Consider the following 576,716-nt stretch of genomic DNA (forward strand, 5'->3'; position numbering starts at 1 on the left):
TACATTCACCATGGAACACAGAAATTGCATCGGAATTGAATACAAAAGGCACAATGCCGACTTAAGTACAAAAAGAGTGAATCTTCTAAGAGTTAAAGATTTAAGCGGCTCCTGGCAGACCATTATTAGATTCCGATGCACCAGTGCAGGTTTACTGTATCACTTGCACCTTCACATTGCCCATTTAACACAGAAATTGCATCGGGACTGAATACAAGAAGCACAATACCGTCTTAAGTACAAGAAGAGTTAATCTTCTAACAGTTTGTGCTTTGAGCGGCGCCTGGGAGACAAGTATTAGATTCCGATGCACCAGTGCAGGTTTACTGTATCCCTTGGACCTTCACATTAACCATCAAACACAGAAATTGCATCGGGATTGAATTCAAAAGACACAATGCCGACTTAAGTACAAGAAGAGTGAATCTTCTAAGAGTTTGTGCTTTGAGCGGCTCCTGGGAGACCAGTATTGGATTCCGATGCACAAGTGCTGGTTTACTGTATCCCTTGGACCTTCACATTGAGCATGAATCACAGAATTTCCATCGGGAATGTATACAAAAGGGACAATGCTGAATTAAGTACAAGAAAAGTGAATCTTCAAAGAGTTTGTGCTTTGAGCGGCCCCTGGGAGACCAGTATAAGATTCCGATGCACCAGTGCAGGTTTACTGTATTCTTTGGACCTTCACGTTGACCATGAAACACAGATATTGCATCGGGATTGAATACGAAAGGCACAATGCCGTCTTGAGTACAAGAAGAGTGAATCTTCCAAGAGTTTGTGCTTTGAGCGGCTCCTGGGAGACCAGTATTAGTTTCCGATGCACAAGTGCTGGTTTACTGTATCCCTTGGAGCTTCACATTGACCATGAAACGCAGATATTGCATTGGGATTCAACACAAAAGGCACAATGCCGACTTAAGTACAAGAAGAGTGAGTCTTCTAAGAGTTTGTGCATTGAGCGGCTCCTGGGAGACCAGTATTAGATTACGATGCACCAGTGCAGGTTTACTGTATCCCTTGGACCTTCACATTGACCATCAAACACAGAAATTGCATCGGGATTGAATTCAAAAGACACAATGCCGACTTATGTACAAGAAGAGTGAATCTTCTAAGAGTTTGTGCTTTGAGCGGCTCCTGGGAGACCAGTACTAGATTCCGATGCACCAGTGCAGGTTTACTGTATCCCTTGGACCTTCACATTCTCCATGAAACACAAAAATTGCTTCGGGATTGAATACAAAAGGGACAATGCCGACTTAAGTACAACAAGAATGAATGTTCTAAGAGTTTGTGCTTTGAGCGGCTCATGGGAGACCAGTATTAGTTTGCGATGCCCCAGTGCAGGTTTACTGTATCCCTTTGACCTTCACATTGAGCATGAATCACAGAAATTGCATCGGAAATGTATACAAAATTCACAATGCTGAATTAAGTACAAGAAAAATGAATCTTCAAAGAGTTTGTGCTTTGAGCGGCTCCTGGGAGACCAGTATTAAATTCCTATGCACCAGTGCAGGTTTACTGTATCCCTCGGACCTTCACGTGGACCATGAAACACAGAAATTGCATCGGAATTGAATACAAAATGCACAATGCCAACTTAAGTACAAGAAGAGTGAATCACCTAAGAGTTTGTGGTTGAGCGGCTCCTGGGAGACCTGTAATAGATTCCGATGCACCAGTTCACGTTCACTGTATTCCTTGGACCTTCACATTGACCATGAAGCACAGTAATTGCATCGGGATGGAATGCAAAAGGCACAATGTCGACTTAAGTACACGAAGAGTGAATCTTCTAAGAGTTTGTGATTTGTGCGTCTCCTGGGTGACCAGTATTAGAATCCGATGCACCAGTGCACGTTTACTGTATCCCTCTTACCTTCACATTGACTATCAAACACAGAAATTGCATCGGGGTTGGATACAAAAAGGACAATGCCAACTTAAGTACAAGTAGAGTAAATTTTCTAAGAGTTTGTGGTTTGAGCGGCTCTTGGGAGACCAGCATTCGATTCCGATGCACCAGTGAAGGTTTACTGCATAACTTGTACCTTCAAATTGACCATGAAACATAGAAATCGCATCGTGATTGAATACAAAAGGCACAATGCCGGATAAAGTACAATAAGAGCGAATCTTCTAAGAGCTTGTGGTTTCAGCGGCTCATGGGAGACCAGTATTAGATTCCGATGCACCGCTGCAGGTTTACCGTATCCTTTGGACCTTCACATTGTCCATGTAACACAGAAATTGCATCGAGATTAATACAAAAGGTACAATGCCGACTTAAGTAAAAGAAGAGTGAATCTTCTAAAAATTTGTGCTTTGAGTGGCTCCTGGGAGACCAGTATTAGATTCCGATGCACCAGTGCAGGTTTACCATATCCATTGGACCATTACATTGACCATGAAACACAGAAATTGCATCGGGATTGAATACACAAGGCACAATGCCGACTAAAGTACAAGAAGAGAGAATCTTCTAAGAGTTTTTGCTTTGAGCATCTCCTGGGAGACCAGTATTATATTCCGTTGCACCAGGGCAGGTTTACTTTATCACTTGGACCTGCACATTGACCATGAAACACAGAAATTGCATCGGGACTGAATACAAAATGCACAATGCCGACTAAAGTACAAGAAGAGAGAATCTTCTAAGAGTTTTTGCTTTGAGCATCTTCTGGGAGGCCAGTATTAGATTCCGATGCACCAGTGCAGGTTTACTGTATCCCTTGGACCTTCACATTGACCATGAAACACAGAAATTGCATCGGGATTGAATACAAGAGTGACAATGCGGACTTATGTACAAGAAGAGTGAATCTTCTAAGAGTTTGTGGTTTGAGCGGCTCCTGGGAGACCAGTATTAGATTCCGATGCATCAGTGCAGGTTTACTGTCTACATCTACATATACATCTATATTGATACTCCGCAAGCCACCCAACGGTGTGTGGCGGAGGGCACTTTACGTGCTACTGTCATTACCTCCCTTTCCTGTTCCAGTCGCGTATGGTTCGCGGGAAGAACGACTGTCTGAAAGCCTCCGTGCGCGCTCTAATCTCTCTAATTTTACATTCGTGATCTCCTCGGGAGGTATAAGTAGGGGGAAGCAATATACTCGATACCTCATCCAGAAACGCACCCTCTCGAAACCTGGCGAGCAAGCTACACCGCGATGCAGAGCGCCTCTTTTGCAGAGTCTGCCACTTGAGTTTATTAAACATCTCCGTAACGCTATCACGGTTACCAAATAACCCTGTGACGAAACGCGCCGCTCTTCTTTGGATCTTCTCTATCTCCTCCGTCAGACCGATCTGGTACGGATCCCACACTGATGAGCAATACTCAAGTATAGGTCGAACGAGTGTTTCGTAAGCCACCTCCTTTGTTGATGGACTACATTTTCTAAGCACTCTCCCAATGAATCTCAACCTGGTACCCGCCTTACCAACAATTAATTTTATGTGATCATTCCACTTCAAAACGTTCTGCACGCATACTCCCAGATATTTTACAGAAGTAACTGCTACCAGTGTTTGTTCCGCTATCATATAATCATACAATAAAGGATCCTTCTTTCTATGTTTTCGCAATACACTACATTTGTCTATGTTAAGGGTCAGTTCCCACTCCCTGCACCAAGTGCCTATCCGCAGCAGATCTTCTTGCATTTCGCTACAATTTTCTAATGCTGCTACTTCTCTGTATACTACAGCATCATCCACGAAAAGCCGCATGGAACTTCCGACAATATCTACTAGGTCATTTATATATATTGTGAAAAGCAATGGTCCCATAACACTCCCCTGTGGCACGCCAGAGGTTACTTTAACGTCTGTAGACGTCTCTCCATTGATAACAACATGCTGTGTTCTGTTTGCTAAAAACTCTTCAATCCAGCCACACAGCTGGTCTGATATTCCGTAGGCTCTTACTTTGTTTATCAGGTGACAGTGCGGAACTGTATCGTACGCCTTCCGGAAGTCAAGAAAAATAGCATCTACCTGGGAGCCTGTATCTAATATTTTCTGGGTCTCATGAACAAATAAAGCGAGTTGGGTCTCACACGATCGCTGTTTCCGGAATCCATGTTGAGTCCTACATAGTAGATTCTGGGTTTCCAGAAATGACATGATACGCGAGCAAAAAACATGTTCTAAAATTCTACAAGAGATCGAAGTCAGAGATATTGGTCTATAGTTTTGCGCATCTGCTCGACGACCCTTCTTGAAGACTGGGACTACCTGTGCTCTTTTCCAATCATTTGGAACGCTCCGTTCCTCTAGAGACTTGCGGTACACGGCTGTTAGAAGGGGGGCAAGTTCTTTCGCGTATTCTGTGTAGAATCGAATTGGTATCCCATCAGGTCCAGTGGACTTTCCTCTTTTGAGTGATTCCAGTTGCTTTTCTATTCCTTGGACACTTATTTCAATGTCAGCCATTTTTTCGTTTGTGCGAGGATTTAGAGTAGGAACTGCAGTGCGGTCTTCCTCTGTGAAACAGCTTTGGAAAAAGGTGTATAGTATTTCAGCTTTACGCGTGTCATCCTCTGTTTCAATGCCATCATGACCCCGTAGTGTCTGGATATGCTGTTTCGAGCCACTTACTGATTTAACGTAAGACCAGAACTTCCTAGGATTTTCTGTCAAGTCGGTACATAGAATTTTACTTTCGAATTCAATGAACGCTTCACGCATAGCCCTCCTTACGCTAACTTTGACATCGTTTAGCTTCTGTTTGTCTGAGAGGTTTTGGCTGCGTTTAAACTTGGAGTGGAGCTCTCTTTGCTTTCACAGTAGTTTCCTAACTTTGATGTTGTACCACGATGGGTTTTTCCCGTCCCTCACAGTTTTACTCGGCACGTACCTGTCTAAAACGCATTTTACGATTGCCTTGAACTTTTTCCATAAACACTCAACATTGTCAGTTTCGGAACAGAAATTTTCGTTTTGATCTGTTAGGTAGTCTGAAATCTGCCTTCTATTACTCTTGCTAAACAGATAAACCGTCCTCCCTTTTTTTATATTCCTATTAACTTCCATATTCAGGGATCCTGCAACGGCCTTATGATCACTGATTCCCTATTCTGTACATACAGAGTCGAAAAGTTCGGGTGTGTTTGTCATCAGTAGGTCCGAGATGTTATCTCCACGAGTCAGTTCTCTGTTTAATTGCTCGAGGTAATTTTCGGATAGTGCACTCAGTATAATGTCACTCGATGCTCTGTCCCTACCACCCGTCCTAAACATCTGAGTGTCCCAGTCTATATCTGGTAAATTGAAATCTCCACCTAAGACTATAACATGCGGAGAAAATTTATGTGAAATGTATTCCAAATTTTCTCTCAGGTGTTCTGCCACTAATGCTGCTGAGTCGGGAGGTCGGTAAAAGGAGCCAATTATTAACCTAGTTCGGTTGTTTAGTGTAACCTCCACCCATACTAATTCACAGGAACTATCCACTTCTACTTCACTACAGGATAAAGAACTACTAACAGCGACGAACACTCCATCACCGGTTGCATGCAATCTATCCTTTCTAAACACCGTCTGTACCTTTGTAAAAATTTCGGCAGAATTTATCTCTGGCTTAAGCCAGCTTTCTGTACCTATATCGATTTCAGCTTGGACCTTCACATTGACCATGAGACACAGAAATATCATCGGGATTGAATACAAAAGGCACAATGCTGATTTAAGTACAAGAAGAGTGAATCTTCTAAGAGTTTGTGCTTTGAGCGGCTCCTGGGAGACCAGTATTAGATTCTGATGCACCAGTGCAGGTTTACCGTATCCCTTGGAGCTTCACATTGACCATGAAACACAGAAATTGTATCGGGATTGAATCCAAAAGGCACAATGAAAACTTAAATACAAGATGAGAGAATCTTCTAAGAGTTTGTGGTTTGAGCGGCTCCTGGGAGACCAGTATTAGATTCCGATGCACCAGTGCAGGTTTACTGTATCCCTTGGAGCTTCACATTGACCATGAAACACAGTAATTGTATCGGGATTGAATCCAAAAGGCACAATGCCGACTTAAATACAAGATGAGAGAATCTTCTAAGAGTTTGTGATTTGAGCGGCTCCTGAGAGACCAGTACTAGTTTCCGACGCACCAGTGCAGGTTTACCGTATCCCATGGACCTTCCCTTTGACCATGAAACACAGAAATTGCAACGGGATTGAATACAAAAGGCACAATGCCAACTTAAGTACAAGAAGTGTGGATCTTCTAAGAGTTTGTGATTTGAGAGGCTCCTGGCAGACCAGTATTAGATTCCGATGCATCAGTGCTGGTTTACTGTATCCCTTGGACCTTTACATTCACCATGGAACACAGAAATTGCATTGGGATTGAATACAAAAGGCACAATGCCGACTTAAGTACAAAAAGAGTGAATCTTCTAAGAGTTTAAGATTTAAGCGGCTCCTGGCAGACCATTATTAGATTCCGATGCACCAGTGCAGGTTTACTGTATCACTTGCACCTTCACATTGTCCATTTAACACAGAAATTGCATCGGGATTGAATACAAGATGCACAATACCGTCTTAAGTACAGGAAGAGTGAATCTTCTAAAAGTATGTGCTTTGAGCGGCTCATGGGAGCCCAGTATTAGATTCCGATGCACAAGTGCAGGACTACTGTATCCCTTGGAGCTTCACATTGACCATGAAACACAGATTTTGCATCGGGAATGTATACAAAAGGGACAATGCTGAATTAAGTACAAGAAAAGTGAATCTTCAAAGAGTTTGTGCTTTGAGCGGCTCCTGGGAGACCAGTATTAGATTCCGATGCCCCAGTGCAGGTTTACTGTATCCCCTGGACCTTCACATTGACCATGAAACACAGATATTGCATCGGGATTGAATACGAAAGGCACAATGCCGTCTTGAGTACAAGAAGAGTAAATCTTCTAAAAGTTTGTGCTTTGAGCGGCTCCTGGGAGACCAGTATTAGTTTCCGATGCACAAGTGCTGGTTTACTGTATCCCTTGGAGCTTCACATTGACCATGAAACACAGACATTGAATTGGGACTCAACACAAAAGGCACAATGCCGACTTAAGTACAAGAAGAGTGAGTCTTCTAAGAGTTTGTGCATTGAGCGGCTCCTGGGAGACCAGTATTAGATTACGATGCACCAGTGCAGGTTTACTGTATCCCTTGGACCTTCACATTGACCATCAAACACAGAAATTGCATCGGGATTGAATTCAAAAGACACAATGCCGACTTAAGTACAAGAAGATTGAATCTTCTAAGAGTTTGTGCTTTGAGCGGCTCCTGGGAGACCAGTACTAGATTCCGATGCACCAGGGCAGGTTTACTGTATCCTCTGGAGCTTCACATTCTCCATGAAACTCAAAAATTGCTTCAGGATTGAATACAAAAGGGACAATGCCGACTTAAGTACAACAAGAATGAATGTTCTAAGAGTTTGTGCTTTGAGCGGCTCATGGGAGACCAGTATTAGTTTGCGATGCCCCAGTGCTGGTTTACTGTATCCCTTGGACCTTCACATTGAGCATGAATCACAGAAATTGCATCGGGAATGTATACAAAATTCACAATGCTGAATTAAGTACAAGAAAAGTGAATCTTCAAAGAGTTTGTGCTTTGAGCGGCCCCTGGGAGACCAGTATTAGATTCCGATGCACCAGGGCAGGTTTACTGTATTCTTTGGACCTTCACGTGGACCATAAAACACAGAAATTGCATCGGGATTGAATACAAAATGCACAATGCCAACTTAAGTACAAGAAGAGTGAATCACCTAAGAGTTTGTGGTTTGAGCGGCTCCTGGGAGACCTGTAGTAGATTCCGATGCACCAGTTCACGTTCACTGTATTCCATGGACCTTCACATTGACCATGAAGCACAGTAATTGCATCGGGATGGAATGCAAAAGGCACAATGTCGACTTAAGTACAAGAAGAGTGAATCTTCTAAGATTTTGTGATTTGTGCGTCTCCTGGGTGACCAGTATTAGAATCCGATGCACCAGTGCACGTTTACTGTATCCCTCTTACCTTCACATTGACCATCAAACACAGAAACTGCATCGGGGTTGGATACAAAAAGGACAATGCCGACTTAAGTACAAGTGGAGTAAATTTTCTAAGAGTTTGTGGTTTGAGCGGCTCTTGGGAGACCAGCATTCGATTCCGATGCACCAGTGAAGGTTTACTGCATAACTTGTACCTTCAAATTAACCATGAAACATAGAAATCGCATCGTGATTGAATACAAAAGGCACAATGCCGGATAAAGTACAATAAGAGCGAATCTTCTAGGAGCTTGTGGTTTCAGCGGCTCATTGGAGACCAGTATTAGATTCCGATGCACCGCTACAGGTTTACCGTATCCTTTGGACCTTCACATTGTCCATGTAACACAGAAATTGCATCGAGATTAATACAAAAGGTACAATGCCGACTTCAGATAAAGAAGAGTGAATCTTCAAAAAATTTGTGCTTTGAGCGGCTCCTGGGAGACCAGTATTAGATTCCGATGCACCAGTGCAGGTTTACCATATCCATTGGACCATTACATTGACCATGAAACACAGAAATTGCATCGGGATTGAATACAAAATGCACAATGCCGACTAAAGTACAAGAAGAGAATATCTTCTAAGAGTTTTTGCTTTGAGCATCTCCTGGGAGACCAGTATTAGATTCCGATGCACCAGTGCAGGTTTACCATATCCATTGGACCATTACATTGACCATGAAACACAGAAATTGCATCGGGATTGAATACAAAAGGCACAATGCCGACTAAAGTGCAAGAAGAGAGAATCTTCTAAGAGTTTTTGCTTTGAACATCTCCTGGGAGATTATACTCCGATGCACCAGTGCAGGATTACGTTATCACTTGGACCTGCACATTGGCCATGAAACACAGAAATAGCATCGGGAATGAATACAAAAGGACAATGCCGACTAAAGTACAAGGAGAGTGAGTTTTCTAAGAGTTTGTGGTTTTAGCGGCTCCTGGGAGACCAGTATTAAATTCCGATGCACCAATGTAGGTTTACTGTATCCCTTGGACCTTCAAATTGACCATGAAACACAGAAATCGCATCGTGACTGAATACAAAATTCACAATGCCGAATTAAGTACAAGAAAAGTGAATCTTATAAGGGTTTGTGGTTTGAGCGGCTCACGGGAGACCAGTATTAGATTAAGATGCACCAGTGCAGGTTTACTCTATCCCTTGGACATTCACATTGATTATGAAACACAGATATTGCAACGGGATTGAACACAAAAGCCACAATGCCGACTTAAGTACAAGATGAGTGAATCTTCTAAGAGTTTGTGCTTCCAGCGGCTACTGGGAGACCAGTATTAAATTCCGATGCACCGCTGCAGGTTTACCGTATCCCTTGGATCTTCGCATTGACAACGAAACACAGATATTCCATCGGGATTGAATACAAAAGTACAATGCCGACTTAAGTACAAGAAGAGTGAATCTTCTAAGAGTTTGTGCTTTGGGCGGCACCTGGGAGACCAGTATTAGATTGCGATGCACCAGTGCAGGTTTACCGTATCCATTGGACATTCACATTGACCATGATACACAGAAAATGCATTAGGATTGAATACAAAAGGGACAATGCCGAATTATGTACAAGAAGAGTGAATCTTCTAAGAGTTTGTGTTTTGAGCAGCTCCTGGGAGACCAGTATTAGATTCCGATGCACCAGTGCCGGTTTGCCATACCCCTTGGACCTTCACATTGACCATGAAACACAGAAATTGCATCGGGATTGAATACAGAAGGGACCATGCCGACATAAGTAGAAGAAGAGTGAATCTTCTAAGAGTTCGTGCTGTGAGCAACTGCTGGGAGACCAGTACTAGATTCCGATGCACCAGTGGAGGATTACATTATCCCTTCGACTTTCAAATTGACCATGAAACACAGAAATTGCATCGGGATTGAATACAAAAGGCACAATGCCGACTAAAGTACAAGAAGAGTGTATCTTCTAAGAGTTTATGCTTTGAGCGTCTCCTGGGATACCAGTATTATATTCCGATGGACCAGTGCAGGTTCAGTTTATCACTTGGACCTGCACATTATCAAGAAACACAGAAATTGCATCGGGATTGAAATTAAAAGGGACAATGCCATCTTAAGAACAGGAAGAGTGAAACTTCTAAGAGTTTGTGCTTTGAGCGGCTCTTCGGAGACCAGTAGTAGATTCCGATGCACCAGAGCAGGTTACTGTATCCCTTGCGTCTTAACACTGACCAAGAAACACAGAAATCGCATCGTGATTGAATACAAAAGGCACAATGCCGAATTTAGTACAAGAAGAGTGAATCTTCTAAGGGTTTGTGGTTTGAGCGGCTCATGGGAGACCAGTATTTGATTCCGATGCACCAGTGCAGATTTACTGTATCCCTTAGACCTTCTCATCGACCAAGAGACACAGATATTGCATCGGGATTCAATACAAAAGGCACAATGCCGACTTAAGTACAAGAAGAGTGAATGTTCTAAGAGTTTGTGGTTTTAGCGGCTCTTGGGAGACCAGCATTCGATTCCGATACACCAGTGAAGGTTTACCGTATAACTTGGACCTTCAAATTTACCATGAAACACAGAAATCGCATCGTGATTGAAAACAAAAGGCACAAGGCCGGATTAAGTACAATAAGAGCGAATCTTCTAAGAGTTTGTGGTTTGAGCGGCTCGTGGGAGACCAGTATTTGATTCCAATGCACCAGTGCAGATTTACTGTATCCCTTAGACCTTCACCTTGACCATGAAACACAGATATTGCATCGGGATTGAATACAAAATAGAAAATGCCGACTTAAGTACAAGAAGAGTGAGTTTTCTAAGAGTTTGTGGTTTGAGCGGCTCCTGGGAGACTAGTAATAGATTACGATGCACCAGTGAAGGTTTACTGTATCCCTTGGACCTTCACATTGACCATGAAACAAAGTAATCGCATCGTGATTAAGTAAAAAACACAATGACGAATTAAGTACAAGAAGAGTGAATCTTCTAAGAGTTTGTGGTCTGAGCGGCTCATGGGAGACCAGTATTAGATTCCGATGCACCAGTGCAGGTTTACCGTATCCTTTGGTCCTTCACATTGACCATGACACACAGAAATTTCACCGGGATTAATACAAATGGCACAATGACGACTTAAGTACAAGAAGAGTGAATCCTCAAAGAGTATGTGCTTTGAGCGGCTCCTGGGAGACCACTATTAGATTCCGATGCACCAGTTCAGGTTGACTGTATCATTTGGACCTTCATATTGACCGTGAAACACAGAAATCCCATCGTGATTGAATACAAAAGGCACAATGCCGAATTAAGTACAAGAAGAGTGAATCTTCTATGGGTTTGTGGTTTGAGCGGCTCATGGAAGACCAGTATTTGATTCCAAAGCACCAGTGCAGATTTACTGTATCCCTTAGACCTTCTCATTGACCATGAAACACAGAAATTGCATCGGGATTGAATACAAAAGGCACAATGCTGACTTAAGTACAAGAAGAGTGAATCTTCTAAGAGTTCATGTTTTGAGCGGCTGCTGGGAGACCTGTAATACATTCCGATGCACCAGTAGAGATTTACTATATCCCTTGGACCTTCGCATTGACCAAGAAACACTGAAATTGCATCGGGATTGAATACAAAAGGCACAATGCCGACTTAAGTACAAGAAGAGTGAATCTTCTAGGGGTTTGTGGTTTGAGCGACTCATGGGAGACCAGTATTAGATTCCGATGCACCAGTGCTGGTTTACTGTATCGGTTGGTCCTTCACATTAACCATGAAACACAGAAATTGCATCGGGATTGAATAGAAAAGGGACAGCCTACTTATGTACAAGAAGAGTTAATCATCTAAGAGTTTGTGTTTTGAACAGCTCCTGGGAGACCAGTATTAGTTTCCGATGCACCAGTGCAGGTTTACTGTATCCCTTGGACCTTCACATTGACCATGAAACACAGAAATTGCATCGGGATTGAATACAAAAGGGACCATGCCGACATAAGTAGAAGAAGAGTGAATCTTCTAAGAGTTCGTGCTGTGAGCAACTGCTGGGAGACCAGTACTAGATTCCGATGCACCAGTGGAGGATTACATTATCCCTTCGACTTTCAAATTGACCATGAAACACAGAAATTGCATCGGGATTGAATACAAAAGGCACAATGCCGACTAAAGTACAAGAAGAGTGTATCTTCTAAGAGTTTATGCTTTGAGCGTCTCCTGGGATACCAGTATTATATTCCGATGGACCAGTGCAGGTTCAGTTTATCACTTGGACCTGCACATTATCAAGAAACACAGAAATTGCATCGGGATTGAAATTAAAAGGGACAATGCCATCTTAAGAACAGGAAGAGTGAAACTTCTAAGAGTTTGTGCTTTGAGCGGCTCTTCGGAGACCAGTAGTAGATTCCGATGCACCAGAGCAGGTTACTGTATCCCTTGCGTCTTAACACTGACCAAGAAACACAGAAATCGCATCGTGATTGAATACAAAAGGCACAATGCCGAATTTAGTACAAGAAGAGTGAATCTTCTAAGGGTTTGTGGTTTGAGCGGCTCATGGGAGACCAGTATTTGATTCCGATGCACCAGTGCAGATTTACTGTATCCCTTAGACCTTCTCATCGACCAAGAGACACAGATATTGCATCGGGATTCAATACAAAAGGCACAATGCCGACTTAAGTACAAGAAGAGTGAATGTTCTAAGAGTTTGTGGTTTTAGCGGCTCTTGGGAGACCAGCATTCGATTCCGATACACCAGTGAAGGTTTACCGTATAACTTGGACCTTCAAATTTACCATGAAACACAGAAATCGCATCGTGATTGAAAACAAAAGGCACAAGGCCGGATTAAGTACAATAAGAGCGAATCTTCTAAGAGTTTGTGGTTTGAGCGGCTCGTGGGAGACCAGTATTTGATTCCAATGCACCAGTGCAGATTTACTGTATCCCTTAGACCTTCACCTTGACCATGAAACACAGATATTGCATCGGGATTGAATACAAAATAGAAAATGCCGACTTAAGTACAAGAAGAGTGAGTTTTCTAAGAGTTTGTGGTTTGAGCGGCTCCTGGGAGACTAGTAATAGATTACGATGCACCAGTGAAGGTTTACTGTATCCCTTGGACCTTCACATTGACCATGAAACAAAGTAATCGCATCGTGATTAAGTAAAAAACACAATGACGAATTAAGTACAAGAAGAGTGAATCTTCTAAGAGTTTGTGGTCTGAGCGGCTCATGGGAGACCAGTATTAGATTCCGATGCACCAGTGCAGGTTTACCGTATCCTTTGGTCCTTCACATTGACCATGACACACAGAAATTTCACCGGGATTAATACAAATGGCACAATGACGACTTAAGTACAAGAAGAGTGAATCCTCAAAGAGTATGTGCTTTGAGCGGCTCCTGGGAGACCACTATTAGATTCCGATGCACCAGTTCAGGTTGACTGTATCATTTGGACCTTCATATTGACCGTGAAACACAGAAATCCCATCGTGATTGAATACAAAAGGCACAATGCCGAATTAAGTACAAGAAGAGTGAATCTTCTATGGGTTTGTGGTTTGAGCGGCTCATGGAAGACCAGTATTTGATTCCAAAGCACCAGTGCAGATTTACTGTATCCCTTAGACCTTCTCATTGACCATGAAACACAGAAATTGCATCGGGATTGAATACAAAAGGCACAATGCTGACTTAAGTACAAGAAGAGTGAATCTTCTAAGAGTTCATGTTTTGAGCGGCTGCTGGGAGACCTGTAATACATTCCGATGCACCAGTAGAGATTTACTATATCCCTTGGACCTTCGCATTGACCAAGAAACACTGAAATTGCATCGGGATTGAATACAAAAGGCACAATGCCGACTTAAGTACAAGAAGAGTGAATCTTCTAGGGGTTTGTGGTTTGAGCGACTCATGGGAGACCAGTATTAGATTCCGATGCACCAGTGCTGGTTTACTGTATCGGTTGGTCCTTCACATTAACCATGAAACACAGAAATTGCATCGGGATTGAATAGAAAAGGGACAGCCTACTTATGTACAAGAAGAGTTAATCATCTAAGAGTTTGTGCTTTGAGCGGCTCCTGGGAGACCAGTATTAGTTTCCGATGCACAAGTGCTGGTTTACTGTATCCCTTGGAGCTTCACATTGACCATGAAACACAGACATTGAATTGGGACTCAACACAAAAGGCACAATGCCGACTTAAGTACAAGAAGAGTGAGTCTTCTAAGAGTTTGTGCATTGAGCGGCTCCTGGGAGACCAGTATTAGATTACGATGCACCAGTGCAGGTTTACTGTATCCCTTGGACCTTCACATTGACCATCAAACACAGAAATTGCATCGGGATTGAATTCAAAAGACACAATGCCGACTTAAGTACAAGAAGATTGAATCTTCTAAGAGTTTGTGCTTTGAGCGGCTCCTGGGAGACCAGTACTAGATTCCGATGCACCAGGGCAGGTTTACTGTATCCTCTGGAGCTTCACATTCTCCATGAAACTCAAAAATTGCTTCAGGATTGAATACAAAAGGGACAATGCCGACTTAAGTACAACAAGAATGAATGTTCTAAGAGTTTGTGCTTTGAGCGGCTCATGGGAGACCAGTATTAGTTTGCGATGCCCCAGTGCTGGTTTACTGTATCCCTTGGACCTTCACATTGAGCATGAATCACAGAAATTGCATCGGGAATGTATACAAAATTCACAATGCTGAATTAAGTACAAGAAAAGTGAATCTTCAAAGAGTTTGTGCTTTGAGCGGCCCCTGGGAGACCAGTATTAGATTCCGATGCACCAGGGCAGGTTTACTGTATTCTTTGGACCTTCACGTGGACCATAAAACACAGAAATTGCATCGGGATTGAATACAAAATGCACAATGCCAACTTAAGTACAAGAAGAGTGAATCACCTAAGAGTTTGTGGTTTGAGCGGCTCCTGGGAGACCTGTAGTAGATTCCGATGCACCAGTTCACGTTCACTGTATTCCATGGACCTTCACATTGACCATGAAGCACAGTAATTGCATCGGGATGGAATGCAAAAGGCACAATGTCGACTTAAGTACAAGAAGAGTGAATCTTCTAAGATTTTGTGATTTGTGCGTCTCCTGGGTGACCAGTATTAGAATCCGATGCACCAGTGCACGTTTACTGTATCCCTCTTACCTTCACATTGACCATCAAACACAGAAACTGCATCGGGGTTGGATACAAAAAGGACAATGCCGACTTAAGTACAAGTGGAGTAAATTTTCTAAGAGTTTGTGGTTTGAGCGGCTCTTGGGAGACCAGCATTCGATTCCGATGCACCAGTGAAGGTTTACTGCATAACTTGTACCTTCAAATTAACCATGAAACATAGAAATCGCATCGTGATTGAATACAAAAGGCACAATGCCGGATAAAGTACAATAAGAGCGAATCTTCTAGGAGCTTGTGGTTTCAGCGGCTCATTGGAGACCAGTATTAGATTCCGATGCACCGCTACAGGTTTACCGTATCCTTTGGACCTTCACATTGTCCATGTAACACAGAAATTGCATCGAGATTAATACAAAAGGTACAATGCCGACTTCAGATAAAGAAGAGTGAATCTTCAAAAAATTTGTGCTTTGAGCGGCTCCTGGGAGACCAGTATTAGATTCCGATGCACCAGTGCAGGTTTACCATATCCATTGGACCATTACATTGACCATGAAACACAGAAATTGCATCGGGATTGAATACAAAATGCACAATGCCGACTAAAGTACAAGAAGAGAATATCTTCTAAGAGTTTTTGCTTTGAGCATCTCCTGGGAGACCAGTATTAGATTCCGATGCACCAGTGCAGGTTTACCATATCCATTGGACCATTACATTGACCATGAAACACAGAAATTGCATCGGGATTGAATACAAAAGGCACAATGCCGACTAAAGTGCAAGAAGAGAGAATCTTCTAAGAGTTTTTGCTTTGAACATCTCCTGGGAGATTATACTCCGATGCACCAGTGCAGGATTACGTTATCACTTGGACCTGCACATTGGCCATGAAACACAGAAATAGCATCGGGAATGAATACAAAAGGACAATGCCGACTAAAGTACAAGGAGAGTGAGTTTTCTAAGAGTTTGTGGTTTTAGCGGCTCCTGGGAGACCAGTATTAAATTCCGATGCACCAATGTAGGTTTACTGTATCCCTTGGACCTTCAAATTGACCATGAAACACAGAAATCGCATCGTGACTGAATACAAAATTCACAATGCCGAATTAAGTACAAGAAAAGTGAATCTTATAAGGGTTTGTGGTTTGAGCGGCTCACGGGAGACCAGTATTAGATTAAGATGCACCAGTGCAGGTTTACTCTATCCCTTGGACATTCACATTGATTATGAAACACAGATATTGCAACGGGATTGAACACAAAAGCCACAATGCCGACTTAAGTACAAGATGAGTGAATCTTCTAAGAGTTTGTGCTTCCAGCGGCTACTGGGAGACCAGTATTAAATTCCGATGCACCGCTGCAGGTTTACCGTATCCCTTGGATCTTCGCATTGACAACGAAACACAGATATTCCATCGGGATTGAATACAAAAGTACAATGCCGACTTAAGTACAAGAAGAGTGAATCTTCTAAGAGTTTGTGCTTTGGGCGGCACCTGGGAGACCAGTATTAGATTGCGATGCACCAGTGCAGGTTTACCGTATCCATTGGACATTCACATTGACCATGATACACAGAAAATGCATTAGGATTGAATACAAAAGGGACAATGCCGAATTATGTACAAGAAGAGTGAATCTTCTAAGAGTTTGTGTTTTGAGCAGCTCCTGGGAGACCAGTATTAGATTCCGATGCACCAGTGCCGGTTTGCCATACCCCTTGGACCTTCACATTGACCATGAAACACAGAAATTGCATCGGGATTGAATACAGAAGGGACCATGCCGACATAAGTAGAAGAAGAGTGAATCTTCTAAGAGTTCGTGCTGTGAGCAACTGCTGGGAGACCAGTACTAGATTCCGATGCACCAGTGGAGGATTACATTATCCCTTCGACTTTCAAATTGACCATGAAACACAGAAATTGCATCGGGATTGAATACAAAAGGCACAATGCCGACTAAAGTACAAGAAGAGTGTATCTTCTAAGAGTTTATGCTTTGAGCGTCTCCTGGGATACCAGTATTATATTCCGATGGACCAGTGCAGGTTCAGTTTATCACTTGGACCTGCACATTATCAAGAAACACAGAAATTGCATCGGGATTGAAATTAAAAGGGACAATGCCATCTTAAGAACAGGAAGAGTGAAACTTCTAAGAGTTTGTGCTTTGAGCGGCTCTTCGGAGACCAGTAGTAGATTCCGATGCACCAGAGCAGGTTACTGTATCCCTTGCGTCTTAACACTGACCAAGAAACACAGAAATCGCATCGTGATTGAATACAAAAGGCACAATGCCGAATTTAGTACAAGAAGAGTGAATCTTCTAAGGGTTTGTGGTTTGAGCGGCTCATGGGAGACCAGTATTTGATTCCGATGCACCAGTGCAGATTTACTGTATCCCTTAGACCTTCTCATCGACCAAGAGACACAGATATTGCATCGGGATTCAATACAAAAGGCACAATGCCGACTTAAGTACAAGAAGAGTGAATGTTCTAAGAGTTTGTGGTTTTAGCGGCTCTTGGGAGACCAGCATTCGATTCCGATACACCAGTGAAGGTTTACCGTATAACTTGGACCTTCAAATTTACCATGAAACACAGAAATCGCATCGTGATTGAAAACAAAAGGCACAAGGCCGGATTAAGTACAATAAGAGCGAATCTTCTAAGAGTTTGTGGTTTGAGCGGCTCGTGGGAGACCAGTATTTGATTCCAATGCACCAGTGCAGATTTACTGTATCCCTTAGACCTTCACCTTGACCATGAAACACAGATATTGCATCGGGATTGAATACAAAATAGAAAATGCCGACTTAAGTACAAGAAGAGTGAGTTTTCTAAGAGTTTGTGGTTTGAGCGGCTCCTGGGAGACTAGTAATAGATTACGATGCACCAGTGAAGGTTTACTGTATCCCTTGGACCTTCACATTGACCATGAAACAAAGTAATCGCATCGTGATTAAGTAAAAAACACAATGACGAATTAAGTACAAGAAGAGTGAATCTTCTAAGAGTTTGTGGTCTGAGCGGCTCATGGGAGACCAGTATTAGATTCCGATGCACCAGTGCAGGTTTACCGTATCCTTTGGTCCTTCACATTGACCATGACACACAGAAATTTCACCGGGATTAATACAAATGGCACAATGACGACTTAAGTACAAGAAGAGTGAATCCTCAAAGAGTATGTGCTTTGAGCGGCTCCTGGGAGACCACTATTAGATTCCGATGCACCAGTTCAGGTTGACTGTATCATTTGGACCTTCATATTGACCGTGAAACACAGAAATCCCATCGTGATTGAATACAAAAGGCACAATGCCGAATTAAGTACAAGAAGAGTGAATCTTCTATGGGTTTGTGGTTTGAGCGGCTCATGGAAGACCAGTATTTGATTCCAAAGCACCAGTGCAGATTTACTGTATCCCTTAGACCTTCTCATTGACCATGAAACACAGAAATTGCATCGGGATTGAATACAAAAGGCACAATGCTGACTTAAGTACAAGAAGAGTGAATCTTCTAAGAGTTCATGTTTTGAGCGGCTGCTGGGAGACCTGTAATACATTCCGATGCACCAGTAGAGATTTACTATATCCCTTGGACCTTCGCATTGACCAAGAAACACTGAAATTGCATCGGGATTGAATACAAAAGGCACAATGCCGACTTAAGTACAAGAAGAGTGAATCTTCTAGGGGTTTGTGGTTTGAGCGACTCATGGGAGACCAGTATTAGATTCCGATGCACCAGTGCTGGTTTACTGTATCGGTTGGTCCTTCACATTAACCATGAAACACAGAAATTGCATCGGGATTGAATAGAAAAGGGACAGCCTACTTATGTACAAGAAGAGTTAATCATCTAAGAGTTTGTGTTTTGAACAGCTCCTGGGAGACCAGTATTAGTTTCCGATGCACCAGTGCAGGTTTACTGTATCCCTTGGACCTTCACATTGACCATGAAACACAGAAATTGCATCGGGATTGAATACAAAAGGACAATGGCGACTTAAGAACAAGAAGAGTGAATAATCTAAGGGATTGTGCTTTGAGCGTCTCCTGGCAGACCAGTATTAGATTCCGATGCACCAGTGCAGGTTTACTGTATCAATTGGACGTTCACATTGACCATGAAACACAGAAACAGCATCAGGATTGAATACAAGATACACAATATTAAACTATAGTACAAGAAGAGTGAATTTTCTAAGAGTTAGTGATTTGAGCGCCTCCTCGGAGACCAGTGTTTTAATCCAATGCACCAGTGCAGGTTTACTGTATCCCTTGGACCTTCACATTGACCATGAAACACAGAAATAGCATCGGGATGGAATACATAAGGGACAATGCCGACTGAAGTACAAGAAAAGTGAATCTTCTAAGAATTTGAGCTTTGAGCGGCTCCTGGGTGTCCAGTATAAGATTCCGATGGACCTGTGCAGGTTTACTGTATCCCTTGGCCCTTCGCATTGACCATGAAACACAGAAATTGCTCGGGATTGAAAACAAGAATGACAATGCCGACTTAAGTACAAGAAGAGTGAATCCTCGTACGGTTTGTGCTTGGAACGGTTCCTGGGAGACCAGTATTAGATTCCGATGCACCAGTGCTGGTTTACTGTATACCTTGGACCTTCATATTGACCATGAAACACAGAAATTGAATCGGGATTGAATACAAAAGGGTTATAACGACATAAGTACAAGAAGAGTGAATCCTCTAAGAGTTAGGGATTTGAGCGGTTCCTGAGTGTCCAGTATTAGATTACGATGCACCTGTGCAGTTTAACTGTATCCCTTGGACCTTCACATTGACCATGAAACAAAGAAATCGCATCGGGGATGAATACAATATGCACAATGCCGATTTAAGTACAAGGAGAGTGAATCTTCTAAGGGTTTGTGGTTTGAGCGGATTATAGGAGACCAGTAATAGATTCCGATGCATCAGTGCGGGCTTACTGTATCCCATGGACCTTCACATTGAACATGAAACAGAGAAATTTCATCGGGATTGAATACAAAAGGGTCAAGCTGACGAAAGTAGAAGAACAGTGTATCATCTAATTGTTTGAGCTTTGAGCGGCACTTGGTTGTCCAGTATTACATTAACTATATCCCTTGGACCCTTGGACCTCCACATTGCCCATGAAACGCAGATATCGAATCGAGATTGAATTCTTGAGGGACACGCCGAATGAAGTACAAGAAGAGTGAATCTTCTAAGAGTTTGAGCTTTGAGCGGCTCCTGGGTGTCCAGTATTAGATTCCGATGCACCTGTGCAGGTTTACTGTATCCCTTGGAGCTTCACATTGACCATGAAACACAGAAATTGTATCGGGATTGATTACAAAATGGACTGCCGACTTAAGTGCAAGAAGAGTTAATCATCAAAGTGTTTGTGCTTTGAGCGGCTCCTGGGAGACCAGTATTAGATTCTGATGCACCTGCGCAGGTTTTTTGCATCCCTTCGACATCCACATTGCCCATGAAACGAAGAAATCGAATCGGGATTGAATTCTTAAGGGACACGACGACTGAAGTACAAGAAGAGTGAATCTTCTAAGAGTTTGAGCTTTGCGCGGCTCCTGGGTGTCCAGTATTTGATTCCGATGCACCTGTGCAGGTCTACTGTATCCCTACGACCTTCATATTGACCATGAAACACAGAAATTGCATCGGGATTGAATACAAAAGAGACAATAACCACATAAGTACAAGAAGAGTGAATCTTCTAAGGGTTTGTGCTTTGAGCGGCTCATGGGAGACCGGTTTTAGATTCCGATGCACCTGTGCAGGTTGCTGTATCCCTTGGACCTTCAATTTGACCATGAAACACAGAAATTGCATCGGGATTGAATATTGAACGCACAATGCCAACTTAAGTGCAAGATGACTGAATTTTCTAAGAGTTTGTGCTTTGAGCGGATCCTTGGAGACCAGTTTTAGATTCTGATGCACCAGTGCAGGTTTACCGTATCCCTTGGACCTTCACATTGGCCATGAAACACAGAAATTGCTCGGGATTGAATACAAGATGGACAATGCCGACTTAAGTACAAGAACAGTGATTCTTCGAAGGGCTTGTGCTTTGAAAGGCTCCTGCGAGACCAGTATTGGATTCCGATGCACCAGTGCAGGTTTACTGTATCCGTTGGACCTTCAATTTGACCATGAAACACAGAATTTTCATCGGAGTTGATTACAAAATTCACAATGCCAACTTAAGTACAAGAAGAGTGAATTTTCTAAGAATTTGTGCTTTGAGCGACTCATTGGAGACCACTGTTCGAATCCGATGCACCAGTGCAGGTTCACTGCATCTTTTGGACCTTCATATTGACCATGAAACACAGAAATTGCATCGGGATGGAATACATAAGGGACAATGCCGACTGAAGTACAAGAAGAGTGAATCTTTTAAGAGTTTGAGTTTTGAGCGGCTCCTGGGTGTCCAGTATTAGATTCCGATGCACCTGTGCAGGTTTACTGTATCCCTTCGACCTTCACATTGACCATGAAACACAGAAATTGCTCGGGATTGAATACAAGATGGACAATGCCGACTTAAGTACAAGAACAGTGATTCTTCGAAGGGCTTGTGCTTTGAAAGGCTCCTGCGAGACCAGTATTGGATTCCGATGCACCAGTGCAGGTTTACTGTATCTGTTGGACCTTCACTTTGACCATGAAACGTAGAAATTGCATCGGGATTGAATACAAAATGCACGATGCCGACTTAAGTGCATGAAGAGTGAATCTTCTAAGAGTTTGTGCTTTGAGCGGCTCCTGGGAGACCAGTATTAGATGCCGATGCACCAGTGCAGGTTTACTGTATCCCTTGGACCTCCACATTGACCATGAAACATAGAAATCGAATCGGGATTGAATACAAAGGGAACAATGCAGACTTAAGTACAAGAAGAGTGAATCTTCTTTGAGTTTGTGCTTTTAGCGGCTCCTGGGAGACCAGTATTAGATTCCGATGCACCAGTGCTGGTTTACTGTATCCCTTTAACATTCACTTTGACCAAGAAACACAGAAATCGCATCGGGACTGAACACAAAGCGGACAATGCCGACTTAAGAACAAGAAGAGTGAGTCTTCTAAGAGTGTGTGCTTTGAGCGGCTCATGGGAGACCAGTATTAGATTCCGATGCACCAGTGCAGGTTTACTGTATCCCTTGGCCCTTCGCATTGACCATGAAACACAGAAATTGCATCGGGACTGAATACATAAGGCACAATGCCGACTTAAGTACAAGAAGAGTGAATCTTCTAAGTGTTTGTGATTTGAGCGGCTCCTGGGAGACCAGTATTAGATTCCGACGCACCAGCGCACGTTCACTGTATCCCTTCGACCTTCACATTGACCATGACACACAGAAATTGCATCGAGATTGAATACAAACGGGACAATTCCGACTTAAGTACCAGAAGAGCGAATCTTCTAAGTGTTTGAGCTTTAAGCGGCTCCTGGGTGTCCAGTATTAGATTCAGATGCACCTGTGCAAGTTTGCTGTATCCCTTGGACCTTCACATTGACCATGAAACACAGAAATTGCTCGGGATTGAATATAAGATGGACAATGCCGACTTAAGTACAAGAACAGTGAATCTTCGAAGGGCTTGTGCTTTGAGCGGCTCCTGGGTGACCAGTATTCGATTCCGATGCACCAGTGCAGGTTTACTGTATCCGTTGGACCTTCACATTAACCATGAAACACAGAAATTGCATCGATATTGGAAACAAACGGGAATATGCCGACTTCAGTACAAGGAGAGTGATATTTCTAAGAGGTTGTGGGTTGAGCAGCTCCAGGGAGACCAGTATTAGATTCCGATGATCCAGTGCTGGTGTACTGTATCCCTTGGACTTTCAAATTGCCCATGAAACTCAGAAATTGCACCGGGAATGAACACAAAAGGGACAATGCCGACTTAAGTACCATAAGAGCGAGTCTTCTAAGATTTTTTGTCTTTTCAGCGGCTCCTGGGAGACCAGTATTAGATTCCGATTACCAGTGCAGGTTTACTGTATCCCTTCGGCCTTCACATTGACCATGAAACACAGAAATTCCATCGGGATTGAATACAAAAGGGACATTGCCGGCTTAAGTACAAAAAGAGGTGATCTTCTAAGGGTTTGTGCTTTGAGCGGCTCCTGGGAGGCCAGTATTACATTTCGATGCACCAGTGCAGGTTTACTGTAGCCATTGGACCTTCCCATTGACCATGAAACACAGAAATTGCATCGGGATTGAATACAAAATACACAATGCCAACTTAAGTACAAGAAGAGTGTATTTTCTAAGAGTTTGTGCTTTGAGCGGCTCCTCGGAGACCAGTGTTCGATTTCGTTGCACCAGTGAAGGTTTACTGTATCCCTTGGACCATCACATTGACCTTGAAACACAGAAATTGCATCGGGATGGAATACATAAGGGACAATGCCGACTGAAGTACCAGAAGAGTGAATCTTCTAAGTGTTTGAGCTTTGAGCGGCTCCTGGGTGTCCAGTATTGGATTCCGATGCACCTGTGCAGATTTACTGTATATCTTGGACCCTCTCATTGACCATGAAACACAGAAATAGCTCGGGATTGAATACAAGAGGGACAATGCCGACTTAAGTACAAGAAGAGTGAATCTTCGGAGGGTTTGTGCTTTGAGCGGGTTCTGGGAGACCAGTATTAGATTCCGATGCACCAGCGCAGGTTTACTGTATCCCTTCGACCTTCACATTGACCATGAAACACAGAAATTGCATCGAGATTAAATACAAACGGGACAATGCCGACTTAAGTACCAGAAGAGCGATTCCTCTAAGAGTTTGCGTTTGAACTGCTCCTGGGAGATCAGTATTAGATTCCGATGCACCAGTGCAGGTTTACTGTATCCCTTGGACCTTCAATTTGACCATGAAACAAAGAATTTTCGTCGGGATTGATTACAAAACACACAATGCCAACTTAAGTACAAGAAGAGTGAATTTTCTACGAATTTGTGCTTTGAGCGACTCCTTGGAGACCACTGTTCGATTCGGATGCACCAGTGCAGGTTTACTGTATCCCTTGGACCTTCACAATGACCATGAAACATAGAAATTGCATCGGGATGGAATACATAAGGGACAATGCCGCCTGAAGTACATGAAGAGCGAATCTTCTAAGAGTTTGAGATTTGAGCAGCTCCTGGGAGTCCAGTATTAGATTCCGATGATCCTGTGCAGGTTTACTGTATCCCTTGGACCTTCACATTGACCATGAAACACAGAAATTGCATCGAGATTGAATACATACGGGACAATGCCGACTTAAGTACTAGAACAGCGAATCTTCTAGGAGTTTGTGTTTTAACGGCTCCTGGTGATCAGTATTACATTCCGATGCACCAGTGCAGGTTTACTGTATGCCTTGGACCTCCAATTTGACAATCAAACACAGAATTTTCATCGGGATTGATTACAAAATACACAATGCCAACTTAGGTACAAGAAGAGTGAATTTTCTAAGAATTTGTGCTTTGAGCGACTCCTTGGAGACCACTGTTCGATTCCGATGCATCAGTGCAGGTTTACTGTATCCCTTGCACCTTCACATTAATTATGAAACACAGAAATTGCATCGATATTGAAAACAAACGGGAATATGCCGACTTAAGTACAAGGAGTGTGATATTTGTAAGAGGTTGTTGGTTGAGCAGCTCCAGGAAGACCAGTATTAGATTCCGATGATCCAGTGCAGGTTTACTGTATCCCTTGGACTTTCACATTGCCCATGAAACTCAGAAATTGCACCGGGATTGAATACAAAAGGGACAATGCCGACTTAAGTACCAGAAGAGCGAGTCTACTAAGGGTTTGTGCTTTCAGCGGCTCCTGGGAGACCAGTATTATATTCCGATGCACCAGTGCAGGTTTACTGTATCCCTTGGACCTTTACATTGACCATGAACACAGAAATTGCATCGGGATTGAATATAAAATGCACAATGCCAACTTAAGTGCAAAAAGAGTGAATTTTCTTAGGGTTTGTGCTCTCAGCGGCTCCTCGGAGACGAGTATTAGATTCCGATGCACCAGTGCAGGTTTACCGTATCCCTTGGACCTTCACACACAGAAACACAGAAATTGCATCAGTTTGGAATACATAAGGGACAATGCCAACTCAAGTACAAGAAGAGTGAATTTTGTAAGAGTATGTGCTTTGAGCGGCTCCAGGGAGACCAGTATTAAAATCCGATTCACCAGTGCAGGATAACTGTATCCCTTTGACCTTCACATTGACCAAGACACACAGAAATCGCATTGGGATTGAATACAAAATGGAAAATGCCGACTTAATAACAAGAAGTGTGAGTCTCCTAAGAGTTTGTGCGTTGAGCGGCACATGGGAGACCAGTATAAGATTCCGATGCACCAGTGCAGGTTTACTGTATCCCTTGGACTTTCACATTGCCCATGAAACACAGAAATTGCATGGGGACCAATACAAAAGAACCAATGCCGACTTAAGTACAAGAAGAGTGAATCATCTACAAGTTTGTGTTTGAGCGGTTCCTGGGAAACAGGTATTAGATTCCGATGCACTAGTGCAAGTTTACTGTATCTTTTGGACCTTCACATTGACCATGAAACACAGAAATTGCTTCGGGAATGAATACAAAAGGGACAACGCCGACTTAAGTACCAGAAGAGCGAGTCTACTAAGGGTTTGTGCTTTCAGCGGCTCCTGGGAGACCAGTATTATATTCCGATGCACCAGTGCAGGTTTACTGTATCCCTTGGACCTTCACATTCACCATGAAACACAGAAATTGCATCATGATTTAATACATAAGGGACAATACCGTCTGAAGTAGAAGAAGAGTGAATCTTTCAGGATGTTTGAGCTTTGCGCGGCTCCTGGGTGTCCAGTATTAGATTCTGATGCACCTGTGCAGGTTTACTGTATCCCCTGGACTTTCACGATGACCATGAAACACAGTAATTGCTCGGGATTGAATTCAAGAGGGACAATGCCGACGTAAGTACAAGAAGAGCGAATCTTCGACGGGGTTGTGCTTTGAACGGCTCCTGGGAGACCAGTATTAGATTCCGATGCCCCAGTGCAGGTTTGCTGTATCCCTTGGACCTTCACATTGACCATGAAACACTGAAATTGCATCGGGATAGAATATAAAAGGCACAATGCCAAACTAAGTACAAGAAGAGTGAATCTTATAGAGTTTCTGGTTTGAGCGGCTCCTGGGAGACCAGTATTACATTCCGATGCACCAGTGCAGGTTTACTGTATCCCTTGGACCTTCCCATTGACCATGAAACTCAGAAATTGCATCGGGATTGAATACAAGACGGACAATGCTGACTTAAGTACAAGAAGAGTGAATCTTTCAAGAGTTTGAGCATTGAGCGGCTCCTGGGAGTCCAGTATTAGATTCCGATGCGCCTGTGCAGGTTTACTGTATCCCTTGGACCTTCACATTGACCATGAAACACAGAAATTGCTCGGGATTGAATACAAGACGGACAATGCAGTTTTAAGTACAAGAAGAGTAAATCTTCGACGGGTTTGTGCTTTGAGCGGTTCCTGGTAGACCACTTTAAGATTCCGATGCACCAGTGTAGGTTTACTGTATCCCTTGGACCTTCCCATTGACCATGAAAATCAGAAATTGCATCGGGATTGAATACAAGACGGACTGCCGACTTTAGTACAAGAGGAGTGAATCTTCTAAGAGTTTGTGCTTTGAGCGGCTCCTGGGAGACCAGTATTAGATTCCGATGCACCAGTACAGGTTTAGTGTATCCCTTGGACCTTCTCATTGACAATGAAACACAGAAATTGCATGGGGACCAATACGAAAGATACAATGTCGACTTAAGTACAAGAAGAGTGAATCTTCCCTGAGTTAGTGTTTTGAGCGGCTCCTGGGAGACCAGTATTAAATTCTGATGCACCAGTGCAGGTTTACTGTAGCCATTGTATCTTCACATTGACCATGAAACACAGAAATTTCATCGGGATTGAATACAAAATGGAGAATGCCGACATAAGTACAAGATGAGAGAATTTTTTAAGTGTCTGTGCTTTGAGCTGCTCCTGGGAGACCAGTATTAGATTCCGATGAACCAGTGCAGGTTTATTGTATCTCTTGGACATTCACAATGACCATGAAACACAGAAATCGCATCGGGATTGAATACTAAAGGCACAATGCCGACTTGAGTGCAAGAAGAGTGAATCTTCTAAGGTTTTGTGCTTTGAGCGGCTCCAGGGAGACCAGTATTAGATTTCGATGCACCAGTGCAGGTTTACTGTATCCCTTGGACCATCACATTGACGATGAAACACGGAAAATTCATCGGGATTAAATACAAAATGGAGAATGCCGACATAAGTACAAGATGAGAGAATTTTCTAAGAGTATGTGCTTTGAGCGGCTCCAGGGTGACCAGTATTAAATTCCGCTTCACCAGTGCAGGATAACTGTATCCCTTTGACCTCCACATCGACCAAGACACACAGAAATCGCGTCGGGATTGAATACAAAACGGAAAATGCCGACTTAATAACAGGAAGTGTGAGTCTCCTAAGAGTTTGTGCGCTGAGCGGCACATGGGAGACCAGTATAAGATTCCGATGCACCAGTGCAGGTTTACTGTATCCCTTGGACCTTCACATTGACCATGAAACACAGAAATTGCATGGGGACCAATACAAAAGATACAATGCCTACCTAAGTACAAGAAGAGTGAATCATCTACAAGTTTGTGTTTGACCACTTCCTGGGAAACCGGTATTAGATTCCGATGCACTAGTGCAGGTTTACTGTATCTTTTGGACCTTCACATTGACCATGTAACACAGAAATTGCTTCGGGATAGAATACAAGAGGGACAATGCCGATTTAAGTACCAGAAGAGCGAATCTACTAAGAGTTTGTGCTTTGAGCGGCTCCAGGAAGTCCAGTATTAGATTCCGATGCACCAGTGCAGGTTTACAGTATCCCTTCGACCTTCACATTGACCATGAATCACAGATATTTGCATCGAGATTGAATACAAACGGGACAATGCCGACTTAAGTTCAAGACGAGTGAATTCTCTTAGAGTTTATGGGTTGAGCAGCTCCTGGGAGACCAGTATTAGAATCCGATGCACTAGTGCAGGTTTACTGAATCCCTTGGACCTTCAATTTGACCATGAAACACAGAAATTGCATCGGAATTGAATACAAAATACACTATGCCAACTTAAGTACAAGAAGAGTGAATTTTCTAAGAGTTTGTGCTTTGAGCAGCTCCTCAGAGACCTGTGTTCGATTCCGATGCACCAGTGCAGGTTTACTGTATGCCTTGGACCTTCACATTCACCATGAAACACAGAAATTGCATCATGATATAATACATAAGGGACAATACCGTCTGAAGTACAAGAAAAGTGAATCTTTCAGGATGTTTGAGACTTGAGCGGCTCCTGGGTGTCCAGTATTAGATTCCGATGCACCTGTGCAGGTTTACTGTATCCCTTGGACTTTAACGTTGACCATGAAACACAGTAATTGCTCGGGATTGAATTCAAGAGTGTCAATGCCGAAGTAAGTACAAGAAGAGTGAATCTTCGACGGGGTTGTGCTTTGAGCGGCTCCTGGGAGACCAGTATTAGATTCCGATGCCCCAGTGGAGGTTTACTGTATCCCTTGGACCTTCACATTGACCATGAAACACAGAAATTGTATCGGGATTGAATATAAAAGGCACAATGCCAAACTAAGTACAAGAAGAGTGAATCTTCTAATAGTTTGTGATTTGAGCGCCTCCTCGGAGACCAGTATTAAATTCCAATGCACCAGTGCAGGTTTACTGTATCCCTTGGACCGCCACATTCACCATGAAATTCAGAAATCGAATCGGGATAGAACACAAAGGGAACAATGCCGTCTTAAGTACAAGAATAGTGAATCTTCTAAGAGTTTGTGCTTTGAGCGGCTCCTGGGAGACCAGTATTAGATTCCAATGCACCAGTGCAGGTTTACTGTATCCCTCGGACCTTCACATTAACCATGAAACACAGAAATTGCATCGGGATTGAATACAAAAGGGACTGCCGACTTAAGTACAAGAAGAGTTAATCATCTAAGAGATTGTGTTTTGAGTGGCCCCTGGGAGACCAGTATTAGATTCCGATGCACCAGTGCAGGTTTACTGCATTCCTTGGCCCTTCACATTGACCATGAAATAGAGAAATTGCATTGGGATTAAATACAAAATGCACAGTGCCGATTTATGTACCAGAAGAGCGAATCTTCTAAGAGTTTGTGCTTTGAGCGGCTCCAGGAAGACCTGTATTAGATTCCGATGCAGCAGTGCAGGTTTACTGTATCCCTTAGACCTTCACATTGACCATGAATCACAGATATTGCATCGAGATTGAATACAAACGGGCAATGCCGACTTAAGTACAAGACGAGTGAATTTTCTAAGAGTTTATGGGTTGAGCAGCTCCTGGGAGACCAGTATTAGATTCCGATGCACTAGTGCAGGTTTTCTGAATCCCTTGGACCTTCAATTTGACCATGAAACACAGAAAATGCATTGGAATTGAATACAAAATACACTATGCCAACTAAAGTACAAGAAGAGTGAATTTTCTAACAGTTCGTGCTTTGAGCGGCTCCTCAGAGACCTGTGTTCGATTCCGATGCACCAGTGCAGGTTTACTTTATCCCTTGGACCTTCACATTGACCAGGAAACACAGTAATTGCATCGGTATGGAATACATAAGGGACAATGCCGACTGAAGTACAAGAAGAGTGAATCTTTCAAGAGTTTGAGCATTAAGCGGCTCCTGGGTGTCAGTATTAGATTCCGATGCACCTGTGCAGGTTTACTGTATCCCTTGGACCTTCACATTGACCATGAAACACAGAAATTGCTCGGGATTGAATACAAGACGGACAATGCTGACTTAAGTACAAGAAGAGTGAATCTTCGACGGGTTTGTGCTTTGAGCGGTTCCTGGGAGACCAGTTTAAGATTCCGATGCACCAGTGCAGGTTTACTGTATCCCTTGGACCTTCCCATTGACCATGAAGCTCAGAAATTGCATCGGGATTGAATACAAAAGGGACTGCCGACTTTAGTACAAGAAGAGTTAATCTTCTATGAGTTTGTGTTTTGAGCGGCTCCTGGGAGACCTGAATTACGTTCCGATGCACCAGTGCAGGTTTACTGTATCCCTTCGACCTTCAGATTGACCAGGAAACACAGAAATTGCATCGGGATGAAATACATAAGGGACAATGCCGACTGAAGCACAAGAAGAGTGAATCTTTCAAGAGTTTGAGCATTGAGCGGCTCCTGGGAGTCCAGTATTAGATTCCGATGCACCTGTGCAGGTTCACTGTATCCCTTGGACCTTCACATTGACCATGAAACACAGAAATTGCTCGGGATTGAATACAAGACGGACAATGCTGACTTAAGTACAAGAAGAGTGAATCTTCGACGGGTTTGTGCTTTGAGCGGCTCCTGGGAGACCAGTATTAGATTCCGATGCACCAGTACAGGTTTACTGTATCCCTTGGACCTTCACATTGACAATGAAACACAGAAATTGCATGGGGACCAATACGAAAGATACAATGTCGACTTAAGTACAAGAATAGTGAATCTTCCCTGAGTTAGTGTTTTGAGCTTCTCCTGGGAGACCAGTAATAGACTCCGATGCACCAGTGCGGGTTTACAGTATCCCTTGGACCTTCACATTGACCATGAAACACAGAAATTGCATCGGGATTGAATACAAAATGGACAATGCCGACATAAGTACAAGATGAGAGAATTTTTTAAAAGTTTGTGGATTGAGCTGCTCCTGCGAGACCAGTATCAGATTCCGATGAACCACTGCAGGTTTATTGTATCCCTTGGACTTTCTCATTGACCATGAAACACAGAAATCGCATCGTGATTGAATACTAAAGGCACAATGCCGACTTGAGTACAAGAGTAATGAATCTTCTAAGGGATTGTGTTTTGTGCGGCTCCTGGGGGACAAGTATTAGATTCCGATGCACCAGTGCAGGTTTACTGTATCCCTTGGACCTGCACATTGACCATGAAACACAGAAATTTCATCGGGATTGAATACAAAATGGAGAATGCTGACATTAGTACAAGATGAGGGAATTTTCGAAGGGTTTGTGGTTTGAGCTGCTCCTAAGAGACCAGTATTACATTCCGATGAACCAGTGCAGGTTTATTGAATCACTTGGACCTTCACATTGGCCATGAAACACTGAGATCGCATCGGGATTGAATAAAAACGCACAATGTATAAGAGGAGAGAATGTTCTAAAAGTTTGTGCTTTGAGCGGCACCTGGGAGACCAGTATTAGATTCCGATGCACCAGTACAAGTTCACTGTACCCCTTAGATCTTCTTATTGACCATGAAACACAGAAATTGCATGGGGACCAATACAAAAGATACAATGTCGACTTAAGTACAAGAAGAGTGAATCTTATAAGAGATTGTGCTTTGAGCGGCTCCTGGGAGACCAGTATTAGATTCCGCTGCACCAGCATAGATTTACTGTATCCGTTCGACGTTCACATTGACCGTGAAACACAGAAATTGCATCGAGATTGAATATAAACGGAACAATGCCGACTTTGGTACAAGAAGAGTGAATATTCTGAGAAGCTGTTTGTTGAGGAGCTCCAGGGAGACCAGTATTAGATTCCGATGCACCAGTGCTAGTTTACTATATCCCTTGGAGCTTCACATTGCCCATGAAACACAGAAATTGCATCGGGATTAAATACAAGAGGGACATTGCCGACTTAAGTACCAGAAGAGCGAATCTTCTAAGAGTTTGTGCTTTAAGCGGCTCTTCGGAGACCAGTGTTCGATTCCGATGCACCAGTGGGGGTTTACTGTATCCCTTGGACCTTCACATTGACCATGAAACACAGAGATTGCTCGGGATTGAATACAAAGGGACAACGCCGACTTAAGAACAAGAAGAGTGAATCTTCGAATGGTTTGTGCTTTCAGCGGCTCCTGGGAGACCAGTATTGGATTCCGATGCACCAGTGCAGGTTTACTGTATCCCTTGGACCTTCACATTGACCATGAAACACGGAAATTGCATCGGTATTCAATACAAAAGGGACTGCGGTCTTAAGTACAAGAAGAGGTAATCATCTAAGAGATTGTGCTTTGAGCGCCTCCTCGCAGACCAGTATTAGATTCCGATGCACCACTGCAGGTTTACTGTATCCCTTCGAGCTTCACATTGACCATGAAACACATAATTTGCATCCGGACTGAATACAAAAGGGATAATGCCGACTTATGTACAAGAAGAGTGAATCTTCTAAGCGTTTGAGCTTTGAGCGGCTCCTGGGTGTCCAGTGTTAGTTCCCGATGCACCTGTGCTGGTTTACTGTATCCCTTGGACCTTCACATTGACCATGAAAAACAGAAATTGCATCGGGAGTGAATACAAAAGAGTCAATAACGACATACGTACAAGAAGAGTGAAATTTCTAAGCGTTTGTGCTTTGAGCGGCTCCTGGGAGACCAGTATTAGATTCCGATGTACCAGTGCAGGTTTACTGTATCCCCTGGACCTTCAATTTGACCATGAAACACAGAAATTGCATCGGGATTGAATACAAAATATACAATGCCAACTTAAGTACAGGAAGAGTGAATTTTCTAAGAGTTTGTGCTTTGAGCGGCTCCTCCGAGACCAGTGTTCGATTCCGATGCACCCGTGCAGGTTTACTGTATCCCTTGGACCTTCACATTCACCATGAAACACAGAAATTGCATCATGATTTAATACATAAGGGGCAATACCGTCTGAAGTACAAGAAGAGTGAATCTTTCAGGATGTTTGAGCTTTGAGCGGCTCCTGGGTGTCCAGTATTAGATTCTGATGCACCTGTGCAGGAGTTACTGTATCCCTTGGACTTTCACGTTGACCATGAAACACAGTAATTGCTCGCGATTGAATTCAAGAGGGACAATGCCGACGTAAGTACAAGAAGAGTGAATCTTCGACGGGGTTGTGCTTTGAGCAGCTCCTGGGAGACCAGTATTAGATTCCGGTGCACCAGTGCAGGTTTACTGAATCCCTTGGACCTTTAGTTTGACCATGAGACACAGAAATTCCATCGGGATATAATACAAATTACACAATGCCCACTTAAGTACAAAAAAAGTGAATTTTTTAAGAGTTTGTACTTTGAGCGGCTCCTCGTAGACCTGTGTTCGATTCCGATGCACCAGTGCAGGTTTACTGTATCCCTTGGACCTTCACATGACCAGGAAACACAGTAATTGCAACGGGATGGAATACATGAGAGACAATGCCGACTGAAGTAGAAGAAGAGTGAATCTTTCAAGAGTTTGAGCATTAAGCGCCTCCTGGGTGTCAGTATTAGATTCCGATGCACCTGTGCAGGTTGACTGTATCCCTTGGACCTTCAATTTGACCATGAAACACAGAAATTGCATCGGGATGAATACAATAGGGACTGCCGACTTAAGTACAAGAAGAGTGAATTTTCTAAGGGTTTGTGGGTTGAGCAGCTCCTGGGAGACCAGTATTAGATTCCGGTGCACCAGTGCAGGTTTACTGAATCCCTTGGACCTTTAATTTGACCATGAGACACAGAATTTCCATCGGGATATAATACAAATTACACAATGCCCACTTAAGTACAAAAAAGTGAATTTTCTAAGAGTTTGTACTTTGAGCGGCTCCTCGTAGACCTGTGTTCGATTCCGATGCACCAGTGCAGGTTTACTGTATCCCTTCGACCTTCACATTGACAAGGAAACACAGAAATTGCATCGGGATGGAATACGTAAGGGACAATGCCGACTGAAGTACAAGAAGAGTGAATCTTTCAAGAGTTTGAGCATTGAGCGGCTCCTGGGAGTCCAGTATTAGATTCCGATGCACCTGTGCAGGTTTACTGTATCCCTTGGACCTTCACATTGACCATGAAACACAGAAATTGCTCGGGATTGAATACAAGACGGACAATGCTGACTTAAGTACAAAAAGAGTGAATCTTCGACGTGTTTGTGCTTTGAGCGGTTCCTGGTAGACCACTTTCAGATTCCGATGCACCAGTGCAGGTTTACTGTATCCCTTGGACCTTCCCATTGACCATGAAAATCAGAATTTGCATCGGGATTGAATACAAGAGGGACTGCCGACTTTAGTACAAGTGGAGTGAATTTTCTAAGAGTTTGTGCTTTGAGCGGCTCCTGGGAGACCAGTATTAGATTCCGATGCACCAGTACAGGTTTACTGTATCCCTTGGACCTTCACATTGACAATGAAACACAGAAATTGCCTGGGGACCAATACGAAAGATACAATGTCCACTTGAATACAAGAAGAGTGAATCTTCTCTGAGTTAGTGTTTTGAGCGGCTCCTGGGAGACCAGTATTAAATTCTGATGCACCAGTGCAGGTTTACTGTAGCCATTGTGTCTTCACATTGATCATGAAACACAGAAATTGCATTGGGATTGAATACGAAAAGGACAATGGCGACGTAAGCACAAGAAAAGTGAATCTTCTAAGAGTTTGTGCTTTGAGCGGCACCTGGGAGACCAGTATTAGATTCCGATGCACCAGTACAGGTTCACTGTACCCCTTAGATCTTCTTATTGACCATGAAACACAGAAATTGCATGGGGACCAATACAAAAGATACAATGTCGACTTAAGTACAAGAAGACTGCATCTTAAAAGAGTTTGTGCTTTGAGCGGCACCTGGGAGACCAGTATTAGATTCCGATGCACCAGCGTAGGTTTACTGTATCCGTTCGACGTTCACATTGACCGTGAAACACAGAAATTGCATCGAGATTGAATACAAACGGGACAACGCCGACTTTAGTACAAGAAGAGTGAATTTTCTGAGAAGTTGTTTGTTGAGGATCTCCAGGGAGACCAGTATTAGATTCCGATGCACCAGTGCTAGTTTACTATATCCCTTGGAGCTTCACATTTCCCATGAAACACAGAAATTGCATCGGGATTGAATACAAGAGAGACAATGCCGTCTTAAGTACCAGAAGAGCGAATCTTCTAAGAGTTTGTGCTTTGAGCGGCTCTTCGGAGACCAGTGTTCGATTCCGATGCACCAGTGCGGGTTTACTGTATCCCTTGGACCTTCACATTGACCATGAAACACGGAAATTGCATCGGTATTCAATACAAAAGGGACTGCCGTCTTAAGTACAAGAAGAGGTAATCATCTAAGAGATTGTGCTTTGAGCGCCTCCTCGCAGACCAGTATTAGATTCTGATGCACCAGTGCAGGTTTACTGTATCCCTTCGACCTTCACATTGACCATGAAACACATAATTTGCATCCGGATTAAATACAAAAGGGATAATGCCGACTTATGTACAAGAAGAGTGAATCTTCTAAGAGTTTAAGCTTTGAGCGGCTCCTGGGTGTCCAGTATTAGCTTCCGATGCACCTGTGCTGGTTTACTGTATCCCTTGGACCTTCACATTGACCATGAAACACAGAAATTGCATCGGGAGTGAATACAAAAGTGTCAATATCGACATACGTACAAGAAGAGTGAATTTTCAAAGGGTTTGTGCTTTGAGCGGCTCCTGGGAGACCAGTATTAGATTCCGATGTACCAGTGCAGGTTTACTGTATCCCCTGGACCTTCAATTTGACCATGAAACACAGAAATTGCATGGGGTTTGAATACAAAATATACAATGCCAACTTAAGTACAGGAAGAGTGAATTTTCTAAGAGTTTGTGCTTTGAGCGGCTCCTCAGAGACCAGTGTTCGATCCCGATGCACCAGTGCAGGTTTACTGTATCCCTTGGACCTTCACATTGACCATGAAACACAGAAATTGCATCGGGATGGAATACATAAGGGACAATGCTGACTGAAGTACAGGAAGAGTGTATCATTCAAGAGTTTGGGCTTTGAGCGGCTCCTGGGTGTCCAGTAACAGATTCCGATGCACCTGCGCAGGTTTACTGTATCCCTTGGACCTTAACATTGACCATGAAACACAGAAATTGCTCGGGATTGAATACAAGAGGGACAATGACGACTTAAGTAGAAGAAGGGTGAATCTTCGACGGGTTTGTGTTTGAGCGGCTCCTGGGAGACCAGTGTTAGATTTCGATGCACCAGTGCAGTTTTACCGTATCCCTTGGATCTTCACATTGACCATGAAACTCAGAAATTGCATTGGGATTGAAGACAAATGGGACTGCCGACTAAAGTACAAGAAGAGTTAATCTTTCAAGAGTTTGTGCTTTGAGCGGCTCCTGGGAGATTAGTATTAGATTCCGATGAACCACTACAGGTTTAATGTATCCCTTCGACCTTCGCATTGACCATGAAACACAGATATTGCATCGGGATTGAATACAAAAGGGAAAATGCCGACTAAAGTACAAGAAGAGTTAATCTTCTAGGGGTTTGTGCTTTGAGCGGCTCCTTGGAGACCAGTATTAGATTCTGATGCACCAGTGCAGGTTTACTGTAGCCATTGGACCTTCACATTGATAATGAAACACAGAAATTGCATCGGGATTCAATACAAAAAGCACAATGCCGACGTAACTACATGAAGAGTGAATCTTCTAAGAGTTTGTGCTTTTAGCGTCTCCTGGGAGACCAGTATTAGATTCCGATGCACCAGTGCATGTTTACTGTATCCCTTGGACCATCACATTGACGATGAAACACAGAAAATTCATCGGGATTAAATACAAAATGGAGAATGCCGACATAAGTACAAGATGAGAGAATTTTCTAAGAGTCTGTGGTTTGAGCTGCTCCTGCGAGACCAGTATTAGATTCCGATGAACCAGTGCAGGTTTATTGTATCTCTTGGACATTCACAATGACCATGAAACACAGAAATCGCATCGGGATTGAATACAAAAGGCACAATGCCGACTTGAGTACAAGAAGACCGAATCTTCTAAGGGTTTGTGCTTTGAGCGGCTCCTGGGAGACCAGTATTAGATTCCGCTGCACCAGTACAGGTTTACTGTATCCCTTGGCCCTTCAATTTGACCATGATAAAAAGAAATTGCATCGGGATTGGATACAAAACTCACAATGCCAACATAAGTACAAGGTGAGTGAATCCTCGAAGAGTTTGTGGTTTGAGCGTTTCGTGGAAGACCTGTATTAGATTCCGATGTACCAGTGCACGTTTACTGTATCTCTTTGACCTTCACATTGACAATGAAACACAGAAATTGCATCAGGATTGAATACAAAAGGGACAATGCCGACTTAAGTACAAGAAGTTGAATTTTCTAAGAGTTTGTGGTGGGCGGCTGCTGGGAGACCAGTATTAGATTCCGATGCACCAGTGCAGGTTTACTGTATCCCTTGGACCATCACATTGACCTTGAAACACAGATATCGCATCGGGATTGAATACAAGAGGCACAATACTATCTTAAGTACAAGAAGAGTGAATCTTCTAAGAGTTTGTGGTTTAAGAGGCTCATGGGAGGCCAGTATTCGATTCCGATGAACCAGTGCAGGTTTTCTGTATCCCTTGGACATTCCCATTGACCATGCAACATAGAATTTGCTTCGGGGTTGATTACAAAATGCACAATACCGAGTTAAGTACAAGAAGTGTGAATCTTCTAAGAATTTGTGCTTTGAGCGGCTTCTGGGAGACCAGTATTAGATTCCGATGCACCAGTGCTGGTTGACTGTATCATTTGGAAGTTCACATTGACCATGAAACACAGAAATTGCATCGGGATTGAATACAAAATGGACAATGCTGACATAAGTACAAGAAGAATGATTCTTCTAGGAGTTTGTGCTTTCAGCGGATCCTTGGAGACCAGTATTAGATTCCGATGCACCAAAGGAGGTTTACTGTATCCCTTGACCTTCACATTGTCCATGAAGCACAGAAATTGCATAGGGATTGAATACCAAAGGCACAATGCCGACTTAAGTACAAGAAGAGTGATTCATCTAAGAGTTTGTGCTTTGAACGGCACCTGGGGGCAAATGTGCGATTCCGATGCACCAGTGCAGGCTTACTGTATCCCTTGCCCTTCACATTGACCATGAAACACAGAAATTGCATCGGGATTGAATACAAAAGGCACAATGCCAAATTAAGTACAAGATGAGTGAATCATATAGAGTTTCTGGTTTGAGCGGCTCCTGGGCGACCAGTATTACATTCCGATGCACCAGTGTAGGTTTACTGTATCCCTTGGACATTCACATTGACCATGAAACACAGAAATTGCATCGGGATTGAATACAAAAGGGACTGCCGACTTAAGTACAAGAAGAGTTAATCATCTAAGAGTTTGTGTTTTGAGTGGCCCCTGGGAGACCAGTATTAGATTCCGATGCACCAGTGCTGGTTTACTGTATCCCTTGGCACTTCACATTGACCATGAAACGCAGAAATTGCATTGGGACTGAATACAAAATGCACAATGCCGACTTAAGTACAAGAAGAGAGAATCTTTCAAGAGTTTGTGCTTTGAACTGCTCCTGGGAGACCAGTATTAGGTTCTGATGCACCAGTATAGGTTTACTGTATCCCGTGGTCCTTCACATTGGCCATGAAACACAGATATTGCGTCGAGATTGAATACAAAAGGGACAATGCCAACTGAAGTACAAGAAGAGTGAATCTCTTCAGAGTTTGTGTTTTGAGCGGCTATTGGGATATCAGTATCAGATTCCGATGCACCTGTGCAGGTTTACTGTATCCCTTGGACCTTGACAATGACCTTGAAACACATAAATTGCATCGGAATAAAATGCAAAAGGCACAATGCCGTCTTTAGTACAAGAAGAGTGAATCTTCTTAGATATTGTGCTTTGAGCGGCTCCTGGGAGACCTCTATTAGATTCCGATGCACCTGTGCTGGTTTAATGTATCCCTTGGACCTTCACATGGACCATCAAACACAGATATTGCATCGGGATTGAAAACAAAATGAACAATGCCCACTTAAGTATAAGAAGAGTGATTCTTGTAAGAGTTTGTGCTTTGAGCGGGTCCTGGGAGACCAGTATTAGATTCCGATGCGCCAGTGCAGGTTTACTGTATCCCTTGGTCCTTCACATTGACCATGAAACACAGAAATTGCATCGGGATTGAATACAAATGGGGGTGCCGACTTAAGTACAAGAAGAGTTAATCTTCTAAGTGTTTGTGCTTTGAGCGGCTCCTGGGAAACCAGTATTAGATTCCGATGCTCCTGTGCAGGTGTACCGTATCCCTTGGACCCTCCCATTGACCATGAAACGCAGAATTTGCATCTGGATTGAATACAAAATGCACAATGCCGACGTACGTACAAGAAGAGTAAATCTGCTAAGAGTTTGTGCTTTGAGCGGCTCATGGGAGACCAGTATTACATTCCGATGCACCAGTGATGGTTTACTGTATCCCTTCGACCTTCACACTGATCATGAAACACAGAAATTGCATCGGGATTAAATACAAATGGGACAAAGCCAACTTAAGTACAAGAAGTGTGAATCTTACAAGTGTTTGAGCTTTAAGTGGCTCCTAGGTGTCCAGCATTAAATTTCGATGCACCTGTGCAGATTTACTGTATCCCTTGGACCTTCACATTGACCATGAAACACAGAAATTTCATTGGGATTGAATACAAAATGCACAATGCCGACTTACGTACAAGAAGAGTAAAACTTCTAAGAGTTTGAGCTTTGAGCGGCTCATGGGAGACCAGTATTAGATTCCGATGCACCTGTGCAGGTTTACTGTATCCCTTGGACCTTCACAATTACCATGAATCACAGAAATTGCATCGGGATTGAATACAAAAGGCGCAATGCCGTCTTAAGTACAAGAAGAGTGAATCTTCTTCGTGATTGTGCTTTGAGCGGTTCCTGGGAGACCAGCATTAGATACCGATGCACCAGTGTAGGTTTACTCTATACCTTGGAGCCTCAAATTGACCATGAGACACAGAAACCTCATCGGGATTGAATACAAAAGGACAATGCCGACTTAAGTAACAGAAGAGTGAATCTTCTAAGAGTTTGTGCTTTAAGCGTCTCCTGGGAGACCAGTATTAGATTCTGATGCACCAGTGCAAGTTTACTGTATCCGTTGGACCTTCTCATTGACCATGAAACACAGAAATTACATCGGGATTGACTACAGGGACTACCGACTTAAGTAGAAGAAGAGTTAATCATCTAAGAGTTTGTGCTTTGAGCGGCTCCTGAGAGACCAGTATTAGATTCCGATGCTCCAGTGCAGGTGTACTGTATATGTTGGACCTTCACATTGAAGATGAAACGCAGAAATTGCACCGGGATTGATTGCAAAAGGGACTTCCGACTTAAGTACAAGAAGAGTTAATCATCTAAGAGTTTGTGATTTGAGCGGCTCCTATGGGACCAGTATTAGATTCCAATGCAGCGGCGTGGGTTTACTGTATCCCTTGGACTTTATCATTGCCCATGAAACACAGAAATTGCATCGGGATTGAATACAAAAGGGACTGCCGACTTAAGTGTAAGAGGAGTTAATCATCTAAGAGTTTGTGCTTTGAGCGGCTCCTGGGAGACCAGTATTAGATTCCGATGCTCCAGTGCAGGTTTACTGTATCCCTTGGACCTTCACATTGACCATGAAACACAGAAATTGCAACGGGATTGAATTCAAAAGGGACTGCCGACTTAAGTACAAGAAGAGTTAATCATCTAAGAGGTTGTGTTTTGAGTGGCCCCTGGGAGACCAGTATTAGATTCCGATGCTCCAGTGCAGATTTACTGTATCCCTTGGGCCTTCACATTGACCATGAATCACAGAAATTTCATCGGGATTGAATACAAAATTGACAATGCCGACATAAGTACAAGTAGAGAGAGTTTTCTAAGAGTTTGTGGTTTGAGCTGCTGCTGGGACACCAGTATTAGATTCCGATGAACCAGTGGAGGTTTATTGTATCCCTTGGACCTTCGCATTGACCATGAAACACAGAAATCGCATCGGGATTGAATACAAAAGGCACAATGCCGACGTAAGTACAAGAAGAGTGAATCTTCTAAGAGTTCGTGCTTTGAGCGGCTCCTGGGAGACCAGTATTAGATTCCGATGCACCACTGCATGTCTACTGTATCCCTTGAACATTCACATTGACCATGAAACACAGATATTGCATGGGGACCAATACAAAAGAAACAATGTCGACTTAAGTCTAGAAGACTGAATCTTCTAATAGTTTGTGATTTGAGCGGCTCCTGGGAGACCAGTATTAAATTCCGATGCACCAGTGCAGGTTTACTGTATCCCTTGGATCTTCAATTTGACTATGACAAACAGAAATTGCATCGGGATTGGATACAAAACACACAATGCCAACTTAAGTACAAGATGAGTGAATCTTCGAAGAGTTTGTGCTTTGAGCATCTCGTGGGAGACCTGTATTAAATTCCGAAGCACCAGTGCACGAATACTGTATCCCTTTGACCTTCACATTGACAATGAAACACAGAAATTGCATCAGGATTGAATACAAAAGGGACAATGCCGACTTAAGTACAAGAAGTTGATTTTTCTAAGAGTTTGTGGTTTGCGCGGGTGCTGGGAGACCAGTATTAGATACCGATGCACCAATGCAGGTTTACTATATCCCTTGGACCATCACATTGACCATGAAACACAGAAATCGCATCGGGATTAAATACAAGAGGCACAATGCCGACTTAAGTACAAAAAGAGTGAATCTTCTAAGAGCTTGTGGTTTGAGCTGCTCAAGACAGGCCAGTATTCGATTCCGATGAACCAGTGCAGGTTTTCTGTATCCCTTGGACATTCTCATTGACCATGCAACATAGAGTTTGCTTCGGGATTGATTACAAAACGCACAATACCGACTTAAGTTCAAGAAGAGTGAATCTTCTAAGAATTTGTGCTTTGAGCGGCTCCTGGGACACCAGTATTAGATTCCGATGCACCAGGGCAGGTTTACTGTATCCCTTGGACCTTAACATTGACCATGAAACACAGATATTGCATGGGGACCAATACAAAAGATACAATGTCGACTTAAGTACAAGAAGAGTGAATCTTCTAATAGTTTGTGATTTGAGAGCTCCTGGGAGACCACTATTAAATTCCAATCCACCATTGCAGGTTTACTGTATCCCATGGACCGCCACATTCACCATGAAATTCAGAAATAGAATTGGGATTGAATACAAAGGGAACAATGCCGTCTTAAGTACAAGAATAGTGATCCTTCTAAGACTTTGTGCTTTGAGCGGCTCCTGGGAGACCAGTATTAGATTCTGATGCACCAGTGCAGGTGTACTGTAACCCTCAGACCTTCACATTGACCATGAAACACAGATATTGCAACGGGATTGAATACAAAAGGCACAATGCCGTCATAAGTACAAGAAGAGTTAATCTTCTAACAGTTTGTGCTTTGAGCGGCGCCTGGGAGACAAGTATTAGATTCCGATGCTCCAGTGCACGTTTACTGTATCCCTTGGACCTTCACATTGACCATGAAACACAGAAATCGCATCGGGATTGAATACAAAAGACACAATGCCGACTTGAGTACAAGAAGACCGAATCTTCTAAGGGTTTGTGCTTTGAGCGGCTCCTGGGAGACCAGTTTTAGATTCCGATGCACCAGTACAGGTTTACTGTATCCCTTGGACATTCACATTGACCATGAAACACAGATATTGCATGGGGACCAATACAAAAGAAACAATGTCGACTTAAGTCTAGAAGAGTGAATCTTCCAATAGTTTGTGATTTGAGCGGCTCCTGGGAGACCAGTATTAAATTCCGATGCACCAGTGCAGGTTTACTGTATCCCTTGGACCTTCAATTTGACTATGATATACAGAAATTGCATCGGGATTGGATACAAAACACACAATGCCAACTTAAGTACAAGATGAGTGAATCTTCGAAGAGTTTGTGCTTTGAACGCCTCGTGGGAGACCTGTATTAGATTCCGAAGCACCAGTGCACGATTACTGTATCCCTTTGACCTTCACATTGACAATGAAACACAGAAATTGCATCAGGATTGAATACAAAAGGGACAATGCCGACTTAAGTACAAGTAGTTGAATTTTCTAAGAGTTTGTGGTTTGCGCGGCTGCTGGGAGACCAGTATTGGATTCCGATGCACCAATGCAGGTTTTCTGTATCTCTTGGACCATCACATTGGCCATGAAACACAGATATCGCATCGAGATTGAATACAAGAGGCACAATGCCGACTTAAGTACAAGAAGAGTGAATCTTCTAAGAGTTTGTGGTTTGAGCGGGACAAGGGAGGCCAGTATTCGATTCCGATGAACCAGTGCAGGTTTTCTGTATCCCTTGGACATTCTCATTGACCATATAAAATAGAGTTTGCTTCGGGATTGATTACAAAACGCACAATACCGACTTAAGTTCAAGAAGAGTGAATCTTCTAAGAATTTGTGCTTTGAGCGGCTCCTGGGAGCCCAGTATTAGATTCCGATGCACCAGTGCTGGTTGACTGTATCATTTGGACCTTCACATTGACCACAAAACACAGAAATTGCATCGGGATTGAATACAAAAGGGACAATGCTGACTTAAGTACAAGAAGAATGATTCTTCTAGGAGTTTGTGCTTTCAGCGGCTCCTGGGAGACCAGTATTAGATTCCGATGCACCAGTGCAGGTTTACTGTATCCCTTGGACCTTAAATTGAGCATGAAACACAGATATTGCACTGGGACCAATACAAAAGATACAATGTCGACTTAAGTACAAGAAGAGTGAATCTTCTAATAAATTGTGATTCGAGCGGCTCCTGGGAGACCAGTATTGAATTCCAATGCACCATTGCAAGTTTACTGTATCCCTTGGACCGCCACATTCACCATGAAATTCAGAAATCGAATCGGGATTGAATACAAAGGGAACAAAGCCGTCTTAAGTACAAGAATAGTGAATCTTCTAAGACTTTGTGCTTTGAGCGGCTCCTGGAAGACCAGTATTAGATTCTGATGCACCAGTGCAGGTTTACTGTAACCCTCGGACCTTCACATTGACCATGAAACACAGATATTGCATCGGGATTAAATACAAAAGGCACAATGCCGTCATAAGTACAAGAAGAGTTAATCTTCTAACAGTTTGTGATTAGAGCGGCGCCTGGGAGACCAGTATTAGATTCCGATGCTCCAGCGCACGTTTACTGTATCCCTTGGAACTTCACATTGACCATGAAACACAGATATTGCATCGGGATTGAATACAAAAGGGACTGCCGACGTAAGTACAAGAACAGTTAATCATCTAAGAGTTTGTATTTTGAGTGGCCCCTGGGAGACCAGTATTGGATTCCGATGCACCAGTGCAGGTTTACTGCATACCTTGGCCCTTCACATTGACCATGAATCGCAGAAATTGCATCGGCATTAAATACAAAATGCACAAAGCCGACTTAAGTACAAGAAAAGTCAATCTTCTAAGAGTTTGTGCTTTGAGCTGCTCCTGGGAGACCAGTATTAGGGTCCGATGTACCAGTACAGGTTTACTGTATCCCGTGGTCCTTCACATTGGCCATGAAACACAGACATTGTGTCGAGATTGAATACAAAAGAGACAATGACAACTTAAGTACAAGAAGAGTGAATCTCTTCAGAGTTTGTGCTTTGAGCGGCTCCTGGGAGGCCAGTATTGGAATCCGATGCTCCAGTGCAGGTGTACTGTATCTTTTCGACCTTCACATTGACAATGAAACGCAGAAATTGCATCGGGATTGAATACAAAATGCACAATGCCGACATACGTACAAGAAGAGTAAATCTTGTAAGAGTTTGTCCTTTGAGCGGCTCATGGGAGACCAGTATTTGATTCCGATACACCAGAGCAGGTTTACTGCATCCCCTCAACCTTCACATTGACCATAAAACACAGAAATTGCATCGGGATTGAATTCAAAAGGGACAATGCCAACTTAAGTACAACAAGAGTAAATCTTACAAGAGTTTGAGCTTTTAGCGGCTCCTGGGTGTCCAGTATTAGATTTCGATGCACCTGCGCAGGTTTACTGTATCCCTTGGACCTTCACATTGACCATGAAACACAGAAATTGCATCGGGATTGAATACAAAAGGGACAATAGCTACATACGTACAAGAAGAGTGAATCTTCTAAGGGTTTGTGCATTGAGCGGCTCCTGGGAGACCAGTATTACATTCCGATGTACCAGTGTATCGGTACTGTATCCCTTGGACCTTCACATTGACCATGAAACACAGAAATTGCATCGGGATTGAATACAAAATGCACAATGCCAACTTAAGTGCAAAATGAGTGAATTTTCTAAAAGTTTGTGATTTGAGAGGCTCTTCGGAGACCAGTAATAGATTCCGATGCACCAGTGCAGGTTTACCGTATCCCTTGGATCTTCACATTGACCATGAAACACCGAAATTGCTTCAGGAGGGAATACATAAGGGACAATGACGACTCAAGTAGAAGAAGGGTGAATTTTTAAGAGTTTGTGATTTGGGCGGCTCCTGGGAGACCAGTATTAAATTCCGATGCACCAGTGCAGGTGTACTGTATCCCTTGGACCTTCCCAATGACCATGAAACACAGGAATAGTATTGGCATTGAATGCAAAAGGGACTACCGACTTAAGTACAAGAAGAGTTAATCATCTAAGAGTTTGTGCTCTGAGCGGCTCCTGAGAGACCAGTACTTGATTCCGATGCAACAGTGCAGGTTTACTCTATCCCTTGGACCTTCACATTGACCATGAAACACAGAAACTTCGTCGGGATTGCATACAAATTGGACAATGCCGACATAAGTACAAGATGAGAGAATTTTCTAAGAGTTTGTGGTTTGAGCTGCTCCTGGGAGACCAGTATTAGATTCCGATGAACCAGTGCAGGTTTATTGTATCCCTTGGACCTTCACATTGACCAAGAATACACGGAAATCGCATCGGGATTGAATACAAAATGCACAATGCCGACTTGGGTACAAGAAGAGCGAATCTTCTAGGAGTTTGTGCTTTCAGCGACTCCTGGGAGACCAGTATTAGATTCCGATGCACCAGTACAGGTTTACTCTATCCCTTGGACCTTCACATTGACCATGAAACACACAAATTGCATTCGGACCAATACAAAAGATACAATGTCGACTTAAGTACAAGAAGACTGAATCTTCTAATAGTTTGTGCTTTGAGTGGCTCATGGGAGACCAGTATAAGATTCCGATGCACCAGTACTGGTAAACTGTATCCCTTGGCCCTTCACATTGACCATGAAACACACAAATTGCATTCGGACCAATACAAAAGATACAATGTCGACTTAAGTACAAGAAGACTGAATCTTCTAATAGTTTGTGCTTTGAGTGGCTCATGGGAGACCAGTATAAGATTCCGATGCACCAGTACTGGTAAACTGTATCCCTTGGCCCTTCACATTGACCATGAAACACAGAAATTGCATCGGGATTAGAACATAAGGCACAGTGCTGTTTTAAGTACAAGAAGAGTGAATCTTCTAAGAGTTTCTGCTCTGAGCGGCCCCTGGAAGACCAGTATTAGATTCCGTTGCACCAGTGCAGGTTTCCTCTATCCCTTGGACCTTCACATTGACCATGAAACACAGAAACTGCATTGGGGGATGAATCCAAAAGGGACAATGCCGACCTAAGTACAATAAGAGTTTTTTTCTAAGAGTTTGTGGTTTGAGCGGCTCGTGGTGGGCCAGTGATAGATACCATGGCACCAGTGCAGGTTTACTATATCCCTTGGACCTTCACATTGACCATGAAACACAGAAATTGCATCGGGATTGAATACAAAAGGGACAATGCCGACTTAAGTACAAGATGGGTGATTCTTATAAGAGATTGTGCTTTGAGCGGCTCCTGGGAGACGAGTATAAAATTCCGATGCACAAGTACTAGTTAACTGTAGTCCTTGGACCTCCACATTGACCATGAAACACAGAAATTGCATCAGGATTGAATACAAAAGAGACAATGCCGACTTAAGCACAAGAAGCCTGAATCTTCTAACAGTTTGTGCTTTGAGCGGCTCCTGTGGGACCAGTATTAGGTTCCAAAGCACCGGTGAGGTTTTACCGTATCCCTTGGTCCTTCACATTGACGATGAAACACAGATATTGCATCGGGATTGAATACAAAAGGGACAATGCCGACGTAAGTTCAAGAAGAGTGAATCACTTCAGAGTTTGTGCTTTGAGCGGCCCCTGGGATACCAGTATTAGATTCCGATGCACAAGTGCAGGTTTACTGTATCCCTTGGAACTTCACATTGACCATGAAACACAGAAATTGCATCGGGATTTAATACAAAAGGGACTGCCGACTTAAGTACAAGAAGAGTTATTCATCTAAGAGTTTGTACTTTGAGCGGCTCTTGGGAGACCAGTATTAGATTCCGATGCACCAGTGCAGGTTTAGTGCATCCCTTGGCCCTCAACATTGACCATGTAACACAGAAATTGCATCGGGATTGAATACAAAATGCACAATGCCGATAAGTACAAGAAGAGTGAATCTTCTAATAGTTTGTGATTTGGGCGGCTCCTGGGAGACTAGTATTAAATTCCAATGCACCAGTGAAGGTTTACTGTATCCCTTGGACCGCCACATTCACCATGAAATTCAGAATTCGAATCAGGAATGAATACAAGGGGAACAATGCCGTCTTAAGTACTAGAAGAGTGAATCTTCTAAGAGTTTGTGATTTGCGCGGCTCCTGGGAGACCAGTATTAGATTCCGATGCACCAGTGCAGGTTTACTGTATCCCTCGGACCTTCACAATGACCATCAAACTCAGATATTGCATCGGGATAGAATACAAAAGGCACAATTCCGCCTTAAGTGCAAGAGGAGTTAATCTTCTAACAGTTTGTGCTTTCAGCGGCGCCTGGGAGACCAGTATCAGATTCCGATGCTCCAGTGTAGGTTTACTGTATCCCTTGGACCTTCACATAGACCACGAAACACAGAAATTGCAACGGGATTAAATACAATAGGCACAATGCCGTCTTTAGTACAAGAAGAGTGAATCTTCTACGATATTGTGCTTTGAGCGGCTCCTAGGAGACCTGTATTAGATTCCGATGCACCTGTGTTGATTTGTTGTATCCCTTGGACCCTCACATGGACCATCAAACACAAATATTGCATCGGGATTGAAAACAAAATGCACAATGCCCACTTAAGTATAAGAAGAGTGAATCTTGTAAGAGTTTGTGCTTTGAGCGGGTCCTGGGAGACCAGTAGTAGATTCCGAAACACCAGTGCAGGGCTACTGTATCCCTTGAACCTTCACATTGACCATGAAACACAGAAATTGCATCGGGATTGAATACAAAAGGGACAATGCCGACTTAAGTACAAGAAAAATTAATCATCTAAGAGTTTGTGCTTTGAGCGGCTCCTGGGAGACCAGTATTAGATTCCGATGCTCCAGTGCAGGTGTACCGTATCCCTTGGACCTTCACATTGACCATGAAACGCAGAAATTGCATCGGGATTGAATACAAAATGCACAATGCCGACTTACGTACAAGAAGAGTAAATCATCTAAGAGTTTGTGCTTTGAGCGGCTCATGGGAGACCAGTATTAGATTCCGATGCACCAGGGCAGGTTTACTGTATCCCTTCGACATTCACATTGACCATGAAACACAGAAATTGCATCGGGATTGAATTCAAATGGGACAATGCCGACTTAAGTACAAGAAGAGTGAATCTTACAAGAGTTTAAGATTTGAGTGGCTCCTGGGTGTCCAGTATTAGATTTTGATGCACCTGTGCAGATTTACTGTATCCCTTACACCTTCACATTGACCATGAAACACAGCAATTGCATTGGGATTGAATACAAAGGGAACAATAACTACATAAGTACAAGAAGAGTGAATCTTGTAAGGGTTTGTGCTTTGAGCGGCTCCTGGGAGACCAGTATTACATTCCGATGTACCAGTGCAGGTTTACTGTATCCCTTGGACCTTCACATTGACCATGAAACACAGAAATTGCATCGGGATTGAATACAAAAGAGACAATGCCGACTTAAGTACAAGAGGAGAGAATCTTATAAGAGTTTGTGGATTGAGCGGCCGCCGGGAGACCAGTACTAGATTCCGATGCACCAATGCAAGTTTACCGTGTCACGTGGACCTTCACATTGACCATGAAACACAGAAATTGCATCGGGATTGAATACAAAAGGCACAATGCCTACATAAGTACAAGGAGAGTGATTCTTCTAAGAGTTTGTGCTTTGAGCGGCTCATGGGAGACCAGTATTAGTTTCTGATGCACCAGTGCAGGTTTACTGTACCCCTTCGACATTCACATTGACAATGAAACACAGAAATTGCATCGGGATTGAATTCAAATGGGACAATGCCGACTTAAGTACAAGAAGAGTGAATTTTACAAGTATATAAGATTTGTGTGGCTCCTGGGCGTCCAGTATTAGATTTCGATGCACCTGTGCAGATTTACTGTATCCCTTAGACCTTCACATTGACCATGAAACACAGAAATTGCATTGGGATTGAATACAAAGGGAACAATAACTACATAAGTACAAGAAGAGTGAATCTTGTAAGAGTTTGTGCTCTAGCGACTCATGGGAGACCTGTATTAGATTCCGATGCACTAGTGCAGGTTTACCGTATCCTTTGGACCTTCACATTGACCATGAAACACCGAAATTGCTTCGGGAGGGAATACATTAGGGACAATGCCAACTCAAGTAGAAGAAAAGTGAATTTTTAAGAGTTTGTGCTTTGAGCGGCTCCTAGGAGACCAGTATTAAATTTCGATGTACCAGTGCAGGTTTACTGTATCCCTTGGACCTTCACATTGACCAAGAAACACAGAAATTGCACCGGGATTGAATTCAAAACGGACAATGCCGACTTAAGTACAATAAGAGTGAATTTTCTAAGAGTTTGTGGTTTGAGCGGCACCTGCTAGACCAGTATTAGGTTCCGATGCACCAGTGCAGGTTTCCTGTACCCCTTGGTCCTTCACATTGACCATGAAACACAGATATTGCATCGGGATTGAATACAAAAAGGACAATGCCGACTTAAGTACAAGAATAGTGAATCACTTCAGAGTTTGTGCTTTGAGCGGCTCCTGGGATACCAGTATTAGATTCCGATGCACCAGTGCAGGTTTACTGTATCCCTTGGAATTTCACATTGATCATGAAACACAGAAATTGCATCGGGATTGAATACAAAACGCACAATGCCTACGTAAATACAAGAAGAGTGAATCTTTTAAGAGTTTGTGATTTGAGCGGCTCCTGAAAGACCAGTATTAGATTCCGATGCACCAGCGCAGGTTTACTGTTTCCCTTGGACCTTCACATTGTCCATGAAACACAGAAATTTCATCGGGATTGAGTACAAAATGGTCAATGCCGACATAAGTACAGGATGAGAGAATTTTCCAAGCGTTTGTGGTTTGAGCTGCTCCTGGGAGACCAGTAGTAGATTCCGTTGAACCAGTGCAGGTTTATTGTATCCCTTGACCTTCACATTGACCATGAAACACAGAAATCACATCGGGATTGAATAAAAAACGCACAATGCCGACTTGAGTACAAGAAGAGTGAATCTTCTAAGAGTTGTGCTTTCAGCGGCTCCTGGGAGGCCAGTATTAGATTGGGATGCACCAGTACAGGTTTACTGTATCCCTTGGACCTTCACATTGACCATGAAACACACAAATTGCCTTCGGACCAATACGAAAGATACAATGTCGACTTAAGTACAAGAAGAGTTAATCTTCTAGTAATTTGTGAATTGAGCGGCTCCTGGGAGACCAGTATTGAAGTCCGATGCACCAGTGCAGGTTTACTGTATCCCTTGGACATCCACATTGACCATGAAACACAGAAATCGAATCGGGATTGAATACAAAGGGAACAATGCTGACTTAAGTACAAGAAGAGTGAATCTTCTAAGAATTTGTGCCTTGAGCGTTTCCTGGGAGACCTGTATGAGATTCCGATGCACCAGTGCACGTTTACTGTATCCCTTTGACCTTGACATTGACCATGAAACACAGAAATTGCAACAGGATTGGATACAAAAGGGACAATGCCGACTTAAGTACAAGAAGGTGAATTTTCTAAGAGTTTGTGGTTTGGGCGGCTGCTGAGAGACCAGTATCAGATTCCGATGCACCAGTGCAGGTTTACTGTATCCCTTGGACCATCACATTGACCATGAAACACAGAAATCGCATCGGCATTGAATACAAGGGGCACAATGCCGACTTAAGAACAAGAGGAGTGAATCTTCTAAGAGTTTGTACTTTGAACGGCTTCAGAAAGTCCTGAATTAGTTTCCGATTCACCAGCGATGGTTTACTGTAACCCTTAGACCTTCACATTGAGCATGAAACAGAGATATTGCTTCGGGATTGAATACAAAAGGGACAATGTCGACCTAAGTACAAGAAGAGTGATTCATCTAAGAGTTTGTGCTTTGAACGGCACCTGGGGGCCAGTGTGAGATTCCGATGCCCCAGTGTAGGTTTGCTGTATCCCTTGGACCGTCACATTGACCATGAAACATAGAAATTACATCGGGATTGAATACAAAGGGACAAACCGAACTTAAGTACAAGAAGAGATAATCTTCTAACAGTTTTTGCTTTGAGCGGCTCCTGGGAGTCTAGTGTTAGATTCTGATGCACTAGTGCAGGATTACTGTATACCCTTGGACTTCCACATTGACCATGAATGACAGATATCGCATCGGGATTGAATACAAAAGGCACAATGCCGACTTAAGTACCAGAAGAGCGAATCTTCTAAGATTTTGTGCTTTGAGCAACTCCTGGGGGAACAGTACTAGATTCCAATGCACCAGTGCAGGTTTACTATATCCCTTGGACCTTCACATTGACCCGGAAACACAGAAATTGCATCGACATTGTATACAAAAAGGACAATTCCGACTAATGTACAAGTACAGTGAGTTTTCTAAGAGATTGTGGTTTGAGCGGTACCTGCGAGACCAGTATTAGAATCCGATGCACCAGTGCAGGTTTACTGTATCCAATGGACATTCACATTGACCATGAAACGCAGAAATCGCATCGGGATTGGATACAAACGGTACAATTCCGACTTAAGTACCAGAAGTGCGAATCTTCTAAGAATTTAAGCGGCTCCTGGGAGATCAGTATTAGATTCCGATGCACCTGTGCAGGTTTACTGTATCCCTTTTGTCCTTCACATTGACCATGAAACACAGAAATTGCATGGGGATTGAATACAAAAGGGACAATGCCGACTTAAGTATAAGAAGAGTGAATTTTCTAAGATATTGTGGTTTGAGCGGCTCCTGCGAGACCAGTATTAGAGTCCGATGCACCAGTGCAGGTTTACTGTATCCCTTGGACCTTCACATTGAACATGAAACACAGAAATCGCATCGGGATTGAATACTAAATGCACAATGCCGACTTAAGTACAAGAAGAGTGAATCTTCTAAGAGTTTGTGGTTTGAGCGGCTCATGGGAGACCAGTATTAGATTCCGATGAACCAGTGCCAGTTTACTGTATCCCTTGGACGATCATATTGACCATGAAACACAGAAATTTCATCGTGATTGAATACAAAATGGACAATGCCGACTGAAGTACAAGATGAGAGAATTTTCTAAGATTTTGCGGTTTGAGCTGCTCCTGGGAGACCAGTATTAGATTCCGATGCACCAGTGCAGGTTTACTGTATTCCTTGAACCTTCACATTGACCATGAACCACAGAAATGGCATCGGGGTGAATACAAAACTCACAATGCCATCTTTAGTACAAGAAGAGTGGATCTTCGAAGAGTTTGTGATTTGAGCGCCTCCTGGGAGACCAGTATTAGATTCCGATGCACCAGTGCACGTTTACTGTATCCCTTTTGACCTTCACATTGACCATGAAACACAGATATTGCATGGGGATTGAATACAAAAGGGACAATGCCGACTTAAGTATAAGAAGAGTGAGTTTTCTAAGAGATTGTGGTTTGAGCGGCTCCTGCGAGACCAGTATTAGATTCCGATGCACCAGTGCAGGTTTACTGTATCCCTTGGACCTTCGCATTGACCATGAAACACAGAAATAGCATCGGGATTGAATACTAAATGCACAATGCCGACTTAAGTACAAGAAGAGTGAATCTTCTAAGAGTTTGTGGTTTGAGCGGCTCATGGGAGACCAGTATTAGATTCCGATGAACCAGTGCAGGTTTACAGTATCCCTTGGAACTTCTCAATGACCATGAAACACAGAAATTGCATCGGCATTGAATACAAATGCACAATGCCTACTTAAGTACAAGAAGAGTGAGTCTTCTAAGAGTATGTGCTTTGAGCGGCTCCTGGGAGACCAGTATTAGATTCCAATTCACCAGTGCAGGTTTACTGTATCCCTTGGAGCTTCACATTGATCATGAAACACAGAATTGGCATCGGGATTGAATTCAAAAGGCACAATGACGACTTAAGTACAAGAAGAGTGAATCTTCTAAGAGTTTGTGGTTTGAGCGGCTCATGGGAGACCAGTATTGGATTCCGATGAACCAGTGCAGGTTTACTGTATCCCTTGGAACTTCTCAATGACCATGAAACACAGAAATTGCATCGCGATTGAAATCAAATGCACAATGCCAACTTAAGTACAAGAAGAGTGAATCTTCTAAGAGTTTGTGCTTTGAGCGGCTCCTGGGAAACCAGTATTACATTCCCATTCACCAGTGCAGGTTGACTCTATCATTTGGACCTTCACATTGACCATGAAACACAGTAATTGCATCGGGATTAAATACAAAATGGACAATGCCAATTTAAGTACAAGAAGAATGAATCTTCTAGGAATTTGTGCTCTCAGCGGCTCCTGGGAGAATAGTATTAGATTCCGATGCACCAGTGTAAGTTTACTGTATCCCTTGGATCTCCACATTGACCATGAAACACAGAAATTGCATCGGGATTGTGTACAAAAGGCACAATGCTGACTTAAGTACAAGGAGAGTGAATCTTCTAAGAGTTTGTGTTTTGAACGGCACCTGGGGGCCAGTATGCGATTCCGATGCACCAGTGCAGGTACACTGTATCCCTTGGACCTTCACATTGACCATGAAACACAGAAATTTCATCGGGATTGAATACAAAAGGCACAAAGCCAAAGTAAGTACAAGAAGAGTGAATCTTAAAGAGTTTGTGGTATGAGCGGCTCCTGGGCGACCAGTATTATATCCCGATGACCCAATGCGGGTTTACTGTATCCATCGGACCTTCACATGGACCATCAAACACAGAAATTGCATCGGGATTGAAAACAAAAACCACAATGCCGACTTAAGTACAAGAAGAGTGAATCTTCTAAGAGTTTGTGGTTTGAGCGGCTCATGGGAGACCAGTATTGGATTCCGATGAACCAGTGCAGGTTTACTGTATCCCTTGGAACTTCTCAATGACCATGAAACACAGAAATTGCATCGCGATTGAAATCAAATGCACAATGCCAACTTAAGTACAAGAAGAGTGAATCTTCTAAGAGTTTGTGCTTTGAGCGGCTCCTGGGAAACCAGTATTACATTCCCATTCACCAGTGCAGGTTGACTCTATCATTTGGACCTTCACATTGACCATGAAACACAGTAATTGCATCGGGATTAAATACAAAATGGACAATGCCAATTTAAGTACAAGAAGAATGAATCTTCTAGGAATTTGTGCTCTCAGCGGCTCCTGGGAGAATAGTATTAGATTCCGATGCACCAGTGTAAGTTTACTGTATCCCTTGGATCTCCACATTGACCATGAAACACAGAAATTGCATCGGGATTGTGAACAAAAGGCACAATGCTGACTTAAGTACAAGGAGAGTGAATCTTCTAAGAGTTTGTGGTTTGAGCGGCTCCTGGGAGACCAGTATTAGATTCTGATGCACCAGTGCACGTTAAATGTATCCCTTTGACCTTCACATTGACCATGAAACACAGAAATCGCATCGAGATTGAATACTTAATGCACAATGCTGACTTACGTACAAGAAGATTGAATCTTCTAAGAGTTTGTGCTTTGAGCGGCTCCTGGGAGACCAGTATTAGATTCCGATGTACCAGCGCAGGTTCACTGTATCCCTTCGACCTTCACATTGAAGATGAAACACAGAAATTGCATCGAGATTGAATAGAAACGGGACAAAGCCGACTTAAGTACAAGAAGAGTGAATTTTCTAAGCGGTTGTGGGTTGAGCAGCTCCATGGAGACCAGTATTATGTTCTGATGCACCAGTACTGGTTTACTGTATCCCTTGGACCTTTACATTGCCCATGAAACACAGAAATTTCATCGGGATTGAATACAAAAGGGACAATGCCGACTTAAGTACAAGAAGAGTGAATCTTCTAACTGTTTGTGTTTTGAGCGGCTCCTGGGAGACCAGTATTAGATTCCGATTCACCAGTGCAGGTTTACTGTATCCCTTGGACCTTCACATTGACCATGAAACACAGAAATTGCATCAGGATTGAATACAAGAGGGACAATGCCGACTTAAGTACAAGAAGAGTGAATCTTCTAAGAGTTAGTGCTTTGAGCCGCGCTTGGGAGACCAGTATCAAATTCCAATGCAGCAGTGCTGGTTTACTGTATCCCTTGGATCTTCACATTACCATGAAACACAAAAATTGCACCGGGATTGAATACAAAAGGGACTGCCGACTTAAGTACAAGAAGAGTTAATCTTCTAAGAGTTTGTGCTTTGAGCGGCTCCTGGGAAACCAGTATTACATTCCCATTCACCAGTGCAGGTTGACTCTATCATTTGGACCTTCACATTGACCATGAAATACAGATATTGCATCGGGATTGAATGCAAATAGGACAATGATGACTTAAGTACAAGAAGAGTGAATCCTCTAGGAGTTTGTGCTTTCAGCGGCTCCTGGGAGACCAGTATTGGATTCGGATGCACCAGCGCAGGTTTACTGTATCCCTTGGACCTTCTCATTGACCATGAATCACAGAAATCGCAACGGGATTGAATACAAAAGGCACAATGACGACTTAAGTACAAGAAGAGTGATCGTCTAAGAGTTTGTGCTTTGAGCGGCTCCTGGGAGGCCGGTACTACATTCCGATGCACCAGTGCAAGTTTACTGTATCCCTTGGATCTTCACATTGACCATGAAACACAGATATTGCATCGGGATTGTGTACAAAAGGCACAATGCCAACTTAAGTGCAAGGAGAGTGAATCTTCTAAGAGTTTGTGGTTTGAGCGGCTCCTGGGAGACCAGTATTAGATTCTGATGCACCAGTGCACGTTAAATGTATCCCTTTGACCTTCACATTGACCATGAAACACAGAAATTGCATCGGGATTGAATACAAAAGGAACAATGCCGACTTAAGTACAAGAAGAGTGAATTTTCTAAGAGTTTGTGGTTTGAGCGGCTCCTGGGAGACCAGTATTAGTTTCCGATGCACCAGTGCAGGTTTACTGTATCCCTTGGTCCTTCACATTGACCATGAATCATAGAAATTGCATCGGGATTGAATACAAAAGGCACAATGCCAATTAAGTAAAAGAAGAGTGAATCTTCTACGCGTTTGTGGTTTGAGCGGCTCCTGGGAGACCTGTATTAGATTCCGATGCACCAGTGAACGTTAAATGTATCCCTTTGACCTTCACATTGACCATGAAACACAGAAATCGCATCGGGATTGAATACTTAATGCACAATGCTGACTTACGTACAAGAAGATTGAATCTTCTAAGAGTTTGTGCTTTCAGCGGCTCCTATGAGACCAGTATTAGATTCCGATGCACCAGTGCTGGTTTACTGTATTACTTGGACCTTCACATTGACCATGAAACACAGTAATTGCATCGGGATTGAATACAAATGAGACAATGTAGCCTTAAGTACAAGAAGAGTGAATCTTCTTATAGTTTGTGCTTTCAGTGGCTCCTGGGAGACCAGTATTGGATTCTGATGCACCAGTGCAGGTTTTCTGTATCCCTTGGACCTTCACATTGACTATGAAACACAGAAATTGCATTGGGATTGAATACAAAAGTGACAATGCTGACTTAAGTACAAGAAGAGTGAATCTTCTAAGAGTTTGTGGTTTGAGAGGTTCCTGGGAGCTAACTCGTTACAATACACCCAGGAAGTGGAGAGGAACCCGCACTGGACACCTCAAAAGGCTGAACATTGGGAATAATTGTAGATGTAGCTAAATGGAATATCTGAAGGGAAGTAACAAAATAATGTGTACTAGGATATGACAAACCTGCCCAAGTCCTCTACAAAGGATACCAAGGGTCTAAATAATTTTTTTATAACATTTTGTATTTAAAAATATTTGTGTGTATAAATTGTTCATGTTGATGTAAATTTGACAATTTAAGAAATGGTCATGCTTAGGAACAATATAAGAAATAGGCGTTATGTAAAAGCCAGTGTGCTTTTGTTTGAAACGAAAATGGCTATGGAGAGTGGAAAAGGTTCGGAAGGCGAATTGGCGTGCTACCTTGAGCAAGTGCGGGAAGTAAGTCACACAGTCTGTAGGCAGCAGTGATTGAGGTAACTCCTTTGTGGAGCAGAAGCTTTGCCTGCAAATTTTCATAAAAATGCCTCGGTTGAAGACTGCAAACAGCTTGCAGCATAGCTGCGAGTTGTTGAGCTACTGTATGTAGAACTGAATGAAGCCAAGTAGAGAAATTGAGCCCATACAGCAAGAAACTTGCAGGCTGTTATGTGGGTAGTTTAGCCGTCATAACTGTTCGCCACACCCAAGCCTACAGCCCACAGATAAGATTTTTTTCTATTTTTACCTTTGTAGGGCATGAACCATTAATTTAAACTGTGTTTTAATAATCATTCTTGAACTTTACGGAAACTGGTTCACCCTGTTATTTCATCCTAATCATACATCTGTATAGGGTTCCTTCCTGGTGTTTGATTAATCCGAGTGTCCTGTTTTACAGACTTATGAAGTTCCAAGTTAATATAAAGAGGCACCATTTAAATAGCTTTAGTGTAAATAATAAAAATGTTTTCTTAACTATTGCAAAGTGTTGTAGTTTGGTTACATAAAATTCAATCACAGTGAAGCCAAGTTACTAAAACCTGTTAGATGGCTATACAGAATTAGTTCAAAGAATAATAGCTTTTGAAAGTTAATTCCACCATGAAAGAGGTTTTCTTTAAGTGAAATGTTCAGTTAAAAAGTGTGTGCTTTAGTGTCTAAGTATTTAAGTTTCTTGATTATGGAAAGTGCTTTTCTAAAGGTTGTCCCCCCCACCCCGGCTAATTTTTTTTACCTTCCTCGAAGTTATCTACTGGGCTTTTTCTTTTTTAAAAACATAATGCATAAAGATGTAGCCCAAAATTGTTTAAGTGGGGTAATTTATTTGAAGAGCCAAACTAAACAGTAGCAAGAAAGTAGGCAAAATTCACATTTCTGCTTCTCCAATACTTCACTATTTCATTGCCAGGATAGGTTGGTGACCATTAAGTACATGTTTCATACCACTAAATGAACTTGGAAATGAGTTGTCCTAGCTTCAGTATATTATTATTCATACTGTGTTTCTATCTAGCCACTGGGTAAGATCTTAGGAAAAGAAGTGAATAGTCAAATTTTCTTATCCATTAGATGCAACACATGGTAAATCCTGTAAGAAGGATAACTCTATTGATTATCTTTTCCTATAAACAGGACTATCCTTCCATAGTGTATTTTATTTGGAAACTAAATTAAATTTTAGTAAGAGGGTTATACGTGGCAACATAGAGACAGGGTTTCTGTTATTTACGTAAAAGCATGCTAATATCATAATGGTAGTGTTATAAGGTCCTATTAATGTGTGGTCATGACATTTGTTAAATGTCTCACCACATTCCTATTGAAACTATTTACTCTTCTTGTAAATAACACCTATGACAATTTTATACAAAAGACCACTAAGACTTTGCTCGTCAACTTTCATTTAGGTAACAGCGATCTTTAGATGTATTTAAATCAGTACTGTTAAGAAATACTGACTAGCTTTATTTTCAAGAATCTCAAGTTTAAGTTATACATACTGTTATCCTCCAATAAGAATCATTGGCCGATTCTTCATCTTTGACAGGTTTAGCATGCCTGCAATGCAAAACATTATCTTTTGTATTAACAGATGAAATCCAACTTTTTAAATTTAATAAATGCTTATACAAACATAAAGTTTCTTCAAAAAATGTATTTCCGACAACTTCCTGTCACAGATAATTTTCACTGAATGTTGCAACCCAGTTATATTGCTGATGAGAAGCAAATGTTGATCTTTTCCCTCTCTTCCTTCACCATCTCCTGTTTTCAGAATGAGATTTTCACTCTGCAGCGGAAACGAGGTACTGGCAGAAGTAAAGCTGTGAGTACCGGACGTGAGTCGTGCTTTGGTAGAGCACTTGCCTGCGAAAGGCAAAGGTCCCGAGTTCGAGTCTCGGTCGGGCAAACAGTTTTAATCTGCCAGGAAGTTTCATCTCCTGTTTTGTTCACCTTGACATATTTCTACCAAAAAGACTACCCCAATGGATCCACTGCTTATATTTAACACACAGTAAATTCAGTTCAAATATTTCCTTAACACAGGATGTGCATTGATGAGCTTGAATTAATCAGAAAAATATAAACAGATACTAACCATTCCACAGCTCTTACAAAATACTTGCATTAAGTAATCATCAAAGCTACTTTTTGTACAGCAAGAGGACTAACAGTCAAAATGGTGCTACATGCTACAGGCAGTGCAATACAATTTATTTTACTCATTGCTACAGCAATAAATGTACTTATAAAAATATTCAGACTTAGACTATAATCAAATACAGAGAGAGAAAATATTCTAACTAAAGAGATATAGCAGCCATAGGCAGAAACAAATAAAAAAACTGATACTAATCTTAGCTTTGAGGACCAAAAGTTTCTTCATCTGGAAAATGTAAAAAGAGAAATGAGACTGTTCAAGAATTAAGGATGAAAATTCAGGATCTTGAGTCAAGGAAGATGGATGGTTAAATGAATGAAAAAACTAGACTGGACATGATGAAATTGAGTTGCGAAAGAGCAGCAGATGATGTAATTTTAAATGCTGAGAAATAAGATCTCTTCAAGAGGAGCCACCAAAAGGTCAAATAAGTGAAAAACAAGCTGAAAATACCGGTAAATGGGCTAAAATGGCGGCAAATAGATAAACGAAACAGAAAGATAGTGCTGAAGAACAGGCAACCAAACAACCACAACAACAACAACAATAATAATAACAGCACATTGTAGCAATATATAATAGCAGTCCCACAACATCTGGAGGAAGATTTTCCACTAACAGAACAATAAATTCATGAAGCCATCAAATCATTCCAACACTTCAAAGCAAAAAATGAAGACTCCACTACAGAAAAATTATTGAAATAGTCAGAAGACACAAATGATCTACGACTGCTGTTTGAGAACATTTGGAAAGCTGAAGAGATTATGGAAAGCATTAATCCACAGCTATGAAAAAAAGGGGACACACAAAATGTCAACAATTGCAGAGATGCCTCACTTCTGCCAGTGGTATACAAAATATTATCAAAAATTCTCTGGACAGAGTTGTAGAAACTTTAGACAAATAACTGGGAGAATCTCAAGGAGCTCTAGAAAGGGAAGACCCTGCACAGAGCAGATGTTTATTAGAAAATTGATAATTCTCCACATACTGTTAATCACCAAACCTATAATAGTATCATGTATTGGTTTCAAGAAAACATTTGATTTGGTAGGCAGAGAAATTATAGGTAAAATCATCAAAGAATTTTGTGTTAAAGCAAACATAATCCTCAAAACACTAGCAAATAGGATGGCAGAAGCTAAATTTATGGGAGAAGTATCTCAACCATTTGAAATAAAAACTGATGTTAGACAAGGGGACAGTTTATCACCTTTACTGTACACTGCATTCTAGAAAAAATAGAAAGTATCTGGAATTTGGAGAAAAAAAAATCACAAAATTGAACCAATAATTTTAGGATGAAAAACAAATGGAATTAAGGTAAACTGCCTGGCTTCTGCAGATGATTCTGATATACTTTCAAAAAATCTGGCAGACAGTTATTGAAAGAAATCTTTTGGAAGAAATAGCAAAGGGAGCTGGTCCCAAAATTTCAGCCGAAAAAACAACATTGATGACAATTTCAAACAATGCATCAACACTCTTAGAAAAACAAAAATGTAAAATAGCATTAGGAAGTAAATTTAAATATATTGGACAAACTGTACAACAAAATGGACTAGAAGAATTAACAGTAGATGCAAGAGTCAGAAAACTGGAGAGAGCAAATTGTTTGACAAAGGATATTTACAACAAGAAATGTACAACTAAAAAAACAAAACTAAGACACTATCCCACAGTGGTATGACCAGGATGTTTATATGGTTGAGGATGCCTAATGATGAACTATAAGCTGGACAGAACAGAGGTTCCTCAAAGGAGCATTATTAGAAAATAATGGTTGCAATACAAGCTACAGATGGCTGGAAAATGAGAAGTAATGAGGAGATCTACAAAAATTTTGAGAAAATATCAGAAGTAATGGCTAAAAGAAGATTAATCTTTTTTAGAGACCTCTACTGAATGAGTAGTTCTGGAAGAAGGAATCAATGATAGCATGGATTACAGAAATAAGAAAGAAACAACATCAAACAATCAGAAATAATAGAAAGAAACCTTTTTACAGATAAAATACTGAATTTAAAAGGATCATCACCTCTCCAAGATCAAAATTAATTTCATCCCTCTCAATAAGACCATGAAAACCGGAAATAAAATTCATAAATATGATATTGCGAAGCTCAAAATCAATCAAAACATATTGGAACAATGCCACCAGTAACTGACAGTTGAATCCCATAAATGGGCAGACATTGACTCCATGATCCAACAAGCAGCTAATACTAAAATCCTGACAGCTAAAAAGAGGAATCATACATGGTGGAATGAGGTTTGTGGTGAGGTGGTGGGCCAAACAGCAAGTGCATGGAAAAAGTGGAACTCTACCAGGAGACCTGATGATTTTGATGTATTCCATGAAGTTCGAAAATATGCAGCCAGAACTCTACGAAGGGCTAAGCAGTTGCATGAGAAACAGCAGTTATAACAGATCGATCAGCGTTTCCAGATAAACAATGTCAGAGACTTCTATCAGACGTTCAAATCGAATTTGAAAGGATAGCAAGCCCCTAGTTTTTGTTTTAGAGACGAAAATGGAAAGCTCAGTGTTGTGTACATAGTTCCACATATTCAGCGCGTACACAAATTTCCCACTAGAGTGAGCCCCGCTAAGCACAACAGCGCAGGCGCAGCACTCGTCCATCTCCGCACTACGAGATGGCGCTGCCACAGAGACGGACCAAATTCTGCTTCCGCCGATCCGCGTATTAATATGTAACACAGCCAATGAGATTGCTGCTAAGATAGAACACTTTCTCCTCGCGCATCACACTCGCGCAGTGATACATGAACGTGCGAGGTATTATAACGAGTGTAAAGACCTTCGACCAGTCAGTCTGCATTTGTCTGCACCAGTCTGCATTAGTCTGTACCAGTCTGCATAGTCTGTACCAGTCTGTACGAGTTCTACAATTGTCTGTACCAGTCCATAGTCAAGATTCAGTCTGCGCCTAATAAGATTACCATATTCCTGTACATTGCCATGAAGATAAATGTATAGACACTTTCGTCAAGTACCCGAGATATATGTGAGAATAAGATTAATGTATCAATACCAAAGGAACTTCAGATTGTCAATTGTAAATAGCATCCAGAACCAAGTTAAGTAATTTTTATATTTGTTATTATTTTAATAAATGTATGTGAAAATTAATCAAGTTCTGTTTAAAGTTGGTCACCGTCAATCTGCTACTCTCAGCGTGCAAGTGGCATTTCTATCGTCTGACCTAATGGCAGAAGATAAATACGCCATGATAAGACCACGAGACATATTGCTGACACTCGCTTACTTTGTTAGAGCAACAAGTCAAATAATCTGATGGTGTGTGCACTGAAGGTCTTACAGTACACACACCACACTCGGCCTGACCAACAAAAAAACTGCAAGATAATGTCTCGTTACTTTGAAAACCTACTTAATTGTGATGAACCGAAAGAAAGATTCCCTGTATGTGCCCCAATCCACAAACTACCCCTCATCTCCATCTAGTAAAGAGGAGACCAAAGAGATCATCAACAACTTTAAGAATAATAAGGCAGCTGGAGAGGATTCAATAGTCGTGGAACTACTAAAGCTGGCAAATAATGAAACTCTAGATATACTAGTCCAACTTTTTGAGGAGATCTGGAGAGCTAGGATGATACCAACTGAATGGCAGTCAGCTTTAATCCATCGTCTACACAAAAAAGGTGATAAATAGAATGTCAATAACTATAGGGGTACCTCTTTAGTATCTGTTCCATATAAGATTCTCTCGAAAGTGATACAGAATAGAATAGAAGATCATTGTAACCAACTGATTGGGGACTATCAAGCTGGTTTCCAAAAGGGTGATTCTTGCGCAGAACAGATCTTTAACCTGAAGAACATCATGAGGTACAAAAAAAAATTGGAAGAAATAACTATGTGGTCATGTTTGTTGATTTTCAGAAAGTATATGACTCCATCGACTGACATGCATTAATGAATATTTTGGAAAAGTTTGGGGTGGATAATACATCAAGAAAGCTGATCAAACAAACTCTTGCTAACACAGTGTCGAAAATTAAACTTATGGGTGAGGTATCTGAACCCTTTACAATCAGAACGGACATAAGACGAGGAGATGGACTATCCCTCTCCTTTTCAATTGTGTCTTGGAAAAGGTCATTCGAGAGTGGAGAAAGTTATTAGCCCAAGAAGAAACAAATGAAGAGTGGTTCAGACTTGGTCCTAAGAACAAAGGGGTGTGCATTGACTGCTTAGATTTTGCGGCTGACCTGGCCATTTTTGCTAACAACATAGAGTCAGCAATCAACAAGATAAATAGGCTGTCAGAAATTGATGAAAAAAGTTAGACTCCAGATCTCTATTCAAAAGACAAAATATATGACGAACATCTGTGACGGACCTGAATGGAAGATAACCAACATGGGAAAAAATCGGATGAGTTAAGAATTTCAGGTATCTCGGTGAAGTCATCCACCAGGAGAATGGATTAAAAGAAGAAGCAATTGTCGGGATGAGGAAGTTAGACCAAGCATACCAACTGACAAAGAATACTTATAACAAAAAGTCTATGAGTATATGGGCCAAGTTCCAACATTATAATACAGTTGTACAACCTGAGGGCTTATAAGCATCCAAAACTTTGACCACGAATAGACAAGGTCAAGCTGAGTGGCTGGAAAAGCGTGAGTGTAGGATATTAAGGAAAATCCTAAGGTAATAGATGGGTCGATGGACAATGACGAATGAGAGCAAATGAGGACACGTGCAGTGAGACAGAACCTATCACAGCATCCATTACAAAGAAATGATTGTTATTTTATGGTCATCTCATGAAAATGGACGGTGATTGACTAACAAAAAGAATACGGAGTTTCATCCTATCTAAGAAAACGAGGCCGAGATGGTTCAAAGAATGTGAAAAAGATCTTAAGCAGATTGGTATCTCAGAGAGAAATTCCTGAAAGGAACAAATTTAGAAGATTGGTGACCAACTACCAAGGTTTTAACATGGCATCAACATCCGAAAGACAGTGAGGACCATTATCTGAAGAGCATAAAAAGGCACTTCTTGCAGGGGCTCAGAAGATACTGGCAGGAAGTCAAAGCTGGAGCAAGAACAAGACCTGGACACTAGAGTGAAGTCGGTTGTTACCACGCAGTCCGTAGAGACTCACCTCAATAAAAAAAATAAGTAAATAAAAATAAAAGGCTTTCAATGCAGAAGAAATAGGGGATTGAGAACAACACGAATAGAATAAAGGGGGAAAAACATGAGGAGGAGATGGACGAGTACTGGAAAAACAGGAGACGACAAGGGAAGAAGAAGAAGTGAAGTTATTACATGACGAGAGATGGTGATTGGATTTGATTTGATTCAGTTTTCATTACATACACTGAAAAAATGAGATGATTCTCGAGGGTGTGGAACATGTCAGAATGTATAACACAAAACATTTTAATATAATGAATACTTCCCTGATCATTTGTCACGAGATTGTCAAAATAGGTGAATACAATACAGTAAACTGGAAAAGCTAATATTTACAGAATTAATACACTGTCAGAATGAAACATTGTTATGCACTATTAATAAATTTATCATACACAAAATACTTAATATTGACTGTTGCAACCAAGTGCTGTCAAATCTTAAATCTAACATATTTTTACTTAAGCTGGCCTTTCAGTCTCTGTTAGGATATTCATCTATAGAGTAGAAGGCATTGCCTATCAAAAAGTCATTCAAACTCTGTTTAAACTGTGCTTTATCTGAAACCAAGTTTTTAATGGGTGCTGATAATTTATTGAAAATGTGTGTTCCTGAATATTGGACCCCCTTTTGGACCAACATAAGTGATTTTAGGTCTTTATGTAGATTGTTCTTATTCCTAGTATTGATAATATGTATTGAGCTATTTGTTGGAAATATAGATATGTAACTTGCAACAAATTTCATTAAGGAGTAAGTATACTGAGAAGCAATGGTCGGAATTCAAAGTTCCTTGAATAGGTTCTACACAATGTTCTTCAAAGACTGGTCCCAGATACTCCATTGCACCATTCACCGAACCTGATAACCCCGAGCCGTCAGTAATAAAAATTAAGTCTTGCTTAAGAGATTTACAACACTACATGCACTTGTTACCAAAGCCTCATCTACTTTTAGAGCTATCTGTTCCACTTCCTTTTTGGCCCCACTTCTATCTGTCTTCACTATATCCCATACAGTTCTTATTTTGTTGATACAATTATCTTTTTCTCTTAATAAAGCTACTTCAATTTCAGGATTACTTGATTCAATATTTTGCAGTATTCTTTGTAATGCATTACAATGCTAATATCAGAAATGTTCCTAGATAGTAGATACAGTCTCCTTTTTCCCCACATGATATCTTTATTCCTTGTGTAATCCATGGTTTATCTTTTGACTTCTGTGTGATTTGAGTTACGTTTAGGGGAAAACAATTTTCAAAAGAGGAGGTAACTTTATTAATAAATGCTTTGTATTTTCCATTTGAGTCAGGTAAACATCTCTCCAGTTCATGTCTTTGAGCAATTTCCTGAATTCCTCAATTTCTGGCTTATTTATTATCCTCCTGTACTCAGATTTAATATTTTTTTTATCCTGACAAGTTTCAACATTTAACACAGGATGCTGCACGTTGTGATCAGATAGTCCATTTACTATTGGTTTTGTGATATGACTTTTTTCCCCTAGATTTGTTCATAAAGATATTATCAATAGCAGTCTCAGAGCATTTACATATCCTAGCTGCAAAGTTCACAATAGGAACTAAATTGAATGATAGTGTTAAAAACACCAGCAACCACTATTTCCTCTTTTTTTTTTTTTTTTTTTTTTTTTTTTTTACACACACAAGCCATTCCTTTCGCTTTGTGAAATGAAGCACTGCCTAGTTCCAAAACACAGGACTACTATGACAAGGTGAAATGTTCTCAGAGTGCTACATGTATGATAGTAAATGTAATCAGCACTATAGTTGTTTTCTGAGTAGTTATGCTGTGTGTGTTTCATTCAATCAGATGAAATGGAATAAAATCATCTATTTATTTATTTGGGCTCTTTATCACCAAGATACATTCAATGTTGGTTGAGGTTTATCTTTTGAATTCACTCCAGTGTAGATTGTCAAAATTTTATCAGTTGTCAAAGTACTTGTAACACAGTTTTCGAATTTACTGCCATCCAGGAAAGTCTCGCACTCAAATTATTCTCAGAGACTGAGAGCTGGCTGAAACCCAGAGTTGAAAGCTCTGACATATTTAGTGATTAATGGAATATATATCGGAAAGGCAGGTTAGACACTGTAGGAGAGGGAGTGTCCATTGTCTCTATTGAGGTCAAAGCTGATTGTGACAGTGAAGTTATCTGGTTGCATATAACAAGTCTACGTGAAATCAAGTTAATTAATGAATGTTTTAATCAGCCACCCGGTTCTGCTATGACAGTTTTGGAGCCATTCACAGAAAGTCTACAGACAGTAGCACGTCAATACCTAGATCATGCAATACTAGTTGGAGGTTAATTTAGCCTACTGAGTATAGATGGTAGCCTATGGCTTCATTGCAGGGGGTGCAGTCAATCTTGTGAAGCACTTTTGAATGTGGTTTTCAAAAATTGTCTTGAGCACCTAGTTTGGCATGCCACATGCAATGGAAATATCTTAGACCTTGTAGTTACAAACAGGCCAGATATCATCAATGACTTCAGCATAGAAATGGGGATTAATAATCATGATAACATCATAATAACTAAGGTTACAAAAATTAATAAATCAGTCAAAAAGGCTAGGAAAACGTTCATGCCAGAAAGAGCAGATAAGCAGATGTTAGCATCTCACTTAGACAGAACTGACATCACTTAGTTCCATTAAGATGGACGTAGAGAGATTATGGTCAAAGCTTAAACAGATCGTGAATTGCACTCTCAACAAGTCTGTACCTAGTAAACGAATTAAGGATGCAAAAGAGCCACTGTGGTTTAACAATGAAATTCGGAAAATACTGAGGAAGGAAAAGCTACTGCACTCTTGGTTCAAAAGAGAATGCCAAATGGCAACAAGGAAAGGTTACTACCACTGTCATACCTCAGCAAAAGATCTGGCTGAGAAGCAGGGGAAATTATTGTCCTATGTAAAATCACTAAGTGAGTCAAAGGTTTCCATCATGTCACTTGACCAGTCTGGTGTGGCAGTAGGAGATAAATGTTTTAAATTTTACATTTAAGAAATAATTCATGCAAGAGAATCATATAAACATACCGTCATTTGACAATAGCACAAAGACACCTAACAACAATCACCTGTAAACATGTGCCATGTCAGTGCTCTTGGAAGAGAGCTGTGGCAGTGACACGGCTCTGTTGTTGTTCCTGTGTAGTGATCTGCAAAGACGGGGGGGGGGGGGGGGGGGGGGGACGGGTAGAGATTCAAGCAGTGATGAAGTACTTCATAAAGATAGGTATAAAAGCGAAGGACATTCATGCCGATTTCCAGAATACACCAGGGGCTCTGCTCCTTTGTCTTCAACTGTTGCCAAGTGGATAAATGAATTTAAATTTGGTCAGGAGAGCTTAGATGATGATCATCCATGAATAGGTCAGCCAAGATGTGTCACTACTCTAGAAATCATCGCAAAAGTGCGCATAATGATCAAGGAGGATAACCAATTTAGAGTGCATGAAATTGCTCACGCTTGCCAGATGTCATCTGAAAGGTATTCACAAGATGGGTGCCGCGACTCTTGATGCTGGGTCAAAAACACATGAGAATGGACATATCACAACAATGTTTGGCCTGTTTTAGGAGAAACAAACAAGAACTTTTGTGCTGGTTTGTGACCACGAGGAAACTTTGGTTTACTACTATACCCCAGAGACAAAGCAACACTCAAAGCATTGGAAACATGCTGAATCTCCGCCGCCAAACTCCTTCAGCGGGGAAGGACATGGCGTCAGTGTTCTGGGATGCGCCACCAAATTCCTTCAGCGGGGAAGATCATGGCATCAGTGTTCTGGGATGAGAAGGGGATTCTGTTTGTACTTTATCTCCCCACTGGGCAAACAATTACTGGAGAATACTATGCTAACCTTCTGGACAAATTGCAACAAAAGATATGAGAAAAAGGCCAGGTTTAATAAGGAAGAAAGTCATCTAGCATCAAGCCAATGCACGCTCGCACGCATGTGCCATCGCCATGGTAAAATTACACAAACTAAGGTATGAATTGTTGCCACACGTGCCTCTTCCCTAAACTGAAAATTTTTCTTTGTGGATGAAGATTCACTTAAATTAAGAATTGATAGCCTGAGTTGACAACTATTTTGTAGGCCTGGAGGAAAATCATTGTCGAGATGGGATCAAGGTATTGGAACACTGTTGGACCAAGTGAATTAATCTACAAGCAGGGTACATTGAAAAACAAAAAAGTTTCAGTGACATAAGTACTTTTTTTCTATTCTGTTTCAAGAACTTTTCAAACCACCCTCGTAAGCATCCCTGACACCTGAAATAATTAAAAACAAATAAGTCACCAGTTGCAGATGGAATCTCAATTTGGTTTTACAAACAGTGCTATATGGCACTAGACCCTTACTTAGCTTGTATTTATTGTGAATCTCTCACCCAGCAGAAAGACCTAAGCAACTGGGGAAAAAATACAGAGGCGTCTCCTGTATGTACGAAGGGCGAAAGAACAGACCCGCGAAATTACAGACCAATACCCGTAACATCAGTTTGCTGCAGAATTCTTGAACATATTCTGGGTTTGAATCTAATCAGTTTCACAGAGACCAATAAGTTTATGTCCACAAATCAGTACAAAGCATCACTCATGGGCAACTCAGCATGCCCTTTTGTCATACAATGTCTGTTCAAAAAATTCCAGAACTTTGTCCACAAAATTTTCTATGCTTATCTTTTAGTTACTATGGATTGTCTCCTTCAAAATACTCTACTCCAAAATTGATACACTGCTCCCAATATCATTTCCACTTCCAGGAGCAGTCTTGACACACATCTTGCTGGGTCGCATAAAGTGCCGTCTGCGAATTTTCTTTTATCTCATCTACCATTGCAAAACTTCATCCTTTTCACCTTTGGAAATAAAAAGAAGTCTGCAGGGGTCATACTATTCTCACAAGGAACATCTCAGTCTCATTTGTAAGATCCAAAAAGTTTTTTTGGTCTTGACTCATGAGTGTGGAATGAACTTGACGGCAACACAATGCATTCCAAGATGCTGTGTCATTTCATAACATGATCCAATTGAAATGTTACATTCTTCTACAATCTCTCGGACAGTGAATCTTCGACTGGCACACACAATTTCGTTGACGTTCCTGACACAAGCATCATCAGTGGACATCTAAGAGCGTCCTGAACAAGGATCATGTTTGACTTTTGTAAAGCCATTTTTAAAACGTGTGAATAATATGTAACACCGAGTATGGCTTAAGTACTCATCGCTATAGGCTCCCAGCATCATTTGGTGTGTCTCTGTAAAGGTTTTCTTGAGTTTCACACAAAATTTAATGCAGATGCATTGCTCCTCTAACTTTGCCATCACAAAATTCACAAACCCAGATTCCATATTTCTTGATTTCCGAGAAGCATTTGACATAATGACTCAATGCAGACTTTTAACAAAGGTACAAGCACATGGAATACATTCCCAGACATGTGAGTGGCTCAAAGACTTCTGAAGTAATAGAACCCACTACATTATCCCGACGGTGAGTGTCCATCAGTGACTGGGGTATCATTAGGATCGTTCCAGGGATGTGTGATAGGAGCACTATTACTCATATTTTCTATGTGCATAACTGATTTGATGGACAAAGTGGACAGTAATCTATGGTTGTTTGCTGATGATGTTGTGGTGTATGGAAGGTGTCATCGTTGAGTGATTTAGGAGGATAAAAGATGACCTGGACAAAGTTCCCAGTTGGTGTGATAAATGACAGCTAACCCTAAATGTAGAAAAATATAAGTTACTGCAGAGGAGTTGGAAAAACAAATCCATAATGCCAGAATCCAGCATTAGTAGTGTCATGAATGAAGAAGTAACATTGTTTCAATATCTGGACGTAACATTGCAATGCGATATGAAATGGAACAAACGTGTGAGGGTCATGGTAGGGAAGGCGAATAATCATCTTTTGTTTGTTGGGTGGATTTTACTACAGTGTGGCTCAGCTGTGATGGACATCACATATAGGATGCTAGTGTGATCTCTTCTTGAGTACAGTTTGAGTGTCTGGTATCCGCAAGGGGTCGAATTAAAGCAGACATTGAGGTAATTCAGAGGCAGGATACTAGATTTGTTAACAGTAGGTTGAAACAACAACATACAAGTATTATGGAGATGTTTCTGGAACTCAAATGGGAATCCCTGGAGGGATTTTGAGGAACACTGTGCTGACTGCAGAACAATTCTGCTTGCACCAACATACATTATGCGTAAGGACCACAAAGATAAGAGACAACAAATTAGGACTCCTAGAGAGGCATATAGACATTCACTTTTTCCTCACTCAATTGGCAGATGGAACGGGAAAGGAACTGACTACAGTTGAAATAAAATTACTTGATAGTTGGCACTTCAAACGCCAATAAGAGTAGTCAGCGTCACGCTTGAACTGTCTGCTGTTGCCAAACTCCACCAAAATTGGCCAGTCACTTCCAATTCCTGGTTCAGCATTCTTTCTTGATGTATTTGTATCCCGAATTACGAGCCCGACACTTTTATTATGTATTTCATGACACGCGATAGCTACACCAAAAACAACACACATTAACAATGCTAATGAAAGACACACATTTCATTCATAGCACTAACCAAACACTACTGAATAACTCAGCACAAGGTGTGATTCAGTATCATACATATAGTTATCATATTCACAGAGATCATCTTACATTAGATAAGCTTTTCACTACACTGCGTGAAACTGAAATTTTTAAGGTTGCAATTCATAGTTGCAACTGGGTCACTACATTCACATATATAAATACTTCATGCAGTGCTGTGGCATAGCACAATGGTTGGCAGATTAATCTAATATGTAGCATGTTGTAGGTTTGAATCTCATCAATGTAGCAAAATTTTTATTTTTAAATCTAACCAAAAGAGTGTGATTATTATTTTCATTCAATTAATTGGTTTAAATATATTTTTTTCTATTTTTAATAATTTGCTGCATCATTTTTCATCATTGTTTTGACTGTTCTATTTGGTCTTATTTTTCTTCCTGTCATTATTTCTTCATTTGGAATCTGCCTCAGTCATCTATAATCCACGACCAAGTGCCCACATGGACTGTTCACTGGTTTCTAACATGGCAGCATGTGCAGCTAGTGTAAGGATAGTTACAGGTAACAAATGACATGGAGAAATTTCAATTTGCTTTCAGCCCTGAAATTGAGTTTTTGTTGTCGTGAGTTTACCCTTAAGGGTTAGCTTTAATTGCCATGAACAAAGCGATCATGATATTAGTACTGCTGCAGACTGTTGACCACAATTTTCTCGGCTGGGTTAGGACACAAGTTTACAGTCAGGGATACAAAACGGGTCGTCTGCCCCAGTTCAGTCACTGGTCACTTTAAATCAATAATCGACAGAGTATCCAACATTTCTGACATACCTTGCACCAGCCACTAGAAAAATTGCTCTGTGTTAAACATTTAACATAATTTGTGAAGTGAGCTGCTTGTTTGTTGTCACCTGTAACCAAACGGTAGCTGGTAGCCAATGTGGCAACATTGTTGCAGCAAGTGATTGATGTCAACTATCAAGTAATTTTATTTAGACTATTGTAGTGAGACAGGGTACCTTCTGCCATGCACCATATGGTGGCTAGTGGAGTATGTATGTAGATGTGGAATCACATCCCATCTGGAAAGTCAGCCCTTGATCTGCAGTTCTGGGTAACTTTCTCAAAATCTACCCTTTTTCCTAGACCTATCCTTCACCCCTCTTCCTTCCACTTCAACCCTTCTGCCTGAAGAATGAGCTACTGGCTCTGAAGCTCGCCTAATTATAATCTTCTTTTATGTGTGTGTTCTGCCGCCACTTAGCAAGTAGGTTGTTTATCTATCCAATTCAATTATCATGTAAACAAAAGCTGCATTTAACACACCAAGTCTCTTTTACCAATCACTTTTAATATGTCCTACAGAATGTACTGTCTATCCTGTCCTTTTTTGAGATTACTGTTTTGTTGTACTTTTCTACAGGCATCATCTTACTTATTAGGAGTCAGTTCCTTCATGTTGTTGTTGTTGTTGTGGTCTTCAGTCCTGAGACTGGTTTGATGCAGCTCTCCATGCTACTCTATCCTGTGCAAGCTTCTTCATCTCCCAGTACCTACTGCAACCTACATCCTTCTGAATCTGCTTAGTGTATTCATCTCTTGGTCTCCCTCTACGATTTTTACCCTCCACGCTGCCCTCCAATGCTAAATTTGTGATCCCTTGATGCCTCAAAACATGTCCTACCAACCGATCTCTTCTTCTAGTCAAGTTGAAGAGCTGCATGTCCTCGGGAAAAATTATGGCTGTAGTTTCCCCTTGCTTTCAGCCGTTCGCAGTACCAGCACAGCAAGGTGTTTTGGTTAATGTTACATGGCCAGATCAGTCAATCATCCAGACTGTTGCCCCTGCAACTACTGAAAAGGCTGCTGCCCCTCTTCAGGAACCACATGTTTATCTGGCCTCTCAACAGAAACCCCTCCGTTGTGGTTGCACCTACGGTACGGCCATCTGTATCGCTGAGGCACGCAAGCCTCCCCACCAACGGTAAGGTCCATGGTTCATGGGGGGAGTTCCTTCATAGTCAACAGTTAAGTAATGGGTGGCTGAATTCATATGTGGCATATGTCTCTGTAAGATGACTCATGAACTACTTCCTAGAATTACAATCAAATATGAAAATGCTGAGAAAGAACACAGTGTGATATTGCAAGATCAGTAATTAAAAAGATGTGCAAAACAGTTGATGCCGTGGCCATACCAGAAAGTGAGTGGCATGTCTGTTGAAGCCTGACTACAACCTAATGTGAAAAACAATTTGGGACAATCTGACACACAACTGATTCTATGCACCAATCTGTTCCCGTGGATGAAATGAAACAGCAGTTGCACAAAAATAGCCAAGGTGACTTAATCGGAGAGAAAGAGTGGTCATTGTTTTCTAGGATGCAAAAGGGATTGTATTTTAGATTAGCTTGCAAGACTGAAACAATACCTCACAAATACTATGCAAGTATTCTGACTCAACCGGATGAAAAAATATGGAGCCAAGACCCAGGGGGAAAAAAAAGTTTATCATCAGTGAAATGCATATGGTCACAAAGGCACTTTCACAATAGGAAAACTGGGAGTTTCAAGTGTGAAGTCTTCAAATATCTATTCCATTCTCCAATTTTTTCACATTCTGACTTTAGCTTCCTCTTCTTTTCTTTTTGTATGAATGATTCACTTAAGACTACATGCGTCACAGCTCAAAACCGCTTTGTGAGTCAACAACTGGATATGTTTTCACTGCTCTGTCTCTTGTAACTCCGTTGGACATGGAGGTAGCAAATGAGGATGCTGTGCTGTCAGAGTGACCTGAAGTCATATCCGATGCTGCCCCAAACGCCCTCTCCCTATGTCGTTGTCATACTCACTGACAACTGTCATCGCGGGTCTTGTAGAATGTGACTCACTGCTGATCACATGACAGGTGCAGGTGTGAAAGGGTTACAATGTGCTCGGCGTACTTGCAGCAATTCTCCCATGGGCTCGTCAGACACGGTCAACCGGAAGCTTGCTGACAAGCAAACCGCCCTTACGTACCCAAGCAGTCCAACATGGGGACACTACCACATCTGAATGTCTCACAAATCTGCATACTGCATAATTCAATCAGCCTGGCAAATGGAGACACACAATTAGGCCCCTTCAAATTTTGTTACGTGCTGATAATGCTGACTCACAGAAGTACAGGGCATCTGTGTCCTTAACAGGGATCACTCGACATCTTACGCTCTTCACATCTCTTATAGCTCCTACCAGTCACGGTAACAATCCGAGACACAAACAAAGCTAATGCAATCTGGTGACCTTTTTATCCATTTCAGAGAGTTGCGACTCTCATAATTTACCACTGGTATGCACACTCGTGAAACTACGTTGCTTCAGGGAGCTTCCCTTTTTTTTCTTCAAGCAGTTTAGTTCTTTGAATCCATTTTTCTTGTAGCTCAGAATAATTATTTTATTGTGTAGCAAACTTACAGGCTAGCATTCTGGCCTGAGCTGTCTGAGTTGGTGGTCATGTGTGTGTGTGGTGTGCTTGCTTGTGTGAATGAATGGTGTGTATTTCTATTTCTTTTTCTGATGAAGGTTGTGGCCAAAAGCTTATGTGTAAGTGTCTTAACTGTGCCTGTCTGCATTTTAACGTGCCATCTTTATGGTAATTAGCACTCTATCTTTTCCTACACTGCTGATATTCCAACCTGTAGTTTCCATTGTTTGAACTTACGGTCTACTGTTTTATGTTGCAGTGCACTTCTACAAGTGTAATACACAAATGTTGCCTTAGGAAAGTGTCACAATAACATCCATGTCTACCGTTTGCTATTTTTTACGAAATAGCATGTCACACTCGAAATTTAACTTAGCCAATGAAATAAGTTTGAAGATTTATTGTGTGTAAGAGACACGAGGGCCCACTGTGTGGGAAATGTGGGAAGTTCTGTGCAGAGACGGAGTTATCCACAGACGCAGTAAGTCTTGGGAGCTATACAGGTGTTTAAACATCGCCACCTGCTGGGATGAGGGGCCACTTACTCTGAGGTGGCGCTGTGCCAGCAACGAGCTCGACCCATTGATTAGCACCACAGATGACAATGAGCAACCAGCTGCTTCTCTGTGCAGAGATATAAAATTTATCGATTTTGGACATCGGGTGACAATCTGTCACATGGAGAACAATGTTTACTCTGGCAATTTTAACACTAATCTAGTGTTCTGCAACATATTAATGTGAAATGTTGTCTATGATGTTGAAGAGTTTAAGTTAAACTGATATCTGAGAATTTGTTGTTTTTGTGGCACTATCCGGAAAATGGCCTCTCTTGCAGCTCCAAGCATAAATGTATAGTGAAGAAGAATAATTAGCACAGCACACTGGAACCGAGTAGGGATCCGGTTTACTGCTCGGCCATAAATTAGCATATTGTGAGTACACCAGAAGAGACGCTGTACACACTTGCATATACTACATGCACAAGTACAAGCATCGATCAAGCTACTGTGAAACTGCACTCTGTGTGACTCATCACTACATCAGAATACTGTAAATGTGGTGATTCCAATTTCGTAAGGTCTCTTCCTGTTTGTTTTCATCAGTTGGATCTTATTTTTCAAGTATGTGGGAATCCAATGAGCTGCCTGTTTGGATACATTCTTTCTGTATGTCCCACAAGTTGGATTCTTTGGAGACACATTGTAACAAGAGTTTTTAGGAATTTGCCTGGAGATTTCACACTGGGTTCTGTGTGATGTATTCCATCATTTATTCTTGGACCTAAGATTTTTACTACAATTTTACATTCTTCTAATTCAGTTTGCTGTTTTCATGTCTTGTGTTGGACAAAGAGTCTCTCTCATGCATAAAGAAATTCTAATTTGATCACTGTTGTGCAATGTTAGATTTTAGAGTTCCAGGAAAAATACTTTTAGTTAACTGAGAGACAGTTTGTATTTTCTGAAGTCTGGATTCTATGCCTTCTTTTCATTATGATGTTCAGTGGTCTTTTTCACCTAATTATTTAAACTCTTTATCACCGAATACTATGTTGTTGCCTATATAAGTTCACCCAGTGCCATTTTGGTATCGTCCATTAATTTTTTATCCAGGTGAAATTATTAGTCCAATTTTCCTAGATTGCTCCCTTAATATTTCAATTTGCTTTAGCACATCAGTGATGTTTTTGTCAATTAGTATTACATCATCGGTATAGGTTACACAATATAATTCTATCTTTAAGTTTACGTTCTAGTCAGTGTAATAGTGCACCTGCTCTTCTCCATTATCTTACAATTTTCTTAGGGGCATAGTTGAATAGCAATGTGTTATGCCATCCCATTTTCATATACTTATGTCTGTCTTAAATTACACTGCTTGAAAAAAAGTGAGACACTCAGAAGGTGGGGAGAAAACAAATTGAAACATAGCTAATTTAGAGGGTATGTGATGTTATTTCAGTGATAAGAAAACAGAGTCAAATTTACACAGAACTTATCAGTTTGAGCCCACTTATCAACACAGCAATGCACCCTGTCTGGCCTGGACAGTGCGGGAGGATGTCGTAAAGCTGCTGCATACCCTCCTGAGAAAGGTGATCCACAACTGTTGTAACTGGACATTGCAATCATGGATACAGGCAGTGGGATGGAGTTGACGTCCATGTTGGTCCCATAATGTTCTATCGGGGACAGATATGGGGATTTTTCTGGCCACAGGAGTATATCAACATCACGCAGACAACTTAAAGAGACACACACTACATGTGGACAAGCACTGGCCTGTTGAAAAATAGCACCACAATACTATTACACACTGCTGTACCATCAGAGTTCCCTCGGCCATTACAAGCCGTGACCTGAAGTCATACCCAATGGCTCCCCACACCATGGGACTGCTTTGTGACCCCCCCCCCCAAAATGTGGAAGAATGGGACCTCTCCCCATCTCCCCGGGTCACTGTCGAAATTCTCCACGATAGTCATTTGGAGCAGTGCAGGACTGGGACTCATTAGTGAACATAATGTGACACCATTCATTAGCAGTCCGTACTTCTCGATCATGGCACCACTTCACATGCAGTCATTTGCTTGGGTGTTAATGGCAGCCTATGTGCAGGACGGCAATTCCATAGTCTGGCTGCTCCTAGCTGTATGACACAGCATGTTGCAAGGAGTCTATTACAGTGAACTCCTGTTTATCCTAAATGATCGGGACGGTGGCCGGTTCCGATAACAAAAATTTCAGATAAATCAAAGTCCCCCTGTTTTCACATGTGAACACTCCAAATTGCATCAATATTGCGAAATACGATCGTAAAACGTGCGTAGGGTATGTAAAACGTTACTGATATGGTTGCAAATAACCCTGCACTTTTTTACTGAAAAAATTGTGTTGACATGTTAAAAAGGCACCAAACTATGATTGAAAACTCAAAGTTTTTAAGTGCTGTATAACAAAGCTCGTTTATTTTGCATTCTTACAGAAAAAATCTCCCTTATTTGGCAGCAGGAAATAACAGGAGTTTTAATTTTATTACCTACTCTTTTGAGTAAAAAATAAACTACTGAACAAAATTATGAAACAAATCTAAAGATTACTCAAAGGAACAAAAAGTCTGTCTAGAGGAACTTTCAAGAAAATTAAAAAAAAAAAAAAAACTTTTTAAGTTATGGACATAGAAGTTCTAGGATGCTTCATTAGAGTTTATTTTTTGGTAACGAAGTCACAAACGTCTTTTTTTTTGTTTTTTTGCTTGAGAAACTATTGCTGCAACAATACATCTCCAACGTTGAAATCAAACTATTTCAAGATAAATCGTCTCCGCCTGTTGGCTGATGTACTCCAGGGCAGTTTGGATCACTTCGTAACAGAATGTGTGAGGAATATTTTTCTCTGATTCATCATCAGAAACATAGTCTTCTGACACTTTATGATCGGTCACAATTTGGACGATTTCATCCTCAGTCACATGAAAAAATGCCATTTTCTATCCACTCTTCAATATCTTCGAAGTGTGTGTCTTTACAACCAGCTTCTCCAGTAAATTCACCAAAATTATGTCAGCTTGAGTTTCGGTGTTGCCTCCTCCTTCCCACCACTTAGGTTGCCTTACGATCTAAGAGTTTTTTCCAAGACCTAACAAGAGGAACTGGAGGAATTAGATTCCAAGCTTCAGCAATCAATGAATGACACTTAAAACATCGATTTTTTTAAGAGCTTCCACAAAATCATCTGCAGCATCAATCACACCTATTAATTATTCCAGCATCTTGCGTCTGTAATGTTTTTCCATCGCCTCAAGAATACCTTGGTCCATTGGTTGACATAGAGATGTGACATTTTGTGGGAGAAATACAACTTTGATATCCCCATCTTGCAGATCACCTGGGTGAGAAGGAGCATTGTCCACAAGAAGTAGCACTTTTCAAGGAAGTCCTTTTCCTTCCATGTAATTTACTACAGTTGGAACAAACTCTGCCTGGAACCACTCTCTGAAGATGGCACTGTTCATACATGCCTTAAGACTGACTCGTGTACCTCAGTGGCAAACTGGTTGGTTGGTGTCTAAATGCTCTTGGTGTTTTGGATTTGCCAATTAAAGTAAGACACAGTTTATGATTGCCAGTGGCATTACTGCAAGCGAGGACAGTAAATCTTTCTTTGATTTTTTTGTATCTGGAAGCCATTTCTTCTTCTTTAGAGGCAAGGGTTTTCGTTGGCAGCACTTTGTAATTCAACCCAGTTTCATCACATTTGTAAAGTTGATTGTCAGTATAACCTCCTTTGTCAATGATTGTGTGCAGTTTCTTCTTAAAATCAGCATAGCAGCTTCATCCCCAGATAATGATTTGGCACTGATGGCAATTTCATGGATGCCATGCTGCTTCTTGAAATGATCCTGCCAGCCATTACTTCCGAGGAATTCTTGCTTCTTTCCTTCTATCAGCTCATTAGCTCATTTTGACAAATTAGAGGACCTGAAACTGACACACCTTTGGCTCTTATTTATTCGTGCCACAAAAATAATGCCTCTTCTAACTGAGGATGTGCACCTTTTCTCATTGCTTTTCAAGATTTCACTGCGCTGCCCAATGCTTGGATGGAACAAAATTTTTAAATTCCTGATCAATTTGTCTTCCAATCAGTAATTGTACTCCTACTCTGCAGCAACTTTTGTGGGTGGCTCACCAGCATCAATTCTCTGCAAAGTGTGAAGCTCTTTTTCCAACAAGATCGCATTCATTTTATGTTTCGTGCCTGTAGTCACGTTCAGTGTTCTTTCTACAGACACTCGACTGAGTCCTTTATGGTTTTTGGCCCCTTTTATCTCTGGACACTTTAAGGCACATAGTGGGAGCACGAAACCTCAAATCAGAAACACACAGATGCACAACTTGACAACACTCGAGATGCACTAGACAAACTTTTGACTTTTGAAACCAGGCTGTGGCAGCCATCAAATGAAAGCATTCGATACATCTATGCCATTTCCTCTGTTCTACCCAAGCCCACGTGGCAACACAACAGGGTGTTGTACATTCACTGTTAAACACTCAGCTTTGATGTACCGACAACAAGTGGAAAGTGTTAGGGGGCGCACTCTAATTGTCGGTTTTGACAGGGCTACGTTGCGCTGCATAGAACAATACTGTATGTACTGTACTACCAAGGAGTTCCAATAGATGGCAGTGGCATGAAACCATGCAATATGAATAAGAAACACACTAGAGCTTCAACCAACACACGCACGAATTGACGATACTTGGACTTTTGACACGCACCAGTGCACTGATTAGCAGTAGATTGCCAAAAAACACCAGCAAATGCTTGGCTCCAGGTGCACGCAAACTGAAACTTGTCAAGTGTCAATCTAGCTAGCCAAAAGTGTAGCTGCACGAGAGTTTACTGTACTTGTTCTCAGATGGCAGTCACAGATGTGAACAGGTTACAATGTACTCAGTACACTACACAGTGATGCTCCCTTGTAGTGGTCTCATGTAGTCAACTGGAACATTGATGATGAGTATGCCCTTACTTTCCAACATCAGGCCACTGTCAGATCCAAATACTCCAAAAATACAGATGTTGCAAGGTTTAACCAGGCGACCAAATGGACATCCACAATGAGGTTTCTTTCAAACTCTCATCAGATAATGCTGTCTCACACCAATATGCAGCACCTTCATATCCTCCAGAGTGATGATTCATCTGACGCTATTTGCATCCCTTATATACCACATGATGCTTGCTAAACAGCAATAAAAACAAAGAACACTAATGAATAATGAAGGAAAAGACAGACTGTTACTTACCATAAAGAAGATACCTTAGGCTGCAGATGGGCAGAATTAAAAGACACTTACATAAAGCTTTCAGCCACAGCCTTCACCAGTAAGTAGTAATCTGCCTTTTCCAATATTGTTGATATTCCTACTGGAGTTTCCATTGTTTCAAGGACACTGATGCTTTTCTGTGAGTGTTTGCTTTATGATGTTTTCTGCATTTTAGCTTTTTTTTAAAAAAAGAAAAAAAAAGAAAGAAAGAAAGAAAGAAAAAGGATTTGTTGCTGGAAAACTTCTGAAGTCCAATAAAGGAGTTACAACAGCCATATATGGTTATCTGGTGGACCTTGCAGAACCAAATTCTAGGGCTGAAATATCTTGTTGACCAATGGGCATTAATCAGAATGAATACTAAATAAAAATTAAATCCAAGTTTACACAAAAAACACAGGTTCTATCACTGTTGTTTTTCGTTCTATTTTGCTCTTATGTTTGCTATGACTTGTTAAACAGAAATTTTCTTTCTATCTATAGAGTTACATTTGCTGTAATGTATCTTACCTCGATGTTGTTTCTTCCTTCTTCTCACTGCTGCCCCAATCATGGCAAGCAAGTCATCCTCACTGCATTTGCTTCGTATTGCATCTCTGAAACAACTGTTAAAACACCCGTTAAACAGTACCAGGCAATTACCACACAGTGAAATGTTGGTACACTAAAAAGGAAGAAAAACTTTGCAGAAATCTTCAACAGTAATCTTGTAGTCTGCAGTAGGCAACAGCAGGATAACAAACCCACTGGACAAGAATGGGAAAGTCATGATAGAAGTTACTTTTATTTTTATAAATAAACAGGTATCTTACACAAATGCTCAAGAGTGTACATAGGATCTTGGGCTGAAGAGGTGGAGCAGAAACTGACATTAGTTTTGTTGAAGAGGGAGTACTGGAACACAGCACAATTTCTTGCAAAATGAAGCCAAATTTATTGATAAACTCTTAATTAATTGCCAAGCTCACTAATGTGATCATTTTACGACAGGTACTTACTGCTTGGAGTATATGTGACTTTTCAGGCTTGCCTGATAGATCTGTTGCAAAAACACTTTGGGTTCCCCACCAGATAACATTATGCAAGTCCCTCCCTCAATATTTAAGTGACACAACGTTTTGGCATCTACAGGTGTTGGTGATTTCCACCATCACTGCTGCAAGATGCAACTGGCAATTTCCACATGACAGCTTTGAAATTTATCATGTGGATGACTATGACCATCATACACTCCGGGAAATGGAAAAAAGAACACATTGACACCGGTGTGTCAGACCCACCATACTTGCTCCGGACACTGCGAGAGGGCTGTACAAGCAATGATCACACGCACGGCACAGCGGACACACCAGGAACCGCGGTGTTGGCCGTCGAATGGCGCTAGCTGCGCAGCATTTGTGCACCGCCGCCGTCAGTGTCAGCCAGTTTGCCGTGGCATACGGAGCTCCATCGCAGCCTTTAACACTGGTAGCATGCCGCGACAGCGTGGACGTGAACCGTATGTGCAGTTGACGGACTTTGAGCGAGGGCGTATAGTGGGCATGTGGGAGGCCGGGTGGACGTACCGCCGAATTGCTCAACACGTGGGGCGTGAGGTCTCCACAGTACATCGATGTTGTCACCAGTGGTCGGCGGAATGTGCACGTGCCCGTCGACCTGGGACTGGACCGCAGCGACGCACGGATGCACGCCAAGACCGTAGGATCCTACGCAGTGCCGTAGGTAACCGCACCGCCACTTCCCAGCAAATTAGGGACACTGTTGCTCCTGGGGTATCGGCGAGGACCATTCGCAACCGTCTCCATGAAGCTGGGCTACGGTCCTGCACACCGTTAGGCCGTCTTCCGCTCACGCCCCAACATCGTGCAGCCCGCCTCCAGTGGTGTCGCGACAGGCGTGAATGGAGGGACGAATGGAGACGTGTCGTCTTCAGCGATGAGAGTCGCTTCTGCCTTGGTGCCAATGATGGTCGTATGCGTGTTTGGCGCCGTGCAGGTGAGCACCACAATCAGGACTGCATACGACCGAGGCACACAGGGCCAACACCCGGCATCATGGTGTGGGGAGCGATCTCCTACACTGGCCGTACACCACTGGTGACCGTCGAGGGGACACTGAATAGTGCACGGTACATCCAAACCGTCATCGAACCCATCGTTCTACCATTCCTAGACCGGCAAGGTAACTTGCTGTTCCAACAGGACAATGCACGTCCGCATGTATCTCGTGCCACCCAACGTGCTCTAGAAGGTGTAAGTCAACTACCCTGGCCAGCAAGATCTCCGGATCTGTCCCCCATTGAGCATGTTTGGGACTGGATGAAGTGCCGTCTCACGCGGTCTGCACGTCCAGCACGAACGCTGGTCCAACTGAGGCGCCAGGTGGAAATGGCATGGCAAGCTGTTCCACAGGACTACATCCAGCATCTCTACGATCGTCTCCATGGGAGAATAGCAGCCTGCATTGCTGCGAGAGGTGGATATACACTGTACTAGTGCCGACATTGTGCATGCTCTGTTGCTTGTGTCTATGTGCCTGTGGTTCTGTCAGTGTGATCATGTGATGTATCTGACCCCAGGAATGTGTCCATAAAGTTTCCCCTTCCTGGGACAATGAATTCACGGTGTTCTTATTTCAATTTCCAGGAGTGTATTTAGAATTCAGAGGATTTCATAGAATACCTGAAGATGCTTAAACTAGAACTTTCAGATCTTTTAGTTAGCTCAAATGTTATATCATTACTTACAAAAGTGCCCCTGCAGCCCTCATTAGAGGTTATTAACAGCAAGTTTGAGAAAGAAATTGTGGTGCTGTTTAAACATGTGCATACCTCATCCTATTTCTTATGTAACACCAACTACTTTAATCAAGTGGACAGTGTTCCCATGGGAGATCCTCTATTTCCCTTAGTAAATATCCAACATTCCTCCTTCTGGCAGAATGCTGAAGAGACATTTGTGGTGTGGCCCACATAATACAGACACTACCTATGTCCCTGCAGCATTTGCACTCGCTCCATCTGAATATTCAGTTCACTGTGGAAGTACAAAAAGATAGCAGCTTACCATTCCTGGATGTCACAGTTAGAAGAAAAGCTGACAGAACACTGGGGCATAGTCTCTACTGCAAACTGATACACGCAGAGTTATATTTGCGGTCCAAAAGTTGCCATCACCCTGCACAATGTGGTAGTGTCTTACACTCCCTGGCACATAGAGCACACGTGATCTCAGACACCAACAGTCTGCCTGGTGAACTGTAAAACCTAATAACAGTGTTGCAGCAGAACGTTTATTCTTGTAAATAGATTTGCAATGTGTTCTGAGCAAAGCAAGTTCAGTGTAGGGATGTAAATGAAGATACTTAGACAAGCATTGCAAATGGCTTTCTTACCATATTTCAGTGGCATGTTTTCAAAAATAGAAAGAATCGCTAGGAGAAACAGAATCAAGTGTGTTTTTCGTCTACCAGCGAAACTAAGGAAGTGTTTGTGTTAAGTTAAAGACAATCTTGACCCTAGAAAACATAGATCATATATAAGATCTGATGCCATTATGGGAAATCTTATATAGGGCAGACACCTCACATTGTGCAAGAACACTGTGTTCAACAGCACTGACAAAAATGCCACCCAGTAAATTAGTGGTAGCAGAGCACTGCCTGAATACAGGGCACCACACGTTTCCCAAGAGGCCATACGGTGGGCAATCTTACCAACAGGAATATGGAATTTTGACTAAGCACTGCCCAGAATCCAGCACTGACTGCCATGAAATTAAAACAGTAGAAACCAGATCCTCCGATGTATGACCTGATGCAGCACCTTGCAGAGAGTTAATTCAGCTTTTAACCACACGAGTGTCCAGAAGTGCAGTCATTGCCCACAACACATAAGCAGAAGGCTACTATGAATGGCATTTCCATCCAACTGGGAGTGCCTGTCCACACATTCGTACTCCTGCTTCTAGCCTGACAAATTTCAATTCTGCTGTGCGAATATCACCAGTCACATCTTGCAGCAGTGATGACAGGACCCACCACTACCTGAAGATGACGAACAGTTGTGTTGGTGAAATATTGCGAGGCTTGCACAAAGTTATTCAGTGGCCAATCTGAGAAGATTTGTATACATTATTTTTCTGTGACACAGGTATTGTGCAGCAAAATGTGATAACTTTCTGCATTTGCCTTTTTGTAAATTTCAAAATACCCCAAAAATTGGTGAGAAACACTGAACATATGACGTAACCAGATGACATACCCCACAGCATGTGCAGCAGTCGGGGTTGAGTGTAAAGGAATGATTGAGCAGTGCAATACTTTCATTTGAGAAAACAGAGCAAATTTCAAAACATTTTGTAAATATGATCTGTTGTAAATGTAGATGTTACAAAATTACTGTCCTTGCTGTAATCAAGCAAAAGCAGTTCTGATTTTGTGTTTTTTGCTTCTGTCACTTCTCTTTTTGTTTACAGACATTAGTTAGTAAAGAAAACAAAGGTCATTTAATGGCGATGATGCTATTCTGAAGTTTACACTCATCTACTTATGGTAGGTTTTCATTGTACTGTACTTTGCAAGAAATCAAGGAAACTGCAAGACCGGTAAATAAAATAATAAACTTCAATATAAATACATAATTGTTTAACACAATGAAAAAATACTGCCTGCCAGATGCAAGACGCAAATCCTGAACGCCATCACTAAAGTCGCACACATGTATCCGTAGCCACAACGATATGAATACTTGACTTGGGTTGGGATGATCAAGTGTGACAGACCAAGAGGCTCAACCACTGCAAGCATGGCAAGGTACATCATCTGGTGACATTTGTCATTCGCTTTTGACACATTTCCCAACATTTGTATCGTATCCAACATTTGTGATCCACTGTGTCTTGTATTAAATTACTTGTCTCAGGGTCATCTACAGTGCTTTGGAGGTTTTTAAATGTTAATACGCATCACCCTGTGTGTGTGTGTGTGTGTGTGTGTGTGTGTGTGTGTGTGTGTGTGTGTGTGAGTATGTGTGTGTATGTGTGTGTTTATATATATGAAACAAATACTAACAAAGAGATAGAGGGCCTGGTGAGTACTTACCTCAGCTCAGTACAGCCGATAGATACACAAAACAGAACAGAAAATTGACGTATCCTAGCTTTCGGAACTTCGTTCCTTCATCAGGGAGGACAGAGGGGAAAAAAGGGGAAGAAGGGAAAGTGGATTCAGTTATTCACAACCCAGGTTATGAAGCAACAGGGGAAAGGTAAACAGGGAGGGTAGCAAAGATGGAGGCATGGATGTCAGAGGGAAGCCAAAGATATTCTACTGTAATTACTGTGCCAGCTTCAAACCAAGGAGGATGAATACAGAAGTAAAGAGTTACATAGTATAAAGATAAACACAACTATGTAGGATAAAAAGATGCGTGAATGGCTAAAGTGGAAAGGGAAAGAGGAGAAGACTAAAGAGTAAATGGGAGTGAGGTTGGTTAACATAGGTTCAGTCCAGGGGGATGGCGGGATGAAAGGATGTGTTGGAGTGCAAGTTCCCATCTCCGCAGTTCCGAGGTACTGGTGTTGGGTGGGAGAAGCCAAATGGCACATATGGTGTAGCAGGTTCCTAGGTCCCTAGAATTATGCTGGAGGGCATGCTCCGCTACTGGGTATTGGACATCTCCTAGGTGGACAGTTCGTCTGTGCCCATTCATGCGCTCAGCCAGTTTAGTTGTCGTCATACCAATGTAAAAGGCTGTGCAGTGCAGGCATGTCAGCTGATAAATGACGTGCTGTCTCACATGTGGCCCTGCCTTGAGTTGTGTATGTTATACCAGTAGCGGGGCTGGAGTAGTTGGTTGTGGGGGGATGCATGGGGCAGGTTTTGCATCGGGGTCGGTTACAGGGGCAGGAACCGCTGGGTAGAGAAGGTGGTCTGGGAATATTGTAGGGTTTGACAAGGATGTTACGGAGGTTAGGGGGTCGGCAAAAGGCAACTCTGGGTGGTGTGGGGAGAATATTGTCAAGGGATGATCTCACTTCAGGGCTTGACTTGAGAAATTCATATCCGTGGCGGAGTAATTAGTTGATGTATTCGAGGCCAGGATAATATTTTGTGACAAGGGGGATGCTTCTGTGTGGTCTGGGGGTAGTAACATTGTTGTTGGGTGGGGAGGAATGTATTGTTTGGGAGATCTGTTTGTGGACAAGGTCTGCAGGATAGTTGTGGGAGAGGAAAGCACTGATATATAATATAATACAGGGAAACATTCCAAATGGGAAAAATATATCTAAAAACAAAGATGATGTAACTTACCAAACGAAAGCGTTGGTATGTTGATAGACATACAAACAAACACACACACAAAATTCAAGCTTTCGCAACCCACAGTTGCTTCATCAGGAAAGAGGGAAGGAGAGGGAAAGACGAAAGGATGTGGGTTTTAAGGGAGAGGGTAAGGAGTCATTCCAACCCTGGGAGTGGAAAGACTTACCTTAGGGGGGAAAAAGGACAGGTATACACTCGCACACACACACACACACACACACACACACACACACACATATATCCATCCGCACATATACAGACACAAGCAGGGTATATGTGCGGATGGATATGTGTGTGTGTGTGTGTGTGTGTGTGTGTGTGTGTGTGTGTGTGTGTGTGTGTGTGTGTGTGCGAGTGAGTGTGTGTGTGTGTGTGTGTGTGTGTGTGGCATACTGGTCTGAACTATGCAGCCTTCAAATGGAAGTTTTTTGATCACTCCTTATTTTGCACCCTGCCACCTTGGCAATATGTACCGCAAATCATCAGACAGACGACCTTCCTGCATGCTTCGAGCATCCCCCGGTGCTGTTCCGAACCAATGCTAATCTTTGTAACTGTGACGAGCAGTGTGCAGATTGCATCTTTGTATCCCACAAAGAGGTGACAGTTCCCAGTGGCATGAATGGTTACTGTTTATTGACTGTCACTGAGTTGGTGAGTCATTTGCTACATTGTGGCCCACCTGTTCGCTGCTAAAGCCATGCTAGTCAGTGGTAACCCCTGTCAATGATATCCTGTTGCCCATAGCAGTTCACTCTGCTGATTGTGGTAGTATTTTCCTTGAATAAATCTGCTCACAGTACACCTTTGACACTGTGGTACAAGAAAGCCCAATGACTACACACCCATATAGAATAAGTGTCTCGAGCCATGGTTACCCACGATATGGCAGTGATAAAATCACCCTGTGATCAACCGTCACACTGCAGCTGTAAGCTGCACCTCCTTTTTCAGAATACTCAGGTTTATTAATTTGAAGTAAATCAGATCTTTTGCAGGAAGGTTTAACAAAAAGAGCACATCCACGAAAGGATGAAACCATGTCTAATTAACTGGAACACAAAATTAATAATTAGTGGTGACAAAGATCCTCTGCAATAAAAAATAATGTCCACTTACTTCATGTATTAGTCTTCAAGTGACAGAATATATGTAACTGTGTCCTTCTTATTTACACTGATTAAACAATGGAAATTCCAGGTAGGAATATCAACAGTGCAGAGAAAGATAGATCACTATTTACCATAAAGAAAACAAAGTTGCACACAGGCACAACACACAAGCAAGCACTCCACGCGCGCACGCACGCACACACACACAGAGAAAAAAAAACTGCCAAGTCCAGCAGCTAGGGGCAAGCTACTGGAGTTGTCAGTCATATGTGTGTGACACGTGCTTGCCTGTGTGTATGAATGTGTGTGTTTCTCTGTATCTCTTTTGCTGATGAAGGCTGTGACCGAAAGCTTTGTGTAAGTGCCTTTTTAATTGTGCCTGTCTACAATGTAACATGTCTCCTTTACAGTAAGCAGCAATCTATGTTTTCCTATATTTTTCATTTACACAGATGTAATTAACAAATCAGAGTCTATTTATTCCAGAGAAGTGACAGTTTGTTCATGACAGTTCAGCACAAATCTGATTTTTTATATACAGCAAGGCTACCTATAAATTATTCTGTGTGCCAGTGTTCATGCTGACTATAGGGATTCACACGGATCATGTGTAATTTGACATCTGGTCCTGTAAACTTACTTCTGCTCAACGTGAAAAATTCTCCAATCCACATTTTATAATTAACCTTAGCATATCAAATAATGCACCCTTCGATATAACTGCTTATTGTCCACTTCCCATCACTCTATTCCCAATGTCAACCCAGTTGACCTCTTCTTCTAATCCAAAAACCATGGTTGACTCAATGTTTGCTATTGCAAGCTATTGCTATTGCAGCACAAAAGTGCCAGAGGCACCAGTAATGATATATAATTAAAAATACTAGAAAGTAAGGCTCACTGGTCCGTACATGCTAAGACAAACACTACAAGTGTGTAAGACACCGCGCTCTCACACAACAAGTACAAGGTCTGAATACATTCCATTTACGATACACTAAACTGTTTCATTCACGGTGCAATATACATACTCTCTCCCCAATAAACAGAATAGTTATAACTCAATTGTTCACAAGTGTATATTACGACTCTTGCCACAGCTATGCAGTCAGTATGCCACAGGGGTGCCATAGAAAGGGATCAGGTTCAATTCCTTGTAGAGCCGGGAAATTCTGCTCGGTGGACGGACTGGAATAGGGTACACTCTGCTTGTAGTTCCAGCTGAGGAGCTACTCAAGTGAGAAGCAGTGTCTTCAACTTCTGGAAGTTGATAACAGCCTGGAGAGTTGTATACTGTCCCCCTAACTCTCCATAGATACGAGGGTCGGTCAAAAAGTAATGCCTCCCATTTTTTTTCTACTTAAAGAAATTAAGTTAAGTGAAAAATTTGAATTTGGCGCCATTCCTCAAACCTTCTTCTGCAATCCACTGCAGTAGTAACTTTCTGTGTCAACAGGTGGCAGCACAGCAGAAGTTTGTAAGATGGGCGACATCGATGTTCGTTTGAGACAGCGTTGTGTGATTGAATTCTTGAATGCAGAAGGTGAAACGCCCATACGCATTCATGAAAGACTGAAGAAGGTGTATGGTGTTGTGACAGTGGATGTCAGCACTGTTAGACGATGGGTTCGTCGTAAGGAAGCTGAAGGGCAAACACCGTTGACTGACGAAAAGCGGAGCGGCAGGCCGGTGAGTGCAGTGACTCCAAACAACATTCAGCAAGTTGATGACATCATTCGTGGTGACCGTCGGGTGACTGCAGATGAAGTGTGTCGCATTATTTCTCTTAGTAAAGGCAGTGTGATCACGATTATTAAACAATTGGGGTACTCAAAAGTTTGTGCACTGTGGGTTCCAAGAATGTTAACCGATCAGAATAAAGAGGCAAGGAAAACAATAGCCTCCCAACACTTGCAGCGCTTCCATTTGGAGGGAGATGAGTTTCTGAAAAAAATTGTGACCGGGGACGAAACATGGGTGCATTTTTTTGAGCCCGAATCAAAGAGGCAGTCAATGGAGTGGCGTCACACAAGCTCGCCGAGGAAGAAAAAATTCACAACTGTGCGATCGGCAGGGAAAGTTATGGCAACAGTTTTCTGGGATACAGAGGGTGTGATTCTGGTTGATTTTTTGGAGCAGGGATGCACAATAAATTCTGTTCAATACGTCACAACCCTCAACAAACTTAAAGCACGTCTTCAGCGAGTTCGCCCAACAAAATCAATGGCAGATGTTCTTCTTTTGCATGACAATGCAAGACCACACACCAGTCGTCACACCTCTGACGAGACTGTCAAAATTGGATGGGAAGTTTTGCCTCATCCCCCATACAGCCCTGACCTGGCACCATCAGACTTCCATCTGTTCGGGCCACTAAAAGAAGCTCATCATGGGATTCATTTTGAAGATGAGGAGGCCATCAAAACATCCGTGCGTCAATGGCTTAGGAAGCAGAGCTGTGATTTTTACCGTGCTGGGATACATGCCCTTGTTCAAAGATGGACCAAAACTGTAGAGATGGGTGGAGATTACATTGAAAAATGACAAAATGATCCTCAATGTTGTGGTTTTCAACCCATGTAATTGCATTTAAATTTCCTGACAATTAAACGTAGAAAAAAAAATAGGAGGCATTACTTTTTGACTGACCCTCGTATATAGTAGAGGACATCTCTCGAAGGGCATTGCGTGGTCTTCTGGGCCCAATGCAGAGTTCCTTTATCAATGTATATTGTATATCACCACTTGTACACACTCATCAGCACAGTACTATATTGTCTCTTCGCGTGGCAAATTTTTATTCCCTTGTTTCCAGATCAAGATTTTTCCACTTCCTCTTCTTCTTCTTCTTCTTCTTCTTCTTCTTCTTTTTTTTTTTTTTTTTTTTTTTTTTTTTTTTTTTTTTTTTTTTTTTTTTTACTTGTACCACACATATTCCACACGGTTTATGCTCACTCCTTCAATGATACTTCCTATCCTCCTCTAGTGTCCGAGTTGTCCCTGCTTTCCTGCGTGTTTGTTGGTTTAAACACCCTTGTTTCAAAAGAGAGTGACAGCTTCGATACAGTCTTGTCAACATTTTGTATTTTTATTTAGCAATTATTGTTTGAGCCTTATAGGCGAATGTCACAAGATATTGTCAACCACTGCATTCACTAGATTGGAATGGGGTTCATGGTAACTTATCAATTCATTTTTTAAGTTGCTGTTATCTTTTTCATCTTATCTTGGACTAGCTTTTCCATACTCCCACTCTATTTTACGTAGTCAAACAGTTATCTGCCCTTGCAAACTTGCTCCTTTACTACCAAGTTAACTAATACTGGGCAGCCTAACAGAAGTTCCAATATCCAGTCTTTCACCACAATTCACCTACACACACTTTTCACTCACTGATTTTCTTTTTTCAATGTCATAAATATTTTGCTTTCACAGACTGCTGTGCTATGAACATAAAATTGTAGGAACATCTGCCTCACAGGTCATTTTTTTTTTTATTAAAGAATATGTTCCTTGCTTATTCCTATTTGCTTCTGATACATTTCCATTCTCACTTTTATTTTGTTTTGATCCATTTCTTTTTTCTTTGATAGACAAGTCAAACAACAATGGCAATATGTTGCAGCCCCTTGTGTTTCACCCTACTTACTACGAACTTACTTTTCTTAGCTTCCAATTTTATTAGTCATTTGGTTTTTAAGATACTTAAATTAATTGTTTGTCCCTGTATTTTTATATCTTATTTTACCTTCGGTTGATAAAGGATTTCTGGTATGCTCACAAAGAGAGAGCTGATTCTTCCCACCCCTCACCCCCCTTACCTTGTCCTGAAGCAAACTTATCGCCAAGTATCTTGCAGTTTTTTTCCTATTATTAATCTCTTAGTCTAGTCATCAATTTAAAAGTGTCAGTTGTTGGTCCCATTGTCTAATAATTTGTACATTTATACACATGAAGTTCCAATTTTTATTTGGAACATATAGACTCTGATAATCATGAATCACAGTTCAAATGGCTCTGGGCACTATAGGACTTAACATCTGAGCCAAGGCAGGATTCAAACCTGCGACCGTAGCAGTCACGCAGTTCTGGACTGAAGCGCCTAGAACCGCTCGGCAACAGTGGCTGACGAATCATAGTTACCATCACATGGACAGAAATATTGTGTTAACTTTATTACAACATAGGGACATAACTAAAAATGTCTTTACATAATTTCCAGTTCTGATTACTTTCCTTTAATTTAATCTCACAAATAGGTTAGTGTAACATGATGTTGACAGAGGCAAATTATATATACTCACAAATTATTTAGCTAGAGGTATCTGGTTTGTATGTCTGGGAGGGAGGAGGGTGCAAGCTGAAAACTTCAAGAAAAGATTACTCATTTCATACCTGCTGGATTTAACTGCAGTTTATCTCTTCCATATACCAACCACATACCTAATGTGCATGGCAAACAGTTTGAAAGTATTATTCTATACTCAGCATTTGGAACTATCAGTTCCTTAATGAGAGAGGAAAGAGGGATAAGTTTCTGAAGGTCTCAAAGGTCACTCGGACTCCATGACTAATGTGAGGACAAGAGGAACAAATGTGTCTATAAGAAGTTTTGGAATTTCACCTCCTGGAGGTAAAATACTGATCAGTCTGTCAGTCTTCTAGTAATTTTATGGTTTCCTCACATGAATTTTCACTTGGACACGATTATTCTATGTTTCATCACTCACCTGAGAGATATCTCTGAATTCCCAAAGAGACACACCTTCAAATTGCCATCAGCTGTTATCCGTAAACGGTTGCACGTGCCACAGAAGTGTTCACTCATTGAGGTAATAAATCCCACATGTCCCTTGAAGCCCGGCACATGGTATGCCTGCAAAAAGAAATTGTAAGAAAATAGCTACTGCTGTTGTGAAAATACTATAAATGTGTTGCTCACCAAGTGGAGGAAGGAGAAAATGTGCATTAAGGGGAGTTTGAACGCCATATCCTGACAATGTTAAATTTAGTGACTTAACTTCCCCGTATTTCAGGAACAACTGTAGCCATTGACAAGAAACTTTTACAGGACATTAAACTATATGCTCTGAGTCTTACAATAATTGCATTTCAGCCACTGCTTTTGGAAATACAATTTTTTAATTACACAGTTAAAATTTTGTGTACTTTTTTGTATGTTATTCTAAATAATTTTATTTATACATAACATTATGTTCTTCTTTTAGTTCAGAAGGCTCAGGATACATACTTAAAATTTGAATTCGCTATTCGAATTAGTTACTGAGATTTAGGGAAAAATGCAAGACAAAATGTAAATTTTCAGGAAGAGTTTTTAAAGTTTTAATAGACTGTAACTCAATATATGCTTAACATTTTATTTTTAGTCACTCAGAAGCACCCTGCACCATACTGTATATCATCCTCTTGATCTTTTTTAAGTTTTTTCTTGTTTTCTTCTTTCTGGACTCTGTAGTGGCCAACTGTGCTGCATACTCTGCTATACCAGTGCAAACCTTGTCCATCCATTCAAATTCTCTGATGCAGTTTGCTCCAGAATTAATTCCCATATGTTGTAGCACTTTCACGCTACCAATGTTGCCATCAGTAAAAGCAATAACAGCATGACTGACCCCCACTTTAGTGTCTTCATTACAAGAAAAACATTTTTTGGTCTACATCTACATCCATACTCCTCAAGCCACCTGATGGTGTAGGGTACCTTGAGTACCTCTATTGGTTCTCCCTTCTATTCCAGTCTCGTATTGTTCGTGGAAAGAAGCATTGTCGGTATGCCTATGTGCGGGCTCTAATCTCTCTCATTTTATCCTCATGGTCTCTTTGCGAGATATACGTAGGAGGGAGCAATATACTGCTTGACTCCTCGGTGAAAGTATGTTCTTGAAACTTCAACAAAAGCCCGTACCGAGCTACTGAGCGTCCCCCCTGCAGAGTCTTCCACTGGAGTTTATCTAACACCTCTGTAACTCTTTCCCGATTACTAAATGATCCTATAACGAAGCATGCTGCTCTCTGTTGGATCTTCTCTATCTCTTCTATCAACCCTATCTGGTACGGATCCCACACTGCTGAGCAGTATTCAAACAGTGGGCGAACAAGTGTACTGTAACCTAATTCCTTTGTTTTCGGATTGCATTTCCTTAGGATTCTTCCAATGAATCTCAGTCTGGCATCTGATTTACCCACGATCAACTTTATATGATCATTCCATTTTAAATCACTCCTAATGCATACTCCCAGATAATTTATGGAATTAACTGCTTCCAATTGCTGACCTGCTATATTGTAGCTAAATGATATGGGATCTTTCTTTCTATGTATTCGCAGCACATTACACTTGTCTACATTGAGATTCAATTGCCATTCCCTAAACCATGCATCAATTCGCTGCAGATCATCCTGCATTTCAGTACCATTTTCCATTGTTGCAACCTCTCGATATACCACAGCATCATCCGCAAAAAGCCTCAGTGAACTTCCGATGTCATTCACAAGGTCATTTATGTATATTGTGAATAGCAACGGTCCTACGACACTCCCCTGCAGCACACCTGAAATCACTCTTACTTCGGAAGACTTCTCTCCATTGAGAATGACATGCTACGTTCTGTTATCTAGCAACTCTTCAATCCAATCACATAATTGGTCTGATAGTCCATATGCTTTTATTTTGTTCATTAAACGATTGCGGAGAACTGTATCGAACGCCTTGTGGAAGTCAAGAAACACAGCATCTACCTGGGAACCCGTGTCCATGGCCCTCTGATTCTCGTGGACGAATAGCGCGAGCTGGGTTTCACACGATCGTCTTTTTCGAAACCCATGCTGATTCCTACAGAGTAGATTTCTAGTTTACAGAAAAGTCATAATATTCAAACATAATACATGTTCTAAAATTCTACAACTGATCGATGTTAGAGATATAGGTCTACAGTTCTGCACATCTGTTCGACGTCCCTTCTTGAAAACGGGGATGACCTGTGCCCTTTTCCAATTCTTTGGAACGCTACACTCTTGTAGAGACCTACGGCACATTACTGCAAGAAGGGGGGCAAGTTCCTTCACATACTCTGTGTAAAACTGAACTGGTATCCCATCAGGTCCAGCGGCCTTTCCTCTTTTGAGTGATTTTAATTGTTTCTCTATCCCTCAATTTCAATATCTACCATTTTGTCATCTGTGCGACAATCTAGAGAAGGAACTACAGTGCAGTCTTCCTCTGTGAAACAGCTTTGGAAAAAGACATTTAGTATTTCGGCTTTAGTCCACCATCCTCTGTTTCAGTACCTTTTTGGTCACAGAGTGTCTGGACATTTTGTTTTGATCCACCTACCGCTTTGACATAAGAGCAAAATTTCTTAGGATTTTCTGCCAAGTCAGTACATAGAACTTTACTTTCGAATTCATTTAACGCCTCTCGCATGGCCCTCCTCACATTACATTTCGCTTTGCGTAATTTTTGTTTGTCTGCAAGGTGTTGGCTATGTTTATGTTTGCTGTGAAGTTCCCTTTGCTTCCTCAGCAGTTTTCTAACTCGGTTGTTGTACCACGCTGGCTCTTTTCCATCTCTTATGAGCTTGATTGGCACATACTCATCTAACGCATATTGTACGATGGTTTTGAACTTTGTCCACTGATCCTCAACACTATCTGTACTTAAAACAAAACTTTTGTGTTGAGCCATCAGGTACTCTGAAATCAGATTTTTGTCACTTTTGCTAACCAGAAAGATTTTCGTACCTTTTTTAATATTTCTATTTATGGCTGAAATCATCGATGCAGTAACCGCTTTATGATCACTGATTCCCTGTTCTGCGTTAACCGTTTCAAATAGTTCGGGTCTGTTTGTCACTAATATGTTATCGCCATGCATCAGTTCTCTGTTTAACTGCTCAAGGTAGTTTTCAGATAAAGCTCTTAAAAAATTTCACTGGATTCTTTGTCCCTGCCACCCATTATGAAAGTTTGAGTCTCCCAGTCCATATCGGGCAAATTAAAATCTCCACCCAGAACTATAACATGTTGGGCAAATCTAATCGAAATATTTTCCAAATTATCCTTCAGGTGCTCAGCTACAACAGCTGCTGAGCCAGGGGGCCTATAGAGACATCCAATTACTATGTCTGAGCCTGGTTTAACCGTGACCTTCACCTAAATTATTTCACATTTCGGATCTCCGTCAACTTCCTTCGATACTATTGCACTTCTTATCACTTTAAACATGCCTCCCCCTTCACTTTCCAGCCTGTCTCTGCGGTATACATTCCAATCTGAGTTTAGAATTTATTATTGTTTACATAGGGTTTCAGCCAACTTTCTGTCCCTAGTACTATGTGGGCATTGTGACCGTTTATTAATGAGAGCAGTTCTGGGACCTTTCTATAGACGCTCCTGCAGTTTACTATTAGCACATTAATATTGTTATTCCCTGTTGCATTTTGTCTACTCCTACCTTGCCGCATCTCAGGAGGTGTCTTGTCGGGCCTAGGGAGGGAATTCTCTAACCTAAAAAACCCACATGTGCACTCCACACATACTCCGCTACACTTGTAGCCACTTCCTGCATGTAGTGCACGCGTGACCTATTCAGGGGGACCCTACATTTCTCCACCCGATAGCGGATGTCGAGAAATTTGCACCCCAGATCTCCGCAGAATCGTCTGAGCCCCTGGTTTAAGCCTTCCACTCGGCTCCAAACCAGAGGACCACTATCGGTTCTCGGAACGATACTACAAATAGCTATCTCAGATTCCACCCCGCGAGGCTTTCCGCCTTCACCAACTCCACTAACCGCCTGTATGAACTGAGGATGACCTCTGAACCCAGACGGCAGGAGTCATTGGTGCCGACATGAGCAACAATTTGCAGTCGGGTGCACCCAGTGCTCTCTATCACTGCCGGCACGGCCTCCTCCACATCTCGGATGAGACCCCCGGCAAGCAGACAGAGTGAACACTGTCCTTCTTCCCCGACCTTTCCGCTATTTCCCTAAGGTGCTCCATCACCCGCCTAACGTTGGAGCTCCCAATAACTAATAAACCCCTCCCCCCATGTGCCTGCTCAGACCTTGCTGAAGGAGTGGCCACATGTCCACTCACAGGCAGAACAGGCGATGCCACACAGCCAGCCTCCACACTGACCCTCCGCCTCGTGCGCCGCGAATGCTGCTGAACCCGCCACTCCCCTTGGGAAGAGGGTGGCCCAACCGCGCCCGGTACCCGCAAAGATGTGTCGACAGAAGGGTCAGTGGGTGAAGCATGTATCACCTGGGGTGTACCATGCAAAGCACCAGACTCCCCACTGCCGCTACACTCCAAGGCAGCAGCCTGAAGATGGGTAACCGCGGCCATCAACACGTTCAGCTGTTCGCGAACAGTGGCCAGCTCCACCTGTGTCCATACACAGCAGTCACACATCCTATCCATCCTAAGAAATCAATTTACTGTAGAGAGTTAATCAACTTATAACTAGACTGCTAATTCACTAAAGGTGGCTGATAGTTGACTAAACTGTGGTTACTAGACACTTCCTGTAGAAAACAATGAAAATAGCCCTACCTGTCTCTGGACTGTATTGAAAACAAACACTAGCACTACTGGCACTATGGCTTACTAAACGGACTCTCTCTGACTGTATTCAAAACAAACACAAAATCTATGGAACACTATTACTAGCACTCGACAATAAAAAGCTTCCTAAAAGCAAAAACACATGGAAGAAGAAGTGACAAGTAAGAAAAATAGAGTTAATACTTAAATTAGCGTAGCTCGCTGCACAGCAGACATGACGCAGACGGCAGTTACGACAACACTGACACTATAAGATTATTGAACGACTCATTGGGATTTTGAGTCTGACAATGCAGACACTTCTTCAATAATTCCAGATTGCCAGGTCTCTGTAAACAGGTTTTATGATATCCACAACTGCTGCTGGGATAGAATGTTTATGGCTGTATGACCTGTTTAAGTACTGGGCATTGGGGTAATTGCACCATGAACCAGATCCAGGAGGGCAAAGATGGTGTACTGGTTTATCATCAGCTGACAGTCTCTGGAAGAAGGTAGCCCGTACTGCCTGCTTCAATTTCAACAAATCCTCAGTATTATTTCTAATGGCAATCTCATAATACTGTTGTAATTGATCAATCATTTTGTCTGTCAGCCTGCTTCTTATGGTCTTACCACCTGAAAGTTTCTTGTCTCTCAAACTTTGTTTCAACTTCCTCAATCTGGTACCCATCCTCTTCTGGACATGACCAACACATTCCAGTTCTGTGATAGGCTTCTCACCATAAGGCTGAGTGGCTACTACACTGTTATATGCATTTGAGTCTGCATAACCTAAGAACTTAGTGTAACACACTCGCCTTTAGTTTACAGATCGATTATAAATTTCAACAGCTGCACAGGCCTCCGTACGACTAGTTGTCCTTCATAATTTCTGTCACAGATATGCCCTTCTTCATGCCCTGATTTATACTTATAACAATGTTTGGTTAAAATCTGGAAATCTATTAGCTTTCCAGTATCCACACTGGTCACTGTAGCAACAGAATTCTTAGAAATGCAGCTGCGCTTCTACCAAGTGCCCCAAAAGCTACGGATATGTCAATCATACCATCGTTTATTTCAGCAGCTTCATTTGCAGCACACTTAATTGACTCACATGCAGCAGATTTCACAGCAGCTCCAATAAATCCTGCATACTTGTCCATTTTACAAAGTGGGCGTGGCATATACATCATGACACACATTGTTTCTGCTGCAGTGTAACCTTTGCCAATAGCTCTCAATCCATAAAACCACCTAACATTTATTTCAAAATAATTATCTTTACACTTATCAGAATTCCAAAATGAATGAGTATATTTACAACTGGCAGAATTAATGATACGTTTCCTGGCTAGTCCATTTGATACCTCAATGTCTTCATGTAAACTAACTGGCCCTCCACATACATACAGCACGCACATTCACATAACACCCCTGTTAGGTTGTGTAAATGTATCAGAATATAACCTAACCTACCGTTTACATGAGTTTTGTTTTGAGATAACTGTGTTATCACTATGTTTCATTTTAATCTTCGAAGCACTAATGGGTGTTTCGCTAGATACTCATGAGTTTGCCAGTATTTCGTTGTCTGTAACTTCACACACCACATGCTGAACGCAAAGTTTCTCTTTATACAAAAATTTATTACCATGAAACCCACATTTCTTAAAAACACTTCATTTTGGAGTCATACTTTTTGAGAGATTTACCAGTCTATTCGTCACTTTTCCTCGGAAGAACGTTAGCACTTCGATATACAAAGCATGTTTATACTATGAAAAGATACGATACTATTTTTGACAGTGCTACCAATACAAACACATAATTTAACATTTGTAACACAGTAATCCACAGCATTCTACAGGGTGGTCCATTGATAGTGACCGGGCCAAATATCTCACGAAATAAGCATCAAATGAAAAAACTACAAAGAATGAAATTCGTCTAGCTTGAAGGGAGAAACCAGATGGCGCTATGGTTGGCCTGCTAGATGGCACTGCCATAGGTCAAACTCATATCAACTGCATTTTTTTAAAATAGGAACCCCCATTTTTTATTACATACTCATGTAGTACGTAAAGAAATATGAATGTTTTAGCTGGACCACTTTTTTCGCTTTGTGATAGATGGGGCTGTAATAGTCAAAAATGGTTCAAATGGCTCTGAGCACTATGGGACTTAACTTCTGAGGTCATCAGTCCCCTAGAACTTAGAACTACTTAAACCTAACTAACCTAAGGACATCACACACATCCATGCCCGAGGCAGGATTCGAACCTGCGAACGTAGCGGTCGCACGTTTCCAGACTGTAGCGCCTAGCACCGCTTGGCAACTCCGGCCAGCTGCTGTAATAGTCACAAACATATAAGTATGTGGTATCACATAACATTCCGCCAGTGCGGACGGTATTTGCTTCATGATACATTACCCGTTTTAAAATGGACCGTTTACCAATTGCGGAAAAGGTCGATATCATGTTGATGTATGGCTATTGTGATCAAAATGCCCAAGGGGCGTGTGCTATGTTTGCTGCTCGGTATCCTGGACGACATCATCGAAGTGTCCGAACCATTCGCCGGATAGTTACATTATTTAAGGAAACAGGAAGTGTCCAGCCACATGTGGAACACCAACCACAACCTGCAACAAATGATGATGCCCTAGTAGATGTCTTAGCTGCTGGGGCAGCTAATCCTCACATCAGTAGCAGACAAATTGCGCGAGAATTGGGAATCTCAAAAACGTCGGTGTTGAGAATGCTACATCAACATCGATTGCACCCGTACCATATTTCTATGCACTATGAATTGCATGATGATGACTTTGAACGTCATGTACAGTTCTGCCACAGGGCACAAGAGAAATTACGGGACGATGAAAGATTTTTTGCATGCGTTCTATTTAGCGATGAAGCATCATTCACCAACAGCGGTAACCTAAACCGCCATAATATGCACTATTGGGCAACGGAAAATCTACGATGGCAGCGACAAGTGGAACAGCAGCGACCTTGGCAGGTTAATGTATGGTGTGGCATTAAGAGAGGAAGAATAATTGGCCCCCATTTTATCGATGGCAATCTAAATGGTGCAATGTATGCTGATTTTCTGCGTAATGTTCTACCAATGTTACTACAAGATGTTTCACTGCATGACAGAATGGCGATGTACTTCCAACATGATGGATGTCCGGCACATAGTTTGCGTGCGGTTGAAGCAGTATTGAATAGCATATTTCATGAAAGGTGGATTGGTCGTCAAAGCACCATACCATGGCCCGCACGTTCACTGGATCTGACATCCCCGGATTTCTTTCTGTGGGGAAAGTTGAAGGATATTTGATATCGTGATCCACCGACAATGCCTGACAACATGCGTCAGTGCATTGTCAATGCATGTGCGAACATTACGGAAGGCGAGCTACTCACTGTTGAGAGGAATGTCATTACACGTATTGCCAAAGGCATTGAGGTTGACAGAAATCATTTTGAGCATTTATTGCATTAATGTGGTATTCACAGGTAATCACGCCATAACAGCATGCGTTCTCAGAAATGATAAGTTCACAAAGGTACATGTATCACATTGGAACAACCGAAATAAAATGTTCAAATGTACCTACATTCTGTATTTTAATTTAAAAAACCTACCTGTTACCAACTGTTCGTCTAAAATTATGAAACATATGTTTGTGACTATTACAGCGACATCTATCACAAAGCGAAGAAAGTGGTCCAACTAAAACATTCATATTTCTTTACGTATTACACGAATATGTAATAAAAAATGGGGTTCCTATTTAAAAAAAAACACAGATGATATCAGTTTGAGCTATGGCAGCGCCTTATAGCAGGCCAACCATTGCGCCAGCTGGTTTCCCCCTTCGAGCTAGACAAATTTCTTTCTTTGTAGTTTTTTCGTTTGACACTTATTTCGTGAGATATTTGGCCCGGTCACAATCAATGGACTACCCTGTATATAAAAAATTACCGATTTTATTAGGTCTTGACGTAATGCATGTAAAAATTTTAACATTTTCAACTGGTGTAGATTATATTTTAGAAAATAAAATAAAATACTTCCCACACAAGTTTATAAGTAATATACATATCATTTTAGTTGGAGAATTGCAAATTTTATAATCAGATAAAAACCCAAAAAAGTGAAAAAGAATGTTTTCCCCTTCTAACTCCCCTTAAAGTTATGGAAATGTGCAAGCTTTTGGAGTCAGTGGCTTCTTCTTCTGGCAGAAACAATGAAGGGGAAGGAAAAGGGAAGAAATAAAAGGATTGTCAAGGTTTAGGAAATGGGGAGAGTTGCAAAGAAGCTGCAGAGAAACCCAGGCCAGGACAGACTTACTGAATGGGATGAGAAATATGTAACTAAACCAGTCCATCTCTCATACCACCAGCAGATGTGAAGTATTCTTGTGATCGGTAGTAAGTCATAAACATTAAATTATTTTCAATGTATGTTCATATGTAATACTGCACGTACCTTTGAGGTATCATTGGGCCCATTGGGAAGAGGATCAAAATCAGGCCACTGCTTTCTAATTATTTGGAGCATTTCACTAAAGGAGACCATCTTCCCATCATTCCATTTGTTGCCGCTGAAAGGCATGTACTCGATAAATCTTACATCAACATTTTTCTCTTTTGTTAACTCCACAAAACTGCACACTTCATCTTCATTAAAACCTTGCATTACAACACAAATTATCTGTGGAAGAAAGACACCATTAAAAACTTGGTATCAGATAAAGCATGGTTTAAACAGAGTTTGAAAGACTTTTTGATAGGCAACTCATCCTACTCTATACATGAATATCTTAACAGTGGCTGTTAGGCCAGCTTAAATAAGAATGTCTGTTAGATTTCAGTTCTGAGAGCACTTTGTCATAACAGTCAAGATTATGTACTTTTTGTTTGATAAATTTATGAATAGTGCATAACAATGTTTCGGTCTGACAGCGTATCAATTCTGAAAATATTAGCTGTTACAGTTTGTATTGTATTCACCTAGTTTGACAATCTCCTGACAAATGATCAGGGTATTCAAATGTTTTATATTTTTTATGTTATACTTTCTGGCATGTTACTCACCCATGAGAATCATCTCATGTTTTGGGTCTTGGAACAAAAGCTGAATCTAATCTAATCTAACCTACAAAATAATGGTTCTACAAGTCTGTTGTTATATTTGTATACCTCACTGATTCTGTTAAATTAATCTTTTTCTCTCTTTTTAGAGAATGTGGGAATTTATCTTAGCATGCCAAACTGTTAACCTTCTTAACAATTTAAGAAAATTAAACTACATACGTCTCCAATCCTTTTTCCCACTCCAACGCACACATCTTTTGCTGAAGGTATTATTTTAACTATTACATTAAATTATGAAGCTTTCTTGAAACTGTGCTGTCATTTGTGAAACAAAGTTAAAAGTGTTCTCAAGATAAAAGGTCTTCACAAAAGGAGCATTTAGTATCTGTGCAGGTAGTAACACTGACAACCTTCATATAAACAAGCCCATATGGTAGAACATCCTGCTTTACACATACACGCAATGGCAGAAAAAAGGAAAAGAGCACACCTTTCATTCAAGCATTGAATATATAAACTGATGAGACAAAACACTATGACATCCTGTTTGATAATGTGTTTGTCCACTGTTGGAACACAATACAGCAGTGATTTTGTGTGGGACAAGTTCAATAAATTTCAAGTATGTTCCCAACATTATGTGAGGTATGTTCCCAGCATTATGCAGCACCGCATGTCTAAGCACAGGTCATGTAATTCCCATAAATTGGAGATCAGTGGTTTCTGGGTGCAGAACTGGTATCTGATATCATCGCAGATGTATTCCATCAGATTCAGAAGGGGTGAATTTGATTCTGGCCTCGTGACACTGAAAGTCATATTGTTGAAACATGTCACCTTCATTAGGGACAGAGTGCGGACAGTGCACAATAATGTTCACACAGAACAAAGCTGTTATGGAGCCTTCAGTTCCTACCACAGGACCCATAGAAGACCAGGTGAATGTCCTCCATAGCATAATATTGCTCCCACTGGCCTAAGTCTGTAGCAAAGTGCACCTTTCAAGCACCAATTCACTCTGTTGACAGTGTATGTGCACAAAACCGTCAAGCAGGTGTAATGCGAAACACGAATGATTCAACCAGATGACACATTTCTATTGATTCACTGCCCAATCTCAATGCTCCTGAGCCACAGAAATTGTAATTCAACAGTGTTGTCAACATGGGAACATACAGGGGTTGTCTACAGCAGAGCCCTATGTTTAACAATGTGCAATGATTGGTGTGCTCTGAAATACTCGTGCTTCCACCAGCACTGTGTCATCAGACCTGCCACAGAAATTAGCTTCCTCAACCGAATGTCATCTTTTTCAAAGGAACCATCCCAGCATTTGCCTTAAATCAATTAGGGAAATCAAGGGAAACCCAAATTTTGGTGGCCCGATGGGTCTCGGGTCCGTTGTTCTCTCGAAGGCAAGTCCACTGTCTGACCACTGTGGTGGCATGACCTAGTCTTAATTAAGCCAGAAAATCCTGGGAAATGCTGACATACTTATTGATTTAAGATATAACAATTTAAAACAATCCTTTCATGAATTTCACTACAATTTTCTGCTCTTTTGAAAAAAAATTTCTTTTGACTGTTTTGATGTTGTTTAGTATGTTTAAATAATGATGGCAGTCTCTATAAAAGGGCAGTTTGACTTTTAAGTTTAGTTATACTGTTTTAAACTACATCCTTCATCTATTTGTCCACCCAGAAGTGCTATAGGATATAACTTGAAGACTATGGTGAGATGGTGGGGGACAGTCATGTGTTGAGAAGGAGGTGCTGCCAGAAACGAAGTGTGTGAGGTGACGTTATTGACACTGCATACAGGGAGAATAAAAATACTCTATTCCATATTCATTTACAATCTACGTCTGGCCCCCATATGGTTTTACTTTTCTCCAATAAGAAAAAAAGAAATTGTCAGTAACTGTCTTTATAAGGTCTTAAAAGGAAACAAACAATAGAAAATCTAGGCTGGAATAATGACCATATTATAAAAAAGATACATTGCTATTCACTGTATACAGGAAATGTTAGGTCACAGACAAGCACAACAAAAAGACTACTAAACAAGTAAGCTTTCGATCAGAAAGTCTTCTTCCAAAGTGGACAACACACACACACACACACACACACACACACACACACACACACACACACACACACACACCCATGACCGTTGTTTCTCCCATTATGCGCAGTTGCTCCCAGTCTGGCCCTAGCAGCCAGAGACAGTGGTCATGTATGTGTGATCTGCATTTGCGCGTGTGTGTGTGTGTGTGTGTGTGTGTGTGTGTGTGTGTGTGTGTGTGTGGGAATGGGGGGGGGGGGGCGTTTGCACCAAAAGCTTACGTGTTTAATAGGTGGTGTTTCCCCCCCCCCCCCCCCCCCTGCCAGCAACACAACATCTACACTATACAGTGAGTGCCAATCTATCCTTTTCATAATACTGTCGTTACCACCTTGCCAAGAGGCATATTGTGGAGTAATCCGAAGGGCTCTACTAATTTGTACAAGAGGAAGGAGAGCACAATCTCAATGTAAGTTTTTAGAAAACTGGTATGTGCGTTACTTCTCCAAACCTTTCAGAAAAGACACGGTATGCTCTTCATTCAGCAAGATGCGTAATAAACAATATTAGCAATACTGCATCAAACTTGTTCACTTTCATCTTTGGATTAAACATTCGATTTCAGAGAGTACAGAATTTGGCAGAATCAAATTTTGGGGATATGTGGAACTGGGACAATGGCAAATTTTTTACCCATTCAACAAACTAAGCACTGCTGATTGCTACTTTTATTGTGTCTGCTGCTGCAATGCATATATGAAACTGTAAGTGCAGCATCTATGATGGAATAAAATGTTATACAAATGAAACAAACAGGCACAGTGAAATAGAGTAGTATGGCTCATCATTTTGGTCTCACAGATTAGCAGGTGTTGACTTGAAAGATAATACTTAAGAAGTATTTACTCAAATCCAAGCCGCACTTTTTTTCCGGTTTTTGTAATCCAAAAAACCGCCTGCGGCTTAGAATCGAGTGCAAAGCAAGTGGAAGTTCTGAAAAATGTCAGTAGGTGCTGAAACAACTAACTTCTGCCGTCGAATATATGTAGCGCTACACAGGCATGCTTCATAGGCACAAAGATAAATACTGGCGCCAAAACCTCTGCGTCAGTAAATAAATTAAAAAAAAAAGGTGGAAGACAATTTTCATACATTATCCAAAGAAGTAAATACAAATTCCGTATTGTTCATCTTCGAATGTAGCAGAACTTCAATGTATTACGAAAATCCGACTGGCAAGACTGTTTGGGATGTTTGTCAATATGGCCAACTCTACGTTCTGAATGTTTTCCTACCTGTGAGAAGAGATGGTTGCTAATAGGAACCTGATGAAATGTGAATCACATGCAGTATTCTCTTCATCATAAGAGTAATACGAATATAAACATTTTGCCACATATTCTTTCGTGTTTGCTGCTATCTTATTTAAATCCTGTCTGCCTAATAAACTACGAAACTAGAGTGAGACAACAGCAAATGCGGAAGAATATACGTATCGTGTCATGTTTATATTCGTATTATTCTTATGCCTAATAGTGATACAGTCAGAAATGAAGCATGGCAACTGACTAGATTTTTATATCTAAGATGACTCTAATTTCTGTTCAGAATTTGATGTACTAAAGAAGCGGCCGCAAAGATTTTCAAATGGAGAAAAATTTTCGCCTAACTCTCGTTCAGAACATGTTCTATCATACGCAGTCTATTATTTGGTTCTTGTTGATCATTATCAAAGAAAGCAGCAGTGTAAGTAACAAGAAATAGTAGTCTCTTGCCATTGTTCTGCTAATGAGACAATTTCTCTCTCTCATTGTTTTTTAAAAAAATTGTAAGCGGCGGTAGCGTGCACAAAAGCAAGCCATGCCGCGAGCGACGAAAGGCTGCAAACACGCACTATCAGAATGCGACAAACAATGCATGACACAGTACAGTAATGCATTTTCAGCTTAGAGTGACATAAACGCCTATAACAAGGAAAATGGCACTTATCAGATCAAAGCAAAATAAGCAATCGATTCAAACCAGATGAAGCACGTGAAAAAGGAAGGGTACCAGTATAAATACGGACGGAGCGCCTGACGCATAGCAATGGCTACCTGGTAAAGCTTAAGTGCTACGCTTACGACTCGAACCAAACTACTGTAGCTGTATCGTCATTCACTCGAACTAAATTGTGTCTCATATTACAATGGACTGACTTTGTTTCGATTTGGAGGTGCGGCCTAAAACTTTTCTCTCCCCTTCAACTTCGAGTCTCAAATTTCAGGTGCGGCTTAGATTCGGGAAATTTTTTTTTTCCTTCCTTTATTTCGAGTCTCATTTTTCAGGTTTGAGTGCGGCTTAGATTTGAGTAAATACGATAGGTGGTATTTCAACTAATTCTGACTATGAAATAAAACAAAGTACAGCAGGGAGCTCTGACGAATTAAAGAGCAGCGATGAAGATTCTGATGAATAGTAAAGTATGAGTTAAGAAATAAGATGCTACTGAGATCATAAATTTTTCTTGTGTTGATGAATCTGTTAACAAACATATTCAAAAATGCACTGAAACATTGGCACATGTAGTGTTGGGAGGTGATAAACTGTCATTACTGTTAGAGGAGCTACGTATTTCTTGCTGTTCTACTCCTACATGACACTGTATCTGAAGGTATAGAATGAATCTTCACTGGCTAGAGAAATGGGTAACACAATTTTACAAGTCTCTGCTGTCATGTAATCTCTTCAGGGAAATCATGACTGTACTACGATTCGGTTTGTGGTTGACAAGGTCAGAGTCATTAAGAAATGCAAGGCAGGTACCATATCAGTCCTAGAAGAAAGAGACGTAGCAAACTGTCAAAGCATGTACATCCCTGGTCCTTATGTTTGTGGTGATGTACTAACCAAGTAATACTGAAGTGTGATCCAAGTCGCACAAATATGGCTTTAATAATAACCTCCGAACAATATGCCTCTAAGGACTCAACAAGACACAGAACGCTGATGTGCACATTACAAACTAGAATCACACAGAGAGTCAGTCAGCACTGTTCCACACTTACATATGTGCAAGTCGCCAGCAGATGGCATGGCAGGGACCACACGGCACGCTTGGCTCCCAGAGACGGCCTCCAGCAGCCAGCCTGCAATGATCAGTCGGTGACCAATTTAAAGACGCAAGTACGGCAACACCACTCTCGGTGCACTCACATAAACACGTACTAGTAGCACGATACAGCAGTGATGAGCAGTAGTACCCCTCCTGTCTTGCGCGCCTTTTATCTGGCCCTACAATTTACTTTCCTAGACCCACACAAATGCCTGATCCTCCTAATTCAATTTGCTCTGCAGACTATTTAAAATTCATAAAGAAAAAGGAGCCACAATTGCACTTTGTGTGCCAGTTACTTTCCAATACATTGGCACCAGCTGATCTTATTTAAGAATACTCAACTTTCGTAGCCATACTTACAGCACATCCTTTGCTTCCTGGTCTAAATCCAAGTTAACTCCCAGCCCCCTCCCCCCCCCCCCCCACACACACACACGCCCCTCCCCCCCCCTCTCCCCCCCCCCCCCACGCAATCAGCTAGTTGTGTGCTGTTATCTCACGTCACACCCTAGTCTATGAGTACCCAGCTGTCTGTCACCTGACCCCTCTACCTGCACCCCTAGCTAGCCCACAGATGGCTCCCCACTCTCCCACGAGCCACTAAATGCTTCCCTCCAAACCCCTCCCATCTCTCTCCATCCCTCACATTGCCTCAACCCACCCCATCCTACCCCACTCTAAAGCCCCACCTCACTCCAGAACACTCACTGTGGGCCAGTAAAGAGCTGGCAGTTGAGCGACCACAAAATAAGGAGACGTGCATGCGCATGTGAGTGTGTGTGTGTGAGTGTGTGTGTGTGTGTGTGTGTGTGTGTGTGTGTGTGAAAGTGTGCTCGTGCTCATGTTTTCCCTACAGCTAGAAAAAGAAAGTGCATTCTGGAAGCTCGCCAAGCAACGTACCTTTTAGTTTGGAAGGTAGAAGACGAGGTACTGGTGGAAGTAAAGCTGTGAGTACGGGTTGTGAGTCGTGCATGGATAGCTCAGATGGTAGAGCACTTGCGCATGAAAGGCAAAGGTCCCAAGTTCGACTCTTGGTCCGGCACACAGTTTTAATCTGCCAGGAAATTTTCATATCAGTGCACACTCCACCGCACAGTGAAAATCTCATTCTACATACCTTTTGTTCATGTGCCTATCGATGAGACAGTGCTTCTGCCTTTTGGTGAGCCATCTCCTTTATTCCTAAATAATTCGTAATTTTCAACAGAAACTTTCCGTACGTTATTATTGTATCCTACATTACAATATGCAATTTCCACAATATGTGGTCCTCTGTGAATATAATGGGGGTAACAACTGTAGGAGACCAAAAACTGACTGCAGTAAGCAAGTTCAAGTTATTGTACGCTGCAGTAGTTATGCAGAGGTGAAGAGGGTCACACAGGATAGGCTAGCATGGTCAACTCCATGAAACCAATCTTCAGATGGAAGATCACAACAATAAAAACATTTGATTCAGCATACACCAGACTCCAAACAGCGTACACAACCTGTATGCTCAGAAACACAGAAAATCATATTGGTTCCATCAGCAGGAAACTTCAGCCCGTAATTGTTATGGAACACTGTGGCGATTTTGTTCATTAATAAAACCCAAAACTGGGGAGTAATAAGAGAGGATTGTTGTAACTTCTTATCAACCTGGTTACCAAAATACATATTAAGAACACTGGTAAAGTGTTATTTTAAAGGGGTCACTCCAAAGCGCCACGAAAGTATTTGAGCAATGTATAAAATTAGAGAATCAGTGCACAATATTGAAAGCCTATCTACATAATCTATATCTGCATGACTAGTCTGTAATTCACAATTAAATGCTGGCAGAGGGTTCAGAGAACCACCCTCAACCTATTTATCTACCATTCCACTCCCCTACAGCATTTGAGGAAAAACAAACACTTCAATATTTCCGTACAAGCTCTGATTTCTCTATTTTATTACAATGATCATTTCTCCCTATGTAAGAGGGCTCTAACAAAATATTTTCACATTCGGAGGAGAAAGTTGATGATTGAAATTTTAAGAACCTGCTCCAGCAAATTGCTTTTGCTTTAATGACTGCTACCCCAATTCACATGTGACATCTGTGGCATGCACTTTCCTGTTTGCCAATAATACAAAATGAGCTGCCCTTCTTTGAACTTTTAAATGATGTCCTCTGTCAGTCCTATCTGGTAAGGATCCCACACCATGCAGAATACTCCAAAAGAGGACAGACAAGTATAGTTGTAGATAGTCTCTTTAGTAATCCTAATCTTCTAAATGTTTTACTATTAAATCACAGTCTTTTGTTTGCTTTCCCACCGCATTATCTATGTGAGCATTCCAATTTAAGTTATTTGTAAATGTAATTCCTAAGTATTCAGTAGACTTCACAGCCTTTAGATCTGCGTGAATTATCACGTAACCAAAATTTAGTAGATGCCTTTTACTACTCATGCGGATGACATAACAATTTTTATTATTTAAGGTCAGTTACCACTTTTTGCATCATATGGATACGTAGCCTAAATCATTTTGCAGTTCATTTTGATCATCTGATCACTTTACAAGACAGTAAATGATTTGCAAGACTGTAAATGATAGCATCATCTAAGAGGACTGCTCAGATTCTCTCTTAAATTGTTAATGTAGATCGGCAACAGCAGGTGGTCTATAACACTTCCTTGAGGAATTTCAGATATCACTTCTGTTTTACTTGATGATTTTCCTTCAACTACTATGAACTGTGACCTTTCTGACAGGAAACCACACATCCAGTTGCACAACTGAGACAATACGCCATAGGCACACAATATGATTAGAAAATGCTTGTGAGGAACTGTTTCAAAAAGTCTTCTGGAAATCTACAAATATGGAATAAATTTGAGATCCCCAGACGACAGCACTTATTACTTTGTGTGACTAAAGAGCTAGCTGTGTTTTAAAAGGTCGATATTTCTGAATCTATCTTGGCTATTTATCAATGAATCATTATCTTTGAGATAATTCATAATATTCAAACACAATATATGTTCCAAAATCCTAATGCAAATCAACATTAGTGATATGAGTCTGTTATTTAATAGATTACTCCTCTTTTCTTTCTTGAGCATTGGTGTGAACTGTGCAACTTTTCAGTCTCTAGGTATGGATCTTTATCAAATGAGCAGCTATATATGATTTCTAAAGGAGCTATTGTATCAGCATTCTCTGAAAGAAACATAACCGCTTTATTACACTGAGGAGAGCTACTACTAAGTTACTCACAGTTGCAGTTGTTCTTGATTTGAATACTGCAATATTTACTTTGTTGTCTTTGGTGAAGAAATTTCAGAAATCCGTGTTTAGTAACCCTGCTTTAGTAGCACTGTCATCAGTAACATTACCACAGCTATTGAGCAGTGAAGGTATTGGTTGTGTCTTGCCATTGGTGTACTACACATGCAACCAGAACCTCTTTGGATTTTCTTCCAGATTTCAAAATGAAGTTTCACTATGGGAACTATTAAACACATCTTGCACTGAAACCCACCCTAAGTTTCGAGCTTCAGTAAAACATCGCTAATCTCGGAGATTTTGCATTCTTTTAAATTTTGACATGCTGTTTTTCATTGCTTCTGCAGCTGAGTTTTGACATATTTTGTGCACCACCCTTTTAATTTATTTGGTATCCTTTCAATTGCACAAACAGAATGTGCAAAGTAAGTGGAAATTACTCGTCTCTTCCCTGATTACAGTGCAATAGAAGATACTACAAGATGTTGACAGATTGCCATATCTCGGTAGCTTTATATGTAATAATGAGGTCACAGATGCAGAAATCACCAGCAGAACTGGAAAATCAGTCCATATGGTAATTAGGTCTGTAATATGTCAACAAAGCTTTGACTGTACTCCTTTATCATTTATATGTGTGAGACTTGGAAAATATCAGTAAAATCAGCACACAGTCTCCATATTTTTCACCAACAATGCTAGAGACGAATTCTGAAGATGTTAACCCAACCAAGTTACAAACGATGAAGTGCTGAGAATACGAGGTCTACACAGCCTGCACGTAATTATTGTTGAAAGAAGACTGAAGATTGCAGGTTATGTTCTACGCATGTAAGGTGGAAGAATCCCAAAATCAACACTGTTGTGGAAATCAATGGACAGATACAGATGTACAGGAAGACCTTTTAACACCTGGAACTTTTGCAATGAATCTTCAATGCATGGACACAAACTTGGAGGAAGGTGAGAACTTGGCAGCTGATCGAGTGAACTCTGTGAAACCAGTTCCTTGTATGGTACACAGCAAATCTGAGTAAGTTAGTAAGTAAGTAAGTAAGTAAGTAAAGTAAGTACAACTGGGGATTTTGCAAAACTGCTGGATGATCGATATTATTGTCTAGATTTGTCACTGTTGGACTTCTACCTTTTCCTTGATGTGTATTCTTCAAATTGTGAGTTTTATGAGAAAGCTGATAGGTACTTACCAATCAACCTTCCCTCACATGAACTGACATTGTCTCTTTATAAATTCTACTGTGCTAACAATTATCTACTGAGAATCCTCAACTAGGTCTCCGCAGCTCAAATGAGCCAGTTTCTTTTAAATTTCTGTCTTTGGCTATAATTGTCTTCCAAGTATGGTGACACAACATCCTGTCATGAAACTTTTGCCTTTACACTTGTTTTTTTTTCTGGACACTGCCTTTTTCTGCACTGTGCACTAAATACACTATGTGAGTAACGCCCAATCTCCAACAACCAATCGTGAACTGTAATCAGTTGTGAACTCTACCAGGGCACATAACAAACAATTAACATTTGCGTTTTAGTGTTCTAAGCTGTGAAGTCATCAGCGGACAAATAATTTAGTACCTATTCCTGGACAGCCGGAGTGGCCGTGTGGTTCTAGGCGCTACAGTCTGGAACTGAGTGACCGCTACGTTCGCAGGTTCGAATCCTGCCTCGGGCATGGATGTGTGTGATGTCCTTAGGTTAGTTAGGTTTAATTAGTTCTAAGTTCTAGGTGACTGATGACCTCAGAAGTTAAGTCGCATAGTGCTCAGAGCCATTTCAACCTATTTCTGACATGCTGTTGTTTGGAACAACAACTGACATGATCCAAAATATTACTTTTTTTTATTATAGCTTCACTTTTATTTTGTCTAATGATTACTAATTTCAGTATCAAATTCCATCATCAAGCCACTATATGATTGGAAAGCAAAGTGTATCGTTAAAATATTGTTTATTAAACAGATTACCATTATATCATCATTCCTTAAAGTAATGTCCAAAGTGGAAGGACAGATGATTGATTTTGAGTATATACAAAAGTCAGAGTACTGAACCGGATATGAAAGAAGGAAAACCAGAAGGGCAGTGAGAGACGGGTGCCTTCTATCACCTTACTTCCTTAATATTTTCATCAAGGAAGTAATAACAACAACAAAGAAAAGATGACAAGAATCAAAAGGTAATTTCTGGAATACTCCAAGGAAATGTGATAGGACCGTTACATTTACAATGAATATAAATGATCCAGTAGAAAGTGTCAGAGGCTCCTTAATATTGTTCACAGGTACTCTCACTTGTCCATCAGAAAGTAGCAACAACAGAAGGCAGTATCAATTTGCACAATGACCTGCAGAGGATTGGTGAATGATGCAGGCTCTGGCAGTTGACCCTGCACATAAATAAATGTAACATATCACTCACACACACACACACACACACACACACACACACACACACACAGGAAAAGAAATCCAATACTGTACAACTACACTATTAATGACAAATTGCTGGAAACAGAATCTACCATAAAATATCTAGAAGTAACTATCCAGATCAACCTTAAAGTGGAATGACCACATACAACTGCAATAGAAAAGCAGATGCCAGACTAACATCCACAGGAAGAATCTTAAGTGAATGTAAATTACCCCTGTGTCCTTACCCAGTAGGACTGACAGAAGAGAGAAAGAAGATCCAACGAAGTGCGGAGTGTTTTGTCGCAGGATCATTTAGTCACTGTGAGATCATTACAGAGATGCTCAGCAACTCCAGTGGTAGATGCCATAAGAGAGCAGTTGTGCATCACGGAAAGATTTACTACCCAAATTTCGAGAGAGTAGTTTCCGAGAAGAGTCTGACAACATAATAGTTTCTCTCATATACAATTCACGAAATGATCACGTGAAGAAAATTTGAGAAGTTAGAGATAATACAGAAGTGTACTGACAGTCACTCTTCTCAGGCACTGTTCACAAGTGGAACAAGGCAGAGGGGATCAGTTGGTGGCATGAGACGTACCCCCTGCCACACACAGTTAGGTGGATTTTGGAGCATGATGTCGATATGGAAACTTAATTGCATGCATATACACTGCAGATTGATGACATCACAATAGTAAATCAAAGTAGGAACTAAATAAAATGTTTCAGGCCTTAAATCTAGAAATGGTAAAACTAAAGCTAAAAATGAATACAAAGAAGACAAAAGTTATGGCTACAGACAAGAAAGGAGGTGGAGGTAGGACTGACACAAGAACAGGCAATGAGCAACTCAAGAAAGCAACTGAAATTCAATATCTCAGTAGCTTTTTGAAAGAAAACAATCAATATTTCAAGACATTCAAGAAAAGAATAGCACAGGTGAAGAATTCCTTCCAAAATAAGAAGAAGCTGCAACTGAATAACCATATCAGCTTCCACATTAACAAAATATTTGTAAAGACCTTTGTGTGGAGTGTTCTGACACACAGATGCAAAATCTGTACATTAGAAAAGCCAAAGGAAGCTCGCCTCAAACCTGCTGAAATGTGGTTCTGGAGGAGAAGTACAAGAACTAGCTGCATTGACAGAAAAATTAAAGGAAATAGGAGAGAAGAAAAAACCACTGAAAGTTATAGGCCAGGGCAAAGCAAAATACACTGGACACTTAACTGGAGACGATAATCTTTTAAAAAACATTTCTGAAGGCAAGATCGTAGGTAAGAAAACAAGGGGATGACTGAGAACATCCTACTTAAACAATGTGATCAATGAATGGGATTTTCTTCACACATGGAGATGAAGACAACTGCTGAAGAGAGGAAGCTGTGGCTGCAGAGACAAGGTTTAACCTTTTGGAAGAGTAAGGACAAACAAATACGAAAAAAGTGAGTCTACATGGTAGCTACATACGGAATAAATGACAACTTCTTGTGTGCAGTCATCAAGTCACTTACCCCAGTAGGTGTCTTATCTACTAAAAGTAAAGGTCACTGTTGTGCTTTCAATAGATGTGAACTGCACCCTGAAAATGGTATGTCTAGTTTGTAGTTGTACAGAAGCTTTTTATTTTGCAAAATGGTTCAAATGGCTCTAAGCACTATGGGACTTAACATCTGAGGTCATCAGTCCCCCAAATTTAGAACTACTTAAACCTAACTAACCTAAGGACATCCCTGCCTGAGGCAGGATTCGAACCTGCGACCGTAGCAGCAGCACGGTTCCGGACTGAAGTGCCTAGAACCGCTTGGCCACAGTGGTCAGCTTTTATTTTGCAAAGAAATTTTTGATAATAAGATGAACTGATGCTGGTACTTGCTACTGAAACCAGTAGTACTTAGATACAACAAAAGTGTGACTATAGAATTAAGAATAATTTTTCCAAACAATCGAGTATTTTTTTCAAAATGGCACCACAATAGAGGATACTTATTTTAAACTAAAGACACAAAAGAAAAAAAGAGAAACTGTACAGATCTTGAGTTTCATAATGCTCCCTTGGGAGGAAAATATAAGATACCAATTACAAATTATTTGTTTCAGTTGCTTTAGAATAATTTCCTGTTTCACAGGTGCCTTGAAGAAAATAAAGATCTCAAAAGTGTCTTAATGACAACCGATGGCCTCATGTTGACAATAATTGGTAAACTTGCAAGCCATACTTTTTTATGTTGTATAAACTACGAAACTGTTAGCATCGTCAGCTAAAATTTACTTCTTCTGTCTTAATATACCTTCCTTCACTTACAGCTGCAGTGTGGAGACAGCGGTGAGGGTGGGAGCGGGGATGGGGGTGAGGGTGAGGGCGTACTGCTTTAAAATGGTGATTCTTGTATTGATATTCTTAACAACAGATTTATATCTTTTGTTTATGAAAGTCTGCATGCGATGACAGCTGCACTAGTAATACCTTCACAGGTTCGTATTCAAGTTGCAAGGCTAGATCTATGCCAGCCATGACACGCTCCCAGCCTTTCCTCCTCATGATCTGGTTGTAGCGTTGGGACTGCAGGGTGTCTAAGCTGATGTTCAGACCGTCAAGCCCTGCCCTCTGCAAGGCAACCAGCTGTCTTGTCAACATGAGGCCATCGGGTGTCATTAAGACACTTTCGAGATCTTTTATTTTCTTCAAGGCACCTGTGAAACAGCAAATTATTCTAAAGAAACTGAAACAAATAATTTGTAACATTGTTGCTGCATATGAAACAAAACTCCAGCTGATAAATTGAAAATACAAATTCCTTAAAAGTTAACTGTACATTTGCCCTAATACAAAGAGATAAGAAGGGTTAATAAACTGAATTGGAGAATGCAAGTTAAGATAGCAATGAAAAAATAATTAGAGGCATAAGATCACCTACTGCAACAGGGAAATGGGAATCAATATGAACCATTACCCAGCTACTGTCAACTGATTCCATGTCTCCATGCACACTGTATAAACCACTGTGGGTTTGTCCGACAAAGTACATTGTTGTACCACACATTATGGCTTATCCTCATTCAATGCTCATGTGGAGTGTGGGAAGAATGATTCTTTAAATGGTTCTGTGCATGCTGTAATTAATCTTGCCTTCATGGTCCCTATAGGAGTGATACATATGTAGTTATTGTATAATCCCTAAATACCTCGCTTAATACAGGTTCCTGAAATTTCATAAGTTGGGTTTTGTCATATATTTGGCGTCTATCTTCACTTGTCTGGCATTTCCAATTTTTAGTAGCTTCTTGATGCTCTCCCATGCATCAAATAAATCTATGATCAATCATGCTACACTATTTTGTATACATTCAATGTCTGCCATTAGCCTTATTTGTTATGGGTCGTACTTAAGCAATATTCTAGAATGGGCCACACAAGTATTTTGTAAGCAATGTCCTCTATAGACTGATTGCATTTTCCAGTATCTTACCAATGAATTGAAGTCTGCATTCTGCTTTGCCTACAAGTGAGTCTATGTCACCATTTCATTTCATCCAGATATTTGTATGAGTTGACCAATTAAAACTGTGATTATTTGATAATGTAGTCATACAATACTGTCTTTTATTTGTTTTGTGATGTGCTCCAATGTACATTTCTGAAAACTTAAACTCAGTTGCCTATCTTTGGAGCAATTTGAAATGTTATGATCTGACTCAAATTTGTGCAGATTTTTTTCAGGCAATAATTCATTATAGACAACTCTATCATCCAGGAAAAGTATGACGTTCCTTATAATATCATCTTCCAGAACATTAAGGTACAACATTAATGTAATAGTATAAATTACTATAACTGTATAAATAAGTTTATAAGTGTGTAAAATACATTGAACTATTTGTTACAACAAAACATTGTACTGGTATACTCAGCAAGATGTTAAATCAGCAGATAGCTACATTTTATGTTCAACATTTTGTGTACAGCATATATGCTGGAAAGGATTTATACCCAAATTAAATAAATCTGAAGAAATGGTAGTGTGTCTCTGGAAAAATAATCCATAAAAACTCGTACAGTCCAATTTGCTATTATGTCACTGTTGCTGAAATATAATACAAAGTAACTGAATTCGATGAACATTCTCAGAGTGCAATATGCCTCAGAGTGAAATGCACAGTAATGTCAACATTATTTTTCAAGGCTATGTTTGTGAAAATGGATGAAAGCAAACCACACATTTTGTTCTCAATCTGCGGAAGCATTATGCACTGTGAAACACTGTACTGCTGTTATACATAAAAGCTGTCTCATTGTCAACATCTTTCCCCTGCTGGCTGTTCTACACTTCTCATCATTGATTCAACACATTGTAAGATATTTTATGCTGTATGACACCACAGTCCAGTCTGGTTAGGACAGCATAAAAATAATATATGAATTTCAGTATTGAAACTGGAACAGCAGAACAGCTCTCATCACACTGGATATTAAATCGAGGTTGGATTACAGCCGTGGGTACATCATTTCATGCTACTCAACTGTATGTCATATGTCAGAGTTCTTCAACTGTAGTAGCTGGTGACTGGTGGCTGGCGACTGGTGGCATACCCATCTCTTGGCATCCTGTGAACAGACGTTCTCCACAGGTGACAGATTTGAAGGAAATGCTGGATACGGCAACAGTGGAACACTCTCTGTATCGAGGTAGCTCAGTACAGCTCAGGTGATGTGTAGTCTTGCATTATCCTGTTAAAAGATAACATCACGGAGCCCTTGAAAATAGGGTACAGCGATAGGCCTTAACAAAACACAAATGCAATGGCTGCTGTCCAAATTACTGGCTATGTGAACCAGAGGTTGTGACATGTATCCAGTTGCACCCCAAACCATCACATCACATGCTGGACCTGCATGTGAATGACAGGTACAATCTGGCCAGGTCTGTTGGCATCAGAGCCTCCACACACAAGTACATCAATTGTGACGATGTTGCAGAACCGAGACTCATCTGATACAATGACACAGTGAAATTCCTGTGTCTGGCATTGTTGTCAGTTGCACCGCTGTCAGTTCAACTCTCTCTAGAGCTGCATTAATGGCTTGACAGTCTGTGCTGCTCCAGATGCCATCACATTGTATGTGTGGATACTTGTCTCACTGTATACAAGCCCACTTCCTGACTAAATGTACACAACTTCACTGCAGGATCATGTACGCATGAGCGAACACTTGTCTGCCCTCTCAGGTGCTAGTTGGATGGCACTACGGAGGCCCTGCAAGGCATTTAGCATGGCCCTCCTGAACCTACCAATTCTATGTTCACACAAAATGAGATTCTGAGCAATGCAAGCAGCAATATAGTGAAACAATAAACCAGAGTCTCACCAGACCATGAGCCTGCCACTGCCAAATCTGGAATGCTGATAAACATTTCTCCTTCTTCCATTATGCTTAACACGGTCTTTGTGTACACAACCAACACTGAAATAGAATTTCTGAATGAGAAACCTGCTTTCTTGCATACAGAATATGCATGGGAGTGCTGAAAAGTAATGCCTCTGAATTTTTTATTCTGTTCTCAATATCGGTCGAGGTATGACACGTCACGCATATTACTTGGTCAACTTTCCCACTTCACTGACTCGTGGCACACCCCCCTCCCGCTAACAGATGGAGTCGCAATAGGCAGCCCACTCTGACCAGAGATTGTGAATATGTTTACGGTGCACTTCAAGGAAGAGGCCCTGATGTCATCCAAATGGAAATCCATCTTCTTCTTCTTCTTCTGTTATGTGGATAACACACTTGTCATCTGGCCTCATGGAAGAGACAAACTTCTTGACTTCTTTGTACATCTGAACTCCACACGCCACAAAATCAAATTCACTATGGAGACCAAAGAAGAAGGAAGACTACCATTCCTGGACATCATAGTCAGGAGAATAACGGACAGCACCCTGTGCCACAGTGTGTATCTGACTCTATAAAACACATAAACTCAGTTCTCCCTATGGCACTGTGAATAATTTCAATAACAAAAACTGAGATGAATGTTGCAGCGTACATTTAATTTCCACTTTGGCTTTGCATTCAAGATCAGTCTTACCTGAGAGTGCAACATTACATCTTTGGTTAATTTAATTATATGTTCATTAGATTTTGGTTATAAGGCACGTTTTGCTTCCTAATGTTTCATCTCCAAATGCTGGAAACAATCCATGGAGGAAGAGGAGTATGTAAGACATTGGTGGACCAGGTTGGAAGTATCTGTGAATTTCAATACTCTGTAGAAGAGCTCAATCATTTGAAAATAACTTTCAGACCTTGTGGCTATTCTAACAGATATACATAGGGCACTACATTCTAAAATATTTGCATCTTTCAGTGACAAAACAAGCAACAAGATTAAAAGTTCTCTTGCCACTTGTAAAAACAGTCGCAGATCGCGACCTCTGAGTGCTATAAAGAGAAGGTATTGATGCAGTGCTTAAACCAAACAGAAGACCACAACTGCAGCCATACTCAAGCAAATTGCTATGCAGTAGTTTCAGTGAATTTGACAGTGATGTGGCTGCTTTCATAGTGGCCCAGTCATATTGTGGGGTACGGAATGCCAGTGACAGGGCTGGAATTGTAGGTGACAGATGGGTTTTTGGCAAAGCCTTGTATCAATACCTCCTTAATTATTGAGCTGAAAAACTGTAAAAAACATCATACAGTAAAATCACACAAAAAAAATTCCTATTTCTGCAGGTATTGTGCCTTCTGTTTCTTTTTCATTACAAAAACATATTGATTCAAGTTTATAAAGTCACAACTATGTCACTGTGATTTGTGTAACACACATTCTGGAACATGTTCCAGGAATGCCATGAAACAGACAGCTTTAAATACTTACTCTAGCTCATCTTTCAAGAGTTGCATGCCAACAACAACACCATCTATCCAATCTGTTTTTATTTCACTTTCATGTAAAGCTTTCTCCACAAAGGATATCATCTGCCATGTAGGCAGTGCAAGAGGAAATTCCACACTCACATTTGGGTAACCAAGTGGATTCTGTGTCTTGTCAGAACCAAGTACAATCAACCCAATTTCATCTTTACCACTGGTAAATATCTGGAAACATATTAAATGGTAAAAATAAGTTTTGTTTATAACAAGTTGTATACCAATAAAAACATCACACACAGGTACTCTTTATAAAATCATTTAATTCGATAGATAAAAAATCTACTCACCAAGCAATGGCAGAACACACACATAAAACACTGTTGTGATAGGCAAGCGTTTGGAGCCAGTGACTCCTTCTTCAGGCTGAAGGGTTGCAGGGGAAGCAAGAAGGGTGAAGGAAAAGGACTGGAGAGGTCTAAAAAAAGGGGTAGATTTTGGTAAAGTTACCCAGAAACATGGGTCATGGGTGACTTACCGTACAGGATGAGAAGGAGAGACTAATTGTTGGGGAGTGCATCGGGCAAGATTCGGAAACCTGAGAGCTTAAAGGTGGAAGACAGGGTAATATGCAAGACAGAGATTACTACTAAAACTGTACATGAGTTAATAAGAGTGAGAAGCTAAGTGTATTGTATGCAACAGCTGTGGGAGGGGGCAGTGAAAACAGACGGGAAAGACAATGAAAGATGTAGAAAGCTAAAACGGAGTGAAGCAAAGAGTAATTACAGTGAAGAATAGCTGAGACAGGAGAAATTAACGTAAATTAAGGCGAGGTGGGTGGTGAGAACCAAGGACATGTTTCAGTGCTAGTTCCCACCTGCGGAGTTCTGAGAAACTGGTGTCTGGCGGAAGAATACAGGTGGCATGTGTGGTGAAACAAGTGCTGAGGTCACGTATGCCATGTTGAAGAGCATGCTCTGCAACAGGATATTGCGAGTTCCCAGTATATACACTACGCCTATGCCCATTTATCCTAACTGATAATTTGGTGGTAGTCATGCAGATGTAGAAAGCTGAACAGTGTTTACATAATAGCTGGTATATGACATGTGTCGTTTCTATTTCTCGCCTGATCCGCAGTTCTGTGTGACTTTCCCAAAATCTACACCTTTTCATGGAACTCTCCAGGCCTTTTCCTTTACCCTTCTTCCTTCCCCTTCAACGCTTCTGTCTGGAAGAGCCACTGTCTTTTATGTGTATGTTCTGCTGCCGCTTGGTGAGTAGATTTTTTATCTATTCAATTAAATAAATGTATCAATAATTTATTGTTTTTGTTGTTATAGTTACTCTTTATAACCTACTTAAAATACATCACGTACCCTCCTCTCCACAATTCTTCGAACACATAGTTTTGCCTTTTGTAAAAAATCACTGCGTTTCTGTATAACATACTTGGAGTCAAAGTGTCCAACATCTATTACAATTATAAACAGACGAAAGAAAGTCATTGTATTTATTGGCAGTATTACGCAATCAAATATTTTGAAAGAGTTCCAGTGGTATAAATTTACAATATCCTACAAATAAATATATACGTTTATTCTTTAAATCAATTCTTAGCAATAACATAATAGTATAAATTGCAGAATCAATATAGCCAATTTTAATGTAATGACTGCAATACTAATACAAAATAACAGCGGTAAGTTATTACAAATGAGAGGGAGAGAGAGAGAGAGAGAGAGAGAGAGAGAGAGAGAGAGAGAGAGAGAGAGAGAGGCATTTAGACAATGTTTCATTACAGTGTGAAACTTATTAGAATTAAAATGAAGCCATAGTGAATTATTACATTCCAAAAATAATAATTATTGTGTTCTTTCACATCAAAATAATACATTCATTAGGCAATGTATACTTTTAATTTCAGAAATTTTTATAACAGCTCTGAACTTCACTGTTTCGATGAATTTATTACATGTGTCAATGAATGAGGGTTGATAACATTGCTTTAGTCATTCATTGCTTTGTTCATCATGTGATATGCACAATGTTCTTAATAACTTCTTATGTAAAGTTCTATCATCAAAAAGATAATCTACGTAAGTTTTAAAAGTCGCGAATCTTTAAACAACAACTTGAAAATGGGTATATCAGTATTTTGTATACATTCTAGCATTGCTAGATTTACTTTTAAATTTTAAAGTATATGAGCAGATTGAGCGACTTTCCATCCAGAAAATTTGCTGTTGGCAAGACCTCACTACAAAGAAAAATGGTCTTTCCGGAGTGAAATGCTAAAAAATTCATAAATACCAGCATTGTAAGTGATACAAACAGGTATTAAGCAATGGGCATAAATATCGTTCTGCTTGACTTGAAAGAAAGTAGGTAGATGAAAGAGTAAATTGGGTGCAAGGATTGAACATAAACTCACCCAAATTGCAAACGTTTAAAAAAAAAAAAAAAAAAAAAAAAAAAAAAAAAAAAAAAAAAAAAAAAAAGGACCAAGAGGGTCACTGCTCAAGAATTGAGAACAGCCCCCCCCCCCCTTTCCCTTTCTTTTACAGGCATGCTTTCACTTTTCAGATGAGACCATGTCCCCCATATGTGAAGAAAATAGCCAATACGTAAAGAGAATTACAGATAAAGCTTTTTCTAGAATGAGATTTTCACTCTGCAGCATAGTGTGCACTGATATGAAACTTCCTGGCAGATTAAAACTGTGTGCTGGACCAAGACTCTAACTTGGTGATCTTAACCCCAGATCTGTGTTGCCGATTTGGGAGGTAGATCTCGTATCTGGAAAGAGGAGATGACAGTTAGGGTACTATGGGTGAGCAGCTGCCATCAATTTTTGATGGTGCAGAACCCACAATAGTGGAACTGCTCCCTAGTCCAAAGGCACCTGTTACCAGTCTTACCCCACAATAGTGTATCGAATCCAGACGTAATGTCGAAGCTGATGAAAAGTCATATGAGAGATTCCTGTAATCTAGGTGTGACTTCACCAATGCTGCATACAGCCATATCAAAGTAGAGTGGACCACACCGTGGTCAGTGTCGCTGAGGAATAGAAGAGCATTCAGGTGCGACCTACATGTCTGCTTTAGTTGACAAAGACGGGGAACCCATGTCAACTAGGCATCTAAGACCGGTCCTAAAAAACACAATGACAGAAATGCATAACATAGGTCATGGCAGGCAAAAAATGGATGCTATGAGTGAAAGCCCAGGATTGTGCTTGGTGTATTGCTCCCTGCATTCTGCCTCCAGCAATAGCCGTCGTGGATGAACAGGAAAGATGGGGACACCATATGCCATGCAGCTGCCACCAGATCATTGATAGCCACAAAAAGGAGAGTGGCACTCAAAACAGAACCTTGTGCAAGCCCCTTCTCCTGCAGGGGGGGATGCTACAGGAGGCACCAACCTGTACCCAAAAAGTGTGACATGGAAGAAAGTTCTGGATAAAAATCAGGAGTGGGCCATGGAGGCCCCACTCCTTTAAGGTGGCAAGGACGTTATGGCACCATGTGGTATCATAAGATATACACGCAGATCAATGAAAACTGCAACAAGGAACTGATGCTGAGCAAAAGCTGTTCAGATAGCACACTTCAAGTGGACTAAATTATCTTCAGTAGAGCACCCTTGGCGAAAAGCACCCTGGATCGAAGCCAAAAGATCCGGGGATTCAAGGACACAATACAGCCTTCGACTAACCATATGTTCAAGTAACTTGCAGGACACTGAGTAAACAATCTGGACGACAGCTGTCCGTTTGAAGAGGCAATTTATCTGATTTAAAAACTGGAAAAACGGCATTTTCTCGCTACTGGGAAGAGAATTCTGCATTGCACCAGGGATGGTTAAAGAAAGGCCAGGTACACTGACGGAAAAATTTGCAACACCCAAAAATAATTAATGTAGAGTAATGAAATACCAGGAATATATTTGTTGAGACAATGTATGTAAAGTGATTAACGTTGCAGGATCAGAGATCAATGTGAGTGTGAGATAAGCCACTGCAAATGTAAATGTAAATGCTGATACGCTGTTGTACATGTGTCATGTGTGTGTGTTTGTGGGATGTAGTTCCATGCCTGTTGCACTTGGTTGGCCAATATAAGGACAGTTAATGATGTTTGTGGATGGGTTGAAGCTGTCATCAGATGATGTCCAATATGTGCTCGATTGGAGGTAGAGCTGGTTATCGAGCAAGCCAAGGCAATATGTTGACACACTATAGCATGTTGGCTTACAACAGCAGTATGTGAGCAAGTGTTATCCTGTACGAAAACACCTCCTGGAATGCTGTTTGTGAATGGCAGCACAACAGGTCAAATAACCAGACGGACATACAAATTTGCAGTCAGCGTTCGTGGGATTCATACAGACAGTTTTGTCAGTGGAAAAGCGAAAGCCATTGTTGATGCTCCAGGAGTAAAGACAATCAAGACATTGCTGAAGATGCCACTAAGTGAGACAGGTTCATAGAGAACTGCAATAGAAGGCAAAATCGTCAAAAAAAAGGGAGCCGGAGATGCCCAGTGGGAGACATGCCATTATAGGGTTAATGGTGATAGCAAAGAGAATGACACTCAGAATGGAACCCTGAGACACACCATTTTCCTGGATAAAGGTGTCCGACAAGGCAGACCTTTCATGAACCTCGAAAACTCGGTCTTTTAAAAATGTCTGAAGGAAACAGGGTAGGTGGCCACGGAAGCCCCACATGTGAAGAGTATGGAGGGTACTAGCTCTCTAGCAGGTGTCATAGGCCTTCTCACAAATCAAAAAACACAGCGACAATCTGGGATTTCTGCAGAAAACCATTCATGACATGGATGGGCAAAATAATGAGACGGTCCACTGCAGAATGCCGTGTTGAAAGCCACACTGTGCATTCATCAAAAATTGTGAGACTCGAGCCACCATATCATCCGGGCATGAATCATATGTCCCATCACCTTGCGAACACACTGGTAAGAGAGATGGAGTGGTAGCTAGTAGGAAGAGTGTGTGTGTGTGTGTGTGTGTGTGTTTTTGTGTGTGTGTGTGTGTGTGTGTGTGTGTGTCAGAGAGAGAGAGAGAGAGAGAGAGAGAGAGAGAGAGTGAGAGAGAGAGAGACAGAGACCTAATTTCGGCAAGAGCTGGATTTCAATCAATAAACTGAGTTGAAGTCTGCTGTTGTGGTCTTCATCCAGCTACTGGTTTGGTGCATCTCACCAGCCTATTCCAGCCTTTGTAAGCCTCTTCATCTGCATAGTATTTCAACCTAAATCCACTTAGAATGGAGAACCACCATTCAGAGAATAACTTTTTAACAACACAGTTCGACTTCTCTAAAGGCTTCTATACTGAGAATCCAACATAATATCTCACAAATTCAATTCCAGTAGAATTAAATAGTGGAAATTAACCCCTCTGTCATCTTTCCAAAGCCTTTGACTGTTTAGATTAAAAAATTCTGTGAGGGGAAGCTAAAATAGTATGGCATTAAAAGTCTTCCCCTTGCATGGATTGAGTTGTACTTTAACTACAGAAAATGGAAGGTCACATTAACAAATGATAAGACAGGAAGTGGGCGCCATGTGTAGAGAGTACAAACGATACTAGTCCCCAACAAATGTCGTAGGCTTTCTCCAAATTGAAAAACACAGCCAGTCTGGGATTTCCACAGAAAACCATTCATGACATGGGTAAACAAAGTGGGTGATAGCCAGAAGGAAGTTGTTTGTCCTTACCGGGCTTAGGTGTGGGTATAACAGTGGCTTCACAACAGTGGCTTAATAACATGCCCTCTGCCCAGGTCCGGTTGTACGTATTAAGCAAAAAGTGCTTGCCCACAAGAGAAAGGTGCTGCAACATTTGAAAATTAACAGTGTCTGGTCCAGGGCAGAGGATTGAGATAAAGTGAGAACGTGAGCTAGCTTCCTCATAGTAAAGGCAGCACAGTAACACACACGATTCTGAGAAGAGAAGGGTATTGCCTGAGTCTTCTCTGCCCATTTCCAATAGAGGTAGGCAGGATGATAGTGGGAGGAGCTCAAAATTTCTGCAAAATGGCGACCCAAGGTGTTGGAGATAGCAATATGGTACACGATGATACTGTCTGCTACTGTCAGGATGAAAATTGGGGAATGGATCTTGCTCCCAGTGAACCATCGGAAGTTGGTGCACACGATGGAAGAGGGGGGTGAAACTGTTAAAAGAACTAGTGAACGAAGTTCAGCTACCTTTTTGGTTATCCTGAAGAATGCGAATTCCATCGCAGCAGGCTTCAGTCCACCAAAGGATTGGGACACAGCATGGTAAAGAGGAAGTGTGAGGAAAGGAATGTTCTGCGACGGTAAGGATAATGTTTGTAAGAAATTCCACCTGTGACAACTGTCGAAATCATGTTCGTTGAAGGTCGCCAGGGCGGGGTAAAGTCTCCAGTCAGCCTTAGTGTGCTGCCATTTCGATGTGCACGGAGGTGGGGTAGGAGTCAGCAAATGGATAGCACACAGGAAATGGTCGCTCGAGTAGGTGTCAGAAAGAACGGACCGTTCAAGATGATGTGCAGGACGGGCAGTGAAGAAGGAAAGGTCCAAATGGGAATGGGAGTGCGACGAGTCTGAAAGCAACATGGGTGCTTCTGTGTTAAAGATGAAAAGGTTAAGTTGATTAAGAATGGCAGCGAAGAGGGCACCTCTCGGATAGGTTCTGGAAGAGCCCCAAATGGGATGGTGTGCATTAAAGTCCCCAAGCAGCAGAAATCGCCGAGGAAGCTGTCCAATAAGCTGGAGGAAGTCGAACCTGGTGACATCAAATGATTGAGGGATGTAAATGGTAGAAAGGGAAAAGTTCAAGTGAGGAAGGAAAAGACAGACTGCAACAGCTTGATGACAGGTAGTCAGGGAGATGGATGGGTTGACTATGAATGTCATCCCATATGAGCAGCATGACTCCTTCATGAGACAGAATGCCAACCTCGAGCGGAAGGTCAAAACAGACCAGGAAGAAATACAAAAGCTCAAAGCAGTCGTGAGGATGCAATTTTGGTTCCTGAAGGCAGAGTACAAGTAGAAGCTGCGATTCTAAAAGCAGTCATAAATCCTCTTTGTTGGATCAAAGTCTGCAAAAGTTCCATTGGAGGACAGTCACGATGAGGACAATAGGAAGGGGTGTCACCTCGGCAGCTGCCAAGTGTCAGTCTGCGAAAACTCACTGCTACAGGGCACAGAGGCAAGAGGATCCTGCTCCATGAGGTCCTACAGAAGTGTCGGCTTTCTTCTGCTGTCGACATGAGGAATTCAGGGCATGTTGTCTGTAGTTCAACAATGCCTAGATGATCCTTACTGCAGTTTGATTGCATCTGCATTATTACACTTTGCCAAGAAGGGCTCTCAGCAAGGGTAGTGTCCAGACATCGTGGAGTGAACCGTGGCAATGTTGTTCGGACATGGAAGAGATAGAGAGGGACAGGAACTATCAGTGACATACCTTGCTCAGGCCACCCGAGGGCTACTACTGCAGTGGGTGCCTGCTACCAACAGATTATGGCTCTGAGGAAGCCTGACAGCAATGCCAATGTGTCGAATAATGCTTTTCGTGCAGCCACCGGACGTCTTAGGCTTGTTGCTCTTCCATTCATTGAAACTACAAAATTCCTGAAGCTCCTGCTTTATACAAAACTATCTTGGTCCTCCGACTTCATGCTCCCTGCAGCTTTTTCGATGGGTGTGAACCCTTCACCATCTTGGCTTCATGCGGCAGCCCATCTTCACCTTGACCTTCAGGCTCGCCTTCAGTTTCACGACCTATGCATGGATTTTTGCAACAGTATCTTTGTGTACACTGATGGCTCTTGGACTGACCATGGTGTCAGGTGTGCCTTCAACGTCAACCAACATTTTTTGGTACTGACTTCCGGCACATTCTCAGTATTTACAGCAGAGCTCTTCACCCTGTATCAGATCATGGAGTACATCTGGTGACATACTCTTTTCAACTGTGTCACTGCTCAGACTCTCTCAGCACCCTTCAAAGCCTCTGTGCACTGTAGACTGTCCATCCCTTAGTGCACCGGTTCCAGGAAAGCTTCCACTTGCTCACTTTTTATGGAGCCACTGTGATGTTTACGTCGGTTCCAGGTCATATCGGTCCAAGAGGTTGCTGACACTGCTGCCAAAGCTGCATTCCTCGTACTTCAGCCCAATAATTCTTGCATTCCCTCTGATGACCTCTTGTTGCTTTCTGTCAGGAGGTGGTGTCACTTTGGCATCGCCACTGGTCCTCCATTCATAGGAATAAGCTCTGGGTTATTAAGCCTCTTCCAGTGGCTTGGACAACCTCCTCTCAGTCGTCCTGCGGCGAGGAGGTCATTTTAACTAGGTTGCATATTGGGCACTGCCTTTTTAGCCATCACCATTTGTTAAGTGGTGCTCCCCCACTACTTTGTGTACATTGCACCCAACTTTTAACTGTCTGCTGTTTCCTCAGAGGGTGCCCTTTTTTTTTACCGTTTACGTTCCCGTTTGGGTTTGCCATCTGAGTTATTGGCCGTTTTAGTGAACAATGCGTGGGCTGTCGACCGTGTTTTACTTCTTATCAGTTTTAGCAATATGGTGAAGGCCATTTAACTTTTAGTTCTGGGCCTCCATTTACCTATTGCGTACTTCATAGACCTTTCTCCACATCCCTGATTGTAGCTGTCCTCTCTCCTGTCATTAAACGTTGACATGTAATCATTTTTAACTCCTCTCCTCACCTTTGTGTTTCACAGTTTTGGCATGGACACATATGACCCTAGTTGTTTTTGCGCCCTAAAACAAAATGGGGGAGAAATACAAAGCCCTTACATTCTTTTGTCGACTTATGTCTTTACCTCCCCTTGAGACCTCAAAATTTGTCGGGGAAAAATTCTAAAATGTGTCTGTGGAATCAGAGATATCAGGGAATTTCACTTGGAGAAACTTGTGGCAGCCCTGATTTTAGGTTTTTATATATGGAAATTATTTTTGCTTCTAGTATTGCAGTTCTGAATTGCTGAGTTCATCCTAAACTCACACGTGAGTGGTATCTGCATACCCAGGAACTTAGAACACGGGAGCCTAATTGCCCATTTATCCCTACTTTTGATATTCGTATCTGTAAGTCACTTTCATTTCTTTAGAACTGCACAATACAAGTTTTTAGGCATTAAGCTGGTACCTGTGGATCAGTACACGCCTGTTCTGTTATTCTCCTGGATGTTTCTGGTATGGATGAGTTTAGATCTTGCATCAATAAGTTTGTGGCACTGCAAAACATTAGAGTTTTTCCTAAGCCCTCCAGTGCCGGAAGTAAATCATTTTTGTGAACTTGGCAGCAAACACTGTGTGCCACACCATATTTTATGTTCTCCCTTTTTGAGTTTAATCTTATTCCTGTCTTATCATTTGTTAATGTGACCTTCCATTTTCTGTAGTTAAAGTACAACTCAATCCATGCAAGGGGAAGACTTTTAATGCCATACTATTTTAGCTTCCCCTCACAGAATTTTTTAATCTAAACAGTCAAAGGCTTTGGCAAGATTACAGAGGGGATAATTTCCACTATTTAATTCTACTGGAATTGAATTTGTGAGATATTATGTTTGATTCTCAGTATAGAAACCTTTACAGAAGTCAAACTGTGTTGTTAAAAAGTTATCCTCTGAATGGTGGTTCACCATTCTAAGTGGATTTAGGTTGAAATACTATGCAGAGATGAAGAGGCTTACAAAGGCTGGAATAGGCTGGTGAGATGCACCAAACCAGTAGTTGGATGAAGACCACAACAGCAGACTTCAACTCAATTTATTGATGGAAATCCAGCTCTTGCCGAAATTAGCTTCTAGCTACCACTCCATCTCTCTTACCAGTGTGTTCGCAAGGTGATGGGACATATGATTCATGCCCGGATGATATGGTGGCTCGAGTCTCACAATTTTTGATGAATGCACAGTGTGGCTTTCAACACGGCATTCTGCAGTGGACCGTCTCATTATTTTGCCCACCCAAGTCATGAATGGATTTCTGCAGAAATCCCAGATTGTCGCCGTGTTTTTCGATTTGGAGAAGGCCTATGACACCTGCTAGAGAGCTAGTACCCTCCATACTCTTCACATGTGGGGCTTCCATGGCCACCTACCCTGTTTCCTTCAGACATTTTTAAAAGACTGAGTTTTCGAGGTGCATGAAGGGTCTGCCTTGTCGGACACCTTTATCCAGGAAAATGGTGTGTCTCAGGGTTCCATTCTGAGTGTCATTCTCTTTGCTATCGCCATTAACCCTATAATGGCCTGTCTCCCACTGGGCATCTCCGGCTCCCTTTTTTTTTGACGATTTTGCCTTCTATTGCAGTTCTCTATGAACCTGTCTCACTTAGTGGCACCTTCAGCAATGTCTTGATTGTCTTTACTCCTGGAGCATCAACAATGGCTTTCGCTTTTCCACTGACAAAACTGTCTGTATGAATCCCACGAATGCTGACAGCATTCCAGGAGGTGTTTTCCTATAGGATAACACTTGCTCACATACTGCTGTTGTAAGCCAACATGCTATAGTGTGTCAACATATTGCCTTTGCTTGCTTGATAACCAGCTCTACCTCCAATCGAGCACATATTGGACATCATCTGATGACAGCTTCAACCCATCCACAAACATCATTAACTGTCCTTATATTGGCCAACCAAGTGCAACAGGCATGGAACTCCATCCCACAAACTGACACATGACAAGTGTACAACGGCGTACCAGCATTTGCATTTACATTTGCAGTGGCTTATCTCACACTCACATTGATCTCTGATCCTGCAACGTTAATCACTTTACATACGTTGACTCAACAAATATATTCTGTTGTGTGTAGACAAGACAGCCTAGACACAATAAGAGGAAGCCGAAAGGCATGCGCTACGCTCACGCAGATGGGCGTGAGGTCTGAAACAGGATACGTAATGAATGCTATACAGAAAAGTACGTAGCTTCTGTAATACTTAACTTTAATCCATCCTTTTGGTACATCTGGGGAATGTGGTGATACAAGTGAGACTCTTTAGATACATGCAATGTTACTAATGGCGCCTTGCTAGGTCGTAGCCATTGACTTAGCTGAAGGCTATTCTAACTATCGGCTCGACAAAGGAGCGAGGCTTCGTCAGTATAGTCGCTAGCTATGTCGTCCGTACAACTGGGGCGAGTGCTAGTCCGTATCTCGATACCTGCCTTGTGGTGGTGCTCGGTCTGCAATCCCTGACAGTGGCGACACGCGGGTCCGACATGTACTAATGGACCGCGGCCGATTTAAAGCTACCACCTAGCAAGTGTGGTGTCTGGCGGTGACACCACATTCCTCCCCCGCAAATCGGCGAACGGTCGTGTTATAAGGCTTCCGCCCGCCGTGGGGAGGACCCCATGTTGACATATGCGATGAGGTGGGGAAACTAACAACAGGCGAGGCTGTGCCACCCGCACCCAGCCATTCGGTGCGAGGGGATCTAGGAAACGCCTGAAAACCTAGTCCAGGGTGCACGTCAACATGCGGTGTATGTGCCCGTAAAGAGACAGGAGGGGCCGAAGGGTCAACCGCGAAGACGCCATGTGGTCCGGAGCGGGCAAGAGCTCCATGGTGGAGGACAGCTGGTCACGGGAAGCGATCGGTGGCGCGTGACCCAGGGAGGCGCTTGGCGGCTGCAGCGAAGCGTCCACTGTGGGCGGCGCCGGCTGGAGGACAGGCGGCGGCGGCGGAGGCATCAGCGGCGCGTCGCCATGGGGCAAAATGGAATTCATCGTCGGTAACACCTGGGGATGAGGCGAGCCAGTAGATGGGTCCCCAGGGCGCTGACCGGACGGCACCGTCGCTGAAAGCAGACGGGGAGCGGCAGAACCCGTGCGACGACAGAGGCGCAGCTGATTGAGATGCCGACGCACCTCACCAGAGGCCCCCAAAACCAAATACATCACGCGGCCGAGGCAGCGAAGAATGCGCCCTGCGAGCCAACGCCGTGAACCTCGATAGTTGCGATAAAATACAACGTCGCCTGGAGCAAAAGCAGAAGTCTGCCGCTGCACAGGAACCTGATGCGGCGGGTGCAGCAAAGACATCAAGGTTCGATGAGGACGACCGTGGAGCAACTCAGCCGGCGAGCGACCATCTCGGGGCTGAGAGCAATACGAAGACAAAAAGAGCAACAACGCGTCCTCCCGAGAATGCGACTCTTTCAACTTCAACATCTGTGACTTGAAAGTCCGGACCAATCGTTCAGCGTCACCGTTTGACTGAGGCGAAAACGGCGCGGATGTCAGATGTTGAATACCATTGGCCTGGCAGAATGACTGAAATTCTGCGGACATGAATTGTGGGCCATTGTCAGAAACAATAGTCTGCGGAAGACCTTCAATGCAAAAGATAGCAGACAACGCTTGGATGGTGGCAGTTGACGTCGTGGAAGACATCCGGACAACAAAAGGAAAATTACTGAAGGCATCTACCAGAACAAACCACCGAGCATTCCAGAATGGACCAGCAAAATCGATGTGCAAGCGTTGCCAAGGGGAAGTGGCTTTTGGCCATGCAAATATTTTCCGCGGCGGTGCTGATTGTTGTTCGGCACACGCCATGCAAGAAGAACACATATTCGTAATCGCAGCATCGATGCCGAACCAAGTACAGTGCTGACGAGCAAGTTGTTTCGTTCGCACTATACCCCAATGTCCTTGGTGAAGAAGCCGTAAAACAGAGGACTGTAACGAACGTGGGACCACGACTCTGGACTGATCATTATCAGAACGCAACAACAAAACACCACGTCGAACAAAAAGTCTCTCCTTGTGAGCAAAAAATCGGCGAACCAACGGATCCTCGATCCGAGACTTTGACAAAGGCCATTGCGTAGCAACAAAACGCAAAACGGTAGCAAGGACTGGGTCAGCAGCTGTGGCTGTAGCTACACGACGAAAATCAATCGGAAACGATTTGACCACGTCATCGGTTTCCGAATCAATGAGCATACAAGCAAGTTCGGAAGAGTCGAATGCTCTATCCTCAGCAACAGGCAAACGGGACAACGCATCGGCGTTTCCGTGCTTAGCAGTGGACCGATAAAAGATATCGTAGCGGTAATGCGAGAGGAAAATAGACCAGCGAATGAATTTCTGCGCTGTACACGGAGGTACAGGCTGGTTCACTGATAGGTCCTGATTTACTATAGACATGTTAAACAACTGAAATAAATCTAAACCAAACAAGTTCACTGCAGTAGAAGAACGAAGAACGTAAAATGACACAAGTTTTGTTTGTCCCTTGTATGTTGCAAGAAGGGTGCACTGTCCTAACACAGGGATATTCTGACCTGAATAACTATTTAACTTAACATTTGCGGCACGCAACAGAGGTTTGCCCAGTTGTTTGTACGTGTCATGATTGAGCAATGAAACTGCAGCTCCGGTATCAAGCTGGAATGGTATGACCTTGCCATTTAAGTCCAAATCTACAAAAAGTTTATTGTCCTGGTGACGACAAGAGCGACTGTCTCATGCAATTTGAACTGACACTGGTACAGAAGCACTTGCGACTTGACGCGAGTTCCGGCAACGTCGACGCACAGCATTTGTGGAACGAACACAGTCACTGTTAGAGACAGTGGCACTGGACGAAGTGGAATTAACTACATGAATGTCCATGGGCGAAGGTGCACGAGCCTGAGTATTCTTGGTTCGATTCCGGCGCGAAGCAAAGGGCTTGGAATGATTAAGAGTGTCTGATCTGAGCTTTTTCTGGCAAACACTTTGAACATGTCCTTTCTTATTACAGTAAAAACAAATAGCTTGGCGTGACGGGCAATTTTCACGCAAATGTCTAGTAGCACACCGCGGGCATGATTTCACTGCAGTTGTATGCTGTCACGGCACACCTGGTTTAGAGCGAGGCGGCAGCTGCGCGGACGCGTGCGAGGGCAGTTTACTGGGCCGTGCAGTGCGCCCGGCGGACGGGGTAAATACTTTTCGAAGTTGGACCTAGCAGATGCGTACTTGCAAATCCCAGTGGACGCCGAATCCCAGCGCGTCTTGGTGGTTAACACGCATCTTGGCTTGTACCGATTCAAAAGACTGCCATTCGGGTGTGCATCCACCCCTGCATTGTTTCAGCAATATTTACAAACTGTTTGTGCGTCGGTGATGATGGTAAAGTGACGACCATACAAGAAATCATGGAACTTAGTAACACCAAACACGAGAGCCAAAGCTTCTTAATGTGGTATCACCGCCAGACACCACACTTGTTAGTCCCTAGCTACGTCGTCCGTACAACTGGGGCGAGTGCTAGTCCGCATCTCGAGACCTGCCTTGTGGTGGCACTCGGTCTGCGATCCCTGACAGTGGCAACACGCGGGTCCGACATGTACTAATGGACCACGGCCGATTTAAAGCTACCACCTAGCAAGTGTGGTGTCTGGCGGTGACACCACATATTCCTGGTATTTCATTACTCTACATAAATTATTATTTGGTGTTGCAAATTTTTCCATCAGTGTACCTGGCCTTTCTTTAACCATCCCTGGTGCAATGCAGAACTCTCTTCCCAGTAGCGAGAAAATGCCGATATTCCAATTTTGAAACCAGATAAATTGCCTCTTCAAACGGACAGCTATCGTCCAGATTGTTTACTCAGTGTCCTGCAAGTTACTTGAACATATGGTTAGTCGAAGGCTGTATTGTGTCCTTGAATCCCCGGATCTTTTGGCTTCGATCCAGGGTGCTTTTCGCCAAGGGCGAAGATAATTTAGTCCACTTGAAGTGTGCTATCTGAACAGCTTTTGCTCAGCATCAGTTCCTTGTTGCAGTTTTCATTGATCTGCATATATATCTTATGATACAACATGGTGCCATAACATCCTTGACACCTTAAAGGAGTGGGGCCTCCATGGCCCACTACTGATTTTTATCCAGAACTTTCTTCCATGTCACACTTTTTGGGTACAGGTTGGTGCCTCCTGTAGCATCCCCCCCCCCCCCCCCCCTGCAGGAGAAGGGGCTTTCACAAGGTTCTGTTTTGAGTGTCACTCTCCTTTTTGTGGCTATCAATGATCTGGCGGCAGCTGCATGACATATGGTGTCCCCATCTTTTCTGTTCGTCCGCGACGGCTATTGCTGGAGGCAGAATGCAGCTAGCAATACACCAAGCACAATCCTGGGCTTTCACTCATAGCATCCATTTCTTGGCTGCCATGACCTACGTTATGCATTTCTGTCATTGTGTTTTTTAGGACCGGTCTTTGATGCCTAGTTGACATGGCTTCCCCGTCTATGTCAACTAAAGCAGACATGTATGTCACACCTGAATGCTCTTCTATGCCTCAGCAACACCGACCACGGTGTGGTCCACTCTACTTTGATATGGCTGTATGCAGCACTGGTGCAGTCACACCTAGATTACAGGAATCTCTCATATGACTTTTTATCAGCTTCGACATTACATCTGGATTCGATACACTATTGTGGGGTAAGACTGGTAACAGGTGCCTTTGGACTAGGCAGCAGTTCCACTATTGTGGGTTCTGCACCATCAAAAATTGATGGCAGCTTGTCACCCATAGTACCCTAACTGTCATCTCCTCTTTCCAGATATGAGATCTACCTCCCAAAATGGCAACACAGGTCTGTGTTTACGATCACCATGTTTGACTCTTGGTCCAGCACACAGTTTCAATCTGCCAGGAAGTTTCAAATCAGTGCACACTATGCTGCAGAGTGAAAATCTCATTCTAGAAAACGCTTTATCTGTAATTCTCTTTACATATTGGCTATTTTCTTCACATATGGGGGACATGGTCTCATCTGAAAAGTGAAAGCAAGCCTGTAAAAGAAAGGGGGGGGGGGGGGGGCAGTTCTCAATTCTTGAGCAGTGACCCCCTTGTTTTTTTTTTTTTTTTTTTTTTAACCTTTGCAATTTGGGTGAGTTTATGTTCAATCCTTGCACCCAATTTACTCTTTCATCTACCTACTTTTTTTCTCGCCAAGCAGAACGATATTTATGCACAGTGCTTAATACCCGTTTGTATCACTTACAATGCTGGTATTTACGAATTTTTTAGCATTTGACTCCGGAAAGACCATTCTTCTTTGTAGTGAGGTCTTGCCAACAGCAAATTTTCTGGATGGAAAGTCGCTCAATCTGCTCATATACTTTAAAATTTAAAAGTAAATCAAGCAATGCTAGAATGTATACAAAATTCTGATATACCCATTTTCAAGTTGTTGTTTAAAGATTCGCGACTTTTAAAACTTACGTAGATTATCTTTTTGATGATAGAACTTTACATAAGACGTTATTAAGAACATTGCGAATATCACATGATGAACAATTGAATGACTAAAGCAATGTTATCAACCCTCATTCATTGACACATGTAATAAATTCATCGAAACAGTGAAGTTCAGAGCTGTTGTAAAAATTTCTGAAATTAAAAGTATACATTGCCTAATGAATGTATTATTTTGGGGTGAAAGAACATAATAATTATTATTTTTGGAATGTAATAATTCACTATGGCTTCATTTTAATTCTAATAAGTTTCACACTGTAATGAAACATTGTCTAAATGCCTCATTCTCTCTCTCTCTCTCTCTCTCTCTCATTTGTTATAACTTACCGCTGTTATTTTGTATTTGTATTGCAGTCATTACATTAAAATTGGCTATATTGATTCTGCAATTTATACTATTATATTATTGCTAAGAATTGATATAAAGAATAAACGTATATATTTAATTGTAAGATATTGTAAATTTATACCACTGGAACTCTTTCAAAATATTTGATTGCGTAATACTGCCAATAAATACAATGACTTTCTTTCATCTGTTTGTAATTGTAATCGATGTTGGACACTTTGACTCCAAGTATGTTATACAGAAACGCAGTGATTTTTTACAAAAGGCAAAACTATGTGTTCGAAGAATTGTGGAGAGGAGGGTATGTGATGTATTTTAAGTAGGTTATAAAGAGTAACTATAACAACAAAAACAATAAATTATTGATACATTTATTTAATTGAATAGATAAAAAATCTACTCACCAAGCGGCAGCAGAACATACACATAAAAGACAGTGGCTCTTCCAGACAGAAGCGTTGAAGGGGAAGGAAGAAGGGTAAAGGAAAAGGCCTGGAGAGTTCCATGAAAAGGTGTAGATTTTGGGAAAGTCACACAGAACTGCGGATCAGGCGAGAAATAGAAACGACACATGTCATATACCAGCTATTATGTAAACACTGTTCAGCTTTCTACATCTGCATGACTACCACCAAATTATCAGTTAGGATAAATTGGCGTAGTCATAGTGTATATACTGGGAACTCGCAATATCCTGTTGCAGAGCATGCTCTACAACATGGCATACATGACTTTGGCACTTGTTTCACCACACATGCCACCTGTATTCTTCCGCCAGACACCAGTTTCTCAGAACTCCGCAGGTGGGAACTAGCACTACAATGTGTCCTTGGTTCTCACCACCCACCTCGCCTCAATTTACGTTAATTTCTCCTGTCTCAGCTTTTCTTCACTGTAATTACTCTTTGCTTCACTCCGTTTTAGCTTTCTACATCTTTCATTGTCTTTCCCGTCTATTTTCACTGCCCCCTCCCACAACTGTTGCATACAATACACTTACCTTCTCACTCTTATTAACCATATACAGTTTTAGTAGTAATCTCTGTCTTGCATATTACCCTGTCTTCCACCTTTAAGCTCTCAGGTTTCTGAATCTTGCCTGATGCAGTCTCCAACAATTAGTCTTTCCTTCTCATCCTGTACGGTAAGTCACCCATGAGCCATGGTTCTGGGTAACTTTCCCAAAATCTAACCCTTTTCTTAGACCTCTCCAGTCCTTTTCCTTCACCCTTCTTGCTTCCCCTGCAACCATTCAGCCTGAAGAAGGAGTCACTGGTTCCAAACGCTTGCCTATCACAACAGTCTTTTATGTGTGTGTTCTGCCACTGCTTGGTGAGTAGATTTTTTATCTATCCAATTAAATAATTTTATAAAGAGTATCTGTGTGTGATGTTTCTATTGGTATACAACTTGTTATAAACAAAACTTATTTTTACCATTTAATATGTTTCCAGATATTTACCAGCGGTAAAGATGAAATTGGGTTGATTGTACTTGGTTCTGACAAGACACAGAATCCACTTGATTACCCAAATGTGAGTGTGGAATTTCCTCTTGCACTGCCTACATGGCAGATGACATCCTTTGTGGAGAAATCTTAACATGAAAGTGAAATAAAAACAGATTGGATAGATGGTGTTGTTGTTGGCATGCAAGTCTTGAAAGATGAGCTAGAGTAAGTATTTAAAGCTGTCTGTTTCATGACATTCCTGGAACATGTTCCAGAATGTGTGTTACACAAATCACAGTGACATAGTTGTGACTCTATAAACTTGAATCAATATGTTTTTGTAATGAAAAAGAAACAGAAGGCACAATACCTGCGGAAATAGGAAATTTTTTTGTGCGATTTTACTGTATGAATGTTTTTTACAGTTTTTCAGCTCAATAATTAAGGAGGTATTGATACAAGGCTTTGCCAAAAATCCATCTGTCACCTACAAATCCAGCCCAGTCACTGGCATTCCCTACCCCACAATATGACTGGGCCACAATGAAAGCAGCCACATCATTGTCAAATTCACTGAAACTACTGCATAGCAATTTGCTTGAGTATGGCTGCTGTTGTGGTCTTCAGTTTGGTTTAAGCACTGTGTCAATACCTTCTCTTCATAGCACACGGAGGTCGTTAACTGCGACAGTTTTTACAAATGGCAACAGAACTTTTCCTCTAGTTGCTTGTTTCTCACTGAAAGATGCAAATATTTTAGAATGTAGTGCCCTATGTATATCTGTTAGAATAGCCACAAGGTCTGAAAGTTATTTTCAAATGATTGAGCTCTTCTACAGAGTATTGAAATTCACAGATTCTTCCAACCTGGTCCACCAATGTCTTACATACTCCTCTTCCTCCATGGATTGTTTCCAGTATTTGGAGATGAAACATTAGGCAGCAAAACGTGCCTTATAACCAAAATCTAATGAACATATAATTAAATTAACCAAAGATGTAATGTTGCACTCTCAGGTAAGACTGATCTTGAATGCAAAGCCAAAGTGGAAATTAAATGTACACTGCAACATTCATCTCACTTTTTGTTATTGAAATTATTCACAGTGACATAGGGAGAACTGCGTTTATGTGTTTTATAGAGTCAGATACAAGCTGTGGCACAAGGTGCTATCCGTTATTCTCCTGACTATGATGTCCAGGAATGGTAGTCTTCCCTCTTCTTTGGTCTCCATTGTGAATTTGATTTTGTGGCGTGTGGAGTTCAGATGTACAAAGAAGTCAAGAAGTTTGTCTCTTCCATGAGGCCAGATGACAAGTGTGTTATCCACATAACAGAAGAAGAAGAAGAAGATGGATTTCCATTTGGATGACATCAGGGCCTCTTCTTCGAAGCGCACCATAAACATATTCACAATCTCTGGTCAGAGTGGGCTGCCTATTGCGACACCATCTGTTTGCGGAAGGGAGGTGTGCCACAAGTCAGTGAAGTGGGAAAGTTGACCAAGTAATATGCGTGATGTGTCATACCTCGACCGATATTGAGAACAGAATAAAAAATTCAGAGGCATTACTTTTCAGCACTCCCATGCATATTCTGTATGCAAGAAAAGCTTATAGAGCAGGTTTCTCATTCAGAAATTCTATTTCAGTGTTGGTTGTTTACACGATGACCATGTTAAGCATAATGGAAGAAGGAGAAATGTTTATCAGCATTCCAGATTTGGCAGTTGCAGGCTCATGGTCTGCTGAGACTCTGGTTTATTGTTTCACTATATTGCTGCTTGCATTGCTCAGAATCTCAATTTGTGTGAACATAGAATTGGTAGGTTCAGGAGGGCCATGCTAAATGCCTTGCAGGGCCTCCGTAGTGCCATCCAACTAGCACCTGAGAGGGCAGACAGGTGTTCGCTCATGCGTACATGATCCTGCAGTGAAGTTGTGTACATTTAGTCAGGAAGTGGGCTTGTATACAGTGAGACAAGTATCCACACATACAATGTGATGGCATCTGGAGCAGCACAGATTGTCAAGCCATTAATGCAGCTCTAGAGAGAGTTGAACTGACAGCAGTGCAACTGACAACAATGCCAGACACAGGAATGGCACTGTGTCATCGTATCAGATGAGTCTCGGTTCTGCAACATCGTCACAATTGATGTACTTGTGTGTGGAGGCTCTGATGCTAACAGACCTGGCCAGATTGTACCTGTCATTCTCATGCGGGTCCAGCATGTGATGTGATGGTATGGGGTGCAACTGGATACATGTCACAACCTCTGGTTCACATAGCCAGTAATTTGGACAGCAGCCATTGCATTTGTGTTTTGTTAAGGCCTATCGCTGTGCCCTATTTTCAAGGGCTCCGTGATGTTATCTTTTAACAAGATAATGCAAGACTACACATCACCTGAGCTGTACTGAGCTACCTCGATACAGAGAGTGTTCCACTGTTGCCGCATCCAGCATTTCCTTCAAATCTGTCACCTGTGGAGAACGTCTGTTCACAGGATGCCAAGAGATGGGTATGCCACCAGTCGCCAGCCACCAGCCGCCAGCCACTACAGTTGAAGAACTCTGACATATGACATACAGTTGAGTAGCATGAAATGATGTACCCATGGCTGTAATCCAACCTCGATTTGATATCCAGTGTGATGAGAACTGTTCTGCTGTTCCAGTTTCAATACTGAAATTCATATATTATTTTTATGCTGTCCTAACCAGACTGGACTGTGGTGTCATACAGCATAAAATATCTTACAACGTGTTGAATCAATGATGAGAAGTGTAGAACAGCCAGCAGGGGAAAGATGTTGGCAATGAGACAGCTTTTATGTAGAACAGCAGTACAGTGTTTCACAGTGCATAATGCTTCCGCAGATTGAGAACAAAATGTGTGGTTTGCTTTCATCCATTTTCACAAACATAGCCTTGAAAAATAATGTTGACATTACTGTGCATTTCACTCTGAGGCATATTGCACTCTGAGAATGTTCATCAAATTCAGTTACTTTGTATTATATTTCAGTAACAGTGACATAATAGCAAATTGGACTGTATGAGTTTTTACGGATTTTTTTTCCAGACACACACTACCATTTCTTCAGATTTATTTAATTTGGGTATAAATCCTTTCCAGCATATATGCTGTACACAAAATGTTGAACATAAAATGTAGCTATCTGCTGATTTAACATCTTGCTGAGTATACCGGTACAATATTTTGTTGTAACAAATAGTTCAATGTATTTTACACACTTATAAACTTATTTATACAATTATAGTAATTTATACCATTACATTTATGTTGTACCTTAATGTTCTGGAAGACGATATTATAAGGAACCTCATACTTTTCCTGGATGATAGAGTTGTCTATAATGAATTATTGCCTGAAAAAAATCTGCACAAATTTGAGTCAGATCATAACATTTCAATTTGGTCCAAAGATAGGCAACTGAGTTTAAGTTTTCAGAAATGTAATTTGGAGCACATCACAAAACAAAAAAAAGACAGTATTGTATGACTACATTATTAAAATAATCACAGTTTTAATTGGTCAACTAATACAAATATCTGGATGAAATGAAATGGTGACGTAGACTCACTTGTAGGCAAAGCAGAATGCAGACTTCAATTCATTGGTAAGATACTGGAAAATGCAATCAGTCTATAGAGGACATTGCTTACAAAATACTTGTGTGGCCCATTCTAGAATATTGCTTAAGTACGACCCATAACAAATAAGGCTAATGGCAGACATTGAATGTATACAAAATAGTGTAGCATGATTGATCATAGATTTATTTGATGCATGGGAGAGCATCAAGAAGCTACTAAAAATTGGAAATGCCAGACAAGTGAAGATAGATGCCAAATATATGACAAAACCTAACTTATGAAATTTCAGGAACCTGTATTAAGTGAGGTATTTAGGGATTATACAATAACCGCATATGTATCACTCCTATAGGGACCATGAAGGCAAGATTAATTACAGCATGCACAGAACCATTTAAAGAATCATTCTTCCCACACTCCACATGAGCATTGAATGGGGAAAAACCGTAATGTGTGGTACAACAATGTACTTTGTCGTACAACCCACAGTGGTTTATACAGTGTGCATGGAGACATGGAATGAGTTGACAGTAGATGGGTAATGGTTCATATTGATTCCCATTTCCCTGTTGCAGTAGGTGATCTTATGCCTCTAATTATTTTTTCGTTGCTATCTTAACTTGCATTCTTCACTTCAGTTTATTTACCCTTCATATCTCTTGGTATTAGGGCAAATGTACAGTTAACTTTTAAGGAATTTGTATTTTCAATTTATCAACTGGAGTTTTGTTTCATATGCAGCAGCAATGTTACAAATTATTTGTTTCAGTTTCTTTAGAATAATTTGCTGTTTCACAGGTGCCTTGAAGGAAATGAAAGATCTCAAAAGTGTCTTAATGACAAACGATGGCCTCATGTTGACAAGACAGCTGGTTGCCTTGCAGAGGGCAGGGCTTGACGGTCTGAACATCAGCTTAGACACCCTGCAGACCCGACGCTACAACCAGATCATGAGGAGGAAAGGCTGGGAGCGTGTCATGGCTGGCATAGATCTAGCCTTGCAACTTGAATACAACCCTGTGAAGGTATTACTAGTGCAGCTGTCATCGCATGCAGACTTTCATAAGCAAAAGATATAAATCTGTTGTTAAGAATATCAATACAATAATCACCATTTTAAAGCAGTACGCCCTCACCCTCACCCCCATCCCTGCTCCCACCCTCACCCCTGTCTCCACACTGCAGCTGTAAGTGAAGGAAGGTATATTAAGACAGAAGAAGTAAATTTTAGCTGACGATGCTAACAGTTTCATAGTTTATACAACTTAAAAAAGTATGCCTTGCAAGTTTACCAATTAAATATCTTATATTTTCCTCCCAGGAGAGTCTTATGAGACTCAAGATCTTTACAGTTTCTCTTTTTTTCTTTTGTGTCTTTAGTTTAAAATAAGTTTCCTCTATTGTGGTGTTGATTTGAAAAAAATACTCCATAGTTTGGAAAAATTATTCTTAATTCTGTAGTCACATTTTTGTTGTGTCTAAGTACTACTGGTTTCAGTAGCGAGTACCAGCATCAGTTCATCTTATTATCAAAAATTTCTTTGCAAAATAAAAGCTGACCACTGTGGCCAAGCGGTTCTAGGCACTTCAGTCCGGAACCGTGCTGCTGCTACGGTCGCGGGTTCGAATCCTAACTCAGGCAGGGATGTCCTTAGGTTAGTTAGGTTTAAGTAGTTCTACGTCTGGGGGACTGATGACCTCAGATGTTAAGTCCCATAGTGCTTAGAGCCATTTGAACCATTTTGCAAAATAAAAAGCTTCTGTACAACTGCAAACTAGACATACCATTTTCAGGGTGCAGTTCACATCTATTGAAAGCACAACAGTGACCTTTACTTTTAGTAGATAAGACACCTACTGGGGTAAGAGACTAGATGACTGCACACAAGAAGTTGTCATTTATTCCATATGTAGCTACCATGCAGACTCATATTTTGTATTAGTTTGTCCTTACTCTTCCAAAAGGTTAAACCTTGTCTCTGCAGCCACAGCTTCCTCTCTCCAGCAGTTGTCTTCATCTCCATGCGTGATGAAAATACCATTCATTGATCATATTGTTTAAGTAGGATGTTCTCAGTCATCCCCTTGTTTTCTTACCTACAATCTTGCCTTCAGAAATGTTTGTTAAAAGATTATCATCTCCAGTTAAGTGTCCAGTGTATTTTGCTTTGCCCTGGATTATAACTTTCTTCTCTCCTATTTCCTTTGATTTTTCTGTCAATGCAGCTAGTTCTTGTATTTCTCCTCCAGAACCACATTTCAGCAGGTTTGAGGCGAGCTTCCTTTGGCTTTTCTATTGTACAGATTTTGCATCTGTGTGTCAGAACACTCCACACAAAGGTCTTTACAAATATTTTCTTAATGTGGAAGCTGATATGTTTATTCAGTTGCAGCTTCTTCTTATTTTGGAAGGAACTCTTCACCTGTGCTATTCTTTTCTTGAATGCTTTGAAATATTGATTGTTTTCTTGCAAAATGCTACTGAGATACTGAATTTCAGTTCCTTTCTTGAGTTGCTCATTGCCTGTTCTTGTGTCAGTTCTACCTCCACCTCCTTTCTTGTCCGTAGCCATAACTTTTGTCTTCTTTGTATTCATTTTTAGCTTTAGTTTTACCACTTCTTGATTTAAGGCCTGAAACATTTTATTTAGTTCCTACTTTGATTTACTATTGTGATGTCATCAATCTGCAGTGTATATGCATGCAATTAAATTTCCATATCGACATCATGCTCCAAAAACCACCTAACTGTGTGTGGCAGGGGGTACGTCTCATGCCACCAACTGATCCCCTCTGCCTTGTTCCACTTGTGAACAGTGCTTGGGAAGAATGACTGTCAGTACGCTTCTGTATTATCTCTAACTTCTCAAATTTTCTTCTCGTGATCATTTCGTGAATTGTATATGAGAGAAACTATTATGTTGTCAGACTCTTCTCAGAAACTACTCTCTCAAAATTTGGGTAGTAAATCTTTCCGTGATGCACAACTGCTCTCTTATGGCATCTACCACTGGAGTTTGCTGAGCATCTCTGTAATGATCTCACAGTGACTAAATGATCCTGTGACAAAACACTCCGCACTTCATTGGATCTTCTTTCTCTCTTCTGTCAGTCCTACTGGGTAAGGACATGGGGGTAATTTACATTCACTTAAGATTCTTCCTGAGAATCTTAGTCTGGCATCTGCTTTTCTATTGCTGTTTTATGTCGTCATTCCACTTTAAGGTTGCTCTGGATAGTTACTTCTAGATATTTTATGGTAGATTCTGTTTCCAGCAATTTGTCATTAATAGTGTAGTTGTACAGTATTGGATTTCTTTTCCTGTGTGTGTGTGTGTGTGTGTGTGTGTGATATGTTACATTTATTTATGTGCAGGGTCAACTGCCAGAGCCTGCATCATTCACCAATCCTCTGCAGGTCATTGTGCTAATTGATACTGCCATCTGTTGTTGCTACTTTCTGATGGACAAGTGTAGTACCTGTGAACAATATTAAGGAGCCTCTGACACTTTCTACTGGATCATTTATATACATTGTAAATGTAATGATCCTATCACATTTCCTTGGCGTATTCCAGAAATTACCTTTTGATTCTGGTCATCTTTTCTTTGTTGTTGTTATTACTTCCTTGATGAACATATTAAGGAAGTAAGGTGATAGAAGGCACCCGTCTCTCACTGCCCTTCTGGTTTTCCTTCTTTCATATCCGGTTCAGTACTCTGACTTTTGTATATACTCAAAATTAATCATCTGTCCTTCCACTTTGGACATTATTTTAAGGAATGATGATATAATGGTAATCTGTTTATTAAACAATATTTTAACGATACACTATGCTTTCTGATCATATAGTGGCTTGATGATGGAATTTGATACTGAAATTAGTAATCATTAGACAAAATAAAAGTGAAGCTATAATAAAAGAAAGTAATATTTTGGATCATGTCAGTTGTTGTTCCAAACAACAGCACGTCAGGAATAGGTTCGAATGCCTCTGAGCACTATGCGACTTCTGAGGTAATCAGTCGCCTAGAACTTAGAACTAATTAAACCTAACTAACCTAAGGACATCACACACATCCATGCCCGAGGCAGGATTCAAACCTGCGAACGTAGTGGTCACTCGGTTTCAGACTGTAGCGCCTAGAACCGCACGGCCACTATGGCTGTCCAGGAATAAGTACTAAATTATTTGTCCACTGATGACCTCACAGCTTAGAACACTAAAACACAAATGTTAATTGTTTGTTATGTGCCTTGGTAGAGTTTACAACTGTTTACAGTTCACGATTGGTTGTTGGAGATTGGGCGTTACTCACATAGTGTATTTAGTGCACAGTGCAGAAAAAGGCAGTGTCCAGAAAAGTAAAAAAGTGTAAAGCCAAATGTTTCATGACGGGATGTTGTGTCACCATACTTGGAAGACAATTATAGCCAAAGACAGATATTTAAAAGAAACTGGCTCATTTGAGCTGCGGAGACCTAGTCGAGGATTCTCAGTGGATGATTGTTAGCACAGTAGAATTTATAAAGAGACAATGTCAGTTCATGTGAGGGAAGGTTGGTTGGTAAGTACCTATCAGCTTTCTGATAAAACTCACAATTTGAAGAATACACATCAAGGAAAAGGTAGAAGTCCAACAGTGTCAAATCTAGACAATAATGTCTATCATCCAACAGTTTTGCAAAATCCCCAGTTGTACTTACTTTACTTACTTACTTACTTACTTACTAACTTACTCAGATTTACTGTGTACCATACAAGGAACTGGTTTCACAGAGTTCACTCGATCAGCTGCCAAGTTCTCACCTTCCTCCAAGTTTGTGTCCATGCATTGAAGATTCATTGCAAAAGTTCCAGGTGTTAACAGGTCTTCCTGTACATCTGTATCTGTCCATTGATTTCCACAACAGTGTTGATTTTGGGATTCTTCCACCTTACATGCGTAGAACATAACCTGCAATCTTCAGTCTTCTTTCAACATTAAGTTTGTGCAGGCTGTGTAGACCTCGTATTCTCAGCACTTCATCGTTTGTAACTTGGTTGGGTTAACATCTTCAGAATTCATCTATAGCATTGTTGGTGAAAAATATGGAGACTGTGTGCTGATTTTACTGACATTTTCCAAGTCTCACACATATAAACGATAAAGGAGTACAGTCAAAGCTTTGTTGACATATTACAGACCTAATTGCCATATGGACCGATTTTCCAGTTCTGCTGGTGATTTCTGCATCTGTGACCTCATTATTACATATAAAGCTACCGAGATATGGCAATCTGTCAACATCTTGTAATATCTTCTATTGCACTGTAATCGGGGAAGAGACGAGTAATTTCCACTTACTTTGCACATTCTGTTTGCCTTATCTCTATTAATTTCCAGCCCTACACAATAAGGCATTTAATGAGAAAGCAGATAAAAATTAACTTGATGCCTTCCAAGAAGACGGTCTCTACTAAGTCTCTACTCCTTCAAGTCTGACTATGTAAGTGTAGACCAGAGATGGTTTAAATTCAGAGAAATAGTATCGACATCAATTAAGAGATATATACCAAATAAATTGAAAGGATACCAAATAAATTAAAAGGGTGGTGCACAAAATATGTCAAAACTCAGCTGCAGAAGCAATGAAAAACAGCATGTCAAAATTTAAAAGAATGCAAAATCTCCAAGATTAGCAATGTTTTACTGAAGCTCGAAACTTAGGGTGGGTTTCAGTGCAAGATGTGTTTAATAGTTCCCATAGTGAAACTTCATTTTGAAATCTGGAAGAAAATCCAAAGAGGTTCACGTTGAATGTGTAGTACACCAATGTCAAGACACAACCAATACCATCACTGTGCAATAGCTGTGGTAATGTTACTGATGGCAGTGCTACTAAAGCAGGGTTACTAAACACGGATTTCTGAAATTTCTTCACCAAAGACAACAAAGTAAATATTGCAGTATTCAAATCAAGAACAACTGCAACTGTGAGTAACTTAGTAGTAGCTCTCCTCAGTGTCATAAAGCAATTATGTTTCTTTCAGAGAATGCTGATACAATAGCTCCATTAGAAATCATATATAGCCGCTCATTTGATAAAGATCCATACCTAGAGACTGAAAAGTTGCTCAGGTCACACCAATGCTCAAGAAAGAAAAGAGGAGTAATCTACTAAATAACAGACTCATATCACTAATGTTGATTTGCATTAGGATTTTGGAACATATATTGTGTTTGAATATTTTGAATTATCTGAAAGATAATGATTCATTGATAAATAGCCAAGATAGATTCAGAAATATCGACCTTTTAAAGCACAGCTAGCTCTTTAGTCACACAAAGTAATAAGTGCTGTCGACTGGGGATCTCAAATTGATTCCATATTTGTAGATTTCCAGAAGACTTTTTGGAACAGTTCCTCACAAGCATTTTCTAATCATATTGTGTGCCTATGGTGTATTGTCTCAGTTGTGCAACTGGATGTGTGGTTTCCTGTCAGAAAGGTCACAGTTCATATTAATTGATGGAAAATCGTCAAGTAAAACAGAAGTGATATCTGACATTCCTCAAGGAAGTGTTATAGACCACCTGCTGTTGCTGATATTCATTAACAATTTAAGAGAGAATCTGAGCAGTCCTCTTAGATGATGCTATCATTTACAGTCTTGCAAATCATTTACTGTCTTGTAAAGCGATCAGATGATCAAAATGAACTGCAAAATGATTTAGGCTACCTATCCATATGATGCAAAAAGTGGTAACTGACCTTAAATAATAAAAATTGTTATGTCATCCGCATGAGTAGTAAAAGGCATCTACTAAATTTTGGTTACACAATAATTCACGCAGATCTAAAGGCTGTGAAGTCTACTGAATACTTAGGAATTACATTTACAAATAACTTAAATTGGAATGCTCACATAGATAATGCGGTGGGAAAGCAAACAAAAGACTGTGATTTAATAGTAAAACATTTAGAAGATTAGGATTACTAAAGAGACTATCTACAACTATACTTGTCAGTCCTCTTTTGGAGTATTCTGCATGGTGTGGGATCCTTACCAGATAGGACTGACAGAGGACATCATTTAAAAGTTCAAAGAAGGGCAGCTCATTTTGTATTATTAGCAAACAGGAAAGTGCATGCCACAGATATCGCATGTGAATTAGGGTGGCAGTCAATAAAGCAAAAGCATTTTGCTGGAGCAGGTTCTTAAAATTTCAATCATCAACTTTCTTTGTTTGGCACGGCACTTGGAGGGCGACGGTTCAGTCTTCACCCATCTGTCTCTTTTGTCCCATGTCCTGATTATTTTCTCCTCATGCCTCACTCCTGTCTTTACTTTGAACAGTTCATAGATCTCTCCCATGAACTTCACTTTCGATATTGCATTTTTCATGTTTCTTGTCATATTAACATCAAAGATAATGATAATGTGCAAGAATAATGTAAGGCTAGCATCTTTTTAGTCACATATTTCTGCTGATACAGCTTATATTGTACACCTGGAAATACAATGTCAATTTTGTTCCGATGACAACGTATGTCACCTGGGAGTAGTAGATGTACTGGCAATGGTTTCAGTGTCATCCGCCAACAGATAGTGTAATGGCATAGCTATCAGAGTGCTATATGTGTCTACCCTTTAATAGGAAATGCTCACAGCCAGTGTGATGCAGACATGTGAAGCAAGCAGGCAACCATGCCAGGAAGGCACACTCGTGATTCTTATAGCCAACGAGTCAGTTTAAAAAGGGGTAAAATTGTGGGCTTCCGAGTGGCAGGATGGTCCTTTCGGGGGAATTTCCACACAAGTTGGATGTGCTGCATCAGTTATGCAACGCTGCTAGTATCAGTAGTCACGTAAACATTCTCACACACGTAATCGAGGTTCTGGACATCCACACAGCACAGATGCTCACTAGGATTGTTGTACTGAAAGGGCAGCAGTTGCAGATCGTACGGCTACCACAGCACAGATAAAAGGTCTTGTGAGCCCCAGATGTGTCAACACAAACTGTTGCGAAGCAGTTATTGCCAGTTGCGTTACGGACGTGCACACATCTATCCTGTCTTCCAATCGTGCCTCAGCACTGACATGCATGGTTCGAGTGGTGCCATTAGAGGATCTCTTTGAGGATGGCATGGCACGCCATGGTTGTAAGTGATGAAAGCAGATTCCGCTCACACACAAGTGATGGTCGTATCAGCAAATGACATAAATCTGGTGAGCACTCTCTTGTAGAGTGCATTTGCCCAAGATACAGTGGCCCCACCCCAGGCCTTATGGTCTGTGGTGCGATAAACTACAACTCTCATTCATCTGTGGTGTTTCTGCACTTGGTACATGCAGAATGATGTTACACCTGTTATTTTTGCATTCTTGTAACTGGAAGGTAATGTACTGTTCCAACAGTATAGTGAGGACCCACACGCTGCCCATGAAACTCAGTGTTCTCAGAAAGATGAGCAGTGACTTCCCGGGCCAGCATGTTCTACGAGTTTGTCTCCAACTGAGCACATGTGGGAACATGGGATGAGAAGTGACTCATGCAACTTGTCAACCAACAACTCTTACATAACTATCTGAACAGAGTGAGCATGTGTGACATAATTTATCTCAGGACAGTTTTTGCCATCTGTACTATCGACTGAATGCCGTAGTCAGTGCCTGCATTGTCACCAGTGAGGGCTACACCACGTACTAATGTGTGTGTTTTGGCACGGGTCGATACATGCTAGCTGAGAAGCATTTGCAGTATTGATCTGTAAATGTGATCATTTCATGTACTCCATATGCACTGTTGCAACATTAAATCTAGAGTGAATTTTCTTCTGGCAGTGGGCACAGACTTTTACCTCACAACTTTGATACATTTTACTTTTTCTTTTTCTTAGTCTTTATCCCCTGCTATCACAGTCTCAGCATGTTAATGTGGATTTGGCAGTATTAGTGGTAAATTGTGGCCAGATGCCCTTTCCATGCCACCTCCCCCCCCCCACCTCCCCCCCCTTCCAACCCACACCAGAGTGAAAGTTATGTACCCTGTATCTGTATGTATCTAATATTATCGTGTGTGAAAGTGTGAGAATGTTTTCAAAATGTTTGAGGATCATGTAACTGATGTGGGGTGTGCATACCAGTCTGCTATTCATCTAGTCGGATGTGGACAACAGCCTAAAAACCATGTCCACACTGGCTCTAGCTGCATGCTAACGTTGGCATCTACCCAGGAGTATTACAATTTCGATAGAGTACAGTAGAGTTTTAATGATTTATACAATACTTTTATGTCATGAATTTTAGAGAATTGATTGAAGATGTCTTTCTGCTGTTGTTTAATTTATGATATAGCCGCAACAGAAAATCCAACAGAATATGTTAATTATTCTGGTCTTGTTCATTTCTGTATTTGTTCTGTGTTAAAGTAATTGTTCAGATGCATACAACATAAAAGTAAAAGTAAGGTCTATGATGACAGGCAGTGACTGGGCTGTTGTCCTGACAGCAGGTAGGGTGCAGCCTTTGTTCACTGTGGCACTAGGAGGGAGAGGGTTAATGGCCTATCACCCCAGCTTCCTTTTACCCCTGGGAAATATCCCCAGGAGTCACCTGATAGCTGGTTGGCGTCACCTGGGGGCCATCCTGCAGTCACTGGAACAAGGAAAATTCCCCACCTTTTATGTTTTATGGGGAATCGAGCCCAGGACCTCCTGATTGGAGTCTAGTGCGCTACCCACTAGACCTCCACAACCACCGTGCTTATGGGATATGAAATGTCTGCATCTATATGACTACTCTGCATTTCACAGCTCAGTGCCTGACAGAGGATTTATCAAACCACTTCCATACTGTTTCTCTACCGTTCCACTCTTGAACAATGTGTGGGGAAAAGTAACACTTAAATCGCTCTGTGTGATCTCTGATTTCTTGTGTTTTATTATAACGATCATTTTTCCCTATGAAGGTGAGTGCTATGAAAATTAAAATGTTTTTGCATTTGGAGGATGAAGTTGGAGACTGGAATTTTGTGAAAAGATCTTGCCACAGCAAAAAAGTATTTCTTTTTGTGATTACCATCTCAACTCGCATATCATGTCTGTGACTCTCTCTCTCCTAATATTTTACAATAATACAGACTGAGCTGCCCTCATTTTGACTTTGATTTCCTCCATCATTCGTATCCCATGGTGTACTTGTGCATTGTCATCTTGAAACACAACCAATGATCATCCAAATGTCGACTATATGACAGGACAGTAGGTTCGAGGATCCTATCATCATATTGCACAGCCCTCAAATAGCCTTATTAGAAATGAGATGTGTCAGACATCTGTATACCATACTGGCCCAAAACATGACCGATCCATCTGCCTGCTAAACTTAAAAGACTGGACTGCAGGTCTGAAACACATTTTTCACTGGAGCGGACACAAATGAACAAGAATTATCTATGGCTCTGAACAGTAGCTGAGCACAAGCAGACACCATTCTGTTGCATTTGGTTAGCATTCACAGGTGTTCACTCATGTTCTGCCCATTATCAGTCCTTTGATGAACTGTCAAACGAAGTCTCCATCATCTCTGCATTGGTGAGAGCAGGAGAGAAAGAGCTAAATTCTGGTGTTTCATCAGTGAACTTTTGTCTTCAACTCAAGATCTTTGAGCAGCAGAATGGTCTGAAGAGAATGTAATGTTTCTGATAACAGAATAGATGCTCGTGAATTCCAAGATGTCCACGCCATAAATGCCAAATAAAAAGAAATACAATTGACAGAGAGTTTCCGAGGTACTGGGAACATGAGAAAGATGATAATTACATTAGATACTTTCATCAGCCAGGAATGGAGTGAATAAGCACGAGCTTTGTATTTGTTTTTATTAAAAAAAGAACAGCACAACAAAGTTCCTTGAAAGTAAACATGTACAAAAATGTATCTATCATGCTGATTAAAATTATGTACATACCCCACACGAGCTTTGTATTTGTTTTTATTAAAAAAGAACAGCACAACAAAGTTCCTTGAAAGTAAACATGTACAAAAATGTATCTATCATGCTGATTAAAATTACGTACATACCCCACAAGCCACCTTAGTAATTTCTTGTCCTGTTCCACTGACAAATAGTGCTAGGAAAAGCAATAGTCTATATGCCTCTGTACAAGCCCTAATTTCTCTTGTCCTTGTGGCCTTTACATTAATTGTAAATTGGTGGCTGTAGGATCATCCTGCAGTCAACCTCAAGTACGAGGTACCTAAATAGTTAAATAGTGTTTTGTGAAATGAATATCATCTTCCCTCCAGGGGTTCCTATTTGAGTTCATGAAGCATCTCTATAATACTTATGTGCTGATCAAACTTACTGGTGATAAATCTCTGAATTGGTTCAATGTCTTCCTTTAATCCAATGTCATGCAGATCCCAAACACTCAAGCGATGCTAAAGAATGGGTCACACTAGTGTTGTGTCCTTTACAGATAAGCTACACTTTCCTAAAATTCTTGCAATAAACCTATTTGGCCATTTGCCTTCCCTACAACCAATTTTGCTTGTTTCATGTCTTACTGCTTTGCAACATTATGCCTAGGTATTTAATTGACGTGACTGTCAAGCAGCATACTACTGATGCTGTATTCAAACATCATGGGATATTTTTTCCTTCTCATCTGCATTAACCTACATTTTTTTTATATTTACAGTAAGCTTCCATTCATCTCACCAATCACAAATTTTGTCTAAGTCATCTTATATCCTCCTATAGTCACTCAATGGCGACATTTGCTCATACACAATAGCGTCATCAGCAAACAGCCTCATAGTGCTGGCCACATTGGCTGTCAGATCCTTAATGTACACTTATTAGCCAAAACATTATGACCACTGCCCACTGCAAGTTGGATGCTGCCTGGTGGCATTGCGGGCATGTGATGCGGTAACAAAAATATGTAAATAGAGCAGAGGGGGGTGGGGGCTCACTTAGGTAAGATATGGGCTGCAAATGGGGAAATCAGTTGAGATAAGTGATTTTGATATATGGCAGATTATTATTATGCTAAGCCTGTGACACACATCTCAAAAGCGGCAATGCTGGTCAAATGTTCATGTGCTATCTATCACTAGGTGCTAAATGGTTAGACATCCATGACTCTTCACAGTACTTGGGGTTTGGCGGCATGTCTGGCTGCAATGTAGGATAGACGGTGATTTGTAGCAACTCTGCTGAAAGAGCACAATGCTAGTGCACGCACAAGTGTTCCATAGCACACTGTTCATTGTAAATTCTGGAACACGGATCTCCGCAGCAGACCACTCCTACATGTTCACATGTCTACCCAACAACATCATCAGTTGTGATTGCAGTGGGCACAGGACCATTCGGATTAAACCATCAATCAATGGAAATGTTGGCTCTTTGGGTGAATCCCATTTTTGCTACACTAGGTTGATAGGTGTCTCCACAAAAACCATCATTGAGGTGAATGGCAGCTCCAAATGTGCAGCACACCACGGATGCTGGCTGGTGGGAGCAGCATTATGCTTGGGAGACATTCTCCTGCACTTGCATGTAGTAATCAAAGACATGCCGACAGCTGTGAATCACCTGTGTCCCTTCATGCTTGATGTCTTCCCCGACAGTGATGTCATCTTTCAGCAGTGTAATACTGCCTGCACCAGTCGAGCCAGGAAGACGAAAGTTTGAAGGTCAGGTTGACAAAACAGATTTTTAATACTCTTGGTAACAACCTTTAAGTTTCTGACGTAGTTCAGGGGAATGACAAAGGGATCTTTGACAGGCTGGATTAAATCTAGGCGGCGTCTCAGACCGACCAGAGTAACAACTTTAAAGGCTTCTACACTGAGCAAATACAACGGGCTGTTGGAGGAAGAATGCAAAGGCAGCTTCTAGTAATGTGCAATTGCTATTCTGCATGGTCTTTAATGGCCACTATCAAATTTTAAAAAATTAAGAATAACAATAACACAGTACACAACAGGAAGGGTACAGCAGACTTTCCCTGATGGTTCCTTACATTATCTTTCCTTGATTTTTTTTTTTTAATGATAATGTTTCTAAGTCTTTCCTGGTTTCCATTGAAAGGTTTGGATTGTTTCAAAGATTAATTTACACATTTTTTAATATTTTAATGTATTCTAGGACAGGAACTCAAAGAGCACAAGTATAAAAAAACTGCATGTAGGACATTCATGTAAAGCTTCCCATTTTTAACTGCAAGGTAATGGCAATCTATTTTGTTACAAGAAAATGAATTGGGACTTAGTTCTCCAGAGCTGATACTATTATAAGGAGTTGTGATGGAAGAACATGAGTTCCAAACAATGGATGCCTTGGATCTGTTTGCTGCTGCTTCTTTTTAATCTCTGCTGCTAATCCCATGAGTGAAAGATCTCTACCAATGAAAAAGTAGATTTGAATGACATTAAGTTTCTTCTCTTGTCAATAGTTGTTTCTACTGAAGAGAAATGAGTCTGGTCATCTTTGTCCATTTGCAGTAATTCAAAGGTGTCGTAGCACCTGACATGTATGCTTGAAAATAACAAACGATCAAAAATGTAATTAACAGAAGTATTGACAGCAGTAAGCTGTATTTATCACATTCAAAAAGTTTGTAATAGCTGTGGACCCTTGTTTTATCATGTCAATCCATTTGTGCCAATGGCTAACAGAGTACCATTCACCATCATGTCAAGTGGCAATAACAGTTTGCTTGCATCATAAATATTGAGTGTCAAAAGATAATTCTAACAATATGAAATAGGACAGATTGCTACTCACCAGTTAGAGCAGGCAATGGGCAGCAGACAAGCATACTGAAAAAAAAAGAAACTGTCAGGTACTATATACTCAAAAAAACACTTAGGTACTGAAGGAATTATCGAAATACCAAATAGGGCTGAAATCAGTAAATGTGACATACATGTGAAGACAGAAAAATAATTACAGTTTCAGAAAAAACTGGATGATTTATTCAAGAGAAAGAACATCACAAATTGGATGAGATGGTCCACCTCTGGCCCTTATACAAGCTTGGCTCTGGCTGATAGAGTTGTTGGCTGTCCAACAGAGGGACATCATGAAAAATTCTATTCAAATGTCACTGTAGATAGTCAAAATCCCGAGGTGGTCTAACGGCCCTGCCCATAATGCTCCTTACATTCTCAATTGGGGAGAGATCCAGCAACTTTGCTGGCCAAGGTAGGGTTTGGCAAGCATGAGGACAAGCTGTGTGCAGACAGGCATTATCTTGCTGAAATGTAAGCAATGTATGGCTTGCCAAGAAGGGAAACAAAATAGGATGTACAGTATTGTCAACAGACAACTATGCTGTAGGGGTGACATCCATGTCACCCTTACAGCATAGTTGTCTGTTGACCAAAAGTGATCTGTTACGAAAAGAAATCGCACCCCAGATCATCAGTCCTGGTAGTTGGACCATATGGGATGTGGCATTCACGGTGGTATCCCACCGTCTGGGGCGTCTTCAGACGCATCTGTGATGATCATTGAGGCTCAGTTCATAGTGGGACTCATCACTGAAGCCAATTATATTCCAGTCAATGCAATTCCAGACCAGGGACGTGCCTGGGGACACACCAGATAGCAGTGCGATACCAACCCGGCTGCTGGCTGCCATACAGCCAAACGAGGACTGATGGTCTACTGTGCCATTTCTTTTCATAACAGGACCTCTTTGGTTGTCATCTGTGTCACCATTACAACACAGACATCTGTTGACGATATTATAAACCCCATTTTGTTTCTCGTCATAACAAGCCATCATTTGCTTACATTTCAGCAAGATAATGCCTGCCCACACACAATTTGTCTTCATACTTGCCACACCTTATCTTCGCCAGCTAGGTCACGGGATCTCTCCCCAACTGAGTATGTCTGCGGCATTATGGGCAGGGCCACCCAACCAGCTCATGATTTAGACAATACAATGTGCCACTTGGATAGAATTTGGCTTGATGTCCCTCAGTAGGACATCCAACAAATCTATCAATGACAAACTTGCTCAAGAGTCAGAGGTGGACCAACTTGCTCAATTTGTGAAGCTCTTTCTCTTGAATAAATCATTCAATTTTTCTGACATTGTAATTTTTATTTTATTTATTTATTTATTTATTTTTTTTTTTTTTTGTCTGTGCACGTACATCACATCTACATATTTCCATCCCACACAGACAATTCTTTCATGCTGCATAATGTTTATTTTCATCTTACGAGTGTAATCTAATGGACAGAGCCCACCTCAGCATAGGGAGTCTCTGCTGGTTGGGAGTGTGGAGGTGGACAGACAGAGAGAAGTGTACTAGGGGGACGTAATAGTGTGTGAGGTTGGAATGGGAGCAGGGGAGGGCATTGAGGTGTGGGGCCACAGGAACGAAGCCTAGAAACTCTAGCTGCGACATATTCTTCACTCCTGTAAACCCCGTTACCTAAACCTTTGCTAGTCTCTCTGTCTCACATATCTAGGCCTTTACCTGCTCCCACCCCGGCCTCACACCACCACACCTGCTAGATGAGGACTGTCCCATACTTTCTAATATCTAAAAATCTTCCTTCAATGTGCCAGTCTGCCACTCAGTGTCTCCTCTAGGTGGGGAGCAGAAAGCTATCCTATTCCATATTATTGTTATTCCATCCCAGATATCCCAATGCTTAAAAATTAATTTTAGGCTTGCCGTAAAGTATTACACAAACACTAATTGGTTATTTTTTCTGATATTCAAATTATATTTTGCTCTCATTTTTGTCCCTTTATCTAATCAACTTTGCATTGTGACATTTCTGACGAAAGTATGAGTTATTCAGAAATTAGGTAAAAAGTAGTGAATTCTTCCTTTGAATCACTCTCACTTTGTCTCAGGCACGAGCAAATGTGTGTACCTGTATATGCATTTAGCTGTATCAAATTATCTTCCCCAACACACAAAATGGGGGTCATTATTCAATTTATCTTGAAAGTATGTGTGAAATGCACTTTCCACAAAAATGCTCAGATGCATAATTCTCAAAATATGTGTTTGAACAATAGGTCTGGAATTTTTAAAGACAAGGTGAAGAAACCATTGGATTGTATAATTTTTTTATTAATCACAAAGAAACAACATGATTCAAAGACATCAACAATAGCAATGGAAGTTCAAGTGAATTGTCTGCCTCCAATTCTGATCACAGAGAAACACTCCAATAGGAAAGAGGGCACAACATCCTGCTCCATTTTCAAAAGCTGCAATGTCAAATATTACAACCTGTAACAGAAAAAGGTCACGTGATAAATATTGTTTACATATCGATTACAGTAACAGAGGCATATATGGTCTAATAGGAAGGGTGAACACAAGGGCAGGACATGGGGAACAATGAACAGATGAGATGTGAAACCACGGTAAGTTAATAGTGGTGATAATGCCAGTTAATTACATGGGTGGGAAAAGCAACCACTCTTGCAACTCAGAGCTACTCTTGTTTCTGCAACTGATCTTCCGTTCCTTCATTGTTCCTATTTTTCTCATATTAATAATTCTAGTTATAGAAGGTTTTCTAACTAAAAGCTTATTAGCATTTTGTAATGAAACCGATAAACAATACAGTCTCATTCTCTAATGGAAGAACACAGTACATCGCGTTCGTAAATAACTTGATCCAACAAAACAGTGGACATTCATTACATGACATTTAATTTTAAGTATCAATACAAACACTTACATAAAACATTATTTACACTCAAAACCCATTATTCAAAACTGATGTCCATATGTGTAACTGTTTACAGTAGCAATTATTAATATAGTTACTATTGCTAGCTTTAATATGGATTGTTAAAAAGTTTAGAAATGTTAACTTAAAAATGAACTGTAAGCAAAATCTTTTCTGTTAAAAAGTTAATGTTGAAACCACTGGAGAAACATTATAATGTATTATTGTAGTCATCATGTACACTGAAAAAAAAAAAAAAAAAAATTTGCAACACCAAAAAGTAATTAACGTAGAGTAATGAAATTTCAGGAACATATATGTCTAAGTAACTTATTTAAGTGATTAACATTGCAAGATCACAGGATAATATAAGTGCGAGATACACCATTGCAAATGTGATACACTAATGCATTGAAATCCAGTGTAACTGCCCGAATGTAAGCATGCAAACGTGCATGCATTGTGCTGGTTATGAGTTTGTGGGATGAAGTTCCATGCCTGTTTCACATTGTCATCAAAACAGGGATGGTTAATGCTGTTTTTGGGAGACACTGGAGTTGTTCGATGATGTCCCGTGTGCACTAAATTGGAACCAGACCTGGTTATCAAACAGGTCAAGGCAACATGTTGACATACTGTAGAGTATACACCCATGCCTCCATCTTTGCTACCCTCCCTGTTTACCTCTACCCTGTTGCTTCATAACCTGGGTTGTGAGTAACTGAATCCACTTTCTCTTCTTCCCCTTCTTTCCCCTCTCTCCTCCCTGACGAAGGAACAAAGTTCCAAAAGCTAGGATACGTAAATTTTCTGTTATGTTTTGTGTATCTATTGGCTGTACTGGCCAGCCCCTCTATCTCTTTGTTAGTATTTGTTTCACGTCTTTATATGAGATTTTCCATCATCACAGTAATGTTAGTTTATAATTTACGGACAGCCTAATCCATTATTTCCTGTCAAGGTTTGAAACTTTAGAAAATCATAAATTTTGTCTTGGTAAAATAAAGGTGATTAGATGTTTCCCTTATGCACATGTAAAAGACTGTCAGTTCACATCTACGTTTATAATCTGCAATCCACCAGGAGGTGCATGGTACAGGGTAAGTCCCATTGTACCAGTTATCAGGGTTTCTTGCTGTTTCATTCATGTATGGAGCATGGAAGAATGATTGTCTGAATTTGTCTGAATGCCTCCGTGTGAGCAGTAATCATTCTAATCTTATCTTCACGACCCCTGTGAGAGCAATATGTGGTGGCGGGGGGGGGGGGGGGGGGGGGGGTTGTGGTATATCCCTAGAGTAATCATTTAAAGACAGTTCTTGAAACTTTGCTAATACACTTTCTTGGGATAGTTTACACCTGTCTTCAACAGTCTGCATTTCAGTTCCTTCAGTATCTCTGTGACACTCTCCCATGGATTAAGCAAACCTGTGACCATGCTGCCTTTCTTTGTATACATTCAATGTCTCCTGCTAGTCTCATCTGGTACAAGTCCCACACACTTTAGCAATAGTCTAGGGGGGGTGGGAGGGGGGGGGGGGGGTCACACGAATGACTTGTAAGCATCTCTTTAGTAGACTGATTGCACTTCCCCATTATTATACCAATACACCAAGGTCTACAACCTGCTTTACCCACAACTGAACCTATGTGATCATGCCATTTCATATTCCTACAAAGTGTTACACACAGGTATTTGTACGAGTTGGCAGATTCCGACAGTGACTCACCAATATTATAGTCACAGGATACTAAGTTTATACATTTCTAAACATTCAGAGCAAGTTGCCAATCACTGCACCATGTTGCAATCTCATCAAGATCTGACTGAATATTTATGCAGCTTCTCTGAAATAGCACTTCATTACAGATAGCTGCATCATCTGCAAAAATCCTGATTTACAGCAAGGTCATTAATGGACAAGAACTGCAAGGTCCCCAACACACTTCCCTGGGGCACACCTGAAGTTACTTCTACATCTGATGATGACTCTCCATCCAAGGTAACATGCTGTGTCCTTCTTATCAAAAAGTCCTCAATCCAGTCACGTATTTCACTTGATACCCCATATGATCGTACTTTTCACAGTAAGTGTAGGTGTGGAACAGAATCAAATACTGTTAGGAAATCAAGAAACACAATCTACCTGTTGCCTTGATCCAACGCTTTCAGCAAGTTATGTGAGAAAAGTGAGAGTTGGATTACATATCATCTATATTTTTGAAAACCATGCTGGTTGATTCGAGAAGGTAGTTCCGTTCGAGATACCTCATTATGTTTGAGCTCAAAATATTTTCTAAGAATCTACAACAAATTGATGTCATGGCTACTGGATGGTAGTTTTGTCACTCCTACAACCCTTCTGGTAGACGGGTGTGATCTGTAACTTTTTCCAAAAACTAGGTAAGGTTTTCTGGATAGATTACAGTGAGAAGAGAGGATAACTCAGCCACAAATTCAATATAGAATCTGACTGTGATTCCATCGGGGTCTGGAGCTTTGTTTAATGATTTCAACTGTTTCTCAACACAACTGACACTAATACCTATTTCGTTCATTTTTTCAGTGTACGAGGATTGAATTGGGGCAGTTCTCCTGGGTTTTTATTTGCAAAGGAACATTTGAAAATCGAGTTCAGAATTTCAGCTTTTACTTTGCTACCCTCAATTTCAGTTCCTGTCTCACTTGCTAGGGACTGGACACTAACTTTTTTGCCACTAACAGCCCTTACATACGACCAGAATTTATTTGGATTTTGTGAAATGTCATTTGACAATATTCTGCTACAGTAGTCATTGAAGGCTTCATGCATTGCTCTCTTGACAGCCAAACATGTTTCATCCAGCGTCTCTCAATCTATAATCCTACACTTTGTTTTACACCTATTATGCAGTAATCTCTGTTCCTTTAGAAGTTTTCTTTACAGTGACTGTATACCACGGAGGTTCCATCCCATTATGAACTGTTCTACTAGGAACCTATCTACTCAGTGCGTGGTCAACTGTTCTTTTCAAGAAGAGGAAGAGCACCTCTACATGCTCCTGACCTGTGCTGAAAGTTTCAAGTTCCTCACTGAGATAAGATATTACTGATTTCTACTTAGTTAACTGAACGCATAATAAGAGGGAAACATTCCATGCAGGAAAATATATCTAAAAACAAAAATGATGTGACTTACCATACGAAAGCACTGGCAGGTCGATAGACACACAAACAAACACAATCATACACACAAAATTCTAGCTTTCACAACCAACGGTTGCTTCATCAGGAAAGAGGGAAAGACGAAAGGATGTGGGTTTTAAGGGAGAGGGTAAGGAGTCATTCCAATCCCGGGAGCGGAAAGACTTACCTTAGGGGGAAAAAAGAACAGGTATACACTTGCACACACACCCATATCCAACCACACATACACAGACACAAGCAGACATTTGTAAAGGCAAAGAGATTCGGCAGAGACGTCAGTCGAGGCAGAAGTACAGAGGCAAAGATGTTGTTGAAAGACGGGTGAGCTATGAGCAGCGGCAACTTGAAATTAGCAGAGGTTGAGGCCTGGCGGATAACGAGAAGAGAGGATATACTGAAGGGCAAGTTCCCATCTCCGGAGTTCTGCCAACGCAGAAAATCTTTTTGGTTTCAATGCCTTTCGCGTTTTTGGGTTCTCCATAGTTGACTCTGTCAATATTGTCTCTGACGCTATTCCTTATGCTCAACTGGATTCCTTGTCGACTACATTTTCGTCCCTTTTTTCTCCCCGTTTAGGCTGTGCGAACGACTTTGAAGCTCATATCATGCTCAAACCCACGGCTCGGCCTAAGTTTTTTCAGGCTCTGCCCATTCCTGTGGCCCTTCGAGATCGGGTAAAACGGGAGTTGGATCGTCTCACTGCGTCAGGGGTCTTACTTCCTGTCACTTCCAGTGAGTGGTCCTCCCCTGTTGTTGTAGTTGCTAAGGCCAATGGTGATATTTGTCTCTGTGGCGATTTCAAAGCCACTGTAAATGCTCAATGCCTCATTGACACTTACCCTATGCCCCGTCCTGAAGAACTGTTCACTAAACTCGCTGGAGGACAGTATTTTTCTAAAATTGACCTGTCAGAAGCTTATCATCAACTTCCTCTCGATGCTGCTTCCTGGCAGTTTCTGGTCCTTAACATGCCTTTCGGCCTCTATCAATACCAATGCTTGCCATTCGGGGTTGCTAGTGCCCCTGCTCTCTTTCAGCGATTCTTGGAACAATTATTGCTCCCTGTCCCTGGGTGTATCAATTACATGGACGACATTGTTGTCACTGCCTCCACCACTGACGAACATCTTCAAAATCTCCGCACACTTTTTAATGTCTTACAGACTGCCAGTCTTAAATGTAATCTTCAGAAATCACAATTTTTTCAGGCATCTATAACGTACTTTGGGTTCCAACTCTCTCGCGATGGTATTCAACTGTTTCAACACACTGTCGCTGTGATCGATGCCCTTCCTCGCCCTACATCTGTTAAGGAACTGCAGGCCTTCTTGGGGAAAGTAGCATACTATCACAAGTTTTTACCATCTGCGGCGTCGGTGGCTCAGCCGTTGCATCCCCTGTTGCATAAAAACGTGCCTTTTCACTGGTCCGCGTCATGTGACGCGGCTTTCCAGAAATTAAAGACTATGCCTGGCTACTTATTGACCTGGCCAACATCTTGTTCTTGCCACAGATGCCTCTCAATACGGGGTTGGTGCAGTCCTTGCACACCATTTTTCTGACGGTTCAGAACAACCCATCGCTTATGCCTCCAAAACGCTCACGGATGCCCAACAAAGGTATTCCCAAATTGAGAAAGAAGCTTTGGCCATTATTTATGCTCTTCATAAGTTTGGTGTTTTTCTCTATGGCTCAAAATTTCATCTTGTTACGGATCACAAACCACTTGTTTCCTTGTTCCATCCATCAACGTCACTTCCCGACAAGGCTGCACACCGCCTCCAGCGTTGGGCTCTTTACTTGTCCCGTTTCAATTATGAGATTCATTTCTGGCCAATGGCTCAACATGCGAATGCTGATGCTTTGTCTCGCCTTCCCATGGGTCCTGATCAGGCATTCAATAGGGACGAACTTTTGTGTTTCCACCTGGATGTTGCCGAGCAGCGGGTTGTGGACGGGTTCCCCATCACTGGGGACAGGCTCGCAGCTGCTACGGGTTCTGACCCTACCCTCTCCCGGGTTTTACGCCGTATTCAGGAGGGTTGGCCAGATCGCCCGTCCGCTAAGACTTCTGATCCGTTGCGGAACTACTACACTTTGCGCTACCGCCTTACGGCTAGGGATGGTATTATCCTCCTCTCCACTGACAATGCTTCACCGCGTGTAGTGGTACCTGCATCTATGCGTGTTGCGGTCTTGCGCCTCCTTCACCAGGGGCACTGGGGTGTGTCTCGCACAAAATCTCTGGCGCACCGTCATGTGTACTGGCCTGGCGCTGACTCTGAAATTGCACACATGGTGGCTGCCTGCGGCCCTTGTGCGTCACAGGCCGCTGCCCCGAAGTCATCTTTGTCACTGTGGCCTTCACCTGAGAAGCCCTGGGAGTGCATTCATGCTGACTTTGTGGGACCTTTTTTAGGTACTTATTGGCTCCTTGTAATTGACGCCTACCCTAACTTTCCTTTCATTGTCCGTTGCACGTCACCTACCACCGCGGCAATCACTAGTGCTCTCACCCGCATTTTTTCTTTGGAAGGCCTCCCCTCTACTCTTGTTACTGATAATGGTCCGCAATTTGCCTCTTCCGACTTTGCAGATTTTTGTGCTCGTCACGGCGTTACTCATGTCACGGCCCCGCCGTTCCATCCACAATCCAACGGTGAGGCTGAACGGCTGGTCCGCACATTTAAGGCTCAGATGCGGAAACTTCTGACTTCTTCTGCTGATGATGATGCGCTTCTCCAGTTCCTGGCGTCTTACCGTTTCACCCCCATGGGCGATCACAGCCTGGCTGAGCTCTTACATGGTGACAGCCCCGCACGCTACTTCATCTTCTGCGGCCTCCCTCCTCATGGCCGCGGGTGCCTTCCCTTGGCCGGTTCACCGCCGCCGACCTCGTCTGGGTACGCGGATATGGCAGGCGGCCAAAAAGGAGCCCGGGCCGCATCTTACGACACCGTGGTAGACGCCTGTATGAAATCCAGATGGACACGGGTGTTGCAGTGCGTCATTCGGACCAGCTTCGGCCTCGGGTGCCAGCAACGCCTGTTCCGAATGCTGCCACACCACTTTTGGCTCTACCTGATGCCCGGGATCTTGGCATCTCTCAATACTCACAACGCAGCCCTCTCACCGTCATCGCGATGCCAGCACCAGAACGGACGTCACCAGGAGACGTGCCCATGCAGGAACCGGAGGATCATCCTCTGTCAGAGTACATCTACTCGCCTCCTCCTTCAATGGATGCCGACACATCACCCACGTCTCCTGTCATCTCGACCCGTTATCATCGGGGACACTTCCGTCCGTACGGGAAGCCTCCTCCTCGAGACTTTACATTAGCCATCTCCAGGACACCTCCATCAAGACCAGTGCAACAATTTCAAAGGGGGGAAAAATGTTGTGACTCGCCGATTATTCAAAGTGCTGCCGCGCAATTACACGCGTCCTCTACGTGCGGCGCTGTCTGCCAGCCATGCAGCAGCTGCGCCACCTAAGCGGCCAGCCGAGCAGCGGCCGCTAGACTGAGACTCAGTGTTGAATCGAATGCCGACTTGTACACAGGTCAACTTACTCAGTGACTTATATGTGTTGTTGTGTTGTTCCTAAATATATGTGTTAAACTTGAAGTTCTAACACTTCTCTTTGGCAGTAATCTTTTATACAATTCTATTCTACTAGAATGATCCTGCAGTTAATGAGGTCCCAAATGTTTCATTGTATCCTCAATTGACTGCTCTCTTTCTTGATTTTAGTTTCAATATTACATTTCTCCCCCCCCCCCCCCCCCCCCCCCCTCTACCCCTCGCCACCCTCACTCCATCATTTTCTATGCCGATCACTTGTGCTTTGCAGTCAATATTAGAGGCGAAACTGGTGACAGAAGACATGCAGAAAATGCAAGTCTTTATGTCTGTCAGTTTCAATATTTTACAATAAAATACGAGCCTAAAGTATGCTTTGTGAGAAAAAGCTATCAGAAACATAATAGTATGTAAAATAACTACCTCTATGTTATTTATATGAAATCAAATAACAACACCAAAACATTTGATGATGAGCACTGTAAACAGAAATTGTAAATGGAAACCACTGAAATTGTAAGGTACCAAAAATGTTGTCTTACACTTGGGACTAAGAGAACTATGTCTACTCTAAGTGACGTTAAAAGGGCAATATCACAGCCCTTGACAATTTGGTACCTCAAAGATTTCCAGTTCTTTGCCCACATTCTCTGCCAACTGAGAACATGAAGGGTGGATTTCACTTCATGGTCTTCTTTCCTGCATTTAGCTTCCAAACATCAACTCTCACATATAATTTCAAATCAACAGTACAGGATGTCAACAGCATAGAAACAAAACCAAATACACACAATTATAATGTTGTTTCCAGACTTAGGCCTGTAAGTTCAATATTATATTCTCTTACTTTTTTGTTCTTTTCGAGGGTTTTGAATGGATTTAAGAACACTAGAAACACACGATTCTATGCCTTTAGCAAACTCAAGTGGTCCACTTTTAACTAAATTTGAGTTTTCTTTTACACTGAATAAGATGCTGCACATTGTTCCCAATTTATTTCTTGGGTTGGTAATAAAATATTTAACCAATGGTGGTCCAAAATTTCTATACAGTTATTTTCTAGTTTCTGTTTTTAGGACTTTTCCAATTTAGGAACACAATAAGGATCTGTTGAACCACATGCTGAAAACTATAAATTTCTACATCAATTCTTTAAGTCTGAAGACAACATAACCATACCATTAAACAGAGACTCACATTACACAGGACTGAAAGAATATGCACATAAAAACACACATCACTAAAAATAAAAATAAAATTATATTTATACACAGGTACTACTCAGGACAGTAAAATGTTATCATAAATGAATCAACCAAAAAGAAGACATCAGGGGTAACATGAGAAACTAAAAAGGTTTTCAGCTAGTGAAGGAGGCAAGTTGAAAGTATATTTTACAACAACAAGCATTTTTGGTTACATTCAAAACATTAGTGGTACATTCAAAACATAAATAAATAATGAAGCTAGTTGTTTATCTCACCATTTTTTCAAGTTGTGTGAAAATTGCACAAAAGTAGGGAACACCATTTGTGCCGTAACAAAGAGCAGAACAGCATTAAATGAAATATAAAATAATCCATTCACTGTTCAATAAAAGATATTAGATATTTATGGCAACTGAGTTTAAATTCACACTAACCACAAAAGCAAATCAGAGTAGTTAGAAACAGGATAAGTTTAAGGAAGAAAAGTTGAAGTACAAGATGGAGGAAAGGAAACATGAACAAGCTTTAATATCTGGTAGAGTGAGATGTACCCTCTGTCATACTCTTCATAGTGGTTTGCAGAGTGTGGATGAACATGTAGATAGCATCATCAAGAACGCAATCAACGTGTATCTGAAACTTGAGCTTCTCCTAGTGTGCAGTGTCACAAACGTTTTGACATTATTATACATACTTCTGCCACTGGGGCAATCATAGGTAATGACTAATTTGGCAGTAATATGCAGTGCTAGATTTATTAAAAGAAAAAAAATAGACTTCTTAACATTTATTTATGGTAAGTAGCACTCTATCATTTCCTATATTTCTAAGTTCCTACCGAGAGTTTCCATAGTTTGATTTAGACTTCTGAAAAAGTTATAACACTTTTCTGAGCTTTTTAACAGTGTGAATACAACATTTGTATCTTACCGCTTCAACTAGAGCAAAAGTTCTATTGTATCACATCTCAAAATCTTTGGGTCTAATTTTTTTCGTCATCAGCGGTATACTGTCACAAATCAAGCCTTGGTTATGTGTATTGTTAGATTTTGTTTATTTTTATTTATGTGGGGTGTATGAGCAATGCAGCTGACTGGGATTCACCTGCTGCAAGTCATAGACTGACCGCTGCTGTGTTCACTGCCTGGGTCAAAGGTGCTGAAAGGATGTGCTCATTGATGCTATGGAGACACTGTTCTGTGTTTTATTTTAATGACAATTATTGTCAGTTTCTTCTTGTTTTGTTTATAAGAAAGGAATGAGGACATCATTAGATCTTTTGAAGAGTACACAACATAAATCACAAAATGTTATTTCTGTATTAGCAAAAAATTGGACTACATTGTATGATAGAGATGAAAAAGAAACCGTGATTAAATTCTTTCTGTGTTAGATTCCTGAACCTGCTGATCTTTGAGAGAGAGAGAGAGAGAGAGAGAGAGAGAGAGAGAGTGAGAGAGAGAGAGAGAGAGGGGGGGGGGGATGGGATTTAATTGTATCTCCCCATGCAGCTGTAGCATTTTGGCATGTCGTACATTGGTCAGATCATCAGTAGCTTGGAGGACTCGTATGTAGGGCATAAGCAACACACACACACACACACACACACACACACACACACACACACACACACACTTAATAATAGTCAAGAAAATTTGCAACCGCAAAATATTGCCTCGGTACAGGTCATAGAATCTAATATACAACACAGATATTTCAATATGCATATCCAGTTACTGGAATAGTGTTATTAAGAAAGCTGTTGAGAGACAGAAGTTTTTGCTTAAATTCTTATAATTTACACCAGATGATGTACAAAATAAACTCCAAATTACTGTAACAACATAGTGCACAAAGCACACATTCATTTTCTAATTACAACAATCATACCCCAAACTATAAAAATTAAAATATTGAAGACCAGAATCAAAGTTTAGCTGCTACAAAATTATGTCACAGGTAACAATTATTTAATTCACTTCTTAAACATAACAATTTAATTTAAAAAAGACAACAAATAACATTTTTAAGTACAATATTCAAGTTTAGGTGCTGCAAAGATGCATAACAATCATCTATGTTTCAACATTCTTATAAAAAATACAACATAAAAAGGAAGACCTGATTGTAGATCATGGGTGGGCTATGTAAAATAAATGACAAAAATCAGCAGCTGTAAAAGGCAGATTTTTTTCCAACTACAACCAATTCCTCCATTTTACAACAGCATAAATGAATGCAGCTCTTTTTCCCCAAATTTGCTGCTTCAGATTATTAGTGTCATAATGAAGTCTTTTAAGAATTAGAGGCACAAACAGATTAATAAATACAAACAAAAGCAGGAATATTCAATTTGCTCGAGGCTACCAAATGAAAGAAGAAAGGGGGCTAGGGAGGAAAAAACAAGATCACGTAAGAAAGAAATAAACTGCTGATTGTTTGCATCATTCCTAGACTCAAAACCCTAAGCAAAAGAAACAGTGATGATAGCATTGATTTAAAATCATGTCAGAAAAGACGACAGCTAATTCTAGGTGATCCTCCATAAAGCCATGGTCTCACGTTGTCAAACCCCTGCAGGATTGTTTGAGGGACAATGATTTGACATTGATTGTTAAGTCAAAAAAGCAATGCATCTTTGACTGAAGAAACAATCAAAAATATATTCTTTTAATGGAATATTTACATTGCAGTGTACTGATCTGAGAAACATACTGAAAAGAAACATGACTATGTTGAGAAATTTTCATTTTGTATTTTCTTATATTTGTAACCGCAGTACATGAAAAAAGTGACACTCGACATTTGAGTTAACTGAAAGATGAAAGATTAGGGTTTCATGCCCTGCCGATCATTGTCCCCAAACGGGGACAGCCCGCAAACAGAATTCTACCAACCAGCTTGGACTGAAAACATAACACACAAGAATCGTGCCCGTGAGTGTAGATGACACTCGGAATATCACGCAACACGGATACCCGAGGATGGTGTCTGTCAGAGCAGATTGCAGATGAAGCACGAAGGCAGAGGGAACAAATTACAGACCTGCTCCATCTGACGGTCAGTCTCAAGTAGCACTTTGTAAAAGCAACAACTAATGTCACCGAAATATGCGAGGAAGACAATGATGTCCGACTGTGCAAAGGACAACTCAGGAATTTCAGCAAACTTCTGGAAAAACCTGAAGAATTAAATTGACAGAAACCTGTTCTGGATTGGTAACTTACAAAATAAAACATTTTCAATCTCTGGACTAGTCACACACAAGAAAGATAATAGGCCTTTAAAAAAGAGGATACCATACAGTGTAAAGCTGAAACATGTAAATTAGTCTGGCCAATATGCTCTACACCTGAGCAAAAGTATCAATGAAGTGGTGCACCTTTTAGGAACTGTTAAAAAAGTGTCATTTTACATCAATGAACACAGCAATGACAACCTGATCCTAGGAGAAAAGAGCCGATACACACTATTTATTTAAGAATGAACACTTCACCTCAACTTTTCACAGCACGGGACCATCAAAAATTGAAACAATAGAGCAACACAGAGGACACTACCACACAGCTGGGGGAGGGCACAGAGAGAGAGAGAGAGAGAGTTTAATGACCTACTTACTCACTTTTTACTGGCAACAAGATAAGAGTGCAGGTGGTGTCATATCAAAATTGTAGAGAACATGCACGAGAAAAAGTTTTAACAATAGCAAATTAACGTACTTGCTAGTGCTTATTTTTTGTTTTAAATATCTCTCTCAAACTGATCAGGTATTGGAAAAAGAAAGATAAATATTTTGAATTAAGACTTAAAACAGGATGGAAACGGGTACCATATTGGCCTGAATATAAGATACACCATTTCTACAAAAAATCTCCCATAAAAACTGGGACTTTTATGAATCATAGAAACCTCAACTGTAGTGCTTTTTCTTAAGTTTGAAATGAAACAAAAATATCACTACAGTTTGTAAATCAATTGTTGTGTATGAGGTAGCAATGCAAACATTCTCTTTGTTGCTATCCCATTTAGGTAGTGACTACAGAGGGATCCAGAAAAATGTAGACATTCTCTGATAGTTATTACCTTTGGAACAAAGTGTTATATGGCTGCAATTTTGAGTAGTAGTATAAACCACTGTTTTCCCAACAGATCTTGTCGTGTGGGTTTCCAGCAGATGACAATGCAGCACTGGATGAAGTACAACTATTGTTTGAGCAATGCAAGGCTGTACTGAAACAACAATTTATTGTATTTGGTATAAATTTTAAGCCGACAATGCTGTTTAAAATGTGCACGAGGAAAGGTCCTCTGAACAACAACATCAACCTCCAGGTTCCAGCACTGCTGTATTGCAACATTTTTCTAGATCATCTCAAAAATCTACGAAGCATTGTGTATGGGGAAGTGGGATAAGCTGATCAAGTGCATGATAAATTCTGAAGACTGCAAAGTGGAAAGTGTACATTCCAAGATTGTTTCACACTATGAATGAGGACAACTCGAATCGAAGGATGGAGCACTTCGAGTGGTCTGAAGGCATGCTTCACGAAGATGAATGGTTTGCAGGGAAGGTTATCTGGCCTAATGAGGCACAATTCAACCTGAATGGTAATGTAAACTGTCATAGCTGCGTGTATTGGGCTGCTGAAAATCCTCATGTTCACATGGACAAACATGTTACTTCACTTGGTGATAATGTGTGGTGTGGTCCGTCATAGTATTGTTTCTCTGACCCATTCTTCTTTGAAGGTACATAACTGGTGAGGTGTATCATATACTGCAAACATTGATTTTATTAGCCATCCAAGTGGTGTTTGGAAACAAAAGATTTTTACCTACAAGACTGTACTCCGCCTCACCACCACAGAGATATCAGATTCTACTTAGATGAAAATATACCTGGACGACAGATAAGACGAAGAGGAACTGTCAAGTGCCCACCAAGTTCATGGGACCTTACAATTCTCGACTTCTACCAATGGGGGACCTCGACAAACAAAGTTTACCAACAGAACCCAGCTACACTGAATGAGATATGAGAAACCATCAAGACATCCTGTGCAGCTACCACACTGGCAACATTGACAGCTGTACTTCAGTCAACAATTCAGCAACATTGATGTTGCTTGGCTGCTAACAGGTGTCACTTTGAACACACAAAATGATCTTCCTCCCATGCAAGAATTTTGACACTATGCCATTTTGTTCCATCAATATTGACTATCAAAGAGAGTCTACATTTTTCTGGACCCCTCTGTATTCCCATTCTCACAGTTTCACTATTTTAGACAGTGGAACAGGCACAGTTTTTCTCTAACTAAAGAATATAATTTATTCTTCACCAATGAAGCACAACATTGAGAGAAAATTTTGGAATTCGGTACAGTTATGTTGCAAATTTCAAACTCACAGTTATTCATCTAACAGATGTGCTTTTTAAAGGTACGGTTCAAGAAATGCTGCACATGCAATGCCCGGGATTGTAGCGACGCCACTGTACTTTGGGAGGAGAGTGACAAAAATACTGACAGTGACAAAACAATGAATGTTAGTGAAGTTAAGAGTGTCTTACATGAAAACTGCAACTGAAAGCTTTGTTTTTGTGTGTAATTTATCTATAGTGTACTACAAAAAAACTGGTTAAGGGTAAATCACATTTTGAAAAGCTTTTGTAAATGGGCAACTTGACAAATTATTTTTAATTAAGTTTCTCTCTTTTTCGAAATTAAAGGTGCAACTTATATTCAGGCCAATTCGATGTGTATATAATTTATGATAACTATGAACAGACTTTGAAATTTGCCTACATCACACCAGGTATACTTAACTTATTTCACTGCCCCACACAGATGCTCATGTCCGGTGGAAGTCTCCTCTAGTTCCCCCACTTTTGGCCAGAAGCATTATTTCAGATATCAAAATGTCATGACTCACAGCTTTGCACATATCGTACACTGTTAAGGCAGACACCGATACAGCAGCGAGAACTTCCATCTCCATGCCCGTCTGCCCTCTACACTTTGCCGTGCCAGTTATAATCACACAGTTGAGAGCAGAGTAAAGTTCAATGTCCACAGCCACAGAGGATAAAGATATGTTATGACACAGAGGGATAAGGCTGGACGTCTGCTTGGACCCCACAATTCCCGCCAGGCCAGCAACGCTAAGTACCTTCAGGCCATTTTCTCGTATGAGTTTCATCAGTTCGGGTCCCACAAAAACCTTTGCTCGTGCTGTAGCAGTCCGTTCTGTCACCAGCTTCGAACCCACGTTGACCATTTTCGCCCTGCCAGACCGGTCAACATGAGTCCGACTTTCGGACTGTGCTCCCAAACTGCAGAAACGGCAAGAGAAGACAGAGGGCTGTGCTCTGTGTGTTTGTTTTGTTAGGAGTCCTGCATTGCACATAATGCTTGGGGCACAGGGAAGCAAATGAAACTGTTTTCTAGATTCAGTCACTACACTCAAATTACGTGACAACAACTGAGACATCTGTGTATCCGACACAAACAGGGGCGAAATATTGGTATCTGAGAAGAAGTACTTTTGAAAATCTTGTTTCTGAAGGTTTAACAACTTCCGACTTTGTGCCTTCACGACATCACTACAGCCATCAAGTTCAGGGCCACCTGGAACAAAAATACAAGCTGTAACAAACAACTCTTCATAATCTGAAAATAAGTTAACTACAAAAGAATTTTTAAGCATTCGTGTTGAAACACCCCCGATTAATTCCTTTACTGGATTTTGGGTAATTTACCGAAGACACCAAACAGTTAATTATTGTGATATATGACCATGTGCTTAATGGATGAAAGGCTATTGGTTGTTCTGCTGTGGTTTCAGGAGTATTTCAACCGAATGCGGCTGTTCTGGGACGGAATAGCTAATGATTGAACGTTTGTCTATTGTTAAGAATCACAAAGGTTGTGATGTACAACTGATGTATATTTCCTACTAACACACAAATTCTGAGGCAGTTGCTACCTTTGCCTTACACGTCTAATTGTGGTTATCTCTTTTTATTGATTGCTGATTTTCAGTACTTTGTCACACGCAATGCTGATGGTTAACATTCACAACAATCCTCACTGCAATCCATGGTTGTTGCTGGCCGACACGGTTGACGTGAAACACGTAATTCGGCACTTGTCACTTTCTGTTTCTTATCACTTGCGAATCGGCATTAGTGAGAGTCAACCCCACGACGATCAGGGGGACGTGCTCACTCGTCATACTCCAGTGAATTTTACCGTTTACAACTCACTCGACCACCATTCTTCCCCATCTTTCCTGCTCTACTGCTCACTTGACACTCTACCATACTACTGCGCACTCAGCACTAGTCTCACTGCCTACTGCAGCGCTCGACAATCTACTCCTGTCCACTATCGACCTGGGCGTCAGATACTAGCATCTTTGTTTGTGGGATCAGGGATCCCTTACAGTGTTCAAGACAAGTTCTTTGAACCTTAATGATCTGTGATGATTCTTTTCTTTCCTAAGCTAAGGTCGAAAATCTGTTTTGTCTGCAGAAGTGTGCAATATGAATATTACACAAAGTTGATAGGAACATCTCACATAAATCTCCTCAGTGGCTGTAGTTTTCACAATCTTGCAGGAGTGGATATAAGGGGAGGTCGTGGCAATGGTGAAAACTACCACCCACTTCCCAAACAACATATTATACTGGGGTGCACTTAAGAAGGCAGCAGTGTGGTGCATTCTGTGCAGAAAGAGATGGGGAATGCTTTATGGTGCTGTCTGTGTGTTCTCTCTCTCTCTCTCTTTCTCTTTGTCCCACGACTCACATTTCAGCCACTTCCAACCCTCGTATCTGGCACAGGCCACTGTGTCTGCTTCTGACTCTGCCTAGTAGAATTTATGCGGTCGGAAAGCTATCGCTGTTGCTTTCTAATGTAATACTTGTCATGTTTCCTTTATGCCAGCCATTGTGAACATTAATGGCTAAGTAACCTCATCATACCTAAATGCCTTGTATCGTACACGCACCCCAAAATGCACACTACAGACAGATGTGGCAGAATGACACGATGTCTTTATATTTTTTACTTCACCAATTTCCAAATGCACACATAACTTTTGGAGAAGGAGGTAGCATGGAAACAGAAGTGTGTCAAAAATGCCAAGTTCTTCCAGCAATGACAAGCTACATGTAATAAAGGACACTTTTCAGATGCTCGTGCTAGGGTCTGCCCACAAGGACATGCTTTTGGTCTGATTGACAACATTCCAGCCGGGTAAAGCTGCACACCACTGGGTTGAACATACCAGCTGTCAACAGATCCGATACAACAACAACAGAAAGAATGACTTCCCGAACACAGTTGGAAATCACTGATAGAAACAGTATTCCCCTCATTCACATGTGTTTGCAGACCTCTGTTCAGTCATAACGTTTATTGAAATAATGATGGTGAGCACACACTCTGACAGAGTTCAACTTCGTTGTTACATGGTTGTTCAGCTTTTTCCTTCTTTCCTCCTCCCTTTTCTCTTCCCAAAATCTTTTCATTCTTTGACTGTGTTCCTGTTTCCTTTGATATGTACATATTTTCTCTGTTTTCTTCCTTCCCTTTACTTCAAGTTTTATGTTCATAATTTTGATTCTGAATTTGTCTCTTTCATTCATCATTTCCATTCTGATTCCTGCTCGTTTTGGCATTCTTCTATCTCTTTAAACCAACTGGTTTTTTTGATTAAGGCATTTACTACATCCTAAATCCCTTTGTGAATCTGTCGCTGTTCATTGTGTGTATGTGTCCACAGAATGTTAGTCGGTGTTTTCTGATTGTGACTGAATCTGCCTCTGTGTTCTTATAATTCTCTGGTTGATCTCTTCATCCATATGCCATCTCTGTGCACTGCTCCAAAAAATTTTCTGAGGATTTTGCATTGTATTCTTTCTGCTTTGTGGTGCCTGGTCCACAGATTGTGGTCATTTCTGATGCGAAGAGTGCTTCTGATACTATAACTGTATTATAGCGCATGTGTTTGCCTTGTACTGAAATGTTTCTTTTATTACAGTGTGTCCATGTCAGTTTGTACACTTTATGAAGTTCTTTTGTTTGTTCTACGTTTTCTTCCTTCTTTGATCCACCTATTTGTATTGTTACTATTATATTGAATAATTTAATATATTTTTGTGTGTTTATTATTGTTATTAAAATTGTAGATGTCTGTCGTATGCTAACAGCGACGTTGCTAGCGAGTTGCATTTTTGAGGGAAGCTGGGTGAGGGGGGGCGGAAACAATAACAAACTGTCACTCCCCCCCCCAAATAACCCAACCCTGGATGCCAATACATTTGCTCTGTATAGGTGTTTGTGTCCAGAAGTATGAGTCAATTTAGCAAAAAAAGCAAAGGAAAGCTTCATGTTCTGGCCCACATAAAAACCAGATGACCAACCACAGTGTAATCCTCTGCAATGGCATCACTGAAAGCAGTATGGTGGGAGGGGGAGGGGGGGGAGTCAGCACACCCTGTTCTGGTCACTGCCAGCTTTCTTGACCTCAGAGTCACTACGTCTCACTCCAACAGTTCCTCAATGGGCATCACAAGGCTTGGTGCACCTCGTTCCAGTCCTCCCACCAAGGAAAACCTCGGGCAGTACTACGGGTGAGTCGCAGCTGAGCAGCTGCCTTCCCCCTGTACCTGCAGTAGCTGCAAGAGGATATTTGTGTTACACATACGCTAAAACTGGTGTAAATGCCACAGGACACTCTTTGGAGTGTCACCTACAAGCACACGCTGCTACACACTTGACAGTGCTAGGTGGCCATGAGTTCTGGCTCAAAGTTCCTGCAACTGTGGTTGGAACTTCCCCAGTGTGACTCTCCCATTCTTTAATAGGGTATTTGAGTGTCCGGGGCACGTTCACATTGGACAACACTGTCTAGTACAGGCTGCTGTCTTCCACCCGTGCTCTCTTGCACTGAGCATTGCATCTTGCACAAGTGAGTCATAAGGACTCCCCTCTTCTGTATGTACACTAAAAAAGCAAAATTGTCTTTTCAGACGAAAAAGTAAAATTGTCTCATATCCACATTCTATCCTTAAAAGTATCCTTATGTCTGGGAGACGCAGATCCACCGAGCAGATCCCACCCGACGACCCGTAGCAAGACTGCAGCACAAGAGGCAGGAGTGCCATCTGTTCCCTTTGACGTTTCTGTCTTGCTTTGCCACCTATCAGTAAGTGATGAACCAGCTAAATCTGGACTTTGCTGCCACAAATCAAGAAGCAATGGCTCGGAGACAGCATGAGCTCATTGTCCAACTGACGGGTGGAAGCAACGCAACAGCAACAGCAACACCAACACCAGTCACACCACCAGTGAATATACTAGAGAGGCCCTCAATACCACCGCAGTAGTCCTCGAGCTGGAAGTGACAGCTCCGTGGAACAAAGATGGACCTTCGAAGCTGGTGGGTCCAAAATGCAATCAGCAGCAACATACACGAACAACTGAGCCTACTGACTCACACGGCAAATGCAGCGTGCTTTTACCAACACCAGTTCTGAGCATCGGTAATATGAGGGACCATACAAACAATTCTGCAGCACCTCAACTACACAACACTACCCCAGCCGCTACGCAGAACACTACACCGACTGGCTTCCCACTGGTCATAATACACAATTACACTTGCCTCGGCAAGCTAAATAAGACATTTGTAGAATGTCACTCCCCACAATATACCAAACACAAAACTCACAAGGGACCATGTATCACTGTATGTATGCAACAAAACAGATTGCACAAATCTCCTGAAAATCGTCAAAGCTGGGGGAATTGAGTATCATAAATATAACACCCAAGGGGGGAAAACTCGAATGTACATCGTGAAAGGAGTTGACACCACAACCCTCAATGACATTCTTCATGGTATAATCACAGCTCTCAGCTGGGACTGTGAGAGCATGAGATGAATTCTTGGATTCGTGACACACAGATTGCAGCCAAACTATTTAGTGGAGTTCGATGACACAGCTTACTCCTGCAACTTTCTGACGCAGATGCTCCTGCTTCACATGGTCGTAGTAGAAATATACACACTTCCGTGTGTCCCCCAACAGTGCCACCACTGCCAGCAGTTTGGCCATGCGGCACCCGATGTGATCTGGCACACGGTGCCGCAAATGCACTGGTAACCGTGTAGCACGACACTTTAAACTTGGTACAACTATCAAATGTACCAAATGTGGAGGGGTCCATGTGCAAACTACAGATGGTGTGCAGCATACAAAGAAGCTCTAAGGTGCAAAAGTGCCAAAGACAGACAAGTGGTAACCAGAACAGCTCCAAGACACTCCCCACCCCCCAGCCAGTAAGGTGTGGAACCTCTTTTACTGGCATTGTCAGTGGAAGTGGATGAACTGAGGATGCACAGAGCTCCACAAACTCACGGCACACTCCCACAACAACAGAACCACAACCCACACCTGCAATGCTAGAAACTGCCCCTGTACTGATGACAATACTGCCGGTCCCAGACAACACCAAGTCAACTCTGTCTAGGCCAGATTGTGACACTTGTGATATCACAGAAGACACACCCAAACTAGGGCAACCACAAACACACGAAATAAAACAGAGGTACCCAAAAAACAAAAGAGGGGACACTATCACACCACAACAAATACACCAACAACAGACCAGACAAACATAGGAACACATTAAAAGGAACAATGTAACTGTAACTCACACTCTTGCCCCCCTCACCACAGCAATAACACAGGTGACCCCAGATGAAATACGAACCATGAATAACACACAAGCCAGCCCATCCAGTACACCAACATAAGGACCACCAGCCACCAACACCACCGCCAGCACCTTGGCTGACATAACAAACATTCTCACCACAATCAGAGGCATAGTGGAGACACTATACCCCACTCACATGGCTTAAGATCCTCTTGAGGCTCTTCATCGTAACACATGCACAAACTCATGACGGCTACACACAGCCAGTGCATGGCTGCTATACAAACTGCTATCACCACACTGCCCACACACTTCCATAGGTAATACACCACAAAACACAAACAACAGTACTTTGACCTAGATGCTGTTCTGGAATGCAGATGGGATTGGCAACAAAAGGGCAGAGCTAGCTGCATTTATGGAGGAGAAGGGAATCTGGAATGCTCTCATGAACGAAGCTGAGCTCCAGTCACACAAACAACTACTCTTCTCAAGATATTACATCTACTGTACTGACCACCTGAAGGCACAACTGTGGATGGAACAGCAATCTTCATATATTGAGACAAAGAATACACAAATATTAAGATCCCTGAACCTGAAAGACTAGAAGCCACAGCTGTTAGGGTCAAGTCAATTGAGTGAACACTACATTGATATCGATATACAATTGATCTGGTAATATCATAACAAGCGATATCAGCACAATACTCAACATAGCATAGTGACTAATAGCCACTGGTGATCTTAATGCTAAACACTCTGCTTGGAACTAACAAAGATCAAACACCAATAGCAAAAAAACTATGCGAACATGCACTGCGCCCAAACTACATTACACTAGTGCCAGCTGAGGTGACACTTAAAACAGGGAACAGAGACTAAATGTGATAGACATTAGATGTGATAGGCATTATAGTCACAATCAACATTGAAATTATACATGATTTGGCCTCATCAAACACCTGTAATACTTTACTCGCAAGAAACACAGCAGTATGATGAATCTCACAGGATACTGAGCTACAAGCGTGTGAATTGGGCATTGTTCAAGGAAATGCTTGAAAAGTCGTATCCCACAAATTCCCAAAATTACACAAAGCAGGAAACTTGTTGAAGCTGTCAAAGCCTTTACCACCGCAGTTCAGGATGCAATAGCAGGTACCATTACAGTACTTATACCACAAGAATGCTCAATGGCCCTGCTCCCAGAAATACAGGGGCCAATGTCAATTAGAGATCATCTCGGGAGATACTGGATGTACAAACAGCATATTAGCAGGCTCCAGGGGATCATACAGGCTAAATTAAAACTTTTAAAACCACAAACTGGGACAATAGACTCGCAGGGCTGCACACCACATGACCTGGAGTGTGGCAAATAGCTGTCCACTCCACCAAGAAGAAATACTACACACCAAGTTTACAAATACCTTACAGACCAGCATACTCCATGGAGGGGAAGCATGAGCTGATGACCAGAACACTAGCAACATCATTCACACTGAATCTGGCTCCTTCCAATCCAGCACTGCTACTTGAAATGGACCAGGAGGTTACATGGCCTGTAACCCAGCCCAAGTGCAATGTAACAATACATACTGCTACACATGAAATTACACAGGTTATTAAGCACAAAACAACTAGAAAAGCTCCTGGTCCCAATCACTTTCAAAACCATGTCACCCAGGAGTTCACGAATAAAGCTATAGAGCATCTCGCACATATGATGAATACCATTCTACAACATCAACACTTCCCTGTCCTGATGTTCAGGAAGCCAGGGAAATACCACTCCCTACCACAAAATTATGGAGCCATCAGCCTGCTGAGCTCCCTGAATAAGATTGTTGAGAAGATGATTCTCAAACATCTTACTATGCACTGCAACACCAATCACTCGCTGAGACTGGAGCAATTTGGATTCAGCAATCACCACTCCACAACACAACTCCTCCGTGTAGTAGAACATATTACACACACCCCCAACACCATAAAGCTACAGGAGCACTGTTCCTGGTCTTCAGTCATTTACGGAACAATCGTCTCATTCGCAAACTCTGCACTGCTAGTCTCTCCGACGAGCTCGTACACCTTACACACTCATATCTCACTCACAGAAGCTTCAACACCGACATTCAGGGCAAACAGTCAACACAACACAGTATACAAGTGAGAGTACTCCAAGGCAGCATCCAAGGGCCCCTCTTGTTTAATCTCTACGTCAATGACTTTCCAACTGAACAAAACACAATGGCAACCATCTACGCAGATGACACTACCATCCTAGTGCAAGACTGGAAACCATCAGGCATAATTCGCAACTGCAAACAAAACTGCCTAGCTGGAACGACAGTGTGTTAAAGCAAATGCTGACAAGTGTGAAGCAGTTCTGTTCACTGACAAACCATAACAACTGCACAATCATTAAGTGTTCTGGCATACCCACAAGCACTGGAATGAAAATTAAGATCGCAAGAGCAAAGAAGGCAGTGAACACACCGTCAGCGAATAGCCCACTGGCAAGGACCACACCACAATGGGACCAGGCCCCTAGACAAAGAGAATATAAGTGCCACTCCTGCCAGCCTCGGCCACTCAGTATTTGGACAGGATTAGGACAGTATACGGACAGGCCTAGCGCAGAATGCTACAATAACAGTTATTAGTGATCCACAAGCTGTGTGTGAAACTTGCACGAACATTGTATATAGCAAAGGACTCGGATTTATACTGCATGTCGCCTATTGCTTGCGACACCATTGTAAATTCCAGGTCAAGCATTGTCAAGCTTCTTATTTGTAATAAAAACTATTAATGTTGTTTGCTTGAATTGTTGTATAGCATTTTGAGAATGCAGCATCCTTTAGGCACCCTATATGAGATGAGTGGGTAGGACCCCACATTAAGACTGCAGACAAATAACACTACACACACGCCCAATACGTTTCAGTGTGAAAGTCAAATACTTCAGTGACAGGCCAACTGAGCAAATGCAAGGCTCAAACAGTGTTACTCTAAGCTCAACAGGTAAAGCACACTGAATAGGAGGATATCGAGGTCCGTGTACATGATACTGATTAGACCCATGATGATACATGCAGCTGCAGTCTGGGGTTACGTGGCTCTGACCGCCTGTGCCGCCTACAGGTGATACACAACGAAGTGCACCACAGTCCACACACACTGTCGACCTTCACAGAGAATACTGCCTTGAGACTCACACACAGATATTCAAAAAACTCACCACACTACTGTACAGGAACTTGAGACACTCTGACAATCACTTCATTCTTAACCTGGGAAACTACGACCACAACCACGGGTGAAAACACAACTGCTGAAAAACACTTCTATCTAGGGACAATTAATCACCTGTGGACAGCACAAACTCACAGACAAAATAAACACTGGTGAATCCCTGCATTACAGCAAAACTAAATGGCATTGCCAGCTGCAAATATCTAGCTGACCAACTGGCAATACGGGAAAGCAGTATTGCACACTAAACATAAACATATCCAACCAAACCTCTTTATGGCCAATTGACCACTCGTATAATGACCTTGGCATGTTACAAGTACAGATGCTGCAGGTGGCCCAGGAGAAACTCAGGTGCACAGCCCAGGAGTACCCCTCCTCAATAGGACTGACACCCGTAAAGAGCTTAGGGTTAAGAAAACTGTTTTATATTCAGGTGCAACACCCTTTTAACATCTCCCAGCCGAAATTAGGAGCAATCTGGAAATCCCCAAATATTCAAATTTAAAGTAAAAAATGTTTTATTAGCCAGTCCACCAATAATTTACCTGGATATGTGAATTTACCTACCTGTCCCACCTCAGATACACAACGCACAAACACTTTCTAACAGAAAACCATATTTAGCCATGCAACATATTCTCTAGGAGCAGACAGGAATGGTAGATGGTTTACTCCACAGAGGGAAGCTGGCAGCAGCTTTGGAATGCCTTTTGAAGTGGTGATTCCATCATAATAATATCCTATGTGCAGGTACGGTTGGTTCTCCACGGAACAGAAACTACTGTACTGTTCCCAACGTGGCATTGACAGCATAAAGGACATTGCACAGGAAGGAAGTATATGAATTTATCAGAATAAGTTTAGATGACAGTGTCCTGTGTAGAATTAAATGCCCATTTAGCATGAAGTATTAAATCAAAATAGTGGCAGAGCAGTTTAAGTAGCAGAGCATTGGCTTTTTTCAAGTAGTTGCTTCTCTGCATATTTATAAAAATAAAATGATGTAGAACTGATCCCCTTGAATAATGATTAATGTGAGCAGATTAGTAGTAGATGAAAATGGTTGTTAGTAGTTCAGTGGCACTTCTCACTTACTCGTTTTACACCCCTGAAGGCTCTCATCGGTGATGGAGCTGTTGGAATATTACATGTGAATGAATGGCTGAACTCGATAATTTTCAAAGTATTCAATATTCTTGTACAGTGCATTCAAAACAAAGTTATATAAAAATGAAGAGGGATGTGTACTTCATAAACTGGCTTGACAACAAGCACTCAACAAAGCAGTGTGATGTAGCTTACTCAAGCACCTCAGTTTCGCAGGAGACCCTGAGGCAACAAGTACACGCATCATGTTTGTTCACTGTTTTTTATTGCCTGTGCTCGAGCACAGTATGAAATATATTAATTTCCTTCTCCAATCTGTGGCTGCTTCCCATCTCTAATTAATTTGTCGTTAACAGGATGTTAATTGTAATATTCCCTTTAATGAACTCATTTTCAGCAAATTGCTAAGCTGGTAATCTTCCTTTTTGTATTGAATAATAATAGTAACTCTGACATTTACATGAAGAGGCATACCAGCAGCAGCAGTTAGCTGTCTTTTAAACTTCATTTGATGCATCCAGAACATTGGAGATATACTGCAACGTCAGTAGGACATATTTACTGAGAAAAATCATACACGACACACTTGCCTCCACTGAACGCATCCACACCCATTAATGTACAGGCAAAAATCCACAAAACCTAACATTCTAGAAGTGGAACAAAATGAATAATATTTTTCAAATACAGTGCTTAAAAAAGTTTCACACTGCCCCCACAGCTTGCATACTTTGTCTTTAACCCATTTGTAGGCACATTTTTTGTAGCAGCCCTGTAAAGTTAATTGTTTTGGTATCATTTTAGAAGTTTCAACTAAATTTAATTTTTGATTATTTTATTTTTGTGATTTAGGAGCAAAAAACTATAGTAGTAAGTATACTTCCCACTGTCTTTAGTAAGCTGTTATGAGTTACTACTACATGTGAAAAAAAGGAATTTTCTGTTTTTATTTGACTATCTATTTTACAATCCTAGAAACTTCATTTAACACTGCTTAAAGAAACGAGCTGAGACAAGTCACAATAGCATATATTGCAGAATGAAACAATGTGTTCTGTTGTAACAAGTGACAACAGCACTGATGTCATGACAAACAGACACCAGTTGTTTAGCATATTATCACAAAAGGTCAACCACATCCAGAGGAGGTACAACATTTTCCCAAGAGCATAGTAAAACAACTAAATTAGTGGTAAGTATGGTCAGTTGGTGGTAAGTATCTTTTCTGCAGTCCAAAAAAGAAATTAATTTTGTGGTAAGTATATTCCCCTTGTATCACGGAAAAATTACTTTGGTAGTAAGCATACTTCCCAGTGGCCTTCAAAACAACATTATTTGGTGGCACGTATATTTGCAACTGCTTCTGAAAGGAACAAGTGACATTTAATGACAATTAAAAGCTACATTTCATAACAGACAGAAAGTTCAGCTGGTGCAGCAAACTAACATCAGGTGCCAGGTGCATACAGAGCTCGTATGATGTGTTCTCAGGAATACAGTAAAGAAATACAGTTGATGGGAAGTACACTTCCCACATCCTATGAAATGGTTAAATCAGGAACTTCTCTCAAAATATATCGAGCGAGGTGGCACAGTGGTGAGCTCACTGTACTCACATTCAGGGCAACTAACAGTTAAAGTCCATGCATTACTCTCCTGTGGCAACCTGTTCATCTCAGAGTAGCCCTTTCAACCTGAGACAATGTAGGTCGAATGAATGACGATACAGCTACAGTAGTTTGGTGCGTGTGGTAAACTTAGCAGTTAAGCTTTACCATGTAGTCATTGCTATGCGTTAGGCTCTCCATCCATATTTATACTAGAGAGCCTTTTTCACGTGCGTCGTCTGGTTTGAATTGATTGCTTATTTTTCTTTGATCTGATAAGTGCCGTTCTCTTTGTTATAGGTGTTTCCGTCACTCTAAGCTCAAAACGCTATATCATACTGTGCCGTGCATTGTTTGTCGCATTCTGATTATGCGTGTTTACGGCCTGTCGCCGCTCGCGGGATGGCTTGCTTTTGCGCACGCTACTGCCGCTTACAATTAAAAAAAAAAAAAAAAAAAGAGAGAGGAATCATCTCATCAGTGAAACAATGGCAAGAGACTGCTATTTGTTGTTACTTACACTGCTGGTTTCTTTGATAATGATCAACAAGAACCATATAATAGACTGCATATGATAGATGTTCCAAACGAACGTTTAGCAAAAAATTTTCTCCATTTGAAAATTTTTGCAGACGCCTCTTTAGTGCATTACATTCTGCACAGAAATTAGAGCCATCTTAGGTTTAAAAATCTAGTCAGTTGCCGTGCTTCATTTCTGACTATATCACTATTCAGCATAGGAATAATACGAATATAAGCATGACATGATATATATATTCTTCCGCGTTTGCTGTTGTCTCACTCTAGTTTCATAGTTTATTAGGAAGACAGGATTTAAATGAGATAGCAGGAAACATGTAGGAATACATGGCAAAATGTTTACATCCGAATTATTCTTATGGTGAAGAGAATACTGGATGTGATTCACAATTCATAAAAGTTGCTATTAACAACCATCTCTTGTCACAGGTAGGACAAAAATTCAGAACGTAGACTTGGCCATATTGACAAACATCCCAAACAGTCTTCCAGTCGGATTTTCATAGTACATTGAAAGGCTGCAACATTCGGAGATGAAGAATACGGAATTTGTATTTACTTCGTTGGATAAAGTATGGAAATACAGTGGTTGAACCTTGGGGCAGAGAAAAAAGCTCATCTTCCACCCCCACCCCTGTTTTTTTTTAGTTTGTTTACTGACGCATAGGTTTTGGCGCCAGTATTTATCTTTGTGCCTGCAAAGCATGCCTGTGTAGTGCTACATATATTCGACGGCAGAAGTTAGTTGTGGCGGCACCTACCAACATCTTTCAGAACTTCCGCTTACTTTGCACTTGATTCTAAGCCGCAGGCAGTGTTTTGGATTACAAAAACCGGAAAAAAGTGCAGCTTAGATTCAAGTAAACACAATATGTCTTTTGTGAATCTCGGGAAGCATACTTGCCAACCACTTAGTGGTTTTACAAAGCTTTTGGGAATATATATTACCATCTGTAGATGTACCTGGTATCTTGTGATAGTACACTGTACCAGATGCATAAAAATTGCTACAACAAACAGTTTTTGTTTATTGTCAGATCACTACTATCGTCACTTGTGTAGTTGGAAAAAAAAATTGCCTCATTTTCACAGAGGAAAATACCAGCTCACAAAAGGGCTCTAGGAGAAATACACTACCACTACAGTTTTTGTACTAAACCACAAAAATAAAATTACAAAAATAAATAAATAAACAAACTGATCACATGTCCAATATAACATCAAAAAATTTGACGTTGCAAAGGGATTAAAGCGTTAATGCTTAAAGACTGCCCAGGCATTGTTACTTTACAGTAAGAATGCTTGTCAGCATGGAAAGTTACCACACAATTGGCAAACGCTACAGCGACATCAAATGAACATTCCACAGCCTTTGCAGTAACAAAATGTTAAAAATCAGCACTACAGAGATTGCTCAGAGCCAACAACAACTGATGACTGCTAACTTCAAATTATAGCTGACAGGTAATACCTCGGGAACTTACTGTAACTGCACTGTGACTTTTTTTGCAGATAATGGGGAGAGCTGTGTTGACTCACACGGTACACAACCATCTCGACACATTCAGTGGGGTCTCTAGGTGTCCATTATGTACTACAGTACAAACCCCCGAGGAATGTAGTGCACAAAGAATCGTGGTGTACATGGAAACCGGTGGATGGCAAGCGACAATCTTTTTAAGGAGCACTAGTGAGAAAATTTAGAGAAATGGCTGTTGACGCTGACTGCAGAACAATCTACTGCGACTAATAGGCATATAGACAAGTCATTTTGCCCTCACTCTGTTTGTGGTGCAATAGGAAAGGAAATTACTAGTGGTGATACAGGGTGTCCTCCAGCGGAACTTGGATCAGTGGTATTGTATTCCTTTCACAATAAGTGAAGCATTTCTTTGATACCTGATGATCCTTGTAGAAGGGTGCGGAAATGGCCAGGTACCAATGCATGTCTCAAGTGTGAAGACCCACAGATTCAGCACATAGTTGAGTCAGTCTGGTTTTGGTCTGGTGTCACCTATGGATATCAAATTCCTCTAACAACTAGTAAGTATAATTTGAGAGCTGTGCAGTATCAGAACTGAATCCTCCAACCTACTGTCTTGCCAACATAATGTCAAAATTTCAGCAATGGGTCTCTCGACTAATAGTGCACTATGGCATAGGTCCTGTTCTTAGCATGCATTTATTGTAATTTCCTGCTTAATGCAAAGTCCTAAGCAATTGGAAAAAAGCACGGTAATTCCTGTATATAAGAAGAGTAAAAAAATGGACCCACAACATTACAATCCAATATCCTTAACAATGGTTTGCTGCAGAATTCTTGAATGTATTTTCACTTTGATTTCCATGAGACAGAAAAGCTTCTGTTCACAAATCAGCACAGATTTAGAAATCATCGTTCGTGTGAAACTCGACTTGCTCCTTTCTCACAAGATATCCTGCAAATCAGCGATGAAGGGAACAGGCAGATTCCACATTGCTGTTTCCAGAAAGTGTTTGCCACAGTGCGCCACTGCAGACTGTTGATGAAGGTCTGAAATTACAGATTAGGTTTCAAGATATGTGAATGGCTCGAGATGACTTCTTGTGTAGTAGAAGCCAGAATGTCGTCCTTGATGGTGAGTGTTCATCAGAGGCAGGGGTATTGGGGTTATTCTCAGGAGTGCCCCGGGGAGGTATGATAGGATCACTCTCATTCTCTATACAGGATGTTACAAAAAGGTACGGCCAAACTTTCAGGAAACATTCCTCACACACAAATAAAGAAAATACGTTATGTGGACATGTGTCCGGAAATGCTTAATTTCCATGTTAGAGCTCATTTTAGTTTCGTCAGTATGTACTGTACTTCCTCGATTCACCGCCAGTTGGCCCAATTGAAGGAAGGTAATGTTGACTTCGGTGCTTGTGTTGACATGCGACTCATTGCTCTACAGTAACAGCATCAAGCACATCAATACGTAGCATCAACAGGTTAGTGTTTGTCAGGAACGTGGTTTTGCAGTCAGTGCAATGTTTACAAATGCAGAGTTGGCAGATGCCCATTTGATGTATGGATTAGCACTGGGCAATAGCCATGGCGCGGTACGTTTGTATCGAGACAAATTTCCAGAACGAAGGTGTCCCGACAGGAAGACGTTCGAAGAAATTGATCGGCATCTTATGGAGCACGGAACACTCCAGCCTATGACTAAGCAACTGGGAAAGACCTAGAATGACGAGGACACCTGCAATGGACGAGGCAATTCTTCGTGCAGTTGACGATAACCCTAATGTCAGTGTCAGAGAAGTTACTGCTGTACAAGATAACATTGACCACGTCACTGTATGGAGAGTGCTACGGGAGAACCAGTTGTTTCCATACCATGTACAGCGTGTGCAGGCACTATCAGCAGCTGATTGGCCTCCACGGGTACACTTGTGCAAATGGTTCTCCAACATTGTGTCAATCCTCATTTCAGTGCAAATGTTCTCTTTATGGATGAGGTTTCATTCCAACGTGATCAAATTGTAAATTTTCACTGTCAACTTGAGTGGGCTGACGAGAATCTGCACGCAATTGTGCAATCACGTCATCGACACATATTTTCTGTGAACGTTTGGGCAGGCATTGTTGGTGATGTCTTGATTGGGCCCCATGTTCTTCCACCTACACTCTATGGAGCATGTTATCATGATTTCATACCTGTGCTGCTAGAACATGTGCCTTTACAAGTACAACACAACATGTGGTTCATGCACGATGGAGCTCCTGCAGATTTCAGTCGAAGTGTTCGTACGCTTCTCAACAACAGATTCAGTGACCGATGGATTGGTAGAGGGCGACCAATAGCATGACCTCCACACACTCCCAACCTCAACCCTCTTGACTTTCATTTATGGGGGCATTTGAATACTCTTGTCTACGCATCCCCGGTACCAAATGTAGAGACTCTTCATGCTCATATTGTGGACGGCTGTGATACAATACGCCATTCTCCAGGGCTGCATCAGCGCATCAGGGATTCCATGCGACGGAGGGTGGATGCATGTATCCTCACTAATGGAAGACATTTTGAACATTTCCTGTAACAAAGTGTTTGAAGTCATGCTGGTACATTCTGTTGCTGTGTGTTTCCATTCCATGATTAATGTGATTTGAAGAAAAGTAATAAAATAAGCTCTAACATGGAAAGTAAGCGTTTTCGGACACATGACCACATAACATATTTTCTTTCTTTGTGTGTGAGGAATGTTTCCTGAAAGTTTGGCTGTACCTTTTTGTAATATTCTGTTTAGACTGGTGGTCCAAAACATTATGACCTGCTTAATAGCTTGTTTGTCCATCTTTGGGACAAAATACATCACTGATTCTGCATATCAGGAATCAGACAGCTTGTTGTTAGGTTTGAGGAGGTATGAAACATTAGATGTCTACACACAGGTCTTGTAATTCACGTAAATAACATATCACTGATTTGCATACGTGGTAATGATGCTTGATAGCGATCCAGATGGGTTCTTTAGGTTTACATCAGGCAAATTTGGCCACCAAGACATCAACATGACGTCACTATAATGCTTTTCAAACCTCTGTAGCATGATTCTGGCTCTGAGACACAGACATTTACACTGCTGAAAGATTACATCGCTGTCGGGGAAGACATCAAGCATGAAGGGACATAGGTGATTCACAGCTGTCAGCATGTCTTCGATTACTACATGCAAGTGCAGGAGAATGTCTCCCAAGCATAATGCTGCTCCCACCAGCCAGCATCCGTGGTGTGCTGCACATTTGGAGCTGCCATTCACCTCAATGATGGTTTTTGTGGAGACACCTACCAACCTAGTGCAGCAAAAATGGGATTCACCCAAAGAGCCAACATTTCCATTGATTGATGGTTTAATCCGAATGGTCCTGTGCCCACTGCAATCACAACTGATGATGTTGTTGGGTAGACATGTGAACATGTAGGAGTGGTCTGCTGCGGAGCTCCGTGTTCCAGAATTTACAATGAACAGTGTGCTATGGAACACTTGTGCGTGCACCAGCATTGTGCTACAAATCACCATCTATCCACATTGCAGCCAGACATGCCTCCAAACCCCAAGTACTGTGAAGAGTCATGTATGTCTAACCATTTAGCACCTAGTGATAGATAGCTCATGAACATTTGACCAGCACTGCCGCTTTTGAGATGTGTGTCACAGGCTCAGCATAATAATAATCTGCCATTTATCAAAATCACTTATCTCAACTGATTTCCCCATTTGCAGCCCATATCTTCCCTAAAGTGAGCCCCCATCTGCGTCTGCTCTATTTACATATTTTTGTTACTGCATCACATGCCCCCAATGCCACCAGGCAGCATCCAACTCGCAGTGGGCAGTGGTCATAATGTTTTGGCTAATAAGTGTACATTAAGGATCTGACAGCCAACGTGGCCAGCACTATGAGGCTGTTTGCTGATGACGCTATTGTGTATGAGCAAATGTCGCCATTGAGTGACTATAGGAGGATATAAGATGACTTGGACAAAATTTGTGATTGGTGAGATGAATGGAAGCTTACTGTAAATATAAAAAAATGTAGGTTAATGCAGATGAGAAGGAAAAAAAAATCCCATGATGTTTGAATACAGCATCAGTACTATGCTGCTTGACAGTCATGTCAATTAAATACCTAGGCATAATGTTCCAAAGAAGTAAAACATGAAACAAGCAAAATTGGTTGTAGGGAAGGCAAATGGACAAATTGGTTTATTGCAAGAATTTTAGGAAAGTGTAGCTTATCTCTAAAGGACACAACACTAGTGTGACCCATTCTTTAGCATTGCTTGAGTGTTTGGAATCTGCACGACATTGGATTAAAGGAAGACATTGAACCAATTCAGAGATTTGTCACCAGTAAGTTTGACCAGCACATAAGTATTATAGAGATGCTTCATGAACTCAAATAGCAACCCCTGGAGGGAAGATGATATTCTTTTCACAAAACACTATTAAACTATTTAGGTACCTCGCACTTGAAGCTGACTTTAGGTCGATCCTACAGCGACCAATTTACAATTCATGTAAAGGCCACAAAGACAAGAGAAATTAGGGCTTGTACAGAGGTATATAGACTATCATTTTTCCTAGCACTATTTGTCAGTGGAACAGGGCAAGAAATTACTAAGGTGGCTTGTGGGGTATGTACGTAATTTTAATCAGCATGATAGATACATTTTTGTACATGTTTACTTTCAAGGAACTTTGTTGTGCTGTTCTTTTTTAATAAAAACAAATACAAAGCTCGTGTGGGGTATGTACGTAATTTTAATCAGCATGATGGATACATTTTTGTACATGTTTACTTTCAAGGAACTTTGTTGTGCTGTTCTTTTTTAATAAAAACAAATACGAAGCTCGTGCTTATTCACTCCATTCCTGGCTGATGAAAGTATCTATTGTAATTATCATCTTTCTCATGTTCCCAGTACCTCGGAAACTCTCTGTCAATTGCATTTCTTTTTATTTGGCATTTATGGTGTGGACATCTTGGAATTCACGAGCATCTATTCTGTTATCAGAAACATTACATTCTCTTCAGACCATTCTGCTGCTCAAAGATCTTGAGTTGAAGACAAAAGTTCACTGATGAAACACCAGAATTTAGCTCTTTCTCTCCTGCTCTCACCAATGCAGAGATGATGGAGACTTCGTTTGACAGTTCATCGAAGGACTGATAATGGGCAGAACACGAGTGAACACCTGTGAATGCTAACCAAATGCAACAGAATGGTGTCTGCTTGTGCTCAGCTACTGTTCAGAGCCACAGAGAATTCTTGTTCATTTGTGTCCGCTCCAGTGAAAAATGAGTTTCAGACCTGCAGTCCAGTCTTTTAAGTTTAGTAGGCAGATGGATCAGTCATGTTTTGGGCCAGTATGGTATACAGATGTCTGACACATATCATTTCTAATGAGGCTATTTGAGGGCTGTGCAATTTGATGACAGGATCCTCGAAACTACTGACCTGTCATATAGTCGACATTTGGATGATCATTGGTTGTGTTTCAAGATGACAATGCACAAGTACACCATGGGATATGAATGATGGAGGAAATCAAAGTCAAAATGAGGGCAGCTCAGTCTGTATTATTGTAAAATATTAGGAGAGAGAGAGTCACGGACATGATATGCGAGTTGAGATGGTAATCACAAAAAGAAATACTTTTTTGCTGTGGCAAGATCTTTTCACAAAATTCCAGTCTCCAACTTCATCCTCCAAATGCAAAAACATTTTAATTTTCATAGCACTCACCTTCATAGGGAAAAATGATCGTTATAATAAAACACAACAAATCAGAGATCACACAAAGCAATTTAAGTGTTACTTTTCCCCACACATTGTTCAAGAGTAGAACGGTAGAGAAACAGTATGAAAGTGGTTTGATAAATCCTCTGTCAGGCACTGATTTGTGAAATGCAGAGTAGTCATATAGATGCAGACATTTCATATCCCATAAGCACGGTGGTTGTGGTGGTCTAGTGGGTAGCGCACTAGACTCCAATCAGGAGGTCCTGGGCTCGATTCCCCATAAAACATAAAAGTGGGGATTTTTCCTTGTTCCAGTGACTGCAGGATCGCCCCAGGTGACACCAACCTGCTATCAGATGACTCCTGGGGATGTTTCCCAGGGGTAAAAGGAAGCTGGGGTGATAGGCCATAACCCTCTCCCTCCTAGTGCCACGGTGAACAAAGGCTGCACCCTACCTGCTGTCAGGACAACAGCCCAGTCACTGCCTGCCATCATAGACCTTACTTTAACTTTTATGTTGTATGCGTCTGAACAATTACTTTAACACAGAACAAATACAGAAATGAACAAGACCAGAATAATTAACATATTCTGTTGGATTTTCTGTTGCGGCTATATCATAAATTAAACAACAACAGAAAGACATCTTCAATCAATTTTCTAAAATTCATGACATAAAAGTATTGTATAAATCATTAAAACTCTACTGTACTCTATCGAAATTGTAATACTCCTGGGTAGACGCCAACGTTAGCATGCAGCTAGAGCCAGTGTTGACATGATTTTTAGGCTGTTGTCCACATCCAACTAGATGAATAGCAGACTGGTATGCACACCCCACATCAGTTACATGATCCTCAAACATTTTGAAAACATTCTCACGCTTTCACACACGATAATATTAGATACATACAGATACAGGGTACATACCTTTCACCCTGGTGTGGGTTGGAAGGTTGGGGGGGAGGGGGGAGGTGGCATGGAAAGGGCATCTGGCCACAATTTACCACTAATACTGCCAAATCCACATTAACATGCTGAGACTGTGATAGCAGGGGATAAAGACTAAGAAAAAGAAAAAGTAAAATGTATCAAAGTTGTGAGGTAAAAGTTTGTGCCCACTGCCAGAAGAAAATTCACTCCAGATTTAATGTTGCAACAGTGCATATGGAGTACATGAAATGATCACATTTACAGATCAATACTGCAAATGCTTCTCAGGTAGCATGTATCGACCCATGCCAAAACACACACATTAGTATGTGGTGTAGCCCTCACTGGTGACAATGCAGGCACTGACTATAGCATTCAGTCGATAGTACAGATGGCAAAAACTGTCCTGAGATAAATTATGTCACACATGCTCAATCTGTTCAGATAGTTATGTAAGAGTTGTTGGTTGACAAGTTGCACGAGTCACTTCTCATCCCATGTTCCCACATGTGCTCGGTTGGAGACAAACTCGTAGAACATGGTGGCCCGGGAAGTCACTGTTCATCTTTCTGAGAACACTGAGTTTCGTGGGCAGTGTGTGGGTCAACACTGTACTGTTGGAACAGTACATTACCTTCCAGTTGCAAGAATGCAAAAATAACAGGTGTAACATCATTCTGTATGTACCAAGTGCAGAAACACCACAGACGAATGAGAGTTGTAGTTTATCGCACCCCAGACCATAAGGCCTGGGGTGGGGCCACTGTATCTTGGACTAATGCACTCTACAAGAGAGTGCTCACCAGATTTATGTCATTTGCTGATACGACCATCACTTGTCTGCGAGCGGAATCTGCTTTCATCACTTACAACCATGGCGTGCCATGCCATCCTCAAAGAGATCCTCTGATGGCACCACTCGAACCATGCATGTCAGTGCTGAGGCACGATTGGAAGACGGGATAGATGTGTGCACGTCCGTAACGCAACTGGCAATAACTGCTTCGCAACAGTTTGTGTTGACACATCTGGGCCTCACAAGACCTTTTATCTGTGCTGTGGTAGCCGTACGATCTGCAACTGCTGCCCTTTCAGTACAACAATCCTAGTGAGCATCTGTGCTGTGTGGATGTCCAGAACCTCGACTATGTGTGTGAGAATGTTCACGTGACTACTGATACTAGCAATGTTGCATAACTGACGCAGCAGATCCAACTTGTGTGGCAATTCCCCCGAAAGGACCATCCTGCCACTCGGAAGCCCACAATTTTACCCCTTTTTAAACTCACTCGTTGGCTATAAGAATCACGAGTGTGCCTTCCTGGCATGGTTGCCTGCTTGCTTCACATGTCTGCATCACACTGGCTGTGAGCATTTCCTATTAAAGGGTAGACACATATAGCACTCTGATAGCTATGCCATTACACTATCTGTTGGCGGATGACACTGAAACCATTGCCAGTACATCTACTATTCCCAGGTGACATGTGTTGTCATCAGAACAAAATTGACATTGTGTTTCCAGGTGTACAATATAAGCTGTATCAGCAGAAACATGTGACTAAAAAGATGCTAGCCTTACATTATTCTTGCACATTATCATTATCTTTGATGTTAATATGACAAGAAACATGAAAAATGCAATATTGAAAGTGAAGTTCATGGGAGAGATCTATGAACCGTTCAAAGTAAAGACAGGAGTGAGGCATGAGGATGGCCATCACCCACTCTATTTAACTCAGTTTTGGAGAAAATAATCAGGACATGGGACAAAAGAGACAGATGGGTGAAGACTGAACTGTCGCCCTCCAAGTGCCGTGCCAAACAAAGACTGCACTCTACGTGTAGTCAGATCATGTCACACACCACACCATGACTTTCGAAATATATATGCACATGTAGATAAAATGTCTGGCCTTTGCTGATGATATAGCCATCATAACAAATAACAGAAAAGAAGACAAAAAAGCTCTACAAACTCTTTATCAAATCTCAATCAAAACGGGACTACAAATCTCAAATGAAAAAAACTTGTACATTGACACAATGTAAAGAGACAGACACCCACTGGTAACAAAGTATGGGAAGATATCACATGAAGAAAGTTTCCAGTGCATGGAAGAGATTACACAGAAAATAAGACTGAACTCAACATCCAATGAAAAAAGAATCACAAAACTACATAAGGTATTCAGACTTATATGGAACAATTATAACAAAAGAAGTTTTTCCATCAATGCCAAATTAAGACACTGTAGTACAGTAGTTACCACAGGCCTTGTACACCTCAGAACAACAGCCATGAAGGGAAGAACAAAAATCAAAGAGATGGAAAAACAGAAGGAAAGATCTACAGGCCAGTTCAGAGAGAGGGGATCTGGATAAACATATTGACAAAAGAACTGTACAAATACAAACAGAGGATTAAAAACAGCACCAGGTAAAGAAGGACAAGGTTCTAGAGACACATACAAATTATGCACAAAAACAGACTTACCAAGAATATTTTTTATATAGTTATGACTAATAAAGTGAAAACCAACTGGGTATAGGAAACCATGGAGGACCTCAAGAAACAAAACATCTCCACAGAAGACATCACAGACAGGAAAAAATACAGAGTAAAAAACTGGAAAACAGAAATTTCAGCAGATATTGAAAGAGAAGAAAATGGGGAAGAACGGTACAGAAGAGAGGAAGAGGAATCACAATGAATATATGAGAAGTTTTTGAAAGACAAATGAAATAGACAGAAAAAAAGCCTTGAAAATTGATGGTGCTCTCCTTAAGGGGGTATTAATTAACAATAATTCAATATAATAATAATAATAATAATAATAATAACAATAACAATAATAAGAAGAACTAAAAGAAAAATATAGACAAAGACTAACAGAAATACTGAAAACAGAATTGACAGCAAGAAACAAGACAAAAGCTATAAATACTTATGCCATACCAATATTGACCTACTCATTTGGAGTAGTGAAATGGAGTAACACAGACCTAGAAGCACTCAATACACTTACACGATCACAATGCCACAAATATAGAATACATCACATACATTCAGCAACAGAAAGATTCACATTAAGCAGAAAGAAAGCAGGAAGGGGATTTATCGACAGAAAAAAACTACATTATGGACAGGTAGACAATTTAAGAAATTTCTTTCTAGAATGAGCAGAAACTAGCAAAATACACAAAGCAATCACTCATATAAATACATCGGCTACACCACTGCAACTTCATAACCACTTCTACAACCCTTTAGATCACATAACATCAACAGATACGAAGAAAGTAAATTGGAAAAAGAAAACACTTCATGGCAAGCACCCGTATCATCTAACACAGCCACACATCGATCAAGACGCATCCAACACATGGCTAAGAAAAGGCAATATATACAGTGAGACAGAAGGATTCATGATTGCAATACAGGATCAAACAATAAACACCAGGTATTACAGCAAGCATATTATTAAAGATCCCAATACCACAACGGATAAATGCAGACTTTGTAAACAACAAATAGAAACAGTAGATCACATCACAAGCAGATGTACAATACTAGCAAATACAGAATACCCCAGAAGACATGACAATGTCGCAAAAATAATACATCAACAGCTTGCCTTACAACATAAACTTTTAAAACAACATGTTCCTACATACAAGTATACACCACAAAATGTACTGGAGAATGATGAATACAAATTATACTGGAACAGAACCATTATAACAGATAAAACAACGCCACATAACAAACCTGACATCATACTCACCAATAAAAAGAAGAAATTAACACAACTAATCGAAATATCCATACCCAATACAACAAATATACAAAAGAAAATAGGAGAAAAAATTGAAAAATACATCCAACTGGCTGAGGAAGTCAAAGACATGTGGCATCAGGATAAAGTTGACATTATACCAATTATACTATCAACTACAGGAGTCATACCACACAATATCCACCAGTACATCAATGCAATACAGCTACATCCAAACATATATATACAACTACAGAAATCAGTAATTATTGATACATGTTCAATTACCCGAAAGTTCCTAAATGCAATATAACACATACCATACAGTTGAAAGGAAGTGACGCTTTATCAAGGTCCACGTCACTTTCCATTTTTAACCAGACTTAACGTCTGAGGAAGTAAAGAATAACAATAATAATAATGACACTGTCTCTGTCTCAAGAAATTGATCTTCGAAGATCAGCTGAAGTTATCTCCCATGTCTTACTCTGCCTCTGTCCATGTGAATAACAGTAAAATTTAGGCTTATTTGGGAAAACAGCATCAAAGAAATTGTTTATTACAAATGGAACAACAGTATTATAGATTGCACATGACAAAGATTTATTGTCACAAATTGATGTTATCACCACTCTTGATAAATCCTGTTAATACAGTACAATAAAAATAACAACACCCGATAAATCTCTGTACACACGCCACATTACCACAAGTGAAAACTACATGGAGTGGAAACAGGGAGATACTACGATGCAAAATTGTTTCCATCTTATGACCTTTTTGTTGTTGCTGTGGTAGTCTGAAGATTGGATTGCTGCAGCTCTCAATACTAATCTATCCTGTGCAAGCCTCATCACCTCCACCTCTACATATCTATTACAACACCCACCCGTTTAAACCTGCTAGTTGTCGTGAAGTCTTGATCTATTTCTACAGTTTTTATACCCCTTCCCTTCCAACACACACACACACACACACACACACACACACACACACACACACACACTAGCCACCAAGGAAGAGCCTACAGCTTTGATTCAACCCCCTCCCCCCCCCCCCCCCCCCCCCCCCCGGTCGTACCCTCATACCTCCCTAACTATGCTTTGTTCGATACTCCATCTTCCACAATCGCAACGAATTCCTCCATCCTCCATGAGATATATACATCCTAAGCACCAATCCTGTAAAACTGTTGTCAACCTTTCTGCCACAACTCTTAGCCCTGCAGACGTCTTGGTACTTTCTAAAGGCCTCACCGTTAGCCCAAAACCTAAATTCAAGTGTGCTGGACTTGTAAAGGACCTTCTTTCCTTACCTAATCTCTGCAGCTGAAATTTCTTCAATGTGCGTTACGGAGGTATGAGGGTATGACTGGAAGAGGCGGGGGGGGGGGGGGGGGGGGGTTGAATCAAAGCTGTAGGCTCTTCCTTGGTGGCTAGTGTGTGTGTGTTGGAAGGGAAGGGGTATAAAAACTGTTGAAATAGATCAAGACTATGCTCCAGACTGAATGCGGAAAGGCATAATCAGTCTTAAATGATGATGATGATGCATCCCACTAATAACAGCCAACAAAAACCTCACATAGAACCTTGCTTAAAACAGTTCCAGCCTCCCTCCCACCCTGAACCTCCCATTCCAGCCAGTCATCTCTTGGTTATCTTTCAGGAATTCATCACTTCTAACCCGGCCTTACTTTCCTTTCCTAAATCCTCCCTAGTGAGACCAACATCACTCCTATCTAACACACAGCTACCCATATCCTTAAAATCAATCCGTGCCTTATCATCTTTCCTACAGATAAAAGCTTCATCACAGTGTTCATGAATCATAGTGACTATGTGGCTGAGAGTCTTCACCAACTTTCTAACACCTCTGCATACAAACCTTACAACCATGATCACATCCGTGAATTCCAACAAGACTCCAGCAGCTCTCCAAGACCTTAAGTCCATCCCATAACCTGACTCCTGGATCTATCTCCCTCCTCACACCACTCCTTCCTTTTTACCTATTCGCCAACCCAACTACACAGGTCTCTCCACTTGCCCAACTGTGGCTGGGTACAATCCTCCCACTGAACATCACATGCAAACCATTGTCTGTAACCTCCCATCCTACAGTGAAGACAATGCTTACTTCCTTCACCGCCTTTCTGCAGTTCCTGTTTTGCTACCACATGACTCCTTACTGGTTACTATGGATGCAACATCATTTTACAACATCCCCCATGCCCATGGCCTCACTTTCCAAACATCCTCCTGATACCAAACCCACCACCTCTTTCCAAATCCCCTTCCCCAAACACATCCTGACTCACAATTATTTCACTTTCAAAGACCAAGTCACAGGGTGAAATGCCTAAAGCTCGCACCACAAGTATGAAGTGCTATTGATTTGCGGCTTTGACTGAATGGATTGGTAGACAGGGACTCATTACTGTTACCCAATCAACAGATTGTAAAAATCCTTTCTTGCGCAGATGTACACTTTTTAAATGAAACTGTGCTTACTGACATTAACAAACTAAAAATATGGTAAATCAGAATGTCAGTGGGGTTTGTTGCAGGATTCTAGTACAGGTTGTCAATGAGATACAGTATTTTTAAAAGTTTCCACACCAATACTAGTTTGTGCCACTCAATCTGGGTAGTTGCTAGGTATGATGTTGTTTGCTTACAGTGTGTTTGTGTGTGTGTGTGGGTAGTTGCTAGGTATGATGTTGTTTGCTTACAGTGTGTTTGTGTGTGTGGGTAGTTGCTAGGCAACCTCTTCAACCAGTTATGTGGAAGTCATAGCCTAACTCTTAGCAACATAACAGATGAAACAAGTAGTTGATCCACATGTTACCTCTTGCACAATCGCATGTGGAAATGGCATTAATCGGGCAAGTGTCCTATGCATTCTCCATTGATATAGGTGTATCCCTTTCTATAAAGAGCTGCATGGAATTGATCAAGAGAATTGTGTTAACTTCCATACATGGGAATTAAGACAGGATACTCCAGCTGTATCATGTATCTTGTTTAGCGGTGAAGGAAATTTTAACAATCGTGGCCTGGTAAAGTGCTGAAATAAGCACAATTGGTCTGTTAACAATTGTCTTTGGCTGTGGCAGGTGGAATCTCAGCATCCTTGGAGTGTAAACGTGTGGTGTGAGGCAGTGAACCATCAGCTCATAGGCCCGTTTTTCTTAGAAAGAACACTGAATGCGCACAAGTATCACAGCCTCCTAACAAATCATCTTCCACGGATGCTAGAAGAGATTCCTCTGCAGACTAGGAGCAACTTGTGGTACCAATACGATGGCTGTACAACTCACAGTGCACGAAGTACAACATGGCTTCACAAACTGTTTACAAATCATTAGATTGGATGCAGAGGACCTGTATCTCGGTTGATCCATTCGCCAAATTTCATGCCTGGAGACTTTTTTTCTATGGGGAAAGCTGAAAGACTGTCTACAAGGGCATACCAACTACATCTGATGATATGCAATGATGTATTACTGCAGCCTGTCAGATTGTCCCTGCTGAAATACTGGTATGTGTGCAGCAGTCTTTCCATACCAGAATGGGAGCATATACTGGTGCTGCCAGTGGTCATTTTGAACACAGCCTGTGATGATCAATTGTCTCATTACTGGTCACAATCCACATAACTAGTGTATGGACTTGGACTGTTCTTTGGTGTGTGCTACCGCAGCTAATGTACAAGTGTTGGTGTGGGAACTTTACAGCTAATGTACAAGTGTTGGCGTGGGACCTTTTCAAAATATGATATCTCATGAATGGCTCACACTAGACTCCTGCAACAAACACCGCTGATAGACTAATTTACCCTACTTTTAGTTAATACCGATAGGCATAGTTTCATTTCAAAAAGTTTATGTTTGCACAAAAAATGCACTTTCTAATATCACTACAACCTGTTGGTTGGTTACTAGCATAAGCCCCCAACTACCAATCCATTCTGTGAAAACCACACATCAATAGCACTTTCCATTTCTGCAATGTTTGTGGTGCAGGTTTTAAGTGATTATCCCTGTATAAACAAATCTGTAGTACTGCCATGGGTACTCGCATGGTGCCATCCTATACCAGCTTTTATATTGGCCATCAGGAGAAGTCCTTCCTATCCTGTCAACACCTAAAACCCATTGTCTGATTCAGAGTAATTGAGACATTTTCATGATCTGGACTCATGGTATAGACTGCTTCTTCCATAACCTAAAAACCTACTCCCAAATCATCTTAACCTGATTATTCTCAACTCAATGCGCCATATCACTAGACATCGATATCCATAAATACATGTCAAGTGGACCAACCACCAACAGTACCTCCCTCCACTTTGACAGCCGTCACCCATTCCATGTCAAAAAGGCTCTTCCATGCAGCCTTGTCACACGTGGACTCACTATCCCCAGTGGAAAGCAGGAGTTGTCTAAATATGGCAATAGCACTACCAGAGCCACAGTATCCTATCCGTCTCATTCATAAATAGATCTCCCGTGCCATCTCCTCATTTCACACCTGTAACCCTGCTAACCAGACAATGGTCAGCACTCATCTAATCACCCAGGCCTTGAAAAGCTCAACCACATCCTTCACTGGAGCTTTGGCTATCTCAGATGGGGTATACTGTACTCAAGATACTACCCTATTCCTGCAAAGTAATGTTCCACTGCCCACACAATCTAGAGAACATCCTTGTCCACCCCTAATCCTGTGAGTGACCCAGGTGCAAGACCTGTCCCACAGATCCACCCACCACCTCCTACAGCAGTCCAGTCGCAGGAATCTCCCACCATATAAAAGGCACGATCATGTGCAAAAGCAACCTGTTAAAAATCAGCTATGCTGCAATTACCATACAATTTTCCATGTAGGGATGACAAGTAACCAACTGTTCACTCGCAGTAATGTCCAGCACCAAACTGTGGCAAACCACAGACTTGACATTGCAGTTGCCAAGAGGCTGTACACCACTTCAACAACTGCTTCACTAGACATACCATTTGGATATTCCCTTCCAGTGCAAGTTTCTCTGACCTACGCAGGTGGAAATTGTCTCTCCAGCACATCTAGTGCCATCCACCTGACCTAAACCTCTGCTAATTTGTTTCCCACTGTATCACTTCACCTTTTCCCTTCTCTCTTCTGTACCCACCAATCTTTTCCCATTCAGACAATGTACTGTCTTCTCCAATCACTCTGCCCCCCCCTCCCCCCCCCCCCAACCCCCCCACCCCACCCCGTGCAGCTACTGCGGGTGTGTACATTTGGGTGTTTGTGTGGTTTCCAAACTAAACCATGTGCATTTTAGATATGTTAGATCCATATACTTTACCTGAAACTAATTCTCTGAGGTACTGAGACTACTGCTTCCTGGCTCTATTTTCAGCTAACACAGAAGTATTGTCTACAAACAAAAGTGTATGGGACAGGATATTTACCAGTGAATCATTCACACGGGACACCAAAAAGACTGTTGTGTGGCATGTAGACAACCCCCGAGATGGTCCACCAAGGCAGTGTGACTGCAGGAGCATACAGCAAAAACTCTACACAAAAGATGGTCCAGCACTTCTCAGAGCTTACAGTCAAAAATTATCAGGCAAGGTGTCCATATTATGCAAATTAACGTAGGATTAACAAGTGACAAATGCAGTTACCAAAGCAAATTAGATGATGAGCATGCCATCAGTATTATAGCTCTATAGGAAATGCATTTAGGTGATAATTCAGAAGCTACATGCAAGATTACGCAATATAAAGCAATATCAATACTCCTCTCAATTGTTAGGTGCTACCACAATAAATGAAAAAAGAAACAGCTCTTGGATTATGCTGGCTTAAGCTGTCAGAAAATTAGTGATGTAGAAGTAATTAGAATAAAACTCAAAGGCCTGGTTATTACATCAGTCCACAAATCACCTAACGGAAAGAGTCTGACACTAGTCTTACACACAGCAACTAGACAGCACGTATATGTTTAAGATTTTAATTCCAAAACACAACCCGGAGATACATAAATAGAGACAAACATAGAGAACCATTGTTCGAATGGATCAACACACAAGAAATTATCTAAGTTTGATGCCAAGGAATTTAAAACGTTTTGGGCAGGCAGATGGAAACTGATACAAAACCTTACCCATCCATCTTTTCCACTGATGAGAACAAATTACCACTGAATCACTCAATAGTGGGTACTGAAACATTTTTCAAGGAGTGTACATTGGCTCACAAAAGTTATCATTGGTGCTGAAATATCAGTTACAAAATACATTGATAAACCCACATGGAAATTTGAAAAAGCTAACTCGATACAATACACCCAGGAAGTGGCGTCGAGTATGCAAGCAGTAGTAAATCGTGCCGTAGAAAATCGTATTACATTTAGTTTAAAGTGCATAGTCTGCCAAAACAGTATTCATAGCGGTATTTGTTTGTGCTCTTTTTCACATATATGGATCCATCTATCGTGTATGAACAACAGAAAAGTGATAAATCCGAATTGTGTATGTGGCTTTGTTAAGTGCAGTGGTCGAAAAAGTGCAGTCAAGATGTATAATGCTGGTACTGAAGAACTCATCTCTGATGTGCTGAAAGAAGAACTTGCAATAGCTAAAAAATATATGAATGACATCGAATCGTTAATTAATTCTTTGAATGTCGATTTTAATCCTTTTGTGAAAAATGTACAAAGTGAAAACTACAACACTCTCAAAGAAACCGTTACTGAAATTCAAAGTGCTCCAATATCTGCTATAGTTACGAAAAACTCGTTTGCGCCCATTGCACAAGAGAAACACCGACAAATGAAATTATTGAGAGAAGACGAGACAAAACCAAAAGTTTATATCTTTGCAGACAGCCATGGATGAGATTTAGCCACTATTCTTACGAATATGCAATCTAAATTTTCCGTTACTGCCACAGTAAAACCCGGGGCTCCTTTCCAGCAAATAATTAAAGATTTAAGCCCTCAACCAAACGATGTTTGTGTAATTATTGCTGGAGCTAACGATGTTTATAAAAATGAGTCGAAAAATGCAATCACAGCATTGCGAAATGCACTGGAAAGAATCTCGCCAAGAAAAACAATCATCGTTAGCATCCCATATAGACATGACCTAATAAACAGTTCATGTGTAAATAATGAAATCAAATTCACAAACAGAATGTTTCAAAAGGTATGCAAAGCATTCAAGGACGTGAAGTTTTTGGACAGTAATTCCGAAGAGAGAAACCATTTTACTCGGCATGGAATGCACAGGAACTGGCTAGGAAAACGTGTACTCGCTAAAGCATTATTAGCAGAAACATTCAAACTATTTGAAAACACCACTCCTCCAATCATTCTAAAAGCACCTGTGTCCATTGAAACTGTACCATTGGAAGAAACACATACAGTGTCGTCAAAATACTCCTTCAAACCTAATGGAACAGCTGAAGGGAAGACTTCATATGCAGCAGCACCTGTATGTGAATCAACACCAACCCCCACAGGATCAAGTGTATAAGCCGACAGTGTAGAAACCTCACCAACAGGAGATCCACCCTCTATGGCAAAAAGGATCACAGTAGTGACTGCAGCTGCTCCACATAGGATGTGCCTGAGATCAAGAAAGTCCTCAGCTGCAAATGGGGATTTTTTATGGTACTGGGGCAGAAGGGGGAAGGTTCCAATCAGAATGTAAGTAATGTAGTTAATAACAACAAATGTGGGTGTTACCAGCACAACAGCTCCCTCTTCCCTGCAGAAAACTGTTCCTGTAATACTGGTATGTCAAAAGTAATAAAACTCAGTCCTAGCAATGGTAACACCACAACTAATCATGTAATTAAAAATGAGCTCAAAATTTTTCACCAAAATATTCAAAGCCTGCTCTGTAAGTTAGACCAATTTATTGTAAATATTGATGAACCAACAGGCGCAAATTGTGCTCATATTTTCTGTCTGACAGAACACCATATCACTTTTGGCATTGAAATGCTCAATATACCAAATTATGGTTTAGCTACCTCATTTTGTAGAAAGCATATGTGCAAAGGTGGGGCAGTTATTTATGTGAAAAACAGCCTGTCCTTTGATACAATAAATGTAGAGAAATATTGTGTAGAGAAAGACTTTGAGGCATGTGTCACAGAAATAGTAGAAGGTAACAAGAAACTGGTAATCGTAGCAGTATACAGGGCTCCATCTGGTAATTTTAAAGTATTCATGAAACAATTAGATTCTGTGCTATTGTATCTCACAAGAAAAAATAGGGACATTATAGTGACTGGAGATTTTAATATAGATTTCCTAGGAAGCTCATCTTCTAAGACAGAGTTTGCAAACTTAATGCATACCTACAACCTTGTCTCCACTGTCAGTTTTCCCACAAGAACTACTGCCACTTCCAGCACTCTAATAGACAATATCTTTGTAGATATGAGTAAAACTAATCACATCAAAGTTGAAAAAGTCATAAATGGACTCTCTGATCATGATGGGCAAATACTCACAATTGACAACTTTAATACAAATCAGAACAAAGCTAGTGCACAGTGGAAAACCATTAGAAACATGAATGAGGAAAATATCCAAAAATTCAAATTATGCATTCGGGAGACTGACTGGAGGTATGTTTATCTTGCAAATGATGTTAATACAAAATATAATTTATTTACTGATGAATTATCAGATATATTTGAAAATGTCTTTCCAAAAAAGGTCTGTAGACTACAGAACAGGCAATCAAGCAAAAAACCATGGCTGACCAAGGGCATAAAAATATCATGCCAGAGAAAAAGGGAACTGTATATAATATCTAGACAATCCAATAATCCCCTGCAGATGAAATATTATAGGACATACTGCAAAATCTTAACTAAAGTCATTAAAAAATCTAAAAGTATGTGCATGCAATCTAAAATTAACTGTTCAAACAATAAAATCAGAACGATTTGGAATGTAATAAAGAGGGAAACAGGTACTTCACCATCTGACAATGAAAAATCTGCTGTTCTAAAAATTAACGATTTGGAAATAACTGATAGTAAACAGATAGCAGACACATTTAACAACCACTTTCTAAGTGTCACCTCTCAAATAGGTTCAGTGGTGACCTAAGAGAAGCTTTAGATATTCTGAAACTTAACCTCCCACAATGTTTTAATGATATAAATGTAACACCCATAACTGTTAATGAAATAAAAAAAATAATTCACTCATTGAAAAGTAAAGGATCTTCAGGTATAGATAACATCTCTAATAAACTGTTGAAAGCCTGCAGTAATGATGTAAGTGTAGTACTTGCTCACATTTGCAACATGTCTCTTTATGAGGGAGTTGTTCCAGAGAGAATGAAATATGCCACTGTGAGACCTCTTTTCAAGTCTGGCGATGCTACAGATGTAAAAAATTATCGTCCTGTCTCTCTCTTAACAACATTCTCAAAGGTTCTTGAAAAGGCAGTGTATAACAGGATTGTGGCACATCTTGATAAACTTAATATTATTAACCACAGACAGTTTGGTTTTCAAAAAGGGGTTTCCACAGAGTGTGCCATATATTCACTCACAAATGATGTCTTGGAGCCTATTAATAGTAAGAAGTCACCAGTTAGTGTCTTCTGTGATATTTCCAAGGCCTTTGATTGTGTAAACCACAAGATACTCTTGGAGAAGGTCTATCATTACGGAATCAAAGGGCCTATAGGTAACTGGCTAAAATCATATCTTCAAGACAGGAAACAAAAGGTGGTTCTACATGGCTGCAACAAAGGATCTCCTAATCTAGTGGATTCTGAATGGGGCAAAATTCAGCATGGAGTTCCCCAGGGATCTGTCCTTGGACCCTTGCTGTTTTTAATATATGTTAATGATTTACCCCTGTCCATTAGTAAAAATTGTGAATTCACAATGTTTGCTGATGATACAAGCATTGTCGTTGATGGTCAGTCTACTGCTGATATGGAGACTGATGTTAATGATATACTCAGAGAAGTTACAGCTTGGTTTTCAATTAATTCTCTTTCAGTTAATATTAAAAAAACTAATTTTATACAGTTCCACACAAAAATAAAACTCTAGAAAGTATAGTAATTGCTCATGACAACCAGGAACTAGAACAGGTGCAATCCACTAAATTCCTGGGGGTTCACATTGACAGTAGGCTCAACTGGGAACAGCATGTGTCCCTTACTCTAAAAAGGCTTTCATCAGCAACTTTTGCTCTAAGAATAATTACTCATTTTGGGGACATCAACATTTTAAAATCGTCTTACTTTGGGTACTTTCACTCATTAATGAGTTACGGAATAATATTCTGGGGTAATTCACCAGCCTCAAAAAAAATCTTAAATGCTCAGAAGAGAGCAGTCAGAATCATGTGTGGGGTTCCTCCACGAACCTCATGTAGAAAACTTTTTATACAGTTAGGTATTCTGACCACAACATGTCAGTACATATACTCTCTGATGAATGTAGTTAATAAAGACTATGCTCAGTATGAAACAAATTGTTCATACTATAACTACAATACTAGAGGTAAAGATGATCTACATGTTGAACTAAAAAATTTAACACTTGTACAGAAGGGAGTAAAGTATGCGGCTATAAAGACTTTTAATGCATTGCCTAATTATATTAAATGTACAATAGAAAATGAAACGCTGTTCAAAGGTATGTTAAAAAAATACCTGCTCGACCATCCACTGTACTCGTTAGATGAATTCTTTTCCAGAAGTAATGCCCTCCCTTAATAATAGATGTATTTAGTCTCTTAGTTATTAGATGGATGATACAATATTATGTTAATGTTATAGTGTTAATGTTATAGTTATAATGTTATGTTGAGAATTGCTATACTAGTTTAATGACAGCTTGTAATATCTATATCATTGAATTATATTACTATTCTGTAGCATTAATTGTATTTGTACAATTGTATTGACACGTTCCACATCCAGGCGAATCACTCGCATGTACGGATCTATGGAATACGCATATCAAATAAAAAATAAAAACAACCCGCACTGGACACCTCAAAAGGCAGAACATTGGGAATTATTGTAGATGTAGCTAAATGGAATATCTGAAGGGAGGTAACAAAATAATGTGTACTAGGATGGGACAAACCTGCCCAAGTCCTCTACAAAGGATACCAAGGGTCTAAATAATGTTTTGATAACATTTTGTATTTAAAAATATTTGTGTGTATAAATTGTTCATGTTGATGTAAATTTGACAATTTAAGAAATGGTCATGCTTAGGAACAATGTAAGAAATAGGTGTTATGTAAAAGCCAGTGTGCTTTTGTTTGAAACGAAAATAGCTGTGGGGAGTGGAAAAGGTGCGAAAGGCGAATTGGCGTGCTACCTTGAGCAAGTGTGGGAAGTAAGTCACACAGTCTGTAGGCAGCAGTGATTGAGGTAACTCCTTTGTGGAGCAGAAGCTTTGCCTGCAAATTTTCATAAAAATGCCTTGGTTGAAGACTGCAAACAGCTTACAGCATAGCTGCGAGTTGTTGAGCTACTGTATGTAAAACTGAATGAAGCCAAGAAGAGAAATTGAGCCCATACAGCAAGAAACTTGCAGGCCATAGTGTGGGTAGTGTAGCCGTCATAACTGTTCGCCAAACCCAAGCCTATAGCCACCAGATAAGATTTTTTTCTATTTTTACCTTTGTACAGCATGAACCATTAATTTAAACTGTGATTTAATAATCATTCTTGAAATTTACGGAAACTGGCTCACCCTGTCATTTCATCCTAATCATACATCTGTATAGGGTTCCTTCCTGGTGTTTGATTGATCCGAGTGTCCTGTTTTACAGACTTATGAAGTGCCAAGTTAATATAAAGAGGAACCATTTAAATTGCTTTAGTGTAAATAATAAAAATGTTTTCTTAACTATTGCAAAGTGTTAAAGTTTGCTTACATAAAATTCAATCAGAGTGAAGTGCCAAGAGGGGACTGATGACCATAGATGTTAAGTCCCATAGTGCTCAGAGCCATTTTGAAGTGCCAAGTTAATATAAAGAGGCACCATTTAAATTGCTTTAGTGTAAATAATAAAAATGTTTTCTTAACTATTGCAAAGTGTTATAGTTTGCTTACATAAAATTCAATCAGAGTGAAGCCAAGTTACTAGAACCTGTTAGATGGCTATACAGAATTAGTTCAAAGAATAATAGCTTTTGAAAGTAAATTCCACCAAGAAAGAGGTTTTCTTTAAGTGAAATGTTCAGTTAAAAAGTGTGTGCTTTAGTGTCTAAGTATTTAAGTTTCTTGATTATGGAAAGTGCTTTTCTAAAGGTTGTTCCCCCCATCCCCGGCTAATTTTTTTTACCTTCCTTGAAGTTATCTACTGGGCTTTTTCTTTTTTTAAATCATAATGTATAAAGATGTAGCCCAAAATTGTTTAAGTGGGGTAATTTATTCGAAGAGCCAAACTAAACAGTAGCAAGAAAGTAGGCAAAATTCACATTTCTGCTTCTCCAATACTTCACTATTTCATTGCCAGGATAGGTTGGTGACCATTAAGTACATGTTTTAAACCACTAAATGAACTTGGAAATGAGTTGTCCTAGCTTCAGTATATTATTATTCATACTGTGTTTCTATCTAGCCACTGGGTAAGATCTTAGGAAAAGAAGTGAATAGTCCAATTTACTTATCCATTAGATGCAACACACGGTAAATCCTGTAAGAAGGATAACTCTATTGATTATCTTTTCCTATAAACAGGACTATCCGTCCACAGTGTATTTTATTTGGAAACTAAACTAAATTTTAGTAAGAGGGTTATACGTGGCAACATAGGGACAGGGTTTCTGTTATTTACATAAAAGCATACTAATATCATAATGGTAGTGTTACAAGGTCCTATTAATGTGTGGTCATCACATTTGTTAAATGTCTCACCACATTCCTATTGAAACTATTTACTCTTCTTGTAAATAACACCTATGACAAATTTATACAAATGTCCACTAAGACTTTGCTCGTCAACTTTCATTTAGGTAACAGCGATCTTTTAGATGTATTTAAATCAGTACTGTTAAGAAATACTGACTAGCTTTATTTTCAAGAATCTCAAGTTTAAGTTATACATACTGTTATCCTCCAATAAGAATCATTGGCCGATTCTTCATCTTTGACAGGTTCAGCATGCCTGCAATGCAAAACATTACCTTTTGTATTAACACATGAAATCCAATTTTTAAATTTAATAAATGCTTATACAAACATAAAGTTTCTTCAAAAAATGTATTTCTGACAACTTCCTGTCACAGATAATTTTCACTGAATGTTTCAACCCAGTTATATTGCTGATGAGAAGCAAATGTTGATCTTTTCCCTCTCTTCCTTCACCATCTCCTGTTTTGTTCACCTTGACATATTTCTACCAAAAAGACTACCCCAATGGATCCACTGCTTATATTTAACACACAGTAAATTCAGTGCAAATATTTCCTTAACACAGGATGTGCATTGACGAGCTTGAATTAATCAGAAAAATATAAACAGATACTAACCATTCCACAGCTCTTACAAAATACTTGCATTAAGTAATCATCAAAGCTACTTTTTGTACAGCAAGAGGACTAACAGTCAAAATGGTGCTACATGCTACAGGCAGTGCAATACAATTTATTTTACTCTTTGCTACAGCAATAAATGTACTTATAAAAATATTCAGACTTAGACTATAATCAAATACAGAGAGAGAAAATATTCTAACTAAAGAGATATAGCAGCCATAGGCAGAAACAAATAAAAAAAAGTGATACTAATCTTAGCTTTGAGGACCAAAAGTTTCTTCATCTGGAAAATGTAAAAAGAGAAATGAGACTGTTCAAGAAATAAGGATGAAAATTTAGGATCTTGAGTCATGGAAGATGGATGGTTAAATGAATGAAAAAACTAGACTGGACATGATGAAATTCAGATGTGAAAGAGCAGCAGATGATGTAATTTTAAATGCTGAGAAATAAGATCTCTTCAAGAGGAGCCACCAAAAGGTCAAATAAGTGAAGAACAAGCTGAAAATACTGGTAAATGGGCTAAAATGGTGGCAAATAGATAAACGAAACAGAAAGATAGTGCTGAAGAACAGGCAACCAAACAACAACAACAACAACAACAATAACAATAACAGCACATTGTAGCAATATATAATAGCAGTCCCACAACATCTGGAGGAAGATTTTCCACTAACAGAACAATAAATTCATGAAGCCATCAAATCATTCCAAAACTTCAAAGCAACAAATGAAGACTCCACTACAGCAAAATTATTGAAATAGTCAGAACACACAAATGATCTACAACTGCTGTTTGAGAACATTTGGAAAGCTGAAGAGATTATTGAAAGCATTAATCCACAGCTATGAAAAAAAGGGGACACACAAAATGTCAACAATTGCAGAGATGCCTGACTTCTGCCAGTGGTATACAAAATATTATCAAAAATTCTCTGGACAGAGTTGTAGAAACTTTAGACAAATAACTGGGAGAATCTCAAGGAGCTCTAGAAAGGGAAGACCCTGCACAGAACAGATGTTTATTAGAAAATTGATAATTCTCCACAGACTGTTAATCACCAAACCAATAATAGTATCACGTATTGGTTTCAAGAAAACATTTGATTTGGTAGGCAGAGAAATTATGGGTAAAATCATCAAAGAATTTTGTGTTAAAGCAAACATAATCCTCAAAACACTAGCAAATAGGGTGACTGAAGCTAAATTTATGGGAGAAGTATCTCAACCATCTGAAATAAAAACTGGTGTTAGACAAGGGGACAGTTTATCACCTTTACTGTAACACTACATTCTAGAAAAAATAGAAAGTTATTGGAATTTGGAGAAAAAAAATCACAAAATTGAACCAATAGTTTTAGGACGAAAAACAAATGGAATTAAGGTAAACTGCCTGGCTTCTGCAGATGATTCTGATATACTTTCAAAAAATCTGACAGACAGTTATTAAAAGAAATCTTTTGGAAGAAATAGCAAAGAGAGCTGGTCCCAAAATTTCAGACGAAAAAACAACATTGATGACAATTTCAAACAATGCATCAACATTCTTAGAAAAACAAAAATGTAAAATAGCATTACTAAGTAAATTTAAATATATTGGACAAACTGTACAACAAAATGGACTAGAAGAATTAACAGTAGATGCAAGAGTCAGCAAACTGGAGAGAGCAAATCGTTTGACAAAGGATATTTACAACAAGAAATGTACAACTAAAAAAAACAAATTTAAACACTATCCCACAGTGGTATGACCAGGATGTTTACATGGATGAGGATGCCTAATGATGAACTATAAGCTGGACAGAACAGAGGTTCCACAAAGGAGCATTATTAGAAAATAATGGTTGCAATACAAGCTACAGATGGCTGGAAAATGAGAAGTAATGAGGAGATATACAAAAATTTTGAGAAAATATCAGAAGTAATGGCTAAAAGAAGATTAATCTTATTTTAGAGACCTCTACTGAATGAGTAGTTCTGGAAGAAGGAATCAATGATAGCATGGATTACAGAAATAAGAAAGAAACAACATCAAACAATCAGAAATAATAGAAAGAAACCTTTTTACAGATAACATACTGAATGTAAAAGGATCATCACCTCTCCAAGATCAAAATTAATTTCATCCCTCTCAATAAGACTGTGAAAACCGGAAATAAATTTCATAAATATGATACTGCGAAGCTCAAAATCAATCAAAACGTAATGGAACAATGCCACCAGTAACTGACAGTTGAATCCCATAAATGGGCAGACATTGCCTCCATGATCCAACAAGCAGCTAATACTACAATCCTGACAGCTAAAAAGAGGAATCATACATGGTGGAATGAGGTTTGTGGTGAGGTGGTGGCCCAAACAGCAAGTGCATGGAAATAGTGGAACTCTACCAGGAGACCTGATGATTTTGATGTATTCCATGAAGTTCAAAAATATGCAGCCAGAACTCTACTGCATGAGAAACAGCAGTTAGAACAGATCGATCAGCGTTTCCAGATAAACAATGTCAGAGATTTCTATCAGACGTTCAAATCGAATTTGAAAGGATACCAAGCCCCTAGTTTTTGTTTTAGAGACGAAAATGGAAAGCTCAGTGTTGTGTACATAGTTCCGCATATTCAGCGCGTACACAAATTTCCCACTAGAGTGCGCCCCGCTAAGCACAACAGCGCAGGCGCAGCACTCGTCCATCTCCCCACTACGAGATGGTGCTGCCATAGAGACGGACCAAATTCTGCTTCCGCCGATCCGCGTATTAATATGTAACGCAGCCAATGAGATTGCTGCTAACATAGAACACTTTCTCCTCGCGCATCACACTCACGCAGTGATACATGAACGTGCGAGGTATTATAACGGGTGTAAAGACCTTCGATCAGTCAGTCTGCATTTGTCTGCACCAGTCTGCATTAGTCTGTACCAGTCTGCATTAGTCTGTACCAGTCTGTACGAGTTCTACAATTGTCTGTGCCAGTCCATAGTCAAGATCCAGTCTGCGCCTAATAAGATTACCATATTCCTGTACATAGCCATGAAGATAAATGTATAGACACTTTTGTCAAGTATCCGAGATATATGTAAGAATAAGATTAACGTACCAATACCAAAGGAACTTCAGATTGTCAATTGTAAATAGCATCCAGAACCAAGTTAAATAATTTTTATATTTGTTATTATTTTAATAAATGTGTGTGAAAATTAATCAAGTTCTATTTAAAGTTGGTCACCATCAATCTGCTACTCTAAGTGTGCAAGTGGCATTTCTATCGTCTGACCTAATGGCAGAAGATAAACATGCCATGATAAGACCACGAGACATATTGCTGACACTCGCTTACTTCGTTAGAGCAACAAGTCAAATAATCTGATGGTGTGTGTACTGAAGGTCTTACAGTACGCACACCACACTCGGCCTGACCAACAAAGAGAACTGCAAGATAATGTCTCGTTACTTTGAAAACCTACTTAATTGTGATGAACCGAAAGAAAGATTCCCTGTATGTGCCCCAATCCACAAACTACCCCTCATCTCCATCTGGTAAAGAGGAGACCAAAGAGATCATCAACAACTTTAAGAATAATAAGGCAGCTGGAGAGGATTCAATAGTGGTGGAACTACTGAAGCTGGCAAATAATGAAACTCTAGATATACTAGTCCAACTTTTTGAGGAGATCTGGAGAGCTGGGATGATACCAACTGAATGGCAGTCAGCTTTAATCCATCGTATACACAAAAAAGGTGATAAATAGAATGTCAATAACTATAAGGGTACCTCATTAGTATCTGTTCCATATAAGATTCTCTCCAAAGTGATACAGAATAGAATAGAAGATCATTGTAACCAACTGGTTGGGGACTATCAAGCTGGTTTCCGAAAGGGCGATTCTTGCGCAGAACAGATCTTTAACCTGAAGAGCATGATCAGGTACAAAAAAAATTGGAAAAATAACTATGTGGTCATATTTGTTGATTTTCAGAAAGTATATGACTCCATCGACTGACAGGCAGTAATGAATATTTTGGAAAAGAAAGCTGATCAAACAAACTCTTACTAACACAGTGTCAAAAATTAAATTTATGGGTGAGGTATCTGAACCTTTTCAATTGTGTCTTGGAAAAGGTCATTCAAGAGTGGAGAAAGTTATTAGCCCAAGGAGAAACAAATGAAGAGTGGTTCAGACTTGGTCCTAAGAACAAAGGGGTGTGCATTGGCTGCTTAGATTTTGCGGCTGACCTAGCCATTTTTGCTAACAACATAGAGTCAGCAGTCAACAAGATAAATAGGCTGTCAGAAATTGCTGAAAAAAGTTAGACTCCAGATCTCTATTCAAAAGACAAAACATATGACGAACATCTGTGATGGACCTGAATGGATGATAACCAACCTGGGAAAAAATTGGATGAGTTAAGAATTTCAGGTATCTTGGTGAAGTCATCCACCTGGAGAATGGATTAAAAGAAGAAGCAATTGTCGGGATGAGGAAGTTAGACCAAGCATACCAACTGACAAAGAATACTTATAACAAAAAGTCTATGAGTATATGGGCCAAGTTCCAACATTATAATACAGTTGTAAAACCTGAGGGCTTATAAGCATCCAAATCTTTGACCACGAATAGACAAGGTAAGCTGAGCGGCTGGAAAAGCGTGAGTGTAGGATATTAAGGAAAATCCTAAGGTAATAGATGGGTCGATGGACAATGGCGAATGAGAGCAAATGAGGACTCGTGCAGCAAGACAGAACCTATCACAGCATCCATTACGAAGAAATGATTGTTATTTTATGGTATCTCATGAAAATGGACGGTGATCGACTAACAAAAAGAATATGGAGTTTCATCCCATCTAAGAAAACGAGGCCGAGATGGTTCAAAAAATGTGAAAAAGATCTTAAGCAGATTGGTATCTCAGAGAGAAATTCCTGAAAGGAACAAATTTAGAAGATTGGTGACCAACTACCAAGGTTTTAACATGGCATCAACATCCGAAAGACAGTGAGGACCATTATCTGAAGAGCATAAAAAGGCACTTCTTGCAGGGGCTCAGAAGATACTGGCAGGAAGTCAAAGCTGGAGCAAGAACAAGACCTGGACACTAGAGTGAAGTCGGTTGTTACCACGCAGTCCGTAGAGACTCACCTCAATAAAAAAAATAAGTAAATAAAAATAAAAGGCTTTCAATGCAGAAGAAATAGGGGATTGAGAACAACACGAATAGAATAAAGGGGGAAAAACATGAGGAGGAGATGGACGAGTACTGGAAAAACAGGAGACGACAAGGGAAGAAGAAGAAGTGAAGTTATTACATGATGAGAGATGGTGATTGGATTTGATTTGATTCAGTTTTCATTACATACACCGAAAAAATGAGATGATTCTCGAGGGTGTGGAACATGTCAGAATGTATAACACAAAACATTTTAATATAATGAATACTACCCTGATCATTTGTCATGAGATTGTCAAAATAGGTGAATACAATACAATAAACTGGAAAAGCTAATATTTACAGAATTAATACGCTGTCAGAATGAAACATTGTTATGCACTATTAATAAATTTATCATACACAAAATACCTAATTTTGACTGTTGCAACCAAGTGCTGTCAAAACTTAAATCTAACATATTTTTACTTAAGCTGGCCTTTCAGTCTCTGTTAGGATATTCATCTATAGAGTAGAAGGCATTGCCTATCAAAAAGTCATTCAAACTCTGTTTAAACTGTGCTTTATCTGAAACCAAGTTTTTAATGGTTGCTGGTAATTTATTGAAAATGTGTGTTCCTGAATATTGGACCCCCTTTTGGACCAACATAAGTGATTTTAGGTCTTTATGTAGATTTTTCTTATTCCTAGTATTGATAATATGTATTGAGCTACTTGTTGGAAATATAGATATATAACTTGCAACAAATTTCATTAAGGAGTAAGTATACTGAGAAGCAATGGTTGGAATTCAAAGTTCCTCGAATAGGTTCTACACGATGTTCTTCAAAGACTGGTCCCAGATACTCCATTGCACCATTCACCGAACCTGATAACCCCGAGCCGTCAGTAACAAAAATTAAGTCTTGCTTAAGAGATTTACAACACTACATGCACTTGTTACCAAAGTCTCATTTACTTTTAGAGCTATCTGTTCCACTTCCTTTTTGGCCCCACTTCTCTCTGTCTTCACTATATCTGAAACAGTTCTTATTTTGTTGCCCGATACAATTATCATTTTCTCTTAATAAAGCTACTTCGATTTCTGGATTACTTGATTCAATATTTTGCAGTATTCTTTGTAATGCATTACAATTCTAATATCAGAAACGTTCCTAGATAGTAGATACAGTCTCCTTTTTGCCCCACATGATATCTTTATTCCTTGTATAATCCATGGTTTATCTTTTGACTTCTGTGTGATCTGAGTTACCTTTAGGGGAAAACAATTTTCAAAAGAGGAGGTAACTTTATTAATAAATGCTTTGCATTTTCCATTTGAGTCAGGTAAACATCTCTCCAGTTCATGTCTTTGAGCAATTTCCTGAATTCCTCAATTTCTGGCTTATTTATTATCCTCCTGTACTCAGATTTAATATTTTTTTATCCTGACAAGTTTCAACATTTAACACAAGATGCTGCACGTCGTGATCAGATAGTCCATTTACTATTGGTTTTGTGATATGATGTTTTTCCCCTAGATTTGTTCATAAAGATATTATCAATAGCAGTCTCAGAGCATTTACATATCCTAGCTGCAAAGTTCACAATAGGAACTAAATTGAATGATAGTGTTAAAAACACCAGCAACCACTATTTCCCCTTCTTTTGTTTTTTACACAAGCTATTCCTTTCGCTTTGTGAAATGAAGCACTGCCTAGTTCCAAAACACAGGACTACTATGACAAGGTGAAATGTTCTCAGAGTGCTACATGTATGATAGTAAATGTAATCAGCACTATAGTTGTTTTCTGAGTAGTTATGCTGTGTGTGTTTCATTCAATCAGATGAAATGGAATAAAATCATCAATTTATTTATTTGGGCTCTTTATCACCAAGATACATTCAATGTTGGTTGAGGTTTATCTTTTGAATTCACTCCAGTGTAGATTGTCAAAATTTTATCAGTTGTCAATGTACTTGTAACACAGTTTCCGAATTTACTGCCATCCAGGAAAGTATCGCACTCAAATTATTCTCAGAGACTGAGAGATGGCTGAAACCGAGAGCAGAAAGCTCTGACATATTTAGTGATTAATGGAATATATATCAGAAAGGCAGGTTAGACACTGTAGGAGAGGGAGTGTCCATTGTCTCTATTGAGGTCAAAGCTGATTGTGACAGTGAAGTTATCTGGTTGCGTATAACAAGTCTAGGTGAAATCACGCTAATTAATGGATAATCAGCCACCCAGTTCTGCTATGACAGTTTTGGAGCCATTCACAGAAAGTCTACAGACAGTAGCACATAAATACCTAGATCATGCAATACTAGTTGGAGGTGAATTTAGCCTACTGAGTATAGATGGTAGCCTATGGCTTCATTGCAGGGGGTGCAGTCAATCTTGTGAAGCACTTTTGAATGTGGTTTTCGAAAATTGTCTTGAGCACCTAGTTTGCCATGCCACATGCAATGGAAATATCTTAGACCTTGTAGTTACAAACAGGCCAGATATCATCAATGACTTCAGCATAGAGATGGGGATTAATAATCATGATAACATAATAACAACTAAGGTTACAAAAATTAATAAATCAGTCAAGAAGGCTAGGAAAATGTTCATGCCAGAAAGAGCAGATAAGCAGATGTTAGCATCTTACTTAGACAGAACTGACATCACTTAGTTCCATTAAGATGGACGTAGAGAGATTATGGTCAAAGCTTAAACAGATCGTGAATTGCACTCTCAACAAGTCTGTACCTAGTAAACGAATTAAGGATGCAAAAGAGCCACTGCGGTTTAACAATGAAATTTGGAAAATACTGAGGAAGGAAAAGCTACTGCACTCTTGGTTCAAAAGAGAATGCCAAATGGCAACAAGGAAAGGTTACTACCACTGTCATACCTCAGCAAAAGATCTGGCTGAGAAGCAGGGGAATTTATTGTCCTATGTAAAATCACTAAGTGAGTCAAAGAATTCCATCAAGTCACTTGACCAGTCTGGTGTGGCAGTAGGAGATAAATGTTTTAAATTTTGCATTTAAGAAATCATTCATGCAAGAGAATCATATAAGCATACCGTCATTTGACAATAGCACAAAGACACCTAACAACAATCACCACAAGAGGCCAGCACTAGCACAAGTTGTTCACATGATATTCGTTGGACTGTTGCCTGTAAACCCGTCCCATGTCAGTGCTCTTGGAAGAGAGCTGTGGCAGTGACACGGCTCTGTTGTTGTTCCTGTGCAGTGATCTGCAAAGACGCGACGGTACGGGACGGGGGGTTGGGTCGAGATTCAAGCAGTGATTAAATACTTCATAAAGAAAGGTATGAAAGTGAAGGACATTCATGCCGATTTCCAGAAAACACCAGGGGACTCTGCTCCTTTGTCTTCAACTGTTGCCAAGTGGATAAATGAATTTCAATTTGGTCAGGAGAGCTTAGATGATGATCATCCATGAATAGGTCAGCCAAAACGTGTCACTACTCTAGAAATCATTGCAAAAGTCCGCATAATGATCAAGGAGGATCACCAATTTAGAGTGCATGAAATTGCTCACGCTTGCCAGATGTCATCTGAAAGGTATTCACAAGATGGGTGCCGCGACTCTTGACGCTGTGTCAAAAACGCATGAGAATGGACATATCACAACAATGTTTGGCCTGTTTTAGGAGAAACAAACAAGATCTTTTGTGCTGGTTTGTGACCACGAGGAAACTTTGGTTTACTACTATACCCCAGAGACAAAGCAACAATCAAGGCAGTGGAAACATGCTGAATCTCCGCCGCCAAACTCCTTCAGCGGGGAAGGACATGGCGTCAGTGTTCTGGGATGCGCCACCAAATTCCTTCAGCGGGGAAGAGCATGGCATCAGTGTTCTGGGATGAGAAGGGGATTCTGTTTGTACATTATCTCCCCACTGGGCAAACAATTACTGGAGAATACTATGCTAACCTTCTGGACAAATTGCAACAAATGATATGCGAAAAAGGCCAGGTTTAATAAGGAAGAAAGTCGTCTAGCATCAAGCAAATGCACGCTCGCATGCATGTACCATCGCCATGGTAAAATTACACAAACTAAGGTATGAATTGTTGCCACACGTGCCTCTTCCCTAAACTTAAAATTTTTCTTTGTGGATGAAGATTCACTTAAATGAAGAATTGATAGCCTGAGTTGACAACTATTTTATAGGCCTGGAGGAAAATCATTGTCGAGATGGGATCGAGGTATTGGAACACTGTTGGACCAAGTGAATTAATCTACAAGCAGGGTACATTGAAAAACAAAAAAGTTTCAGTGACATAAGTACATTTTTTCTATTCTGTTTCAAGAACTTTTCAAACCACCCTCGTAAGCATCCCCGACGCCTGAAATAATTAAAAACAAATAAGTCGCCAGTTGCAGATGGAATCTCAATTTGGTTTTACAAAGAGTGCTATATGGCACTGGACCCTTACTTAGCTTGTATTTATTGTGAATCTCTCACCCAGCAGAAAGACCTAGCAACTGGGGAAAAAAATACAGAGGCGTCTCCTGTATATACGAAGGGCGAAAGAACAGACCCGCGAAATTACAGACCAATACCCGTAACATCAGTTTGCTGCAGAATTCTTGAACATATTCTGGGTTTGAATCTAATCAGTTTCATAGAAACCAATAAGTTTATGTCCACAAATCAGTACAAAGCATCGCTCATGGGCAACTCAGCATGCCCTTTTGTCATACGACGTCTGTTCAAAAAATTCCAAAACTTTGTCCATAAAATTTTCTATGCTTATCTTTTAATTACTATGGATTGTCTCCTTCGAAATACTCTCCTCCACAATTGATACACTGCTCCCAATATCATTTCCACTTCCAGGAGCAGTCTTGACACACATCTTGCTGGGTCGCATAAAGTGCCGTCTGCGAATTTTCTTTTATCTCATCTACCATAGCAAAACTTCATCCTTTTCAACTTTGGAAATAAAAAGAAGTCTGCAGGGGTCATACTATTCTCGCAAGGAACATCTCATTCTCATTTGTGAGATCCAAAAGTTTTTTTGGTCTTGACTCATGAGCCGTGGAATGAACTTGGCGGCAACACAATGCATTCCAAGATGCTGTGTCATTTCATAACATGATCCAATTGAAATGTTACATTCTTCTACAATCTCTCAGACAGTGTATCTTCGACTGCCACACACAATTTCTTTGACGTTCCTGACACAAGCGTCATCAGGGGACATCTAAGAGCGTCCTGAACAAGGATTATTTTTGACTTTTGTAAAGCCATTTTAAAACGTGTGAATAATACATAACACCAAGTATGGCTTAAGCACTCATCGCTATAGGCTCCCTGCATCATTTGGTGTGTCTGTGTAAAGGTTTTCTTGAGTTTCACGCAAAATTTAATGCAGATGCATTGCTCCTCTAACTTTGCCATCACAAAATTCACAAACCCAGATTCCATATTTCTTGATTTCCGAGAAGCATTTGACATAGTGCCTCACTGCAGACTTTTAACAAAGGTACAAGCACATGGAATAGGTTCCCAGACATGTGAGTGGCTCAAAGACTTCTGAAGTAATAGAACCCACTACATTATCCCGACGGTGAGTGTCCATCAGTGACTAGGGTATCATTAGGATCATTCCAGGGATGTGTGATAGGAGCGCTATTACTCATATTTTCTATGTGCATAACTGATCTGATGGACAAAGTGGACAGTAATCTGTGGTTGTTTGCTGATGATGTTGTGGTGTATGGAAGGTGTCATCGTTGAGTGATTTAGGAGGATAAAAGATGACTTGGGCAAAGTTCCCAGTTGGTGTGATAAATGACAGCTAACCCTAAATGTAGAAAAATATAAGTTACTGCAGATGAGTTGGAAAAACTAATCCATAATGCCAGAATCCAGCATTAGTAGTGTCATGAATGAAGTCACATTGTTTCAATATCTGGACATAACGTTGCAATGTGATATGAAATGGAACAAACTTGTGAGGGTCATGGTAGGGAGGGCGAATAATCATCTTTCGTTTGTTGGGTGGATTTTACTACAGTGTGGCTCAGCTGTGATGGACATCAGATATAGGATGCTAGTGTCTGGGATCCACAAGGGGTCGAATTAAAGCAGACATTGGGGTAATTCAGAGGCAGGATACTAGATTTGTTAACAGTAGGTCGAAACAACAACATACAAGTATTATGGAGATGTTTCTGGAACTCAAATGGGAATCCCTGGAGGGATTTTGAGGAACACTGTGCTGACTGCAGAACAATTCTGATTGCACCAACATACATTATGCGTAAGGACCACGAAGATAAGAGACGACAAATTAGGACTCATAGAGAGGCATATAGACATTCACTTTTTCCTCAATCGATTGGCAGATGGAACGGAAAAGGAACTGACTACAGTTGAAATAAAATTACTTGATAGTTGGCACTTCAAACGCCAATAAGAGTAGTCAGCGTCACACTTGAACTGTCTGCTGTTGCCAAACTCCACCAAAATTGGCCAGTCACTTCCAATTCCTGGTTCAGCATTCTTTCTTGATGTATTTGTATCCCGAATTACGAGCCCGACACTTTTATTATGTATTTCATGACACGCGATAGCTACACCAAAAACAACACACATTAACAATGCTAATGAAAGACACACATTTCATTCATAGCACTAACCAAACACTACCGAATAACTCAGCACAAGGTGTAATTCAGTATCATACATATAGTTATCATATTCACAGAGATCATCTTACATTAGATAAGCTTTTCACTACATTGTGTGAAACTGAAATTTTTAAGGTTGCAGTTCATAGTTGCAACTGGGTCACTACATTCACATATATAAATACTTCATGCAGTGCTGTGGCATAGCACAATGGTTGGCAGATTAATCTAATGTGTAGCATGTCGTAGGTTTGAATCTCATCAATGTAGCAAAATTTTTATTTCTAAATCTAACCAAAAGAGTGTGATTATTATTTTCATTCAATTAATTGGTTTAAATGTATTTTTTTATTTTTAATACTTTGCTGCATCATTTTTCATCATTGTTTTGACTGTTCTATTTGGTCTTATTTTTCTTCCTGTCACTATTTCTTCATTTGGAATCTGCCTCAGTCATCTATAATCCACGAACAAGTGCCCACATGGACTGTTCACTGGTTTCTAACATGGCAGCATGTGCAGCTAGAGTAAGGATAGTTACAGGTAACAAATGAAACGGAGAAATTTTAATTTGCTTTCAGCCCTGAAATTGAGTTTTTGTTGTCTTGAGTTTACCCTTAAGCGTTAGCTTTAATCGCCATGAACAAAGCGATCATGATATTAGTACTGCTGCAGACTGTTGACCACAATTTTCTCAGCTGGGTTAGGACACAAGTTTACAGTCAGGGATACAAAACGGGTCGTCTTCCCCAGTTCAGTCACTGGTCACTTTAAATCAATAGTCGACAGAGTATCCAACATTTCTGACATACCTTGCACCAGCCACTAGAAAAATTGCTCTGTGTTAAACGTTTAACATAATTTGTGAAGTGAGCCGCTTGTTTGTTGTCACCTGTAACCAAACGGTAGCTGGTAGCCAATGTGGCAACATTGTTGCGGCAAGTGATTGATGTCAACTATCAAGTAATTTTATTCAGACTATTGTAGTGAGACAGGGTACCTTCTGCCATGCACCATATGGTGGCTAGTGGAGTATGTATGTAGATGTGGAATCAGTCTTTCCTTCTCATCCCATCTGGAAAGTCTCCCCTGATCTGCAGTTCTGGGTAACTTTCTCAAAATCTACAATTTTTCCTAGACCTATCCTTCACCCCTCTTCCTTCCACTTCAACCCTTCTGCCTGAAGAATGAGCTACTGGCTCTGAAAGCTTGCCTAATTATAATCTTCTTTTATGTGTGTGTTCTGCCGCCACTTAGCAAGTAGATTGTTTATCTATCCAATTCAATTATCATGTAACCAAAAGCTGCATTTAACACACCAAGTCTCTTTTACCAATCACTTTTAATATGTCCTACAGAATGTACTGGCTATCCTGTCCTTTTTTGAGATTACTGTTTTGTTGTACTTTTCTACAGGCATCGTCTTACTTATTAGGAGTCAGTTCCTTCATGTTGTTGTTGTTGTGGTCTTCAGTCCTGAGACTGGTTTGATGCAGCTCTCCATGCTACTCTATCCTGTGCAAGCTTCTTCATCTCCCAGTACCTACTGCAACCTACATCCTTCTGAATCTGCTTAGTGTATTCATCTCTTGGTCTCCCTCTACGATTTTTACCCTCCACGCTGCCCTCCAATGCTAAATTTGTGATCCCTTGATGCCTCAAAACATGTCCTACCAACCGATCTCTTCTTCTAGTCAAGTTGTAGAGCTGCATGTACTCGGGAAAAATTACGGCTGTAGTTTCCCCTTGCTTTCAGCCGTTCGCAGTACCAGCACAGCAAGGCCGTTTTGGTTAATGTTACAAGGCCAGATCAGTCAATCATCCAGACTGTTGCCCCTGCAACTACTGAAAAGGCTGCTGCCCCTCTTCAGGAACCACATGTTTGTCTGGCCTCTCAACAGATACCCCTCCGTTGTGGTTGCACCTACGGTACGGCCATCTGTCTCGCTGAGGCACGCAAGCCTCCCCACCAATGGCAAGGTCCATGGTTCATGGGGGGAGTTCCTTCATAGTCAACAGTTAAGGAATGGGTGGCTGAATTCATATGTAGCATATGTCTCTGTAAGATGACTCATGAACAACTTCCTAGAATTACAATCAAATATGAAAATGCTGAGAAAGAACACAGTGTGATATTGCAAGATCAGTAATTAAAAAGATGTGCAAAACATTTGATGCCGTGGCCATACCAGAAAGTGAGTGGCATGTCTGTTGAAGCCTGACTACAACCTAATGTGAAAAACAATTTGGGACAATCTGACACACAACTGATTCTATGCACCAATCTGTTCCCGTGGATGAAATGAAACAGCAGTTGCACAAAAATAGCCAAGGTGACTTAATCGGAGAGAAAGAGTGGTCATTGTTTTCTAGGATGCAAAAGGGATTTCTATTTTAGATTAGCTTGCAAGACTGAAACAATACCTCACAAATACAATGCAAGTATTCTGACTCAACTGGATGAAAAAATATGGAGCCAAGACCCAGGGGGAAAAAAAAAGTTTATTGTCAGTGAAATGCATATGGTCACAAAGGCACTTTCACAATAGGAAAACTGGGAGTTTCAAGTGTGAAGTCTTCAAATATCTATTCCATTCTCCAATTTTTTCACATTCTGACTTTAGCTTCTTCTTCTTTTCTTTTTGTATGAATGATTCACTTAAGACTACATGCGTCACAGCTCAAAACCGTTTTGTGAGTCAACAACTGGATATGTTTTCACTGGTCTGTCTCTTGTAACTCCGTTGGACATGGAGGTAGCAAATGAGGATGTAGGATGTCCATGACATACTGCTGTGCTGTCAGAGTGACCTGAAGTCATATCCGATGCTGCCCCACACGCCCTCTCCCTATGTCGTTGTCATACTCACTGACAACTGTCATCGCGGGTCTTGCAGAATGTCTCACTGCTGGTCACATGACAGGTGCAGGTGTGAAAGGGTTACTATGTGCTCGGCGTACATTACAGCAATTCTCCCATGGGCTCGTCAGACACGGTAAACCGGAAGCTTGCTGACAAGCACACCACCCTTACGTTCCCAAGCAGTCCAACATGGGGCCACTACCACATCTGAATGACTCACAAATCTGCATATTGCATAATTCAATCAGCCTGGCAAATGGAGACACCCAATTAGGCCCCTTCAAATTTTGTTGCGTGCTGATAATGCTGACTCACAGAAGTACAGGGCATCTGTGTCCTTCACAGGGATCACTCAACATCTTACACTCTTCACATCTCTTATAGCTCCTACCATTCTTGGTAACAATCCGAGACACAAACAAAGCTAATGCAATCTGGTGGCCTTTGTATCCATTTCAGAGAGTTGCGACTCTCATAATTTACCACTGGTATGCACACTCGTGAAACTACGTTGCTTCAGGGAGCTTCCCTTTTTTTTCTTCAAGCTGTTTAGTTCTTTGAATCCATTTTTCTTGTAGCTCAGAATAATTATTTTATTGTGTAGCAAACTTACAGACTAGCATTCTGGTCTGAGCTGTCGGAGTTGGCGGTCATGTGTGTGTGAGGTGTGCTTGCTTGTGTGAATGAATGGTGTGTATTTCTATTTCTTTTTCTGATGAAGGTTGTGGCCAAAAGCTTATGTGTAAGTGTCTTAACTGTGCCTGTCTGCATTTTAACGTGCCATCTTTATGGTAATTAGCACTCTATCTTTTCCTACACTGCTGATATTCCAACCTGGAGTTTCCATTGTTTGAACTTACGGTCTACTGTTTTATGTTGCAGTGCACTTCTCCAAGTGTAATACACAAATGTTGCCTTAGGAAAGAGTCACAATAACATCCATGTCTACCGTTTGCTATTTTTTACGAAATAGCACATCACACTCGAAATTTAACTTAGCCAATGAAATAAGTTTGAAGATTTATTGTGTGTAAGAGACACGAGGGCCCACTGTGTGGGAAATGTGGGAAGTTCTGTGCAGAGATGGAGTTATCCACAGACGCAGTAAGTCTTGGGAGCTATACGGGTGTTTAAACATCGACACCTGCTGGGATGAGGGGCCACTTACTCTGAGGTGGCGCTGTGCCAGCAACGAGCTCGACCCATTGATTAGCACCACAGATGACAATGAGCAACCAGCTGCTTCTCTGTGCAGAGATATAAAATTTATCGATTTTGGACATCTTTTGACAATCTGTCACATGGAGAACAATGTTTACTCTGGCAATTTTAACACTAATCTACTGTTCTGCAACATATTAATGTGAAATGTTGTCTATGATGTTGAAGCGTGTAAGTTAAACTGATATCTGAGAATTTGTTGTTTTTGTGGCACTATCTGGAAAATGACCTCTCTTGCAGCTCCAAGCATAAATGTCAAGTGAAGAAGAATAATTAGCACAGCACACTGGAACCGAGTAGGGATCCGGTTTACTGCTCGGCCACTAAATTAGCATATTGTGAGTACACCAGAATAGACGCAGTACACACTTGCATATACTACATACACAAGTACAAGCATCGATCAAGCTACTGTGAAACTGCACTCTGTGTGACTCATCACTACATCAGAATACTGTAAATGTGGTGATTCCAATTTCTTAAGGTCTCTTCCTGTTTGTTTTCATCAGTAGGATCTTATTTTTCAAGTATGTGGGAATCCAATGAGCTGCCTGTTTGGATACATTCTTTCTGTATGTCCCACAAGTTGGATTCCTTGGAGACACATTGTAACAAGAGCTTTTAGGAATTTGCCTGGAGATTTCACACTGGGTTCTGTGTGATGTATCCCATCCTTTATTCTTGGACCTAAGATTTTTACTACAATTTTACATTCTTCTAATTCAGTTTGCTGTTTTCATGTCTTGTGTTGGACAAAGAGTCTCTCTCATGCATAAAGAAATTCTAATTTGATCACTGTTGTACAATGTTAGATTTTAGAGTTCCAGGAAAAATACTTTTAGTTAACTGAGAGACAGTTTGTACTTTCTGAAGTCTGGATTCTATGGCCTTCTTTTCATTATGATGTTCAGTGGTCTTTTTCACCAAATTATTTAAACTATTTAACACCGAATACTATGTCATTGCCTATATAAGTTCACCCAGTGCCATTTTGGTATCAGCCAAGAATTTTTTCTCCAGGTGAAATTAGTAGTCCAATTTTCCTAGCTTGCTCCCTTAATATTTCAAATTGCTTTAGCATATCAGTGATGTTTTTGTCAATTAGTATTATGTCATCGGTATAGGTTACACAATATAATTCTATCTTTAAGTTTACGTTCTAGTCAGTGTAATAGTGCACCTGCTCTTCTCCATTGTCTTACAATTTTCTTAGGGGCATAGTTGAATAGCAATGTGATATGCCATCCCATTTTCATATTCTTATGTCTGTCTTAAATTACACTGCTTGAAAAAAAGTGAGACACTCAGAAGGTGGGGAGAAAACAAATTGAAACATAGCTAATTTAGAGGGTATGTGATGTTATTTCAGTGATAACAAAACAGAGTCAAATTTACACAGAACTTATCAGTTTGAGCCCACTTATCAATACAGCAATGCACCCTGTCTGGCCTGGACAGTGCGGGAGGATGTCGTATAGCTGCTGTATACCCTCCTGAGAAAGGTGATCCACAACTGTTGTAACTGGACATTGCAATCATGGATACAGGCAGTGGGATGGAGTTGACGTCCATGTTGGTCCCATAATGTTATATCGGGGACAGATATGGGGATTTTGCTGGCCACAGGAGTATATCAACATCACACAGACAATTTAAAGAGACACACACTACATGTGGACAAGCACCGGCCTGTTGAAAAATAGCACCACAATACTATTACACACTGCTGTACCATCAGAGTTCCCACGGCCATTACAAGCCGTGACCTGAAGTCATACCCAATGGCTCCCCACACCATGGGACTCCTTTGTGACCCACCCCCCCCAAAATGTGGAAGAATGGGACCTCTCCCCATCTCCCCGGGTCACTGTCAAACTTCTCCACGATAGTCATTTGGAGCAGTGCAGGACTGGGACTCATCAGTGAACATAATGTGACGCCATTCATTAGCAGTCCATACTTCTTGATCATGGCACCACTTCACATGCAGTCATTTGCTTGGGTGTTAATGGCAGCCTATGCGCAGGACGGCAATTCCATAGTCTGGCTGCTCCTAGCTGTATGACACAGCATGTTGCAAGGAGACTATTACAGTGAACTCCTGTTTATCCGAAATGATCAGGACGGTGGTCAGTTCCGATAACGAAAATTCCAGATAAATCAAAGTCCCCCTGTTTTCACATGTGAACACTCCAAATTGCGTCAATATTGTGAAATACGATCGTAAAACGTGCGTAGGGTATGTAAAACATTACTGATATGGTTGCAAATACCCCTACACTTTTTTACTGAAAAAATTGTGTTGACATGTTAAAAAGGCACCAAACTATGATTGAAAACTCAAAGTTTTTAAATGCTGTATAACAAAGCTCGTTTATTTTGCATTCTTACAGAAAAAATCTCCCTTATTTGGCAGCAGGAAAAAACAGGAGTTTTAATTTTATTACCTACTCTTTTGAATAAAAAATAAACTACTGAACAAAATTATGAAACAAATCTAGAGATTACTCAAAGGAACGAAAAGTCTGTCCAGAGGAACTTTCAAGAAAAGTAAAAAAAAAAAAAAACTTTTTAAGTTATGGACATAGAAGTTCTAGGATGCTTCATTAGAGTTTATTTTTTGGTAACGAAGTCACGAATGTCTTTTTTTCTTTTTTTTTTTTTTGCTTGAGAAACTATTGCTGCAACAATACATCTCCAACGTTGAAATCAAACTATTTCAGGATAAATCGTCTCCTCCTGTTGGCTGATGTACTCCAGGGCAGTTTGGATCACTTCGTAACAGAATGTGTGAGGAATATTTTTCTTTGATTCATCATCAGAAACATAGTCTTCTAACGCTTTATGATCGGTTACAATTTGGACGATTTCATCCTCAGTCACATGAAAAAATGCCATTTTCCATCCACTCTTCAATGTCTTCGAAGTGTGTGTCTTTACAACCAGCTTCTCCAGTAAATTCACCAAAATTATGTCAGCTTGAGTTTCGGTGTTGTCTCCTCCTTCCCACCACTTAGGTTGCCTTACGATCTAAGAGTTTTTTCCAAGACCTAACAAGAGGAACTGGAGGAATTAGATTCCAAGCTTCAGCAATCAATGAATGACACTTAAAACATCAATTTTTTTAAGAGCTTCCACAAAATCATCTGCAGCATCAATCACACCTATTAAGTATTCCAGCATCTTGTGTCTGTAATGTTTTTCCATCACCTCAAGAATACCTTGGTCCATCGGTTGACATAGAGATGTGACATTTTGTGGAAGAAATACAACTTTGATATCCCCATCTTGCAGATCACCTGGGTGAGAAGGAGCATTGTCCACAAGAAGTAGCGCTTTTCAAGGAAGTCCTTTTCCTTCCATGTAATTTACTACAGCTGAAACAAACTCTGCCTGGAACCACTCTCTGAAGATGGCACGGCACTGTTCATACATGCCTTAAGACTGATTCGTGTACCTCAGTGGGAAAGCTGGTTGGTTGGTGTCTAAATGCTCTTGGTGTTTTGGATTTGCCAATTAAAGTAAGACACAGTTTATGATTGCCAGTGGCATTACTGCAAGCGAGGACAGTAAATCTTTCTTTGATTTTTTTGTATCTGGAAGCCATTTCTTCTTCTTTAGAGGCAAGGGTTTTCGTTGGCAGCATTTTGTAATTCAACCCAGTTTCATCACATTTGTAAAGTTGATTGTCAGTATAACCTCCTTTGTCAATGATTGTGTGCAGTTTCTTCTTAAAATCAGCATAGCAGCTTCATCCCCAGATAATGATTTGGCACTGATGGCAATTTCATGGATGCCATGCTGCTTCTTGAAATGATCCTGCCAGCCATTACTTCCGAGGAATTCTTGCTTCTTTCCTTCTATCAGCTCATTAGCTCATTTTGACAAATTAGAGGACCTGAAACTGACACACCTTTGGCTCTAATTTATTCGTGCCACAAAAATAATGCCTCTTCTAACTGAGGATGTGCACCTTTTCTCATTGTTTTTCAAGATTTCACTGCGCTGCCCAATGCTTGGATGGAACAAAAATTTTTCAATTCCTGATCGATTTGTCTTCCAATCAGTAATTGTACTCCTACTCTGCAGCAACTTTTGTGGGTGGCTCACCAGCATCAATTCTCTGCAAAGTGTGATGATCTTTTTCCAACAAGATCACATTCATTTTATGTTACGTGCCCGTAGTCACGTTCAGTGTTCTTTTTACAGACACTCGACTGAGTCCTTTATGGTTTTTGGCCCCTTTTATCTCTGGACACTTTAAGGCAAATAGTGGGAGCACAAAACCTCAAATCAGAAACACACAAATGCACAACTTGACAACACTCGAGATGCACTAGACAAACTTTTGATTTTTGAAACCAGGCTGTGGCAGCCATCAAATGAAAGCATTCGATACATCTATGCCATTTCCTCTGTTCTACCCAAGCCCACGTGGCAACACAACAGGGTGTTGTACGTTCACTGTTAAACACTCAGCTTTGATGTACCGACAACAAGTGGAAAGTGTTAGGTGGCGCACTCTAATTGTCAGTTTCGACAGGCCTACGTTGTGCTCCATAGAACAATACTGTATGTACTGTACTTCCAAGGAGTTCCAATAGATGGCAGTGGCATGAAACCATGCAATACGAATAAGAAACGCACTAGAGCTTCAACCAACACACGCACGAATTGACGATACTTGGACTTTTGACACGCACCAGTGCACTGATTAGCAGTAGATTGCCAAAAAACACCAGCAAATGCTTGGCTCCAGGTGCACGCAAATTGAAACTTGTCAAGTGTCAATCTAGCTAGCCAAAAGTGTAGCTGCACGAGAGTTTACTGTACTTGTTCTCAGATGGCAGTCACAGACGTGAACAGGTTACAATGTACTCAGTACACTACACAGTGATGCTCTCTTGTAGTGGTCTGATGTAGTCAACTGGAACATTGATGATGAGTAAGCCCTTACTTTCCAACATCAGGCCACTGTCAGATCCAAATACTCCAAAAATACAGATGTTGCAAGGTTTAACCAGGGGACCAAATGGACATCCACAATGAGGTTTCTTTCAAACTCTCATCAGATAATGCTGTCTCACACCAATATGCAGCACCTTCATATCCTCCAGAGTGATGATTCAACATCTGACGCTATTCACATCCCTTATATACCACATGATGCTTGCTAAACAGCAATAAAAAAAAAGAACACTAATGAATAATGAAGGAAAAGACAGACTGTTACTTACCATAAAGAAGATACCTTAGGCTGCAGATGGGAAGAATTAAAAGACACTTACATAAAGCTTTCAGCCACAGCCTTCATCAGTAAGTAGTAATCTGTCTTTTCCAACATTGTTGATATTCCTACTGGAGTTTCCATTGCTTCAAGGACACTGATGCTTTTCTGTGAGTGTTTGCTTTATGATGTTTTCTGCATTTTAGCTTTTTTTTAAAAAAAGAAAAAAAAAGAAAGAAAGAAAGAAAAAAAAAAAAAAAGATTTGTTGCTGGAAAACTTCTGAAGTCCAATAAAGGAGTTACAACAGCCATATATGGTTATCTGGTGGACCTTGCAGAACCAAATTCTAGGGCTGAAATATACTGTTGACCAATGGGCATTAATCAGAATGAATACTAAATAAAAAATTAAATCCAAGTTTACACAAAAAACACAGGTTCTATCACTGTTGCTTTTCATTCTATTTTGCTCTTATGTTTGCTATGACTTGTTAAGCAGAAATTTTCTTTCTATCTACAGAGTTACATTTGCTGTAATGTATCTTACCTCCATGTTGTTTCTTCTTTCTTCTCACTGCTGCCCCAATCATGGCAAGCAAGTCATCCTCACTGCATTTGCTTCGTATTGCATCTCTGAAACAACAGTTAAAACACCCGTTAAACAGTACCAGGCAATTACCACACAGTGAAATGTTGGTACACTAAAACGGAAGAAAAACTTTGCAGAAATCTTCAACAGTAATCTTGTAGTCTGCAGTAGGCAACAGCAGGATAACAAACCCACTGGACAAGAATGGGAAAGTCATGATAGAAGTTACTTTCATTTTTATAAATAAACAGGTATCTTACACAAATGCTCAAGAGTATACATAGGATCTCGGGCTGAAGAGGTGGAGCAGAAACTGACATTAGTTTTGTTGAAGAGGGAGTACTGGAACACAGCACAATTTCTTGCAAAATGAAGCCAAATTTATTGATAAACTCTTAATTAATTGCCAAGCTCACTAATGTGACCATTTTATAACAGGTACTTACTGCTTGGAGTATATGTGACTTTTCAGGCTTGCCTAATAGATCTGTTGCAAAAACACTTTGGGTTTCCCACCAGATAACATTATGCAAGTCCCTCCCTCAATATTTCAGTGACACAACATTTTGGCATCTTCAGGTGGTGGTGATTTCCACCATCACTGCTGCAAGATGCAACTGGCAATTTCCACGTGACAGCTTTGAAATTTATCATGTGGATGACTATGACCATCATATTTAGAATTCAGAGGATTTCATAGAATACCTGAAGATGCTTAAACTAGAACTTTCAGATCTTTTAGTTAGCTCAAATGTTATATCATTACTTACAAAAGTGCCCCTGCAGCCCTCATTAGAGGTTATTAGCAGCAAGTTTGAGAAAGAAATTGTGATGCTGTTTAAACATGTGCATACCTCATCCAATTTCTTATGTAACACCAACTACTTTAATCAAGTGGACAGTGTTCCCATGGGAGATCCTCTATTTCCCTTAGTAAATATCCAACATTCCTCCTTCTGGCAGAATGCTGAAGAGACATTTGTGGTGTGGCCCACATAATACAGACACTACCTATGTCCCTGCAGCATTTGCACTCGCTCCATCTGAATATTCAGTTCACTGTGGAAGTACAAAAAGATAGCAGCTTACCATTCCTGGATGTCACGGTTAGAAGAAAAGCTGACATAGCACTGGGGCTTAGTCTCTACTGCAAACTGATACACGCAGAGTTATATTTGAGGTCCAAAAGTTGCCGTCACCCTGCACAATGTGGTAGTGTCTTACACTCCCTGGCACATAGAGCACACGTGATTTCAGATACCGACAGTCTGCCTGGTGAACTGTAACACCTAAGAACAGTGTTCCAGCAGAATGTTTATTCTTGTAAACAGATTTGCAATGTGTTCTGAGCAAAGCAAGTTCAGTGTAGGGATGTAAATGAAGATACTTAGACAAGCACTGCAAATGGCTTTCTTGCCATATTTCAGTGGCATGTTTTCAAAATTAAAAGAATCGCTAAGAGAAACAGAATCAAGTGTATTTTTCGTCTACCAGCAAAACTAAGGAATTGTTTGTGTTCAGTTAAAGACAATCTTGACCTTAGAAAACACAGATCATATATAAGATCTGATGCCATTATGGGAAACCTTATATAGGGCAGACACCTCACATTGTGCAAGAACACTGTGTTCAACAGCGCTGACAAAAATGCCACCCAGTAAATTAATGGTAGTAGAGCACTGCCTGAATACAGGGCACCACACGTTTCCCAAGAGGACTGAAATTTTATCCTCAGCATCATCACTCTAGGACTGTGTTTTTAAGAATGAGGCATGTATCCATACGGTGGGCAATCTTACCAACAGGAATATGGAATTTTGACTAAGCACTGCCCAGAATCCAGCACTGACTGCCATGAAATTAAAACAGTAGAAACCAGATCCTCCGATGTATGACCTGATGCAGTACCTTGCAGAGAGTTAATTCAGCTCTTAACCACACGAGTGTCCAGAAGTGCAGTCATTGCCCACAACACATAAGCAGAAGGCTACTATGAATGGCATTTACATCCAACTGGGAGTGCCTGTCCACACATTCGTACTCCTGCTTCTAGCCTGACAAATTTCAATTCTGCTGTGCGAATATCACCAGCCACATCTTGCAGCAGTGATGACAGGACCCACCACTACCTGAAGATGACGAACAGTTGTGTTGGTGAAATATTGTGAGGCTTGGACAAAGTTATTCAGTGGCAAATCTGAGAAGATTTGTATACATTATTTTTCTGTGACGCAGGTAATGTGCAGCAAAATGTGATAACTTTCTGCATTTTCCTTTTTGTACATTTCAAAATACCCCAAAAATTGGTGAGAAACACTGAACATATGACATAACCAGATGACACACCCCACAGCATGTGCAGCAGTCGGGGTTGAGTGTAAATGAATTATTGAGCAGTGCAATACATTCATTTGAGCAAACAGAGCAAATTTCGAAAACATTTTGTAAATATGATCTGTTGTAAATGTAGATGTTAAAAATTATTGTCCCTGCTGTAATCAAGCAAAAGCAGTTCTGATTTTGTGTTTATTGCTTCTGTCCCTTCTCTTGTTAGTAAAGAAAACATAGGTCATTTAATGGCGAAGATGCTATTCTGAAGTTTATACTCATCTACTTGTTATGCAATATGGTAGGTTTTCATTGTACTGTACTTTGCAAGAAATCAAGGAAACTGCAAGACCGGTAAATAAAATAATAAACTTCTATATATAAAAATAAAGATGAGGTGACTTACCGAACGAAAGCGCTGGCAGGTCGATAGACACACAAACAAACACAAACATACACACAAAATTCAAGCTTTCGCAACAAACTGTTGCCTCATCAGGAAAGAGGGAAGGAGAGGGGAAGACGAAAGGAAGTGGGTTTTAAGGGAGAGGGTAAGGAGTCATTCCAATCCCGGGAGTGGAAAGACTTACCTTAAGGGGAAAAAAGGACAGGTATACACTCGCACACACGCACATATCCATCCACACATAAAGACACAAGCAGACATATATATATCTGCTTGTGTCTGCATGTGTGGATGGATATGTGCGTGTGTGCGAGTGTATACCTGTCCTTTTTCCCCCTAAGGTAAGTCTTTCCGCTCCCGGGATTGGAATTTTACTATCATTACTTTTTTTTTTTTTTTTTTTTTTTTTTTTTTTTTTTTTTTTTTTTTTTTTTTTTTTACTTGTACCACACATATTCCACACGGTTCATGCTCACTCCTTCAATGATACTGCCCATCCTTCTCTAGTGTGTGAGTTGTCCATGCTTTCCTGCGTGTTTGTTGGTTTAAACACCCTTGTTTCAAAAGAGAGTGACAGCTTAGATACAGTCTTGTCAACATTTTGTATTTTTATTTAGCAATTATTGTTTGAGCCTTATAGGTGAATGTCACAAGATATTGTCAACCACTGCATTCACTAGATGGGAATGGGGTTCATGGGGTTCATTTTTTAAGTTGCTGTTATCTTTTTCATCCTATCTTGGACTAGCTTTTCCATACTCCCACTCTATTTTACGTAGCCAAACAGTTATCTGCCCTTGCAAACTTGCTCCTTTACTACCAAGTCAACTAATACTGGGCAGCATAACAGAAGTTCCAATATCCAGTCTTTCACCACAGTTCACCTACACACACTTTTCACTCACTGATTTTCTTTTTTCAATGTCATAAATATTTTGCTTTCACAGGCTGCTGTGCTTTGAACATAAAATTGTAGGAACATCTGCCTCACATGTCTTTTTTTTTTTTTTTTTAATTAAAGAATATGTTCCTTGCTTATTCCTATTTGCTTCTGATACATTTCCATTCTCACTTTTATTTTGTTTTGATCCATTTCTTTTTTCTTTGATAGACAAGTCAAACAACAATGGCAATATGTTGCAGCCCCCTGTGTTTCACCCTACTTACTATGAACTTACTTTTCTTAGCTTCCAATTTTATTAGTCATTTGGTTTTTAAGATACTTAAATTAATTGTTTGACCCTGTATTTTTATATCTTATTTTACCTTCGGTTGATAAAGGATTTCTGGTATGCTCACAAAGAGAGAACTGATTCTTCCCACACCTCACCCCCCTTACCATGTCCTGAAACAAACTTATCGCCAAGTCTTAGTCTAGTCATCAATTTAAAAGTGTCAGTTGTTGGTCCCATTGTCTAATAATTTGTACATTTATACACATGAAGTTCCAATTTTTATTTGGAACATATAGACTCTGATAATCATGAATCACAGTTCAAATGGCTCTGGGCACTATGGGACTTAACATCTGAGCCAAGGCAGCATTCAAACCTGCGACCGTAGCAGTCGCGCAGTTCTGGACTGAAGCACCTAGAACCGCTCGGCAACGGTGGCTGGCGAATCATAGTTACCATCACATGGACAGAAATACTATGTTAACTTTAATACAACACAGGGACATAGCCAAAAATGTCTTTACATAATTTCCAGTTCTGATTACTTTCCTTTAATTTAATCTCACAAATAGGTTAGTGTAACATGATGTTGACAGAGGCAAATTATATATACTCACAAATTATTTAGCTAGAGGTATCTGGTTTGTATGTCTGGGAGGGAGGAGGGTGCAAGCTGAAAACTTCAAGAAAAGATTACTCATTTCATACCTGCTGGATTTAACTGCAGTTTATCTCTTCCATATACCAACCACATACCTAATGTGCATGGCAAACAGTTTGAAAGTATTATTCTATACTCAGCATTTGGAACTATCAGTTCCTTCATGAGAGAGGAAAGAGGGATAAGTTTCTGAAGGTCTGAAAGGTCACTCGGACTCCACAACTAATGTGAGGACAAGAGGAACGAATGTGTCTATAAGAAGTTTTGGAATTTCACCTCCTGAAGGTAAAATACTGATCAGTCTGTCAGTCTTCTAGTAATTTTATGGTTTCCTCGCATGAATTTTCACTTGGACATGATTATTCTATGTTTCATCACTCACCTGAGAGATATCTCTGAATACCCAAAGAGTCACACCTCCAAATTGCCATCAGCTGTTATCTGTAAACGGTTGCACGTGCCACAGAAGTGTTCACTCATTGAGGTAATAAATCCCACACGTCCCTTGAAGCCCGGGACATGGTATGCCTGCAAAAAGAAATTGTAAGAAAATAGCTACTGCTGTTGTGTAAATACTATAAATGTGTTGCTCACCAAGTGGAGGAAGGAGAAAATGTGCATTAAGGGGAGTTTGAACGGCCTATCCTGACAATGTTAAATTTGGTGACTTAACTTCCCCGTATTTCAGGAACAACTGTAGCCATTGACAAGAAACTTTTACAGGACATTAAACTATATGTTCTGAGTCTTACAATAATTGCATTTCAGCCACTGCTTTTGGAAATGCAATTTTTTAATTACACAGTTAAAATTTTGTGTACTTTTTTGTATGTTATTCTAAATAATTTTATTTATGCATAATATTATGTTCTTCTTTTAGTTCAGAAGACTCAGAATACGTATGTTATTACTCCCTGAAAATTTTAATTCGCTACTCGAAGTAGTTTCTGAGATTTAGGGAAAAATGCAAGAGAAAATCTAAATTTTCAAGAAGAGTTTTTAAAGTTTTAATAGACTGTAACCCAATATATGCTTAACATTTTATTTTTAGTCACTCAGAAGCACCCTGCACCATACTGAATATCATCCTCTTGACCTTTTTTAAGTTTTTTCTTGTTTTCTTCTTTCTGGACTCCATAGTGGCCAACTGTGCTGCATACAGTGCTTTACCATTGCAAACCTTGTCCATCCATTCAAATTCTCTGATGCAGTTTGCTCCAGAATTAATTCCCATATGTTGTAGCACTTTCACGCTACCAATGTTGCCATCATTAAAAGCAATAACAGCATGACTCACCCCCACTTTAGTGTCTTCATTACAAGAAAAACATTTTTTGGTCTACATCTACATCTACATCCATACTCCTCAAGCCACCTGACGGTGTAGGCTACCTTGAGTACCTCTATTAGTTCTCCCTTCTATTCCAGTCTCGTATTGTTCGTGGAAAGAAGGATTGTTGGTATGCCTATGTGTGGGCTCTAATCTCTCTCATTTTATCCTCATCGTCTCTTCGCGAGATATACGTAGGAGGGAGCAATATACTGCTTGACTCCTCGGTGAAGGTATGTTCTCGAAACTTCAACAAAAGCCCGTACAGAGCTACTGAGCGTCTCTCCCGCAGAGTCTTCCACTGGAGTTTATCTAACATCTCCGTAATGCTTTCATGATTACTAAATGATCCTATAACGAAGCATGCTGCTCTCTGTTGGATCTTCTCTATCTCTTCTATCAACCCTATCTGGTACGGATCCCACACTGCTGAGCAGTATTCAAACAGTGGGCGAACAAGTGTACTGTAACCTAATTCCTTTGTTTTCGGATTGCATTTCCTTAGGATTCTTCCAATGAATCTCAGTCTGGCATCTGATTTACCGACGATCAACTTTATATGATCATTCCATTTTAAATCACTCCTAATGCGTACTCCCAGATAATTTATGGAATTAACTGCTTCCAATTGCTGACCTGTTATATTGTAGCTAAATGATATGGGATCTTTCTTTCTATGTATTCGCAGCACATTACTCTTGTCTACATTGAGATTCAATTGCCATTCCCTGCACCATGCATCAATTCGCTGCAGATCATCCTGCATTTCAGTACAATTTACCATTGTTGCAACCTCTTGATATACCACAGTATCATCCGCAAAAAGCCTCAGTGAACTTCCAATTTCATTCACAATGTCATTTATGTATATTGTGAATAGCAACAGTCCTACGACACTCCCCTGCAGTACACCTGAAATTACTCTTACTTCGGAAGACTTCTCTCCATTGAGAATGACATGCTGCATTCTGTTATCTAGCAACTCTTCAATCCAATCACATAATTGGTCTGACAGTCCATATGCTCTTAAATTGTTCATTAAACGATTGTGGGGAACTGTATCGAATGCCTTGCGGAAGTCAAGAAACACAGCATCTACCTGGGAACCCGTGTCTAAGGCCCTCTGAGTCTCGTGGACGAATAGCGCGAGCTGGGTTTCACACGATCGTCTTTTTCGAAACCCATGCTGATTCCTACAGAGTAGATTTCTAGTTTACAGAAAAGTCATAATATTCAAACATAATACATGTTCTAAAATTCTACAACTGATCGATGTTAGAGATATAGGTCTACAGTTCTGCACATCTGTTCGACGTCCCTTCTTGAAAACGGGGATGACCTGTGCCCTTTTCCAATTCTTTGGAACACTACACTCTTGTAGAGACCTACGGCACATTACTGCAAGAAGGGGGGCAAGTTCCTTCACATACTCTGTGTAAAACTGAACTGGTATCCCATCAGGTCCAGCGGCCTTTCCTCTTTTGAGTGATTTTAATTGTTTCTCTATCCCTCAATTTCAATATCTACCATTTTGTCATCTGTGCGACAATCTAGAGAAGGAACTACAGTGCAATCTTCCTCTGTGAAACAGCTTTGGAAAAAGACATTTAGTATTTCGGCCTTCAGTCCATCAGCCTCTGTTTCAGTACCTTTTTGGTCACAGAGTGTCTGGACATTTTGTTTTGATCCACCTACCGCTTTGACATAAGAGCAAAATTTCTTAGGATTTTCTGCCAAGTCAGTACATAGAACTTTACTTTCGAATTCATTTAACGCCTCTCGCATGGCCCTCCTCACATTACATTTCGCTTCGCGTAATTTTTGTTTGTCTGCAAGGTGTTGGCTATGTTTATGTTTGCTGTGAAGTTCCCTTTGCTTCCACAGCAGTTTTCTAACTCGGTTGTTGTACCACGCTGGCTCTTTTCCATCTCTTACGATCTTGCTTGGCACATACTCATCTGACGCATATTGTACGATGGTTTTGAACTTTGTCCACTGATCCTCAACACTATCTGTACTTAAAACAAATCTTTTGTGTTGAGCCGTCAGGTACTCTGAAATCTGATTTTTGTCACTTTTGCTAACCAGAAAAATCTTTGTACCTTTTTTAATATTTCTATTTACGGCTGAAATCATCGATGCAGTAACCGCTTTATGATCACTGATTCCCTGTTCTGCGTTAACTGTTTCAAATAGTTCAGGTCTGTTTGTCACTAGAAGGTCTAATATGTTATCGCCACGAGTCGGTTCTCTGTTTAACTGCTCAAGGTAGTTTTCAGATAAAGCTCTTAAAAAATTTCACTGGATTCTTTGTCCCCGCCACCCGTTATGAAAGTTTGAGTCTCCCAGTCTATATCCGGCAAATTAAAATCTCCACCCAGAACTATAACATGGTGGGCAAATCTACTCGAAATATTTTCCAAATTATCCTTCAGGTGCTCAGCCACAACAGCTGCTGAGCCAGGGGGCCTATAGAGACATCCCATTACCATGTCTGAGCCTGCTTTAACCGTGACCTTCACCCAAATTATTTCACATTTCGGATCTCCGTCAATTTCCTTCGATACTATTGCACTTCTTATTGCTTTAAACATGCCTCCCCCTTCACTGTCCAGCCTGTCTCTGCGGTATACACTCCAATCTGAGTTTAGAATTTCATTACTGTTTACATCTGGTTTCAGCCAACTTTCTGTCCCTAGTACTATGTGGGCATTGTGACCGCTTATTAATGAGAGCAGTTCTGGGACCTTTCTATAGACGCTCCTGCAGTTTACTATTAGCACATTAATATTGTTATTCCCTGTTGCATTTTGTCTACTCCTACCTTGCCGCATCTCAGGAGGTGTCTTGTCGGGCCTAGGGAGGGAATTCTCTAACCTAAAAAACCCACATGTGCACTCCACATATACTCCGCTACCCTTGTAGCCACTTCCTGCATGTAGTGCCTGCGTGACCTATTCAGGGGGACCCTACATTTCTCCACCCGATAGCGGAGGTCGAGAAATTTGCACCCCAGATCTCCGCAGAATCGTCTGAGTCCCTGGTTTAAGCCTTCCACTCGGCTCCCAACCAGAGGATCACTATCGGTTCTGGGAACGATACTACAAATAGCTAGCTCAGATTCCACCCCGCGAGGCTTTCCGCCTTCACCAACTCCGCTAACCGCCTGAACGAACTGAGGATGACCTCTGAACCCAGACGGCAGGAGTCATTGGTGCCGACATGAGCAACAATTTGCAGTCGGGTGCACCCAGTGCTCTCTATCACTGCCGGCGCGGTCTCCTCCACATCTCGGATGAGACCCCCGGCAAGCAGACAGAGTGAACACTGACCTTCTTCCCCGACCTTTCCGCTATTTCCCTAAGCGGCTCCATCACCCACCTAACGTTGGAGCTCCCAATAACTAATAAACCCCTCCCCCCATGTGCCTGCTCGGACCTTGCTGAAGGAGTGGCCACATGTCCACTCACAGGCAGAACGGGCGATGCCACACGGCCAGCCTCCACACTGACCCTCCACCTCGTGCGCCGCGAACGCCGCTGAACCCGCCACTCCCCTTGGGAAGAGGGTGGCACAACCGCGCCCGGTATCCGCAAAGATGTGTCGACAGCAGGGTCAGTGGGTGAAGCATGTAACACCTGGGGTGTACCATGCAACGCACAAGACTCACCACTGCCTGAAGACGGCTAACCGCGGCCATCAACACGTTCAGCTGTTTGCGAACAGTGGCCAGCTCCTCCTGTGTCCGTACACAGCAGTCTCACATCCTATCCATCTTAAGAAATCAATTTACTGTAGAGAGTTAATCAACTTATAACTAGACTGCTAATTCACTAAAGGCGGCTGATAGTTGACTAAACTGTGGTTACTAGACACTTCCTGTAGAAAACAATGAAAATAGCACTACCTGTCTCTGGACTGTATTGAAAACAAACACTAGCACTACTGGCACTATGGCTGACTAAACGGACTTTCTCTGACTGTATTCAAAACAAACACAAAATCTATGGAACACTATTAGTAGCACTCGACAATTAAAGCTTCCTAAAAGCAAAAACACACGGAAGAAGAAGTTACAAGTAAGAAAAATAGAGTTAATACTTAAATCAGCATAGCTCGCTGCACAGCAGACGTGACGCAGACGGCAGTTACGACGACACTGATGCTATAAGATTATTGAACGACTCATTGGGATTTTGAGTCTGACAATGCAGACACTTCTTCAATAATTCAGGATTGCCAGGTCTCTGTAAACAGGTTTTATGATATCCACAACTGCTGCTGGGATATAATGTTTATGGCTGTATGACCTGTTTGAGTACTGGGCATTGCGGTAATTGCACCATGAACCAGATCCAGGAGGGCATGACCAACACATTCCAGTTCTGTGATAAGCTTCTCACCATAAGGCTGAGTGGCTACTACACTGTTATATGCATTTGAGTCTGCACAACCAAAGAACTTAGTGTAACACACTCCCCTTTAGTTTACAGATCGATTATAAATTTCAACAGCTGCACAGGCCTCCGTACGACTAGTTGTCCTTCATAATTTCTGTCACAGATATGCCCTTCTTCATTCCCTGATTTATACTTATAAGAATGTTTGGTTAAAATCTGGAAATCTATTAGCTTTCCAGTATCCACCACTGGTCACTGTAGCAACAGAATTCTTAGAACTTCAGCTGCGCTTCTACCAAGTGCCCCAAAAGCTACTGATATGTCAATCATACCATCGTTTATTTCAGCAGCTTCATTTGCAGCACCCTTAATTGACTCACATGCAGTGGATTTCACAGCAGCTCCAATAAATCCTGCATACTTGTCCATTTTACAAAGTGGGCGTGGCATATACATCACGACACACATTGTTTCTGCTGCAGTGTGTCCTTTGCCAATAGCTCTCAATCCATAAAACCACCTAACATTTATTTCAAAATAATTATCTTTACACTTATCAGAACTCCAAAATGAATGAGTATATTTACAACTGGCAGAACTAATGATAAGTTTCCTGGCTAGTCCATTTGATACCTCAATGTCTTCATGTAAACTAACTGGCCCACCACATACATACAGCACACACATTCACATAACACCCCTGTTACGATGTGTAGATGTATCAGAATATAACCTAACCTACCATTTACATGAGTTTTGTTTTGAGATAACTGTGTTATCACTATGTTTTATTTTAATCTTCGAAGCACTAATGGGTGTTTCTCTAGATACTCATGAGTTTGCGAGTATTTCATTGTCTGTAACTTCACACACCACATGCTGAACACAATGTTTCTCTTTATTCAAAAATTTATTACCATGAAACCCACATTTCTTAAAAACACTTCATTTTGGAGTCATACTTTTTGAGAGATTTACCAGTCTATTCGTCACTATTCCTCAGAAAAATGTTAGCACTTCGATATACAAAGCATGTTTATACTATGAAAAGATACGATACTATTTTTGACAGTGCTACCAATACAAACACATAATTTAACCTTTATAACACAGCAATCCACAGCTTTCTACAGGGTGGTCCATTGATAGTGACCGGGCCAAATATCTCACATAATAAGCATCAAATGAAAAAACTACAAAGAACGAAATTCGTCTAGCTTGAAGGGAGAAACCAGATGGCGCTATGGTTGGCCTGGTAGATGGCACTGCCATGGGTCAAACTCATATCAACTGCATTTTTTTAAAATAGGAACCCCCATTTTTTATTACATATTCATGTAGTACGTAAAGAAATATGAATGTTTTAGCTGGACCACTTTTTTCGCTTTGTGATAGATGGGGCTGTAATAGTCAAAAATGGTTCAAATGGCTCTGAGCACTATGGGACTTAACTTCTGAGGTCATCAGTCCCTTAGAACTTAGAACTACTTAAATCTAACTAACCTAAGGACATCACACACATCCATGCCCGAGGCAGGATCGAACCTGCGACCGTAGCGGTCGCGCGTTTCCAGACTGTAGCGCCTAGCACTGCTCTGCCACTCCAGCCAGCTGCTGTAATAGTCACAAACATATAAGTATGTGGTATCACATAACATTCCGCCAGTGCGGACGGTATTTGCTTCGTGATACATTACCCGTGTTAAAATGGACCGTTTACCAATTGCGGAAAAGGTCGATATCGTGTTGATGTATGGCTATTGTGATCAAAATGCCCAAGGGGCGTGTGCTATGTATGCTGCTTGGTATCCTGGACGATATCATTGAAGTGTCCAGACCATTCGCCGGATAGTTACATTATTTAAGGAAACAGGAAGTGTCCAGCCACATGTGAAACATCAACCACGACCTGCAACAAATGATGATGCCCTAGTAGGTGTTTTAGCTGCTGGGGCAGCTAATCCACACATCAGTAGCAGACAAAAAGCGTGAGAATTGGGAATCTCAAAAACGTCGGTGTTTAGAATGCTACATCAACATCGATTGCACCCGTACCATATTTCTATGCACCAGGAATTGCATGGCGATGACTTTAAACGTCATGTACAGTTCTGCCACTGGGCACAAGAGAAATTACAGGACGATGAAAGATTTTTTGCATGCATTCTATTTAGCGATGAGGCATCATTCACCAACAGCGGTAACCTAAACCGCCATAATATGCACTATTGGGCAACGGAAAATCTATGATGGCAGCAACAAGTGGAACAGCAGCGACCTAGGCAGGTTAATGTATGGTGTGGCATTAAGGGAGGAAGGATAATTGGCCCCCATTTTATCGATGGCAATCTAAATGGTGCAATGTATGCTGATTTCCTGCATAATGTTCAACCAATGTTACTACTACATGTTTCACTGCATGACAGAATGGCGATGTACTTCCAACATGATGGATGTCCGGCAAATAGTTTGCGTGCGGTTGAAGCAGTATTGAATAGCATATTTCATGACAGGTGGATTGGTTGTCAAAGCACCATACCATGGCCCGCACGTTCACCGGATCCGACGTCCCCGGATTTCTTTCTGTGGGGAAAGTTGAAGGATATTTGCTATCGTGATCCACCGACAATGCCTGACAACATGCGTCAGTGCATTGTCAATGCATGTGCGAACATTACGGAAGGCGAACTACTCACTGTTGAGAGGAATGTCGTTACACGTATTGCCAAAGGCATTGAGGTTGACAGACATCATTTTGAGCATTTATTGCATTAATGTCGTATTCACAGGTAATCACGCCGTAACAGCATGCGTTCTCAGAAATGATAAGTTCACAAAGGTACATGTATCACATATGGAACAACCAAAATAAAATGTTCAAATGTACCTATGTTCTGTATTTTAATTTAAAAAACCTTCCTGTTACCAACTGTTCGTCTAAAATTATGAGACATATGTTTGTGACTATTACAGCGCCATCTATCACAAAGCGAAAAAAGTGGTCCAACTAAAACATTCACATTTCTTTACGTATTACATGAATATGCAATAAAAAATGGGGTTCCTATTTAAAAAAACACAGTTGATATCAGTTTGAGCTATGGCAGCGCCTTATAGCAGGCCAACCATTGCGCCAGCTGGTTTCCCCCTTCGAGCTAGACAAATTTCGTTCTTTGTAGTTTTTTCGTTTGACACTTATTTCGTGAGATATATGGCCCGGTCACGATCAATGGACTACCCTGTATATAAAAAATTACCGATTTTATTAGGTCTTGAAGTAATGCGTGTAAAAATTTTAACATTTTCAACTAGTGTAGATTATATTTTAGAAAATAAAATATAATACTTCCCACGCAAGTTTATAAGTAATATACATATCATTTTATTTGGAAAATTGCAAATTTTATAATCAGGTAAAAACCCGAAAAAGTGAAAAAGAATGTTTTCCCCTTCTAACTCCCCTTAAAGTTATGGAAATGTGCAAGCTTTCGGAGCCAGTGGCTTCTTCTTCTGGCAGAAACAATAAGGGGACGGAAAAGGGAAGAAAGAAAAGGATTGTCAAGGTTTAGGAAATGGGGAGAGTTGTAGAAAAGCTGCAGAGAAACCCAGGCCAGGACAGACTTAATGAATGGGATGAGAAATATGTAACTAAACCAGTCCATCTCTCATACCACCAGCAGATGTGAAGTATTATTGTGATTGGTAGTAAGTCATAAACATTAAATTATTTTCAATGTATGTTCATATGTAATACTGGACGTACCTTTGAGGTATCATTGGGCCCATTGGGCAGAGGATCAAAATTAGGCCACTGCTTTCTAATTATTTGGACCATTTCACTAAATGAGACCATCTTCCCATCATTCCATTTGTTGCCGCTGAAAGGCATGTACTCGATAAATCTTACATCAACATTTTTCTCTTTTGTTAACTCCACAAAACTGCACACTTCATCTTCATTAAAACCTCGCATTACAACACAATTTATCTGTGGAAGAAAGACACCATTAAAAACTTGGTATCAGATAAAGCATGGTTTAAACAGAGTTTGAAAGACTTTTTGATAGGTAACTCATCCTACTCAATAGATGAATATCTTAACAGTGGCTGTTAGGCCAGCTTAAATAAGAATGTCTGTTAGATTTCAGTTCTGAGAGCACTTTGTCATAACAGTCAAGATTATGTACTTTTTGTTTGATAAATTTATTAATAGTGCATAACAATGTTTCAGTCTGACAGCGTATCAATTCTGAAAATATTAGCTGTTCCAGTTTGTATTGTATTCACCTAGTTTGACAATCTCCTGACAAATGATCAGGGTATTCAAATGTTTTATATTTTTTATGTTATACTTTCTGGCATGTTACTCACCCATGAGAATCATCTCATGTTTTGGGTCTTGGAACAAAAGCTGAATCTAATCTAATCTAACCTACAAAATAATGGTTCTACAAGTCTGTTGTTATATTTGTATACCTCACTGATTCTGTTAAATTAATCTTTTTCTCTCTTTTTAGAGAATGTCTGAATTTATCTTAGCATGCCAAGCTGTTAACCTTCTTAACAATTTATGAAAATTAAACTACATACATCTCCAATCTTTTTCCCCACTCCAACGCACAAATCTTTTGCTGAAAGTGTTATTTTAACAATTACATGAAACTGTGCTGCCATTTGTGAAACAAAGTTGAAAGTGTTCTCAAGATAAAAGGTCTTCAGAAAAGGAGCATTTAGTATCTGTGCAGGTGGTAATACTGACAGCCATCATATAAACAAGCCCAAATGGTAGAACATCCCGCTTTACACATACACGCAATGGCAGAAAAAAGGAAAAGAGCACACCTTTCATTCAAGCATTGAATATATAAACTGATGAGACAAAACACTATGACCTCCTGTTTGATAATGTGTTTGTCCACTGTTGGAACACAATACAGCAGTGATTTTGTGTGGGACAAGTTCAACAAATTTCAGGTATGTTCCCAGCATTATGTGAGGTATGTTCCCAGCATTATGCAGCACCGCATGTCTAAGCACAGGTCATGTAATTCCCATAAATTGGAGATCAGTGGTTTCTGGGTGCAGAACTGGTATCTGATAGCATTGCAGATGTATTCCATCAGATTCAGAAGGGGTGAATTTGATTCTGGCCTCGTGACACTGAAAGTCATATTGTTGAAACATGTCACCTTCATTAGGGACAGGGTGCGGACAGTGCACAATAATGTTCACACAGAACAAAGCTGTTATGGAGCCTTCAGTTACTACCACAGGACCCATAGAAGACCAGGTGAATGTCCTCCATAGCATAATATTGCTCCCACTGGCCTAAGTCTGTAGCAAAGTGCACCTTTCAAGCACCAATTCACTCTGTTGACAGTGTATGTGCACAAAACCGTCAAGTAGGTGTAATGCGAAACTCGAATGATTCAACCAGATGACACATTTCTATTGATTCACTGCCCAATCTCAATGCTCCTGAGCCACAGAAATTGTAATTCAACTGTGTTGTCAACATGGGAACATACAGGGGTTGTCTGCAGCAGAGCCCTATGTTTAACAATGTGCAATGAATGGTGTGCTCTGAAATACTCGTGCTTCCACCAGCACTGTGTCATCAGACATGCCACAGAAATTAACTTCCTCAGCCGAATGTCATCTTTTTCAAAGGAACCATCCCAGCATTTGTCTTAAATCATTTAGGGAAATCAAGGAAAACCCAAATTTTGATGGCCCGATGGGATTCGGGTCCGTTGTCCTCTGGAAGTCAAGTCCACTGTCTGACCACTGTGGTGGCATGACCTAGTCTTAATTAAGCCAGAAAATCCTGGGAAATGCTGACATACTTATTGATTTAAGATATAACAATTTAAAACAATCCTCTCATGAATTTCACTACAATTTTCCGCTCTTTTGAAAAAAAATTTCTTTCGACTGTTTTGATGTTGTTTAGTATGTTTAAATAATGATGGCAGTCTCTATAAAAGGGCAGTTTGACTTTTAAGTTTAGTTATACTGTTTTAAACTACATCCTTCATCTATTTGTCCACCCAGAAGTGCTATAGGATATAACTTGAAGACTATGGTGAGGTGGTGGGGGACAGTCATGTGTTGAGAAGGAGGTGCTGCCAGAAATGAAGTGTGTGAGGTGACGTTATTGACACTGCATACAGGGAGAATAAAAATACTCTATTCCATATTCATTTACAATCTACGTCTGGCCCCCATATGGTTTTACTTTTCTCCAATAAGAAAAAAGAAATTGTCAGTAACTGTCTTTATAAGGTCTTAAAAGGAAACAAACAATAGAAATCTAGGCTGGAGTAATGACCATATTATAAAAAAGATACATTGCTATTCACTGTATACAGGAGATGTTAGGTCACAGACAAGCACAACAAAAAGACTACTAAACACGTAAGTTTTCCATCAGAAAGACTTCTTCCAAAGTGGACAAAAAACACACACACACACACACACACACACACACACACACACACACACACCCAACCGTTGTTTCTCCCATGATGCACAGTTGCTCCCAGTCTGGCCCTAGCAGCCGGAGACAGTGGTCATGTATGTGTGATCTGCATTTGCGCGCATGTGTGTGCGTGTGCGTGTGTGTGTGTGTGTGTGTGTGTGTGTGTGTGTGTGTGAGGGAAGGGGGGGGGGGGGGGTTTGCACCAAAAGCTTACGTGTTTAATAATAGGTGGTGTTCCTTTCCCCCCCCCCACCCCCCCACCCCCCTGCCAGCAACACATTTACACTATACAGTGAGTGCCAATCTATCCTTTTCATAATACTGTCATTACCACCTTGCCAAGAGGCATATTGTGGAGTAATCCAAAGGGCTCTACTAATTTGTACAAGAGGAAGGAGAGCACAATCTCAATGTAAGTTTTTAGAAAACTGGTATGTGCATTACTTCTGCAAACCTTTCAGAAAGGATACGGTATGCACTTCATTCAGCAAGATGAGTAATAAACAATATTAGCAATACTGCATCAAACTTGTTCACTTTCATCTTTGGATTAAACATTCGATTTCAGAGAGTACAGAATTTGGCAGAATCAAATTTTGGGGATATGTGGAACTGGGACAATGGCATATTTTTTACCCATTCAACAAACTAAGCACTGCTGATTGCTACTTTTATTGTGTCTGCTGCTGCAATGCATATATGAAACTATAAGTGCAGCATCTATGATGGAATAAAATGTTATACAAATGAAACATACAGGTACAGTGAAATAGAGTAGTATGGCTCATCATTTCGGTCTCACAGATTAGCAGGTGTTGACTTGAAATATAATACTTAAGAAGTTGAATCCAAAGGAGAGGATGTACCGTATTTACTCAAATCTAAGCCGCACTTTTTTTCTGGTTTTTGTAATCCAAAAAACCGCATGCGGCTTGGAATCGAGTGCAAAGCAAGTGGAAGTTCTGAAAAATGTCAGTAGGTGCTGAAACAACTAATTTCTGCCATCGAATATATGTAGCGCTACACAGGCATGCTTCATAGGCACAAAGATAAATACTGGCGGAAAAACCTCTGCGTCAGTAAATAAATTAAAAAAAAAAGGTGGAAGACAATTTTCATACATTATCCAACGAAGTAAATACAAATTCCGTATTGTTCATCTTCGAATGTAGCAGAACTTCAATGTATTACGAAAATCCGACCGGCAAGACTGTTTGGAATGTTTGTCAATATGGCCAACTCAATGTTCCGAATTTTTTCCTACCTGTGAGAAGAGACGGTTGCTAATAGGAACCTGATGAAATGTGAATCACATGCAGTATTCTCTTCATCATAAGAGTAATACGAATATAAACATTTTGCCACGTATTCTTTCGTGTTTGCTGCTATCTTATTTAAATCCTGTCTGCCTAATAAACTACAAAACTAGAGTGAGACAACAGCAAACGCGGAAGAATATACGTATCATGTCATGTTTATATTCATATTATTCTTATGCCTAATAGTGATACAGTCAGAAATGAAGCACGGCAACTGACTAGATTTTTATATCCAAGATGACTCTAATTTCTGTGCAGAATTTGATGTACTAAAGAAGCGGCCGCAAAGATTTTCAAATGGAGAAAAATTTTCACCTAACTCTCGTTCAGAACATGTTCTATCATACGCAGTCTATTATTTGGTTCTTGTTGATCATTATCAAAGAAAGCAGCAGTGTAAGGAACAACAAATAGTAGTCTCTTGCCATTGTTTCGCTAATGAGATGATTTCTCTTTTTTTTTTTTTTTTTTTTTTTTTTTTTTTTTTTTTTTTTTTAATTGTAGGCAGCGGTAGCGTGTACAAAAGCAAGCCATGCCACGAGTGACGACAGGCCGCAAACACGCACTATCAGAATGCGACAAACAATGCATGACACAGTACAGTAATGCATTTTCAGCTTAGAGTGACATAAACGCCTATAACAAGGAAAACGGCACTTATCAGATCAAAGCAAAATAAGCAATTGATTCAAACCAGATGAAGCACATGAAAAAGGAAGGGTACCAGTATAAATACGGATGGAGCGCCTGACGCATAGCAAAGGCTACCTGGTAAAGCTTAACTGCTAAGCTTACGACTCGAACCAAACTACTGTAGCTGTATCGTCATTCATTCGACCTAAATTGTGTCTCATATTACAACGGACCAACTTTGTTTCGATTTGGAGGTGCGGCCTAAAACTTTTCTCTCCCCTTGAACTTCGAGTCTCAAATTTCAGGTGTGGCTTAGATTCGGGAATTTTTTTTTTTTTTCTTTCCTTTATTTCGAGTCTCATTTTTCAGGTTTGAGTGCGGCTTAGATTTGGGTAAATACGGTAGGTGGTATTTCAACTAATTCTGACTATGAAATAAAACAAAGTACAGCAGGGAGCTCTGACGAATCAAAGAGCAGCGATGAAGATTCTGATGAATAGTAAAGTATGAGTTAAGAAATAAGATGCTACTGAGATCATAAATTTTTGTTGTGTTGATGAATCTGTTAACAAACATATTCAAAAATGCACTGAAACATTGGCACATGTAGTGTTGGGAGGTGATAAACTGTCATTACTGTTAGAGGAGCTACGTATTTCTTGCTGTTCTACTCCTAAATGACACTGTATCTGAAGGTATAGAATGAATCTTCACTGGCTAGAGAAATGGGTAACACAATTTTACAAGTCTCTGCTGTCATGTAATCTCTTCAGGGAAATCATGACTGTACTAAGATTCAGTTTGTGGTTGACAAGGTCAGAGTCATTAAGAAATGCAAGGCAGCTACCATGTCAGTCCTAGAAGAGAGAGACGTAGCAAACTGTCAAAGCATGTACAGTCCCGGTCCATATGTTTGTGGTGATGTACTAACCAAGTAATACTGTGTGTCAGGCAGCGCATTACTCAAGAACCATCATGGAAAAAGGTGGAGTGGTAATTTATGTAAAAAACAACATATTTTACAATGCATTAGATTTAAAGAGCCATTGTATAGAGCAACAAATTGAAGTATGTGGTGTTGAGATTACTGTAAATGACTTCACGGCTGTAGTGTTAGCACTGTATAGATCTCCCTCAGGGAATTTGAATGTATTTCTTAAGCACTTAGATTCTTTATTATCCATACTGTACTCAAAGTCCAAGAACTTGATAATTACTGGTGACTTTAATGTTGATTTCCTAAATGAGAGCAATAGTAAAGCTGATTTAGTACATTTAATGGAGTCTTATAATCTGATGACAATAGTAGATTTCCCAACTAGGGTTGCTGTTAACAGTAAAAGTCTGATAGATAATATATTTATAGGTAAGTCTACATGGAATGAGATCATTGTACATCCAATCCTTGGCCTTTCTGATCATGGTGGTCAATTGCTTAGGCTCAATTACATCAGTGTGTGCAACAGTTCCGAGCATTCTTGGAAATCTTTTAGGATAATAAATGAACAGGGCCTTAAAAAATTCAGTGATAGCCTAAAAGAGATAGACTGGAGCCGAGTTGATAGGGAAACAGATGTAAACAAAAAGTACAATTCATTTTTAAATGAATTCATGTCTGTATTTGAGTCCATCTTTCCCAAAAAAAAGTAGTTAGAAATAGTCATATAGGCAATGCCAAGAAGTCTTGGATCACTACAGGGATAACAACATCTTGTAGAACAAAAAGGATGTTATACAGTTCTCTCAGGACTTGTAATGATCCAAAGAAATGACAACACTACAAACTTTACTGTAGCATTCTCAAGAAGGTTATAAATAAATCTAAAAGTATGTGCATAAAATCAGAAATTGAAAGCTCAGAAAATAAAATTAAAACTATAAGGAATGTAATAAAGAGGTAAACTGGCAGGACAACAGGGAACATGTCTCAGGTAGAGATTAAAACAGGGGACAGTATCATAAAGAAACCTGAGTTGGTTGCAGAAATATTTAATAACCACTTTTTGAGAGCAGCAGAGAAGACAAGCTGTAATGGTTCTATGGAAGAATCATTGTCCCTCCTACAGAAAGCTATTAGCAACAGAATCCCACAGTTATCCTTATCTCCATTTACTGTAAGCGAAGTCATAAGAGTAATTAGATCATTAAAAAACAAAAATTCTGCTGGTGTGGACAATATTTCTAGTAAAATACTGAAACACTGTTATAAATTTGTTAGTCCCACCTTATGCAACATATACAATGCATCCCTACAAGATGGGATTGTCCCTGACAGACTTAAGTTGGCTGTAGTGATTCCTCTCTTTAAAAAAGGGGATAAAAGCATTGTTACAAACTATCGCCCAATATCCCTATTAACTACCTTCTCGAAATTCTAGAAAAACTCATGCACAGGAGGATTGTAGACCATCTCAAATTCCATAGTATCTTAAGCAAAAATCAGTTTGGTTTTCGTGCCGGTCTTTGTACTGAACAGGCAATATTCTCTTTCAGCAACCAAGTTTTGGAAGCCATTAACAAAAAAATGTCTCCAGTGGGTATTTTTTGCGATCTTACGAAAGCCTTTGACTGTGTAAACCACCAAATTCTTTGGAAAAAGGCAGAATACTATGGTTTAGGTGGTACTGTTGGCTTGTGGCTACAATCATATCTACAGGATCAGAAGCAGACTGTAATGCTAAATGGCTCTTCTGGAGAACCTGCCTCGTCTGAATGGGGCATGATAACGTGTGGTGTGCCTCAAGGCTCCGTTTTGGGCCCACTGATTTTCCTCATCTTTATTAATGATCTTCCTCTTTGTTCTGAGACAAACAGCAAATTTACCCTGTTTGCCGATGATACCACAATTCTAATTGACGATTTGACTGATCATGATCTTGAAAAAACTACAACTACTGTTTTTAATGACATCTTAAATTGTTTCTCCTCAAATGGTCTCTCACTCAATGCAGATAAAACTCATTATATGAGGTTCCATACATCACAAAGTAATCCCAATGAAATTGACATAAAATGTAGAGATCAACCAATACAGAAAGTTGAAGAAACAAAATTCCTGGGTGCTTACATAGACAGTAAATGTAATTGGTCAGTTCACATTCTTCATCTATGTAAAAAACTTAGCTCGGCAACATTTTCACTACCGGTAATTTCTTCAGTGGCTGAAGTTGACACTATTAAGGTTGCCTACTTTGGCTACTTCCACTCATTGATGTCATATGCTATCATATTCTGGGGGAACCAACCACTTGCAAAACAAGTTTTCACCATCCAAAAAAAAAGCAATCAGAATAACGTGTGGGGTTAATCAAAGACACTCTTGCAGGCACTTGTTTCGGAAGATAGGTATCCTAACAACTGCCTCACAGTATATTTTTTCCTTGCTGACCTTTGTGTGCAAAAATTATTCCATCTACCAAGACAACAGTAAATTCCATGGTTATAACACCAGAAACAAAAACAATCTACATTTAGAAATGAAACATCTCACTCTGGTACAAAAAGGAGTTTACTACTCCAGCATTAAGCTGTTCAATGCTCTACCACTACATATCAAATGTGTTCATACAGAACTGCCAAAATTTAAACGAGTTCTCAAAGATTACCTGACAGAGAAATCTTATTATACTGTGGATGAATACCTGAAAGAAAATGTATACCATCACTAAACTTATTGCGTCTAGAAGTAGTTCAATTGATTTTATTGTGCATTTGGGAATTAGCTCACTTTTTGTAACAACAGATTGGCTATACATGTATTTACTCTTGTAGGCCTAATATCTGATTTAACTTTGTGCTCTTGCCTTTAACCTTTATTTGAAACTCCTTTTTCTGTCAAATGGTTGTTATGTTATCTAGCTGATATTGTATCTGTTACTTTATTTATAGTATGTCTTACTTAAACTATGTACAATTTGCCATTGAATTGCCCTTGTATAGTTTAAATTGAAACCTGTACAATTTGACACGTTCCATATCCTTGTGATTGACTCACTAACTGGATCTATGGAACAAGAAATAAATAAATAAATAAATAAATACTGAAGTGTGATCCAAGTCACACAAATATGGCTTTAATAATAACCTCCGAACAATGTGCCTCTAAGGACTCAACAAGACACAGAACACTGATGTGCACATTACAAACTAGAATCACACAGAGAGTCAGTCAGCACTGTTCCACACTAATATATGTGCGAGTCACCAGCAGATGGCACGGCAGGGACCGCACGGCACGCTTGGCTCCCAGAGACGGCCTCCAGCAGCCAGCCTGCAATGATCAGTCGGTGACCAATTTAAAGACGCATGTACGGCAACACCACTCTCGGTGCACTCACACTGACATGTACTAGTAGCACGATACAGCAGTGATGAGTAGTAGTACCCCTCCTGTCTTGTGCGCCTTTTATCTGGCTCTACAATTTACTTTCCTAGACCCACACAAATGCCTGATCCTCCTAATTCAATTTGCTCTGCAGACTATTTAAAACTTTTAAAGAAAAAGGAGCCACAATTGCACTTTGTGTGCCAGTTACTTTCCAATACATTGGCACCAGCTGATCTTATTTAAGAATACTCAACTTTCGTAGCCATACTTACAGCACATCCTTTGCTTCCTGGCCTAAATCCAAGTTAACTCCCAGCCCCCCCCCACACACACACCCCTCTCTCCCCCCTCGCAAATCAGCTAGTTGTGTGCTGTTATCTCACGTCACACCCTAGTCTATGAGTGCCCAGCTGTCTGTCACCTGACCCCTCTACCTGCACCCCTAGCTAGCCCACAGATGGCTCCCCACTCTCCCACGAGCCACTAAATGCTTCCCTCCAAACCCCTCCCATCTCTCTCCATCTCTCACATTGCCTCAACCCACCCCATCCTACCCCACTCTAAAGCCCCACCTCACTCCAGAACACTCACCATGGGCCAGTAAAGAGCTGGCAGTTGAGCGACCACAGCATAAGGAGACATGCATGCGCATGTGAGAGAGAGAGTGTGTGTGTGTGTGTGTGTGTGTGTGTGTGTGTGTGTGTGTGTGTGTGTGAGCGAGCGCACATGTTTTCCCTACAGCTAGAAAAAGAAAGTGCATTCTGGAAGCTCGCCAAGTAACGTACCTTTTAGTTTGGAAGGTAGAAGACGAGGTACTGGTGGAAGTAAAGCTGTGAGGATGGGTCGTGAGTCGTGCAAGGATAGCTCAGCACTTGCCCACGAAAGGCAAAGGTCCCAAGTTTGACTCTTGGTCCGGCACACAGTTTTAATCTGCCAGGAAGTTTCATATCAGTGCACACTCCACTGCACGGTGAAAATCTCATTCTACATACCTTTTGTTCGTGTGCCTATCGATGAGACAGTGCTTCTGCCTTTTGGTGAGCCATCTCCTTTATTCCTAAATAATTCGTAATTTTCAACAGAAACTTTCTGTACCTTATTGTTGCATCCTACATTACAATATGCAATTTCCACAATATGTGGTCATCTGTGAATATAATGGGGGTAACAACTGTAGGAGACCAAAAACTGACTGCAGTAAGCAAGTTCAAGTTATTGTACGCTGCAGTAGTTACCCAGAGGTGAAGAGGGTCACAGAGGATAAGCTAGCATGGGCAACTCCATGAAACCAATCTTCAGATGGAAGATCACAACAATAAAAACATTTGATTCAGCATACAACAGGCTCCAAACAGCATACACAACCTGTATGCTCAGAAACACAGAAAATCATATTGGTTCCATCAGCAGGAAACTTCAGCCCGTAATTGTTATGGAACACTGCGGCGATTTTGTTCATTAATAAAACCCAAAACTGGGGAGTAATAAGAGAGTATTGTTGTAACTTCTTATCAACCGGGTTACCAAAATACATATTAAGAAGACTGGTAAAGTGTTATTTTGAAGGGGTCACTCCAAAGCCCCACGAAAGTATTTGAGCAATGTATAAAATTAGAGAATCAGTGCACAATATTGAAAGCCTATCTACATTATCTATATCTGCATGACTAGTCTGTAATTCACAATTAATTGCTGGCAGAGGGTTCAGAGAACCACCCTCAACCTATTTATCTACCATTCCACTCCCCTACAGCATTTGAGGAAAACCAAACACTTCAATATTTCCGTACAAGCTCTGATTTCTCTTATTTTATTACAATGATCATTTCTCCCTATGTAAGAGGGCTCTAACAAAATATTTTCACATTCGGAGGAGAAAATTGATGATTGAAATTTTAAGAACCTGCTCCAGCAAAATGCTTTTGCTTTAATGACTGCCACCCCAATTCACATGCGATATCTGTGGCATGCACTTTCCTGTTTCCCAATAATACAAAATGAGCTGCCCTTCTTTGAACTTTTAAATGATGTCCTTTGTCAGTCCTATCTGGTAAGGATCTCACACCATGCAGAATACTCCAAAAGAGGACAGACAAGTATAGTTGTAGATAGTCTCTTTAGTAATCCTAACCTTCTAAATGTTTTACTATTAAATCACAGTCTTTTGTTTGCTTTCCCACCGCGTTATCTATGTGGGCATTCCAATTTAAGTTATTTGTAAATGTAATTCCTAAGTATTCAATAGACTTCACAGCCTTTAGATCTGCGTGAATTATCATGTAACCAAAATTTAGTAGATACCTTCTACTACTCATGCGGATGACAACAATTTTTATTATTTAAGGTCAGTTACCACTTTTTGCATCATATGGATAGGTAGCCTAAATCATTTTGCAGTTCGTTTTGATCATCTGATCACTTTACAAGACAGTAAATGATATGCAAGACTGTAAATGATATCATCATCTAAGAGGACTGCTCAGATTCTCTCTTAAATTGTTAATGTAGATCGGCAACAGCAGGTGGTCTATAACACTTCCTTGAGGAATGTCAGATATCACTTTTGTTTTACTTGACGATTTTCCATCAATTATTATGAACTGTGACCTTTCTGACAGGAAACCACACATCCAGTTGCACAACTGAGACAATACACCATAGGCACACAAGATGATTAGAAAATACTTGTGAGGAACTGTTTCAAAAAGTCTTCTGGAAATCTACAAATATGGAATCAATTTGAGAGCCCCAGTCGACAGCACTTATTACTTTGTGTGACTAAAGAGCTAGCTGTGTTTTAAAAGGTCAATATTTCTGAATCTATCTTGGCTATTTATCAATGAATCATTATCTTTGAGATAATTCATAATATTCAAACACAATATATGTTCCAAAATCCTAATGCAAATCAACATTAGTGATATGAGTCTGTTATTTAGTAGATTACTCCTCTTTTCTTTCTTGAGCATTGGTGTGACCTGAGCAACTTTTCAGTCTCTAGGTATGGATCTTTATCAAATGAGTGGCTATATGTTGTTGTTGTGGTCTTCAGTCCTGAGACTGGTTTGATGCAGCTCTCCATGCTACTCTATCCAGTGCAAGCTTCTTCATGTCCCAGTACCTACTGCAACCTACATCCTTCTGAATCTGCTTAGTGTATTCATCTCTTGGTCTCCCCCTACTATTTTTACCCTCCACGCTGCCCTCCAATACTAAATTGGTGATCCCTTGATACCTCAGAACATGTCCTACCAACCGATCCCTTCTTCTGGTCAAGTTGTGCCACAAACTTCTTTTCTCCCCAATCCTATTCAATACTTCCTCATTAGTTATGTGATCTACCCATCTAATCTTTAGCATTCTTCTGTAGCACCACATTTTGAAAGCTTCTATTCTCTTCTTGTCCAAACTATTTACCATCCATGTTTCACTTCCATACATGGCTACACTCCATACAAATACTTTCAGAAATGACTTCCTGACACTTACATCTATGCTCGATGTTAACAAATTTCTCTTCTTCAGAAACGCTTTCCTTGCCATTGCCAGTCTACATTTTATATCCTCTCTACTTCGACCAACATCAGTTATTTTGCTCCCCAAATAGCAAAACTCCTTTACTACTTTAAGTGTCTCATTTCCTAACCTAATTCCCTCAGCATCACCTTACTTCATTCGACTACATTCCATTACACTCGTTTTGCTTTTGTTGATGTTCATCTTATATCCTCCCTTCAAGACACCATCCATTCCGTTCATCTGCTCTTCCAAGTCCTTTGCTGTCTCTGACAGAATTACAATGTCATCGGCGAACCTCAACATTTTTATTTCTTCTCCATGGATTTTAATACCTACTCCGAATTTTTCTTTTATTTCTTTTACTGCTTGCTCAATATACAGATTGAATATCATCGGGGAGAGGCTATAACCCTGTCTTACTCCCTTCCCAACCACTGCTTCCCTTTCATGTCCCTCGACTCTTATAACTGCCATTTGGTTTCTGTACAAATTGTAAATAGCCTTTCGCTCCCTGTATTTTACCCCTGCCACCTTTAGAATTTGAAAGAGAGTATTCCAGTCAACATTGTTAAAAGATTTCCCTAAGTCTACAAATGCTAGAAACGTAGGTTTGCCTTTCCTTAATCTTTCTTCCAAGATAAGTCGTAAGGTCAGTAATGCCTCACATGTTCCAGTATTTCTACGGAATCCAAACTGATCTTCCCTGAGGTCGGCTTCTACTAGTTTTTCCATTCGTCTGTAAAGAATTCGTGTTAGTATTTTGCAGCTGTGGCTTATTAAACTGATTGTTCGGTAATTTTCACATCTGTCAACACCTGCTTTCTTTGGGATTGGAATTATTATATTCTTCTTGAAGTCTGATGGTATTTCGCCTGTTTCATACATCTTGCTCACCAGATGGTAGAGTTTTGTCTGGACTGGCTCTCCCAAGGCCGTCAGTAGTTCCAATGGAATGTTGTCTACTCCAGGGGCCTTGTTTCGACTCAGGTCTTTCAGTGCTCTGTCAAACTCTTCACGCAGTATTGTATCTCCCATTTCATCTTCATCTACATCCTGTTCCATTTCCATAATATTGTCCTCAAGTGTATCGCCCTTGTATAGACCCTCTATATACTCCTCCACCTTTCTGCTTTCCCTTCTTTGCTTAGAACTGGGTTTCCATCTGAGCTCTTGATGTTCATGCAAGTGGTTCTCTTATCTCCAAAGGTCTCTCTAATTTTCCTGTAGGCAGTACCTATCTTACCCCTAGTGAGATAAGCCTCTACATCCCTACATTTGTCCTCTAGCCCTCCCTGCTTAGCCATTTTGCACTTCCTGTCGATCTCATTTTTGAGACATTTGTATTCCTTTTTGCCTGCTTCATTTACTGCATTTTTATATTTTCTCCTTTCATCAATTAAATTCAATATTTCTTCTGTTACCCAAGGATTTCTACTAGCCCTCGTCTTTTTACGTACTTGATCCTCTGCTGCCTTCACTACTTCATCCATCAAAGTTACCCATTATTCTTCTACTGCATTTCTTTCCCCCATTCCTGTCAATTGTTCCCTTATGCTCTCCCTGAAACTCTGTACAACCTATGATTCTTTCAGTTTATCCAGGTCCCATCTCCTTAAATTCCCACCTTTTTGCAGTTTCTTCAGTTTTAATCTACAGGTCATAACCAATAGATTGTGGTCAGAGTCCACATCTGCCCCTGGAAATGTCTTACAATTTAAAACCTGGTTCCTAAATCTCTGTCTTACCATTATATAATCTATCTGATACCTTTTAGAATCTCCAGGGCTATATATGATTTCTAATGGAGCTATTGTATCAGCATTCTCTGAAAGAAACATAACTGCTTTATGACACTGAGGAGAGCTACTACTAAGTTACTCACAGTTGCAGTTGTTCTTGATTTGAATACTGCAATAATAACTTTGTTGTCTTTGGTGAAGAAATTTCAGAAATCCGTGTTTAGTAACCCTGCTTTAGTAGCACTGTCATCAGTAATATTACCACAGCTATTGCGCAGTGAAGGTATTGGTTGTGTCTTGCCATTGGTGTACTACACATGCAACCAGAACCTCTTTGGATTTTCTTCCAGATTTCAAAACGAAGTTTCACTATGGGAACTATTAAACACATCTTGCACTGAAACCCACCCTAAGTTTCGAGCTTCAGTAAAACATCGCTAATCTTGGAGATTTTGCATTCTTTTAAATTTTGACATGCTTTTTTTCATTGCTTCTGCAGCTGAGTTTTGACATATTTTGTGCACCACCCTTTTAATTTATTTGGTATCCTTTCAATTTATTTGGTATATATCTCTTAATTGATGTCGATACTATTTCTCTGAATTTAAGCCATGTCTGGTCTACACTTACAAAGTCAGGCTTGAAGGAGTAGAGACTAAGTAGAGACCATCTCCTTGGAAGGCATCAAGTTAATTTTTATATGCTTTCTCATTAAATGCCCTATTGTGTAGGGCTGAAAATTAATAGGGATAAGGTAAACAGAATGTGCAAAGTAAGTGGAAATTACTCGTCTCTTCCCCGATTACAGTGCAATAGAAGATAATACAAGATGTTGACAGATTGCCATATCTCGGTAGCTTTGTATGTAATAATGAGGTCACAGATGCAGAAATCACCAGCAGAACTGGAAAATCAGTCCATATGGCAATTAGGTCTGTAATATGCCAACAAAGCTTTGACTGCACTCCTTTATCGTTTATATGTGTGAGACTTGGAAAATGTCAGTAAAATCAGCACACAGTCTCCATGTTTTTCACCAACAATGCTAGAGATGAATTCTGAAGATGTTAACCCAACCAAGTTACAAACGATGAAGTGCTGAGAATAAGAGGTCTACACAGCCTGCACAAAATTATTGTTGAAAGAAGACTGAGGATTGCAGGTTATGTTCTACGCATGTAAGGTGGAAGAATCCCAAAATCAACACTGTTGTTGAAATCAATGGACAGATACAGATGTACAGGAAGACCTTTTAACACCTGGAACTTTTGCAATGAATCTTCAATCCATGGACACAAACTTGGAGGAAGGTGAGAACTTGGCAGCTGATCAAGTGAACTAGTGGAAACCAGTTCCTTGTATGGTACACAGCAAATCTGAGTAAGTTAGTAAGTAAGTAAGTAAGTAAAGTACAACTGGGGATTTTGCAAAACTGTTGGATGATTGATATTATTGTCTAGATTTGACACTCTTGGACTTCTACCTTTTCCTTGATGTGTATTCTTCAAATTGTGAGTTTTACGAGAAAGCTGATAGATACTTACCAATCAACCTTCCCTGACACGAACTGACATTGTCTCTTTATAAATTCTACTGTGCTAACAATTATCTACTGAGAATCCTCGACTAGGTCTCCGCAGCTCAAATGAGCCAGTTTCTTTTAAATTTCTGTCTTTGGCTATAATTGTCTTCCAAGTATGGTGACACAACATCCTGTCATGAAACTTTTGCCTTTACACTTGTTTACTTTTCTGGACACTGCCTTTTTCTGCACTGTGCACTAAATACACTATGTGAGTAATGTCCAATCTCCAACAACCAATCGTGAACTGTAAACAGCTGTAAACTCTACCAGGGCACATAACAAACAATTAACATTTGTGTTTTAGTGTTCTAAGCTGTGAGGTCATCAGCGGACAAATAATTTAGTACCTATTCCTGGACAGCCAGAGTGGCCGTGTGGTTCTAGGCGCTACAGTCTGGAACCGAATGACCGCTACATTCGCAGGTTCGAATCCTGCCTCGGGCATGGATGTGTGTGATGTCCTTAGGTTAGTTAGGTTTAATTAGTTCTAAGTTCTAGGCGACTGATGACCTCAGAAGTTAAGTCGCATAGTGCTCAGAGCCATTTGAACCTATTCCTGACGTGCTGTTGTTTGGAACAACAACTGACATGATTCAAAATATTACTTTCTTTTATTATAGCTTCACTTTTATTTTGTCTAATGATTACTAATTTCAGTATCAAATTCCATCATAAAGCCACTATATGATCAGAAAGCATAGTGTATCGTTAAAATATTGTTTAATAAACAGATTACCATTATATCATCATTCCTTAAAGTAATGTCCAAAGTGGAAGGACAGATGATTAATTTTGAGTATATACTAAAGTCAGAGTACTGAACCGGATATGAAAGAAGGAAAACCAGAAGGGCAGTGAGATACGGGTGCCTTCTATCACCTTACTTCCTTAATATGTTCATCTAGGAAGTAATAACAACAACAAAGAAAAGATGACCAGAATCAAAAGGTAATTTCTGGAATACGCCATGGAAATGTGATAGGACCATTACATTTACAATGTATATAAATGATCCAGTAGAAAGTGTCAGAGGCTCCTTAATATTGTTCACAGGTACTACACTTGTCCATCAGAAAGTAGCAATAACAGAAGACAGTATCAATTTGCACAATGACCTGCAGAGGATTGGTGAATGATGTAGGCTCTGGCAGTTGACCCTGCACATAAATAAATGTAACATATCACACACACACACACACACACACACACACACACACACACACACACAGGAAAAGAAATCCAATACTGTACAACTACACTATTAATGACAAATTGCTGGAAACAGAATCTACCATAAAATATCTAGAAGTAACTATCCAGAGCAACCTTAAAGTGGAATGACCACATAAAACAGCAATAGAAAAGCAGATGCCAGACTAAGATTCACAGGAAGAATCTTAAGTGAATGTAAATTACCCCTGTGTCCTTACCCAGTAAGACTGACAGAAGAGAGAAAGAAGATCCAATGAAATGCGGAGTGTTTTGTCACAGGATCATTTAGTCGCTGTGAGATCATTACAGAGATGCTCAGCAACTCCAGTGGTAGATGCCATAAGAGAGCAGTTGTGCATCACGGAAAGATTTACTACCCAAATTTCGAGAGAGTAGTTTCCGAGAAGAGTCTGACAACATAATAGTTTCTCTCATATACAATTCACGAAATGATCACGAGAAGAAAATTTGAGAAGTTAGAGATAATACAGAAGTGTACTGACAGTCATTCTTCCCAAGCACTGTTCACAAGTGGAACAAGGCAGAGGGGATCAGTTGCTGGCATGAGACGTACCCCCTGCCACACACAGTTAGGTGGTTTTTGGAGCATGATGTCGATATGGAAACTTAATTGCATGCATATACACTGCAGATTGATGACATCACAATAGTAAATCAGAGTAGGAACTAAATAAAATGTTTCAGGCCTTAAATCAAGAAGTGGTAAAACTAAAGCTAAAAATGAATACAAAGAAGACAAAAGTTATGGCTACAGACAAGAAAGGAGGAGGAGGTAGGACTGACACAAGAACAGGCAATGAGCAACTCAAGAAAGGAACTGAAATTCAATATCTCAGTAGCATTTTGCAAGAAAACAATCAATATTTCAAGGCATTCAAGAAAAGAATAGCACAGGTGAAGAGTTCCTTCCAAAATAAGAAGAAGCTGCAACTGAATAAACATATCAGCTTCCACATTAAGAAAATATTTGTAAATACCTTTGTGTGGAGTGTTCTGACACACAGATGCAAAATCTGTACATTAGAAAAGTCAAAGGAAGCTCGCCTCAGACCTGCTGAAATGTGGTTCTGGAGGAGAAGTACAAGAACTATCTGCATTGACAGAAAAATTAAAGGAAATAGGAGAGAAGAAAGAACCACTGAAAGTTATAGGCCAGGGCAAAGCAAAATACACTGGACACTTAACTGGAGACGATAATCTTTTAAAAAACATTTCTGAAGGCAAGATCGTAGGTAAGAAAACAAGGGGATGACTGAGAACATCCTACTTAAACAATATGATCACACATGGAGATGAAGACAACTGCTGAAGAGAGGAAGCTGCGGCTGCAGAGACAAGGTTTAACCTTTTGGAAGAGTAAGGACAAACTAATACAAAATATGAGTCTGCATGGTAGCTACATATGGAATAAATGACAACTTCTTGTGTGCAGTCATCAAGTCACTTACCTCAGTAGGTGTCTTATCTACTAAAAGTAAAGGTCACTGTTGTGCTTTCAATAGATGTGAACTGCACCCTGAAAATGGTATGTCTAGTTTGCAGTTGTACAGAAGCTTTTTATTTTGCAAAATGGTTCAAATGGCTCTAAGCACTATGGGACTTAACATCTGAGGTCATCAGTCCCCCAGACTTAGAACTACTTAAACCTAACTAACCTAAGGACATCCCTGCCTGAGGCAGGATTCGAACCCGCGACCATAGCAGCAGCACGGTTCTGGACTGAAGTGCCTAGAACCGCTCGGCCACAGTGGTCAGCTTTTATTTTGCACAGAAATGTTTGATAATAAGATGAACTGATGCTGGCACTTGCTACTGAAACCAGTAGTACTTAGACACAACAAAAATGTGACTACAGAATTAAGAATAATTTTTCCAAACAATCGAGTATTTTTACCAAAACAACACCACAATAGTGGAAACTTATTTTAAACTAAAGACACAAAAGAAAAAAAGAGAAACTGTAAAGATCTTGAGTCTCATAAGACTCTCTTGGGAGGAAAATATAAGATTTTTAATTGGTAAACTTGCAAGGCATCCTTTTTATGTTGTATAAACTACGAAACTGTTAGCATCGTCAGCTAAAATTTACTTCTTCTGTCTTAATATACCTTCCTTCACTTACAGCTGCAGTGTGGAGACAGCGGTGAGGGTGGGAGCGGGGATGGGGGCGAGGGTGTGGGCATACTACTTTAAAATGGTGATTCTTGTATTGATATTCTTAACAACAGATTTATATATTTTGTTTATGAAAGTCTGCATGCGATGACAGCTGCACTAGTAATACCTTCACAGGGTCGTATTCAAGTTGTAAGGCTAGATTTATGCCAACCATGACACGCTCCCAGCCTTTCCTCCTCGTGATCTGGTTGTAGCGTTGGGACTGCAGGGTGTCTAAGCTGATGTTCAGACCGTCAAGCCCTGCCCTCTGCAAGGCAACCAGCTGTCTTGTCAACATGAGGCCATCGGTTGTCATTAAGACACTTTCGAGATCTTTTATTTCCTTCAAGGCACCCATGAAACAGCAAATTATTGTAAAGAAACTGAAACAAATAATTTGTAACATTGCTGCTGCATATGAAACAAAACTCCAGTTGATAAATTGAAAATACAAATTCCTCAAAAGTTAACTGTACATTTGCCCTAATACAAAGAGATAAGAAGGGTTAATAAACTGAATTGAAGAATGCAAGTTAAGATGGCAATGAAAAAATAATTAAAGGCATAAGATCACCTACTGCAACAGGGAAATGGGAATCAATATGAACCATTACCCAGCTACTGTCAACTGATTCCATGTCTCCATGCACACTGTATAAACCACTGTGGGTTTGTCCGACAAAGTACATTGTTGTACCACACATTATGGTTTTTCCCCATTCAATGCTCATGTGGAGTGTGGGAAGAATGATTCTTTAAATGGTTCTGTGCATGCTGTAATTAATCTTGCCTTCATGGTCCCTATAGGAGTGATACATATGCGGTTATTGTATAATCCCTAAATACCTCACTTAATACAGGTTCCTGAAATTTCATAAATTAGGTTTTGTCATATATTTGGCGTCTATCTTCACTTGTCTGGCATTTCCAATTTTTAGTAGCTTCTTGATGCTCTCCCATGCATCAAATAAATCTATGATCAATCATGCTACACTATTTTGTATACATTCAATGTCTGCCATTAGCCTTATTTGTTATGGGTCATACTTAAGCAATATTCTAGAATGGGCCACACAAGTATTTTGTAAGCAATGTCCTCTATAGACTGATTGCATTTTCCAGTATCTTACCAATGAATTGAAGTCTGCATTCTGCTTTGCCTACAAGTGAGTCTATGTCACCATTTCATTTCATCCAGATATTTGTATGAGTTGACCAATTAAAACTGTGATTATTTGATAATGTAGTCATACAATACTGTCTTTTTTTTGTTTTGTGATGTGCTCCAATTTACATTTCTGAAAACTTAAACTCAGTTGCCTATCTTTGGACCAAATTGAAATGTTATGATCTGACTCAAATTTGTGCAGATTTTTTTCAGGCGATAATTCATTATAGACAACTCTATCATCCAGGAAAAGTATGAGGTTCCTTATAATATCGTCTTCCAGAACATTAAGGTACAACATAAATGCAATGGTATAAATTACTATAACTGTATAAATAAGTTTATAAGCGTGTAAAATACATTGAACTATTTGTTACAACAAAATATTGTACCGGTATACTCAGCAAGATGTTAAATCAGCAGATAGCTACATTTTATGTTCAACATTTTGTGTACAGCATATATGCTGGAAAGGATTTATACCCAAATTAAATAAATCTGAAGAAATGGTAGTGTGTGTCTGGAAAAAAAATCCGTAAAAACTTATACAGTCCAATTTGCTATTATGTCACTGTTACTGAAATATAATACAAAGTAACTGAATTCGATGAACATTCTCAGAGTGCAATATGCCTCAGAGTGAAATGCACAGTAATGTCAACATTATTTTTTAGGCTATGTTTGTGAAAATGGATGAAAGCAAACCACACATTTTGTTCTCAATCTGCGGAAGCATTATGCACTGTGAAACACTGTACTGCTGTTATACATAAAAGCTGTCTCATTGCCAACATCTTTCCCCTGCTGGCTGTTCTACACTTCTCATAACTAATTCAACACGTTGTAAGATATTTTATGCTGTATGACACCACAGTCCAATCTGGTTAGGATAGCATAAAAATAATATATGAATTTCAGTATTGAAACTGGAAAAGCAGAACAGCTCTCATCACACTGGATATCAAATCGAGGTTGGATTACAGCCATGGGTACATCATTTCATGCTACTCAACTGAATGTCATATGTCAGAGTTCTTCAACTGTAGTGGCTGGCGACTGGTGGCTGGCGGCTGGTGGCATACCCATCTCTTGGCATCCTGTGAACAGATGTTCTCCACAGGTGACAGATTTGAAGAAAATGCTGGATACGGCAACAGTGGAACACTCTCTGTATCGAGGTAGCTCAGTACAGCTCAGGTGATGTGTAGTCTTGCATTATCTTGTTAAAAGATAACATCAAAGAAAGACTTGTAAAGGATAGAACAATTTATCAGCTTCCTGAACATCCTTCCAACAGCGAGGAAAACAAAATAAACAAGAAAGAAGAACAAAAATACAACGCTGCTGACATTCCTAATTTAAACTAGAGGTATGTGATGCTGTAAATATGATTCCCAATTACCAAATTGTGAATACGCCCGATTTAAAAATTTATCACCATAATGTGCAATCCCTGCGTAATAAGATCGATGAAATTAACGTTCTATTAACACATGAACTTAATGATATCTCAGTGTTATGCATTTCTGAGCACTGGCTTAACCCAGAATTAATCCAGAATACTAAAATAAACAAATTTGTCTTGGGTGCTTACTACTGCAGGAAAAACAGCAAACAGTGTGGGGTAGCAATTTACACAAAGGATAATGTAGATTTTATTACACTACCTGACTTAACTAGGGCAAATGTCGAAAAGGATTATGAAATTGCAGCTATAAAAATTACTCAGTTCAACCTGGTTATTGCTACAGTTTACTGATCACCGTCTGGGAATTTTGAACTTTTCTTAAACAAAATGGAGTCATTGCTAAATAAAGTAAATAAAATGGATTGTGAATTTATAATCTGTGGTGACTTCAATATTGACTTCCTCACGAATAGTGGAAATAGGGAGACCATTTTGAACCTTGCAACGTCCTTCAATTTAAAGGCTGAAGTAAAAGCAGCTACCCGAGTATCAGAAACTTGTCAAACAGCTCTTGATCAGTTTCTAGTAAATAAGAGTTTACACAACACCTCACTAAAAATTTTCAATGCAGGTTTTAGTGATCATCTTGCTCAAATATTAAGCATAAAAGTACAAGGCAGTATTATTAACAACATGTCTTTTAGAACAGCATATCGAAGCTATAATCAGCATAATGTGAACTACTTCAACAACTTATTACACAAAGAAAAATGGCTAGGAGTGTACAAAATGAATGATATAAATGAAAAATTCGACACTTTCATTGATACATTAACCCATTTCTTTGAACTTGCATTCCCACTGAAAACATTAACCATACGGGGAAACTCTAGAACAAACAGCTGGATCACAAAGGGAATAAGGGTTTCATGCCAGAAGAGAAGACTACTTCATGAAATATGTAACTCGAAAAATTCCTCACCTGTAGTACGCGCATACTATAAAAAATACTCCAAAATATTAAGAAAAGTAATAAAAGCAGCAAAAATAATGCATAATGATGAAATCATTTATAATTCAGCTAATAAATCAAAGGCTATGTGGAGTGTTATAAAAAAAGAATGTGGAGAATACAGACAACCTTGGAAAAATATAACACTATCACATAAAAATAAAAAAGTAACAAACCCCTTAGAAGTAGCTAACACATTTAACAACTTTTTCACAGGTGTTGCTGAAAATATGTTACAATCAAACTTTAAGAGCATCCAGGCAAATGAATATAAAATAAGTACATGTAGAGGATCAATGTACATCGGTTCTGTTTCACAAGATGAAGTAGCTAAAGCAATAAAAGGAATAAAAAATTCCAAATCGGCAGGTATTGATGGTATACCTGCAACAGTGTTAAAGGAGAGCGCATCAAACCTAACTGAAGTACTCACACATTTATGCGACTGCTCACTTCAGGCAGGCACTTTCCCTGATGTGTTAAAAACATCAAAAGTTATTCCTGTATATAAAAAAGGGGATAAAGACAATGTAAATAACTACAGACCCATCACAATTTCCTCCTGCATCTCTAAAGTACTGGAAAAAGTTATGTATGAGAAACTTATGAAATTTATAAATAAAAACAGCATCCTATGTAATGAACAACATGGATTCAGAAATAAGAGGTCAACCACAACTGCTGTCTATGAGTGCATCAATTTCATCCTAAAACTGATGGACAAAAAACAGGAAACAATAGGAGTCTTTATTGACTTGTCAAAAGCTTTTGACATGGTGGACCATAAAATTCCGCTATCAAATCTAGAAAGATATGGTATTCGAGGTCTGTCCAACAAGTGGATCAGTTCCTGCCTGACAAATCGTATGCAGGCAGTGTGCGTCAAACACACAAATATTGAACTAAAAACTGTATCTAATCACTTATCTGACTATAAACAAATAAAATGTGGTGTACCCCAAGGATCTGTATTGGGACCCCTTCTGTTTCTTCTGTACATAAATGATCTAAGCTTAAATATTGATGCACACAAATGAATCATATTTGCAGATGACACCACGATTCTACTAAAAGGAGACGACGATGAACAGTTACAGCAGACAGTAAACACAGTCACAAAACAACTTAGCAGCTGGGCACAGAGTAATCGGCTTGTAATAAACAGTAAGAAAACTGTTGCTCTAAAATTCCACAATGTTCCTAACAAGGACATGTTTATCCCATCAGTCTCTATCAATGACGAACCAGTTGGTAACAGTACTGAAACCAAATTCTTAGGACTTTGGCTGCAGAGTAACATCAGATGGAACAAGCATATTGAATGTCTCAATGCAGAACTGACCAAAACACGTTATCTTCTTTGTTCATTAAAATCATGCTGTAGTGAGAAAACAGTATTGAATGCATATCATGCGTACTTTCATTCTCGTCTTAGATATGGGGTCACCTTCTGGGGAAACTCTAAAATAGCTAATAGCACTTTTAAACTACAAAAAAAGGGCCATTAGAATCTTGTTTGGGTGCAAGCCTAGAGACTCTTGTAAACCCCTGTTTAAGAAATCTGGTATTCTCCCATTACCGTGTGTATACATTATGGAAACCCTTTTGTTCTTTAAATTAAATGTAATAGGCAAGGACCAGAGGCTAAAAAAAACTGTGATATACATGAGCACTTTACCAGACAAAACAGGAACTTACATATGACTCAAATCAGCATAGCACTGTGCCAAAAAGGTACTTTTCACATGGGAGTTAAGCTTTATAACAAACTTCCTGAAAACATAAAAGCTATCACTGAGGTCAATACATTTGGAAAATCTCTAAAGTCATATTTACAGCATCACTGCTTTTATTCCATTGAAGAATATTTAAATTTATGAAATGTGTTATATAAATACTTGTGTGTAAAGTGTATTATTGTAAGCTTAAATATGTATGCTTTGAAATTACTTTCAGCCTGTATATTTATAACTTGACTTGTCCAATGTCTTATGCATAAGCTGCTATGTAGACAACAGGACCAATAAAATACAATCTACAATCACGGAGCCCTTGAAAATAGGGCACAGCGATAGGCCTTAACAAAACACAAATGCAATGACTGCTGTCCAAATTACTGGATATGTGAACCAGAAGTTGTGACATGTATCCAGTTGCACCCCATACCATCACATCACATGCTGGACCCGCATGAGAATGACAGGTACAATCTGGCCAGGTCTGTTGGCATCAGAGCCTCCAAACACAAGTACATCAATTGTGACGATGTTGCAGAACCGAGACTCGTCTGACACGATGACACAGTGCCATTCCTGTGTCTGGCATTGTTGTCAGTTGCACCGCTGTCAGTTCACCTCTCTCTAGAGCTGCATTAAGGGCTTGACAGTCTGTGCTGCTCCAGATGCCATCACATTGTCTGTGTGGATATCTGTCTCACTGTATACAAGCCCACTTCCTGACTAAATGTACACAACTTCACTGCAGGATCACGTACGCATGAGCGAACACTTGTCTGCCCTCTCAGGTGCTAGTTGGGTGGCACTACTGAGGCCCTGCAAGGCATTTAGCATGGCCCTCCTGAACCTACCAATTCTATGTTGGCACAAAATGAGATTCTGAGCAATGCAAGCAGCAATATAGTGAAACAATAAACCAGAGTCTCAGCAGACCATGAGCCTGCCACTGCCAAATCTGGAATGCTGATAAACATTTCTCCTTCTTCCATTATGCTTAACACGGTCATCGTGTAAACAACCAACACTGAAATAGAATTTCTGAATGAGAAACCTGCTCTATAAGCTTTTCTTGCATACAGAATATGCATGGGAGTGCTGAAAAGTAATGCCTCTGAATTTTTTATTCTGTTCTCAATATCGGTCGAGGTATGACACATCACGCATATTACTTGGTCAACTTTCCCACTTCACTGACTTGTGGCACACCTCCCTTCCGCAAACAGATGGTGTCGCAATAGGCAGCCCACTCTGACCAGAGATTGTGAATATGTTTATGGTGCGCTTCGAAGAAGAGGCCCTGATGTCATCCAAATGGAAATCCATCTTCTTCTTCTTCTTCTGTTATGTGGATAACACACTTGTCATCTGGCCTCATGGAAGAGACAAACTTCTTGACTTCTTTGTACATCTGAACTCCACACGCCACAAAATCAAATTCACTATGGAGACCAAAGAAGAGGGAAGACTACCATAGCTGGACATCATAGTCAGGAGAATAATGGACAGCACCCTGTGCCACAGCGTGTATCTGACTCTATAAAACACATAAACTCAGTTCTCCCTATGGCACTGTGAATAATTTCAATAACAAAAAGTGAGATGAATGTTGCAGCTTACAATTAATTTCCACTTTGGCTTTGTATTCAAGATCAGTCTTACCTGAGAGTGCAACATTACATCTTTAGTTAATTTAATTATATGTTCATTAGATTTTGGTTATAAGGCACGTTTTGCTGCCTAATGTTTCATCTCCAAATACTGGAAACAATCCATGGAGGAGAAGGTATTGACGCAGTGCTTAAACCAAACAGAAGACCACAACTGCAGCCATACTCAAGCAAATTGCTATGCAGTAGTTTCAGTGAATTTGATAATGATGTGGCTGCTTTCATAGTGGCCCAGTCATATTGTGGGGTACGGAATGCCAGTGACAGGGCTGGAATTGTAGGTGACAGATGGGTTTTTGGCAAAGCCTTGTATCAATACCTACTTAATTATTGAGCTGAAAAACTGTAAAAAACATTCATGCAGTAAAATCACACAAAAAAATTTCCTATTTCTGCAGGTATTGTGCCTTCTGTTACTTTTTCATTACAAAAACATATTGATTCAAGTTTATAAAGTCACAACTATGTCACTGTGATTTGTGTAACACACATTCTGGAACATGTTCCAGGAATGTCATGAAACAGACAGCTTAAAATAATTACTCTAGCTCATCTTTCAAGACTTGCATGCCAACAACAACACCATCTATCCAATCTCTTTTTATTTCACTTTCATGAAAAGATTTCTCCACAAAGGATATCATCTGCCATGTAGGTAGTGCAAGAGGAAATTCCACACTAACATTTGGGTAATCAAGTGGATTCTGTGTCTTGTCAGAACCAAGTACAATCAACCCAATTTCATCTTTACCACTGGTAAATATCTGGAAACATATTAAATGGTAAAAATAAGTTTTGTTTATAACAAGTTGTATACCAATAAAACATCACACACAGATAATCTTTATAAAATTATTTAATTGGATAGATAAAAAATCTACTCACCAAGCAGTGGCAGAACACACACATAAAAGACTGTTGTGATAGGCAAGCGTTTGGAGCCAGTGACTCCTTCTTCAGGCTGAAGGGTTGCAGGGGAAGCAAGAAGGATGAAGGAAAAGGACTGAAGAGGTCTAAGAAAAGGGGTAGATTTTGGGAAAGTCACCCAGAACCATGGGTCATGGGTGACTTACCGTACAGGATGAGAAGGAAAGACTAATTGTTGGGGACTACATCGGGCAAGATTCGGAAACCTGAGAGCTTAAAGGTGGAAGACAGGGTAATATGCAAGACAGAGATTACTACTAAAACTGTATATGGTTAATAAGAGTGAGAAGGTAAGTGTATTGTATGCAACAGTTGTGGGAGGGGGCAGTGAAAATAGACGGGAAAGACAATGAAAGATGTAGAAAGCTAAAACGGAGTGAAGCAAAGAGTAATTACAGTGAAGAAAAGCTGAGACAGGAGAAATTAACGTAAATTAAGGCGAGGTGGGTGGTGAGAACCAAGGACACGTTGTAGTGCTAGTTCCCACCTGCGGAGTTCTGAGAAACTGGTGTCTGGTGGAAGAATCCAGGTGGCATGTGTGGTGAAACAAGTGCCGAGGTCACGTATGCCATGTTGTAGAGCATGCTCTGCAACAGGATATTGTGAGTTTCCAGTATATACACTATGCCTATGCCCACTTATCCTAACTGATAATTTGGTGGTAGTCATGCAGATGTAGAAAGCTGAACAGTTTTTACATAATAGCTGGTATATGACATGTGTCGTTTCTATTTTTCGCCTAATCCGAAGTTCTGGGTGACTTTTCCAAAATCTACACCTTTTCCTGGAACTCTCCAGGCCTTTTCCTTTACCCTTCTTCCTTCCCCTTCAACGCTTCTGTCTGGAGGAGCCACTGGCTCCGAAAGCTTGCCAATCACAAATAATTTATTGTTTTTGTTGTTATAGTTACTCTTTATAACCTACTTAAAATACATCACGTACCCTCCTCTCCACAATTCTTCGAACACATAGTTTTGCCTTTTGCAAAAAATCACTGCGTTTCTGTATAACATACTTGGAGTCAAAGTGTCCAACATCTATTACAATTATAAACAGAAGAAAGAAAGTCATTGTATTTATTGGCAGTATTATGCAATCAAATATTTTGAAAGAGTTCCAGTGGTATAAATTTACAAAATCTTACAAATAAATATATACGTTTATTCTTTAAATCAATTCTTAGCAATAACATAATAGTATAAATTGCAGAATCAATATAGCCAATTTTAATGTAATGACTGCAATACAAATACAATATAACAGCGATAAGTTATAACAAATGAGAGAGAGAGAGAGAGAGAGAGAGAGAGAGAGAGAGAGAGAGAAAGAGAGGCATTTAGACAATGTTTCATTACAGTGTGAAACTTATTAGAATTAAAATGAAGCCATAGTGAATTATTACATTCCAAAACTAGTAATTATTGTGTTCTTTCACCCCAAAATAATACATTCATTAGGCAATGTATACTTTTAATTTCAGAAATTTTTACAGCTCTGAACTTCACTGCTTCGATGAATTTATTACATGTGTCAATGAATGAGGGTTGATAACACTGATTTAGTCATTCAATTGTTCGTCATGTGATATTCGCAATGTTCTTAATAACTTCTTATGTAAAGTTCTATCATCAAAAAGATAATCTACGTAAGTTTTAAAAGTCGCGAATCTTTAAACAACAACTTGAAAATGGGTATATCAGTATTTTGTATACATTCTAGCATTGCTAGATTTACTTTCAAATTTTAAAGTATATGAGCAGATTGAGCGACTTTCCATCCAGAAAATTTGCTGTTGGCAAGACCACACTACAAAGAAAAATGGTCTTTCCGGAGTCAAATGCTAAAAAATTCATAAATACCAGCATTATAAGTGATACAAACAGGTATTAAGCACCGGGCATAAATATCATTCTGCTTGACGAGAAAAAAAGTAGGTAGATGAAAGAGTAAATTGGGCGCAAGGATTGAACATAAACTAACCCAAATTGCACAAAAAAAAAAAACATGAGGGTCACTGCTCAAGAATTGAGAACTGCCCCCCCCCCCCTTTCTTTTACAGGCTTGTTTCACATTTCAGATGAGACCATGTCCCCCATATGTGAAGAAAATAGCCAATATGTAAAGAGAATTACAGATAAAGAGTTTTCTAGAATGAGATTTTCACTCTGCAGCATAGTGTGCACTGATATGAAACTTCCTGGCAGATTAAAACTGTGTGCTTGACCAAGACTCAAACTTGGTGATCGTAGCCCCAGACCTGTGTTGCCGTTTTGGGAGGTAGATCTCATATCTGGAAAGAGGAGATGACAGTTAGGGTACTATGGGTGAGCAGCTGCCATCAATTTTTGATGGTGCAGAACCCAAAATAGTGGAACTGCTCCCTAGTCCAAAGGCACCTGTTACCAGTCTTACCCCACAATAGTGTATCGAATCCAGACGTAATGTCGAAGCTGATAAAAAGTCATATGAGAGATTCCTGTAATCTAGGTGTGACTGCACCAAAGCTGCATACAGCCATATCAAAGTAGAGTGGACCACACCGCTGAGGCATAGAAGAGCATTCAGGTGCGACCTACATGTCTGCTTTAGTTGGCAAAGACGGGGAAGCCATGTCAACTAGGCATCAAAGACCAGTCCTAAAAAACACAATGACAGAAATGCATAACGTAGGTCATGGCAGCCAAAAAAGGGATGCTATGAGTCAAAGCCCAGGATTGTGCTTGGTGTATTGCTCCCTGCATTCTGCCTCCAGCAATAGCCGTCGCGGACGAACAAAAATGATGGGGACAAAATATGTCATGCAGCTGCCGCCAGATCATTGATAGCCACAACAAGGAGAGTGACACTCAAAACAGAACCTTGTGCAAGCCCCTTCTCCTGCAGGGGGGGGATGCTACAGGAGGCACCAACCTGTACCCAAAAAGTGTGACATGGAAGAAAGTTCTGGATAAAAATCAGGAGTGGGCCATGGAGGCCCCACTCCTTTAAGGTGGCAAGGACGTTATGGCACCATGTGGTATCATAAGATATACACGCAGATCAATGAAAACTGCAACAAGGAACTGATGCTGAGCAAAAGCTGTTCAGATAGCACACTTCAAGTGGACTAAATTATCTTCAGTAGAGCGCCCTTGGCGAAAAGCACCCTGGATCGAAGCCAAAAGATCCGGGGATTCAAGGACACAATACAGCCTTCAACTAACCATATGTTCAAGTAACTTGCAGGACACTGAGTAAACAATCTGGACGACAGCTGTCCGTTTGAAGAGGCAATTTATGTGATTTCAAAATTGGAATAACGGCATTTTCTCGCTACTGGGAAGAGAATTCTGCATTGCCCCAGGGATGGTTAAAGAAAGGCCAGGTACACTGACGGAAAAATTTGCAACACCAAAAAATAATTAATGTAGAGTAATGAAATACCAGGAATATATTTGTTGAGGCAACGTATGTAAAGTGATTAACGTTGCAGGATCAATGGGAGTGTGAGACAAGCCACTGCAAATGTAAATGCAAATGCTGGTACGCTATTGTACACGTGTCATGTGTCAGTTTGTGGGATGGAGTTCCATGCCTGTTGCACTTGGTTGGCCAATATAAGGACAGTTAATGATGTTTGTGGATGGGTTGAAGCTGTCATCAGATGATGTCCAATACGTGCTCGATGGGAGGTAGAGCTGGTTATCGAGCAAGCCAAGGCAATATGTTGACACACTATAGCATGTTGGCTTACAACAGCAGTATGTGAGCAAGTGTTATCCTGTAGGAAAACACCTCCTGGAATGCTGTTTGTGAATGGCAGCACAACAGGTCAAATAACCAGACGGACATACAAACTTCCAGTCAGCGTTCGTGGGATTCATACAGACAGTTTTGTCAGTGGAAAAGCGAAAGCCATTGTTGATGCTCCACGAGTAAAGACAATCAAGACATTGCTGAAGATGCCACTAAGTGAGACAGGTTCATAGAGAATTGCAATAGAAGGCAAAATCGTCAAAAAAAAAGAGAGCCGGAGATGCCCAGTGGGAGACAGGCCATTATAGGGTTTATGGTGATAGCAAAGAGAATGACACTCAGAATGGAACCCTGAGACACACCATTTTCCTGGATAAAGGTGTCCGACAAGGCAGACCCTTCATGCACCTCGAAAACTCGGTCTTTTAAAAATGTCTGAAGGAAACAGGGTAGGTGGCCACGGAAGCCCCACATGTGAAGAGTATGGACGTTACTAGCTCTCTAGCAGGTGTCATAGGCCTTCTCCAAATCGAAAAACACAGCGACAATCTGGGATTTCTGCAGAAAACCATTCATGACATGGGTGGGCAAAATAATGAGATGGTCCACTGCAGAATGCCGTGTTGAAAGCCACACTGTGCATTCATAAAAAGTTGTGAGACTCGAGCCACCATATCATCCGGGCATGAATCATATGTCCCATCACCTTGAGAACACACTGGTAAGAGAGATGGAGTGGTAGCTAGAAGGAAGAGTGTGTGTGTGTGTGTGTGTGTGTGTGTGTCAGAAAGAGAGAGAGAGAGAGAGAGAGAGCTAATTTCGGCAAGAGCTAGATTTCCATCAATAAACTGAGTTGAAGCTGCTGTTGTGGTCTTCATCCAACTACTGCTTTGGTGCAACTCACCAGCCTATTCCTGCCTTTGTAAGCCTCTTCATCTCTGCATAGTATTTCAACCTAAATCCACTTAGAATGGTGAACCACCATTCAGAGAATAACTTTTTAACAACACAGTTTGACTTCTGTAAAGGCTTCTATACTGAGAATCCAACATAATATCTCACAAATTCAATTCCAGTAGAATTAAATAGTGGAAATTATCCCCTCTGTCATCTTGCCAAAGCCTTTGACTGTTTAGATTAAAAAATTCTGTGAGGGGGAGCAAAAAAAGTATGGCATTAAAAGTCTTCCCCTTGCATGGATTGAGTTGTACTTTAACTACAGAAAATGGAAGGTCACATTAACAAATGATAAGACAGGAATAAGATTAAACTCAAAAAGGGAGAACATAAAATATGGTGTGGCACACAGTGTTTGCTGCCAAGTCCACAAAAATGATTTACTTGGGGCACTGGAGGGCTTTGGAAAAACTCTAATGTTTTGCAGTGTCACAAACTTATTGATACAAGATCTAAACTCATCCATACCAGAAACATCCAGGAGAATAACAGAACAGGCTTGTACTGATCAACAGATACCAGCTTAATGCCTAAAAACTTGTATTGTGCAGTTCTAAAGAAATAAAAGCAACTTACAGATACGAATATCAAAAGTAGGGATAAATGGGCAATTAGGCTCCCGTGTTCTAAGTTCCTGGGAATGCAGATACCAATCACGTGTGAGACCAGCATGTGGGTCAGTTAACCGAGAAGCTCAGTTCCGCCCATTTTGTGCTTAGAAATCTCTTACTGTATCAAACTGGACAAAGGATTGCTAACACACTTTCACTCAGTTTACTCATATGGCTTAATCTTCTGAGGTACTTCAGCTAAGCGGAAAAAAATTATTTATTCTACATCTTGAAAAAGCTTCTTCAGGGACCCATGGATTCTCACACTTACATGCCTATAGAAGTTATATTCCCTAATGGCATATGTGATTAATAACAAGATTTAGTTTAAGATGAACTCAGCAATTCAGAACTGCAATACTAGAAGCAAAAATAATTTCCATATATAAAAACCTAAAATCAGGTTTGCCACAAGTTTCTCCAAGTGAAATTCCCTGATATTTCTCTGATTCCACAGACACGTTTTAGAATTTTTCCCCGACAAATTTTGAGGTCTCAAGGGGAGGTAAAGACATAAGTCGACAAAAGAATGTAAGGGCTTTGTATTTCTCCCCCATTTTGTTTTAGGGCGCAAAAACAACTAGGGTCATATGTGTCCATGCCAAAACTGTGAAACACAAAGATGAAGAGAGGAGTTAAAAATGATTACATGTCAACGTTTAATGACGGAAGATAGGACAGCTAGAAACAGGGACGTGGAGAAAGGTCTATGAAGTACGCAATAGTGAAATGGAGGCCCAGAACTAAAAATTAAATGGCCTTCACTATATTGCTACAACTGATAAAAAGTAAAACAGAGTCGACAGCCCACGCATTGTTCACTAAAATGGCCAATAACTCAGATGGCAAACCCAAAAGGGAATGTAAACTCTAAAAAAAAAAAGGGCATCCCCTCAGGAAACGGCAGACAGTTAAAAGTTGGGTGCAATGTGCACAAAGTAGTAGGGGAGCACCACTTAACAAATGGTGATGGCTAAAAAGGCAGTGCCCAATATGCAACCTAGTTAAAATGACCTCCTCGCCACAGGAGGACTGAGAGGAGGTTGTCCAAGCCACTGGGAGAGGCTTAATAACCAAGAGCTTATTCCTATGAATGGAGGACCAGTGCCGATGCCAAAGTGACACCACCTCTTGACAGAAAGTAACAAGAGATCATCAGAGGGAATGCAAGAATTATTGGGCTGAAGTACGAGGAATGCAGCTTTGGCAGCAGTGTCAGCAACCTCTTGGACCGATATGACCTGGAACACACATAAACATCACAGTGGCTCCATAAAAAGTGAGCAAGTGGAAGCTTTCCTGGAACCGGTGCACTAAGGGATGGACAGTCTACACTGCACAGAGGCTTTGAAGGGTGCCAAGAGAGTGTGAGCAGTGACACAGTGAAAAGAGTATGTCAGCAGATGTACTCGATGATCTGATACAGGGTGAAGAGCTCTGCTGTAGATACTGAGCAATGTGCCGGACGTCAGTACCAAAAAATGTTGGTTGACGTTGAAGGCACACCCGACACCATGGTCAGTCCAAGAGCCATCAGTGTACACAAAGATACTACTGCAAAATTCCATGCATAGGTCGTGAAACTGAAGGCAATAGACCGAGCCTGGTGCAGTGTCTTTAGAAAGTGAATGAAGGTCAAGGTGAAGATGGGCTGCCGCACGAAGCCAAGATGGTGAAGGGTTCACACCCATCGAAAAAGCTGCAGGGAGCATGAAGTGGGAGGACCAAGATAGTTTTGTATAAAGCAGGAGCCTCAGGAATTTTGTAGTTTCAATGAATGGAAGAGCAACAGGCCCAAGATGTAAAAATGGTGGGAGAAACCAGCTGTGCTGCCAGAAATTCATACAAATGTTTTTGTCAGTAGAAAAACTTAAGCCACTGTCCATGCTCCATAAGTAAAGACGATCAAGACATTGCTGAAGTCACCACTCAATGAGACAGGTTCATGAAGAGCAACAGTAGATAGCAAAATTATCAACAAAAAGAGAGCCGGAGATGCCCGGCAGGAGACAGGCCATTGTAGGGTTAATGGCGACAGCAAAGACGACGACACTCAGGACAGAACCCTGAGGTACACCATTTTCCTGGATAAAGGTGTCCGAGGAGGCAGACCCCATACGTACATCGAAAACTCGTCTTTTAAAAATTCCTCAAGGAGATGGCGCAGTTGGCCACATGTGTAGAGAGTACAAACGATACCAGTCCTCCAACAAATGTCGTAGGCTTTCTCCAAATTGAGAAACAAAGCCAGTCTGGGATTTCCACAGAAAACCATTCATGACATGGGTAAACAAAGTGGGTGATAGCCAGAAGGAAGTTGTTTGTCCTTACCGGGCTTAGGTGTGGGTATGACAGTGCCTTCACAACAGTGGCTGGAAAACATGCCCTCTGCCCAGGTCCGGTTGTATGTATTAAGCAAAAAGTGCTTGCCCACAAGAGAAAGGTGCTGCAACACTTGAAAGTTAACAGTGTCTGGTCCAGGGCGGAGGATTGAGATGAAGTGAGAGCGTGGTCTAGCATCCTCATAGTAAAGGCAGCACAGTAACACTCAGGATTCTGAGAAGAGATGTTATTGCCCGAGTCTTCTCTGCTCATCTCCTATAGAGGTAGGCAGGATGATAGTGGGAGAAGCTCAAAATTTCTGCAAAATGGCGATCCAAGGTGTTGGAGATAGCAATAGGGTACACGATGATATTGTCTGCTACTGTCAGGGTGAAAATTGGGGAATGGATCTTGCTCCCAGAGAACCGTCGGAGGTTGGTGCACACGATGGAAGAGGGGGGTGAAACTGTTAAAAGAACTAGTGAATGAAGTTCAGCTGCCTGTTTGGTTATCCCAAAGAATGCGAATTACATCACAGCAGGCTTCAGTCCACCAAAGGACTGGGACACAGCATGGTAAAGAGGAAGTGTGAGGAATGGAATGTTCTGCGACGGTAAGGATAATGTTTGTAAGAAATTCCACCTGGTCATGACAACTGAGGAAATCGTGTTCGTTGAAGGTCGCCAGGGAGGAGTAAAGTCTCCAGTCAGCCTTAGTCAGCTGCCATTTCGATGTGCACGGAGGTGGGGTAGGAGTTAGCAAATGGATAGCACACAGGAAATGGTCGCTCGAGTAGGTGTCAGAAAGAACGGACCGTTCAAGATGATGTGCAGCACAGGCAGTGAAGAAGGAAAGGTCCAAATGGGAATAGGTGTGTGACGAGTCTGAAAGCAACATGGGTGCTTCTGTGCTAAAGAAGAAAAGGTTAAGTTGATTAAGAATGGCAGCGAAGAGGGCACCTCTCAGATAGGTTCTGGAAGAGCCCCAAATGGGATGGTGTGCATTAAAGTCCCCAAGCAGCAGAAATCAGCAAGGAAGCTGTCCAATAAGCTGGAGGAAGTCGAACCTGGTGACATCGAATGACGGAGGGATGTAAATGGTAGAAAGGGAAAAGCTCAAGTGAGGAAGGAATAGACAAACTGCAACAGCTTGATGACAGGTAGTCAGGAAGATGGATGGGTTGACTATGAATGTCATCCCATAAGAGCAGCATGACTCCCCCATGAGACAGAATGCCAACCTCGAGCGGAAGGTCAAAACAGACCAGGAAGAAATGTGAAAGCTCAAAGCAGTCGTGAGGATGAATTTTGTTTCCTGAAGGCAGAGTACAAGTAGAAGCTGCAATTCTAAAAGCAGTCATAAATCCTCTTTGTTGGATCAAAGGCTGCAAAAGTTCCATTGGAGGACAGTCACGATGAGGACAATAGGAAGGGGTGTCACCTCGGCAGCTGCCGAGTGCCAGTCTGCGAAAACTCACTGCTACAGGGCACAGAGGCAAGAGGATCCTGCTCCATGTGGTCCTACAGAAGTGTCGGCTTTCTTCTGCTGTCGACATGAGGAATCCAGGGCACAAGAAAGGTTGGTGGGGCACACTGGCGAAATGGTGGCCGGCCAGGAGAAGGTATCACATGGCGACACCGTCAAAGAGGATCTTTGGGTCAGCGAAACAGAAGACCATTTGCCTTTGTTGGACTTTTTCGAGCCTTTCCAGTTGGCAGAGGGAGACTCATGTGTTGATTGGCTGGAGGGATGTAGCAAGTCTTCAAGGGAGTCTTCCTTCTGTCCTTTCCGGCCTGCCGGTTGTGTAGCTGGTGAGTTGCACAAATACTCTGAGAATCAACGCTAATGAGGATAGTAGCAACTCACGGTAAAGATGATTGCTGAGCCACATCCAGGCATGTAAAAAAGACAATAACATTCTCACAACTAAACTTCCGCCATACCCTTTGTCAGAAAACAAGAGCACACAGATATTCAGACAGTCACCCAGACACAACTCATGTATACGTGATCACCACCTCTGGCTGCTGCGTCAACAATCTCTGAGAATCAAATTCAAATAACCACTCCTCCTGCCTCCCTGTCTCTTGTCGATAGCTGCTAGGCTAGTGGCAAGAAGTGGTGGTGGTACTGATTGCAATTCGAGGGGAGTGGTATAAAGGGGAGAAGCAGTAAGAATAAGGGAGTACGGAAGTTACGCACGTACTCAGCTGCACCCAGCCAGTGATGACACATGACATCTCAGTAAACAAACCATTTCATCTACTGAGACAAAAACAAGATTTTTCCAGTGCTCTTTTCAAAATTCCCTGATACATTTGAAATTCCCTGATTTCCAGGACATGTGGCAACCCTGGAAATACACATGATTGATGTGCCATAATAATATTTATTTCATATTAATAACCATCTAAGCTGTATTATTACACATTTATTGTGTTATGACCAGATTTGTTCACTAAACATATTCAGGTGGCCTACATGTGTAAAGTCATGAGACAAATGGGCAATTTGAAGATGTTCAATCAGTGAAACCAACTGCAACATGATAAATATGTAATAACACATATAATCATTAATATTGGTCTCAGCTGTGGTGCTCAGCATGATCAAAGTCATTTATTTTACAGTTTGTTATGAATCAGATTTTGGCTTTTTTGGACATCATCAGAAATTGTCTGAGGATGACACAGAATGCCAAAAGCTTTTTTATAACTGACTATAAAACAAATACTATTGTGGAAAATCAATGATGTGAATTTAAGCATTAATATATCTATGTTCCCTCAAGTACCAATGGCATATTTCCATGTAGACTGTGCACCTCTCCGTACGGTTCAGATTACAGCTTTATATTCTGCTAGAAAAGTGTAACAGTATGACAAGAGACGGACAGGCAAACAAAAATACCCAAATCCTTAAAAATGAAGTAAAAAAATACCCCATGAGACAAGGTGTCCATAATTTATAAGAATACCTGGGCTCCAGAACGTAAATTCTGCATACTAATACTATTATATAGATCCTGACTTTACCCATATATAGAGAGCTGACAGTAGTCTGCGTCCCATTACATGAATGTTTTGTTTGAAGTATTATATAAAAATAGCAGCTAAATAGTATAGGACGAGCAGTGGATATTTTCAAAATCGCTGTTTTACCCCTGACATAACAAATCTACAAGTAATTTCATAATTATCAATTTGAGCAGAGTAGCACTAGCCATAATTTGTTGTTAGCATATTTTACAGACATAGGCAGCAGGGGATTACCAAAAGTTCTTGTTCTCTTATTTGCTTTAACCCGTGGCATCTTCAAGATGGTGACACTCCTATTTCAAGCGTTTTCAATATGGAGACCACGACATCTATCACTACACCCATGAACAAACATAAACAGGCCCTAACAAGTGGAATATTTAACACCAGAAATAAAGTGAAACTAATGGGGGAACCGCTCGAAGTAGGGGTCTTGGGCAGTGTCAATCACCACACACAACAATAAGGATGATGACACCATTCCAAAATAAATATCAAACCAAAAATTATGCACACAAAATCCTCAACAAACCCTCAACAATCATCCCACCCCAAAACTGCGAATAACAGCTATTGGTATCATACATTTTGCCTGAACTAAACAGCTCCAATGAAGACAGTGATACTAGAAACCCACACATACACTGAAACTTTCACTTGGTCTATACGGCTCAAACATAGCCAGAGATACCATGAAACCAGACACAAAAACCTGGTACTGCAAATTTCACTTGACCTATATAGCTCAACCAAGGTGCACAATACTACCAACTGCCACAAATCAACAACACCAGACCACACTCCATAAAACCCACCGATATAAGCAAATAAATACCCCCAAAAAATAATACCAAATTAATCAAACATAAATTACCTCAATGAACCGTAAACAAATCCACTACATTACAAAAAGGAAAAAGGTCTTACCAACCACAGTTTCCCCCCCTCCACTCTCTCTCTCTCTCTCTCTCTCTCTCTCTCTCTCTCTCTCTCTCTCACACACACACACACACACACACACACACACACACACACACACCTAAGCACCACTTACCAAACAACTGATGCCCATCCCATACATACATACATACATACACACACACATCAAAAAACGTTTTGCATCCCCTCGGTTCCTGAACCTGTGCAGAAATTTGCAATAGAGATCAACATCGTTTCCGCCCTTTCTATTGATCATGAAAACCACACAGTGCATGTTGTACCACCATACAGCGAGACTCTCAGAGGTGTTGGTCCAGACTGCTGTACACACGGGTACCTCTGATACCCAGTAGCACGTCCTCTTGGATTGATGTATGCCTGTGTTCGTCGTGCCATACTATCCACAAGTTCATCAAGGCACTGTCAGTCCTGATTGTCCCACTCCTCAACGGCGATTCGGCGTAGATCCCTCAGAGTGGTTGGCAAGTCACATGCCCATAAACAGCCCTTTTCAATCTATCCCAGGCATGGTCGATAGGGTTCATGTCTGGAGAACATGCTGGCCACTCTAGTCGAGTGATGTAATTATCTTGAAGGAAGTCATTCACAAGATGTGCACAATGGGGATGCGAAATGTCATCCACAAAGACGAATGCCTCGCCAATATGTTGCCAATATGACTGCACTATTGGTCGGAGGATGGCATTCATAAAACTTTGAACATAGCTGCTAAGGTTCAGTGCCCGTGTCAGAATTATATTAGAACAAATAAGCCCTCGGTCACAAATATTAAGTCAAAATTGACCAGGTTTCGATGCTACTATGAGCGTCGTCTTCAGAATTAGCCTGACTGTTCTAAAACATATTAGGTATATAATACATTCATAAAATTAAAGTTTGTACTTCATCTTTTCCAGTCAGTACAAACTTTAATTTTATTAATGTATTATATACATAATATGTTCTAGAACAGTTAGTGTAATTCTGAAGACGACACTCATAGTAGCGTCGAAACCTGGTCAATTTTGACTTAATATTTGTGACCGAGGGCTTATTTGTTCTAATATAAGGATGGTATTCACTTATAGCACAGCTGTCATGGTGCCTACCATGACCACCAACAGTGTGCATCAGCCCCCCATAATCCCACCCAAAACAGCAGGGAACCTCCACCTTGCTTCACTCATTTGACAGTGTGTCTAAGAATCACGGCCGGCGTCTTTATCAGTAAACTCTTCCGGGCTAAGTTGCCGTGGTCGATCTATAGAACTTCTTCTCCCTAAGAAGTTCTATAGATCGACCACGGCAACTTAGCCCGGAAGAGTTTACTGATAAAGTGTGTCTAAGAGTTCAACGTGACCGGGTTGCCTCCAAACACATCTCTGACAATCGTCGGAAGGCATATGTGACACTCATTGGTGCAGAGAACGTGATGCCAATCCTGAGCAGTCCAATTCAGCTTGTTATTGGGTTCATCTGTACCGTGCTGCACGGTGTTGCAGTTGCAAAGATGGACCTCGCCATGGATGTGTGGAGTGAAACTGCACATAATGCAGCCCATTGCACACAGTTTGAGTCGTAATGTGATGTAAGGTGGCTGCACGAAAAGCATTATTCGACACAGCGGCATTGCCGTCAGGATTCCTCAGAGCCATAATCCGTTGGTAGCGTCACCCACTGCAGTAGTAGCCCTCGGGTGGCCTGAGCAAGGTATGTCACCGACAGTTCCTGTCTCTCTGTTTCTCCTCCATGTCCGAACAACATTGCCATGGTTCACTCCACGATGCCTGGACACTACCCTTGTTGAGAGCCCTTCTTGGCACAGTGTAATAATGCAGATGTAATCGAACTGCAGTACTGATCATCTAGGCATTGTTGAACTACAGACAACATGCCCTGGATTCCTCATGTCGACAGCAGAAGAAAGCCGACACTTCTGTAGGACCTCATGGAGCAGGATCCTCTTGCCTCTGTGCCCTGTAGCAGCGAGTTTTCGCAGACTGGCACTCGGCAGCTGCCGAGGTGACACCCCTTCCTATTGTCCTCATCGTGACTGTCCTCCAATGGAACTTTTGCAGCCTTTGATCCAACAAAGAGGATTTATGACTGCTTTTAGAATTGCAGCTTCTATTTGTACTCTGTCTTCAGGAAACAAAATTCATCCTCACGACTGCTTTGAGCTTTCACATTTCTTCCTGGTCTGTTTTGACCTTCCGCTCGAGGTTGGAATTCTGTCTCATGGGGGACTCATGCCGCTCTTATGGGATGACATTCATAGTCAACCCATCCATCTCCCTGACTACCTGTCATCAAGCTGTTGCAGTTTGTCTTTTCCTTCCTCACTTGAGCATTTCCCTTTCTACCATTTACATCCCTCCGTCATTCGATGTCACCAGGTTCGACTTCCTCCAGCTTATTGGACAGCTTCCTCGCCGATTTCTGCTGCTTGGGGACTTTAATGCACACCATCACATTTGGGGCTCTTCCAGAACCTATCCGAGAGGTGCCCTCTTCGCTGCCATTCTTAATCAACTTAACTTTTTCTTCTTTAGCACAGAAGCACCCATGTTGCTTTCAGACTCGTCACACACCTATTCCCATTTGGACCTTTCCTTCTTCACTGCCCGTCCTGCACATAATCTTGAACGGTCCGTTCTTTCTGACACCTACTCGAGCGACCATTTCCTGTGTGCTATCCATTTGCTAACTCCTACCGCACCTCCGTGTACATCGAAATGGCAGCTCACTAAGGCTGACTGAAGACTTTACTCCTCCCTGGTGACCTTCAACGAACACAATTTCCGCAGTTGTCATGACCAGGTGGAATTTCTTACAAACATTATCCTTACCATCGCAGAACATTCCATTCATCACACTTCCTCTTTACCATGCTGTGTCCCAGTCCTTTGGTGGACTGAAGCCAGCTGCAATGCAATTCACATTCTTCGGGATAACCAAAAAGGCAGCTGAACTTCATTCACTAGTTCTTTTAACAGTTTCACCCCCCTCTTCCATCGTGTGCACCAACCTCCGACGGTTCTCTGGGAGCAAGATCCATTCCCCAATTTTCGACCTGACAGTAGCAGACACTATCATCGTGTACCCTATTGCTATCTCCAACACCTTGGGTCGCCATTTTGCAGAAATTTTGAGCTCCTCCCACTATCGTCCTGCCTACCTCTATTGGAAATGAGCAGAAAAGACTCGAACAATGCCTTTCTCTTCTCAGAATCGTGAGTGTTACTGTGCTGCCTTTACTATGAGGAAGCTAGATCATGCTCTCACTTCATCTCAATCCTCCGCCCTGGACCAGACACTGTTAACTTTCAAAAGTTGCAGCACCTTTCTCTTGTGGGCAAACACTTTTTGCTTAATACGTACAACCGGATCTGGGCAGAGGGCATGTTTCCCAGCCACTGTCGTGAAGCCACTGTCATACCCACACCTAAGCCCGGTAAGGACAAACAACTTCCTTCTGGCTATCACCCACTTTGTTTACCCATGTCATGAATGGTTTTCTGTGGAAATCCCAGACTGGCTGTGTCTTTCAATTTGGAGAAAGCCTATGACATGTCCATCCCTTAGTGCACCCGTTCCAGGAAAGCTTCCACTTGCTCACTTTTTATGGAGCCACTGTGATGTTTATGTGGGTTCCAGGTCATATCGGTCCAAGGGGTTGCTGACACTGCTGCCAAAGCTGCATTCCTCATACTTCAGCCCAATAATTCTTGCATTCCCTCTGATGATCTCTTGTTGCTTTCTGTCAGGAGGTGGTGTCACTTTGGCATCGCCACTGGTCCTCCATTCATAGGAATAAACTCTGGGTTATTATGCCTCTCCCAGTGGCTTGGACAACCTCCTCTCAGTCCTCATGCGGCAAGGAGGTCATTTTAACTAGGTTGCATATTGGGCACTGCTTTTTTAGCCATCACCATTTGTTAAGTGGTGCTCCCCTACTACTTTGTGCACATTGCACCCAACTTTTAACTGTCTGCCGTTTCCTGATGGGATGCCCTTTTTTTTTTTACCGTTCACATTCCCGTTTGTGTTTGCCATCTGAGTTATTGGCCATTTTAGTGAACAATCCGTGGGCTGTCGACCGTGTTTTACTTTTTATCAGTTGTAGCAATATAGTGAAGGCCATTTAATTTTTAGTTCTGGGCCTCCATTTCCCTATTGCGTACTTCATAGAGCTTTCTCCACGTCCCTGTTTGTAGCTGTCCTATCTTCTGTCATTAAACGTTGACATGTAATCATTTTTAACTCCTCATTTCATCTCTGTGTTTCACAGTTTTGGCATGGACACATATGACCCTAGTTGTTTTTGCGCCCTAAAACAAAATGGGGGAGAAATACAAAGCCCTTACATTCCTTTGTCGACTTATGTCTTTACCTCCCTTTGAGACCTCAAAATTTGTCGGGGAAAAATTCTAAAACGTGTCTGTCGAATCAGAGAAATATCAGGGAATTTCACTTGGAGAAACTTGTGGCAACCCTGATTTTAGGTTTTTTTATATGGAAATTATTTTTGCTTCTAGTATTGCAGTTCTGAATTGCTGAGTTCATCTTAAACTAACTCTTGTTATTAATCACAAATACATTCTTTTGTCGACTTATGTCTTTACCTCCCCTTGAGACCTCAAAATTTGTCGGGAAAAAATTCTAAAACGTGCCTGTGGAATCAGAGAAATATCAGGGAATTTCACTTGGAGAAACTTGTGGCAACCCTGATTTTAGGTTTTTATATATGGAAATTATTTTTGCTTCTAGTATTGCAGTTCTGAATTGCTGAGTTCATCTTAAACTAACTCTTGTTATTAATCACAAATACCATTAGGGAATATAACTTCTATAGGCATGTAAGTGTGAGAATCCATGGGTCCCTGAAGAAGCTTTTTCAAGATGTAGAATAAATATTTTTTTCCGCTTAGCTGAAGTACCTCAGAAGATTATGCCATATGAGTAAACTGAGTGAAAGTGTGTTAGCAATCCTTTGTCCAGTTTGATACAGTAAGAGATTTCTAAGCACAAAATGGGCAGAACTGAGCTTCTCGGTTAACTGACTCACATGCTGGTCTCACATGTGAGTGGTATCTGCATTTCCAGGAACTTAGAACACGGGAGCCTAATTGCCCATTTATCCCTACTTTTGATATTCGTATCTGTAAGTCACTTTTATTTCTTTAGAACTGCACAATACAAGTTTTTAGGCATTAAGCTGGTATCTGTTGATCAGTACAAGCCTGTTCTGTTATTCTCCTGGATGTTTCTGGTATGGATGAGTTTAGATCTTGTATCAATAAGTTTGTGACACTGCAAAACATTAGAGTTTTTCCAAAGCCCTCCAGTGCCCCAAGTAAATCATTTTTGTGGACTTGGCAGCAAACACTGTGTGCCACACCATATTTTATGTTCTCCCTTTTTGAGTTTAATCTTATTCCTGTCTTATCATTTGTTAATGTGACCTTCCATTTTCTGTAGTTAAAGTACAACTCAATCCATGCAAGGGGAAGACTTTTAATGCCATACTTTTTTTGCTCCCCCTCACAGAATTTTTTAATCTAAACAGTCAAAGGCTTTGGCAAGATGACAGAGGGGATAATTTCCACTATTTAATTCTACTGGAATTGAATTTGTGAGATATTATGTTGGATTCTCAGTATAGAAGCCTTTACAGAAGTCAAACTGTGTTGTTAAAAAGTTATTCTCTGAATGGTGGTTCACCATTCTAAGTGGATTTAGGTTGAAATACTATGCAGAGATGAAGAGGCTTACAAAGGCAGGAATAGGCTGGTGAGTTGCACCAAAGCAGTAGTTGGATGAAGACCACAACAGCAGCTTCAACTCAGTTTATTGATGGAAATCTAGCTCTTGCCGAAATTAGCTCTCTCTCTCTCTCTCTCTCTTTCTGACACACACACACACACACACACACACACACTCTTCCTTCTAGCTACCACTCCATCTCTCTTACCAGTGTGTTCTCAAGGTGATGGGACATATGATTCATGCCCGGATGATATGGTGGCTCGAGTCTCACAACTTTTTATGAATGCACAGTGTGGCTTTCAACACGGCATTCTGCAGTGGACCGTCTCATTATTTTGCCCACCCATGTCATGAATGGTTTTCTGCAGAAATCCCAGATTGTCGCTGTGTTTTTCGATTTGGAAAAGGCCTATGACACCTGCTAGAGAGCTAGTACCCTCCATACTCTTCACATGTGGAGCTTCCGTGGCCACCTACCCTGTTTCCTTCAGACATTTTTAAAAGACCGAGTTTTTGAGGTGCATGAAGGGTCTGCCTTGTCGGACACCTTTATCCAGGAAAATGGTGTGTCTCAGGGTTCCATTCTGAGTGTCATTCTCTTTGCTATCACCATAAACCCTATAATGGCCTGTCTCCCACTGGGCATCTCCGGCTCCCTTTTTTTTGACGATTTTGCCTTCTATTGCAATTCTCTATGAACTTGTCTCACTTAGTGGCATCTTCAGCAATGTCTTGCAGTGGCTTATCTCACACTCACATTGATCCTGCAACATTAATCACTTTACATACGTTGTCTCAACAAATATATTCCTGGTATTTCATTACTCTACATTAATTACTTTTTGGTGTTGCAAATTTTTCCATCAGTGTACCTGGCCTTTCTTTAACCATCCCTGGTGCAATGCAGAATTCTCTTCCCAGTAGCGAGAAAATGCTGTTATTCCAATTTTGAAATCAGATAAATTGCCTCTTCAAACGGACAGCTGTCGTCCAGATTGTTTACTCAGTGTCCTGCAAGTTACTTGAACATATGGTTAGTCGAAGGCTGTATTGTGTCCTTGAATCCCCGGATCTTTTGGCTTCGATCCAGGGTGCTTTTCGCCAAGGGCGCTCTACTGAAGATAATTTAGTCCACTTGAAGTGTGCTATCTGAACAGCTTTTGCTCAGCATCAGTTCCTTGTTGCAGTTTTCATTGATCTGCGTGTATATCTTATGATACCACATGGTGCCATAATGTCCTTGCCACCTTAAAGGAGTGGGGCCTCCATGGCCCACTCCCGATTTTTATCCAGAACTTTCTTCCATGTCACACTTTTTGGGTACAGGTTGGTGCCTCCTGTAGCATCTCCCCCTGCAGGAGAAGGGGCTTGCACAAGGTTCTGTTTTGAGTGTCACTCTCCTTTTTGTGGCTATCAATGATCTGGCGGCAGCTGCATGACATATGGTGTCCCCATCGTTTTTGTTCATCCGTGATGTCTATTGCTGGAGGCAGAATGCAGGGAGCAATACACCAAGCACAATCCTGGGCTTTCACTCATAGCATCCATTTTTTGGCTGCCATTACCTACGTTATGCATTTCTGTCATTGTGTTTTTTAGGACTGGTCTTTGATGCCTAGTTGACATGGCTTCCCCGTCTTTGCCAACTAAAGCAGACATGTAGGTCGCACCTGAATGCTCTTCTATGCCTCAGCGGTGTGGTCCACTCTACTTTGATATGGCTGTATGCAGCATTGGTGCAGTCACACCTAGATTACAGGAATCTCTCATATGACTTTTTATCAGCTTCGACATTACTTCTGGATTCGATACACTATTGTGGGGTAAGACTGGTAATAGGTGCCTTTGGACTAGGCAGCAGTTCCACTATTGTGGGTTCTGCACCATCAAAAATTGATGGCAGCTGCTCGCCCATAGTATCCTAACTGTCATCACCTCTTTCCAGATACAAGATCTACCTCCCAAAACGGCAACACAGGTCTGGGGTTACGATCACCAAGTTTGAGTCTTGGTCCAGCACACAGTTTTAATCTGCCAGGAAGTTTCATATCAGTGCACACTATGCTGCAGAGGGAAAATCTCATTCTAGAAAACTCTTTATCTGTAATTCTCTTTACATATTGGCTATTTTCTTCACATATGGGGGACATGGTCTCATCTGAAAAGTGAAAGTAAGCCTGTAAAAGAAAGGGGGGGGGGGGGGGCAGTTCTCAATTCTTGAGCAGTGACCCTCTTTTTTTTTTTTTTTTTAACCTTTGCAGTTTATGTTCAATCCTTGCACCCAATTTACTCTTTCATGTACCTACTTTTTTTCTCATCAAGCAGAACGATATTTATGCCCGTTGCTTAATACCTGTTTCTATCACTTACAATGCTGGTATTTATGAATTTTTTAGCATTTGACTCCGGAAAGACCATTTTTCTTTGTAGTGAGGTCTTGCCAACAGTAAATTTTCTGGATGGAAAGTAGCTCAATCTGCTCATATACTTTAAAATTTAAAAGTAAATCTAGCAATGCTAGAATGTATACAAAATACTGATACACCCATTTTCAAGTTGTTGTTTAAAGATTCGCAACTTTTAAAACTTATGTAGATTATCTTTTTGATGATAGAACTTTACATAAGAAGTTATTAAGAACATTGCGAATATCACATGACGAACAATTGAATGACTAAAGCAGTGTTATCAACCCTCATTCATTGTCACATGTAATAAATTCATCGAAGCAGTGAAGTTCAGAGCTGTAAAAATTTCTGAAATTAAAAGTATATATTACCTAATGAATGTATTATTTTGGGGTGAAAGAACACAATAATTATTATTTTTGGAATGTAATAATTCACTATGGCTTCATTTTAATTCTAATAAGTTTCACACTGTAATGAAACATTGTCTAAATGCCTTTCTCTCTCTCTCTCTCTCTCTCTCTCTCTCTCTCTCTCTCTCTCTCATTTGTTATAACTTACCACTGTTATATTGTATATGTATTGCAGTCATTACATTAAAATTGGCTATATTGATTCTGCAATTTATACTATTATGTTATTGCTAAGAATTGATTTAAAGAATAAACGTATATATTTATTTGTAAGATTTTGTAAATTTATACCACTGGAACTCTTTCAAAATATTTGATTGCGTAATACTGCCAATAAATACAATGACTTTCTTTCTTCTGTTTATAATTGTAATAGATGTTGGACACTTTGACTCCAAGTATGTTATACAGAAACGCAGTGATTTTTTGCAAAAGGCAAAACTATGTGTTCGAAGAATTGTGGAGAGGAGGGTACGTGATGTACTTTAAGTAGGTTATAATGAGTAACTATAACAACAAAAACAATAAATTATTGATAAAATTATTTAATTGAATAGATAAAAAATCTACTCACCAAGCGGCAGCAGAACATACACATAAAAGACTGTTGTGATTGGCAAGCTTTCGGAGCCAATGGCTCCTCCAGACAGAAGCGTTGAAGGGGAAGGAAGAAGGGTAAAGGAAAAGGCCTGGAGAGTTCCAGGAAAAGGTGTAGATTTTGGAAAAGTCACCCAGAACTGCGGATCAGGCGAAAAATAGAAATGACACATCTCATATACCAGCTATTATGTAAACACTGTTCAGCTTTCTACATCTGCATGACTACCACCAAATTATCAGTTAGGATAAATGGGCATAGGCATAGTGTATATACTGGAAACTCGCAATATCCTGTTGCAGAGCATGCTCTACAACATGGCATACGTGACCTCGGCACTTGTTTCACCACACATGCCACCTGTATTCTTCCGCCAGACACCAGTTTCTCAGAACTCCGCATCTGGGAACTAGCACTACAACGTGTCCTTGATTCTCACCACCCACCTCGCCATAATTTACGTTATTTTCTCCTGTCTCAGCTTTTCTTCACTGTAATTACTCTTTGCTTCACTCAGTTTTAGCTTTTTACATATGTCATTGTCTTTATCGTCTATTTTCACTGCCCCCTCCCACAGCTATTGCATACAATACACTTAGCTTCTCACTCTTATGAACTCATGTACAGTTTTAGAAGTAATCTCTGTCTTGCATATTACCCTGTCTTCCACCTTTAAGCTCTCAGGTTTCCGAATCTTGCCCGATGGAGTCCCTAACAATTAGTCTTTCCTTCTCATCCTGTACGGTAAGTCACCCATGACCCACGGTTCTGGGTAACTTTCCCAAAATCTACCCCTTTTCTTAGACCTCTCCAGTCCTTTTCCTTCACCCTTCTTGCTTCCCCTGCAACCCTTCAGCCAGAAGAAGGAGTCACTGGCTCCAAACGCTTGCCTATCACAACAGTCTTTTATGTGTGTATTCTGCCACTGCTTGATGAGTAGATTTTTTATCTATCCAATTAAATAATTTTATTAAGAGTATCTGTGTGTGATGTTTTTATTGGTATACAACTTGTTATAAACAAAACTTATTTTTACCATTTAATATGTTTCCAGATATTTACCAGTGGTAAAGATGAAATTGGGTTGATTGTACTTGGTTCTGACAAGACACAGAATCCACTTGATTACCCAAATGTTAGTGTGGAATTTCCTCTTGCACTGCCTACATGGCAGATGATATCCTTTGTGGAGAAATCTTTACATGAAAGTAAAATAAAAACAGATTGGATAGATGGTGTTGTTGTTGGCATGCAAGTCTTGAAAGATGAGCTAGAGTAAGTATTTAAAGCTGTCTGTTTCATGACATTCCTGGAACATGTTCTAGAATGTGTGTTACACAAATCACAGTGACATAGTTGTGACTTTATAAACATGAATCAATATGTTTTTGTAATGAAAAAGAACCAGAAGGCACAATACCTGCAGAAATAGGAAATTTTTTTGTGTGATTTTACTGTATGAATGTTTTTTACAGTTTTTCAGCTCAATAATTAAGGAGGTATTGATACAAGGCTTTGCCAAAAATCCATGTGTCACCTACAATTCCAGCCCTGTCACTGGCATTCCCTACCCCACAATATGACTGGGCCACCATGAAAGCAGCCACATCATTGTCAAATTCACTGAAACTACTGCATAGCAATTTACTTGAGTATGGCTGCTGTTGTGGTCTTCAGTTTGGTTTAAGCACTGCGTCAATACCTTCTCTTCATAGCACTCGGAGGTCACGATCTGCGACAGTTTTTACAAATGGCAAGAGAACTTTTCCTCTAGTTGCTTGTTTTTCAGTGACAGATGCAAATATTTTAGAATGTAGTGCCTTATGTATATCTGTTAGAATAGCCACAAGGTCTGAAAGTTATTTTCAAATGATTGAGCTCTTCTACAGAGTATTGAAATTCACAGATTCTTCCAACCTGGTCCACCAATGTCTTACATACTCCTCTTCCTCCATGGATTGTTTCCAGCATTTGGAGATGAAACATTAGGCACCAAAACGTGCCTTATAACCAAAATCTAATGAACATATAATTAAATTAACCAAAGATGTAATGTTGCACTCTCAGGTAAGACTGATCTTGAATGCAAAGCCACAGAGGAAATTAAATATCCGCTGCAACATTCATCTCACTTTTTGTTATTGAAATTATTCACAGTGCCATAGGGAGAACTGAGTTTATGTGTTTTATAGAGTCAGATACACACTGTGGCACAGGGTGCTGTCCGTTATTCTCCTGACTATGATGTCCAGGAATGGTAGTCTTCCTTCTTCTTTGGTCTCCATAGTGAATTTGATTTTGTGGCGTGTGGAGTTCAGATGTACAAAGAAGTCAAGAAGTTTGTCTCTTCCATGAGGCCAGATGACAAGTGTGTTATCCACATAACAGAAGAAGAAGAAGAAGAAGAAGAAGAAGAAGAAGATGGATTTCCATTTGGATGACATCAGGGCCTCTTCCTCGAAGTGCACCGTAAACATATTCACAATCTCTGGTCAGAGTGGGCTGCCTATTGCGACTCCATCTGTTTGCGGGAGGGGGGTGTGCCACGAGTCAGTGAAGTGGAAAAGCTGACCAAGTAATATGTGTGACGTGTCATACCTCGACCGATATTGAGAACAGAATAAAAAATTCAGAGGCATTACTTTTCAGCACTCCCATGCATATTCTGTATGCAAGAAAAGCATATGGAGCAGGTTTCTCATTCAGAAATTCTATTTCAGTGTTGGTTGTTTACACGAAGACCGTGTTAAGCATAATGGAAGAAGGAGAAATGTTTATCAGCATTCCAGATTTGGCAGTGGCAGGCTCATGGTCTGCTGAGAATCTGGTTTATTGTTTCACTATATTGCCGCTTGCATTGCTCAGAATCTCATTTTGTGCGAACATAGAATTGGTAGGTTCAGGAGGGCCATGCTAAATGCCTTGCAGGGCCTCAGTAGTGCCACCCAACTAGCACCTGAGAGGGCAGACAAGTGTTCGCTCATGCGTACGTGATCCTGCAGTGAAGTTGTGTACATTTAGTCAGGAAGTGGGCTTGTATACAGTGAGACAGATATCCACACAGACAATGTGATGGCATCTGGAGCAGCACAGACTGTCAAGCCCTTAATGCAGCTCTAGAGAGAGGTGAACTGACAGCGGTGCAACTGACAACAATGCCAGGCACAGGAATGGCACTGTGTCATCGTATCGGATGAGTCTCGGTTCTGCAACATCGTCACAATTGATGTACATGTGTGTGGAGGCTCTGATGCCAACAGACCTGGCCAGATTGTATCTGTCATTCTCATGTGAGTCCAGCACGTGATGTGATGGTATGGGGTGCAACTGGATTCATGTCACAACCTCTGGTTCACATAGCCAGTAATTTGGACAGCAGCCATTGCATTTGTGTTTTGTTAAGGCCTATCGCTGTGCCCTATTTTCAAGGGCTCCGTGATGTTATCTTTTAACAAGATAATGCAAGACTACACATCACCTGAGCTACCTCGATACAGAGAGTGTTCCACTGTTGCCGTATCCAGCATTTCCTTCAAATCTGTCACCTGTGGAGAACGTCTGTTCACAGGATGCCAAGAGATGGGTATGCCACCAGTCGCCAGCCACTACAGTTGATGAACTCTGACATATGACATACAGTTGAGTAGCATGAAATGATGTACCCATGGCTGTAATCCAACCTCGATTTGATATCCAGTGTGATGAGAGCTGTTCTGCTGTTCCAGTTCCAATACTGAAATTCATATATTATTTTTATGCTATCCTAACCAGATTGGACTGTGGTGTCATACAGCATAAAATATCTTACAATGTGTTGAATCAGTGATGAGAAGTGTAGAACAGCCAGCAGGGGAAAGATGTTGGCAATGAGACAGCTTTTATGTATAACAACAGTACAGTGTTTCACAGTGCATAATGCTTCCGCAGATTGAGAACAAAATGTGTGGTTTGCTTTCATCCATTTTCACAAACATAGCCTTGAAAAATAATGTTGACATTACTGTGCATTTCACTCTGAGGCATATTGCACTCTGAGAATGTTCATCGAATTCAGTTACTTTGTATTATATTTCAGTAACAGTGACATAATAGCAAATTGGACTGTATGAGTTTTTACAGATTTTTTTTCCAGATACACACTACCATTTCTTCAGATTTATTTAATTTGGGTATAAATCCTTTCCAGCATATATGCTGTACACAAAATGTTGAACATAAAATGTAGCTATCTGCTGATTTAACATCTTGCTGAGTATACCGGTACAATATTTTGTTGTAACAAATAGTTCAATGTATTTTACACACTTATAAACTTATTTATACAGTTATAGTAATTTATACCATTACATTAATGTTGTACCTTAATGTTCTGGAAGACGATATTATAAGGAACCTCATACTTTTCCTGGATGATAGAGTTGTCTATAATGAATTATTACCCGAAAAATATCTGCACAAATTTGAGTCAGATCATAACATCCAAAGATATGTAAATTGGAGCACATCACAAAACATATAAAAGACAGTATTGTATGACTACATTATCAAATAATCACAGTTTTAATTGGTCAACTCATTCAAATATCAGGATGAAATGAAATGGTGACATAGACTCACTTGTAGGCAAAGCAGAATGCAGACTTCAATTCATTGGTAAGATACTGGAAAATGCAATCAGTCTATAGAGGACATTGCTTACAAAATACTTGTGTGGCCCATTCTAGAATATTGCTTAAGTATGACCCATAACAAATAAGGCTAATGGCAGACATTGAATGTATACAAAATAGTGTAGCATGATTGATCATAGATTTATTTGATGCATGGGAGAGCATCAAGAAGCTACTAAAAATTGGAAATGCCAGACAAGTGAAGATAGACGCCAAATATATGACAAAACCTAACTTATGAAATTTCAGGAACCTGTATTAAGTGAGGTATTTAGGGATTATACAATAACCGCATATGTATCACTCCTATAGGGACCATGAAGGCAAGATTAATTACAGCATGCACAGAACCATTTAAAGAATCATTCTTCCCACACTCCACATGAGCATTGAATGGGGAAAAACCATAATGTGTGGTACAACAATGTACTGCGGTAGCACACACTAAAGAACAGTCCAAGTCCATACACTAGTTATGTGGATTGCGACCAGTAATGAGACAATTGACCATCACAGGCTGTGTTCAAAATGAGCACTGGCAGCACCAGTATATGCTCCCATTCTGGTATGGAAAGACTGCTGCACACAAACCAGTATTTCAGCAGGGACAATCCGACAGGCTGCAGTAATATATCATTGCATATCATCAGATGTAGTTGGTATGCCCTTGTAGACAGTCTTTCAGCTTTCCCCATAGAAAAATGTCTGCAGGCATGAAATTTGGCGAATGGATCAACCGAGATACAGGTCCTCTACATCCAATCTAATGATTTGTAAACAGTTTGTGAAGCCATGTTGTACTTCGTGCACTGTGGGTTGTACAGCCATCGTATTGGTACCACAAGTTGCTCCTAGTCTGCAGAGGAATCTCTTCTAGCATCCGTGGAAGATGATTTGTTAGGAGGCTGTGATACTCGTGCACATCCAGTGTTCTTTCTAAGAAAAACGGGCCTATGAGCTGATGGTTCACTGCCCCACACCACACGTTTACACTCCAAGGATGCTGACATTCCACCTGCCACAGCCAAAGAGAATTTTTAACAGACCAATTGTGCTTATTTCAGCACTTTACCACGCCACGATTGTTAATATTTCCTTCACCACTAAACAAGATACATGATACATCTGGAGTATCCTGTCTTAATGGCCATGTATGGAAGTTAACACAATTCTCTTGATCAATTCCATGCATCTCTTTATAGAAAGGGATAAACCTATATCAATGGAGAATGCATAGGACACTTGCCCCATTAATGCCATTTCCACATGCGATTGTGCAAGAGGTAACATGTGGATCAACTACTTGTTTCATCTGTTATGTTGCTAAGAGTTAGGCTATGACTTCCGCATAACTGGTTGAAGAGGTTGATAACATCATACCTAGCAACTACCCAGATTGAGTGGCACAAACTAGTATTGGTGTGGAAACTTTTAAAAATACTTTATCTCATTGACAACTTGTACTAGAATCCTGCAACAAACCCCACTGACATTCTGATTTACCATATTTTTAGTTTGTTAATGTCAGTAAGCACAGTTTCATTTAAAAAGTGTACATCTGCACAAGAAAGGATTTTTACAATCTGTTGATTGGGTAACAATAATGAGTCCCTGACAACCAATCCATTCTGTCAAAGCCGCAAATCAATAGCACTTCATACTTGTGGTGCGAGCTTTAGGCATTTCACCCTGTGACTTGGTCTTCAAAAGTGAAATAATTGTGGGCCAGGATGTGATTGGGTAGGGGGATTAGGAAAGAGGTGGTGGGTTTGGTATCAGGAGGATGTTTGGAAAGTGAGGCCACGGGCATGGGGGATGTTGTAAAATGATGTTGCATCCATAGTAACCAGCAAGGAGTCATGTGGTAGCAAAACAGGAAATGCAGAAAGGCGGTGAAGGAAGTGAGCATTGTCTTCACTGTAGGATGGGAGGTTACAGACAATGGTTTGCATGTGATGTTCAGTGGGAGGCTTGTACCCAGCCACAGTTGGACAAGTGGAGAGACCTGTGTAGTTGGGTTTGTGTAGTTTGGCGAATAGGTAAAAAGGAAGGAGTGGTGTGAGGAGGGAGATAGATCCAGGAGTCAGGTTATGGGATGGACTTAAGGTCTTGGAGAGCTGCTGGAGTCTTGTTGGAATTCAAGGATGTGATCATGGTTGTAAGGTTTGTATGCAGAGGTGTTAGAAAGTTGGTGAAGACTCTCAGCCACATAGTCACTATGATTCATGAACACTGTGATGAAGCTTTTATCTGTAGGGAAGATGATAAGGCACGGATTGATTTTCAGGATATGGGTAGGTGTGTGTTACATAGGAGTGATGTTGGTCTCACTAGGGAGAATTTAGGAAAGGAAAGTAGGGCCGGGTTAGAAGTGACGAATTCCTGAAAGATAACCAAGAGATGACTGGCTGGAATGGGAGGTTCAGGGTGGGAGGGAGGCTGGAACTGTTTTAAGCAAGGTTCTATGTGAGGTTTTTGTTGGCTGTTATTAGTGGGATGCATCATCATCATCATTTAAGACTGATTATGCCTTTCCGCATTCAGTCTGGAGCATAGTCTTGATCTATTTCAACAGTTTTTATACCCCTTCCCTTCCAACACACACACACTAGCCACCAAGGAAGAGCCTACAGCTTTGATTCACCCCCCCCCCCCCCTCTTCCAGTCATACCCTCATACCTCTCTAATGCACATTGAAGAAATTTCAGCTGCAGAGATTAGGTAAGGAAAGAAGGTCCTTTACAAGTCCAGCACACTTGAATTTAGGTTTTGGGCTAAAGGTGGGCCTTTAGAAAGTACCAAGACTTCTGCAGGGCTAAGAGTTGTGGCAGAAAGGTTGACAACAGTTTTACAGGATTGGTGCTTAGGATGTATATATCTCGTGGAGGATGGAGGAATTCGTAGTGATTGTGGAAGATGGAGTAATGAACAAAGCATAGTTAGGGAGGTATGAGGGTATGACTGGGGGGAGGTTGAATCAAAGCTGTAGGCTCTTCCTTGGTGGCTTGTGTGTGTGTGTGTGTGTGTGTGTGTGTGTGTGTGTTGGAAGGGAAGGGGTATAAAAACTGTAGAAATAGATCAAGACTTCACGACAACTAGCAGGTTTAAATGGGTGGGTGTTGTAATAGATATGTAGAGGTGGAGGTGATGAGGCTTGCACAGGATAGATTAGTATTGAGAGCTGCAGCAAACCAATCTTCAGACTACCACAGCAACAACAAGAAGGTCATAAGATGGAAACAATTTTGCGTCGTAGTATCTCCCTCTGTTTCCACTCCATGTAGTTTTCACTTGTGGTAATGTGGCGTGTGTACAGAGATTTATCGGGTGTTGTTATTTTTTATTGGACTGTATTAACAGGATTTATCAAGAGTGGTGATAACATCAATTTGTGACAACAAATCTTTGTCATGTGCAATCTATAATAGTGTTGTTCCATTTGTAATAAACAATTTCTTTGATGCTGTTTTCCCAAATAAGCCTAAATTTTACTGTTATTCACATGGACAGAGGCAGAGTAAGACATGGGAGATAACTTCAGCTGATCTTTGAAGATCAATTTCTTGAGACAGAGACAGTGTCATTATTATTATTGTTATTCTTTACTTCCTCAGACGTTAAGTCTGGTTAAAAATGGAAAGTGACGTGGACCTTGATAAAGCGTCACTTCCTTTCAACTGTATGGTATGTGTTATATTGCATTTAGGAACTTTCGGGTAATTGAACATGTATCAATAATTACTGATTTCTGTAGTTGTATATATATGTTTGGATGTAGCTGTATTGCATTGATGTACTGGTGGATATTGTGTGGTATGACTCCTGTAGTTGATAGTATAATTGGTATAATGTCAACTTTATCCTGATGCCACATATCCTTGACTTCCTCAGCCAGTTGGATGTATTTTTCAATTTTTCTCCTGTTTTCTTCTGTATATTTGTTGTATTGGATATGGATATTTCGATTAGTTGAGTTAATTTCTTCTTTTTATTGGTGAGTATGATGTCAGGTTTGTTATGTGGTGTTGTTTTATCTGTTATAATGGTTCTGTTCCAGTATAATTTGTATTCATCATTCTCCAGTACATTTTGTGGTGCATACTTGTATGTGGGACTGTGTTGTTTTATAACTTTATGTTGTAAGGCAAGCTGTTGATGTATTATTTTTGCTACAATGTCATGTCTTCTGGGGTATTCTGTATTTGCTAGTATTGTACATCCGCTTGAGATGTGATCTACTGTTTCTATTTGTTGTTTGCAAAGTCTGCATTTATCTGTTGTGGTATTGGGATCTTTAATAATATGCTTGCTGTAATATCTGGTGTTTTTTGTTTGATCCTGTATTGCAATCTCGAATCCTTCCATCTCACTGTATATATTGCCTTTTCTTAGCCATGTGTTGGATGCGTCTTAATCGATGTGTGGCTGTGTTAAATGATACGGGTGCTTGCCATGTAGTGTTTTCTTTTTCCAATTTATTTTCTTCGTGTCTGTTGATGTTATGTGATCTAAGGGGTTGTAGAAGTGGTTATGAAATTGCAATGGTGTAGCCGATGTATTTATATGAGTGATTGCTTTGTGTATTTTGCTAGTTTCTGCTCGTTCTATAAAGAATTTTCTTAAATTGTCTACCTGTCCATAATGCAGGTTTTTTATGTCGATAAATCCCCTTCCTCCTTCCTTTCTGCTTAATGTGAATCTTTCTGTTGCTGAATGTATGTGATGTATTCTATATTTGTGGCATTGTGATCGTGTAAGTGTATTGAGCGCTTCTAGGTCTGTGTTACTCCATTTCACTACTCCAAATGAGTAGGTCAATATTGGTATAGCATAAGTATTTATATCTTTTGTCTTGTTTCTTGCTGTCAGTTCTGTTTTTAGTATTTTTGTTAGTCTTTGTCTATATTTTTCTTTTAGTTCTTCTTTAATATTTGTATTATCTATTCCTATTTTTTGTCTGTATCCTAGATATTTATAGGCATCTGTTTTTTCCATCGCTTCTATGCAGTCGCTGTGGTTATGCAGTATGTAATCTTCTTGTTTAGTGTGTTTTCCCTTGACTATGCTATTTTTCTTACATTTGTCTGTTCCAAAAGCCATATTTATATCATTGCTGAATACTTCTGTAATCTTTAGTAATTGGTTGAGTTCTTGATTTGTTGCTGCCAGTAGTTTTAGATCATCCATGTATAGCAAATGTGTGATTTTGTGTGGGTATGTTCCAGTAATATTGTATCCACAATTTGTATTATTTCGGATGTTGGATAGTGGGTTCAGGGCAAGGCAGAACCAGATAGGACTTAATGAGTCTCCTTGGTATATTCCACGCTTAATCTGTATTGGCTGTGATGTGATATTATTTGAATTTGTTTGGATATTAAGTGTGGTTTTCCAATTTTCCATTACTATGTTCAGGAACTGTATCAATTTAGGATCTACTTTGTATATTTCCAATATTTGTAGTAACCATGAGTGGGGTACACTATCAAAAGCTTTTTGGTAATCAATGTATGCGTAGTGTAGCGACCTTTGTTTAGTTTTAGCTTGATATGTCACCTCTGCATCTATTATCAGTTGCTCTTTACATCCTCGTGCTCCTTTGCAACAGCCTTTTTGTTCTTCATTTATAATTTTGTTCTGTGTTGTATGTGTCATTAATTTCTGTGTAATGACTGAAGTTAATATTTTGTATATTGTTGGTAGGCATGTTATGGGGCGATATTTTGCTGTGTTTGCTTGATCTTTAGGTTTCAGACAAGTTATTCCACGTGTAAGTGTATCAGGGAATGTGTATGGGTCTGCAATGTAACTGTTAAATAATTTAGTTAGATGTGAATGTGTTGAGGTGAACTTCTTTAGCCAGAAATTTGCTATTTTATCTTTTCCAGGGGCTTTCCAATTGTGAGTAGAATTAATTGCTTGGGTGACTTCATGTTGCAAAATTATCACTTCAGGCATTTGTGGTATCATCTTGTATGTGTCTGTTTCTGCTTGTATCCACCGTGCATGCCTGTTATGTTGTACCGGGTTTGACCATATGTTGCTCCAGAAGTGTTCCATGTCTGTTATGTTTGGTGGATTGTCTATTTTAATGTGTTTGTTATCTATTGTCTGGTAAAATTTCTTTTGGTTTGTGTTGAATGTTTGGTTTTGTTTCCTCCTATTTTCACTTTTTTTGTATCTTCTGAGTCGTTTGGCTAATGCTTGTAATTTCTGCTTCTTTTCGTCTAATTGCTCTGTCGCTTCTTGTTGTGAGATTTTACCCAACCTTTTTCGTTTTCTTTCCGAGATTTCATTTCTTATAAATTGTGTTAGCTGTCCGATGTCTTTTCTCAGTTTTTCTATTTTGATCTGTAGCCTGTGTTGCCATGCTGGTTTTGTGGGTTTCTTGTGTGTGTTGGTTGGTTCTGATCTCTGCCTAGTGTGTATATTTAGTGTAGTGAGTGCTCCTGTATAAACCAGTAGTTGTAACTCTTCCATAGTTGTGTTTTCATCTATTTTGTTGTGTATGATTGTGTTAATAGTTTTTAACGTTGTTTCGACTTGTGGGTTATTTGGCGGTCTTTGCAAGAATGGTCTAATGTCTGTATTTGTGTCTTTGTATTCTATATATGTCAGCTGAAAGTTTTCTTCTATATCTAACATGTGTGTCACTTCATGTTCTATTTGTGCTTGTTCTGGTGGCTGTCTTAAGATTTCGTTTTCCTCTGATTGTTTAATTGATGCGTGTTGTTCTTTGTTTGTTTGCTCTGGGATGTTTGAGTCCATTACTGTATTTTCTTCTTCTTCTTCTGATTGCACATTATTTTGTTCCAGTATTTTTTGTACTTGTTGTTTGATGTTTTCTAAAGTACAACAAATATTATTATTATTATATTGAATTATTGTTAATTAATACCCCCTTTAGGAGAGCAGTAAAGCACCATCAATTTTCAAGGTTTTTTTCTGTCTCTTTCATTTGTCTTTCAAAAACTTCTCATATATTCATTGTGATTCTTCTTCCTCTCTTCTGTACCGTTCTTCCCCGTTTCCTTCTTTCAATATCTGCTGAAATTTCTGTTTTCCAGTTATTTACTCTGTATTTTTTCCTGTCTGTGATGTCTTCTGCGGAGATGTTTAGTTTCTTGAGGTCCTCCATGGTTTCCTATACCCAGTTGGTTTTCACTTTATTAGTCATAACTATATTAAAAATATTCTTGGTAAGTCTGTTTTTGTGCATAATTTGTATGTGTCTCTAGAACTTTGTCCTTCTTTACCTGGTGTTGTTTTTAATCCTCTGTTTGTATTTGTACAGTTCTTTTGTCAATATGTTTATCCAGATCCCCTCTCTCTGAACTGGCCTGTAGATCTTTCCTTCTGTTTTTCCATCTCTTTGATTTTTGTTCTTCCCTTCATGGCTGTTGTTCTGAGGTGTACAAGGCCTGTGGTAACTACTGTACTACAGTGTCTTAATTTGGCATTGATGGAAAAACTTCTTTTGTTATAATTGTTCCATATAAGTCTGAATACCTTATGTAGTTTTGTGATTCTTTTTTCATTGGATGTTGAGTTCAGTCCCATTTTCTGTGTAATCTCTTCCAGGCACTGGAAACTTTCTTCATGTGATATCGTTCCATACTTTGTTACTAGTGGGTGTCTGTCTCTTCACATTGTGTCAATGTACAAGTTTTTTTCATGTAAGATTTGTAGTCCCGTTTTGACTGAGATTTGATAAGTAGTTTGTAGAGCTTTTTTGTCTTCTTTTCTGTTATTTGTTATGATGGCTATATCATCAGCAAAGGCCAGACATTTTATCTACATGTGCATATATATTCCGCAAGCCATGGTGTGGTGTGTGACATGATCTGACTACACGTAGAGTGCAGTCTTTGTTTGGCACGGCACTTGGAGGGCGACGGTTCAGTCTTCACCCATCTGTCTCTTTTGTCCCATGTCCTGATTATTTTCTCCTCATGCCTCACTCCTGTCTTTACTTTGAACGGTTCATAGATCTCTCCCATGAACTTCACTTTCGATATTGCATTTTTCATGTTTCTTGTCATATTAACATCAAAGATAATGATAATGTGCAAGAATAATGTAAGGCTAGCATCTTTTTAGTCACATGTTTCTGCTGATACAGCTTATATTGTACACCTGGCAATACAATGTCAATTTTGTTCTGATGACAACACATGTCACCTGGGAATAGTAGATGTACTGGCAATGGTTTCAGTGTCATCCGCCAACAGATAGTGTAATGGCATAGCTATCAGAGTGCTATATGTGTCTACCCTTTAATATGAAATGCTCACAGCCAGTGTGATGCAGACATGTGAAGCAAGCAGGCAACCATGCCAGGAAGGCACACTTGTGATTCTTATAGCCAACGAGTGAGTTTAAAAAGTGGTCAAATTGTGGGCTTCCGAGTGGCAGGATGGTCCTTTCGGGGGAATTGCCACACAAGTTGGATGTGCTGCGTCAATTATGCAACATTGCTAGTATCAGTAGTCACGTGAACATTCTCACACACGTAGTCGAGGTTCTGGACATCCACACAGCACAGATGCTCACTAGGATTGTTGTACTGAAAGGGCAGCAGTTGCAGATCGTACGGCTACCACAGCACAGATAAAAGGTCTTGTGAGCCCCAGATGTGTCAACACAAACTGTTGCGAAGCAGTTATTGCCAGTTGCGTTACGGACGTGCACACATCTATCCCGTCTTCCAATCGTGCCTCAGCACTGACATGCATGACTCGAGTGGTGCCATCAGAGGATCTCTTTGAGGATAGCATGGCACGCCATGGTTGTAAGTGATGAAAGCAGATTCTGCTCCCACACAAGTGATGGTCGTATCAGCAAATGACATAAATCTGGTGAGCACTCTCTTGTAGAGTGCATTCGTCCAAGATACAGTGGCCCCACCCCAGGCCTTATGGTCTGGGGTGCGATAAACTACAACTCTCATTCGTCTGTTGTGTTTCTGCACTTGGTACATGCAGAATGATGTTACACCCGTTATTTTTGCATTCTTGCAACTGGAAGGTAATGTACTGTTCCAACAGTACAGTGCTGACCCACACGCTGCCCACGAATCTCAGTGTTCTCCGAAAGATGAGCAGTGACTTCCTGGGCCAGCATGTTCTACGAGTTTGTCTCCAACCGAGCACATGTGGGAACATGGGATGAGAAGTGACTCGTGCAACTTGTCAACCAACAACTCTTACATAACTATGTGAACAGATTGAGCATGTGTGACATAATTTATCTCAGGACAGTATTTGCCATCTGTACTATCGACTGCATGCCACAGTCAGTGCCTGCATTGTCACCAGTGAGGGCTACACCACATACTAATGTGTGTGTTTTAGCACGGGTCGATACATGCTAGCTGAGAAGCATTTGCAGTATTGATCTGTAAATGTGATCATTTCATGTACTCCATATGCACTGTTACAACATTAAATCTGGAGTGAATTTTCTTCTGGCAGTGGGCACAGACTTTTACCTCACAACTTTGATACATTTTACTTTTTCTTAGTCTTTATCCCCTGCTATCACAGTCTCAGCATGTTAATGTGGATTTGGTAGTATTAGTGGTAAATTGTGGCCAGATGCCCTTTCCGTGCCACCTCCCCCCCCCCCCCCCTTCCAACCCACACCAGGATGAAAGTTATGTACCCTGTATCTGTATGTATCTAATATTATCGTGTGTGAAAGTGTGAGAATGTTTTCAAAATGTTTGAGGATCATGTAACTGATGTGGGGTGTGCATACCAGTCTGCTATTCATCTAGTCGGATGTGGACAACAACCTAAAAACTATGTCCACACTGGCTCTAGCTGCATGCTAACGTTGGCATCTACCCAGGAGTATTACAATTTCGATAGAGTACAGTAGAGTTTTAATGATTTATATAATACTTTTATGTCATGAATTTTAGAAAATTGATTGAAGATGTCTTTCTGTTGTTGTTTAATTTATGATATAGCCGCAACAGAAAATCCAACAGAATATGTTAATTATTCTGGTCTTGTTCATTTCCGTATTTGTTCTGTGTTAAAGTAATTGTTCAGATGCATACAACATAGAAGTTAAAGTAAGGTCTATGATGGCAGGCAGTGACTGGGCTGTTGTCCTGACAGCAGGTAGGGTGCAGCCTTTGTTCACCGTGGCACTAGGAGGGAGAGGGTTATGGCCTATCACCCCAGCTTCCTTTTACCCCTGGGAAATATCCCCAGGAGTCATCTGATAACAGGTTGGCGTCACCTGGGGCCACCCTGCAGTCACTGGAACAAGGAAAAATCCCCACCTTTTATGTTTTATTGGGAATTGAGCCCAGGACCCCCTGATTGGAGACTAGTGCGCTACCCACTAGACCACCACAACCACCGTGCTTATGGGATATGAAATGTCTGCATCTATATGACTACTCTGCATTTCACAGCTCAGTGCCTGACAGAGGATTTATCAAACCACTTTCATACTTTTTCTCCACCGTTCCACTCTTGAACAATGTGTGGGGAAAAGGAACACTTTAATTGCTCTGTGTGATCTCTGATTTGTTGTGTTTTATTATAACGATCATATTTCCCTATGAAGGTGAGTGCTATGAAAATGAAAATGTTTTTGCATTTGGAGGATGAAGTTGGAGACTGGAATTTTGTGAAAAGATCTTGCCACAGCAAAAAAGTATTTCTTATTGTGATTACCATCTCAACTTGCATATCATGTCCGTGACTCTCTCTCTCCTAATATTTTACAATAATACAGACTGAGCTGCCCTCATTTTGACTTTGATTTCCTCCATCATTCGTATCCCATGGTGTACTTGTGCATTGTCATCTTGTAACACAACCAACGATCATCCAAACGTCGACTATATGACAGGACAGTAGGTTCGAGGATCCTATCATCACATTGCACAGCCCTCAAATAGCCTCATTCGAAATGAGATGTGTCAGACATCTGTATACCATACTGGCCCAAAATATGACCGATCCATCTGCCTGCTAAACTTAAAAGACTGGACTGCAGGTCTGAAACTCATTTTTCACTGGAGCGGACACAAATGAACAAGAATTCTCTGTGGCTCTGAACAGTAGCTGAGCACAAGCAGACACCATTCTGTTGCATTTGGTTAGCATTCACAGGTGTTCACTCGTGTTCTGCCCATTATCAGTCTTTCGATGAACTGTCAAACGAAGTCTCCATTATCTCTGCATTGGTGAGAGCAGGAGAGAAAGAGCTAAATTCTGGTGTTTCATCAGTGAACTTTTGTCTTCAACTCAAGATCTTTGAGCAGCATAATGGTCTGAAGAGAATGTGATGTTTCTGATAACAGAATAGATGCTCGTGAATTCCAAGATGTCTACACCATAAATGCCAAATAAAAAGAAATACAATTGACAGAGAGTTTCCGAGGTACTGGGAACATGAGAAAGATGATAATTGCAATAGACACTTTCATCAGCCAGGAATGGAGTGAATAAGCACGTGCTTCGTATTTGTTTTTATTAAAAAAGAACAGCACAACAAAGTTCCTTGAAAGTAAACATGTACAAAAATGTATCTATCGTGCTGATTAAAATTACGTACATACCCCACAAGCCACCTTAGTAATTTCTTGTCCTGTTCCACTGACAAATAGTGCTAGGAAAAACGACAGTCTATATGCCTCTGTACAAGCCCTAATTTCTCTTGTCTTTGTGGCCTTTAAATGAATTGTAAATTGGTGGCTGTAGGATCGTCCTGCAGTCAGCTTCAAGTACGAGGTACCTAAATAGTTTAATAGTGTTTTGTGAAAAGAATATCATCTTCCCTCCAGGGGTTACTATTTGAGTTCATGAAGCATCTCTATAATACTTATGTGCTGGTCAAACTTACTGGTGATAAATCTCTGAATTGGTTCAATGTCTTCCTTTAATCCTATGTCATGCAGATCCCAAACACTCAAGCAATGCTAAAGAATGGGTCACACTAGTGTTGTGTCCTTTACAGATAAGCTACACTTTCCTAAAATTCTTGCAATAAACCAGTTTGGCCATTTGCCTTCCCTACAACCAAATTTGCTTGTTTCATGTCTTACTGCTTTGCAACATTATGCCTAGGTATTTAATTGACATGACTGTCAAGCAGCATACTACTGATGCTGTATTCAAACATCATGGGATTTTTTTTCCTTCTCATCTGCATTAAGCTACATTTTTTTTATATTTACAATAAGCTTCCATTCATCTCACCAATCACAAATTTTGTCTAAGTCATCTTATATCCTCCTATAGTCACTCAATGGCGACATTTGCTCATACACAATAGCGTCATCAGCAAACAGCCTCATAGTGCTGGCCACGTTGGCTGTCAGATCCTTAATGTACACTTATTAGCCAAAACATTATGACCACTGCCCACTGCGAGTTGGATGCTGCCTGGTGGCATTGCGGGCATGTGATGCGGTAACAAAAATATGTAAATAGAGCAGACACAGATGGGGGCTCACTTTAGGGAAGATATGGGCTGCAAATGGGAAAATCAGTTGAGATAAGTGATTATGATAAATGGCAGATTATTATTATGCTGAGCCTGTGACACACATCTCAAAAGCAGCAATGATGGTCAAATGTTCATGTGCTATCTATCACTAGGTGCTAAATGGTTAGACATCCATGACGCTTCACAGTACTTGGGGTTTGAGGGCATGTCTGTCTGCAATGTAGGATAGACGGTGATTTGTAGCAACTCTGCTGAAAGAGCACAATGCTGGTGCACGCACAAGTGTTCCATAGCACACTGTTCATTGTAAATTCTGGAACACGGAGCTCCACAGCAGACCACTCCTACATGTTCACATGTCTACCCAACAACATCATCAGTTGTGATTGCAATGGGCACAGGACCATTCGGATTAAACCATCAATCAATGGAATTGTTGGCTCTTTGCTACACCAGGTTGATAGGTGTCTCCACAAAAACCATCATTGAGGAGAATGGCGGCTCCAAATGTGCAGCACACCACGGATGCCGGCTGGTGGGAGCAGCATTATGCTTGGGAGACATTCTCCTGCACTTGCATGTAGTAATCGAAGACATGCCGACAGCTGTGAATCACCTGTGTCCCTTCATGCTTGATGTCTTCCCCGACAGCGATGTCATCTTTCAGCAGTGTAAATGTCTGTGTCTCAGAGCCAGAATCATGCTACAGAGGTTTGAAAAGCATTATAGTGACGTCACATTGATGTCTTGGTGGCCAAATTTGCATGATGTAAACCTAAAGAACCCATCTGGATCACTATCGAGCGTCATTACCACGTATGCAAATCAGTGAAATGTTATTTACGTGAATTACAAGACCTGTGTGCAGACATCTAATGCTTCATACCTCCTCAAACCTAACAACAAGCCGTCTGATCCCTCATACGCAACATCAGTGATGTATTTTGTCCCAAAGATGGACAAACAAGCTATTAAGCAGGTCATAATGTCTTGGACCACCAGTCTATACAGGATGTTACAAAAAGATACGGCCAAATTTTCAGGAAACATTCCTCACACGCAAAGAAAGAATGTATGTTATGTGGATGTGTCCGAAAACGCTTACTTTCCATGTTAGAGCGTATTTTATTACTTTTCTTCAAATCACATTAATCATGGAATGGAAACACACAGCAACAGAATGTACCAGCATGACTTCAAACACTTTGTTACAGGAAATGTTCAAAATGTCCTCCGTTAGCGAGGATACATGCATCCACCCTCCATCGCATGGAATCCCTGATGCGCTGATGCAGCCCTGGAGAATGGCGTATTGTATCACAGCCGTCCACAATATGAGCACGAAGAGTCTCTACATTTGGTACCGGGGTTGCGTAGACAAGAGCATTCAAATGCCCCCATAAATGAAAGTCAAGAGGGTTGAGGTCGGGAGAGTGTGGAGGCCATGGAATTGGTATGCCTCTACCAATCCATCAGTCACCAAATCTGTTGTTGAGAAGCATACGAACACTTCGACTGAAATGTGCAGGAGCTCCATCGTGCATGAACCACATGTTGTGTTGTACTTGTAAAGGCACATGTTCTAGCTGCACAGGTATGAAATCATGATAACAAGCTCCATAGAGCGTAGGTGGAAGAACATGGGGACCAATCAACACATCACCAACAATGCCTGCCCAAACGTTCACAGAAAATATGTGTCGATAACGTGATTGCACAATTGCGTGCGGATTCTCGTCAGCCCATTCATGTTGACTGTGAAAATTTACAATTTGATCACGTTGGAATGAAGCCTCATCTGTAAAGAGAACATTTGCACTGTAATGAGGATTGACACAATGTTGGAGAACCATTCGCAGAAGTGTACCCGTGGAGGCCAATCAGCTGCTGATAGTGCCTGCACACGCTGTACATGGTACGGAAACAACTGGTTCTCCCGTAGCACTCTCCATACAGTGACGTGGTCTACGTTACCTTGTACAGCAGCAACTTCTCTAATGCTGACATCAGGGTTATCGTCAACTGCACGAAGAATTGCCTCGTCCATTGCAGGTGTCCTCGTCGTTCTAGGTCTTCCCCAGTCGCTTAGTCGTAGGCTGGAATGTTCCGTGCTCCCTAAGATGCCGGTCAATTTCTTCGAACGTCTTGCTGTCGGGACACCTTCGTTCTGTAAATTTGTCTCGATACAAACGTACCACGCCATGGCTATTGCCCCGTGCTAATCCATACATCAAATGGGCATCTGCCAACTCTGCATTTGTAAACATTGCACCGACTGCAAAACCATGTTCCTGACAAACACTAACCTGTTGATGCTGCGTATTGATGTGCTTGATGCTATTACTGTAGAGCAATGAGTCGCATGTCAACACAAGCACCGAAGTAAACATTACCTTCCTTCAATTGGGCCAACTGGCGGTGAATCGAGGAAGTATAGTACATACTGACGAAACTAAAATGAGCTCTAACATGGAAATTAAGCATTTCTGGACACATGTCCACATAACGTATTTTCTTTATTTGTGTGTGAGGAATGTTTCCTGAAAGTTTGGCCGTACCTTTTTGTAACACCCTGTATAGAGAATGAGAGTGGTCCTATCATACTTCCCCGGGGCACTCCTGAGAATAACCCCAATACCCCTGCCTCTGATGAACACTCACCATCAAGGATGACATTCTGGCTTCTACTACACAAGAAGTCATCTCGAGCCATTCACATATCTTGAAACCTAATCTGTAATTTCAGACCTTCATCAACAGTCTGCAGTGGCGCACTGTGGCAAACACTTTCTGGAAATAACAATGTGGAATCTGCCTGTTCCCTTCATCCGTGATTTGCAGGATATCTTGTGAGAAAGGGGCAAGTCAAGTTTCACACGAACGATGATTTCTAAATCTGTGCTGATTTGTGAACAGAAGCTTTTCTGTCTCGTGGAAATCAAAGTGAAAATACATTCAAGAATTCTGCAGCAAACCAATGTTAAGGATATTGGTTTGTAATGTTGTGGGTCCATTTTTTTACTCTTCTTATATACAGGAATTACCGTGCTTTTTCCAATTGCTTAGGACTTTGTATTAAGCAGGAAATTACAATAAATGCATGCTAAGAACAGGACCTATGCCATAGTGCACTATTTGTCGAGAGACCCATTGCTGAAATTTTGACATTATGTTGGCTAGACAGTAGGCTGGAGGATTCAGTTCTGATACTGCACAGCTCTCAAATTATACTTACTAGTTATTAGAGGCATTTGATATCCATAGGTGACACCAGACCAAAACCAGGCTGACTCAACTATGTGCTGAATCTGTGGGTCTTCACACTTCAGACATGCATTGGTACCTGGTCATTTCCGCACCCTTCTACAAGGATCATCAGGTATCAAAGAAATGCTTCACTTATTGTGAAAGGAATACAATACCACTGATCCAAGTTCCGCTGGAGGTCACCCTGTATCACCACTAGTAATTTCCTTTCCTGTTGTACCACAAACAGAGTGAGGGCAAAATGACTTGTCTATATGCCTCTGAATGAGCCCTAATCTCACTAAACTTGTCTTCATGGCCCTTACATGGAATGTACATTAGTCGCAGTAGATTGTTCTGCAGTCAGCGTCAACAGCCATTTCTCTAAATTTTCTCACTAGTGCTCCTTAAAAAGAATGTCGCTTTCCATCCATCGGTTTCCATGTACACCACGATTCTTTGTGCACTACATTGCCCGGGGGTTTGTACTGTAGTACATAATGGACACGTAGAGACCCCACTCAATGGGTCGAGATGGTTGTGTACCGTGTGAGTCAACACAGCTCTCCCCATTAGCTGCAAAAAAAGTCACAGTGCAGTTACATTAATTTCCCGAGGTACTACCTGTCAGCTATAATTTGAAGTTAGCAGTCGTCAGTTGTTGTTGGCTCTGAGCAATCTCTGTAGTGCCGATTTTTAACATTTTGTTACTGCAAAGGCTGTGGAATGTTCATATGACGTCGCTGTAGTGTTTGCCAATTGTGTGGTAACTTTCCATGCTGACAAACATTCTTACTGTAAAGTAACGATGCTTGGGCAGTCTTTAAGCGTTAACGCTTTAATCCCTTTGCAAAGTCAAATTTTTTGATGTTATATTGGAGATGTGATCAGTTTGTTTATTTATTTATTTTTGTAATTTTATTTTGTGGTTTAGGACAAAAACTGTAGGGGTAGTGTATTTCTCCTAAAGCCCTTTTGTGAGCTGCTATTTCCCACTGTGAAAATGAGGCAATTTTTTTTCCAACTACACAGGTGACGATAGTAGTGATCAGACAACAAACAAAAACTATTTGTTGTAGCAATTTTTATGCATCTGGTACAGTGTACTATCACAAGATACCAGGTACATCTACAGATGGTAATATATATTCCCAAAAGCTTCGTAAAACCACTAAGTGGTTGGCAAGTATGCTTCCCGAGATTCACAAAAGACATAATTGTGTAATACCGTGTTTACTCGAATCTAAGCTGCACTTTCTTCCGGTTTTTGTAATCCAAAACACCGGCTGTGGCTTAGAATCAAGTGCAAAGTAAGCGGAAGTTCTGAAAAATGTTGGTAGGTGCCGCCACAACTAACTTCTGCCATCGAATATTTGTAGCACTACACAGGCATGCTTTGCAGGCACAAAGATAAATACTGGCGCCAAAACCTCTGCGTCAGTAAACAAATTAAAAAAAAACGGGGGTGGGGGGGTGGAAGACGAGCTTTTTTCTCTGCCCCAAGTTTCGACCACTGCATTTTCATACTTTATCCAATGAAGTAAATACAAATTCCGTATTCTTCATCTCCGAATGTTGCAGCCTTTCAATGTACTACGAAAATCCAACTGGAAGAGTGTTTGGGATGTTTGTCAATATGGCCAAGTCTACGTTCTGAATTTTTGTCCCACCTGTGACAAGAGATGGTTGTTAATAGCAATTTTTATGAATTGTGAATCACATGCAGTATTCTCTTCACCATAAGAATAATTCGAATGTAAACATTTTGCCATGTATTCCTACGTGTTTCCTGCTATCTCATTTAAATCCTGTCTTCCTAATAAACTACAAAACTAGAGAGAGACAACAGCAAACGCGGAAGAATATATATATCATGTCATGTTTATATTCGTATTATTCCTATGCTGAATAGTGATACAGTCGGAAATGAAGCATGGCAACTGACTAGATTTTTAAACCTAAGATGGATCTAATTTCTGTGCAGAATGTAATGCACTAAAGAGGCGTCTGCAAAAATTTTCAAACGGAGAAAATTTTTCGCTAAACTTTCGTTTGGAACATCTATCATATGCAGTCTATTATATGGTTCTTGTTGATCATTATCAAAGAAAGTGGCAGTGTAAGTAACAACAAATAGCAGTCTCTTCCCATTGTTTTGCTGATGAGACGATTCCTCTCTTTTTTTTTTTTTTTAATTGTAAGCGGCGGTAGCGTGCGCAAAAGCAAGCCATCCCGCGAGCGGTGACAGGCTGTAAACACGCATAATCAGAATGCGACAAACAATGCATGGCACAGTATGATAATGCATTTTGAGCTTAGACTGACGGAAACACCTATAACAGAGAGAACGGCACTTATCAGATCAAAGAAAAATAAGCAATCAATTCAAACCAGACGAAGCACGTGAAAAAGGCTCTCTAGTATAAATACGGACAGAGAGCCTGACACATAGCAATGACTACGTGGTAAAGCTTAACTGCTAAGTTTACCACACGCACCAAACTACTGTAGCTGTATCATCATTCATTCGACCTAAATTGTCTCATATTACAATGGACCAACTTTGTTTCGGTTTGGAGATGTGGTCTAAAACGTTTCTCCCCCTTGAATTTCGAGGCACAAATTTCAAGTGCGGCTTAGATTCCAGAAAATTTTTTTTCCTTGATTTCTAGTCTCATTTTTCAGGTGCGGCTTAGATTCGAGTGCGGCTTAGATTCGGGTAAATACAGTAAGTGTACTTCCCAAACCATTTTGAGAAACTATTTTGATGGAAAGCATATTTTCCAAGAGCCATTAAAACACTGTTATTTGGTGGGCTGTATACTTCTCACAGCCCTAAAAGCTATGTTTCATAACAAAAAGAAAGTAAACTGGTGCAGCGGACTATCACTGGATGCCAGGAGCATGCAGAGTGGTTCAATGTATTCCCATAAATGCAGTAAAGAAACACAGCTACTGCTAAGTATATCTCTCATGACCAGTAAAAGCCTTAAGTGATTCTTTGCAGCAGGTCGACAGACTGTACGGCCCACGTGAGTCACACTGTCCCATTAACGAATGGAGACACAGTGCACTCTGCTAAGGTAAATGAGAGTGCAGGTTCGCTTTCACCTACATTACACAGTCAGTTGTACTTAGTGATTTCTGGTAGACAAAAGAATATTGAGAAAGGAGAAATGAAGGAAGATAAGTGTTTAATGTCCCATAAACATTGAGGTCTTTAGTGTCTGAGCACAAACTCTGATTGTTTCAAGGATGGGAAGGCTATTTATTGTGCCCTTTCAGAGAAACCATCTCGGCATTTGCCTATACTGATTTAGAGAAAGCTCAGGAAACCCAAGTCTGGGTGGACTAGATGGAGCTGTAGAGAGCAAAAACTGTAGAGGAAAACAGAGACTGGAATACATCCAGCAGATAATTGAGGCTGTAGGTCGAAAGGGCTACTCTGAGATGAACAGGTTGCCACAGGAGAGTAATGCATGGACTTTAACTGTTAGTCGCCCTGAATGTGAGTCCAGTGAGCTCACCACTGTGCCACCTTGCTCGATATATTGTGAGAGAAGTTCCTGAGCTCTGTATGCACCTGGCACCTGATGTTAGTTTGCTGCACCAGCTGAACTCTCTGTCTGTTATGAAATGTAGCTTTTAATTGTCATTAAATGTCACTTGTTCCTTTCAGAAGCAGTTGCAACTATATGTGCCACCAAATAATGTTGTTTTGAAGGCCACTGGGAAGTATGCTTATTACCAAAGTAATTTTTCCATGATACAAGGGGAATATACTTACCACAAAATTAATTTCTTTTTTGGACAGCGGAAAGGATACTTACCACCAACTGACCATACTTACCACTAATTTAGTTGTTTTACTATGCTCTTGGGAAAATGTTGTACCTCCTCTGGATGTGGTTGACCTTTTGTGATAATATGCTAAACAACTGGTGTCTGTTTGTCATGACATCAGTGCTTCTGTCACTTGTTACAACAGAACACATTGTTTCATTCTGCAATATATGCTATTGTGACTTGTCTCAGCTCGTTTCTTTACGTAGTGTTGAATGAAGTTTCTAGGATTGTAAAATAGATAGTCAAATAAAAACAGAAAATTCCTTTTTTTCACATGTAGTAGTAACTCATAACAGCTTACTAAAGACAGTGGGAAATATACTTACCACTATAGTTTTCTGCTCCTAAATCACAAAAATAAAATAATCAAAAATGAAATGTAGTTGACACTTCTAAAATGATACCAAAACAATTAACTTTACAGGGCTGCTGCCCTTTATGCTGTCAATGCCACGTTGGGACCAGTACAGTAGTTTCTGTTCCGTGGAGAACCAACCGTACCTGCACATAGGCTATTACTAAGGTGGAATCACCACTTCAAAAGGCATTCCAAAGCTGCTGCCAGCTTCCCTCTGTGGAATAAACCATCTGCCATTCCTGTCTGCTCCTAGAGAATATGTTGCATGGCTAAATATGGTTTCTGTTAGAAAGTGTTTGTGCGTTGTGTATCTGAGGTGGGACAGGTAGGTAAATTCACATATCCAGGTAAATTATTGGTGGACTGGCTAATAAAACATTTTTTACTTTAATTTTGAATATTTGGGGATTTCCAGATTGCTCCTAATGTCGGCTGGCAGATGTTAAAAGGGTGTTGCACCTGAATATAAAACAGTTTTCTTAACCCTAAGCTTCAATGCATATTCTCTATGGAAATTATTTATATTGTGATTGTTATGGTTGCAAACTTTGCAATTAATGCTAAATTCTCTCTTGTCCATTTGAGCAGCTCAGAGGTCAGCATATCTTGCTGCTATGTGGAGGACCCAGGTCCAATTCGTGGTAATGCCTTTTTCTTTAAAGGGCGAAGCTACTCCACACCCACACTGACATGGTGACCATCACCAAAGTTCTACCATCACCTCCGTTTGCTTCGTTACAATTGAGAAGTGCACAGGATGTGGGGTCATGATGCTGTCCGTAGGATTACCCACTAATACAGGTACTTTGAGGCGATAGAAGTGGTCAAGAAGTGAGCAGAACGTAGCAGTTTTAAGGGCAGAGGGAGAAAAGTGCTGAGGCAAGCACCAAAGGAAAAGAACTTCTGCAATAGTCTGGACAGATAGTAAGAGCAATAGCAGTTTCTTTCTGTCTGCAAGGGTGAGGTTGTCGTTAGTTTTGGGTATCGTGCGATGCTCAATACCACTGTCGCAGCTTAAAACACTCTTTACGAGTGTCAGTCCTATTGAGGAGGGGTACTCCTGGGCTGTGCACCTGAGTGTCTCCTGGGCCACCTGCAGCATCTGTACTTGTAACATGCCAAGGTCATTATACAAGTGGTCAATTGGCCATAAAGAGGTTTGGTTGGATATGTTTATGTTTAGTGTGCAATACTGCTTTCCCGTATTGCCAGTTCGTCAGCTAGATATTTGCAGCTGGCAATGCCATTTAGTTTTGCTGTAATGCAGGGATTCACCAGTGTTTATTTTGTCTGTGAGCTTGTGCTGTCCACAGGTGATTAATTGTCCCTAGATAGATGTGTTTTTCAGCAGTTGTGTTTTCACCCATGGTTGTGGTCGTAGTTTCCCAGGTTAAGAATGAAGTGATTGTCAGAGTGTCTCAAGTTCCTGTACAGTCATGTGGTGAGTTTTTTGAATATCTGTGTGTGAGTCTCAAGGCAGTATTCTCTGTGAAGGTCGACAGTGTGTGTGTGGACTGTGGTGCACTTCGTTCTGTATCACCTGTAGGCAGCACAGGCGGTCAGAGCCACGTAACCCCAGACTGCAGCTGCATGTATCATCATGGGTCTAATCAGTATCATGTACACGGACCTCGATACCCTCCTATTCAGTGTGCTTTACCTGCTGAGCTTAGAGTAACACTGTTTGAGCCTTGCATTTGCTCAGTTGGCCTGTCACTGAAGTGTTTGACTTTCACACTGAAACGTATCGGGCGTGTGTGTAGTGTTATTCGTCTGCAGTCTTAATGTGGGGTCCTGCCCACTCATCTCGTATAGGGTGCCTAAAGGATGCTGCATTCTCAAAATGCTATACAACAATTCAAGCAAACAACATTAATAGTTTTTATTACAAATAAGAAGCTTGACAATGCTTAACCTGGAATTTACAATGGTGTCGCAAGCAATAGGCGACATGCAGTATAAATCAGAGTCCTTTGCTATATACAATGTTCGTGCAAGTTTGACACACAGTTTGTGGATCACTAATAACTGTTATTGTAGCATTCTGCGCTAGGCCTGTCCGTATACTGTCCTAATCCTGTCCAAATACTGAGTGGCCGAGGCTGGCAGGAGCGGCACTTATATTCCCTTGGTCTAGGGGCCTGCTCCCGTCGTGGTGTGGTCCTTGCCAATGGGCTATTGGCTGCCTTCTTTGCTCTTGCGATCTTAATTTTCATTCCAGAGCTTGTGGGTATGCCAGAACACTTAATGTTTGTGCAGTTGTTATGGCTTGTCAATGAACAGAACTGCTTCACACTTGTCAGCATTTGCTTTAACACACTGTCATTCCAGCTAGGCAGTTTTGCTTGCAGTTGCGAATTATGCCTGATGGTTTCCAGTCTTGCACTAGGATGGTAGTGTCATCTGCGTAGATGGTTGCCATTGTGTTTTGTTCAGTTGGAAAGTCATTGACGTAGAGATTAAACAAGAGGGGCCCTTGGATGCTGCCTTGGGGTACTCCCACTTGTATACTGTGTTGTGTTGACTGTTTGCCCTGAACGTCGGTGTTGAAGCTTCTGTGGGTGAGATATGAGTGTGTAAGATGTATGAGCTTGTCGGAGAGACTAGCAGTGCAGAGTTTGCGAATGAGACGATTGTGCTGTAGATGACTGAAGACCGGGAACAGCGCTCCTGTAGCTTTGTTGGTGTTGGGGGTGTGTGTAATATGTTCTACTACGCGGAGGAGTTGTTGTGTTGTGGAGTGGTGATTGCTGAATCCAAATTGCTCCAGTCTCAGCGAGTCATTGGTGTTGCAGTGCATAGTAAGATGTTTGAGAATCATCTTCTCAACAATCTTATTTAGGGAGCTCAGCAGGCTGATGGCTCCGTAATTTTGTGGTAGGGAGTGGTATTTCCCTGGCTTCCTGAACATCAGGACAGGGAAGTGTTGATGTTGTAGAATGGTATTCATCATATGTGTGAGATGCTCTATAGCTTTATTCATGAACTCCTGGGTGACACGGTTTTGAAAGTGATTGGGACCAGGAGCTTTTCTAGCTGTTTTGTGCTTAATAACCTGTGTAATTTCATGTGTAGCAGTATGTATTGTTACACTGCACTTGGGCTGGGTTACAAGCCATGTAACCTCCTGGTCCATTTCAAGTAGCAGTGCTGGATTGGAAGGAGCCAGATTCAGTGTGAATGATGTTGCTAGTGTTCTGGTCATCAGCTCATGCTTCTCCTCCATGGAGTATGCTGGTCTGTAAGGTATTTGTAAACTTGGTGTGTAGTATTTCTTCTTGGTGGAGTGGACAGCTATTTGCCACACTCCAGGTCATGTGGTGTGCAGCCCTGCGAGTGTATTGTCCCAGTTTGTGGTTTTAAAAGTTTTAATTTAGCCCGTATGATCTCCTGGAGCCTGCTAATATTCTGTTTGTACAGCCAGTATCTCCCGAGATGATCTCTCATTGACATCGGCCCCTGTATTTCTGGGAGCAGGGCCATTGAGCATTCTTGTGGTATAAGTACTGTAATGGTACCTGCTATTGCATCCTGAACTGCGGTGGTAAGGGCTTTGACAGCTTCAACAAGTTTCCTGCTTTGTGTAATTTTGGGAATTTGTGGGATACGACTTTTCAAGCATTTCCTTGAACAATGCCCAATTCACATGCTTGTAGCTCAGTATCCTGTGAGATTCATCATACTGCTGTGTTTCTTCCGAGTAAAGTACTACAGGTGTTTGGTGAGGCCAAATCATGTAACTAAAGGATGTTCTGAAATTCCCGCTTTTTTCCATGCAGTTGCTTCTTGTGATAATCAGAGGCTGATTTTGACTAGTTAGAAATACTGCCAACTCCCCAATGAAATGTTGGTTGTGGTCAGATTTATATGTAGCGTAGCTAGAGTATGGGTTGCTCCAGAGTGGTTAATTTTGTTTTACCTTGTACGGAAGCAACAAAGAGCGTCCAGTGGAGTTAAATACCCTTGGCAGCAGAAATAAGTTTCACATGAAGTACACACAGCCTATCCTGTCTCAAACGCTTGACAGCTACACAGCGAACATTATTCAAATGTAGATGGCAGCTGTACCTTGAAAGTAAGCGTACCTCATGAGTATATCAGCAGTACATCTTCTGACATGCTTGATGTGAATGTGAACATAGAATAATAGTTAAAAACAACTATAGAATTGGTCAGCAGAATCACCATTTGAGGTTCCGTAAACGTCCCCATTGGTTGTTTTCATGTCAGGTCTCCAGGTGGAACACATCGTCATCTGGTCACAATACTATGGCTGTGAGCCGTCGCACTATCAGCCGGAACACAAATATCCATCGACCGTGGGTCCACCGCGCGTGCGCGAACACAACTGCCCTCTAGCGACAGGCACAACAGCGCACAGGTGGTGAAAGCTCGTGGGAACAATAGATATAAAAAACTGACAGTTTCTGATGACCGAAACAGGGACCATTGTGTTTCTTAACATCAAACAGAACAAGGTTCTAATTGTTAGTTAAAGGGTACCTCTTATCTCAATTCAGAGTATTGTTAGATAGCGGCATTCCAATGGCTTCTTCCACTACACAGTCCCAATACAGCGACGCAGGGTCAACCACTTGTCTCATCGTACAACATTTCATATTTTTCAGTAAGACAATGTTCAGACACTCAGATTTTTCTGGCTGAATTAAATGTGCGTGCCGATCGTGCTTCACGCAACGATACTGGAGCGTACGAATAGTTCGTCCAATACAGGCTTTCCCGCAACTGCGGGAATTGTGTAGATCCCGGGCTTTCTCGAACCAAAGTTATCCTTCACTAAGCCCAGCAGAGCTGCGGTCTCAGGCGGTGGACGGAAAATACTTTGAATATCAAACTTCTTTAAACTTTTTCCTGTTTCTGAAGATATGCTCCCCGCAAAATGTAGGAATTCCGCAGATTTGCTTGTATCTTCTGTTAGTTCCCGCGAATGTCCAGTCTCCAGTTCTTGCGTCAAACTGTCTGCATCTCAGATAGCGTAAACCCTTTTCACCAATGTAAGTAGGACCTCGTTGCGTTGGTAGGATTGATAACTGCCTGATGGATAAAGATATCTGTTCGTATTCGTGTGCTTCAGATAAACTGTCCTAATGTCCCATCACCCCTCCTGTGGACCAAGACACCTAAAAACGGATGTTCGCCGTCCTCTTTGACTTCCATAATGAACTCAATATTGGGATGCACACAATTAAAATGATACAGAAAACGATCCAGAACATCCCTCCCAAATGGCCATCCCATAAACGTATGGTCGACGTATCTCCATGAACAAGTTGGTTTAAAGAACCATGTTGCAATGTCCTCAATCTTCCACAAATTGGCGACCACGGGGGATAATGGACTCCCAATAGCCACTCAGTTTGTTTAAAACTTTTGTCATTAAGTAAAAAAATACGTCAACATCAACACATGGCGACAAAGCTTGTTGTTTCTTCGTCCAATTTTTCACAAATTAACTGCAAAGAATCCTCAAGAGGAACTTTGGAAAACAGAGACGCAACATCAAAACTAAAGAGCCAATTCTTGGGATTGAGACTCAGAAGTCATATGTTGAATAAAAACCAGAGAATTGGAAATAAGATTATAGCAATTTCCGACAGGGGGACTGAGCATGGACGCTAGATACTTAGCCAACTTATAAGTAGGAGTGCCCAAATTTCTAACAAAAAGCCGAAGAGAAAGTACTTCCTGTCTACCTTAGGCAAACCGTATAATCTCGGCTGGACTGCAGAACCAGGTCGACGTTTTTCCCAGAACTTCATCAGATAATGAAGTCTCTTTTAATGACTGGAAGAGTCTTGAGAGTCTTGGGTTTTATACGGTGAGTTGGATAGTTCTGCAATCTTTGGTATGCCAAGTGTGCAAGAGAGAGATAAATTTTAAGCACATAATTGTCCCGCAAAAGAAGAACCGTTGAACTGGCCTTGTCCGCTGGAGGAATTACGAAATCTTCTCTGAAGGACCGGATTGCGGCTCTTTAAAGCGAGATGTTACCTCGCGGGGGTGGCACCTGACACAGCTGAGACACCTCTTACCTAACCTCATCAGCTAGATGGTCGGGAAACCTGGACACGACTTGTTCAACGGCAGAAATGTATTCCGTAATTGGAACATCACTGGGTGTATGGGTAAAATTGAATTCCTGTTCCAATACTGCAGGCATAGCATCGTTCACTCTTTCGTTGTGAGACTGATCACATGTCGACGGGTGTTATCAGTGTAGACTGCGAAGAAAACCATTGAATTTTCGAAGATTTCCTACTGACGGCGTTTGCCTACACCCAGTCTGATATTGCCCAGGACGAACTGTCGACCCAATTCCAGGATGCAGCGGAAGCAGCGCTGAAACTGCCAAATGCAGATAAAATAAATCTTTGGATATGAAATCGAGTTGTGCGCGTATAAAACTATTGCGCTCCCTTAGTAAGGCAAAACCAGCACGCTTCTTAATGGTGTTGGCCATTCTTGTCTCAATGTAATCAACAATTCTGGCAAATTTAGGTATTAAAACTTCATTCCAGCATCTCAGCCAAAAAGCGAGGTTGCTCAGTAATTTCCCCTTCTTACGAAGTTCATGAAATACCCTTGAAAGTTGAAACGTCCCCTCACCGTAGAGGATCTTCATGTGATTCCGTAATCTCTGCCGGCGTAATAATTGGTTGTATTCATGTCGGGGCTCCAGATTCAAAACATCATCTGATCTGGCTGGAGAGCCGACATGAATACCCATAATCACGTATCAAAGGCCAATGATGCAAACAAAATGGTCTTCGTCTCTTCGGTTTGGAGTGATCATGTGTACATGCGTGAACTCGAGTACACAAGTTATGTGACTAGAAGTGAGACAGGGTCATACAGCGTATAAATTCTCAACCATGCAGTTGAGAAAGATCCAAACACCATTTCAACCTCAATATTCACAATTTTCCATCGTGTTTAGCCTAGGATTATTGTTTGCCCTCAGATAAACCAAAAGTAAAGAAACACATAGTATAGGATGTTATGTTGTCCATACTGCAAATGAAATAAATCTTTGGATATGAAATCCAGTTGTCTGCTGTTAAAGTCTCAGCAAGCCTTAACAGGTAAAGTTCAGACATTTTGTTAAGGTCACGATGTCCAGAAACGAAAGGGCTGTTCTTAAAATTTCGGACAGTTGTCAGACAGGTATACACGGTGCTAAGTCGGAACTGTCCATTACCGCAACTAATTTCCAGCTGTATGAGGGGGCGAAAGAAGCAACACAAGGTACTTTGTTTCAGCAGTGTTCCGAAACGACAGGCAAATGATGTATTTATTATAACGAATGAAACATTGCACAAATAACTGACAGGACACTCAATATTTAGTCTGTCACGAATTACATGCGGGACACATCCAGAAATTAGTGAGAATTCTTAAATGGATGAAGTTTATCGCAGACGCTCATGGTGGGGAGGGAGGGGGGGGGGGGGGGGTTGGTGGCAAGTGCAACTCCTTGCTGTCTGTCCCCTGACGTCCCCCTCCTCCCTCCCCCCCCCCCACTTCTGTAGCCTATGACTAAGTATAAATCTACGAAGTGCGACACACTATGAATTAAATTTCAAAATAGGATATAAAAAAGTTTGCTCAAATGCGATTGCACAGATTAGAAATGGAATTCCTGAAAAACCACCCATGCTTTCTGAAAACCGGGGAAAGTATTTTAACAATATAGCTATGCTACTATCTGGGGAAAATCGAATGCATTTCTCGCAGTTACAGTGGAAAATTTACTCACAGAACATCCAGTAATATGCAGGCAGCACTGTGTGGTGGAAAAATTTCATAATTCACACAGTACTTACATGAAACTAAGTTAATTACTGTCTGCCAGCACTGAATCAGAAAAAAAGATGGTTCAGCACTAATCTTGATAACCACAGAGAATACATGCAACTATCTAAATATGTTCCTGAGCTGTCCAGAATGCTGTGTTCCAATAACAGGTACATGGCTGTCCGGACCTCACTGCTGCTCCGTCCCAACACACGACGACCCGGAAATACTAGCGGTCGCTCTAAAGATAGTACGACAGTCCTCTTATCGATAAGCGCCACTGGTGCCACTCACGGGCAGGCAAGCCAGCAACTTAGTGACGCCAGTAAATCTAATAAGAAACAGGACGGCAGTACCGCAAAGACAAGATGTTAAGCAATAAACGGCACTAACACGAGCCGCGCACGGCTCAATCAGGGTATGGTATAATGCAGGACAATATAATTACATGGTTTTCAGTGTATGTAGTATTGCGATCTTCGATTTGCTTCCTTACTTTATACCACTTTATAAAGTAATAACATAGTCCCGAAACATGTTCTGGTTATTATATCACACATTTAACAATTGACGCGAAACATTGTCAGTACTGATTCATGAACCAGTTGTACGTTGCTTGACAAGCTTAGAATTTAGGACCTTAGCCACAGTCTTCCCACGTGGTATTGCTTCAGTTTATCCTGGTGTACAGCTGTGTATCCAAAGTACTGTCTGTTTTTTTAATTCATCTGTCTTTCGACTGGTTTGGAGTCCTACATCGCTTCCTATCTTCTGCACTACTTTTCATCTCTACAGGGTGTCCCCGAAATGTTGCGACAAAATTCAAGGAGTTGTAGAGGGTGTCTTGAGGAACAAATGGAGGATAGGAGTACGTGTCTAGAAATTTCATCCAACGAAGCTACAGAACGTCGAAGTCATAGAAGCCTATGTCTGCCACTAGGGCACCCTTTCGGCAGCAAATTCACATTGTACACTGACGAAATGTAAGAGGAACGCCTCGCAATGTTATTTCTCATTCAGTGATCGCAACTGATTGCCATGATCGCCATTGGAGAGGATGGAGCTAGCTGCTGCGTAGACAGGCCTTGTCTCCAATGAATGCGATGTTCTGTTGCCTTGGTGGATGACTGTTTCGGACACGGGTTTCCATCTGTAGTTTATTTTTCTCCTGTATTTTAGAGGGTTCCAGGAGAAAAATAAACTGCGGGTGGATACTCGTGTCAGAAACCGCCACCAACCGAAGCACCAGAGCATCGTATTCATAGGAAACAAAGCCGTTCTAAGCAGCAGCTAGCTCCACCTTCTCCACTGAAGGTCGCGGTAATCAGTCGATCAGTGAATAAACAAACAACATTAAGAGACTTTCTGCCTACCGTCCGTCAGCGTGCAAAGTCACGTTTGCTGCCAGCGCCTATAACATCGGCGCGCTCTAGCGTCGTTGAACGACGTTCCCCAACACGGGTTTCTACCCGCAACGTATTCCTCAAGATACCATCTACAACCGCTCGAAGTCTGTTTCAACGTATCTAGAACACCAAGTTTATAATTTCTTTGTACTAGGACACGTGTTCTAGTATCTGTCTACACCTACATTACTTTTTTCCATTTCTAATTCCTTCCAGCGCAAAATTAATTTTAGCGGCCTGCGTGGCAAATGTTCCATTAACGTAACCATTCTACTGGTAAGGCTTTCCCATAGATTTAATATAGGGCCTATTTGTTTTTTCAAAATGGTTCAAATGGCTCTGAGCACTATGCGCCTTAACATCTGAGGTCATCAGTCCCCTAGAACTTAGAACTACTTAAACCTAACTAACCTAAGGACATCACACACATCCATGCCCGAGGCAGGATTCGAACCTGCGACTGTAGCGGTCGCGCGGTTCCCGACTGTAGCGCCTAGAACCGCTCGGCCACTGCGGCCGGCTGTTTTTTCAGTACCTCCTTGTTTCGTATCCCGTCTCTCTACTTTACTACCTTCTTCGATAGTACCTCATCTGAAAGGATCAAATTCTCCCCAACTTCTGATCGTTTGAAGTGGCGTAGTGATGAAGGTAAGGGTCTCGTACTGGGGAGGACGGTGGATTCAAATACTCGCCCCACACTGAGATCAGATTTTCGTGGCTTCCCTGAACCACTTCAGGTCACTGCATGGATAGATCCTTTGAAAAGCATACACCGATTTCCCTTCACACCCTTCACACATCTCAGTTTATGCACAGTCTCTAGTCATGATGATGCTGAAAGGAAGCCAAATCTTCGGTCCTTCTAATTTATACTTCTCAAATTTTCGCTTGGTATATATTTCAGTTCCACACAATGATGTGCTCCAGAACTTTCTTCAGGTATGCCACATCCACTTGACGAATCCACCCCTGCAAGAGCTGTCATCTGCAGAGAGGAGTGAGAGTGTTTGTCATACCAGGAACATAAGAATACAACCCTGTGAAAATGGCTGCTGTCATCCTGGAAGACGGGAGGGTCCACAGCATATCCATATCAAAATGTAGAGGGGTAATGCTTAATTACAGATAATGTAGAGATGAATATCGTGGTTTATTTTCATGGCAATGAATGGTCGCAAGTCACGGTGCGAAAACTGCCCCAAAACATCACAGAAACACCTCCGGCCTGATCCACAACTTCCACTCTTCAGTATGGCATGATTGCACTCCAGTCAACTACTGCCCAGATACTGTGTTGTTTGTCCAATTAAAGACGTCCAACTCCACATGCCGCTGAGAGCAATGACCTTTTGCGAAGTACCTCGTTTCGAAAGTCCATGGCATGCAGTTCCATTCGCAACGTTGGTTCGCTGGAAACTTGTTGCATTCTTTCAGTCCTGGATCCTTCCGGTGGGAGAGGTGAGAAAGTAAGAAACTGAGAGCCCCCCCCATTAGGATCCTACTGTGGATCCGTGTCTGCATTGAATGACTGCAGCAATTTCTGTCGGGTTGGAAAAATATTGTCATTGGCGAGGTGTGACATCCGTCACTAGTCACTGTCGGTTAGGGTGTTTTAACAATGGCTGCTCTTAACATGTGTTACATGACTGTGAGTGGTCCACCATTCCTTGTAGACAATCCACAATGATACACCAATCAACCTCTTCATCTCAGAAGAACAATGTCCTCAATTATTTGGTGCATATATTCCAATCTCTGTTTTCACCTACAGTTTTTACCTTCTACAGCTCCCTCTAGTACCATCCAAGTTACTGCCTAATGTCTTAACACATGTACATGTCCTATTACCTCGTCAACCTATCTTACAGCGCAAATTTCGGATAATTGAGTGGCACATACACAGAATTTCATTGTAAAGAGGCACTGTCCTGAATTAGGTCAGCAGTGGAGTGTCACACAACCGTCTGGTATCAGTTCTACGTGACTTAGAGTGATCCAAAGCATTCGCTGTGAGCAGCAATTCCTTGTCATGTTTGAAACCGATTGTATCTGGTAGTGTATGACAATTGTCTCTGGTCCATGTCAGCTAAAGTCTTCTTACTAGTGTTGCTCCTACGCCGTACTACATGGCTGCGAGAGATCTACCATTACTGTCTTGATACATCAACAAATCGGTGGACTGCACTCACGATCTGATCACAGGAGAGTCCAAACACGATTACTACTAACTGCAATCCTGTCACTTCTCCATGTAGAGCCTTCTTACTGCGGTGTTCCTTATAACTGACTGGCACATAAACCATCTCATCAAAAGTATCTGGACACCGCTATGTGATGCGGAATTGGCGACTATATGTCACGAGAGGTAGACTTGACAGGGTAACTGGAGGTGGGAGCCATTGTCTTATTAGCAGAGAAACAGTACTGTAAAATGGGTTGTTCACGAGGGCTCGGTGATCTCGAACGTAGTGACTGGATGTCACCAGAGTAACAAATCCATCAGGGTCATTTCAGACGTTCTAAAGCTGCCCAAGTCGACTGCTAGCGATGGGAGTGTGCAGTGGAAGTGGAGAGGAAACTTAACAGCTAAACCTAGATGAAGCAGACATCACGTACTGACGGACAGGACCTCCAACCCTAGCAGACGGTGGTTGTAAGAAACCGCAAAAAATGAGTGGAAGGGATCACTCGTGTGTTCCAAAGTACTACCAGTAGTCCAGCTAGCACAATGAATGAGAGTTAAATGGAATGGAGTACGATGGTCACGCAGCTTCTGTCAAGCCACAAATTTCTGTAATTAGTGCTAAGCAAAACATGGGGTGATGTAAAGAATGACGCCATTGGGCAGTGTATCACTGGAAAGGGGTGATTTGAAGTGAGGAACCATGCTACATACTTTGGAAATCCAATGAAAGGGTTTGTAGAATGCCTGCCATCATGCGTAATTCCAACACAGAAGTACAGAAGAGATGATGTTACAATATGGGGCTGTTTATCGTGCTTAGGGTGTCGTTCCCTCATTGCACTTAGGAAAACGCTATATGCAGAACTATATGAAGACATTTTGTGGAGCTTTAGGCTGCATTCAGCACAGGACGTTTTCGGAGACTATAATTGTTTCAGCGTGATAGTAAACCCTGTTGTGCGGCAGTATCTGTGGTTTGTGAATAACAATATTCCTGAAATGGACTATGCTGCCCAGTGTCCCGACCTGAACCCAATGAAACTCATTTGGGAAGTGTTAAAAGATCGACTTCGCTCCAGAATCCAACATCACTACCACCTCTGGTTTCAGCACTTGAAGAAGAACAGACTGTCATTCCCTCACTGACATTCATGCACCTCACTGGAAATGTCCCCAGCAGAATTCCAGCTATCATAAATTAAAGGGTGGTCATATCCCATGAGTAATAAAGGGACACACACACACACACACACACACACACACACACACACACACACACACACAGCCAACAGCCGACCCACCAGCCCTTCGCATGATCTCCGTCACAATTTCACCCAACCCCTCCCTCCCCCAATCACTCCACCCAAAAAATTATGTTATGTGTAGCGCTGCCCTGCCAGCCGACCAACAGAAGTTCATCTTTTGTCCCTGTAGTCACTCAGTAAAGTAGGTCGTAAAGTGTGTAGGCTGTACAGGAAATTGGTCGGTCGGTTGGTGTGTGTGCGCAGTGCCCTTTATGTCCATTACTAGATGCTGGACACTTTTGATCAGAAGGTGTACCCACCACTTGGCCGGCATGACATACTTCAGAGCGGTGGAGGGTAACATGACAGCTTGGCAGAAGTCCTACACAGGTTGTTGTTGTTGTGGTCTCCAGTCCTGAGACTGGTTTGATGCAGCTCTCCATGTTACTCTATCCTGTGCAAGCTTCTTCATCTCCCAATACCTACTGCAACCTACATCCTTCTGAATCTGCTTAGTGTATTCATCTCTTGGTCTCCCTCTACGATTTTTACCCTCCACGCTGCCCTCCAATGCTAGATTGGTGATCCCTCGATGCCTCAGAACATGTCCAACCGATCCCGTCTTCTAGTCAAGTTGTGCCACAAACTTCTCTTCTCCCCAATTCTATTCAAAACTTCCTCATTAGTTATGTGATCTACCCATCTAATCTTCAGCATTTTTCTGTAGCACCACATTTCGAATGCTTATATTCTCTTCTTGTCTAAACTATTTATTGCCCACGTTTCACTTCCACACATGGCTACACTCCATACAAATACTTTCAGAAACGATTTCCTGACATTTAAATCTATACTTGATGTTAACAAATTTCTCTTCTTCAGAAACGATTTCCTTGCCATTGCCAGTCTACATTTTATATCCTCTATACTTCGACCATCATCAGTTATTTTGCTCCCCAAATAGCAAAACTCCTTTACTACTTTAAGTGTCTCATTTCCTAATCCAATTCCCTCAGCATCACCCGACTTAATTAGACTACATTCCATTATCCTCGTTTTGCTTTTGTTGATGTTCATCTTATACCCTCCTTTCAAGATACTGTCCATTCCGTTCAACTGCTCTTCCAGGTCCTTTGCTGTCTCTGACAGAATTACAACAATATCGGCGAACCTCAAAGTTTTTATTTCTTCTCCATGGATTTTAATACCTACTCCGAACTTTTCCTTTGTTTCCTTTATTGCTTGCTCTGTATACAGATTGAATAACATCGGGGATAGGCTACAACCCTGTTTCACTCACTTCCCAACCACTGCTTCTCTTTCATACCCCTCGACTCTTATAAGTGTCATCTGCTTTCTGTACAAATTGTAAATAGCCTTTCGCTCCCTGTATTTTACCCCTGCCACCTTCAGAGCTCCAAAGCGACGAGTTGAGCTTTTTTGAGGGGGTGGCTGATATTTTGTCCTGTGAGATTGTCTGTAGTGACGGGTGCCGGCGATGTGCCCGCAGGGCCCGACGTGGGAGTGGAGCGGCGAGCTGCCGCATGTGGCGTAGACGATCCAGCACCAACACGCAATCCAGGGCGACGTGACGGAGCTGCAGCTGGCCGCTGTGCGCTGGACGTCCTACTGCCGGCAGGCGCTGTCTTCGCCGCTGGACACTCGCATCCTGCTGCGCCTGCTGCAGGACCTGGACACGCGCTGGCCACACGAGACGCTGTCCCGCGAGGAGGTAAGCGCTAAGCGGCCCGCGCGCGCCCGCATAGCTCGCCAGATATCGGAGGCCCATTTTCACTATCATATTCACACGTTGTCTAATTCGGCTCTGCTATTCTGATCAAATATCGGTTTTCCGAGCATCAGTTGTTATACACCATGGTCGACCAAGTCGTGCAAAATTTCACTTTTGCACAATGTGCTGCTTCCAAGCGCTCCGAGGTTCAGTCTGTCTCGTCACTGTTTGGTACGTCTCGCCTTTGCTCGGTCCCTCTCGGTATAGCGCCACATTTCATACAGCAGAGCGATGCGACACTTCCTTCCAGCATTTGAGGAGGCTTCTTTTGATCGACACGGCTTTCTTCAGCTCGCCAGGGTCTTGGTGTAAGCACTGTTTATCCTTCGCTATTTGTTCGTGGTATAAAGGAAGTTGGTCCAGTGGTTATTCGCACAAAAACAGGCAGTCTAGTGATCTATCGTCACAAGATGTGGATGGGAACGAGAACAGAAGGTTGAAATTCTCCATATCCATAATGCAGTCGCAGTAATATATGAGTAGCAGAAATTTCCTATGGAACATTACACACCACTCAGATAGAATTTAAAGATTTAGTTGACGGGCTGGCCGGGGTGGTCGAGCGGTTCTAGGCACTACAGTCCGGAACCGCGGGACCGCTAAGGTCGCAGGTTCGAATCCCGCCTCAGGCATGGATGTGTGTGATGTCCTTAGGTTAGTTAGGTTTAAGTAGTTCTAAGTTCTAGGGGACTGATGGCCTCAGAAGTTAAGTCCCATAGTGCTCACAGCCATTTGAACCATTTTTTTAGTTGACGAGGAAAGAACCAGAAATTACAAAGATTAGCAGACGAGATTCTGTGTTCTGTACATCAAAAAGCACTTTGTTTTAAATTAGCAGACGTAGCTGACGTGATGACATTGATGGATCAAGTAGCAAATATTCGGAAGTAGAATACATTACTATGCCGTCAGGTATAACTGTTTCAGTGAAACTGTACGAAGAGTATGGAGACTAATCCATTTCGCAGAAAAAGTTCCAGGACAGGCTTTTTTTTATTTCTGAGCTTGCAATACCAAAAGGGAACAAATGTTGCTTTCATGTTAATGTGTGTGTCCTCGAAATGACCTTGCACGTGTTTCCGTGAAACTCACTATGTGGCAAGGCTGTGCTTAGCAACACCCTGTCTGGATTCTTGGCGCATTAGTTTTGGTGACACAATCGATGCTGATTCTGAGCAAAGAGTGAAAAATAAGATATGCGTTAAGCTGGGAAAACCCTAGTGAAATGTGGACGATGATTAAGCAACTGCAGCGAGGCCCTTTCAAGAATGCAACTGAAAGAAAACTCCATCAAGATATCACATACATACGACAGCCTGTGACAAATGAGCTTACAAGCATAGAAGTTGAAAATTTCCCTGCTTTCTTTCAAGACCTCCAGAAACGTTGGTAACTGAAGTACAATTTTCTATATTTTTTTTAATCTGTCCTGTAACATTTCTGACAAAGGGAGTATATTCAGGATGAGTCATGCACGACGTAATACCCCTTTTATTTCGTGAATGATTTTAGATACCGAAGCTAGGTTTTGGGCCAATGATAGCACGCTAAGGGACACGTAATTTGGTGTGTAATACAGAATCTTCACTTTTGTATCGATCGTGATTATGAGGCAAGTATAATTTTTTAAAGAGAATGATATACTTTCTTAACGGCATCCGAAAGCGCATGAGAAGACGACTGCAGTGATACAATGCTTGTTAATTTTGTAGTAGAAACTCCTTGCAAAAGAATGAGAGAAATATTCTAAAACTGAGTCATCCGGAATCAGATATTACATTGTAAACATGGTCATGCCAGTCTACATCGTTGTATTAAGCTTTTCGACTGTTTACTTCTCTGTGCCCCAGAACTAACAAAACTGTGTTGTCTGTCAGCAGATCATTTATGATTCATAATTTCTTGCATGCTGACATGTACACCAATGTGCAAAAGTTAGACACGCTATTATGAGACGAATGTCAAGAAAATTCTGTGAAAATAGTAATGAAAAACTGCTCGAAAAACTGTAGTTGTTCCAACAAAAACCTGGAAAAGTATGTACAATTGAAACAGCTTTCCTTAGTCCCATCTGATACGCCAGAAACTAGCATATGCCATAGTCTCACAAAAAAAATCGTAGGTGTTTCTAGGTCGTATACAAAATGAGGTTTTATTTTAGTAGCGAAGGCGTGCCTTGCTGCATCGGCATATAACGGCTGAGTCTGGTCTGAGAGCTTGGTGTTATTTCACAGCAATGGCCTACTCTCGCCTCATTGCTTCCCAGTTTTAGTGCATTTCTCGGATTCTCTTGCGAAAGGCTTCAGTGTCAGTAATAAAAGCGCTATATCATCGCAACTGCCTTTCCAAGACCTACTGAATATAGTTATGAAAAGTATACATTTCCATTAAAAAAAATCATACTTGTATCAACATCTCGGTTGATGCCTGATATCAGGGCATTATCCATACAAAACAGTGCCCCTCAGGGTACTATCAATTGCACGAAACCTCGTTTCGATATCTGTAACCGTTCAGGAAATTAAAGGGGTGTCAGGTCTTTTGTAACTGGACTATATTATTTCAAAGTACGTTGGTTAAGTCAAGGGGCATGCCTGAAACGATTTTTCAAATTGAAACCCGCTATTGTTAAATTTATGAAAGAAAAATGAAAGGAGGAAAGAAAATTGGAACACCCAGGATGGGCTGAAGACTTTGCATTTTACGTGGATTTGACTGCACACTGCCCACAGTAAGATATTGCAAGGTGAGAAATAATCTATTTTGGATATGACGGGGATATGTTTAAAAAAATAGCATTGTGCGGGTGATAAATTATGAAAAAAAAACACCGTCCATTTCCCTAAACTCACTGGTGTTAAAGAAAACATGAATTTGAACAAACTTCTGTCTCGTTAAAAGAATTACAGAAATAGTTTTCCAAACATTTGAGCGCACTGCCAGTTCTAAATTTCCTTGTGATCTCTTTTAGAGACCGTTTTGCATTTAATTTTAAAGCGCCCCTGGGCAACTGCAGATGGAGCTTATCGATCTGCAACGTATTTCCCGTTTATAAGCCAAATCCATCTGTGTTGAAACTGTCCCGAAGCTCAACATTCCACGTCCATATAATGAGATTGCAAACGTGATAACAATGTTTTGATCAACATAAATGCATGAAAGACTGCTTTCGATTATGAAACTAAATAAGTCACGATTACGTGGCAGCCTGTGATGTAATGTAGAGCTGAATATAACACCAAATATGCAACGAACATTTTATGAAGGTTTGAAACTCGCAATTCAATGGTGTGTTCCTGTAAAAACCGTGTGCCAGTGCTGAAGAGTATCAAACATTAGTATCATCAGTGGACTTGAGTATCGACAAAGCATTCTACCACAGACGTGGTATGGAAAAGAATAAGGGCATTGGAGACTTACGTTGAATCCATTCAATTGCCTCAGAATGCTGACAGCGTGAGCTTGGTTCAACCACTGAAACATGTGGATTATGAGAGGAACAAATGCCTGGGCCATAAATGATGAACCTCCTCACCACAGTATCAATGGTTCCACTATGCACAAGCCTCAGCACACCATGTTCCAGCAAAGGGATGAACACTTTTATTGACTTTGGTAAACAAGTGAAACTGTAGCACATTCATGGACAGTTCAACTTAACAGCAGCATTAACAAACTCAAGTGCGCCTGCACCATATTTCATGTGAGGTGAGCACTCTGGACGATGCCGCAATAGCAGCAGTTAAATTCCAATAATCAAACTACAGACTCTGAATTCAAATGTGCCTGTTGATGCAACCTTTATTTATTCATTTATTATTTTGTAAATAGCGGTAGTAATAATGTGTAAAGTGTACATTAAACAAAATTAGATACAAACATTATGTAATGGCATGTTCTGAGAGTACATGAGGTAAACTTGGGCACAAATGAAGGTCTCAGTACAATGGCAGGCCAAGAGTTTAAGGCACAGAAAAGTTAAATGGTGTTAATGCACCACCACTGCATACTGACATCCAGCGACCAGTGATATGGATCACTCCAGTATATAATAAATGGGGAGGGGTAAGGGGTAAGGGGTGACAAGGGAGGGGGGGGGGTTGCAATTGTGTAGGTTCTTTAAATGACCTACACATATCAATAAAAAGTCGCACCATCCCCACGTGGCAGAGATATCATAGGGAGGTATGATTACATCTACGTTGACAGAAAATTTAAAAACAAAACTATCGATTTTTATGTACCTCTTTATGTATATATATCTGCTTGTGTCTGTATATGTGCGGATGGATATGTGTGTGTGCGAGTGTATACCTGTCTCTTTCTCCCCCTAAGGCAAGTCTTTCCGCTCCCGGGATTGGAATGACTCCTTACCGTCTCCCTTAAAACCGACATCCTTTTGTCTTTCCCTCTCCTTCCCTCCTTCCTGATGAAGCAACTGTGGGTTGCAAAAGCTTGAATTTTGTGTGTGTGTTTGTTAGTGTGTCTATCAACATACCAACACTTTCGTTTGGTAAGTTACATCATCTTTGTTTATATATATACGAGGGCCGTTCAGAAAGTAACCTCCGGTTGATTTAAAAAAATACACCAAGTTAAATAAAAATATTTTAATATATACATCTTACAACTACATCTTTGCACTATTTTTCTACATAGTCTCCATAGCGATTGAGGCACTTATCGTATCTCTTCACACGCTTTGAAATTCCTTCTGCATAAAAATCACCTGCTTGTGCCTGGAGCCTGCCTGTCACCGCATCTTTGAGCTCTTCGTCGTCATCAAACCGCTGTGACCCGAGCCATTTCTTCAAATGCATGAAGAGGTGATAATCACTTGGCGCCAGGTCTGGGCTGTAAGGTGGATGGTTGATAACGTCCCACTTGAAGGACTCAAGAAGGGCCGTTGTTCTGCGAGCAGAGTGAGGACGGGCGTTATCGTGCAAAAAAACGATACCGGAAGTCAGCATACCACGGCGTTTGTTCTGTATAGCCCGTCGTAACTTTTTTATTGTTTCACAGTACACGTCTTGATTAATGGTCGTACCACGTTCCATGAATTCAACCAACAGCACCCCTTTGGCATCCCAAAACACCGTTGCCATCAGTTTTCTGGCAGAAAAAATCTTGCGAGGCTTTTCTTGGTTTGGTAGGTGAATTTGAATGTGCCCACATCTTTGATTGTTCTTTTGTCTCAGGGTTCACGTACTTAATCCAGGTTTCGTCACCGGTCACAATTCTGTTTAGCAATGGTTCTCCTTCGTCCTCATAACGTGACAGAAAGTCTAATGCAGAGGCCATTCTTTGAGTTTTGTGGTGGTCGGTAAGAATTTTGGGCACCCATCGTGCACAGAACTTACGGTAACCCAATCTTGCTGTCACTATCTCGTACAAGAGAGTCTTAGAAATCAGTGGAAAACCAGTAGACAACTCTGACATTGAGAAACGTTGATTTTCACGAACTTTTGCATCAACTGTCTGAACGAGTTCGTCAGTCACCAATGATGGTCAACCACTCCTCCCTTCATCATGAACGTTTTCTCGTCCACTTTTAAATAAACGTACCCATTCACGGACAACTCCTTCACTCATAACTCTTGGTCCGTACACGGCACAAAGCTCACGATGAATAGCTGCTGCAGAATATCCTTTGGCTGTAAAAAACCTTATGACAGCACGCACTTCACATTTGGCGGGGTTTTCTATTGCAGCACACATTTCAAACTGCCACAAAAACTAAACTAGCGCAGGTACGGCGTTCACTCGACCACGGCTTGATGCCAACTGACCTGTTGAGTGCGTGAACGCACAGATGGCGTCGCTACTCCCCCCACAACCCGCACTGTGACCAATCGGAGGTTACTTTCTGAACCGCCCTCGTATATATATCTCGGTGTCTTGTTGGTCTTTTGAGCTGGTGCAATAAAGACGTATGTAATTGCACTCTACCAGTATTCTTTTAATTAAAAGTTACAATATGCAGAAGACACAAGTTTTCATTCTCGTACCTAGCTACACCTTATTTTCTACTTCCCAATGTGACAAGGGCTTGCATTTTTAAATGGACCTTTTTGGAGATGAAGTCAACCTGAAGAGAGAATAGCCGCCGCAGCCATGTTGTTGTACATCGTTGGGGAGAAAAGGTAAATACCACGACGTGCACCCAAACTAACAGGAATTAACATTTATTGAATGCCACAATGTTCTTAACGTGTACGCATCTATACCTGTGCGCATTTATGGACAAGTTTTGTTGCGGCTAAATGATAATTACTTCAGATCTGGACAATTCACATCATCTCTCCCCCCAACCACTATAATTTTAAAGAATTGTGATAAGTAATTCTTTTTTACACACAGTGATTTACATTCAACTACAGTAAAACACACACACACACACACACACACACACACACACAAAATATAAACTTACATTTTTTTTTAAATTCTATGTAGTAGAAGCAGTTGTCAATCAAGTATAGCAATTTTGGTTTCTGCTTGAAGTTAATCTGGTTGTTACTACATTTTTTACTAATAATATTGTTCAGTTTTTACTAAAATGATAAACACTGTAACCAATTTTGATGATTGTATCGTTAGACGATCATTTTTTTGAGAAAAATTGTACTTAAAAAGTCTTCACAAAGCCGCATCAGCTGTTTTCACCTTCTGCCGTCACAGAGGTTATAGCTGTGGAGCAACATACACAACATAGTCAGCTCATGTCTCGTGTAGACGACTAATGGAAAGAAATTACTAGCTGAAAAAATATGTACTCGCATCTCAAAGAAGAGTGAAGAAAAAAGTATAAGTGACAAACAAACGGAGATTAAGAAGTGCTTTAGACAAGTTACAAGCTGTGCCATCTGCCAAACAGTGTGGTTTAAACCAATTAGGTGAGAAACAAACAATCAAGTCATCAGCCAAACGAAAATTACGAAATGGTTTAAACTGAAGAGGTCAGATGTGGATGAAGCAAAACTTATACAAGCTCCAGAAGTTAACTAACCTACTGATTGCCACCAGAAAACAGAAGCCATACACAAGAAAGGTACTGAAAATTTTTAGGGTAAGTGCTGTATTAGAAATGCCATTGGATAAAGAATCAGAAACCATTTCCACTAAAGTTACTAAATACCCAGGGTTTGCTATCGTACACCATAATGTTCAGTCACTCACAAATAAAATTTCCATGTTGGAAGCACTACTCCAGTATGCACTAAATGTAGATACAATTTGCATTACTGAACACTGGCTATGAAATGCCGAAGTAAAATTAACCTCAATCTCAGGATATAGATTAGCAAGTCATTTTAGCCGAGAGTTTTCCAAACATGGTGGCTCTGCCATCTTTGTGAAAAAAACAAATAAAGTTCTGTGATGTCAGTAAAAGTTATACTGACCCGATTGATCATTATTACTGATTATTCAAAAGCCTACAAAAGAATCTATGGTAGAGTAGTCAAAGAGGCAAAAAATATGTGGAATGACAATTTGATAAGAAACTCATCTAACAAAATGAGATCCACGTGGAGAGTTATAAAGAAAGAAACTTGTAGTTCAGCTCCAAAGAAAAAGAATGTATCATTAACACTAGAAGACTCAAAAGTCACAGACCCAAATTTGATAGTGGAAAAATTCAGTGAATACTTCACTTCACTGGCTGAAGACCTCATTCAAGTACACTATCAAGGACCAGTCCCAAGTTTCTCCAGCAAGTCAGTGATCTTGACTGCTTCTATGTATGTTTATGAAACAAACCCCAATGAAATTATAAGTAAAATTAAATCATTAAGCAATAAAATGTCAAGTGGTCTTGATGAAGTACCTGATTTCATATTAAAAACATGTGCTCACCACATAGAAAACCCCTTGGCAAAAATTTTCAACCTCTCTTTAAAAACTGGTGTATTTCCAGATGTTTTTAAAATAGCAAAAGTTACACCAATGCTAAAAAAAAGGGTCTTCGGAAAAAAATATCAAACTACCGACCCGTGTCACTGTTAAGTTTCTACTTAAAAATTCTAGAAAAACTCTTCTATGACAGGCTTCTAAGTTTCATAAATAAATATGCACCACTTACAGTACAACAACACGGTTTTAGAAAGTCTAAATCTACACAGACACCAATTTTCGAATTCTTAGACTGCATTTTAAAATCCCTTGATCAACATAAATTAGCTGCAGGTATTTTTCTAGATCTATCAAAAGCCTTTGATATCCTGGACCATAACATTCTGCTCGAAAAATTAGAAAGACGAGGAGTAAGAGGTGTAGCACATAGCTGGTTGTTTTCATACCTAAAAAACTGCAGGCAGAAAGTATCACTTCAGTATGAATTCAACAAAATTAATAAAATAAGAAACAACTCCTTACTTTCTAGCGAATTAACAATAAAACTTGGTGTACTGCAGGGCTCAATCTTAGGTCCATTACTCTTCTTGATTTATGTGGATGGCTTAGTTGAATATACGAGTCCCACAAAAACCATCCTGTTTGCCGATGACACCAGCATATTGCTCACTGGATCCAATCCAGAAACTTTGCAGTCCACAGCAAAAAGTTCTATGGAAAGACTTTCTGAGTGGTTCACAAAAAAACAAACTCATTATAAATAGAGAAAAAACTGTGTGTGTCGATTTTCATTTAATTCCTCCAACTAATCAAATGTCTATTCAAGCACAATTAAAAAATGATACCCTAGAAAATGTAAGTGTCACAAAATTTTTGGGTCTATTGGTTCAGCAGGACTTAAAGTGGGGCACACATATAAATAACTTGTCTAGAAAACTATAATCTGTGTGCTATGGCCTAAGAATTTTAAAGGCTACAACAAGCAAAACAACAGTACTGCAGGCATACTATGCACAGTTCCACTCACTAGTCCAATATGGGATCGTTTTCTGGGGATACTCAATTCATAGTATAAAGGTTTTTAGAATGCAACAAGGGCTCTAAGAATAATTTGTGGCCTTAAAAAGATGGACTCCTGTAAATCCCATTTTACTGAGCTTAGTGTTCTAAATGTTCCAAGTTTATTCATTTATGAAACTGTCTTGTTCACTAGGGACTACCTCCTGAAAACAAGCAAACTGCTACAGAACAAAAATGTACACAACTATGGTACCAGAGGGAAATCAAATATACATCAAAAATATCACAGAACAACCACCTATTAGAGGAGCATAATTAACATTGGTGTAATACTACATAATAAGATAACAGAGGAAATAAAAAATGCTACTCATCCAATATTTAAAGCTAAACTAAAGGCATTTCTAATAAAGCACTGTTTCTATTCTGCCAGAGAATTTCTGAATACGTAACAAAATTAATTGTAATAGGTACCTATTTTTAATTTGCCTACTATTTTGCTTATACTACGTATTATTGTAACTTATATTTGACCTGTCCAATATCAATTGTACAATTTGTGCTGTATGATAAAACTGGACCAATAAAAAATCAAATCAAATCAAATCAGATTTTAAAATTTGTTGTTCCACTCACATATTTGAACACATCATCAGTTTTACTTGCTATCTGAGGCAATGTAGGAAGGGTCTCACCCAGATGTAGATGAATGTAGGTTGAAGCAGAATATTAGCTTAAAGGAAAAAACAGGTTGGGATTAAATTAGAATAGGAAAAGAAGAATTCTGCTTCTAGGTAGCAGTCATGGGAGGGGTGTAGGCCAGCGGCTTCAGGACGAATTAGGCGCAGGGTAATAGGTCACAAGTTTTGTGAAACCATGTGCTAGCCTTAGCCAGGTGACAGCAAACTTAGGTCAGTTATGCAGGAACTCTGAGAAGGAACATCAGGTTATTATAATTGGAGGAGCAGGAGACAGCCTGGCTATGAATCCAAGATAAATCATTAGGAGTGACCTGGATAAAACAGGAGCAGAAAATGGGAACACAAATGTGGGGTTTGTGGAGCTCTTTCTATGCCATGATCGGCTCTGGATAAACACTGCTATAAGGCACGACTGGACAGGATGCCCCAGACACCGGCAAAATCTCATGTAAGTGTTGTTCCAGTTGATGCTATTGGTAAGTGGGAATACACCTGCACCTAAATATGAAGGGGAAAGACAAGGTCGCTTCTCTATTAGTAGATACTGTAAGGAGGGCCACAGTTACACATGGGACGATCGCTGTGGTTAATGGGACCAGGCAAACAGGTTCTTTAGATTAAAGCCAAAGTCCAGACAGACAACAATCAAGAAAAATAGTACAAATGAAGCCATATGTACAGCAAATAGAGATAAAGCTATGGGTACTATCAACTTACTTCACCAAAATATCAGGGAAACAAAAAATAAAGTAGATGAGCTATTAGTGTGTTTAGATGATCTCAAAAATAAGAATGTGATTGATATACTTTGTCTGTCTGAACACCATGTAACTGTGGGGATGGAAAGTGTCAGTACAAATGGGTATAATTCAGCATCTTACACTTGCAGATCTAGCATGGATAAAGGAGGAATTGCCATTTACACAAAACAAGGGTACAAATACAGAACTGTAGAAGTAAGCAAATTTTGTGTTGATCAGCACTCTGAAGTTTGTGCATGTGAACTACAGCTAGCTAGTGTATGTTGATATTAGCAACAGTGCACAGGTCCCCATTAGGAGAATGGGAGCTATTCATAAAAAACGTTTGACTTCCTATTATGCTGTCCGTCAGACAGAAAGAAGAAGTTATTAATCTGTGGTGATTACAATATAAACTTTCTAAGCAACTCTGATAGGAAAAGGGAACAAGAAGTGTTATTAATGACATGTAACTTAGAATCAATGATCAATTTCCCTACACATATAGCTCAAGACAGTAGCACTCTAATAGATAATGTATTTGTAAAGCAAGAGGATGCAGAACTAACACATGCTTTCCCTGTGACAAATGGATTATCAGACCATGATGCACAATTGATTAACTTACAAAACCTAGCAGGGTGTACAGTTCAGAAACCATTAAGTAACAGTGTAAGGTTGCTCAGTCCAGTACCTATATAATGAGCCAAATGCTAATGATAAATGCAACATATATCTTGATAGGTTTATATCCCCTTCTGAACATTGTTGCCCAAAAAAATTACTAAATGTAACACCATTTTTCAAAGAAACCTTGGATTGCTAAAAGTATTAAAATGTCTTCAGAAAGAAAAAGAAAACTGTATGAGATAGCAAGAATTAGTATAGACCCAGGAGTAATTTTACACTATAAAGTTATTGTAACATAGTGAAAGAAGTTGTCAGAAAATAAAGAGATACATATGTTAGAGATGAAATTAACAACTCGGGCAATAAAATCAAATCAATATGGAATGTTGTTAGAAGGGAGACAGGAAAAGTAACCACGGGGGTATGTAGTATTACTATTAAGGGGAATGAGACTATTTTAACCAACAGTACACAAGCAGTTAATGTATTTAACAACTACACAAGCAGCTAATGTATTTAACAACCATATCTTAAGTGTAGGTAAAAAACTTGGTGAGAACAGCCCAAGAAAAAAAAAACAAGCAGCACGTGGAAGAGTCAGTTTGGAGAAATCTTAAATTAATTTTCACCTAACAACGTCGTATGAAATAAGGAAAATCATTAAATCTTTGAAAAATAAATGTTCAGTTGGAGTAGATGACATCTCTAACAAGATATTAAAACAATGTGGAGAATTTACAACTGATGTTCTGAGTCACATATGTAATGCATCACTAACTCAAGGTATTTTCCCAGACAGTTTAAAATATGTCATTGTCATAGCCTCTCTAGGAAAAATGGGACACCACATATGTCAATAATTACCGGTCAGTATCCTTGCTTACAGCATTTTCAAAAATCACCAAGAATGTAATGTACTCAAGAATGGTTAGCCATCTCAACAGTAATGGGATACTTAGTAAATCACAGTTCGGATTTCAAAAATGCTGTTCTACTGAGACAGCTATATACAATTTCACTGTCCATGTAATAGAGTCTTTAAATAGTAAAATATCGCCAATAGGAATTTTCTGTGACTTATCCTAAGCATCTGATTGTGTGAACCATGACATTATATTACAGAACTTGCAACTCTACAGTATAAATGGAACAGCATATGAATGGTTTAAGCCATATCTACAAAAGAGGAAACAAAAAAGTTTCTTTCTATGGTTTAGATGATTTAAGGAAGTTTGCCACTTCATGTAACTGGAGTGAAATTACATTAGGTGTTCCACAGGGTTTGATCCCGGGTCTCCTTCTGTTCTTGATATAAATGAATGATCTTCCTACCTTCTCTGAAACAAGAAGCTAACCTGACACTATTTGCTGATTATGCAAGCATCATTATTTATCCAGTAAAAGAAACTCCAATAGAAAATGATACAAATAATGAATTTGCAAAAGTTGTTCATTGCTTTTCTGCAAATGGGCTTGCTCTGAACTTAAAAAAAAAAAACACAGTACATCCAATTTTCTGCCACAAGGAGTACAGTTCCTTCAATAAAAATAACACATCAACAGAAGTCAGTAGACAGGGTAGAGCATACTAAGTTTGTAGGTGGACATATAGATGAGATTCTTAATTGGAAAAATTCATATTTTGGATCTCCTAAAGCGACTAGGTTCAGGAACTTTGCAATCAGAATAATTGCCAATTCTGAGAATATAGAAATTAGTAAGCTAACATACTTAGCACAATTTCACTCTCTGATGTCATACGGAATTATATTTTGGGGTAACTCAACACTTGGGCAAATGTATTCACTGTTCAGAAGAAAGAGGTTAGAATAATTTGTGGGACTCATAGTCGCACATCTAGGCATCTGTTTAAAAGGTTAGGAATTCTTACAACAGCCTCATAGTACATTTACTCACTAATGAAATTTGTTCTCAATGACATGGACCATTTTAAAAACAACAGTGACATTCATGATTATGATACTAGAAGGAAGAAAGACTTACACTCTCCTCTTCTTTACCTATATTTGGCACAGGAAGGGGTAAAATATGCTGCTGTAAAACTTTTTGATAAATTACCAGATGAAATAAAATGTTTGACAGACCATACATGAATTCTTGAATAGGAATAAATAAATTTATAGGTATAATATATGAGTTTTGTGCCATTTAATAATATGGGGTACATGATAAAAATTTTAAGCATAAAAAAATTGATTCATGTATGCATTTATTATGCACTTGACACATTCCACATCATAATGGTTACTGTGAGAATGATCAATGGAACACATAACCAAAACAAATGAAACTGATTGTTGCCCACAGCAACAAGGTCTTGCAATGCAGACTTTGTCTGCCCACTCTCTACTGCCTTTCTTATGTAAATCTTGTCCCCTCCACACTTCTCTACTGCTCCACTTCACTGTGTGATAACACCTTCCTACATGGGCTATAGTTTCTACAAAAATACTTAACAGCTATTTAAGAAGCATAAAAAAATCGAAAAATTGTGTAATTTAAGACAGAAATATAGTGAATACACATCTTTTATGAGTTTTTATTGTTTTTAAAAATTTAAGTGAAGGTACTCTATTTTGCAGAAACATACAGACAGAATAAAAACATTCTTGTATTCAGATTTGGGTCTGTTCGCTACTTAATAAATTCATGAATTTCATTTACAGTTCGGCACTGGAATAGACATTCCGGACATTTCTTTTGAAATCTGCCTTTAACGTTAAGGACTTTTGAATCACAGAAATTATTCAATACTCGAGATGAGAGTGAACTCAAGCACAGTTTTATAAAAAATGTCAATAATCCACTCACTCTGCTACGGTCTGCTATAGGAGGAGATCAGTACAAGGAATCAGCTTCAGTTATATATTTGGCAGGATCTAATATAGATTAAGGCATGCATGGCAGTTAAAGTTGAAAAAGTCAATTTGTTTTCACATTGAAACAATAAGAGGAATTTATAACCCACTGCCTGGCATATTGCCATATAACAACAAGGGAAATTTCTGGATGAACTAAAACATAAAATAAGGACTGTAGAGGACTGATGTATCACACATGTAAACACGCAACAGAAAACATTATTCACACTAGTTTTTGAGCTCTTTACCTTCCTCCAGCAAAAATGCACATATTCACACACACAACCACACAAACTCCCAAGCACACTCTCAAACAACTATAGAAAGGTTGACTAATGATTATTGATTATTGAGAGCAGTTGCCTGCACAGCTGCAGGTGCTGAGGATGTAGAGAAGGACACACAAGGCAAGGAGGTTGGTTGGTTGGTTGGTTGGTTTGGGGAAGGAGACCAGACAGCGTGGTCATCGGTCTCATCGGGTTAGGGAAGGATTGGGAAGGAAGTCGGCCGTGCCCTTTCAGAGGAACCATCCCGGCATTTGTCTGGAGTGATTTAGGGAAATCACGGAAAACCTAAATCAGGATGGCCGGACGCGGGATTGAACCGTTGTCCTCCCGAATGCGAGTCCAGTGTCTAACCACTGCGCCACCCCGCTCGGTAGGCAAGGAGGGATAGTGGGATTAATGTGGGGAAGATCTTTCGACAGATAACTCAGTGGCTGCACACCAAGACAAAAGTAGTGCAGAAGATAGAGGGGAAAGGAAAGGGGGGACAGGGGTGAGAGAGAGGGGTGAAGTGGGAAGATGGGGAGGGGTGAGAGAGGGGAGGATATAGGAGGGGGAGGGAGTGAGAGAAGAGGGATAGGGGCAAGAGAGGGAGGGGGTGGGAGGGGAAGGGGGAGAGAGGAGTGGGGAGGGGAAGGGGAGTGAGGAGGGAAGTGGAGAGGGTGCGGGTAAGAGGAGGGGAGGGGAGGTGGCAGATGGGGGGAGGTAGACTGGGAGGAGAGGGGGAGGGAGAGGGGGAGGGAGAGGGGGAGGGAGAGGTGGGAGTGAGAGAAGGGGAGGGGAAGAGAGGGGGAGGGGAGAGAAGAGGGGGGAGAGGGGAGGGGAGAGAAAAAGGGGAGGGAGGGAGGGGAGAGGGAAAAAGAGAGGGGGGAGGGAGGGGGAGAGAGAGAGAGCCCACTTGACACGACACGAGGCAGGAGGAGGGGGGGAGGGAGCAGCAGGACATAATCTGGACAGGAAATGAATGCTGTAGACAGATGAGAGAAGGGAAAAGGTCAGGTGAGGCAGTGGTAGACAGTTAAATGGAGGTTTAGGCCAAGGGGATTGTACAAGTGCAGGATATGGTGGAGAGACAATTCCCACCTGTGTAGTTATAAGAAACTAGTGCTGCCAGGGAGTATCCAAATGGCTCCCTTAGTGAAATAGTTGTGGGAGTCACCTGTGTTGTGGTGCACAAAATGTTCGGCAACTGGTTGGTCATATTTGCAGTTTGCCATAGTTTGGAGGTAACTATTCATGCGAGTAGATGGTTGATTACTTGTCATGCCCACATAGAACACTGGGTAGTAACTGCAGCATAGCTGACACAAAACATGGTTGCTTTTAAATGTGGCCCTGCCTTTTATTGGCTAAGAAATGACAGTGAGTGGACTGTGATAGGAGATGGTTAGGTGTGTGGGACATATTTTGCACTGGAGTTAACCACACCCATGGGGTGCATTCGGAGTAGGTTTGGAATAGGGACGGATAAGTATATTCTGTAAACTGCGTGGGCAGTAGAACACTGCACGATGTGAACAGGATACTGTCTGTCAATAAGGTTTTATCGAGCTAGTCCACAGACAGATCTGCTGTGTCATCTCCTGAAACACCAGTAAACCTGTTAACCAGCCACCGACCAGAACTCCTCTGATCTGCTAGTATCACCTTGGCCTTGAAAAGATCAACAAAAAGCTCAACCACACCCTTCACCAGGTTTTCAACTACCTCTCATTACTCCCTGAGATGAGGGACATTGTACCTTAAATCATACCCACATCAACCAAAGTAGTGGTTTGCCAAGCACCAGACCAACAGAATATCCTTGCCATACAGCTCCCAATCCTGCACCCCATGGGTCATTTCCTTCTGGTCAACACAGGAGCAAGACACTTCCATACACCAACCCACCATCCACCACCTCGTACTGCAGTCAAGTCATATGCATTGTAATGTTCTGATATAGGCTAGATGAAGTGTATGAGAACTTTAGGGGAGTTTCAGGTGAGACATAGTTTTCGAGCAGTCAGGAGCAAATGCCGAAAGACAAACATCCAGTGATAGCAGGTAGCTCCTTGGGTCAGCACCAAACACTGTCACAGGGAGCACCTAAAAGTGGTGTGGATTTTGCGACTCTTGGAGGATACTTGTAGGAGACTCAAACAATCGAAAAGTCAGGATGGAATGAAGACAATATTATGAAAAGGATAATTGCTACTCACCATATAGCAATGATGCTGGGTCAAAGATGTGGACAACAAAACAACTTTGCGACAGTCTTTTTGTTGTGCCTATCTGACTCGGCATCTCCACTATATGTAGCAACTATCCTTTCACAATATTATAGGAGACTCAAGGAATTCTAGAGTTTCAATTACTTTATTCCAACTTAACTACTACACTGAAGACCATTTATAAACATAGATGAGAGAGAACAGAAGAAGAATCACCCAGTGCTTCATTAAGTACAAACATTTGAGAGCAACATTAAAAGTGAGAAAACAGACTTAAATTGGACATTACCCAAGGTTGGTGTTGAGCAACACGTAATCCCAACACTCTGACTGACAAATACTTGGAATACGAAAACCTGAGGCTTTAGAAAGTATTCTGACAGCACAATGTTTCTGCAGCCACCCCACTAACACTACTGGAATGTCACAGTCATTTGCCAGTCTAACATGGGGCTTTTCTCCTTCATGGTGCCTCCAACCAACTTCATTTTGCATCCTTCCCCTTCTTCTTCTCTGCTGGATGACTGCTTCTAGCATTCAGACTAACAAGCTGTACATTTGGTAGCAACAGCATCCAGCTGAAAGCTAAACATCACTGCCCTTCTTAGTACGGTAAGGAACAACAGTGTTTTACATCGCCATGCTTCACCCTGCAGACGCAGGCTTCTATCTCATGAGCAGAGGCCTCTACTTCAGCAGTTTTCTTCATTTTCCCTCTCAATCTAACTTCTGTGAAACTACTGATGCGGCTATTCTTAGGTGTAATGGTCATTCTTGCTGCATGTGCTAAGAAATGCCTGTTTATGATTATCGCCTACTTACAACAACATGTAGATGGTTGTGGAGATACTAATTAGTTCTCTTTATCATGACTTATACCCTGGGACAGCTGTCCAAGCATTTGCAGTTCGTAAGTTTCCTCCATTACTATTTCCCTAGAGTAACCTAAAAGCTACGATTTACGCCTGTACCTACAGTGTGTCTCTGGTTTCTTGCCTCGGAGCACTCTTGCTGACTCTCAACAGTCTCAAGCTTAACAGTGAATGATTCAATAAGTTGTTAATATATGACAGCATTTCCTTTCCAATGGCCAATGGCCTTGCCACACTGATAATACTGGTTCCCATCAGATGACTGAAGTTAAGTGCTGTCAGGCTTGGCTAGCACTTGGGATGCTGGTAAGCGGGATGCACTCAGCCGTTGAGACAACCACGTAAGGAGCTACTTCATTGAGAAGTAGTAGTTACGGTCACAAAAACTAACAATGGCCAGAACAGCAGTGGGCTGACCACATGCCCCTCCACAACCACATCCCGTGACGCCTATAACCTGCTGTGGCAATCACTTGATACCATTTGGGCCCCCCAGGGCCCATCCAGACAGAGAATTTCCTACCCAATAAAAGGCAAGGTCATGTGTAAAATCCGAAAAGTTTACATCAGCTATGCTGCAATTACTCTGCAGCATGCTATGTGGGCATGACAAGTAACCAATTGTCTACTTGCATGAGTGGCCATCGTCAAACTGTGGCAGTCTGCAAACTTGATCATCCAGTTCCCGAACATGCTGTGTACCACAGCACAAATGACTTCAACAGCTGCTTCAGTAACTGCGCAAATGGATTCCCCTACCAGAATAGTTTCTCTGAACTACATAGGCGGGACTTCCCTCTCCAACACATCCTGCACTCACGCAATTCCTCTGATCTAAACCTCCGTTAATCAGTTCCTCATTACCTTTTCCCTTCTCTCTTCTGTCCTCACCACTCCTTTTCACTCCAGATCATGTACTGTCTTCTCCCAGCACTCTCCCCCCACCCCCAGAGGTGGCATGCATTCTCTCTCTCTCCCCCCCCCCCCCCCCGCCCTTCTACCCTTTTCCATCCTTCCTCCTTCCTTCCTGTCTCCCTCTTCATCTCTACCTTCCTATCCCTTCCTCCCATCCCTTTCAACCCCACTTCCTTTCTCTATCTCTTACAAACTCTACCCTCTGAATTTCTTTTGTCTTGTTGTGCAGACACTGAGTCATCTGTCGAAAGACCTCCTTCACACTATCCTACTAACCCCTCAGTTCTAGTGCATTCTTCTCTCCTCCCTCCCCACCACCATCTGCGCAGGCAAGTGCTCTCAATAAGCGATAATCAACAGCCAGTCTCACTGCAGGAATGTGGTTGGGTGTCTGTCTGCCTAAATATGTGTACTTTTTCTAGAGAAAGCATAAGAGCTCGAAAGCTAATATGAATACTGTTTTCTACTGCATGTTTCTATATGCCACACCTCACTCCACTGGTTTCTCTTATATTATACTGTTGTTTAGATCTAGCAAGTACACATTAAAAAGGGTTTGAGCCTATTCCTCGAGCCAATATGACATTTAAAGTTACATGTAGCAGTTTAAATAATAAAATGTGTATTAAATAAAACACTCATACTCAAATGTTTACAAGGAAGTAATCAGTTTATTTTAACTTCGAGTCTCTACATTACATAACTTACCCCACCATCTATTATGTATAATCCTTTGTCTTTCTTCACAATATTGCAGTGAGACCTTGACACATACATTGATAGGCAATTGATTTCATTATATCGTGCCCTTCCAACTCTGTACTGTAAACAGAATTTCAAACTGTTATCATATCTGTGTTACATGATATGGAGTATGTGAACTTACACTACATCTTACTTGTTGAACATGTTATACTTGTTGGATAATAGATGAGAAGCAAATATGCCTAAAATGATTGGAGTTATAAATAAAGATGTTTTTGGTTAAAATGAAAGCATGTACTGGAGATGTTATGGTAATAAAACAGTGAGACCACATGACCTAGAGAGAGACGTAAACAAATAAGAATTGTTTCTTCTCTGTAACATCTGAGATTTATAACGAGGTGCACATTTATAAGGAACTATTATAACATCTATTATTTTTGCTTATATAAGGTTCCAACTGTTTGAAGAATAAATTATGACTTCTCAATTAGATATTTTAGCTGTTGTTCTTGTTGTTGTTGTTATCTTCATTCTGAAATATGTCACAATTTTGTACAATAATAGAGAAGCAGATGTGCCTAAACAGAATGGAGCTTTAAATGAGGATACATTTGCTGAAAATAAAACCATATTTACAGAACTTGCTAATAGTGATAAAAGGGCAGGATCATGTGACACACAGAGCTATGTAAACAAATACGAAATGTTTCTTCTCTGTAACATTGGGGATTTATATTGTTACAGCTATTATTTTTGCTCATGTATAAGGCTCCCCACTGTTTCAAGAAAATTCCAACTTGACAATTAGGAGCAGCTGCAAAAGTTGCAAAGTGTAACATAAAACAAACAAGGTATCTGGCCTTGTAAGTAAGATATGGACATAATGTTGAAGGAAATCACGAGTTTACACAGCACACAACATTGTCTTCACTGATAATGATAAAATATTTTGATAAGCTAGATGTTAAAATGATTAAAATAAACAAATACGCCAGGATGTAAAGATCACGATAAAAAGAAAAAGCTTAGCATTGCATGAAACTCTCTCTCTCTCTCTCTCTCTCTCTCTGTCTTGTAAATTCTTGATTGCCTTCATCATGGTGTCCTAATTCTACCTACTAGGTCCAATGGCCTATTTGTTTTTTCTTATACTTCATAACTTTTGTTGCTGATGATTGTGAAGTTAGGATTATTTTTTGAAACAATTGGAGCCTTAAGTGAGCAAAAATAATGAGTGCAATAATGGGTCCCTATAAACATCCACCATGTTATAAGTCCCCGATGTCAATGAGAAGAAACAGTTCTTATTTCTTTACAAATCTCTCGGAGTCACAAGGTCTCACTCTTTTATCCCTACAGCATGTCCTGCAAATACATTCTCATTTTTAGCAAAAACACCCTAATTTAGAATTCCAACCTGTATACATTTGTATGTGTGGCAATGAACATCAGACAAAACAGAGATGAGCTAAGCACACTGAAAAACATTAAAGCATCAGCTTTGAAAGACTGAGAAATCAATCAGGCAAAATACAGTTTTAAAAAGAGATCCACAGCAGCTGCATCAACCATAAAAAAAAAGAAAAATATAAAGAAAGAAAGAAAGAAAAATAAAGAAAGAAAGAAAGGAAAGAAAGAAAAGATGTGATCTCCGTTTATCACAATTCCCTTGTCTGTTGTCTGAAAACAGAATGCACCCAGTAAAATGTAATGCACTAACTGTAGAGGGAGAACAAGGCTTGTATACAGTAAGCAGATTAAAGTGGATATAGGTTGCAGTGGTAATGCAAAGATGAAGAGGCTTGCACAAGGTGGTCCATGTGGAGAGCTACATCAAACCAGTCTGAAGATACATCATCTTCATCAAATCATCATCATTGTCAACAACAATTAAAACATAAATAGACAGACCAAGGCTACTGTATTTTCTCTGTCTGAGTGTGCAGATGATATTACATCATGGCAGCAGTATATCTACATGCACACCATAAGCTGGGTGTTCCCAAGTTAGATGACAACCAGCATCCATGTGAAAGTGGAAGTGTCTTTTTCATGACAAGTTATGCAGATTATCATCATCTTGCCTTTCGTTGCTGTGGGTGTGTATACATGCCCTGCTACATTGCTGCTCAGGTGAATAAAGAGCTAGTTGTGTTTCACAGGAACGATGTTTTCTGAACCCATGTTGACTGTGTGTCAATAGGCATAGTGTTGTGGAAAACGGTGGACAGCATACTGCACATGTTTTGCGCCAGTCACATGGAAATTAATAATACGATTTGATTTTTATTGATGCTTTTTATGTGCTTTTTTGCTTCTGGACAATTAAAAACCGATGTGATTGATCCTTTTTATGCGGTTTTTGGCTTCAGGACAATTAAAAACCGATGTGACTGATACTTTTTATGTGGTTTTATGCCTCAGAACAATTAAAAACCCATGCGAGTGATGCTTTTTATGCGGTTTTGACCTCAGGACATTAAAAATAGATTTTTCCCATCTTATGAGATATGACCTTGCCATGGTGGATGGGCTTACTTAACTAACAGTATCACAACTGTACACCCATGCACACTGAGTAGTACAGTTTGTTTAAAGTCAAACATACACCTTAGGTATCGTTGTATGATTCATTCTTCATTTTTAGTTGACCACTATTAAATCATGATGCTTACAGCGCCCTCTTTTGCTACATTTTGTAACTATTTGTTTTTCTTCTGCCATAAGTTTTCCCCCTTCTCCGATAATATTCCATATCAATTTGAAGTTATTCTGACCAGTGGTGTTATTTCTACAGTGGTTTGAAAGTTGAACTTTAATTATAATGTTTCTGTATTTTTAATTATTTCTAGTTCATATTCCACATCATGGTCTCTATCCCATCTCTTTGGATTATCATTAACATAAAATTAGGTAGAAGCAGAAAGTGTGAAAAAGCTATCTATGATGTTAATGTTACTTAACACAAATTTAATCTTTCATTTTGTTGTCACAATGCTACAAAGGCCAGTTCCCCTGCTCTTGGTAATCAGAAGTCCATACCTGGCTCTAAAGCTGGGTTTCTACTGGCATGAATTTCTTACAAGTAGATCCCCTGCTACCACTCCCATAATTCAACATACGTGTGGAAACATGCAATTTGCATGTTGTTATACCAACTTACACCTAACTTTTGAAAGTTAAGTGGCGTTCTACCTCCTCCACCATCATCTACAAGTTTCAGCAACTATGATTAGTGGATCTGCTCTCATTCTACTCTGATTCATTCAACAGCACAGATCTAGAATTGTTTGTTTATTTACATGAAAAGTTAGTATCATACCAAAATAATGTGCTTGTTCTTCAACTAAGTTAATGAATACCTTCTAAAGTGACAAAATATTCTTAAACTATGTGACAGGGACATCTTTTAACATTCAACAACTCTTTATAATCATTTATTTGTATCAGAGTAACATATCATCTTTCAAAGCGACGAAATGATTAAACAGTATCGTTACTGACAGAATGGACTTGTCGAAGTTCATATTACAGCAGAACACTCAATACTGTAAAGGTATTTTTTATTTCAGTATAGTGATAATAAGGTCTTGCTTTAGTCATTGAGTGTAAGTATTATGGCGAAATAGAAGTTTATTTTTAACTTTAGAGAATTAAAACTACTCTTGTCCATCATTAAAATCCTATGCAAATATGACAGTGTTCATATTGGCGCTGTTACTGAGTGATTACTTTTCTCCACAGCTTTATAAATTCTGATTACAAAATAAGTGCTGCACCAGTGAAAGAAACATATACAAATATTGCAGTGACATCAGTTTGCCAGATGTGTCAGTGTTACTTCTAATTTAATGTGAGGTGGCATGACAGCTTGCATACGTGTACTAGATCTTGCTACAGAGCCACAAATATAGCTCAAAAAAGATTTCAAAATTGATGTTACTCATTCAAAAATGATTTTAAAATGAATGCTGTCTCAAGCAGATAACTTCCTCATTAGCATACTGGATGTTCCCAAGTGATTGCTACAAGATGTTCACTCCCATACCCAACTTTAATAAAAAAAATATGACCTTTTAAGTTGAAAAAACTTTTTGAGTATCCCATTCATCAAAAAACAAAGTTCATTGTATATTTTATTTTTAGTTTCAGAAATGTTGATGTGCGAAATCAGATGATTGTTTTTATACACACTGTTTATAATTCACTAGGTCTCAGTGTGGTTTCAGGCCCCAATGGTTCATATTCAAAGATGTGAAAATGTTATTTCTTTCGTGCAAGCTTCTTTTGAATCAAAAACATCTACTGAAGGCACTCTAGCTGATCTGATTAATGTATTTGATTTAGTAAACTGGAGATACCAAGGCATTATGGCATCCACGACTTGGAACCTTTGCCTAAGGATCAATTCTTCAGTCACTGTCATTTGCAATGTTTGTTAATGATCTTCAGAGTAATTTGTCATGTATATCTGTACATGATGCAGATGACACAATGACTGCAAATTCTGGAAAAGATGTGAACAAACTGAAACTACAAAACGGTGAGTCCTTCAAGTTATCAAATACTTGGTTTAATGCCAATGAATATCTGGTAAACTACTTGGCATGTATATGGATGCAGATTTTATCTGTTGAGTAAACTACATAAATGTCTTTCTGAAAAACTGTACATTTGTTCATATTGTGCATTCTTTCACTTTTACATAAGATTTGGTTTTGTTGGGTGGGGTGATTCTCCTGGAGAAAAAAAAATGTAGCAGAAGTAGAGCATTAGCTGTTTCCATAACTGAAACATCTTGTGGGCCTAATTCCAAACAGTAAATTGTATTAATAGTTACATGTCTCTTCATACAGAGTTGTCCCTTTGCTTTAAAAGAAAACCACCACCAGTATAGCCTAAGGCAGCCTGTGCACAAACATAATACTTATCAAATATTAAAAACAGATACACAAACAACTAGAGAAAACGCAGTGTAGTTACAAGTGTCTAGTTACAAGACGTTTTAGTATATTACCTTCATAGGTACCACAGGTCTCACTAAAGTGGCTGAAAGAGAAGGTCTATCTTAAACTTGAAGAATATGAGAATTGTGTAGCGGTTGATCTTAATTAATAATTAATTAACAAAGTTTACAGCTTCCACCACCTGAGGAGGTGCAGTGGGGAATTAGTCCACATTAAAGAAGAATTACATGATTGTCAGAACACTCAATAAAGAAGTAGATCAGAAATTGAAATAATGGCCGTAATCTAAACATACTGTCTCACAAAAGAGAAAACACTTCATCCTGACAACTCATTGAAGAGCCCAGACTACTTCTGTGCTGTAAATCTGAATAAGAAAAATAAACAGAAACCCAGGAAAAAATAACGATTTTGAAGGGGGTTTCATCGAAAAATATTGTTGTTGTTCTTAACTATGTGACCAATAGTTGAGATTATAGTAGCACACGAGCCATTACCAGCAATTCAATAAAGAAACTTTAGAATACCTGCTTGGTTGATGAGTAATTATTAAAGCCATCAACTCTGCTGTTGAAGAATGAGTGGGAAGATCGTCAATCACAATTTCTAAGGACTAAAACTGTTTCATTGGTTCCACAACTATGTCATAGAATTGAGAAGCAATGGAGTCCACCTGGCACAGTGATCCAGCTCGCCATCAGTGTCCGCTACACACCATGCTGCACAGCAACTGTGGTGAGCTGTACTTAATTCATACTACTTTTTTGTGACAGTAGTACCTACTGTGAAATAATTTAAAAGTGTCTACATCCAAAAACAGAGACGTTGAACGAAATATATATACGCCAGCTTGACAGTTCATGGGGTCGCGGGTAAATATTCAAATGGTCATTTCTTTTGTTATGTAGTTATGAATAAGCACTTAAATTTTGTGTGCATGCTTTACACCTTCCTTTGATATTTACAAGAGCCTGGAAACTACTTTTGCAGTCTGGCAGAAAGTAGTGGAGAACATACTGAGCATAATTTCCAGTCTGCAAGTCCAGATTCCTCTTTATGCTCACTGAAAGAAAATGTGCCTCTTTGCTGTTTACACAGCAGGATCAGGAACTACGACTATTAGTAAAACTTTTGAGTTTTAACTGATTGCTATATTCTGTAAAAGTTCACATGTACAAAATATAATAATATCCCTGATAATAATAATAATAATAATGGTAACGACACTGCTAGCCAACTGGAAAATGATTTAAATCCAAATAGAGGTGTTTTGCAGGATATGCTTCCTGCAACCACCCTAGAAGGAAAACAAAGACAGAGGACGAGATGGTCAGATGAAGTTAATCTGTTATTACCAAGCAACAAACCTAGGAACCAACACAACTGGATACAGATCACAAGTATACACAACATTTATTACCAGATACCCAGAATTAAAATTTTTAACAGAACAACGACTAGCTGATCAGATCTGTGTAATAATAAAAAATAACAGGATACCCCAGTCAGAATTAGAAAACATCAAACAACAAGTACAACAAATACTGGAACAAAATAATGTGCAATCAGAAAAAGAAGAAGAAAATACAGTAATGGACTCAAACATCCCAGAGCAAACAAACAAAGAACAACACGCACCAATTAAACAATTAGAGGAAAACGAAATCTTAAGACAGCCAACAGAACAAGCACAAATAGAACACGAAGTGACACAGATGTTAGATATAGAAGAAAAATTTCAGCTAACATATATAGAATACAAAGACACAAATACAGACATTAGACCATTCTTGCATAGACCACCAAATAACCCACAAGTCGAAACAACAATAAAAACTATCAACACAATCATACACAACAAAATAAATGAAAACACAACTATGGAAGAGTTACAACTACTGGTTTATATAGGAGCACTCACTACACTAAATATACACACTAGGCAGAGATCAGAACCAACAAACACACAGAAGAAACCCACAAAACCAGCATGGCAACACAGGCTACAGATCAAAATAGAAAAACTGAGAAAAGACATCGAACAGCTAACACAATTTATAAGAAATGAAATCTCGGAAAGAAAACGAAAAAGGTTGAGTAAAATCTCACAACAAGAAGCGACAGAGCAATTAGACGAAAAGAAGCAGAAATTACAAGCATTAGCCAAACGACTCAGAAGATACAAAAAAAGTGAAAATAGAAGGAAACAAAACCAAACATTCAACACAAACCAAAAGAAATTTTACCAGACAATAGATAACACACACATTAAAATAAACAATCCACCAAACATAACAGACATGGAACACTTCTGGAGCAACATATGGTCAAACCCGGTACAACATAACAGGCATGCACGATGGATACAAGCAGAAACATACACATACAAAATGATACCACAAATGCCTGAAGTGATAATTTTGCAACATGAAGTCACCCAAGCAATTAATTCTACTCACAATTGGAAAGCCCCTGGAAATGATAAAATAGCAAATTTCTGGTTAAAGAAGTTCACCTCAATTCATTCACATCTAACTAAATTATTTAACCAATATAATGGAAGGAAACATTCCACGTGGGAAAAAATATATATAAAAACAAAGATGAGGTGACTTACCGAACAAAAGCGCTGGCAGGTCAATAGACACACAAACAAACACAAACACACACACAAAATTCAAGCTTTCGCAACAAACTGTTGCCTCATCAGGAAAGAGGGAAGGAGAGGGGAAGACGAAAGGAAGTGGGTTTTAAGGGAGAGGGTAAGGAGTCATTCCAATCCCGGGAGCGGAAAGACTTACCTTAGGGGGAAAAAAGGACAGGTATACACTCGCACACACGCACATATCCATCCACACATACAGACACAAGCAGACATATTTAAAGACATATTTAAATATGTCTGCTTGTGTCTGTATGTGTGGATGGATATGTGCGTGTGTGCGAGTGTATACCTGTCCTTTTTTCCCCCTAAGGTAAGTCTTTCCGCTCCCGGGATTGGAATGACTCCTTACCCTCTCCCTTAAAACCCACTTCCTTTCGTCTTCCCCTCTCCTTCCCTCTTTCCTGATGAGGCAACAGTTTGTTGCGAAAGCTTGAATTTTGTGTGTGTGTTTGTGTTTGTTTGTTTGTGTGTCTATCGACCTGCCACCGCTTTTGTTCGGTAAGTCACCTCATCTTTGTTTTTATATAAATTATTTAAATTTATTTAAATTTATTTAAATTATTAAATAAATTATTTAACCATTACATTGCAGACCCATACACATTCCCTGATACACTTACACACGGAATAACATATCTGAAACCTAAAGATCAAGCAGACACAGCGAACCCAGCTAAATATCGGCCCATAACATGCCTACCAACAATATACAAAATATTAACTTCAGTCATTAAACAGAAATTAATGACACATACAACACAGAACAAAATTATAAATGAAGAACAAAAAGGCTGTTGCAAAGGAGCACGAGGGTGTAAAGAGCAACTGATAATAGATGCAGAGGTGACATATCAAGCTAAAACTAAACAAAGGTCGCTACACTACGCATACATTGTTTACCAAAAAGCTTTTGATAGTGTACCCCACTCATGGTTACCACAAATATTGGAACTATACAAAGTAGATCCTAAATTGATACAGTTCCTAAACATGGTAATGAAAAATTGGAAAACCACACTTAATATCCAAACAAATTCAAATAATATCACATCACAGCCAATACAGATTAAGCGTGGAATATACCAAGGAGACTCATTAAGTCCTTTCTGGTTCTGCCTTGCTCTAAACCCACTATCCAACATGCTAAATAATACAAATTATGGATACAATATTACTGGAACATACCCACACAAAATCACACATTTGCTATACATGGGTGATCTAAAACTACTGGCAGCAACAAATCAACAACTCAATCAATTACTAAAGATAACAGAAGGATTCAGCAATGATATAAGTATGGCTTTTGGAACAGACAAATGTAAGAAAAATAGCATAGTCAAGGGAAAACACACTAAACAAGAAGATTACATATTGGATAACCACAGCGACTGCATAGAAGCGATGGAAAAAACGGATGCCTATAAATATCTAGGATACAGACAAAAAATAGGAATAGATAATACAAATATTAAAGAAGAACTAAAAGAAAAATATAGACAAAGACTAACAAAAATACTGAAAACAGAATTGACAGCAAGAAACAAGACAAAAGCTATAAATACTTATGCCATACCAATACTGACCTACTCATTTGGAGTAGTGAAATGGAGTAACACAGACCTAGAAGCACTCAATACACTTACACGATCACAATGCCACAAATATAGAATACATCATATACATTCAGCAACAGAAAGATTCACATTAAGCAGAAAGGAAGAAGGAAGGGGATTTATCGACATAAAAAACCTACATTATGGACAGGTAGACAATTTAAGAAATTTCTTTCTAGAACGAGCAGAAACTAGCAAAATACACAAGGCAATCACTCATATAAATACATCGGCTACACCACTGCAATTTCATAACAACTTCTACAACCCTTTAGATCACATAACATCAACAGATACGAAGAAAGTAAATTGGAAAAAGAAAACACTTCATGGCAAGCACCCGTATCATCTAACACAGCCACACATTGATCAAGACGCATCCAACACATGGCTAAGAAAAGGCAATATATACAGTGAGACAGAAGGATTCATGATTGCAATACAGGATCAAACAATAAACACCAATTATTACAGCAAGCATATTATTAAAGATCCCAATACCACAACGGATAAATGCAGACTTTGTAAACAACAAATAGAAACAGTAGATCACATCACAAGTGGATGTACAATACTAGCAAATACAGAATACCCCAGAAGACATGACAATGTCACAAAAATAATACATCAACAGCTTGCCTTACAACATAAACTTTTAAAACAACATGTTCCTACATACAAGTATACACCACAAAATGTACTGGAGAATGATGAATACAAATTATACTGGAACAGAACCATTATAACAAATAAAACAACGCCACATAACAAACCTGACATCATACTCACCAATAAAAAGAAGAAATTAACACAACTAATCGAAATATCCATACCCAATACAACAAATATACAAAAGAAAACAGGAGAAAAAATTGAAAAATACATCCAACTGGCTGAGGAAGTCAAAGACATGTGGCATCAGGATAAAGTTGACATCATACCAATTATACTATCAACTACACGAGTCATACCACACAATATCCACCAGTACATCAATGCAATACAGCTACATCCAAACATATATATACAACTACAGAAATCCGTAATTATTGATACATGTTCAATTACCCGAAAGTTCCTAAATGCAATATAACACATACCGTACAGTTAAAAGGAAGTGACGCTTGATCAAGGTCCGCGTCACTCCATTTTTAACCGGACTTAACGTCTGAGAAAGTGAAGGAAATAATAATAATAATAATAATAATAATAATAATAATAATAATCGTTTCAGAAACAGCACTATTAACAGTGCAGAGATGACCACTGTGGGAACTTCCAAGTAAAATGGTATATCACCCTGATTTCTAATCACCAAAAGTTACTTCCTTGCCAATATAGCGGAAAAATAACTTCCTCACTTGCCACGTGGTTTTGTCAGCATTGTGGGCGACACACAGTTACTTCTGTGAAATTTAAGGGAACCAGGATAGTGGAATATCTTCACAGGTTCACTTCCAGCTTTTATGGAAAATCGCATTCAACTCTGCCAAGCTCTGACGTCGTCCAAGACACCAGGCAAGCAGGCATTTGACTGACATGAACATATTGATATCCTGGTTCAAAGTGTCTCTCCTAACTGCCTCTCAGGCCATATTTATATATGGCCACAGTGGACCACCAAAGGGAACATCTGCTATCAGTCGTCCTAGGGACAGGGTCAGAATCTAAAAGGCCCATTTCTCGGACACGTATTAATTAATAATAATTGTTTAACAATTTGTAATCTTCTCAATTTGTATATAAATAGAATTAAGTTTGGTTTAGTTATTAAAATGTTTTAGCTGGCTACAATTTTTTAAAGCGGAATCGACAGTAGAACATGACCTCTGAACTGCCTTTTTAAGATTCCTTGTTCTCATAGTTATTTATGAACTGTCCCGAAACTTGCTATAGCTGTATTACTGCACTATTGCAATCGCGTACTGTAAGTACAACCTTCTATTACAAATACAAATGATAATCAATTATGAGTAAGGACTTCATTTCAAATTTGGTTTTTAGTAAATAATTTGAAAACCAAAAGAGGTAACTTATTGGTGCTACATATAGAAGAAGTTTACATCTTACTGAGGATGTTTCTAAGTCTAGTATTTAGAGCCTTTAATTTTTCATAAAGACCCAAATAACTTTTGATTGTGATGTACATGATGTGCATTTGTATATTATGACCAGTTTTTAGCTCTCTAGTTCTATTATTTAGTGCCACTATTTTTTCTTAAGGTCGTATATTTTGCCTGACATATGGAGGGCTTATTTCAATAGTATAATTGAATATTTCTGGTATCTCAACTGCAGATTTTTCAGCGCTCATTTAATTTTAGGACTCTGCATCTCAGAATGAACAAAAATGTACTTGTACGACTATTGAAATAAGCCCTTCATATTCATTTGATCATTCTGAGACCTTAAAATGTTAAAAATAATATACTTAAGCCTACACTGATCAAGTTTGGAGCATTTATTTTAGATTTAATGTCACAATTATATTATGGTGTAATCCTTTGTATGTTAAGCACAGATGTTATGATGATGTGACATTGGTAGTAGTGAATTGGAGTAAACCCCTGCACACTAGCTTTCCCCTATGCCTCTTATAACGATACAGCACTTGTTTAGCCTCAAGTTAGCAGCAGTAGAATATTAGGTGCAAACTCGTTATGGTTTTACCATATGCCAATATGAGATGGAAGAGCTATTCAAGATTTTTGCAGAATTAAAATCTGACTTTAATAATAAATTGGATACTACTTATGCAAATATTGAAACTGGAGGTATTAAGTTAAACCCAGAGGCAGATGTACATTCTACATGTTTTTAAAGATATTTTATAAGTCCCTGCTTAAGTGTTGTGATGAATCCAAAAAACTGATTTTTCCCTGAGTTATTTGGAAGAGGATGATGCTAAATGAGGAACTGGTCATTCGAAGAATTCCCTTCTTGGAATGATATTCAGGAAATGTTTAAGAAGTACTGGTTGTCCAGCACACATTAAAAGTTAATGCTAGAGTTATTTGGCCCAAAATATTATAGTAATAGTTGGCATCCTGGTAGTTATAAGAAATACAGAATGTCCCAAAATAATGTATACATTCTTTGAAACTGAACATCTCTTTAATGAAAGGGGTTAGAAATACAATTTTAGTGGTACTAGGTGCCTCATGGCCCGACTTAAGGTGGTAAATGTTCAAAGTGGTGTCTGTCCATCGCAATACACTATCGACAAAGACTTACAACTGAGCGACATGCCAATGTTATTGTTTCCAACGGAATAGCAGCACAGACTTGTTTAATTTGCTCTCTAAGGTCATCCAATGTGTGTGGTCTCACAGTGTAAACTGTATTCTTGAGAGTACCCCAAAGAAAGAAGTCTAGAGGAGTTAAATCTGGAGATTGAGTGGGATACTCCACACTCCATCTTCGTCCTATCCATGTGGTACGGAATGTATGATTGAGAAATGTCTTCACATCCAGGTGAAAGTGAGGTGGCGCCCCATCCTGTTGAAAGTAATAATCTTCCATTCCAGACACAACGCTAAGACCAGGAGTTATCATTTACAACATTTCCAAGTACGAGTCACCCGTGACAGTGTTGTTGAAGAAGTACAGCCTGATTAACACTCTAGAAGACAGACCACACCAGACTGTTACTCCTAGTAGATTAACATGCCTTTGCTCAGTTACGTATGGATTCTCCCTGGCCCAGTACACGCAATTATGGTTGTTAATTGCTCCATCAAGTTCAAACGTCGCATCATCTGACCAAATAATTCGATCTTGGAAACATTGCTCTTCTTCACATCTGTTAATGTGCCACTCACAAAATTCGCTTCGCCTATCAGGATCATCCTCGTTAAGAGCATGGAGAAGTCTTGGAATGTAAGGCTTAAAGTTCTGAGATGGCAAAATTGTATGACCCCTGCTTCTGCAGATCCCAGTCCCATGAGAGCATTGCCTCACATATTTCTTCGGGGATCGTGTGTATGCCTGGATTACTGCATCAAAACCCTCATTGTCTGTTGAACTTCTCTTTCGTCCACTATTTCTCTTCTTCTCATTCTGCACTGTTTCTTCGATTTCAAACTTATCTCTGATTATTAGAATTGTTACTCTTGTTGGTGGTGGTATTCCAAATTCAGCTCTCCAATGTCTCCAATTTTTCCCGAGGACATGCAGCTTTACTGTATGATTAAATGATGATGGCGTCCTCTTGGGTAAAATATACCGGAGGTAAAATAGTCCCCCATTCAGATCTCCAGGCGGGGACTACTCAAGAGGATGTCGTTATCAGGAGAAAGAAAACTGGCGTTCTACGGATCGGAGCGAGGAATGTCAGATCCCTTAATCGGGCAGGTAGGTTAGAAAATTTAAAAAGGGAAATGGATAGGTTAAAGTTAGATAAAGTGGGAATTAGTGAAGTTCGGTGGCAGGAGGAACAAGACTTTTGGACAGGTGATTACAGGGTTATAAATGCAAAATCAAATAGGGGTAATGCAGGAGTAGGTTTAATAATGAATAAAAAAATAGGAATGCGGATTAGCTACTACAAACAGCATAGTGAACGCATTATTGTCGCCAAGATAGACACAAAGCCCATGCCTACTACAGTAGTACAAGTTTATACGCCAACTAGCTCTGCAGATGATGAAGAAATAGATGAAACGTATGACGAGATAAAAGAAATTATTCAGGTAGTGAAGGGAAACGAAAATTTAATAGTCATGGGTGACTGGAACTCGTCAGTAGGAAAAGGGAGAGAAGGAAACATAGTAGGTGAATATGGGTTGGGGGGAAGAAATGAAAGAGGAAGCCGCCTTGTAGAATTTTGCACAGAGCATGACTTAATCATAGCCAACACTTGGTTCAAGAACCATATAAGAAGGTTGCATACCTGGAAGAATCGCGGAGATACTAAAAGGTATCAGATAGATTATATAATGGTAAGACAGAGATTTAGGAACCTGGTTTTAAATTGTAAGACATTTCCAGGGGCAGATGTGGATTCTGACCACAATCTATTGGTTATGAACTGCAGATTGAAACTGAAGAAACTGCAAAAAGGTGGGAATTTAAGGAGATGGGACCTGGATAAACTGAAAGAACCAGAGGTTGTACAGAGTTTCACAGCATAAGGGAACAATTGACAGGAATGGGGGAAAGAAATACAGTAGAAGAAGAATGGGTAGCTCTGAGGGATGAAGTAGTGAAGGCAGCAGACGATCAAGTAGGTAAAAAGACGAGGGCTAATAGAAATCCTTGGGTAACAGAAGAAATATTGAATTTAATTGATGAAAGGAGAAAATATAAAAATGCAGTAAATCAAGCAGGCAAAAAGGAATACAAACGTCTCAAAAATGAGATCGGCAGGAAGTGCAAAATGGCTAAGCAGGGATGGCTAGAGGACAAATGTAAGGATGTAGAGGCTTGTCTCACTAGGGGTAAGATGGATACTGCCTACAGGAAAATTCAAGAGACCTTTGGAGAGAAGAGAACCGCTTGTATGAATATCAAGAGCTCAGATGTCAACCCAGTTCTAAGTAAAGAAGGGAAGGCAGAAAAGTGGAAGGAGTATATAGAGGGTTTATACAAGGGCGATGTACTTGAGGACAATACTATGGAAATGGAAGAGGATGTACATGATGATGAAATGGGAGATATGATTTTGCGTGAAGAGTTTGACAGAGCACTGAAAGACCTGAGTCGAAACAAGGACCCCGGTGTAGACAACATTCCATTAGAACTACTGACAACCTTGGGAGAGCCAGTCCTGACAAAACTCTACCATCTGGTGAGCAAGATGTATGAGACAGGCAAAATACCCTCAGACTTCAAGAAGAATATAATAATTCCAATCCCAAAGAAAGCAGGTGTTGACAGATGTGAAAATTACTGAACTATCAGTTTAATAAGTCACAGCTGCAAAATACTAATGCGAATTCTTTACAGACGAATGGAAAAACTGGTAGAAGCAGACCTCGGGGAAGATCAGTTTGGATTCCGTAGAAACGTTGGAACACGCGAGGCAATACTAACCTTACGACTTATCTTAGAAGAAAGATTAAGAAAAGGAAAACCTACATTTCTAGCATTTGTAGACTTAGAGAAGGCTTTTGACAATGTTAACGGGAATACTCTCTTTCAAATTCTGAAGGTGGCAGGGGTCAAATACAGGGAGCGAAGGGCTATTTACAATTTGTACAGAAACCAGATGGTAGTTATAAGAGTCGAGGGGCATGAAAGGGAAGCAGTGGTTGGGAAAGGAGTGAGACAGGGTTGTAGCCTCTCCCCAATGTTATTCAATCTGTATATTGAGCAAGCAGTAAAGGAAACAAAAGAAAAATTCGGGGAAGGTATTAAAATTCATGGAGAAGAAGTAAAAACTTTGAGGTTCGCCGATGACATTGTAATTCTGTCAGAGACAGCAAAGGACTTGGAAGAGCAGTTGAACGGAATGGACAGTGTCTTGAAAGGAGGATATAAGATGAACATCAACAAAAGCAAAACGAGGATAATGGAATGTAGTCAAATTAAATCGGGTGATGCTGAGGGAATTAGATTAGGAAATAAGACACTTAAAGTAGTAAAGGAGTTTTGCTATTTGGGGAGTAAAATAACTGATGATGGTCAAAGTAGAGAGGATATAAAATGTAGACTGGCAATGGCAAGGAAATCGTTTCTGAAGAAGAGAAATTTGTTAACGTCGAGTATAGATTTAAGTGTCAGGAAGTCATTTCTGAAAGTATTTGTATGGAGTATAGCCATGTATGGAAGTGAAACATGGACAATAACTAGTTTGGACAAGAAGAGAATAGAAGCTTTCGAAATGTGGTGCTGCAGAAGAATGCTAAAGATAAGGTGGGTAGATCACGTAACTAATGAGGAGGTATTGAATAAGATTGGGGAGAAGAGAAGTTTGTGGCACAACTTGACTAGAAGAAGGGATCGGTTGGTAGGACATGTTTTGAGGCATGAAGGGATCACAAATTTAGCATTGGAGGGCAGCGTGGAGGGTAAAAATCGTAGAGGGAGACCAAGAGATGAATACATTAAGCAGATTCAGAAGGATGTAGGTTGCAGTAGGTACTGGGAGATGAAGAAGCTTGCACAGGATAGAGTAGCATGGAGAGCTGCATCAAACCAGTCTCAGGACTGAAGACCACAACAACAACAACAACATGTCAGCATACGACACTCACATTCTCTGTTTTCCAGTAACACTATAGCATCCATTTCCTTTGTTCAAACGATAACGCCATGTTCGCTGACAATCCTGAAACAGAAGAAATCATTGTTATGTTTTTCACCGCCTTCTTAATTATTACCCATAAAAATTGTACTTCTGTCTCCTGTAATTAACGATATTCTCTGTTTCAAAGAGCGTACACATTATTTTGGGACACCCTGTATATTGAGTGGTAGCTAAAAAGCTCAAAATACGTGGACAATCCTATAGAGGACAGCCTGTAACTAAAGTGTTGGTGCAGAGGATACCTTACTATGTCAAGAAAGATATATAATATTTTAGCAGATGACGGCAAACTGTTTATTGACATTTATCAAAGGTAATGATATACTGAACAAAGAATGAGGAGACTACGCACAAGGTGACAACTGCCAACCAGACAATAATGAAGAGAAAGGTATCCACACACATTTTAATGAAAAAGTAATACGAAGTATTGTGAAGTAAGGATGTGGAATAATAATAGGAGAAATAATCAAGGAAGTAACGAGGCATAGACAATTCATTCTAGTAATGTAAACAACATCATCAGGAACTTGGTTGACACTTAGTGTGGTGGCTGATGTGAAGGTATCTCCAGCAGCTGTCGCTCCCATCAGCCACCGTGCCGAGTGTCAAATTGTTGTGTGAACAGTAATGTAAGTACTAATATGCTGATTGACTGGAGAACACCTTGCAGTTTGTTGTTCACTTTATTGATCAGATGAACACGAGCTCAATGCAACTCACTTTGCTTGTGTTGCACAATAGACAGGGCATCACACAGTTGAGTACCATCAGCTTACAGTCATGTGATGCCTTTTGATACCACTGGAAAGTTGGCGTTGTTTTGCAAACTCACATCACCAGTTTTGTAAAGGGCTCGTCAATACTGTTGTGGAGGCCGAGTTGCCACCGTGTTACGGCAGGCCAAGTTTGAGAGTTTGTGGAATGGCTTCTGGTGCAGTACACCGCTAAGACAATTTGTCCCTGCCACTATTACACAACTGTGCCCCAGGGTCAGGTGACAGGATAGGTGAATGAAGGTTCAACAACACTCCAACAAATTAGCAACAAAGTCACACAAATGAGTTAAAAAGGTTTACTTGTCTTTGTGACTTGTTGAATGATTAAGTCTGCAATACTGCATGTAATATAAGACAAAAGAGCCCCTCAATGGCTAAGTGCAAATGATTGAAGGTAAACTTCACAGTACATAGCAAATGAAATTTTTACAAGAACTGTCTGTTCACTTTTAAGAGTTCACTAAATGACGTTCCCTGTCCAAGTCAGCCCTGGACGATGATCTATAAACAAGTGGGCGAGAGCTGCTCTTCTATCGTCCGAGCGGGCTTCTTTCCGTTGTCGTCTGGTCATTGGCGGACGGTAATCGGTCAGCAATTGGCTGAGGCGAGGTCGATATCTTTACCCTCAGCGCCATGGAGGTAAGAATAAGGGGAGATGGCGCTACGTATCCCAGCCGTACTACGTTTTGAAGCCATGGGGGCGTGGCTCACTGCCATGACACTCTGACCAAAACATTGTCAGTGTGCTATAGCGCTGCGTGTATTACAGTCACTAATTGCACCATATACGCATGTAACATCATCAGATTGGTTGTTTCAAAGTTTTTGTTTAAAATAAAATCTCGTAAAGGCGAAATTCCGCATTTCTTCTGATTAAAAATAGTTTTTAATGTAATATTACGAACAGCTAGCCTTCAATGTAAACGATACAATGTTGTTAATTCAGTAATAAACGTGTATCACAAACTAAATAATAGAAACTGAAAACTAAGTTAGCTATACCCTCCCTCCAAAGACCCATAAATACATCTTGTTTGTAATACATGCTGGGACATTTCAGTTACGTTACACTACTGGGAAACACTCTTCATTACCACCAATATTTACTGAAATGAGGTACATAGAATGGCAAATCTACACAGTGTCCTGTTTAGGACAGTTAATGTAGTGTTAGCTTTTAATTTGGTACATCATGAAGACAAAGTGAGTTACTCAACACTTTGATTATCGACGATACGTACGTATTATACTGAAATGTGAACTTGAAAACTAAGAATTTAATTCTTTGAATTAACATACCTTTTGCAAATGTTTTGGGTGTGTAGGGAAAACTGATGGTACAGCATTTTCTCGGAGCCTTACTGTTGAAACGGAAGTTCGGTCTATGTCCTCTTCTCGGAAATGCTGAGAACATATAGTGCTCCATTTCGACGCACACCAATTCTTCCTCCTCACGGCATTCTCCCACAGAGCTTTCCGACTTTCATTTTTAGGAAATCTACAGGAGAAAAACACGCTATAGTACAAGTACCGATGTAGCACACGTTCATTCACAATGAAGTTGTAAAATCACACTTAACGAGACAACTTACACATGAAATGTTATTCCCTTCGATTTCGCATCACAATCAGAAAGATTCGTACATCCGAACACCACACAAGTCACCATAATAGCGCAAAATCCTTCCAAAAGTGAGCGACAAGCCTATGCACACAAGTTTACAGCAGCAATGTTTTGGTCGGATTGAGATGGCTACCCTCGGCTTCACATAACTTCACAGCTGTGACATCACGGCGTCTCCCTCTATTCTTACCTCCATGCTCAGCGCCGACAGTGGCGCAGGTGGAACTCGCGCAAGTGGAGAGTCTCTATGGCACTGGCACCAGCTCGCATCTTTGCACCTGTGTCTTGTTCGGATGACACAGCGCGTTGATGTATGTCAAGTTTAGAGACAACGTATCTGTAAAGAACTCTTTGGCAGTACTGATAGCACTTTATTAATCACTATCAGGCTCAGAAAAGATCGTCTTGTTTTGGTGTAATAGGTACAGTAATACTCAACAACATTAACCCAAGAACCTCATTGTGTAAGTACAAGCTGAGGGGGAAATGGAGGGAAGCTCCCTGTTCTTTAATTTTTGTACTCTTAGTGGAGCTTTCACATAGATTTTCTTGCTAGAGGAGATCGGTTGGCTCACATCAGTGCAATTTAATTTCACCTCTTCTACAGCTCTGTACAATGCGTGTGCAAGGCAAATGATGTGTGCCACACTGGGATAGAGACTCTGAAGTCTGTAGGCTGCTACAGCCATGTATGAAGCACCATTTATTGGTCTCTATTCACACCAACAGTGACAGTAGCTTCATTGAGTTGTCAAACGCAAAGGCAGTTGTCGAGCTGTTTATTCTGCTGAGAGCTTCACACCCTTAGGAGAAACATTTCTCCAGGTCCGTCAACTTTAAGGACACCAACAAAAGTATTTACAATTTAACCCCTATCCAAATTGATGATTTCCGATAGACGCCCTAATCTCTTGGTCAACAACTTTAGTTCGTATTTTGTCGAGCACTTCCTCGTAGCACACAGATAAATAGTCGTTTCTCAGCGTAGCTTCATCTGGAACTGGATTTATTTTGTACTTCAAGAACTGTCTGAAGTGGGGATTCTTCAGCTTCTCCAATAGGACATTGCAAGACACCACCATCTTAAACAAGTTCTTGCACCTCTGAAGATGGACATGTCTACTCAAATAACAGCGTTCGTCTGCTGTCCTTCTCAGCACTTATCTTCGTGCAGCTACTGTGTTTGGAGGTGTTGCAGTGTTTTTACACGTTAAAGCCATTTCCCCCATTAACCTTAACTTCATATAGTTTATAAAATAATATTTCCTTGTCATTGCTGAAGAATTTCTCCCCTGGTTTCGTCGAATAGGACTAAGTTTGTATTCAAACTGAATGGGGCGACTACTTGTGCTATGTTTATTGTGCCAGAAGCCACCCTTGTTGGCTTCGAGAATGTTTTGTAGACTCTGTGCAACAATCTTTATGTCAGTGAACGGACTACATAATGTGTTACACTGCTTGTCTACTATAAACCCGATAAATAAATCTTTGTAGTAATTGTGTTTAATTGTGACAACATTACCTCAAACATTGTCATGTGAGTAAAATTTTCGTGTTTATATTCTTGTGTACTTAAAAATACGACAAACATTTGGATTTCTGGAAAAAAATTTGGTCGAAATATGATTCATTATGGAAAAAGTTGTCCGAAATTTGACCTATTACTAAAAAAGATATAAACATAATTTTTGCTACATTAAAGCCTTGTGGATGAATTGCTGTAAAATTCACCCTAAAGTTCAGGAAAAAGATTTGACACTAAGATCCATGCCAAACTAATAATAGAATAGTAGGCCCTCATTCAGAGAAGACAGTAATCCTCACATGGCTGAGACCTATTCTTGAGTAGTTGTTTAAAGAAGGAAAAGTAACAGCTAAGGGAGAACATTGTAAACCAATAGTAGTGAGTGACATTTTTGGAAATAAAGTTGATGTTCACCTATATTCTGTGCATAAAATATCATTAATCTTACACCATGGCTAGCGCTAATGAGGAAGAAATATTGTTGCCTCCTAGTACCAGTAATGGGAGTGTGTGTTACCGGAACCACCTGTAATAAAGGGAAGCAAATTAAAAAAGAAACATGACTACCAGTTACGATTAAAAAGTGGAACTTCCATCAAACATTGTTGCTAGTGCCATAGATCCTGTTAGGATAAGATTGGTTACTTGATAATTATTATCGATTGGATTTCAACCAGAAAATATTTGTGTGGAAAATAGGTAAAAAGGTAGCTAGCATAGCTTTCCAAAGTAATCCATTGAAATCTAAGCAAGGCCCATCATCAGAGGAGCATATTCATTTAGTTGTGTTTACTGATATTATTGCAACAGATGAAAATAAACAAGAAAAAGAAGGGAAGTATTAAATCAAGAGGAGTTGGCATTAAATTGATAGCAAGAGAATCACCTGCAGTGCCAGAAGAACAGAAATCTTAATTAGAAGGTATTCTGTTAAAACATAAAGATGTGGTCACAGATAACTTGGGACTAATGAAGGAATACTTCTGTAAGTTTAAAGTAAAAGATGACACAGTTTTTTTCCTTTTGCAAGTCGTATCCACTACCAATAAACCTTCGAATTGCAGTGAGAGATGAAATATGAAAGGAGATAGACAGCAACATAACTCAATGCATTTTTAGGGTCTGTTGTGGGTACTTAAGAGACTTGTGGTAGGTGTTCATTTAGTTTTAGATTCATGATCACTCCATAAACACAAAGAGACAGAAAGGGTTAGAACCCTGAGTACAGAAGTGATGTTATCTAACTTTGATGAAGCAGAATTTCATATTTCCATAGATTTCATGGAAGGATACTGGCAGGTAGCATTACATGACCACTCAAGGCCATACACAGCCTTCTTATTTGAAAGAAAATCTTTTCAGTTTAAAGTAAATGCCATGGAAGTATTACAATTCGCCTTGGGTTGTGAGCTGTACCAAGGAGAATGGAATCCAGGAGAAGGTGATCACAGAACAACAGCTTTCATTAGTTGAAGTCTTGGCAAGCATGATTGAATTACTCCATTACCGAATTGGACATTCCTGTGTCAGTTTTCATTCCTGCTCAATATTTATTAGGGAGGGAATTAGTGCAAGAATTAATAATGTATGTCAATGATTTATTAATAGTCTACAAGACTTGGGAAGACTGTTGACAATTATTGATATATATTTTGAGGTGACTGGAAGAAAAAGGGTTACTAATAAAAGTTTCTAAAACATACTTTTGGTGACAAGAGTTGACTTTTTGGGACACAGTGTGAGAATAATGGGAATACAACTATGTCCAGAAAGAATGCAAGTTATAAAAGACTGTCCAGAGACTAGAAATATTAAGCATCTATGATCACTTAGATTTGGCTGGATTCTATAGGAGCTTTGTAAGAGGCTAGGCTATGAAAGATGCTCATTTATCGAACTTATTGAAATAGAAAACTATCTGGAACTGTGATGAAAGTACAAAAGAAGACTTTAGCAATATTAAGCAAGCTAAAGCAAAAGCATGGAAATAAGACAAGTCACTATTTCGCACTGACTATGAACTTCACTACATAATAGATGAGAATAAATATTTTATGAGTAATATCTAGATAAGTATGCATGAGAAGATAGCATTTACTATTAAGGAATTACTCATTACTCACAGAAGTCACCATAATTTACCACAGCCCACATTTAAAAAGAACAAGAGATCAGAAGAGACATCAGAACTGAATAGATTCTCTCTTACATGCATAGCCATCACCACATAGAGAGATGGTAATAAATGGCAAGAATATCCAGATTACATTCTAAGTCCAAAAAGGCTACTCTGTAAAAGGAACAACATATATTTTGTCAAGGACAACCTTGTTCTGTAAGTTCTAAGCTTTTCGATCTCTGATAGTGGCAGGAGCTGAAGTGGTGTAATAAATGAAGAAAATTTTAATATCGGTCTAGACGACTTTACTCAAAATAATGTTTCTTGCTCATGCTGAGTTGAACAAAGAGTAGTATATTTAAGAGACAATAGTATATTTAAGAGGAAGCTCAGTAATAAGGTATGGGTTCAAAATACAATAGAATTAAGGTAACTAAAGTTATAAGAGGGAAGACGAGAAAGTAGCAGTTTAGTGGGAGTGATGTAATAATGAACAGGCTATGATACGCATATATACATGAATTATATTATGAATAGTGCAGGTGGGATAAAGGGAGTATTACTTAAGTTTAAATGGAGGAAAAATGGAGGCATATATATAGGGCCAATATAGCTATAAAATTTGAATGGTCTTTATGAAGGATTTTTCTGTAGGAGGAGGAGTATTTATGGGTTTCTGCAGAAGTAGGATACTATTAGCTTTGAGGATTACTGTAAAGTTGCAAAATACAGGAACGAACCTGAGTTTTGTGGTCTAATTCTTATACTCATTTCAGAAATGGATAACTAGGACAGAATTGTCTTAACTTTGTGTGCTGCTCTTAACACAGAAAGTAGGAAGTTAACGAGTTCACTACACTAGTTGTTCTCAACATTTATTACATTTGATTGTTTGGAATTGACAGATTAATATATAAACTCCGAAAAGCTCGAAGTGTCTATGGAAAACTATAATTTGCTGTCAGAACTGAATGGATACATCCAACGACTTGGGATGTTTGCATGTTTCACAACTATTCCTTAGAATTTTTTGTACTTTTCTCATGGTTAGCAGTACCTTTGTTTGCTAGGAGCTTTTTACGAGGGGAATTTTTACTTATTTTCGATGGTTAAATCACATGATTTAGTTTATACACATTTTTAGGGAATGTTAGCTTAACTTAGAATAAGTAGGTTAACTGCCTGCTTACCTTATCCTACTTGAAGGATGTGTAGAGGAAATAAGAAATGAGGCTCCTAAGCCTATGTTTCCTCACAAGTTTAGTTGGTAATCCAGATGAAGATACAACTATGATCAATTCATAATAGGAATTAATAATTACTCCATGTCCAGTCAGCATGACTAGGCTACGAATACTCCGTGTGTCTGAATAGACCATTGATAATTAAAACAGAGGTACAGCTGGTTTACCAGCCACCATTGTGGCTGGTCCACATACATAGAGAAATAGAGACAATGAAAAAATAATATATGGTCATAACATTTTAAGACTATAACTTACTTCAAGAATTCAAATTCCTATTGAAGAATGGTTACTTTGCACCAGTGTTTATCCGACCTCAAGCAAAGTATTTGAGATCAGATACATTGAAATGATAAATTTTTACTGAGTCTTTGTAAGTAATCATTAAGTAACGTTAGGGCTATGTCATGAGTAAAGATGTTTTGAAATGGAATTATATGAAATATTACTTAGTTCAAATACCATAAGTAAAGGGTTTTTATTTTACAAAGTTTTAACAATTTTCGTTTCTGAAGACAAATGTACAATCTGAACTAGCAGTATTATTTATTTCTCTACGTCCTGTGGTTGTGATGACATCATTTACATACACAAAAAGGTGACATACAGTATAACATACCACTTGGGTAAGGCAATGTGTTGCACTATGTCTACCAGGCCGACAAATGATGAGTATCATAGTGAGCATACCGGTCTTTTATAAGTTTGTTGTTCTAGAATAGCATGTTGTTTGGAAGTTTATGACTGTCTGTGCATGTACATGGGTAAGGATGGGCGCCACATGTCTGCAAGGTGGAATGACGGCAGCTGCTTTACTATACTTTTGTGGTACTTGCTGGTTCGGCTGTTTATTCCATCGGAGATGTGACTTGCCATGAAACTGCATACTCTGTGACAATATGAATTATTGCATGCAGAGAAAAAAACAAAACAAACATTTTTTATACGTCAAAATGGATTAAGATAACTTTCATTAAGGTTAAGCAGAATGCATGTAACGTTACAGCTCATATTTGAAAACAAACCTTTATGAAGTTTTTTTGCATCATATATGAATGGTCAGTACAATTGTACTTCCAAAGAAATGCTATTTCCTAATTGGCAGAAAGTTACTAATTTGAGAAAAATATACAGCTTACAGCACCAGAAAAGTTACAGTGAAGAGAAATCCATATTAACAAATAATTACACAGACCAACAATGGAAAACTTTTTGGTGAAAATACTTTATTCTTTTTATTGTTAGGGTGGGAAATCTAAATATGATACTTCAAAAACTGTATCACCCACCATTTCTTCACACTTTACAGTTAAATTTATTAAAGTAAGTGATTTTTTAAAGAATTTAACAGCTTTTGTATAGTTAAAATAATTTAAAATGAGGTGTAATAAATGTAGATGAGAAACATTTGCTGGCACAAAAGGTCAATTCTATTTTTGTGTTAACAGATGGTGGTTCGTATACTGTCAATCTAACTTCACTTTCTCGTTTCCTGTACATGTGCTCAATACAGTGTTTAATCGTGGTTGTAAAAACTCTGCTGACAGTTTTTGTTATATTTGTGTTGAATTTGTGATTAAAAACACCAAAGAAACATTGTTGACTTTTTGAAAAAGGTTTATTTATCATACTTTCGATCTAAACTTGGTCATCAAGATAAATTTTAGGCGCCACACAAGGTATATTGTGTGTGTGTTGGAGACCTGAGAAAATGGTTGAAAAAGGAGAGAAACGCCTTTAGATTTGCTGTTCCCATGATATGGAGGAAGCCAAGAAATCATTCCGATGATTGTTACTTTTGCAGTGTTGATATTACTGGTCATTATGCGGAAAACAAAAAAGGTAATAAGCTACTCTAACCTTTCATCTGCCATCCGACAGGTAAGGCATGGTGTAGATTTGCTGTTTCCTGACCCACCAGATGATTTAAATTCTGTTCTAACAGAAGTATTTTCTGATGCACAATGTGATTTAGATGAACCAGACGATGATGAATTCCAATGTAATACAGAAAGTCTAGAGCCCAAATTGTTTACTGAGACCGAGCTTAACGATTTGGTTAGGGATCTGGGCTTAATGAGAGAAAAAGTTGAATTGCTTGGCTTTAGATTAAAAGAAAAGAACTTATTGGCAGTTGAAACCAGCATATACATGCATAGAAAGAGTGAGCAGCAATTTTCCAACTTTTTTCAACAAGAAGGTGATTTAGTGCACTGCTCAGACATTCCAGGTCTGATGAATGAGTTTGGTACTGAATACAACAAGGAAGACTGGAGGATGTTTATTGATTCATCCAAAACTAGTTTTCAGGCTGTTTTATTAGACAATTGTAACATGTATGCATCTATACCTGTTGGACATTCTGTACACATGAAAAAAAGCTATGAAAATCTAGAAATAATGTTAAATGAAATAGGCTATTCTGCTCATGGTTGGATGAAATGTGGCGATCTAAAAGTAACATGCATGCTCCTTGGTCAGCAAGGTGGCTTTACCAAATTTCCATGTTTCTTGTGTGAATGGGACAGTAGGGCTAGGGATGAACACTGGTACAGAAAGAACTCGTCTGTGAGGAAGTCTCTAAAACCTGGTGAGAAGAACATTCTACACAAAACCTAGTAGATCCAAATAACGTCCTCCTGCCACCTCTACATATAAAGTTAGGCATAATGAAATAGTTTGTAAAGGCTTTGCCTAAAGATGGACTACTTCTTTTTCTCGATCAGTCGATAAAAGCTGACGTCGAGAGATTGTGAGTAAGATATTGGCCACGCCTTCTTTGCCAGCCTCCTCCACTTTCGTCTCGCACACCACTGCTACGTAAGACCACCATGCAGCAGCGAATACTCGATCGCTGCTGCCCTTCGTTTTACAACTGATTGTTAAACCTAAATCGCACTACACTGACTTGTGTCCGCTTTGAGTTTCCTGTCGTTTTGCCTCAGACGAAACTCACACAGGAGTGGGTATGATGACAGTTTTTCATACCGGAAATTATCAGATTTCTAAATTACCACGATTAGTCGTAATTTTTTCTTCATACTTTGTGTTTCTTCACTCATGCCGTAACCACGGCTATAATGGTTCTGCAAACAAATATGCTGCATGAGTGTGGAAAACCACAGGATGGTTGTTGTTTGTCATGATTAACATTTTTTTAAAAAACTTTCGAGAAATCGTGTTTTCACTAATAGAAGCAATAGATTTCTTTTATGTTGCCTCATTTGGTAAGAGGGTTTGAGTTGATTTGGGGTGAGGGGACCAAATAGCGAGATCATCGGTGGTCGCATCGGATTAGGGAAGGACGGGGAAGGTAGTCAGCCGTGCCCTTTCAAAGCTGTCACCCCGGCATTTGCCTGAAGCGATTTAGGGAGATCACAGAAACTTCAATCAGGAAGGCCGAACGTGGGTTTAAACCGTCGTCCTCCCAAATGCGAGTACAGTGAGCTAACCAATGTGTCAGCTTGCCCAGTCGTATGGCAAGAGTATTGCGCAAAAGAAACAGGAAGGACAAAGTCCCGTAGGCTGCCGTCATTCCGTCGGTCACGTGGCGACGTGCTGACACGGGATTGGCTGCCTTGAAGTGGCGTGATACTCTCATAGCAGTACAGAGCAGGGTGTGGTCGCATCCACATCATCTCAGCACACAGATTGTTGGAAAGAGTGATATTGTATTTCTCTAAACACAATTTTAATAACATTCTCGGATTAACACATCAATTCAAAAATGCAAAATTAGCCTCTCAGACAGTGCAATCTTTATGGTTAAAGCCTAACACAACTGTGAAGCTAGTAGCGGTATCCATTCCCTTTGTTTCCAGCGTCTCAAGCATAGTAATAAGGAAAATATAATAATAATAATGCTACCAATAAAACGTGATGTAGTTGTTGATGTGGTCTTGAATGAAAGACTGGTTTGTGCAGCTCTCCACTTTACTGTATCCTGTGCAAGCCTCCTCATGTTGGCTAAATACAGCAACCTCTATTTGAATCTGCTTAACTGTATTCATCGCTTGGCCTCCCTCTACAATTTTTACTCAGCACACTTCCCTCTACTATCAAACTACCGCTACCTTCATGCCTTAGGACATGTAGTACCAAATGGTCCCTTCTTCTAGTCAAATTCTTCTATAAATTTCTTTTCTCCCCAATTAGATTCAGTACCACCTCATTAGATACTCGATCTACCTATCTAATGTTCAGCATTATTCTGTAGTACCACATTTGGAAAACTTCTATTCTCTTCTTATTTGAACTGCTTGTAATCCACATTTCATTTCTGTAGAAGGCTACACTCCACACAAATAGCTTCAGAGAACACATCCTGACACTGAAATTTGTATTAGATGTTAACAAATTCTGCTTCTTGATAAATGTGTTTCTAGCTACAACCAGTCTGCATTTTATATCCTCTCTGCTCCCGCCATCCTCAGTTACTTTGCTGTCAAAACAGCAAAAATCAACTAAAACTTTTACGTGCCTCATCAGTAAACCCATCACCCAATTCTTTAAAGATTCAAACTCATATGTATGAAACACCTTCAAACGTCTGATAAATACGAGAATGAGGTAAGGTGTTAAATATTCGACACTAACCATGTAAGGGAGAAAAAATTTAACGAAGATTTAAAATTACATTTAAAGTTGTGTTTCATGCTCTTCGATTTGGGAGCTTAGAATGCTGACTGTGGGTTGCACATTATCCAAACAAACCAAAAAAGAAGCTTCATTTTACTTTAATTATGCAGGTCAGCCCTAAACACTGGATGGTGTGAAAATAATCTAATAAATCCATTCACATGATCAGACTTTACATTTTGTAAGCCAGATGACTTCAAAGTTACTATTTTAATCAGTCACTTTTTATTGTTAGTTTTGTGATATTCAACAAGGTTTATGTAGCCTGTCTGACTTTTTCGTTCTATTGCAGTATTCAGTGACAATCTAAACATTATAACTATATGAATGAAAATATCTTTAGTGAATATTGTCTGCCATAATTTCCCGATTTGTTGAATCATATGCAGATGTCATTTTTGATCGTTTAATTGAAAAGAATGTATCCATATTCATTATTACTAGTACAAAAAGATTTACTTTGCATTTATTTATGAAATATGCTTGCCTTTTGGGTTATGAAAGTAGTGTGTTCTTCAAAATATACTGAGTCAACTACCAATGCTTTGAGATACAATAAAACTGATAATACCATGTTACAATTTATTCTTAGGGTATAATTGTCTGCTGAGGACCATATCAAATACAAAAATTTTAAAACCTTGACCACTCCTGAATAAATTTCTGCAAACATCCACGTTTGCTGCATTTAAATATGGCTGCCATCAATGTTTGCACCATATCATAGCTCAGAAAAGAAAATACACACTGTCATCTGAAGCTGTCAAACCAAACAAATGTGTCCCTTATTAGTTGGTTAGTAGATAACTGCCTATAACAGCTAATTTTACAATGGTGATGTGTAATGTCGTTCTTATGGCGTCAGGTTAGAATTACACAATGACTTTTCAATCGAATTATCGTTTAAACAATTTCAAAGACAACCAAAATGATGTTCAGGTATCCTTACACTCTGTCTCTGTTGTTTCGAGGCAAATCGTGTTTGTAATATATTGACTAAACTGGTTTGGTGTGGGGACAGAAGGGCTAAAAGTTACAAAAACAATAATTACTACAAAATCAAAATTGTACATAATTTAATTGGTATATTAAAAGACTGTATCTGATTAGCACATTATGTATTAGGCGTCGGATTTTGTAAGGTTGAGTTATCTCGAAATTTGCTGCTACATCCTTATTTCTGCTTTAGTTAATTAATAATGACTAAAACATCTTCTTTTAGATTAATCAGATCACTTCCATCACGGCATTTTGACCTCACAGTTTGATCAATCTATCTCATATGCTTAAAAACTATATTTAACGAAAGTACCAAAAAGCAAAGTGAAACACACTTTCGTATCAGAGTTAGTGGGATTAGTCCATAGAAGCCATCCTCCACACACATAATGTTACTGTGGGTGGTTCTGATATCCACTAAGTGTTAGTAATGCTGATGATAGTTTCTAAATAAGAAAACTTAAATTACAAAGTGAAAGCTGATAAAGTAGATATAAGTGAAAAGATTTATATGAAAAGACACAATAACTGATAGCATTTTTATGTTGTATTAGGGACTGTTTCTTATGCTATGAGTGACTGAAATCAGGAAGTACCACAGTGTGTGACTGGCATTTGCATGAAATCAGACTGTGACATGATGTCTTTCTCCCAGTGTAATGTGCTCTTTGTCTTGACTACCACATTTATGAAAGCGCTGCTAAAGATTCGATCATAACTAAATATTTATGACAAAACGTTCAAATATGTGTGAAATCTTATGGGACTTAACTGCTAAGGTCATCAGTCCCTAAGCTTACACACTACTTAACTTAAATTATGCTAAGGACAAACACACACACACCCATGCCCGAGGGAGGACTCGAACCTCCGCCAGGATCAGCCGCACAGTCCTTGACTGCAGTGCCTTAGACCGCTCGGCTAATCCCACGCAGCATTTATGACAAGCAAAACTACAAATATGATTGCTGCTCATTTCATTTGCACCAATTTAAGCTGTGCTCTTAGGTTTGTGTATAACCACACTCTCAAAAATCGTGGCTTATTTCAAAGAAATCACAAAGCATTGGTAACAAGCAAGACTATACATATGATTGCTGCTCGTTTCACTCGCAGTAACTTAAGCTTTACTTGTAGGTTCCCACCTAACCACACCCTCAGGAATCATGACATATTAAAAAAAAGTCAATTATTTGTGATAAGAAAAAATGTAAATTTCATATGATGTAAATGTCTTTACTGCTTGTTTCACTAGCAGCAGTTTCATCGTTCATTTTTTAAGCTTGAAGCCATGAAAGAGAAGAAACTCATTTCATGTAAATAACATCGAATATTGTGGGACATGCTTCTATTACATAAATAAGAAGACCCAGAATGTGTTACAAAAGCAAAGCTGGAGAGAAAAGGTATTAGTGTGTTCTAGGATATTATCCTACTTCTTTCAGTTCTGTAACACTACGTCTCTAACCACAGTGAATGCATTTCATCTTGAAATCTCTTAAGGACTGATGTGTCTAAGAGATATTTAATTATAACAAATTGTATATAGAGTGATGTGTTTGTGATAAATCTTCTATTTGACATTGCCTTCAAATTGCATACTGTCAAAAAATCAAAGTTATAACATGGAAACAACGAAATATGATGGATACAATACTGTGTCTCAAAATTAGTGAGTGAGGAATGTCACATGACCGATTTCTGATTTCAACCAAACACTAGCCACTAATTTCTGATTTCAGCCAAATGCCAGCCACATAACATAATACTTCCTAATTTTAGTGACTCACAATACGTTATGTCATAACCAGTGATTAGTATGTGAAAATTTATGTTATGATGGTACCACTTTTGTTCCAGCTGGTAAAAATTGAGGAGCATTAAAGCAGTAAAGTAGGGATCATTTCAGAGCAGCCAGTAAGTGGTTCCATCTCACTGAATTTTGTATTAATACTGACAAACTGTAAATATTCTCTTTACCTTATCAATTAAAGAGGATGGCAATAACTGCTTCAGCTAAACTTCTTGACTTCTGTCTTCACACGAAATTAACATGGAAGAATTATACCAAATATATCTCTACTAACTTAGTATGTGCTACATATTTGTTAGGTAAACTAAGGTCATGTGTTAATGATAAGCTATTGCTAAATGCATACTATACCTTTTTCCAAGCACAATTGACATGCCATTGTGTTATTGAGGAATTTCCCTGGAGCAAAAAAAGATCACATTTGGCAAAAATAAGGAGTTCAGATGCATCTGTGGGGCTATAAATAATGTCTTGGGAACCCTATTTAAAAAAAATATATATATAAATAAATAAAAATACCCACAGCTACATTCCTCTTCATATTAAGTTGTCTAATACATACAAAAGAAAACTAGCATTATTACAAACTAAAACACTCTATCCATTGATGTTATTTTGGAAATTTGTGGTACGTTCCTATTGGGACAAACTGCTGAGGTCATGAGGTCATTGGTTTACACACTACTTAATCTAAAACTATCTCACGCTAAGGATAACACACCCATCCACGCCCGAGGGAGGATCCGAACCTCGGATGGGGGGGCGGGGGGGGGGGGGGGGGGGGGGAGGTGCGGGGGGGGCGGGTTCTGCAGGAACTGTGACAAGGTGCCTCGACCCCGCGGTGGTGTAGCCTCGTGGCCCGTCAATATAATACACACCTAAAACAGAAGACAGACATCACAGTCGCTAGACTTAAGGAAACTCTAGACAGTTACAAATACATGAGGGTAAAACAGTTTAATATGTTGTCACTACAGGTACACAATGTGTCACCAATATGTTTAAAGACGTCGCACAGTTGTGGCTTTGAGAGAAAAAGCATTTTATACAATAGAAGAGTTCGAAATAGGCTTTAAAAATTATCTCAGACAGTAATATAGTTTCATTACATTAAACTTATGTATGTGATTCTACATAATACATCATGCGCAGTATGATGGACAATTTAATGTCGAACAGTAATTACGTAAAATATTTTTTAGTCTGTGCGTGTTATTTATGTAATTGTATTGCTACGTCTGTGTACACAAAAGATTATGTTGGTTGCATTTTTAAAGGTGTATAATAAATAAATAAATGAAACATCCTTCATCTGAAGCACTTGATTAGATAGAAAGTGTGTATTTGTAATTGACCTTGATCTTTTTTCCTTTCAGATAATTTTGCAGTTACAGTCATCTCGAATACAGGCTGCTGTGGCAGACTTATATCCATTTATGGTATTTACCAAACTATTCTATTCGTTACGTTCGGCTGACGTAGAGACCCATAAATCTTCCTGTCTATTCCAGAAATTGGGAATCTAGCACTTTCTGCAGTGTTTGCTTATTTTTACATGACATCCATTTTCTCACTGTCATTTCTTGCGGTGGTAGATTTTATATTGCCACAATATTGTTTTCCAACTAATGAGAACTAATCAAGTAGATATATATGCAAAACAGAACTAACAGCCCCTTGGTTTCCAGAGCTCTTACTTCCATAACATAAGGTGTGCAAAGTTAACGTATCTATAGAAATACCAGTAACTTGATGTTTTTAATTTCTGGATCTGTGTCGTTTACCAGTCATGATTGGACAGACTGTGTGAAGATTAAATATGCAAGAGTTATTTATCATTTTTCATATATATAAGGAAATATATATGATACACACACTGAAGAGCCAAAGAAACTGGTACACCTGCCTAATATCGGGTAGGGCCCCGCGAGTATGCAGAAGTTTTGCAGCATGACGTGGCATGGACTCAACTAATGTCTAAAGTAGCCATGGAGGGAATGACACCATGAATCCTGCAGTGCTGCCCATCAATCTGCTAGAGTAGAAGGGGGTCGAATCTGTACTGAACAGCTTGTTGCAAGGCATCCCAGGTATGCCCAAACATGTTCATGTCTGGAGAGATGGAGGCCAGCGGAAGTGCTGGACGTGTGGGGTGTTGGATTGACCTGCTGGATTTTTCCAAGTCTGTCGGAATGCACAATGGACATGAATGGAGGCAGGTAGACATGATGTTTACATATGTGTCACCTGTCAGAATCGTATCTAGAAGTATAAGGGGTCCCATTTAATTCCAACTGCACACGTCCCACACCATTACAGAGCCTCCACCAGGTCAAATTGCGTGAACATAGGCTTGCAGTGCTGCAGTCTTTAGCTTGATGCAAAGATTCTGACTGCTTTTTTTATGTAGCACTGCCACATACTTGCAGCCTTCAGAATATCCCCATAACAGTAGGCCATGATTGATGTGGCTATTAAATATTGCATAATGCACTGTTATAAGGTATGGGTCAGCTAATACACCTACTGTTCTCCTCAGAAGGTATATTACTGTACACACAAACTAAGTTGACACTCGGCGCGGTGGCTGAAGCGAGTGACAGTGGAGGCATCTCCCATTTACAGTCATTCCCATAAGCCACGGCGCTGAGTGTCAACTTACTTTCTGCAGACAGTACATCGGAGAGCTGGGAGCACACATACACTGTTTGTTCATTCATTATTAATTTGCTGTCAATCAGGAATCCCAGCAGTTTGATAGCCTCCATATTATCGGGGTATGCCACATTTGTAAGGCTGCATGTAAAATTTTGTTGTGTTATTTCTTCATTCGTTTTCATTTTATTGTCGAAGAACCATTGTTTGATGTTTTGTAAGATCACATTTGTTGTTTGCAGAGCTTGTGCAGCAGTTTTTATTTTCGCAGATACAAACAGTGCACTGGCAAAAAATAAGTTAAAATCTATGTGAATGATCATTGCTGCCCAACCGAATGAACTGCTGGACAAGGAAATATGCATGTGTGGTTGGACATTTAAAAAAGTCAAATTCGTAATGTCCTGTTGGTGCCGAATTCACTGAAGACATGATACATGCACGGATTGGAGAAGGATAGAACTGTCTCTGTTATTTTCCTTGAGTTATTTAGTGAGATTACAGAATGCATAAATCTGGCAAATGAGTCAAGGATTATACACATCAGAAAAGTTGCAGTAACATTTTCAGGGATCAGACCACCGCTATTGTCGCAGGTTCGAATCCTGCCTCGAGCACGGGTGTGTGTGATGTCCTTAGGTTAAATAGGTTTAAGTAGTTCTAGGGGACTGATGACCTCAGAAGTTAAGTCCCATAGTGCTCAGAGCCTTTTGAACCATTTTTTTAAACTAGTAAAGAGTATAGGAAGGTGTTTTGTACTGAGTGACTAAATCAGTCAAACAACACTTCGAAAATGTGCCTCTGTTTAATGGTTTCGTTCAAATTTAAATAAGAAACTCTCGTATTACAACGAGCCAATAATAGCAACCAAAGCATTAAGCCGTAAAAATCATATGCAAAACTTACGATAAAGATAGTGACATTTATAATAAGTATCCTTTACTTCCAAAGCAATTCGTATTTTCTCCTTGAGTTTCATTCTTCTACACATTTTTCTAACGCACACTGTGGACATTTTTATAAGCGGAGGTAAGTTTCTGGAAATTTCTTGTTTAGTTATTAGTGTAAGATCTACAGTCTCTATTGGATTGGATTGGCTTTGTCAATAATGATTTTTAATTCTGTCATAAAATGCCCCCACTTTCGAAGTCAGTACTTTAATCTAAAAAGCCATGGATTCATGTCAGCAAATAACAAAACATTTTAAATTAATCAAATAAACTGGCTTGTTCTAGTGCGTAGTTCAGTTGCTTTGTTGTCTTTGGTTGTCGGTATTATTAAAATCCACTGCTCCGGTATGTCTTCATTTATTAAAATACAATCTCTGAAAAGCAGTTTGTTTGGAGGCGTACAAAAACCGGTGCTGTGTTCATCTAGGTTTGTTATTTTGAGTATGCGTATGGTGTCCATTGTCATGTAATCGTATCGTGTTAAGAAGTTATTTGTGTGTTCGAAGTTTGGTTGCGCGTTGCGCGATTACTTGCTAGTTGCAAGCAGTTATTTTTATCAGTGTACTGCTACAAATTATTCGATTGTTGTAAAAGACGTCTCCAGGGCTATTACGAGTCATAACGTCTCAAAATTGATGAAAATACGTCCTCAAATAATCTCCCTTCATTGTCTCATACCATTATTATATATACTGTCTGATGTTTTGGATTCCGGGGGAGAAAAACCGGTAAATTAAGTTTGTAATCATTTATTTGATGGTTTCAGGTGCATTAGTAACATCCAGTACCGGTATGTAATTTCACTGATAAAATAAAACCATTACCGTCACACCCCTCCAGTTCTGTAGGACTACGGTTTTGTTGAATACACATTTTTAATATTGAACTGTATTAATCATCCCTTTTATGTGTAATCATGCTTATTTCTAGACCTCGGTATATTTATTTTATTACGCATTTTATCGCAGTCATGTTTTACGTGAAGTTTCATTGCTCACATCGAAATAATTGTGACGCATTGGCATTATTTCACCTAAACCAAGTACGTAAAGATCTGTATTTACGAAAACCGGTACATGAAATGTGTAGCTATTGTAATTGGAATTGTGAATAAGTTTTGTTTTAATTGTAGCGTAAATCATTGGTAAGGTTGAAATATGGCATCCCGGCTAAGACACAAGTTGAAAATATGATCACTATTTTTTATTTACTTAAATTTGCCATATTTCGTGACAGTGCCTTTTCCGTTAGACATTTGCAAGGCGAAATTAGTCTTGGCTTCAGTTGTCTAAGTATGATTCTACAATGCATCATTGTCGGCTGCAGAAAAGACGTGGTTCAACGTGTTTCTCTCATTTTGGTGTTTCAAATACAGTTTCTTCAAATGTAGTTTCTTCTTTTTAGTTAATACAAAAATAATAGTAACATAATTCAAAATTATTTATGACGGCGACCTTCACATTGTTCTTCCGTCAACATACACCAAGAGTTAGCTGCCGACTAACTATAGTCGAAGACGACTCCAATGTCAAAGATATTTTACACAATTCACAAGTTTCCACTTGTAATCAGTCTCTTTGCTATTCTTCGATACATTTTCTAATAGTAATCAATATGCTTTTACTCTCAAAAACAGAAGTAAATTAACATATAATAAGACAAATTATAATAAATTCTGACAAAAATATAAGAAAACATTTACAATTCGGTATCGACAAATACGGTAAAAAAATAACATCTCCCAGATCCATTAAACTGCTCCCCAGGGCTTTTGTTGTTATGGACATATACAACAAAATCCCGACAACACTCAGTGATGGATCTGTATTACACAATTAGTACATTAATGACGCAGTCTGATAGCCTCTTCCAAATTTGGACTCTTTGAATCTGTGGACTTACTACTGGCTGTTGTTGCAATGATACATCAATCCCATACACAAAATTTTCAAGTAAAGAAATTATTTAACATGACAAATATACATGGTATAAAACATACATGAGAAATATTCTAACATACAGCATGCAGATTGAAAATAATAGAAAGGTAAAACTCATTTCCTAGAATAAGTTTTAATTTTTTTTTAAATATTAATGTTAATTTCATTATGCTTACATATTGTACAGTAAAAATGATATTGGTCATATATAGTGTAATGTGTTTTTCTCTATATTTGCCTTTTATATATATATTTTTTTTTAACATCTGATTTTTTTTTAATTTTTATATTTTTTTTATTAGTCATGGATTTTTTGTTTTTTGTATATTTTTTTTGCTTATGATTTTCTTTTTCAATTTTTTTACTTAGGTTTTTTTTATTTTGTATTTTTTTATGATTTTCTTCTTTTAGTACAGCTAAAGATACATCAGTATTATCTAAATTTTTTGCAATTATTTATGTACACTTTCCTCTCTACTACAATATTACTACAAGTCACATTCTTGTGAAGAGTACTTTTGCTCCCCACAACATCAGTATAAACAACAATAAACTGCTCATATATCATGAGGCTTTATCTAAAATTGGTTTTGAAACTTATACCTTTGCATGCATGTCCTCACATGCATGCCTTCACCCACAGGGAAGACTTAGCTTCCAAAAATTAGAAAAATTCAGAAATGCTCACTATGGAGACTTTTTTTTGTAAAAAAGTAAAAATAAATCTTTCTCTCATTCTTTGTTAGAACAGTGTTTTTCATCAGTTTCAATTAATATGTGACTTCAAATTATTAATTTATACATGCAAATATACACACTTCGTTGTACAGGCAGTTTTGTTCTAACAAGCGTATTGCAGTGGAGAACTTTTGTTTTAGATGATAATAGGTTATTTAAATTTTGAAATTATGATTTCTGTTTATACAGTTTTTAAGAGACAACATTCCTGAGACCAAATAATTTCTTTGACTTAGGATACACCAAAAGATAAGCATTAGGGTGTGGATTTTCTATGACTTCAACAGGCCCAATATAGATATCAACGAATTTTTTAATTTCTGAAGTTAACATTTTTGATTTTTCATGAGATTTGACCAGAACAAGATCCCCAATTTTAAAAGTGGTTAATCTTACCCTATTGTTATATCTTTTATTCCTCTTTTCCCCTTGTTTCCTCATAGTTTCCCTGACAATATCTTCTCTCTCTTGCATAGTTAAAGGTGTACATTTAGGAAATTCAATAAGTTCTGACATAAGATTTGGAGGTCTAATATTAAACATAATCTCATATGGTGAAAATCCTGTGGAACTATGTTGTAGGCTATTCATAATATCTTCAAAATTTCGAATGTGCTCAAACCAGGTTGGATGCTTATGGCTACAATAGTTTCTACAGGTGCTACAGGAGAATGCTGAAGATTAGATGGGTAGATCACATAACTAATGAGGAAGTATTGAATAGGATTGGGGAGAAGAGAAGTTTGTGGCACAACTTGACCAGAAGAAGGGATCGGTTGGTAGGACATGTTCTGAGGCATCAAGGGATCACCAATTTAGTGTTGGAGGGCAGCGTGGAGGGTAAAAATCGTAGAGGGAGACCAAGAGATGAATACACTAAGCAGATTCAGAAGGATGTAGGTTGCAATAGGTACTGGGAGATGAAAAAGCTTGCACAGGATAGAGTAGCATGGAGAGCTGCATCAAACCAGTCTCAGGACTGAAGACCACAACAACAACAACAACAACAGTTTCTACAAAGTCTCCCAATTTCCCTCATATATCTTTCTGCAGGATTGGTGGACGGAGAATAAACAGATATAAGTATATGCTTCAATTTTTATCTTTCAATAAACTTTTTCCAAATTTTAGAGGTGAACTGTGAACCATTATCTGATAATATAGCTTTTGGTTTACCCACCTGTTCGAAATAATCTCTTTCAATTTTTATTATAATTTCATGGCTAGTAGCTTTTTTCACTGGATATAGTTTAATTAATTTTGAAAATACATCTACCATAACAAATATGTAACAGTAACCACCTTTACTCTTTGGTAACATTCCATATACGTCCACTGCGATAAGATCTAAAGGTTTTTCCGGAATAATGTTTTGCATCTCTCCACCACATCTTTGATTGCTCACTTTAACTCTCTGCCATTTGTCACAGGTTGCCAATTCTTTTCTTACCTTCTTTCCAATATTGTAAAAATAAACATTTTCTTGTATCTTTTGAATAGACTTCTGTATCCCACAATGACCGAAACTTTCATGTATGTAAATGATCAGCTTATCAGCATCTGCCTCTGACCAACACAGTTTCCAATTATCAGAATCTACATCTGTTCTCCGAAACAAAATCCCCTTATGCAATCTGTAAAATTTATCAAGTTTCTCATACCCCTTCTTGCCTAAACATTCTTTGATTAATTTCCAACTCTGATCTAAATTTTGATTTTTTCTAATTTTGTTACACATAGCTCTAATTGTTTTTTCATTTTCCACCCCTTTCAAGTATCTAATTTTAAATTGCTTTTCCTCCTCTTGTTCAAAAATCTCCTTTTCTCCCCCAATTGGTAAACTTGAAAGTGAATCAGCAACTACATTCTCAGAACCTTTTATGTGTTTGCTTTCAAAGTCAAACTGTTGCAGTAAAATTGCCCATCTGGTCAATCTACTGTCGTATAATTTGCACTCTTGTAAGTAACTCAAAGCTTTGTGATCCGAAAATACTATGGTTTTATGTCCAACAAGGTAAATTCTAAATTTTGTAAAAGCCCAACGAATTGCCAAAAGTTCCTTCTCTGTGACTGTATAATTTTTCTCATGCTTGAGCAACATTCTGCTTGAAAATGCTATGGTACAATGTATCTTAACTCCATTCTCTACTCTTTCTTGAAATAACTCTGCTCCAAGCCCATAATTACTGCTATCCGTGTTCAAACAAAATGGAAAACTAAAATCAGGTCTGCGTAATAAGTGTTGCTTTCTCAACTCTTGGTTAATTTTATCAAACTCTTCCTGACAACTTTTATCCCAAACCCAAACAGTGTTTTTCTTAAGTAATTGGCTTAAACATGGTGCATTCAGACTCTGATCACTTATATGTTTTCGGTAATAACCGCATAACCCAAAGAATGACTTTAATTGTTTTTTAGTCTTACGAATAGGAGTTTCTGAAATTGCTTTAATTTTTTCTGGATCTGCCAAAATTCCCTTGTCTGTGACAACATGACCCAAAAATTTCAATTCAGAAACTGCAAATTTACATTTCTCTAATTTCAATGTCATCCCCCCTTTCCTAAGTTTTTCACAAACTGACTTCAAAATCAAAAAATGTTCCTCCCAATTTTGCCCTGTAACCAAAATGTCATCTACATAAATTATCAGTTTAGACGCAAGTTCTTGCCCCAGTACATGATCCAAAGCTCTTATAAATTCAGAAACAGAAGAATTTAACCCAAATGGCACAACACAATATTGGTAACAGTAACTCTTACCATTGTACAAGAAAGCAGTATATTTTCTAGGATTAACCGAAAGTGGTACCTGATGAAAACCCGAAGTTAGATCCAAACTTGACATATATTTTAAATCCGTAAATTTATAGAGTAACTCATCAATATTTTCAGGATGGTCTATCTGTCTGAACAAAATTTTGTTTAAGTGTGTAGAGTCCAAAACCAATGTTACTCCACCATCTTTTTTCGAAACTACTACTAGAGGATTATTATATGCACTGATACTCCTTTCTATTATATTACATCCTTCCATCTTTTTCAGCTCTTTCTCAACACCAGGTCTTTTTGATATTGCAATACTGTATGGTTTTATGAAAAATGGTTCATGAGGTTTTACCTGAAGCTCACACTGACAACCCTTTACCCTTCCAGGTATGTCACTGAAAACATCACTGTATTCCCACAGCAGATTTTCTAACTGTTGTTTTCGCTCCCCAGATAAATTTTGTGTTTCTGAAATTTTCAAATTTACTAAATTCCCAAATTCAACTTCATCGGTATCAAATCTATGAGTTTCAATATTCTCCAATCTTTTTTCTTTTAGTAAATTGATACTGTCAAAATTTCCATTACTCTGATCACCAAGTGTGTTCGCAAAATTTGTCTGAATGTACTCCCTTTCACTAGTTTCTACAAAAGTTTTTTTCCAACCCAATCAAATGCTGTATTTGCTTCTACTATCCAATTCATACCCAAAAGAAAATCCTCATTAAATTCCTGAATTACGAAACATCCATGTGTGAACAACTTGCCTCCAATTAAAAATGTCACTAAAGCCTGGCTTTTTACCAATTTACTGCTCTTCCCAGTAGCACCTTTTATCTTTACCCCAACAACTGGCATTTCAACATAATCTTTCCCCACTTTCAATTTCTTGCTTAACCTTTCAGATATTCCCGAGATCTCACTTCCTGTATCAATTAAACATTTACCAATCCATGACCCAATTTGAACTTTTATATAGGGACTGCAAAATTGATCACTTTTCTCAGAACCTGTATCCTCATGTAATAAATCACTTTCAATTTCCCCAAACCTATACTTATCAGAATCATATGGCATATCATTACATGTATTATTTGTCACAGTTATAAAATTTGCACAAGACACAAAATTGTCATGAGTACTCTCTATTATCTCAAATAGCCAAGAATTTTCATCCAAATCACATTGTATACTATTGAAGTACTTATCCTTCAGCTTTTCAAAAATAAAATATCTCATCTTTTTCCACCACTCAGGACATACAGTTTCACATACATTAATAAGCATCTTTCTAAAGTTCTTGTCAAAAGAAATAGTTTCACTGTTGAGCCATATATTCATAAGAAATGTGTGTGTATCATTAGTATCTGTAAAAGTTTCACTTAGGTTACAAGTTATACATGTGTCATTGTCATTTGTGTAGTCAGATTCTTTATCAACAACATCAAAATTCACACTTTCACATACATCCAGCTTGTGAGCTTTATTCATCCTGGTAACATCCCTGGGAATTTCTATAATATTCTCACTATTTAATCCATTTTCAACCATGTATATACCCAATTCCCTATTTAAACTAATGAAATACCTTTCCTCAACATCATCATCAATACCATTACCATCATTATCAACTTTATCAACAACATCATTATCATTACACATATTCAGGTCATACACATTCAAATTATTCCCCAAAATATTATTTCCCCTTTCTAAAGTTACCAGATCCCTTTCACCAACATTTTCATTCTCACAGCATGCATTCTCTCTTTCATTCACACACATCTCTGAACTACTACAAATTACATCATCTGACAAAGTGTTGATCTTTTCTGCCCGAGTGTAAAACTCTGTTAAATTAAATGAATCACAATTACTTTTATCTACTGTATGTTCTTGTGTACTGAAAATTTTATCTTTATCAATATTATTTTCCTCTTGAAATTTTTTCAATAAGTAACAACTAATAACCTCATGTGATAGCTTAGGTTTGGAACTGTCATGTTTGGGTTTATGATAGTCACATCCATTGGTCCTTTCATCGTGCTCACCTTCTGCCTCAACCTTGCGGACCTTCAAGGGGGCGTCTACTCGTTTTTTATTTCCGGTTCCTGTATGAACTGGTGATTGTGGTTCTGCCAATGTCTCTGATCAACATTTCTGGTTGGTTGGTTTCGGGGAAGGGGACCAGCCAGCGAGGTCAACGGTCTCATCGGATTAGGGAAGGATGGGGAAGGAATTCGGCCGTGCCCTTTCAGAGGAACCATCCCGGCATTTGCCTGGAGTGATTTAGGGAAATCACGGAAAACCTAAATCAGGATGGCCGGACGCGGGATTGAACCGTCGTCCTCCCGAATGCGAGTCCAGTGTCTAACCACTGCGCCACCTCGCTCGGTTCAACATTTCTGATCCCATTCCTATGCCAAACATTACCTGACTGTTGGTAGTTCCTATTGTACGGACCTCTATCAAAATTTCTGTGATTTTGATCCCTAAAGTGTTCTCTATTTTGTTGATTATTAATGTGAAAATGTTGTTCTTGTTTTGGATAAAATTTATGGTCCTTCTTTTCAAAATTGTTATATCCCCCTGAATTTTGACTGACGCCATGATAATTGTTTTGTTCCCTTTTTTGAAAGTTGTCATTTCCCCAATTTTGACCATTACCTTTCTGAGTAAACCCATCAGGACAATGAACTAAACTCAACTGCATTGCTGATGGCAATCTTCTCTTTAAGGTATCAATTTTGATCAAGTCATCCAAAGGTTTTGTTAAATGAATAAGTTTTTGAAGTTCACTTTTGCAAAATTGTTTCATGCTCCCATCTGATTCTCTATAGTTTCGCCCATTCAAAAATTCACTTTTGATTCTAGTTTGTTTAAGATCATCCCAAAATTTTTCCAGAGTTACAATCTGGTTTGCCCAAGTCAAAGCTTCCCCTTCTAAGAATTTTTTCACAAATTTAATTTTTATTTCATCTGGTGAGTGAGGTAAAAAACAATCCTTACAATACAGCATAAAATCAACAGGATGTAAGGGTCCATCTACCGAAAAGTGCTTCAGTGGAATATTAGATACAAGATTACATGTGTTGACATTGTAATTTTTGCTTTGAAATTCAATGTTAAAACTTTCAATTTTTTCGCTAAGTTCTTTGACAGATTTTTTGTTTTCTAAATCATTGCATTCTACTTTTTCTTCTAGAGTAACCAAACGATTGTCAAACTTTTTGTATTCTCATCCAAATTTTTTATATCCCCTTTTATCTCATTAAAATACATTAAATTTCGTTCCCTATCTACCAGTAACTCATTTTTTACAGTATTAATTTCACCGCTCAATTTAGCATCAATTTCATTTACTTTTGCTTCCACAGATTCAATTTTTTCCTCAACACTGCCAACTCTGTTCGAAAGCTGACCCACTTGGGTATTGACTGCTTGGACTTGCAACAAAATGTTATCAATTTTTTCATCCCAGTAAGTCTAATTGTCGTCAACTGATTGTTTAATTTCTTTCGTGAAATTTACAAGAAAACTTTTTAAATCAAATTGATCGGTTCTTTCTCTTTGATTTGACCTGTCCTGATGTTCGAAGTCTATTAAATTACTACTTTCTACTTTAGGCACAATACTCTCGAAAAACTCATAAGTCATTGTGAAGAACAAAAATTTATACACAACAATATAAAACAAGATAAAAATATTGTATTAACAAAATACGAGGTTTTCGTGACTTATCTGGAACACTCTTCTACTGTTGCAAAACCACGTTTTCCATCCATGTGATTGTTGACCAAAATTCTTGAAGTATTTTCTTCTGTCGAAAATTATATTTTTTGCCGAAACCTTTCTTCTCCAAAACTTTTACTTCCCGATGAACACAAACACTGTAACACACATTCTGAAGAAACAGGTATTAACACGCAAAACTGTTCTTCCTCGTAGCACTGTTGAAAATCTCGTGAACACAATATCCCGGCTACAGTCCCCAGTTGAAATATGGCATCCCGGCTAAGACACAAGTTGAAAATATGATCACTATTTTTTATTTACTTAAATTTGCCATATTTCGTGACAGTACCTTTTCCGTTAGACGTTTGCAAGGCGATATTAGTCTTGGCTTCAGTTGTCTAAGTATGATTCCACAATGCATCGTTGTCGGCTGCAGAAAAGACGTGGTTCAACGTGTTTCTCTCATTTTGGTGTTTCAAATACAGTTTCTTCAAATGTAGTTTCTTCTTTTTAGTTAATACAAAAATAATAGTAACATAATTCAAAATTATTTATGACGGCGACATTCACATTGTTCTTCCGTCAACACACACCAAAACAATAGTCAAAGACGACTCCAACGTCAAAGATATTTTACACAATTCACAAGTTTCCACTTGTAATCAGTCTCTTTGCTATTCTTCGATACATCATAACAGTAGCAACACTTCGCCTCGATTTTGTTGCCTACAGCGCCAGCAGCGCCCCAAGAGGCTGCTGCGTTACACTGTGAATTCGCCGCGATCGTGAAAGAGAATAGTGGTTGTTTATTTCGATTTATACAATGGCTTTTACTGGCGGGAGCGTTTGTAGCGCAATAAATTGCACTAACAACAGGAAGAAGACACCACAGCTGTCTTTTTTTAGGTTTCCTAAGGATCCTGAGAGGTATATACCATCATGTTACTAAACTGTATCGTCAGGATTCACTTGCAAACTATATGTGTATAAATGATGAATGTTTCGTTTTAGGAGCAGAAAATGGCTTGTTAATAGCAGGCGAGAAGGCCTCATTAAGAAAGAACCAGTGTACCTGTATAATAATATTAGGTTTTGTTCGCCACATTTGGAACAAAACCAGTTCATGAACGCAGACAACAGACTCGTGTGGAATGCAGTACCCACACTGTTTGACATTCCAAATAAGCCACCTCAGCTGACGATGAAGAGGAAACTGCCACAAAGATTCGACAGTCAATCTAAAGCAGTAAAACAGTCCTATGACACAGAAGCAGCCGGTTCAACTCTGCATGTATCAGTGCCAGATTCGTGTGAATCGTCAACACAGATTTGCTTTGACGATGAAGTGGTTAGATTAAGTGCAGCTGTTCGTGTCTTACAAAAGCGTGTGAAGTGTCAGAATGTGCAAATCGCTAGACTTTGAGCGAAACTATTACGGGACAAGGAAAGTGCTTACAGACAGCGACAGAAACTGTATCAGAAGGAGCAAGTGAACAAGGACAAACGAATGTTAAAGACTGTAGGATCCCGATATTTAAAAGAAGTGCCCTTGACTTGTTGGTAAGCCAGATTACCATGCCATTGAGAGAAAAACGTGCTGCAAGATGGAAAGACGAAAATAATCTGTTTCCTCTAAATTTATTATATTACAGCACTCAGGCATACAGGTTTTTGTCAGAATGTTTTATGCTTCCATCAGTGCGTACATTACAAAGGTATGTGGAAGGCATACAAATAAAATGTGGGATAAGTGACTATATATTCCATCTTTTAAAGCAAAAGGTGCAACATTTTTCTTATATTGATAAACTTGTGAATATGTCATTGGATGAAATGTCTCTAATGGCAAATTTGACATATGAGGCACAGCTAAAATTGCGAACAGTGTGTTGGTGATAATGATTAGTGGCATTTTTTCATGTTTCAAACAACCATTGCTGTACTGTTTTTGTAAGGGAACAGTGGGAGCTATGCATTTGACTGCTATATTTTATGAAGTACTCAAGAGACTTAAGGAAATTGGCTTGGTTGTAAAGACCTGTGTGACTGATCAGGGTTCAAATTTTGTGGGCTGTAGAAAGAGACTGGGAATTACACAAGACAATCCAAGTTTGGTATATGAGGAGCAGAAGATCTATTTCTTCTATGATACCCCACGTTTGTTTAAGAGCATCAGAAACAACCTATTTAGGTATGGCATAATTCATACATCAAATGATGGTTTGGTTGGTACTGCTTCTTGGAAGGACATTTCTCAGCTCTATTCAAATGACTTGCACAGGAAATACAAGTTAGCTCCGAAGCTGACTAAAAAAGCTGTCAAACTGCCAGCTTTTTCAAAAATGAGAGTGGGTACTGCAGTTCGTGTGTTAAGCCACACAGTGGCAGCTGGTATTGACACACTTGTATTTTGTGGTAGTATGCCATTATCTGCAACTGGCACTTCAGACTTTTGTCAGAAAGTTAATGACATTTTTGATTTCTTTAATACATACAGTGTGAAAGGGCCTGTGCATCTAAGAAACTGTATTAGGAGTGATTCAGAGCATCTGGATGTTCTACATGTGATGAAGCCATGGATTCACTCTTGGAAATTTGTAGGCTCTGATGGAAAAGATTACTCCCTGAGGATAAAATGTGTAAAGGGGCTTCTAAGCAATATATGTGCTTTGGAAATGCTTGCTGCCGAGGTACTGACTGGAACAAAATTGTACTTATTCTCACGTAAAATTAACCAAGACACATTGGAAAACTTTTTTTCAACTATGAGGCAGAGAGGTGGTTTTTGCAGCAACCCATTTCCAAGGCAGTTTTGTGCTGCATTTAACAACTGTACACTAAGCAAACTGATAAATTCCTCTAATGTGGCAAGCAGTAATTGTGAAGGAATTGACTGGGGTCAGGCAATACTGGACATGAAATCTGCTCAAACATTAAAGGTCTCTCAGTTGTTATGCAGTAGTGATACAAGTTCTGCAACAAAGCTACCAAATGTGGAAGTTCCAGCAGACCTTGAAGAACAAAACAGTATGAGATATGTGTTTGGTTACATGTTGAAGAAACTTTTTTCTTTACATAATTGTGTCAAGTGCAGGAATCTACTTGTAGACAACAGCCAGGACTTAGATGCAAATGACAAATTTTATTGCCATTTCAAAAGTTACGAAGACAATTTTGAAGCTTGGTTATTTGCAGTGAAAATATTTGTTTATGTTTGAGGGATTGTGAAAATCAGATGGCATCAGTTTTTGATGAACATTCTCACAAGAAAAACTGTGGTGAATTATATGTAAACTTGTTGCTGGCTGTCCCAAGTTTTCCCCCTGGATGTTGTGAAGAAACTAAGCTGCTGTTAATCAAGATATTTGTTAAAGTGAGACTTGTTTACCGGCTCAAATATTGGAATCAAGACTTAGTTTCTAACAACAAGAAAGCAAATAAGAAACTGAAGTAGTTGGCTCATTTGGGCTGCTGATTTCTTTGGTATGTATTTCGTTCACTTCTGTTGTTAGTCACCTAATTTTCCTTGCTTCTTTCGTGTGATGACATTATTTTGTCAGCACCTTGTGCACTGACTGATTGATTGAAAATTATTCAAATATTTGGTTTTTCTTGAAATGTAGTGTAATCAGCTCATTATAATGTTTTTAGCATATTTCTCCCACTATTTTGCAGTTGCTTGTGTCACTTAGAATAATATAAAGATGAAGGTCGTACTTGTGGCAACGGGCGAAAATGACAAACGCAGTAGGCCTACAGTACGATAAACGAGCTGTCGGTCGTTTTTGCATGTAGAGGTACATGTATGTGCTTCCTACATGTGAATCTGTGTGTTTATAATCTTTTGAGATCAACGTGGTAAGCTGCAATTCTGTCCAATGTCAAAAGTGTTTCTTCACGAATGTGTTGTAGCTTGCCACTCTATTCATGATTTTTGTCCTTACTTGCGCTTTTTTTAGAATCATTTTTAGTAACATATATGCCTTCTGGTACCACACAAACCCTTGGAGCCAAGAAAATAACTCAAATAATTCGGAAATGAAGAAGGAAGTGGATGCAAACAAACATTATGCTTACGACGCATCTGACGTTCACCTTACCTGCCACTTGGAGCGCTAGTGTCGCTCCATCTGTCAAACGGCAACAATTTTTACAGCAGTGAGTGTCGCGACTGTTATATTAGACTGTGGATACATTTTCTAATAGTAATCAATATGCTTTTACTCTCAAAAACAGAAGTAAATTAACATATAATAAGACAAATTATAATAAATTCTGACAAAAATATAAGAAAACATTTACAATTCGGTATCGACAAATACGGTAAAAAAATAACATCTCCCAGATCCATTACAAGGTCTTGGTAGCATAACTATGACTGTGTAGCTAATATCTAAACCCCAGAAAGCACCAAGCTGGTATTCCGAAGGGGGTGTGGAATCTGAGAAACAACCAGTATTCAAGAATATTGCTATCAAAAAGATGTTTTTGGGAGTTAATTTGACAAACTTAACCACGATAGCCTCATGATACTTATTCAAGAAACTGGACTAAGCAATAAATGCTTGTGTGTGAAAAAATAAACGTGTTTGGAGTCCAGTGAACAACATGAGCCATAGGTAGCCTATATGAAATGTGATGTGATATGGCATCTAGGATATTTCGTTTGTTTCAGTGAAATATTTTGAGTGTGTGTTTTGATCATAATATGAAGTTTATTTTTTGTGGCTGGTAGCTTAGACTGTATTGTTTGCTAGGTGTACTTTAAGTCTAGGCCTACTGGAGATTGTGTTCGACTGGGGGAATGCTTGTGACATACAAGATGTATATATGTGTTCATTTACATTGACAGGCTGATCTGTAGACTGGTGTAAACATATATCTAGGATAGGTTGGGTTGGTAGGTCATTCCATAGATACATTTAAGTACCTATGTGAGGCTCCATTTTCGAATTGGGGTCTGGTATTTTCAAGTTTTTAATATATTTGAAGGACTAATAGAAAGAACATCCTGGGCCCAAAACTACCTTTTCTCACAGAGATCCTGTTAGTCCCTAGCATTTTATTTCGCTAACATTTACGTGTTATTAGTTAGGTGAGCAGTTGATCAGTTCTGTGTCTTATATCTCCACCACGTTAAGGGTGTTGTCGTTCATAAGCTTGGTATCACATTTTTAACTAATCCTGTTTTTGGCATTTCAAAGATTGATTTGGACACAACAATTCATAACCAGTTCTTTGTCTTGCCTTTCTCCAACCAGTCAGTTATAGAGAGGTCTGTGGTTTAACATGAACCCTAAAAACAGTGCAGTTTTTATATTAACAGATTGTTGCCAGAGGTTAAAGAGTGATAAATGACAGAAGAAAGGGGTTGTGACATTTTGAAAACTTAAAGTAAGTGCAATTTTAGGGTATGCCTTCTTGGTCACTGTCCACGTTCTCAGACTAACATGTAAAAATCATTTTATGTACTGTGATATCATGTCTTAGAGTTCAAGTTTGTTGTCTAGATAACAATAGGGGGAACAATCTTACACGTGAGGTGACATCAGTGCAAGAATCCAAATATTAAACAATGAAGTTATTAAGGAATTGTTTTATAAAGAAACAGTATGGCTGGTCACTACTGATAGTCAAGTAAGCAAGATCCCAGGAGGCCCTACTGCTGATTAACACTTTTAAAAGTGAAACACTAATCTTATTTTTCAGAACTATTCATTCTTGTCCTCACATCCTGTCTGTCTGCGTGAGGTAGGAACTAAGTTAAGGGGCCATTGGAAGTGTTCTATTCCACCTGTCTCCTTTGACCCATGACATAATGGTGTTGTGTGTGTGTTTTTGAATTGGTTTGTGTTTGTTGAGTTTAACATGTGATATTGGGTTCATTATCACTATGGTAACATGGGTTTATTTGAGTCTGGGTAGCCAGTGCTGCAATGTGGGTTTGGAAATCTTCATTTTTCAGTGATGGTTTTTTATGTGTGTGGCATTTTGTTAGGTTTGATTAGTTTTGTGTGTGTGTGTGTGTGTGTGTGTGTGTGTGTGTGTACTGGTAGCGGCGGTCAACCTAGGTGATTTTGTTGCATGCTTTTGTTGGTAATAAACTTTTATTTTGGTTTTAATCTGTAGTAATTTTGATGTTCTGTCTGTTTTACATTTATCGTACTTTGGTTGGTTTTAATTGATCTGGTGTATATACAGGTTTTTGCGTTTTCGAGTTGTTGAAGGTTTTGGTTTTTGTGGTGTTTTTTGAGTTATGTTGGTGTGTGAAGTTTACATTGTTTTCATTATTATTATAATATTATTATTATTATTGCTGGTAGGTATTGAGAGCTGCATTTGAGCTACATAGGTCAAGGGAAACGTCTGATTCCACTCTTCAGGTTGTAGCTATTGGTTCCTTGGTATCTGGGCTTCCTTTCAGCTGTATTGGTTCCTTGCTATCTGGGCTTCCTTTCAGCTGTAGAGGTCGAGGGAAACATCTGATTCTGCTTTTCGTGGCACTTAGGCAGTCTAGGGAGTACATGCGCTGATCATGAGAAAAGTACCTATTTTTGAAGGAAACACGTATTTCTGAAGATATAAGCATATATATGCGCTGAATGCCAAAAATTTTTTTATTTCAAAACTTGAGTGTTACAGTCATATCTGACGCGCTCTTCACCAAAAAAGTACTTATTTTTCATTTGGATGCAAAGAAAAAAATCAGTTAACTGTCTCAAAAAATTTTTTTGTATCAAAAATGACATATTGCATATGTATGCACGGAATTTAATTTTTTTTTTTTTCCTCCTCTCTCTCTCTCTCTCTCTCTCTCTCTCTCTCTCTCTCTCTCTCTCTCTCTCTCTCTCTCTCTTCTAGAAAGGTGGAATTAATAACAAAATTGTGGAATGGGTTTTCCCCAAAACGTTGACACCAGAGAAATTCCGCCAGGTAGTTATTCAGCATAGCACAGTGAGTTCTGAAAGGCCTTATAGGATTTTTTTCTTTAGCTTTTTGCCAGACTGACTCCATGTGATTTGTGGTTGCGTTTGTAAAGGGATCGAGAAAATAGAAACAGTGAAAGTAATCTTACTTCAATGATAAAATGAAACTACAGAACAACCGCGGGAAATAGGGGGTCTAGCGCAAGGACAACCTAATTTTAACAATACAAAACATCACATCACATCACCCCTAAAAAAAGTCTCACCCCACGACATAATGCTACAGCCACAAAGCCAGCAGGAATCGTACAGTTCACTCGACCTATATAGCTCTAACCAAGCCCACAATACCAAAAAACGAACATCTGCAATAACGAAAATGGCACTTACGCAGTTTAGGGGGTACATGCACTGATCATGAGAAAAATACCTATTTTTGAAGCAAACACATATTCTTAAGATATAAGCATATATATGCACAGAATACCAAAAAAGTACTTATTTTCATATGGAGAGGGGGGGGGGGGGGAGGGAAAGATTAATTAACTGTCTGCTTTCACCAGCTTATTCATGTTGCTATGCCAATATGCTGCAGACATTTTAATATATTTCTTCACAGAGTTCTTTAGCCATAGGTAATGCTGACAGTTTCATACATCCTTACCATGATGGCTATTGTTGGCTTTGCATATTGTTGCATATGGTATTTGTCCCTGTTGCTCACAGTTATGCATCTTGATCAGTGCGCCCAACAACCTATATTTTTCTGTTGAGGCTGTCCGTTTTGAAGTATCGTATATTACTGCGTGTGTCAAAATGGCGAGAAATTTTCCAGATTTGAGCAATTTGGTAATGGAAGATTTATACCATGTTATGGAGCACACCCGAAGCTCAATACAATGGGCTAGGCAACAAGGTCTTGTGAAGAACGATATGGTGTGTGAAAATAGGTATTGTGTTGGATACAACGAGATGAAGCTGGAGAAAACTACAGGGAAAGATGGCGAAATTTGGAGCTGCTCCATTGGCAGGGACTGTAGAAAGAAATGTTCAGTCAGGAAAATGTCATTTTTTGCTGGCAGTCATTTAGACATTTCTAAAATTGTGCAACTGTCTTACATGTGGGTTTTCGAACTCAGTAGGCAAAAGTTTTTAATAAGGGAGCTCAAAATTGGCAGTGAGCACACTGTGTTCGATTGGTGCCAATTTTGTAGAGATATCTGCCATGAATATTTCTTAATTGAGCCAATAGTTTTGGGCGGCCCTGGCCATACTGTTGAAATAGACGAGAGCTGCTTCGTCAGCACCATCGAAGCCATAGGTGCGAGAGCAATGGGTCTTTGGTGGTTATGACGTTGAGACAAAGCAAAGCTTTATGGTTGCTGTGCCACAACGTGATGCTACCCATTTGCTGCCAATTTTGCAACAGTATGTTTTGCTACTGGAAACACAGCAGTTTCTGATTTGTGGCAACGTACAACACCATAGGTAACTTGGGCTACTTGTCGTTGCAGTGTGTGGCTGATTTCGATGAGTGATTTATGTCCAGCATTTTGATGATGTGATAGGTGAAAGCAGACAGTTGGTATTGATAAAAATCAAAATTTCTGTTATGTAAGCTAGGACTAGTGGGCCAGGGAAAAAAGTAACCAGTCGCTCGGTCATTTCAGAAAAAAATTGATATTTGCTGGATGAATTCCCGAATGTTTAATGGGTTTAAAGACATTTTTAAAAAAAATTTATTCTCAACATTTAGAAACAGTGGCTATTTTTTGCTTTTACAGGCATCTGTTTTTATATAAATTATTCAGTACTGAGTTGCCCCAGAAATTTCAAATAAGAATCATTAACTGGACTATAAATTAAAAACCATGATAACCATGCTGAATGTATTCCTTAATATAGGCCCTACTTTTAATGGCTCAAACTTGTTGATTGCAAGCTAAAAAAGCTCATTCTTTAAACTATTTAATTGAATAGATAAAAATTCTACTCGTCAAGCAGCGGCAGAACACATACATAAAAGACAGCTGTAATTAGCAATCTTTTGGAGCCAGTGGCTCCTTCTTCAGGCAGGAGGGTGGAAGGGGAAGTAATCGAGTGAAGGAGAAAGACTGGAGAGGTCTAGGAAAAGGGGTAGATATTGGTTAAGTCACCCAGAACCGCGGGTCAGAGGAGACTTACCGTACGGGATGAGAAGGAAAGACATTACTTACGGCAAGTCTCCTCTGACCCGCTGTTCTGGGTGACTTTCCCGATATCTACCAATTTTCCTAGACGTCTCCAGTTCTCTTCCTTCACCCCTCTTCCGTCTTTTATGTGCGAGTTCTGCTGCCACTTGGTGAGTAGATTTTTTATCTACCCTAATTGTATTTTTCCAAAGTAAGAGTAATTTCTCAGCCTTAATATTTATTGTGCTATTTCACTATACAGTATAACTACTTCTTATAGTGAGAAGCTTACACAAAATGTACACTATTTTAAAAAATTGATTTTTTGAATTTTTTCATTCTTTGACCTACAATATCTTTGTAAGGAGAGCAGATAAAAGTCTGAAAATTACACACTTAATGGATCTTCATGATATCAAACTTAAATTGGAAGTAACAAACAGAAAATATTGTGGGGAAGTGTAATCAAAGACGGCAATTTATTGGCAGTACGAAGGAGATTGCCTACACTACGCTTGTCCGTCCTCTTTTAGAATTCTGCTGCGCGGTGTGGGATCCTTGCCACATAGGACTGACAGAGTACATTGAAAAAGTTCAAAGAAGGGCAGCACATTTTGTATTATTGTGAAATATGAGAGAGAGTGTCACAGAAATGATAATGGATTTGGGCTGGACATAATTAAAAGAAAGGCATTTTTTGTTGCAACAGAATCTTCTCATAAAATTCCAATCACCAACTTTCTCCTCTGAATGTGAAAATATTTTGTTGACACTGACCTACATAGGAAGAAACGATCACCATGATAGAATAAGGGAAATCAGAGCTCGAACGGAAAGATATATGTGTTCCTTCTTTCTGCGCTCTATACGAGATTGGAATAATAGAGAACTGCGAAGGTGGTTCGATGAACCCTCTGCTAGGCACTTAAATGTGATTTGCAGAGTATCCATGTAGATGTAGACAAGCCTGTACAAATCTGTGTGTTGTCATCCCCCTTCCACCAACATCTGTTCACTCACACTTAGTTAATAATGAGCCCTTGAAGTGTGCAGTTGAACAATCGAGTCTCAAAATAATGAGAATAGTTTTTCTAAGTGTTGGTTACTAACCTTGAAAACTCAATAGTGTGTCATTTAATTGCCAAAGTCAGGATAAATTTCTGAAGGACAAAAGCAAACCTTGGCAGTTGATGAATGTATAGTTCTTGCTGACTTTTCTGAAAACTATTCCTTTGTTGTTCAAGTGAAATACAAGGGCACCACTGGGTAAACAAACAGGCCACAGTTTGTCCATTTATGTTCTGTTATAAAGATCCAGATAAACTAGAGTCATAGTTTTTGTGTTGCAAATGATTACTTTGAGCACAAAGCTACAGCAGTGCATGCTTTTCACCTGCAGTTAACAAACTACGTAAAACAGCACGACAGTTCCATAAACAAACTGATGAACTTCTCTGATGGTGCTGCAAGCCAATATAAAAGCAAACAAATATTAATATCTCATTTCTCCAAGAAAAAAAGACCGTTGGCTTGGTGCAGAATAGCACTTTTTTGCATCATGCCCTGGGAAGAGTGAGTGTGATGGCATAAAGGGTACAACAAAGTGAGCTGTCACAAAAGCTAGTCTGCAACGGACCTATGAGAACCAAATCTGGACACGTCAAGAAATGTTCACATTCTGTATAAAGAATAGGTAAAAGGGATTACGTATGTTTCATTAAATGTGAGGAAATACGAGAACTCTATGCCAATGTCTTGGAGGAAAGATTCAAAACTTGTCAGAAGGTTAAAGGCACCTGATCTTTTCATTGTTTTATACCTTAGTCATACAACTTGCTCAACTGTATCACTGTGGAAAACTTGTACCACTGACACTTCAAAGTAAGGACATAGTGGCTTGTGTCTATGACGAACAGTGGTGGATTGCCAAAGTTGGTAACATTGCTCGTCAAAACCAAGATGTGGATGTTACATTTTACCAGCACCAAGAACCCCGTTTAAAAAATTTGAAAAGGATCAATTCGAGAGGCCCGTTAAAAATCATTAAAGGAGTTGTCTTCTCCCCTGGAATTTATGACTGTGACTAGGCGAACATTTAACCCTGTGCCCAACATGAGTGAAGAAATATCTCTGTTGTTCAATAAACAACATAGTAAAAACAAATAAGTTGAGAACGGGATAATGTAATGAATTGTCTCATTTTTTAAAGAGTTATCCTAGATATTTTTAAATTATGTAATTTATACACTGTTTCCATCAGCCCAGATATTGCAAACAGTAAGAAACATATTTTTGACTCGTATTTGAAATTTTTTTGTCCATGGAATCTCAAGGTTGAAATTTATACAGAAGTTTGATATCATAAAGGTCTATTAAATGTGTAATTTTCAGATTTATATCTGGTCCATTAACAAAGATTTGCAGACCAAAGAATGAAAAAATTCAAAACATTTGTTTTTAAAGTGTTTTTAAGTATAAGCTTGTCATAATTGTTTCTCTAAAAAAAAAAAAAAGTATCTATACTGAGTAGTGTAATACCACAAAATGTATTAAGGCTAAGAAACTACTCTTTGGAAAGATAGTATTAAAAATGGGTTTTTTAAATTTACAACCAACAACTTTGAGACATTAAAAGTGTATTCCCTAATACATTCAGCAGGGTGATCATGGTTTTAATTTATGGTCCAGTGTCTGCTGAAATAAATACCTCTTATATGAAAGGTCTGGCGCAATCCATTACCGAATAATTTAAAAAACCACAGACGCTTATAAAAGTGTAAGAATGCTTGCAGCCTGAAACAAAAATGGCTGCTCTTTCTAAACGATAACCAATAAATGTTTTTAAAAAATATTTTTGAGTCCACCAAACATGAAGGAATTCACCCAGCGAATTCTTTCTACGAGAATGCAGTTGTCTCTCTTTGTAATTTTATTGCTTTCTCAAGTATGTTTCCCTTTGGATACAATTAATTGATAGTTTTATGGTTTGGATGGTGTACGATCTTCCACAGAATGCTTGTATTTACTTAATAGGCACGCGTTTCAAAATCCAAATATTAGATCATTATTTCTCTGAAGGAAACATTTTTTCCAGTATAAATCCTAGAGGCAGAATTGTATTGTTTACATTGTGACTGCAGCACTACTCTTCTCTCACCTGTTGTATATAAATATTTCTGGAATAATTTTATCACCTGTTTAACAGGACACTAATGACAGCAGCGGAGAAGCTTGCCGCTGTTCCTGATGTGGATATCGACCCAGAAGGAACATTTAAGTATGTTCTAATAGGTGTCTTTGGTCCAGAGGGTCCTGATGGCAAAGAACCGAGCAAATTAGTGGTCAGTAACTGGTAAACTAATATTTGGTCAACTTTGTGATACATTATTATTTGAGAGACAGTCGTTAGCATCATTTTTCAATTTTCTCAGTTGAATTTTTCTTTTGATGTCGGTGACTTCCACTGGGGAATTGTAGCCTAAGGTTGGTTGTTATCTGCATAACATAGTGTTTCAGTGTTTACTGTTAAATTGGAAGGGAGATGGTGGATGGTGATACAACTGAAAACACACAAAAAATTTTCACTGAAACACTGTTGAACTACAGTTATGGCCCTGTGTGCTATGGTATCTTTGTCAGATAGTGTTGACAGAGGACATGAAAAAGCATTCAAAGAAGAGCAACTTATGTTGTTTTATTGCTAAGAAGGGGGAGTGCGCCATGGACATGCAGGGTGTGTACGACCCGGAAGAGCCGGGGAAAAACCCGGGAAATTTTTCATTGTTTTTGTTTTCAGTTAAATTTGTGTAATTTTGATTGGTAAGAACCAATACTCTAACAAAGGATATTTCTGTGTCTCAATACTGCAGCAATAAAACATGAACAAGAGAAAAAACGAAAATAAAACTTAAATTTCAAGGGAAATGCACCATATACAGCAACAAAACGGTGCTCATACAAGTGTCCGCCAACAGTAAAATGCGTCAAAGGCCTTAGGGAGACTGTGCAATGCTTTGTAACAGCAAATTGCCTCTGCTGAGCGTGACGTCACAACTGTTTACATTAAATTCATTTTAACAGTTACGAGCTCGATCATGCACATGCACAGTTGAGTAGTACCTTCTCCCGCTTCTGGCTACAGAAATTGTTGGCTGTGTAAGCAGTCGCAGCAAGCAGCTAGATGCTGCTGGGAAAAATTTTACTGGAGCGCCCAAGCTGCCAGATTTATACATGCGCAGGAGGTCCAAATCTAGGGAGGGGGGGCAAATTCATATTCTTGAGGGGGGGGGGAGGAAACCTTGTTTCACAAAGCGACTCGCATCCAGCGCACGTTAGTTTGTTAGTTTATCGACTATTCATATTACGTTGAAACTCATCCCTGTCGGTTTTTGAACATTTTTAACACATTCTAAGTTGATTTTGAATGAATCGTAAGTTGATTTGTGAATGCGTGCGTAGTGTACATGTTTCCTCTGTCAGTGGAATCTGACAGAGCTGAGCGAAGTAAGGCTGAACGGATGAATGCCAACCGCTGTCTGATTGTGTGGTTGATTGTGTTTGCGAATGATGAGCGTTGTTGTAATTACTAGCGGAATCCATAGATTCAGATTACAGGAGTGGAAATAAACGAATAACAGGTAAGAATGATTACATATTACGTTCTCGGTGTATACAAGAAAATGAAATTTTGCCAAAAAATTTTTGGTCAGATCGCTATACTAGTAAGGGCGAGTTGTACAGTCCACAGCTAGCAGCTACTTTAAGTTTCTAGTTCACCTTTATCTCTCCCCATATTTTTTTATCTTTCATTTTCATTTCAACCTCATGTTGCACTTTCCACCTTCTAATACCATGTCACCCCCACAAAAAAATGGTCTTTAAATATGTCTGCTTGTGTCTGTATATGTGGTCTTTAAATATGTCTGCTTGTGTCTGTGTATGTGTGGATGGATATGTGTGTGTGCGCGAGTGTATACCCGTCCTTTTTTCCCCCTGAGGTAAGTCTTTCCGCTCCCGGGAGATATATATATATAATTTTTTTTAACGTCCTATCTCAAACGCTCGAGGGGATGGCGGGGTATTGCCCCGGTTCGGAAATATTAGAGATCCGTGACCGATGCGCAGAACAGTCTGAATTACAGTTGGGAAGTGTGTAGTCTCCACGTGACCCATTTTTACATTTAGTGTTTTTGCTGTTTCCTCTTCATTTACTGCTCCCACGTCAAATGAAGACAAAACAGATTTCTGTGGCCGGGAGCTATCAAGTGAATTAAAATACATTCACATAATTATGGAAGGCTAAACTGTGTTATTAGTAGCAGATTTTATTTTATTTCCATCTTTCTGACAGTCAAGCGTTAATTGCCTTTTAGAACAATGAAGTTATTTTTGTTGGTTTGCCAAAGTTATTTTCTTTCATTGATGTTTTCCACTAAGGCAGACAATATAATTGAGACAAAGTGTTTAATTCCACACACTGTGTTTGCTGCATTTCAAGTGCACATTTTCAACTTCTAGCTTATTTGGCATTACGCCATAATAAAGAACCAAATATGAGACAGGACAGTACTGGTACTCCAAGAAAATTTACATCCCAAAAACCACATAGAAAAGCTTAATAACAGGTCGTGGGATTCTGGACATACAAATTTGCGCTTTAAATGTGAACATTTTAGTATGGGTCATGAAATTCTGATTCTCTTGGAGTATCCTCTGATGTCTTGTTTCTTACATAATGTAATATCTTTTATTGTTTCACACGTACGAACATGCGGGCTCCCTACGACATCGTAGCTGCGCTTGCGCAGTGATGCCCGTCATCTGGCGCTCTCTGGCAACTGCAGATACGAACCTATTTCTAACAGGTCGTGGGAAAATATTTCGAATGGTGGGTTGAAAATCGTTACCATCAAAGTACCATTCTAGCAGTTACACCAGAACTATGTGAGATAATATACGATGAATTTCTTAAATCACAAAGTGTTTGACTCTCATTTAAAAATCAACTCTTTGATGATGAGCCATTTAGATGAATTTTGAGCCTGGAAGATCAGACATTTATGTCGTTATTAAAAATTTTACTGGCACCTTTGTGTGATACATCTTAAATTGTAATACGCGCATAAAAGACCAACATTTTATGTGAAAGCTTAGCTTCTCTTGCAGCGTATTAATCTGATAGACCAATATTATATGTGAAGGCTTTGCGTTTCGTTTAGCAACACTATTTACATTAATTTGAACCATTAACTTTTTCTGTTTGTGTGTTCGCGCTACTTAACAGTGATGTTGCTGTTGGTTGACTACATCACGTGTCCTAAGCTCTGAATACCTGCTGTGATCGGCTGGCGAAATCGCGTGAAATGAGCTATGACTAACTTACAAAAGCACATCCCAATCTCAATTTCAATGCTTTGGAAAGTAACATGCGGTGTTTGGTGGAATTAGAGTTCATACTTTCCTAATACAAAAATATGCAGCATACATGTTGCTGCACATCAAAGATCTTTCCAAAATGCGTGTTTTTTTTATTTTTTTCCCTAAAGCGCCAGGACATTCTACGCCCGTGTATAAAACCATAATCAAAGGACTTATAAGTTATACAGTTCCAAGAGAAAATATACCGTCAGTTAACAGGGAAAAAGTATGTTTTCACTTGGGAGAAAGTGTATTTTTGACTGAGAAAACTGGGAATTTTTTTTCCTTGTCCGCGTATACCCTGACATGATATACAAGTTGGGGTGACAGTCATTAAAACAAAGGTGTTTTTTGTTATGATGAGATGTTTTCAGGAAATTTCCTCTGAATGGCAAAATATTTTGTTGGCACCCACGTACATAGGGAGAAATTATTATCGTGATAAAGTAAGAGAAATCAGAGCTCCCACAGAAAGATTTAAATGATATTTTTCCCCAGTGCTGTTGAAGAGTGGAATGTTACAGAAATAGTCTGAAGGCTTTTCGATGAATCCTCTGCCGAACACTTAAGGATACAGGATACTTATAAATGGTGGAAAAATCAAAATTTTTTAAATGACTTTATTAAATTCTATAGTCTTTCCTGATTACATTGATATATACACTGTAGGGTTTGAAATGAAAAAAGACCTATACATACCAAATTTTAAAGTTACGGTCATGTACGAGGTGCGACAATAAAGTAATGAGACTGATTTTCTTTGCAAGGTGTGGCACCCCTGCAGGCTTGCGTAGGCACGATATCTGTGACCTTGGTCTATAAGCCGCTTCTAGTCCAAGCGGCATGTTGAAGCAACTGCTCAGTCACGAGTTGTGCTGTAATAAGTTAACACGTGTTAGTGTCTCTCATCACAGAAATGGAACTGCATAATATTGCGCAACAGTATGCCATTTCTTTTTGCGTTAAATTGAGTGAAAACGCGACGACAACTTACGGTAAGCTTAAGAAGGCTTTTGGAGAGGAGGTTATGTCAAAAGCTCAAGTTTCTGATTGGCATAAAATGTTTAGTGAAGGCAGAACAAATGTTGAAGATGAAGACTGCAGTGGACGACTGTCAACCTCACGGATGGGTGCATGAACTCGTAAAATCTGATAGAAGTTTATCCATGAAAATGATTGCAGGAGAACTGCACATCAATCGAGGAACGGTTCGTCTAATAATAACATTGCTGATAATTGGATTCTGCATCACGATAATGCACTATCCCATACTGCTCTGTCAGTACAGTAATTTCTAACCTCAAAACAAATTTTGGTACTACCAGAGCCACCTTATTCACCAAATATTGCTCCGTGCAACTTTTTTCTCTGTGAAAGAGTCAAAATGGCGGTCAAGGACACCATTTTCAAATAACACAAGATGTCCCAAGAGCTGTGACGAAGGTCTTGGAGGATATTACAGAAGATTAGTTCCAGAAATGTTACCATCAATGGCAGAAGTGCTAAAGAAAGTGTGTGCAATCAGAAGGGAACTTTGAAGGAGACAACACGAAAATTGGCTAAAACTGTAAGCAACATTTTTTTTCACATCAGTGTCATTACTTTACATTCGCACCTTGTATACTGCCATGCCCCCTTTATTTCTGTTACAGAAACCAGTATTATTTTGAAAAGAACTGTGCACTTTCTTTCTGTTTCCAGCGATTATATGTATGATACATTGTATATGTTGGTAACAGTGCAGGTTTCTAGCGTCTGTAAATGATTATCTTTGCAAGTATTTACTTTTGTGTTCTGAAGCAGTTTGTTCACATGTTAATAAACGTTTGTTTCCCAAGTGCTACATATATTTGTGGAAATACATATTTTTTAGTGTGCCACACATCAAGAAATTCAATAAAAGGAAATTCTGTGGTAACCAGTTGACAAACAAAACAAGCCACACTGTTGAAAGTAACCTGCGTGTCAGTTCTTCAGTGAAGAAATTCACATGTGGCACGCCTCCTGGTGATTCAAATTTTTGTGTTAAAAATGACGCTGTTTGTAGTGGATTTGTTGTTGTTGGTGTGGGTATCTTATCTTCTTTGATAAAGGAAGTGGAAAAATGTAAACAATGTGATGGTGTAGGCTGTCTGGAACTAACTGAACAACAAAGTAGCAGGAAGGGTTTAGCGCCAAAATTAGTTGGTCTGTGTAGATCCTGTAATAAATCTACCTCGAAAATGACTTCGAACATTGTGCATAATTCATATGATGTGAATTTGAAGTTCGTGTACGCAATGCGTGCAATAGGAAAAGGAAAAAAAGGCTGCACAAACGTTCTGTCATTTGATTGATCTTCCTCCTCCCAGTAGGTTCAGCAAGTACATAAGAATACTTTTAGGTGCCTTGACGGTTGTGTCTAAAGCATCTATGAAATGTGCAGTAGAAAAAACTGTTAATATTAGTGAAACAAGGGACATTGCTGTTGCACTTGATGGGACATGGCAACATCGAGGACATCGTTCCTTGAATGGTGTTTTAAGTGCTACTTCTGTGGAGAATGGAAAAGTTTTTGATGTTGAGTGCTTATCTAATTATTGCCACACCTGCCATAGTAACACTGAAGGACATATTGAACATCAGTGTTATAATAATTATGATGGTTACAGTAGAGGTATGGAGAGTGATGGAGCTCTAAAATTATTTCAGAGGTCAGTGCCCGTTCATAACCTTAGATATACAAAGTACCTAGGTGATGGGGAATCTAAAGCTTTCAATAAAATTAATGAGTTCAATGTTTATGGTGATAGCTTCGTAACAAAACTGGAGTGTTGTGGACATGTGCAAAAGAGGATGGGTGCTAGATTGAGGAAGCTAAGAAGAGAAATGAAAGGAAAATTGCTATCTGATGGAAAATCTCTGTCTGGCTGAGACAGATTGACAAAAACTGAAATAGACCTCCTTCAGAGGTATTAAGGACTGGCCATTAGACAAACTGCACCTCTGAATGATGATACAGCAATGAGGAAAGCTGTATGGGCCACCTACTTTCATAAGTTGTCCACAGATGACCACACTGTTCATGGACTTTGCCCTAAAGGAGTAGATTCTTAGGTGTGCTTACCAAAAAGCAAAAGAAAGTGGTCAAATATACTATCAAAATATCATAAGCATTATCTTCTTGAGCCTGTTATGAATGAAATAAAACCAATTTTTAGAGACCTGAGTGGACCCTGTTTTGCTTAGTACCACATTTACTAGAATCTAAGACGCACCTGAAAAATGAGACTCGAAATCCAGGAAAAAAAAATTTCCCGAATCTAAGCCGCACCTGAAATTTGAGACTTGAAATTCAAGGGGAGAGAAAAGTTTTAGGCCGCACCTCCAAATCGAAACAAAGTTGGTCCATTGTAATATGAGACACAATTTAGGTCAAATGAATGACGATACAGCTACAGTAGTTTGGTTCGAGTCGTAAGCTCAGTAGTTAAGCTTTACCTGGTAGCCATTACTATGCGTCAGGCGCTCCGTCCGTATTATACGGGTACCCTTCCTCTTTCGCGTACTTCGTTAGCGAAACAATGGCAAGAGACTGCTATTTACTGTTACCTACACTCCTGCTTTCTTTGAGAATGATCAACAAGAACCAAATAATAGACAGCGTACGATAGAAGATATTCTGAACGGGAGTTTAGCGAAAATTTTTCTCCGTTTGAAAATCTTTGCAGGCACCTCGTTAGTACATTACATTCTGCACTGAAATTAGTCATCTTCGATTTAAAAATCTAGTCAATTGCCGTGCTTCATTTCTGACTGTATCACTATTAGGCATAAGAATAATACAAATATAAATATGGGATGATATCTATATTTTTCCGTGTTTGCTGTTGTCTCACTCTAGTTTCGTAGTTTATTAGGCAGACAGGATTTAAATGAGTTAGCAGCAAACACGAAAGAATACATGGCAAAATGTTTATATTCTAATTATTCTTATGTGAAGAGAATACTGCATGCTATTCACAATTCATAAAAGTTCCTATAAGGAACCATCTCTTCTCACAGTTAGGAAAAAATTCAGAACGTAGAGTTGGCCATATTGACAAACATCCCAAACAGTCTTGCCAGTCGGATTTTCGTAGTGCATTGAAATGCTGCTACATTCAAAGGTGCACAATACGGAATTTGTATTTACTTCGTTGGATAATGTACGAAAATGCAGTGGTCGAAACTCGAGGCGGAGGAAAAACTTGTCTGCCACCCCTTTTTCTTTTTCTTTTTTTTTTTTAATACACTCATGCAGAGGGTTTGGCGCCAGTATTTATCTTTGTGCCTGCAAAGCATGCCTGTGTAGCGCTACGTATATTCGACAGCAGAAGTTAGTTGTGGCGGCACCTACCAACATTTTCCAGAACTTCCGCTTACTTTGCACTCAATTCTAAGCCGCAGGCGGTTTTTTGGATTACAAAAACTGGAAAAGAAGTGCGGCTCAGATTCGAGTAAATACGGTAAATGTCTTCATGGGGGCACTCAGAATACAAATGAAAGTTTCAACCATTCCATACGGGAAAGATTACTCAAGAATGTTTTTGTAGGAATAAATACATTAATAGTTGGTGTACTAGATGGTGTGCTATGTTTCAATGATGGAGTGATAGGAAGGTAGGAAGTCCTGAGAAATTTAGGCATAAAATGTGGCTCTAATATGAAAGATCAATTTCTTCTGTGTGACAGACAACGGGTGCATGAAGCTGAGAGATTCGCTCTTAAAGTTACCAAAGAAGCAAGAAGTGCTAAAAGGAATGCCAAGAGGAAGCTTGAAGATGAAGAAAGGCTGCAGGATGTAGACTATGCTTCAGGAATGTTCTGAGGCACAGTTTAATTGGACTCATATGTTCATTCGCAATTTCCCGCTAGTTGTTTTCTTCAGAATTCAGGTACAAATATTTCCTAAAGTTTATAAAGCATTGCTCTCATTTTTTCTGTAACTTTCGGTAGTCCATACTTATGTAGTAGACCTAAGCTTTATTGCAGAATCAGCTAAATCATAGAAAAAATAACATTTTTACTAGGAAAAAATTATAAATATTAAATGTAAGATGTGATACTTTTTTATCCTTGTAATATACGTAATAGGTGGAATTAAATAGGTCTAGTACCTCAGCCATGTCATGCATGTCTGGTAAAAATTTGGTCTCCTTCAAATGTATAACATTGGATCAAATGGTACCTCAGTTTGAGGAAGAATTTCCTTGTTACTTTTTTTAAATAACTCTAAGCAGGTTCAAAAATATTCAAAATACTTCTAATTTGTTTAGAAAGTGTGATCTATTACCTGATATCAACAAAAAAATCTTAAAACATTTACATTATAAACAGTGCCTGAAAGAAATAGGTGTTGATTTTTACATAATATTGAGCTGGAAAAATGCCGTGTATCCTTAAGTGTGAACTGCCAGATAGCTGTGTAGATTTACACGAGAAATATCGTCTGGTTTGCACTGCTGATGTAATGATGTGAGGGGGCTGAATGCATTTTTTTTTTCCAAATTTAATGTGCCATTATCAACAGAATGATTGCATGCAGATCATTATATTGGCGTGTGAGGTTTTGGGATTGACATTTATTTTTTTATCGCGTATCTTGAGACTTTGAGCCAAAGCTCATGGGATGAGGTGGTACCTAGTTTACAGAAAGCTGAATATATAATTTATAAACAAAAAATTACAGAATTAATAAAATATGAAATTAAGAGAAATTAGGATAAATTACATGTTGCATAGAGAAGTTCTCATGTATTGTGAGGGTCTCCTGTGTGGAATTCTAGCATACCACAAGGTAACCTTTGTGTGTGGATTTGAATACTCAGGTGTATCACTCTTTTTTTCTGCCCTGCTGGGAAATTTGGAAAACAAACCCTGGAGAAATCTTGTTTTTTGTCTCAGTAGATGAAACAGTTTGTTTACTGGGATTTCCTGCATCGTCGCTGGCTGGGTGCAGCTTAATACATGCACCGCTTCCCTACTCCCTCATTCTTACTGCTTCTCCACTTCCTACCACTCCCCTCAGCTTGCAGTCAGTGCTGCCACCACTTCTTGCCATTAGCCTAGTAGCTGCCGATGGGTGGCGTGAGGGGTGGTTTGTTTTGATATGATTCTTGGAGATTGTTGACCCAGTGGCTGGAGACAACGGTCATATGTGCACGAGTTGTGTCTGAGTGATTGTGTGAATATGTGTGTGTGTGTGTGTGTTATTTTCCAAGAAAGGCTATGGCCAAAAATTTAGTTGTGAGAGTGTGATTGTCTTTTCTACGTGTCTGTCCATGGTTCAGCGATCATCTTTACGTTGAGTTGCTACCTATCTTCATTAGCATTAATTCTCAGAGTATTTGCACAAATTGATGGATTTATCACCACCATCTCATTTTGTCAACATAATGTCAGTGACTTGTGTAAAGCTGGCCACATGAATGGACTTCCATGATGGGCCAAAACCACAGGCCATTTCTGTGGGTCTCTCTAACGGATTGGGTCTGCCGATTTGAAGCCCATCGTTTCCCAATAATGTGCAAGCCCTGCCCATCGGATCTAGTCTCGCCGATCTGCTCCCAGGCCGGCTCTGTTTGTGTGTGGTATAATGCAGTGGGTTTTCGTGATTTATCCGAGGACTCAGGACTGTGGTGCTCCTCGGCAGGCCAGAGGCCACGGGCGATGGAGTTCAGGAATTGTGACTTTCTCACTGCAAGTACAGTGTGCGGTACATTGTTTTATAAACATTTTATTTATTCTAGTACATTTTGGGGCTTAGAAAATAATTTATACAGGATGTACATATCTTTTTTTTTTTTTTTTTTTTTTTTTTACAAACATTCAGTACGCGAATCATGAGTGACCCGGCAGACATCAATACAATAATCGAATTCGTGCCATACCTGTCCCAGCATGGCATCGTCGATTGTGATATTTGTTTCTCGTATTCTCTCCCGGAGCTCCGCTACATCACGTGGTAGAGACCATACGTACACCGGATCTTAAATGTGTCCCCACAGAAAAAAAGTCACACGGAGTGAGGTCTGGTGATCAGGGAGGCCATTTCATGAAACAGCTGTTCCCTTCTGTAGCACGGCCAGTTCATCGATGCGGCAGCTCCGTATTCAGGTACCCGCAAACTTCACGATGAAAATGGGGGGGAGCCCCATCCTGCTGAAAGATGAACGGAGAGCCCAATTGCATCTGAAGCATCAGCCATTGCTGCAACAAATCCGAGTAGGAATATCCAGTGACAGTTCTCTTGGCGAAGAAGAATGGCCCGTACAGTTTTCGACACAACAAAGCACAAAAAACATTTACATTTAGCGAATCACACCCAAATTCAATGCATTCGTGTGGATGCTTTGCACCCCAGATTCGACAATTATGCCTGTACACTTTCCCATTAGTGTGAAAAGTGGCTTCATTGCTAAAACTTAAGCGATCAAAAATTCCATCCCCGTCCTTATTCAATTGTTGCAACTGTGAACAAAACTCAAAACACTTGTCTTTGTTGTTGTTATTGACCTTCTACCCTAGCTCCAATCTGAATGGTTTCATAGACAACTTCTGTCGCATGACTTGCCACAGTCAGTGGAGCCATTTCGAGTTCATGGGATGCAAGACGCACCAAATTCACTTCACTCACACTGGGATGTCTGCTTCTCTGTGCTGGGCACAAGCAACCCGTCATAATAAATTTGTTGTGCCTTCCTTATTGGTGGTTTCTTACCGTACTTTGTTCTAAACATCCATTGAACAGCTGTAGCAAACACTTTGTTTGTCGAACTCCAACACGCAGAAAGCTCGCTCCGCACCTGAACTTGCAATGTTTATGACTGGTGTTATCGGCAAATCACCAAAGTATGCTGCGGTGGTATACATGAAAAAGAACTTTCAGGGTTTCCTTCAAAAAGACATATGTGTGATATCTGTGCTATGTTTGGTTCTTGTGCAATAAATAATTGAAAGTGTTCCCAGATGTAATGTACACCCTGTATATTAGAAAGTATGAGCGATAGGAAGAACAACTTGTGGCAGTCACAGGCGGTTTGTATGCTATGTACCTGTATATTTTGGCCTGCCTTATATACTACTTTCAATAGGCCTACTTTTTTCTGAGGTTATTTCTGAAATCAGTGTAGGTATTTTAAATCTGTCTTGCGACTCCAAGGAAATGCGTATTTGTGTCACCAAATATGTTTAGTTTTATTGAAATAAAATAACATCAGTGCTCTTCATGGAATATTATATACCATTGTCTTTCTTTCTCCATCTAAAAACTGTTCATTACAAAAGATGCTGACATTAGTACTTAAGATTTTTGCTCATGAGGGGAAGAAAGACAGAAGTCCTTACATTTTTTTTGTGAACTTATGTCTTTACTTGCCCTTGAGACCTCGAAATTTGTCAGGGAAAAATGCTAAAACTTGCTGGAAATCAGGGAACGTCACTTGGGGAAACTTGCGGCAACCCTGAATGTTCACAAGCTGGCACTGCAGACCTTGCTGACTGCATTTTTCAGGGATGAGAATATTCTTGCCAAGTGCACAGAATTGCCCCAAACTATAACACCATATGAGATAACAGAGCAAAAGTAAACAAGCTTTTGTGTTTGTGTCCAAGACATAGTGTATAGTGAAGACAGAAGTGTTCATTTTCTGCTTAAGGTGTTGAACATGATACTTCTGAGAGAGCTTTTCATCTATTTTCAGTCTTAAGAATTTAAAATGTCTGTTCGACCAGCTCAGGACAAGACTATTTCTATTTTACAAGAGTTCAGTTGTTGGCAGTGAAGTATTAATCCGTTCTCCAAAAGCCATGTGCTGATGTTGCCAACTACCTTGTCAGCTAGATGATTTACGTTATGTTCAGTGTTTTCCGAGAGAACACATGTCCGAATATACAAAAGCTTTCGTTTGCATTTGCAGTAGGTATGGAAAAAAAAAAAAAAAAAAAAAAACAGAAGCCCCTGTTTGTGTTTCCTATAGATAGTGGATATAACAACAGCTCCTTTAAGTTATGTTTTCAGATTATTTTTGATGCCACAATTTCCACTCACGTTGCTACTTTTGTGTTTTCTTCTTGCTTAGTACTCTTGATACATTTTGTTGAAAGTTTGACTATGGTTCCTGCTACTAGGTGCGAGGATACAAGTGAGTTGGCTTCCATTCAGACGTCTACGATGAGACGATGGACAGGGTGAAAGGCCTCGGCGTTGATACCGAGTGCACTGGTGGTGGTAGAATACAGCACGACCCCAGTGCCAACGTCATCAAAGCGTACAGCTACTCACAGGTGATACCAAAAGCAGTGAGTTGTAGAAATGACAGTATGTGTCATCTTGAGCTGTTATTCAACTTAATTTTTTACTGTGTGACTGGTTTCAGTTGAAGACCATTTTCAGGCACCTGTTGTATATACATCGTGGATACGGGAAAATTTGGGATGAAAAGAATGTTTGAAAATTATAGTAACAATACAAGCAACACTTACAGAATTTGATTACCAGCAAAAACTATATATATCAAAAGAATACAATGTCAGAAATATAAATTAAATATCCACAAGCATTGTATGTATTGTTACTACAATTTTGAAGTATCCATTTTGCCTGAATTTTTCCTGTTTCCATGCTGTGGGTACAACAGGTCCTCAAAAATGGTCTTTGACCAAAACTGGTTGCATCATAAAAAAAAATATCAACAGCTTAAGATTAAAAGAATCGATTTCTGTGATTTTATCCTTGCTCAAATGGAAACAGATGAATCTTTCATTTCAAAGATTGTGTTTAGTGATGAAGCAACTTTCCACACTAACGGGAAAGTCAACCGTCACAATGTCTGTGTATGGGGCACTGAGAATCCGCGGGAAACAACTCAGTATGAACATGACTCGCCTAAGGTGAACGTTTTCTGTGCCATTTCAGCCAATAAAGATTTTGGTCCCTTTTTCTTCGAAGGTGCTACTGTAACTGGACTACAGTATCTGGAGATCTTAGAGAATTGGCTGTTCCCTCAGCTCGAACAAGAAGCACAATAATTCGTATTTCAGCAGGATGGAGCGCCACCACATTGGCACTTATCTGTCTGTAACTACCTGAACATCAACTACCCCAGGCGATGGATCGGCCGCCAGGCAGCCCGTGACAGAGCACTTCGTCACTGGCCTCCAAGAAGCCCTGATCTTACCCCCTGCGATTTTTTCTTATGGGGGTATGTTAAGGATATGGTGTTTCGGCCACCTCTCCCAGCCACCATTGATGATTTGAAATGAGAAATAACAGCAGCTATCCAAACTGTTACGCCTGATATGCTACAGAGAGTGTGGAACGAGTTGGAGTATCGGGTTGATATTGCTCGAGTGTCTGGAGGGGGCCATATTGAACATCTCTGAACTTGTTTTTGAGTGAAAAAAACCTTTTTAAATACTCTTTGTAATGATGTATAACAGAAGGTTATATTATGTTTCTTTCATTAAATACACATTTTTAAAGTTGTGGTATTCTTTTTGAATCACCCTGTACAGTTAGTTCTGGCCCAAAAAGCCATTTTAAATGTTTTTAAAGTACAACAAACAGTAGCATTTCTACTGTAATTTGTAAGCCATGATGAACAGTAGCACATAGTGTGAGTTTGCTGCCTTTTTATTTCTGTGGGACCTCGCTATGTGTGTAAACCGAAAAATGGCTTTTCGAGCTGAAACTAGTTGCTTAATTAAAAATATTTTTAGTAACTCTATTATCTTAAGCTGAAAAATATCATTTTCATCCAATGACATTAATAATTTTTGTGTCCTCTTTTTCACTTTTGCCATATGGGTGTGTTCTGAGAAGGTCTATCACATGTTTGTTTCTAAGATTGGTACAGTTGTTTTCTGTCATTAGTTATTGTATGCTGCTTTTGACCACTGAGAATCAAATTTTTCAACTGTTTAATATCAGGATTTAGCAGCAAGTTTTTTTACTCAAGTGTTAAAAGGTGTTGTATCTAACAACTATTTTTCTGATCTTCACAACTATTTTTCTGATCTGAAGATTGCCATGCAGGAACTCAACAAACTAGTTCTGATCTGATTCAAAGACTGCATTCATTTTGTTGGTAGAGACAGTGGGGAGCTGTCCTCTTCAGTCATCATTATCCAGAGGTGAAGCTAGTTTCTTTCAGTAGTGGCTGTCATTATTGACTTCAGTCTTCAAGAGTGTGTCTCAGAAATCATTAAATCAGCAGCAGACTGTTGGTTTATTGCATGAAGAGATTCCAAATACTGCTTTAAATTCACTTCTATCTTAAATTCAGTGCCATGTATGAATGTTTGCTTTTAAACTCCATTGCTACCTCAGTCTAACTGATGTGTGTACAAAAGGAGTGAACAAGTGGCCCTTGTAATATGCCTAGTGTGTTAACAGTGTACACCACTACACATTGTCTATTTTAAAAAATGAATCACTCTGCAGCAACCCAGAATGTCTCAGAATTCCCACACTATGCAGTACAGTATCCAAAGATTGTTATTCTGTGAACAGAAATCCATTGGTGTTAATTAGATGTGTACTGTACTCTCCATTTAATGTACAAAAGCAGTTGTCCAGTAGCAATTCATTGCAAGAGGAGGGACAATTTCCAGTTTTGTTATTTATTTTATTTGCCCATTTAAATAAAGCTGACTTAGGAATTTTCCCTTATGTGGGGACTGTTTGTACTAGATAATGTGTCTGTTTGAAGTTCTATATTTGTATATTTTGCTGTTCATGTCACTTCTGCGTAATTTTTCATTGATTGTATCGATACTTGTTTGAATTCTGATATGTTGTGAAATTTCAAACATTTGGGAATCCCGTGATAAACCAGTACTATTACCGTCAATTGTAGGCTTAAACTAAACTGTGTTCTTTCAAAAATTTTTAGAACAGTATGCCTATCATCCTCATTCAAAATAGTCTGTCTCTTATTTTGTTGTCCAACTATGTGAGAAATAGTTTAGTTTCAGAATTTTGAGATGCCTGCAAAACTATACTTTGTAAGTTAGTGCTACCAGTGTTTTGTATACGTAATTTACGTAGCAAATCAATGCTTTGTGGTTCACAGCTCAGCCAAAGTATACATCACCCCTGAATTTCATTGTATATCGATGCAAATAAATGTGTATTTTTGAGAATTTTCGGAAGTTACCATTGTCCTGTGCATAATCTGTGAGCAGTCGGGGTTTGTGATGTAGTTCCTGTAGCAGATTTTCTGCCAGACATTTTGTGTTACATCTGGTTTTCCCTTAACCCTTTGCTGGCCAAAACTCTATTGGATCTTTTTTTTGCAAACTTTTATACATAAATATGTTACATTGAGTGATAAATTGAATAAAAAGTTGTTTTGAAAAGTTTCAGTTTATTAGAACAAAAACTACAGAAGTCCTCATTTTTGGGACATTGGCCAAATGCGCTATCCAAATTCACAATCTTATTCTCCATGCATAATATTGTAAGAAGCAACACAAACATTAAATAAAGAATATTGTAATGTTATGGAATGTATATTGTACTGGTTGTTACCTATCTCGTTTCTTGATAACTGAATGATGTGGAATCTTACGCGGTATATTGTGGTAGGACCACATTCGCACCACGTGTTTGTAATTGATAATAATATGAGTAGTTCCAGCACAATTTCAGCAAGGCTTATTTATTAGTAGCTGCTGAAAGATTACACACTGCAGATCTCGTTTGTCTAGGGGTTTTGTCTGCAAAACATTACTCTAACAAGCCTGGCCTGGGTTTTCTTCTTGTTTGAAATAAACACTACCGGGTTCGAATTACTTTCGGCTAAAAATAATATTTATTCGTACTCTTTGTTTAGTAACTACAATATTTTCACTTCGAACATTGATACCCTAAAAATGCATTATACTGTACTGGTCACTTAAACACGTCCATCTCCCTCCAATACCGACAAAGAATTGGCGTGCAAGCCAACATGTGCCCGGAAGTTGCAGACATTCCTGCATTCCAGATTCTTTGGTCTTCTGACCTTAATACACTCCAAAGACACATATAAATAAATACATATAAATATACCACATTTATCATCTCAAACAAATCCATTATTTATCATAAAAGAAAATATTCATAAATAAATAAATTAAACACATTGTATGGCAACATAATGAAGTTACCTTAACTCTCTACTGTGGGCATCGTACTTTTCGCATGAGATAAACTTTATCTCTGACAGTTAATTACATTACAATAGCCCACCAGGACTTGCAAGTGTACCTTGGTCCACTTGTCAGTCTGATACAGAAATTGCATCATTGTCTTGGCTTGTATACAACTTTTTATCACAACTGTAGTAAACTGTTTATTCTTTCATCAACCATTGACTTCTTCCTTTGTCTCACAACATAAATACATATGTCGATTTGTTGCCCAGAAATTTACTATAAAATAATACTAAAGTTAAAACATTTTCTCATATTAGAACAAACATAGTACTAACTCCTATATCATCAGTGAGTTTGCAAAAGTATTTCAATTCAACAACACTATTCTCTCATGAGCCTTGTGAATTATGTTATATCAAAATTAAGAGGCAAAATAAGCCAACAAAGTATCTTTATGGGGTTATAAACAGAGCTGAATAAAACCAGTTATGGTGAGCATGATGTAAAACAAAGGCACACTTGCATATACAAGAAAATATATTCTATTAACTATACAATTATTTTTTATATATATATATATATATATAATTTTTTTTTTTTTTTTTTTTTTTTTTTTTTTTTTTTTAGCATTATGGTCTATTTAAGTGAATGAACAAATTTCAAAATTTATGAGATTTGCTATTCTCAAACTGTGAGGGTGGGTGACATGTCTTGTCTCCTAGCATCATCAATAAAATAAAATCCCTTATTTATCAAGTTTACATATTTTGCAATTCATTAAATACTGTAAAATTACTTTAAAAAACACATAGGAATCATGAAATCTAATCTTATAATATAATTACGTGACAATCAGTCTAGATACAACATCGTTTTGCATGAGATGTGTTACATGGCATAGTATGGTGACTGCATTTTTTTTCTTTCTTTCTTTACTTCCAGTAAAATTCTTTCCAGATAAAGGCATGTTTTTAGGCTCAGTTTGCTCTTTTCTCAATATACGGCTTCAAAGAAACAACATTCCTAAGACCAAACAGCTTTCTCGACTTGGGATATACTAATCGGTACGCATTTGGATGGGGTTCTCAATAATCTCAAATGGCCCAATGTAAATGTCAAAGAACTTCTTGAGTTCTGCTGTTAGTAACTTTGATCGTTCGTGGGATTTCACTAAGACATGGTCACCTACTCTGAATGTGGTAGCCTTTATTTTCCTATTATGTCTGCTTTTCCTAGCTTCACCTAGTTTCTTCATGGTTTTCTTTACAATCTCTTCACGTTCTTTCATTGATATTAAGCTACATTGTGGAAAGTCTATTAATTCAGAAATAAGATTTGCTGGTCTGAGGTGAAACATAATTTCATATGGTGAAAACCCAGTAGAGCTATGCTGCAAGCTGTTCATGATATCCTCGAAGTTGTTTACATGGTCGGACCAACTAGGATGTTTGTGACTACAATATGTCCTACAAAGTCTCCCTATTTCTCTCATGTACCTTTCTGCTGGGTTTGAAGATGGGTTGTACATGGATATCAAGCTATGTTTTGTGTTAGTTTTTTTCCATGAATGCTTTCCAGTTTTTTGAAACAAATTGTGAACCATTATCAGATAGTATAGCTTTAGGTTTCCCTACACTCTTGAAGTAATCTCTCTCAATTTTTGCAATGATCTGTTTACTTGTAGCTTTTCGCACAGAATAAAGTTTAATTAGTTTGGAAAATACATCAACCATGACGAATATAAAACAATGGCCACCTTTGCTTTTAGGTAAAGGTCCATAAAAGTCTACAGCTACTAAATCTAATGGTTTATCTGGAATGATGTTCTGCATTTCTCCCTGACATGTTCTGTTGCTTACTTTTACTCTTTGACATTTGTCACATGTTGATATTTCGTTCCTCACCTTCTTTACCATGTTATAAAAGTAGATATTTTCTTGTAACTTTTTTTACACATTTCTGTATTCCACAGTGACCATAACTCTCATGGGTGTACTTCATTAATTTGTCTGCCTCACACTCTGGCCAACATAGCTTCCAATTGTCAGAGTCCACATCTGTTCTTCTAAAGAGTGTTCCCTTAAAGACCTTATAGTACTTGTCAAGTTTATCATACCCTCTTTTGCCTAAACAGTCCTTAACCAATTTCCAATTAGGATCGTTATTCTGTCCCCTCCTGATGTTATTGCAAAGTGTCTTTATGAGCTTTTCATCCTGGATTCCCTTCATGTATCTTATTTTAAATTCCTTTTCTTCCTCTTGATCAAACATTTCCTGATCTCCTCCTACTGGTAACCTGGATAAAGCATCAGCTACTACGTTTTCTGATCCCTTAATATACACAATTTCGTAATCAAACTGTTGCATGAACATTGCCCACCTGGTTAATCTACTGTGATATAGTCTACACTCCTGCAAGTAACTTAAAGCTTTGTGGTCTGAATAGACTTTTATCTTGTGTCCTAACAGGTATGTTTTAAATTTTGTAAACGCCCAGTGTACTGCGAGTAATTCTTTTTCTGTGACAGTGTACGTTCTCTCATGTTTAAGTAACATTCTGCTGGCAAATGCAATTGTACAATGAAGATTTTTTTCATTCACAATTTTCTCCTGAAATAGTTCTGCTCCTAGTCCATAATCACTACTGTCAGTGTGAAGACAAAATGGCAAACTAAAATCTGGTCTGTGTAAAAGACTGTTCTTACAAAGTTCATTCTTAATTTTATCAAATGCTTTCTGGCACTCTTCAGACCAATTCCATGGAGTATTTTTTCTAAGTAAGTTGCTTAAACATGTTACATTAAGGCATTGTCCATTTACATATTTTCGATAGAATCCACAGAGTCCGTAGAAAGACTTTAATTGTTTCCGGTTTCTAGGAGATGGAAAGTTTACGATAGATTTTATTTTCTCCGGATCTGCACTTATCCCTTCCTTAGTAATGACATGACCTAAAAATTTTAGTTCTGACACACCAAATTTACATTTTTCCAGTTTTAATGTCATACCACCTCTTCTGAGTTTCTCACACACCTTCTTCAATAACTTCAAATGATCCTCCCAACTTTGATTTGAAACTAATATATCGTCTACATAAATTGTTAATTCTGACACAACTTCTTGGCCAAGTACATAGTCTAGTGCCCTTATAAATTCGGCGACTGATGAGTTTAATCCGAAAGGCACTACACAATACTGGTAACATCTCCCATTGTATAAGAAAGCAGTGTACTTTCTAGAACTAATTGCAAGAGGTACTTGATGAAAACCTGAAGTTAGGTCAAGGCTTGACATAATTTGGATATTTTTAAATTTATATAACAACTCATCGATGTTCTCTGGGTGGTCAGTTTCTCTGTATAAACATTTGTTTAACTGTCTGGAATCTAGTACTAATCTGACTTGTCCATTAGGTTTATTTACAGTGACTAAGGGATTATTATAAGGGCTTATACTCCTCTCAATGATTTCACACACTTCCATCTTTTGCAATTCTTTCTCCACTGCTACCCTTTTCGAGATTGGAATACTGTATGGTTTTGTAAAGAAAGGTTCATGTGGCTTCAACTGTAAAGTACATTGGTATCAAATTACTTTACCTGGTATATTGCTAAATACATCACTATATTCTCACAAAAATAATTTCAAATCTTGTTTCTGGTTCTCAGTTAGTTCTCTAGCCTCGACTACTTTTTCATTTACTAACTTTTCAAACTCTATCTCATCTGTATCGAAATCTGTGACATGGCTTTCAATGTACTCACCTTCTTTTGTAAATTCAATACTGTTCACAGTCTTATTCATACAAAACACATTTGATTGAAGAAGTTTCGTAGTGATGACTTCACCACTTGGTAGAGTCATCATTAATTTCTGCCCTGCCCAATCAAATGCTGCACTTACTTTTGTTATCCAAGACATGCCTAGGATAAAATCCTCTGTGAGATCAGGAATGACGAGACACCCATGTGACCATGATACTCCTTCAATTTCAAAAGTAATAAAAGCCTGACTCCTTATTGATTTACTGTGCTTCCCGGTAGCACCTCTTATTTTAATTCCTACCACAGGTAACTCGACATAATCCTTATTAGTTTTCAGTTTTTTACTTAATGATTCTGATATCCCAGATACTTGACTTCCTGTGTCTACTAAACACTTTCCTTTCCATGATCCTATCTGCACATCAATAAACGGACTGCTTACATCAAAGTCAAATTTTTTGTTAATATTCTCATGTAATAAGTCATCTTCAATTTCACTGAATCCATATCCCTTTCCAGTATCCTTACCTGTATCATTACTACCAGAGTTATATGCTGTTATTACCCTAATTGCATTTTCTTTGGCCTGATTACTATTTCTGAATATTTCATTAAGCCAACTACATTCATTTGTGCTATTGTGTGTCTCTCCTTTATATTTCTGTCTTAACATTTGTGCAATGTGATACTTAATTCTATGCCACCAGTCTGGATACAAAGTTTCACATATATCAAGTGTTACCTTTCTGAAATTTTCATCATCCTTAATGGCACTACTGTTAACCCATAAGTTAAACAAAAATTGCTCACTATCTGACATTTCATCATCTACTCCCCTAATGCTGTTAAGATTACCTGCTGTCAATTCCTTCTCATTTTTCTTCCATGTATTAAGATCAAATAACTCATTGGCTGAAATTCTGGCATCCTTATCATTGAAATTGTCAACTGTGTTCATGTGTACCTCGCTAATTTCATTACTATCCTCTTTTATATTAGTAATCCCTAAAGCTTCCAACTCCTCACTTACACCAATAAAACATCTATCTTCACTACTATCCTCAATTTCCTTTTCTTCCCAATCAACATCACAAAAATTATCATCTTTATCCTCTGCACTCTTACCTTCAGTATGCAGATACACATTTAAATCATCCTTACTAGGTGCTCTTTTCATTCCTAGCCCACCAGACTCTTCCATAAGTTCTCTAATTCCTAATACACTTTGATCATTTGAACAACTATTTTCCAGCAAGGTGCTCCTCTCAGCCCACTCATAGAATGAATCTAAGTTTAAGTCTTCACAGTTTTCTAAGCAATCAGTGTCTTTAAATAACTTACCTTTTGTTTCTGGTTTATTTGTATGTCATATATTATTTGTAACAGATACTACATTAATGGGATAACACTCCTCTTTGAAATAATTACTCATTATGTCACAGGTATCTTTCTGTTTAGTTAGACAGTTTGGGTTGGCCCTTTCCATTTGTGTATAAGTAGCTCCTACCTTGCGGACCGCCAATGGAGCCTCATTCAGTTTTTTAACTCCTGTTCAGTTCTCCCCATACCATTATGACTATTCCACTCCTTTGGTTTATTTCCAAAGTGTCTGTTACCAGATTGGTTATGATTATTTCCATACTGACCTTTGTAATGGAAATTGTGTCCTTGTGATCCCTTGAAGTTGTACTGGTGATTTCTCTTATGAGAATCACTACTTCCAAAATTGTGTGTTTCCTTTTTATCATGTTGTGTGTTTCCCCAAATTGTATGCCCTGTCCTTTGAAAATGGTTTTGACTATGGTGTGGTGGTTTACCCGTTTTCTCAATAATTCTGTCTAGTTTGTCAACATATTTCAAAAACTGATCTATTGTGTCATCTGGACCATAAGCTAACTCCCACTGTAGTTCACATGGTAGCCTCCTTTTGAGTGCATCAATTTGAGTGAGTTCATCAAAAGGTTTGCTTAGGCGAGTGAGTTTCCTTAACTGATTTCTGCAAAATTGCTTCATGCTACGAAATTCATGTTTATAAACAGGTCCATTCAAGAATTCGCTTTTTATTCTTGCCTGTTCTGTCTCTGACCAGAATTTACTTAAGAACCTCTCCTCGAACTCTGCAAAAGACATTCCCTCAGTACAATAATGATTAGTCCATGACAATGCTTCACCTTCTAGAAATCTTTTCACAAATTTAATTTTCAAATTATCATTCATATTTGGAAAAAAGTTATCCTTGCAATGCTGCAGGAAATCTACCGGATGCATACTGCTCTCATCTGAAAAGTTTTGTACTGGAATATTGTACCACAAAGTGCCAATATTGTTCGGCAAACTATTGCTGACCATATTGCTACTAACACTTTCAAGTTTCTTAGTGATGTCATTAATACTACTTTCTAAACTCTTGACTTCATTTTTGTTTATCTGATTATTTACATCTATTTTTTCAGTAATAATTCCTATCTTTTGTTCAAATTTGCTTTCTACTTTAACAATTTTATCGTCTACAAGAGAAATACGCTCAGATACTGTTTCTTCTACATGTTTGATATCTGAATGCACAACTTTAAACGCATTATGGATTTTCTCTCTACCTGTACTTGCTTCAGTTTTCAGATTTTTTACTTTTGCATCTACATTTTTAACTTTTCTCCCGACATAATTGACCTTACCCGTGATCTTAACCATATTACGACTCAAACTGGAAATTTTTGCTTCTACTTTTTGAAAGTGATTGTCATTTTTCTTTTCATATTCTTTGAATTGTTTTTCAAATTTATCACTCATGAGCTTCAGAGTCTGGTCTAACTGAGCAGCGTTGTTTTGCTCCATTTGATCCAAACGAATCTCATTAGCATCGAGTCTGTCTTTAATATTTCCTAACCACTGTCCGTTTTGTCTGTTAGTGTCATCAATTGCCTTAAATTTTCCCTCCATATAATTCATTATTTTTGATAGCATGTCTTTAACTTCATTCTGTCTTTCCGTATGAGTTCTCCATTTGATCCAAACGAATCTCATTAGCATCGAGTCTGTCTTTAATATTTCCTAACAACTGTCCGTTTTGTCTGTTAGTGTCATCAATTGCCTTAAATTTTCCCTCCATATAATTCATTATTTTTGATAGCATGTCTTTAACTTCATTCTGTCTTTCCGTATGAGTTTCAACTTTGTCTACAGGATTCGGACTATTACTGTTGCATTCACTTTCGTATGATAAATTCACATCTGTACTAGCGTTGGCGACACCGTCGTCAATACCTTCGTCTTTTACAATAGTGATCTTTTTACACAGGAATAAACAAAACACAACAAATTTATCTTTTCTAAAGGATACTAAACTATTTTACTCACAGTTTACTTATTTTCTTATAAGGTCTTCTTTGTTGATTGGTGTGTGATGGAATTCACAACACTGAAACACTACACTTGTATGAATATTGCTTTTTTGGTTGCACAACACTTTACACTTTTTTCTTCTTTCGTGACTTATTGCGCCGTTATTCTTGCTCCAGTAACTGCATCCTGTTGTCTTGAAGGTATCAGCATTCGACTTCCTTTGTCTTGAAGGTATCAGCATTTGACTTCCTTTAACATTTTCAGCCAGGATGTACGAATTCTGTCGTTTTCTTCGCAATCTCGGTGGTAGTTCATTTCGGTAACATTTTCAATAATCCCGGACGACGCCACCATATTGTACTGGTTGTTACCTATCTCGTTTCTTGATAACTGAATGATGTGGAATCTTACGCGGTATATTGTGGTAGGACCACTTTCGCACAACGTGTTTGTAATTGATAATAATACGAGTAGTTCCAGCACAATTTCAGCAAGGCTTATTTATTAGTAGCTGCCGAAAGATTACACACTGCAGATCTCGTTTGTCTAGGGGTTTTGTCTGCAAAACATTACTCTAACAAGCCTGGCCTGGGTTTTCTTCTTGTTTGAAATAAACATTACCGGGTTCGAATTACTTTCGGCTAAAAATAATATTTATTCGTACTCTTTGTTTAGTAACTACAATATTTTCACTTCGAACATTGATACCCTAAAAATGCATTATACTGTACTGGTCACTTAAACACGTCCATCTCCCTCCAATACCGACAAAGAATTGGCGTGCAAGCCAACATGTGCCCGGAAGTTGCAGACATTCCTGCATTCCAGATTCTGTGGTCTTCTGACCTTAATACACTCCAAAGACACATATAAATAAATACCTATAAATATACCACATTTATCATCTCAAACAAATCCATTATTTATCATAAAAGAAAATATTCATAAATAAATAAATTAAACACATTGTATGGCAACATAATGAAGTTACCTTAACTCTCTACTGTGGGCATCGTACTTTTCGCATGAGATAAACTTTATCTCTGACAGTTAATTACATTACAATATTCAGTATGAAATGAAGCAAAACACTTGTCATGTCCACCAACATTGCACCTATCACAAATTTTTGTTGTTTTTTTCTTGCAGTAAGCACATTTCTTCTGTGTTTTACTTGGCACAAAGAAATGATTTCCTGGATCTAGTCGTACATCTGTGCTCACCCGTCCTCCCATCAATTTGCTTCCTTGTGCTCCTCTTTGTTTTGGTACTGATCCTTTTTCCTTTGATAGAAAAAACATCACTATTCTCTGTCGGACATCCAAAAGTAAGAGCTTCTCATTAGAGTTAGCAATTTGGTATGCACGCCATGTGTTTACTATGCAGATATATATCATCTGTGTGAATAATGGCCACCACCATTTCTTTGACCTTATCCTCGTCCTATAAAGTGATATCTGCTTGTCCAGTAGATATATGGCACCCATGTGGGCATTGTATTCTTCAATGATATGTGGCAGTGTAACAGATATTTCCTTTTTTTTGCCCGTGAATATATTTTAGTAGAACTCAAGGAATAATAGTACTGTTATTTGTCACTACACATACTGGTTTGTTGTCACTCCATTTCACAACCAGAACTTCATTCTCTTTGTCAAATATGTAGTCATAGAATCCTCGTTCCTTCCTTTTGCCATTCTTTTCGAGTCAATCAAAGGACATGCATTAGTTCGGATCTCTGTTATTGTTCCTGCAGCTTTCATTTTACTCTTTCCGAGTGTGATCAGTGTGTCAACACTGGTGAAAAAGTTGTCAAAGAAAAGCTTATAATTCGGATACTCTGATTCTGGAATCATGGTGGTTAGTTCATTTATTACCCTTGCACCTAAAGGCTCCTGTTTGTTGTCAGTCTTGCTACAGTATGGTGAAAAATTGTAAAGAAAGCCATTGGAACTTGTAAGACACCAAATTTTATATCCAAATTTGATAGGCTTTTCCCTCAGAAACATTTTAGCTGAATGTTTGCCATAATAATGTACCATTATTTCATCAGTTGAGAGTTCTGAATGAAATACGCCAAATTTACCAAATTCCTATTTCAGCATTTCAAATTATAACCTCAGTTTGTACATCTTGTCGTTTCTGTCTATTTTGGAGTTGTCATTGAGATGAATGAATCTCTTTATTTCCCAAAACCTATTTCTTGACACGGAGTTGAAGACTAAAGGAACACCGACGTCAGGAGCCTGTTCCCAGTACTTATTCTTGTGGGGAAGCTTATGATAACCACTCAGAAGTAGTACGCCAATAAATAATTTTAGTTCTTCTTTGGTTAGCAGAAAATTTATTCTGTTATGTTGGCAAGCATAAATTTCGCTTTGTTCAATAATAGTATCCATTAGTTTCTTAGAAAAAAAAATCCTCAAACACCTGGGGCACTGTGTTATTTGCTAGACATTCTGCATCATAATGTTTGTTGCTCTTCCCTGGTTCACTATTGTTTGTGTACGTTGGTTGACATTTATACCACTTACATATATATTTTTTTGTAGATAACATACCACTTTCTCCTCCACCTCCCAACGCTTTCCTTCTTTTGGCTTCTGGATGTACAACTGTAGCATTAACTTCATCTCAGCTGGTTGTGAGCTCTAAAGTACCGGCGTCATCTTGTACAACAGTACATTTTCGTCAGTGTCTTCTTCATCTGTTATTACATCTGCATTGGGTGGAATAATTGCCAATTCTGTATATCATCTTCATCGTCACTCTCTTGATGGTTCTCTAGTTCTGCTAGAATTTCTTCAAATGTAAGTTCACGTGGCATGTTTTTGTCCTGTTGGAATCGTAAAATTCGAATAGAATATGAAAAAAGCAGATATAAAGAACATAAAATGCAATTCTTCTCTGTATATTATGTGTATACAAGAATAGGGCACATCAACAATAAATGATATTTTTTTATATACACACACACACACACACACACACACACACACACACACACACACACACACACGAAAGGATGTGCGTTTTAAGGGAGAGGGTAAGGAGTCATTCCAATCCCCGGAGCGGAAAGACTTACCTTAGGGGGAAAAAAGAACAGGTTTACACTTGCACACACACCCATATCCAGCCACACATACACAGACACAAGCAGACATTTGTAAAGGCAAAGAGATTCGGCAGAGATGTCAGTCAAGGCAGAAGTACAGAGGCAAAAATGATGTTGAAAGACAGGTGAGGTACGAGTGGCGGCAACTTGAAATTAGCGGAGGTTGAGGCCTGGCGGATAACGAGAAGAGAGGATATACTGAAGGGCAAGTTCCCATCTCTGGAGTTCTGACAGGTTGGTGTTAGTGGGAAGTATCCAGATAACCCGGACGGTGTAACACTGTGCCAAGATGTGCTGGCCGTGCACCAAGGCAAGTTTAGCCACAGGGTGATCCTCATTACCAACAAACACTGTCTGCCTGTGTCCATTTCCCCCCTGCGGGTTCGGGGGTTAGAATAGGCCCGCGGTATTCCTGCCTGTCGTAAGAGGCGACTAATAGGAGTCTCAACTGTTTCGGCCTTTAATGTGATGGTCCCCATTAGGGTTTGACCTCCATTTTTCCAAATTCAACAGAAGTAAGAGCCTTTTGGGGAAGGACCCCTTACGTGGTGCACCATCAGTCCTCTGTGCCCTAAGACCTTGGCACTCTTTATCGTCTGGGTGTCGTAACTGCACCCTCCATCCCTCATTTTGGGCATACACACCTGATGGATTGTGTAAGTTACGCCCTTAGTGCATCATCATCTGCACCCACGATCACTATGGACTACCCATGGCACCCAAAATCCAGCACGGTAGCCAGCCCGTTGTGGTGGGGTCGTCATGTACCCTCTAGGTTGTAGCCCCCTGACAACACAGGGATCGTACTGCCGATGCCTGAACTGCCGCCTCCCCACGTAAGCCTAGGAGTAGATGCCCGTCTCTCCGGGGCATCAGGACTCCCGGCAACGGCCATCCTGCTAGGTGGCCTTTGCTGTGGCTGGGTGCCACCCGTGGGGAGAGCCCCTGGTCGGAGTGGGTGGCATCGGGGCGGATACCCCGCAATGAAATGGGTACAATCTCAATCCGGTGGTCGCACGACCACCAACGTCTCTAAGCGCAATAAAGTAGACTTTAACGCTGTGGCATATAACCCCAAATCGTCCCCTTCCCTAGCCACGCCCTGGGAGGGACGCAGGGCTGCGGACAGACAGGAGCCATATTCACCGCGATATCTTGTGTGCAGCAGAACTGATGGGGATTCATTTTTGGGGACTAAGCCTCTGTTCTTTGTGACCCATCTTGAATATAAGTTCGGGAAAGTGGCCCCTCTTTCCAAAATGCGGAGCGGGGCCATTTTGATACAAGCACCTTCCTCTGCACAGTCAAGGGCGTTGCTCGCCTGTGAGAAGCTTGGTGACATACCTGTTAACATCACTCCCCATAAGTCACTAAATTTGGTCCAGGGGATTATCTTTCATAAAGATCTTCTGCTACCATCTGATGACGAGCTACGGGAGAACCTGGCACGACGAGGTGCACACTTCGTTCGTCGTGTCTTTAGGGGACCCAAGGATAATAGGATCGCTTCCGGTGCTTTCATCCTGGCCTTTGAGGGCAACTGCTTGCCTGAGAAGGTCAAGGTCATGATCTACCGGTGCGATTTCAAGCCCTATGTCCCGCCCCCTATGCGATGCTTCCAGTGCTGGAAATTCGGGCACGTGTCCTCCAGATGCACTGCCAGCCCCACATGTCGCGATTGTGGACGACCTTCGCATCCAAATGCTCCGTGTGCTCCACCTCCCACCTGCGTTAACTGTGGGGAGCATCATTCTCCCTGCTCGCCAGATTGTGCAGTCTACCAACGAGAGCGGAAGATACAAGTAATTAAGACCCTGGACCGTTTAACTTACCAAGAGGCGAGGAAGAAATTAGAATGGCTCAACCCCACACCTATGTTGAGGAGTTATGCTGCTGTAACACTGCAGCCACCAGTTCCTGCAAAGACTCCTTTGACAGTTGGCCCACCGAACAGTCATGTTTCGCCTGCCCCACCACTGGTGGGGGCCACTCTCTCTTCCACTGCTCCCAAAACACACAGTTCGGGAGCAGTGCGCCCCAAGCAACCGAGGACATCGGTCCCCACCTCTCAGCCGGAGCGGCGACAGCCCTCTCCGGCTTCTCAGCCGGGGAAGCGACAGCTCTCTCCGGCTGCTCAGCCGGAGACGCAACAGCCTCCTCTGGCCTCACTTGTTCGGAAGGGATCCCTTGGGGGAGTCCCTTCCAAGGACTTCCCCAGTGTCTCACAAGACACTAGCCAGTGGCTGAAGAAGCCACCAGCTGCTGGTCGAAGGGCTTCACGCTCTTCCTCTGTTCCTGATAATGCGTCAGGAAAGCCCTCCCAGCATGCCAACCCTCCTCTGAAAGACAAGAGAGAGAAGAGGAAGCTCTCCAAGAAGGATAAGGACCCAGTGGTTCCCGCACCAACACTTCCTGTCAGCTCAGCCTCTGAGGATGAGGTCGAGCTCTTTGCGTCCCCTGATGACCTGGATCTCGCCGTCTCCTCAGAAACGATGGCCGTAGCGACGTCCGTCACTCAGTCGGTGGCAGCATGTGACCCTGCCCAGTAATTTGCCTTTTCAGTGCCTGAATGCCTCTACAGGACACGCTTTGTACAATCCTCCAGTGGAATTGTGGCGGTTATTTTAGCCATCTACCTGAGCTGCGTCAGCTTGTAAGCTTGACACCTGCTTTATGCATTGCTCTCCAGGAAACCTGGTTCCCGGCAATGCGGACCCCTGTCCTCCGTGGATACAGGGGTTATTACTGCAACCGAAGCACTTACAATAGTGTGTCAGGTGGAGCCTGCGTGTATGTCCTTACCTCTGTATATAGTGCTCCTGTGCCCCTTCAAACATCTTTGGAAGCTGTGGCTGTCCGCGTAAGGACTACCCAGGACATAAACGTCTGCAGTGTCTATCTCCCTCCAGGTGGTACAGTCTCCCTGACCGAATTGGCTGCACTTGTCGCCCAACTTGCCACGCCTTTTCTTCTCCTTGGGGATTTTAACGCCCACAATCCCCTGTGGGGTGGATCGAAGATTACTGGCCAAGGCAGAGATGGCGAGAATCTCATCTCCCAACTTGATCTCTGCCTCTTAAACACTGGCGCTGCCACGCATTTCAGTGTGGCGCATGGCACGTTCTCGGCCATAGATCTGTTGTTGTGCAGCCCAGGGCTTTTACCATCGGTCCACTGGAGAGTCCATGATGACTTGTGTGGTAGTGACCATTTTCCCATCTTCCTTTCACTACCCCAGCGTCGATCCCATGAACGCCTGCCTAGGTGGGCATTTAGCAAGGCAAACTGGGAAACATTCTCCTCTGCTGCCACTGTTGCATCTCTCCCCCACAGTACCATCGATGTGGCGGTTGAGACACTGACTGCAGCGATTGTTTCCGCTGCAGAACGTACCATTCCTCGTTCGTTAGGGTGCCCCCGGCAAAAGGCAGTGCCTTGGTGGTCTCCGGAGTTCGCTGAATCCATTAAAGAACGTCGGCGGGCTCTTCAGCGACATAAGTGGCACCCGTCTTTGGAGAACCTCATTTTCTTCAAATGTCTCTGTGCTCAGGCACGGCGGCTCATCAAGAGGCGGAAACAGGAGCGCTGGAAGAGGTTCGTTTCCACCATTGGTTCCCGTACTTCACCCTCCCAGGTGTGGATGAAGATTCGGCGCATCTTTGGAGTGCAGCACTCTACAGGTGTCCCAGGGCTTACCATCAACGGGGCGGTATCCACCGATGCTGATGCAATCGCCGAGCATTTCGCACAGCAGTATGTTCGGGCCTCTGCGTCGGGGAATTACCCGCCTGCGATTCGCGCGCTTAAACGCCAGGAGGAAGGCAAACGGCTTTCTTTTGCTTCTCGCCACCCTGAGACGTATAACGCCCCATTTAGTTTGTGGGAGCTCCAAAGCGCCCTGGCACAGTGCCCCGATACGGCCTCTGGGCCAGATGGCATCAACAATCAGATGCTCAAACACCTGTCCCCGGTCTGTCAGCGATGTGTTCTTGCCATCTTCAACCGCATATGGGGCGATGGTGTCTTTCCGTCGCAGTGGCGAGAAAGTACCATCATTCCGGTGCTGAAGCCTGGTAAGGACCCACTTACTGTGGATAGCTATCGACCCATCAGCTTGACAAATACTCTGTGCAAGCTACTGGAACGTATGGTGAGTCGACGGCTGTGTTGGCTGCTCGAGTCTCGGGGTCTTCTGGCTCAGTGCCAGAGCGGCTTCCGTCAGGGCCGTTCCACCGCCTATACTTTGGTCTTTCTTGAGTCTGCAATCCGCACTGCTTTTTCCAGGCGCCAACACCTTGTCTCCCTCTTTTTCGACCTCTCCAGAGCATATGACACGACGTGGTGGCACCATATACTCGCCACGTTGCACGGATGGGGTCCCCGGGGCTCTCTCCCCATTTTTATTCAGAATTTTTTATCTGTTCGGACATTCCGCGTTTTAATTGGCACATCCCATAGTTCACTTCATATCCAGGAGAATGGCGTTCCACAGGGCTCAGTATTGAGTGTGCCCCTTTTCCTTGTGGCCATAAATGGCCTTGCAGCAGCAGTTGGGTCGTCTGTCTCACCCACGTTATATGCTGATGATTTCTGCATCTTGTTCAGCTCCTCCACCATTAGTGTTGCAGAACGTGGGTTGCAGGGAGCCATACGCAAGGCGCAGGCATGGGCCCTATCTCATGGGTTTCAATTTTCTCCTGCAAAGACTTTTTTTTATGCATTTTTGTCGGTGCCGAACTGTCCATCCCCACCCTGAGCTCTATCTTCAGGATGCCATTCTCAGGGTTGTTGACACTTACCGTTTTCTGGGATTGCTGTTCGATGCCCGGCTTACTTGGCTTCGACATATTCATCAGCTCACGCGTCAGTGCTGGCAGCATCTGAATGCCCTTCGCTGCCTCAGCAACACAACTTGGGGTGCCAATCGTAATACGCTGCTGCAGCTCTACAAAGCCCTTGTGCTGTCCCGGCTTGATTATGGGAGTGTGGCGTATGGCTCAGCGTCGCCCTCAGCATTGCAACTGCTGCACCCCGTTCACCACTGTGGGGTTCGACAGGTGACAGGAGCATTCCGCACCAGCCCTGTGGACAGCATACTTGTGGAGGCAGGTGTACCTCCACTGCGATTGAGGCACCAACATTTACTGGCCGCTTATGCTGCCCATGTTTATAGCTTGCCTGGGCATCCAAACTATCGTCTCCTGTTCCCACAATCGGTCGTCCATCTTCCTGAACGTCGGCCCCGGTCAGGTTGTACGATCGCGGTCCGCGTCAAAGAGCTTCTCTCTGGGCTTAGGGTTTTTACAGTTCCACCTCCTTTCCGGGCCACTTTGCGGACACCCCCATTGTGTGTTCCTCACCCTTGCCTTCGGCTCGACTTGGCACAGGGCCCGAAGGACTCCGTCCCTCCAGAGGCCTTCCGCTGCCGTTTTTATTCCATCTTGGCCACGTATCAGGGCTCTGGCATTGTATACACTGACGGTTCAATGGTTGCTGGTCGTGTCGGATATGCGCTTACTCTAGGGGACCATTCTGAACAACGTTCCTTGCTGGATGGCTGCAGCGTTTACACAGCTGAGCTGGTCGCCATCTTTTGTGCCCTAGAGTATATCCGCTTCTGCTCAGGTGAGTCCTTTGTTATCTGTAGCAATTCCCTGAGCAGTTTACGAGCTCTCGACCAGTATTTCCCTCGTTCTCGTCTGGTGATGGCTGTCCATGAGTCCCTGCATACTCTTGCATGTAACGGCCGCTCTGTGGTCTTTGTGTGGACCCCAGGCCATGTTGGGATCCCCAGCAATGAGAATGTTGACCGCCTGGTGAAAGAGGCCATCAGTAAACCACCTCTGGAGATTGGCCTCCCGGCGACTGATTCGCGGGCACTATTACGCCGCAAAGTTTTCGAATTCTGGGACACTGAATGGCGCAACCTGCCCGTGCCAAACAAACTCCGTCATATCAAGGAGATGACGACTGTTTGGCGGTCATCCCTGCGAGCCACCCGCAGGGACTCAGTCGTCGTTTGTCGGCTCCACATTGGCTACACCCGACTGACGCACAGTTATTTACTGTGTCGTGAGGATCCTCTTATTATGCGTTCAGTTAACTAAGTAGAAATTAGTAATATCTTATCTCAGTGAGGAACTTGAAACTTTCAGGACAGGTCAGGAGCATGTAGAGGTGCTCTTCCTCTACTTGAAAAGAACAGTTGACCACACACTGAGTAGATAGGTTCCTAGTAGAACAGTTCATAATGGGATGGAACCTCCGTGGTATACAGTCACTGTAAAGAAAACGTCTAAAGGAAGAGAGATTACTGCATAATAGGTGTAAAACAAAGTGTAGGATTATAGATTGAGAGACGCTGGATGAAACATGTTTGGCTGTCAAGAGAGCAATGCATGAAGCCTTCAATGGCTACTGTAGCAGAATATTGTCAAATTACATTTCACAAAATCCAAATAAATTCTGGTCGTATGTAAGGGCTGTTAGTGGCACAAAAGTTAGTGTCCAGTCCCTAGCAAGTGAGACAGGAACTGAAATTGAGGGTAGCAAAGTAAAAGCTGAAATTCTGAACTCGATTTTCAAATGTTCCTTTGCAAATAAAAACCCAGGAGAACTGCTCCAATTCAATCCTCGTACACTGAAAAAATGAACGAAATAGGTATTAGTGTCAGTTGTGTTGAGAAACAGTTGAAATCATTAAACAAAGCTCCAGACCCCGATGGAATCGCAGTCAGATTCTATATTGAATTTGTGGCTGAGCTATCCTCTCTTCTCACTGTAATCTATCCAAAAAACCTTACCCAGTTTTTGGAAAAAGTTACAGATCACACCCGTCTACAAGAAGGGTTGTAGGAGTGACAAAACTACCATCCAGTAGCCTTGACATCGATTTGTTGTAGATTCTTAGAAAATATTTTGAGCTCAAACATAATGAGGTATCTCGAACGGAACTACCTTCTCAATATCAACCAGCATGGTTTTCAAAAACATAGATGATATGAAATCCAACTCTCACTTTTCTCACATAACTTGCTGAAAGCATTGGATCAAGGCAACAGGTAGATAGTGTTTTTTGATTTCCTAACAGTATTTGACTCTGTTCCACACCTACACTGACTGTGAAAAGTATGATCATATGGGGTATCAAGTGAAATTCATAACTGGACTGAGGACTTTTTGATAGGAAGGACACAGCATGTTACCTTGGATGGAGAGTCATCATCAGATGTAGAAGTAACTTCAGGTGTGCCCCAGGGAAGTGTGTAAACTATCCCAAGAAAGTGTATTAGCAAAGTTTCAAGAACTGTCTTTAAATGATTACTCTAGGGATATACCACAACCCCCCCCCCCCCCCTCACCCCCCCCCCCCCCCCACATATTGCTCTCACAGGGGTCGTGAAGATAAGATTAGGATGATCACTGCTCACACAGAGGCATTCAGACAAATTCAGACAATCATTCTTCCACGCTCCATACATGAATGAAACAGCAAGAAACCCTGATAACTGGTACAATGGGACTTACCCTGTACCATGCACCTCCTGGTGGATTGCAGATTACAAACGTAGATGTGAACTGACAGTCTCTTACATGTGCATGAGGGAAACATCTAATCACCTTTATTTTACCAAGACAAAAATTATGATTTACTAAAGTTTCAAACCTTGACAGGAAATAATGGATTAGGCTGTCCATAAATTATAAACTAACATTATTGTGATGATGGAAAGTGAAACAAATACTAACATAGAGATAGAGGGGCTGGCCAGTACAGCCAATAGATACACAAAACATAACAGAAAATTTACGTATCCTAGCTTTTGGAACTTTGTTCCTTCATCAGGGAGGAGAGAGGGGAAAGAAGGGGAAGAAGAGAAAGTGGATTCAGTTACTCACAACCCAGGTTATGAAGCAACAGGGTAGAGGTAAACAGGAAGGGTAGCAAAGATGGAGGCATGGGTGTATACTCTACAGTATGTCAACATGTTGCCTTGACCTGTTTGATCACCAGGTCTGGCTCCAAATCAGTGCACACGGGACATCATCGAACAACTCCAGTGTCTCCCAAAAACAGCATTAACCATCCCTGTTTCGATGACAATGTGAAACAGGCATGGAACTTCATCCCACAAACTCATATCCAGCACAATGCATGCATGTTTGCATGCTTACATTTTGGCAGTTACACTGGATTTCAATGTATTAGTGTATCACATTTGCAATGGTGTATCTCGCACTTATATTATCCTGTGATCTTGCAACATTAATCACTTAAATAAGTTACTTAGACATATATGTTCCTGAAATTTCATTACTCTACGTTAATTACTTTTTGGTGTTGCAAATTTTTTTTTTTTTGCAGTGTACATGATGACTGCAATAATACATTATAATGTTTCTCCAGTGGTTTCAACATTAACTTTTTAACAGAAAAGATTTTGCTTACAGTTCATTTTTTAGTTAACATTTCTAAACTTTTTAACAATCCATATTAAAGCTAGCAATAGTAACTATATTAATAATTGCTGCTGTAAACAGTTACACATATGGACATCAGTTTTGAATAATGGGTTTTGAGTGTAAATAATGTGTTATGTGTAAGTGTTTGTATTGATACTTAAAATTAAATGTCATGTAATGAATGTCCAGATACTCATATAAAAAGTTTTGTTGGATCAAGTTATTTACGAACGCGATGTACTGTGTTCTTCCATTAGAGAATGAGACTGTATTGTTTATCGGTTTCATTACAAAATGCTAATAAGCTTTTAGTTAGAAAACCTTCTATAACTAGAATTATTAATATGAGAAAAATAGGAACAGTGAAAGAACGGAAGATCAGTTGCAGAAACAAGAGTAGCTCTGAGTTGAAAGAGTGGTTGCTTTTCCCACACATGTAATTAACTGGCATTATCGCCACTATTAACTTACCATGGTTTCACATCTCATCTGTTCATTGTTCCCCATGTCCTGCCCTTCTGTTCCCCCTTCCTATTAGATCATATATGCCTCTGTTACTGTAATCGGTATGTAAACAATAATTATCACATGACCTTTTTTTGTTACAGGTTGTAATATTTGACATTGCAGCTTTTGAAAATGGAGCAGGATGTTGTGCCCTCTTTCCTATTGGAGTGTTTCTCTGTGATCAGAATTGGAGGCAGACAATTCACTTGAACGTCTCGACGCGCAGGTCACCGAAGTGGCGTCAAATCGAAAGACCTGCACCAGGCGAACGGTCTACCCGACGGGAGGCCCTAGCCACACGACACTTCCATTTTTACTTGAACGTCCATTGCTGTTGTTGATGTCTTTGAATCATGTTGGTTCTTTGTGATTAATAAAAAAATTATACAATCCAATGGTTTCTTCGCCTTGTCTTTAAAAATTCCAGACCTATTGTGCAAACACACATTTTGAGAGTTATGCATCTGAGCCTTTTTGTGGAAAGTGCGTTTCACACATACTTTCAAGATAAATTGAATAATGACCCCCATTTTGTGTGTTGGGGAAGATAATTTGATACAGCTAAATGCGTATACGGGTACACACATTTGATCGCGCCTGAGACAAAGTGAGAGTGATTCAAAGGAAGAATTCACTACTTTTTACCTACTTTCTGAATAACTCGTACTTTCGTCAGAAATGTCACACTGCAAAGTTGATTAGGTAAAGGGACAAAAATGAGAGTAAAATATAATTTGAATATCAGAAAAAATAACCACTTAGTTTCCAGAATGAGATTTTCACTCACCACTTAGTGTTTGTGTAATACTTTACGGCAAGCGTAAAATTAATTTTTAAACATTGGGAAATCTGGGATGGAATAACAATAATATGAAATAGGATAGCTTTCTGCTCCCCACCTAGAGAAGACACTGAGTGGCAGACTGGCACATTCAAGGAAGATTTTTAGATATTAGAAAGTATGGGACAGCCCTCATCAAGCAGGTGTGGTGGTGTGAGGCTGGGGTGGGAGCAGGTAAAGGCCTAGATATGTGAGACAGAGAGACTAGCAAAGGATTAGGTAACGGGGTTTACAGGAGTGAAGAATATGCCGCAGCTAAAGTTTCTAGGTTTCGTTCCTGTGGCCCCACACCTCAATGCCCTCCCCTGCTCCCATTCCAATCTCACACACTGTTACTGTCCCCCTAGTACACTTCTCTCTGTTTGTCCACCTCCACACTCCCAACCAGCAGAGACTCCCTATGCTGAGGTGGGCTCTGTCCATTCGATTACACTCGTAAGATAAAAATAAACATTATGCAGCATGAAAGAATTATCTGTGTGGGATGGAAATATGTAGATGTGATGTACGTGCACACACAAAAAAAAAAAAAAAAAAAAAAAATTACAATGTCAGAAAAATTGATTGATTAATTCAAGATAAAGAGCTTCACAAATTGAGCAAGTTGGTTCACCTCTGACTCTTGAGCAAGCTTGGCATTGATAGATTTGTTGGATGTCCTACTGAGTGACATCAAGCCAAATTCTATCCAAGTGGCGCATTGTATTGTCTAAATCATGAGCTGGTTGGGTGGCCCTGCCCATAATGCCCCAGACATACTCAGTTGGGGAGAGATCCCGTGACCTTGCTGGCAAAGATAAGGTGTGGCAAGTATGAAGACGAATTGTGTGTGGGCAGGCATTATCTTGCTGAAATGTAAGCAAATGATGGCTTGTCATGAAAAGAAACAAAATGGGGTTTATAATATCGTCAACAGATGTCTGTGTTGTAATGGTGACACAGATGACAACCAAAGGGGTCCTGTTATGAAAAGAAATGGCACAGTAGACCATCAGTCCTCGTTTGGCTGTATGGCAGCCAGCAGCCAGGTTGGCATCGCACTGCTATCTGGTGTGCCCCCAGGCACGTCCCTGGTCTGGAATTGCATTGACTGGAATATAATTGGCTTCAGTGATGAATCCCACTATGAACTGAGCCCCAATGATCAGCACAGATGTGTCTGAAGACGCCCCAGACGGTGGGATGCCACCGTGAATGTCACATCCCATACGGTCCAACTACCAGGACTGATGATCTGGGGTGCGATTTCTTTTCCTAACAGATCCCTTTTGGTCAACAGACGACTATGCTGTAGGGGTGGCATGGATGCCCCCCCTACAGCATAGTCGTCTGTTGACAATACTGTACATCCTATTTTGTTTCCCTTCTTGGCAAGCCATACATTGCTTACATTTCAGCAAGATAATGCCTGTCCGCACACAGCTTGTCCTCCTGCTTGCCAAACCCTAGCTTGGCCAGCAAAGTTGCTGGATCTCTCCCCAATTGAGAATGTAAGGAGCATTATGGGCAGGGCCATTAGACCACCTCGGGATTTTGACTATCTACCGTGACATTTGAATAGAATTTGGCATGATGTCCCTCTGTTGGACATCCAACAACTCTATCAGCCAGAGCCAAGCTTGTATAAGGGCCAGAGGTGGACCATCTCATCCAATTTGTGATGCTCTTTCTCTTGAATAAATCATCCAGTTTTTTCTGAAACTGTAATTATTTTTCTGTCTTCACATGTATGTCACATTTACTGATTTCAGCCCTATTTGGTATTTGGATAATTCCTTCAGTACCTAAGTGTTTTTTTTGAGTATATAGTATCTGACAGTTTTTTTTTTTCAGTATGCTTGTCTGCTGCCCATTGCCTGCTCTAACTGGTGAGTAGCAATCTGTCCTATTTCATATTGTTGGAATTAACTTTTGACACTCAATATTTATGATGCAAGCAAACTGTTATTGCCACTTGACATGATGGTGAATGGTACTCTGTTAGCCATTGGCACAAATGGATTGACATGATAAAACAAGGGTCCACAGCTTTTACAGACTTTTTGGATGTGATAAATACAGCTTACTGCTGTCAATACTTTTGTTAATTACAATATTGATCGTTTGTTATTTTCAAGCATACATGTCAGGTGCCACGACACCTTTGAATTACTGCAAATGGACAAAGATGACCAGACTCATTTCTCTTCAGTAGAAACAACTATTGACAAGAGAAGAAACTTGATGTCATTCAAATCTACTTTTTCATTGGTAGAGATCTTTCACTCATGGGATTAGCAGCAGAGATTAAAAAGAAGCAGCAGCAAACAGATCCAAGGCATCCATTGTTTGGAACTCATGTTCTTCCATCACAACTCCTTATAATAGTATCAGCTCTGGAGAACTAAGTCCCGATTCATTTTCTTGTAACAAAATAGACTGCCATTACCTTGCAGTTAAAAATGGGAAGCTTTACATGAATGTCCTACATGCAGTTTTTTTATACTTGTGCTCTTTGAGTTCCTATCCTAGAATACATTAAAATATTAAAAAATGTGTAAATTAATCTTTGAAACAATCCAAACCTTTCAATGGAAACCAGGAAAGACTTAGAAACATTATCATTAAAAAAAATCAAGGAAAGGTAATGTAAGGAACAATCAGGGAAAGTCCGCTGTACCCTTCCTGTTGTGTACTGTGTTATTGTTATTCTTAATTTTTTAAAATTTGATAATGGCCATTAAAGACCACGCAGAATAGCAATTGCACATTACTAGAAGCTGCCTTTGCATTCTTCCTCCAACAGCCCGTTGTATTTGCTCAGCGTAGAAGCCTTTAAAGTTGTAACTCTGGTCGGTCTGAGACGCCGCCTAGATTTAATCCAGCCTGTCAAAGATCCCTTTGTCATTCCCCTGAACTATGTCAGAAACTTTAGGGTTCTTTCCAAGAGTATTAAAAATCTGTTTTGTCAACCTGACCTTCAAACTTTCATCTTCCTGACTCGACAGGGGCAGGCAGTATTTCTCGATTTCTGAACAGCTTTTGACTTAGTGCCAGATTGATGCTTATTATCAAAATTGCTACCGTGAGGGGTATCGAGTGAAATTTGTCACTGTAATTGAGGATATTTTGGTAGGAATGACTTACATGTTATCTTGGCTGGGGAGTCATCATCTGATGTAGAAGTAACCTCAGATGTGTCATAGAGAGGTATGTTGTGACCATTGCTGTTCATGTTCATGTACATTAATGACTTTGCAGACAATATTAATAGTAAAGCACTCTCTTCACAGATAGTGCATTTATCTAGAATAAAGTGCAGTCTGAAAGAAATTGTACAAACATTCGTCAGATCTTGATAATTTCAAACTTTCTTTTAAATGTTCAGACATGTAAAATCGTGCATTTTGCAAAGTGAAGAAAACGCAGTGTGGTATGACTACAGTATCAGGGTGTCTTGCTTGGATTAAGTCTATTTGTACAATTACCTGGGTGAAGCACTTTGTAGGGATATGAAATGAACAGTCATATGGGCCTACTCAGGGGTAAGGCAGGCGAAAGAGTGAGATTTTTTTTTGTAGAATACCATAGAAATGCAGTCATTCTACAAATCGTTTGTATGATCCATCCTAGAATATTGCTCAAATGTGTGGGACCTGTATCAAAATGGATTAATGGGGAATTGAACGCATGCAGAGAAGGGCAGATCAAATGGTCACAGGTTTGTTTGACCCAAGGGAGAGTGTCACAGAGATGCTGAAATAACTGAATTGGCAGACGCTTCAGGATAAGATGTACACTATCCTAAGAAAGTATGCTTACCAAAAGACGACTCTAGGAATATGCTACAACCTTGTAACTATTGCTCCCATAGGAACCATGAGGACAATATTAGATTAATTACAGCATGCAGAGAAAGATTTAAATGGTCTTGAAACATGAACAAGCTTTAATATCTGGTACAGTGAGATGTACCCTCTGTCATACTCTTCATAGTGGTTTGCAGAGTGTGGATGAACATGTGGATAGCATCATCAAGAACGCAATCAATGTGTATCTGAAACTTGAGCTTCTCCTAGTGTGTAGTGTCACAAACGTTTTGACATTATTATACATACGTCTGCCACTGGGGCAATCACAGGTAATTTGGCAGTAATATGCAGTGCTAGATTTGTTAAAAGAAAAAAAATAGACTTCTTAACATGTATTTATGGTAAGTAGCACTCTATCATTTCCTATATTTCTAAGTTCCTACCGAGAGTTTCCGTAGTTTGATTTAGACTTCTGAAAAAGTTATAACACTTTTCTGAGCTTTTTAAAAGTGTGAATACAACATTTGCATCTTACCGCTTCAACTAGAGCAAAAGTTCTATTGTACCACATCTCAAAATCTTTGGGTCCAATTTTTTTCGTCATCAGCGGTATACTGTCACAAATCAAGCCTTGGTTATGTGTATTGTTAGATTTTGTTTATTATTATTTATGTGGGGTGCATGAACAATGCAGCTGACGGGGATTCACCTGCTGCAAGTCATAGACTGACCGCTGCTGTGTTCACTGCCTGGGTCAAAGGTGCTGAAAGGATGTGCTCATTGATGCTATGGAGACACTGTTCTGTGTTTTATTTTAACGACAATTATTGTCAGTTTTTTCTTGTTTTGTTTATAAGAAAGGAATGAGGACATCATTAGATCTTTTGAAGAGTACACAACATAAATCACAAAATGTTATTTCTGTATTAGCAAAAAATTGGACTACATTGTATGATAGAGATGAAAAAGAAACCGTGATTAAATTCTTTCTGTGTTAGATTCCTGAACCTGCCGATCTTTGAGAGAGAGAGAGAGAGAGAGAGAGAGAGAGAGAGAGAGAGAGAGAGAGAGGGGGGGGGGGGGGGGATGGGATTTAATTGTATCTCCCCATGCAGCCGTAGCATTTTGGCATGTCGTACATTGGTCAGATCATCAGTAGCTTGGAGGACTCGTATGTAGGACAAAAATCAGCAGCTGTAAAAGGCAGATTTTTTTTCCAACTACAACCAATTCCTCCATTTTACAACAGCATAAATGAATGCAGCTCTTTTTCCCCAAATTTGCTGCTTCAGAGTATTAGTGTCATAATGAAGTCTTTTAAGAATTAGGGGCACAGACAGATTAATAAATACAAACAAAAGCAGGAATATTCAATTTGCTCGAGGCTACCAAATGAAAGAAGAAAGGGGGGTAGGGAGGAGAAAACAAGATCACGTAAGAAAGAAATAAACTGCTGATTGTTTGCATCATTCCTAGACTCAAAACCCTAAGCAAAAGAAACAGTGATGATAGCATTGATTTAAAATGATGTCAGAAAAGACGGCAGCTAATTCTAGGTGATGCTCCATAAAGCCATGGTCTCACGTTGTCAAACCCCTGCAGGATTGTTTGAGGGACAATGATTTGACATTGATTGTTAAGTCAAAAAGGCAATGCATCTTTGACTGAAGAAACAATCAAAAATATATTCTTTTAATGGAATATTTACATTGCAGTGTACTGATCTGAGAAACTTACTGAAAAGAAACATGACTATGTTGAGAAATTTTCATTTTGTATTTTCTTATATTTGTAACCACAGTACATGAAAAAAGTGACACTCGACATTTGAGTTAACTGAAAGATGAAAGATTAGGGTTTCATGCCCTGCCGATCCTTGTCCCCAAACGGGGACAGCCCGCAAACAGAATTCTACCAACTAGCTTGGACTGAAAACATAACACACAAGAATCGTGCCCGTGAGTGTAGATGACACTCGGAATATCACGCAACACGGATACCCGAGGATGGTGTCTGTCAGAGCAGATTGCAGATGAAGCACGAAGGCAGAGGGAACGAATTACAGACCTGCTCCATCTGACGGTCAGTCTCAAGTAGCACTTTGTAAAAGCAACAACTAATGTCACCGAAATAAGCGAGGAAGACAATGATGTCCGACTGTGCAAAGGACAACTCAGGAATTTCAGCAAACTTCTGGAAAAACCTGAAGAATTAAATTGACAGAAACCTGTTCTGGATTGGTAACTTACAAAATAAAACATTTTCAATCTCTGGACAAGTCACACACAAGAAAGATAATAGGCCTTTAAAAAAGAGGATACCATACAGTGTAAAGCTGAAACATGTAAATTGGTCTGGCCAATATGCTCTACACCTGAGCAAAAATGTCAATGAAGTGGTGCACCTTTTAGGAACTGTTAAAAAAGTGTCATTTTACAACAATGACAACCTGATCCTAGGAGAAAAGAGCTGATACACACTATTTATTTAAGAATGAACACTTCACCTCAACTTTTCACAGCACGGGACTATCAAAAATTGAAACAATAGAGCAACACAGAGGACACTACCACACAGCTGGGGGAGGGCACAGAGAGAGAGAGAGAGTTTAATGACCTACTTACTCACTTTTTACTGGCAACAAGATAAGAGTGCAGGTGGTGTCATATCAAAATTGTAGAGAACATGCACGAGAAAAAGTTTTAACAATAGCAAATTAACGTACTTGCTAGTGCTTATTTTTTGTTTTAAATATCTCTCTCAAACTGATCAGGTATTGGAAAAAGAAAGATAAATATTTTGAATTAAGACTTAAAACAGGATGGAAACGGGTACCATACTGGCCTGAATATAAGATACACCATTTCTACAAAAAATCTCCCATAAAAACTGGGACTTTTATGAATCATAGAAACCTCAACTGTAGTGCTTTTTCTTAAGTTTGAAATGAAACAAAAATATCACTACAGTTTGTAAATCAATTGTTGTGTATGAGGTAGCAATGCAAACATTCTCTTTGTTGCTATCTCATTTAGGTAGTGACTACAGAGGGATCCAGAGAAGTGTAGACATTTTCTGATTGTTATTACCTTTGGAACAAAGTGTTATATGGCTGCAATTTTGAGTGGTAGCATAAACCACTGTTTTCCCAACAGATCTTGTCGTGTGGGTTTCCAGCAGATGACAATGCAGCACTGAATGAAATACAACTATTGTTTGAGCAATGCAAGGCTGTACTGAAACAACAATTTATTGTATTTGGTATAAATTTTAAGCAGACAATACTGTTTAAAATGTGCACAAGGAAAGGTCCTCCGAACAAGAACATCAACCTCCAGGTTCCAGCACTGCTGTATTGCAACATTTTTCTAGATCATCTCAAAAATCTATGAAGCAGGATGTATGGGGAAGTGGGGTAAGCTGATCAAGTGCATGATAAATTCTGAAGACTGCAAAGTGGAAAGTGTACATTCCAAGATTATTTCACACTATGAATGAGGACAACCCGAATCGAAGGATGGAGCACTACGAGTGGTCTGAAGGCATGCTTCACGAAGATGATGGTTTGCAGGGAAGGTTATCTGGCCTAATGAGGCACAATTCAACCTGAATGGTAATGTAAACTGTCATAGCTGCATGTATTGGGCTGCTGAAAATCCTCATGTTCACATGGACAAACATGTTACTTCACATGGTGTTAATGTGTGGTGCGGTCCGTCATAGTATTGTTTCTCTGACCCATTCTTCTTTGAAGGTACATAACTGGTGAGGTGTATCATATGCTGCAAACATTGATTTTATTAGCCATCCAAGAGGTGTTTGGAAACAAAAGATTTTTACCTACAAGACTGTACTCCGCCTCACCACCACAGAGATATCAGATTCTACTTAGATGAAAATCTACCTGGACGACGGATAAGTCGAAGAGGAGCTGTCAAGTGCCCACCAAGGTCACGGGACCTTACAATTCTCGACTTCTACCAATGGGGGACCTCGACAAACAAAGTTTACCAACAGAACCCAGCTACACTGAATGAGATATGAGAAACCATCAAGACATTCTGTGCAGCTACCACACTGGCAACACTGACAGCTGTACTTCAGTCAACAATTCAGCAACATTGATGTTGCTTGGCTGCTAACAGGTGTCACTTTGAACACACAAAATGATCTTCCTCCCATGCAAGAATTTTGACACTATGCCATTTTGTTCCATCAATATTGACTATCAAAGAGAGTCTACATTTTTCTGGACCCCTCTGTATTACCATTCTCACAGTTTCACTATTTTAGACAATGGGACAGGCACAGTTTTTCTCTAACTAAAGAATATAATTTATTCTTCACCAATGAAGCACAACATTGAGAGAAAATTTTGGAATTCCATACAGTTACGTTGCAAATTTCAAACTCACAGTTATTCATCTAACAGATGTGCTTTTTAAAGGTACGGTTCAAGAAATGCTGCACATGCAATGCCCGGGATGTAGCGACGCCACTGTACTTTGGGAGGAGAGTGACAAAAATACTGACAGTGACAAAACAATGAATGTTAGTGAAGTTAAGAGTGTCTTACATGAAAACTGCAACTGAAAGCTTTGTTTTGGTGTGTAATTTATCTACAGTGTACTACAAAAAAAAGTGGTTAAGGGTAAATCACATTTTGAAAAGCTTTTGTAAATGGGCAACTTGACAAATTATTTTTAATTAAGTTTCTCTCTTTTTCGAAATTAAAGGTGCAACTTATATTCAGGCCAATTCGATGTGTATATAATTTATGATAACTACGAACAGACTTTGAAATTTGCCTACGTCACACCAGGTATACTTAACTTATTTCACTGACCCACACAGATGCTCATGTCCGGTGGAAGTCTCCTCTAGTTCCCCCACTTTTGGTCAGAAGCATTATTTCAGATATCACAATGTCATGACTCACAGCTTTGCACATATCGTACACTGCTAAGGCAGACACCGATACAGCAGTGAGAGCTTCCATCTCCACTCCCGTCTGCCCTCTACACTTTGCCGTGCCAGTTATAATCACACAGTTGAGAGCAGAGTCCAGTTCAATGTCCACAGCCACAGAGGAGAAAGATATATTATGACACAGAGGGATAAAACTGGACGTCTGCTTGGACCCCACAATTCCCGCCAGGCGAGCAACGCTAAGTACGTCACCTTTCTTCAGGCCATTTTCTCGTACGAGTTTCATCAGTTCGGGTCCCACAAAAACCTTTGCTCATGCTGTAGCAGTCCGTTCTGTCACCAGCTTCGAACCCATGTCGACCATTTTCGCCCTGCCGGTCCGGTCAACATGAGTCAGACTTCCAGACTGTGCTCCCAAACTGCAGAAACGGCAAGAGAAGACAGAGGGCTGTGCTCTGTGTGTTTGTCTTGTTAGGAGTCCTGCATTGCACATAATGCTTGGGGTACAGGGAAGCAAAAGAAACTGTTTTCTAGATTCAGTCGCTACACTCAAATTATGTGACAACAACTGAGACATCTGTGTATCCAACACAAACAGGGGCGAAATGTTGGTGTCTGAGAAGAAGTACTTTTGAAAATCTTGTTTCTGAAGGTTTAACAACTTCCAACTCTGTGCCTTCACGACATCACTACAGCCATCAAGTTCAGTGCCACCTGGAACAAAAATACAAGCTGTAACAAAGAACTCTTCATAATCTGAAAATAGGTTAACTACAAAAGAATTTTTAAGCATTTGTGTTGAAACACCCCCGATTAATTCCTTTATTGGATTTTGGGTAATTTACCGAAGCCACCAAACAGTTAATTATTATGATATATGACCGTGTGCTTAATGGATGAAAGGCTATTGGTTGTTCTGCGAATGCGGCTGTTCTGAGACAGAATAGCTAATGATTGAAAGTTTGTCTATTATTAAGTATCACAAAGGTTGCGATGTACAACTGATATATATTTCCTACTAACACACAAATTCTGAGGCAGTTGCTACCTTTGCCTTACACGTCTAATTGCGGTTATCTCTTTTTACTGATTGCTGATTTTCAGTACTTTGTCACACGCAATGCTGATGGTTAACATTCACAACAATCCTCACTGCAATCCATGGTTGTTGCTGGCCGACGCGGTTGACGTGAAACACGTAATTTGGCACTTGTCACTTTCTGTTTCTTATCACTCGCGAATCGGCGTTAGTGAGAGTCAACCCCACGACGATCAGGGGGACGTGCTCACTCGTCATACTCCAGTGAATTTTACCGTTTACAACTCACTCGACCACCATTCTTCCCCATCTTTCCTGCTCTACTGCTCACTTGACACTCTACCATACTACTGCGCACTCAGCACTAGTCTCACTGCCTACTGCAGCGCTCGACAATCTACTCCTGTCCGCTATCGACCTGGGCGTCGGATACTAGCATCTATGTTTGTGGGATCACGGATCCCTTACAGTGTTCAAGACAAGTTCTTTGAACCTTAATGATCTGTGATGATTCTTTTCTTTCCTAAGCTAAGGTCGAAAATCTGTTTTGTCTGCAGAAGTGTGCAATATGAATATTACATAAAGTTGATAGGAACATCTCACATAAATCTCCTCAGTGGCTGTAGATTTCACAATCTTGCAGGAGTGGATACAAGTGGAGGTCATAGCAATGATGATAACTACCAAACACTTCCCAAACAACATATTATACTGGGGTGCCCTTAAGAAGGCAGCAGTGTGGTGCATTCTGTGCAGAAAGAGATGGGGAATGTTTTATGGTGCTGTCTGTGTGTTCTCTCTCTCTCTCTCTCTCTCTCTCTCTCTCTCTCTCTCTCTCTCTCTCTCTTCTCTCTGTCCCACAACTCACATTTCAGCCACTTCCAACCCTCGTATCTGGCACAGGCCACTGTGTCTGCTTCTGACTCTGCCTAGTAGAATTTATGCAGTCGGAAAGCTATCGCTGTTGCTTTCTAATGTAATACTCGTCATGTTTCCTTTATGCCAGCCATTGTGAACACTAATGGCTAAGTAACCTCACCATACCTAAATGCCTTGTATCGTACACGCACTGCAAAATGCACACTACAGACAGATGTGACAGAATGACACGATGTCTTTATATTTTTTACTTCACCAATTTCCAAATGCACACACAACTTTTGGAGAAGGAGGTAGCGTGGAAACAGAAGTGTGTCAAAAATGCCAAGTTCTTCCAGCAATGACAAGCTACATGTAATAAAGGACACTTTTCAGTTGCTCGTGCTAGGGTCTGCCCACAAGGACATGCTTTTGGTCTGATTGACAACATTCCAGCTGGGTAAAGCTGCACACCACTGGGTTGAACATACCAGCTGTCAACAACAGATCCGATACAACAACAACAGAAAGAATGACTTCCCGAACACAGTTGGAAATCACTGATAGAAACAGTATTCCCCTCATTCACATGTGTTTGCAGACCTCTGTTCAGTCATAATGTTTATTGAAATAATGATGGTGAGCACACACTTTGACAGAGTTCAACTTGGTTGTTACGTGATTGTTCAGCTTTTTCCTTCTTTCCTCCTCCCTTTTCTCTTCCCAAAATCTTTTCATTCTTTGACTGTGTTCTTGTTTCCTTTGATATGTACATATTTTCTCTGTTTTCTTCCTTTCCTTTACTTCAAGTTTTATGTTCATAATTTTGTTTCTGAATTTGTCTCTTTCATTCATCATTTCCATTCTGATTCCTGCTTGTTTGTAGCCTTCTTCTATTTCTTGAAACCAACTGGTTTTTTTGATTAAGGCATTTACTACATCCTAAATCCCTTTGTGAATCTGTCGCTATTCATTGTGTGTATGTGTCCACAGAATGTCAGTCGGTGTTTTCTGATTGTGACTGAGTCTGCCTCTGTGTTCATATAATTCTCTGGTTGATCTCTTCATTCATATACCATCTCTGTGCACTGCTCCTAAAAATTTTCTGAGGATTTTGCATTGTATTCTTTCTGCTTTGTGGTGCCTGGTCCTCAGATTGTGGTCATTTCTGATGCGAAGAGTGCTTCTGATACTATAACTGTATTGTAGTGCATGTGTTTGCCTTGTACTGAAATGTTTCTTTTATTATAGTGTGTCCATGTCAGTTTGTACACTTTCTGAAGTTCTTTTGTTTGTTCTATGTTTTCTTCCTTCTTTGATCCACCTATTTGTATTGTTACTATTATATTGAATAATTTAATATATTTTTGTGTGTTTATTATTGTTATTAAAATTGTAGATGTCTGTCGTATGCTAACAGCGAGGTTGCTAGCGAGTTGCATTTTTGAGGGAAGCTGGGCGAGGGAGGGTGGAAACAATAACAAATCGTCACTCCCCCCCCAAAATAACCAAACCCTGGATGCCAATACATTTGCTCTGTATAGGTGTTTGTGTCCAGAAGTAAGAGTCAATTTAGCAAAAAAAAAAAGCAAAGGAAAGCTTCATGTTCTGGCCCACATCAAAACCAGATGACCAACCACAGTGTAATCCTCTGCAATGGCATCACAGAAAGCAGAAGGCGGGGGGGGGGGGGGGGGGGGGGGGTTACCACACCCTGTTCTGGTCACTGCCAGCTTTCTTGACCTCAGAGTCACTACGCCTCAGTCCAACAGTTCCTCAATAGGCATCACAAGGCTTGGTGCACCTCGTTCCAGTCCTCCCACCAAGGAAAACCACAGGCAGTACTACGGGTGAGTCGCAGCTGAGCAGCTGCCTTCCCCCTGTACCTGCAGTAGCTGCGAGCGAGAGGAAATTTGTGTTACACATACGCTAAAACTGGCGTAGATGCCACAGGACACTCTTTGGAGTGTCACTAACAAGCACACGCTGCTACACACTTGACAGTGCTAGGTGGCCAAGAGTTCTGGTTCAAAGTTCCTACAAATGTGGTTGGAGCTTCCCCAGTGTGACTCTCCCATTCTTTAATAGGGTATTTCAGTGTCCGGGTCACGTTCACATTGGACAACACTGTCCAGTACAGGCTGCTGTCTTCCACCCGTGCTCTCTTGCAGTGTGCATTGCATCTTGCACAAGTGAGTCATAAGGACTCCCCTCTTCTTTATGTACACTAAAAAAGTAAAATTGTCTTTTCAGACGAAAAAGTAAAATTGTCTCATATCCACATTCTATCCTTAAAAGTATCCTTATGTCTGGGAGACGGCAGATCCACCAAGCAGATCCCACCCGACGACCCGTAGCAAGACTGCAGCACAAGAGGCAGGAGTGCCATCTGTTCCCTTCGACGTTTCTGTCTTGCTTTGCCACCTATCAGTAAGTGATGAACCAGCTAAATCCGGACTTTGCTGCCACAAATCAAGAAGCAATGGCTCGGAGACAGCATGAGCTCATTGTCCAACTGACGGGTGGAAGCAACACAACAGCAACAGCAACACCAACACCAGTCACACCACCAGTGAATATACTAGAGAGGCCCTCAATATCACCGCAGTAGTCCTCGAGCTGGAAGTGAGAGCTCCGTGGAACAAAGATGGACCTTGGAAGCTGGTGGGTCCAAAATGCAATCAGCAGCAACATACACGAACAACTGAGCCTACTGACTCACACGGCAAATGCAGCGTGCTTTTACCAACACCAGTTCCGAGCATCGGTAATATGAGGGACCATACAAACAATTCTGCAGCACCTCAACTACACAACACTACCCCAGCCGCTACACAGAACACTACACCGACTGGCTTCCCACTGGTCAAAGTACACAATTACACTTGCCTCGGCAAGCTAAACAATACATTTGTAGAATGTCACTCCCCACCATATACCAAACACAAAACTCACAAGGGACCATGTATCACGGTATGTATGCAACAAAACAGATTGCACAAATCTCCTGAAATTCGTCAAAGCTGGGGGAATTGAGTATCATAAATATAGCACCCAAGGGGAAAAAACTCGAATGTACATCGTGAAAGGAGTTGACAAAACAACCCTCAATGACATTCTTCATGGTATAATCACAGCTCTCAGCTGGGACTGTGAGAGCATGAGATGAATTCTGGGATTCGTGACACACAGATTGCAGCCAAACTATTTAGTGGAGTTGGACAACGCAGCTTACTCCTGCAACTTTCTGACGCAGATGCTCCTGCTTCACATGGTTGTAGTAGAAATATACACACCTCCGTGTGTCCCCCAACAGTGCCACCACTGCCAGCAGTTTGGCCATGCGGCACCCGATGTGATCTTGCACACGGTGCCGCAAATGCACTGGTAACCGTGTAGCACGACACTTTAAACTTGGTACAACTATCAAATGTACCAAATGTGGAGGGGTCCATGTGCAAACTACAGATGGTGTGCAGCATACAAAGAAGCTCTAAGGTGCAAAAGTGCCAAAGACAGACAAGTGGTAACCAGAACAGCTCCAAGACACTCCCCACCCCCCAACCAGTAAGGTGTGGAATCTCTTTTACTGGCATTGTCAGTGGAAGTGGATGAACTGAGGATGCACAGAGCTCCACAAACTCATGGCACACTCCCACAACAACAGAGCCACAACCCACACATGCAATGCTAGAAACTGCCCCTATACTGACAACACTGCCGGTCCCAGACAACACCAAGTCAACTCTGTCTGGGCCAGATTGTGACACTCGTGATATCACAGAAGACACACCCAAACTAGGGCAACCACAAACACACGAAATGAAACGGAGGTACCCAAAAAACAAAAGAGGGGACACTATCACACCACAACAAATACACCAACAACAGACCAGACAAACATAGGAACACATTCAAAGGAACAATGTAACTGTAACTCACACTCTTGCCCCCCTCACCACAGCAATAACACAGGTGACCCCAGATGAAATACGAACCATGAATAACACACAAGCCAGCCCATCCAGTACACCAACATAAGGACCACCAGCCACCAACACCACCGCCAACACTTTGGCTGACATAACAAACATTCTCACCACAATCAGAGGCATAGTGGAGACACTATTCCCCACTCACGTGGCTTAAGATCCTGTTGAGGCTCTTCATCGTAACACATGCACAAACTCATGACGGCTACACCCAGCCAGTGCATGGCTGCTATACAAACTGCTATCACCACACTGCCCACACTCTTCCATAGATAATACACCACAAAACACAAACAACAATACTTTGACCCAGATGCTATTCTGGAATGCAGATGGGATTGGCAACAAAAGGGCAGAGCTAGCTGCATTTATGGAGGAGAAGGGAATCTGGATTGCTCTCATGAACGAAGCTGAGCTCCAGTCACACAAACAACTACTCTTCCCAAGATATTACATCTACTGTACTGACCACCTGAAGGCACAACTGTGGGTGGAACAGCAATCATCATATATTGAGACAAAGAATACACAATTATTAAGATCCCTGAACCTGAAAGACTAGAAGCCACAGCTGTTAGGGTCAAGTCAACTGAGTGAACACTACATTGATATCGATATACAATTGATGTGGTAACATCATAACAAGCGATATCAGCACAATACTCAACATTGCATAGTGACCAATAGCCACTGGTGATCTTAATGCTAAACACTCTGCTTGGAACTAACAAAGATCAAACACCAATAGCAAAAAAACTATGCGAACATGCACTGCGCCCAAACTACATTACACTAGTGCCAGCTGAGGTGACACTTAAAACAGGGAACAGAGACTAGATGTGATAGGCATTATAGTCACAATCAACATTGAAATTATACATGATTTGGCCTCACCAAACACCTGTAATACTTTACTCGGAAGAAACACACCAGTATGATGAATCTCACAGGATACTGACCAACAAGCGTGTGAATTGGGCATTGTTCAAGGAAATGCTTGAAAAGTCGTATCCCACAAATTCCCAAAATTACACAAAGCAGGAAACTTGTTGAAGCTGTCGAAGCCCTTACCACCGCAGTTCAGGATGCAATAGCATTTACCATTACAGTACTTATACCACAAGAATGCTCAATGGCCCTGCTCCCAGAAATACAGGGGCCGATGTCAATGAGAGATCATCTCGGGAGATACTGACTGTACAAACAGCATATTAGCAGGCTCCAGGGGATCATACAGGCTAAATTAAAACTTTTAAAACCACAAACTGGGACAATACACTCGCAGGGCTGCACACCACATGACCTGGAGTGTGGCAAATAGCTGTCCACTCCACGAAGAAGAAATACTACACACCAAGCTTACAAATACCTTACAGACCAGCATACTCCATGGAGGAGAAGCATGAGCCGATGACCAGAACACTAGCAACATCATTCACACTGAATCTGGCTCCTTCCAATCCAGCACTGCTACTTGAAATGGACCAGGAGGTTACATGGCTTGTAACCCAGCCCAAGTGCAATGTAACAATACATACTGCTACACATGAAATTACACAGGTTATTAAGCACAAAACAGCTAGAAAAGCTCCTGGTCCCAATCACTTTCAAAACCGTGTCACCCAGGAGTTCACGAATAAAGCTATAGAGCATCTCACACATATGACGAATACCATTCTACAACATCAACACTTCCCTGTCCTGATGTTCAGGAAGCCAGGGAAATACCACTCTCTACCACAAAATTACAGAGCCGTTAGCTTGCTGAGCTCCCTGAATAAGATTGTTGAGAAGATGATTCTCAGACATCTTACTATGCACTGCATCACCAATGACTCGCTGAGACTGGAGCAATTTGAATTCAGCAATCACCACTCCACAACACAACAACTCCTCCGTGTAGTAGAACATATTACACACACCCCCAACACCAACAAAGCTACAGGAGCGCTGTTCCTGGTCTTCAGTCATCTACGGCACAATCGTCTCATTCGCAAACTCTGCACTGCTAGTCTCTCCGACGAGCTCATACATCTTACACACTCATATCTCACCCACAGAAGCTTCAACACCGACGTTCAGGGCAAACTGTCAACACAACACAGTATACAAGTGGGAGTTACCCAAGGCAGCATCCAAGGGCCCCTCTTGTTTAATCTCTACGTCAATGACTTTCCAACTGAACAAAACACAATGGCAACCATCTACGCAGATGACACTACCATCCTAGTGCAAGACTGGAAACCATCAGGCATAGTTCGCAACGGCAAACAAAACTGCCTAGCTGGAACGACAGTGTGTTAAAGCAAATGCTGACAAGTGTGAAGCAGTTCTGTTCACTGACAACCATAACAACTGCACAAACATTACGTGTTCTGGCATACCCACAAGCTCTGGAATGAAAATTAAGATCACAAGAGCAAAGAAGGCAGTGAACACACCGTCAGCCAATAGCCCACTGGCAAGGACCACACCACGACGGCGGACGTTTTCCTTTTGTACCGTTTACACTCCATCGTCATCTGCCGTTACCAGGGCAGACGTGATGCAACTTATTGCTCAGCTACCTGCACCATTTTTGTTAACTGGAGACTTTAATGCCCACCATCCCCTTTGGGGCTCTCCAGCATCGTGCCCGAGGGGCTCCTTGTTAGCAGACCTTTTCAACCAGCTCGATCTTGTCTGCCTCAATACTGGCGCCCCTACTTTTCTTTCGGACACATCTCACACCTATTCCCATTTAGACCTCTCTATATGTACTCCCCAACTTGCACGCCGGTTTGAGTGGTATGCACTTTCTGATACATATTCGAGCGACCACTTCCCGTGTGTTATCCATCTCCTGCAGCATACCCCCTCTCCGTGCTTCTCTAATTGGACCATCTCCAAGGCAGACTGGGGGCTCTTCTCTTCCAGGGCGACCTTTCAGGATCAAACCTTTACAAGCTGTGATCGTCAGGTCGCACACCTCACGGAAGTCATTCTCGCTGCTGCTGAATATTCCATCCCTCACCCTCCTTCTTCTCCACGTCGCGTACCGGTCCCCTGGTGGACCGCAGCATGTAGAGACGCTTTACGTGCTCGTCGACGTGCTTTACGCACATTTAAATGCCACCCTACAGTGGCGAATTGTATCAATTATAAATGATTACGTGCTCAGTGTCGTCGTATTATCAAAGAAAGCAAGAAAGCCAGCTGGGCTGCTTTCACAAGCACCTTCAACAGTTTTACTCCTTCTTCTGTTGTCTGGGGTAGCCTGCGCCGGCTATCTGGCACTAAGGTCCACTCACCAGTTTCTGGCTTGAAGGTCGCGAATGACGTCCTTGTGGCCCCTGAGGCTGTCTCCAATGCCTTCGGCCGCTTTTTCGCAGAGGTTTCGAGCTCCGCTCATTACCACCCTGCCTTCCTCCCCCGCAAACAGGCAGAGGAGGCTAGGCCACCTAACTTCCGCTCCTCGAATTGTGAAAGTTATAATGCCCCATTCACCATGCGGGAACTCGAAAACGCACTTGGCCGATCACGGTCCTCTGCTCCAGGGCCAGATTCTATTCATATTCAGATGCTGAAGAACCTTTCTCCTGCGGGTAAAGGTTTTCTTCTTCGTACATACAATCGCATCTGGATTGAGGGACATGTTCCCGCATGCTGGCGCGAGTCTATTGTTGTCCCGATTCCTAAGCCGGGGAAGGACAAGCACTTGCCTTCCAGTTATCGACCTATCTCGCTTACCAGCTGTGTCTGTAAAGTGATGGAGCGAATGGTTAACTCTCGATTGGTTTGGCTGCTCGAGTCTCGACGCCTACTTACCAATGTACAATGTGGATTTCGTAGGCGCCGCTCTGCTGTTGACCATCTGGTTACCTTGTCGACCTTCATTATGAATAACTTCTTGCGGAAGCGCCCGACCGCGGCTGTGTTCTTTGATTTGGAGAAGGCTTACGACACCTGTTGGAAGGCGGGCATTCTCCGCACCATGCATACATGGGGCCTTCGCGGTCGCCTCCCTCTTTTTATTCGTTCCTTTTTAATGGATCGACAGTTCAGGGTACGTGTGGGTTCTGTCCTGTCCGACACCTTTCGCCAGGAGAATGGGGTGCCACAGGGCTCAGTTTTGAGCGTCGCTCTCTTCGCCATCGCGATCAATCCAATAATGGATTGCCTCCCAGCTGATGTATCAGGCTCCCTTTTCGTGGACGATTTTACCATCTATTGCAGCGCGCAGTGTACACGTGTCCTGGAGTGCTGTCTTCAGCGTTCTCTTGACCGTCTTTACTCCTGGAGTGTCGCCAATGGCTTCCGTTTTTCTGCCGAGAAGACGGTCTGTATTAACTTCTGGCGCTACAAAGAGTTTCTCCCACCGTCCTTACGGCTCGGTCCCGTTGCTCTCCCAATCGTGGAGACAACCAAATTTTTAGGCCTTACATTTGACAGGAAACTTAGCTGGTCTCCACATGTGTCATATTTGGCCGCCCGTTGTACCCGTTCTTTAAATGTCCTCCGTGTTCTCAGTGGTCTGTCGTGGGGAGCGGATCGAACCGTCCTACTTCGTCTATATCGGTCGATCGTCCGCTCCAAGCTGGATTATGGGAGCTTCGTATACTCCTCTGCACGGCCATCCATCTTACGCCGCCTCAACTCCATACAACATCGGGGTTTATGACTTGCGATCGGAGCATTTTATACCAGTCCCGTAGAGAGTCTTCATGCTGACGCTGGCGAATTGCCACTCACCTACCGGCGCGATATACTGCTTTGTCGGTATGCCTGTCGGCTACTGTCAATGCCCGACCATCCGTCTTATCGTTCCTTTTTTGACGACTCTCTTGACCGTCAATACGGGTTGTATGTCTCTGCCCTGCTACCCCCTGGAGTTCGCTTTCGTCGCCTCCTTCAACACCTTAATTTTTCACTCCCTGCAACCTTTCGAGTGGGCGAGAGCCGCAAGCCACCTTGGCTCCAGGCTCAGGTCCGCGTTCACCTTGACCTCAGCTCGCTCCCAAAAGAGGTCACCCCCGGTTCGGTCTACCACTCCCGTTTTTTGGAACTTCGTTCGAAGTTCATCGACATGACTTTCATTTATACAGATGGCTCTAAGACCAATGACGGGGTCGGGTGTTCCTTTATTGTCGAGGCACAAAGTTTCAAATACCGGCTCCATGGCCATTGTTCGGTCTTCACAGCTGAGCTCTTTGCCCTCTACCAGGCTGTTCTTTACATCTGCCGCCACCGACATTCTGCTTATGTCATCTGCTCAGATTCCCTGAGCGCCATCCAGAGCCTCAGTGATCCGTACCCGGTTCACCCCTTCGTACACCGGATCCAACGCTCTCTTCAGCAGCTGGTGGACGTCGGTTCTCCAGTTAGCTTTATGTGGGTTCCTGGCCATGTCGGTATCCCTGGGTACGAAGCTGCAGATGCCGCGGCCAAGGCTGCGGTCCTCCAGCCTCGGACAGCTTCTTGTTGCGTCCCTTCGTCCGATTTTAGCAGGGTGATTTGTCGGCGCATCTTATCTCTGTGGCATACCGATTGGGCTGCACTTACCGACGACAAGCTTCGGGCCTTAAAACCTCTTCCCGTGGCTTGGACGTCCTCCTCACGCCCTTCTCGGCGGGAGGAGGTCGTTTTAGCCCGGTTAAGAATTGGACACTGCCGGTTCAGCCATTGCCATCTGCTGACGGCTGCGCCGGCGCCGTTCTGCCCATGTGGGCACTTGCTGACGGTTACACACATTTTAATGTCCTGTCCAGATCTTAACACACTGCGCCTCGATCTTAACCTGCCAAATACTTTCGATGCCATTTTAGCGGATGACCCACGAGCAGCTGCTCGTGTTCTTCGTTTTATCAATTTGACACACCTCGCTAAGGACATTTGATGATGCTGTTTTTTAATCCTATGCCTGTCAGTCTGTCTTTTATCGTGTTTTCCCTTTTAGTTGTTGTGGTGAACTTGTGCCTCGTGGTGCATTCTTAGAGTAGTCAGGGCGCTAATGACCATTGAAGTTGTGCGCCCTAAAACCACAAAAAAAAAAAAAAAAAAAAAAAAAAAACACCACGACGGGAGCAGGCCCCTAGACAAAGAGAATATAAGTGCCGCTCCTGCCAGCCTCGGCCACTCAGTATTTGGACAGGATTAGGACAGTATACGGACAGGCCTAGCGCAGAATGCTACAATAACAGTTGTTAGTGATCCACAAGCTGTGTGTCAAACTTGCACGAACATTGTATATAGCAAAGGACTCGGATTTATACTGCATGTCGCCTATTGCTTGCGACACCATTGTAAATTCCAGGTTAAGCATTGTCAAGCTTCTTATTTGTAATAAAAACTATTAATGTTGTTTGCTTGAATTGTTGTATAGCATTTTGAGAATGCAGCATCCTTTAGGCACCCTATACGAGATTAGTGGGCAGGACCCCACATTAAGACTGCAGACAAATAACACTACACACACGCCCAATACGTTTCAGTGTGAAAGTCAAATACTTCAGTGACAGGCCAACTGAGCAAATGCAAGGCTCAAACAGTGTTACTCTAAGCTCAACAGGTAAAGCACACTGAATAGGATTGTATCGAGGTCCGTGTACATGATACTGATTAGACCCATGATGATGCATGCAGCTGCAGTCTGGGGTTACGTGGCTCTGACCGGCTGTGCCGCCTACAGGTGATACAGAACAAAGTGCACCACAGTCCACACACACTGTCGACCTTCACAGAGAATACTGCCTTGAGACTCACACACAGATATTCAAAAAACTCACCACATGACTGTACAGGAACTTGAGACACTCTGACAATCACTTCATTCTTAACCTGGGAAACTATGACCACAACCACGGATGAAAACACAACTGCTGAAAAACACTTCTATCTAGGGACAATTAATCACTTGTGGACAGCACAAGCTCACAGACAAAATAAACACTGGTGAATCCCTGCATTACAGCAAAACTAAATGGCATTGCCAGCTGCAAATATCTAGCTGACCAACTGTCAATACGGGAAAGCAGTATTGCACACTAAACATAAACATATCCAACCAAACCTCTTTATGGCCAATTGACCACTCGTATAACGACCTTGGCATGTTACAAGTACAGATGCTGCAGGTGGCCCAGGAGACACTCAGGAGCACAGCCCAGGAGTACCCCTCCTCAATAGGACTGACACTCGTAAAGAGTGTTTTAAGCTGCGACAATGGTATCGAGCATCGCACGATACCCAAAACTAACGATAACCTCACCCTTGCAGACAGAAAGAAACTGCTACTGCTCTTACTATCTGTCCAGACTATTGCAGAAGTTTTGGTGCTTGCCTCAGCACTTTTCTCCCTCTGCCCTTAAAACTGCTACCTTCTGCTCACTTCTCGACCACTTCTATCGCCTCAAAGTGCCTGTATTAGTGGGTAATCCTACGGACAACATCATGACCCCACATCCTGTGCACTTCTCAATTGTAACGAAGCAAACGGAGGTGATGGTAGAACTTTGGTGATGGTCACTATGTCAGTGTGGGTGTGGAGTAGCTTCGCCCTTTAAAAAAAAGGCATTACCACGAATTGGACCTGGGTCCTCCACATAGCAGCAAGATATGCTAACCTCTGAGCTGCTCAAATGGACAAGAGAGAATTTAGCATTAATTGCAAAGCTTGCAACCATAACAATCACAATATAAATAATTTCCATAGAGAATATGCATTGAAGCTTAGGATTAAGAAAACTGTTTTATATTCAGGTGCAGCACCCTTTTAACATCTGCCAGCCAACATTAGGAGCAATCTGGAAATCCCCAAATATTCAAAATTAAAGCAAAAAATGTTTTATTAGCCAGTCCACCAATAATTTACCTGGATATGTGAATTTACCTACCTGTCCCACCTCAGATACACAACGCACAAACACTTTCTAACAGAAGACCATATTTAGCAATGCAACATATTCTCTAGGAGCAGACAGGAATGGTAGATGGTTTACTCCACAGAGGGAAGCTGGCAGCAGCTTTGGAATGCCTTTTGAAGTGGTGATTCCATCATAATAATAGCCTATGTGCAGGTACGGTTGGTTCTCCACGGAACAGAAACTACTGTACCGGTCCCAACGTGGCGTTGACAGCATAAAGGGCATTGCACAGGAAGGAAGTATATGAATTTATCAGAATAAGTTTAGATGACAGTGTCCTGTGTAAAATTAAATGCCCATTTAGCATGAAGTATTAAATCAAAATAGTGGCAGAGCAGTTTAAGTAGCAGAGCATTGGCTTTTTTTAAGTAGTTGCTTCTCTGTATATTTATAAAAATAAAATGATGTAGAACTGATCCCCTTGAATAATGATTAATGTGAGCAGATTAGTAGTAGATGAAAATGGTTGTTAGTAGTTCAGTGGCACTTCTCACTTACTCGTTTTATGCCCCTGAAGGCTCTCATCGGTGTTGGAGCTGTTGGAATATTACATGTGAATGAATGGCTGAACTCGATAATTTTCAAGGTATTCAGTATTCTTGTACAGTGCATTCAAAACGAAGTTATATAAAAATGAAGAGGGATGTGGACTTCATAAACTGGCTTGACAACAAGCACACAACAAAGCAGTGTGATGTAGTTTACTCAAGCACCTCAGTTTCGCAGGAGACCCTGAGGCAACAAGTACACACATCATGTTTGCTCACTGTTTTTTATTGCCTGTGCTCGAGCACAGTATGAAATGTATTAATTTTTATGGAGTCAGCTATCCGTCCAATTTCCTTCCCCAATCTGGGGCTGCTTCGCATCTCTAATTAATTTGTCGTTAACAGGATGTTAATTGTAATACTCCCTTTAATGAACTCATTTTCAGCAAATTGCTAAGCTGGTAATCTTCCTTTCTGTATTGAATAATAATAGTAACTCTGACATTTACATGAAGAGGCATACCAGCAGTAGCAGTTAGCTGTCTTTTAAACTTCATTTGATGCATCCAGAACATTGGAGATATACTGCAACGTCAGTAGGACATATTTACTGAGAAAAATCATACACGACACACTTGCCTCCACTGAACGCATCCACACCCATTAATGTACAGGCAAAAATCCACAAAACCTAACGTTCTGGAAGTGGAACAAAATGAATAATATTTTTCAAATACAGTGCTTAAAAAAGTTTCACACTGCCCCCACAGCTTGCATACTTTGTTTTTAACCCATTTGTGGGCACATTTTTTGTAGCAGCCCTGTAAAGTTAATTGTTTTGGTATCATTTTAGAAGTGTCAACTACATTTAATTTTTGATTATTTTATTTTTGTGGTTTAGGAGCAAAAAGCTACTGTCTTTAGTAAGCTGTTATGAGTTACTACTAGATGTGAAAAAAGGAATTTTCTGTTTTTATTTGACTATCTATTTTACAATCCTAGAAACTTCATTTAACACTACATAAAGAAACGAGCTGAGACAAGTCACAATAGCATATATTGCAGAATGAAACAATGTGTTCTGTTGTAACAAGTGACAACAGCACTGATGTCATGACAAACAGACACCAGTTGTTTAGCATATTATCACAAAAAGTGAACCACATCCAGAGGAGGTAAAACATTTTCCCAAGAGCATAGTAAAACAACTAAATTAGTGGTAAGTATGGTCAGTTGGTGGTAAGTATCCTTTCTGCAGTCCAAAAAAAGAAATTAATTTTGTGGTAAGTATATTCCCCTTGTATCATGGAAAAATTACTTTGGTAGTAAGCATACTTCCCAGTGGCCTTCAAAACAACATTATTTGGTGGCACATATAGTAGCAACTGCTTCTGAAAGGAACAAGTGACATTTAATGACAATTAAAAGCTACATTTCATAACAGACAGAAAGTTCAGCTGGTGCAGCAAACTAACATCAGGTGCCACGTGCATACAGAGCTCGTATGATGTGTTCTCAGGAATACAGTAAAGAAATACAGTTGATGGTAAGTACACTTCCCACATACTGTGAAATGGTTAAATCAGGAACTTCTCTCACAATATATCGAGCGAGGTGGCACAGTGGTGAGCTCACTGGACTCACATTCAGGGCGACTAACAGTTAAAGTCCATGCATTACTCTCCTGAGGCAACCTGTTCATCTCAGAGTAGCCCTTTCAACCTACAGCCTCAATTATCTGCTGGATGTATTCCAATCTCTGTTTTCCTCTACAGTTTTTGCTCTCTACAGCTCCATCTAGTCCACCCAGACTTGGGTTTTCTGAGCTTTCTCTAAATCAGTATAGGCAAATGCCGAGATGGTTTCTCTGAAAGGGCACTATAAATAGCCTTCCCATCCTTGAAACAATCAGAGTTTGTGCTCAGACACTAAAGACCTCAATGTTTATGGGACATTAAACACTTATCTTCCTTCATTTCTCCTTTCTCAATATTCTTTTGTCTACCAGAAATCACTAAGTACAACTGACTGTGTAATGTAGGTGAAAGCAAACCTGCACTCTCATTTACTTTAGCAGAGTGCACTGTGTCTCCATTCGTTAATGGGACAGTGTGACTCACGTGGGCTGTACAGTCTGTCGACCTGCTGCAAAGAGGCACTTAAGGCTTTTACTGGTCATAAGAGATATACTTAGCAATAGCTGTGTTTCTTTACTGCATTTATGGGAATACATTGAACCACTTCTGCATGCTCCTGGCATCCAGTGATAGTCCGCTGCACCAGTTTACTTCCTTTTTGTTATGAAATATAGCTTTTAGGGCTGTGAGAAGTATACAGCCCACCAAATAGCAGTGTTTTAATCGCTCTTGGAAAATATGCTTTCCATCAAAATAGTTTCTCAAAATGGTTTGGGAAGTACACTTACTGTATTTACCCGAATCTAAGCTGCACTCGAATGTAAGCCGCACCTGATAAATGAGACTCGAAATCAAGGAAAAAAAAAATTTTCTTGAATCTAAGCCGCACTTGAAATTTGTGACTCAAAATTCAAGGGGGAGAAACGTTTTAGACCACATCTCCAAACCGAAACAAAGTTGGTCCATTGTAATATGAGACAATTTAGGTCGAATGAATGACGATACAGCTACAGTAGTTTGGTGCGTGTGGTAAACTTAGCAGTTAAGCTTTACCACGTAGTCATTGCTATGCGTCAGGCTCTCCATCCGTATTTATACTAGAGAGCCTTTCTCATATGCTTCGTCTGGTTGGAATTGATTGCTTACTTTTCTTTGATCTGATAAGTGCCGTTCTCTTTGTTATAGGTGTTTCCGTCACTCTAAGCTCAAAATGCATTATCGTACTGTGCCATGCATTGTTTGTCACATTCTGATTATGCGTGTTTACGGCCTGTCGCCGCTCATGGGATGGCTTGCTTTTGCGCACGCTACCACCGCTTACAATTTTTAAAAAAAAAGAGAGAGGAATCGTCTCATCAGCGAAACAATGGCAAGAGACCACTATTTGTTGTTACTTACACTGCCGCTTTCTTTGATAATGATCAACAAGAACCATATAATAGACTGCATATGATAGATGTTCCAAACAAAAGTTTAGCGAAAAATTTTCTCCGTTTGAAAATTTTTGCAGACGCCTCTTTAGTGCATTACATTCTGCACAGAAATTAGAGCCATCTTAGGTTTAAAAATCTAGTCAGTTGCTGTGCTTCATTTCTGACTGTATCACTATTCAGCATAGGAATAATACGAATATAAACATGACATGATATATATATTCTTCCGCGTTTGCTGTTGTCTCTCTCTAGTTTTGTAGTTTATTAGGAAGACAGGATTTAAATGAGATAGCAGGAAACACGTAGGAATACATGGCAAAATGTTTACATTCGAATTATTCTTATGGTGAAGAGAATACTGCATGTGATTCACAATTCATAAAAATTGCTATTAACAACCATCTCTTGTCACAGGTGGGACAAAAATTCAGAACGTAGACTTGGCCATATTGACAAACATCCCAAACACTCTTCCAGTTGGATTTTCGTAGTACATTGAAAGGCTGCAACATTCGGAGATGAAGAATACGGAATTTGTATTTACTTCGTTGGATAAAGTATGAAAATGCAGTGGTCGAAACTTGGGGCAGAGAAAAAAGCTCATCTTCCACCCCCCACCCCCGTTTTCTTTTCATTTGTTTACTGACGCAGAGGTTTTGGCGCCAGTATTTATCTTTGTGCCTGCAAAGCATGCCTGTGTAGTGCTACATATATTCAATGGCAGAAGTTAGTTGTGGCAGCACCTACCAACATTTTTCAGAACTGCCGCTTACTTTGCACTTGATTCTAAGCCGCAGGCGGTGTTTTGGATTACAAAAACCGGAAAAAAGTGCAGCTTAGATCCGAGTAAATACGGTATTACTCAATTATGTCTTTTGTGAATCTTGGGAAGCATACTTGCCAATCACTTAGTGGTTTTACAAAGCTTTTGGGAATATATATTACCATCTGTAGATGTACCTGGTATCTTGTGATAGTACACTGTACCAGATGCATAAAAATTGCTACAACAAACAGTTTGTGGCTATTCTAACAGATATACATAAGGCACTACATTCTAAAATATTTGCATCTTTCACTGAAAAGCAAGCAACTAGAGGTAAAGTTCTCTTGCCATTTGTAAAAACAGTTGCAGATCGCGACCTCCGAGTGCTATGAAGAGAAGGTATTGACGCAGTGCTTAAACCAAACTGAAGACCAAAACAGCAGCCATACCCAAGTAAACTGCTATGCAGTAGTTTCAGTGAATTTGACAATGATGTGGCTGCTTTCATTGTGGCCCAGTCATATTGTGGGGTAGAAATACGTTTTGTTTATAACAAGTTGTATACCAATAAAAACATCACACACAGATACTCTTTATAAAATTATTTAATTGGATAGATAAAAAATCTACTCACCAAGCAGTGGCAGAGCACACACATAAAAGACTGTTGTGATAGGCAAGCGTTTGGACCCAGTGACTCCTTCTTCAGGCTGAAGGGTTGCAGGGGAAGCAAGAAGGGTGAAGGAAAAGGACTTGGAGAGGTCTAAGAAAAGGGGTAGATTTTGGGAAAGTTACCCAGAACCGTGGGTCATGGATGACTTACAGTACAGGATGAGAAGGAAAGACTAATTGTTGGGGACTGCATCGGGCAAGATTCGGAAACCTGAGAGCTTAAAGGTGGAAGACAGGGTAATATGCAAGACAGAGATTACTACTAAAACTGTACATGAGTTAATAAGAGTGAGAAGCTAAGTGTATTGTATGCAACAGCTGTTGGTGGGGGCAGTGAAAATAGACAGGAAAGACAATGAAAGATGTAGAAAGCTAAAATGGAGTGAAGCAAAGAGTAATTACAGTGAAGAAAAGCTGAAACAGGAGAAATTAACGTAAATTAAGGCAAGGTGGGTGGTGAGAACCAAGGACACGTAGTGCTAGTTCCCACCTGCGGAGTTCTGAGAAACTGGTGTCTGGCGGAAGAATCCAGGTGGCATGTGTGGTGAAACAAGTGTCGAGGTCACGTATGCCATGTTGTAGAGCATGCCCTGCAACAGGATATTGTGAGTTTCCAGTATATACACTATGCCTATGCCCATTTATCGTAACTGATAATTTGGTGGTAGTCATGCAGATGTAGAAAGCTGAACAGTGTTTACATAATAGCTGGTATATGACATGTGTCGTTTCTATTTTTCGCCTGATCCGCAGTTCTGGGTGACTTTCCCAAAATCTACACCTTTTCCTGGAACTCTCCAGGCCTTTTCCTTTACCCTTCTTTCTTCCCCTTCAATGCTTCTGTCTGGAGGAGCCACTGGCTCCGAAAGCTTGCCAATAACAACAGTCTTTTATGTGTATGTTCTGCTGCCACTTGGTGAGTAGATTTTTTATCTATTCAATTAAATAATTTTATCAATAATTTATTGCTTTTGTTGTTATAGTTACTCTTTATAACCTACTTAAAATACATCATGTACCCTCCTCTCCACAATTCTTCGAACACATAGTTTTGCCTTTTGTAAAAAATCACTGCGTTTCTGTATAACATACTTGGAATCAAAGTGTCCAACATCTATTACAATCATAAACAGAAGAAAGAAAGTCATTGTATTTATTGGCAGTATTACGCAATCAAATATTTTGAAAGAGTTCCAGTGGTATAAATTTACAAAATCTTATAAATAAATATATACGTTTATTCTTTAAATCAATTCTTAGCAATAACATAATAGTATAAATTGCAGAATCGATATAGCCAATTTTAATGTAATGACTGCAATACAAATACAAAATAACAGCGGTAAGTTATAACAAATGAGAGAGAGAGAGAGAGAGAGAGAGAGAGAGAGAGAGAGAGAGGCATTTAGACAATGTTTCATTACAGTGTGAAACTTATTAGAATTAAAATGAAGCCATAGTGAATTATTACATTCCAAAAATAATAATTATTGTGCTCTTTCACCCCAAAATACTACCTTCATTAGGTAATATATACTTTTAATTTCAGAAATTTTTACAACAGCTCTGGACATCACTGCCTCGATGAATTTATTACATGTGTCAATGAATGAGGGTTGATAACACTGCTTTAGTCATTCAATTGTTCATCATGTGATATTCACAATGTTCTTAATAACTTCTTATGTAAAGTTCTATCATGAAAAAGATAATCTACGTAAGTTTTAAAAGTCGCGAATCTTTAAACAACAACTTGATAATGGGTATATCAGTATTTTGTATACATTCTAGCATTGCTAGATTTACTTTTAAATTTTAAAGTGTATGAGCAGATTGGCAACTTTCCATCCAGAAAATTTGCTGTTGGCAAGACCTCACTACAAAGAAAAATGGTCTTTCCGGAGTCAAATGCTAAAGAATTCATAAATACCAGCATTGTAAGTGATACAAACAGGTATTAAGCAACGGTCATAAATATCGTTCTGCTAGACGAGAAAAAAAGTAGGTAGATGAAAGAGTAAATTGGGTGCAAGGATTGAACATAAACTCACCCAAATTGTAAAGGTTAAAGAAAACAAAAAAAAAACAAGAGGGTCACTGCTCAAGAATTGAGAACTGCCCCCCCCCCCCCCCTTTCTTTTACAGGCTTGCTTTCACTTTTCAGATGAGACCATGTCCCCCATATGTGAAGAAAATAGCCAATATGTAAAGAGAATTACACTTAAAGAGTTTTCTAGAATGAGACTTTCACTCTGCAGCATAGCGTGCACTGATATGAAACTTCCTGGCAGATTAAAACTGTGTGCTGGACCAAGGCTCAAACTTGGTGATCGTCACCCCAGACCTGTGTTGCCGTTTTTGGAGGTAAATCTCGTATCTGGAAAGAGGAGATGACAGTTAGGGTACTATGGGCGAGCAGCTGCCATCAATTTTTGATGGTGCAGAACCCACAATAGTGGAACTGCTGCCTAGTCCAAAGGCACCTGTTACCAGTCTTACCCCGCAATAGTGTATCGAATCCAGGCGTAATGTCGTAGCTGATAAAAAGTCATATGAGAGATTCCTGTAATCTAGGTGTGACTGCACCAATGCTGCATACAGCCATACCAAACTAGAGTGGACCACACCGCGGTCGGTGTCGCTGAGGCATAGAAGAGCATTCAGGTGCGACCTACATGTCTGCTTTAGTTGACAAAGACGGGGAAGCCATGTCAACTAGGCATCAAAGACCGGTCCTAAAAAACACAATGACAGAAATGCATAACGTAAGTCATGGCAGCCAAAAAATGGATGCTATGAGTGAAAGCCCAGGATTGTGCTTGGTGTATTGCTCCCTGCATTCTGCCTCCAGCAATAGCCGTCGCGGACGAACAGAAAAGATGGGGACACCATATGTCATGCAGCTGCCGCCAGATCATTGCTAGCCACAAAAAGGAGAGCGACACTCAAAACAGAACCTTGTGCAAGCCCCTTCTCCTGCAGACGGGGATGCTACAGGAGGCACCAACCTGTACCCAAAAAGTGAGACATGGAAGAAAGTTCTGGATAAAAATCATGAGTGGGCCATGGAGGCCCCACTCCTTTAAGGTGGCAAGGACGTTATGGCACCATGTGGTATCATAGGATATATACGCAGATCAATGAAAACTGCAACAAGGAACTGATGCTGAGCAAAAGCTGTTCAGATAGCACACTTCAAGTGGACTAAATTATCTTCAGTAGAGCGCCCTTGGCGAAAAGCACCCTGGATCGAAGCCAAAAGATCCGGGGATTCAAGGACACAATACAGCTTTCGACTAACCATATGTTCAAGTAACTTGCAGGACACTGAGTAAACAGTCTGGACGACAGCTGTCCGTTTGAAGAAGCAATTTATCAGATTTCAAAATTGGAATAATGGCATTTTCTCGCTACTGGGAAGAGAATTCTGCATTGCACCAGGGATGGTTAAAGAAAGGCCAGGTACACTGACGGAAAAATTTGCAACACCAAAAAATAATTAATGTAGAGTAATGAAATACCAGGAATATATTTGTTGAGACAACGTATGTAAAGTGATTAATGTTGCAGGATCAGAAAACAATGTAAGTGTGAGATAAGCCACAGCAAATGTAAAAGTAAATGCTGGTACACTGATGTACACGTGTCATGTGTCAGTTTATGGGATGGAGTTCCATGCCTGTTGCACTTGGTTGACCAATAAAAGGACAGTTAATGATGTTTGTGGATGGGTTGAAGCTGTCATCAGATAATGTCCAATATGTGCTCGATTGGAGGTAGAGCTGGTTATCAAGCAAGCCAAGGCAATATGTTGACACACTATAGCATGTTGGCTTACAACAGCAGTATGTGAGCAAGTGTTATCCTGTAGGAAAACACCTCCTGGAATGCTGTTTGTGAATGGCAGCACAACAGGTCAAATAACCAGACGGACATACAAATTTGCAGTCAGCGTTCGTGGGATTCATACAGACAGTTTTGTCAGTGGAAAAGTGAAAGCCATTGTCGATGCTCCAGGAGTAAAGACAATAAAGACATTGCTGAAGATGCCACTAAGTGAGACAGGTTCATAGAGAACTGCAATAGAAGGCAAAATCGTCAAAAAAAAGGGAGCTGGAGATGCCCAGTGGGAGACAGGCCATTATAGGGTTTATGGTGATAGCAAAGAGAATGACACTCAGAATGGAACCCTGAGACACACCATTTTCCTGGATAAAGGTGTCCGACAAGGCAGACCCTTCATGCACCTCGAAAACTCGGTCTTTTAAAAATGTCTGAAGGAAACAGGGTAGGTGGCCACGGAAGCCCCACATGTGAAGAGTATGGAGGGTACTAGCTCTCTAGCAGGTGTCATAGGCCTTCTCCAAATCGAAAAACACGGCGACAGTCTGGGATTTCTGCAGAAAACCATTCATGACATGGGTGGGCAAAATAATGAGATGGTCAACTGCAGTATGCCGTGTTGAAAGCCACACCGTGCATTCATCAAAAATTGTGAGACTTGAGCCACCATATCATCCGGGCATGAATCATATGTCCCAACACCTTGCGAACACACTGGTAAGAGAGATGGAGTGGTAGCTAGAAGGAAGAGTGTGTGTGTGTGTGTGTGTGTGTGTGTGTGTGTGTGTGTGTGTGTGTGTGTGTGTGTGCAGATGCAATCGAACTGCAGTATTGATCATCTAGACATTGTTGAACTACAGACAACATGCCCTGGATTCCTCTTGTTGACAGCAGGAGAAAGCCGACACTTCTGTAGGACCTCATGGAGCAGGATCCTCTTGCCTCTGTGCCCTGTAGCAGCGAGTTTTTGCAGACTGGCACTCGGCAGCTGCCAAGGTGACACCCCTTTGTATTGTCCTCATCGTGACTGTCCTCCAATGCAACTTTTGCAGCCTTTGATCCAACAAAGAGGATTTATAACTGCTTTTAGAATCGCAGCTTCTACTTGTACTCTGCCTTCAGGAAACAAAATTGCATCCTCACGACTGCTTTGAGCTTTCGCATTTCTTCCTGGTCTGTTTTGACCTTCTGTTCGAGGTTGGCATTCTGTCTCATGGGGAAGTCATGCTGCTCATATGGGATGACATTCATAGTCAACCCATCCATCTCCCTGACTACCAGTCATCAAGCTGTTGCAGTTTGTCTTTTCCTTCCTCACTTGAGTTTTTCCCTTTCTACCATTTACATCCCACCGTCATTCGATGTCACCAGGTTCGATTTCCTCCAGCTTATTGGACAGCTTCCTCGCCGATTTCTGCTGCTTGGGGACTTTAATGCACACCATCCCATTTGGGGCTCTTCCAGAACCTATCCGAGAGGTGCCCTCTTTGCTGCCATTCTTAATCAACTTAACCTTTTCTTCTTTAACACAGAAGCACCCATGTTGCTTTCAGACTCGTCACACACCTATTCCCATTTGGACCTTTCCTTCTTCACTGCCCGTCCTGCACATCATCTTGAACGGTCCGTTCTTTCTGACACCTACTCGAGCGACCATTTCCTGTGTGCTATCCATTTGCTGACTCCTACCCCACCTCCGTGCACATCGAAATGGCAGCACACTAAGGCTGACTGGAGACTTTACTCCTCCCTGGCGACCTTCAACGAACACGATTTCCGCAGTTGTCATGACCAGGTGGAATTTCTTACAAACATTATCCTTACCATCGCAGAACATTCCATTCCTCACACTTCCTCTTTACCATGCTGTGTCCCAGTCCTTTGGTGGACTGAAGCCTGCAGCGATGCAATTCGCATTCTTCGGGATAACCAAAAAGGTAGCTGAACTTCATTCACTAGTTCTTTTAACAGTTTCACCCCCCTTCTACCATCGTGTGCACCAACCTCCGACGGTTCTCTGGAAACAAGATCCATTCCCCAATTTTCGGCCTGACAGTAGCAGACAATATCATCGTGTACCCTATTGCTATCTCCAACACCTTGGGTCGCCATTTTGCAGAAATTTTGAGCTCCTCCCACTATCGTCCTGCCTACCTCTATTGGAAATGAGCAGAGAAGACTCGGGCAATACCCTTCTCTTCTCAGAATCGTGAGTGTTACTGTGCTGCCTTTACTATGAGGAAGCTAGATCACGCTCTCACTTCATCTCAATCCTCCGCCCTGGACCAGACACTGTTAACTTTCAAATGTTGCAGCACCTTTCTCTTGTGGGCAAGCACTTTTTGCTTAATACGTACAACCGGACCTGGGTAGAGGGCATGTTTTCCAGCCACTGTCGTGAAGCAACTGTCATACCCACACCTAAGCCCGGTAAGGACAAACAACTTCCTTCTGGCTATCACCCAATTTGTTTACCCATGTCATGAATGGTTTTCTGTGGAAATCCCAGACTGGCTGTGTTTTTCAATTTGGAGAAAGCCTATGACATTTGTTGGAGGACTAGTATTGTTTGTACTCTCTACACATGGGACCAACTGCCCCATCTCCTTGAGGAACTTTTAAAAGACGAGTTTTCGAAGTACGTATGGTCTCTGCCTCCTCGGACACCTTTATCAAGGAAAATGGTGTACCTCATGGTTCTGTCCTGAGTGTCGTCGTCTTTGCTGTCGCCATTAACACTACAATGGCCTGTCTCCTGCTGGGCATCTCCGGCTCTCTTTTTGTTGATAATTTTGCTATCTACTGCTGCTCTCCATGAACCTGTCTCATTGAGTGGTGTCTTCAGCAATGTCTCGATCATCTTTACTCACGGAGCATCGACAGTGGCTTTCGTTTTTCTACTTACAAAAACATTTGTATGAATTTCTGGCAGCACAGCTGGTTTCTCCCACCATTTCTACATCTTGGGCCTGTTGCTCTTCCATTCATTGAAACTACAAAATTCCTGAGGCTCCTGCTTTATACAAAACTATCTTGGTCCTCCCACTTCATGCTCCCTGCAGCTTTTTCGATGGGTGTGAACCATTCACCATCTTGGCTTCGTGCGGCAGTCCATCTTCACCTTGACCTTCATTCACTTTCTAAAGACACTGCACCAGGCTAGGTCTATTGCCTTCAGTTTCACGACCTATGCATGGAATTTTGCAATAGTATCTTTGTGTACACTGATGGCTCTTTGACTGACCGTGGGGTCGGGTGTGCCTTCAACGTCAACCAACATTTTTTGGTACTGACTTCTGGCACATTGCTCAGTATTTACAGCAGAGCTCTTCACCCTGTATCAGATCATGGAGTACATCTGGTGACATACTCTTTTCAACTGTGTCACTGCTCAGACTCTCTCAGCACCCTTCAAAGCCTCTGTGCACTGTAGACTGTCCATCCCTTAATGCACCGGTTCCAGGAAAGCTTCCACTTGCTCACTTTTTATGGAGCCACTGTGATGTTTATGTGGGTTCCAGGTCATATCGGTCCAAGAGGTTGGTGACACTGCTGCCAAAGCTGCATTCCTCGTACTTCAGCCCAATAATTCTTGCATTCCCTCTGATGATCTCTTGTAGCTTTCTGTCAGGAGGTGGTGTCACTTTGGCATCGCCACTGGTCCTCCATTCATAGGAATAAGCTCTTGGTTATTAAGCCTCTCCCAGTGGCTTGGACAACCTCCTCTCAGTCCTCCTGCGGCGAGGAGGTCATTTTAACTAGGTTGCATATTGGGCACTGCCTTTTTAGCCATCACCATTTGTTAAGTGGTGCTCCCCCACTACTTTGTGCACATTGCACCCAACTTTTAACTGTCTGCCGTTTCCTGAGGGAATGCCCTTTTTTTTTACCGTTTACATTCCCGTTTGGGTTTGCCACCTGAGTTATTGGCCGTTTTAGTGAACAATGCGTGGGCTGTCGACCGTGTTTTACTTTTTATCAGTTGTAGCAATATGGTGAAGGCCATTTAATTTTTAGTTCTGGGCCTCAATTTCCCTATTGCGTAGTTCGTAGACCTTTCTCCATGTCCCTGTTTATAGCTGTCCTCTCTTCTGTCATTAAACGTTGACATGTAATCATTTTTAACTCCTCTCTTTATCTTTGTGTTTCACAGTTTTGGCGTGGACACATATGACCCTAGTTGTTTTTGCGCCCTAAAACAAAATGGGGGAGAAATACAAAGCTCTTACATTCTTTTGTCAACTTATGTCCTTACCTCCCCTTGAGACCTCAAAATTTGTCGGGGAAAAATTCTAAAATGTGTCTGTGGAATCAGAGAAATATCAGGGAATTTCACTTGGAGAAACTTGCGGCAACCCTGATTTCAGGTTTTTATATATGGAAATTATTTTTGCTTCTAGTATTGCAGTTCTGAATTGCTGAGTTCATCTTAAACTAACTCTTGTTATTAATCACAAATACCATTAGGGAATATAACTTCTACAGGCATGTAAGTGTGAGAATCCATGGGTCCCTGAAGAAGCTTTTTCAAGATGTAGAATAAATATTTTTTTCTGCTTAGCTGAAGTACCTCAGAAGATTATGCCATATGAGTAAACTGAGTGAAAGTGTGTTAGCAATCCTTTGTCCAGTTTCATACAGTAAGAGATTTCTAAGCACAAAATGGGCGGAACTAGCTCCTCGGTTAACTGACCCACATGTTGGTCTCACACGTGAGTGGTATCTGCATACCCAGGAACTTAGAACACGGGAGCCTAATTGCCCATTTATCCCTACTTTTGATATTCATATCTGTAAGTCGCTTTTATTTCTTTAGAACTGCACAATACAAGTTTTTAGGCATTAAGCTGGTACCTGTGGATCAGTACAAGCCTGTTCTGTTATTCTCCTGGATGTTTCTGGTATGGATGAGTTTTGATCTTGCATCAATAAGTTTGTGACAGTGCAAAACATTAGAGTTTTTCCAAAGCCCTCCAGTGCCCCAAGTAAATCATTTTTGTGGAATTGGCAGCAAACACTGTGTGCCACACCATATTTTATGTTCTCCCTTTTTGAGTTTAATCTTATTCCTGTCTTATCATTTGTTAATGTGACCTTCCATTTTCTGTAGTTAAAGTACAACTCAATCCATGCAAGGGGAAGACTTTTAATGCCATACTATTTTAGCTTTCCCTCACAAAATTACACTCCTGGAAATTGAAATAAGAACACCATGAATTCATTGTCCCAGGAAGGGGAAACTTTATTGACACATTCCTGGGGTCAGATACATCACATGATCACACTGACAGAACCACAGACACATAGACACAGGCAACAGAGCATGCACAATGTCGGCACTAGTACAGTGTATATCCACCTTTCGCAGCAATGCAGGCTGCTATTCTCCCATGGAGACGATCGTAGAGATGCTGGATGTAGTCCTGTGGAACGGCTTGCCATGCCATTTCCACCTGGCGCCTCAGTTGGATCAGCGTTCGTGCTGGACGTGCAGACCGCGTGAGACGACGCTTCATCCAGTCCCAAACATGCTCAATGGGGGACAGATCCGGAGATCTTGCTGGCCAGGGTAGTTGACTTACACCTTCTAGAGCACGTTGGGTGGCACGGGATACATGCGGACGTGCATTGTCCTGTTGGAACAGCAAGTTCCCTTGCCGGTCTAGGAATGGTAGAACGATGGGTTCGATGGCGGTTTGGATGTACCGTGCACTATTCAGTGTCCCCTCGATGATCACCAGTGGTGTACGGCCAGTGTAGGATATCGCTCCCCACACCATGATGCTGGGTGTTGGCCCTGTGTGCCTCGGTCGTATGCAGTCCTGATTGTGGCGCTCACCTGCACGGCGCCAAACACGCATACGACCATCATTGGCACCAAGGCAGAAGCGACTCTCATCGCTGAAGACGACGCGTCTCCATTCGTCCCTCCATTCACGCCTGTCGCGACACCACTGGAGGCGGGCTGCACGATGTTGGGGCGTGAGCGGAAGACGGCCTAACGGTGTGTGGGACCGTAGCCCAGCTTCATGGAGACGGTTGCGAATGGTCCTCGCCGATACCCCAGGAGCAACAGTGTCCCTAATTTGCTGGGAAGTGGCGGTGCAGTCCCCTACGGCACTGCGTAGGATCCTACGGTCTTGGCGTGCATCTGTGCATCGCTGCGGTCCGGTCCCAGGTCGACGGGCACGTGCACCTTCCGCCTACCACTGGCGACAACATCGATGTACTGTGGAGACCTCACGCCCCACGTGTTGAGCAATTCGGCGGTACGTCCACCCGGCCTCCCGCATGCCCACTATACGCCCTCGCTCAAAGTCCGTCAACTGCACATACGGTTCACGTCCATGCTGTCACGGCATGCTACCAGTGTTAAAGACTGCGATGGAGCTCCGTATGCCACGGCAAACTGGCTGACACTGACGGCGGCGGTGCACAAATGCTGCGCAGCTAGCGCCATTCGACGGCCAACACCGCGGTTCCTGGTGTGTCCGCTGTGCCGTGCGTGTGGTCATTGCTTGTACAGCCCTCTCGCAGTGTCCGGAGCAAGTATGGTGGGTGTGACACACCGGTGTCAATGTGTTCTTTTTTCCATTTCCAGGAGTGTATTTAATCTAAACAGTCAAAGGCTTTGGCAAGATGACAGAGGGGATAATTTCCACTATTTAATTCTACTGGAATTGAATTTGTGAGATATTATGTTGGATTCTCAGTATAGAAGCCTTTACAGAAGTCAAACTGTGTTGTTAAAAAGTTATTCTCTGAATGGTGGTTCACCATTCTAAGTGGATTTAGGTTGAAATACTATGCAGAGATGAAGAGGCTTACAAAGGCTGGTGAGATGCACCAAAGCAGTAGTTGGATGAAGACCACAACAGCAGACTTCAACTCAGTTTATTGATGGAAATCCAGCTCTTGCCGAAATTAGCTCTCTCTCTCTCTCTCTCTCTCTCTCTCTCTCTCTCTCTCTCTCTCTCTCTCTCTCTCTCTCTCTCTGACACACACACACACACACACACACACACACACACACACACACACACACACACTCTTCCTTCTAGCTACCACTCCATCTCTCTTACCAGTGTGTTCGCAAGGTGATGGGACATATGATTCATGCCCGGATGATATGGTGGCTCGAGTCTCACAATTTTTGATGAATGCACAGTGTGGCTTTCAACACGGCATACTGCAGTTGACCGTCTCATTATTTTGCCCACCCATGTCATGAATGGTTTTCTGCAGAAATCCCAGACTGTCGCCGTGTTTTTCGATTTGGAGAAGGCCTATGACACCTGCTAGAGAGCTAGTACCCTCCATACTCTTCACATGTGGGGCTTCCGTGACCACCTAACCTGTTTCCTTCAGACATTTTTAAAAGACCGAGTTTTCGAGGTGCATGAAGGGTCTGCCTTGTTGGACACCTTTATCCAGGAAAATGGTGTGTCTCAGGTTTCCATTCTGAGTGTCATTCTCTTTGCTATCGCCATTAACCCTATAATGGCATGTCTCCCACTGGGCATCTCCGGCTCCCTTTTTTTTGATGATTTTGCCTTCTATTGCAGTTCTCTGTGAACCTGTCTCACTTAGTGGCATCTTCAGCAATGCCTTGATTGTCTTTACTCCTGGAGCATCGACAATGGCTTTCACTTTTCCACTGACAAAACTGTCTGTATGAATCCCACGAACGCTGACTGCAAATTTGTATGTCCGTCTGGTTATTTGACCTGTTGTGCTGCCATTCGCAAACAGCATTCCTGGAGGTGTTTTGCTACAGGATAACACTTGCTCACATACTGCTGTTGTAAGCCAACATGCTATAGTGTGTCAACATATTGCCTTGGCTTGCTCGATAACCAGCTCTACCTCCAATCGAGCACATATTGGACATCATCTGATGACAGCTTCAGCGCATCCACAAACATCATTAACTGTCCTTATATTGGCCAACAAAGTGCAACAGGCATGGAACTCCATTCCACAAACTGACACATGACACGTGTACTACAGCGTACCAGAATTTACATTTACATTTGCTGTGGCTTATCTCACACTTACATTGATCCCTGATCCTGCAACATTAATCACTTTACATATGTTGTCTCAACAAATATATTCCTGGTATTTCATTACTCTACATTAATTATTTTTTGGTGTTGCAAATTTTTCCGTCAGTGTACCTGGCCTTTCTTTAACCATCCCTGGTGCAATGCAGAATTTTCTTCCCAGTAGCGAGAAAATGCTGTTATTCCAATTTTGAAATCAGATAAATTGCCTCTTCAAACGGACAGCTGTCATCCAGATTGTTTACTCAGTGTCCTGCAAGTTACTTGAACATATGGTTAGTCGAAGGCTGTATTGTGTCCTTGAATCCCCGGGTCTTTTGGCTTCTATCCAGTGTGCTTTTCGCCAAGGGCGCTCTACTGAAGATAATTTAGTCCACTTGAAGTGTGTTATCTGAACAGCTTTTGCTCAGCATCAGTTCCTTGTTGCAGTTTTCATTGATCTGCATATATATCTTATGATACCACATGGTGCCATAACGTCCTTGCCACCTTAAAGGAGTGGGGCCTCCATGGTCCACTCATGATTTTTATCCAGAACTTTCTTCCATGTCACACTTTTTGGGTACAGGTTGGTGCCTCCTGTAGCATCCCCGTCTGCATTAGAAGGGGCTTGCACAAGGTTCTGTTTTGAGTGCCGCTCTCCTTTATGTGGCTATCAATGATCTGGCGGCAGCTGCATGACATATGGTGTCCCCATCTTTTTTGTTCGTCCGCGACGGCTATTGCTGGAGGCAGAATGCAGGGAGCAATACACTAAGCACAATCCTGCGCTTTCACTCATAGCATCCATTTTTTGGCTGCCATGACCTACGTTATGCATTTCTGCCATTGTGTTTTTTAGGACCGGTCTTTTATGCCTAGTTGACCTGGCTTCCCCGTCTTTGTCAACTAAAGCAGACATGTAGGTCGCACCTGAATGCTCTTCTATGCCTCAGCGACACCGACCGCGGTGTGGTCCACTCTAGTTTGGTATGGCTGAATGCAGCATTGGTGCAGTCACACCTAGATTACAGGAATCTCTCATATGACTTTTTATCAGCTACGACATTACGCCTGGATTCGATACACTATTGCGGGGTAAGACCGGTAACAGGTGCCTTTGGACTAGGCAGCAGTTCCACTATTGTGGGTTCTGCACCATCAAAAATTGATGGCAGCTGCTCGCCCATAGTACCCTAACTGTCATCTCCTCTTTCCAGATACGAGATTTACCTCCGAAAACGGCAACACAGGTCTGGGGTTACGATCACCAAGTTTGAGCCTTGGTCCAGCACACAGTTTTAATCTGCCAGGAAGTTTCATATCAGTGCACGCTATGCTGCAGAGTGAAAGTCTCATTCTAGAAAACTCTTCAACTGTAATTCCCTTTACATATTGGCTATTTTCTTCTTATATGGGGGACATGGTCTCATCTGAGAAGTGAAAGCAAGCCTGTAAAAGAAAGGGGGGTGGGGGCAGTTCTCAATTCTTGAGCAGTGACACTCTTTTTTTTTTTTTTTTTAAAAAAAAAAAGAAAGATCCTTTGTAATTTGGGTGAGTTTATGTTCAATCCTTGCACCCAATTTACTCTTTCATCTACCTACTTTTTTTCTCGTCTAGCAGAACGATATTTATGACCGTTGCTTAATACCTGTTTGTATCACTTACACTGCTGGTATTTATGAATTCTTTAGCATTTGACTCTGGAAAGACCATTTTTCTTTACAGTGAGGTCTTGCCAACAGCAAATTTTCTGGATGGAAAGTTGCCAATCTGCTCATATACTTTAAAATTTAAAAGTAAATCTAGCAATGCTAGAATGTATACAAAATACTGATATACCCATTATCAAGTTGTTGTTTAAAGATTCGCGACTTTTAAAACTTACGTAGATTATCTTTTTCATGATAGAACTTTACATAAGAAGTTATTAAGAACATTGTGAATATCACATGATGAACAATTGAATGACTAAAGCAGTGTTATCAACCCTCATTCATTGACACATGTAATAAATTCATCGAGGCAGTGAAGTCCAGAGCTGTTGTAAAAATTTCTGAAATTAAAAGTATATATTACCTAATGAAGGTAGTATTTTGGGGTGAAAGAGCACAATAATTATTATTTTTGGAATGTAATAATTCACTATGGCTTCATTTTAATTCTAATAAGTTTCACACTGTAATGAAACATTGTCTAAATGCCTCTCTCTCTCTCTCTCTCTCTCTCTCTCTCTCTCTCTCTCTCTCTCTCTCTCTCATTTGTTATAACTTACCGCTGTTATTTTGTATTTGTATTGCAGTCATTACATTAAAATTGGCTATATCGATTCTGCAATTTATACTATTATGTTATTGCTAAGAATTGATTTAAAGAATAAACGTATATATTTATTTATAAGATTTTGTAAATTTATACCACTGGAACTCTTTCAAAATATTTGATTGCGTAATACTGCCAATAAATACAATGACTTTCTTTCTTCTGTTTATGATTGTAATAGATGTTGGACACGTTGATTCCAAGTATGTTATACAGAAACGCAGTGATTTTTTACAAAAGGCAAAACTATGTGTTCGAAGAATTGTGGAGAGGAGGGTACGTGATGTATTTTAAGTAGGTTATAAAGAGTGACTATAACAACAAAAACAATATATTATTTATAAAATTATTTAATTGAATAGATAAAAAATCTACTCACCAAGTGGCAGCAGAACATACACATAAAAGACTGTTATGATTGGCAAGCTTTCGGAGCCAGTGGCTCCTCCAGACAGAAGCATTGAAGGGGAAGAAAGAAGGGTAAAGGAAAAGGCCTGGAGAGTTCCAGGAAAAGGTGTAGATTTTGGGAAAGTCACCCAGAACTGCAGATCAGGCGAAAAATAGAAACGACACATGTCATATACCAGCTATTATGTAAACACTGTTCAGCTTTCTACATCTGCATGACTACCACCAAATTATTAGTTACAATAAATGGGCATAGGCATAGTGTATATACTGGAAACTCACAATATCCTGTTGCAGGGCATGCTCTACAACATGGCATACGTGACCTCGACACTTGTTTCACCACACATGCCACCTGGATTCTTCCGCCAGACACCAGTTTCTCAGAACTCCGCAGGTGGGAACTAGCACTACAACGTGTCCTTGGTTCTCACCACCCACCTCGCTTTAATTTACGTTAATTTCTGCTGTCTCAGCCTTTCTTCACTGCAATTACTCTTTGCTTCACTCCGTTTTAGCTTTCTACATCTTTCATTGTCTTTCCCGTCTATTTTCACTACCCCCTTCCGCAGCTGTTGTATACAATACGCTTAGCTTCTCACTCTTATTAACTCATGTACAGTTTTAGTAGTAATCTCTGTCTTGCATATTACCCTGTCTTCCACCTTTAAGCTCTCAGGTTTCCGAATCTTGCCCAATGCAGTCCCCAACAATTAGTCTTTCCTTCTCATCCTGTACGGTAAGTCACCCATGACCCACGGTTCTGGGTAACTTTCCCAAAATCTACCCCTTTTCTTAGACCTCTCCAGTCCTTTTCCTTCACCCTTCTTGCTTCCCCTGCAACCCTTTAGCCTGAAGGAGGAGTCACTGGCTCCAAACGCTTGCCTATCACAACAGTCTTTTATGTGTGTGTTCTGCCACTGCTTGGCGAGTAGATTTTTTATCTATCCAATTAAATAATTTTATAAAGAGTATCTGTGTGTGATGTTTTTATTGGTATACAACTTGTTATAAACAAAACTTATTTTTACCATTTAATATGTTTCCAGATATTTACCAGTGGGAAAGATGAAATTGGGTTGATTGTACTTGGTTCTGACAAGACACAGACTCTACTTGATTACCCAAATGTGAGTGTGGAATTTCCTCTTGCACTGCCTACATGGCAGATGATACCCTTTGTGGAGAAATCTTTACATGAAAGAGAAATAAAAACAGATTGGATAGATGGTGTTGTTGTTGGCATGCAAGTCTTGAAAGATGAGCTAGAGTAAGTATTTAAAGCTGTCTGTTTCATGACATTCCTGGAACATGTTCCAGAATGTGTGTTACACAAATCACAGCGACATAGTTGTGACTTTATAAATTTGAATCAATATGTTTTTGTAATGAAAAGGAAACAGAAGGCACAATACCTGCAGAAATAGGAAATTTTTTTGTGTGATTTTACTGTATGAATGTTTTTTACAGTTTTTCAGCTCAATAATTAAGGAGGTATTGATACAAGGCTTTGCCAAAAATCAATCTGTCACCTACAATTCCAGCCCTGTCACTGGCATTCCCTATCCCCACAACATGACTGGGCCACCATGAAAGCAGCCACATCATTGTCAAATTCACTGAAACTACTGCATAGCAATTTACTTGAGTATGGCTGCTGTTGTGGTCTTCAGTTTGGTTTAAGCACTGCGTCAATACCTTCTCTTCATAGCACTCGGAGGTCGCGATCTGCGACTGTTTTTACAAATGGCAAGAGAACTTTTCCTCTAGTTGCTTGTTTTTCAGTGAAAGATGCAAATATTTTAGAATGTAGTGCCTTATGTATATCTGTTAGAATAGCCACAAGGTCTGAAAGTTATTTTCAAATGATTGAGCTCTTCTACAGAGTATTGAAATTCACAGATTCTTCCAACCTGGTCCACCAATGTCTTACATACTCCTCTTCCTCCATGGATTGTTTCCAGCATTTGGAGATGAAACATTAGGCAGCAAAACGTGCCTTATAACCAAAATCTAATGAACATATAATTAAATTAACCAAAGATGTAATGTTGCACTCTCAGGTAAGACTGATCTTGAATGCAAAGCCTAAGTGGAAATTAAATGTACGCTGCAACATTCATCACACTTTTTGTTATTGAAATTATTCACAGTGCCATAGGGAGAACTGAGTTTATGTGTTTTGTAGAGTCAGATACACGCTGTGGTGCAGGGTGCTGTCCGTTATTCTCCTGACTATGATGTGCAGGAATGGTAGTCTTCCTTCTTCTTTGGTCTCCATAGTGAATTTGATTTTGTGGCGTGTGGAGTTCAGATGTACAAAGAAGTCAAGAAGTTTGTCTCTTCCATGAGGCCAGATGACAAGTGTGTTATCCACATAACAGAAGAAGAAGAAGAGGAAGAAGAAGAAGGATTTCCATTTGGATGACATCAGGGCCTCTTCCTCGAAGTGCACCGTAAATATATTCACAATCTCTGGTCAGAGTGGGCTGCCTATTGTGACTCCATCTGTTTGCGGGAGGGGGGTGTGCCACGAGTCAGTGAAGTGGGAAAGCTGACCAAGTAATATGTGTGACGTGTCATACCTCGACCGATATTGAGAACAGAATAAAAATTCAGAGGCATTACTTTTCAGCACTCCCATGCATATTCTGTATGCAAGATAAGCTTATGGAGCAGGTTTCTCATTCAGAAATTCTATTTCGGTGTTGATTGTTTACACGAAGACCGTGTTAAGCATAATGGAAGAAGGAGAAATGTTTATCAGCATTCCAGATTTGGCAGTGGCAGGCTCATGGTCTGCTGAGACTCTGGTTTATTGTTTCACTATATTGCTGCTTGCATTGCTCAGAATCTCATTTTGTGCCAACATAGAATTGGTAGGTTCAGGAGGGCCATGCTAAATGCCTTGCAGGGCCTCAGTAGTGCCACCCAACTAGCACCTGAGAGGGCAGACAAGTGTTTGCTCATGCGTACGTGATCCTGCAGTGAAGTTGTGTACATTTAGTCAGGAAGTGGGCTTGTATACAGTGAGACAAGTATCCACACAGACAATGTGATGGCATCTGGAGCAGCACAGACTGTCAAGCCCTTAATGCAGCTCTAGAGAGAGGTGAACTGACAGTGGTGCAACTAACAACAATGCCAGACACAGGAATGGCACTGTGTCATCGTATCAGATGAGTCTCGGTTCTGTAACATCGTCACAATTGATGTACTTGTGTGTGGATTCTCTGATGCCAACAGACCTGGCCAGATTGTACCTGTCATTCCCATGCGGGTCCAGCATGTGATGTGATGGTATGGGGTGCAACTGGATACATGTCACAACCTCTGGTTCACATAGCCAGTAATTTGGACAGCAGCCATTGCATTTGTGTTTTGTTAAGGCCTATCGCTGTGCCGCATTTTCAAGGGCTCCGTGATGTTATCTTTTAACAAGATAATGCAAGACTACACATCACCTGAGCTGTACTGAGCTACCTCGATACAGAGAGTGTTCCACTGTTGCCATATCCAGCATTTTCTTCAAACCTGTCACCTGTGGAGAACATCTGTTCACAGGATGCCAAGAGATGGGTATGCCACCAGTCGCCAGCCACCAGTCGCCAACCACTACAGTTGATGAACTCTGACATATGACATACAGTTGAGTAGCATGAATTAATGTACCCATGGCTGTAATCCAACCTCGATTTGATATCCAGTGTGATGAGAGCTGTTCTGCTGTTCCAGTTTCAATACTGAAATTCATATATTATTTTTATGCTATCCTTACCAGATTGGACTGTGGTGTCATACAGCATAAAATACCTTACAACATGTTGAATCAGTGATGAGAAGTGTAGAACAGCCAGCAGGGGAAAGATGTTGGCAATGCGACAGCTTTTATGTAGAACAGCAGTACAGTGTTTTACAGTGCATAATGCTTCCTCAGATTGAGAACAAAATGTGTGGTTTGCTGTCATCCATTTTCACAAACATAGCCTTGAAAAATAATGTTGACATTACTGTGCATTTCACTCTGAGGCATATTGCACTCTGAGAATGTTCATCGAATTCAGTTACTTTGTATTATATTTCAGTAACAGTGACATAATAGCAAATTGGACTGTATGAGTTTTTATGGATTTTTTTTCCAGAGACACACTACCATTTCTTCAGATTTATTTTATTTGGGTATAAATCCTTTCCAGCATATATGCTGTACACAAAATGTTGAACATAAAATATAGCTATCTGCTGATTTAACATCTTGCTGAGTATACCAGTACAATGTTTTGTTGTAACAAATAGTTCAATGTATTTTACACACTTATAAACTTATTTATACAGTTATAGTAATTTATACCATTACATTAATGTTGTACCTTAATGTTCTGGAAGATGATATTATAAGGAACCTCATACTTTTCCTGGATGATAGAGTTGTCTATAATGAATTATTGCCTGAAAAAGATCTGTACAAATTTGAGTCAGATCATAACATTTCAAATTGGTCCAAAGATGGGCAACTGAGTTTAAGTTTTCAGAAATGTAAATTGGAGCACATCACAAAACAAATAAAAGACAGTATTGTATGACTACATTATCAAATAATCACAGTTTTAATTGGTCAACTCATACAAATATCTGGATGAAATGAAATGGTGACATAGACTCACTTGTAGGCAAAGCAGAATGCAGACTTCAATTCGTTGGTAAGATACTGGAAAATGCAATCAGTCGATAGAGGACATTGCTTACAAAATACTTGTGTGGCCCATTCTAGAATATTGCTTAAGTATGACCCATAACAAATAAGGGTAATGGCAGACATTGAATGTATACAAAATAGTGTAGCATGAATGATCATAGATTTATTTGATGCATGGGAGAGCATCAAGAAGCTACTAAAAATTGGAAATGCCAGACAAGTGAAGATAGACGCCAAATATATGACAAAACCCAACTTATGAAATTTCAGGAACATGTATTAAGCGAGGTATTTAGGGATTATACAATAACCGCATATGTATCACTCCTATAGGGGCCATGAAGGCAAGATTAATTACAGCATGCACAGAACCATTTAAAGAATCATTCTTCCCACACTCCACATGAGCACTGAATGGGGAAAAACCATAATGTGTGGTACAACAATGTACTTTGTCGGACAAACCCACAGTGGTTTATACAGTGTGCATGGAGACATGGAATCAGTTGACAGTAGTGGTAATGGTTCATATTGATTCCCATTTCTCTGTTTCAGTAGGTGATCTTATGCCTCTAATTATTTTTTCATTGCTATCTTAACTTGCATTCTTCAATTCAGTTTATTAACCCTTCTTATCTCTTTGTATTAGGGCAAATGTACAGTTAACTTTTAAGGAATTTGTATTTTCAATTTATCAACTGGAGTTTTGTTTCATATGCAGCAGAAATATTACAAATTATTTGTTTCAGTTTGTTTAGAATAATTTGCTGTTTCACAGGTGCCCTGAAAAAAATAAAAGATCGTGAAAGTGTCTTAATGACAACCGATGGCCTCATATTGACAAGACAGCTGGTTGCCTTACAGAGGGCAGGGCTTGACGGTCTGAACATCTGCTTAGACACCCTGCAGTCCCAATGCTACAACCAGATCACGAGGAGGAAAGGCTGGGAGCGTGCCATGGCTGGCATAGATCTAGCCTTGCAACTTGAATACGACCCTGTGAAGGTATTACTAGTGCAGCTGTCATCGCATGCAGACTTTCATAAGCAAGAGATATAAATCTGTTGTTAAGAATATCAATACAAGAATCACCATTTTAAAGCAGTACGCCCTCGCCCTCGACTCCATCCCCGCTCCCACCCTCACCCCTGTCTCCACACTGCAGCTGAAAGTGAAGGAAGGTATATTAAGACAGAAGAAGTAAATTTTAGCTGAAGATGCTAACAGTTTCGTAGTTTATACAACATAAAAAAGTATGCCTTGCAAGTTTACCAATTAAATATCTTATATTTTCCTCCCAAGAGAGTCTTATGAGACTCAAGATCTTTACAGTTTCTCTTTTTTTCTTTTGTGTCTTTAGTTTAAAATAAGTTTCCTCTATTGTGGTGTTGTTTTGAAAAAAATACTCAATTGTTTGGAAAAATTATTCTTAATTCTGTAGTCACACTTTTGTTGTGTCTAAGTACTACTGGTTTCAGTAGCGAGTACCAGCATCAGTTCATCTTATTATCAAAAATTTCTTTGCAAAATAAAAGCTGACCACTGTGGCCGAGCGGTTCTAGGCACTTCAGTCCGGAACCATGCTGCTGCTACGGTCGCAGGTTCGAATCCTGCCTCAGGCAGGGATGTCCTTAGGATAGTTAGGTTTAAGTACTTCTAAGTCTGGGGGACTGATGACCTCAGATGTTAAGTCCCATAGTGCTTAGAGCCATTTGAACCATTTTGCAAAATAAAAAGCTTCTGTACAACTGCAAACTAGACATACCATTTTCAGGGTGCAGTTCACATCTATTGAAAGCACAACAGTGACCTTTACTTTTAGTAGATAAGACACCTACTGGGGTAAGTGACTTGATGAATGCACACAAGAAGTTGTCATTTATTCCATATGTAGCTGCCATGCAGAATCATATTTTGTATTAGTTTGTCCTTACTCTTCCAAAAGGTTAAACCTTGTCTCTGCAGCCACAGCTTCCTCTCTTCAGCAGTTGTTTTCATCTCCATGTGTGAAGAAAATCCCATTCATTGATCATATTGTTTAAGTAGGATGTTCTCAGTCATCCCCTTGTTTTCTTACCTATGATCTTGCCTTCCGAAATGTTTTTTAAAAGATTATCATCTCCAGTTAAGTGTCCAGTGTATTTTGCTTTGCTCTGGCCTATAACTTTCAGTGGTTCCTTCTTCTCTCCTATTTCCTTTAATTTTTCTGTCAATGCAGCTAGTTCTTGTACTTCTCCTCCAGAACCACATTTCAGCAGGTTTGAGGTGAGCTTCCTTTGGCTTTTCTAATGTACAGATTTTGCATCTGTGTGTCAGAACACTCCACACAAAGGTCTTTACAAATATTTTCTTAATGTGGGAGCTGATATGTTTATTCAGTTGCAGCTTCTTCTTATTTTGGAAGGAGCTCTTCACCTGTGCTATTCTTTTCTTGAATGCCTTGAAATATTGATTGTTTTCTTGCAAAATGCTACTGAGATAGTGAATTTCAGTTCCTTTCTTGAGTTGCTCATTGCCTGTTCTTGTGTCAGTCCTGCCTCCACCTCCTTTCTTGTTTGTAGCCATAACTTTTGTCTTCTTTGTATTCATTTTTAGCTTTAGTTTTACCATTTCTTGATTTAAGGCCTGAAACATTTTATTTAGTTCCTACTCTGATTTACTATTGTGATGTCGTCAATCTGCAGTGTATATGCATGCAATTAAATTTCCATATCGACATCATGCTCCAAAAACCACCTAACTGTGTGTGACAGGGGGTACGTCTCATGCCACCAACTGACCCCCTCTGCCTTGTTCCACTTGTGAACAGTGTTTGGGAAGAATGACTGTCAGTACGCTTCTGTATTATCTCTAACTTCTCAAATTTTCTTCTCGTGATCATTTCGTGAATTGTATATGAGAGAAACTATTATGTTGTCAGACTCTTCTCGGAAACTACTCTCTCGAAACATGGGTAGTAAATCTTTCCGTGATGCACAACTGCTCTCTTATGGCATCTACCGCTGGAGTTGCTGAGCATCTCTGTAATGATCTCACAGTGACTAAATGATTCTGTGACAAAACACTCCGCACTTCATTGGATCTTCTTTCTCTCTTCTGTCAGTCGTACTGGGTAAGGACACAGGGGTAATTTACATTCACTTAAGATTCTTCCTGTGGATGTTAGTCTGGCATCTGCTTTTCTATTGCTGTTTTGTGTGATCATTCCACTTTAAGGTTGCTCTGAATAGTTACTTCTAGATATTTTATGGTAGATTCTGTTTCCAGCAATTTGTCATTAATAGTGTAGTTGTACAGTATTGGATTTCTTTTCCTGTGTGTGTGTGTGTGTGTGTGTGTGTGTGTGTGTGTGTGTGTGTGTGTGTGTGTGTGTGTGTGTGTGATATGTTACATTTATTTATGTGCAGGGTCAACTGCCAGAGCCTGCATCATTCACCAATCCTTTGCAGGTCATTGTGCAAATTGATACTGTCTTCTGTTGTTGACACTTTCTTATGGACAAGTGTAATACCTGTGAACAATATTAAGGAGCCTCTGACACTTTCTACTGGATCATTTATATACATTGTAAATGTAATGGCCCTATCACATTTCCTTGGAGTATTCCAGAAATTACCTTTTGATTCTTGTCATCTTTTCTTTGTTGTTGTTATTACTTCCTTGATGAACATATTAAGGAAGTAAGGTGATAGAAGGCACCCGTCTCTCACTGCCCTTCTGGTTTTCCTTCTTTCATATCCGGTTCAGTACTCTGACTTTTGTATATACTCAAAATTAATCATCTGTCCTTCCAGTTTGGACATTACTTTAAGGAATGATGATATAATGGTAATCTGTTTATTAAACAATATTTTAATGATACACTATGCTTTCTGATCATATAGTGGCTTGATGATGGAATTTGATACTGAAATTAGTAATCATTAGACAAAATAAAAGTGAAGCTATAATAAAAGAAAGTAATATTTTGGATCATGTCAGTCGTTGTTCCAAACAACTGCACGTCAGGAATAGGTTCAAATGGCTCTGAGCACTATGCAACTTAACTTCTGAGGTCATCAGTCGCCTAGAACTTAGAACTAATTAAACCTAACTAACCTAAAGACATCACACACATCCATGCCCGAGGCAGGATTCGAACCTGCGAACGTAGCGGTCACTCGGTTCCAGACTGTAGCGCCTAGAACCGCATGGCCACTCCGGCTGCCTAGGAATAGGTACTAAATTATTTGTCCGCTGATGACCTCACAGCTTAGAACACTAAAAAACAAATGTTAATTGTTTGTTATGTGCCCTGGTAGAGTGTACAACTGTTTACAGTTCACAATTGGTTGTTGGAGCTTGGGCGTTACTCACATAGTGTATTTGGTGCACAGTGCAGAAAAAGGCAGTGTCCAGAAAAGTAAACAAATGTAAAGGCAAAAGTTTCATGACAGGATGTTGTGTCACCATACTTGGAAGACAATTATAGCCAAAGACAGAAATTTAAAGGAACTGGCTCATTTGAGCTGTGGAGACCTAGTCGAGGATTCTCAATAGATAATTGTTAGCACAGTAGAATTTATAAAGAGACAATGTCAGTTCATGTGAGGGAAGGTTGATTGGTAAGTACCTATCAGCTTTCTCATAAAACTCACAATTTGAAGAATACACATCAAGGAAAAGGTAGAAGTCCAACAGTGTCAAATCTAGACAATAATATCGATCATCCAACAGTTTTGCAAAATCCCCAGTTGTACTTACTTTACTTACTTACTTACTAACTTACTCAGATTTGCTGTGTACCATACAAGGAACTGGTTTCCACTAGTTCACTCGATCAGCTGCCAAGTTCTCACCTTCCTCCAAGTTTGTGTCCATGCATTGAAGATTCATTGCAAAAGTTCCAGGTGTTAAAAGGTCTTCCTGTACATCTGTATCAGTCCATTGATTTCCACAACAGTGTTGATTTTGGGATTCTTCCACCTTACATGTGTAGAACATAACCTGCAATCTTCAGTCTTCTTTCAACAATAATTTTGTGCAGGCTGTGTAGACCTCGTATTCTCAGCACTACATCGTTTGTAACTTGGTCGGGTTAACATCTTCAGAATTCATCTCTAGCATTGTTGGTGAAAAATATGGAGACTGTGTGCTGATTTTAATGACATTTTCCAAGTCTCACAAATATAAACAATAAAGGAGTACAGGCAAAGCTTTGTTGACATATTACAGACCTAATTGCCATATGGACTGATTTTCCAGTTCTGCTGGTGATTTCTGCATCTGTGACCTCATTATTACATATAATGCTACCGAGATATGGCAATCTGTCAACATCTTGTAGTATCTTCTATTGCACTGTAATCGGGGAAGAGACGAGTAATTTCCACTTACTTTGCACATTCTGTTTGCCTTATCTCTATTAATTTTCAGCCGTACACAATAGGGCATTTAATGAGAAAGCAGATAAAAATTAACTTGATGCCTTCCAAGGTGACGGTCTCTACTAAGTCTCTACTCCTTCAAGTCTGACTATGTAAGTGTAGACCAGAGATGGTTTAAATTCAGAGAAATAGTATCGACATCAATTAAGAGATATATACCAAATAAATTGAATGGATACCAAATAAATTAAAAGGGTGGTGCACAAAATATGTCAAAACTCAGCTGCAGAAGCAATGAAAAAAAGCATGTCAAAATTTAAAAGAATGCAAAATCTCTAAGATTAGCGATGTTTTACTGAAGCTCGAAACTTAGGGTGGGTTTCAGTGGAAGATGTGTTTAATAATTCCCATAGTGAAACTTCGTTTTGAAATCTGGAAGAAAATCCAAAGAGTTTCTGGTTGAATGTATAGTACACCAATGGCAAGACACAACCAATACCTTCACTGCGCAATAGCTGTGGTAATGTTACTGATGACAGTGCTACTAAAGCAGAGTTACTAAACACGGATTTCTGAAATTTCTTCACCAAAGACAACAAAGTAAATATTGCAGTATTCAAATCAAGAACAACTGCAACTGTGAGTAACTTAGTAGTAGCTCTCCTCAGTGTCATAAACCATTTATGTTTCTTTCAGAGAATGTTGATACAATAGCTCCATTAGAAATCATATATAGCCGCTCATTTGATAAAGATCCATACCTAGAGACTTAAAAGTTGCTCAGGTCACACCAATGCTCAAGAAAGAAAACAGGAGTAATCTACTAAATAACAGACTCATATCACTAAAGTTGATTTGCATTAGGATTTTGGAACATATATTGTGTTTGAATATTTTGAATTATCTCAAAGGTAATGATTCATTGATAAATAGCTAAGATAGATTCAGAAATATCGACCTTTTAAAACACAGCTAGCTCTTTAGTCACACAAAGTAATAAGTGCTGTCGACTGGGGATCTCAAATTGATTCCATATTTGTAGATTTCCAGAAGACTTTTTGAAACAGTTCCTCACAAGCATTTTCTAATCATATTGTGTGCCTATGGAGTATTGTCTGAGTTGTACAACTGGATGTGTGGTTTCCTGTCAGAAAGGTCACAGTTCATAGCTATTGATGGAAAATCGTCAAGTAAAACAGAAGTGATATCTGACATTCCTCAAGGAAGTGTTATAGAGCACCTGCTGTTGCCGATCTACATTAACAATTTAAGAGAGAATCTGAGCAGTCCTCTTAGATGATGCTATCATTTACAGTCTCGCAAATCATTTACTGTCTTGTAAAGTGATCAGATGATCAAAATGAACTGCAAAATGATTTAGGCTACCTATCCATATGATGCAAAAAGTGGTAACTGACCTTAAATAAAAATTTTTATGTCATCTGCACGAGTAGTAAAAGGCATCTACTAAATTTTGTTTACATGATAATTCACACAGATCTAAAGGCTGTGAAGTCTACTGAATACTTAGGAATTACATTTACAAATAACTTAAATTGGAATGCTCGCATAGATAATGCGGTGGCAAAGCAAACAAAATACTGTGATTTAATAGTAAAACATTTAGAAGATTAGGATTACTAAAGAGACTATCTACAACTATACTTGTCTGTCCTCTTTTGGAGTATTCTGCATGGTGTGGGATCCTTACCAGATAGGACTGACAGAGGACATCATTTAAAAGTTCAAAGAAAGGCAGCTCATTTTGTATTATTGGGAAACAGGAAAGTGCATGCCACAGATATCACATGTGAATTGGGGTGGCAGTCATTAAAGCAAAAGCATTTTGCTGGAGCAGGTTCTTAAAATTTCAATCATCAACTTTCTCCTCCGAATGTGAAAATATTTTGTTAGAGCCCTCTTACATAGGGAGAAATGATCATTGTAATGAAATAAGAGAAATCAGAGCTTGTACGGAAGTATTGAAGTGTTTGTTTTTCCTCAAATGCTGTAGGGGAGTGGAATGGTAGATAAATAGGTTGAGGGTGGTTCTCTGAACCCTCTGCCAGCATTCAATTGTGAATTACAGACTAGTCATGCAGATATAGATAATGTAGATAGGCTTTCAATATTGTGCACCGATTCTCTAATTTTATACATTGCTCAAATACTTTCGTGGCGCTTTGGAGTGACCCCTTTAAAATAAAAATTTACCAGTCTTCTTAATATGTATTTTGGTAATGAGGTTGATAAGAAGTTACAACAATACTTTCTTATTACTCCCCAGTTTTGGGTTTTATTAATGAACAAAATCGCCGCAGTGTTCCATAACAATTACGGGTTGAAGTTTCCTGCTGATGGAACCAATATGATTTTCTGTGTTTCTGAGCATACAGGTTGTGTACGCTGTTTGGAGTCTGGTGTATGCTGAATCAAATGTTTTTATTGTTGTGATCTTCCATCTGAAGATTGGTTTCATGGAGTTGCCCATGCTAGCCTATCCTGTGTGACCCTCTTCACCTCTGCGTAACTACTACAGCGTACAATAACTTGAACTTGTTTACTGCAGTCAGTTTTTGGTCTCCTACAGTTGTTACCCCCATTATATTCACAGATGACCACATATTGTGGAAATTGCATATTGTAATGTAGGATGCAATAATAACGTACGGAAAGTTTCTGTTGAAAATTACGAATTATTTAGGAATAAAGCAGATGGCTCACCAAAAGGCAGAAGCACTGTCTCATTGATAGGCACACAAACAAAAGGTTTGTAGAATGAGATTTTCACTGTGCAGTGGAGTGTGCACTGATATGAAACTTCGTGGCAGATTAAAAGTGTGTGCCGGACTAAGAGTCAAACTTGGGACCTTTGCCTTTTGTGGGCAAGTGCTCTACCATCTGAGCTATCCATGCATGACTCACGACCCGTACTCACAGCTTTACTTCCACCAGTACCTCGTCTTCTACCTTCCAAGCTAAAAGGTACGTTGCTTGGCGAGCTTCCAGAATGCACTTTCTTTTTCTAGCTGTAGGGAAAACATGCGCGCGCGTGCACACACACACACACACACACACACACACACACACACACACACACACTCACTCACATGCACATGCATGTCTCCTTATGTTGTGGTCGCTCAACTGCCAGCTCTTTACTGGCCCATGGTGAGTGTTCTGGAGTGAGGTGGGGCTTTAGAGTGGGGTAGGATGGGGTGGGTTGAGGCAATGTGAGGGATGGAGAGAGATGGGAGGGGTTTGGAGGGCAGCATTTAGTGGCTCGTGGGAGAGTGGGGAGCCATCTGTGGGCTATCTAGGGGTGCAGGTAGAGGGGTCAGGCGACAGACAGCTGGGCACTCATAGACTAGGGTGTGACGTGAGATAACAGCACACAACTAGCTGATTGGGAAGGGAGGAGAGGGGGGGGGGGGGAGGGGTGGGGCAGGGGCGTGTGTGTGTGTGGGGGGGGGGGCAGGGGGGCTGGTAGTTAACTTGGATTTAGGCCAGGAAGCAAAGGATGTGCTGTAAGTATGGCTACGAAAGTTGAGTATTCTTAAATAAGATCAGCTGGTGGCAATGTATTGGAAAGTAACTGGCACACAAAGTGCAATTTTGGCTCCTTTTTCTTTGTGAATTTTAAATAGTCTGCAGAGCAAATTGAATTAGGAGGATCAGGCATTTGTGTGGGTCAAGGAAAGTAAATTGTAGAGCCAGATAAAAGGCGCGCAAGACAGGAGGGATACTACTGCTCATCACTGCTGTATCGTGCTACTAGTACATGTCAGTGTGAGTGCACCGAGAGTGGTGTTGCCGTACATGCGTCTTTAAATTGGTCACCCACTGATCATTGCAGGCTGGCTGCTGGATTCTGTCTCTGGGAGCCAAGCGTGTGGCGCGGTCGCTGCCATGCCATCTGCTGGTGACTCGCACATATATTAGTGTGGAACAGTGCTGACTGATTCTCTGTGTGATTCTAGTTTGTAATGTGCACATCAGTGTTCTGTGCCTTGTTGAGTCCTTAGAGGCATATTGTTCGGAGGTTATTATTAAAGCCATATTTGTGTGACTTGGATCACACTTCAGTATTACTTGGTTATTACATCACCACAAACATATGGACCGGGAATGTACATGCTTTGACAGTTTGCTACGTCTCTCTCTTCTAGGACTGACATGGTAGCTGCCTTGCATTTCTTAATGACTCTGACCTTGTCAACCACAAACCGAATCTTAGTACAGTCATGATTTCCCTGAAGAGATTACATGACAGCAGAGACTTGTAAAATTGTGTTACTCATTTCTCTAGCCAGTGAAGATTCATTCTGTACCTTCAGATACGGTGTCATGTAGGAGTAGAACAGCAAGAAATACGTAGCTCCTCTAACCGTAATGACAGTTTATCACCTCCCAACACTACATGTGCCAATGTTTCAGTGCATTTTTGAATATGTTTGTTAACAGATTCATCAACACAACAAAAATTTACGATCTCAGTAGCATCTTATTTCTTAACTCATACTTTACTATTCATCAGAATCTTCATCGCTGCTCTTTGATTCGTCAGAGCTCCCTGCCATACTTTGTTTTATTTCATAGTCAGAATTAGGTGAAATACCACCTACCGTATTTACTCAAATCTAAGCTGCACTCAAACCTGAAAAATGAGACTCGAAATAAAGACAGGAAAAAAAAAAAAAAATTCCCGAATCTAAGCCGCACCTGAAATTTGAGACTCGAAGTTCAAGGGCAGAGAAAAGTTTTAGGCTGCACCTCCAAATCGAAACAAAGTCGGTCCATTGTAATATGAGACACAATTTAGGTCGAATGAATGACGATACAGCTACAGTAGTTTGGTTTGAGTCGTAAGCTTAGCACTTAAGCTTTACCAGGTAGCCTTTGCTATGCGTCAGGCCCTCCGTCCGTATTTATACTGGTACCCTTCCTTTTTCACGTGCTTCGTCTGGTTTGAATCAATTGCTTATTTTGCTTTGATCTGATAAGTGCCGTTTTCCTTGTTATAGGCGTTTATGTCACTCTAAGCTGAAAATACATTACTGTACTGTGTCATGCATTGTTTGTCGCATTCTGATAGTGCGTGTTTGCGGCCTGTCGTCGCTCACGGCATGTCTTGCTTTTATGCACGCTACCACCGCCTACAATTTAAAAAAAAAAAAAAAAAAAAAAAAAAAAAAGAGAGGGAAATCATCTCATTAGCGAAACAATGGCAAGAGACTATTTGTTGTTACTTACACTGCTGCTTTCTTTGATAATGATCAACAAGAACCAAATAATAGACTGTGTATGATAGAACATGTTCTGAACGAGAGTTAGGCGAAAATTTATCTCCGTTTGAAAATCTTTGCGGCCGCTTCTTTAGTACATCAAATTCTGCACAGAAATTAGAGTCATCTTAGATTTAAAAATCTAGTCAGTTGCCGTGCTTCAGTTCTGACTGTATCACTATTAGGCATAAGAATAATACGAATATAAACATGACATGATACGTATATTCTTCCACATTTGCTGTTGTCTCACTCTAGTTTCGTAGTTTATTAGGCAGACAGGATTTAAATAAGATAGCAGCAAACACGAAAGAATACGTGGCAACATGTTTATATTCGTATTACTCTTATGATGAAGAGAATACTGCATGTGATTCACATTTCATCAGGTTCCTATAAGCAACCATCTCTTCTCACAGGTAGGAAAAAATTCAGAACATAGAGTTGGCCATATTGACAAACATCCGAAACAGTCTTGCCAGTCGGATTTTCGTAATACATTGAAGTTCTGCTACATTCGAAGATGAACAATACGGAATTTATATTTACTTCGTTGGATAATGTATGAAAATCGTCTTCCACCTTTTTTTTTTAATTTATTTACTGACGCAGAGGTTTTGGCGCAAGTATTTATCTTTGTGCCTACGAAGCATGCCTGTGTAGGGCTACATATATTCGACGGCAAAAGTTAGTTGTGGCAGCACCTACCGACATTTTTCAGAACTTCCACTTGCTTTGCACTCGATTCTAAGCTGCAGGCGGTTTTTTGGATTACAAAAACCAGAAAAAATGCGGCTTACATTTGAGTAAATACGGTACATCCTCTCCTTTGGATTCAACTTCTTAAGTATTATCTTTCAAGTCAACACCTGCTAATCTGTGAGACCGAAATGATGAGCCATACTACTCTATTTCACTGTGCCTGTTTGTTTCATTTGTATAACATTTTATTCCATCATAGATGCTGCACTTACAGTTTCATATATGCATTGCAGCAGCAGACACAATAAAAGTAGCAATCAGCAGTGCTTAGTTTGTGAATGGGTAAAAAATATGCCGTTGTCCCAGTTCCACATATCCCCAAAATTTGATTCTGCCAAATTCTGTACTCTCTGAAATCGAATGTTTAATCCAAAGATGAAAGTGAACAAGTTTGATGCAGTATTGCTAATATTGTTTATTACTCATCTTGCTGGATGAAGTGCATACTGTGTCCTTTCTGAAAGGTTTGCAGAAGTAATGCACATACCAGTTTTCTAAAAACTTACATTGAGATTGTGCTCTCCTTCCTCTTGTACAAATTAGTAGAGCCCTTCGGATTACTCCACAATATGCCTCTTGGCAAGGTGGTAACGACAGTATTATGAAAAGGATAGATTGGCACTCACTGTATAGTGTAGATGTTGTGTTGCAGGCAGGGGGAAAAAAAAAAAAAAAATACACCACCCATTAAACACGTAAGCTTTTGGTGCAAACCTCCCCCCCCCCCCCCCCTTCCCACACACACACGCACACACACACTCACACACACACACACACACACACACACACACACACACACTCACACACACACACACACACATGCGCGCAAATGCAGATCACACATACATGACCACGGTCTCTGGCTGCTAGGGCCAGACTGGGAGCAACTGCGCATCATGGGAGAAACAACAGTCATATGTGTGTGTGTGTGTGTGTGTGTGTGTGTGTGTGTGTGTGTTTTGTCCACTTACGAAGAAGACTTTCTGATCGAATGCTTACGTGTTTAGTAGTCTTTTTGTTGTGCTTGTCTGTGACCTAACATTTCCTGTGTACAGTGAATAGCAATGTATCTTTTTTATAATATGGTCATTATTCCAGCCTAGATTTTCTATTGTTTGTTTCCTTTTAAGACCTTATAGAGACAGTTACTGACAATTTCTTTTTTCTTATTGGAGAAAAGTAAAACCATATGGGGGCAGACGTAGATTGTGAATGAATATGGAATAGAGTATTTTTATTCTCCCTGTATGCAGTGTCAATATCGTCACCTCACACACTTCATTTCTGGCAGCACCTCCTCCTCAACACATGACTGTCCCCCACCACCTCACCATAGTCTTCAAGTTACATCCTATAGCACTTCTGGGTGGACAAATAGATGAAGGATGTAGTTTAAAACAGTATAACTAAACTTAAAAGCCGAACTGCCCTTTTATAGAGACTGCCATCATTATTTAAACATACTAAACAACATCAAAACAGTCAAAAGAAATTGTTTTTCAAAAGAGCAGAAAATTGTAGTGAAATTCATGAAAGGATTGCTTTAAATTGTTATATCTTAAATCTGTCAGCATTTCCCAAGATTTTCTGGCTTAATTAAGACTAGGTCATGCCACCACAGTGGTCAAACAGTGGACTTGCCTTCGAGAGGACAACGGACCCGAGTCCCATCGGGCCACCAAAATTTGGGTTTTCCTTGATTTCCCTAAATGATTTAAGACAAATTCTGGGATGGTTCCTTTGAAAAAGATGACATTCAGCTGAGGAAGCTACACAGTGCTGGTGGAAGCACGAGTATTTCAGAGCACACCATCCATTGCACATTGTTAAACATAGGGCTCTGCTGCAGACAACCCCTGTATGTTCCCATGTTGACAACACAGTTGAATTACAATTTCTGTGGCTCAGGAGCATTGAGATTGGGCAGTGAATCAATAGAAATGTGTCATCTGGTTGAATCATTCGAGTTTCGCATTACACCTGCGTGACGGTTTTGTGCACATACACTGTCAACAGAGTGAATTGGTGCTTGAAAGGTGCACTTTGCTACAGACTTAGGCCAGTGGGAGCAATATTATGCTATGGAGGACATTCACCTGGTCTTCTATGGGTCCTGTGGTAGTAACTGAAGGCTCCATAACAGCTTTGTTCTGTGTGAACATTATTGTGCACTGTCCGCACCCTGTCCCTAATGAAGGTGACATGTTTCAACAATATGACTTTCAGTGTCACGAGGCCAGAATCAAATTCACCCCTTCTGAATCTGATGGAATACATCTGCAATGCTATCAGATACCAGTTCTGCACCCAGAAACCACTGATCTGCAATTTATGGGAATTACATGACCTGTGCTTAGACATGCGGTGCTGCATAATGCTGGGAACATACCTCACATAATGCTGGGAACATACCTGAAATTTGTTGAACTTGTCCCACACAAAATCACTGCTGTATTGTGTTCCAACAGTGGACAAACACATTATCAAACAGGAGGTCATAGTGTTTTGTCTCATCAGTTTATATATTCAATGCTTGAATGAAAGGTGTGCTCTTTTCCTTTTTTCTGCCATTGCGTGTATGTGTAAAGCAGGATGTTCTACCATTTGGGCTTGTTTATATGATGGCTGTCAGTATTACCACCTGCACAGATACTAAATGCTCCTTTTGTGAAGACCTTTTATCTTGAGAACACTTTCAACTTTGTTTCACAAATGGCAGCACAGTTTCATGTAATAGTTAAAATAATACCTTCAGCAAAAGATGTGTGCGTTGGAGTGGGGAAAAAGATTGGAGATGTATGTAGTTTAATTTTCATAAATTGTTAAGAAGGTTAACAGCTTGGCATGCTAAGATAAATTCAGACATTCTCTAAAAAGAGAGAAAAAGATTAATTTAACAGAATCAGTGAGGTATACAAATATAACAACAGACTTGTAGAACCATTATTTTGTAGGTTAGATTAGATTAGATTCAGCTTTTGTTCCAAGACCCAAAACATGAGACGATTCTCATGGGTGAGTAACATGCCAGAAAGTATAACATAAAAAATATAAAACATTTGAATACCCTGATCATTTGTCAGGAGATTGTCAAACTAGGTGAATACAATACAAACTGGAACAGCTAATATTTTCAGAATTGATACGCTGTCAGACTGAAACATCGTTATGCACTATTAATAAATTTATCAAACAAAAAGTACATAATCTTGACTGTTATGGCAAAGTGCTCTCAGAACTGAAATCTAACAGACATTCTTATTTAAGCTGGCCTAACAGCCACTGTTAAGATATTCATCTATAGAGTAGGATGAGTTATCTATCAAAAAGTCTTTCAAACTCTGTTTAAACCATGCTTTATCTGATACCAAGTTTTTAATGGTGTCTTTCTTCCACAGATAAATTGTGTTGTAATGCGAGGTTTTAATGAAAATGAAGTGTGCAGTTTTGTGGAGTTAACAAAAGAGAAAAATGTTGATGTAAGATTTATCGAGTACATGCCTTTCAGCGGCAACAAATGGAATGATGGGAAGATGGTCTCATTTTGTGAAATGCTCCAAATAATTAGAAAGCAGTGGCCTAATTTTGATCCTCTTCCCAATGGGCCCAATGATACCTCAAAGGTACGTGCAGTATTACGTATGAACATACATTGAAAATAATTTAATGTTTATGACTTACTACCAATCACAAGAATACTTCACATCTGCTGGTGGTATGAGAGATGGACTGGTTTAGTTACATATTTCTCATCCCATTCAGTAAGTCTGTCCTGGCCTGGGTTTCTCTGCAGCTTTTCTGCAACTCTCCCCATTTCCTAAACCTTGACAATCCTTTTCTTTCTTCCCTTTTCCTTCCCCTTATTGTTTCTGCCAGAAGAAGAAGCCACTGGCTCCGAAAGCTTACACATTTCCATAACTTTAAGGGAAGTTAGAAGGGGAAAACATTCTTTTTCACTTTTTCGGGTTTTTAGCTGATTATAAAATTTGCCATTTTCCAAATAAAATGATATGTATATTACTTATAAACTTGCGTGAGAAGTATTTTATTTTATTTTCTAAAATATAATCTACACCAGTTGAAAATGTTAAAATTTTTACATGCATTACTTCAAGACCTAATAAAATCGGTAATTTTTTATATACAGGGTAGTCCATTGATCGTGACCGGGCCAAATATCTCACGAAATAAGTGTCAAACGAAAAAACTACAAAGAACGAAATTTGTCTAGCTCGAAGGGGGAAACCAGCTGGCGCAATGGTTGGCCTGCTATAAGGCGCTGCCATAGCTCAAACTGATATCAACTGTGTTTTTTAAAATAGGAACCCCATTTTTTATTACATATTCGTGTAATACATAAAGAAATATGAATGTTTTAGTTGGACCACTTTTTTCAGTTTGTGATAGATGGCACTGTAAAAGTCACAAACATATGTCTCATAATTTTAGACGAACAGTTGGTAACAGGTAGGTTTTTTAAATTAAAATACAGAACCTAGGTACATTTGAACATTTTATTTCGGTTGTTCCAATGTGATACATGTACCTTTGTGAACTTATCATTTCTGAGAACGCATGCTGTTACGGCGTGATTACCTGTGAATACCACATTAATGCAATAAATGATCAAAATGATGTCTGTCAACCTCAATGCCTTTGGCAATACGTGTAATGACATTCCTCTCAACACTGAGTAGTTTGCCTTCCGTAATGTTCGCACATGCATTGATAATGTACTGACGCATGTTGTCAGGCATTGTCGGTGGATCACGATAGCAAATATCCTTCAACTTTCCCCACAGAAAGAAATCCGGGGACGTCAGATCCGGTGAACGTGCGGGCCATGGTATGGTGCTTTGATGACCAATCCACCTGTCATGAAATGTGCTATTCAATACTGCTTCAACCGCACGCAAACTATGTGCCGGACATCCATCATGTTGGAAGTACATCGCCATTCTGTCATGCAGTGAAACATCTTGTAGTAACATTGGTAGAACATTACGCAGGAAATCAGCATACATTGCACCATTTAGATTGCCATGGATAAAATGGGGGCCAATTAACCTTCCTCCCTTAATGCCACACCATACATTAACTTGCCAAGGTCGCTGCTGTTCCACTTGTCGCTGCCATCGTAGATTTTCCGTTGTCCAATAGTGCATATTATGGCGGTTTAGGTTACCGCTGTTGGTGAATGATGCTTCATCGCTAAATAGAACACATGCAAAAAATCTTTCATCGTCTCGTAATTTCTCTTGTGCCCAGTGGCAGAACTGTTCATGACATTCAAAGTCATTGGCATGCAATTCCTGGTGCATTGAAATATGGTACCTGAGCAATCAATGTTGATGTAGCATTCTCAACACCGACGTTTTTGAGATTCCCAATTCTCGCGCAATTTGTCTGCTACTGATGTGTGGATTAGCTGCCCCAGCAGCTGAAACACCTACTAGGGCATCATCATTTGTTGCAGGTCATGGTTGATGTTTCACATGTGACTGGACACTTCCTGTTTCCTTAAATAATGTAACTATCCGGCGAATGGTCCCGACACTTCAATGATGTTGTCCAGGATACCGAGCAGCATACATAGCACACGCCCCTTGGGCATTTTGATCACAATAGCCATACATCAACACGATACCGACCTTTTCCGCAATTGGTAAATGGTCCATTTTAACACGGGTAATGTATCACGAAGCAAATACCGTCCGCACTGGCGGAAAGTTATGTGATACTACATACTTATATGTTTGTGACTATTACAGCAGCTGGCCAAAGTGGCCGAGCGGTGCTAGGCGCTACAGTCTGGAAACGCACGACCGCTACGGTCGCAGGTTCGAATCCTGCCTTGGGCATGGATGTGTGTAATGTCCTTAGGTTAGTTGGGTTTAAGTAGTTTTAAGTTCTAGGGGACTGATGACCTCAGAAGTTAAGTCCCATAGTGCTCAGAGCCATTTGAACCATTTTTGACTATTACAGCTTCATCTATCCCAAAGTGAAAAAGTGGTCCAGCTAAAACATTCACATTTCTTTACGTACTACATGAATATTTAATAAAAAATGGGGGCTCCTATTTTTAAAAAAATGCAGTTGATATGAGTTTGACCTATGGCAGTGCCATTTAGCAGGCCAACCATAGCGCCATCTGGTTTCTCCCTTCAAGCTAGATGAATTTCGTTCTTTGTAGTTTTTTCATTTCATGCTTATTTCGTGAGATATTTGGCCCGGTCACTATCAATGGACTACCCTGTAGAAAGCTGTGGATTGCTGTGTTATAAAGGTTAAATTATGTGTTTGCATTGGTAGCACTGTCAAAAATAGTATCGTATCTTTTCATAGTATAAACATGCTTTGTATATCAAAGTGCTAACGTTTTTCCAAGGAGAAGTGATGAATAGACTGGTAAATCTCTCAAAAAGTATGACTCCAAAATGAAGTGTTTTTAAGAAATGTGGGTTTCATGGTAATAAATTTTTGAATAAAGAGAAACATTGTGTTCAGCATGTGGTGTGTGAAGTTGCAGACAATGAAATACTGGCAAACTCATGAGTATCTAGCGAAACACCCATTAGTGCTTCGAAGATTAAAATAAAACATAGTGATAACACAGTTATCTCAAAACAAAACTCATGTAAACGGTAGGTTAGGTTATATTCTGATACATTTACACATCCTAACAGGGGTGTTATGTGAATGTGTGTGCTGTATGTATGTGGAGGGCCAGTTAGTTTACATGAAGACATTGAGGTATCAAATGGACTAGCCAGGAAACTTACCATTAATTCTGCCATTTGTAAATACACTCATTCATTTTGGAATTCTGATAAGTGTAAAGATAATTATTTTGACATAAATGTTAGGTGGTTTTATGGATTGAGAGCTATTGGCAAAGGACACACTGCAGCAGAAACAATGTGTGTCGTGATGTATATGCCACGCCCACTTTGTAAAATGGACAAGTATGCAGGATTTATTGGAGCTGCTGTGAAATCCACTGCATGTGAGTCAATTAAGGGTGCTACAAATGAAGCTGCTGAAATAATCGATGGTATGATTGTCATATCAGTAGCTTTTGGGGCACTTGGTAGAAGCGCAGCTGCAGTTCTAAGAATTCTGTTGCTACAGTGACCAGTGTTGATACTGGAAAGCTAATAGATTTCCAGATTTTAACCAAACATTGTTATAAGTATAAATCAGGGAATGAAGAAGGGCATATCTGTGACAGAAATTATGAAGGACAACTAGTCGTACGGAGGCCTGTGCAGCTGTTGAAATTTATAATCGATCTGTAAACTAAAGGGGAGTGTGTTACACTAAGTTCTTAGGTTATGCAGACTCAAATGCATATAACAGTGTAGTAGCCACTCAGCCTTATGGTGAGAAGCTTATCACAGAACTGGAATGTGTTGCTCATGTCCAGAAGAGGATGGATACCAGATTGAGGAAGTTGAAACAAAGTTTGAGAGACAAGAAACTTTCAGGTGGTAAGACCATAAGAAGCAGGCTGACAGACAACATGATTGATGAACTACAACAGTATTATGAGATTGCCATTAGAAATAATACTGAGGATTTGTTGAAAATGAAGCAGGCAGTATGGGCTACCTTCTTCCAGAGACTGTCAGCTGATGATAAACCAGTACACCATCTTTGCCCTCCTAGATCTGGTTCATGGTGCAATTACCGCAATGCCCAGTACTCAAACAGGTCATACAGCCATAAACATTCTATCCCAGCAGCAGTTGTGGATATCATAAAACCTGTTTACAGAGACCTGGCAATCCTGAATTATTGAGGAAGTGTCTGCATTGTCAGACTCAAAATCCCAGTGAGTCGTTCAATAATCTTATTGTGTCAGTGTCGTTGTAACTGCCATCTGCGTCACGTCTGCTGTGCAGCGAGCTATGCTAATTGAAGTATTAACTCTATTTTTCTTACTTGTCACTTCCTTTTCTGTGTGTTTTTGCTTTTAGGAAGCTTTAATTGTCGGGTGCTAGTAATAGTGTTCCATAGATTTCGTGTTTGTTTTGAATACAGTCAGAGAGAGTCCGTTTAGTCAGCCATAGTGCCAGTAGTGCTAGTGTTTGTTTTCAATACAGTCCAGAGACAGGTAGTGCTATTTTCATTGTTTTCCACAGGAAGTGTCTAGTAACCACAGTTTAGTCAACTATCAGCCACCTTTAGTGAATTAGCAGTCTAGTTATAAGTTGATTAACTCTCTACAGTAAATTGATTTCTTATGATGGATAGGATGTGTGACTGCTGTGTACGGACACAGGAGGAGCTGGCCACTGTTCGCAAACAGCTGAATGTGTTGAAGCCGCGGTTAGCCATCTTCAGGCTGCTGCCTCAGAGTGTTGCGGCAGTGGGGAGTCTGGTGCGTTGCATGGTACACCCCAGGTGTTACATTACATGCTTCACCCACTGACCCTGCTGTCAAGACATCTTTGCGGCTACCGGGCACGGTTGGGCCACCCTCTTCCCAAGGGGAGTGGCGGGTTCAGCGGCATTCGCGGTGCATGAGGCGGAGGGTCAGTGTGGAGGCTGGCCGTGTGGCATAGCCCGTTCTGCCTGTGAGTGGACATGTGGCCACTCAGGTCCGAGCAGGCACATGGGGGGAGGGGTATATTAGTTATTGGGAGCTCCAACGTTAGGCGGGTGATGGAGCCCCTTAGGGAAATAGCGGAAAGGTCGGGGAAGAAGGTCAGTGTTCACTCTGTCTGCTTGCCGGGGGTCTCATCTGAGATGTGGAGGAGGCCGTGCTGGCAGTGATAGAGAGCACTGGGTGCACCCGACTGCAAACTGTTGCTCATGTCGGCACCAATGACTCCTGCCGTATGGGTTCAGAGGTCATCCTCAGTTCGTACAGGCAGTTAGCGGAGTTGGTGTAGGCGGAACGCCTCGCGGGGTGGAATCTGAGCTAGCTACTTGTTGTATCGTTCCCAGAACTGATAGTGGTCCTCTGGTTTGGAGCCGAGTGGAAGGCTTAAACCAGGGGCTCAGACGATTCTGCGGAGATCTGGGGTGCAAATTTCTCGACCTCCGCTATCGGGTGCAGAAATGTAGGGCCCCCCTGAATAGGTCACGCGTGCACTACATGCAGGAAGCGGCTACAAGGGTAGCGGAGTATGTGTGGAGTGCACATGTGGGTTTTTTAAGTTAGAGAACTCCCTCCCTAGGCCCGACAAGACACCTCCTGAGATGCGGCAAGGTAGGAGTAGACAAAATGCAGCAGGGAATAACAATATTAATGTGCTAATAGTAAACTGCAGGAGCGTCTATAGAAAGGTCCCAGAACTGCTCTCATTAATAAATGGTCACAATGCCCACATAGTACTAGGGACAGAAAGTAGGCTGAAACCAGATGTAAACAGTAATGAAATTCTATACTCAGATTGGAATGTATACCGCAGAGACAGGCTGGACAGTGAAGGGGGAGGCATGTTTAATGCGATAAGAAGTGCAATAGTATCGAAGGAAATTGATGGAGATCCGAAATGTGAAATAATTTGGGTGAAGGTCACGGTTAAAGCAGGCTCAGACATGGTAATTGGATGTCTCTATAGGCCCCCTGGCTCAGCAGCTGTTGTGGCTGAGCACCTGAAGGATAATTTGGAAAATATTTCGAGTAGATTTGTCCACCATGTTATAGTTCTGGGTGGAGATTTTAATTTGCCGGATATAGACTGGGAGACTCAAACTTTCATAATGGGTGGCAGGGACAAAGAATCCAGTGAAATTTTTTAAGAGCTTTATCTGAAAACTACCTTGAGCAGTTAAACAGAGAACTGACTCGTGGCGATAACGTATTAGACCTTCTAGTGACAAACAGACCCGAACTATTTGAAACAATTAACGCAGAACAGGGAATCAGCGATCATAAAGCGGTTACTGCAGCAATGATTTCAGCCGTAAATAGAAATATTAAAAAAAGGTACGAAGATTTTTCTGGTTAGCAAAAGTGACAAAAATCAGATATCAGAGTACCTAACGCCTCAACACAAAAGTTTTGTTTTAAGTACAGATAGTGTTGAGGATCAGTGGACAAAGTTCAAAACCATCGTACAATATGCGTTAGATGAGTATGTGCCAAGCAAGATCGTAAGAGATGGAAAAGAGCCAGCGTGGTACAACAACCGAGTTAGAAAACTGCTGTGGAAGCAAAGGGAACTTCACAGCAAACATAAACGTAGCCAACACCTTGCAGACAAACAAAAATTACGTGAAGTGAAATGTAATGTGAGGAGGGCCATGCGAGAGGCGTTAAATGAATTCGAAAGTAAAGTTCTATGTACTGACTTGGCAGAAAATCCTAAGAAATTTTGCTCTTATGTCAAAGCGGTAGGTGGATCAAAACAAAATGTCCAGACACTCTGTGACCAAAAAGGTACTGAAACAGAGGCTGATGGACTGAAGGCCGAAATACTAAATGTCTTTTTCCAAAGCTGTTTCACAGAGGAAGATTGCACTGTAGTTCCTTCTCTAGATTGTCGCACAGATGACAAAATGGTAGATATTGAAATAGATGACAGAGGGATAGAGAAACAATTAAAATCACTCAAAAGAGGGAAGGCCGCTGACCTGATGGGATACCAGTTCAATTTTACACAGAGTATGCGAAGGAACTTACCCCCCTTCTTGCAGCAGTGTACCGTAGGTCTCTACAAGAGCGTAGCGTTCCAAAGAATTGGAAAAGGGCACAGGTCATCCCCGTTTTCAAGAAGGGACGTCGAACAGATGTGCAGAACTATAGACCTATATCTCTAATGTCGATCAGTTGTAGAATTTTAGAACATGTATTATGTTCGAGTATTATGATTTTTCTGTAAACTAGAAATCTACTCTGTAGGAATCAGCATGGGTTTTGAAAAAGACGATCGTGTGAAACCCAGCTCGCACTATTCGTCCACGAGACTCAGAGGGCCATAGACACGGGTTCCCAGGTAGATGCTGTGTTTCTTGACTTCCGCAAGGTGTTCGATACAGTTCCCCGCAATCATTTAATGAACAAAGTGAGAGCATATGGGCTATCAGACCAATTATGTGATTGGATTGAAGAGTTGCTAGATAACAGAACGCAGCCTGTCATTCTCAATGGAGAGAAGTCTTCCGAAGTAAGAGTGATTTCAGGTGTGCTGCAGGGGAGTGTCGTAGGACCGTTGCTATTCACAATACACATAAATGACCTTGTGAATGACATCAGAAGTTCACTGAGGCTTTTTGCGGATGATGCTGTGGTATATCGAGAGGTTGCAACAATGGAAAATTGCACTGAAATGCAGGATGATCTGCAGCGAATTGATGCATGGTGCAGGGAATGGCAATTGAATCTCAATGTAGACAAGTGTAATGTGCTGCGAATACATAGAAAGAAAGATCCCATATCATTTAGCTACAATATAGCAGGTCAGCAATTGGAAGCAGTTAATTCCATAAATTATCTGGGAGTATGCATTAGGAGTGATTTAAAATGGAATGATCATATAAAGTTGATCATCGGTAAATCAGATGCCAGACTGAGATTCATTGGAAGAATCCTAAGGAAATGCAATCCAAAAACAAAGGAATTAGGTTACAGTACACTTGTTCCCCCAATGTTTGAATACTGCTCAGCAGTGTGGGATCTGTACCAGATAGGGTTGATAGAAGAGATAGAGAAGATCCAACAGAGAGCAGCATGCTTCGTTATAGGATCATTTAGTAATCATGAAAGCATTACGGAGATGTTAGATAAACTCCAGTGGAAGACTCTGCGGGAGAGACGCTCAGTAGCTCGGTATGGGCTTTTGTTGAAGTTTCGAGAACATACATTCACTGAGGAGTCAAGCAGTATATTTCTCCCTCCTACGTATATCTCACGAAGAGACCATGAGGATAAAATGAGAGAGATTAGAGCCCGCACAGAGGCATACCGACAATCCTTCTTTCCACGAACAATACGAGACTGGAATAGAAGGGAGAACCAATAGAGGTACTCAAGGTAGCCTACACCATCAGGTGGCTTGAGGAGTATGGATGTAGATGTAGATGTAGACCAAAAAATGTTTTTCTTGTAATGAAGACACTAAAGTGGGGGTGAGTCATGCTGTTATTGCTTTTAATGATGGCAACATTGGTAGCGTGAAAGTGCTACAACATATGGGAATTAATTCTGGAGCAAACTGCATCAGAGAATTTGAAGGGATGGACAAGGTTTGCACTGGTAAAGCAGAGTATGCAGCACAGTTGGCCACTACGGAGTCCAGAAAGAAGAAAACAAAAAAAAACTTAAAAAAGATCAAGAGGATGATATACAGTATGGTGCAGGGTGCTTCTGAGTGACTAAAAATAAAATGTTAAGCATATATTGAGTTACAGTCTATTGAAACTTTAAAAACTCTTCCTGAAAATTTACATTTTCTCTTGCATTTTTCCCTAAATCTCAGAAACTACGGCAAGTAGCGAATTCAAATTTTCAGGGAGTAATGACATATGTATCCTGAGTCTTCTGAACTAAAAGAAAAACATAATGTTATGTATAAATAAAATTATTTAGAATAACATACAAAAAGGTACACAAAATTTTAACTGTGTAATTAAAAAATTGTATTTCCAAAAGCAGTGGCTGAAATGCAATTATTGTAAGACTCAGAACATATAGTTTAATGTCCTGTAAAAGTTTCTTGTCAATGGCTACAGTTGTTCCTGAAGTACGGGGAAGTTAAGTCACTAAATGTAACATTGTCAGGATAGGGCGTTCAAACTCCCCTTAATGCACATTTTCTCCTTCCTCCACTTGGTGAGCAACACATTTATAGTATTTTCACAACAGCAGTACCTATTTTCTTACAATTTCTTTTTGCAGGCATACCATGTCCCGGGCTTCAAGGGACGTGTGGGATTTATTACCTCAATGAGTGAACACTTCTGTGGCACGTGCAACCGTTTACCGATAACAGCTGATGGCAATTTGAAGGTGTGTCTCTTTGGGAATTCAGAGATATCTCTCAGGTGAGTGATGAAACATAGAATAATCATGTCCAAGTGAAAATTCATGTGAGGAAACCATAAAATTACTAGAAGACTGACAGACTGATCAGTATTTTACCTTCAGGAGGTGAAATTCCAAAACTTCTTATAGACACATTTGTTCCTCTTGTCCTCACATTAGTTGTGGAGTCCGAGTGACCTTTCAGACCTTCAGAAACTTATCCCTCTTTCCTCTCTCATGAAGGAACTGATAGTTCCAAATGCTGAGTATAGAATAATACTTTCAAACTGTTTGCCATGCACATTAGGTATGTGGTTGGTATATGGAAGAGATAAACTGCAGTTAAATCCAGCAGGTATGAAATGAGTAATCTTTTCTTGAAGTTTTCAGCTTGCACCCTCCTCCCTCCCAGACATACAAACCAGATACCTCTAGCTAAATAATTTGTGAGTATATATAATTTGCCTCTGTCAACATCATGTTACACTAACCTATTTGTTAGATTAAATTAAAGGAAAGTAATCAGAACTGGAAATTATGTAAAGACATTTTTAGCTATGTCCCTATGTTGTATTAAAGTTAACACAGTATTTCTGTCTGTGTGATGGTAACTATGATTCGCCAGCCACCGTTGCCGAGCGGTTCTAGGCGCTTCAGTCCAGAACTGCGCGACTGCTACGGTCGCAGGTTTGAATCCTGCCTTGGCTCAAATGTTAAGTCCCATAGTGCCCAGAGCCATTTGAACTGTGATTCATGATTATCAGAGTCTATATGTTCCAAATAAAAATTGGAACTTCATGTGTATAAATGTACAAATTATTAGACAATGGGACCAACAACTGACACTTTTAACTTGATGACTAGACTAAGAGATTAATAATAGGAAAAAAACTGCAAGATACTTGGCGAAAAGTTTGTTTCCGGACAAGGTAAGGGGGGTGAGGGGTGGGAAAATCAGCTCTCTCTTTGTGAGCATACCAGAAATCCTTTATCAACCGAAGGTAAAATAAGATATAAAAATACAGGGTCAAACAATTAATTTAAGTATCTTAAAAACCAAATGACTAATAAAATTGGAAGCTAAGAAAAGTAAGTTCGTAGTAAGTAGGGTGAAACACAGGGGGCTGCAACATATTGCCATTGTTGTTTGACTTGTCTATCAAAGAAAAAAGAAATGGATCAAAAGAAAATAAAAGTGAGAATGGAAATGTATCAGAAGCAAATAGGAATAAGCAAGGAACATATTCTTTAATAAAAAAAAAAAAAAAAAAAAAGTGACATGTGAGGCAGATGTTCCTACAATTTTATGTTCAAAGCACAGCAGTCTGTGAAAGCAAAATATTTATGACATTGAAAAAAGAAAATCAATGAGTGAAAAGTGTGTGTAGGTGAATTGTGGTGAAAGACTGGATATTGGAACTTCTGTTAGGCTGCCCAGTATTAGTTAACTTGGTAGTAAAGGAGCAAGTTTGCAAGGGCAGATAACTGTTTGGCTACGTAAAATAGAGTGGGAGTATGGAAAAGCTAGTCCAAGATAGGATGAAAAAGATAACAGCAACTTAAAAAATGAATTGATAAGTTACCATGAACCCCATTCCAATCTAGTGAATCCAGTGGTTGACAATATCTTGTGACATTCGCCTATAAGGCTCAAACAATAATTGCTAAATAAAATTACAAAATGTTGACAAGACTGTATCTAAGCTGTCACTCTCTTTTGAAACAAGGGTGTTTAAACCAAGAAACACGCAGGAAAGCAGGGACAACTCGCACACTAGAGGAGGATGGGAAGTATCATTGAAGGAGTGAGCATAAACCGTGTGGAATATGTGCGGTACAAGTAATGATAGTAAAAAAAAAAAAAAAAAAAAAAAAAAAAAAAAAAAAAAAAAAAAAGAAGAAGAAGAAGAGGAAGAGGAAAAGTCTTGATCTGGAAACAAGGGAATAAAAATTTGCCACGTGAAGAGACAATATGATACTGTGCTGATGAGTGTGTACAAGTGGTGATATACAATATACATAGATAATGGAACTCTGCATTGGGCCCAGAAGACCACGCAATGCTCTTCGAGAGATGTCCTCTACTATAAATCTATGGAGAGTTAGGGGGTCAGTATACAACTCTCCAGGCTGTTATCAACTTCCAGAAGTTGAAGACACTACTTCTCACTTGAGTATCTCCTCAGCTGGAACTACAAGCAGAGTGTACCCTATTCCAGTCTGTCCACCGAGCAGAATTTCCCGGCTCTACAAGGAATTGAACCTGATCGCTTTCTATGGCACGCCTGTGGCATACTGACTGCGTGGCTGTGGCAAGAGTCATAATATACACTTGTGAACAATTGAGTTATAACTATTCTGTTTATTGGGGAGAGAGTATGTATATAGCCACTGTGAATGAAACAGTTTAGTGTATCATAACTGGAATGTATTCAGACCTCGTACTTGTTGTGTGAGAGCGCAGTGTCTTAGACACTTGTAGTGTTTGTCTTAGCATGTACTAACCGGTGTGCCTTACTTTCTAGTATTTTTAATTGTATATCATTACTGGTGCCTCTGGCACTTTTGTGTTGCAATAGCAATAGCTTGCAATAGCAAACATTGAGTCAACCATGGTTTTTGGATTAGAAGTAGAGGTCAGCTGGGTTGACATTGGGAATAGAGTGATGGGAAGTGGACAATAAGCAGTTATATCGAAGGGTGCATTATTTGATATGTTAAGGTTAATTACAAAATGTGAATTGGAGAATTTTTCACGTTGAGCAGAAGTAACTTTACAGGACCAGGTGTCAAATTACACATGATCAGTGTGAATCCCTATAGTCAGCATGAACACTGGCACACAGAATAATTTATAGGTAGCCTTGCTGTATATAAAAAATCAGATTTGTGCTGAACTGTCATGAACAAACTGTCACTTCTCTGGAATAAATAGACTCTGATTTGTTAATTACATCTGTGTAAATGAAAAATACAGGAAAACATAGATTGCTGCTTACTGTAAAGGAGACATGTTACATTGTAGACAGGCACAATTAAAAAGGCACTTACACAAAGCTTTCGGCCACAGCCTTCATCAGCAAAAGAGATACAGAGAAACACACACATTGATACACACAGGCAAGCACATGTCACACACATATGACTGCCAACTCCAGCAGCTTGCCCCTAGCTGCTGGACTTGGCAGTTTTTTTTCTCTGTGTGTGTGCAGGGAAAGATAGATCACTATTTACCATAAAGAAAACAAAGTTGCACCAGGCACAACACACAAGCAATCATTACGTATCCTGTTTCAGACCTCACGCCCTCCTTTTTTAACTTAGCGCGTGCCTTTCGGCTTCCTCTCATTGTGTCTAGGCTGTCTTGTCTAGACACAACAATTTTTGGCGACAAGTCAATGGAAAGGGTCTTGTTCTTTCAAATTGCTTACATTTACTTGTGTCATGGCTTCGCCAGATGTACTGTCCGAATTTTATCACTTGCAGAATCAGCAGACGCAGGCGTTATTGGATGCCCTTGGACGGCTCGTCCAGGGTCAACGTGAACTGCACAACGATGCGGCAGCCACCGCTCTACTACTACCGCAGCCACAACTCGCAGTTGCACCGCCTTTTAGGCCGTTTGACCCAGCTAAGGAAACATGGACGGAGTGGTCACGCCAGTTTGGATTTCATCTCGCCGCCTACAGAATTCAAGGTAACGAGCGGCAGCAAACGTACCGTGTGATAGTGAAATTATTTCCCCAATGCGACGTAGCAACTCTGTCCTACGAAGAACTTTTGTCTGCTTTAGATGCCTATTTCAAGGAAACAGTTAATGTAGTTGCAAAAAGGTATACGTTCTTTCGTACAAAACGTACGGCCGGTCAAACTAATAATGAGTGGGTTGCAACATTGCAAGGCCTTACAAGGGATTGTGCTTTTGAGTGTGAATGTGGACTCCCTTATTCAGATACAATGGTCCGTGATGCAATTGCACAGAACGTTTCTGATGTTCGTATATGGGAACAGATTTTGAAACTAGTTAATCCCTCCCTTCAGCAAGTGATAGACATATTAGATAGACAAGACACACTTCACTTTGCTCAGGAATCATTTGCAACTTCGCCAGCCGTGTGTAACATTAACCAGCCCGCCGGGCGCGCTGCACGGCCCGGTAAACTGCCCTCTCGCACGTCCACGCAGCTGCCACTACGCTCTAAACCAGGTGTGCCGCGACAGCATACAACTGCAGTAAAATCATGCCCACGGTGTGCTACTAGACATTCGCGTGAAAATCGCCCGTCACGCCAAGCTATTTGCTTTTTCTGTAATAAGAAAGGACATGTTCAAAGTGTTTGCCAGAAAAAGCTCAGATCAGACAATCACAACCATTCCAGGCCTTTTGCTTCGCGCCGGAATCGAACCAAGGACACTCAGGCTCATGGACCTTCGCCCATGGACATTCATGTAGTGAATTCCACCCTGTCCAGTGCCACTTTCTCAAACAGTGACAGTGTTCGTCCCACACAAAGCGTGCGTCGATGTCGCCGGAAATCACGTCAATTAGCAAGTGATGCTGTACCTGTATCAGTTCAAATTGCACGAGACAGTTGCTCTTGTCGTCAGCAGGACAATAAACTTTTCGTAGATTTGGATTTTAATGGAATGGTCATACCATTCCAGCTCAATACCGGAGCTGCAGTTTCGTTGCTCAATCACGACACGTACAAACAACTGGGCAAACCTCCGTTGCGTGCCGCAAATGTTAAGTTAAATAGTTATTCAGGTCAGAATATCCCCTGTGTTAGGACAGTGCAGCCTTCTTGCAACATACAAGGGACAAACAAAACTTGTCTCATTTTACGTTCTTCGTTCTTCTACTGCAGTGAACTTGTTTGGTTTCGATTTATTTCAGTTGTTTAACATGTCTATAGTAAATCAGGTCCTATCAGTGAATCAGACTGTGCCTTCAGACAGTGTTTCTCGTCTGTGTGAAGAATTTGCAGACATTTTTGCGCCGGGCTTAGGTTGCGCTAAAAACTATGAAGCACATTTGGAACTGAAAGTCAACGGGCAACCGAAATTTTTCAGAGCGTGCAATGTTCCTCACGCATTGCGTGATGAGGTTGCAAGAACATTACACGATTTAGAATCACAAGGTGTAATTGAACGTGTGCAGGCTTCTCTCTGGGCCTCACCATTAGTAATTTTGCCCAAACCTTCCGGAAAACTGAGACTTTGTGTGGACTTCAAGGCCACTGTGAATCCACAACTAGTGTTTGCAACTTTTCCATTACCCCGCCTGGAAGATCTTTTTGACAAACTGTGCCCGGGTAAATATTTTTCAAAGTTGGACGTCACAGATGCGTACTTCCAAATACCAGTGGACGAAGAATCCCAGCGCGTCTTGGTGGTTAACACGCATCTTGGTTTGTACCGATTCAAAAGACTGCCATTCGGGTGTGCATCCGCCCCTGCATTGTTTCAGCAATATTTACAAACTGTTTGTGCATCAGTCCCAACTGCTGCGAACTATCTGGACGATATTGTGATCTCCGGAAAGACAGCAGACGAGCATTTAGCACACCTACGAACATTATTTCAGGTATTGCGACAAAATGGTCTTCGCTTGCGGAAGGACAAATGTGTGTTTTTTGCTCGTGACTTACCATACCTGGGACATGTCATCAATGCCCAAGGCATACATCCGAGTCCAGAGCACCTCCGTGCCATACAAGACTTGCCTTCGCCGCAGAATTTGAAGCAGCTACAGAGTGTGTTGGGTAAAATTAACTATTATCATCGCTTTCTGCGCAATGCCTCTTCCATTTCAGCTACGATTCATAGCTTACGCCGTAAGGGTGTTCCGTTCGTCTGGACGACGGAATGCGAACGCGCCTTTCGCCAGTTGAGATCGGCGTTGCTTTCTAATACTTGCCTTACGCCATTCAATCCCCAGAAACCCCTTTTGTTGATGGTAGATGCATCGGATTTCGGGATCGGTGCTGTGCTTGCGCACAAAGATGGGTCGCATGATCGCCCTATTGCCTTTGCATCCAAATTGCTCTCGTCTGCGCAAAGAAATTATTCACAGATAGAGAAAGAAGCTTTGGCTCTCGTGTTTGGTGTTACTAAGTTCCATGATTTCTTGTATGGTCGTCACTTTACCATCATCACACACCACAAACCTTTGATGTCGCTTTTTCATCCGAACAAGCCTGTACCTCCGCGTACAGCGCAGAAATTCATTCGCTGGTCTATTTTCCTCTCGCAGTACCGCTACGATATCTTGTATCGGTCCACTGCTAAGCACGGAAACGCCGATGCGTTGTCCCGTTTGCCTGTTGCTGAGGATAAAGCATTCGATTCTTCTGAACTTGCTTGCATGTTCATTGATTCGGAAACCGATGACGTGGTCGACTCGTTTCCGATTGATTTTCGTCGTGTAGCTACAGCCACAGCTGCTGACCCGGTCCTTGCTACCGTTTTGCATTTTGTTGCTACGCAATGGCCTTTGTCAAAGTCTCGGATCGAGGATCCGTTGGTTTGCTGATTTTTTGCTCACAAGGAGAGACTTTTTGTTCGACGCGGTGTTTTGTTGTTGCGTTCTGATAATGATCAGTCCAGAATCGTGGTCCCACGTTCGTTACAGTCCTCTGTTTTACGGCTACTTCACCAAGGACATTGGGGTATAGTGCAAACGAAACAACTTCCTCGTCAGCACTGTACTTGGTTCGGAATCGATGCTGCGATTACGAATATGTGTTCTTCTTGCATGGCGTGTGCCAAAGAACAATCCGCACTGCCGCGGAAAGTCTTTGCATGGCCAAAAGCCACTTCCCCTTGGCAACGCTTGCACATCGATTTTGCTGGTCCATTCTGGTATGCTCGGTGGTTTGTTCTGGTAGACGCCTTCAGTAATTTTCCTTTTGTTGTCCGGATGTCTTCCACGACATCAACTGCCACCATCCAAGCGTTGTCTGCATCTTTTGCATTGAAGGTCTTCCGCAGACTATTGTTTCCGACAATGGCCCACAATTCATGTCCGCAGAATTTCAGTCATTCTGCCAGGCCAATGGTATTCAACATCTGACATCCGCGCCGTTTTCGCCTCAGTCAAACGGTGCCGCTGAACGATTGGTCCGGACTTTCAAGTCACAGATGTTGAAGTTGAAAGAGTCGCATTCTCGGGAGGACGCGTTGTTGCTCTTTTTGTCTTTGTATCGCTCTCAGCCCCGAGATGGTCGCTCGCCAGCTGAGTTGCTCCACAGTCGTCCTCATCGAACCTTGATGTCTTTGCTGCACCCGCCGCATCAGGTTCCTGTGCAGCGGCAGACTTCTGCTTTTGCTCCAGGCGACGTTGTATTTTATCGCAACTATCGAGGTTCACGGCGTTGGCTCGCAGTGCACATTCTTCGCTGCCTCGGCCGCGTGATGTATTTGGTTTTGGGGGCCTCTGGTGAGGTGCGTCGGCATCTCAATCAGCTGCGCCTCTGTCGTCGCACGGGTTCTGCCGCTCCCCGTCTGCTTTCAGCGACGGTGCCATCCGGTCAGCGCCCTGGGGACCCATCTACTGGCTCGCCTCATCCCCAGGTGTTACCAACGATGCCTTCCATTTTGCCCCATGGCGACGCGCCGCTGCCGCCTCCGCCGCCGCCGCCTGTCCAGCTGGTGCCGCCCGCAGTGGACGCTTCGCTGCAGCCACCAAGCGCCTCCCTGGGTCACACACCGCCGATCGCTTCCCGTGACCAGCTGTCCTCCGCCATGGAACTCTTGCCCGCTCCGGACCACATGGCGTCTTCGCGCGTCGGGTACCCCGACGCAATGGAGGTCGACCCTTCGGCCCCTCCTGTCTCTTTACGGGCACATACACCGCATGTTGACGTGCACCCTGGACTAGGTTTTCAGGTGTTTCCTAGCTCCCCTTGGACCGAATGGCCGTGTGCGGGTGGCACAGCCTCGCCTGTTGTTAGGCTCCCCACCTCATCGCATACGTCAACATGGGGTTCTCCCCACGGCGGGCGGAAGCCTTATAACACGACCATTCGCCGATTTGCAGGGGAGGAATGTGGTGTCACCGCCAGACACCACACTTGCTAGGTGGTAGCTTTAAATTGGCCAGGGTCCATTAGTACATGTCGGACCCGCGTGTCGCCACTGTGTGATTGCAGACCGAGCGCCACCACAAGGCAGGTCTCGAGATACGGACTAGCACTCACCCCAGTTGTACGGACGACTTTGCTAGCGACTACATGGACGAAGCATTGCTCATTAGCTGAGCCGATAGTTAGAATAGCCTTCAGCTAAGTCAATGGCTACGACCTAGCAAGGCGCCATTAGTAACATTGCATGTATATAAAGAGTCTCACTTGTATCACCACAATCTCCAGATGTACCAAAAGGATGGATTAAAGTTAAGTATTCCAGAAGCTACGTACTTTTCTTTATAGCATTCATTACGTATCCTGTTTCAGACCTCACGCCCTCCTTTTTTAACTTAGAGCATGCCTTTCGGCTTCCTCTCATTGTGTCTAGGCTGTCTTGTCTAGACACAACATGAAGCATGCAGGAAGGTCGTCTGTCTGATGATTTGCGGTACATATTGCCAAGGTGGCAGGGAGCAAAATAAGGAGTGATCAAAAAACTTCCATTTTAAGGCTGCATAGTTCAGATCAGATCAGTATGCCACACACACACACACACACACACACACACACACACACACATATATCCATCCACACATATACCCTGCTTGTGTCTGTATATGTGCGGATGGATATATGTGTGTGTGTGTGCGAGTGTATACCTGTCCTTTTTCCCCCCTAAGGTAAGTCCTTCCACTCCCAGGATTGGAATGACTCCTTACCCTCTCCCTTAAAACCCACATCCTTTCGTCTTTCCCTCTCCTTCCCTCTTTGCTGATGAAGCAACTGTGGGTTGCGAAAGCTTGAATTTTGTGTGTGTGTTTGTTTGTGTGTCTATCAACATACCAATGCTTTCGTTTGGTAAGTTACATCATCTTTGTTTTTAGATATATTTTTCCCATTTGGAATGTTTCCCTGTATTATATTATATATCAGTGCTTTCCTCTCCCACAACTATCCTGCAGACCTTGTCCACAAACAGATCTCCCAAGCAATACATTCCTCCCCACCCAACAACAATGGTACTACCCCCAGACCACACAGAAGCATCCCCCTTGTCACCCAGTATTATCCTGGCCTCGAATACATCAACTAATTACTCCGCCAGGGATATGACTTTCTCAAGTCAAGCCCTGAAATGAGATCATCCCTTGACAATATTCTCCCCACACCACCCAGAGTTGCCTTTTGCCAACCCCCTAACCTCCGTATCATCCTTGTCAAACCCTACAATATTCCCAGACCACCTTCTCTACCCAGCGGTTCCTACACCTGTAACCGACCCCGATGCAAAACCTGAATCCACTTTCCCTTCTTCCCCTTTTTTCCCCTCTCTCCTCCCTGATGAAGGAACGAAGTTCCGAAAGCTAGGATACGTCAATTTTCTGTTCTGTTTTGTGTATGTATCGGCTGTACTGAGCTGAGGTAAGTACTGGCCAGGCCCTCTATCTCTTTGTTAGTATTTGTTTCATATATATAAACACACACACACACACACACACACACACACACACACACACACACACACACACACACACACACACAGACAGACAGGGTGATGCGTATTAACATTTAAAAACCTCCAAAGCACTGTAGATGACCCTGAGACAAGTAATTTAATACAAGACACATGGGATCACAAATGTTGGATATGATACAAATGTTGGGAAATGTGTCAAAAGTGAATGATAAATGTCACCAGATGATGTACCTTGTCATGCTTGCAGTGGTAGAGCCTCTCGGTCTGTCACACTTGATCATCCCAACCCAAGTCAAGTATTCATATCATTGTGGCTACGGACACACATGTGCGACTTTAGTGATGGCGTTCAGGATTTGAGTCTTGCATCTGGCAGGCAGTATTTTTTCATTGTGTTTAACAATTATGTATTTATATTGAAGTTTATTATTTTATTTACCGATCTTGCAGTTTCCTTGATTTCTTGCAAAGTACAGTACAAATCAAAACCTACCGTATTGCATAAAAAGTAGATGAGTATAAACTTCAGAATAGCATCATTGCCATTAAATGACCTATGTTTTCTTTACTAACTAATGTCTGTAAACAAAAAGAGGACAGAAGCAAAAAACACAAAATCAGAACTGCTTTTGCTTGATTACAGCAGGGACAATAATTTTGTAACATCTACATTTACAACAGATCATATTTACAAAATGTTTTCGAAATTTGCTCTGTTTGCTCAAATGAAAGTATTGCACTGCTCAATCATTCCTTTACACTCAAGCCCGACTGCTGCACATGCTGTGGGGTATGTCATCTGGTTATGTCATATGTTCAGTGTTTCTCGCCAATTTTTGGGGTATTTTGAAATGTACAAAAAGGCAAATGCAGAAAATTATCACATTTGGCTGCACATTACCTGCGTCACAGAAAAATAATGTATACGAATCTTCTCAGATTTTCCACTGAATAACTTTGTGCAAGCCTCACAATATTTCACCAACACAACTGTTCGTCATCTTCAGGTAGTGGTGGGTCCTGTCATCACTGCTGCAAGATGTGACTGGTGATATCTGCACAGCAGAATTGAAATTTGTCAGGCTAGAAGCAGGAGTACGAAGGCACTCCCAGTTGGATGGAAATGCCATTCATAGTAGCCTTCTGCTTATGTGTTGTGGGCAATGACTGCACTTCTGGACACTCGTGTGGTTAAACGCTGAATTAACTCTCTGCAAGGTGCTGCATCAGGTCATACATCGGAGGATCTGGTTTCTACTGTTTTAATTTCATGGCAGTCAGTGCTGGATTCTGGGCAGTGCTTAGTCAAAATTCCATATTCCTGTTGGTAAGATTGCCCACCGTATGGATACATGCCTCATTCTTAAAAACACAATCCTAGAGTGATGATCCTGAGAATAAAATTTCAGTCCTCTTGGGAAACATGTGGTGCCCTGTATTCAGGCAGTGCTCTGCTACCACTAATTTACTGGGTGGCATTTTTGTCAGCTCTGTTGAACACAGTGTTCTTGCACAATGTGAGGTGTCTGCCCTATATAAGATTTCCCATAATGGCATCAGATCTTATATATGATCTGTGTTTTCTAAGGTCAAGATTGTCTTTAACTGAACACAAACAATTCCTTAGTTTTGCTGGTAGACAAAAAACACACTTGATTCTGTTTCTCTTAGTGATTCTTTCTATTTTTGAAAACATGCCGCTGAAATATGGTAGGAAAGCCATTTGCAGTGCTTGTCTAAGTAACTTCATTTACATCCCTACACTGAACTTGCTTTGCTCAGAACACATTGCAAATCTGTTTACAAGAATAAACATTCTGCTGGAACACTGTTCTTAGGTGTTACAGTTCACCAGGCAGACTGTCGGTATCTGAGATCACGTGTGCTCTATGTGCCAGGGAGTGTAAGACACCACCACATTGTGCAGGGTGACGGCAACTTTTGGACCGCAAATATAACTCTGCGTGTATCAGTTTGCAGTAGAGACTAAGCCCCAATGTTCTGTCAGCTTTTCTTCTAACCGTGACATCCAGGAATGGTAAGCTGCTATCTTTTTGTACTTCCACAGTGAACTGAATATTTAGATGGACCGAGTGCAAATGCTGCAGGAACATAGGTAGTGTCTGTATTATGTGGGCCACACCACAAATGTCTCTTCAGCATTCTGCCAGAAGGAGGAATGTTTGATATTTACTAAGGGAAATAGAGGATCTCCCATGGGAACACTGTCCACTTGATTAAAGTAGTTGGTGTTACATAAGAAATAGGATGAGGTATGCACATTTTTAAACAGCACCACAATTTCTTTCTCAAACTTGCTGCTAATAACCTCTAATGAGGGCTGCAGGGCACTTTTGTAAGTAATGATATAACATTTGAGCTAACTAAAAGATCTGAAAGTTCTAGTTTAAGCATTTTCAGGTATTCTATGAAATCCTCTGAATTCTAAATATGATGGTCATAGTCATCCACATGATAAATTTCAAAGCTGTCATGTGGAAATTGCCAGTTCCATCTTGCAGCAGTGATGGTGGAAATCACCATCACCTGAAGATGCCAAAACGTTGTGTCACTGAAATATTGAGGGAGGGACTTGCATAATGTTATCTGGTGGGGAACCCAAAGTGTTTTTGCAACAGATCTATCAGGCAAGCCTGAAAAGTCACATATACTCCAAGCAGTAAGTATCTGTTGTAAAATGGTCACATTAGTGAGCTTCGCAATTAATTAACAGTTTATCAATAAATTTGGCTTCATTTTGCAAGAAATTGTGCTGTGTTCCACTACTCCCTCTTCAACAAAACTAATGTCAGTTTCTGCTCCACCTCTTCACCCCGAGATCCTATGTATACTCTTGAGCATTTGTGTAAGATACCTGTTTATTTATAAAAATAAAAGTAACTTCTATCATGACTTTCCCATTTTTGTCCAGTGGGTTTGTTATCCTGCTGTTGCCTACTGCAGACTACAAGATTACTGTTGAAGATTTCTGCAAAGTTTTTCTTCCTTTTTAGTGTACCAACATTTCACTGTGTGGTGTTGGCCTGGTACTGTTTAACAGGTGTTTTAACTGTTGTTTCAGAGATGCAATACGAAGCAAATGCAGTGAGGATGACTTGCTTGCCATGATTGGGGCAGCAGTGAGAAGAAAGAAGAAACAACATGCAGGTAAGATACATTACAGCAAATGTAACTCTATAGATAGAAAGAAAATTTCTGTTTAACAAGTCATAGCAAACATAAGAGCAAAACAGAACGAAAAACAACAGTGATAGAACCTGAGTTTTTTGTGTAAAATTGGATTTAATTTTTTATTTAGTATTCATTCTGATTAATGCCCATTGGTCAACAGTACATTTCAGCCCTAGAATTTGGTTCTGCAAGGTCCACCAGATAACCATATATGGCTGTTGTAACTCCTTTATTGGACTTCAGAAGTTTTCCAGTAACAAATCTTTTTTTTTCTTTCTTTCTTTTTTTTTTTCTTTTTTTTTAAAATAGCTAAAATGCAGAAAACATCATAAAGGAAACACTCACAGAAAAGCATCAGTGTCCTTGAAACAATGGAAACTCCAGTAGGAATACCAACAATGTTGGAAAAGACAGATTACTACTTACTGATGAAGGCTGTGGCTGAAAGCTTTGTGTAAGTGTCTTTTAATTCTGCCCATCTGCAGCCTAAGGTATCTTCTTTATGGTAAGTAACAGTCTGTCTTTTCCTTCATTATTCATTAGTGTTCTTTGTTTTTATTGCTGTTTAGCAAGCATCGTGTGGTATATAAGGGATGTGAATAGCGTCAGATGTTGAATCATCACTCTGGAGGATATGAAGGTGCTGCATATTGGTGTGAGACAGCATTATCTGATGAGAGTTTGAAAGAAACCTCATTGTGGATGTCCATTTGGTCGCCTGGTTAAACCTTGCAACATCTGTATTTTTGGAGTATTTGGATCTGACAGTGGCCTGATGTTGGAAAGTAAGGGCATACTCATCATCAATCTTCCAGTTGACTACATCAGGCCGCTACAAGGGAGCATCACTGTGTAGTGTACTGAGTACATTGTAATCTGTTCATGTCTGTGACTGCCATCTGAGAACAAGTACAGTAAACTCTCGTGCAGCTACACTTTTGGCTAGCTAGATTGACGCTTGACAAGTTTCAATTTGCATGCACCTGGAGCCAAGCATTTGCTGGTGTTTTTTGGCAATCTACTGCTAATCAGTGCACTGGTGCATGTCAAAAGTCCAAGTATCATCAATTCGTGCGTGTGTTGGTTGAAGCTCTAGTGTGTTTCTTATTCGTATGCCACTGCCATCTATTGGAACTCCTTGGAAGTACAGTACATACAGTATTGTTCTATGCAGCGCAACGTAGCCCTGTCGAAACCAACAATTAGAGTGCGCCGCCTAACACTTTCCACTTGTTGTCGGTACACCAAAGCTGAGTGTTTAACAGTGAACGTACAACACCCTGTTGTGTTGCCACGTGGGCTTGGGTAGAACAGAGGAAATGGCATAGATGTATCGAATGCTTTCATTTGATGGCTGCCACAGCCTGGTTTCAAAAATCAAAAGTTTGTCTAGTGCATCTCGAGTGTTGTCAAGTTTTGCATCTGTGTGTTTCTGATTTGAGGTTTTGTGCTCCCACTATGTGCCTTAAAGTGTCCAGAGATAAAAGGGGCCAAAAACCATAAAGGACTCAGTCGAGTGTCTGTAAAAAGAACACTGAACGTGACTACAGGCACAAAACATAAAACGAATGTGATCTTGTTGGAAAAAGAGCTTCACACTTTGCAGATAATTGATGCTGGTGAGCCACCCACAAAAGTTGCTGCAGAGTAGGAGTACAATTACTGATCGGAAGACAAATCGATCAGGAATTGAAAAATTTTGTTCCATCCAAGCATTGGGCAGCGCAGTGAAATCTTGAAAAACAATGAGAAAAGGTGCACATCCTCAGTTAGAAGAGGCATTATTTTTGTGGCACGAATAAATAAGAGCCAAAGATGTGTCAGTTTCACGTCCTCTACTTTGTCAAAATGAGCTGATGAGCTGATTGAAGGAAAGAAGCAAGAATTCCTCGGAAGTAATGGCCGGCAGGATTGTTTCAAGAAGCAGCATGGCATTCATGAAATTGCCGTCAGTGCCAAATCATTATCTGGGGATGAAGCTGCTACGCTGATTTTAAGAAGAAATTGCACACAATCATTGACAAAGGAGGTTATACTGGCAATCAACTTTACAAATGTGATGAGACTGAGTTGAATTACAAAATGCTGCCAACGAAAACCCTTGCCTCTAAAGAAGAAGAAATGGCTTCCGGATACAAAAAAATCAAAGAAAGATTTACTGTCCTCACTTGCAGTAATGCCACTGGCAATCATAAACTGTGCCTTACTTTAATTGGCAAATCCAAAACACCAAGAGCATTTAGACACCAACCAACCAGCTTTGCCACTGAGGTACACGAATCAGTCTTAAGGCATGTATGAACAGTGCCATCTTCAGAGAGTGGTTCCAGGCAGAGTTTGTTCCAGCTGTAGTAAATTACATGGAAGGAAAAGGACTTCCTTGAAAAGCGCTACTTCTTGTGGATAATGCTCCTTATCACCCAGGTGATCTGCAAGATGGGGATATCAAAGTTGTATTTCTCCCACAAAATGTCACATCTCTATGTCAACCGATGGACCAAGGTATTCTTGAGGCGATAGAAAAACATTACAGACGCAAGATGCTGGAATACTTAATAGGTGTGATTGATGCTGCAGATGATTTTGTGGAAGCTCTTAAAAAAATCGATGTTTTAAGTGTCATTCATTGATTGCTGAAGCTTGGAATCTAATTCCTCCAGTTCCTCTTGTTAGGTCTTGGAAAAAACTCTTAGATCGTAAGGCAACCTAAGTGGTGGGAAGGAGGAGGCAACACCGAAACTCAAGCTGACATAATTTTGGTGAATTTACTGGAGAAGCTGGTTGTAAAGACACACACTTCGAAGACATTGAAGAGTGGATGGAAAATGGCATTTTTTCATGTGACTGAGGATGAAATCGTCCAAATTGTGACCGATCATAAAGCGTTAGAAGACTATGTTTCTGATGATGAATCAGAGAAAAATATTCCTCACACATTCTGTTACGAAGTGATCCAAACTGCCCTGGAGTACATCAGCCAACAGGAGGAGACGATTTATCCTGAAATAGTTTGATTTCAATGTTGGAGATGTATTGTTGCAGCAATAGTTCCTCAAGCAAAAAAACAAAAAAAAAAAAAAAAAAGACATTCGTGACTTCGTTACCAAAAAATAAACTCTAATGAAGCATCCTAGAACTTCTATGTCGATAACTTAAAAGGTTTCTTTTTTTTAATTTTCTTGAAAGTTCCTCTAGACAGACTTTTCGTTCCTTTGAGTAATCTCTAGATTTGTTTCACAATTTTGTTCAGTAGTTTATTTTTTATTCAAAAGAGCAGGTAATAAAATTAAAACTCCTGTTTTTTCCTGCTGCCAAATAAGGGAGATTTTTTTCTGTAAGAATGCAAAATAAACGAGCTTTGTTATACAGCATTTAAAAACTTTGAGTTTTCAATCATAGTTTGGTGCCTTTTTAACATGTCAACACAATTTTTTCAGTAAAAAAGTACAGGGTTATTTGCAACCGTATCAGAAACGTTTTACATACCCTACGCACGTTTTATGATTGTATTTCGCAATATTGACACAATTTGGAGTGTTCACATGTGAAAACAGGGGGACTTTGATTTATCTGAAATTTTCGTTATCGGAACCGGCCACCGTCCTGATCATTTCGGATAAACAGGAGTTCACTGTAATAGACTCCTTGCAACATGCTGTGTCATACAGCTAGGAGCAGCCAGACTATGGCATTGCCATCCTGCGCATAGGCTGCCATTAACACTCAAGCAAATGACTGCATGCGAAGTGGTGCCATGATCGAGAAGTATGGACTGCTAATGAATGGTGTCACATTATGTTCACTAATGAGTCCCAGTCCTGCACTGCTCCAAATGACTATCGTGGAGAAGTTTGACAGTGACCCGGGGAGATTGGGAGAGGTCCCATTCTTCCACATTTTTGGGGGGGGGGGGGTCACAAAGGAGTCCCATGGTGTGGGGAGCCATTGGGTATGACTTCAAGTCACGGCTTGTAATGGCCGAGGGAACTCTGATGGTACAGCAGTGTGTAATAGTATTGTGGTGCTATTTTTCAACAGGCCAGTGCTTGTCCACATGTAGTATGTGTCTCTTTAAATTGTCTGTGTGATGTTGATATACTCCTGTGGCCAGCAAAATCCCCATATCTGTCCCCGATAGAACATTATGGGACCAACATGGACGTCAACTCCGTCCCACTGCCTGTATCCATGATTGCAATGTCCAGTTACAACAGTTGTGGATCACCTTTCTCAGGAGGGTATGCAGCAGCTTTACGACATCCTCCCGCACTGTCCAGGCCAGACAGGGTGCATTGCTGTATTGATAAGTGGGCTCAAACTGATAAGTTCTGTGTAAATTTGACTCTGTTTTGTTATCACTGAAATAACATCACATATCCTCTAAATTTGCTATGTTTCAATTTGTTTTCTCCCCACCTTCTGAGTGTCTCACTTTTTTTCAAGCAGTGTAATTTAAGACAGACATAAGAATATGAAAATGGGATGGCATATCACATTGCTATTCAACTATGCCCCTAAGAAAATGGTAAGGTAATGGAGAAGAGCAGGTGCACTATTACACTGACTAGAACGTAAACTTAAAGATAGAATTATATTGTGTAACCTATACCGATGACATAATACTAATTGACAAAAACATTACTGATGTGCTAAAGCAATTTGAAATATTAAGGGAGCAAGCTAGGAAAATTGGACTACTAATTTCACCTGGAGAAAAAATTCTTGGCTGATACCAAAATGGCACTAGTTGAACTTATATAGGCAACAACATAGTATTTGGTGTTAAAGAGTTTAAATAATTAGGTGAAAAAGACCACTGAACATCATAATGAAAAGAAGGCCATAGAATCCAGACTTCAGAAAATACAAACTGTCTCTCAGTTAACTAAAAGTATTTTTCCTGGAACTTTAAAATCTAACATTGTACAACAGTGATCAAATTAGAATTAGAGACTCTTTGTCCAACACAAGACATGAAAACAGCAAACTGAATTAGAAGAATGTAAAATTGTAGTAAAAATCTTAGGCCCAAGAATAAAAGATGGAACACATCACACAGAACCCAGCGTGAAATCTCCATCAAATTCCTAAAAACTCTTGTTACAATGTGTCTCCAAAGAATCCAACTTGTGGGACATACAGAAAGAATGTGTCCAAACAGGCAGCTCATTGGATTCCCACATACTTGAAAAATAAGATCCAACTGATGAAAACAAACAGGAAGAGACCTTAAGAAATTGGAATCACTACATTTACAGTATTCTGATGTAGTGATGAGTCACACAGAGTGCAGTTTCACAGTAGCTTGATCGATGCTTGTACTTGTGTATGTAGTATATGCAAGTGTGTACAGCGTCTATTCTGGTGTACTCACAATATGCTAATTTAGTGGCCGAGCAGTAAACCGGATCCCTACTCGGTTCCAGTGTGCTGTGCTAATTATTCTTCTTCACTTGACATTTATGCTTGGAGCTGCAAGAGAGGTCATTTTCCAGATAGTGCCACAAAAACAACAAATTCTCAGATATCAGTTTAACTTACACGCTTCAACATCATAGACAACATTTCACATTAATATGTAGTAGAACACTAGATTAGTGTTAAAATTGCCAGAGTAAACATTGTTCTCCATGTGACAGATTGTCACCAGACGTCCAAAATCGATAAATTTTATATCTTTGCACAGAGAAGCAGCTGGTTGGTCATTGTCATGTGTGGTGCTAATCAATGGGTCGAGCTCGTTGCTGGCACAGCGCCACCACAGAGTAAGTGGCCCCTCATCCCAGCAGGTGGCGATGTTTTAACACCCGTATAGCTCCCCAGACTTACCACGTCTGTGGATAACTCCGTCTCTGCACAGAACTTCCCACATTTCCCACACAGTGGGCCATAGTGCCTTTTACACACAATAAATCTTCAAACTTATTTCATTAGCTAAGTTAAATTTCGAGTGTGACATGCTATTTAGTAAAAAATAGCAAACGGTAGACATGGATGTTATTGTGACTCTTTCCTAAGGCAACATTTGTGTATTACACTTGTAGAAGTGCACTGCAAAATAAAACAGTAGACCGTAAGTTCAAACAATGGAAACTCCAGGTTGGAATATCAGCAGTGTAGGAAAAGATAGAGTGCTAATTACCATAAAGATAGCACGTTAAAATGCAGACAGGCGCAGTTAAGACACTTACACATAAGCTTTTGGCCACAACCTTCATCAGAAAAAGAAATAGAAATACACACCATTCATTCACACAAGCAAGCACACCTCACACACACATGACCGCCAACTCCGACAGCTCAGAGCAGAATGCTAGTCTCTAAGTTTGCTACACAATAAAATAATTATTCTGAGCTACAAGAAAAATGGATTCAAAGAACTAAACTGCTTGAAGAAAAAAAAGGGAAGCTCCCTGAAGCAACGTAGTTTCACGAGTGTGCATACCAGTGGTAAATTATGAGAGTCGCAACTCTCTGAAATGGATACAAAGGCCACCAGATTGCATTAGCTTTGTTTGTGTCTCGGATTGTTACCATGAATGGTAGGAGCTATAAGAGATGTGAAGAGTGTAAGATGTTGAGTGATCCCTGTGAAGGACACAGATGACCTGTACTTCTGTGAGTCAGCATTATCAGCACGTAACAAGATTTGAAGGGGCCTAATTGTGTGTCTCCATTTGCCAGGCTGATTGAATTATGCAATATGCAGATTTGTGAGACATTCAGATGTGGTAGTGGCCCCATGTTGGACTGCTTGGGAACGTAAGGGCAGCGTGCTTGTCAGCAAGCTTCCAGTTGACCGTGTCTGACGAGCCCATGGGAGAATCGCTGTAATGTACACCGAGCACATTGTAACCCTTTCACACCTGCACCTGTCATGTGATCAGCAGTGAGTCACATTCTGCAAGACCCACGATTGCAGTTGTCAGTCAGTATGACAACGACATAGGGAGAGGGCGTGTGGGGCAGCATCGGATATGACTTCAGGTCACTCTGACAGCACAGCAGTATGTCATGGACATCCTATATCCTCATTTGCTACCTCCATGTCCAACAGAGTTACAAGAGACAGAGCAGTGAAAACATATCCAGTTGTTGACTCACAAAATGGTTTTGAGCTGTGACGCATATGGTGTTAAGTGAATCATTCATACAAAAAGAAAAGAAGAAGAAGCTAAAGTCAGAATGTGAAAAAATTGGAGAATGGAATAGATATTTGAAGACTTCACACTTGAAACTCCCAGTTTTCCTATTGTGAAAGTGCCTTTGTGACCATATGCATTTCACTGACGATAAACTTTTTTTTTCCCCCTGGGTCTTGGCTCCATATTTTTTCATCCAGTTGAGTCAGAATACTTGCATAGTATTTGTGAGGTATTGTTTCAGTCTTGCAAGCTAATCTAAAATACAAATCCCTTTTGCATCCTAGAAAACAATGACCACTCTTTCTCTCCGATGAAGTCACCTTAGCTATTTTTGTGCAACTGCTGTTTCATTTCGGTCATCTCTCATCCACGGGAACAGATTGGTGCATAGAATCAGTTGTGTGTCAGATTGTCCCAAATTGTTTTTCACATTAGGTTGTAGTGAGGCTTCAACAGATATGCCACTCACTTTCTGGTACAGCCACGGCATCAACTGTTTTGCACATCTTTTTAATTACTGATCTTGCAATATCACACTGTGTTCTTTCTCAGCATTTTCATATTTGATTGTAATTCTAGGAAATTGTTCATGAGTCATCTTACAGACATATGCCACATATGAATTCAGCCACCCATTCCTTAACTGTTGACTATGAAGGAACTCCCCTCATGAACCATGGACCTTACCGTTGGTGGGGAGGCTTGCGTGCCTCAGCGATACAGATGGCCGTACTGTAGGTGCAACCACAATGGAGCGGTATCCGTTGAGAGGCCAGACAAACATGTGGTTCCTGAAGAGGGGCAGCAGCCTTTTCAGTAGTTGCAGGGGCAACAGTCTGGATGATTGACTGATCTGGCTTTGTAACATTAACCAAAATGGCCTTGCTGTGCTGGTACTGCGAACGGCTGAAAGCAAGGGGAAACTACAGCCATAATTTTTCCCGAGGACATGCAGCTCTACAACTAGACTAGAAGAAGAGATCGGTTGGTAGGACACGTTTTGAGGCATCAAGGCATCACAAATTTAGCATTGGAAGGCAGCGTGGAGGGTAAAAATCGTAGAGGGAGACCAAGAGATGAATACACTAAGCAGATTCAGAAGGATGTAGGTTGCAGGAGGTACTGGGAGATGAAGAAGCTCGCACAGGATAGAGTAGCATGGAGAGCTGCATCAAACCAGTCTCAGGACTGAAGACCACAACAACAACAACATGAATGAACTGACTCCTAATAAGTAAGATGATGCCTGTAGAAAAGTACAGCAAAACAGTAACCTCAAAAAAGGACAGGATAGACAGCGCATTCTGTAGGACATATTAAAAATGATTGGTAAAAGAGACTTGGCGTGTTAAATGCAGCTTTTGATTACATGATAATTGAATTGGATAGATAAACAATCTACTCGCTAAGTGGCGGCAGAACACACACATAAAAGAAGATTATAATTAGGCGAGCTTTCAGAGCCAGTAGCTCATTCTTCAGGCAGAAGGGTTGAAGTGGATGGAAGAGGGGTGAAGGATAGGTCTAGGAAAAAGGTTAGATTTTGAGAAAGTTACCCAGAACTGCAGATCAGGGGAGACTTTCCAGATGGGATGAGAAGGAAAGACTGATTCCACATCTACATACATACTCCACTAGCCATCATATGGTGCATGGCTGAAGGTACCCTGTCTCACTACAATAGTCTGAATAAAATTACTTGATAGTTGACATCAATCACTTGCTGCAACAATGTTGCCACATTGGCTACCAGCTACCGTTTGGTTACAGGTAACAACAAACAAGCAGCTCACTTCACAAATTATGTTAAATGTTTAACACAGAGCAATTTTTCTAGTGGCTGGTGCAAGGTATGTCAGAAATGTTGGATACTCTGTTGACTATTGATTTAAAGTGACCAGTGACTGAACTGGGGCAGACAACGTGTTTTGTATCCCTGACTGTAAACTTGTGTCCTAACCCAGCTGAGAAAATTGTGGTCAACAGTCTGCAGCAGTACTAATATCATTATCGCTTTGTTCATGGCGATTAAAGCTAACCCTTAAGGGTAAACTCAAGACAACAAAAACTCAATTTCAGGGCTGAAAGCAAATTGAAATTTCTCCGTGACATTTGTTACCTGTAACTATCCTTAAACTAGCTGCACATGCTGCCATGTTTGAAACCAGTGAACAGTCCGTGTGGGCCCTTAGTCGTGGATTATAGATGACTGAGACAGATTCCAAATGAAGAAATAATGACAAGATGAAAAATAAGACCAAATAGAACAGTCAAAACAATGATGAAAAATGATGCAGCGAAGTATTAAAAATAAAAAAATACATTTAAACCAATTAATTGAATGAAAATAATAATCACACTCATTTGGTTAGATTTAGAATTAAAAATTTTGCTACATTGATGAGATTCAAACCTACGACATGCTACACATTAGATTAATCTGCCAACCATTGTGCTATGCCACAGCACTGCATGAAGTATTTATATATGTGAATGTAGTGACCCAGTTCCAACTATGAATTGCAACCTTAAAAATTTCAGTTTCACGCAGTGTAGTGAAAAGCTTATCTAATGTAAGATGATCTCTGTGAATATGATAACTATAAGTATGATACTGAATTACACCTTGTGCTGATTTATTCAGTAGTGTTTGGTTAGTGCTATGAATGAAATATGTGTCTTTCATTAGCATTGTTAATGTGTGTTGTTTTTGGTGTAGTTATCATGTGTCATGAAATACATAATAAAAGTGTCGGGCTCATAATTCGGGATACAAATACATCAAGAAAGAATGCTGTACCAGGAATTGGAAGTGACTGGCCAATTTTGGTGGAGTTTGGCAACAGCAGACAGTTCAAGTGTGACGCTGACAACTCTTATTGGCGTTTGAAGTGCCAACTATCAAGTAATTTTAATTCGACTGTAGTCAGTTCCTTTCCCGTTCCATCTGCCAATCGAGTGGGGAAAAAGTGAATGTCTATATGCCTCTCTATGAGTCCTAATTTGTCATCTCTTATCTTCGTGGTCCCTATGCGTAATGTATGTTGGTGCAAGCAGAATTGTTCTGCAGTCAGCACAGTGTTCCTCAAAATCCCTCCAGGGATTCCCATTTGAGTTCCAGAAACATCTCCATAATACTTGTATGTTGTTGTTTCAACCTACTGTTAACAAATCTAGTATCCTGCCTCTGAAATACCTCAATGTCTGCTTTAATTTGACCCCTTGCGGATCCCAGACACTCAAACTGTACTCAAGAAGAGATCACACTAGCACCCTATATGTGATGTCCATCACAGCTGAGCCACACTAGTAAAATCCACCCAACAAACGAAAGATGATTATTCACCTTCCCTACCATGACCCTCACAAGTTCGTTCCATTTCATATCACATTGCAAAGTTATGTCCAGATATTGAAACAATATGACTTCTTCATTCATGACACTACTAATGCAGGATTCTGGCATTATGGATTTGTTTTTCCAACTCATTTGCAGTAACTTATACTTTTCTACATTTAGGGTTAGCTGTCACTTATTGCACCAACTGGGAACTTTGTCCAAGTCATCTTTTATCCTCCTAAATCACTCAACAATGACACCTTCCATACACCACATCATCATCAGCAAACAACCATAGATTACTGTCCACTTTGTCCATCAGATCAGTTATGCACGTAGAAAATATGAGTAATAGCGCTCCTAGCACACATCCCTGGAACGATCCTAATGATACCCTAGTCACTGATGGACACTCACCGTCGGGATAATGTAGTGGGTTCTATTACTTCAGAAGTCTTTGAGCCACTCACATGTCTGGGAACCTATTCCATGTGCTTGTACCTTTGTTAAAAGTCTGCAGTGAGGCACTATGTCAAATGCTTCTCGGAAATCAAGAACTATGGAATCTGGGTTTGTGAATTTTTGATGGCAAAGTTAGAGGAGCAATGCATCTGCATTAAATTTTGCGTGAAACTCAAGAAAACCTTTACAGAGACACACCAAATGATGCAGGGAGCCTATAGCGATGAGTGCTTAAGCCATACTCGGTGTTACGTATTATTCACACGTTTTAAAAATGGCTTTACAAAAGTCAAAAATGATCCTTGTTCAGGACGCTCTTAGATGTCCCCTGATGACGCTTGTGTCAGGAACGTCAACGAAATTGTGTGTGCCAGTCGAAGATTCACTGTCCGAGAGATTGTAGAAGAATGTAACATTTCAATTGGATCATGTTATGAAATGACACAGCATCTTGGAATGCATTGTGTTGCCGCCAAGTTCATTCCACGGCTCATGAGTCAAAACCAAAAAAACTTTTTGGATCTCACAAAAGAGAATGAGATGTTCCATGTGAGAATAGTATGACCCCTGCAGACTTCTTTTTATTTCCAAAGTTGAAAAGGATGAAGTTTTGCAATGGTAGATGAGATAAAAGAAAATTCGCAGACAGCACTTTATGCGACCCAGCAAGAGGTGTGTCAAGACTGCTCCTGGAAGTGGAAATGATATTGGGAGCAGTGTATCAATTGTGGAGGAGAGTATTTCGAAGGAGACAATCCATAGTAACTAAAAGATAAGCATAGAAAATTTTGTGGACAAAGTTCTGGAATTTTTTGAACAGACGTCGTATGACAAAAGAGCATGCTGAGTTGCCCATGAGTGATGCTTTGTACTGATTTGTGGACATAAACTTATTGGTCACTATGAAACTGATTAGATTCAAACCCAGAATATGTACAAGAATTCTGCAGCAAACTGATGTTACGGATTGGTCTGTAATTTCGTAGGTCTGTTCTTTCGCCCTTCGTATTTACAGGAGACGCCTCTGTATTTTTTTCCCCAGTTGCTTAGGTCTTTCTGCTGGGTGAGAGATTCACAATAAATACAAGCTAAGTAAGGGTCCAGTGCCATGTAGCACTCTTTGTAAAACCAAATTGAGATTCCATCTGCAACTGGCGACTTATTTGTTTTTAATTATTTCAGGTGTCAGGGATGCTTACGAGGGTGGTTTGAAAAGTTCTTGAAACAGAATAGAAAAAAAGTACTTATGTCACTGAAACTTTTTTGTTTTTCAATGTACCCTGCTTGTAGATTAATTCACTTGGTCCAACAGTGTTCCAATACCTTGATCCCATCTCGACAATGATTTTCCTCCAGGCCTACAAAATAGTTGTCAACTCAGGCTACCAATTCTTCATTTAAGTGAATCTTCATCCACAAAGAAAAATTTTCAGTTTAGGGAAGAGGCACGTGTGGCAACAATTCATACCTTAGTTTGTGTAATTTTACCATGGCGATGGCACACGCGTGTGAGCGTGCATTGGCTTGATGCTAGATGACTTTCTTCCTTATTAAACCTGGCCTTTTTCGCATACCTTTTGTTATAATTTGTCCAGAAGGTTAGCATAGTATTCTCCAGTAATTGTTTGCCCAGCGGGGAGACAATGTACAAACAGAATCCCCTTCTCATCCCAGAACACTGATGCCATGATCTTCCCCGCTGAAGGAATTTGGTGGCGCATCCCAGAACACTGACGCCAAGTCCTTCCCCGCTGAAGGAGTTTGGCGGCGGAGATTCAGCATGTTTTCACTTCTTTGATTGTTGCTTTGTCTCTGGGGTATAGTAGTAAAACAAAGTTTCTTCGTGGTCACAAACCAGCACAAAAGATCTTGTTTGTTTCTCCTAAAACAGGCCAAACATTGTTGTGATATGTCCATTCTCATGCGTTTTTGACCCAGCGTCAAGAGTCGCGGCACCCATCTTGTGAATACCTTTCAGATACATCTGGCAAGCGTGAGCAATTTCATGCCCTCTAAATTGGTGATCCTCCTTGATCATTATGCGCACTTTTGCAATGATTTCTAGAGTAGTGACACATCTTGGCTGACCTATTCATGGATGATCATCATCTAAGCTCTCCTGACCAAATTTAAATTCATTTATCCACTTGGCAACAGTTGAAGACAAAGGAGCAGAGTCCCCTGGTGTATTCTGGAAATCGGCATGAATGTCCTTCGCTTTCATACCTTTCTTTATGAAGTTCTTAATTACTGCTTGAATCTTGACCCCCCCCCTGTACCGTCCCGTCATTGCAGATCACTACACAGGAACAACAACAGAGCCGTGTCACTGCCACAGCTCTCTTCCAAGAGCACTGACATGGCATGTGTTTACAGGCAACAGTCCAACGAATATCATGTGAACAACTTGTGCTAGCGCTGGCCTCTTGTGGTGATTGTTGTTAGGTGTCTTTGTGCTATTGTCAAATGACGGTATGTTTATATGATTCTCTTGCATGAATGATTTCTTGAATGCAAAATTTAAAACATTTATCTCCTACTGCCACACCAGACTGGTCAAGTGACTTGATGGAAAACTTTGACTCACTTAGTGATTTTACATAGGACAATAATTTCCCCTGCTTCTCAGCCAGATCTTTTGCTGAGGTATGACAGTGGTAGTAACCTTTCCTTGTTGGCATTTGGCATTCTCGTTTGAACTAAGAGTGCAGTAGCTTTTCCTTCCTCAGTATTTTCTGAATTTCATTGTTAAACCACAGTGGCTCTTTTGCATCCATAATTCGTTTACTAGGTACAGACTTGTTGAGAGTGCAATTCACGATCTATTTAAGCTTTGACCATAATCTCTCTATGTCCATCTTAATGGAACTAAGTGGGAACTAAGTGATGTCAGTTCTGTCTAAGTGAGGTGCTAACATCTGCTTATCTGCTCTTTCTGGCATGAACATTTTCCTAGCCTTCTTGACTGATTTATTAATTTTTGTAATCTTTGTTGTTATGATGTTATCATGATTATTAATCCCCATCTCTATGCTGAAGTCATTGATGATATCTGGACTGTTTGTAACTACAAGGTCTAAGATATTTCCATTGCATGTGGCATGACAAACTAGGTGCTCAAGACAATTTTCGAAAACCACATTCAAAAGTGCTTCACAAGATTGACTGCACCCCCTGAAATAAAGCCATAGGCTACCATCTATACTCAGTAGGCTAAATTAACCTCCAACTAGCATTGCATGATCTAGGTATTTACGTGCTACTGTCTGTAGACTTTCTTTGAATGGCTCCAAAACTGTCATAGCAGAACCGGGTGGATGATTAAAACATCCATTAATTAACGTGATTTCACATAGACTTGTTATAGGCAACCAGGTAACTTCACTGTCACAATCAGCTTTGACCTCAATAGAGACAATGGACACTTCCTCTCCTACAGTGTCTAACCTGCCTTTCCGATATATATTCCATTAATCACTAAATATGTGAGAGCTTTCTACTCTGGGTTTCAGCCAGCTCTCAGTCTCTGAGAATAATTTGAGTGGGAGACTTTCCTGGATGGCAGTAAATTCAGAAACTGTGTTACAAGTACTTTGACAACTGATAAAATTTTGACAATCTACACTGGAGTGAATTCAAAAGATAAACCTCAACCAACATTGAATGTATCTTGGTGATAAAGAGCCAAAATAAATAAATTGATGATTTTATTCCATTTCATCTGATTGAATGAAACACACACAGCATAACTACTCAGAAAACAACTATAGTGCGGATTACATTTACTATCATACATGTAGCACTCTGAGAACATTTCACCTTGTCATAGTAGTCCTGTGTTTTGGAACTAGGCAGTGCTTCATTTCACAAAGCGAAAGGAATAGCTTGTGTAAAAAAAAAAGAAGAGGAAATAGTGGTTGCTGGTGTTTTTAACACTATCATTCAATTTAGTTCCTACTGTGAACTTTGCAGCTAGGATATGTAAATGCTCTGAGACTGCTATTGATAATATCTTTATGAACAAATCTAGGGGAAAAAAGTCATATCACAAAACCAATAGTAAATGGACTATCTGATCACGACGTGCAGCATCTTGTGTTAAATGTTGAAACTTGTCACGATAAAAAAATATTAAATCTGAGTACAGGAGGATAATAAATAAGCCAGAAATTGAGGAATTCAGGAAATTGCTCAAAGACATGAACTGGAGAGATGTTTACCTGACTCAAATGGAAAATACAAAGCATTTATTAATAAAGTTACCTCCTCTTTTGAAAATTGTTTTCCCCTAAAGGTAACTCAGATCACACAGAAGTCAAAAGATAAACCATGGATTACACAAGGAATAAAGATATCATGTGGGGCAAAAAGGAGACTGTATCTACTATCTAGGAACATTTCTGATATTAGAATTGTAATGCATTGCAAAGAATACTGCAAAATATTGAATCAAGTAATCCAGAAATCGAAGTAGCTTTATTAAGAGAAAAAGATAATTGTATCGGGCAACAAAATAAGAACTGTATGGGATATAGTGAAGACAGAGAGAAGTGGGGCCAAAAAGGAAGTGGAACCGATAGCTCTAAAAGTAAATGAGACTTTGGTAACAAGTGCATGTAGTGCTGTAAATCTCTTAAGCAAGACTTAATTTTTGTTACTGACGGCTCGGGGTTATCAGGTTTGGTGAATGGTGCAATGGAGTATCTGGGACCAGTCTTTGAAGAACATCGTGCAGAACCTATACGAGGAACTTTGAATTCCAACCATTGCTTCTCAGTATACTTACTCCATAATGAAATTTGATGCAAGTTATATATCTATATTTCCAACAAATAGCTCAATACATATTATCAATACTAGGAATAAGAACAATCTACATAAAGACCTAAAATCACTTATGTTGGTCCAAAAGGGGGCCCAATATTCAGGAACACACATTTTCAATAAATTACCAGCAACCATTAAAAACTTGGTTTCAGATAAAGCACAGTTTAAACAGAGTTTGAATGACTTTTTGATAGGCAATGCCTTCTACTCTACAGATGAATATCCTAACAGAGACTGTTAGGCCAGTGTAAGTAAAAATATGTTAGATTTAAGTTTTGACAGTACTTGGTTGCAACAGTCAATATTAGGTATTTTGTGTATGCTAAATTTATTAATAGTGCATAACATAAATTTATTAATAGTGCATAACAATGTTCCCCCCCCCCCCCATGAACCATGGACCTTGCCGTTGGTGGGGAGGCTTGCGTGCCTCAGCGATACAGATAGCCGTACCGTAGGTGCAACCACAATGGAGGGGTATCTGTTGAGAGGCCAGACAAATGTGTGGTTCCTGAAGAGGGGCAGCAGCCTTTTCAGTAGTTGCAAGGGCAACAGTCTGGATGATTGACTGATCTGGCCTTGTAACAATAACCAAAACGGCCTTGCTGTGCTGGTACTGCGAACGGCTGAAAGCAAGGGGAAACTACAGCCGTAATTTTTCCCGAGGGCATGCAGCTTTACTGTATGATTACATGATGATGGCGTCCTCTTGGGTAAAATATTCCGGAGGTAAAATAGTCCCCCATTCGGATCTCCGGGCGGGGACTACGCAAGAGGATGTCGTTATCAGGAGAAAGAAAACTGGTGTTCTACGGATCGGAGCGTGGAATATCAGATCCCTTAATCGGGCAGGTAGGTTAGAAAATTTAAAAAGGGAAATGGATAGGTTGAAGTTAGATATAGTGGGAATTAGTGAAGTTCGGTGGCAGGAGGAACAAGACTTCTGGTCAGGTGACTACAGGGTTCTAAACACAAAATCAAATAGGGGTAATGCAGGAGTAGGTTTAATAATGAATAGGATAATAGGAATGCGGGTAAGCTACTACAAACAGCATAGTGAACGCATTATTGTGGCCAAGATAGATACGAAGCCCACGCCTACTACAGTAGTGCAAGTTTATATGCCAACTAGCTCTGCAGATGACGAAGAAACTGAAGAAATGTATGATGAAATAAAAGAAATTATTCAGATTGTGAAGGGAGACAAAAATTTAATAGTCATGGGTGACTGGAATTCGAGTGTAGGAAAAGGGAGAGAAGGAAACATAGTAGGTGAATATGGACTGGGGGACAGAAATGAAAGAGGAAGCCGCCTGGTCGAATTTTGCACAGAGCACAACATAATCATAACTAACACTTGGTTTAAGAATCATGAAAGAAGGTTGTATACATGGAAGAACCCTGGCGATACTAAAAGGTATCAGATAGATTATTTAATGGTAAGACAGAGATTTAGGAACCAGGTTTTAAATTGTAAGACATTTCCAGGGGCAGATGTGGACTCTGACCACAATCTATTGGTTATGGCCTGTAGATTAAAACTCAAGAAACTGCAAAAAGGTGGGAATTTAAGGAGATGGGACCTGGATAAACTAAAAGAACCAGAGGTTGTACAGAGATTCAGGGAGAGCATAAGGGAGCAATTGACAGGAATGGGGGAAATAAATACAGTAGAAGAAGAATGGGTAGCTTTGAGGGATGAAGTAGTGAAGGCAGCAGAGGATCAAGTAGGTAAAAAGACGAGAGGTAGTAGAAATCCTTGGGTAACAGAAGAAATATTGAATTTAATTGATGAAAGGAGAAAATATAAAAATGCAGTAAGTGAAACAGGCAAAAAGGAATACAAACGTCTCAAAAATGAGATCGACAGGAAGTGCAAAATGGCTAAGCAGGGATGGCTAGAGGACAAATGTAAAGATGTAGAGGCCTATCTCACTAGGGGTAAGATAGATACCGCCTACAGGAAAATTAAAGAGACCTTTGGAGATAAGAGAACGACTTGTATGAATATCAAGACCTCAGATGGAAACCCAGTTCTAAGCAAAGAAGGGAAAGCAGAAAGGTGGAAGGAGTATATAGAGGGTCTATACAAGGGTGATGTACTTGAGGACAATATTATGGAAATGGAAGAGGATGTAGATGAAGATGAAATGGGAGATATGATACTGCGTGAAGAGTTTGACAGAGCACTGAAAGACCTGAGTCGAAACAAGGCCCCCGGAGTAGACAATATTCCATTGGAACTACTGACGGCCGTGGGAGAGCCAGTCCTGACAAAACTCTACCATCTGGTGAGCAAGATGTATGAAACAGGCGAAATACCCTCAGACTTCAAGAAGAATATAATAATTCCAATCCCAAAGAAAGAAGGTGTTGACAGATGTGAAAATTACCGAACTATCAGCTTAATAAGTCACAGCTGCAAAATACTAACACGAATTCTTTACAGACGAATGGAAAAACTAGTAGAAGCCAACCTCGGGGAAGATCAGTTTGGATTCCGTAGAAACACTGGAACACGTGAGGCAATACTGACCTTACGACTTATCTTAGAAGAAAGATTAAGGAAAGGCAAACCTATGTTTCTAGCATTTGTAGACTTAGAGAAAGCTTTTGACAATGTTGACTGGAATACTCTCTTTCAAATTCTAAAGGTGTCAGGGGTAAAATACAGGGAGCGAAAGGCTATTTACAATTTGTACAGAAACCAGATGGCAGTTATAAGAGTCAAGGGACATGAAAGGGAAACAGTGGTTGGGAAGGGAGTAAGACAGGGTTGTAGCCTCTCCCCGATGTTGTTCAATCTGTATATTGAGCAAGCAGTAAAGGAAACAAAAGAAAAATTCGGGGTAGGTATTAAAATTCATGGAGAAGAAATAAAAACTTTGAGGTTCACCGATGACATTGTAATTCTGTCAGAGACAGCAAAGGACTTGGAAGAGCAGTTGAATGGAATGGACAGTGTCTTGAAAGGAGGATATAAGATGAACATCAACAAAAGCAAAACAAGGATAATGGAATGTAGTCTAATTAAGTCGGGTGATGCTGAGGGAATTAGATTAGGAAATGAGGCACTTAAAGTAGTAAAGGAGTTTTGCTATTTGGGGAGCAAAATAACTGATGATGGTCGAAGTAGAGAGGATATAAAATGTAGGCTGGCAATGGCAAGGAAAGCGTTTCTGAAGAAGAGAAATTTGTTAACATCCAGTATAGATTTAAGTGTCAGGAAGTCATTTCTGAAAGTATTTGTATGGAGTGTAGCCATGTATGGAAGTGAAACATGGACAATAAATAGTTTGGACAAGAAGAGAATACAAGCTTTCGAAATGTGGTGCTACAGAAGAATGCTGAAGATTAGATGGGTAGATCACATAACTAATGAGGAAGTATTGAATAGGATTGGGGAGAAGAGAAGTTTGTGGCACAACTTGACCAGAAGAAGGGATCGGTTGGTAGGACATGTTCTGAGGCATCAAGGGATCACCAATTTAGTATTGGAGGGCAGCGTGGAGGGTAAAAATCGTAGAGGGAGACCAAGAGATGAATACACTAAGCAGATTCAGAAGGATGTAGGTTGCAGTAGGTACTGGGAGATGAAAAAGCTTGCACAGGATAGAGTAGCATGGAGAGCTGCATCAAACCAGTCTCAGGACTGAAGACCACAACAACAACAACAACAACAATATTTCATTCTGACAGCGTATTAATTCTGTAAATATTAGCTTCTCCAGTTTACTGTATTGTATTCACCTATTTTGACAATCTCGTGACAAATGATCAGGGTAGTATTCATTATATTAAAATGTTTTGTGTTATACATTCTGACATGTTCCACACCCTTGAGAATCATCTCATTTTTTCGGTGTATGTAACGAAAACTGAATCAAATCAAATGCAATCACCATCTCTCACCATGTAATAACTTCACTTCTTCTTCTTCCCTTGTCGTCTCCTGTTTTTCCAGTACTCATCCATCTCCTCCTCATGTTTTTCCCCCTTTATTCTATTCGTGTTGTTCTCAATCCCCTATTTCTTCTGCATCGAAAGCCTTTTATTTTTATTTTATTTTTTTTTTATCGAGGTGAGTCTTTATGGACTGCGTGGTAACAACCGACTTCACTGTAGTGTCCATGTCTTGTTCTTGCTCCAGCTTTGACTTCCTGCCAGTATCTTCTGAGCCCCTCCAAGAAGTACCTTTTTATGCCCTTCAGATAAGGGTCCTCACTGTCTTTCGGATGTTGATGCCATGTTAAAACCTTGGTAGTTGGTCACCAATCTTCTAAATTTGTTCCTTTCAGGAATTTCTCTCTGAGATACCAATCTGCTTAAGATCTTTTTCACATTCTTTGAACCATCTCGGCCTCGTTTTCTTAGATAGGATGAAACTCTGTATTCTTTTTGATAGTCTATCACCGTCCATTTTCATGAGATGACCATAAAATAACAATCATTTCTTTGTAATGGATGCTGTGATAGGTTCTGTCTTGCTGCACGATTCCTCATTTGCTCTCATTCGCCATTGTCCATCGACCCATCTATTACCTTAGGATTTTCCTTAATATCCTACACTCACGCTTTTCCAGCCGCTCAGCTTGACCTTGTCTATTCGTGGTCAAAGTTTTGGATGCTTATAAGCCCTCAGGTTTTACAACTGTATTATAATGTTGGAACTTGGCCCACATACTCATAGACTTTTTGTTATAAGTATTCTTTGTCAGTTGGTATGCTTGGTCTAACTTCCTCATCCTGGCAATTGCTTCTTCTTTTAATCCATTCTCCTGGTGGATGACTTCACCGAGATACCTGAAATTCTTAATTCATCCGATTTTTTCCCAGGTTGGTTACCATCCATTCAGGTCCGTTACAGATGTTCGTCATATATTTTGTCTTTTGAATAGAGATCTGGAGTCTAACTTTTTTCAGCAATTTCTGACAGCCTATTTATCTTGTTGACTGCTGACTCTATGTTGTTAGCAAAAATGGCCAGGTCAGCCGCAAAATCTAAGCAGTCAATGCACACCCCTTTGTTCTTAGGACCAAGTCTGAACCACTCTTCATTTGTTTCTTCTTGGGCTAATAACTTTCTCCACTCTCGAGTGACCTTTTCCAAGACACAATTGAAAAGGAGAGGGATAGTCCATCTCCTTGTCTTATGTCCGTTCTGATTGTAAAGGGTTTAGATACCTCACCCATAAATTTAATTTTTGACGCTGTGTTAGTAAGAGTTTGTTTGATCAGCTTTCTTGAGGTATTATCCATCCCAAACTTTTCCAAAATATTCATTAATGCCTGTCAGTCGATGGAGTCATATACTTTTTGAAAATCAACAAACATGACCACATAGTTATTTCTTCCAGTTTTTTGGACCTGATGATGTTCTTCAGGCTAAAGATCTGTTCTGCGCAAGAATCGCCCTTTCGGAAACCAGCTTGATAGTCCCCAATCAGTTGGTTACAATGACCTTCTATTCTATTCTGTATCACTTTGGAGAGAATCTTATATGGAACAGATACTAATGAGGTACCCCTATAGTTATTGACATTCTATTTATCACCTTTTTTGTGTAGACGATGGATTAAAGCTGACTGCCGTTCAGTTGGTATCATCCCAGCTCTCCAGATCTCCTCAAAAAGTTGGACTAGTATATCTAGAGTTTCATTATTTGCCAGCTTCAGTAGTTCCACCACTATTGAATCCTCTCCAGTTGCCTTATTATTCTTAAAGTTGTTGATGATCTCTTTGGTCTCCTCTTTACTAGATGGAGATTAGGGGTAGTTTGTGGATTGGGGCACATGCAGGGAATCTTTCTTTCGGTTCATCACAATTAAGTAGGTTTTCAAAGTAACGAGACATGATCTTGCAGTTTTCTTTGTTGGTCAGGCCGAGTGTGGTGTGCATACTGTAAGACCTTCAGTACACACACCATCAGATTATTTGACTTGTTGCTCTAACGAAGTAAGCGAGTGTCAGCAATATGTCTCGTGGTCTTATCATGGTGTGTTTATCTTCTGCCATTCGGTCAGATGATAGAAATGCCACTTGCATGCTTAGAGTAGCAGATTGACGGTGACCAACTTTAAACAGAATTTGATTAATTTTCACACACATTTACTAAAATAATAACAAATATAAAAATTACTTAACTTGGTTCTGGATGCTATTTACAGTTGACAATCTGAAGTTCTTTGGGATTGGTACGTTAATCTTATTCTCACATATATCTCAGATACTTGACAAAAGTGTCTATACATTTATCTTCATGGCTATGTACAGGAATATGGTAATCTTATCAGGCGCAGACTGAATCTTGACTATGGACTGGTACAGACAATTGTAGAACTCGACGGACTGGTACAGACTAATGCAGACTGGTACAGACTAATGCAGACTCATACAGACTGGTGCAGACAAATGCAGACTGACTGATCGAAGGTCTTTACACTCGTTATAATACCTCGCACGTTCATGTATCACTGCGCGAGTGTGATGCGCGAGGAGAAAATGTTCTATGTTAGCAGCAATCTCATTGGCTGCGTTACATACACTCCTGGAAATGGAAAAAAGAACACATTGACACCGGTGTGTCAGTTCCACCAGACTTGCTCCGGACACTGCGAGAGGGCTGTACAAGCAATGATCACACGCACAGCACAGCGGACACACCAGGAACCGCGGTGTTGGCCGTCGAATGGCGCTAGCTGCGCAGCATTTGTGCACCGCCGCCGTCAGTGTCAGCCAGTTTGCCGTGGCATACGGAGCTCCATCGCAGTCTTTAACACTGGTAGCATGTCGCGACAGCGTGGACGTGAACCGTATGTGCAGTTGACGGACTTTGAGCGAGGGCGTATAGTGGGCGTGCGGGAGGCCGGGTGGACGTACCGCCGAATTGCTCAACACGTGGGGCGTGAGGTCTCCACAGTACATCGATGTTGTCGCCAGTGGTCGGCGGAAGGAGCACGTGCCCGTCGACCTGGGACCGGACCGCAGCGACGCACGGATGCACGCCAAGACCGTAGGATCCTACGCAGTGCCGTAGGGGACCGCACCGCCACTTCCCAGCAAATTAGGGACACTGTTGCTCCTGGGGTATCGGCGAGGACCATTCGCAACCGTCTCCATGAAGCTGGGCTACGGTCCCGCACACCGTTAGGCCGTCTTCCGCTCACGCCCCAACATCGTGCAGCCCGCCTCCAGTGGTATCGCGACAGGCGTGAATGGATGGACGAATGGAGACGTGTCATCTTCAGCGATGAGAGTCGCTTCTGCCTTGGTGCCAATGATGGTCGTATGCGTGTTTGGCGCCGTGCAGGTGAGCACCACAATCAGGACTGCATACGACCGAGGCACACAGGGCCAACACCCGGCATCATGGTGTGGGGAGCGATCTCCTACACTGGCCGTACACCACTGGTGATCGTCGAGGGGACACTGAATAGTGCACGGTACATCCAAACCGTCATCGAACCCATCGTTCTACCATTCCTAGACCGGCAAGGGAACTTGCTGTTCCAACAGGACAATGCACGTCCGCATGTATCCCGTGCCACCCAACGTGCTCTAGAAGGTGTAAGTCAACTACCCTGGCCAGCAAGATCTCCGGATCTGTCCCCCATTGAGCATGTTTGGGACTGGATGAAGCGTCGTCTCACGCGGTCTGCACGTCCAGCACGAACGCTGGTCCAACTGAGGCGCCAGGTGGAAATGGCATGGCAAGCCGTTCCACAGGACTACATCCAGCATCTCTACGATCGTCTCCATGGGAGAATAGCAGCCTGCATTGCTGCGAAAGGTGGATATACACTGTACTAGTGCCGACATTGTGCACGCTCTGTTGCCTGTGTCTATGTGCCTGTGGTTCTGTCAGTGTGATCATGTGATGTATCTGACCCTAGGAATGTGTCAATAAAGTTTCCCCTTCCTGGGACAATGAATTCACGGTGTTCTTATTTCAATTTCCAGGAGTGTATTAATACGCGGATCGGCGGAAGCAGAATTTGGTCCGTCTCTATGGCAGCGCCATCTCATAGTGCGGAGATGGACGAGTGCTGCGCCTGCGCTGTTTTGCTTAGCGGGGCGCACTCTAGTGGGAAATTTGTGTACGCGCTGAATATGCGGAACTATGTACACAACACTGAGCTTTCCATTTTCGTCTCTAAAACAAAAACTAGGGGCTTGGTATCCTTTCAAGTTCGATTTGATCGTCTGATAGAAGTCTCTGACATTGTTTATCTGGAAACACTGATCGATCTATTCTAACTGCTGTTTCTCATGCAATTGCTTAGACCTTCATAGAGTTCTGGCTGCATATTTTCGAACTTCATGGAATACATCAAAATCATCAGGACTCCTGGTAGAATTCCACTATTTCCATGCACTTGCTGTTTGGGCCACCACCTCACCACAAACCTCATTCCACCATGTATGATTCCTCTTTTTAGCTGTCAGGATTGTAGTATTAGCTGCTTGTTGGATCACGGAGGCAATGTCTGCCCATTTATGGGATTCAACTGTCAGTTACTGGTGGCATTGTTCCAATATGTTTTGATTGATTTTGATCTTCGCAATATCATATTTATGAATTTTATTTCCGGTTTTCACGGTCTTATTGAGAGGGATGAAATTAATTTTGATCTTGGAGAGGTGATGATCCTTTTAAATTCAGTATTTTATCTGTAAAAAGGTTTCTTTCTATTATTTCTGATTGTTTGATGTTGTTTCTTTCTTATTTCTGTAATCCATGCTATCATTGAGTCCTTCTTCCAGTACTACTCATTCAGTAGAGGTCTCTAAAAAAAGATTAATCTTCTTTTAGCCATTACTTCTGATATTTTCTCAAAATTTTTGTAGATCTCCTCATTACTTCTCATTTTCCAGCCATCTGTAGCTTGTATTGCAACCATTATTTTCTAATAATGCTCCTTTGAGGAACCTCTGTTCTGTCCAGCTTATAGTTCATCATTAGGCATCCTCATCCATATAAACATCCTGGTCATACCACTGTGGGATAGTGTTTTAGTTTTGTTTTTTTAGTTGTACATTTCTTGTTGTAAATATCCTTTGTAAAACGATTTGCTCTCTCCAGTTTGCTGACTCTTGCATCTACTGTTAATTCTTCTAGTCCATTTTGTTGTACAGTTTGTCCAATATATTTAAATTTACTTACTAATGCTATTTTACATTTTTGTTTTTCTAAGAATGTTGATGCATTGTTTGAAATTGTCATCAATGTTGTTTTTTCGGCTGAAATTTTGGGACCAGCTCTCTTTGCTATTTCTTCCAAAAGATTTCTTTCAATAACTGTCTGTCAGATTTTTTTGAAAGTATATCAGAATCATCTGCAGAAGCCAGGCAGTTTACCTTAATTCCATTTGTTATTCGTCCTAAAATTATTGGTTCAATTTTGTAATTTTTTTTTCTCCAAATTCCAGATACTTTCTATTTTTTCTAGAATGCAGTGTTACAGTAAAGGTGATAAACTGTCCCCTTGTCTAACACCAGTTTTTATTTCAAATGGTTGAGATACTTCTCCCATAAATTTAGCTTCAGTCATCCTATTTGCTAGTGTTTTGAAGATTATGTTTGCTTTAATACAAAATTCTTTGATGATTTTACCTATAATTTCTCTGCCTACCAAATCAAAAGTTTTCTTGAAACAAATACATGATACTATTATAGGTTTGGTGATTAGCAGTCTGTGGAGGATTATCGATTTTCTAATAAACATCTGCTCTGTGCAGGGTCTTCCCTTTCTAGAGCTCCTCGAGATTCTCCCAGTTATTTGTCTAAAGTTTCTACAACTCTGTCCAGAGAATTTTTGATAATATTTTGTATACCACTGGCAGAAGTGAGGCATCTCTGCCATTGTTGACATTTTGAGTGTCCCCTTTTTTTCATAGCTGTGGATTAATGCTTTCCATAATCTCTTCAGCTTTCCAAATGTTCTCAAACAGCAGTTGTAGATCATTTGTGTGTTCTGACTATTTCAATAATTTTGCTGTAGTGGAGTCTTCATTTGTTGCTTTGAAGTTTTGGAAGATTTGATGGCTTCATGAATTTATTGCTCTGTTAGTGGAAAATCTTCCTCCAGATGTTGTGGGACTGCTATTATATATTGCTACAATGTGCTGTTATTGTTGTTGTTGTTGTTGTTGTTTGGTTGCCTGTTCTTCAGCACTTTCTTTCTGTTTCCTTTATCTATTTGCCGCCATTTTAGCCCATTTACCGGTATTTTCAGCTTGTTCTTCACTTATTTGACCTCTTCACTTATTTGGCTCCTCTTGAAGAGATCTTATTTCTCAGCATTTAAAATTACATCATCTGCTGCTCTTTCGCAACTGAATTTCATCATGTCCATCTTCCTTGACTCAAGATCCTGAATTTTCATCCTTAATTCTTGAACAGTCTCATTTCTCTTTTTGTGTTTTCCAGATGAAGAAACTTTTGGTCCTCAAAGCTAAGATTAGTATCAGTTTTTTTATTTGTTTCTGCCTATGGCTGCTATATCTCTTTAGTGAGAATATTTTCTCTCTCTGTATTTGATTATAGTCTAAGTCTGAATATTTTTATAAGTACATTTATTGCTGTAGCAATGAGTAAAATAAATTGTATTGCACTGCCTGTAGCATGTAGCACCATTTTGACTTTTAGTCCTCTTGCTGTACAAAAAGTAGCTTTGATGATTACTTAATACAAGTATTTTGTAAGAGCTGTGGAACGGTTAGTATCTGTTTATATTTTTCTGATTAATTCAAGCTCGTCAATGCACATCCTGTGTTAAGGAAATATTTGCACTGAATTTACTGTGTGTTAAATATAAGCAGTGGATCCATTGGGGTAGTCTGCTTGGTAGAAATATGTCAAGGTGAACAAAACAGGAGATGGTGAAGGAAGAGAGGGAAAAGAACAACATTTGCTTCTCATCAGCATTATAACTGGGTTGCAACATTCAGTGAAAATTATCTGTGACAGGAAGTTGTCATAAATACATTTTTTGAAGAAACTTTATGTTTTTATAAGCATTTATTAAATTTAAAAAGTTGGATTTCATCTGTTAATACAAAAGATAATGTTTTGCATTGCAGGCATGATGAACCTGTCAAAGATGAAGAATCGGCCAATGATTCTTATTGGAGGATAACAGTATGTATAACTTAAACTTGAGATTCTTGAAAATAAAGCTAGTCAGTATTTCTTAACAGTACTGATTTAAATACATCTAAAAGATCGCTGTTACCTAAATGAAAGTTGATGAGCAAAGTCTTAGTGGACATTTGTATAAAATTGTCATAGGTGTTATTTACAAGAAGAGTAAATAGTTTCAATAGGAATGTGGTGAGACATTTAACAAATGTCATGACCACACATTAATAGGACCTTATAACACTACCATTATGATATTAGTATGCTTTTACGTAAATAACAGAAACCCTGTCTCTATGTTGCCACGTATAACCCTCTTACTAAAATTTAGTTTAGTTTTAAAATAAAATACACTATCGAAGGATAGTCCTGTTTACAGGAAAAGATAATCAATAGAGTTATCCTTCTTACAGGATTTACCGTGTGTTGCGTCTAATGGATAAGTAAATTGGACTATTCACTTCTTTTCCGAAGATCTTACCCAGTGGCTAGATAGGAACACAGTATGAATAATAATATACTGAAGCTAGGAAAACTCATTTCCAAGTTCATTTAGTGGTTTAAAACATGTACTTAATGGTCACCAACCTATCCTGGCAATGAAATAGTGAAGTATTGGAGAAGCAGAAATGTGAATTTTGCCTACTTTCTTGCTACTGTTTAGTTTGGCTCTTCAAATAAATTACCCCACTTAAACAATTTTGGGCTACATCTTTATACATTATGTTTTTAAAAAAGAAAAAGCCCAGTAGATAACTTCAAGGAAGGTAAAAAAAATTAGCCGGGGTGGGGGGGACTACCTTTAGAAAAGCACTTTCCATAATCAAGAAACTTAAATACTTAGACACTAAAGCACGCACTTTTTAACTGAACATTTCACTTAAAGAAAACCTCTTTCTTGGTGGAATTTACATTCAAAAGCTATTATTCTTTGAAATAATTCTGTGTAGCCATCTAACAGGTTCTAGTAACTTGGCTTCACTCTGATTGAATTTTATGTAAGCAAACCATAACACTTTACAATAGTTAAGAAAACATTTTTATTATTTACACTAAAGCAATTTAAATGGTGCCTCTTTATATTAACTTGGCACTTCATAAGTCTGTAAAACAGGACACTCGGATTAATCAAACACCAGGAAGGAACCCTATACAGATGTATGATTAGGATGAAATAACAGGGTGAGCCAGTTTCCGTAAAGTTCAAGAATGATTATTAAAACACATTTTAAATTAATGGTTCATGCTGTACAAAGGTAAAAATAGAAAAAAATCTTATCTGGTGGCTGTAGGCTTGAGTGTGGTGAACAGTTATGATGGCTACACTACCCACACTACGGCCTGCAAGTTTCTTGCTGTATGGGCTCAATTTCTCTTCTTGGCTTCATTCAGTTTTACATACAGTAGCTCAACAACTCGCAGCTATGCTGTAAGCTGTTTGCAGTCTTCAACCGAGGCATTTTTATGAAAATTTGCAGGCAAAGCTTCTGCTCCACAAAGGAGTTACCTCAATCACTGCTGCCTTCAGACTGTGTGACTTACTTCCCGAACTTGCTCAAGGTAGCACGCCAGTTCGCCTTTCGCACCTCTTCCGTGCGCCACAGCCATTTTCGTTTCAAACAAAAGCACACTGGTTTTTACATAACACCTATTTCTTACATTGTTCCTAAGCATGACCATTTCTTAAATTGTCAAATATACATCAACATGAACAATTTATACACACACATATTTTTAAATACAAAATGTTATCAAAACATTATTTAGACACTTGGTATCCTTTGTAGAGGACTTGGGCAGGTTTGTCCCATCCTAGTACACATTATTTTGTTACTTCCCTTCAGATATTCCATTTAGCTACATCTACAATAATTCCCAATGTTCTGACTTTTGAGGTGTCCAGTGTGGGTTGCTCGCCACTTCCTGGGTGTATTGTATCGAGTTAGCTTTTTCAAATTTCCATGAGGGTTTATCAATGTATTTTGTAACTGATATTTCAGCACCAATGATAACTTTTGTGAGCCAATGTACACTCCTTGAAAAATGTTTAGGTACTACTATTGAGTGATTCAGTGGTAATTTGTTCTCATCAGTGGAAAAGATGGATGGGTCAGGTTTTGTATCAGTTTCCATCTGCCTGCCCAAAACTTTTTAAATTCCTTGGCATCAAACTTAGATAATTTCTTGTGTGTTGATCCATTCGAACAATGGTTCTCTATTTTTGTCTCTATTTATGTATCTCCAGGTTGTGTTTTGGAATTAAAATCTTAAACATATACGTGCTGTCTAGTTGCTGTGTGTAAGACTAGTGTCAGACACTTTCCGTTAGGTGATTTGTGGACTGATGTAATAACCAGGCCTTTGAGTTTTATCTTAATTACTTCTACATCACTAATTTTCTGACAGCTTAAGCCAGCATAATCCAAGAGCTGTTTCTTTTTTCATTTATTGTGGATGCACCTAACAATTGAGAGGAGTATTGATATTGCTTTATATTGCGTAATCTTGCATGTAGCTGCTGAATTATCACCTAAATGCATTTCCTTTAGAGCTATAATACTGATGGCATGCTCATCATTTAATTTGCTTTGGTAACTGCATTTGTCACTTGTTAATCCTACATTAATTTGCATAATATGGACACCTTGCCTGATAATGTTTGACTGTAAGCTCTGAGACGTGCTGGACCATCTTTTGTGTAGAGTTTTTGCTGTCTGCTCCTGCAGTCACACAGCCTTGGTGCACCATCTCAGGGGTTGTCTACATGCCCCACAACAGTCTTTTTGGTGTCCAGTGTGAATGATTCACTGGTAAATATCCTGTCCCATACACTTTTGTTTGTAGACAATACTACTGTGTTAGCTGAAAATAGAAACCCTGAGCCAGGAAGCAGTAGTCTCAGTACCTCAGAGAATTAGTTTCAGGTAAAGTATATGGATCTAACATATCTAAAATGCACATGGTTTAGTTTGGAAACCACACAGACAGCCAAATGTACACACCCGCAGTAGCTGCTAGGGGTGGGGGGGCAGAGTGATTGGAGAAGACAGTACATGGTCTGAATGGGAAAAGATTGGTGGGTACAGAAGAGAGAAGGTAAAAGGTAAAGTGATACAGTGGGAAACAAATTAGCAGAGGTTTAGGTCAGGTGGATGGCACTAGATGTGCTGGAGAGACAATTTCCACCTGTGTAGTTCAGAGAAACTTGCACTGGAAGGGAATATCCAAATGGTATGTCTAGTGAAGCAGTTGTTGAAGTGGTGTACAGCCTCTTGGCAACTGCAATGTCAAGTCTGTGGTTTCCACAGTTTGATGCTAGACATTACTGCGAGTGAACAGTTGGTTACTTGTCATCCCTACATGGAAAATTGTATGGTAATTGCAGCATAGCTGATTTTTAACAGGTTGCTTTTGCACATGATCGTGCCTTTTATATGGTGGGAGATGCCTGCGACTGGACTGCTGTAGGAGGTGGTGGGTGGATTTGTGGGACAGGTCTTGCACCTGGGTCACTCACAGGATTAGTGGCGGACAAGTATGTTCTCTAGATTGTGCAGGCCGTGGAACACTACTTTGCAAGACATTGACTGTGAAAAACAGAGATTGCATCGGGATTGAATACAAAACACACAATGCCAAGTTAAGCACAAGAAGAGTGAATCTTCTAAGAGTTTGTGCTTCCAGCGGCTCCTGGGAGACCAGTATTAGATTCCGATGCACCAGTGCAGGTTTACTGTATCCTTTATACCTTCACATTGACCATGAAACACAGAAATTCGATCGGGACTGAATACAAAATGCACAATGCCGTCTTAAGTACATTAGGAGTGAATCTTCTAAGAGTTTGTGCTTTGAGTTTCTCCTGGGAGACCAGTATTAGACTCCGATGCACCAATGAAGGTTTACTGTATCCCTTGGTCTTTCACATTGACCACGAAACACAGAAATTGCATCGGGATTGAATACAATTGGCACAATGCAGACTTAAGTACAAGAAGAGTGAATCATCTAAGAGTTTGTGATGTGGGCGTCAACTGGTAGACCAGTATTAGATTCCGATGCACCAGTGCAGGTTTACTGTATCCCTTGGACTTTCATATTGACCATGAAACACAGAAATTGCATCGTGATTGAATAAAAATGGCACAATGCCGACTTAAGTACAAGAAGAGTGAATCTTCTAAGACTTTGTGATTTGAGCGGCTCCTGGGAGACCAGTAATAGATTCCGATGCACCAGTGCAGGTTTACTGTATCCCTTGGACTTTCATATTGACCATGTAACACAGAAATTGGATCGGGATTGAATACAAACGGCTTAATGCCGACCTAAGTACAAGAAGAGTAAATCATCTAGGAATTTGAGTTTTGAGCGGCTCCTGGGAGACCAGTATTAGATTCCAATGCATCAATGCAGGTTTACTGTATCCCTTCGACTTTCACATTGACCATGATACACAGAAAATGCATCGGGATTGAATTGAAATGGAACAATGCCGACTTAAGTACAGGAAGAGTGTATCTTCCATGCGTTTCTGCTTTGAGCGTATCCTGGGAGACCAGTATTACATTCCGATGCACCAGTTCAGGTTTACTGTATCCGTTTGACCTTCATATTGACCATGAAACGCAGAAATTGCACCGCAATTGAATACAAAAGACACAATGCCGAATTAAGTACAAGAAGAATGAATCTTCTAAGAGTTTGTGATTTGAGCGGCTCCTGGGGGACCAGTATTAGATTCCGATGCACCAGCGCAGGTTTACTGTATCCTTTCGACTTTCACATTAACCACGAAACACAGAAATTTCATCTGCATTGAATACGATAGGCTCTACGCCGCCTCATGTACATGATGAGTGAATCTTCTAAGAGTTTGTGCTTTGAGCGACTCCTAATGGGTAAAGTATTAGATTCCGATGCTCCAGTGCAGGTATACTGTATACCTTGGACCTTCACATTGACCATGAAACACAGAAATTGCATCGGGATTGAATACAAAAGGCTTAATGCCGACATAAGTACAAGAAGAGTGAATCATCTAAGAATATGAGTTTTGAGCGACTACTGGGAGACCAGTATTGGATCCCGATGCACCAGTGCAGTTTTACTGTGTCCCTTGGACCTTAACATTGACCATGAAACACAGAAATTGCATCATAATTGAATACAAAACACCGAATGCCGACTTAAGTACAAGAGGAGTAAATCTCCTAAGAGGTTGTGCTTAAAGCGTCTCCTGCGAGACCAGTATTAGATTCCGCTGCACCAATGCAGGTTTACTCTATCCCTTGGACTGTCACATTGACCATGTAACACAGAAATTGGATCGGGATTGAATACAAACGGCTTAATGCCTCTTAAGTACAAGAAGAGTGAATCATCTAAGAATTTGAGTTTTGAGCGGCTCCTGGCAGACCAGAATTAGATTCCAATGCATCAATGCAGGTTTACTGTATCCCTTCGACTTTCACATTGACCATGAAACACAGAAATTGCATCGGGATTGAATTCAAATGGAACAATGACGACTTAAGTACTAGAAGAGTGAATCTTCTAAGAGTTTGTGATTTGAGCGGCTCCTGGGGGACCAGTATTAGATTCCGAAGCACCAGTGCAGGTTTATCGATTCCCTTGGACTTTCACATTGATCATGAGACATAGAAATTACATCGGGATTGAATACAAAACACACAATGCCGACATAAGTACAAGAAGAGTGATTCTTCTAAGATTTTGTGTATGAGCGGCTCCTTGGGGACCAGTATTAGATTCCGATGCACCAATGCAGGTTTACTGTATCCCTTGTACCTTCACATTGACCATGAGACACAGAAATTGCATCGGGATTGAATACAAAAGGCACAATGCCGACTTAAGTACAAGAAGAGTGAATCATCTAAGAGTTTGAGCTTTGAGCGTCAACTGGTAGACCAGTATTAGATTCCGATGCACCAGTTCAGGGTAACTGTATCCCTTGAACACTCACATTGATCATGAATTTGAGCAAATGGCATCGCGATTGAATACAAAAGGCACAATACCGGCTAAAGTGCAAGAAGAGTGAATCTTCTAAGAGATTGTGCATGAGCGGCTCCTGGGAGACCAGTATTAGATTCCGATGCACCAATGCAGGTTTACTGTATCCCTTGGACCTTCGCATTGACCATGAGGCACAGAAATTGCATCGGGGTTGAATACAAAATGCAAAATGCCGACTTTAGTACAAGAAGAGTGAAGCTTCTAAGAGTTTCTGCTTTGAGCGGCTCGTGGGAGACCAGTATTAGATTCTGATGCACCAGTGCTGGTTAACTACATCCCTTGGACTTTCAAATTGAGCATGAAACACAGATAGTGCATCGGTATTGAATACAAAAGGCAGAATGCCGACTTAAATACAAGAAGAGTGAATCATCTAAGAGCTTGTGCTTTGAGCGGCTGCTGGGAGACCAGTATTAGATTCCGATGCACCAGTGCAGGTTTATTGAATCCCTTGGACCTTCAAATCGAACATGAAACACAGAAATTGCGTCGGGATTGAGAACAAAAGGCACAATGCCGAATTAAGTACAAGGAGAGATAATCTTCTAAGAGTTTGTGCTTTGAGAATCTCCTGGAGTCCTGTATTAGATTCCGATGTACCAGTGCAGGTTTAGTGAATCCCTTGGACCCTAACATTGACCATGAAACACTGAAAATGCATCGGTATTGAATACAAAAGTCACAATGCCGATTTAAGTACAAGAATAGTGAATCTTCTAATAGTTTGTGCTTTGAACGGCTCCTTGGTGAACAGTAGTAGATTCCTATGCACCGGTGATGGTTTACTGTATCCCTTCGACTTTCGCGTTTACCATGAAACACAGAAATTGCATCGGGATTGAATACATAAGGCACAATGCCGACTTAAGTACAAGAAGTGTGAATCTTCCAAGTGTATGTGCTTTGAAAGGCTCCTGGGTGACCAGTATTAGATTCCAATGCACCAATTGAGGTTAACTGTATCCCTTGGAACTTCACATTGATCATGAATCACAGAAATTGCATCGAGATTGAATTCAAGAGGCAAAATGCTGACTTAAGTGCAAGAAGAAAGAATGGTTTAAGAGTTTGTGCTTTGTGCGGCTCCTGGGAGACCAGTATTAGTTTCCGATGCATCAGTGCTGGTTTACTTTATCCCTTGGACCTTCACATTGACCTTGAGAGACGTAAATTACATCGGGATTGAATACAAAAGGCACAATGCCGACTTAAGTAAAAGAAGAGTGAATCTTCTAAGAGTTTGTGGTTTGAGCGCTCCCTGGGAGAGCAGTATTATATTCCAATGCACCACTGCAGGTTTGCTGTATCCCTCCGACTCTCACATTGACTATGAAGCACAGAAATTGCATTGGGATTGAATACTAAATGCACAATGCCGACTTAAGTACAAGAAGAGTGAATCTTTTACGACTTTGTGCTTTGAGCGGCTCCCTGGAGACCAGTATTAGAATCCGATGCACTATTCTAGCTTTACAGTATCCCTTGGACCTTCATATTGACCATAAAACACAGAAATTGCACCGCGATTTGATACAAAAGACACAATGCCGTATTAAGTACAAGAAGAGTGAATCTTCTACGAGTTGGTGATTTGAGCGGCTCCTGGGAGACCAGTATTAGATTCCGATGCACCAGTGCAGGTTTAATGAATCCCTTAGACCTTCACATTGACCATGAGAGACAGAAACTACATCGGCATTGAATACAAAAATCACAATGCAGACTTAAGTACAAGAAAAGTGAATCTTCTAAGAGTTTCTGCTTTAAGCGACTCTTGGGAGACCAGTGTCAGATTCCAATGCGCCAGTGCAGGTTTACGGTACACCTTGGACCTTCACATTGACCATGAAACACAGAAAAACATCGGGATTGAATACAAAAGGCACAATGCAGACTTAGGTACAAGAAGAGTGAATCTTCCAAGAGCTTGTGTTTTGAGCTGCTCCTGGGAGACAAGAATTAAATTCCGATGCACAAGTGCAGGTTTGCAGCATTCCTTGGACCTTCTCATTGACCATGAGACACTGAAAATGCATCGGGATTCAATACAAAATGCACAATGCCGACTTAAGTACAAGAAGAGTGAATCTTCTAAGAGTTTCTGCTTTAAGCGACTCCTGGGAGACCAGTGTTAGATTCCAGTGCACCAGTGCACGTTTACAGTATACCTTGGACCTTCACATTGACCATGAAACACAGAAAATGCATCGGGATTGAATACAAAAGCCACAATGCCGACTCAAGTACAAGAAGAGTGAATCTGCTAAGAGCATGTGTTTTGAGCTGCTCCTGGGAGACCAGTATTAGTTTCCGATGCACCAGTGCAGATTTACTGTATCCCTTCGACTGTCACAGTGACCATGAAAAACAGAAATCGCATGGGGATTGAATACCAAATCCTTAATGCCGACCTAAGTACAAGAAGAGTGAATCTTCTAAGAATTTGTGCTATGGGCAACTCCTGCGAGACCAGTATAAGATTCCGAAGCACCAGTTCAGGTTTACTGTATACTTTGGAGCTTCCTATTGACCATGAAACGCTGAAATTGCATCGCGATGAAATACAGAAGGCACAATGCCGACTTAAGTACAAGAACAGTAAATCTTCTAAGCGTTTGTGGTTTGAGCGGCTCCTGGGAGACCAGTTATTGATTCCGATGCACCAATGCAGGTTTAGTGTATCCCTCGGACCTTCACATTGTGCATGAAACACAGAAATTGCATCGCGATTGAATACCAAAGGCACAATGCCGACTTTAGTACAATTAGAGTTAATCTTCTAAGAGTTTGTGTTTGAGCGGACCCTGGGGGTCAAGTATTAGATTCCGATGCACCAGTGCAGGTTACTGTATACCTTGGACCTTCGCATTGACCATGAGACACTGAAAATGCATCGGGATTGAATACAAAATGCACAATGCCCACTTAAGTACAAGAAGAGTGAATCTTCTCAGGGTTTGTGTTTTGAGCTGCTCCAGGGAGACCAGAATTAAATTCCGTTGCACAAGTGCAGGTTTGCAGCATTCCTTGGACATTCTCATTGACCATGAAACACAGGAATTGAATCGGGATTGAATACAATAGGCACAATGCCGACTTAAGTACAAGAAGAGTGAATCTTCTAAGTGTTTGTGCTTTGAGCGGCTCCTGGGAGACCAGTATTAGATTTAGATGCACCAATACAGGTTTACTGTATCCCTTGGACCTTCACATTGACCGAGGAACACAGAAATTGGATCAGGATTGAATACAAAAGGCACAATGCCGACTTAACTACAAGAATAGTGAATCTTCTAAGAGGTTGTGCTTTGAGCGCCTCCTGGGAGACGAGTATTAGATTCCATTGCACCAGTGCTGTTTTACTGTAGCGCTTAAACATTCACATTGGCCATGAAACACAGAAAATGCATCAGGATTGAATACAAAAGGCCTATTCGGACTTATGTACATGAAGAGTGAATCGTCTAAGAGATTGTGCTTTGAATATGTCCTGGTATACCAGTATTAGATTCCGATGCACCAGTTCAGGTTTACTGAATGTCTTGGACCTTCACATTGGGCATGAAACACAAAAATTGCATCGCGATTGAATGCCAATGGCACAATGCCTACTTACCTACAATTGTAGTTAATCTTCTAAGTGTTTGTGCTTTGAGCGGTCCCTGTAGGGCAAGTATTAGATTCCAATGCACCAGTGCATGTTACTGTATACCTTGGACCTTCAAATTGACCATGAAGCACAGAAAATGCATCAGGATTGAATACAAAAGGCACAAAGCCGACTTAAGTACATGAAGAGTGAATCTTCTAAGAGTTTGTGCTTTGAGCGGCTCCTTGGAGACCAGTATTAGATTCCAATGCACCAGTGCAGATTTACTGTATCCCTTGGACTTTCACAGTGCCCATGAAACACAGAAAATTCATTGGGATTGAAAACAAAAGGCACACTGCCGATTTAAGTACAAGAAGTGTGAATCTTCCAAGTGTTTGTGGTTTGAGTGGCTCCTGGGAGACCTGTATTAGGTTCCCATATACCAGTGCAGGTTTACTGAATCCCTTGGACCTTCACATTGACCATGATGCACAGAAATTTCATCGGGATGGAATACAAAAGGCTCAATGCCGACTTAAGTACAAGAAGAGTGAATCTTCTAAGAGCTTGTGCTTTAAGCTGCTCCTGGCAGACCAGTATTAGTTTCCGATGCACCAGTGCAGGTTTACTGTATCCCTCGGATGGTCACATTGTGCATGAAACACAGATAATGCATCGCGATTGAATACCAAAGGCATAATTCCGCTTTAAGTACAATTAGAGTTAATCATATAAGAGTTTGTGCTTTGAGCGGCCCCTGGGGGTCAAGTATTAGATTCCTATGCACCAGTGCATGTTTCTGTATACCTTGGACCTTCACATTGACCAAAAAACACAGAAATTGGATCAGGATTGAATACAAAAGGCACAATGCCGACTTAACTACAAGAATACTGAAACTTCTAAGAGTTTCTGCTTTGAGCGGCTCGTGGGAGACCAGTATTAGATTCTGATGCACCAGTGTGGGTTAACTAAATCCCTTGGACTTTCACATTGAGCATGAAACACAGATAGTGCATCGGGATTGAATACAAAATGCAGAATGCCGACTTAAATACAAGAAGAGAGAATCTTCTACGAGTTTGTGCTTTGAGCAGCTGCTGGGAGACCAGTATTAGATTCCGATGCACCAGTGCAGGTTTATTGAACTCCTTGGACCTTCAAATTGAACATGAAACACAGAAATTGCGTCGGGATTGAAAACAAAAGGCACAATGCCGACTTAAGTACAAGGAGAGTGAATCTTCTAAGAGTTTGTGCTTTGAGCATCTCCTTTGGTCCAGTATTAGATTCCGATGCACCAGTGCAGGTTTGGTGAATCCCTTGGACCCTAACATTGACCATGAAACACTGCAAATGCATCGGGATTGAATACAAAAGTCACAATGACGACTTAAATACAAGTATAGTGAATCTTCTAAGAGTTTGTGCTTTGAGCGGCTCCTTGGTGACCAGTATTAGATTCCTATGCACCAGTGCTGGTTTACTGTATCCCTTCGACTTTTGCGTTTACCATGAAACACAGAAATTGCATCGGGATTGAATACATAAGGCACAATGCCGACTTAAGTACAAGAAGTGTGAATCTTCCAAGTGTATGTGCTTTGAGTGGCTCCTGGGAGACCAGTTTTAGATTCCCATGCACCGTTGCAGGGTTACTGAATCCCTTGGACCTTCACATTGACCGTGATGCACAGAAAATGCATCGGGATTGAATACAAAACGCTCAATGATTTAAGTAGGAGTAGAGTGAATCTTCTAAGAGTTTCTGCCATGTACGGCTGCTGGGAGACCAGTATTAGATTCCGATGCACCAATGCAGGCTTACTGTCTCCCCTGGACCTTCACATTGACCATGAAACACAGAAATTGCACCGCGATTGAATACAAAAGACACAATGCCGCATTAATTACAATAACAGTTAATCTTCTAAGAGTATCTGATTTGAGCGGCTCCTGGGAGACCAGTATTAGATTCCGATGCACCAGTGCAGGTTTACTGAATCCGTTGGACCCTCACATTGACCATGAAACACAGAAATTGAATCGGGATTGCATACAAAGGCACAATGCCGACTTAAGTACAAGAAGAGTGAATCTTCTAAGAGTTTGTGCTTTGAGCGGCTCCTGGGAGACCAGTATTAGATTCCAATGCACCAATCGAGGGTTACTGTATACCTTGGAACTTCACATTGATCATGAAACACAGAAATTGCATCGAGATTGAAATCCAAAGGCAAAATGCCGACTTAAGTGCAAGAAGAGTGAATGTTTCAAGAGTTTGTGCTTTGTGCGGCTCCTGAGAGACCAGTATTAGTTTCCGATGCATCAGTGCTGGTTTACTTTATCCCTTGGACTTTCACATTGACCATGAAACATAGAATTTGCTTCGGGATTGAATACAAATGGCACAATGCCGACTTAAGTACAAGAAGAGTGAATCTTCTAAGAGTTTGTGCTTTGAGCTGCTCCTTGGTGACCAGTGTTAGATGCCGATGTACCAGTGCTGGTTTACTGTATCCCTTCGAGTTTCGCGTTTAATACAGAAGGCTCAATGCCGACTTAAGTACAAGAATAGTGAATCTTCTAAGAGTTTCTGCCATGTTCAGCTACTGGGAGACCAGTATTAGATTCCGATGCACCAATGCAGGCTTACTGAATCCCTTGGACTTTCACATTGACCATGAAACACAGAAATTGCACCGCGATTGAATACAAAAGGCACAATGCCGCATTAATTACAATAAGAGTGAATCTTCTAAGAGTTTGTGATTTGAGCGGCTCCTGGAAGACCAGTATTAGATTCCGATGCACCAGTGCAGGTTTACTGAATCCCTGGGACCTTGACATTGACCTTGAGAGACATAAATTACATCGGGATTGAAAACAAAAGGCACAATGCCGACTCAAGTACAAGAAGAGTGAATCTGCTATGAGTTTGTGCTTTGAGCGTCTCCTGGGAGACCAGGATTAGATTCCGATGCACCAGTGCAGGTTTACTGAATCCCTTGGACCTTCACATTGACCATGAAACACAGAAACTACATCGGGATTGAATACAAAATGCACAATGCCGACTTATGTACAAGAAGAGTGAATCTTGAAAGAGTTTCTACTTTAAGCGACTCCTGGGAGACCAGTATTAAATTCCGATGCACCAGTGCAGGTTTACTGTATCCCTTTGACTTTCACATTGACCATGAAACACAGAAATTTCATCGGGATTGAATACAATAGGCTCTATGCCGCCTTGTGTACAAGATGAGTGAATCTTCTAAGAATTTGTGCTTTGAGCGATTCCTGATGGGTAAAGTATTAGATTCCGATGCACCTGTGCAGCTATACAGTACACCTTGGACCTTCACATTGACCATGAAACACAGAAAATGTATCAGGATTGAATACAAAAGGCACAATGCCGACTTAAGTACATGAAGAGTGAATTGTCTAAGAGTTTGTGCTTTGAGTTTGTCCTGGTAGACCAGTATTAGATTCCGATGCACCAGTGCAGGATTACTGAATGTCTTGGACCTTCACATTGGGCATGAAACACAGAAATTGCATCGCGATTGAATACCAATGGCACAATGCCGACTTATCTACAATTGTAGTTAATCTTCTAAGTGTTTGTGCTTTGAGCGGCCCCTGGGGGGCAAGTATTAGATTCCAATTCACCAGTGCATGTTACTGTATACCTTGGACCTTCACATTAACCATGAAGCACTGAAAATGCATCGGGATTGAATACAAAAGGCACAATGCCGACTTAAGTACAAGAAGAGTGAATCTTCTCAGAGTTTGTGGTTTGAGCTGCTACTGGGAGACCCGATCTAAATTCCGAAGCACAAGTGCTGGTTTAAAGCATTCGTTGGACATTCACATTGACCATGAAACACAGAAATTGAATCGGGATTGAATACAATATGCACAATGCCGACTTAAGTACAAGAAGTGTGAATCTTCTAAGAGTTTGTGCTTTGAGCGGCTCCTTGCAGACCAGTATTAGATTCCAATGCACCAGTGCAGATTTACTGTATCCCTTGGACCTTCACAGTGCCCATGAAACACAGAAAATGCATTGGGATTGAAAACAAAAGGCACAAAGCCGATTTAAGTACAAGAAGATTGAAACTTCTAAAAGTTTCTGCTTTGAGCGGCTCCTGGCAGACCAGTATTAGATTTCGATGCACCAGTGCTGGTTTACTGTATCCATTCGACTTTCGCGTTGACCATGAAACACAGAAATTGTATCGGGATTGAATACATAAGGCACAATGCCGACTTAAGTCCAAGTAGTGTGAATCTTCCAAGTGTTTCTTCTTTGAGACACTTGTGGGAGACCTGTATTTGATTCCCATGCATCAGTGCAGGTTTACTGAATCCCTTGGACCTTCACATTGCCCATGATGCACCGAAATTGCATCAGGATTGAATACAAAAGGCTCAATGCCGACTTAAGTACAAGAAGAGTGAATCTTCTAAGAGTTTGCGCTTTGAGCGGCTCCTGGGAGACCAGTATTACATTCCGATGCTCCAGTGCAGGTTAACGGAATCCCTTGGACCTTCACATTGACCATGAGACACAGAAATTGCATTTGGGTTGAATACAAAATGCACAATGCCGACTTAAGTACAAGAAGATTGAATCTTCTAAGAGTTTGTGCTTTGAGCGGCTCCTGGGGTCCAGTATTAGATTCCGATGCACCAGTGCAGGTTTAGTGAATCCCTTGGACCCTAACATTGACCATGAAACACTGAAAATGCATCGGGATCGAATACAAAAGTCACAAAGCCGACTTAAATACAAGAATAGTGAATCTTCTAAGAGTTTGTGCTTTGAGCGCCTCCTTGGTGACCAGTATTAGATTTCGATGCACCAGTGCTGGTTTACTGTATCCCTTCGACTTTCGCGTTTACCATGAAACACATAAATTGCATTGGGATTGAATAGATAAAGCACAATGCCGACTTAAGTACAAGAAGTGTGAATCTTCCAAGTGTATGTGTTTTGAGTGGCTCCTGGGAGACCAGTTTTAGATTCCCATACACCAGTGCAGGGTTACTGAATCCCTTGGACCCTCACATTGACCATGATGCACAGAAAATGCATCGGGATTGAATACAAGAGGCTCAATGATTTAAGTACAAGACGAGTGAATCTTCAAAGACTTTCTGCCATGTACGGCTGCTGGGAGACCAGTATTAGATTCCAATGCACCAATGCAGGCTTACTGTATCCCTTGGACTTTCACATTGACCATGAAACACAGAAATTGCACCGTGATTGAATACAAAAGACACAATGCCGACTTAAGTACAAGAAGAGCGAATCTTCTAAGAGTTTGTGATTTGAGCGTCTCCTAGGGAAAGAGTATTTGATTCCGATTCACTATTCCAGCTTTACTGTATCCGTTGGACCTTCACATAGACCATGGAACACAGAAATTGCATCGGGAATCAAAACAAAACGCACAACGCCGACTTATGTACAAGAAGAGTGAATCTTCTAAGATTTTGTGCTTTTAGTGACTCCTGATGGGTAAAGTATTAGAGTCCGATGCACCAGTACAGGTATACGGTATACCTTGGACCTTCACATTGTCCATGAAGTGCAGATAATGCATCGGGATTGAATACAAATGGCACAATGCCGACTTAAGTACAAGAAGAGCGAATCTTCTAAGAGTTTGTGCTTTGAGCGTCTCCTAGGGGAAGAGTATTTGATTCCGATTCACTATTCCAGCTTTACTGTATCCCTTGGACCTTCACATTGAGCATGAGACACAGAAATTACATCGGGATTGAATACAAATTGCACAATGCCGACTTAAGTACAAGAAGAGTGAATCTTCTAAGAGTTTCTGCTTTGAGCGACTCCTGGGAGACCAGTATTAGATTCCGATGCTTCAGTGCAGGTTTACTGTATACCTTCGACTTTCACATTGACCATGAACTACAGAAATTTCCACGGGATTGAATACAAAAGGCACAATGCCGACTTATGTACAAGAAGAGTGAATCTTCTAAGAGTGCCCGCTTTGTGAAGCTCCTGGGAGACCAGTATTAGATTCTGATGCACTATTCCAGCTTTAATGTATCCCTTGGACCTTCACATTGACCATGAAACACACAAATTGCTTCGCGATTGAAAACAAATTGCACTATGCCGACATAAGTACAAGAATAGTGAATCATCTAAGAATTTGAGCTTTGAGCGGCTCCTGGGTGACCAGTATTGGATTCCGATGCACCAGTGCAGTTTTACTGTATCCCTTGGACCTTAACATTGACCATGAAACACAGAAATTTCATCGGGATAGAATACAAAAGACAGAATGCCGACTGAAGTACAAGAGGAGTGAATCTCCTAAGAGGTTGTGCTTATAGCGGCTCCTGGGAGACCAGTATTAGATTCCGATGCACCAGTGCAGGGTTACTGTATCCCTCAGACCTTCACATTGTGCATGAAACACAGAAATTGCATCGCGATTGAATACCAAAGGCACAATGCCTACATAACTGCAATTAGAGTTAATCTTCTAAGAGTTTGTGCTTTGAGCGGCCCCTGTGGGTCAAGTATTAGATTCCGATGCACCAGTGCAGGTTACTATATACCTTGGACCTTCACACTGACCATGAAGCACTGAAAATGCATCGGGATTGAATACAAAATGCACAATGCCGACTTAAGTACAACAAGAGTGAATGTTCTAAGAATTTGTGTTTTGATCGGCTCCTGGGTGACCAGTATTAGATTCCAATGCACCAGTGCAGATTTACTGTATCGCTTGGACTTTCATATTGACCATGAAACACAGAAAATGCATCGGGATTGAATGTAAAAGGCACAGTGCCGACTTAAGTACAAGAAGAGTGAAACTTCTAAAAGTTTCTGCTTTGAGCGGCTCCTGGGAGACCAGTATTAGATTCCGATGCACCAGTTCAGGTTTATTGCATCCCTTTGACCTTCATATTGACCATGAAACATAGAAATTGTACCGCGGCTGAATACAAAAGGCAGAATGCCGACTTAAGTACAAGAAGAGTGAATTTTATAAGAGTTCGTAATTTGAGCGGCTCCTGGGTCACCAGTATTAGAGTCCGATGCAGCAGTGCAAGTTTACTGTATCCCATGGACCTTCCCATTGACCATGAAACACAGAAATTGCATCGGGATTGGATACAAAAGGCACCAACCAATTAGCATACTGCCTGCTGTTTCCAAAGCACTCGAATATATTGTTCATGACCAAATCACTGAACACTTGCATGAATTCAGCCTATATCACAAATTTCAATCTGGTTTCCGTAAACATCACAGCACAAACACTGCTCTAATTAAAGTTTTAGATGACCTGAAATGTGCCATCGACAATCGAAAGGCAGCAATATTGACGCTACTGGACTTCAGCAAAGCTTTTGACACTGGTAACTTTGACATATTGCTCAAAAAAATGCAACAGCTTAATTTCTCTGTTAGTGCAGTGAGATGGTTTGAAAGCTACTTAAAAGACAGACAGCAATGTGTTGTCTGCGTAAATGAAAAATCTTCCTGGAAACATCTTTCCTCGGGACTGCCACAAGGATCAGTCTTAGGACCACTTTTGTTTTCTTTATATGTCAACTATATTTCGTCGGTTCTGTCCTGTAAATATCATTTCTATTCCGACGACCTCCAGCTCTACCTAAGCGTCAGACCTGAAGACGTAAACACTGCAAACGCTCAGATGAATGATGATCTGTCTTCGGTAGTGACATGGGCGAAAAGCCTGGGGCTTAAACTAAATGCAAAGAAGACGCAAGTAATCTTAATAGCCCATCAGAAATTAATAAGTTCAGATCTCCGCGAATGGCTACCTTCTATTCTGCTCGATGGTACTCCAATACCATATCAGAAAACAGTGAAAAATTGGGTGTAACTTTGGATGAGCATCTCAACTGGGCGGAGAATACAGTCGCAGTGTGGCGAAAGACGTCTGCTTGTCTCTATGCTCTCAAAAAGTTTCAGAACATATTTCCACTGGACTTGAAACGCCAGCTCGTGCAAGCACTCTTTCTACCGAACCTCCACTATTGTGATGTGATTCAACAAGGCACGGGTAGTGAAAAGAAAATACGGCTAGAGATAACCATGAATGCCTGTGTGCATTACACCTGCAACATTCGCCGATATGATCATGTTAGTGCTTCATACTCCGAGCTAAAGTGGCTGCGGCCGGACAAATTGCGTGACTACCACACTCTATGTCTACTTCACAAACTCTTCGTCGCGCAAGCACCCCAGTACCTTGCTTCAGAGATTAAAAACCTGTCGTGCCATCATAATCGAAACACGAGGTCACTCTTATTTGGTATCCTAACTGTGCCCTCTCACAAAACAAAAACTTTTGCAAACTCCTTCTCAGTTGCCGCTGTCAGCATCCGGAACAAACTGCCCCTTACCTTGCGCAAAATTCAATCTCCTGCTGCTTTTAAGAAGAAGTTGAAGCATTTCGTACTATCATCCTCATAAAGTTCTCCACAAAATTAATGTACCAGGCCAATCCTCTCATCTGTCAAATAGCAAAGCTAGCGTCTCCCATCTTGCTCCTGAGATGCCTTCCCATTCATCTATCTCTATTAGCCAGGCAATCTTCTTTTCCTTTATATTTCCTTAATTATGTTTCATCATGTGTATTCTTCTCCTCCGTTCACAATGAGTGTCCCTCATACTCCCTGCTGCCAGCACTCCTATCTAAAATTTGTCTCTTCAATAATGTCTAATTATAACAGTACCTATGATCTACGAATATAAACTCTATATGTATATATTTTTCCAGGTGTACCTTTTTAATTGTTTATTTCACTTTTTGTAGAAATGTAGTTTAACATGCCTACTTAAACATATGAATGTAATATAAGTGGGATGCCTGGTTAGATGTAAGAGAGGGCCTGATGGCCCTAATCTTGCAAGGTTTAATAAATAAATAAATAAATAAATTAAGTACAAGAAGAGTGAATCTTCTAAGAGTTTCTGATTTCAGCGGCACCTGGGAGACCAGTATTAGATATCGATGCACCAGTGCAGGTTTACTGTATCCCATGGACTTTCACATTGACCATGAAACACAGAAAATGCACCGGGATTGAATACAAAAGGCACAATGCCGACCTAAGTACAAGAATAGTGAATCATCTAAGAATTTGATCTTTGAGCGGCTCCTGGGTGACCAGTATTGGATTCCGATGCACCAGTGCAGTTTTACTGTATCCCTTGGACCTTAACATTGACCATGAAACACAGAAATTTCATCGGGATTGAATACAAAAGACAGAATGCCGACTGAAGTACAAGAGGAGTGAATCTCCTAAGAGGTTGTGCTTAGAGCGGCTCCTGGGAGACCAGTATTAGATTCCGATGCACCAGTGCAGGGTTACTGTATCCCTCGGACCTTCACATTGTGCATGAAACACAGAAATTGCATCGCGATTGAATACCAAAGGCACAATGCCTACATAACTGCAATTAGAGTTAATCTTCTAAGAGTTTGTGCTTTGAGCGGCCCCTGTGGGTCAAGTATTAGATTCCGATGCACCAGTGCAGGTTACTGTATACCTTGGACCTTCACATTGACCATGAAGCACTAAAAATGCATCGGGATTGAATACAACATGCACAATGCCGACTTAAGTACAACAAGAGTGAATCTTCTAAGAATTTGTGTTTTGAGCGGCTCCTGGGAGACCAGTATTAGTTTCCAATGCACCAGTGCAGATTTACTGTATCGCTTGGACTTTGATATTGACCATGAAACACAGAAAATGCATCGGGATTGAATGTAAAAGGCACAATGCCGACTTAAGTACAAGAAGAGTGAAACTTCTAAAAGTTTCTGCTTTGAGCGGCTCCTGGGAGACCAGTATTAGATTCCGATGCACCAGTTCAGGTTTACTGTATCCTTTTGACCTTCATAGTGACCATGAAACACAGAAATTGCACTTCGGTTGAATACAAAAGGCACAATGCCGACTTAAGTACAAGAAGAGTGAATTTTATGAGTTTGTAATTTGAGCGGCTCCTGGGACACCAGTATTAGAGTCCGATGCAGCAGTGCAAGTTTACTGTATCCCATGGACCTTCACATTGACCATGAAACACAGAAATTGCATCGGGATTGGATACAAAAGGCACCAACCAATTAGCATACTGCCTGCTGTTTCCAAAGCACTCGAATATATTGTTCATGACCAAATCACTGAACACTTGCACGAATTCAGCCTATATCACAAATTTCAATCCGGTTTCCGTAAACATCACAGCACCAACACTGCTCTAATTAAAGTATTAGATGACCTGAAATGTGCCATTGACAATCTAAAGGCAGCAATATTGACGCTACTGGACTTCAGCAAAGCTTTTGACTCTGGTAACTTTGACATATTGCTCAAAAAAATGCGACAGCTTAATTTCTCTGTTAGTGCAGTGAGATGGTTTGAAAGCTACTTAAAAGACAGACAGCAATG

General features: G+C 40.5%; 3 protein-coding genes across 4 annotated transcripts; 1 reads left to right on the forward strand and 2 right to left on the reverse strand.

Annotated features, from left to right (window-relative positions):
• Positions 1-81,796: 81,796 nt before the first annotated feature.
• LOC126485158 (GTP 3',8-cyclase-like) lies at positions 81,797-375,746 on the reverse strand. 2 transcript variants are annotated; one of them, XM_050108829.1, is made up of 6 exons: positions 371,799-375,387; positions 371,506-371,704; positions 352,931-353,044; positions 247,138-247,362; positions 238,027-238,172; positions 81,797-81,862 (listed from the first exon to the last, which is right to left on the reverse strand). In XM_050108829.1, the coding sequence occupies exons 1-5, from the start codon at positions 371,873-371,875 to the stop codon at positions 238,056-238,058; spliced, it is 732 nt and encodes a 243-aa protein (XP_049964786.1). In that variant the 5' UTR covers positions 371,876-375,387; the 3' UTR covers positions 81,797-81,862; positions 238,027-238,055. The 2 variants fall into 2 exon arrangements, with proteins under 2 accessions (XP_049964786.1, XP_049964787.1); XM_050108830.1 differs by lacking the exons at positions 81,797-81,862; positions 238,027-238,172 and adding an exon at positions 245,149-245,283 and having other exon boundaries at positions 371,799-375,746.
• On the reverse strand, positions 158,966-233,122 carry LOC126485159 (cyclic pyranopterin monophosphate synthase-like). Its single transcript, XM_050108831.1, has 4 exons — positions 233,033-233,122; positions 210,931-210,988; positions 173,404-174,204; positions 158,966-159,148 (listed from the first exon to the last, which is right to left on the reverse strand). The coding sequence occupies exon 3, from the start codon at positions 174,065-174,067 to the stop codon at positions 173,429-173,431; it is 639 nt and encodes a 212-aa protein (XP_049964788.1). The 5' UTR covers positions 174,068-174,204; positions 210,931-210,988; positions 233,033-233,122; the 3' UTR covers positions 158,966-159,148; positions 173,404-173,428.
• Positions 375,747-475,572: 99,826 nt separating the features above from the next.
• Positions 475,573-556,601, forward strand: LOC126484214 (molybdenum cofactor biosynthesis protein 1-like). The gene is made up of 7 exons (XM_050107628.1): positions 475,573-475,644; positions 488,833-489,053; positions 493,229-493,484; positions 507,291-507,515; positions 516,743-516,888; positions 529,557-529,642; positions 556,522-556,601. Exons 1-7 carry the CDS (start codon positions 475,573-475,575, stop codon positions 556,575-556,577), a joined length of 1,062 nt encoding a protein of 353 aa, XP_049963585.1. The 3' UTR covers positions 556,578-556,601.
• The last annotated feature ends 20,115 nt before the right edge of the window (positions 556,602-576,716 follow it).

The sequence above is a fragment of the Schistocerca serialis genome, chromosome 6, assembly GCF_023864345.2.
Source record: "Schistocerca serialis cubense isolate TAMUIC-IGC-003099 chromosome 6, iqSchSeri2.2, whole genome shotgun sequence".
Taxonomy (NCBI): domain Eukaryota; kingdom Metazoa; phylum Arthropoda; class Insecta; order Orthoptera; family Acrididae; genus Schistocerca; species Schistocerca serialis.

What these genes read in the sequence shown, in the direction of transcription:
- LOC126485158 (XM_050108829.1), bottom strand. Translation starts at nt 371,875, where the DNA reads ATGGTGACTTGTGTGGTGTTCGGATGTACGAATCTTTCTGATTGTGAT. An exon ending in AAGGGAATAACATTTCATGT is followed by an intron (nt 371,705 to 371,798) that starts GTAAGTTGTCTC and finishes TTTCTCCTGTAG; the next exon opens with ATTTCCTAAAAATGAAAGTC. An exon ending in GGCCCAATGATACCTCAAAG is followed by an intron (nt 238,173 to 247,137) that starts GTACGTCCAGTA and finishes TTCTTTTTGCAG; the next exon opens with GCATACCATGTCCCGGGCTT.
- LOC126484214 (XM_050107628.1), top strand. Translation starts at nt 475,573, where the DNA reads ATGGGCGAGCAGCTGCCATCAATTTTTGATGGTGCAGAACCCACAATA. An exon ending in GGCCCAATGATACCTCAAAG is followed by an intron (nt 507,516 to 516,742) that starts GTACGTGCAGTA and finishes TTCTTTTTGCAG; the next exon opens with GCATACCATGTCCCGGGCTT. An exon ending in AAAGAAGAAACAACATGCAG is followed by an intron (nt 529,643 to 556,521) that starts GTAAGATACATT and finishes TTTGCATTGCAG; the next exon opens with GCATGATGAACCTGTCAAAG.
- LOC126485159 (XM_050108831.1), bottom strand. Translation starts at nt 174,067, where the DNA reads ATGTCTCAGTTGTTGTCACGTAATTTGAGTGTAGTGACTGAATCTAGA.